General features: G+C 47.1%; 1 protein-coding gene across 2 annotated transcripts; it reads right to left on the minus strand.

Moving 5' to 3' along the window:
• Nucleotides 1-242: 242 nt before the first annotated feature.
• ARHGAP39 (Rho GTPase activating protein 39) lies at nucleotides 243-417719 on the minus strand. Of its 2 annotated transcripts, XM_048841845.2 has the most exons (11): nucleotides 417565-417719; nucleotides 291010-291444; nucleotides 242553-242633; nucleotides 180502-181909; nucleotides 147404-147965; nucleotides 116824-116916; nucleotides 62738-62811; nucleotides 32396-32595; nucleotides 26315-26406; nucleotides 9530-9699; nucleotides 243-4613 (listed from the first exon to the last, which is right to left on the minus strand). In XM_048841845.2, exons 1-11 carry the CDS (start codon nucleotides 417573-417575, stop codon nucleotides 4419-4421), a joined length of 3321 nt encoding a protein of 1106 aa, XP_048697802.1. In that variant the 5' UTR covers nucleotides 417576-417719; the 3' UTR covers nucleotides 243-4418. The 2 variants fall into 2 exon arrangements, with proteins under 2 accessions (XP_048697802.1, XP_048697803.1); XM_048841846.2 differs by lacking the exon at nucleotides 116824-116916.
• Nucleotides 417720-466771: the final 49052 nt, after the last annotated feature.

Here is a 466771-nt window from a genome sequence, read left to right on the forward strand (position 1 = left end):
GGCTGTAGGGAAGTAACTAACCAGACGCTCAAAGCTGTCAGCCAGGGAGCAGTGTGACATGAGGCCCCTCCTCCAGGCTGGAAGAACTGCTGGCCTTTGGGTCACAGCCTCCTTGGCGGACTGTGGAACTCCTTGCCACAGGAGGACCAGCCCAAGCCTGAGTGTGTTTGCCACTCAATGAGAAACCTTCCCTGGTGATGAAATGCATCCTTCTTCGTGGCCAGGTGATGAGGAGGAGGAGAGAGAAGGAAAAGAAAGATTTATTGTACCAGTGAATGAATCCTGGAGAATGACAAGTGAGGGCCCAGTGGGCAATTTTAGCATTACCCTATTGTGTGTTCTTGGCACTTAGTCACGCAGTGACAACACATGAGAAATACCCGAGATGACAGACGGCTAGATCTGACTTGCTTCTGTTCCCTGACCCTGTTTAAGCCCAGCCTGTCTCTAACAGCAGGAGTTGCTCCTTCCCTGTCAGTAGGAAGGAAAATGTCCCGGAGAGGGGGATGTTCCCACCTTGGTGGGGATTCCCGCTGGACTCTCCTGCCCGACCATGTGCGACCGGCCCCACCGGTGCTTTGCGGTGCCTCCACACAGCCGTTGCGGTCGCAGAGAGCAGCACGTTGCTCCTGTGGGGATGGGAGCTACAGAAGGCAGGCCAGAGGCCCCTGACGCACCCCAGCGCTGTGGGACGCACAGCGGGTATGCACTGCACTCTGCTCCTCGCACCCAGGGCTTCGTCATCGACCTGACACCCAAGGTATTAGACACTCAGCCGGACTCTCTGGGGCTCTCCTGAGACACCTCGCGGGGGATGGGATGGGGCTCTCCACCCAGGACCCGGTGCAGGTTTCTCTCCGGGTGAGACCTGCCTCGAGCCACAAGGATGCTGTGGAGTATGGACACTGCACCGCTGGCAGGTCGGTGAGCTCGCGGCTCCCTAGAGCGCCTGCTGTGGGGCACCCAGCCATTGCACGCTGCCACGTGCTGAGCAGCGCCGAGGACCCAGCTGCCTGCCACAGACTGATGGCAGTGTGAGATGAAAACAAGGTCTCAGCGAGGCAGGAGGGGCCTGTGGGCACAGTGCTCCGGTGCAAGTAGATGTGGGCTGTCCATGCTCAGGCTGTCCGGGGTGAGAGGGGGGAACCATCACAGCTGAATGCTGAAGTGAGCTGATCGGGAAACAGAGGCTGAGGAGGAATCCAGCGTGGGGGAGCAGTCACTGGATGGGTCCCCCAGGGAGTTAGAGGTCCCTCGGCACAGCGAAGTGAAATCCTCGTGGCTGGCAGAAGGAAAGCAGGTCAGTCACACGCACACATGCAGCCAGTATCTTGCTGCTGCCAAGAGTTCGAATCCCAGCATGAATGGGAATCATCCAGTAAATAGAGGTCAGACAGAAAAAACAGTTCCTCCACTGAGATCCCAAGGAAGCAAGGCTGCAGGTTAAAGAGCACAGCAGGGAGAGAGGCTGGGGAGAAGAGAGTTAACATGGAGAAATGTAAACCTAGATGGTAGGGCACAGAGTCCCTGCCTGAGCACCAGCAGCCAAGAGGTTAACTCTCCTGCAGGGGGTGGGGGTCATGGGCCAGCAGCTCAGGGTTAAAGTGGGGAGCTCTATAAAAACAGGGATACGGGGCAGTGCACTGCAGATCCTCAGAGGCACAGCCCAGTGCCACCACCAGGCTGCTCAGGGGCTGATTTGGTTGCGTCCTGAGCTGGACTCCCTTTTAATACATGCAAACCCTAAAGGCCAACAGACGCTTACGGGGGAACTGGCCTCCGGTAAAGGTGGATTGAGCTGGATATCTGCTAGAGCACAGGCCTGGGGGTGACAGCTGGGCAAGGGGCCAACCGCAGAAGGCATCGAAGCGTGGAGATGCTGGGGCCCAGCACTAGGCTCATGTGGGCATTTGAGACTCGCCAGGCGGCTCGACGAGAAGGGATTTTGCCCATCAGATGGGGAGTCGGAGATGCCAGGGCTACTTTCAGAGACCCAAGTCCAGCCGGCATTGGTCCTGACTGCCCCAAGGAGAGCCCCTCGAGAGGAGGGAACGAGCTGGATTGTAACCATTTCCCAATAGCCTCCCAGCTCCCGTAGAGCAACAGCAGCCATCCGCCTTGGAAATCCTCCGGAGGGCAAGGAAGAGAGAAAACATGGCACTGCTGATGGCTTCAGCTCTGCCATGTGTCCCAGAGCCCTCTGAGCCCGGTGATCCAGAAGCCCCCGACGCCTCGCTGGGGCTGATGCCAAGGGCCATCCAGAACGTGTTGCCAGGTGGGATTTTCACAAGTCTGACCCACACTTTCATTCTCTGACAGCAGGAGAGAACTCCTCGGTCACTCTCTGCCTTCAGGAGCCAGCACCTCTACCCAGAGTGTGTCCCACACTAGCCAAGTGCTTTAAAAGCCTTGCTCATTGCCATGGCTCAGCACAGCAGCCTCCTTGCCCTGGCCGATGCTGCAGAATCCAGCCATGACAGAAAGAAGCCCCGACACGGCCCAGCTGGGATATTGCTACAGTGGAAGGGTTTGGCACGCTGGGTGCTCCCGTGACACCAGCTCCTTGGCAGTCTCCACTCTCCCGACAGCACATCTCTTCCATTGCGCCCGCTTGGCGCCCTGCCCAAAACAACTCTCCTCTGCAGGGCTGATGGAGCTGGGGCCCAGCGAGCCGGGGTCTGACCTGCTGCACGCAGCACCAGCCAGCGCCAGTCTTGTCTGTGTTCATAAACCGAGAAGATGTTGTCTTGGAAATCAGCGATGGAGTTATTGCTGATACCAGGCCCTAGCTGCGCATGGGCCACATGGGCAAAACACCCAGGAAGTTAACTAGCCCTACCCATACTCAGGAGAGTGAAAGTGGAACTTGAGTGCCACCTTTGATGGTCATTCTTCTATCCCCGACTGATTGTTAAATCCATCGTCTGCAGGTAGCTCTGATGGGACACGCACCCTCTGCCTGCACTGTCGCCCTCTTGAGGGCGGGCGGAGATGGCCCACTGCTGAGGGGAGTCAGGAAAAGCCGGGGACAGTCCCCTTCTAGAGATGGCAAGGAACGAGCTCGGGTTATGGGTTTGCTGAGATGTAGCCGAACCCTGCGCCAGCTGAGCCTGCCACAGCCCAAATGGCAAATGAAGCCCAGCTGCTCCTGGCTGTCCTGCCCTGGAACGGGAGCCCAGGCAGCACGGGAGCCTGAATAGAACGCCAGGACAAACCAGGCTGCAGTCATAGCTTTCTGCCCTGCCCTGAACCTCCCGGTACGGGGTTACATTCAAGGCGCAGAGATCCTGTCTAGAAAGGGCTGGTAGGTCTCAGGGTTTGAGAATTAATCACTGCTGAGTCGACACCCCGCCCTCCCAACACAGACGCTGTGATCAGATCTGGGCTTTACAAGCAGCTGATGAAGAGAAGGAAAGGAAGGGGAAGTGACATCACCGGATGCAGGTGGCTCTGGGTCACAGAGATGCCTCACCACGAGCTTTGCCCGAGAACTTGGAGTTGGTTTTGGCCCCCTCCTCCAGCCATAAAGGGGTCCCTCTTCTCAGCAGGGGGCTGAGCTGATGAGGCCTGCGTGGGGCTTAGACCCCTTCCTACCAAGGGGCTTTATCCTCCCAGATGGATCCATACCCTATTCCACATGAATGTTCCCGCTGGGCATCCCCTAGCTTCCAGGCTGCGTGGGACTGCTGCAAATACCCCCTTGCAGTCCCTGCCTTGAGACTGTCCTACCCACCCTCCCAGCCAGCGCTGGCCCCAGGGCAGGAGCATTGGGAGGCCTTGGTGATGCTCGCTAACTTATTCTGATCTCCCCCTCCGTCCACACTGCCATCTTAAGCACCACCCCCTCCTGCAGCCACCCCTCTCCCCTAGGAAGCATGTGGCAGCTGCAGCCAGCAGTGGCTGTCTCGGACGTCTGCCTGCGAGACACAGCACTCATTAAAGTGCGGTGGCAAGGCCTAGCATCCCACATCCCCAGAGTGGCTGCAGGCCCAGGATGCCGGGCAGGACTCCCGAGCCTCACCTGCAGGTGGCTGCCACGCCAGGCTAACCCTGCAGGCTGCCCCACGGTGGCTTGGCTGGGGGGATAGGCAGCAACATCTCCAGAGGTCTGGTTCAGGGGAGGGCAGATGTCATTTTGCCAGTAACACTGGCGGGATCCCACCACCACTTCCTGTATGACACTAGAGGGCAAAGGATGATGAGAGATGCTGGGGTGAGAGAGGCGGGACTAGGCCAGCTCATAATGGCTCTGGGGACACGGTGTGACGGGGACGAGAGGCCCTGCCCAGGGCTGCCCAGTGCCTTCCCTTTGTGGTGTCTGGCTCGTGCTCGTCGGCTGATTGACCTGGGGTTTAAGGGGGGTTGGGTGGGTTGTGGTCGTCGTCAGATTTGGTTTTGGCTCCTCCCGCAGCTCGCCGCTATAGGACCCCCTCCATGAAGCTGGTGTCCAGGTGCTGGATCAGCACCCGGATGAAGGACATTTCCTTCCGGGTGTTCTCGAAGATGATCCGTGGGTCATCGGACTGGCAGCGCAGACAGTTGGGGGCCATAACCATGGCCAGGTTATTGACGTCCATCTTGGTGACCGCCACGTTAGCTGGCTGCACGAACACCTGGGGAAGAGAGAGAGGTTACAGCATGCGGGGAATGACTCCCCCTCCAGCCGCATCGCCACCGGCTCCTCAGGCAGCTCTGGGGCCCGCTCAGAATTACCGTCTGAGCTATTAGCACTGCCCAGGTGTCTGCCAGCGTCACAGACCCGGGCCTGGTCTGCTGCCCACCCCTCTGCTTGCCCAGTTCTGGATCTGTTCCTTAATGCCATCTGTTACTATTGTTAAGGAAAAGTTAGCACATGTGACTCCATTTTGGTTTGGGGCCCACCATTGTTTAAATGCCAGCACATCATGCACCAGGAGGAGTGTTCCTTAGATATTGAATCCCTGTGAAAATCCTCCTCCTTGTCTCCAGCCTGCCTTGACTCCCAGTATCTGGTTTTTGTCAGTCTCTAACTCCCTGTCTCTTGGCCTTGATGTGAGGCCTCCCATCCTGATAATAAAAGTTACTGATGCATGGCTTTAGGACCATGCTGTGTAATTAACATACTGGTATAGCACGAGGAATGCACCAAGCAGGGATAGGTGGTAGATAAGACAAGGGTTTGTTTATTGGCTAAGGTTTCCGATGCACGAGGGCAACATGCTTTGCTAAAAGGTATATAACCTTTGTATAATCTGCATTCAGGGTCCCCTCCTGGCTAGCAGAGGGGCACCACGCTCGAGCGTAATAAACTTAGTGTCTTTTGGGAACTCTGCAGTTGTGGACTTTGTTTCTGTCTCAGCCTAGATTCGAACTGTGCGTGACCTATCAGGTATAATTCGCAGCACTGGTGTGTGTGTCCTACCAGGTGTAATTCGTAGCACTTGTGTGCGTGTCCTACCAGGTGTAATTCGCAGCACTGGTGTGCGTGTCCTACCAGGTGTAATTCGCAGCATTGGTGTGCGTGACCTACCAGGTGTAATTCGCAGCATTGGTGTGCGTGACCTACCAGGTGTAATTCGCAGCACTGGTGTGCGTGTCCTATCGGGTGTAATTCGCAGCACTTGTGTGCGTGTCCTACCAGGTGTAATTCGTAACACTATCTGTGCGTCCCAGCAGCCCCTAGAGGCCGTGACTGAGACCAGGGCCCCCAAGTGCCAGGTGCTGCACAGCCCCTGCCTGAGATCGGGGCTCCCATTTTGCTAGGGGCTGCACGAACACTGAGTTCAGAGTCCCCACTGGGCTGGGGCAGCCCAGACCCCCAGACTGAGGCTGCAGCCCCTGTGGTGCCGGGGACTGCACACCCACAAAGTGAGAGACAGTTACCCAGTAAATGCCATTAAGGGCTACAACACTGGGATCGCTAGCGCTAGAGAGAAGCGAGATATTAACTGTGGCTTGTGACAGGAATGGCGACTTTCTCCTTTGCGGTCCATTGTTTTAATTGAATGGTTTATGTCTGACTGTGTTCTACTCCATGGGGGAGGGGGACCACAGCTCCTCCAGGAACTAAAACCCGTGTCTCGGGATGAATCATAGAATATCCAGGTTGGAAGGGACCTCAGGAGATCATCTAGTCCAACCCCCTGCTCAAAGCAGGACCAGTCCCCAGTGTTTGCCCCAGATCCCTAAATGGCCCCCTTGAGGACTGAACTCACAACCCTGGGTTTAGCAGGCCAATGCTCAAACCACTGAGCTATCCCTCCCCCAAGGAGGTGATCAAGGCAAACCAGCCAGGTTGTGACCCCTCGAGAGGTCCACCCCTCCTGGAGAGGCTCCCTAGACTGGTTCAGACTGGGTTCTCCAGACACCAACAGACAAAGAAAGGTCTTTGGGATAAATAGCCTGAGTTTAAACTGACTCGGGGCCTGCTTTCTGCTCCAGCGAGTGAGCAGGACCTTCTGCCTAAGGGGCACACCATCCTTGGGGAAGGACTTACTCTACTAGGCCTGTGATGGGCTTAACCCCATCACCTGTAAAGCAAAGGAAAGAATCTGCTTAGTTATGCTCCGCACCTGGGAGGTGATTAACGAATGACCTGGCCAGAGGCGGTGGAGCTGGGTTGTATAAGCAGCTGAGCAGGGTGGTTGAGGGGAAAAGACCCAGGAGAGAGGAGCTCTGGGGAGCTCCCTCTCCATGGGAAGGGCGTGAAGGCAGGTCCAGTCACTGGGATTGGCTGTGGCCAGAGAGCAGAGCTAAAGGAGCAGGGTCAGCTCCTGTGGTGGGGCCCTAGAGTGGAGAGAGCCTTAGGTAGGCTCTGCAAGGACCAGGGAATGAGACAGACGCCTACAAGGGGCAGAAGGCCATCAGGGAAAACGCTGGGGTGGTGGTGGTGGTGAAGGACCTTTGGCTTAGAGCTGAACCCCGGAAGAGGACTGAAGTTTTGTCACTTGGCCGGAGGGTGGAGCCACAGGAGACCAAGTAAGAGAGTCCAGAGAAGAGACTGGCTGGGGCTGGTCATTATGGCTGAGAAAGTGGCCTCCAGAGGGGGTGTGATGCAAAGTCCCCTGCAATGCTGTGTCCAAGCAGGAGGGAGTTCCCTCGAGGTAGGGATGCGTGTTGACAGGGCCCCAATGGGTGATCTCTGGTAGGCTTTTTAGCAGGCGTGTAGGTTCTTTGATTGTTTTAACACATTTTCTCTGTAATGCTTTTACCTTAAGAATAAATGTACTTCCTTAGAAGGAGTTGTGGGATAACTCAGCTGCAGGCAACACCTTATAACTGCAGGCAACACACTGGTCATGGCCATTGCAAAGAAAGCAAGGCACAGGCTCTGGGCTGTTTAGCTGGTCTGGTTTGCTGGGGACATTGCAGTGTAACCCAGGGAGCTGTGTAGCCTTAAAACCCCAGTCAGGAGGGAGTGAGATGCAGATCTCTCACCAACAGAGGTGATGGCTGGGAGCCAGAAGCCTACAGTGGATGCCCTTGGTGGGCCACGGATGGGGAATGCAGGTGTAGTTGCCCTGAAGTGTGACTATTATTATGAGCTGTGGCTCTGTGTGTAGCTTTGTGTCCAGTGTTGGGCCAGGAAGGACAGGAAATGTGTGTCACTGCTGTAATGTGATGTACACATGGGGTAACATGGAAGAGTAACAATTAGGGCTGTCCATTAATCGCAGTTAACTCACGTGATTAACTCAAAAAAATTAATCCTGATTAAAAAAATTAATCACGATTAATCGCAATTTTAATCTCACAGTTAAATAACAGAATACCAATTGAAATTTATTAAATATTCTGGACATTTTTCTACATTTTCAAATATATTTATTTCAGTTACAACAAAGAATACAAAGTGTACACTGCTCACTTTATATTATTTTTATTACAAATATTTGCAATGTAAAAATTATAAACAAAAGAAATAGTATTTTTCAGTTCACCTCATACAAGTACTGTAGTGCAATCTTTTTATTGTGAAAGTGCAATTTACAAATGTAGATTTTTTTTGTTACATAACTGCACTCAAAAACAAAACAATGTAAAACTTTAGAGCCTACAAGTCCACTAAGTCCTACTTCTTGTTCAGCCAATTGCTAAGACAAACAAGTTTTTTTACATTTATGGGAGATAATTCTGCCCACTTCTTATTTACAGTGTCACCTGAAAGTGAGAACAGACATTCACATGGCACTTTTGTAGCTGGAATTGCAAGTTATTTATATGCCAGATATGCTAAACGTTCGTATTCCCCTTCATGCTTTGGCCACCACTCCAGAGGACATGCTTCCATGTTGATGACACTCATTAAAAAATAATGCGTCAATTAAATTTGTGACTGAACTCCTTGGGGGAGAATTGTATGTCTCCTGCTCTGTGTTTTACCAGCATTCTGCCAGATATTTCATGTTAATAGCAGTCTCAGATGATGTTGTTCCAGCACATGTTCTTCGTTTTAAGAACACTTTCACTGCGGATTTCACAAAACGCAAAGAAGGTACCAATGTGAGATTTCTAAAGACAGCTACAGCACTCGACCCAAGATTTAAGAATCTGAAGTGTCTTTCAAAATTTGCTCAGGATGGGGTGTGGAGCATGCTTTCAGAAGTCTTAAAAGAGCAACACTCTGATGCAGAGACTACAGAACCCGAACCACCAAAAAAGAAAATCAACCTTCTGTTGCTGACAGCTGACTCAGATGATGAAAATGAACATGTGTTGGTCTGAACTACTTTGGATCGATACTGAGCAGAACCCGTTACCAGCATGGCTGCATGCCCTCTGGAATGGTGGTTGAAGCATGAAGGGACATATGAATCTTCAGCGCATCTGGTACATAAATATCTTGCAACGCCGGCTACAACAGTGCCATAAAACCATCTGTTCTCACTTTCTAGTGACATTGTAAACAAGAAGCGGGCAGCACTATCTCCTGCAAATGTAAACAAATTTGTTTGTCTGAGCGACTGGCTGAACAAGAAGTAGGACTGAGTGGACTTGTAGGCTTTACGGTTTCACATTGTTTTATTTTTGAATGTACTTATTTTTTGTACGTAATTCTACATTTGTAAGTTCAACTTTCATGATAAAGAGATTGCTCCACAGTACCTGTATTAGGTAAATTAAAAAATCTATTTCTTTTATTTTTACAGTGCAAATATTTATAATAAAAAATAAATATAAAGTAAGCACCGTACACTTTGTATTCTGTGTTGTAACTGAAATCCATATATTTGAAAATGTGGAAAACATCTAAAAATATTTATACAAATAGTATTCTATTACCTTTTAACAGCATGATTAATTGCATGATTACTTGTGATTAATTTTTTTTAATTGCTTGACAGCCCGAGTAACAATATCAGTGAGCTTATTGGTCTTATTTACAGTGGCTGAGTGATACAGTACCAAATCCCCAGAACACAACAAGGGTCAATGCAATAGCGTCCGTAAGTGCAGCGAAGCTGGGAGTGAGCTGCGTGACAAGGCAGAGGACTGTATCAACACAGCCACGGGTGAGCCCCCCTGGCTGGAGCCCGCCCCCCTGCCCTACCTGTAGGAAGCGGATGAGGTAGCAGAGCACCGTTTTGTTGATCCTGGGCAAAGAGTGGATGACTGCGATGGCTGCCTCTGGGTTCTCGTAGTGGGTGATGCACTGTTCGTAGAACTCATGGGGAATCAGCGGCTCCTCCAGCTCCCGGTACCAGAGCTTCAGCAACGACGCTGCGGAGAGGAGACAAGTAGCAGAGCTCGTGTTAGGTTAAAAAAGAGAGATGCAGAGCTGAGTGTGCAGGGATGGGGCAGGGTGCTGGGTGGAGTGGGGCAGGGCATGTGGGGGTGTGGGCAGCATGCATGGGGGAGTGCACCAGGCATTGGAAGCCCCGATCCAGCAAATCTGACTTGGGGCAGCTTTGATGTAGCCAGGGTTCTTAGAGAGTTTGGAATGCCAGCTGCGCCCCTGGGGCAATCCAAGCAGCCTAGTCAGTTTCACTCTCTGCTTCTCCCCCACCTAATCCTACGTGGAGGTCTGTCCCGGCATGGCAGTGCCATCATTTCCATGTCCCCAAGGAGCCAGCATCTTGACATGTGGCAGGCGCTCCCATGCCATGTTGATCTCCAACTGACCTTCCCATCAGAGTCACCAACCTGCCTCGGGATTTCAATTGTTCATCTTTCTACGTACAGACTTGAAATCTGACCCACTTGTTCCTTATGGGCCCCTGAGTTCAGGTGAGGTGGGGGGAGGAGATGTGGCATTTCTAGGGCCCCTGGTTACGGGGTGAGGCGGGGGAGGGACTGTGGTGTTTCTATCAGATCCCCGAGGAGGACGACAGCTTATCGATGTACAAAGGTCCTTGGAGTTACGGCCATCTGAGGGCACTGGCTCTATCCAATGGATTTCAGCCAAGAAGCCTGTGGCAGCTAATGAGTGAGCCCCAGAGCTCACGGCCACCTTGCCCCAATGTGCAGAGGGCCGGCCGCTAGTCGTCCCTGGCATAAACGCAAAGGTCAGGCATGAAGCGACTGGCCCGAGGCTGAAGGGAGCGTGCTGCCATGGGTGCTGTTTTGGTTCGGTTTAGAGTCCTACACTGGGCACCAACTGGCAGGAAGCGTCGCTGCTTAGAGAGCGATCGATGCTGCACACTTGGGAGAGAGCACGTATCCTTAGCCCATTGGGAGAAGGGTTGTGGGGGAAAGCCACTGCCGGGGACCACAGCAAACAGCTCTTCCAGGAATCTAACCGGCCGTTCGCCCCAATGCTGCTTATATACTTTGTTGCATTTCACTCCCCTTGGAAACTAGGCGGGTCACCTTCCCTTTGGGGGCCAGATCCTCAGATGGAATTGGCAGGAGTCAGTGAACCTCCCCTGATCGACACCAGATGAGGAGTTGGGCTTCTGCTTCTCACCCACACATTCAAGGCTGTTGGGTTTGTGTGATGGCTCCCTATTAGGGGTCATGAGCAAGAACTGAACCCAGGACTTTTAGCGCTAACTCCAGGAGCCTCTGCCACTTGAGCTAAAGGAGCAAGTCCATTAACAGGTCGCAGATTGCACTCCATATGTTTATGGAAATATGCTTATGAGTGTAAATACAATGTAACTGGAATATGCTTTATGCAAAAGGTCTCTTGTAAGGTATCATTACAAAGCTTATAATCTACTGAGTGTGTTCATCCTATTTGTATGAATGTATCATTCTTGTATCTGAAGCTAGAAATATGAAGTATTACTCTGAGGTCCTACTGTAACTATGCAAAGTGTGGGCCATTAATGGTGGCTTGGAATCTTGATGGCTCCCATTAACTAGGACAATTGGTTGTAAATGGCTCTGTTTACTTGCAAGCCTTTCTGTGTCCCTGATGTCGTCTGGTACTGGAATCCATCTTAAACCTGGTCCTTTTCCATTTAGAAGGAGGGGTGGGAACGCAGAGAGAGACAAAGGATTCCCTCCATGTGCCAAAGCTATTAAAGGGGGTGGAACAGAACAAAGGGTCCCAGTCATGTGGAATCCCCTGCTTTTCACCTAAGATGCCTGCTGGAACTAACAAGGTCTGAACCAGGGGAAAGGATTGGGCCCAGACTAGGAAGGAGTCTAGTCTGTGAAAGAAGCTTATTTGAACATCTCTGAGGGTGAGATTTACCTGTATTCAGTTTCTTAATGTATTAAGTTAGCCTTGCGTATTTTGATTTATTTTACTTAGTAACTTACTTTATTCTGTCTATGACTACTTGAAACCACTTAAATCCTACTTTTTATACTTAATAAAATCACTTTTGTTTATTAATTAAGCCAGAGTAAGTGATTAATACCTGGGGGAGCAAACAGCTGTGCATATCTCTCTATCAGTGTTACAGAGGGCGGACAATTTATGAGTTTACCCTGTATAAGCTTTAAAAACAGATTTATTTAGGGTTTGGATCCCATTGGGAGCTGGGTGTCTGGGTGCTGGAGACAGGAGCACTTGCTAAGATGTTTTCAGTTACGTTTGCAGCTTTGGGGGCGTGGTTCAGACCCTGGGTCTGTGTTGCAGCAGGCTAGTGTGTCTCGCTCAACAAGACAGGGTTCTGGAGGCCCAAGCTGACAGAGAAAACAGGCTCAGAGGTAGTCTAAGCACATCAGGTAACAGTCCCAAGGGGGCTCTGTGATCGAACCCGTCACAGCAGTAGTAGGCTCTTATCCAGAACCAAGGGGCTGATTATATTTGTGTTTCCCACCACTGACGGTGAGAGGTTAAAATCCAGTGATATTTAACACCTCACCCCCAGGCCCATTTCTATTCCTGTTTCGCTCTGGCAAGCCCACTGTTTCTATAGAGCATACACTTGGTTTGACAGTGCCAGCCCCTCTTCAGCTCACAGACCCAGACCCTCAGTCATGCATCTGCGCTCAGCCAAGTTAGAGAGAGGAGATGGTTCCCAGCGCACTTGCTGATCAATTTCCTGCAACCAGCCCATTGCAGGGCTAACAATGCAGAGCAGCTTCACTGACTCAGAGCGCAGCAATTACAGCCAAGGCAGGTTTCCTGAGGAATCGCTGCAGCTGCAGGAAAACGTCATCCTGGGCATCCCAGGGAGCAGCAATGCACCAGCCAAAGATGGGCACTGGCACAACCAGGTGGATTCTGTAAGTGGTGTGTATCGATGCACAAAGCCCTGGAACTGGGTCACTGAGAGTGCACAGCCTCAGGCCAAGAGGAAGCTGAATGACAGCCAGAGAACAAGAAGCATCCAGCTTATGAGAGACGCAGGGGAAGGAGACATGTAGAGCCTCTGTGTCAGGGCTCTGGACTGGTCAGGAGTCATGCAATGAACAAAAGAGGCAGCCGTGGAAAAACCCCATGACTCGACCCCATACAGATGCCATGGGCCAGCCCTAACTGGGGCACCAGCAGCACAGATTCATCCTCCTATGCGGGCACCACGGAGAGGGGCAGCTGTGCTGTGAGGGAGTTTGCTACGTCATCACAGAATGAGGATCAGCCAGGGGCAGGGACCCAAATCCATGGGAACCCAAAACCCGCTCGCACAAAAGCAAATGAGAAAAGATGGCGAATGGAAATCCAGTTTCTATTTTGCTTAAAGGGCTGGAATAATCTCCACTGCCTTTCAGCCAGCTCCGCTCACCGCTGGGCCGGGCCGGTGCTGGTGTGGGAGACCGCCAAGGAAGTGCACTTAAGCAGTATTTGGCAGAACAGCCCTTTGGTCAGTGAGATACATGCTCAAAGAGAGTCTGTAATGTGGCATTCTCCTGCCATGGGAAGAGGAACTGATCAATCACAGAATCATAGAACTGGAAGAGACCTCGAGAGGTCATCTAGTTCAGTCCCCTGCACTCAAGGCAGGACTATTGTCTAGACCATCCCCGACAGGTGTTTGTCCAACCTGCTCTTAAACATCTCCAATGATGGAGATTCCACAGCCTCCAAAGGCAATTTATTCCAATGCTTAACCACCCTGACAGGAAGTTTTTCCTGATGTTCAACCTAACCCTCCCTTGCTGCAATCTGAGCCCATTGCTTCTTGTCCTAGCCTCAGAGGTTAACAAGAACAATTTTTCTCCCTCCTCCTTGTAACGACAATCTTTTATGTACTTGAAAACTGTTATCATGTCCCCTCTCAGTCTTCTCTTCTCCAGACTAAACAAACCCATTTTTTTCAATCTTTCCTCATAGGTCATGTTTTCTAGACCTTTCATCACTTCTCTGGACTTTCTCCAATTTGTCCACATCTTTCCTGAAATGTGGCGCCCAGAACTGGACACAATACTCCAGTTGAGGCCTAATCAGCGCAGAGTAGAACGGAAGAATTACTTCTTGTGTCTTCCTTACAATACTCCCGCTAATACAGCACAGAATGATGTTTGCTTTTTTTTGCAACAGTGTTACACTGTTGACTCATATTTAGCTTGTGATACACTATGACCCCCAGACCCCTTTCCCCAGTACTCCTTCCTAGGGAGTCATTTCCCATTTTGTATGTGTGCAACTTATTGTTCCTTCCTAAGTGGAGCACTTTGCATATGTCCTTATTGAATTTCATCCTATTTACTTCAGACCATTTCTCTAATTTGTCCAGATCATTTTGAATTTGTCCGTGAACTTTATAAGTGTACTCTCTATGCCATTATATAAATCATTGATGAAGATATTGAACAGAACTAGACCCAGAACTGATCCCTGCAGGACCCCACTCGTTATGCCCTTCCAGCATGACTGTGAACCACTGATAACTACTCTCTGCAAATGGTTTTCCAACCAGTTATGCACCCACCTTATCATAGCTCCATCTAGATTGTATTTCCCCAGTTTGTTTATGAGGTCATGTGAGACAGTATCAAAAGCCTTACTAAAGTCAAGATACACCACATCTACCATTTTCCCCCATCCACAAGGCTTGTTACCCTGTCAAAGAAAGCTGTCAGCTTGGTTTGACACGATTTGTTCTTGACAAATCCATGCTGACTGTTACTTATCACCTTATTACCTTCTAGGTGTTTGCATATTGATTGCTTAATTATTTGCTCCATTATCTTTCCGGGTACAGAAGTTAAGCTGACTGGTCTGTAATTCCCCGGATTGTCCTTATTTCCCTTTTTATAGATGGGCACTATATTTGCCCTTTTCCAGTCTTCTGGAATGTCTCTGGTCTTCCATGAATTTTCAAAGATAATTGCTAATGGCTCAGATATCTCCTCAGTCAGCTCCTTGAGTATTCTAGGATGCATTTAATCAGGCCCTGGTGATTGAAGACATCTAACTTGTCCAAGTAATTTTTGACTTGTTCTTTCCCTATTTTAGACTCTGATCCTACCTCATTTTCACTGGCATTCACTATGTTAGACATTCAATCACCACCAGTCTTGGTGGAAACCAGAACAAAGAAGTCATTAAACACCCCTGCCATTTCCACATTTTATGTTATTGTCTTTGCCCTGTCGTTGAGTAATGGCCCCACTCTGTCCTTGGTCTTCCTCTTGCTTATAATGTATTTGTAGAATGTTTTCTTGTTACCCTTTATGTCCCTAGCTAGTCTGATCTCATTTTGTGCCTTGGCCTTTCTAATTTTGTCCCTACATACTTGTGTTATTTGTTTATATTCATCCTTTGTAATTTGACCGAGTTTCCACTTTTTGTAGGACTCTTTTTTGAGTTTTAGATCTTTGAAGATCTCCTGGTTAAGCCAATAATAATGTTCTTCTTTCTGAGCTACTCTTTTCTCCCTGGAGAGACAAGCTGTGGGGTTTTTATGGACACAGTTACACACTGGTCCTGCAAACAGATTTAGGATTTACTGGCTAACCCTACTGGGGGAGAAGGCTGGTTGGAAAAACTGTCACAGAAACCTTCTGCTGTCTGCTCCCCACCTACACTCTCTTCCCTGAGAGGCTGCTCCAAAGGGAACTGGCAGGTAAGTGGGCACTCCACAAATCTGGCACTAGAGGGACCATTGTTTGCTGGGAGTCCATCCAGGTGAATCCTTTATAGACAGGAGTCAGGCTACAGTGAACTAAAGGAGGAAGAATCAACCTGTGCTTAAGGCACAACTGGGAGCCAGAAGACCTGAGTTCTAGCCCGGGATCTGCCACAGCATGAGCAGGTTACTTAGAGCCCAATCCTGCCTTCGCCATGGGCTTAATTCCCACTGGAGGGGAGAAATGCTCCCCCTGCAAAGAGCCTGCAGGCTCAGGTCCTGGCTGGTTGCTGCCTCAGTTTCCCCATTTGTCAAATGATACTGACTAGCTCCCGGCAGCGGGTTCATCCCTGGAAAGGAAGGTGCAATGTATCAATGAAAATGCTGGGCTAGGAGTATGAGACCAGTTTGCTTCAAGGGTAAATTCACTCCAGGACCCTGCATGGCAAGAGAGGAGTTTGGTGTCATTCTTCATTTGATCTTTACATTAATACCCAGCAACTTATAGGTGCAGCTTCTGACCCACTCTGGGCTGCCTGCTGCTGTGGGATGCTGGTACTGGTGCCACGGCCAGTACCTGACAGGACGGGGGTTACACAAAACAGCAGCCACGGGCAAACTTTGCCAAGTGAGGGCTGCACTGGGAATGTCAGGGCCAGACCCCATGTCACATGAACTGTGCCCAGCAGCACTGTACCCAGGCTCCCATGGCCCCAGGCTGGGGTAATTCTTTGTAGAGACATCTGGAAGACACACTGCCCCCTGGAGGCAGTCATGCTCCCTGGCTTCCGAAAGCCAGCAGCTGAGACACCGCGGACTCAGGGCCCCGTAATCACTGCAGCTTACCCGCCACACGGCATCTGCCAGGATGAAATCTCCCTCTCAGTCCCCATCTGACCTTGTCTCAGTGGAGACATGGCGCCAGCATTTGTTCTGTGTGCATGGATGGGCCACCTGATGGCTCAGCAGCCTGCTGATGCAAGTGTGCTGCTCTTTCCCAGCTCTGTGCACTGCAGACGGCCCCTAGGTGTTGGCTGAAAAGATGTGTCAGATTCAGTGCGCAGCCTGGGCATGATGGGGCTGTGACAGGATACACGAGCAGGTCATTGTCTGCAGCAGCAGTACACAGCTCTGTGTGGCTGCTATGAACTGAGGTTCACTAGCATGCAAGGAAAGAAGGCCCCATCTTGGGCTGCTGGGTGCCATCTCTTATGGGGTGTTCCCATTAAACAACGGGAGAGCTACAATCGGGATCAAGGTGTCCTTCCTGCTGGCTGCGCTACACTGTTAAATGAGCAGCCATCAGTCACTACTGACTGGCATCGCCGGAGCCCATTTACTGGCTAGCAGGGAAACGGACGAAAGTGATGTGATTGATTGTTTATGTGGCACTGAGGATAGCGGGTCTAATCTCTCCGGGAGGCAGGAACCAGGCTGGGGTGGCCAGCTAGGGCCTTAATGATCCAAATCAATAGAACCCAGAACAACGCATCCCTTGCTTGCTGCAAAATGCGTCACATCACACACAGGCTAGTGCAGTGCCCAAGTTGTGCATGGGGCTGTGCCTTAGAACAACATATTGCAAGTCTAATCTCAAAGCAACAAAAGCCAGGATGATAGCCGCCGAGACGGAATCTCAAAGCACTTCCCGCACCATTGAAATGCAGCCAGCTCTGGGGTGGAACATGACAGCTGTTAAGAACATTAATCAATGCCATCCAGCATTTCAGGGCAGGAAGTGAAAGAGAATCCTGCACCCAAATGGCAGGGAGGATGTAGGAAGCAGAATGGAATGAAACAATTTGGAATTTGGCCAGGATGGCAGGGTTCACATTCCAGCTCATGTGAAAATGGTCTTTAGTGAGTACAGAAACGCAGTATTCACTGTCATACAAACGAACGAAGGCAATGATAGCATTTGCCCTTCGATAGACAGAACACCTTTTAAACATAAATCTCTTTGGAACTCTCTGGATAGGCTTTTGTAGCTATAACACGGTGAGCCAGTGTGATAGCTTCTTCTGTGCTGAAGGAGCAAATACACGGAGCTACTTTCTCCGGGGCCCTCTGTGCAGCTGGGAGTCAAGAGAAGTAGCTACAAGCAATGTGGGAAGGCTGCCTCCAAGGGACTGAAATAAAAACCAAGGAAACAAAGGATTCCCAGATGACTCCCCTTACCCCACCCAGAGAAAGCCCAGGCATTGCAGGAAGTTATATTTATGACTCAGCAGGGGTCACTCTCCCGTCTTAGTCAGTACAGGCCCCACTGCCCCAGCACAACGCAAGGGGTGCTGTGGTACGGAGAGGTGTGCGTGACTTAGTGTGTGTGTGTGTGTGTGTGTGTGTGTGTAGGTGCTGTCCACTTGTGCTCATTTGGCATCCCAGGGCACTGTTCACTAGAGTCATTCGTCCTGGTTCGTGGGCAACTCTCCCCCGGCAGTGTCAGCTGCACACGGGGTTCTTCACTTTCCCTCCTACACACCATGTGTAGCCTTTTCTGATAGGGAATGTGCTGCCACGCTCATCCCAGAGGTGGCTGCGTTTCAGTGCTATAAGCAGACTCTGTGCACTGCTCGCGATTCCCTCTGGGGTTGGCACACCTTGCGTCTGTCCTACGGAAGCCAGTGTTGTGCAGTCAGTCAGCTCTGGGGAGGGTCCAACATCATGCAGCTGCCTGCTTCTGAGCAGGAGACCTGTGCATGTGGGACAAGCCCCAATCCCTCCACAGAGGTGCTTTTGCTTCCCATCAAGGTTCTGTCCCCAAAACAATCCCTGACTGTGACAGCCCGGCAGCGGGGCAGGAGTCCCCCCAGCGTAACTATTGCTCTGTTCCCCCAGGGGGAGGCCTGACTCCGGGGCGGGCAGACAGCAGGCTCAACGCCTAGGCACCTCTTGCACCTATCTGACAGAAACTCTGCTTCGAGGAACCTCTCTTCCACTGGGTTTAGGCAGCCCCAGGCTCCCTGCCGGCCCCACTGCAATCAAAATAAATACGATCTGGGTTAGACCCACAGACTAACATGGAGCGCTACCAGAGGTGACAAGAGGTGAAACCATGACCCTGATCTCTTGTGTTTGTTACAGATCTGGTAGCACTTCTTACAGCTTAGGGCACGACCCTGGTGGCTCGGACAAATTCTAATGTGGGTGACCGTAACGCGCCTCCCTAGATCATCTTCTGCGTTTTCACTTAGACACTGTATTCTTCACTTCCTGTCCTGAAGTGTTATGCAGCCTTGCTGTGAGCTGCTGTGCTCCACCCCAGAGGTGGCTGCACTCCAGTGCTGACTGAAATGATTGCCACGTGACCTGTATTATACCCCCCAAGAGGGATGTGAGGCAGCAATAGATAAAGTGCTTTGAGATCCTGAGGTGGAAGATTCCATAGGAATTAATCCATGATTATTAATTATTATTAATAACGTACCTGGCTCATTCTACAGTTCTGGCATGTGGACAGACCTCAGCAATGTCCATTCCCCCCACCTACCACAGCTTCACAAAGAATTCAGGAAGCAATAAAAATGCTACCAGAGATGTCAGTTCGCTATATTAAAAACTCCCCAACATCCAGTGTCATTAGGCACCGTCTGGAGATGGAAACGTGCCTCCGGGGACAGTGATTTGCCATAGCCTCAGAGCTGGCCTTTCCAGGCCGCAGCTACACAGTGCGGGCAGGTTATCAGGATGCAGGAGAGAACAGGGCGTCCCATCTAGCAGGATGTGGGAGTGCAACTGGACTGCGGTTTGGAGCCTGGCGGATGATTCCTGGCTGCTGACAGTGGATTGATAGTGCGACTGACAGGAAATGCTGGGAGAGGAATCAGGATGTGGGAATAATAAGGAAAATGAGCAGACAACCCTGTAGTTACAGCAAGGGCTGCAGGGAATCCAGGGATGGAGTAAGCGGCTTAGCCAGCAGCCCCACGTAGCTCTGAAAGCTGGTGGGAGCACCGGGCTGGCTGTGCCTGCAAACCTGGAAGACTTCGCTGTGGCCAGCAAGCATCTGGCACGCTGGAATGGAGGCCCCTCCCATAGATCTCCAAATGGTCAGGAAGGCTGCTTGTTAATGGCTGTCCGGCTACTAAGAGTGCCTGTAGTCACACCAGGTTTCAGAGTAACAGCCGTGTTAGTCTGTCTTTGCAAAAAGAAAAGGAGTACTTGTGGCACCTTAGAGACTAACCAATTTATTTGAGCATGAGCTTTCGTGAGCTACAGCTCACTTCATCGGATGCATACCGTGGTGTGAGCCTGTCAACTCTGGTAAGCTAAGTAGGGTCAGGCAGGCTCAGTGCTTGAATTGGAAACATCTAATGGATTCTCAGGTGGTGCTGCTGTGCCTGACAGGACTGTGCTTGGGGTTGGGAGCTCTAGCTGCTGATTGGATGGAAGCCATTTCGGATACCTAAATGGGAAATGCTAAAGAACCTTCCAAACCCCTAGTAACCCCACTGCTGTCGGCTCACCTGCCCCACTGTACAAAGGCACCATGCATCCCCTGTTCAGCCTCAAATGATGCAGCTGCCCTGCCCTAAAGTGCACAGTTGTCTCCAAATGAGTCAATGGGCCCCCTTCCCCTTCCATTCAGCAGACCCAGGTGGCTGTACATGTCACTACACCCGTACACCCAGCACTGACATGCAGGGAGACAGGAGAAGGGCTGCTTTGGAGAGAAAAATCATTGTAAATAGCTAGATAAACCCCTGAGGAACCAGCACTTGGGTGTGAAATGTGTCTAGATGTGGCCCCATCAAGGACATGACACCCTCTCCTCTTGAATCCCAGGTGTAACCCTGCTAACATGCAGCAGGGAGTCTACCCGGAGGCCACGGTAGGTTCAAATACATGGTGCCTGCTGCTCTCAGCCTGTGGGGTATGATCTCCCTGGTGGTGGGGGTGGGGGGGTCCCAACCTCCCAGAGTGCTTCACCACACTGATCCACAGTGCATCTGACCCCACCACACTGACCCACTGTAGCCAATTATTTCGAATTTCCTTGTGCAGCGCTGGGCTGGCAGCCCCAGCCAGAGAGGAAATGTGAAATAATAGCAGCCATGAAACCGACAAGAATGTCAATTCCACTGCTGGTAGGCTCCCTGCTGTGAAATTGAGCCCCTCCCAGCTGTGTTCCCTGTGCAGCTGTCAGTGCCCCACACTATACTAACGGGGGAAAAGTGTGTGTTGCAAACCTCAATGTATGCAAAACTGTGGACTGTGCAAAGTAAGCGAATGAAAATCAAAACCGCAGTGGAAGCTTCATATTGCAGGATCTGCAATTTCCGCAATATCGCGAATGAAGTAGGGCCTTATTTACCACACTATTTCCACAGGGAAGGGAGAACAACCCCCAGCTGACTGAAGGATGCTAGCTGAAGGAAACTGCTCAGCAGGAGCAGGCTGTAGCTGCTTCTTGCATTGACACCGGGAGCGTGAGAGCGAATGTGAGAGAATGAATGGGGGGGATGACCTTGCCCAGAGAGAACATGTCCAAACAAGACAGACACCTCAGGGAACAAGAGCAGAAGGGCGTGATCTGGGGCCTACCTCTTCTGAAGATCTATCCATCCATAGAGCTACCTGTCCCTCCAGCCACAGTATCTATACAAAAAGAAAAGGAGTACTTGTGGCACCTCTAAGGTCCCACAAGTACTCCTTTTCTTTTTGCGAATACAGACTAACACGGCTGTTACTCTGAAACCTGTCAGTATCTATACAGACGTGCTTTAGTCAAACACGAGTTACTGGGCTCAATGTGTGGGGTTACTGGCTGAAATTCTCTGGCCTCTTTCACACTGGAGCTCAGGTTACATGATCTAATAGACCCCTCTGGCTTTGAGCTGTCTGTCTATCCTGCGCTCACCACTGTGGGATCTCGCTGTGTCATGGAGCTGCTCGGACGGGTACTGTAATGACCTGAACTGAAGAGCATTTGTAATCATGGACCATTGTGCCGAAAGTCTGGGCTGGGCCGTTTCCCCTCCGCTGGCCAGTGGGAGGGCCTGTAGAATCTACCGCAGTGTTAGCTTCTCTGGGATGCTGCAGACTCTGTCAGGATCTGCGTTAACACTCGCCTCCAAGCCTCTCACTCCATTGAACAGAACTCAGGGCAGTCCCATGGCTGGGCGGAAGCGAGGAATGGTGTGGGGGAAGGTGTGCAGCAGTCGCCCAGGTTAGACCTGCCCACATGACTGGGGCACTGGATCTCCCAGCTTCTGTGCCACAGCAAGGCTAGATTTTCATTCTGCAAGGAGGCATCAAGTGCCAGACACCAAACAGCACCCTCCAGCTGCCTGGCCATTTCCCTGAGCTGCTGTATTGCTAGGCCCAGCAGAGACAAAAGCCAGCACCCTGCTGCTGCCTGGCTCCTGGCTAGCCACATAAGATAAGGGGACCAGCCCCACCACTACCTCACTGGCAGTAAGCAGACAAGGTTTCCCTGCTTCTCTCTCCTTGGCTCTCTCTCTCCCTTTCTAATGGAGTTGAACCTCTAGATGGATCACCTCAGTCTCATTGCTGATGCAGAGTAAATGTGGCTCTCACTGCAGCTCAGCTCTTGGGGGTGTGCTGTGAGACACCGCGAGAGAGCATAACTTTCCCAGGGGAGCGTTGAATGGGGGTATTCTCTGTGGAAATGGTGTGGAGATACCTGCCATTTGGGCTGGCACATCTCAAAGGCAAAATATTTGCTCATCAGACAACTGTTAGCCAGGGAGTCCTTCCAGGGATGGAGGGGTTAGTTGCACCCAGAGAGAGGCTTAAATGTGTTCACCAGAGGGGTTGAAATTCCTCCCCTTCTGTTAAAAACCGGTGGTGAGGTTAACACTTCTTATGGGAGCAGGATTCCTTGGGCCCTGGGAGCAGCCTGCCTGATGGGATGCCATGATCCTGGGGAGGGGAAGTATCCAGGACAGCACAGTGACCTGTCAGGTGTACCCCGGGCCCCATCATGGTGGCATCTCATCCCTAATTAGATCACAACAGCAGCTGGTGCTGGTTACATGCAAAGGACACTGGCATTCTAACCTTCGCAGGATCAAAGGCTGATCCCCTTGCAGGTCCCTGCCCCTACAGCATGTTCTTCCTCTCGCCTTCTGCCTCTCCCGGTCACACGCTCCCTTTGCCCTGCACGCACTCGCTCATCCTGGGAAATGCTTTCCAGGCCTTGCCAGGGCTGGATTCCCTGCAGAGGGCTCTAACTAAAGCACCAACAGTTCTGCCATCTTTTAGCCCCGCCAACCCATCTCAAGGGAGCTAATGGGCTCCTGAGGACTCATGTAGAACCAGCCCACGTGCACAGGCCAACGTGCTCTTCCATAGTCCCCAAAGAGACCCTGCAGGCCAGAGGAACGGAAAAGCTACAGCCGGCTGCTCTCTGTTATGGCAGGAGATTACCACAGGTAATAGAGCAGAAATCCGCGCTCCCATCCTGCAGGGTTAAATTACCTCTTACTGAACAGAACGAGATGGAGCCACGTGTGCTAGAGGGTTGTAGAGGTTGGACACCCTGGCTAGCGGAGGACATAGGCTTATCCTAGGATGTCTGCTGATGACCCCTGGTGTGTTAAATGGAGAGATTTGGTCTGGCTTATGCATCACTAAGAGCACCACAGAAATCAAAATCCTGTCTAAGATGTTCAGTCCCATCTAGTCCATCCCTGAAGGGGTGAGCATGGGACTTTCCCTACGAGGCTTGGACTGGTCTGCTTTGAAGTGTCTCTAGTGAGGGTGCTCCTACCACTTCTCTGGGACAGTATTCCCCATGCATGGACACTGGCGACTTATTCCTGGCTGGGAGGTTCCTGAGCAAGAATCTGAGCCAGACAGATGCAGCAGCTTCCCAAGGTCACAAAATGAGTGTATGGCTAAACCAGCACTTGAACCTAGTTCCCCTGATTTCCAGCCCCTTGGCTGTATACACAGAGCTAACTGGCCTCCCTTTGCCAGCACTCTGTATCCAACTTTTCCATAGTATTGAACTCAGTTTGTACCTAGGGTTGCCAATCCTCCCAGTTTGGCCAGGAGTCTCCTGGAATCAGGCTCGATCTGCCAGAGGCCACTGAAGCCCACCCGGAAGATTTCAGAAGATGCTAAAAGTCCGGTGGTGCAGCGGGGCTAAGGCAGGCTCCCTACCTGCCCTGGCTCTGTGCCGCTCCCGGAAGCGGGGACATGTCCGGCAGAGACCCCTAAGAGGAGGCGCGGTCAGGAGGGTCTCTGCATTCTGCCCCCGCCCTGAGCACCGACTCCGCAGATCCCATTGGCCTGGAATTTGGCCTGCACCCAAACTCCCTCCCAGAGCCCACACCCCACACCCCCTCCTGCACTACAACCAGAGCCCACACCCTGCACCCCCTTCTGGACCACAACCCCTTCCCCAGCCCTGAGCCCCCTCCTGCATCCAAACTCCCTTCCAGAGCCTGCACCCCTCACCCCCTACCACACCCCAACCCTCTGCCCCAGCCCCGAGCCCCCTCCTACACAAAAACTTCCTCCCAGAGCCCGTACCCTGCACCCCCTCCCGCACCACAACCCCTTCCCCAGCTCTGAACCCCCTCCTGCATCCAAACTCCGTTCCAGAGCCTGCACCCCTCACCCCTTCCCACATCCCAACCCCCTACCCCAGCCCAGAGCCCCCTTCTATAACCAAACTCCCTCCCAGAGCCTGCACCCTGCACCCCCTCCCACACCACAACCTCCTGCTCGAGCCCTGAGCCCCCTTCCACACCCAAACTCCCTCCAGAACCCGCAACCCTCACCCCCTCCCACACCCCAATCCCCTGCCCCAACCCAGAGCCCCCTCCTGCACCCAAGCTCCCTCCCAGAGCCCACACCCCACACCCCCTCCCGCACCACAACCAGAGCCCACACCCTGCACCCCCTCCCGCAGCACAACCCCCTGCCCCAGCCCTGAGCCCCCTCCCTCACCCAAACTCCCTGCCCCAGGCTCAGCCTGCAGCCCCCTCCCACACTCTGAACCCCTTGGTTCCACCCCCCAGCCCAGAGCCCACACCCCATCCCGCACCTCAACCCCCTACCCCGGCCCAGTGAAAGTGAGTGAGGGTGGGGGAGAGCGAGTGACGGGGGGGGCTGGAGTGAGCGGGGGGCAAGGCCTCAGAGAAGTGGCGGGGCAGGGGTGTGGCCTTGGGAAGGGGCGAGGTAGGGAGTGAAACAAGGGTGTTTGGGTTTGTGTGATTAGACAGTTGGCAACTCTATACCTGCAGCACACAGCTTGATAACCCTTATCTTGGCCAATCTTGTTAGTGGGAACTGAAACTGCTACCCATGTTCATACAAACAGCTAGCTCTTTGAAACACTGAGGGCTGGATTCTGCCCTCATTACTCATTCTGAGAAGCACTTTATTCCATGAGCAGCCCTGTGCGGTACTATGCAGTGTGAGTCAGCAAGACAGAATCTGTCCCTAAGCTATCTGTCTTTATATCCTGCAGCAGTGAGTTCCACAGGCTGCCTATGTGCTTCCTTTATCCATTCTAAACATGTGGCCATCTCACTGAGCACTCCCTGGTTCTTGTGCCACAAGATGGGGTATGTAGAAGACTGATCCATCTTCTCTCTGCTTTGTGATTTCATAGCCCTCCTCTCACTCTCCACTCTCCAAACTAATATGCCCCAGATCTCACCTGTGATGCACAAGGTCACTTGAGTTTATGAGCAGACTGTGTGTCTCTCAATGTTTTTTTGAATGAGATCCCCTTATGGGATCCCACACCTCTATTACCAGCCGCCCTTGCTGGGCTTTTTGCTATCTCTGCTGTGTCCTGTTGGAGATGGGACAATGAGGTTGTTACAGCAGATTTAGAGAATGGCCATTGTCCTACTTCTTTATTGTTCTTCATCCTATTGTTAATACAACTGAACCTCTTCTTGGCCTTACTGACTATGAGGAACGGTGATCAGACTCCTTCCCTGAGATGCTTTGCTATGTTTTGGGTATGCGGGAAATTAATTATCCTCCTACACAGGCTGGGTCAGTGTCCACCCTACTCTTGCTGGCTCCGCTGGCCCCAGCCTGCCATATGAGAGGTTAGGACTGATCCCACGTTACTAGTTGTCCCTTGCAGATGCTCCCACCGTGAGCTCCATGCTCCTGCTGCTCTGTGTCCTGGAGAGGGATTAGGCAGAGAGCTGATGCTCAGCAGACTGGGCTGGCGGATTATACAGCTGGAATCAACGGGAAGGCTTTAAATACTGACATGCTTGGCCGCTCAGCTGTGATTAACAAGCCAGCAACTGTTGGTGAGCCCGACCTCCGCCGCGCAGCCGCCTCAGTGCAGCATGGACACTTGTTCTAAAATGTTAATCCTGACATGAGAGAGCTGGTGCATGCTCTGGCATCTGCGTGGCCCCGGGGGCAGCCAGGCTCCAAGAAGGGAGGGATGGATGTGCTGTATTCAGTGGTGTACCCTTACCTGAGGCCAGGGCCCCTGTGGCCCAGCTCCAGTCCCAGACGATGGGGCTCCCGTCGCGTTTCACAGCCAGACAGCTCACACTGTTGGGGAGGGCTCTCCTCTCCTGTGTTTATGCCTTGGGGATCCTTGGAGGTGGTGCTTGCCTGGCTGGGCCACATGTACTGGGCTTCCCCCGTAGGGTTCCTGCATGCTCAGCTCTTCCCCTGGTGCTCAGACCAGGTTGCTCTTCTTCTCCAATCCCCTCTGCCACACCAGACCTTAGCATTGTCCTTTCTCTCCTCATCTCCCTCCCCAGCTTATGCCCAGTGCCTGAAGTGGGCTCCCACCCCCCATTCCCAAGGCCTGCTCTCGGACTCTACTCTCACTCTCTCCCTTGTCCAGGGCCCCACTCCAGGCTTGGCTGGCTTCACCCCCACAAAGCTGAGAGCCAGGACTCACTCCCCACTCCCCCTTGCACCAGGATTCCATGTGTGAAGGGAGGGGGGTCAGGAACCCTTACCAGGAACATGAGGGTCTTCCAAGCCGGTGGGGATTTTCCACTGATCGACCTGCAGCTTGAGGGCGTTGACCTCGTCGATATCTCCAGGCACTCTGTGCAGAAAAGAAATGTCCACAGGTTTCAGACTCGGTCCACCTGGATGCTGACAACTGGATGCTGAAGGCCAGTTACTTTGGCTGAGGCCAGAGTCCCTGTTATAGACAGAGTCTGGAGAAACACTTAGATACCTCAACAATGAGCACTTTAAACATACTGCCTGCCTGAGTCTGCAGAGAGACTGAAACAATAGCTGAGAGGGGGGAATACTACCTTCGTCAGATTAATGGTATGTTAACTCTTAAACCTAATGATGACAACAGTCCACTTTTCAAACATACAGACCAGAGGCTGCCCACGTGGAAAAGTGTGCACAAAGGTGAGCATCTCACATGCATTATTATGGTGCCTGGCCATATAAAATTTGTGATTGAATACACATGGCTATTTAGATGCCTCACTACTATCTACATGTGTATTGTGCTTGGATATTGTGGTTGCAGGAGCTGTGAAAGTACCTTGTATAGCTCACTACTGTCTGCACAGATTTGCCCTAGGACTCCTGCTCCTCCAGCCTGGGAATACATGCTACTAACTGGCAGCATTAACTATTTCCCTGCTGGTCACTTGAGCACAGCCATCCAGCTCTTTGGGGGCTATTGCTGGATCTTGCAGAAGCTTACAAGAAGTGGAAGATTAGACAAATGACCAGGGAAGAGTATAAAAATATTGCTAGGGAATGCAGGAGTGAAATTAGGAAGGCCAAATCACACCTGGAGTTGCAGCTAGCAAGAGATGTTAAGAGTAACAAGAAGGGTTTCTTCAGGTATGTTGGCAACAAGAAGAAAGCCAAGGAAAGTGTGGGCCCCTTACTGAATGAGGGAGGCAACCTAGTGACAGAGGATGTGGAAAAAGCTAATGTACTCAATGTTTTTTTTGCCTCTGTCTTCATGAACAAGGTCAGCTCCCAGACTACTGCACTGGGCAGCACAGTATGGGGAGGAGGTGACCAGCCCTCTGTGGAGAAAGAAGTGGTTCGTGACTATTTAGAAAAGCTGGATGTGCACAAGTCTATGGGGCCAGATGCGCTGCACCCGAGAGTGCTAAAGGAGTTGGCGGATGTGATTGCGGAGTCATTGGCCATTATCTTTGAAAACTCATGGCGATCCAGGGAAGTCCCTGACGACTGGAAAAAGGCTAATGTAGTGCCCATCTTTAAAAAAGGGAAGAAGGAGGATCCGGGGAACTACAGGCCAGTCAGCCTCACCTCAGTCCCTGGAAAAATCATGGAGCAGGTCCTCAAGGAATCAATTCTGAAGCACTTAGAGGAGAGGAAAGTGATCAGGAACAGTCAGCATGGATTCACCAAGGGAAAGTCATGCCTGACTAATCTAATTGCCTTCTATGATGAGATAACTGGCTCTGTGGATGAGGGGAAAGCGGTGGACGTGTTGTTCCCTAACTTTAGCAAAGCTTTTGACACAATCTCCCACAGTATTCTTGCCAGCAAGTTAAAGAAGTGTGGGCTGGATGAATGGACTATAAGGTGGATAGAAAGTTGGCTGGATTGTCAGGCTCAACGGGTAGTGATCAATGGCTCCATGTCTAGTTGGCAGCCGGTATCAAGTGGAGTGCACGAAGGGTCGGTCCTGGGGCCGGTTTTGTTCAATATCTTCATAAATGATCTGGAGGATTGTGTGGATTGTACCCTCAGCAAGTTTACAGATGACACTAAACTGGGAGGAGTGGTAGATACGCTGGAGGGTAGGGATAGGATACAGAGGGCCCTAGACAAATTAGAGGATTGGGCCAAAAGAAATCTGATGAGGTTCAACAAGGACAAGTGCAGAGTCCTGCACTTAGGACGGAAGAATCTAATGCACCGCTACAGACTAGGGACCGAATGGCTCGGCAGCAGTTCTGCAGAAAAGGACCTAGGGGTTACAGTGGATGAGAAGCTGGATATGAGTCAACAGTGTGCCCTTGTTGCCAAGAAGGCCAATGGCATTTTGGGATGTATAAGTAGGGGCATTGCCAGCAGATCGAGGGACGTGATCGTTCCCCTCTATTCGACATTGGTGAGGCCTCATCTGGAGTACTGTGTCCAGTTTTGGGCCCCAAACTACAAGAAGGATGTGGATAAATTGGAAAACTTCCAGTGGAGGGCAACAAAAATGATTAGGGGTCTGGAACACATGACTTGTGAGGAGAGGCTGAGGGAACTGGGATTGTTTAGTCTGCGGAAGAGAAGAATGAGGGGGGATTAGATAGCTGCTTTCAACTACCTGAAAGGGGGTTCCAAAGAGGATGGATCTAGACTGTTCTCAGTGGTAGCTGATGACAGAACAAGGACTAATGGTCTCAAGTTGCAGTGGGGGAGGTTTAGGTTGGATATTAGGAAAAACTTTTTCACTAGGAGGGTGGTGAAACACTGGAATGCGTTACCTAGGGAGGTGGTGGAATCTCCTTCTTTAGATATTTTTAAGGTCAGGCTTGACAAAGCCCTGGCTGGGATGATTTAGTTGGGAATTGGTTCTGCTTTGAGCAGGGGGTTGGACTAGATGACCTCCTGAGGTCCCTTCCAACCCTGATATTCTATGATTCTATGATCTTGGGCATGTGGGTGGGGTTTGGGATTGTGGGAGGAGCTTGAGTAGACGGTCACTGCTATGTACCTGTGATGCACTGGACCTCAAAGTAGCACCCTGTAACCCCCACATTAATATGGTTGTGATATTTCTTACACAGCATGCCATGTAAGACACCATATGAAAGACCATGATCTGCTGAAACTCATTGTTCTATCAAAATCTGTATATCGTTAGTGTGTATGAAGCGATGAGAGTTTGTTGCATGGTTGTTATTGAAATAGGTTGTGAGTTTGGGAGATGCCCACTCCTAGCTCTCCAGTGGCAACAAAAGAGGTGACCCACACCCAAATGAGCATTAAGCGACCAGTACAAGTCATGGACCAGCAGGGAAATTGTAAACAAGAGATTTACAATTCTGTAAGAGACAGTTGCACAAGTACCACACAATGAGGATTCCTCAACTCTGTGACTCTGCCATCCCCACCAGGACACGTCTGGGCCAGTATCTTCTCTTGGCCATGAATTGAGAGTATAAAATAGGGAGAGCGGCATCATGAGACCCACCTCTCTCCTCCCTCACCTACGCTGAAGGCAACAAGAATGGTGGGTAGACAAAGACTTTGAACTGAGGAGATTGGGTCCAGGCTGAGAAGGAAATTCAGCCTGTGTATATAACCTGCCTGCGACGTCCAGTGGGGTGAGAAAAGCTGTTTGATCCAAATCTTGCTTAGTCTAATAGAGTTTAGGATTTAGACTGTGATTTTACTTTTATTTCTCAGGTAACTAGCTCTGACCCTTATGCCTACCACTTATAATCACTTATAAAGCTATCTTTCTGTAGGTAATAAACTTATTTTAATGTTTTATCTTTACCAGTGGGTTCATCTACAGTGCTTGGGGAATCTGCTCAGATTACAAAGGCTGGTGCGTGTCCACTATCCTTTGACGAAGTGGCAAACTAATTAATGAGCTTGCATTGTTCAAGAGAAGATCTTGAGCAGTATAAGATGGTACATTTCTGGGGTGCAAGGCTAGAGGCTGGGGGGATTCGCTGGTGTTTCCCTGTGGATGGTTCATGAGTGGCTTGGAGAGCATTCATGCAGTTTAGCTGGGTCTGTCTCTGCATGCTGGAGGCTGAGGGATAACAGCACCTGGAGGGGTTTCTTGCTTGTCATTAGCAAAGCATTGGGACCACTGTGCCCCCAGGCTGCAGAGTTCAGGGGGCACAGTGATCCCACAGTTCCAGGTTGTACCCTGGGGATCCCGTCACTGTACCCCCTGCACAACTTGACTCCTCTCTCTGAGCACCGGGGTAGCGGAGCTGAGCCTGTGGGGGAGGCTGTGTAAGCTTGGGACAGAGTAACCAGCTGAGACCTTGCTTACCAGAGACAGTTGCCAGGTGTGGAGCCGGGGAGACAGACATGATACATTGTAATAGACAGGTACATTTCCCTGCAGCAGCAGACATCATGCTGAGCCCATGGGGCGGGGAAGGGCCGCGTGTGGCTCAGCAGCGACCCCTCTGGCCAGGTGAGGAGTGACATTACTGAGCACTGTGCATAGGACGATCCCTTCAGGCTACAAACAAGAGAAACCCTTGGGGGATGCTCTTGGCCTCAAATGGGATGTGAATGAGCAACTGCAAGCGAAGATGTCCCACAGTCCAGCGGCCAGGAAAGAGCCGTGACTAACACAAGGCAGGTCTGATAGTCCTGGTGAAATTCACTCCCCTCCCCCCTCCCAAAGGCTGCAGCAGAGGATCCAGCACACAGCAGCACGTAGTTATTGCCATCACTGCCTGGGTTTTCAGCACCTCTGGTCATTGCCACCCAGCGGTGGCTCAGCCTCAGGTCATGACACAGGGAAACTTTCCCAGCCCAGTGTGGTTCTGGATTCACACACCAAGGAGCTGCTCTCAGGTCACCTTCTTGGGAATGGCAGGCTTGGGGTGGCTGCCAGTCCCCTTCCTGTGTCTGGAGGGAGTCAAGAGATAAAGCTACCTGAGAAAAACCCACCAGGAAGGAATGTGTGTCATTTCCAGGGAAAGGCAAGCTGCAAATCCAGAGAGGCCCTGGCCAGCCGTGGGGTAACAATCCATGTTTGGGAGCTGAAGAACAAGGTCAGTGGGGTGTGGATTTTCTGAGTCCTGGGTTCTCCTGGGATGAGTGCAGAGGGGTAGGAAGTGGCCTGGTCAAGCTCTTACTGGGAGCTGGAAGGGAGCAAGGAGAAATATTTTGCTAGGCAGCATGCATGCAGGCTGCACTTCACTCAGTCTAGGGCTATCTCAAGAGACAGGCCAGAGGCACTGAGCTGGGATGCAGATCCAGAGGGGCGGGTGTTGGGTTGGCCCATTTGGGAAAGAGGCTGGCCTCAGACTCAAGTCTAGTTGTGACCTTCCCCAGAATTCAGGGGGTTAGTGTCTGGGAGTTTGGTTCGGTCCATTGCAGCAACCGGGGACGCCAACCATTTAGAACCAGACAGGCGTTAACCGCACTTTGGGGGTGTTCTGTCCACAGGGATACACTATGGCTTACAGCTAGCCCAGACCACCTGGGAGAACACACTGTTCTCCCCTCAGCAGCACCCCCACACTGCAGAACCCCAAGAAAGGGGAGGAGCTGGGTGGCCTGTGAAATCAGAGTGGATCCTCTGTATCTCCTATGCCCTGGTGCCCTTTCTACTGCATGGTCCCAGAGGAGAGGCCCGATGGAAACGTACTGTTCATGATCACGCTTTGTCACTGACAAGAGAGGGCCCCACTGCTAAGGCCCGGCCCTAGGCAGACAGTGGGAGAGCAGGAACAGTGCCCTTGCACACAGGATGTGTTACAGATATCACAGCTAAATCTTGTTCAAAACAATGACAACTGGTGAACGACAGAGTTCCTGGATGGAAGCGCTGGAGCCTAGATAATGTGGTGATAGGCAATAGAAAAAAAGGAAACAAGGGAGAGAGAGAAAGTACCCTGGGCTCAGACCATGCCATCGATCGCAAAGGTTTCTTCTCCGAGGCTCTGGCCTGGGCCAGGCTGGGAGGGGAGATGAGCAACTAGCAACAGTCCTCCCTTGGTCATTGCTTCTCTAGTCTGCTCAGAGACAGCCAGACCCAGTGCTGTCGTCTGGCTTTGGAAGTGTTATGTCGCCCCTTAGAGAATGCTCTAACTGCCTGCTCCACAAGGTCACACTGCGAGGCAGAAGTGGCCACAGCACAAGCCACAGTTCTCCACAATGCAATCTGTGGCTATCCTCACCCTTAGCAGAGGTGCTGCTAAGAAAGACTACATGTCCCAGCATGCAACACTCCCTTCTAAGACCCCTGCTGGGCCCTCATGGACCACCCTGCCCTATTACAGAAGCATCCAGCTGCATCTTCTCCATTGGAAGTGAATGCCTGGTGTGCAACTCCCTGAGAGCTGGCCTGTGCAAGAAGGGTCAGAGTCACAAGGCAGCATTACCTGAAGATGCCCTCGGTCTGGTCTCCATTCAGCGCCAGCACTTCCTCAGACAGTCTGGTTTGCACCCAGGGGAGCTGCCGATCTGGGTACCTCTCCTTCTGCATGTTCATGATCTCCTGCAGGGAGCTCCCAAACATGGAGGGGCTGAACACTGCGTTCTTTGCATGCCGGATCTCCTCAATATTCGGCTTCTTCAGGCCCTGCAAGAGATGGAACCAAGACAAACATGAAGGCCCAGAGATACATGCACAGTCGTTACTCAAGTAGCAAGTCAAAACCAATTTACACCCTGCTCCAACGCCTGGCCTGGCCCGAGAGAGCTGCCAAATTCCATTTTCCTGCCATTTTCCCACCATGCGTTCAAAAAAAAAGTCACATCTTTGGAGCAAGAATGTTTTCTCCAACCCTCCTTAGTCTTGAAAATGGCAGAACCATTTGGGCTCAAATCTTACAAAAATAAATAAATAAATAAAAAGTGGTCCTGGATAGTGTCCAAGGCCTGTTGTAGCCAGACAGGGGAAAGTCTTCAGTCCGCTGTGCACAGCCCCTTGGAATGGAAAGTCTTGTGCCACAGTAACGAGAGGTGTGGCTCTGAGGTCTCCTAGAAACAAGTCCCATAACAGCAGCAACAGAAGCCCTTGGCACTGCTCTAGCATGCTCTCCATACATCCCATAGCACTTTACAGGGGAGGGGAAGGATCCTTAATCCCAGAGCTGGGGAAACCAAGGCACAGAGCGGGGAAGGTCCACACTTTCAGACTTAGACTCTCATTTGGGGTGCCTGATTTCCCAACGTTTTGAGCACCCAGAACTTCCACTGAAGTTCAATGCAAACTGCTGAATACGAGGCTGCTCTCAGCTGGCTACCTAAGCAAAGAGGGAGAGGCCTCACTTTCATCACCCGAGTCTGATCACTTTGGCCTACACACACAAAGCTGACTCAGAGACTGATGGAGGCTCGAACTTCCCGAGCTCCTCCCTGCTCTGGGTTTAGAACGGGTATCTCAAACTCAAATCACCACGAGGGCCACATGAGGACTAGTACATTGGCCCAAGGGCCGCATCACTGACACCTTTTCATACAATGATACAAAAGTATAGTCAAAAATAGGACTCTTTTTTTATTTTTAGATCATTGAAGATCTCCTGGTTAAGCCAGGGTGGTCTCTTGCCAGACTTCCGATCTTTGCTACACAGTGGGATAGTTTCCTCTTGTGCCCTTAATAATGTATCTTTGAAAAAACTATGTATGCACTTTCGGTGGAGGGGGAGCAGTCTAGTGGCCAGAGCACAGGACTGGGAGTGAGGGGCCTCCTCCTGGTTCTGGCAATGACTCTCTCTGTATGACCAGTTGCATGGAGGGTCTCTGAGTGCTTCACAAACCTTAAACAATTAAGCTTCACACACAGCTTGAGAGAGAGGGGATCTCTTACTCCCTGTCTCGGAGACCCACAGGGGCAGCAGCAGAGTCGGGAATAGAGGCCAGCTCTCCAGACTCCAGATACAGGTTTTAGCCACAGGCTCATCATTCTGGCCAAGCCTCCCAGGGTGAAGGTCTGGTTTGGGGATCTGCTGCTTCTTCTCATGGTTCCCTTTGTCTCCCGTTTCACCATGGTGGCCTCTGTGGCCCTATGACCAGTTAGGAGGGGACCACGCTGGGGGATCCGGTTGCAGTTTTTCTGTCAGTGCAGTGGCATTGCCATCCCTGGAATGAAACCGCAGGCCGGGCCCCTGAGGGCATTTCCTCTTCCCCTGAAGTTCACTTCACAGTTCACTGCACCTGTCATCTGGCTGCCACTCGCTGTACAGCCGTGCCCTGTGACCCATAGGAGCCCGTGTCTGTCGTCTGGCTGCCATACGCTGTACAGCCGCGCCCTGTGAGCCCCACAAGCCTGCGCCTGTCGTCCGGCTGCCACTCGCTGTACAGGCACGGCCTCTGAGCCCCAGGAGGCTACAGAAGCAGCGGAGGAGGCCAGGAGAGGGGAGAGCTCACGTCAATGGGCTCCCACCTCCTGTGCTCTGCTGGATCCGTACCTAGAGGCCAGACCGGGCCATACAGGTCAGTTTGCAAAGCCCTAAGGCTGGATTAATCTCTGTGAGCAATGTGCAGGGGAGGGAGATGGGTCCCAGCTGGCTGCTGGGCCATCTCTAACAATGTGGTTGGTGTTTCTCCTGCACACCCATTGTGGGAGGTAGTGTGGTCTAGTGGCCTGAGCAGACTGTTATTACTTCGCCTGCACGAAAGGAAGCTACTTGCCACTAATCTCCCTCCCTCCCTCCCTCCCTCCCTCCCTTTCTTTCTTTCTTTCTTTCTTTCTTTCTTTCTTTCTTTCTTTCTTTCTTTCCATGAAGGGTGTTTGCAGGAAAATGGGATCTTTGTTGCTCAGGATTTCACTTGCTCTAGCTGCTTATTTCCTGTCCTGACATACTAGAGTGTCCGGCGGGCGAAGGGGACTATTAATATTACTTGCATAGTGGTAGCTCTGAGGAACCCTCATCGTGGGCCACACTGTGCTAGGCACTGTACAAACAGAACAAACAGATGATCCCTGCCTCAAGGAGCCTCCACTCTAGGTGGCCAGGTGAAGAGGGCTTTAGGAATGGGCAGACAGAACAAGCAGCACAGACTTTGTACATGATCATCTTTCTGGGCTATTGATCCTAGGAGGAGGAAGAGAAATGCAAAAAGGAGCCGAATCCATTTTCCCCTGATCCTTTTAATGCCGCTCAGCCTCTGCCATTACAGTGATCACATTAGGCACCAACTAAGCTCTGATGGGATGTAAGGGGACCCACTGCATGGGTGAACGTCAGTCATAATCTTTAGGTTTCTTGTGTAGCTGGAGAGGAGGCACGATCGAATGGCTAAAGCACAGGACTGGGAGTCAAGGGACCTGGCTTCCAGTTCCACTTCCAGCATCCAATGAAGTGAGCTGTAGCTCAAGAAAGCTCATGCTCAAACAAATTGGTTAGTCTCTAAGGCGCCACTAGTATTCCTTTTCTTTTTGCGAATACAGACAACATGGCTGCTACTCTGAAACAGTTCCAGTTCTGCTGCCCATGTGCCGTGTGACCTTGGTCAAGTCACATCCCACTCCATGCCTCAGTTTCCCCATGTGTCAAATAACGATAATGATAGTGAACTTCCTCCAGAGGAGGTTGGGCTGGGGGCCTCAATTCATTGTCTGTAGAAGGCTTTGAAACACTCAGTGGGAAGGGGTTAGAGAGATGTAAAGGGTTATTTCTTAGCTCTGCAAAACGCACTGGGACATAATTAACGCAGAAGATGTTACACAAAGTACAGCTGTTGTTGTACATTTCCCATGAGGTGTCAATGACCCTTTAAGTTTGGTTTCCAGGGAACACTTGGAGTTCACATGCACCCTCCCTGGCCCTGCTCGAAAGCTGTTGGCTAAGCTCTTTCTCGGCTAGCGATATGTTTACGTCAAGCTCAGAAGCGTGTGATTTCCCCCCTTTCCCTGTTCCAGGTTTCTCCAGATGGTTTGAGCATTATGCTGCACATTCTCTCATGTACTGAGAACCGGTAACTACAGCCATTTGTCTTAATGAAAGAGCAAGATCAACGACTCATCTGGCATCTTCCCTAGGAGAGGCAAACCTCTGTAGTTCCACTACTTGGGAGATTAAAAGCAAACACTGAAGTTATCATCAGGAACAGAAACATTAACCAGAGAAAAGCAAGAGGGATGGTAAGATAAGGGGCAGCTCACAATGCTTAGCAACAAGACCCGTGGCTAATCTAATTTTCAACAGCGAGGCGCAGCACATGGTGACTACAGGTCCCAGCATGCACCACTCCAACCTGAGCCAGGCGGCAGGCTGCTTGGCTCAAGGTGAGGCATTGCATGTTGGGTCCTGCAGCCTGAAAGGCCATACTCAATATGAGCCATTTTATACTGACTATGGGCTACTGTCTGCCCCGTCCCGCACGGTGAGTAGTGCCTTGCTCTAGGAGTAACTCCACTGAAATAAATGGCACCACTTGAGCTGCACGCTGCTCCTCACCATCAGTAAAGGTGGGAGAGTCTGACACTATGGGTAGCCCTCGGGGCCCTGCATAGTCAACCATGCGGCCCTCCGCTGTCCAAAAGGAGCCCTCTCCCCTGTGCTCTGGTTAGGAGAATGCTCCAGCCTCTGCTTTGTGTGGGGAACAATGAGTCCATGAAATGGACTGGGTCTTTGATGGCAAGACACTAGATGCCACCTCCTGGCCCAGCAATGGATACCAGCCACGCTGGGAAAGCCCCCCAGGAGCTGTGAGTGAGATCGGCCTGACCTTTGCATTGCCTGGCGCTCTGTGTCACTGACTTGAGGGGACACGGACAAGAGCAACAGGCCCCAGACTCGACACATCTTCATTCTTGTCCTTGTGATTCATCTTTTGCGTTTCTCTCCAAAACTAATGCTTCTGCACAAGCCATGCCAGCTGCCAAGCACTGAGATTCTACACAGCCAATCGCCTGGGAGCAACCCTATGATAACAAGCCAGCGAGCACCAGAAGATGAGGAACAAGTGAGCGAGGGAATGGGGTGGATGCTTATGATGGGCAGCTGCACAGGTATATATGAGATTAGCACACCAGCGGCACTGCATGCATAACACCAGGCAGCTGGAGCTCCGTGACACGCTGTGGTAAGGAGGGAGCACAGCCCCTGGATTTTCAGGGAGAGCCTTAATACCCCAATAGCGGTATCAAATTACTCCTCCTAGCCTGCTTTAAATTCTGACAGGTGGGTCCAAGCTGCAGAGGTTCCGCTCTAGATTCAGCTGTTCCCAGAGTACAGGGGTGTCTGGATTTTGGGGGCTTGGTTTAGGCCGATCTGTATTTAAAGAGCTGGGTTTTGGTTTATAAATTATAACTCCTGTGCTGGAAACCCTACTGACGGTTAGGAATGGAAACTCAGGAGATCACAGTGGGCACAGCACATGGCCTACCACTGGTGGGGGTTTTCAATTAGGCTGTTTCCACAGACTTTGCCCTTTTCACTGCAGCCATCCTGTGACTTTGCTTAAACATTTGCCATGACAAAAGCCCCAGCCAGCGCTGCTCGTAGCCAGTAACAGAGCGAGACAGCAACCAGCCCTTGGCATGGGAGTGTGAGAGCACCCCCTTCGGGAACAGACTCCTCCTCACAGAGAGCAGGGGATTCCTCTGACAGCCCTCCTAGCAATCACCAGTGTGTCACCAGGAGCCTACAAGCTTCAGCCCCAAGGAGTGCCAAGTGCTTAAGCTCAGCTCCTGCCCAGGGTGTAAACTCCACAGCAGCAGAGATCTGCTTCCAGCCCTGGGGAGCTGAAGGCTGCAGTAAACGGGAAGGCAAAGAACCACAGCCGATAGACTCCTGGCGTATTGAGGCGGGCTGGACTGGCATCGGGCTGCACAGCCCTGGATAGCCAGGGGTGTACTGCACACCACAGATACACTTCAAAGCGCCAGAGCAAAATGGACACAAAGCCACGCAAGTGGGGGCAGGGCAGTGCAAGAGGCCTTGTCTGAATCACCACTAATCTCTCGCTCACTCGGAGGGGTAGGAAGTGTGAAGAGGCTGCAGGCTCCCTGCCTCATCCCCTCTGGCACTGGTGGGTTTGGATGGGAGTGGCCGCAATCTGACTACGGCCTCTCTCCTGTTGAGTAGTAACTTACTCTAGGAGTAGGGTGACCATATTTCCTAAAGTAAAAATGGGACGGCTGGGGCTCGCCTGAGCCGCCCTCTGCCCCCCGTGGCTGGGGCTGTTCCCCTGAGGCCACTGCTGCCCACGGCTAGGGCTGATCCCGCCGAGTCCCCTGCCCCCCGTGGCTGACCCCTCCCCCCCGAGCTGCCTGCCGCCTGTGCCTGGGACTGGATCCCCCAACCTCCACACTGCCCGCGGCTGGGGCTGACCACCCCGAGATCTGCACCGGCTGGGGCTGGGCCCTGAGCCCCACTGCTTGGCACCTCACATTGCTCCCTCCCCGGCAATGTTCCTCTGCACCCCCAACTCTTTTGGTAAACTGGGCGTTTGTCTGTTTGCTCCTCCCAACAGATCAGTTGGGAAGAACAAATGGGACAAATGCCCATTTTTGTAAAAAAAGTCGGGATGGCCAGGGCAGAGCTTAAAAACGGGACTGTCTCAGCCAAAACGGGACATATGGTCACCCAATCTACTGTCACCCAATCTACTCCAATCTAGGAGTAACCCTGTTGATTTCAATGGGAGTTAGGAGCCTAAATACCTGGGCCTTTGGGCCTCAGCTCCCCATGTGTAAAGTGGGGGTAACAGCACTTCTCTCCCTCTCAAGGGGCTGTGAGGACCAGGAGATGCTCAGATGTTCTGGTGATGGGTGCCAGATGGACTGGGTCTGATCCCACTGATGTACCAAGTCCTGCTGGAGTCAGTGGACTCAGCGGCTCGCAGGACTGGGCTCTGCATGAGTGCAATGGCTTCCTGCTCAGCGGTCAGAGCTGAGTGGGGACACACCTGACCTACAGAGAACTGAGTGTTTGAGTTAAGAGAACTGGTATTTGCACGCTGTGTGAGCTCCACAAGCCCATTCATCTGGGCCAACCTCTTACTGTACATGACTCAAAAGCTCTCTTTATAAGGGCTGGCACCCAGTTCCGAAAGCAGACAAGAGATAGCTTAATATTGGCAGGAGGATCCCAAGTCCCCATAATCCCCAAGAAGACATGAGTGGCTGGGAGAAGCAGGAAGAGATGACAGACCTGAGCCATGGTGCTGCGCTGATGGAAAAGGAAACACACTGAAATTCAGCGAGCAGTTGTCTAACTGGCTCCAGGGCAAAATCATTAGAGATGCCCTCAAAGCCATACACCCGGCGTTGCTGATGTCACAGGAATCCCGTCTACAGCAGATCAAAGTAATGCCCTGAAAGGCTTCCTGGGGAACAAGGCCAGCAGCAGAGAGCACAAGTTTGCTGGTATAGTGTGAAAAGAAAACCTGCAACCACTCTGCTCAGCATAATGACTATTTTTTGGGGTGGGGGAGAATGTGTGAATCAAAAGTCCACTAGAGGTGGGCATGGAGTAACCCCCAGATCTGGATCCCCCCAAGCACAGGATCCAGACTCAGCCTCCCTCGAGGCTTTGCAGCTGGACCCTAGTTTGGCGATCAAACCAGAGAGCCAAAGCCCTCCAAGCTTTAGGGGGCTTTCCTGAGTGTGCCATTGTGCGGGCAGGACTCTGACTCCCCCTCCGCTGGAGCATGCTGGCGTCTGAGCTGTTCTACAGAACTGAAGGCAAAAGGACAAGCCCTGGCAGGCCATTTATTCCGGGCTCAAAGGCACCCATTTTGTTTCCAGCTGCTGCACTTTGTTTCCAGCCAGGGCGGCTGTTCCTTGAATCAGTTCTGTGTTTGATTTCAAAGGTCAACAGGATATTTAACATAAATCAGCCCTTGATGGCCGGAATCATGACAAATTTCATTCTAATTGCAAAGTCCTAGTATGCAGTGGAGCTGGCTGGATGTCTCTATGAAAACTGGAGTGTCCTGCTGAGAAGGATCCCTCAGAGAGCCTCATAAACAAGGGCTTACATTTCCGCTCTTTCTGAGTCTCCAACAACCACTGCTCAGTTTGCCAACCACAATGTATTGATTTTCTGAAGTCCTACAAGCTGACCCGGAGGCACAGCCTGGCACAAAACTCCCAAGCTGTATTCTTTTCCCTCCATGTATCAGTGGCCAGTCATTCTCGTCACAGCAGCTGTTACCCAGTTATCATCAGATGCTAGGGGGGAGAGACGGAAACAAGGCAGCCAATCCCCCAATGTGTTAACTCCCTCAAGTCTTTATTACTCCTGAATGAGCTGGGGTGACACTGATTTCAGTGGGACATGAACAGCATGGGAAGAGCCATGCAGGATCAGTGCTAAGGGACTGCAGGAGTGGGACCCAGCCACTTTGTTGGCACTGACATTGGAGTACACTACCCAGCTGACCAGGGACTGACAAGAGACCAGGCCCTCAGCAAAGCCTTATCCATCTGTCTGCTCTAGTGATCGACATGCTTACAAGCCTGCACCACCTTTGATGGAAGAATGAAGACGTCACACCATACAAGTGTGAGCAACAGGGTCACTTCTTATGGGAGAAACAAACGAACGGGAAAGGACTGGACATCATGTGAAGATGTTATGGCAATGCTCAGGCTGCTTGAGCTGCAATCAGTGGTTTTCTCTTCCATAGCACATCCCACTGGAGCTCTTCACAGCATGCACAAGACTCCCAGGAGGCAAGGCAGTGCGATTCACTGATGGTGAGTTGGAGTTCCCATTGCATTACCCCAATAGCTGAGAGTGACATTCGAGAGTTCCCAAGTCCTGTGTCTAACCACAAAACTGTCCTCCCTTGCGGGGTGCTGGAAGGCAATGATTGCTTTGCATCTCACTAGAGGCACCTGGTCCTGGTGACCCTCAGGACTGATTGTACATGGCTGGGTAGCCATAAATGGTGCCAGTGTTTATGGAAACGAAGGGGCCTCTTCGAGGAAGGTTAGTGTGGCCATTAGCACCTGCAAATAGCTCTGGTGATGCTTCTGCTATGAAATCGTTTCATATCTTAATGTCCTAATGACAGCCCCAACCCATCTACTCTAGGTATAGTCTGGGCATGCTGCAATTACTCAAGCACATTATTTGATTCCTTCCATAAATGCCAGCTGACTTGCAGGCCTGGCCAGCATGCTGAGACAGGCCTTGTAAAGCTGACCATGACCTAGCTATGCGCAGAGGCCAGCTGTCTATTCTTGTCCTTTGAGATCTTTCCATGGACTGGATGACTAGAAAATGCCCGTTGGAAACCATGGAGCTGCCCACCTTCAACATCCTTGCTCTTGGGCTATTTCAAGGTCTTTCTCACCTACTGAAGTTCAGATGCCAGCTGTCGCAAGAAGAGGATCCTACCTTCTGGGATATGCAGCCAGGTCATATCCCTGTCTCCCCTGGCTGATCTTATCACACAACAGCTAGGCACTGGTCCCATGAAGGTTGGATTATTGTAATGCAGCCCAGGGGAGCTCACTCAGCAGAGAGGTTAGTCAGACATCTGCAATTCGCTCACAAACTCCTCTCTACTCTGTGCGCTAACATCCTCTTGCTCCTCATCACATGGAGCTTGCCCTCGGCCTGCAAAATGAATGCTACAAACATCTACAATCACATAAATGTTTGCAGGGGAATTTAAAGGACTGGGGAAAGGTGCCATGTTAGCAGCTCTGGGGACTGAGCAGGGAGAGCATAGGCTGAGTCCTGACAGACCTTCCATACACACACCGCACCAGTATGCTTCACCCGTGTGCTGGACGGACCACCACAAATGGCAGAAGGACACCTTGCCGCTGTAGCCTATTCATTGACCTTTCTGTTGACACTGCCCACAAGAGAACTAATGGTCCTAACAGAGATGGTGGGTTCAGTGATGTGGACTCCTGCCATTGAGGTCTGGATGAGACACACCAAACTCATTCCACCCAACGGATGTCAGATGGCAGCTTCTGGTCACTCTCACCTGGATGGGATTTGACCCCACGACATGGAGAAGAAAAACTCTGCACCCTTTTGCTATATGCCCATGACACAGAGCCCCTTGTGACTCGTTTTTATGAGCATAGTCATTCTCCAGTACAGTGCTAATAGCTTACAGATGCACTTCAGGTTCTTGCCTGGGTTGATTTTCATGGATGTTGTTTGTAAATGGGGTAATTCAGAAGGGCATAGAATAAATCAAATCAAAATTGAACTGAAAAGCTGGGGCCATGCTATGAGCCAGACCCAGGAGACCCACCTCTCATCATCGGCACTCTGGGATTTTCAGGGAACACAATTCCCTGCCTCAGATGCGCCTCTTATCAAGGCTTGAAATTGCCACGGGAAAGTTCAGGTTGGATAGACTCTAATCTTGTTTTTTTACATCCTGGGGAACTGGAGGAAGCAGCAAGAATTGGCAAGGGCAGACTTTCAATTATTTCATTTTATTTATTTATTTGGATTTTTCCATTTGCATCTGCCTCATGCCATCGGTGTGTTTCACGCACTGGACACACACACACAGAGCCACTAGATCTGAAACACAGGCCTCCTGGACAGTGTTCCCTCCTATCGGCCTGGCCTCCACCAGAACCTCCTCCTTTCATGGCCCACTCACCCCCCAATTTCCCAGGCTATGCCTGGGCAAACGGGAATTCTCCAGCCTGTTCTGAAGGTCACTGGATCTAGTGAACCAAGATGGGCATCAGCTCAGGTAGGTAGGACCCAAAGCGTTCAGGGACTGCTAGTTCACCCTCAAACCCTTGACCTCCCCCACATACCAGCTGGCAGCCAGTGCAGGTCCCAAAGCTCATACGTCCCATGCTCTTAGCAATAACTGTTATTTCCAGATTGCTGGAAAGTGTGGCCCCATATGGATTCCAGTCCAGTAGCCCGACGGCAAGGTGACAAAGGCACAGAGAGATGAGGCAAGGATCCCCCATTCACAAAGAAAGGACCCAACTGCCTTGCCAGGTACAGACAGGTGTGGAGAAGAGGAGATGGCACTAGACAGGGACTCATGGGACCAAGATTCTGTTCCTAACTCTGACTTGCTGTGTGAGCTTGGGCAAGTCACTTCCTCTCTCTGTGCCTAGATCAGTGGCTCTACAGACTACTGGCCCCCTTTCAGGAGTGTGATTTGTTTTACGTATCCCAAATTTCACCTCACTTAAAAACTACTTGCTTACAAAATTAGACATAAAAATACAAAAGTGTCACAGCACACTAGTACTGAAAAATGGCTGACTTTCTTATTTTTACAATATCATTATAAAATAAATAAATTGGAATATAAATATTGTACTTACATTTCAGTGTATAGTACATAAAGCAGTATGAACAAGTCACTGTCTGTATGAAATTTGAGTTTATACTGACTTCGCTAGAGTTTTTTATGTAGCCTGTTGTAAAACTGGGTAAATATCTAGCTGAGTTGATGTACCCCTGGAAGATATCTGTGTGCCCCCAAGGGTACACGTATGTTCCCCTGGTTGAGACCAACTAGCCTAGATCAGTGGTTCTCAAAGCCGGTCCGCTGCTTGTTCAGGGAAAGCCCATGGCGCGCCGGACCGGTTTGTTTACCTGCAACGTCCGCAGGTTCGGTTGATCGCGGCTCCCACTGGCCACGGTTTGCCGGTCCAGGCCAATGGGGGCTGCAGGAAGCGGCGCGGCCAGTGGGAGCTGTGATCGGCCGAACCTGGCTGCCCCCCAACAGATAATAGTCACTAGTGTATCAGTCCATCCCTGCTCTGCATCCCAGTCTCCATTAGGCACTTGGTTAAGACAATCCACTGCCCCAGCCATGGAAAGCTTGGTAGTCATACATGAGAATCATAGAATATAATCATAGAATATTAGGGTTGGAAGAGACCTCAGGAGGTCATCTAGTCCAACCCCCGGCTCAAAGCAGGACCAACCCCAACTAAATCATCCCAGCCAGGGCTTTGTCAAGCCGGGCCTTAAAAACCTCTAAGGATGGAGATTCCACCACCTCCCTAGGGAACCCATTCCAGTGCTTCACCACCCTCCTAGGGAAATAGTGTTTCCTAATATCCAACCTAAACCTCCCCCACTGCAACTTAAGACCATTGCTCCTTGTTCTGTCATCTGCCACCACTGAGAACAGCCGAGCTCCATCCTCTTTGGAGCCCCCCTTCAGGTAGTTGAAGGCTGCTATCAAATCCCCCCTCATTCTTCTCTTCCGCAGACTAAACAATCCCAGTTCCCTCAGCCTCTCCTCATAAGTCGTGTGTTCCAGCCCCCTAATCATTTTCGTTGCCCTCTGCTGGACTCTCTCCAATTTGTCCACATCCCTTCTGTAGTGGGGGGACCAAAACTGGACGCAGTACTCCAGGTGTGGCCTCACCAGTGCCGAATAAATGGGAATAATCACGTCCCTTGATCTGCTGGCCATGCTCCTACTAATGCAGCCCAATATGCCGTTGGCCTTCTTGGCAACAAGGGCCCACTGCTGACTCATATCCAGCTTCTTGTCCACTGTGATCCCCAGGTCCTTTTCTGCAGAACTGCTGCTGAGCCTGTTGGTCCCCAGCCTGTAGCGGGGCATGGGATTCTTCCTTCCTAAGTGCAGGACTCGGCCCTTGTCCTTGTTGAATCTCATCAGATTTCTTTTGGCCCTAGATGGATGCTAAAGTAGAAGCACTCTCTATGACAAGCCTGCTCCTAGCAGCTACATGTACAGGCAGAGAAACTGCATGCTGCATGGGGGGCAGGTGTTACAAGGCAGGCAGAATGACATGCTGCATGGGGGGCAGGTGTTACAAGGCAGGCAGAATGACATGCTGCATGGGGGGCAGGTGTTACAAGGCAGGCAGAATGACCTGGGCACCCACGTGTCAGAGGCATGGTTATAGTGGAGCTGCACGCTCCCCTTGCTTGCAGTTTTATATGTTTGAAGGCCATGCATTCCTATGCAGCTCTATCCCCACGCGCCAGACCCTAGGGGATGTCTACACTTGCAGGTTTTGCGCTGTCTGTTTCACCAGCGATAGGGAGCCGGGGAAAGAAAAGCGCTGGTTTGTGACTCACTCAATTCCTCAGGCGTCAGAGCGTTTACACTAGCAACACTTCCATTGCTGATGAAAGCAGCGGTGTAGGGCAGCTATCCCACAGTGCAGCTCTCTCAATAGGTCTTGGGGGGGTGGAGGGGGTGCAGAAGGCATTCAGGGTCCCTGCTCAGTGCCCCGTGCTGCCCTGCTTCATGTCTCAGGAGCCCCATTACTTCCTGATTTCTTCCATGGCATTTTTTTAAAACCTCCTGCTGTCTGGCTGCTTTTCCCTGCCACATCTACAAACAAAGGGAAAGGGAGCTTCAAACTTCCCGGGCTTTCGGAAGGAGGGGCGAGTGTCCCGTGTGTCAGAGCAGAGGAGATGCTGGCCAGAGTGGTTGCTTTTGGAACTGTGGGATATCCTTTGGAGGCCAAAGGGTGTTTACACCGCTAGAACGTGTCTTCACTTTCACAGCAGCACAAAAAGAACAGCGGTAAGAACTGTACGCCTCTCGTGAGGGTGGTTTTCTTTCTGCAGTGAAACTTCTGAGCTTCACTGCAAAAAAAGCATTAACAAGTGTAGACGCTCCCGCGGTTTGAAATGGTAAGTGTAGACATACCCCGAGTCAGATCTAAGCTAACCAGGGGCATGGGTGTTGGAGCTGGGAGGGGAGGCTGCCACAAAAGAAAAGGAGGACTTGTGGCACCTTAGAGACAACACATTTATTTGAGCATAAGCTTTCGTGAGCTATAGCTCACTTCATCGGATGCATTCAGTGGAAAATACAGTGGGGAGATTTATATACACAGAGAACATGAAACAATGGGTGTTACCATACACATTGTAACGAGGGTGATCAGGTAAGGTGAGCTATCACCAGCAGGAGAGCTGGGGGGGGGGGGGAGCGGAAACCTTTTGTAGTGATAATCAAGGTGGGCCATTTCCAGCAGTTGACAAGAACGTCTGAAGAACACTGAGGGGTGGAGGGGGGGGGAATAAACATGGCGAAATAGTTTTACTTTGTGTAATGACACATCCACTCCCAGTCTCTATTCAAGCCTAAGTTAATTGTATCCAGTTTGCAAATTAATTCCAATTCAGCAGTCTCTCGCTGGAGTCTGGTTTTGAAGTTTTTTTGTTGAAGAATTGCCACTTTTAGGTCTGTAATCGAGTGACCAGAGAGATTGAAGTGTTCTCCGACTGGTTTTTGAATGTTATAATTCTTGACGTCTGATTTGTGTCCATTTATTCTTTTATGTAGAGACTGTCCAGTTTGACCAATGTACATGGCAGAGGGGCATTGCTGGCACATGGCATATATCACATTGGTAGATGTGCAGGTGAACGAGCCTCTGATAGTGTGGCTGATGTGATTAGGCCCTATGATGGTGACCCCTGAATAGATATGTGGACACAGTTGCCAACGGGCTTTGTTGAACCACTAACCCAGAAACCTATCCTTGCAGCCTATGCCAGTGGGGCACCCGAAAGACTATCCTTCGTCTGGCCCAGGCTTCCATGGCCAATCCCAGGAAAGCCTGCACAACTGGGCTCCAATGCTCACCCCCAGCGCTGTGCTTTGACACGAGCACACCCTTGCTCTGTTCCCCACCGACTCCTCGCCAGCTCACCCCCATTCCTGTGAAGGATCAGCCATTGTTTTGCAGTACAGAGGAGGTTGTGACAAACAGCACTGGGCACATCCTCTCGGCAGGGCGTATATTGGACTGCAGATTATTGTACATGCCACAGTGTTCACACATATCCAAAGTGATTACAGGGCCTCCCTAGGGACAAAAGAGCATAATCCTTTTCCCTTGTCCCTATCGTACTTTGAGTGCAGGACCCATTGGTATCATGGTATAAAGTGCCATGATGTAGCACAGCTTGTGACAGCAGTATCCTCCTGCTCTTGGGGAGGGGAAGGAATGAGGAAAAACAGCCCATGTGTATATGTACTGGGGCATAAGAATAGCCATACTAGGTCAGACCAATGATCCACTGAGCCCAGTATCCTGTCTACTGACAGAGGCCAGTAGCAGACCTTCAGGGGGAGTGTACAGATCATGGCAATTTTGGAGCGATCCACCCTTGTCTTCCTCTCCCAGCTTCTGGCAGTCAGATGTTTAGGGTCGCCCCAAGCATGGGGTTACATCCCTGACCATCTTGGCTAATAGTCACTGATGGACCTATTCTCAATGAACTTATCTAGTTCTTTGAAGCCAGTTACACTTTTCACCTTCACAACTTCCCATGGCAATGAGTTCCACTGGATAATGGTGTGTCGTGTGAAAAAATATTTCCTTTTGTTTGTTTTAAACTGGAATTTCATTGGGTGACCCCTGGTTTTTGTATTGTGTGAAAGGGTAAATAATACTTCTCGTTCTAATATCGAAACCCTCACTGCTTTGCCTGTCTCTTTTCAATAACTGGAGTCCCTGCCCTGGATGGGTATCCTCACGGCAAGAGGATCTCCTGACATCATGTGGAAGGTGGGTCCCAACTATGGGATTGTTTCCCTCCTCTTCAGTTTGATCTGCTGCTGCCCTGAGACTTTCATCCTCCTCAACAGTGCACGGGCTGTCGGACAGGAGGTGGGACCACTCTACCCTGTCCTTGAAAGTCTCCTTTATGTACCTCTGTGTCCCCCTCTGCTGCTCCAGTTCAGCCACTCTGACCCCCAGCGCCTGTCTTTATCTCTGAGGGCCACGAGTTGCTTGCACAGAGTGCACACGTATGCCACCTGCCCATGAGCAGGTCATCATACATGTTGCACTCAATGCAATAAGCTGCATAGCCATCACCCTGCTGCCAGCTTTCTGCCTGCATTTCTGTTCTTGGAGCTTATTTATGTAGCCCAGGTTAACAGTAGGTTTGTTAAGCATATTGGGATTTCTTTATTCTGTCAGTTGCTTTTCTGAAGCCCTGCACCCTGGCCCTTCCTGATTGCTAGCACAGCCCACCACAGGTGGGAGCAGTTGGGTGCAAATTAAGGCAGCCTGCAGGCTCCAGCAGAAGTGCAGGCTCCTGGCAAGTGGCCAGGGCATCTCTCAGCTAAGCAACGTTTGGGCATCTCTAGTGTTGGGCAACGAGGGACACTGTGCTCTAACGACAGACATTAGAGGAAGGACGAGCTTGTAGTGAAGACAGTGAGCTGGGACTCAGGAGTCCTGGGTTCGGTTCCCAGCTCTCTATGTGCTTGGGGGAAAGTCACTTTGCTATGTCTGCGTCTCAGCTGTTCATCAGTTCAGTCAGGAACAAGAGCACTCCTTTCCTCCCACCCTGTATCTGTCTTGCCTATGTAGATTGGGAGCTCTTTGGAGCTGGGATTGTATTTTACTATGTTTGTACAACACCTAGCACAGTGGGGCCTCTAGACACGACCAGTGTAGTTCTTCCCCTACAAGAGGCAGCACTGCAGTCTGTACAGCTTAGCTCTCCGACTTTCCATCCTTAATAAGAATTGCTACCTGTGAGGCAGCAGGGAGGGGGGAGCGTTGACCTGGGAATGTGCCCTGGGGATGGGAGACCTGAGAGCCTGTCACCTGAGCCAGGATGGGGAGGGGGAGGTAACACCTCTGCCCAGGAATGTGAAGACAGGCTGAGAAGGGAGCCTGCCGGGGGGTGGGGGTGTTAGTTAGTTTCAGTTTGGTGCTGGGTGGAGGAACGTAGGGAACCCCAGGGCTGGGATCTAAGCTTCCTGCTCCCCCAGAAGGACTTGACTGAGGGGTCCAGGGTGTACCCACAAGCTCTGTTTTGGACTGTGTTCCTGTTGTCCAATAAACCTTCTGTTTTAGTGGCTGGCTGAGAGTCTCAGTGAATCCCAGGAAGAGGGGTGCAGGGCCTGGACTCCCCCACACTCCGTGACACTACCCTAAGGGGTGAGAAAGAGTCGATCCTTTAGAAGCTGTAAATAGCTTAAGCACACCAGATGGGGGAAAGTAACTTTCCTAATGAGTGAGTAATGAGAGAACTGACGGGCGCCTTGTAATGCTTAATTGTGGAAAGTTTTATTTCAGTGCTCAGTAACTTTGATTAGCACTGTGCTGGGGTTTAATTGAATTGAAATCCGAGCTACAAATAAAAATCTAATCGGTTTTGTTTGGGAAGCAGCTGCGGCTGTGCTTGGTTGATTCTAAAGTGAAAATGACCCCACTGCAGAGGGAGGGAGGGGGGACAGATACAAGAGCCAGGCACCACACATGTCCCGCTTCAGTGGACTGCAGCAGGACATATGTGGTGCCTGGCCCTTGAGTTTGGTCCCCCTGCGCTGGAGTCAACTTCACTGCCAGGGAGACAGAAATCCTGTCCACGAAGGGTTAAAACCACCCGTTGTCTCAGGAACCTCACAGCCTGTGATGCTCTCGAAAAGCAATTATAACTCTAGTCCTGTGCTTAAGGCATGAAAAATACATGTATTCATTGAAAGCTATAATCAAGAAGTGAAAAATCAGTCACGGCAAGCCAGGGCAGAGCACTTGCTTCCATGACTTTGTCTAACAGTATGAAAGGCACTTTCCCATTTGTCGTTTATTTTCATTCCAGTCACACTGCTCTCTTTCTGCCGGATCTTCCACTGGGGGACTGGAAAGACCCATCCACAGCTTCTGAAGACCTGGCGTACCTGGATTACCCTCTGCCACATTTCATAAGAATGGCTATAGTGGGTAAGACCAATGGTCCATCTAGCCCAGTATCCTGTCTTCTTATAGTGGCTGGTGCCAGATGCTTCAGAGGGAATGGACAGAACAGGACAATTTATTGAGTGAACTATCCCCTGTCGTCCAGTCCCGACTTTTGGCAGTCAGAGGCTTAGGGACACCCAGAGCATGGTGTTGCACCTTTGACCACCTTGGCTAATTACCATTGATGGACCTATCCTCCAAGAACTTGTCTCATTCTTCTTTGTACTCAGTGATACTTTTGGCCTTCACACCATCCCCTGGCACCGTGTTCCACGGGCTGACTGTGCGTTGTGTGAAGTCGTACTTCCTCTTTTTTTGTGTTTGTTTTAAACCTGCTGCCTATGAATTTCATTGTGTTTATGTGAAGGGATACATAACGCTTACCATTCATGAATGTACAGACCTCTATCCCTCCTTGGTCATCTCTTTTCTAAGATAAACAGTCCCCGTTTTTTCAATCTCTTCTCATACGGAAGCTGTTCTATATCCCCAATCATTTTTGTTGCCCTTCTCTGCACTTTTTCCAATTCTAATATATCTTTTCTGAGCGAGGGTGACCAGAACTGTATGCGGTATTGAAGGTGTAGGAATACCATGGATTTTTATAATGGCATTATGATTTTTTTTATCTTATTATCTATCCCTTTCCTAATGGTCCCTAACTTTCTGTTCACTATTTTGAGTGACGCTGAACATTGAGCAGCTATTTTCAGAGAACTATCCACAATGACGCCAAGATCTCTTTCTTGCATGGTAACATCTAATTTAGACCCTGTCACTTTGTATGTATAGTTAGGATTATGTGCGTTACTTTGCATTTCTCAACATTAGGTTTTATCTGCCATTTTGTTGTGCAGTCACCCAATTTAATGAGATCCCTTTGTAACTCATCGCAGTCAGCTTTGGACTCAACTATCTTGAGTAATTTAGTATTGTTTGCAAACTTTGCCATCTCATTGTTTATCCCTTTTTTCAGATCACGTAGGAATATGTTGAACAGCACTGGTCCCAGTACAGATCCCTAAGAGACCCTGTTATTTACTTCTCTCTCATTTACCTCTGTGAAAAGTGACCATTTATTTCTACCCTTTGACTCCTATCTTTTCATCATTTACTGTCCATGGCAGGACCTTCCCTCTTATCCCATGATTGCTTACTCTGCTTAAGAGTCTTTGGTGATAGACATTGTCAAAGGCTTTCTGAAAGGAATCTGAGTTACACAGGAAAGAATTTTCTGTAGTATCTGGCTGGTGAATCTTGCCCATATGCTCAGGGTTTAGCTGATCGCCATATTTGGGGTCGGGAAGGAATTTTCCTCCAGGGCAGATTGGAAGAGGCCCTGGAGGTTTTTCGCCTTCCTCTGTAGCATGGGGCACAGGTCACTTGCTGAAGGATTCTCTGCTCCTTGAAGTCTTTAAACCACAATTTGAGGACTTCAATAGCTCAGACATAGGTGAGGTTTTTCGCAGGAGTGGGTGGGTGAGCTTCTGTGCATTGTGCAGGAGGTCAGACTAGATGATCATAATGGTCCCTTCTGACCTTAGTATCTATGAATCTATGAAAGTCCAAGTACACTATATTGACTAGATCACTCTTGTCCACGTTTGTTGACACCTTCAAAAAATTCTAATAGATTGGTGTGACAGTCGATACCCTTATATTCACCCTTTTTACAAGATGATAAATTTTGTACAAAGTATGCCTTGTGAGGTGTCATTTGAAAACTCATAATTTGCTGATCGTTATAGTCCTTGTAAAATATGTGTGGCAACATTGTATGTAAACATGGGTAGTGGGTATAATAGGCCCTCAGCCTTCCCTGGTGCAGCCACTGCCGCCGGACGCCGGTTTGGTGGGGAAGTTTTTGCTGATTATTATGCCCCATGCAGGTTCCAGGTCGACTGAGAAGGCAGTATGTGTTACTCAGCTTCCTGGGTTCATCAGTAATCTCCCTCAGTTGCCCTGGAACCTGCATGGGGTATATCAAAAGCTCCAGTTCTTCTGAAAGAGAAGAGATAAGAGCTTTTCCCAGAAAAGAGATAAGGCTTGGGATCTGGGGAGGCACATCACCAGCTGGCGGGGGGGGGGGGGTGCGCTCAGGGCTCCAGCTGGCCCAGGGCTCCTTTGGCCGGGGTGGGAGGCCTCAGGGCTCCAGCTGGCCCAGGGCTCCTTTGGCTGCGGGGAGCGCGCGTCAGGCTTCTCCAGGCAGGAGCGGGGGAGGCTTGTGGCTCTGGCCGCAGGGGGTCTCAGTGCTCTGGCTGCGGGAGGAGCGGGAGGGATCAGGGCTCCAGGGGCATGGGCAGAAGGGACAGAGCCAGAGGCTAGCCTCCCCAAAGGGGGGCTCCACCCATCGTCCATGTGTGTAAAGTTATAAGATTTTACTGTATGATATTATTAAGACATGTTCCAAGTCTGGAGAGCAGCCACAAACCAGCTCCCCACAGACAAAAGGTTAGCCAACACCTCAGACAGATGCCAACAAAGTCAAATGGACCATCACTTCATTAAGTGGCCATTCTTTGGCAGGAAGAGGATGTGGGCAAAAATCTACATTGTGACAAAGAAACAGCTGGGGATTCCCATCCGCACAGACTTTCTCTCACCTGAACCTCAGCCGGAGAGGATTCTCAAAGAGGAGGAAACCTATAAGAAGGGAGTGCAAACACCCCAAATTCTCTCTCCCTTTCTCTCTATCCTCGTCATCGACCACACTTGAAGAACAAAGGTAAAAGCACTGGACTGGGAGAGGACCCTGATGGAAAGAAATTCAGCCAGTAAGACTGCTGAAACGTGCTGAGAGAGACTTTCGCTTTGAATTCACTTAGCTTGTTAAGTTAGACATTAGTTGTGTTTTACTTCTGTTTTCTTGTAACCAATTCTGACTTTTATGCCTCATTACTTGTAGTCACTTAAAATCTCTCTTTCTGTAATTAATAAACTTGTTTTACTGATTTATCTAAACCAGTGTATTTGGATTGAAGTGTTTAGGAAACTCCAACTGGGATAACAGGATTTGTACATATCATTCTGTATTAATAAAATGGCAGACTTTATATGAGCTTGTTTTGTCCAGGAGAGAGCTGGGCAGTACAAAACACACACTGCTGGGGAAACTCTGGAACTGGGAGTTTGCGGTTTTGCTCTGTAGTGTATAATTCATGAGTGGCTGGCTACAGCATTCATACATATAACTGGGAGCCTTTTGTAAAATTTGGCATCACATTAACTATCCTCCAGTCATCCGGTACAGAGGCTGATTTAAGCAATAGGTTACATATCACAGTTAGCAGTTCCACAATTTCATATTGGAATTCTTTCAGAACTCTTGGATGAATACCATCTACTGTTTAATTTATCAATTTGTTTCTAAAACTCCTCTATTGACACTTCAGTCTGGGACAGTTCCTCATATTTGTCACCTAAAAACAATGGCTCAGGTGTGGAAATCTCACTCACATCCTCTACAGTGAAGACTGATTAAAAGAATTAATTTAGTTTTTCCCCAACAGCTCTGTCCTCCTGGAGTGCTCCTTTGACATCTTGATCATCCAGTGGCCTCCTGATGGTTTGGCAGGTTTCCTGCTTCTGATGTACTTTAAAAAATTACTGTTAGCTTTAGTGTCTTTTGCTAGTTGCGCTTCAAATTCTTTTCTGGCCTGCCTAATTATACTTTTACACGTAACTTGCCAGAGTTTATGCATCTTTCTATTTTCCTCAGTAGGATCTGAATTACAATTTTTAAAAGATGTCTTTTTGTCTCTAGCTGCCTCTTTTAATCTGTTGTTTAGCGAGAGTGGCATTTTTTTGTTCCTCTTGTTTGTTTGTTTTTAAATTTGGGGTATACATATAGTTTGAGCCTCTAACATGCAGTTTTAAAAAAATTTAAAATGCTTGCAGGCATTTCACTCTTATGACTGTTCCTTTTAATTTCCGTTTAACGAGTCTCCTCATTTTTGTGTAGTTCCTCTTTTTGAAGTTAAATGCTACCATGGTGGGTTTCTTTGGTATTTTCCCTCCCACAAGGATGTTAAATTTCATTACATTACGGTTGCTATTACTGAGAGGTTCAGCTACAGTTACCTCTTGGACCAGATCCTGAGCCACTTAGGACTAAATCAAGAATTGCCTCTCCTCTTGTGGGTTCCAGGACTAGCTGCTCCAAGAAGAGTCATTAATGAGGTTTAGAAATGTTATCTTCATATCCCATCATGAGGTGACATGTTCCCAGTCAATATGGGGATAGCTGAAATCCCCCGTTATTACTGGCTTTTCTGTTTTTGTAGCCCTGGTGGTTGCAGAGAACAGATTGAAAATGGGACTTGTAAAGGCTCAGAAACCTGAAGGCAACTAAAAGGACCCCACATTTATTATTTTTAATACCTCACGGTTTTTAAGCTAGTCTTGTGATTTTCTGGGTCTGACTCCTGAGTTTTAAATGCTAGGGGTTGGCGATTCTGCTATCCTATGTAAGGCTTCCTCACTTCTGATTCATGACTGGTTGAAAAATCCCATCACATGGCAAGAAATAGCCTGTGCTATTGTGCTTGAACTAATGAAGCGGGCCAGAGAGTAGGCAGGGGACCTGCCCACTCCAAGGTCCATGACATCCTCTAGCATGGGCGGCTGCAGAAGACCAGTTCAGGAAGTGTGGGGCTCTGTGTCCCCCAGGGAGCCAGCACCAGGCAGACCTGCATGCCCAGGAGAATTTGATGTCGTCACCTCTCCCTTACTCCAGGTTGTGATGGGCCTCAGCCTGGGGAGAAGAGAGCAAGTGTTGCTGAGAAGATCTCACCCCTTCTGTCTCCACTGCCTTCTTTGGATAATGCAAATTCGCAGCGACAGTTTAATATGCTGAGCTGACACTGATAGGCACTCGCTAAGTTAGAGAAGCTGTCAATGCTGTTGTCAAAGTGCGGCTGGAGCAAGAGGACATGCTTTAATCGGGAGAGCAAATTGAGAGTCGGGCAATGAGAGAGCCTCTCTGCTCAAGCCTGCCTCCTTGGTGAGGTTGTATAGGTGCTTCCAGACGGGAGTTGGCACAACCATTAGAATGAAGGAGGGAGACAGCCCCAGGGTGGTGACGGGAAATGCAGTTGTATCTTAGAGTTTGGCTGTAGACAATGGATTGTGTGGTGTGGTCTGGATGAAAGCTGGAGGCATGTAAGTAAGTATAGCAGTCAGTAGGTTTCCGGTATAGGGTGGTGTTTATGTGACCATCGTTATTAGCACCGTAGTGTCCAGGAAGTGGATCTCTTGTGTGGACTGGTCCAGGCTGAGGTTGATGGTGGGATGGAAATTGTTGAAATCATGGTGGAATTCCTCAAGGGCTTCTTTTCCATGGGTCCAGATGATGAAGATGTCATCAATGGAGCGCAAGTAGAGTAGGGGCGTTAGGGGACGAGAGCTGAGGAAGCGTTGTTCTAAGTCAGCCATAAAAATGTCGGCATACTGTGGGGCCACACGGGTACCCATAGCAGTGCCGCTGATTTGAAGGTGTACATTGTCCCCAAATGTGAAATAGTTATGGGTGAGGACAAAGTCACAAAGTTCAGCCACCGGGTTTTATCGGGGATAGTGTTCTTGACGGCTTGTAGTCCATCTTTGTGTGGAATGTTGGTGCAGAGGGCTTCTACATCCATAGTGGCCAGGATGGTGTTTTCAGGAAGATCACTGATGGACTGTAGTTTCCTCAGGAAGTCAGTGGTGTCTCGAAGATAGCTGGAAGTGCTGGTAGCATAGGGCCTGAGGAGGGAGTCTACATAGCCAGACAATCCTGCTGTCAGGGTGCCAAAACCTGAGATGATGGGGCGTCCAGGATTTCCAGGTTTATGGATCTTGGGTAGGAGACAGAATACCCCAGGTAGGAGTTCCAGGGGTGTGTCTGTGTGGATTTGTTCTTGTGCTTTTTCAGAGAAGGTTTACACCACAACCCTCCACAGCCTGGCAGATCTCAACCACCAGGATGTTTTCTTGATCTTCAGCCTAAACTGTCCTGTCCTTAATTCCCCACATTACTCCTCGTTAGTGACTGCCTGGCTGTTTATTTCTCCCAGGACTGGAGTGACGGCAGCTGGATACATCAGTAACTCACACGCTCCAGCAGTTCTCTGAGCACAGCCTTCATTTAGAATTACTGTCATTTACAAACCCCTCTGGGATGTGACAAACCCTCCCTTGTTGGTCAGGGCTAAATCACACAGTGGGCCAGATTCTGCTCTCAGTGCTGTTGGGTGTAAATCCCATTCTAGTCCACATAGCTCTTTGGATTGACAGGGATGTAGCAAACAGCAGAATTTGTTTGTGTAGTGCAAAGGGGCTTCCTGTCTACATACCTCCGTGTGCTCCAGAGCTTGCTCCTTGTAAAAGCCCCTGTAGGAACCAAGGGGGCCCTTGGTCCCTGCTCAAAGGTCTGGTCTCTCTTGGAGCCATTTTCACACAGGGACAAGGGAAAGTTTTTCCTTTTCTGATTATTCTGTTACAATGTGACTGGTCACTGATTCAGAGCAATCAGAATCAGCTGGTAAACTGGGCACAAGCAAACAATATGTGTTTTGATACATGTAAATCCATACATCTGCATGTAAATCCATACATCTAGGAACAAAGAATGCAGCCATACTTATAGGATGGGGGACTCTATCCTGGGAAGCAGCGACTTTGAAAAGGACTTGGGGGTCATAGTGGATAACCAGCAGGACTTGAGCCCCTAGTGCGATGTTGTGGCCAGAATGACTAATGCAATCTTTGGATGTATAAACAGGGCAATATCGAGGAGGAATAGAGAGGTTATCTATTACAGGTTATCTCTGTATCTGGCACTGGACCAACCACTACTGAAATACAGTGTCCAGTTCCGGTATCCACAGTTCAAAAAGGATGGTGATAAATTGGAGAGGGTTCAGAGGAGAGCCACAAGAATGATTAAAAGATTGGAAAACCTGCCTTATAGTGATAGACTCAAGGAGCTCCATCTATTTAGCTTAACAAAGAGAAGCCCTTGGTGACTTCATCAAAATCTATAAGTAGCTATATAGGGAATAGATATATGACTATAAAGGGCTCTTCAATGTAGCAGGCAAAGGTCTAACAAGAACCAGTGGCTGGAAGTTGAAGCTCAACAAATTTAGAAATAAGGTGGCAAATTTTTAAAAGTGAGAGTAATTAATCACTGGAACAAGCTATCAAGGGTTCCGTCGCTGGAAATCAAGATAGGATGTTTTTCTCAAAGATCTGCTCTAATTCAAACAGGAATAATTCAGGAAATCCCATGGCCTGTGTTATGCAGGTCAGACTAGATGATCACAGTGCTACTTTCTGGTCTTACATCTATGAATCTGTGGATTTCTCCTCAGTGCTGCCTCCCACCTTCCATAAGAATATGAGTGTCCTTAGAGATAAAGCACTTACTGCTGCTGCTGCCTTTGGGATCTGGATTCCCAGACATCTGTCCTTTGGGATCTCCAGGGTTTATCATTTGTCTGTCTGCTCTGTGGGGAGGTGCTCTGGCTCGGACACTGCATTTTCTAGGGAGACCATGAGAAGCAGCCAGGCTCTTCTTCTTTAAATTGACGAGGAGAATATTTTCAAGATTTCCTTCCCTCTCCTGCTCCATCCGCCCACCTGAGATGCTGCCATTGTGCTGAAATCCTTGGGAACGAGTCTGCCCTATGACTCATGCTCTGGTCTCTCTGTAGACAAGAACTTGGAAGAAACACTTGTCTTTCGTCTCTGACACGCTCCTGGGACTTTCCAGCTCCAGTCTGTCTTGTATGACTGAGCTCGGGGAGGCTGCAGTGAGATCTGTGTCTCCTGGGCACTGCCCTACATTTTAGGCTCGCAAATACTGAGTCCAGCTCAGCTCTTCTTCGGGAGATAAAACAGCCTCTTGGATAATCCCCTCACCAGTTCCAGTCCAGCGGCTGACAGCTGTTGCCACCCAACAGCTGTTCGGTGGCCTGTGATTAGTTGAGACCCTCTGTCCAATTCCTAATGGCGTTTTGGCAGCACCACAGCTGGCTTCCTTATGGGCAGTCTCTGCAGGAAGGCCCAGGACAGAACGTGCCTTAGAGATTGAGGGCCCTTCTCATCCCAGGAGCTGGCGCTGAGCACAAGGCTAGGGCATGCGGGGCAGGCAGGGGGTAAGGGGTGGCCTCCACGGGCTGCACTGTACCTGCTCAGAGGCCATGAGGCCATCACCTCCAGGGCTGTCCATCTGGCACCATTCACCGCCACTAAGCTCACAAAAGGAGCTGGGTGCAACAGGAACAGATGGAAAGGGGCCAGAGTGGCCTCTCCCCATATGCATTCAGCTTCCTGGTGTGGAATGGGAGACCAATGTGCAGCCCTCTCAGGGAATTCTGGGGGAGTGCCGGGGTGGGGACACAGGACTGGGGATCAGGTTCTATTCCCAGCTCCGCCCAACTCGCTGTGGGACCACGGTTAAGTCAGTTTCCCACTCTGTGCCTCAGTTTCCCCATCACCGAGGCTGAGTTCGTAACTGTGCGGCGCTCTGAGCACATTTGATGGTGCTACAGGAGGGCCACGATCGCTATTATAGCCCAGTGATGGGCTGTACAATCAGGCAGTGGGGGGGATGTTAAGGAGCAGCTCTGGGCACAGGAGGCTCTGCCCAGCTGCGCCCGTGGGGCGTGCTCTGAATGGAGGGGGCGTTTAAAAGGGCAGCACAGCTCAGTCAGGGCAGTCAGTGCCAAGAAGCAGACCTGCACTGATAGCTCCCGCAGGAGGCCAGCACTGCCCTGAAGCTGATCTCAACACAGAGCCGCAAGCCACTGCAGAAGAGAGAGCGGAGCATCTGCTTGTGTGGGAGGGACCTCCAGCCCCCCTTCTGGGGGAACGCGTTGCAGGCCACTGGACTCCCTGCCCCAGGGCCCTGGTTAGAACCCAGAGGAGTGGGCGGGCTCAGGTTCTCTATCACCAACCCTGGACTTGAACCATGATATGCTCCCACCAGCTCCAGGTGGTCTGGCTGGCCAGCAGTCTGACACAGGGGGATGCAGTCTAGGGAGATGGTCTCTGTCATAGTCCCTTCCATGGGAACTCCTCCATGGGACTCCCTCTGTTTTCATGCCAGCAGCTGGACTGGCTGAGACAGGTCAGCGCTCCGGCTGATGGGCTGTGTGTGAAAACACAGCACTGTGCACTACGGTATCATAGAGTCATAGACTATCAGGGTTGGAAGGGACCTCAGGAGGTCATCTAGTCCAACCCCCTGCTCAAAGCAGGACCAATCCCCAATTTTTGCCCCAGATCCTGAAATGGCCCCCTCAAGGATTGAACTCACAACCCTGGGTTTAGCAGGCCAATGCTCAAACCACTGAGCTATCCCTCCCCCTCAGTCAGGCTGAGACGGGGGTTGTACTACCAGACAGAAAACCAGTAAGCGATGTGCTTAGGCAATAAGACCTGCCATCAAAACCCCTGCTAGGGAGGGAGAAAAACCCCAACGCTGCCTCCAATACCCCCAATCCCTCACGGCCTCCTGCAGCCAGACACCCCTGGGCTCCCACGTCACCCACCCCCACCCCTCACGGCCTCCTGCAGCCAGACACCCCCCGGGCTCCCACGTCACCCACCCCTCACGGCCTCCTGCAGCCAGACACCCCCTGGGCTCCCACGTCACCCACCCCCACCCCTCATGGCCTCCTATAGCCAGACACCCCCTGGGCTCCCACGTCACCCACCCCCACCCCTCACGGCCTCCTATAGCCAGACACCCCTTGGGCTCCCACGTCACCCACCCCCACCCCTCACACCCTCCTATAGCCAGACACCCCCCGGGCTCCCACGTCACCCACCCCCACCCCTCACGACCTCCTGCAGTCAGACACCCCCTGGGCTCCCACGTCACCCACCCCCACCCCTCATGGCCTCCTGCAGCCAGACACCCCCCGGGCTCCCACGTCACCCACCCCCACCCCTCATGGCCTCCTGCAGCCAGACACCCCCTGGGCTCCCATGTCACACACCCCTGTCCAGCAGAGCCTACAGGATCTAGATACCTCTGCCCCCCAGGCTCCCATGCCACAAATTCCCCGCTCCAGTGCCCTGTGCCAACCTCCAGGATCTAGATCCTCAGGGCTCCCACCACAGATCTGCCCTGGGGTGTGAACCCTCGGCATTGCCTCCAGGATCCAGATCCTTCCAGGCCCCTGTGCACTGCCTCTGTGGCTGGACCCTACCCCAAGCCTCCCAGCCATCCGTGTCATGCAGCATGCCATGTCAACTCCCGTGTCATGCATCGTGGAGCGGGGGGTGTCTCTTCAAGGTGAGCGGGAAGACTGTAACATACCAGTGAGAACAGAGGCTGCAGGGCTGTGGCATGCCTGGCAGGCTGGCACTGTGCCCTGCAGCAGAACAGACAGCTGGCAGCAGGGCTCTGAAATCAGGGCTTGGAGGTTCGGGAGGGAGGAAACAGCTTTAAGAGGGAGCAAGAGCAGGTTGGTGAAACAGTGAGTGCACGGAGGAAGGAATGGATGGTAACCCCTCTCCCCAGCAGGTGGCCTAGGCAAGGGGAAGCAGGGAAAACCCAGCTGCAGCCTCTCCCCCAAGACAGGCGCACCGCAGAGAAACAGAAGCACGTTACAAGTCCAGGAGATCGAAGCCCATTACTCATTCCCAGAACAGCACTGCCTGGGTGGTGGCAGGTCAAGCTTCCCCACTCCACCCCCACTGCCCTGCCAATGGGCCTCACCTCTGCCCTGGAGAGACCCCCCACTAAAGGCGCGGGAGGAATTCAGTCCTTTCAGCCCACAGAGTCCTCAGGGGCCAGTTAGTGCCAAGTGGGCTGGTGATTCTGTTCATGGGCACCCATGCCCAGGATCTGGGCCAAGCCCCAGCAGACTCATTTCATTCTCTGTGGCTTGTGTGAAGCCTGTGAGCAAGCAGGGAGCCCTAGGCTGCTCCTGAGAATTCCTACCCAGCAGGTCCCTCCCTCTAAGGGAAACAATGCTCAGTTCCTTTGGGCCTGACCCAAGACATCTTGGGAAATCACATGCGCCTGCCCTGCCAGCTTTCCGGTCCACGCTGTGACGAGGGTCACATGGCAGAGAGCAAGTAACACCTGAGCTTGTTAGCACCCTGGGGATGAACAGACTCATCCTACATGAACTCCACCGAGGGACCAGGTTTGCCCAGCCATGGAATGGGCTTCCCCAAAATGCCCATCCCTCGCAGGTACTCAGCACTCCCGCTCTCCCTCCAGAAGCCCCAACCTGAGCTGTCTCTTGTCGAACCACAGGGTTTCCCCCCGACCTGGCATGTGAACACACAGGCGCAACAGACGTCTCTATGGACCGTGGCCCCCATCTCTCAGCAGGGACCAGCAATGATCTCCTGCCTTTTGGCACTGGGCACTGTGGGATCCGGTGGGTTTTGTCCCCAGCCAGCAGAGTCTGCAGAGGTTTCAAGTAGGGCTCAGCGGAATGGACTAGCCTCTAACTCAGCTGTCTGCACTAGGCAGTAAGCAGGGTTCCCATACCACAGGGCTCGATCCAATGTCCATGGAACTTGGTGGTAAGACGCCCACTGCTTCAGTGCGTGTTGGATCAGGCCCAAGCTCAGCAAGGCCTCTGTCCCGTGTGCGAGCAGGTTCTCCCACTGGACCCATCGTGCTACTGTCTGCACCCTGGGAACTGCGCTCGCAATATTCTCTCCCTTGGTGCTGGCTGTGAGTATGAGCTGCCTAGCAGCGTGGCTGGCTTTGGGAAGGTCGTTCCTCTGCACAGGCCCGGTTGTAACACTGATGGAGCACTGGCTCCCCAAGCAGCTGTAAATCTCACGCCACTGCTCAGCACTTGCCCTACTTTTCGGTTCCCATAAAAACAACGGGGGCCATAAACTAACAGCGGGAGCAATAAACTCAGGATTGTTTTTCCATCTGGACAGCAAAGCAGCATTTGCAGTGGACACGTGGTGGGCAAAGGGTGGTGATCTGAGAGCACCAGGGAAAGCAGGGAGACCCGAAGCAATCTCTGCTCACACCAGGCTGGTAGGAAAAACTGGCTACTCAAAGGCCAACAGAGTCAAGAATCAGGTCCCTCACAGCAGTGGGACCCAATCTCTAGGGACCCAATCTCTGCTCCCACACTAAGTCAGTGGAGTTACTCTCAGCGGAGCGAGAGGAGAGACAGGTGCTTTGTATCAAAAACAGCTGCTGTCTACTGGACACAAAGGCCTAGGGGAACCCTGAACTCCAGTACAACATGCAGCTCCAGATGCCCAACTAAAAGCAGCTCCAACTCTCCAGTTTCCACAGGCCTAAATGAAACTGGAGATTCAGGTAGGACTCTGGGCTACAGGCCTGAGCCTGAATCAAGCCTCCAACGCCACCATCCCCAGCCTTGGGCTCTTTTCCCATCTCTGACACTGCTCTGCTGGGTGACCTTAGGCAAGTCACTTCCCCTCTCTGCGCCACCATTCCACCTCCTGCCTATCGTTGCTCTATTTAGATTAGCTCCTTGGTGGCATGGGCTGGCTCTTACCATGTGTCTGCACAGAGTCTAGCACAACGGGGCCCTGGTCTCTGGGGGGCCTGGGATGCACCGCTCCCAGGTATCTGTGTTACAGCAGCACCTAGGAGCCCAGGCACAGGCCAGCAGTCTTCTGTGCCAGGTGCTGTACAAATGCAGAACAAAGAGACTGGTTGGAAATCTAGTTCAGACGATTGCCCCAGTTTTTTATACTGGGCCAAGCCAAAGGGTCACTCATTCCAGATCCAGCTGCAGATTTTTCCATTTGAGTCCATCTCTGCTGGTTCTCCCCTTTCACTGTAAGCAGAGATGGTTCTCCCCTTTCACTGTAACACAAACATTGCACCTCAATGAGCTGATCTTTCTACCCAAGTCCATCTCCAAGACATGCAGGACTCTCTAGACTTTGGAGAGACTCAACAGGCTGAAAGATAGAGAACATGGGAGCAAACAGCCTGGACTGGGAAGATAATACACACTCCATCCACCCCCACGTGGTTCTATCATGGCCCCACCCCCCTGGGCATGCTTTAATTACAGTCGGACATTTGCTCATACCAGCTGGCTCGGAAGCCAACGTGAAAGAAACAAAGCAAAAAGGGACCAGACGATACCTTCTTTGCTCCTGTCAAGGCTGCTTTCTGGAGCTTGTTGTAACAGTACTTGGCGTAAGTGCTTATTGCCACCCCTATAAGAGAAAACAGAGAGCAGAGAGTCAAGCCAGACGTTCCAGGAAATAGGAAAAGCAGGAGCCCTGTGATCCATTGTAGAGGCCCTCGGGAAAGCTCAGGGATGGGGTTTCAGAAGGGAGTGCTCAAGGCTTCGGCACCACTGAAGTCCCACGTCAGCCCTGGATGCTTTGCACCTCTCAGGCAGCGCTCAGGGCTGATACAGGACCTCAGTGATGCTTGGGCCTTCTGCTGATCTTTTTGCACAGGGGTGGTTTCATCCAAAATTGCACATAAAGCAGGTATGAATAGCACCTGCACAGTGAGGCACCCAGTGCTTGACTGGTACATGCCAGGCTTTGGAGACCAGGCCCTAAAAGCTGCTTACCTCCAGCTGTGAAATTAACCCATGCAGCAGGACTGTCCCAGGAAAGGGAGTGCATCTGATTCCAAGAGGCGTAGTGCCAGGCCAAGCTATGAATCTCATTCTGAAGGCATAAGGGCTACCTGATCACGAGTGAGGATAGAAACACCACCACCACCAGAAGGCCAAGGGCTTGGGGCCTGATTTCCCCACTGGAGGAAAGATTTGGGGTGATATTTTCAAAGTTGCCTTGGGGTTCAGAGGCCCAATTCTCACTGATTTTAATGAGGACCGTGTGTCTAAATCCCTTAGGCAGTGCTCAGAATATCATTCGTTCTCAAGGGTTATTGCTTGGAGGGAAGAGACAGGCACGATCTGTTTTAATAATAATTGTCTATTGCTTAATAGAAAACTACAAACCCAGAAGCAGAGCGCAGGTGTTGGCTACCTTTGTTTCTGGAAGCGTGGTGCTTTTGAGCATGCTCAGTAAATCCCCCTTAGACTCCCAACTACTGCTTGATGGATTGATTTTTTTTTAACATGACTCTTCCTGATTTTATAGACTACAGTTCCAAGTTATTTTTGGTCATGTGATGGATGTTGCAGCCAATCGGAACGAATCGATAGAAAAGCATGGTCACTGCACATCACCAGAGCTGCAGTGAGATAACTGGGTGTGGGGCTTCCGTTCTACTTTGCTATTAAAGTGCAGTTAGCGTCAGCAGGCGACTTTGTAAAGATGCCCTTCCATCCACAGACTTGCCCCTGGATGGATCCAGGGTCAGGGCTGTTTACGCAAGAGGCAAGAATAAGTTTTTAGGGCCTCTTGTGCCAGTGAGCCCTGCGGAGCCGGCACAAGAGAGCTGGACTCTATTCTGGCTCATCAAAACAACTGTTACCCAAGTTCAGCTACAGAGTCCGATCTCGTTCACCGTCCCACAAGCCCTCGGAGAACAATGGTGGTGTGGAGCTAGAACAGAGAGCAGCACTCGGCTCACCCAACCTGCAGTACAGGGGATGCTGCAGGAGCCAGGAGCCCAGCTTGACACTCTGACCCCAAATCGAGTTCCTCGGCTTCTCCCCCTTTCTCTGTTGCCACCAGCAGCGCCGCCCTCCTCCCTCTCACTCAGGTTGCTAAGCTGCTCAGCCCCCACAGCCAGGCCATACCCACATCTTGCCGGTTCTCCCTTCACAACATTGCCAGGATCTGACCTTTCCTCTCTACCCGCATGGTTACATCTCCCATCCCTCAGCATCTCCTGCCTCGACTCCCGCTCTGGCCTCCATGACTCCCATCTCAACCCCCACTTGGGCCCATTCAAAATGCTGCTGCTGACATCATCTTCTTGGCTCGTTCCTCTGACCATGTCACGCCCCATCTCCACCCCTCAGATCCTTCACTGGCTTCCCCACCATAACCAGGACAAGTTTCCAGTGCCCCACTCCAAGGCCCTTCGCACCTGTCTCTCCTGCCTATCCACTCCCGTATCTCACTGCGTCGCCCCAAAGCCCTGTGCTCCATTGCCCACCCGTCTGCTTAGCCTACTGGCACCAGCAAGCTTTCTTCCACACCGCCCCCGGCACGTGAAACTCTCTCCCTGAGCCAAGCCATAGGACCACTCCCCTGTTCTGTCTATCCCCGCTGCAGGGCCCACTTCTGCTGTGCCACTTTTGGGAGACTGCTAACTGAGAGCCAGGGCCGTCCCTAGCCATTTGGATGCCCTACGCGCACGCCCCGCCCAGGGTCTGGGAGGCAGGAGCTGTGGGGGGGCACTTTTGGGGGCCCCACAGGCCCAGGGTGGCCCAGGGGATTAGCAGGGGGCCAGGAGGAACCTGCTCCACTTCCCTTGCCCTGGCCCCAGCCATGGCGCTCGGGGGAGGGAAAGGTGTGTCCCCCCGCACTCACCGGCAGCGGTGGGAAGCGGAGCACCGTGGCTGGGAGCTGGCAGAGTGGAGCGGGCTGGGGTAGGGTTGCTCCACTTCCCGCTGCTGAGCGTGGGGTCCCTGGGGGAAGAGGTGTGATGGGGGCGGGCCGGGGGCAGAGCAGGGGGGAAGGGGAAGAGGTGGGGCAGAGGGAGTTGTATGGGGCCCCACACCCCCCTAGGGATGGCCCTGCCCCTTGCAGTGGGCGCAGCCCGTGGGGGGGGGCAGCTGAGGGATAGGGCTGGTCGCCAAGGCTGGTGCTGCTGCGTATGCAGCACGCAGCTGCCTAGGGCACCATGAAATTTGGGGCAATTTGGTGCCCCAAATTTCATGGTGCTCTACGCAGCTGCGTATGGTGCATATGCCTAAGGACGGCCCTGCTGAGAGCGGCCAGTCCACAGCTAGCAGGAATACGAGCTCCTTAACTTATCTTTTTTCAGAGTAGCAGCCGTGTTAGTCTGTATCCGCAAAAAGAACAGGAGGACTTGTGGCACCTTAGAGACTAACACATTTATTTGAGCATGAGCTGTCGTGAGCCACAGCTCACTTCATCGGATGCATACAGTGGAAAATACAGTGGGGAGATTTATATACACAGAGAACATGAAACAATGGGTGTTACCATACACACTGTAACCAGAGTGATCAGGTAAGGTGAGCTATTACCAGCAGGAGAGCGGGGAGGGGGGGCAGAGGGGGGTAATAGCTCACCTTACCTGATCACTCTGGTTACAGTCTGTATGGTAACACCCATTGTTTCATGTTCTCTGTGTATATAAAATCTCCCCACTGTATTTTCCACTGAATGCATCCGATGAAGTGAGCTGTGGCTCATGAAAGCTTATGCTCAAATAAATTTGTTCGTCTCTAAGGTGCCACAAGTCCTCCTGTTCTTTTAACTGATCTTTGTGTTAGATCCTGAGCAAAGATAATCTGGAGTCACCTTGTGAGAAGGACCGCCGGGGGCTGTTTTTATGGGGTCATTTTTCAGAGTTTAAGGGACTGCCACTCTATCATAGCTCACCATAGTTAGCTCCAATCTGGAAGCACCGTAAGTAGCTCCTATATATGCAGACCAACTCAGCAAGGGCTTGACCCAATGCTCACTGAAGACAATGGGCTTCAGATCAGACCCTAAGTTTCCTTAAAAGCAAAGTTTTAATGCCACAGACATTGAATGCACTGTTTTCCTGAGCATCCACTTCCAAACAGTGACTACAGGAGGCAAAGAGCACTTTCACTTTAAAACCACCCCCTCATAGAGCTGACAGGACACAGCGTGGGTCCAGCTGTGACCTGCCCATGCAACACGTGGCTGTACAGTACATTCCAGTGCCCCTTACACAGAAGCAGTACAAGGAAAGGGGAGTACAATCACTACGGGACAGAATGGCGGAGATGGGAGCTGCGATTGATGACATGTAACTGAGGGAGAAGAAACAGCGATAATGAATGCAAGTAACGTCAGCAGCAGCAGTTCAGTTCCCAGCTAACAAAAGGCGTAAGAACACTCTCCATCAGCTGAATGCTACTTCGTTCCATCCTGATCCTCCACATGGCACCTGCCCCCGATGGTGCACTCTCCCAATGGCAGATTCACACGTGTATCTATTTTTTCAGAGTCATAGATTCCAAGGCCACAAGGGACCATGGTGATCATCAAGTGAGACTCCCTCTGTAACACAGGCCAGAGACCTGCCCCCATACAACTCTTAGAGGAGATCATTTAGAAAAACATCCAATCTGGATTTACTTAGGTTCTTACCATGCCCATCACCCCAGACTCCAAGGATGGCAAAAAATCAGAAGGGAGGTCCAAGAGCAGAACCTTGCCCTGAAGTTGGATAGCACTAACTCTCATGATATTACTGGAAGTCTTGCAATTCTTGGTGTTGTTCTTAAAGCCCCAGCACCTGGAGTCAGGTTATTAAACAAGACTCCCAGCTTTCATTAAAGGAAAAAAGTAAATTTCTAGTCCTCGTGATTGCACAGAAAATCCTGAAAACATAGAATCACAGAATATCAGGGTTGGAAGGGACCCCAGAAGGTCATCTAGTCCAACCCCTGCTCAAAGCAGGACCAATTCCCAGTTAAATCATCCCAGCCAGAGCTTTGTCAAGCCTGACCTTAAGAACCTCTAAGGAAGGAGATTCTACCACCTCCCTAGGTAACGCATTCCAGTGTTTCACCACCCTCTTAGTGAAAAAGTTTTTCCTAATATCCAATCTAAACCTCCCCCACTGCAACTTGAGTCCATTACTCCTCGTTCTGTCATCTGCTACCATTGAGAACAGTCTAGAGCCATCCTCTTTGGAACCCCCTTTCAGGTAGTTGAAAGCAGCTATCAAATCCCCCCTCATTCTTCTCTTCTGCAGGCTAAACAATCCCAGCTCCCTCAGCCTCTCCTCATAACTCATGTGTTCTAGACCCCTAATCATTTTTGTTGCCCTTCGCTGGACTCTTTCCAATTTATCCACATCCTTCTTGTAGTGTGGGGCCCAAAACTGGACACAGTACTCCAGATGAGGCCTCACCAATGTCGAATAGAGGGGAACGATCACGTCCCTCGATCTGCTCGCTATGCCCCTACTTATACATCCCAAAATGCCATTGGCCTTCTTGGCAACAAGGGCACACTGCTGACTCATATCCAGCTTCTCGTCCACTGTCACCCCTAGGTCCTTTTCCGCAGAACTGCTGCCTAGCCATTCGGTCCCTAGTCTGTAGCGGTGCATTGGATTCTTCCATCCTAAGTGCAGGACCCTGCACTTATCCTTATTGAACCTCATCAGATTTCTTTTGGCCCAATCCTCCAATTTGTCTAGGTCCTTCTGTATCCTATCCCTGCCCTCCAGCGTATCTACCACTCCTCCCAGTTTAGTATCATCCGCAAATTTGCTGAGAGTGCAATCCACACCATCCTCCAGATCATTTATGAAGATATTGAACAAAACCGGCCCCAGGACCGACCATTGGGGCACTCCACTTGATACCGGCTGCCAACTAGACATGGAGCCATTGATCACTACCCTTTGAGCCCGACAATCTAGCCAGCTTTCTACCCACCTTATAGTGCATTCATCCAGCCCATACTTCCTTAACTTGCTGACAAGAATACTGTGGGAGACCGTGTCAAAAGCTTTGCTAAAGTCAAGAAACAATACATCCACTGCTTTCCCTTCATCCACAGAACCAGTAATCTCATCATAAAAGGCGATTAGATTAGTCAGGCATGACCTTCCCTTGGTGAATCCATGCTGGCTGTTCCTGATCACTTTCCTCTCATGCAAGTGCTTCAGGATTGATTCTTTGAGGACCTGCTCCATGATTTTTCCAGGGACTGAGGTGAGGCTGACTGGCCTGTAGTTCCCTGGATCCTCCTTCTTCCCTTTTTTAAAGATTGGCACTACATTAGCCTTTTTCCAGTCATCCGGGACTTCCCCCGTTCGCCACGAGTTTTCAAAGATAATGGCCAGTGGCTCTGCAATCACAGCCGCCAATTCCTTCAGCACTCTCGGATGCAACTCGTCCGGCCCCATGGACTTGTGCACGTCCAGCTTTTCTAAATAGTCCCTAACCACCTCTATCTCCACAGAGGGCTGGCCATCTCTTCCCCATTTTGTGATGCCCAGCGCAGCAGTCTGGGAGTTGACCTTGACATGACTCCCTACAGGCCCAAAACCCAGAAGGGCAACAAAAAGGAGCCCCAGATTATTATTTTTTTAAAATATCTCATGATTTTTAAGACAATCTCATGATGCGGGGGAGGGGGAAGAGTCACAATTTTCAAATGCTTGAAGTTGGTGAAGCTGAGATCATTATTGGGGTGGGGGAGGGGGAAATATTTTCCTGGGCCTTGTTAGCCACTCAATTAATTGTCCTGGAAGAAGAGGGACTACAAAGTTGTGGTGAGTAATGGGGAAGGACAAGTAACAAGAGACCCGTTCCTTAAGAGCGGAATTAGTGCAGAGGGAACGTGGCATTACTGGTTCAGATCTAGTGGCCAAGCTGACCCCCAGGCTGAGGGCCAGCACATGGCCTAGACACCACATAAGTCCTGTTTCAGTCCTATGGCCCCATGCTGGCCCTCTGCACCAGGCTGCATTTCAACCCAGGAGAGATGTAACCTTAGTTGGGAGTTCACGATGCTCATCCCCATGTAAGCTTTAGAAATAAGGACTTGCAGCTATGCCTGCCCAGTCTCCGGGCAGCCTATGAGCACAGCTGGGCCATGGCAGGGCCACCTGGTTGATCACTCTGCTTGGCTGACACGGAAAAAAAAACTATCCACAATGACTCCAAGATCTCTCTCTTGAGTGGTAACTACTAATATAGATCCCATCATTCTGTATGTATAGTTGGGATTATGTTTTCCAACGTGCATTACTTTACACTTATCAACATTGAATTTCATCTACCATTTTGTTGCCCCGTCACTCAGTTTACTGAGATCCCCTTGTAACTCCTTGCAGTCAGCTTTGGACTTAACTATCCTGAATAATTTTGTATCATCTGCAAATTTTGCCACCTCACTGTTCATCCCCTTTTTCCAGATCATTTATGAACATGTTGAACAGCACTGGTCCTAGAACAGATCCTTAGGGGACAGCGAAAACCTTTTGTTTCTTGTCTTTTAACCAGTTACTGATCCATTAGAGGTCCTTCCCTCTTATCCCATGACTTCTTACTTTGCTTTGCTTACCGTGCTCCTATCTTGCTCTGGCCCAGCTATAGGCTGCCCGCTTCTCTGCTTGCTTCCTGACTCCAGCTCTGACTTTGGCTCTGACTCCAGTTCTGATCACTAGGAATGACTACCATGGCTTTCACCACTAGGCCTGACTGCCCACACCCTGGTCTGTGACAGTGAGAAATGGCCTTTAATGTGTCCCATCTGGGGAGATGAACTTCTCTAACAACCACCAGAGCGGAAAACACAATTTCATGAGACAGATCATTTCACTGCACAAAAAAGGGAGTAATTTCAGATTTACTTCCTGTTTGTCTCTGATCTGTCCTCACTCATTCCCTGCATGCGTAAATGCAGGAGGGCTTTAAAAAATAAATAACTAACAGATCCCAGAACCAATTTATCACTCCACCGTAGGGAACAGATCCTGATTCATTAGGTCATGTCTACATGGTTGACATGTAGTAACAGAAAGCAATAAACCCTGACTGACGCTCTGTGTCCTTGCAAACACAAACCTTCAGCTGGAGCTAAGGGTCAAACAGACCGTCCCTGCATTGTGAGACAGAGCAGCAGCAGCAGCTGTGGTTGCAGCCAAGAGCAGCAACAGTTATGATTAAGGATGCCAAACGGTTTCCATTCTAACCCCCTCTGTTTTCAGTCTCTCTAAGAGTTTTCATTGAAGCTAAGTGAGGCTGGTTAGGCTGAGACAATCCCAGCATCCTAAGAGGTTCTTTAAGGACACTTGAAAGATCCTGGTTTTGTTGTTATTATTAACCATGTTTATTATGGTAGTGCCCAGGGATCCGCAAAAACACAGTATATAATCCCACCCTGAGTTGTTTACAATCTAAATAGATAAGACAGACACAGGGTGGGGAAAGGGGATGTAACACACAAGCAGAGTGATCAGTGTGATAGCAGCAAAGAGCACGTGCATTCCACAATTTTTTTTGTGGGCAGGGGAAAAGAGGGAGTTAGCTTTGCAGGGATCAGCTAAATGGAAAGGGAAGGAAGAGAGGGAGAGAGAGAGTCAGAGCAGGTGGGAGGGTGGAGATTGTTTCTATCAGTTACATTTATCGTATTTATTTTGTAAACAAAATGTTTCTGATTCAGAACCGTGCGGAGCAGCATTTGTTGTATGTTTACCAGGAACAGAGGCCAGGGAATGAGCATTCAGCGTGACCAACAGCGTTTGGAGTGAAAGGAAAAGTTCAACAAGCATCCGCACTCCCCAGACAGTTCTGCTCAAAGCATGTCCATGCTAACCTCATTCAGGCACTAAGTCACTGGAAAACCCTCCACTTGGAGAAATCGGCCCATGACACTGTTCCAATGTTGCCAAGTCTCAGGATTTCATCGAGAGACCGGTGTTGTTTGGTGTTTTTCTTAAAGCCCCAGCTCCTTATTCAAGTGGTGAAGTGAGAATCTTGTGGTTTTTTTTTTTTTAATGGACGTGTTTAGCCCTCACAGTTGTGGAGATAAGCCTGAAAGGGCAAAAGGGTACTGGCTCAAACACCAGCCAGCATATAAACAAACCCCAGAGCATTAGGGGGTTTGAAATCTCTGGGTTAAAGCCAGTCTCATGATTTGGGGAGGTCTAGCTCATGGGTCTGGCATGCTTCGCGTTGGCAATGCTGCAGCTGTGCCAGAGGCTGGCAGGAAGGACCAGATCAGCACTGTCCTTTTTAGCAATAGTTCACAAGCCTCAAAAGTGTTGCTGCAAAAGCATCCCCGTTTGAAAATACGGTCATAATTCTAGTCTGTCCCTTTCAGTCACTCATGACTTATTCCAAACCCTGCCCCCAGCCCTATGCCATCTGAAATTCACTCAACATTTGCTGAAATTTCCAACTTTTGGCCTGAAATGGTAATCTTTTGGTCTATGTTCAAAGGTGATTTTTTTCTGGAAAGTTTGAGAGAAAACAGTAGGGCTGTTTCTGAGTAGGGGGAGGGGGAATGACCCTTTACCTGATTTAACAAAATTCTTGTAATCTTTTTAAGACCAGCTTCAACAGCTGAAAAGGCTGATGCTAGAAAGCTGAAATTTGGCACAGAAAGAGTCTCCTGGTGAACACTTGACTTTACCTGTGCGGATTAGGAAAGGCAGCTGCACACTTTGCAGAAAGATCTTCCTGTGATTATGTTTCAGACGGTACGTGATCATGTGATTAAAGGAAGGCTTGGAGTACATACACACAAGGGGGCAGAGTTAAGGGTAAATGGGTAGCCTTAATTTTGGTATCTCTGGAGTTTGAAGTGGTTTACAGTGCAACAGTAGCGTTCTCTTTGTGTAAAACAGTAAAAGCAGCATAACGAACTGGCTGGGGTTACTGTATGTCACCAGTGCTCTCTGCTGGATGTAATCAGAAAGGCTAAACTGTGTGTCATTGGCCCTGGAGAGTTAACAGAGATTCTCCTTCAGCTCAAGTAGCAGAGTTCTGTGTTTTTGGAGCAGGCGTCTCTGAGCTCCTTCCTGATGTTGCTGTGAAGTTCTGAGTGACCCTGGTGAGCAGCAGAAGGAGAACACTGAAGTGTGAGAAGCCCAGGGATCTGATACAATACTTTGTGCCCCTAGAGTGACGTCCATGCAAGGAACTCAAATCACTTTGCCAACTTCCATGCCTGTGTCCTCACTACAACCTGGGAAAGTAGCTGTTATCCCCACTGTAGAGAAGAGGGAACTGAGGCCCAGAGAGGGAACAATTCGCACAAGGTTGCTCAGTGAATCAGCAGCAGGAGCCAGGACTCATCCCATTCACGGGTTAGCAGTGCCGCCTCAGGAATCTGCGAGCACAGTGCCAGGTTGCTCTCCTCTCTGAGGGGCTGAGGCTGCAACTTCCTTCCCTGAGGCAGAGATGAAGGGAAGAGCCGGCTGAGAACAACAGGTAGAATATCTGCTTGAGAAGACTCAGCAGTAGCCTCCTAAGGGTGGCTGTAAAATCACACTGTCAAAGCTCTGGGAAATAGACTGATGGGCAAACAACTATTTCAGATGGGGGTGGGTGGGGGGGTCTGGATAAAATGATCCCAATAGGAGTGTGGGAATTCACTGTTAGGGTATGGGCCTGGATTCTAAATATGCTACATCTAGGGTTTGGGATCCAGAGCCAGACCTACCTTCCCCATCCCACTCAGGTCTAGGGGGTTTGGATCGAGATGGTAGTTAGGACCCATCTCTCCACATTTTCCTCACACAATCCAGAGGAGCTCTGTTGACAAATGCCACAGCAGGATGTGGTGCTCCTCCAACCCAGATGCTGCGTCTCCTTCCCGGCCGGTGCCAGGGGTGCCCCTCTGCCCGGGGCGCTGCGTCCCCCTCCCGGCCGGTGCCAGGGGTGCCCCTCTGCCCGGGTGCTGCGTCCCCTTCCCGGCCGGTGCCAGGGGTGCCCCTCTGCCCGGGTGCTGCGTCCCCTTCCCGGCCGGTGCCAGGGGTGCCCCTCTGCCCGGGGCGCTGCGTCCCCTTCCCGGCCGGTGCCAGGGGTGCCCCTCTGCCCGGGGCGCTGCGTCCCCTTCCCGGCCGGTGCCAGGGGTGCCCCCCTGCCCGGGTGCTGCATCTCCTTCCAGGCCGGTGCCAGCGGTGCCCCTCTGCCCGGGGCGCTGCGTCTCCTTCCAGGCCGGTGCCAGGGGTGCCCCTCTGCCCGGGGCGCTGCGTCCCCCTCCCGGCCGGTGCCAGCGGTGCCCTTCTGCCCGGGGCGCTGCGTCCCCTTCCAGGCCGGTGCCAGCGGTGCCCCTCTGCCCGGGGTGCTGCGTCTCCTTCCAGGCCGGTGCCAGGGGTGCCCCTCTGCCCGGGGCGCTGTGTCCCCCTCCCGGCTGGTGCCAGCGGTGCCCCTCTGCCCGGGGCGCTGCGTCCCCTTCCCGGCCGGTGCCAGGGGTGCCCCTCTGCCCGGGTGCTGCGTCTCCTTCCAGGCCGGTGCCAGCGGTGCCCCTCTGCCCGGGGCGCTGCGTCCCCTTCCCGGCCGGTGCCAGGGGTGCCCCTCTGCCTGGGGCGCTGTGTCCCCCTCCCGGCCGGTGCCAGCGGTGCCCCTCTGCCCGGGGCGCTGCGTCCCCTTCCCGGCCGGTGCCAGGGGTGCCCCTCTGCCCGGGGTGCTGCGTCCCCCTCCCGGCCGGTGCCAGCGGTGCCCCTCTGCCCGGGTGCTGCGTCCCCTTCCCGGCCGGTGCCAGGGGTGCCCCTCTGCCCGGGGCGCTGCGTCTCCTTCCAGGCCGGTGCCAGGGGTGCCCCTCTGCCCGGGGCGCTGCGTCTCCTTCCAGGCCGGTGCCAGCGGTGCCCCTCTGCCCGGGGCGCTGCGTCCCCTTCCCGGCCGGTGTCAGGGGTGCCCCTCTGCCCGGGGCGCTGCGTCCCCCTCCCGGCCGGTGCCAGCGGTGCCCCTCTGCCCGGGGCGCTGCGTCCCCTTCCCGGCCGGTGCCAGGGGTGCCCCTCTGCCCGGGGCGCTGCGTCCCCTTCCCGGCCGGTGCCAGGGGTGCCCCTCTGCCCGGGGCGCTGCGTCCCCTTCCCGGCCGGTGCCAGGGGTGCCCCTCTGCCCGGGGCGCTGCGTCCCCTTCCCGGCCGGTGCCAGCGGTGCCCCTCTGCCCGGGGGCTGCGTCCCCTTCCCGGCCGGTGCCAGTGGTGCCCCCCTGCCCGGGGTGCTGCGTCCCCTTCCCGGCCGGTGCCAGGGGTGCCCCTCTGCCCGGGCTGCTGTGTCCCCTTCCTGGCCGGTGCCAGGGGTGCCCCCCTGCCCGGGGTGCTGCGTCCCCTTCCCGGCCGGTGCCAGCGGTGCTCCTCCACCCATGGCTCCCTCTGAAAGTTTGCTCTTCTCATGTCACTTCCAAGTGCTTTGTATTTTCTTGCCACTGACAGCTGGCCTCAGAGCAAATGATCTCCAATGTGACACGGACAGGCAGGGACAGTGGGGAACAGCAGTGTCTGCAGGGGGCAAGAAGTAGGCAACAGCAGTGTCTGCGGGGCGGGCAGGAGGATTGCTTTGTTGAGACAAGGCTGCAGAGGGCAGGCTGCCCTTGGAGCAGTGCACCTCCATGCTGGAGGCTCATTGGTACCCTGGAAGAGTTTGGAGAAGGGCAGCAAGGAGGAGTAAGTGCCTGGAAGGGCCAGCATAGGAGGAAAGATTAGAAGAGCTAGATATTCAAGATGGGCCAGAGACGGTGGTCAGCAGCTCCCTCCAGACGTTGTCCAGGCCAGGATTTAGGGAGACCCTGTGAGAGGATAACATGCAGCACAGTCTGCAGTAGTCTGGGAGCTAGAGAAAACGGCAGGGTCTGCGTCTCCAGCAACCTCGCTAGCTAGCCCCCTTTGTATTCATCACCACTGAGTCCTGGATCTTCACTGACATGGGGAATACCACAGGCTTGGACCAAAATCACAGATCAGCACAGGCAGAAGCGTTGGGGTACTCAGAATCCGCACTCAGATCCTGACCTGGACTCTTCATAGTGTTTAAGGCCAGAAGGGACCATTCGATCATGTAGTCTGAGCTCCTAACACAGGCCAGAGGATCTCACCCAGTTACCCATGTATTGAGACCAATCAATTGTGTAATTCTTCCTGAAGGTCGAAACAACAGACTGGACTTCTACATAGAGTGCTTCCACCGACGTGCACGGGCTGAAATTGTGGAAAAGCAGCATCACTTGCCCCATAACCTCAGCCGTGCAGAACACAATGCCACCCACAGCCTCAGAAACAACTCTGACATCATAATCAAAAAGGCTGACAAAGGAGGTGCTGTTGTCATCATGAATAGGTCGGAATATGAACAAGAGGCTGCTCGGCAGCTCTCCAACACCACTTTCTACAAGCCATTACCCTCTGATCCCACTGAGGGTTACCAAAAGAAACTACAGCATTTGCGCAAGAAACTCCCTGAAAAAGCACAAGAACAAATCCGCACAGACACACCCCTGGAGCCCCGACCTGCAGTATTCTATCTGCTACCCAAGATCCATAAACCTGGAAATCCTGGACGCCCCAACATCTCAGGCGTTGGCACCCTGACAGCAGGATTGTCTGGTTATGTAGACTCCCTCCTCAGGCCCTACACTACCAGCACTCCCAGCTATCTACACGACACCACTGACTTCCTGAGGAAACTACAATCCATCGGTGATCTTCCTGATAACACCATCCTGGCCACTATGGATATAGAAGCCCTCTACATCAACATTCCACACAAAGATGGACTACAAGCCGTCAGGAACAGTATCCCCGATAATGTCACGGCTAACCTGGTGGCTGAACTTTGTGACTTTGTCCTCACTCATAACTATTTCATATTTGGGGACAATGTATACCTTCAAATCAGCGGCACTGCTATGGGTACCCGCATGGCCCCACAGTATGCCAACATTTTTATGGCTGAATTAGAACAACGCTTCCTCAGCTCTCATCCCCTAACGCCCCTACTCTACTTGCGCTACATTGATGATATCTTCATCATCTGGACCCATGGAAAAAAAGTCCTTGAGGAATTCCACCACAATTTCAACAATTTCCATCCCACCATCAACCTCAGCCTGGACCAGTCCACACAAGAGATCCACTTCCTGGACACTACGGTGCTAATAAGCGATGGTCACATAAACACCACCCTATACCGGAAACCTACTGACCGCTATTCCTACCTACATGCCTCCGGCTTTCATCCAGACCACACCACACGATCCATTGTCTACAGCCAAACTCTAAGATACAACCGCATTTACTCCAACCCCTCAGACAGAGACAGACACCTACAAGATCTCTATCAAGCATTCTTACAACTACAGTACCCACCTGCTGAAGTGAAGAAACAGATTGACAGAGCCAGAAGAGTACCCAGAGTCACCTACTACAGGACAGGCCTAACAAAGAAAGTAACAGAACGCCACTAGCTATCACCTTCAGCCCCCAACTAAAACCTCTCCAACACATCATCAAAGATCTACAACCTATCCTGAAAAATGGTCCCTCACTCTCATAGATCTTGGGAGACAGACCAATCCTCGCTTACAGACAGCCCCCAACCTGAAGCAAATACTCTCCAGCAACCACACACCACACAACAGAACCACTAACCAAGGAACCTATCCTTGCAACAAAGCCCAATGCCAACTCTGTCCACATCTTTATTCAAGAGACACCATCATAGGACCTAATCACATTAGCCACGTCATCAGGGGCTCATTCACCTGCACATCTACCAATGTGATATATGCCATCACGTGCCAGCAATGCCCCTCTGCCATGTACATTGGCCAAACCGGACAGTCTCTACGTAAAAGAATAAATCAACACAAATCAGATGTCAAGAATTATAACATTCAAAAACCAGTCGGAGAACACTTCAATCTCTCTGGTCACTCAATTATAGACCTAAAAGTCGCAATACTACAACAAAAAAACTTCAAAAACAGACTCCAACGAGAAACTGCTGAATTGGAATTAATTTGCAAACTGGACACCATTAAATTAGGCTTGAATAAAGACTGGGAGTGGATGTGTCATTACACAAAGTAAAACTATTTTCTCAAGCTTATTTTTCCCCCCTACTGTTACTCACACCTTCTTGTCAACTGTTGGAAATGGGCCATCCTGATTATCACTACGAAAGGTTTTTTTTTTCTCCTGCTGCTAATAGCTCACCTTAACTGATCACTCTCACTATAGTGGGTATGGCAACACCCATTTTTTCATGTTCTCTGTGTGTGTGTATGTGTATATGTATATATATATCTTCTTACTGTATTTTCCACTGCATGCATCTGATGAAGTGGGTTATATCCCACGAAAGCTCATGCTCAAATAAATTTGTTAGTCTCTAAGGTGCCACAAGTACTCCTCGTTCTTTTTGGTAATCACTTGCATGTGGCTAAAGCATCTCTTCCAGAAAGGCAGCCGGTCTGGATTTCAACACGTCAAGAGATGGAAAATCCACCATTTCACCAGGCCATTTGTCCCAGTGATATATCACCCCAACTGTGAAAAACTTGTGCCTTATTTCTAATTTGAATTTACCCAGCTTCAGCTTCAAGCCCTAGGTTCTAGGTCTGCCTTTCTCAGCTTGATTAAAGAGCCTGGTTGTACCGGTTGACTGTCCCCGGGGAAGGTACTTCACACACTAATCAAGTCATCTCTCAATCTCCTTTTTGATAAAGGAAATGGGTTGGGCTCTTTAAGTCCCTCACTGTCAGGCATTTTCTCCAGCCCTCAAATAATTTTTGTGGCTTTTCTCTGCACCCTCTCCAATTTTTCATCATCCTTTTTAAAATGTGGACCCCAGAACTGGTCGCAGTATTGAAGCACAGCGTGGCTGGCCCATTACCTCCATAGTGAGCTGAATCAAAAGCCTGGGTCTGAACACTCTGAACTCCAGTGTGTTCAAAATCTAGATCTGGGATCCAAATACTGAGTCTGTAGGGCAGAGCTCAGCAAAAGCCCAGCTAAGAGGGTGAGAGGTGAGGAGTGGGAAAGAGCTTGTATACAATAGTGAGAGAGTGTAGATCCTATTATGTAGGATGGTGCAGGGGGTTAGAAGCAGGAATGTTAAATAGTAATTGAGAGGAAGGATGGTCTTGTGGTTACGGCATGGGGCTGGAACTCATGGGGGCTGGGTTTGGTTCCTGCCTCAGTAACCAACTCTCTGGATGTCCTTGACAAGACACATAAACCCTCTGAGCCTCCTGGGAGAACATCATGGTGTGGCTGTCCTGTCTGTATAGACTGTGAGCTCTCTGGGTCAGAGACTGTATCTCACTCTCCCTGTGCCTTGCCTGACACAACAGGTCCCTGATCTCAGCTGGGGCCTCTGGATGCTACTGTAATAACCAAGAAAAGGAAAATTTAGACTCAGCATCAGGGAAATTTTCCAAACAGTGAGATCCGACAGGCTGGGGACCGGTACTGCCAGGGAAGTGGTGAAAGCCCTGAGGCTTGGATCATTTAAACCTGGCGTGGACAAATGTCCTAGAAATGATAGAGGGGAACAATAGGGCTAGGGATGGACGAGATGTTGCCTCATGGATTGTTTCCGTGGCTCATTTCTAGGCCATGGAATGCTCAGGCCAAAATTCTCAGCACAGCCCATCACCCCATCAAACAAAGCCACAGGAGTTGCCAAACTAGATTGGACCAGGGTCCCTCTTGCTCAGGATCCTGTCTGGCAGCAGCCAGCACCAGCTGCTTCAGAGGAAGGTGCAAGAAACCACTTACTGGACAATTTTTGAATAACTCATCTATAGGTGAAGCTTCCTCTAAATCCCATGCACTGAGCAGCTGGCTCATACCTGAAGCACAGGGTTTAGATCCCTGATTCACAGCTTTGTTTTATCCTCTTTAATCTAAAAATAGACGTTCCCATTATCCATGTCTAGTACTTTGCTGACTCCTCACATCTACGATACCTAGTGGCAATGAGTTCCAGAGGGTATTTATGCAATGTGAACAGAAGTATTTCCCTTTGTGGTGTGCCCCCACCTCTATGTCTGAGTGCATTTACTCCCCCCTGAACACTTCTGGGATGCTTTTTAAAATCACAACATTTGGGAAGCATTTAGCGGTGTTTCTTATTTAGTAGGGGCAGCCTTTCTGCTTTCACTTAAGACACCTACTCGGCACACAGTAGATGAAAGGACCAGAGGGAGCTTTCTATTTCATTCATACAAGGAAAACTTATGGAAGGGGGGCAAATTCCACGTACTGAGCTTTCAAGACATCATAGAGAACTGAAAGCACGAGGTTAAAGCTCTGATCGTTTAGCACGGAGGCAGTTACAGGGTCTATTAATAGCCCAGCTTTACTGTTCCACTGGATCTAGTAATTCAATTACATTTGCGGCAGGAGGGCCCTGTTTACAGATGTGAATCTTGTACAGCAAACACACAGTACAGAGCACAGGAGCGCAGGGAATGCCATACTTCCTAACTGCTCCATGCCTGGACTGCCAGGAAGCGGGAGGAGAAAGCTGGATGGTTGTGGAAAGGCCATAATCATAGATTAATACAATGCAGAGCCTTTGAAGACACCTCAGGCTGCTGCTTGAAGCAGGTTTTCTAGGATTACCCCATGCTCTGCCTGGGAGGTGGTTAGTTTTTAACGGCAGATTTCGTATAATTAACGTAATCAGCATCAGCACACGTAATAGCACTGCCCTTTTCACCCAGTCATATTGCACAGGGGAGTCACTATTAGCATCCTTGTTTTGCTGGTGGGAGCTAAAGCACAGAGAGGTGAAGTGACTTGACCGAGCTCCCACAGGGTGTCTGTGGCAGAGCTGAAAACGGAACCTAGATCCCCCTGACTCCCAGTCCTGTGTCCTAGCCCTTGGGCACGCTGCCTCCTTTACAGCAGAGGGAGGACAGCTGTTCTTCTCTGGCCCCCCCAGGCTGGACGGGGAGAGAGGAGCGCAGACAGCAGCTCCGAGCGCTGCAACAGAACGCACAGCTACTGCCACCCCTTCGCCAGAAAGGTGCAGCTGGCCAAGACGGCCGGTCCCAGCTTTAAATACTCCACCAAGCTGCCGGAGCACTGCAGGCTGCGATCTGTAGCCCCACGGCTGTGCGCCCTCCTAAAGATCAAGGGGGCCTCAGTCCATTTTATGCAAATCAGATGCAGTCATTGGCAATTTGCCAATACAGCCCTTGGCCAGGCAAAGTTGGGGCACCCTGACTATGGCTAACAAGAACATATTTTGCCCCACTAAAGCATTAGTAATCTGAGGATCTCAAAGTGCTATGCAGGACCAGGGGCTGAGCCTGCGGTGCCGAACATTCTCAGTTCCCACCGGCTTTCCCCACTGATTATGCCATCAATATCCCTGCAGTGGCTGCAAAGCGTTCACCTTAACAACAAGAACGACAGTGGTTTCACAGCACACGACAACCCGACACAACACTTCCGGACGAGACGGCGCAGTGGAATGAAGTGACGGTCTCCGGGAGAGGCTGCAGTTAACACCCGCCGCGCTCCCAGGCTCTTCAACGAGCACGAGAGCAGGAGGACGTGTCACGACGTACCGCGTGCCAGGAGGTGTCCTGGCTGTTTTCAGAAAGGGATCACTCTCTCCTGGAAGGCACCACCACACACGGCAGGCCAATAATCTTTCCGCATGCCTTGTAAAAGGAAACCAAGAATTCCCCCCTACCCCCAACCATGAAGGACGGCACTTGTGTAAAATGCCCCAGTAGGCTGTAATTAGCCATTTAATCTGATTTACAAGTAGGATTCCTGGCACTCAGAGTCCCCACTGGGAACAGATGGCTTTTTTTAGCTAGGATGGAACCCAATGAGCCCAAGTTAGCATAATGCTTACCTAAAGGATTTTCCTTTCAAAGGACAGCTTCATTATGGCAGTAACTAAGAGCTGCCCTGGCGTCTAAGGGCAGGATCCAAACCAAAGCAACAGTCATGGTCAGAAAAAACGGCTCTGTAACAGGGCTGGGCTGAATCTCTGGGTGTGTAAAACTTTAGGACTAAGCTCTGGGAGTAGGTTAGCTCTGCTCCCTCTGCAGGGCTGTTGAACTGAGCACTGCAAAGGCCCTGATGACCACACTGGGAGATTGTCTCATTTCACCCTGCACCCACTGTAGTATTCTGTAAATCCCTGCTTGTCTCACTCCTCCTCACTGAACCATGCGACTCATCCCTGTGGCCAGAAGCTTTGTGCTCGGGGGTGCTCTCCCCGCGACGGATGGATACCACTGTTCCGTCAGGTTGTGCTAAATGCCAGGCAGTACTTCAGGTGAACCGCGCTACAAGGGCAGATTTAAACCAATGGCACAGGAAGGGCAGGAGAATTGACACAACTGACGTCTTGGTTTTTTACACTAGAAATTCAGGCCCAGGCGGCCCAGGAAGACTTTGTGTGACTCAAGAACTGGTGCAATTATGGTCACACTTTATCAACAGTTTGTGAAGGCTTAATAACTGCTGACCAGATCTTATAAGCATGTTGTAGACATGAGTGGAGGCATGTGTTATAGATGGTTATAATCTATGGATATAAGCAGCAACCTATGGACCTGTTGGACTCTACAAATAATCTATAACAATTGATAAGCCATTTATTAAACGATCTATTAATCGTGTACAAACCTTTAAAAACAGATCATGACCAAAACTATGTTATCAGAAGAGGCTAGAGAGTGAAAGGTTCAACAACTGGGAAGGGAACGAGAATTTTAGTCAGATTGTTTCAAATCCCTTTTTGTTTACACCCATTTAACTCCAACACCCAATAAACATTTGGGAGAAAAGCTGCTGGGGCTACATTTTAACAACCTAGCCCTTCAGTCAAGAGTGGGGAGAGCATCCAACACATGAGACCCCTACTACCTCCTCCAGCAAAGCCAGAGTTGACAACTCCACATCTATTTACGGAAACATGAAGCAAGAAAAAAAGACCCTTAAAAACATCCAATACCTTTTTAATGCTCTTTCTCCATCGTGAAAAAAGAAAATCTACAGCAGAGTAGGCTGGTCACACCCTTAATCATATGACCATCTTTCTTCCCTCTGACCTGTATGTTGTCTGTTTTAAAAGCCTATGACTCTATAGGCTGCAACAGCTCATTCAAAACCACGATGGTCTCGCCAGCAATGATACATTTCAGTGTGTGCAAAACACTCATTCTGAAATACTAACATTTACCCACAACGATCTGGCAGCTGCTGTCCCAGGAGGCATACTGTGTCTGGAAATGATCATTTACCTTCAGACACAAACAGATCTGCACGGAGGCATGCTTTAAAATGCAGATTTTTGGAGGGCCAGACCTGGAATCATTCCTTTCTCCTCCAGTGACTAAATAGTGAGTGCTCATCCCTCTGCACCAGTCCTGAGCCCAAGCCCCAGGCACTCCTGGAGGGAGGCTTGCATTTTGCTGCTAATGGCTCCAGATTTCATATTTCCTCCCCACTGACGGCTGTAGGTAGCTGCCAAGTTTGATTCAGATCATTGTGGGACATTTAACACTAATTTATAAGCCAGTTCGCATAGGCCCCTAAATTTCAGCTGACAGTCAACACACCCTGCCCCAGGCAGAGTGGAGGCAGGACATGGAGCTGCACAAAACTTAGCAGCTGTGCGTGGGGGAGCAGAGTGAGTGATCTGGAGTTAAGGTGCGTGACTAGGGGCTGCTTTCTTCGGGGAAGCTGGAAGGAGAGCTGGTTGGAGAGGCTGGCATTGCCAGGCTCCTCAGCTCTTCTCTGCGGGTGTCACCACCTGTTTCTTCCCCTGCTGGCCAGTGGAAGAGCAGGCCCCACAATAACCTTGGGTGGCCACAAGCAGCAATGGTAGCCATTCTTGCAGCCCAGCTGAACGCAGGATATCTCAGCTGGCCTGAGAGCAATGGGACACTTCGCAGTCTTGCCTGTACACCTGTGACCACAGATCGTTACAGATGGAGCAATCCGCTTGTCCAGGGGCTTTATGCACACACAGCCAATGCACCAGCTTGCTGTGCTCAATCAGCTGTTCTTGGGATCTCCTGCCTTCCTCTGGGTTGCCCTGCCATGGCCTCTTTCTGTCACCTTCTAGTGGGGCAACAGGGGTCAGAGCCCCACAAAGAGCCAAGGAGGGGTCATTGCAGACACTGAGTGAATTCCCAGTGCATGGTGAGCAAGGGTTCCTGGATCCCCCCTTTGAATCCTGGCAGGGCTGTGCACTAAACCCCATGTCTAACCCAAGAGCATGCGGTTGACAGGATTGATTTCCCTGAGGGTGCAGAGCCCCCAACGCCCGGATTCTAGTGCTGACCCCAAGCGGGCTGGGGAGCAAGCAGTTCAAGGAGGAAGGGGTACGACTTCACCACTAGGCTGGGAACGTACCAGGGACATCTCCGAACATGCTTGGATGTTTTAGGAATTCACTAAACATTAAGCAAGTTCTGCCCAGACTCAGCACCACATTCACTGTCCCCCACAAGTGCCCAGCACTTCATCCTCTCCAGGATGTGCTGTGTCTTTCTTCATGGCCTGGCCATATGTTGAGCTCAGGAGTACCCATGGCCAAACACCCCCTGACCTGCTCTCTCAGGGTGTGTCTACACGGCAGTGAAACACCTGCAGCTGGCCCATGTCAGCTGACTCAGCCTAGCAGGGTTCGGGCTGCAGGACTATAAAACTGAAGTGTAGACATTTTGGCTGGGGCTGGAGCCCGAGCCCTGGGACCCCACAAAGATCCAGCTGCAATTTTAGAGCCCCGCAGCCCGACCCCGAGTCAGCTGACATGGGCCAGCCATGGGTATTCTACTGCAGTGTAGACGTACCCTCTAGTTTCCAAAGCTTTTTATCACTTCCTTTCAGCCAATGCCTTTGGCTCCCAGGAAGTCTCCATGACCCCACTGCTGCCCCCTCAGATTGCATCAGAACTGCCGTTGGGAGAAGGAGACAGGTCAACAACAGGTGTCTCTGCAGCTGAACTGTAACCACGAAGCTGGGCAGCAGCCAGCTCTCTCCTGCAGGGCACAGGAGGGGGCTGGGAATAACTGGGACCTAGCTCCATGTGGTGAAGTCTGCAGCTAGCTGGAGTGAAGTGAAACTCACAGTGTAGCCCCCCGTGGGGCAGCGGTGCTTGCTACAACTGTCCCTGCCCTGCTGATGGAGGGTAATTGCTGGCTGTCAGGCCGCAGTGGGCGGTATGGGACAGAGTCCCCCGCGATTCACATGCCAATCAGATAAGCGATCTCTCCGTTCAGAGTCTCGAAACTCCACCTCCCCAGGCACTGCAGCCATCCGCTCCAGATCCCCATGACATGACACCCACAAGGAAATGTGAAAATTGGCTCACCTACCCAGGGAAAAATCATCCCTTGGGCGTATGCCCAACCGGAGGGAGAAACTGAGGGATCAGGAATGGAGAGCGAGTAAGTGTACACACTAGGGGAGACAGTAGGTTGCACATTCAACAGCAGCCTGTAGTGAGATATGGCAATATAAAGGCCAGGTGGCTGGGGGCTGCACACACAGAGGGATAGTCTCTCTCTCTCTGAGGCTCCAGGGTAAGTGGGCCTCGGACACTGTGTTCAGTTCTGGGAACCATGTTAGCAAACAGAAACTGACAAACTGGAGGGAATCCAGAGAACAACAACAGAATGATGAGGGGTTGGAGGGATGGATTTGGGAAAGATTGAGAGAGCTGTCTGAGGGCAGGCCAAGTGACATACAAGCTGGACATGGTAACAAGCTGCATGTATGTGAAAGGTGCAAACACCAGGCAGTGAGAGGGTGGCACTAGGGGGTAGAACTAGAAGGACTGCAGGATGAATATCAGAGACATTTTCCTGACAGGGAGATGCTTCAGGCTATGGAACGGCCTCTCCTAGGGGAAGGAATGGTGTAAAGGAGAACAGAATCTGGACTGTTGTGTCTACAACCAAATGCTGCTGAGACAGAGCCAGCAGACCATGGCAATAATTATCCAGGTCAGCAGCTGAGATGGGAAACGCTAGCCGCTCCCAGGCATATCGCTGCATTATAACTAGCAATGGGGTTTCAGGGTGAAGGGCTCTGTAGAAAAACCAGCCTAATCCTGCCAATGTGTTAGCTTAGCTGACTGGCAGGGACAGCTGTTCAAACTGAAGGCCTGCTCAGGGAAGGCAGGCTAATCACCTGCACCTGCTCATCACTGTAGTCCTGCAAGAGAGATGGAGTGAGGGATGGGTACCTCAAGGCTGATTCATTCCATCAGAACACCTTTCGGCTTCAACAGGTCCAGCAGACCCAGTACCGCACCTCCTAGGGATGCCCATTTGTTTGGAGACTGTCCCTGCACATTTCCATAGAACCCCATTTCATCCTGCAATGCCGCACTGTGCCCATTCCAGAGCTGCATTGAGTTTACATAGCCATTGGGCAAACCAGCACGCACACTCCATCACCCCAACAACGGGGTCAGAATGCTCCATGGCGGGGTGGACAATTGCTGGCAAGTCTTCTGCATTGAACAGAAATCACCCATGTCTGGTAGTTTCCCTCAGGTAACTCTCAACTGCTGGGCTCCTCATGAAATAGCCTTGGGATAGTCATGGGATAAGAGAGAAGGTCCTCACATGGATCAGTAACTGGTTAAAAGACAGGAAACAAAGGCCAGGAATAAATGGTCAGTTTTCACAATGGAAAGCGGTAAATAGGGGGGTCCCCCAAGGGTCTGTACTGGGACCAGTGCTGTTCAACATATTCATAAATGATCTGGAAAAAGGGATAAACAGTGAGGTGGCAAAGTTTGCAGATGGTACAAAACTACTCAAGATAGTTGAGTCCAAAGCAGACTGTGAAGAGTTACAAAGGGATCTCACAAAACTGGGTGACTGGGCAACAAAATGGCAGATGAAATTCAGGGTTGATAAATGCCAAGTAATGCACATTGGAAAACATCATCCCAGCTATACATATAAAATGATGGGGTCCAAATCAGCTGTTACTCCTCAAGAAAGAGATCTTGGAACGTTCTATGAAAACAGATGTTCAATGTGCAGCCGACTCAAAAAAGCAAACAGAATGTTAGGAACCATTAGGAAAGGGATAGATAATAAGACAGAAAATATCTTAATGCCAATATACAAATCCACAGTACGCCCACATCTTGAATAGTATGTGCAGATGTGGTCGCCCCATCTCAAAAACTATATATTAGAATTGGACAAAGTACAGAGAAGGGCAACAAAAATGATTAGGGACGTGGAACCGCTTCCATATGAGAAGAAATTAAAAAGACAGGGATCTTTCAGCTGGAAAAGAGATGATTAAGTGGGGATATGTTAGAGGCAGAGCCGCCCGGGGTGGGGGGCAAGTGGAGCAATTTGCCCCAGGCTCCCACAAGAGTTTTCAGGGGCTCCCACTAGAGTTTTTGGCGGCACTTCAGTGGCGGGGGAGGGGGTCCTTCAGTGCCGCCAAACACACCCAGAGTGAAGGACCCACTGCCGCTTCTTCCGCTCCGAGTCTTCGGCGGCAATTCGGCAGCAGGGGTCTTTGGCAAAGTGCCCCAAAGACCCGGAGCTGAAGGACCCCCGCCGCCAAGACCCCAGGCCCCCTGAATCCTCTGGGCGGCCCTGGTTAGAAGTCTATGAAATCACGAGCGGTGTGGAGATGGTGAATAAGGAAGTGTTATTTATCTCTTCATATAACTCAAGAACCAGGGGTCACTCAATGAAATTAATAGGCAGCAGGTTTAAAACTAACGTAACATAACTTATTTACACAATGCACAGTCAACCTGTGGAACTCATTACCAGGGGATGTTGTTTAAAAAAGATCTAGATAAGTTCATGGAGGATAGAGTCCATTAATGGCTATTAGCCAAGAAGGTCAGGGATGCAACCCCATGCTCTGTGTGTCCCTAGTCTCTGACTGCCAGAAGCTGGGAATGGGTGTCAGGGGATTGATCGCTCAATAATTGCCCTGTTCTGTTCATTCCGTCTGAAACATCTGGCATTGGCCAGTGTCGGAAGACAGGATACTGGGCTAGATGGACCATTGGTCTGACCCAGTATGGCTGCCCTTATGTTCAGTGCAGCCTCATCACCTCAGCACTGGGGGCAAATGGAAAATCCCAGCCTGCTTCCAGAGAGCCTCCCCCCTCTTGTTGAGTGTCTCTAAGGTGCTGGACTATTGCCTCCCTCCCATTACCGCCACCGTCCCTTCATGCAGCAACTGCTGTTCGTCGGGTCAGCCCTAGAAAGGCTGAGAATGCAGGAAGCCCCAAGCCCAAGTGCCTCGTTGTCAGCTGATCCTCTGGAACTCCAGCATCCCCTTAACTCACCTCCATCACAGCCTTCCTTTCCTACTCCCCTGCCCCCTTCCCAGCCTTGCCCTGAGCTCTTTGTCTTACCATTAGAGTCAGTCATTCCCTCGCCACTGGACTTTCCCTGCCACGCACTAACTGCTACAAGCAGGTATGTACAAACCCTTCCTCACCTGACAGCCGATGCCCCATCTCCCACCTGTCGCTCTTCATAGAATCATAGAATATCAGAGTTGGACGGGACCTCTGGAGATCATCTAGTCCAACCCCCTGCCCAGAGTAGGACCAATCCCCCACTCAATCATCCCAGCCAGGGCTTTGTCAAGCCTGACCTTAAAAACTTCTAAGGAAGAGGATTCCACCACCTCCCTAGGTAACGCATTTCACCCTCCTAGTGAAAAAGTTTTTCCTAATATCCAACCTAAATCTCCCCCACTGCAACTTGAGACCATTACTCCTTGTCCTGTCATCTGCTATCACTGAGAACAGTCTAGATCCGTCCTCTTTGGATCCACCTTTCAGGTAGTTAAAAGCAGCTATCAAATCCCCCCTCATTCTTCTCTTCTGCAGACTAAACAATCCCAGTTCCCCCAGCCTCTCCTCATAAGTCATGTGTTCCAGACGCCTAATCATTTTTGTTGCCCTCCGCTGGACTCTCTCCAATTTTTCCACATCCTTCTTGTAGTGTGGGGCCCAAAACTGGACACAGTACTCCAGATGAGGCCTCACCAATGTCGAATAGGGGGGAACGATCACGTCCCTCGATCTGCTGGCAATGCCCCTACTTATACATCCCAAAATGCCATTGGCCTTCTTGGCAACAAGGGCACACTGTTGACTCATATCCAGCTTCTTGTCCACTGTCACCCATAGGTCCTTCTCTGCAGAACTGCTGCCTAGCCATTCGGACCCTAGTCTGTAGCGGTGCATTGGATTCTTCCGTCCTAAGTGCAGGACTCTGCACTTGTCCTTGTTGAACCTCATCAGATTTCTTTTGGCCCAATCCTCCAATTTGTCTAGGTCCCTCTGTATCCTATCCCTCCGCTCCAGCGTATCTACCTCTCCTCCCAGTTTAGTGTCATCCGCAAACTTGCTGAGGGTGCAATCCACACAATCCTCCAGATCTTTAATGAAGATATTGAACAAAACCGGCCCCAGGACCGACCCTTGGGGCACTCCACTTGATACCGGCTGCCAACTAGACATGGAGCCATTTATCACTACCCGTTGAGCCCGACAATCTAGCCAGCTTTCTACCCACCTTGTAGTGCATCCATCCAGCCCATACTTCTTTAACTTGCTGACAAGAATACTGTGGGAGACAGTGTCAAAAGCTTTGCTAAAGTCAAGGAATAACACATCCACTGCTTTCCCTTCATCCACAGAACCAGTTATCTCATCATAGAAGGCAATTAGATTAGTCAGGCATGACTTGCCCTTGGTGAATCCATGCTGACTGTTCCTGATCACTTTCCTCTCGTGTAAGTGCTTCAGGACTGATTCCTTGAGGACCTGCTCCATGATTTTTCCGGGGACTGAGGTGAGGCTGACTGGCCTGTAGTTCCCAGGATCCTCTTTCTTCCCTTTTTTAAAGATGGGCAGTACATTAGCCTTTTTCCAGTCTTCCGGGACTTCCCCTGATCGCCATGAGTTTTCAAAGACAATGGCCAATGGCTCTGCAATCACATCCGCCAACTCCTTTAGCGCTCTCAGATGCAATGCATCCGGCCCCATGGACTTGTGCTCGTCCAGCTTTTCTAAATAGTCCTGAACCACTTTTTTCTCCACAGAGGGCTGGCCACCTCCTCCCCATGCTGTGCTGCCCAGTGCAGTAGTCTGGGAGGTTCTACTCAGCAAGGTTCTGATCAGGGATTCCTCCTCCACGTCCCCCACTGGATCTCAGTGAAGCTTTTGGTATCACTGATCACCCTATCCTTCTTGAGCAAGGAGCTGGAATCACCTGCAGTCTCCTTCCCTGGGTGGGATCTTCCCTCTCTGTCCTCTCTCCTGGAGGTTTTATACCCCCTTCCTGGCACTGCTGAAGTGCTGTCCTTGCCTCCGTCTCTTCTCCACAATACCTCCTTCCTCCGAGATGTCTCATTCCTGACTTCAACCATTGCTCTCCCTTCTATGCAGAGGAGAGGCATGTCTGTCACCACTGACAGTCTGGCCCCCATCTCTCCTCATCTTTGCCCTTGTCTTGACACTTTCAGCTCCTGTCAACAGCATAATCTCTACTTTCAGAACTTGACGCCCTTCTGGGGACATTGCTCTCTGCTCTCCTGCTTCTGCTCCTTCCCAACACAGACGTCGACTCAGCTCCCCATGGCAGAAAACCTCATTCAAACACCAGCACTTTCTGCTCAGATCTGCTGCAATTCGCAGGCTAGGACCTGGCTCTCTACCTTTATGGAATCCAAAACGCCATCCCCAGCTTACACACACACAAACTCTAATGAAACATGTTCCCTGCGTTCTTCACCAGCAAAGGGGCAGCATGTTCTCATGGGGGAGGGCAGCTTGGAGGGAGAGCTCCTGGGTGCTACTGATAGCTCTGAAAGGGAGTGTGACCTAGTTATCAGAGCAGGGGACAGGGGAAAAGAGTACCTTTGTTTTATGTCCTGCTCTTCTATGTGAGCTTGGACATTAAACCTTTCCATACCTTAATTTCCCCATCTATAAAGTGGGGGAGAGCTATCCCTTACAGTGGGGTTATGAGGCAATGCCCGAGATATATGGATAAAATGGGCAGAGCATTAGGACAGTGCTGCTATTCTCTGGCTTCCTAGTCCCCTTTAAAGTCCATCCTGGTTTAAAGGTCTCTTGTGATTGGCCCAGTCCCACCTCTCCACCCTCTGTAAGTCCCCTGCTCACTCACTACTCTCCTAGGCCCCTGACTCCTTTCCTCTCCCGCTGGCCTCTTCACGGTCCTAACTGTGCCCCAGCACTCCAGCAGAGAGCCCTGGCCTCTCTTATCCGGACACTCTAGTGGAGCAGTAAATGGCAAAGTGAAAGTAATATGGTGCCCCCTCTTCCTCAGCAGTTGGAGAGTTCAGAAGCTCTGCTGCCCCCCTGAATTTGCTGTGAAGGGATCACAGAGGAACAGCTGGTATTTCTGAGGCTCCTGCAATCAGCGGCATCCTGCGGGGGAAGTTACATCATGTTACACTGGCAGTGCGGGAGCCCCGTGTACTGGGCCACAGCTCCCAGCTTCAACAACCTAAAAGTAATGGGTTCCTCTCCAGAGCTGCCCCATCCTCAGGGGCACAGGGTGATTGGGGAAGGGGCTATAAAGATGTCCACATTTTCAACACTCCTATGGCAATGGATAGGAGGGATGCTATGAAAATGTGCCCCAGTCTATTTAAAACAGGTGCTCTGTGTCACCCATTTTAGACTGACCATCTGTAGCAAAGCGCGGGTGCTTATGCAGAGAGCTCCAACCTGAGACCTTCAGCCCGGAAAGCCCACACCTCCAGCACGCAAGCTGAAGGAATAACTCCCTTAGCTGGGTAGGTTGTTGTAGACACCGGGGCCAGCCACTAGAGGGAGACATGTCCCACATGTGACAGCAGAGTGCTACACCTTTGTGACACGTGAAGCACATGAAATCTTCCTGGAAGCTGTGAACTGCTAAATGAAAACACAAATTCTCTGCCCTGCTCTAGCAATGTTCTGGGTCTGTCAAAGCATTTCCCCTCTTCCACAGCCAGGGAAACAGAACGACTGATGGGCTGATTTGTCAGAGGCGCTGGGCTCCAGCCCCCCCACTGAGTCCCACTGCCAGGACCTCTGAAAATTACATGTAAGTGGATGCAGATACACAGCAGTCAGTGGCAGAGGCAGAAGTCCCCGAACAGGGGCAGGGCAATGCACCCCACTGGGAACAGGATGCCATTTGAGGTGACCTGTTGCAGTCTCAGCCTCCAGAGTCTGTATTTTTGCTACCGAAGAGTCTAGGTCTGCTGAAGTCTAACACAGGGGAGGTCTTGCAGAGCGGAACTGACAGGCTGCTCCGGGGAGGAGTGGTGGAGGCATTCTGGTGCAGCCAGGCTCAAGCACTGTGGCAGTGTTACAGAACGCTAACGCAGCACAGCTGAGCCTGCAATTTACTCGTGGGGAGCAGCAGCCACCATGCTGAACCCACCAGCCAGAGCCAAGAGTTAATCCTGGTAACTTTAATTGCTGCTCTCAGCCTACCTGCAATATCAACCCTCAAACACCACTGGGGGTTTATTCCTGGAATAGTTGAGGGTGTGTTTTAAAGGTCTCCGGTAATCAAGTCACATAGGACAAGATGCAGTAGCTCTGTGTATACAGAAGCAGCACAAAGAATGATACTCCTGGCTTCAGGGCTGTCATCACCTGCCCAAGGTGCATGGGGACTAATGCCTTCCACTGGAGGGAACCAGTATTCAGCTGTGTGTCACAGATCGTATACTGCTAGCAGCGAATGGAGATTCTCTGTCCATTCCAGTGGCCAGGACCTTTGCTCATGGAGTAGGACCCAAGTTCTAGCCCCGCTGCCACCAGGACCCTAGTGTGTAGTCTAGCGGATGCTGTGAAATCCCAAGTGGCCCAGGCTGTGTCACAATAACAGCTCACAAGCAGGAGACTGAGTAGCCATGGGGAATGAGACAACCATAAAACCTGGCAGGATGGAGTCTCAGCTTTCAAACAATGCAGAATAAATCATTCTATTCCACTTTGGCCCTCCTAAGGAGAACGACACCCGAGCTGTGTACCCATCAGCTGGGCCCCACTCCTGCTCTTCCACACGGTGCCCTTCTCACACTGCAGTGAGACCCACACTGATAGATGGTATGTGTCAAACATGGGTATCATGTGCCCCACAGCAGAGCCAGCTCTCCCCAGTCTCGGCCTTTCCTCCCGCGTGCAGTTACCACAAGCAGGCAAACGAGAACTGCCTGTGAGCCACAGTGCTTCTGCAAAGGGAAGTAACCTCAAATCCACGATGACTGCTGTGGGACTGGCTTTGGGACCCGCGCTTTCTTTGGACTCTGGGAGTATTCTGACCGCAGACACAGAGCATGTGTCATTCCAAATGGGCACAACTTTGGCTGAAGCTACCTCCTGAGGAGGTAGACACCGGGGTAGTAGACACAGATGCTTTTCATGCCAGACTGGCTTTTGGGGTGTGGGACAATTAAATGTCAACCCAGAATGTACCCTAAAGGTAGCATCAATTACTGGCTTACGCTCTGGACAGCAGGGATGCATGGCACACCATGCACGCTGCTAGATCAGCCTTGCTTTCAAAGCATCCTTCCAGCACAGCTGCAGCAGATTAACCCTCGGAGGAGGGGTGGACCAGTGCAGAAAGTCAAAGGACTCTCTCACTATCTAAAGTATTGATATGGCCCCCACTACTTTAGTATCTGAGCACCTCACAATCTCTATTGTATTTATCCTCTCCCAGCCTAGAGCCCATTCAAACTCTCAGCCCTGGCTCACCCCGGCCACCCACTGCCCTCTGTTCCCGAACACCCCAGGGATATGGCCTCACTGGCTTCCTCCACTGCAGTCTGTCTTCCCTCCTCCACTCAGGACAAATGACAATATCTCTGAACCCCAAGCCCATGATCCTCTGAACCTTATTTACATCCCTTGACCCCTCCCCTCTTCTGCCCAAGAACTTGCAAACTCAGCAGCTTTCACCCGGTTACCCATCAGGAAGGAGGCACAGATTAGAGCTGGAGCCCCAGCAATCTAATCAATGAAAGACTTCAGTCCTGGCTCAATCTGCCGGCCAAGAGCCTGGTCAAGCCCCTTTCTCCTAGGCTGGCATCACATGAGATGGCAGAATGGTTTCCGAGCGCCTGGGGCAGCATGCAGACGATAGGCGGGAACAGGCACTGCAGAGATGGGGTTACATTGGTACATTCTCAGCATGCTGCACCTGCCTAGCAAGGAGCCCACCCACAGGGGGCAATTGCGATCACATCTCACACAAATTCTTTGCTGCACTCTCTGTTTTGTACTGCAGTCTACCGGCAGCAGGGACTTCCTCATTGCAAAGAGCCGTGCTATCAGCTTGTGGGTCCTTGCCCATCCATCTGCATGGCTTCTCCCTGCTAGGTTTCCTGGCTCTGGAGCACGCCCGCAAATTCTTCTGTTTCTTGTTAACATCTTCCTACGTGGGGTGGTTTTAATGCCACCGGAGACAAATCCCACCCCCTCATTACATACATGACTGTCAGCTGGTGCAAGCACACACTGCTCAGCACAGGAACGTACTGGTTTAGAGAAGCTAGAGATAGGACAGAGCTTTTAGCGGATACAGTCCATCCCCCCGGCAGCCTGTCTCCTGGTTCTTTATCCAAGCTAGTTTTAGACAAACTGAGAAGTTTGTTTGGAGAGAAATTATGGCTAGTGCCCTAAGCCATGGACCTAGGACTTGTGAAACCAGGGTTCAAGTCCCTGCTCCCCCACAGACTCTGTGACAGTCAATCTCTCTGTACCTCAGCACCCCATCTGTGAAATGGGAATAATAGCCTACTTCACAGGGATGCTGGGAGGAGAAACACCTTAAAGGTTGGGAGGCACTCTGTCCCTGAAGTAGTGGGGGCCATGAAAGTGCTACAGGGAGATTGTGTATAGCCCACTTCCCATGCATCAGTTCCGACTGTGGGTCTCACACAACAAAAGGGGAGCGAAAAACAGACTCATAGGATTGGAAAGGACTTCGAGAGGTCATCTAGTCCAGTCCTCTGCACTCATGGCAGGACTAAATATTATCTAGACTATCCCTGCCAGGTGTTTGTCTAACCTGCTCTTAAACATCTCCAACAATGGAGATTCCACAACATCCTTAGGCAATTTATTCCAGTGCTTAACCACCCTGACAGATAGGAAGTTTTTCCTAATGTCCATCTTAAACCTCCTTTGCTGCAATTTAAGCCCATTGCTTCTTGTCCTAGCCTCAGATATTAAGGAGAACAATTTTTCTACCTCCTCCTTGTAACAACCTTTTATGTACTTGAGAACTGTTATCTTGGCCGCTCAGCCTTCTCTTCTCCAGACTAAACAAACCCAATTTTTTCAATCTTCCCTCATAAATCATTTTTGTTGCTCTTCTCTTGTCTCTCTCCAATTTGTCCAAATCTTTCTTGAAGTACAAAAATGGGAGAGTTTGGTTGTAAAAAAAAAAAATAAAATCACAAAACTTGACAGAGGATTTGGGACAGCTGTAAGACCTGGACCTAATAACTTGTTTTTTTAAATGGCTAGTTTTTTAGACTCTGTTTAACCTGGGTATTGCAGATCCATGCCTAGGGCAAACCCTGCAAGGGGAAACAAAACAAAACAAAAAAACCCATGGGTCTCACATGATTTGGCTCTATGCACAAGAGGCAAGCAAACAGTGCTAGAACCCGGGAAATACAGCCTCTTCTCTCCATTTCAGCAGGTTTTACACAAACAAAAGGAAGTACTTCTTCACTCAACACACAACCTGTGGAAGTCACTGCCAGGGGATGTTGTGACGGCCAAACGTATAATTGAGTTAAAAAAATTAGATAAATTCATGGAGGATAAGTCCATCAATAGCTATTAGCCAAGATGATCACGGACACAACCCCAAGGGTCTCTAAATCTCTGCGTGCCAGAAGCTGGGACTGGACCACTGGGGATGGATCACTCAATAACTGCCCTGTTCTTTTCATTCCCTCTGAGCATCTGGCACTGGCAACTGTCAGAGACAGGATACTGGGCTAGGTGGACTATTGGTCTGCCCCAGCATGGCCGTTCTTATATTCATTGCAGACCCAGGATAGATGGGGCCTTGATGTAAAAGGGCCATGCTTTGAGAGGTGGAGCCCACGAGGTTTCTGCCTCCCATCTGGGGGGTGAGGGGCTCACAAATTAGGGATTCTCCCCCAAGCCCTCCAGACCCTGGTCTGCAAGCAGTAAGACTCACTTCTTGGTCTGAGCAGCTCCGCTGGTAGACTCAGAACGGAGCGTGTTTCAGGGGAATGGTTCCTGCTCTATGAAGGGTCAAAGGGTGATTTGTCTCTAATTAGAGAGTTTGAAACGCCCATGTTGGAGGCACACAATGAGCAAACCAGAGAGGGTTTAGAAAGTAACAATCACTCTAAGTCCCCAGCATGGCACAATGCGGCAGCTTGTTTGCTCATAATACGATTCATGCCTTACTGTTCCGTTATTCAAAGTCAGTTTTAGAGGTGCCTGCTAGCCCAGGCCCCACCACCTGCCAGCATGAGGGGCTGTACCAACTTGCCCTGGCTGTGCTGTGCCCTTGCCTGGCTGTTCTGTACCAACTTGCCCTGGCTGTGCTGTGCCCTTGCCTGGCTGTTCTGTACCAACTTGCCCTGGCTGTGCTGTGCCCTTGCCTGGCTGTTCTGTACCAACTTGCCCTGGCTGTGCTGTGCCCTTGCCTGGCTGTTCTGTACCAACTTGCCCTGGCTCCCAGTGATTCAACTGACACTTCACAGATTGGGGCCTAAGCCAATTTCACTCTGCGGCTGCAGGCACACACAGAGCAGAATAGCCCGGGAGGAGGGCAGGACAGGTCCTAGAGGGAGAGGATGCTAGAGAGATGGACGTATAGGAAAAGGAATGGGAGGGAGAGAGATGCAGGTACAAGGAGCAGAGGAGGATGGGTATGTGGAAGGAGAAGAGAGAATGATACGAGGAAGAGATAGAAAACATGAGGAGGAAGGCAAGGGGGGTTGGGGAAGTGTCTGAGGGAAGCGGTGGAAGCCGCATTGCCTGAGTTTGGAACTAGACAGGGATATGCACAGTATGGAAGGATCCTATCCTGACCCTGAGATGTGGCGGGGAGGGACTGGCTTGGATTGAACAAGGCTCTCCCAGCACTAATCTCGATCAGTCTATGGAAGGAGAGGAGGACAGGGTAAAGACTAGCTGGAAGGGGAAGAGGGAAAGGCAGGGAGGAAGGGGAATGAGGTGCTGCATGAGGGAGGAGAAACACTGCAAGGGAGACACACATGCGGCTTTTCCTGGCCTAACTTTCACGCTGCGACCTAGGGAGAGTCAAGCAGGCAGTGGGGAGAGACAACCCACTGCAGCACACAGGGGAAAGTTCCTGACTAGCTGGAAGCTTGTTTGGCTCTGTGTGTGTCCTAGTCAAAGCCTGAGTGCAGTGAGCCAGGGCTACCAGTCTTGGATGAGTACTAACAGTGATGAGACGCCATGCCGGCTTTGCTCTCTCTGATCTCCTTTGCCATCGCTGCCCCGCACTCCCAGACACTCGCCACTGTCTCAAAGCCACTGCTGTGACTAGCACAGACCTGGATGTGACCACAGCAGCAAACAGGCAAAGCCACCTGGCATCACAGACTCACGATAACTCAATCCCCCTTATCCAGCCGGGGACACTGTGCTTGTCAGAGGCCATGTCGGAGCAGAGGATCTCGGGAAGTTTTTCCCCAGCAGGCAGAGCTGGGGCAAGCCAGCGGCTCTGGAGTGATGGTTCACTGCTAGGGTCGAGTGCCCTCAGCACTGGCACGCAGAGATTTCACTGGCGAGATTCTCCATGCTGGCTGCCTTGGAGAGGCCCATGGGCCTTCGCGTTCAGCCTGTCTCCTGCTTCACGTGCTGGGATGTTTGATGCTTATCTCCCACAAGGGGATCTGCATGATGGAATCCAGAGCCTACCAGCAACACACACATGGCACTCAGGGTCCAGGACAACCAGAGAGACTCCTGCTAATTACAAATGGAGAGAAGGGAGCAGCCAACTAGATGGAAATAGTAGAATTATTTAGAATAATAATAATGCAGAACAGGCACACAGAATGTTCAATAAATATTCCTGATCTGTATTAGGGGAAAAACAGATGTTAATCTCATCGTCATCTTTCCATTCCACAAGTATATTTGGAGGCTATTAAAGAGCAGCTACCAAAGTTGGATCTTTTTAAATCAGCAGGCCCAGATAACTTATATCCAAGAGTCTTAAAAGAGCTGTCTGATAGGTCCACCCAGGAGCTGGCTAGACCACTAATGTTGATTTTCAATAAGTTTTCGAGGGGATGTTTCAGAAGACTGGAAGACAGCTTATGCTGTGCCAATATTTAAAAATGGTAAATGAGATGACCTGGGTAATTATAGGCTGACATCAATCCTGGGCAAGATAATGGAGCAGCTGATATGGAACTCAATTAATGAAGAATTAAAGGAGGACAATATAATTAATGCCAGTCAATATGGGTTAATGGCAGAGATATCCTATCAAATTAACTAGATATCTTTTTACAATGAGATTACAAGTTTGGCTGATAAAGGTAACCGAGTTGATGTAATATACATAGACTTCTATAAGGCATTTGACTTGGTACTGGAAGACATATCAACTAAAAAACTAAAACAATATAAAATTAACATGGCACACACTGAATGAATTAAAAACCGGTCAATGGATAGGTCTCAAAAACATAATTGTAAATGGGGAACCATCATTGAGTGGGTGTGTTTCCAGTGGGGCCCTGCAGGGATCGGTTCTTAGTCCTACGCTATTTACCATTTTTATCAATGACTTGGAAGAAAACATAATCAAGTTTAATAAAGCATAATAAAATCACTAATAAAGTTAGCAGATGACGCAGAAAGTGGAGGAGAGGTAAACAATGAAGAGGACAGGTCACTGACACCAAGCCCTCTGGATCCCTTAGGAAGCTGGGCCCAAGCAAACAATAGGTATTTGATTATTGCTAATTGTAAACATATACATCTAGGAACAAAGAACATCGGCCATATTTACAGGATGGGGGACTCTATCCTGGGGAGCACTAGGGTGACCAGAAAGCAAGGGTGAAAAATCGGGATGGGGGTGAGGGGTAGTAGGCACTTCTATAAGAGGAAGCCCCAAATATCGGGATTGTCCCTATAAAATCGGGACATCCGGTCACCCTAGGGAGCAGTGACTCTGAAAAAGATATGGCAGTCATGTTAAGGCTATGATTATGTCAGGGAGGTTGCAGAAGTCACGGAATCCGTGACTTCCAGCGACCTCCCTGACACTGGGAGGCCGCAGGGGACCGACCAGCTGCTCTGTAGTGTAAAAAACTGCTGACTGAATGTGCTTCTTAGTGTGTACTGAGCATGCTCAGTAACATCTGCTGAAGCCAGCAGCAGGAGATCCCAGCAGCAGCCCAGCCTCTGCAGGCCACGGGGAACCCCCGGAACTGACCAGCACTGGCAAGGACCCCTGAGCTCCCCAGCTGCCACCGCTGGCAGGGCCCCTCCTCTCCCCTGCAGCTGCTCAGCCACTGTGAGCAGCTGGTCCCTCCTCCCCCCGCTGCAGGCAGAGGGACCCCAGAGCTGCTCAGTGGCTGCTGGAAGAGGCCCCCCGCAGCTCCCCAACCAGTGGTGGCAGGGGAACCCTCCCCCCGCCCAGCTCCGCAGGGCAATGGGGACTCTGCAGCTCTGAGCTGGTGCAGGTGGGGGAGGGGAAGGGTGCTGGACTCTCCTCCCTCCCCATTCATCAGGGATGTTTTTAGTAAAAGTTGGGGACAGGTCACGGCTTCCGTGATTTTTTGTTTCTTGCCCGTGACCTGTTCCTGACTTTTATTCAAAATATCCATGACAAAATTGTAGCGTTAGCCATGGTGAGTAACCAGCTGAACCTGAGTTCTCAGTGCGATGCTGTGGCCAAAAGGGCTAATGTGAGCCTTGGATGGAGAAAAAGGGGAACCTCGAGTAGGAGATTGGCACTCTGAATTTGGTACTGGTGTGACCACTGCTGGAATCCTGTGTCCAGTTCTGGTGCCCACAATTCAAGAAGGGTGTTGACAAACTGGAGAGGGTTCAGAGAAGAGCCATGAGAACAATTAAAAGATTAGAGAACCAGCCTTATAGTGAAAGACTCAAGTAGCTCAATCTATTTAGCTTAACAAAGAAGGTTAAGAGGTGATTTGACCACAGTCTAGGAGTACCTGTATGGGGAACAAACATTTAATAATGGGCTCTTCAGTCTAGATGAGAAAGGTCTAACATGATCCAATGGTCAGAGGTCAGAGCTAGACAAATTCAGCCTAGAAATAAGGCACACATTTTTAACAGTGAAGGTAATTAACCACTGGAACAATTTACCTAGGGTCGTGGTGGATTCTCCCTCACTGAGAATTTTTAAATCCAGATGGGCTGTGTTTCTAACAGCTCTGCTCTGGAAATGATCTGGGGCAGGTCTCCAACCTCTGTTACACAGAAAGTCAGACAAGATGATCACAATGGTCCCTTCTGGCCTTGGAATCTATGAACTGCTCCAAACCACCCTATTAATTCACTCAGGCCAAGCTGCCCGCTGAGGAAAGACACTCCAGGAGGAGGAAGATTGGGGATTCAGTGCTTGGCAGAGAGGAGTTGGCCTTGCCCAACTATTCACAGGTCACCAGGCAGCTCTCTGCATCTAGAACAGAGGACCAAAGTGCAAGCCTGAGGGTTTCCTCAATATGAAGATGCAGCCTGCAGAGACTTCAAGTCCCACCATGCAATGCGCCCCACTGAGCTTTGTGGAAGGGTATTTGCATGCTGGGGATCCACATGTTCTGTAGCATGCTTAATATGGAGGGAACAGAAGGGTAACGGCAGTTTCTTCCAGTTGACACTGATCAGCCGCAGCTTTCGGGGTCCTGTCCCTGCTCTGTGCCACAGTTTCCCCCTCTGTAAAATAGGGATAACCTCCTCTCTCATAAGGCTGGCTAATGTCTGCTTTGTAGGTATAACAAGCTATAGAAGGGCTTACTGTTATTTATTTATAACTTGCTATGATTGCAAACCCCTTTGGGTGAAGTCACCTGATCAAAGGGAGAGCATTTTCTGTTCAGGGTTCTAATATGCTAGGAGGATGGCTGCCATCTTGGCTGACACCAGGGGTTGACCCAGGGTCTTCCAGAGCTACAGGCAGGAGTCTCTACAGCCTGAGCTACAGAGCTGGACTCCCTAGCCAAGGGCTGTAACAGACCTACATCTACACAGTGGGGGGGGAACATGACACATCCTACACACACAGATCAATGAGTTACATTAGCTCATAACATTTCCAAAGGGTGTGCAGAGCTCCTGCTAGCTGAGCATTGATGGCTTCCAGGGGTCTTAGATACCCTCATTCTTGCCCCCACCCCAACCCAGAGCTGCAGCGTAAGTCCCCAACCCTCAGTAAGAGTGGCAAGCTTGGTGAACTTTAACAGAACTGTTGGGAACGTGAGAGCAATTCTCCGTGCACTCCACTGGGTAAGCAACAAATCTGCCGTGGTGCCGAGAAATCCAACGTTCCCTCCACGGAAAAGAGCTACACCAAGCACATGCAAGGTGCCTTCACGGGCAGAGGGATGTGGAATCCAACTTCAGCCATTTGCAGGTCATGGCTGAAGGGGAGAGCTCAGTTAATGGGAGAACGATGACAACTTCATGGCTCTACAACGCCTCATCCAGAGAGATTTCCCAGAGCTCTGCAAGCTGATATGCAAAATCTACACAGGGACTGCTTCACCCTCCACTAAAATGGAGCCACCCCTGGCGTGGATTGCAGCAGTTGTTTAACAGTAAGCAGCAACATTCTGCCGGAGTGTCGGAGCGGAAGTGAACAAGACCTGGCCCGATGCAAAGTCCAGGGGAAATCTTAGCTAAGCAGTCTGTAACTAGAGTTGAAATTTGGCCAGGATGCCAACACTAACCCTTACAATAGGTGCCACGTGATCTCTAATAATCACTGCTTCCATCTCATCTGAAAGGCACAACGTACAGCACCTCCTCCACCATGACACCATGCTTGGGCAGTGGTATAACTCTGAGTGGAGAAAGCAATCTCCCATCCAAGTATTGCCCAAGATCTGTCAGGCAAACAGCTCTCCCTGTTTTGGGTGCAGGTGGGAAATTGGCTGTGTTCCTTGGCAGCCTCCCTGGGACCTGCTCCGATATTAATAAGTGCATCAGTAACAAAATTCCACATCTCCCCCTCCACAAGAACCAGCATCAATAAGCAGTTTTCAACCCTAGAGCCAGAGCTCGCTGGTGGATTTGCAGGGAATGCAGCATGGTCTGTTTCTGTAAAGCATGTTACTGTACCAACAAGGTATGTAGCCCTGGAAACTGCACAATTGACAAAGCAGTCATTTGCATGCTTGCGATTGCCTCTCAGAAAAACAGTTCTTCAATGCTGCCCAAGGACATGGGGGCTACGGGCTTGCAGCCGACAGCTTGCTGACCGTTCCTACCCTTCCTTAAATAGTTAGTTAGTTACCTTCCCCCCGCACTGGGACTGGTGTTTGGGTAACAATGCAGATCAAATGCCAGACACATCATTAAAGAACTCAGAGGCATCTCCTATGCTCACTGTGGGAAACAGCACAGAAACCACAACATGGGCTGTTGCTGCACTTGCTCGTCTGTCCTGACTTGCTACATTTGTAGGAAACTCCATGGTAAGAACACACAGGAGAGCCCTGCCTGAGTCCCTTGTCCATGCCTTGGCCACCAGTGATCTTGCTTAACGGGCCACTGCCCCTCCCATATCCCCAGTGTCCCAGTGCAACATTCTGCACACCACCAGCACGGGATCTGCACACACACATTACAGGATGGGAATGTACTACACCAGCAAAGGCAAAATATGTTCTCTTTCTCTTGCCCCTTCCACCTGTGAGTTTCAAAACGCTTTACAAACACTAAAAATTCAGCCTCACAATCCTCTCGGAGATAGGTCAGGATCATCATCTCCATGTTACAGATGGGGAAACTGAGGCACAGAGAAGAATAGTAACTTGCCCATAGTCACACAGCAAAGCTGGGACAGAGCTATGAATGGAAGCCAGGAGGCCTGACTCCCAGCCATCTGCTCTACAGCATGTAATGTGATCCTTGCACAAATACAAAGCTCTTGTGTTACATAAACTGTATCAGCTTCCTCCCCACGCACCCACATCTGCACAAAGCCGGGACTCCCACGCACTCCTGCACCCATAATGTCAACTCTAAAAGCAGCATATGCTGGGGACACAAGACAGTCTTAAATTTAGAGGCTGTCGCTGTGATATAGCAAGGGCAGAACAATGAGACTCTGTGAAATCCTACTTTCAGATTGTGCTTTAAACACAAGGAAACTAATTACAAACTAGGAGTTTAATATCTCCCACAGAAAAGGGATTTGGCTGGATCCCACTCACTACACAGCAACAATGCAAAGCATGGGGTAATTACAACTGTGTAGAGGGGGACGAAGTACTGAGCTAGCTGGAATGGTCTCAGCTGGTCCTTGCCGTCATGGCCCTACCCAAGCCAGCTCTTGCCTGTCTCTCTGCCCTGGGCTCCTTCCCTTGTACTCCCGACTGAGCACCCTCTACATCCTGTTCACAACACACAGCCACTTACTGTTTGGTATCCCCCTCCTGTCAAGTTGCTCCCGTGTACTTGGAATTCCCACGCTGATCCAGCCCAACATGATCCAACTCTCCCCTCCAACCACACACAAACCCTCTCTGCTCTTCACTGAAAGATCTCACAGAAACACACTCTCTAGTAACCTTCTGTATCTTCTCCCTTTCTCTCCTCCATTCCATGTCATCACAGTCCTCCAGGGCTCCATCCATGGTCCCCTGCTCTTACCATCTAACTCCCTTGCTGCAGGGTCTAATTCGGTCCCCTGAGCTCAACTCTTCCCTCTATGTCGATGACTCTCCAGCCTTGACCTTTCCTCACCCATCCAATTGCACACACACTCAGATAAACACACTGAGCTTTATGTGGTTTCAAGACATCCAGGAGGGTGTAAAACTGAGCTGATCTTCCCACCAACCTTCTCTCTGCATTTCTACATCCCTGGACACCACCATCCTCACCAGACACCCAGGATGTCAAGTTTGGGTTCATTTTCCCATCTTTCCTATCTGCTCCCACACCCTGTTCCTCCTGCTTCTTCCTCCCCTATTTCATCTCCAAGGTATGTCCTTTCATCTCCATCCTGACTGCTAAACCTTGGACCATGCCTTAAACATCTCCTGCATTTCTCCCGTCGGCCACAATATTCTCTTCTTTGTGTCTTCTTCTCTTTGTCTTCCCAAAACTCCAGTGATAAAATTACCTCTCTTTCCTATTGTGCCAACCACATCACCACCTCACTCCTGGTCTACAGTCCCCTTGTTATTCTAGTCCTTGCCGCCAACCACAGCTCTGCTGATGCTCCTCAATCCTGACCCACAGCCCCCTGCCATCCCAGGAAGGGGTTCCAACTGGTTGGATGGTGGACAGGGGGAAAGGATGGTGGGAAAATGTTTTGCAGATCTGTCAGAAGCTGCTGTGACCAACCTTTTTGGGAGAGGGGAAGAACAGACATGGACTAGGGGCCGCGCTGTATCTTACCACCCGCCTCCCTCTCCTCTCCTCTTGGGCAGTGGAGCAACCCATCAGAGGAGGCAGGGGAGTTTACTACTCAGGGAAAGGGTCTGGGTGCCAGCACTGAGGAGGTTTTCAACACTCCTTAGACTTACTGAGGCTGGGTTTACCAAAGGGGCCTCAGGCCATGGGAGTGGCTTGCACAGCCGAGCTTCCCCACGCACAAGATCAGAACTCAACCAACAGAGGGGACTCAAACGTGTCCTATGAGCACCAAGTACCCAAGAGGCTGAAATGAGAAAAGGTCAGAGGAACACAGAACTGGAAAGGACACCCTAGGTCATCGCATCCAGTCCCCTGCTATTGCAGGCAATCCCAGCATACAACCCCAGTCAGAAACCGAATAAGAGCGTCTTAAACCTAGTTTGGGTGTTTTCTGTCACTCCTCCTGCACAATTAAAGGCTGAAAAAACACCTACTCTCTCCAGTTCTCGAAGGACCCCTTATACACTGCTCCACTCTCCGCCGTAACACCCTCTGACATCACAGCCTGGTGTTGCGGGCATCCTTATCCCCAGTGCCACCTGATGACCATTTCTTTGGCCCTTCTTCCATGGTCCAGCCCACTGGCCAGGTCACCTTTTAAGTTCAGTCCCCTTTCAGAGTATCAAAAGTCTAACTGCAAACCCAAATAAGCCTCTGAACCAATTCTTCTTCTGTCCCCTTGGGCTAGGCTGAAGTTCCCTGCTCTTTGCCCCCACTCCCAGGCCCTGCAGAGCTCTTCTTTGCTCCTTTGGCTGGGCACTGCCTCAGGGCTTTTCCCCTAGAGGCCCTTCTTCCCAGCAGATTTCCCCACTGCCTCCCCTCCCTGTGATCTCTGGCTGCTTCTCCCCGGCCCTATGTCTGGACCCCCTACAGAACCCTAATCTGCTCGTAGGCCCCCTTCAACAAGCTCTTCTAAGCTCCTCTCTCCTGGGCCTCTTTCTCTGACTGAACCTCCTCTCTGGCCCTTTCACAGCCAGGCTCACTAGTGCTAATTAAGCCCCAAGATCAGGCTCATTGCTACTGACGGGCAAGGCTGAGCCTGACTCCACTTAATGGGCCAGTGACAGACCTCCAGCAAAAATAGGGTATTTCAAAGATAAAAACCAAACAGGAGAAACCCTCAGGCTGCCTTTACAGCCAATGTAAAGAAACCAATATTTGTCTGTAAAGAGCTCCGATGCTGTACAGACTAGTGTTACGTACATGTTAAGCAGTATACTGTTACCAGAGCAAACAGAACAAAGAGGATTTGATTCTATCTAGGGCCTAAACCGCTCAGATAGAAACCTGAGTGCTCTGCAGGAGTCTGGCCGTTTAACGAGTTCAGTTGTAATCAATGCAGCTGGCACAGGGGAAACATGATCAGCCCTTTTGCCAAACTGTCTTCCAGATGAGAGCTAAAAACAGCCGGGAAGACCAGGTTGGACTTGTGCTTCCCATTACAGCACTGTCGGGGAGAAAGGGGCTGACTGCAGAATGGAATTTTAGCCCCGAAATATCAGATACGAAAGAGAGAAAAGTGAGGTATGTAGCCTATTTTTCGCCAGTAGTGTTTGGCCAAAAACCAAACAGGGGCCCAGTCTTTTAATTTTTTTTTTAAAGCTTGTGAAATACTTGTACAAAATTTCACTTTTTTAAAGTGAGCTAGTGTCACTGCACCCAGCTTCTCACTCTGCAGCAACACGGGCACGCTTCTCAGAGTACAGGATTTTTTCAATGACTTGTGTCTGAATTAGTTTACAGTGGCACACTTAAACAACTGTCTTTAACTTTCACTTGTGAGCCAAACAGCTGCTTGGAGAGAGCATCTACGCTCATTCAGCTTTTCCCTTCACTGCACACAGCACTCCTCACATTGAACACTCATTCAGTTTGCTCCTAGTGAACACAGCAGATTCTGCCTGGTCTAGCACGACATCTGGAATACACATTTTGTAGTTATATAGAACCTCAAACGGTTTGATTGATCAAATGGAAAACCTAGGACATCACAAGAAAAACTGAGACTGTCCCAGTAGAAGGTCCCAGGACCATACTGATCCTGCCAACACTTGGATACTTTACTCCCCCAAGCAGCCCTGTTGAAGTCCATGGGGCAACTCACATGGCCATGTCTTTCAAGAACAGGCAAGGTTTAAGGTATTGCTTATTCTATGAACCCTCGACAAGAGAACGCTGGACCTGTGTAAGATGCAGATACTCTCTTCTGGATGCTCCCTTGTGGTTAAAAATTCCCTGATTCAGCAAAGCACTTAAGCACATGCTTAACTTTAAGCACACATTGAAGTGCTGCATTGAACCAAGGCTTATACCAAAGAGCTAGGAGTCAGATGAGCTGGATTCTATTCCATCCTCTGCCACTGATTCACTGTGTGACTTTGGATCAGTTACTGCCCTCCTCTGTGCCTCAGTTGACTCATCTGTAAATTGGGGATACTAACACTTCCCTACCTCATGTGAAGGCTGCAGGGGGCCGGGTTACAAGGCTAATTTATTTATGTGTGTGAGATGCTTAGATACGATTAAAGTGGAGAGGGGCAGTAAGAGTGCACCCAAAGTGCATGAAGTTCTACAGCACAGCAGGAGACTGTCCTCAGTGGAAATGTGGCTCGTGGAGGCTACAGATCCCAGCATGCAGTGCTCCTCCTTTATCCAAGCAGGCTGGCTGTATTTAAGCCCCACAAGGCTTAGTTACGACTTAAGTCAGGGCTGAAGTGGGACGTAAGTGATGTATCTAGATCCCTGAGCTGGTACACTTCTCCAGGGTGAATTTCCCTTTGCATGCTGGAAACAGGTGGCTGCATCTCCCAGACACAAGTGTCTCCTGCAGAACAAAGGCCCATCTCGTTTGGGGAGTTATGTCCCATTTTTAAACATCACCATCGTCAATTCCAGCTAATTTGTTTGAGCCACGATGGACAGGACAAAAATTACTGTGCAATAATTCACATGAACTGAAGGTGACGTGTAAGGCACCAAGCTAAAGGCTGAGTGCCACTATTGCATGAATTATTCCACAATAATTCATTCCCTTGCAGCCTCCTAAGGGGATCAGCATGGGCGAGTGATAAAAGCTCAGGATGCGTGGGTTCCACTCCTCACTCTGCTGTAGGCTTGCCATCACTTAACCTCTCTGTGCTCCAGTTTCCCCTTCTGTACAACGGAGCTTTGCCATCTCACATGGGTACTGTGAGGGTTGGTTCATGTAGTGCTCCAAGATAAGTTAGGTTAGTCCTTAGCTGGAGTACTGTGTCCAGTTTTGGTCACCAATGTACAGAAAGGATGTAGAGAAATTGGAAAGGATCCACAGGCGAGACACAAAGATGATCAAAGGGCTGGAACGCAAGCCAGATGAGCAAAGGCTGAAGGAACTGGGTATGTTTAGAAGAGAGGAGATTAAGGGGGGACATGATAGTGGTCTTCAAATACTTGAAAGACTGCCATAAAAAAGATGGAGAAAAGTTCTTCTCTCTTGCCAAAAATGGCAGGACAAGAGACCATGGGTTTAAACTACAGCACGGCAGATTTAGATGAAATCTCAGGAAGAACTTCCTAATGGTAAGAACACTAGGACAGCGGAACAGATGCCTAGGGAGGGTGTGGAAGCTCCTTCACTGAAGGTTTTCAAAAGGAGGCTGGAGCCATCTGTTTGGGATGATTTAGACACAACAAATCATGCATCTTGGCAGGGGGTTAGACTAGATGACCCTTGTGGTCCCTTCTAACTCTATGGGTCTGTGATTCTAAGACTCCCGAAAGATGCTAGAGAAGGGAGACATATTAAAAGCATAATGTATTTTTAAAAATCCAGTTCCTGTATACGGTCACCAGGAGAAGGAGCTCGTGGCAGCAGGAGAGCTCCCAACAATACAGAAAGACAGACCTGATCAGCATGAATAGCGCTGAGTTATTTTTTGTCTTGTCTCCCGCCATGTTACAGAAATAGAATAGATGGGGATGGGATGAGCGGGCACTTTGGGATAAAGCACCTTATCCTAGCAAAAAACCCAACCAAGACATCTACTCCTACCAAACATATGGTGTGTGTGTGTGTGTGTGTGTGAACCAAGACATCTACTCCTACCAAACATATGGTGTGTGTGTGTGTGTGTGTGTGTGTGTGTACAAAACATAGGAGTTGCCACACCAGATCAGACCAGTGGTCCATCTAGTCCAGTAGTTCCCAAAGTTTAACAACCTGTGAACCCCTTTCACTAAAATGTTGTGTCTCACGAACCCCCTCCTAAAAATGAATATATCCAGGGATTTTTCTCCTTCACCTGAGTATAAATTATAAAAGCAGTGATCTTGGAAATTTAAAATTTGTTTTTATGACATGCTTATTATACACTATTTATTATTTATCATAACAATATTTTTATTACATTATGAAAACGGCAACACTCTTCCAAGATCTCACTTTCATAAGAACATAAGAATGGCCATACTGGGTCAGACCAAAGGTCCATCCAGCCCACTATCCTGTCTACCGACAGTGGCCAATGCCAGATGCCCCAGAGGGAGTGAACCTAACACGTAATGACCTAGTGATCTCTCTCCTGCCATCCATCTCCACCCTTTGACAAACAGAGGCTAGGGACACCATTCCTTGCCCATCCTGGCTAACAGCCATTAATGGACTTAATCTCCATGAATTTACCCAGTTCTCTTTTAAACCCTGTTATAGTCCTAGCCTTCACAACCTCCTCAGGCAAGGAGTTCCACGGGTTGACTGTGTGCAGAGTGAAGAACTTCCTTTTATTTGTTTTAAACCTGCTGCCCATTAATTTCATTTGGTGGCCCCTAGTTCTTATATTATGGGAACAAGTAAATAACTTTTCCTTATTCACTTTCTCCACACCACTCGTGATTTTATAGACCTCTATCATATCCCCCCTTAGTCTCCTCTTTTCCAAGTTGAAAAGTCCTAGCCTCTTTAATCTCTCCTCATATGGGACCCGTTCCAAACCCCTCATCATTTTAGTTGCCTTTTTCTGAACCTTTTCTAATGCCAGTATATCTTTTTTGAGACGAGGGGACCACATCTGTACGCAGTCTTCAAGATGTGGGCATACCATGGATTTATATAAGGGCAATAAGATATTCTCCATCTTATTCTCTATCCCTTTTTTAATGATTCCTAACATCCCGTTTGCTTTTTTGACTGCCGCTGCACACTGCGTGGACGTCTTCAGAGAACTATCCACGATGACTCCAAGGTCTTTCTCCTGATTTGTTGTAGCTAAATTAGCCCCCATCATATTGTATGTATAGTTGGGGTTATTTTTTCCAATGTGCATTACTTTACATTTATCCACATTAAATTTCATTTGCCATTTTGTTGACCAATCACTTCGTTTTGTGAGATCTTTTTGAAGTTCTTCACAGTCTGCTTTGGTCTTAACTATCTTGAGCAGTTTAGTTATCATCTGCAAACTTTGCCACCTCACTGTTTACCCTTTTCTCCAGATCTTTTATGAATAAGTTGAATAGGACTGGTCCTAGGACTGACCCTTGGGGAACACCACTAGTTACCCCTCTCCATTCTGAAAATTTACCATTTATTCCTACCTTTTGTTCCCTGTCTTTTAACCAGTTCTCAATCCATGAAAGGATCTTCCCTCTTATCCCATGACAACTTAATTTACATACAAGCCTTTGGTGAGGGACCTTGTCAAAGGCTTTCTGGAAATCTAAGTACACTATGTCCACTGGATCCCTCTTGTCCACATGTTTGTTGACCCCCTCAAAGAACTCTAATAGATTAGTAAGACATGATCTCCCTTTACAGAAACCATGTTGACTTTTGCCCAACAATTTATGTTCTTCTATGTGTCTGACAATTTTATCCTTTACTGTTGTTTCAACTAATTTGCCCGGTACTGATGTTAGACTTACCAGTCTGTAATTGCCAGGATCACCTCTAGAGCCCTTCTTAAATATTGGCGTTACATTAGCTATTTTCCAGTCATTGGGTACAGTAGCTGATTTAAAGGACAGGTTACAAACCATACTTAATAGTTCCACAATTTCAAATTTGAGTTCTTTCAGAACTCTTGGGTGAATGCCATCTGGTCCTGGTGACTTGTTACTGTTAAGTTTCTCAATTAATTCCAAAACCTCCTCTAGTGACACTTCAATCTGTGACAATTCCTCAGATTTGTCACCTACAAGAGATGGCTCAGGTTTGGGAATCTCCCTAACATCCTCAGCCGTGAAGACCGAAACAAGGAATTCAGTTAGTTTCTCTGAGATTGTCGTCTTTAAGAGCTCCTTTTGTATCTCGATCGTCCAGGGGCCCCTTCTGAGATACTTAAAAACATTTTGGTGTTACCTTTTGAGTTTTTGGCTAGCTGTTCTTCAAACTCCTATTTGGCTTTTCTTATTACATTTTTACATTTAATTGGGCAGTGTTTATGCTCCTTTCTATTTATCTCACTAGGATTGGACTTCCACTTTTTAAAAGATGCCCTTTTTTCTCTCACTGCTTCTTTTACATGGTTGTTAAGCCACGGTGGCTCTTCTTTAGTTCTTTTACTGTGTTTTTTAATTTGGGGTATACATTTAAGTTGAGCCTCTATTATGGTGTCTTTGAAAAGTGTCCCTGCAGCTTGCAGGGATTTCACTCTAGTCACTGGACCTTTTAATTTCTGTTTAACTAACATCATCATTTTTGCGTAGTTCCCTTTTCTGAAATTAAAGGCCACAGTGTCGGGCTGTTGAGGTGTTCTTTCCACCACAGGAATGTTAAATGTTATTATATTATGTTCACTATTTCCAAGTGGTCCTGTTATAGTTACCTCTTGGACCAGATCCTGCGCTCCACTCGGGACTAGATCGAGAGTTGCCTCTCCCCTGGTGGGTTCCTGTACCAGCTGCTCCAAGAAGCAGTCATTTAAAGTACTCTTTAAAGTACTCTAAGAGTACTAAGAGTACTAATACTCTAAGAGTGCTCCAAGAGTATCCATTTAAAGTACTCTTAAAGCTGCTCCATTTAAAGTATTGAGAAATTTTGTCTCTGCATTTTGTCCTGAGGGGATATGTACCCAGTGAATATGGGGATAACTGAAATCCCCCACTATTACTGAGTTTTTTATTTTGATAGCCTCTCTAATCTCCCTTAGCATTTCATCGTCACTATCACTGTCCTGGTCAGGTGGTCAATAATAGATCCCTACTGTTATATTCTTATTAGAGCATGGAATTACTATCCATAGAGATTCTATGGAACATGTGGATTCATTTAAGATTTTTATTTCATCTGATTCTACATTTTCTTTCACATATAGTGCCCTCCCCGCCCCACCGCATGACCTGTTCTGTCCTTCCAATATATTTTGTACCTCGGAATGATTGTGTCCCATTGATTGTCCTCACTCCACAGGTTTCTGTGATGCCTATTATATCAATATCCTCCTTTAACACGAGGCACTCTAGTTCACCTATCTTATTATTTAGACTTCTAGCATTTGTGTACAAGCACTTTAAAAACTTGTCACTGTTTATTTGTCTGCCCTCTTCTGATGGGTCAGATTATTTATGTGAATGTTTCTCGTCTGATCTGGCCCATACTTTATCCTCTTCCATCCTCTCCTCCTGACTAAAACCTAGAGAATCTCTATCAATAGATTCTCCTCTAAGAGAAGTCTCTGTCCGATCCACGTGCGCCTCTGCAGCAATCGGCTTTCCTCCATCTCTTAGTTTAAAACTGCTCTGCAACCTTTTTAATGTTAAGTGCCAGCAATCTGGATCCATTTTGGTTTAGGTGGAGCCCATCCTTCCTGTATAGGCTCCCCCTATCCCTAAAATTTCCCCAGTTCCTAATAAAGGGAAGGGTAACCACCTTTCTGTATACAGTGCTATAAAATCCCTCCTGACCAGAGGCAAAACCCTTTCACCTGTAAAGGGTTAAGAAGCTAAGATAACCTCGCTGGCACCTGACCAAAATGACCAATGAGGAGACAAGATAGTTTCAAAGCTGGAGGGAGGGAAACAAAGGGTCTGTCTGTCTGTGTGATGCTTTTGCCGGGAACAGATCAGGAACGCAGTCTCAGAACTTCTGTTAGTTAGTAAGTAATCTAGCTAGAAATGCGTTAGATTTCCTTTTGTTTAATGGCTGGTAAAATAGCTATGCTGGATGGAATGTATATTCCTGTTTTTGTGTCTTTTTGTAACTTAAGGTTTTGCCTAGAGGGATTCTCTATGTTTTGAATCTGATTACCCTGTAAGGTATTTACCATCCTTGTTTTACAGAGGTGATTCTTTTACCTTTTCTTTAATTAAAATTCTTCTTTTAAGAACCTGATTGCTTTTTCATTGTTCTTAAGATCCAAAAGTTTGGGTCTGTGCTCACCTGTACAAATTGGTGAGGATTTTTATCAAGCCTTCCCCAGGAAAGGGGGTGTAGGGCTTGGGGGGATATTTTGGGGGAAGACTTCTCCAAGTGGGCTCTTTCCCTGTTCTTTGTTTAACACGCTTGGTGGTGGCAGCATAGGGTTCAAGGACAAGGCAAAGTTTGTACCTTGGGGAAGTTTTTAACTTAAGCTGGTAAGAATAAGCTTAGGGGGTCTTTCATGCAGGTCCCCACATCTGTACCCTGGAGTTCAGAGTGGGGAAGGAACCCTGACACCCCTCCTCTCTACACCATCGTCTCATCCACGCACTGAGACTCTGAAGCTCTGCCTGCCCACCTGGCCCTGCGCCTGGAACTGGAAGCATTTCTGAGAATGCCAACATGGAGGTCCTGCATTTCAGTCTCTTTCCTAGCAGCCTAAATTTGGCCTCCAGGACGTCTCTCCTCCCCTTCCCTATGTCACCTGGAGAACTCCCTCTTGAAACTCCCTGTTAGCGGTCCCTGTTCATAGCTTGTATCACTTTGAATAAGCCTGTTATAAGACAAGGCTCCTGTGTTTCATCAAGGAGTCTCAGATGTGAAACAGCATGAAGGGATTTAAGAAGCCAACCCAGAGTTCCTCCTACACAGCACTCAGGTCTTGAGCAGTCCAGGCAAATGACGCACGTTACAACAAAGCTTAAACTTGTTCTTCAGCATAATTTTAAAAACAATACCTGCTGCCTATTTAATTTTAAAAACAGCAAAAAATATCCACCTCCCTTTCCATTTCTTATAAGGAGTCTTAAAGTGTAAATCTCCTCAGTGTGATAGATATGCTTTCTTTGATCTGCTTAGCTCTTGGAAGTTCAGGGGCTCCGGGCTTCTGACCCCGTGCTGCCCAGGGTTCCTAGGGACAGCTCTATCTGCCATTAGGGAATTTTTTCCGCTGAGAACCCCCTGTAACATTTTGCAAACCCCAGTTTGGGAACCACTGATCTAGTCTAATATCCCAGTAGCAAATGCTGCAAAGAGTATGATATGTATTCCAGTGTTCAGGTCACATCCTTGGTCGCTGGGAGATCCTCAGATCAGAGCACTTAGCGGAGATAGTGAGGATATGACTATCAGTTTGAATTGGCCATGTCTGCATTGCATGGGGATCCACACAGCACACACAGGGCCTATTGTAAAGCATGGGATGGACTGCCTGGAGACAGCCACCGCTATGGCTGTTCCAAAGTCCCTATCAGGAATCGGAGGGGATGCCCACTGAACATTACAGCATGAGACAACGCGCCATCCTCCATGCCCAGAACAATCTCCCTGATCCTTAAGGCACCTCTACTATCCTCCTTCAATCCCTCCCATAAGCCCTGCCTCTGCCATGAAGCCTTAAGAAATCAGGCAATTAAAGCCAGCTTGAAGGGCAGATGAGGACAGCTAGCATGCACTTCATCTATTGATAAGATAAAAAAAACAAACATCTATACCTATGCATCTCAAACTAGCATCTGTTTGACGGTATGCATCTCCGCCCACAGCCCCATCCTATCATGTTTCTTTGCCCCAGACATTGTTGGATCATATTAAAGAAGTTCTGTATTAAAATCACAAATGAGTTTGCTTCCCCATAGTTTAAATTCCAGGGTATTACTAATTAAGAGGTCTCTTGGTTTTTGGTACTATTTCTCTCCCTCTATATGTGAAACTTGCGAGTTGCTAATTACGTTAGTACATTCTAAGACAGAGTCTGTTCTCAAAGCAATTCACATGGAGAGAGACTCAAAGCAATACTGTGTAACAACAGAAACAGCACCCAGAGACTCCCCGCCCTTTTGTTGTATTAACAATTGTGATTAAAATAGAGATAGAGGATGTATGTGGATGGATGCTTGGTGTGGATAATAACTGAATGATCAGGGAGGTGCCAGCTTAAGAATCCAGTGTCCATCAGTTGAAGAAGGCGTCAAGTGGAAATAACCAGAGGACCTCCGGAGGGCAGACTGGAATCCACCCAACAGCCTCAAGAATGGGAGAATCAAAGAACAAGATAACATCTGGCAGCACGGAGCCGTCAGGAATGTGCCATCTGCTGATTGATTCAGCAACAGCATGATGAAGCAATTCTCATAGACTGGCATGGGAAGAAACTCCTATAAAAATGGACTCTAGAAAGTGAGAACTTTGGGGTCTGATTCTGCAAACCAACTTCCAGGAGCATCAGATGAGCACCTGACAAGGCCCTGCTCCCTCCTCGTGTCCAGGCCACCTAGGCAGTGGCTTGGCATGAGCAACTCTAAGGCTGGTAACGATGGTAACAACCTTGCGGAACCTGTGTGTGTGTGTTTGTAGGAATGAATGTGTGAATAAATATGAGATTGAATGGAATGTTATAGCTATAACTAACTGCTTACTATGAGTCTTTCTGTATTCACAATAAATGTGGTATTTTGCCTTTTTCCCTTTAATAAGATCCTGCTGGTTTTTATTTTATTGGTATAACAACATCAGCCCGAAGCCACGTCTTCATATGTGTTGTACAGCACCTAGCACAAGGGACGCAATCCTGAGTGAGACCTCTGGAGGTCACGGCAATATAACTATTACTGAGAACGGCAGCGCTGCCTGGGGAGTCAGACGGTTTACAATATAGCTATTTTAGTGGTGCATAACGCACACGGTCAAGTTTTACCACCCCTTAGAATGCTTTGGGTCAGAGGTATAATGGCTCTGGATAGTCAGTATGCTCATGGCTTATCAGTCTCACTGCTCAGTGCACTCACTTGGTTCCTTTTCAAAGTGGTGCTGGGGAAGTGGTGATGAAAGTTAAACTCCCCTTTGGCTTTCAGACCCCAGTGACTGCCAACCCCTAGCACCTACTGAGCTGGGTTAACACTGAGCTGAAGGGCCATCCATTTGCTGCGCTCCCTCTGACTCTGCTGACCTTTGGCCACTGGCTAGGTGCTGGAATTTTACACAACAGAGCATTTCCCTAGCACCGCAGGTCCCCCATTGGTTCCTAATGGCTCCATACATGCGCAGGGCAGCTAAGAACAGGTCCTGCTGCCGCACGAACGAGTTACCGTTTGCTCACAACGGGTTAAGGCAACCCAGCGATGAGTCCAGTCGTGCCAGCACTTTGTCAAAGGTTAAGAAAGCGTGCCATGCTGGGAAAGGCTCAGAGGCCCATGGGAGGAACCACACCCACCCAGAAACTCCATCACTGAACGATCCCAGCCCCCTGCTGTGAAGATTGCCCTGTCTGTAACATCTGTGGCAAGATGCAGGAGGTAGCGTCCGTGCAGGCACCGGTGCCTCCCCTGCAGCTAATCGGTCTCCGGCCTGCTGGAGAGATGGGCTGGGGCACGAGAGTTAGCCCTGTCACAGGCGGGGAAGATCAGAACTCAAGGGGGCAGTTTCTCTGGGCTGGAAAGGAGTGTGGCTGGTAGTGTTGCTCCCCCTCTGACCTAGCAGTGTAACACCGCTCTTGGCATTAAAGCAAGACAGACAGGGGCTGTCTTTAGATTCCACTGGAGTGAAATGTTATAATTAGCTCGCTCTCTCGCTCTCCCTCACACACATGTGCGCTCCCGCCCCACCCTTCACTGCTTCATCAGCTGCACTCGCTGGCTCGGAGGATGTTTGACAGAGATAATTTATCTGTCCAAAACACTTACCTTATTAACACCCATTTCTCAGCATTAAAACATCAGGTAGGTTCTCCCTTTTAAAAAAAACCTCTCCGTGTCTTGTCAGGCCACAGAGGGTGAGCAGCACTTCCCACATCTTCCTCGTGCCTCCCTTCGCCCATCCCTCCATGCATGTTTGCAGTATAAAATCCAACCACCCCTAGATTAGGTTAATCTATCAGCAAACAAGAAAATCTAAGTCATTTCTTTAACTGGCTCTGGTTAATTACCCTTCAACCCCATCTCTGCTAATTGGTACATTACAATAAATAACTAAACCTATTCAAACAGGTAAGGTGAAGATCCCAGCAACACCATAGCTGTAAAAATCTGCAGGCAATTTACCACTGAACAGCCTGCTCGGTGACTCAGCTCCAAGGCGGATGATGAAAAGCCAGCTGAGCCCACACTGGGGACTCATTAATCGGCTGCTGCTGCCGATTCACAGTGATTCATCCCTTTCCCATTCACTGCATCCATCGCAGCCACCATTGCTTCTGCAGGCACCTTTGGTTACCAGGGCATTTCCCACCACTGCCAACCCTGCCCAAATGCTGTAAATGCTACTGAGCAAAGCACAGGCCCTGTCTGCACTAGGGATGGACAGGGCTTTACACTGGATCTCAGACAGGACTCCCCACAGTAAAGCCAAACTGGGCTTGACACCCAGTGCAGAGAGCAGCTCCATGGCCAGTCACGCTCTCCAAAGCCACCTTGATCCTCATTTGGCCCCCATCCACACCAGTGTCCAAGTCACAGTAGGGGCAAGCCCCAGGGGGCCTCACAAACATGTCTCATCCCTAGCGCAGGCACAGCCCAAATGAACAGTTAAGAGGATGGACAGAACCAAAGTGGAGGTGGAGGTGGAGGGAAAGAGGCTGAAAAAAAGCAGGTTTGCTACTATGTCTAAGACAGGAAGGCGCTAAATGAACAGTGACATGGACCCTACCATCATGCTCTTCGATATAGGGCTTGGGTTTCTTTCTCAATTTGGATTTCTTCTTACTGTTCCTTTCCAGGAGCTCTTTAATGTGCTGAGTCACTGAGAAACAAACAAAATGATGAGGACAACAGAATGGAACACAAAAGAGAAAATGGCTTAACGCGCAGAGAGCCCTGTTTTCAAAGCCAGCAGCACAGGGAGGCATTCTCAGAAGAGCCTGGCGTTTGTTTGGGTCCCTTTGGAACGGGGAGGGCAGACGGACACATCAGCGAATTGTCTTGTCAGTTGTCGGTGACGCCCAGCACAGTCGTGTTAAGCCACATCAGCCAGGTTCTGCTCTCCCTCCATTGTGCCAGGCTGTGAGCAGAATCCGGGCCTACGACCAACATCTTCAAACTTGAGTGTCTGACGTCAGGCATCTCAATAGACATGGGCGGATTTTCAAAGGTGCTGAGCATCAGCAGCTCCTCTTGTCTGTGCTGGCGGCTGTGGGTGTTCGGCACCTTTGAAAATCAGTCTCACCTGATTTATAATCACTTTTGTGGAGTGCCTACCTTCAGACCCTCGAGTTTGAACATTTCAGTCTGTCTGTCTTGCTCAGGTAGTTATGTTCTGCTGGCCTCAATTCCCCCTGCAGTCTCACTCCCTGCCTCAGACTGTCATGCTGCATTTGTTGTGTGTGTGGTTAAACAGCTGCTGCTGCACTTGGTCCAGGCACAGAGCTGGAACCCAGCAGCTCCGGGACCTATTCCCAGCCCTGCCACTGGCTCACAGTGTGATTTTGGGCAAGTCCCTTCAACTCTCTGCCACTAAAATCCTAACCTGTTCCTGCACTCAGTGCACAAATGCTGCTTCTTACGATCTTACATTTATGGAGAGCTTGATATCAAGTCTCTCAGGTTCCTTCAGAATATGAAGGAATTGCTGAACTGCAGCACTCTGGGGTGGAAAGCAGCAGCCACTCCTCACTAACACAACAGGTTTTCAAAAGTTTAAGAAAAGATTAACTCCTCCTGTTGAAACTGCAGCGGAACTGAGGCTGGAAGAACGTAACCACCCAGTCTGGGATTTGGTCAGGACACCAGGGTTGAGACCCCTGCACGTGCAGAATAGTTCCATGGGATCTTCAGGGACCAGAAAGGGACAGGACCTTGGCTTAACATTGCATCAGAAAGATCTAACGCTGGCAGATTTGAAAACATGGCTCCTGTTAACATAAAATGACATGGGGAAAAAATAAAGGAACCATAATAAAACAATAGTAAGATGTTGGGCCTGGGACCAGCCTTTCCCTCCTGGGGTCAGAAGGAAAACAGAGGTTGATGTTAGACACTGGCTTTCGTAGGTGGGACAGGCAGTGCCACAATCCAGCATTGACCAAGGCAACTTAATGAAATGAGCTTCATTTGCCTGTTACAGGTCAGCCTAGGAAGAGTGAGAGCGTGTGTGGGTGTGTGCATGCGTGCATGTATTTTGATGTATATAAAAGTTACATATTTAAAGTGGAGAACAGCCTCAGAGACCCACACATGAAGGTCTGGTGGCCGACTCTGACTCCTGTGGTACTGTGTACTCACCAATATATGCTGTTAGCATACACATGGCAACTTAACAACATGGAGATTCACCATGAGAGACCCACTCCTGTATGTGCCACGAGGCCTTTAAATACCCTGCCCACAATGCGCCCAGAGGCATACATCCACCAAGCCCACGCCACCCTAGCTTTTGTGCATCCAGGGGAATATGGCAGCCCACCCCCGCTGCCACATGTCTAGGCCTGACCTTATTACATAGATTAAAAGTGTCCACATTGCACTGGGGGATTCCAGGTTTATCATCTCTTGCGCTATGGCCATACACAACCTGTAGGGTCTGAGAGCAAGCTGGGTTCGTTTTGGCTCATGCATCATCCACGGTAATAAACACTTTATGAGCCAAAGGCTGCTCTGAGCTACACCTGCATAACCCCATTGTCTCCAAACTTTATTTGCTACATGTGACCAATCCCATTGGCATTCTGCAGGGATGGACGGTCCAATGCACAGTTGATTCCTGTAGTTAGCAATTCTGCTGGTGGCGCATGAGCTGGGATAGACTCTGGTCTCCCTCTCAGAGCTGGGATGGCTCTGTGGAGCTCACAGGAGTAGTGAGCAGTGGACATGGATTTGTGTCCCTGAAGTGAGCTGATGGGAGTTCTCAGTGCAGCAAGGGGAGCGGTCATTGCCTGGGAGGCTCTTTTTCCTTTCCTGAGGCTATTTGCACTCCATCCCCACCAACACGTCCTGCTCAGAGCAGAGTGGGGGCAGGAGCACAGCTTTGCTGGGACCACAACCCACTGACACAAACCTCACAAGGACAAGAAGCTCTTTGAAAATCACTGGGGCCAGCCCACAGGGTGCCAATCCCTGTGCCAGACTCTTGATCAACAGGCTGGGGTTGTTGCTCAAGTTGGGTGCAGGGGAGGAGGCACTGAGAGAGTCAGCTTCATCTAATGCTGTGAGCACAGAGCAGGGAGGCAGGAACTCCTGTGTTCCAACCCAGGCTCTAATGCCAATTCTCTCTGGCTTTGGCCAAGTCCCTTCCTCTCTCTGAGCCACATTTTCCCCATCTGAAAAATGGGAATAATGATACTGACCAGCTACCAAAGGGCTTGTGAAGGTAACTCTTTGCAAAGGGCTTTAAATGGCATTGACAAATCAGAAGAAAGTCAGAGAACAAGGAAAGTGATCAAGGGGCTGGAGGGACTGATTCATGAGGAGAGATTAAAGAGCTAACTCCGCAGTGGGGCTAAGCAACTGTAACACACAAGAGGGAGGGGTCATAGTGAGGAGTAATGGAAGCAAACAGAGAAAGGTTGAATATGAAGAAAGCTCTCCCAGCCTTGAGGTGGATCAGACTCCGGAATCATCTCCCAAGGCAAGGGCTAGGAGTTCCTTTGCTTTTAGTTAAAACTGGAGAAAACCCCGAGCCTAGCCCAGGGGGGCGCACTCCCCGTGCGGGCAGCAGAATAGATGTGACGTGATGGGGAAAGGCCTCCTGCTCAGTGAAGGTGGAAAGTGCTGTGTACCTGCGACATTACACGCTACTGCTGCTGTTACTCCACTGTGTTACAAGGCCAAGCACAGCCTAACAGCCTCCAGCAGAGGATGGTGGCTCCCGGACACAGAGAAGAGAAAGAAATATCCTGTGGGGACTGGCCCCAGCACATGCCCTGGGTCATATGGTGGGGGCAGCCCATGGGCCCAGAAATCCCACTGCAGCCCTTGTCTGCTTAGGCAAGAGGCAAATGAGGTGTAAGGCTTGGCTGGGCCCTGGTGCCCATCAGAGCCTATGTTCCCCCGCCCAGGGTCCGGATTTAGGCTGTTACGTTTCACCACAGTCCCATGGCTGTCTGCAGCACCGCAAGAGACCTCCTGTTCGACCGCAGCCTCGTGAGCACTCGTTTCCCTCGGTGCTACATCGGCTCAGATGCCAGCGCTGCAGGAAATCAGCTCAGGCTGGTGGAACGGAACCGGGGCACTCCAAAGACAGCAGTGGGGAGAGGAGGGGGAACTACAGGCTCCTGGGGACAAGCTGAGGGATCCCTTGCACGGCTGGTGAGCAGGGATGGCTCTGACTGAACCCGCCTGGGTGCCAGTTGCTAGCGGCTCCATTGCAGGTAGCAGGACAGCCTCTCCTTGTGGACTGAATACGCAGAACTGAGCATTCCTGTATTACTCCACTGGAGTTCTCAATAAGCAGCTGGCCTTATGTTGCTTCCCCAGTGATGGGCCCCGTGTCCAATTTGGCCCATCTATCTCTGGCCCCCGCTCCTGCAGTATCTGTGTGCCTTGCCATCCCCAGTGAATTACAGAGTTCAAAACACCAACACCCCCGCTGGCCATGGAGCGACCAGTGAGGCCCCCCCAGGCAGCGGCATGGCGCCCTGCCTGCAGCAGCACAAACTGCTGGGGCACCGGCTTGGGCCTGCATTGCTGGCGCCAGTGTGAAATCATTGGCACCTAAAGTTTGGGCCTAGAAAACACGAGAGAAGTACTGTCATGCACTGGACTGCACGACGCTCCACACACTTGCTAGCCTGGTCAGCATGCACAGTGACCCTCTGAGTCTTCTTGGAGCTGGATGATGGACAAGGCACAGATCTCATGTTCTGCCCAGGTATGTGGCTAAGCCGGACAAGGGTTGTGTGTCAAGTGAAGCAGGCATCAGCCACGTAGCAGCATGAACAAGGAGGGGGAAGACGCTTGGGGCCCAGAATTTAACAGAAGCTGGGAGCATGGCAGAATCCAGGGAAGGCAATGATACACTGGTTGCCTGTAACACCTTCTGCCTGAGCTTCTCAAATCCTCAGTCCATTAACAAACTGAGCCTCACAGCTTCCCTGGACTAGAAAGTGAGGGACTGGGAAAGGCAGGGCCCTGCCCTAAGTCACAATCTGAGTCTGGGACAGAGCTGGGAACAGAACTCAGGAGTCCTGAAGCCTAGGCTTGTGCTTTAACCACAACACCATCCTTCCTCCAGGCTAGCACAGAGTTATTTTAGCTCACATGTGGCGCTATCCGTAGTGCTAGAATCAGGGGAGAGAGGGAGGGTAAAGAGTGTGCCCATGATCTGAGCAGGGGCTCTAGCCAGGCCTATCTCCAAGCGGAAGGCTGATCCTAGACAAAGGCTCAAGCTTCTCCCGTCCCACCAATTCCCTTTGCTCTAGGGCTACAATTTACCTGTTTCCTCCCCACCCCCAATCCCATCTCTCCCATAAACACAAGGCTGTAACTGCAGCATCTCACCTCCAACTGTGTCAGCAGAACACGCATCCTCTGTGGGACTGCGGTCAGGCCACTGTGTCCATCAGCCAGCAGGCTGGGCTCTGGGGCGGCCATGCAGCCACGGTCCCTCATGCCCTAGGATCAGATACCAGGCTGTGGGTGCAGATCTAGGCTGACAAAGAACTGTATGTTGGCTCTCAGGGGCCGGCGCTTCTGTCCCCCACCATCCCAGTCACTGCCTACATGATGGCTCACAGCCTTAGCCCGATGGACAAGCTCTGCTCCCACGAAGGTATCATGGGATTAGCATATGTATGCCTTTGCCTGGGAGTCACTGGCAGTGCACCGTGATTACTAGGGCTACTGGTTTCTGGAGTTTATTCATTTCATTTTTTCAGGTTTATTTTTAGCAGATTTTGAGGTTTGCGCAGATGTCCAAAGACCAGGATTTAGGCGGGCTCTCCCTTTGTACATACCATAATGAGCAATCTCTGTGTAACATTTCCTAGTGCACTTAAACGTAGTACTGTTTCACACAGCACTACATCTAAGTGCACTAGGGAACCTTTCGTGTTCACTAACAGGGTCTACAGGGACATACTAATATGCAACACATTAGTGCGCTTTAGAAATCACACCCCCGTAGTCTTACTGCTCGGCATAGACAAGCCTGTAGATACAAATAACCATTTCTGGTGTTTTGCCACTGTTTGTTGGATAAATACCCATTTATCCCCCCCCCCCCCTTTTTGGTATCAGGGTGTTTTATTGGTGTTTATCAATTAAAGCCAAACCTCAGATGCCCTAATGATAACCAGGCCCACAGACACAAGGCTCACTGGGAGAGCAGCACTGGGACTAGCCTAATGACTTGTCTAGTCAACTCCTGTGCTGGAAACCAGGCTTCAGGGGCGACAGCATAGCATTTGCACGGCAGGCCGCACACTGTTGCTGAAGCCGTTGAGAGAGGCAGCTGGGTCTAATGGTCTCTGCACAGGACAGGCAACCCCTGAGTTCAGGCCTGGCTCCGCCACTAACTCACTGCATGGGCTCAGGCACCTGATTTTGCTTCTTTGCCTCAGCTTCCCTGTCTGCAAAGTATGACGTGACAGGGGTGCGTTGCTCTCCCTCCCTCATAGGCCCCATTCCAGGAGAAGGAGGCGTGTGATGGTGGTTGGGGACTCTCTCCTCAGGGGGACTGAGTCATCTATCTGCCGCCCTGACCGGGAAAACCGAGAAGTCTGCTGCTTGCCAGGGGCTAAGATTCGCGATGTGACGGAGAGACTGTCGAGACTCATCAAGCCCTCGGATCGCTACCCCTTCCTGCTTCTCCACGTGGGCACCAATGATACTGCCAAGAATGACCTTGAGCAGATCACTGCGGACTACGTGGCTCTGGGAAGAAGGATAAAGGAGTTTGAGGTGCAAGTGGTGTTCTCGTCCATCCTCCCCGTGGAAGGAAAAGGCCAGGGTAGAGACCGTTGAATCGTGGAAGTCAACGAATGGCTACGCAGGTGGTGTCGGAGAGAAGGCTTTGGATTCTTTGACCATGGGATGGTGTTCCATGAAGGAGGAGTGCTGGGCAGAGACGGGCTCCACCTAACAAATAGAGGGAAGAGCATCTTCGCAAGCAGGCTGGCTAACCTAGTGAGGAGGGCTTTAAACTAGGTTCACCGGGGGAAGGAGACCAAAGCCCTGAGGTAAGTGGAGAAGTGGGATACTGGGAGAAAGCATGAGCAGGAGCGTGTGAGAGGGGAGGGCTCCTGCCTCATACTGAGAAAGAGGGGCGATCAGCGGGTTATCTCAAGTGCCTATACACAAATGCACAAAGCCTGGGAAACAAGCAGGGAGACCTGGAAGTCCTGGCAAAGTCAAGGAATTATGATGTGATTGGAATAACAGAGTCTTGGTGGGATAACTCACATGACTGGAGTACCGTCAGGGATGGATATAAGCTGTTCAGGAAGGACAGGCAGGGCAGAAAAGGTGGGGGAATTGCACTGTATGTAAGGGAGCAGTATGACTGCTCAGAGCTCTGGTATGAAACTGCAGAAAAACCTGAGAGTCTCTGGATTAAGTTTAGAAGTGTGAGCACCAAGGGTGATGTCGTGGTGGGAGTCTGCTATAGACCACCGGACCAGGGGGATGAGGTGGACGAGGCTTTCTTCCGGCAACTCGCAGAAGTTACTAGATCGCACGCCCTGGTTCTCATGGGCGACTTTAATCATCCTGATATCTGCTGGGAGAGCACTACAGCGGTGCACAGACAATCCAGGAAGTTTTTGGAAAATGTAGGGGACAATTTCCTGGTGCAAGTGCTGGAGGAGCCAACTAGGGGGAGAGCTTTTCTTGACCTGCTGCTCACAAACTGGGAAGAATTAGTAGGGGAAACAAAAGTGGATGGGAATCTGGGAGGCAGTGACCATGAGTTGGTCGAGTTCAGGATCCTGACACAGGGAAGAAAGGTAAGCAGCAGAATACGGACCCTGGACTTCAGGAAAGCAGACTTCGACTCCCTCAGGGAACTGATGGGTAGGATCCCCTGGGGGAATAACATGAGGGGGAAAGGAGTCCAGGAGAGCTGGCTATATTTCAAAGAATCCCTATTGAGGTTACAGAGACAAACCATCCCGATGTGTCGAAAGAATAGTAAATATGGCAGGCGATCAGCTTGGCTTAACAGTGAAATCCTTGCAGATCTTAACCATAAAAAAGAAGCTTACAAGAAGTGGAAGATTGGACGAATGACCAGGGAAGAGTATAAAAATGCTGCTCGGGCATGTAGGAATGAAATCAGGAGGGCGAAATCGCACCTGGATCTGCACCTAGCAAGAGATGTTAAGAGTAACAAGAAGGGTTTCTTCAGGTATGTTGGCAACAAGAAGAAAGCCAAGGAAAGTGTGGGCCCCTTACTGAATGAGGGAGGCAACCTAGTGACAGAGGATGTGGAAAAAGCTAATGTGCTCAATGCTTTTTTTGGCTCTGTCTTCACGAACAAGGTCAGCTCCCAGACTGCTACGCTGGGCAACACAGCATGGGGAGTAGGTGGCCAGCCCTCTGTGGAGAAAGAAGTGGTTAGGGACTATTTAGAAAAGTTGGACAAGCACAAGTCCATGGGGCCGGATACGTTGCATCCGAGAGTGCTAAAGGAGTTGGCGGCTGTGATTGCAGAGCCATTGGCCATTATCTTTGAAAACTCATAGCGATCGGGGGAAGTCCCGGACGACTGGAAAAAGGCTAATGTAGTGCCCATCTTTAAAAAATGGAAGAAGGAGGATCCTGGGAACTACAGGCCAGTCAGCCTCACCTCAGTCCCCAGAAAAATCATGGAGCAGGTCCTCAAGGAATCAATCCTGAAGCATTTACACGAGAGGAAAGTGATCAGGAACAGTCAGCATGGATTCACCAAGGGAAGGTCATGCCTGACTAATCTAATCGCCTTCTATGATGAGATAACTGGTTCTGTGGATGAAGGGAAAGCAGTGGATGTATTGTTTCTTGACTTCAGCAAAGCTTTTGACACGGTCTCTCACAGTATTCTTGTCAGCAACTTAAAGAAGTATGGGCTGGACGAATGCACTATAAGGTGGATGGAAAGTTGGCTAGATTGTCGGGCTCAACGGGTAGTGATCAATGGCTCCATGTCTAGATGGCAGCCGGTATCAAGTGGAGTGCCCCAAGGGTCGGTCCTGGGGCCGGTTTTGTTCAATATCTTCATAAATGATCTGGAGGATGGTGTGGATTGCACTTTCAGCAAATTTGCGGATGATACTAAACTAGGAGGAGTGGTAGATACGGTGGCAGGTAGGGATAGGATACAGAGGGACCTAGACAAATTGGAGGATTGGGCCAAAAGAAATCTGATGAGGTTCAACAAGGATAAGTGCAGGGTCCTGCACTTAGGACGGAAGAATCCAATGCACCGCTACAGACTAGGGACCGAAAGGCTAGGCAGCAGTTCTGCGGAAAAGGACCTAGGGGTGACAGTGGACAAGAAGCTGGATATGAGTCAACAGTGTGCCCTTGTTGCCAAGAAGGCCAATGGCATTTTGGGATGTATAAGTAGGGGCATAGCCAGCAGATCGAGGGACGTGATCGTTCCCCTCTATTCAACATTGGTGAGGCCTCATCTGGAGTACTGTGTCCAGTTTTGGGCCCCACACTACAAGAAGGATGTGGAAAAATTGGAGAGAGTCCAGCGAAGGGCAACAAAAATGATTAGGGGTCTGGAACACATGACTTATGAGGAGAGGCTGAGGGAACTGGGATTGTTTAGTCTGCAGAAGAGAAGAATGAGGGGGGATTTGATAGCTGCTTTCAACTACCTGAAAGGTGGTTCCAAAGAGGATGGATCTAGACTATTCTCAGTTGTAGAAGATGACAGGACAAGGAGTAATGGTCTTAAGTTGCAGTGGGGGAGGTTTAGGTTGGACATTAGGAAAAACTTTTTCACTAGGAGGATGGTGAAACACTGGATTGCGTTACCTAGGGAGGTGGTAGAATCTCCTTCCTTAGAAGTTTTTAAGGTCAGGCTTGACAAAGCCCTGGCTGGGATGATTTAATTGGGGATTGGTCCTGCTTTGAGCAGGGGGTTGGACTAGATGACCTCCTGAGGTCCCTTCCAACCCTGATATTCTATGATTCTATGAAGCATGGTCCAGGGCACTTCCTGGAGGAGGAGCAGACAGTAGGGGGTATACAAACATGCATGCTGGAGCTTGTCTCCTCTAGAGCCTGCCTTGAGAGCACAAACTAGTGGCCTCTTCACGGGCCGCTCCTGCCAGAGGAAGGTACTTGCACAGCACAGCCCTGCAGAGGAGGGGCGGGGTCCACGAGGCATGGAACACTGGGGAAGAACCTGCCACACACTACTGCCGTTTCAGCCAGGGAAGGCCAATGGGCAGTGCACGTAGAGGTCAAATGCAGCCGAGTACCACAATGCAGCCCCTGGCCGTGTCGTGGTTAATGAGGGACTGCAGCCTGCACAGACATGCAATGCTCCATCACGATTCAAGCGGCGTGTGTGACTGAGCTTTGGGTAGTGAACTGAGGCCTCATACATGCAGACAACAGGATCGTCAGTGGAGCCTGAACCTGGGACTTTCAACACCAAATCACAATATCCTACCCACTTAAACAGAAGGAGCAACTCCCCTAGTGGGCAGTAAGCAGTAGGCTGTCAGAGACTCTGGAGACAGCCACTAGAGGGAGACAGAATCACATGCTCTAAACCAGCAGTATACTGTAGCAACTCAGAGTTACGGACACCTCGGGAATGGAGGGTGTCCATAACTCTGAAATGTTCATAAATCTGATCAAAGCGCAGTTCGGGCTCCAGATCCAGCAGCTGACACTCCAGGCCAGGCTTCAGCAGCAGCTGAGCTCCCTACTCAGCCTCGGCATGAGTTTGCAAGCTTGTCCCCATCCTGATGGGGGAAGGGGGTGTGTGAAAACAGCGTGTTCCCCTCCCAGAGAAGGAGGAGGTAAAAACAGCGCATCCCCTTCTTGGCGAGGTGAGGAGGAAGGGGGGAAGGCGGGGCAGACCCCAGCACTGCTCCTGCTCTGCTGGCTGGCTCCGGCTGCCGTGGGCTGGAAGCCCCAGCATCTTGCGGTAAGTGGCTGCCCCGTGTGTGGGGGTGGGGACAAGCAGCCCAGATGTGCCTACCTTTAAGATGCAATATAAGCACAGGACAGTATTTGCACTTTTTTTTTTGGTCTCTGCTGCTGCCTGATTGGTTACTTCCAGTTTCATTTGGTGTCCAGTTGACCGGTCAGTCCGTAACTCTGGTGTTCGTATCTTTGAGGTTCTACTCTTGTTTGTCTGCAGCCACAGGCTGTGTCTCCACAGGCCCCAGCTTTGTTTTAAAGACCCATGTGATGTCACTCGCGTAGGTACGGTCCCATGGCTCCTGGCTAACATGCCAATCTAGCCTCTGCCATGAAATTTTGATTCCTCCTATTGAACCCCTTTAGTTCAAACATGAACACTGCCTATTAAATTCCCTGGTATTTGCCATGTTCTGCTTCTCATAGCATGCAGTTCAGTCTGCACTTTTTAGCTGTGGGGTAGCTAGTTTCTGGAGAACACCCTGCAGCTTAAAAGTATGAAGAAGCCAGTTAGTCATATGTCTCCTATTAATATCAGTCACATTCAGGGCCAGCCCTAGACCAAATGGCGCCCCCCTCTCCATTTATTAAGCATTTGAATACCTTATTTTTTATTGCATTTGTTGCCCATTTCACAACTTTGATGCACAATTTGCATGCATGACTTATCCCTGTCACATAAGAAGATAAATGTACATGCTAAAATCAGTAAATCTGTATTTATTCATGCCATATATAAGCAAATACAAAATTTGTTTCCTCTAAGCTTATAGAAACTTTTTAATTTTAAGAATAACTGAAATGTATTATCAATAAAACAAGGTTCACAATATTGTAGCTGGGCTCTCACTTCACTTTGTTCTTATATTTCACTGACTGACAGGTAACGTCCTGCTCCTTATATCCCCAAGAGGGCCTGGCTGACAACATTCTAGAAGGTTCAAGTTAAATGTAGCTCTCAGAAAATCTGGAAGGTTCCACAAGATTCTAGAAAGGTCCAGAACACTCTAGGAGGCTAGTGAAAAATGAAGCCACATTCACAATACCTGAAATATTTACTTCAAACATTCTATTTTCCCTTTTGTCACTAACAACAAAAACAGTGCCCTGAGCCCGGCGCCCCCAAGCCCAGCACCCAGGAGGCTGCCTGGGTTGTCTGCCCCTAAATCCAGCCCTGATCACATTGTCAAATAAGGAGCAGCTGGATTGGATCAGGGCATCTAGTTCAGTGTGCTGCCTTCAGAGCAGTGACTTATACCAAGTTCTTCAAAACAGGGTGAGTTTCCTCCTCCCTCCCCCATAGGGCACCTGGCCAACTGTATAGTACAGGCCCATGATGGAGGTATTTCTTCCTGTCCCCAGCTGACCTTTAGCTCATGCCTTGAAGCCATGAGATTTGATGGAACTTGTGATATTTTATTCTCACATTTGTAATTACAGCTGCTGTTCTTATTAATATACAGCCCTCTAAGGTAGGGGTGGGCAAACTTTTTGGTCCGAGGGCCACATCTGGGTGGGGAAAGTGCATGCAGGGCCATGAATGTAGGGCTGGGGCAGGGGATTGGGGTGCGGGAGGGAGTGCAGGGTGTGGGAGGGGGTGCGGTGTGCTGGAAGGGGCTCAGGGCAAGGGGTTGGGGCGGAGGAGGGGTGCAGCATGTATGAGGGGGCTCAGGGAAGAGGGTTGGGGTGCAGGAGGGGTGCGGGGTGCAGCAGGGGGTTGAGGGGCAGGATGCAGGAGGGGTTCGGGGTGTGGGCTCTGGCCCGGCACTGCTTACCTGGAGCGGCTCTGGGGTGGAGCAGCTCCGTGCGCTGCCCTCTCCTGTGGGTACCTCCTCTGAAGCTCCCATTAGCCGCAGTTCCCTATTCCTGGCCAATGGGAGCTGCAGGGGGTGGTGCCTGCAGGCGAGGGCAGTGCATGAAGCCCTCTGTCTCCCCCCACCAAGCCCCCTCAGAAACATGGTGCCGGCCGCTTCTGGGAGCGGCACGGGGCCCGCAGCACCGCAGGGGTTGCAGTCCTGCAGGCCGGATCCAAAGCCCTGACGGGCTATATCCGGCCCACGGGCCCTAGTTTGCCCACCCCTGCTCGAAGGTGATGTCTGTACTGCGGCTGGAGATGTAATTCCCAGCTCTGGGAGACATACACACACCAACGCTGCTCAACCTAGTGTGCTAAAAATACCAGTGTGGCCGCGGTGGCTGGGTCTAGCCCGAGGTAAAAGAGGAGCAGGCAAAAGTACGACCCATCAGAGATCCTAGGGTGGCCAGCCTGAGTTGTTGACTATGCAGCCACAGACACACTGCTATTTTTAGTGTGTTAAGTCTCCCTGGGCCGGGAACTACAGCTTCCCAGCTGCTGTGTAGATGCACCCTATAAAATAATCTCTAGCTCACATACAATCTCCTCCAACAAAGCAGGGGCCCAGCTTGGGAAGCATTTTCTCTTAATTAAATGTTGCACACTGTACTCAGGTAGCATGAGGATATATTTCTAAGGTGTCCAAGTATACCTATTACCTAATGGTAATCAAATCCCATGCTCGTGGACGAGGATGCTTCCCACCCCCAAATGTACAGTACTGAGTACTGCTCCCTGCAGCAGCCGGGATACCGGCCTAACTGGACTCACCCACCCTGACAATGGCTATGTGTGTACCTGAACTTTTGCCTGCTCCTCTTTTGCCTCTGCTTCAATCCCGGTGCAGCGTTTTGAGACCGTTTGCATCCACCTCAACTTGCAATAACTGCACTTTACAAATCACAGAGCGGCCTCTGAATCCTCTGCCCTCGGAGCAGGATGAACTGCAGCTCTGTATATTACGAAGCACAGAACTACCCTAGCTCTGATCCCTGGGAGGAAGTATGGAGCCATGAGGATCACCCCATTTTCCCCCTTCTGATCATCTCCCAACCCCACTGGATGTCTGTTTATGACACCGTAACAAATGGCTTAATGAGCCAATGGTGAAGGTTAAAACTCCCCAGGCCTCTTTGCTCAAAACCAGTAACAATCACAGTGAGTCAGCGGATGCTTGCAAACCAGGTCTCAGATTTATCAGCTGTGCTCAGTGTGATACCCATTTATTGCTTTCTAACTCCAGGAATGTTCTTGTTTAATTAATGTCTGCAATCACAATGGCAAAGAACATTTCAAGGGAAAGAGCGATTAAATGCTCCCTAGGCTTAGGTATAAAATCTCCCCACTATATTTTCCACTGTATGCATCCAATGAAGTGAGCTGTAGCTCACGAAAGCTTATGCTCTAATAAATTTGTTAGTCTCTAAGGTGCGTATCTTTTTACAAAAAGAAAAGGAGTACTTGTGGCACCTTAGAGACTAACCAATTTATTTGAGCATGAGCTTTCGTGAGCTACAGCTCACTTCATCAGCTGTAGCTCACGAAAGCTCATGCTCAAATAAATTGGTTAGTCTCTAAGGTGCCACAAGTACTCCTTTTCTTTTTGCGAATACAGACTAACACGGCTGTTCCTCTGAAACCTATCTTTTTACAGATACAGACTAACATGGCTGCTACTCTGAAATTTGGGGATAGTTACAGACATCACATATTGCCAGAATAGCCCCTCTGATCCAAGCCAGGTTTCAGAGTAGCAGCCGTGTTAGTCTGTATCCGCAAAAAGAAAAGGAAAGGAGGATTTGTGGCATGTTAGAGACTAAAAAATTTATTTGATCATAAGTTTTCGTGAGCCACAGCTCACTTCATCGGACGCATGTAGTGGAAAATACAGTGGGGAGATTTTATATACACAGAGAACATGAAACAATGGGTGTTACCATACACACTGTAACGAGAGTGATCAGGTAAGGTGAGCTATTACCAGCAGGAGAGAGAGGGGGTGGGGGAGGAGGAAACCTTTTGCAGTGATAATCAAGGTGGGCCATTTCCAGCAGTTGACAAGAACGTGTGAGGAGCAGTGTGTGTGTGTGTGTGGGGGGGAATAAACATGGGGAAATAGTTTTACTTTGTGTAATGACCCATCCACTCCCAGTCTCTATTCAAGCCTAAGTTAATTGTATCCAGTTTGCAAATTAATTCCAATTCAGCAGTCTCTGGTTGGAGTCTGTTTTTGAAGTTCTTTTGTTGAAGAATTGCCACTTTTAGGTCTGTAATCGAGTGACCAAAGAGATTGAAGTGTTCTCCGACTGGTTTTTGAATGTTATAATTCTTGACGTCTGATTTGTGTCCATTTATTCTTTTACGTAAAGACTGTCCAGTTTGACCAATGTACATGGCAGAGGGGCATTGCTGGCACATGATGGCATCTATCACATTGGTAGATGTGCAAGTCAACGAGCCTCTGATAGTGTGGCTGATGTGATTAGGCCCTATGATGGTGTCCCCTGAATAGATATGTGGACAGAGTTGGCAACGGGCTTTGTTGCAAGGATAGGTTCCTGGGTTAGTGTTTTTGTTGTGTGGTGTGTGGTTGCTGGTGAGTATTTGCTTCAGGTTGGGGGGCTGTCTGTAAGCAAGGACTGGCCTTTCTCCCTAGATCTGTGAGAGTGATGGGTCATCCTTCAGGATAGGTTGTAGATTCTTGATGATGCGTTGGAGAGGTTTTAGTTGGGGGCTGAAGGTGACGGCTAGTGGCGTTCTGTTATTTTCTTTGTTGGGCCTGTCCTGTAGTAGGTGACTTCTGGGTACTCTTCTGGCTCTGTCAATCTGTTTCTTCAGTTCAGCGGTGGGTATTGTAGTTGTAAGAAGGCTTGACAGAGATCTTGTCAGTGTTTGTCTCTGTCTAAGGGGTTGGAGCAAATGCGGTTGTATCGTAGAGCTTGGCTGTAGACAATGGATCGTGTGGTGTGGTCTGAATGAAAGCTGGAGGCATGTAGGTAAGCATAGTGATCAGTAGGTTTCCAGTATAGGGTGGTGTTTATGTGACCATTGCTTATTAGCACCATAGTGTCCAGGAAGTGGATCTCTTGTGTGGACTGGTCCAGGCTGAGGTTGATGGTGGGATGGAAATTGTTGAAATCATGGTGAAATTCCTCAAGGGCTTCTTTTCCATGGGTCCAGATGATGAAAATGTCATCAATGTAGCGCAAGTAGAGTAGGGGCATTAGGGGATGAGAGCTGAGGAAGCGTTGTTCTAAGTCAGCCATAAAAATATTGGCATACTGTGGGGCCACACGGGTACCCATAGCAGTGCTGCTGATTTGAAGGTATACATTGTCCCCAAATGTGAAATAGTTATGGGTGAGGACAAAGTCACAAAGTTCAGCCACCAGGTTTGCTGTGACATTATCGGGGATACTGTTCCTGACGGCTTGTAGTCCATCTTTGTGTGGAATGTTGGTGTAGAGGGCTTCTACATCCATAGTGGCCAGGATGCTGTTTTCAGGAAGATCACAGAGGGATTGTAGTTTCCTCAGGAAGTCAGTGGTGTCTTGAAGATAGCTGGGAGTGCTGGTAGCGTAGGGCCTGAGGAGGGAGTCTACATAGCCAGACAATCCTGCTGTCAGGGTGCCAACACCTGAGATGATGGGGCATCCAGGATTTCCAGGTTTATGGATCTTGAGTAGTAGATAGAATACCGCAGGTCGGGGTTCCAGGGGTGTGTCTGTGCGGATTTGTTCTTGTGCTTTTTCAGGGAGTTTCTTGAACAAATGCTGTAGTTTCTTTTGGTAACCCTCAGTGGGATCAGAGGGTAATGGCTTGTAGAAAGTGGTGTTGGAGAGCTACCTAGCAGCCTCTTGTTCATATTCGACCTATTCATGATGACGACAGCACCTCCTTTGTCAGCTTCTTTGATTATGATGTCAGAGTTGTTTCTGAGGCTGTGGATGTCACTGTGTTCTGCACAGCTGAGGTTATGGGGCAAGTGATGCTGCTTTTCCACAATTTCAGCCCGTGCACATCAGTGGAAGCACTTATGTAGAAGTCCAGTCTGTTGTTTCAACCTTCAGGAGGACCTTCTATCTGCTACCCAAGATCCATAAACCTGGAAATCCTGGACGTCCCATCATCTCAGGCATTGGCACCGTGACAGCTCGTTTATTTGCGCATCTACCAATGTAATATATGCCATCATGTGCCAGCAATGCCCCTCTCCCACGTTCATTGGCGAAACTGGACAGTCTCTACGTAAAAGAATAAATGGACACAAATCAGACGTCAAGAATTATAACATTCAAAAACCAGTCAGAGAACACTTCAATCTCTTTGGTCACTCGATTACATTTCTCCCCCATTGTTCCTCACACTTTCTTGTCAACTGCTGGAAATGGCCCACCTTGATTATCACTACAAAAGTCCCCCCCCCCCACTCTCCTGCTGGTAATAGCTCACCTTACCTGATCACTCTTGTTACAGTAAAAAGAAAAGGAGTACTTGTGGCATCTTGGAGACTAACAAATTTATTTGAGCATAAGCTTTCATGAGCTACATCTCACTTCATCAGATGCATGATCATCTGATCATCCCTACTGTATTTTCCACTGCATGCATCCGATGAAGTGAGCTGTAGCTCACAAAAGCTTATGCTCAAAGAAATTTGTTAGTCTCTAAGGTGCCACAAGTCCTCCTTTTCTTTTTGTTGATCCAAGCCAGTCTCTCTTGTATTGCACAGAGGCGGCAGGACAGGAAGCAAGGGAGAGGAGAGTCTTTATCTGTTGGCACTAGTGATTCAGCACCCCGAATCCTATGTTTTGCACCAGAATAGCATCTCCGTGCCAAAGAGGTGCCTGTAAATTGGAGGGAGGTCAGAAGAGAGAAACTAGAACAACAGGCCCAAGAGACTGCTTTATGAGAATGCGTTATTCATAGTACAGTACTTGGTGTGTCTATAGCACATTCCAGCAAAGGATCTCAAAATGCTCCGCAAAAACTTAATCTGTTGGCTCCCCTGTGACCTAGGTCCATATAATTACCCTCATTTTATAGGTGAGAAAACAGAAAGATTTTAAAGCCGGAAGGGACGGTATTAAGATCATATAGTCTGACCTCCCGCATAACACAGGTCAGAGAACCTCGCCCAGTAATGTCTATCTCAAGCCTGTAACTCTGATAGCCCAACTTTTAGAAAGACATCTGGTCTTGATTTAAAGACTTCAAGTTACAGAGAATCCATCACATCCCTAAGTAAGTTCTTCCAATGGTTAATCACCTTCACTGTTAAAAATGTGTGCTTTATTTCTAACCTACATCTGTCTAGCTTCAGCTTCCAACCATTGGATCTCATTAAGCTTTTTCTGCTAGATTAAAGAGCCATCTACTACCAGAAATCTCTTCTCCGTGTAGGTATTCTTAGACCATGATCAAGTCATCTCTTACCCTTTTCTCTTCGAAAAACTAACTAAATAGACTGAGCTTCTTTAGTCTCTCACTATAAGGCAGGTTTTCCAGATCTCAAATCTTTCTTGTAGTGTGGACTGCAGAATTGGACACATTATTCCAGTAATGGTCTCACTAATGCCATATATATAGAGGTAATACCACCTCCCTATTCCTATTCAATATTCCCCTGCTTCTAAATCTAAGGGGATGTAGAACACAGTGACATCCACAGCCTCAGAAACAACTCTGACATCATAATCAAAGAGGCTGACAAAGGAGGTGCTGTCGTCATCATGAATAGGTCGGAATTTGCCCTCTTAGCCACAGCCTCACATTGGGATCTCATGTTCAACTGATTATCTACCTTTTCTCCTAAATCCTTTTCAGTGTCACATCACTCCAGGATACTGTCTCCCCTCCTATAAGTAAACTTAGGAGGATTAGATTTTTATAGGTAAATATCACTAAACATCAATTTTATGGTACACACACATGAAAAAAATTTCCATTGATAATAACTGAAATTTACAGATATGCAACATGAGAAAAATACTGCTTAAGAATGTAGAGTTTTATTTAACGATATTTACTTCATATATTTTGATGTGATTTTGACAATTAGTGTTTTTAATGGTTATAAAGCTTTTAAGTTTTTGAATCTCAAAATCTACCATCATTAAATAATTATTGTCTGACTCTCTGCATAATTTCCCACAAGTGTGAAAATTTAAATCGATTAAAAATGGGGAAAATGCTTAAAAATAAACACTGATATTATCTGCTGAAATGATAAATAAAAATAAAATTCTGCACAACCCATTTATAAGTATGACCTACCCTTTTTTCCTACACATGTCCTTACATTTGGTTGTGATAAAACTCATGTTCAAATGAGCTCACCTTGCCAAATGATCCAGCTCACTCTGTATAACTGACCTGTCCCCGTCATTATTTTTCACTTCACACATTTGTGTGTCACCTGCAAGCTTTACCAGTAAAGATGTTATACTCTCTTTCAGGTCATTGATGAAGATATTGCATAGTTGTGGCTCAAGAACAGATCTGGGGGGGACCCCACTAGAAACACCCCCATAGGATGATGATTTCTCATTACAATCACTTGTTGAGATCTCTGTTAGCCAGTTCCCAATCCATTTAATATGGACTACACTGATTTTATATAATGCTACTTTTCATAAAATCAGAACGTCACATGAGACTAACTCGAATGCCTTACAGAAGGCTAACATCAACTCAGCTACCTTCATCAATCAGACTGGTACTCGCATCAAAAGTGTCAAGTTTGTTTGACATGATCTATTTTCTGTAAAATCATATTGGATGGCTTTAATTGTGCTACCATTCCTTAATTCCTTACCGACTGTGCCTTGTGTCAGCCTTTTCAAGATTTTGCCAGGGATCAGTATTAGCTTTTCCAGTCCTCTCAAACCTCTCCAGTGTTCTAAAATTTGTTAAAAATCAACGTTAGTGGTTCAGAGAGCTCCTCGGCTAAATCTTTTAATAACCTTGGTCCTGCTGATTTAAAAATGTTTAATAGCTGCTGTTTCATATCCTCCCTAATTATTTAAAGAATAGAAAATATTTCCTTATCAATATAAGATATGAGTACATCAGTCTGCTTCCTTTCAGATACAGAAATATTTATTTACTATTTTTCTGCCTTTTCAGCATCTTGACTCATAATTTTACTATCATTATGTAATAGTGGAGCTGTGCTAATGTAAGGTATTTGTTTGTTCCTGATATAATAAAGAATTCCCTCTTATTGTCCTTAACCTTGTTAGCCACAGATTGTTCACTGATACCTTTAGCTTGTCTTATCAGTTGTCTGCATTTCGTAACTGCCAATTTGTTTTCATTGCAATCAACTTCTCCATTTTTCCATTTTTTTTTTAAAAAATTACTTGCTACTTTCATGACCCCTCTTAACCAGGATGTTTGGGGGTAGGGTTTCTAACCAAAGAAACTTTAAGTGATTGCAGAATTGTGGGTTTTGGGGCGCCTAGTAAAGCATTCTTAAACAACACTCCACTGTCCTTCACATTTTTATGTTTGTATTTATCTCCCATTCAATTTTGCTCATGATTGTTTTTAGCTTTGAGAAACTGGCCCCTTTGAAGTACCTGTTATATATATTACTGGTTAGGACTATACTGCATTTGCATATAAAAGTTAGGCACAGAGCCAGGAATAGAATATGGGTCTCTTCACACCTAATCCCATGTTCTGATCCCGCCTTTTGTACCGTGAGTTTGGCTATAGGGTGGCTAAGGGAGACAGGGGGATGGGATGACTATCAACAACTACCTTCATCTGCAGTCTGTTTACAGCCCAGGGGCCAGGTCCTGGAGAGCTCGGGTCAGTGGGAGCTCTGCAGCTGCTGGGCTTGCAGGATTGGGGCATGGTGATGGGGTGTATAAACCCTACACAGCAACAGCCACAGAGGAGTTAATGGACAGAACAGCTTCCCCCACCTGAGGCTAATTATTTGACTAGCAGCAGCTGGGAGAAAAGGCTGCAACTCAGGCAGAAGGAGACACGGTGAGAGAGGTTGGGAAGGAGCTGAAACTGTTTAGGGGGTGGGGTGAGATTCTTGGGAAACAGCTGAGAGGGACAGGACTTTCTAAGGTCCAGGTTATCAGGCCCTTGGGAAAATTACAATCAGGGATTGAAGAGTAGCCATCATAGGACAGATGACCAGAGTTGGTCTTTAAGGGCCACCATACCTTAAATGGTCTCTTTGGTAGACTCATAGATTCCAAAGCCAGAAGGAACCATTGTGATCATCTAGCCTGAACTCCTGTTTAACACAGGCCAGAGACCTGCCCCCAAATCATTCCTAGAGCATAGCTGTTAGAATTTGGATTTTAAAATTGCCAGTGATGGAGAAGCCACCAAGACCCTTGGTAAATGGATCCAATGGCCAATTACCCTCACTGTTAAAAAATTATGACTTATTTCTAGTCTGAATTTGTCTAGCTTTAACTTCCAGCCATTGGAATGTGTTAGATCCTTCTCTGCTAGATTGAAGAAGCCACTATCAAATATTTGTTCCCCACGTAGGTTCTTATAGACTGTGATCAAATCACCCCTTAACCTTCTTTTTGCTAAACTAATAGATTGAGCTCCTTACATCTATCACTATAAGGCAGGTTTTCTAATCCTTTAATCATTCTCGTGGCTCTTCTCTTAAACTCTCTCCAATTTTTTCAGCATCTTTCTTGGTTTGTGGGCACAGGATTCCAGCAGCAGTCACAGAAGTGCCAAATTCAGAGGTAAAATAACTTCTCTGCTCCTACTTGAGATTCCCTGTTTATGCATCCAAGGATCCCATTAGCCCTTTTGGTTGCAATGTTGCACTGGCAGTTCATGTTCAGCAGATTATCCACCATCACCCCCAAATCTCTTTCAGAGTCACTGCTTCCCAGAACAGAGTCCACCATGCTGTAAGTATGGCCTCCATTCTTTGTTCCCAGAGGTATACATTTACATTTAGCCATAGTAAAATGCTCCCCAAGCAATCCAGATCACTAATACAGTGACCCGTCCTCTTCATTATCTACCACTCCCCCAAATTCTTATGTCATCTGTAAACTTTATCAGGCTTTGTTTTCTTTCAGGTCACTGATAAAAACTGTAAACAGTATAGGGCCAAGAACCACTCCACTAGAAACGCACCTGCTTGATGATGATTCCCCCTTTACAATTTCATTTTGAGACCTAACAGTTAGCCATCTTTTAATCCATGTAATGTGCCCCACTGTCATTTTATATCATTCTAGTTTTTTAATCAAAATGTTGTGTGGTACCAAGCCAAATGCCTTGCAGAAGCCTAGAGTTAGAGGTGGAGGAAGACAAGCCCCCTCACAGGGGGCCAGTATAATATACAAGTTTCAGAGGAACAGCCGTGTTAGTCTGTATTCGCAAAAAGAAAAGGAGTACTTGTGGCACCTTAGAGACTAACCAATTTATTTGAGCATGAGCTTTCGTGAGCTACAGCTCACATCATCTGATGTGAGCTGTAGCTCACGAAAGCTCATGCTCAAATAAATTGGTTAGTCTCTAAGGTGCCACAAGTACTCCTTTTCTTTTTATAATATACAAGTCATTGCTTATCAGCTTGTCTTCCCTTCAGTCATACTGATAGGGGCTCATAATGTCACATCAGCAGCAAGACAGTTGGTCTCTAGCATGACACTGTGATTTATCTAGTGCCTTTGATATGAAGCATGGGAGTCCAGGGGTAGAAGAGCACAGCAATAAAAATCAACACACAACCACCAGTTGGGGGTCCCTGACCCAGAACTGCAGAGTGAGCCTCAGGAAAAGGAAGAGAGAGACATCAAATCATCAGCAGCAGCATTAAGGGGAGAGAGCAGGTGAGGGTTTGAAACAGGATTTAAAACAACAAGGGGAGTCAGAGGAACCAAGAGACAACAGCATGGCCCCCATGTCAAATCTACAGTTCAGCCTGAAACTGCCCCCAGAGACGGCAGGTCCCAGCATGTACTGATCCATCTTGGATCAAAATGGAGCACTGGATATTGGGACCTTTAGTATCCACAAGCCACAACTCTGCATTAAAGAAAAGGGTGGCCGTGATGTTCCCTGGTGCAGCCATTGGGCCCACGGCAAATGCCCACATGGCTCTCGCTGGGGCAAAGCTTGGGAGGGCTGTGGATACAGAGAATGCACACGCACACGCACACAGTTCTGGATGATTCAGTGAGTGGAAGCCAGCAGGTTGCTGGCTGGATGATTTAATGGGCACAGTACTGATCAGAGAGGTACAGTAACAAATCTGCTACTTCCCAAAGAGTCAGCGTCATTGCAGCTCTCGGGGGACAGGGGAGAGGGGCTGCACTCTCTTATTCTGGAGTTTGCACAGTGGCTGCTGTTCTCCCTGTCCGTGCCCACAGAGCACCTGTCATACACACAGTCACCCACTCAGAAAGCCAGACCACCACAACCAGCAGCCGCAAGGCCAGGGAACATGATCTCACCCTACCCTCCATGGGCTCGTGTGGGTAAGGAATTGAATCCACCGAGAACAAGAAGCCCTCTGTGTCCAGCCCAGCGCTCCACTGCCTGCCACCCACATGTGAACTCCAGGAAAACAGGCAGCAGAGGAGCCGGCAAACAAGGGAAGGGGCTTGTCTCTGCAGAAAGAGAGGCTACAATGCCGCAGTGATGGTCTCTGCCCACGGCAAGCTGCTCTGCCCTCAGACGCTCCACACTCCGGCTGTTTGGCAGCTGGCTCAAGGAGGCCGAGCTAGCAGCACTAGTCATGCTGTTTGAACGTGGACCCTGATCACTAGCACCCTCACCAAAAAGTAATGCTGGCGGCTATTCCACACTGGGTGCCCAGTACTCTGGACACGTACCACCGGGACAGCCCATTGCACGGCATTCTACAAGGATCTCTCGATTCTAGTTACGTCCCTATCCTGCCCTCACCACGGCAGCGTCTGAGCACCTGCTCTCTCTGCTCCCCACATGACTCCCACTCGCAGGGAAGCGGAGGGAGGACACCTGCTCTTAGGTGCTGGCTGGTCCAATCCTGGGAAGCAGAATAGGGTTATTCTTTCCAAGGCTTTGAGACATGAGTCTTACTTCTTTGGGACGATGATCCCAGAACCAATGAGTTTCATGGTTAGGAAGTTTTCCCAAAACATTATCTCCCACTTCCCCCTTCTAACCTTTATCCTATTATCCCTCATTGCTCCCCACATCCCTGACTCCCACATACAAGCCCCTCCCTGGTGCTTATGCCTCACTAGTATTTGAAGCACGTTCTGGTCCCCTCCCTTAGTCATCACTCCGCCAAGCTCCACATTGTTTGCTCTTTAAACTTTGCCAATATCTTTCCAACAATGAGATGCCCAGAATGAAACCCAGCATTCCTGGTTCAGGCTCCCACAGCCAGGTACAGTGGGGTTAGCCCCTCCCTGCTCCAGGACTTGAGGCCTTTGCATGTACCGTCACAAAATTACATAGGCCTTTTTTCCATTATATCACTTTGCAGGCTGGCAGTTCACAGGCAAAGGCACTGGGGGAGATGGCAGAAGACAGCCACTTGGAAGCCTGGTGGACCTCTAATGGTGTTCCAAGCTGCCATAGGTGCATGGGTACCTATCTGGCTCTGTTGAACGGCTACTATACATCATCGAAAACAGGCATCTGCACTAAACGGTGCTGCTTCAGAACTGATGATGAAACCAATGATAAAGTGCAAGCTGCTGCATGCATGCCAGCCCAAAGAGGCAGAGCTGGAAAGCAATCCCCCGCCCACTGTACAAACACAAGATACAGGGATCACACAGAGGGTGCCCAAGCTTTGCCTAAACAGGCCTATTCTGGCAATTTGCCTGGGGCCCGAGGGCCACAATTAACCTGTATAAAACTGGAGCAGGTGGCAGCTACTCATCTTTAAAGCCTTGCAAACCACTGCCCAGTATCTAGCTTCAAAACCACAGTCTCCAACACCACCTGGTAGCTGCCATTATCCTGGGTCCCTTTCAACCCACCACAGGGACAGACAGCATTTGTGGCTCTAAGGGATGGCCTCCTTATGCCCAAAGAGAGGACAAGTCCATCCACACTCACCTTGCTGGACCCCTCTGCTGCACCTAATACCACTGATCACCAGATACCTCTGTCTGGCCCTCGAGAGGTTGCCGGGGTGACCAGAAATACCCCGAAGTGGCTCAGGCCCATCCTCTCCAACCAAACCCAAGAGGTTGTTATGGAGAATTGCTTCTCCACCTCCAAAACCCAATAACCCCCACATTATTCAGCATCTCTAGGCAGCCAACAAGGGCTGAATGGCCAGGAAGACACAGACAACACCCAGCTCTGCTGCTCCCCTACATCGAATGTAGCCAGCACCATCGCCCAGCTTGTGTGTCCAACTCAGAGCATCACCATGGGCACAGAGCAGTCGGACCCAGGCAAGACCAACTGATACTGGTAAGAAGAGAGAAGCACTTTCAAGAACTTGCCTTCCCTGTAACCTCTCTGCTATCCAGGGCCTATTCCTGCATATTAAATCAATCTGTAGGCTTTTGGTCTTTGGGCATCTTTACTGGGTGCCCAAACAGTCATGGCAGCAAAACACTCCCAGTTTCCATCTGCAACTTGCCAGAAGTGTATGCCTGCTTGTAGCAGACTCAGAACTGGCCATGCATGGCTGCCAGGCTCGCTTACTGCAACCCAGATGTCGGAATGAAGCCTCGAGCCCTGGAAAAGCTCCATGAAGTACAAAATGCATCAGCCTGTCTGATAGCAGCACTTGGAGCCATGAACACAGCCCTGTGGCTCCCTTCTGAATACAACTCACTGCACAGGCTCCCTTCTGAATACAACCCAATACAAGGTCCCTGTCCTGATATTCAAAATTCTCCATGGAAATGACCCCAGCTACATGGGAGATCACCTCCCCTCCTCAGCCATAACTATGTTCCACTGGAACCATGAAACAGTCAACCTGTGGGGAAGGCTCAGAGAATCATGGATATTCAGGCCAGAAGGAACCACTAGGATCACCTAAACCTAATCTGACCTCCTGCATAGCATAGGCCACAGAACCTCACCCAGTGCTTCCTGCATCAAGCCCAGATTTTATGATTGAACTAGATCATATTTTTTAGAAACACCCTATCTTGATTTAGAGGTTCCAAGTGATGGAGACTACCACGTTCCTCGGTAAATTGTTTCAATGGTTAATTACTGTCTCTGTTAAAAATGTTTGCCTTATTTCCAGCCTGAGTTTGTCTAGCTTTGGCTTCCAGACATTGCATCCTGTTGTGACTTTGTATGCAAAGATTAAGGAGCCATCTATTATCAGAAATCTTCTCCTCATGTAGACACTTACATGAGACCAAACTTTACCAGGAGACAGATCTAGACTGTGGAACTCAATGCCACAGGAGATGAGATGACAGCCCTCATCACTTGGAACTAAATCTAAAAAACCTCATCTCTCAGATTTCATCTTCCCTTAGTAAGTTCTTCGTATACACAACACACTCACTCCCCCACAAATGCTAAACTATTAATCCGGCTAGTTCTCCCACAGACTGAGAAGGGAGAAATGGTTATTGCTGTATCTACTTTTAAATATGTGGAGGCGATGCCCAAATATTGTTTATGGTGATGGGGACCAGACAAGCCAGTAGATCAGATAGATTCAATAGATCTTTAACTCACATATGCAGCCTCTGGGAAACACAAGACCCATGTTGTGATGCTCCAACTTGATTTAAGGGGTCTTGCTGTACATAATTTAAGGCAGAGAGAGACTAAGAGGGAGAGACAAGGATGAAAGAGGTTTTCAGCTATGATTTGAAATGGATGGAGAGATACAGAAAGGCTGTTCTAGGCAGCAGGAGATGCACAGGAGAAGGCATTTGCACAATAGGTGACTAGATTTTGAGCAGGGACAGAGAGGGATTTGGAAGGACAAGACACACTTAGATGGTAATGTTGCTTGGACTGAGGCCTGGTCTACACTACACAGTTAGGTTGACATAAGGCAGCTTACGTCGATCTGTGTCACTGCCGATGTCAGTGTCCTACTACACCGACATAACTCCACTTCCATGAGAGGCGTAGGGCTTATGTTGGTGTAGTTAGGGTGATGCAGTGTCCCCTAGACACTGTGTTCCTTACATCCACTGCTGGCAGTCTTGTCAATTTCATGGCATGAGCCATGAAACTGAGAAGAAAGCTGGGAAGCAAGGGCCCACCTGCCCCCCAGCTCCCTGGAAAGCTAGGTGGTTGGATCCCACTCCTGGCTGGGAGTCAGGGCGAGAGGTCTGGGTGGCTGGACCCCACTCCCAGTAGCAGGGGATGGGGGCAGCCTGCCAGGAGCCTGGGAGCCTGTGAGGCAGCCAGGGTCTCAGCAGGAAGCTGCCAGCAGAGCTGATTACTGTGGTGGCTTACGTTTCTAGTATAGACATACCCTAAGTCGAGTCTTTTAACAGAAGTGGGGAAGGGGGGATTTTGAACCAGATCAGGAGATGAATGAGGCACCTGGACAGCTGTGACTTGGGAAGGCCATGGAGAAGGAGGAACCAGGCTACGTATAATTAACAAACTTGTATACACATGTTGATATCTGTGTTTCTGCAAGACTAAACCCTTAAGCAGCTGCTGTCAAGATGAGCCTAAGTGCTAGTGTGCAGGGAAAACAGAGGGTTGCTCCCCAGCCTTGGTTTGAATGACCAGCAGGGGTTACACCAGACAGTAGGCTCCAATGCAGAGCTGTAATAAAGAGAATCAACCAAACAGCACATCATGCTGTTGATGAAACTAGATTTAAGGCATTTGTTCAAGAGTCCAGGTCAAACAAGCAGAGCAATGTTTGTCCCCCGGGGCACCACACGTACTGGATGGGAGCTGAAGGGACAGAGCGAGTTCTTCCCTCCTGAGACTAGGACGTTGCTTAAGAAGCTGTTGACTATACAGCAGGGGAAACGTGGGTCAAGAAATAAAGGAAACTTCACAGCCAACTGCGTGGCTTATTTTAATGACTGTCTGCAGCTCCAGCCTGCCAGGAAAGGTGTTGGCACCTTTGTTCTCTCTCTGATTTTGTAGCGTTGTCATCTCAGGGACTCCTGGTGAGTTATTATAAGGTAAAGGAAAAGGAAACAGTTTAATGCATTTTCACACCTCGTTAAAAAATAATTTTCTCCTGAATGGTCGTCAGGCAGAGAGCATTAGCTGCGGCTTGCCCCGGTCAGGAGTTAATATATGGTTTACTGCTTCATGATTGAAAATAAAAGCCTTACATTAATAGTGTCTAGAGTAACCAATTACTAGCTTTACCTGCAGCGCCAGACAGCAAGGAGGTGGAAAGCAGATGATTCAGGGATTGCCATATTGCAGGTGACATTTATAGGGAAATGACACTTAATGGGTCAGAGCTGAAATCGAACTTGCAGAGGGGCAGCTTTTAAAGATGCAGCTGCTCCTCTTTCCAGCTCACCAGCAGAGCCTGGAGAGAAAGATGGGAATGTGCTGAGGTCTAACTTCCTCCTCGCCCTCTCGATGGCCTGAACACCAGCCCATGCAGAATGCAGCTCAGGGCTCGTCTACACAGAAAGAAAAACCCATGTCTGGCCCATGCCAGCTGATTCAGGCTCAGACTGCAGGGCTGTTTCCTTGCTCTGTAAACTTCTGGACTCAGGCTAGAGCCCAAGCTCTGGGACACCCACCACCAGCTCACTGGGTCCTAGAGCCCAGGCTCCAGCCCAAGTCCACGCAGTGAAAACTGCCCTGCAGCCCAAGCTCTAGTCAGCTGCCACGGGCTGGCTGCAGATGTCTAGTTGCTGTGTAGACAAGAGAAACACATCCTTATCTCCCTTCCAGTCACAGACTCATAGACTTTAACGTCAGAAGGGACCAGCATGATCATCTACTCTGACCATTGGCACATTGCAGGCCACAGACCCTCACCCACCCACTGCTGTAATAGACCCTTAACCTCTAGCTGAGTTCCTGACGTCTTCAAATCATGGTACGAAGACTTAAAGTTACAGAAAATCCACCATTTACACTAGTTTATACCTGCAAGTGACTTGTGCCTCATACTGCAGAAGTTGAATCCCGCTCGCCCCCGCCCCAGGCTCTCTGCCAATCTGAGCCAGGGGAAAATTCCTTCCCAACTCCAAATGTGGCGATCAGTTAGACCCTGAGCATGTGGGCAAGATCAGACAGACAGACACCTGGGAAAGAATTCTCTGTTGTAACTCAGAGCCCTCCCCAGCTAGTGTCCTGTCTCCAGCAGTCGGGGATTTTTGCCACCGGCAGTCGCCAATGGGCCACATGCCATTGTAGATAGTCCCATCCTACCATCCCCTCCATAAACTTATCAAGCTCAGTCTTGAAGCCAGTTAGGTTTGTTGCCTCCACTTCTCCCCACTCACTTCCAGATACAGTCCAAAATGCCCTCTGCCTATCTAGGGACATTTACAAACCTTCCATGACTGTCAGCCTCTTCTTAGCTCATCGAGTGGCAACATTTTTCTTATTTCTCCCAGTGCCCTGGTCAGCCCTGGTCTGTGAGCCTTCTCCTGTATCTTATCAATGTTCTTTCTGTGTTCAAACCTCACCTGAAACCATCTCTTCTGCTGCCTGCATCTGGGTCCGGGGGTGGGGTGTGAAATGCTCTCCTTTGCACTCCCCTGATCCTGGCATTGCTTTGTGCATGGCTGTGCCCCCATGCACTGAGTGACAGAGCAATATCCAGGCTGCTGACTGACACGGGGCTCCAATGGGCACTGGGGGCTGAAAGTGCAGCCCAGGATCAATGTGTTATGGGTGTGCCCCAACCATACTCTCTTTTCTCCAGTCATGCCCTTTTCCCTGCTAGGCTGTAAGCAGCTGGGAGCCCCTACACCTGGGTGATCCTCTCCAGACTTGCCTAAAGCAAGTTTACATGAATGTCACACTAGTGACGCAGTGCAAAGCAAGGAGGAGCTGGCTTGGTGTATTTCCCATTGCGAAGCTTGTGCACTTTGGGAGACAGCTGGCATGACAGACACTGCACAAAATGAGATTGGGTGGTGCAAGCTTTTCCCCTGCTCCTGCGAAGAGCACATGGAAGCCTTTACACTGTCCCACCCCTGCAAACCGCATCAGTTCAAGAGCACTGTAAGGATTTGCTCCCATGAAGAAGCAGGCTCAGACTACATGCTTGTGCACACCCGTTGGGCTACCAGAACAAAATGCTGCCAATCCCACTGCCTCATCTTCATTTAGGACCTGAATCCTGCTCCCAGCGAAGTCAAAGGGAGCAAGAGCAGGCCCTAATAGCTCTGATGGCTTCAAACCTGTGCAATGAGCATGTAGATTCAGATTTAATGCTGTGCTCACCAAAGTGAGATTAGCATTGTGAAGCTTGCCTGTCTAGATAGCAACTTGCACAGCAGAGGGGGAGTACAGGAAGTTGTCACTTCTGAAGTGCAGTTCAGCTCTGAAAAGGACCCTTAACAATGGCCTTGTGGGGGTCTTTCACGGACGCCAGATGAAATGTACTAAATTTATGAGAAACTGTTTTTTCCAGCTGCCAGCTCCGCAGCCTGCCCCTCACGTCTGAGTAAAGCTGGGTGCTGTTCTCCAGCTTCTGTATCATCACTGATAATAAGATTCTGCTGTTGGAACGGAGTTAATCATTCTGATGATGATGCAAAAGCCAGGAGATAATCCAGCTCCCTTCCCCACAGCTGGGTTGCCTCTGCAGGGCTAACAGGAGTAGAAAACGGAATTTTGTCACTGAAGTCAGGAAATCGGACTCTGAATGTGCAGAGGAGCCCTTTTTCCATACTTGCCATAATCAAGAGGGCCATCCGGATAGCCTGGCTGCTCTCTGCTGACAGTGTTCGCGAACCGGCAGGACATGCACATCGTTAAAAATCACACCGCAGCAATCTGTGACATTTTCATCACTAGAGATAAGCAAAAGGCAGGTCTGGCTACTTACATTTCTCCTCAGAACAAATACACGCTGAGGACCAGCGCAGGACTGTGTGGGCCCTGAGCAGAGATGAAGAAGGCCCCAAACATCTGTACGTTACACATGTGTGCATGTGGCATGTGTGCATGTGTAAAAGAGCCCAGCTGGTGCTTGGTGAAACCATTAGTTGTCATTTAGGTCTAACATGAAGCTATTGAGCTCATTTCATGCTGGATCTCATGCTGGATTTCACAGTGTCCCAGGGATGAAAGGCCAGTGCTAAAGCCTATGGATGCTTTCGCTAAGCCTCTCCGGCTGGCCGGTTATTTACAAGTGCTTCACTCGTCTCACAGGGAGGTCACAATGCACAGTACAAAAGGAAAAAAGGGTTTCAAGTTCTTTAGGGTAAACATCAACCAACAGCAGTCTCTCTCTTACCTTTGGTGTCATTCACCGGATCCATGTGCCGGTAAATATATCCTTCTAGGTAGGAATGGAATTTGGGAGTGGGCGGGAAGAAGGCCAGGCAAATAGCCAGTAGCTCCCAGCCCCGTGCCAGACTCTCATAACGGAAGTTCTCAGTGGTCTGCCGGCACAGTTGGATGTATAGCTCGTCCCTCAGACCCTGCATGCTCCAGCCTTTGGTGGCGATCTCCAAAGCCACGTTGAGTTGATCTGCCTTGGCCCGCCGGTCCCCCATGTACATCTGAATCAGTTTAAATATCTCACATGCTTCCTTCTTGACGTTGCGGTCGCTGGTCATGATCATGGGCTTCTTGATGGACTCGCTGCTCCAGGCCAGCATGTTGGCAATGGAGACCTTCCTCCGGAAGAGCCCTTGGGTGTGCTTGTTGAAGTGCTTGGAGGCCCAGTTCTCAATGTCCGTCTCCGAGGAGGGCTTTCGTAGGGTGAAGGTAGGGAAGACACAGCTGGCACTAGGCATCATATTTCTGTTCTGTCTGCTGCTCTCAAACTGGGCACAGGCACCAAGATCCTCCGACTGAGAAACAATAGCCAGACAAGTCATTGTTACTATCTGCATCGACCCACTTAGATCCTTCACAGACAGTGAACAGCAAATCAATCATTACAGAATTAACAGGGCACCCAATGCACCCACCAAGTTGTGGACACTCCTAGGAGAGGGGTTCCTAAGGCCCACAAAGATGTAAAACTAACAGACAGAATCATGGATAATAAGTAAAACACTTCATCAGTCACATTTCACCAGCCAATATTATCAGCTACTACTGGGAGAGGCTGTATTAGAGCAGGTGAGCGAAGCCACTGATCAGCCGATGTCATTGCTCCATTCATCCCCCCTCCCCACTGATCACTATGGCCATTTTGCTCACTCCTACTTACAGCCATGGTCAAAGGAAGCCAGTGGGACTGTACAAGCTGTAACTCCACGGAGAGCTTCCCGCAGTGTGGAAAGCAGACTGGAATGACAGATGGCATTACCTGCCTTAGGCCTCTCCATGTAACTGGGATATATACAAGTCATCATCTCAGACCACTGGTAGGCTATACATGTTTATCCAGCTCAGTGTACAGCTGGAAAGGGAAGACACTCACCTGTGACCAGAGTCTGCTGAGTAGAATATGCTCCACCAAGCCACACTCTTAGGGTCATGAGTCTTCATATGTCCACGTGCCCTGTGAGGGAAGGGGCTTTTGGGGTCTACACTGGGGCCATGTTTAGTATTCAGAGTTGAATACAAATAGGGGTTAATGAGATATTTCCCTCTGGACGTTCAGAAGCTGAATATTGGGCTGGCTCTGTATTAGGCAGAAATATAACCACATTCAAGAGGAATATGCTGCACAAGTGGGCGGTTATTGACCCAACAGACTGTGGCCTGGAAAGATTTAGTTCTACCCATACAGACCTCCATACAGAAAGGCAGGCTTTGGACATTACTTTGCATAGGATTTTGTCCCCTGTCCTGCTCAACTTTCCCTGCCCTGCTACAGGCTCGCTATAGTACTGAGAATGCCTGTTGTATGGACATCTGTTTGTGGCTTTTCTCTGCATTGCGCTGTGGAGCCCCTCACTCACTAGGCACGTGGCAGCAGTGTACAAGCACCAGCCCTCCACCTCACCCTCCATGGGTGGGCAGAGAGGGGACCTGGCCCCCTGTGCCCCAGACCTGGTTGGTTAAAAGGCTGGGAGGAAATCCCACGCCAGTTCTACCTCTCATTGGAAGCAAATGACAGCAGGAGCTCAGCCCGACCCAAGTTGGGACAGGGGATTGGTTGCAGGACACTTGGTTGGCTCTGGTGGTGGGAAGAGGACCAAGAGCTTGGGCAGTAAGCTGCTACAGCTGCCTTAGGGAGCAGACCCAGATGCAGCCTGGATCTGGGGGGCTGGAGCCTGGCACATTGAACAGGTCAGGGCACAGCTGCAGCCAGACGAGAGGCATGGTCCAGACACAGCAGAGGAGACCTGACCATCATGGCAACCACAGAGACAGACACCCGGCAACCCAGCAGAGACAGGAATCACCACTCAGGGCTGGCATTGCTCCCAAGCACCCGTGGTCCCTGCAGGGGTAGAGGAGCCCTCTTCTGGCACTGGAGCTGGGGCAGTCTGGACTGTTACTCAGGCTCGACAGCAGTGCTCTGTATTTTGGCACCGGGGACTCAGGATGTTGTGCTATAGCTGCGGGGGGACTCCATGAGGAGCTGCCGAATGGCTCCTTGCACTCATCGAGCTATCGCCCCGCCCAGATAAAGTCACTGGTTTATGTCCAGATGCAGCATATATTTGTGGGGTTAATGCCTGCCTCCCAGAGGCTGTGGAAGGGGGTTGGACCTGTGGGAGGAAGTGGGGTTCTCCACTCTTAAACATGTGATTTGGAGTATGGGGAAGGCACCAGAAACCGGGGTGCCACCCACAGCAAATGCTACAGCAGACAGCTCTTGGGAAAGGAGAGCAGCATGAGCTAGGTCCCATTCGGTGCCTGGGGAGTCCAGTATTTTGGAAGGGCTTCCAGACCCAGTTAGGTCTTCAGGCACAAAAAGGTTCTGCCAAGGCCTGCATCCCAGGAACTTGCACATGAAGTTCTAGGCTTTTTTGCGAACAGTTGATGTCAAAGCTTTCCCCCAAATACAATAACTGCCCTCTGGGCACACCCTAATAAGAGTCAGTATTGCTCTGCATGACACATTTGCACCTTCCATCTCAGGACCTCAAAGCACTTTACAAACATTAACGAACTAAACCTTGCAACGTCCCTGTAGGGAACTGTCATTCCCATTTTACAGATGGAGAAACTGAGGAAGGGAGGAGGGAAGTGATTTTCCCACCATCAATGTGGCAAAACCCAGACCTGTTCCTTAACCACAAGATCATTCTTTCTCCCCAAATACATACTCTGCACACTGTGTGCAATACATCAGTGCCCAGCACAGCCTTGGAAGTCCTTGCCTTAGCCTGTCTCTCATGGCACAGCTATACCGATATAACCCTCGGTGTAGACACTCTTATTCTGCTATGAGAGTGGCTTTTTTTGGTTTAGCCTAAACCTTGACTCATGCAACCTAAGCCAGATTGAAAAAAGGCACTTTTATATCCAAATAAGGTTTTCTACACAGAGGGCTATACCGGTATAACTACATGGTTTAAATTCACATCTTACCTTATACCATGACAGCTTTCCTGTATACACAAGCTCTTAGTAGTACATAAAGTGCACTGTCACTGTCTGCATTGATACAAAGCTGTCTAACCCGACAGAACATGACTTGGGGGGTGAGACCGGAGAGACCAGAGAGACTGAAAAATACAAGCTGCAAAGACAACTCAGGCCACGAGTTGTACAGAATATAAAGCAGTACAGAATTTAACCCAGTATTCAAATTCTAATAAGAACACTGGAATGAAAGCATTAAGGCAGCTATGAACATCAGTCTCTTTATACATGCAGCTAACAATTCCATCTCTGTTTACACGGTGCGCTTTTCATTACTACTTTTTGCATGTGATGCTTCACTCAGCAATGAAATGCAGCCAGCTCTGGTTGAAATAACTGCTATTTAACTAAGCACACCAATGCTACACCATAGGGTAAAGCAGGAAGTGACGAAAAAAATCCTATCTCCACTAGAAATGGAAGGCAGACAGAATACAATACTCCAAGTTGGCCAAGAAGCTGGGGGTTGACACTCCTACTCTTGTGAAAATGGCTGTAGGAGCTTTACTAACCACAAGAGAACAGGTCGTTGGTTTTTACATCTCATCTGAGACACATTCTGCAGCTGTGTGAAAATACTCACTAGCTCCCAACAGCTCAAAATAAATGTGTTCTGGCAAAAGACAGATATCCAGGGGAGGTGGGAATGTGAATGTGGTGCACTCATGGAGAAGGCCACTGGTCAGAAAACTTCACGAGAAAACTTCATCTTTCCATATTGACAGAGTAACCAACTTTACAGGAAGGGGGTCACAAAACCAGCTCTGCTCTCACTGAACATCTCCCAGGCAGAGCATCCTGCATATGTGCACTCTACAACATATGCAGAGATGAGTTTGTGTGTAGGACCTAAGGTGAGAGGTACGGTGTTTTTAATGTTAGTTCCACAGCATTGAAGGGATTGGTTTTGGTTATAACCAGCAGTAGTTGGCTAACACAGTGCAACTTTAAGAAAGGAGGAAAGTCTTGTGGTTGGGGCAGAAGCCTTAGGAGTCAAGAGACTCACATTCTATTTCCACCATTACCCCAGATTTCCAGTGTGACTTTAGTCAAATCATTCCACAACTCAGTTTTCCCACTGGTAAAAGGAATTGATGTTTGCCTACTTCAAAGGGCTGTGAACTCAGAGAATGACTAGGCAGAGGGGGAAAAACCCCAAATTCAGCAAGGTCTTTCCCACAAAAGTAGAGTGTAGGGGTCAGAGTCAGGAAAGCATTGCTGTTCAAGACATCACATAAGCATGTGCTTAAGATGCACTGATTGTGCTGTCCTGAACCAGGGCCTAGAACTGGAAGTGTGAACTACCCTAAGAGAAAGGACAGAGATTTTCACTCCAAACACTAGGGCCCCCTTCTGCCTTAAAAACAATCATTGAGCAAGGGGCAGGGAAAGCAGAGCTGAAGTGAACACCTCAATTATTTGGATCATTGTAGCTCATAGACACCCCAGTCATGGACCAGGAACCTATTCCATGGGGACCAGACAGTGCCCTTATGACATACACCCTGTGACAGAAAGTGAGAGGAAGTTAATTCATGTTTGAAAAGCACTAGAGATTAATACTGATTTGAAATGGGAGGCCTTGTCAGTGTGCCTTTAAAATTAGCTGTGTCTAGGAAATGTAGACCAGATGTAAAGATAAACGTATTTAAACCAAAAACTGATAGCGGTTATAGCATGTGATTATAGCGATCATAGCATTGTTGGGGATTGGTCCTGCTCTGAGCAGGGGGTTGGTCTAGCTGACTTCCTGAGGTCCCTTCCAACCCTGATATTCTATGATTCTATGTATGATGGGATTTTTGCATAAAGCCAGGAAACGTAACTATCCCTAAAAATAACAGCTGGCCCAGGGGGCAGAGTGAGGTGAAGTCTGGTGGCTTAAGCCCTCAACTGGAAATCAAGAAATCCTGAGTTCTAATTCCAGCTCCCAAACCAATTCCCTTGCACAAGTCACTTCCTCTGCTTCAGTTTCCTCAGTTGCAAAGTGTATTTGTATTCATATTACAGTAGCCTCAACCAGGGCCCTCATGTAGTAAGTGTTGTACAAACATACAAAGATGGTCTTTGCTCCAACCAGTTTACGATCTAAGAAGACGAACAGATTATGAAGACTAGAGAGGGAGATGATCCAATATATACATTTTTAATACACAGTGATACAAAATAATCAACAAAAGCAAATGCAGTTATGGCCATAAACAGGTGCAATCCCCTCTCTCCACCACTTCGGTCCTCTGAGCCTGGCTGATTTCCTGTGGGCAATCCGGAAGCGGTGGTGTTGAGAAGGGATCAGGAGCAGCCCAAGGAAGGTGTTCCATACATAGGAGCTGTCTAAATACAGAGATAATATTTGCTGTCTAAATACAGAGAGTTTTTTGCCCACCTCACAGGGCTGTTTGGGGAATTTCTTTGTTAATGTCTGTAAAGTGCATTTAATGTAAAAGCTCCCTATAAATGCCATGATTTCTATTAGTGATCAGACACACGGTGATGGCCACAACAATGCCATAGAAAGAACAGCAAGAGAGGAGAGCGCTAAGTTTCCATCAATTTATATGGCCTTTATCACTGTAGTATCTGAGCATCTCTCAGCTGTTCATGGATTGTATGCTCACAGCACCCTGGGGAGGCTGAGAAGAGTTCTCTCTATTTACCGATGGGAATGGAGGCACAGAGAGGCTAAATGACTTGCCCAAGGTGTCACAGAAAGTCTGTGGATGAGCTGGGAATTGAACCCAGGGCTCAAGTCCCAGGTAAGCACCCTTTCCACTGAACTCCACTGCAGTTCTGTACCCCCAGCCCTGCAGCTAGCCTGCCACGTGCACATCACCACACCCTGGGCCCAGTCCTCCAGAAAAGCTCATGAAAGCCATTGATCGCCTTTTCAGGTCTACAAGATGGAGTTAGCGTGACTAAATGGCCCTGCAGTCACAGCTGTGCCAGAAAGGGGCATGAGAAAAGCAGGGGGATGTGCCACACGCTGACACAATGTGGTTTCTTTAGGGAGAGGCAAAAGCAGGAGGGACTTTCAGCAGGATTTGGTTCTACACCTCATTCAACTTTTGCGATAGGTTCATAGAATCATAGAATATTAGGGTTGGAAGAGACCTCAGGAGGTCATCTAGTCCAACCCCTGGCTCAAAGCAGGACCAACACCAACTAAATCAACCCAACCAAGGCTTTGTCCAGCTGGACCTTAAAAACCTCTAAGGATAGAGATTCCTCCACCTCCCTAGGTAACACATTCCAGTACTTCACCACCCTCCTAGGGAAATAGTGTTTCCTAATATCCAACCTAGACCTCCCCCACTGCAACTTGAAACCATTGCTTCTTGTTCTGTCATCTACCACCACTGAGAACAGCCGAGCTCCATCCTCTTTGGAACCCTTCTTCAGGTAGTTGAAAGCAGCTATCAAATCCCCCCTCATTCTTCTCTTCGCAGACTAAACAATCCCAGTTCCCTCAGCCTCTCCTCATAACTCATGTGCCCCAGCCCCCCAGTCATTTTCGTTGCCCTCTGCTGGATTCGCTCCAATTTGTCCATATCCCTTCCGTAGAGGGGGGACCAAAAGTGGACACAATACTCCAGGTGTGGTCTCACAAGTGCCGAATAGAGGGGAATAATCACTTCCCTCCATCTGCTGGCAATGCTCCTACTAATGCAGCCCAATATGCTGTTTGCCTTCTTGGCAACAAGGGCACACTGCTGACTCATATCCAGCTTCTTGTCCACTGTAATCCCCAGGTCCCTTTCTGCAGAACTGCTACTTAGCCAGTCGATCCCTAGCCTGTAATGGTGCATGGGATTCTTCCTTTCTAAGTACAGAACTCTGCACTTGTCCTTGTTGAACCTCATCAGATTTCTTTTGGCCCAATCCTCCAATTTGTCTAGATCACTCTGGACCCTATTCCTGACCTCCATCGTATCTACCTCTCCCCCCAGCTTAGTGTCATCTGCGAACTTGCTGAGGGTTCAATTAATCCCATCATCCAGATCATTAATGAAAATGTTGAATAAAACCAGCCCCAGGACCGAACCTGGGGCACTCCACTTGATACCAGCTGCCAACTAGATATTGAGCCGTTGATCACTACCCGTTGAGCCCGCTGAGTTCAGATCATATTAGGAGATGGGAGAATGGGCCGGGGGACAGGTGGTGGGAGGGATGCTGACATGACCAATGAGCAGCTGAAGAGGAGAAACAACTTCAAAGCAGCATATTCCCTAGCACCTTATTTTGGGGCAAGGCCAATAAACGAGTGCAGGAGCCCAGGGAATCAGGAGGTCAAAGGTCTATTTCCAGCTCTGGGAGTCAGGGATATGGCAGAGCCCTCTTTTGCCTTGGCCTGATTGGAGAAGAAAAATCTTGGTCTCCAGGGGCCCAATCCTGCATCTCTGAAGACAGATAGGAGTTTTCCCAGGTCCTCCCCTGAGATCAGGGCTTGGTTGCTGCAGGCCCCGCTGTGTTATCTAACATCCAATCAAGCAGTCGTTTGTACAGGGCCTAGCACAAGACCCTGATCCTGACTGGGACCTCGAGGCACCACAGTAATACACATATTAAAAGGTAATACAGTTATCTTACTACCCATCTCCCATTCCCAAACTTTGCAAATCAAGCTTGATGACATTTACAATTGCTATGCTCCTTGTCTCAGGTGAAAGTGAAGTGTCTCATGGAGGATAAGGGCATCAATGGCTATTAGCCAAGATTGTCAGGAACACAATCTCATGTTGTGGGTGTCCTTAAGCTTTTGACTGCCAGATGCTGGGACTGGACGCCAGGGGATGGATCACTCAATAATTGCCCTGTTCTGTCCATTCCCTTTTAAACATCTGGCAGCAGCCACTGTCGGAAGACAAGGTATTGGGCTAGATGGACCACTGGTCTAGAGACCCAGTATGGGCATTCTTATGTTCTTAACTTTTCTCTCTCTTATCGCTAAGCCACCACGCAAGGCAGCTCCTCAGCTGGTGCAAACTGTCCATTGGACTTCAGCCGAGCACCGACAATTTATATCAGCCGAGGATTTGCCCCTCAGCGGGCAGCATTCAGTGCTAGCTAAATAAGATTTACAGATGAAGACATAGGCACAGGTTTTGCTTTTTAAACTCTTCAGTCGACTATTATTAAATATGTATATTCTAGTAGCATCCATAACCCTCCCTGGGTTCAGAGCCCCATCGTGCTGAGGGCTGTATGACACAGAAAAGAAACGATCCCGGACCTGCAAATCTAGCTGTCAAATTGAAGCTCCAGTTCAGAGCTGTCCATAAGTCCTAGGCTACTGCTGCTTTCTCATCCACAATGTGACTTCTCTGCGCAGGGCATTTGGTGGCAAAGCCTCGCTGCACAAGCGGCAGGAAGGTCTCCGAACAAGACAGGAAACTCCAACGTGCTTCTACAGGAGCCCTGTTTTACTGCTGCTGAGGAGGGCAACATGCCTACAAGCCTTGTGTGACTGAGAGCCACATGAATAGACTCACAAAGCCTGGGAGCCTTTCCGTGGGCAGGATGGACCTCTGCAAAGCTGCGCAAAGAGCATCCATGAACGACCCTCATCTCCTGGGGCAGACAGGACCGTCCTAACAGTTACAAACAGTAGCTGCTGAGTCTCTCCTCCCCCTAACCAAAGTTACCCCAGGGATGAAGCTGGCCCTGTATTTCAAAAGCCAGATTCCCAGCTGAATGACCTTTAAGTACATGGACTCTGCAAACACTGAAAGGCTTTAAGGCACTGTGCAGCGAAGCTTATTTCTTTTTGTCAGAATCTTTGCCAGTTTGGAAATATGCCCTGGGATTGATACAGAGGCTTCGGACTATTTGTTGCTTCTGATTTGGAAGAATCCACTGTCCTTCCTTTGTCACTTCACAACTGTGTTTTCCACTGGGGCCCACTCAGGTGTGACATCAAGAACAGCTATATCGCTTTGCTATTACTGGGGCCTCCGCCCAGTGCAATATCTCATCACTGCTGAGGCCTCGCTCTTCTGTGCTCTGCAGGAGGAGAACAGGGCAAAGACGAGCCAAAGTGAGATGGAAAGGGGCAGAGGCAACGGGGAAACCAACAGCAGCAGGAAGAAAATGAGAGCAGGTGGGTGCAGAGGAAGTAGTGAGTAAACCATCCAGAGAGCTACATGTAAGGGCTTTGATCCCTCCTGCTGCACTGAGCACGTACGGAGGATTTGAATTGCTGTCTGATCCGTTGTTTTAATAAAACGACATTTCTTTTACTCCCAGGAGTGAACTATCCCCAAAACATTTGGCACTTGTAGGGAGGGTCAACAGGTCCAAGGGATAATGTGAACCAGAGATTTTAGAGAGTGGAAACATGCTGGGCCCCATCTCCCTGTCTGTGCAGGATTGCCCCACTGCTCATTACTAGTGGTTTGTCCACACGAGATTCAACTGCCCCATGTGACAAGGTTTCCCCCACTTCCCTTGGGAGACTGTCTCCGTGCACTCCCATCATCAGCAAGTCCTTCTTACTGCGCACTCTCAGGGCAGGAGGATAATCTGTGGGCCTAGGCATCAGGAGATCAGCAGTTCTCTTCCTCACACTGACAAAGACTCACCTTTTGACTTTATGAGAATGACTTTGCCTCTAGGCTTTTGTCTCCCCATCTGCTAAACAGGGCAAACATTAATAGATTCATAGATATTTAGGTCAGAAGGGACCATTATGATCACCTAGTCTGACCTCCTGCACAATGCAGGCCACAGAATTTCACCCACCACTCCTACAAAAAAACCTCACACCTATATCTGTGCTATTGAAGTCCTCAAATCGTAGTTTAAAGACTTCAAGGAGCAGAGAATCCTCCAGCAAGTGACCCGTGCCCCATGCTACAGAGGAAGGCAAAAAACCTCCAGGGCCTCTTCCAATCTGCCCTGGAGGAAAATTCCTTCCCAACCCCAAATATGGCGATCAGCTAAACCCTGAGCATATGGGCAAGATTCATCAGCCAGATACTACAGAAAATTCTTTCCTGGGTAACTCGGATCTCACCCCATCTGATAGCCCATCACAGGCCATTGGGCCTATTTACCATGGATATTTAATTACCAAAACCATGTTATCCCACCATACCATCTCCTCCATGAACTTACCGAGTTTAATCTTAAAGCCAGATAGATCTTTTGCCCCCACTGCTTCCCTTGGAAGGCTATTCCAAAACTTCACTCCTCTGATGGTTAAAAACCTTCGTCTAATTTCTAGTCTAAATTTCCTAGTGGCCAGTTTATATTCATTTGTTCTTGTGTCCACATTGGTACTGAGCTTAAATAATTCCTCTCCCTCTCCGGTATTTATCCCTCTGATATATTTATAGAGAGCAATCATATCTCCCCTCAACCTTCTTTTAGTTAGGCTAAACAAGCCAAGCTCCCTGAGTCTCCTTTCATAAGACAAGTTTTCCATTCCTCGGATCATCCTAGTAGCCCTTCTCTATACCTGTTCCTGTTTGAATTCATCCTTCTTAAACATGGGAGATCAGAACTGCACACAGTATTCCAGGTGAGGTCTCACCAGTGCCTTGTATAACGGTACTAAAACCTTCTTATCCCTACTGGAAACACCTCTCCTGATGCATCCCAAGACCACATTAGCTTTTTTCACAGCCATATCACATTGGCGGCTCATAGTCATCCTATGATCAACCAATACTCCAAGGTCCTTTTCCTCTTCCATTACTTCTAATTGATGCGTCCCTAGCTTATAACTAAAATTCTTGTTATTAATCCCTAAATGCATGACCTTACACTTTTCACTATTAAATTTCATCCTATTACTATTACTCCAGTTTACAAGGTCATCCAGATCCTCCTGTAGGGTATCCCTGTCCTTCTCTAAATTGGCAATACCTCCCAGCTTTGTATCATCCGCAAACTTTATTAGCACACTCCCACATTTTGTGCCAAGGTCAGTAATAAAAAGATTAAATAAGATTGGTCCCAAAACCGACCCTTGAAGAACTCCACTGGTAACCTCCCTCCAGCCTGACAGTTCACCTTTCAGTAGGACCCGTTGTAGTCTCCCCTTTAACCAATTCCTTATCCGCCTTTCAATTTTCCTATTGATCCCCATCTGATCCAATTTAACTAATAATTCCCCATGTGGCATGGTATCAAATGCCTTACTAAAATCTAGGTAAATTAGATCCACTGCCTTTCCTTTGTCTAAAAAATCTGTTACTTTCTCAAAGAAAGAAAAGGAGTACTTGTGGCACCTTAGAGACTAACCAATTGGTTAGTCTCTAAGGTGCCACAAGTACTCCTTTTCTTTTTGCGAATACAGACTAACACGGCTGTTACTCTGAAATTTCTCAAAGAAGGAGATCAGGTTGGTTTGGCACGATCTACCTTTTGTAAAACCATGTTGTATTTTGTCCCATTTACCATTGACCGCAATGTCCTTAACTACCTTCTCCTTCAAAATTTTTTCCAAGACCTTGCATACTACAGATGTCAAAATAACAGGCCTATAATTACCCAGATCACTTTTTTTCCCTTTCTTAAAAATAGGAACTATGTTAGCAATTCTCCAATCATACGGTACAACCCCTGAGTTTACAGATTCATTAAAAATTCTTGCTAATGGGCTTGCAATTTCTTGTGCCAATTCCTTTAATATTCTTGGATGAAGATTATCTGGGCCCCCCGATTTAGTCCCATTAAGCTGTTTGAGTTTCGCTTCTACCTCAAATATGGTAATGTCTACCTCCATATCCTCATTCCCATTTGTCATGCTACCATTATCCCTAAGATCCTCTTTAATCTTATTAAAGACTGAGGCAAAGTATTTGTTTAGATATTGGGCCATGCCTAGATTATCCTTGACCTCCACTCCATCCTCAGTGTTTAGAGGTCCCACTTCTTCTTTCTTTGTTTTCTTCTTATTTGTATGGCTACAGAACCTTTTACTATTGCTTTTAATTCTCTTTGCAAGGTCCAACTCTACTTGATTTTTAGCCTGTCTCACTTTATCCCTACATGTTCTGACCTCAATAAGGTAGCTTTCCTTGCTGATCCCTCCCTTCTTCCACTCCCTATATGCTTTCTGCTTTTTCTTAATCATCTGAGATGCTTGCTCAGCCAGCTTGGTCTACAACTCCTGCCTATGAAATTTTTCCCCTTTCTTGGGATGCAGGCTTCCGATAGCTTCTGCAGCTTTGATTTAAAATAATCCCAGGCCTCCTCTACCTTTAGATCTATAAATTCTTCAGTCCAATCCAATTCCCTAACTAATTTCCTTAATTTTTGAAAGTCAGCCCTTTTGAAATCAAAAACCCTAGCTGCAGATTTATTTTTATTAATCCTTCTGTTCAGTTTGAACTGACTTAGCTCATGATCACTTGAGCCAAGATTATCCCCTACAACCCTTTCTTCTATGAGGTCCTCACTACTCACCAAAACCAAATCTAAAATGGCATCCCCTCTAGTCGGTTCAGCAACTACTTGATGAAGGAATCCATCAGCTATCGCATCTAGGAAAATCTGAGCCCTATTATTATTACTAGCACTCGTCCTCCAGTCTATATCTGGGAAGTTAAAGTCTCCCATGATCACATAGTTTCCATTAGTATTTACTTTATTAAAAACATTAAAAAGGGCTCTATCCATATCCAAATTAGATCCCGGCAGTCTATAGCACACCCCAAGCACTATCCTAGGGGAGGCTCTAATAGTTTTCTTCCCCAATTTAATTTTTCCCAGACAGACTCAGTCATATCCATTTCATCGCTTCTTATTTCTTTACATTCTATCTCATCATTGATATACAAAGCTACTCCACCACCTTTACCTTTATTTCAGTCTTTCCTAAACAGCACATACCCTTCAATACCTGTAGTCCAGTCATGACTACTATTCCACCCTGTTTCTGTCATCCCTATAATATCTGGTTTCACCTCCTGCACCAGTAGCTCTAGTTCCTCCATTTTGTTACCTAGGCTCCCCGCATTGGTGTACAAACATCTTAATTTTTGCTGTTTGGCCTCACTCACATTCTGTACCCTATTAGGCACGGTCATTCTACAGCCAGTATGACCTATTAGACTTGTATCTACACTGCCCTTCCTCCTACCCATGGCTGTATCCACTCTTACTTCATTTTCTTTCCTCTCAATGCTAAATTCTGGCGTGGAGATTACCTGGACATCTCCCAACCATCTCCCCCTAATTCCTAGTTTAAAGCTCTCTTAATCAGTTGTGCCAGCCTCCATCCTAGAAGCCTATTTCCTTCCCTACTCAGATGAAGTCCATCCCGAGAGAATTGTCCTCTATCCATGAATGCCTCCCAGTGGCCATACATCCCAAAGCCCTCCTTATAGCACCACTGCCTAAGCCATCTGTTGATCGTCATAATCTTGTCACACCTTTGTTGCCCTTCTTAGGAACAGGCAGAATCCCACTAAAGATCACCTGAGCCTCAATTTCCTTAAGCATCTTCCCCAGCCTAGCATAGTCTCCCTTAATACTTTCCAGCGAGAATCTAGCTGTATAATTTGTTCCCACATGAAGGATAATTAGGGGATTCTTTCCTGCTCCCTTTAGAATCCTTTTCAACCTCAGCTCTACATCCCGTATCTTAGCACCTGGAAGACAGCACACCCTCCTATTCTCTGGATCAGCTCTGGTTACAGGCCTATCTATTCTTCTCAGTAAAGAGTCCCCAATCACATAGACATTCCCCTGTTGCTCTGGCTGTTGCAAGACTTCATCATAGCAATGTAGGGCTGGAAGGGAACTCAAGAGACCAGCTAGTTCATCCCCTCATGCTGGGGCAAGGCCAAGTCCATCTCACCTCCCCACCCCCGCACCCTCCCGCTAGATGTTCTTAACTTCTTAACCTGTTCTTAAAAACCTCCAGTGATGGGAATTTCACAACCGAACAAGATAACCTGTTCCAGTGCTTAACTTTCCTTAGCGTTGAAAAGATTTTCCTAATATCTAATCTAAATCTCCCTTGCTGCAAATTAAGATGATTCCTTCGTGTCCTACCCTCAATGAACATGCAGAAAATTGATCCCCGTCCACTTTGTAACAGACTTATTAGGTCCCTCCTCCATCTCCTATGCTCTCTACTAAGCACACCCAATTCCTTCAACTTTTCCTCACAGCTCACAGTTTCTCAACTTTTTATCAGTTTTGTTGCTTGCCTGTGGACTCTCGCCATCGTGCCCAAAACTGGACATAGTACTCAACCAACGGAGGCCTCTTCGACGCCTCTAAAGTGCTTTGATGAGTGGCACTGGAGATGGGAAGAATATTAGTATTAAGTACTCCTTCTTTTAATTTCATCCCATGATCATTATTGTCCCAAGGTATTTAGGTAACATGGTATGAGAATTAGGGGCCATCACCAAGCCAACTGCCAGCAGACTCAGGGACACCCACTCCCTGGCACAGCTGCATTTCTGCTGTGGGTGGTACTCCTGTATCATCACTTTCTCTAGCAACAAGCAGCACAGTCAGGGCTTCCAAAGACACTTCCCATTCTCAACAAGTCTGGTCAGTTGCTCTTCAAAAATTGTCTGAGCTGAAATTTCACCTGCTAAGCCTCATGCATATCATATGAAAATGAAAGGTTATAATCATGCCACTGAATCTGATTTGCCCAACCAAGAGCAACGATACCACAGCCAGCGGCCTGAGTTTGCAGACAACCAAACAGACCGAGGTGTTGCCCACAGAGGCTGCAGGTCCCAGCATGCAATGCCGCTTCTTCATCAGAATGCAAGCTTACTCTGAGCAAAAGGCTGCATTGCATGCTGGGATCTGCAGTCCCCAGAGGCTGCACAGCTGTATTTCAGATGAAGGATGAAACCAAGTTGATTTACTGTAGAACTTGATGGATCACATTTGATCCTGGTGCTACACTGGTCCCACTTGCACCCAATGAACAGAAGTGTCATAGAATCATAGAATATCAGGGTTGGAAGGGACCTCAGGAGGTCCAACCCCCTGCTCACAGCTATCTGATTGGGTAACCCTTTGTTATGGACAATTTCTGCAACCCTCACAGAAAGTGCAAGCACAAAGGCTTTGTACAGGGGATAGAAGAGGGAGTGGGGGGAAGGATTATTTCCTGCCAGCCTGGAGGTTTGGTGCACAGCAGCTGAACAGCCTCTTCTCAGCCCCTGGGGGATAGGCTATACCAGCAGCTGGAACCCCTGTTTGCTCTCTTCACAAGGGTTTGGGCCAGGGAATCCATGTAGTGGCTGACCCCATAATTACTTTTCCAGCCTGCCCCCATCATGTCTTAAAATCCCCTCCACTGTGCTGCACACAGAGGTACCAAGGAGCTGAGCTCTGCAGCATGCAAGGAGGGTATGAATCCCAGCACCTGGCCTGGCACTCGCACAGGAGAACCACAGCAATTCAGCTGCATTAAGGATCATTTGGATCCAAAGAGAGTCAGGGGATGGGGTGGGGTGGGGGCATGCAGATCTGTTGAGAAACAGTCAAATGAAAAAAAGTCCCATTCAATTACATCATGTAATGGGAGACAGCTAAAAAGTGACAAGTTTTTAAAGTGCTTATATACCAGTGCTAGAAGTCTAAATAATAAGATGGGTGAACTCGAGAATCTCGTATTAAGTGAGGATATTGATATAACAGGCATCACAGAAACTTGGTGGAATGAGGATAATCAAGGTGACACAGTAATACCAGGGTACAAAATACATCGGAAGGACAGAACAGGTTGTGCTGGTGGGGGAATGGCACTATATGTGAAAGACAGCGTAGAGTCAAATCAAGTAAAAATCTTAAATGAACCAAACTGTAGCACAGAATCTCTATGGATAGTAATTCCATGCTCGAAATAATAAGAATATAGCAGTAGGGATATATTACTGACCACCTGACCAGGATGGTGATAGTGACTGTAAAATGCTCAGGGAGATTAGAGAGGCTATAAAAACAAAAAACTCAATAATAATGGGGGATTTCAACTATCCCCATATTGACTGGGTACATGTCACCTCAGGACAGGATTCAGAGATAAAGTTTCTTGACACCTTAAATGACTGCTTCTTGGAGCAGCTAGCCCTGGAACCCACAAGAGGAGAGGCAATTCTTGATTTAGTCATAAGTGCAGCACAGGATCAGGTCCAAGAGGTGAATCTAGCTGGACTCCTTGGTAATAGTGACCATAATATAATTACATTTAACATCCCTGTGGCATGGAAAACACCACAGCAGCCCAACACTGTCGCATTTAATTTCAGAAAGGGAGACTACACAAAAATGAGGAGGTTAGTTAAACAGACATTAAAAGGTACAGTACCCAAAGTAAAGACACCATAATAGAGGCTCAACTTAACTGTATACCCCAAATTAAAAAAACATAATAGGAGAACCAAAAAAGAGCCACCGTGGCTAAGCAACGAAGGAAAAGAAGCAGTGAGCGGCAAAAAGGCATCCTTTAAAAAGTGGAAGTTAAATCCAAGTGAGGAAAATAGAAAGGAGCATAAACTCTGGCAAATGAAGTGTAAAAATACAATCAGGAAGGCCAAAAAAGAATTTGAAGCACAGCTAGCCAAAGACTCAAAAAGTAATAGCAAAAAGTACATGAGAAGCAGGAAGTCTGCTCAACAACCAGTGCAGCCACTGGACGATCGAGATACTAAAGGAGCACTCAAGGACAATAAGGCCGTTGCGGAGAAACTAAATGAATTCTTTGCATCGGTCTTCACGGTGGAGGATGTGAGGGAGATTCCCAAACCTGAGCCATTGTTTTTCGGTGACAAATCTGAGGAACTGTCCCAGACTGAGGTGTCATTAGAGGAGGTTTTGGAACAAATTGATAAACTAAACAGTTTAAGTCACCAGGACCAGATGGCATTCACCCAAGAATTCTGAAGAAACGCAAATGTGAAATTGCAGAACTACTAACTGTAGTCCATAACCTATCATTTAAATCTGCTTGTATACAAACGACTGAAGGAAAGCTGATGTGATGTCAATGTTTAAAAAGGGCTCGAGGGGTGACTCCAGCAATTATAGGCTGGTAAGCCTGATTCTATAGTAAAGAACAAAATTGTCAGACACACAGATAACATAATTTGCTGGGGAATAGTCAATATGTTTTTTGTAAAGGGAAATCATGCCTCACCAATCTACTAGAATTCTTTGAGGGGGTCAACAAGCATGTGGACAAGGGGAATATAGTGTATTTAGATTTCCAGAAAGCCTTTGACAAGGTCCCTCACCAAAGGCTCTTAAGAAAAATAAATTAGTCATGGGTAAGAGAGAAGTTTCTCTCATGGATTGGTAACTGGTTAAAAGATAGGAAACAAAGGTAGGAATAAATGGTCAATTTTCAGAATGGAGAGAGGTAAATAGTGGTGTCCCCCAGAGGTCTGTACTGGGCCCAGTCCTAGTCAACATATTAATAAATTATCTGGAAAAAGGGGTAAACGGTGAGGTGGCAAAATTTGCAGATGATATAAAACTACTCAAGATAGTTAAGTCCCAGGCAGACTGCAAAGAGCTACAAAAGGATCTCTCAAAATTGGGTGACTGGGCAACAAAATGGCAGATGAAATTCAGTGTTGAAAAATGCAGAGTAATGCACATTGGAAAATATAATCCCAACTATACATATGAAATGATGGGGTCTACATTAGCTGTTACCATTCAAGAACGAGATCTTGGAGTCACTGTGGATAGTTCTCTGAAAACATCCACTCACTGTGCAGCAGCAGTCAAAAAAGTGAACAGAATGTTGGGAATCCTTAAGAAAGGGATAGATAGTAAAATAGAAAATATCTTATTTCCTCTATATAAATCCATGGTACACCCACATCTTGAATACTGCGTGCAAATGTGGTCGCCCCATCTCAAAAGAAATATATTGGAAATGGAAGAGGTTCAGAAAAGGGCAACAAAAATGATTAGGGGTATGGAACAGCTTATTAATCCCTCCTCATCCCTAATGAGGAGGGATTAATAAGACTGGGACTTCTCAGCTTGGAAAAGAGAGTACTAAGGGCGGATATGATAGAGGTCTATAAAATCATGACTGGTGTGGAGAGAGAAAATAAGGAAGTGTTATTTAGTCCTTCTCATAACAAAAGAACTAGGGGCCACCAAATGAAATTAATAGGCAGCAGGTTTAAAACAAACAAAAGTCAGTATTTTTTCACACAACGCACAGTCAACCTATGGAACTCCTTGCCAGAGGATGTTGTGAAGGCCAGGACTATAACAGGGTTCAGAAAGAACTAGATAAATTCATGGAGCATAGGTCCATCAATGGCTATTAACCAGATGGGCGGGGATAGTGTCCCTAGCCTCTGTTTGCCAGAAGCTGGGAATGGGCGACAGGGGATGAATCACTTGATGATTACCTGTTCTGTTCATTCCCTCTGGGGCACCTGGCGTTGACCACTCGTGAGAAGATAGGATACTGGGCTAGATGGACCTTTGGTCTGACCCAGTATGGCCGTTCTTATGTTTTTATAGTGCTTGGCCTATTGCACAAGCTGGACACTTCTCCTGAAAATTCTGCATGTAAGTCCTGAACCTCGCTGAGCTGTTCCCCCACATTATAAGTGTTTTGGAGTCAAAAGGGAGGAACCAAGAGAGGTGAGAAGGCAAAAGGAAGGATGGAGGGCAACCAGCTCAGCATAGCAGCCAAGTGCTCTGCTTCTAGCTACACGTGGGAATACCCCAATTCTCAGAGCATGGGTCTGTTAGTGTTAAACACACCCATGCCCTAGGGATGTTCTGAAACAGGAGCCTCTCGGCAAGGAGTTTGCAACCAGAATAATGCCATGTGAATCCCACTTCTGGTCTGTGTGTGTTCCACGTGGGTGAACTACACATATGTGCACCAGAAACAGCATCCATATGGACAAACACTTAAACAGCCATGGTTACTGTTAGGTAAGCAGCCATTCTTTATGTAAGCAGAGTCAGGAATGCAGAGTTGAAAATGGTCACTTTGGCTGATGCGGGATCCCCAGTTTCTTTGTTATTGGGGCAGGAAGAATAAAGTGTTGTCACCCTGATTATGTGACTCAAGGACAGTGGAACTGTTTTATGACAGAGGGACTTGCCATCAACTAAGTAGCACTTGCTAGACAAAGGACATGGATTCCAAAACCCAGTGAATTGAGAGAGGCTGGGGACAGGTATTTGTACCTGGTGGTGTGGGCCCCTTTTGAGGGCCTGAAACACCAACTGCATCTCCTCTCTCTCCACTGTGGAACATCAGAGCTAATTTTTATTCCATTAGGAGTTACAGGCTGCTGAGCTGAATTCACTTTGGGCCAATGGTGCACCAGCACTGAGGTTCCCCTACTACAAGCTGAAATCACTTAAGAGCTGAAATCACTGAGTGCTGTGTTAGCTAGTGGGGGGGCCTGAAGATATATTGCTGAGCGGCTGGCGGAGCAGAGCAGTTTGTGGGACAGCTGAGCAGCTTGCGGGATGGCTGGTGGAGTGGCTGGCAGAGCGGAGAAGTTCGCAGGGCAACTGGAGCGGCTCACGGGACGGCTGGTGGAGTGCAGCAGTTCGCGGGGCAACTGGAGCGGCTCACAGGACGGCTGGTGGAGTGGCTTGCAGTGAAGGCTGCAGCAGAACCCCATGGAGAGGTGGGGCAGTCAGCCTCGGACCATGTAAGGTGCCCCTTAACACCCCCCCATTTCCACCCAGGCTGGGAGGTAAAACTGTGCAGATAAACTTTTGCACTCTCGGGCTGCACTGACCAGAGACAGAGATTTTTGGGTTGCTGGACTCAAGAGACTTTTGGATTGTTGGACTTCTGGGACTCTGGATGATTTTTGGGTTGCTGGACTCAAGAACCAAAGGGAAAGGACATGGCCCAATTTGCTGGGGTGGGTCTTTGTTCATGGTTTGGTTTATGAACCCTAGTTGTGGTGTTTTCCCAATTTAATGCTGATGTCGTTTACCTCATGTTAAAGATTTTCTGCTACACCGAGACTCTGTTCTTGCGAGAGGGGAAGTATTGCCTCTTTGAGGCGCCCGGGGTGTGTGTAAGATTTTCCCAGGTCACTGGGTGGGGGCTTGAGCCGGTATTGCATTGCGTTGTTGAGAGGGAACCCCTATGTATTGAACCCGGCCCTTGCTGCTATCAACTCAGCCTGGCAGAAGGGTTACGTTTATACTACCTGGCTGTGCTTCCTGCATGCTGGAAGGCTGCTGGCCTCTGTGGGCCTCAGGTGAGGCATCTAATACAAGGGTGTTCTTTGTTCACTATCTCTGAAGAGGGAGATGGGAGTGTATCCAAAAATATTTAAGTGTTCCCCAATTAGTGCACTACGAGTAATGGATAACAGATGATGTTACTGCTGCCGGAAAGAACAGCAGCATGCTGTCATTGGCTTAATGGAAGCCAGATCCTGGCCGGATTTACATCCTGCGATTGCACGAGGGAGAAAATTAGAGCATAAGCTAACCTAGTAAAATGACACTGTCACCACAAGACGAAGGTGGGTGCAGACTCAGCTGTCATCAGCAAGAGCATAAGAATTGTCACAGGAACAGAGCAAAGGTCCATCCAGTCTGATATGTTGCCTGAGAGGCCAATGCTGAATCCTCGTACGAAGGAAAGTGTAAACATCCTGCTGCCCCCACCCCATAATCCCCCTAATTGTACAATACTGTACCAGGGCTGGGGAGAAGGGAATTCCTCCAGATCCCAGCGTATTCCCTGAAACATCAGGGGATGATGGAGTTCCTACCAGTACAGCCACCATTCTCAAACCATGTCAAGGAAGGTTCCTCACCTGTAACGGAGGATCTTTGAGATGAGCTCTGCACATTCACACTCCTGGGGTGCAGCCTGAAGAGGTACAACTCCAGCGAGCAGATGCTGTACTCACTCACATGCCTCCCTCACCCCTCCCCTCAGAGAATGTCAAAGCGTCCAAGGGAAGAGTATATAACGGATGTGACACTGCAGTCGCCTTCCTTCCTTCACCTGGGAGCCCAAGGCCTTTGGTCAGTAGGACTCCGGGGTCGAGGGGCATGGCGGGCAGAGAGTCCGTCTCGAAGAACTCCAGTGACAGGTAAGGATATAGATTATTAAGGCCTTTTAAGAAACTTTTAACCACATCATAAGTAAAAACTGATTTACTCTCCACAGGTACATAGTATTCTGATATGGTGGAGAGGTGAACCTTCACTGAAGATAGTGAAAGACTTGTTCTCTGAAGATACAATAAATATTCTACTATATAATTAATGGGTGCTGTAGCCTATATATGGATCTATCTCATAAATGGTAACCCACAATATTTTTTTTCCATTTATGACTATAATATTTTTATGTGGACTCTTCCCTTGAATTTATCAGTACATTTTGTACCTCTAACAAACAAAACTTTTCTAACAATCCGAGAGTCTTATTCCCCATGCCATTAAACAGAGAGACTAAAGATCTGGGTGAAAGAACGTCCCGGTTGTTGCGTGAACAAGCCCAGTACTACTGTGGAGATTTGATTAACCCTCTGAACAGGTGAAGTAAATCCGGGTACTATTGTTGTCTAGCCCATGTTGGTACCATTAAAATAAAACAAGACAAAGCCAGGATAATTTTATCACTATCTGAATGAGGGGAAATGGGAAAAATGCAAAAATTAGGCCTTGACCCCAGTGTATTAGAAACTCATCTGATATTGAGTCCCTGTCTTTTCTCACTCTTGAGCGAAGTTTCTGACCCTTCCTGTTCCTGCTGGACACAAAAAGATCTATTCCAGGATTCCCCACAACCTGAAGAGGTGTGTTATTACTCGGTCTTTCAAAAGGCCATTTGTGCATCTGAGAGGTTAACCTGCTCAGGTAATCTACAAGTGTGTTTTGTTGCCCCGGTACATGAATTGCTATTGGGTGATCATTTGTTCTGTACACCAATCTCAAAGATGCCTTGCCTCTACGCACAATCGCGTAGAACGAGCCCCGCCTTGTTTGTTTAAATAAGAGGTCATTGCAATCATCTTGTCCAGGGGTTCTCAAACTGGGGGTCAGGACCCCAAGGGGGTCATGAGGTTATTACATGGGGGGATCGCGAGCTGTCAGCCTCCACCCCAAACCCCACTTTGCCTCCAGCTTTTATAATAGTGTTAAATATATTAAAAAGTGTTTTTAATTTATAAGGGTGGGGGGGTCACACTCAGTGGCTTGCTATGTGAAAGGGGTCACCAGTACACAAGTTTGAGAACCACTGATCTAGTCTGACCTGCTGTATCACAGAGACCATACACTTCTGACATGTGTGCCGGATGCTGGAAACACTACCAAACTTGACACACACCTTTTAAAACCGGGATTTTTTTATTCTTCAGTTCCGCCATTTGCGAACCAACGATTTACAGCTAACTGAACCAAATACTAAACTATTAACTATCTAATAAGCTAACAATCTAACTATAAAACGATTAATCAACTAATAAGCTACAGATCAGGGAGCATCGCAGAACAGTTCCTCATCCGTTCAGCTGGTTGCAGTTGCCACGCCCCCTTTTATAACCTTGCCCTGGAATGTTCAATGTTCACTGAAGGGAGAGGCGAGGAAGAGGAAGAGGCGAGGAAGGCACGTGAACGCTCTGACTACTGCTAGCTGAACCAGGCTGAACCAACTGGAGTATCCCATTAGTGGGAATATGCAAAGAACATTCAAAGAAGAACTGTGAAATTCACTAAGAGATTTGCCTCAATATTATCCTGCAGCAGTGAGTCCCACAGTTAACTATATGTGGTGCATAAAAAGTATTTCCTTTTATATTTTTAAATTGGCTGCTTTTTAGAGTTCCTCTTTTTTCTTGTGGAATGGGATGGAGAGAACAAAGAGCACCTAATGGAATCTACAACATATTTCATATATTATTCTGTATTTGTAGGTCTCCTCTTTCCAACATATATCATCCCAAATTCCTGATGCTTATACCTTTTCATTGCTTTGCTCCAGACTACTTCTACAGTATATGTGTTTTGTCTTATAACTGGCAGAATGATAACCATGTTTTCTTCTCAGTTCAAATATACATTTAATATTGGTTTGAGGTTTTTATTCCTTTCCAAACTGTTTACACTTTTAACCAATATTTAAAGTCCTCCAGTCCCACCAGCTGATCAAGAGAGAATAAAAAAATTAAGATCTGGAGGAAATTACAAGCAGCCATGAACAGTAACCATGAGACTAAATCATTTCCAAACATGGATAAACCCCTGGAGGCTAATAAACACCCTTGTAGCTTACAGCTGTACATCAGACTTCCATTCCAGCTAGGGGAGTACACAGACACCGGACGAGTTCATAACAAGCTACACACACTATAAATACATGCTCCAGTACATCAGGAGGATCCTCAAGTTGTAAAATGACCACACATGTGACTACTGCATTTGGAAAACACGGCACAAAGCCAAAGATTATAGGGCAATGAAGGATAGCACCAGAAAAGGACTGAGGCTGTATGTGGGCTGATCCTGCGGAACACAGCCTCCGTGATTTGTTGTGATCACTGGTTTTTATGATGACAAGTATCAGCTCATTGTTTCCTTGTGTTTCCTCCCTCTTTGTTTTATCCACCTGTTGTCTACAGTCTTGTACTTTGACTGAAAGCTCTTTGGGGCTTGGGATGTATTTTGTATCGTGTCTGGCATAACGGGTCCCTGGCCTCCAGGGGCTACTGCAATATAAACAAACAGATGATGCCCTACAGCAGCAATGTGAGCTTTCAGGACTCTCAATTCTGAGATGGATATAGCCCTTTTTTAGCAGTCACCCTTTCCAGGGCAGGGTCCATCCTGTCACCCAGGCAGTTCTACAGTGTCTTGTATCCAACAATCTCAAATATACACAGGGAGAATGACTAGGATTTAAGGAGGATGGGTAAGGCTGGTCTTTTGATGGTGTGCAGATGGCCTTCAAGGCTGAGGTCAGATACAGTGTGATTGCTTTATATCTGACCTCTGAGTCCTCACCCTAAAGGGAAATCTGCACAACACCTTCAAAAGACAAGCCTGGGAGTTTACATTAATAACTTTGCTAGATACTAAAAATCACGGACTGAATAGAGACACTGGATTTATAGCTTATTTACAACAATCTATAACCCACCTAAACCCTGCCCTCAGCTTTTGTTTTCTTCCTTTTCCCTTATGACTCGAGGCGTGTTAACAGGACACTTCATCTTGAATGGTTCCTTGAAATATGTATTAACGACTTATGCTAAATAATCTGTCCCACCTTGTATTTAGCTGTGATCAACCTGAAGAAGTCAAGCTTGAAAACTTGTCTCTCTCACCAACAGAAGTCAGTCCAATAAATGATATTACCTCACCCACCTTGTCTCTCTCATAAACTCTGTCAACTGGTTCCCCTTTATCCACTAGTCCTTCTCTCACACCCCACACCCCCAAATCTGGCTAACTTTGGCTCTGGCTGAGAAGAGAATTTAGCCTTTTAGATCTGACCAATGGTGGTGGAAACCTCCCCAGGGGGGGTTACTGTCTAACTCCTAGTAAATTTACCATTTTCTGGCTCATAATCTTTCAGTACTCATAAGCACAGATCTGCTATCAATGCATCACTTTTATGTGCATATATATATTTGTGTCAGAGGGACGGCTGCTTGAAAACCTGCCAGGGCTAATTCATGACTGAAGCCTGGCTCCTAACATTCCCTGCAGCTCAGTGGCTATTGGCTGCCTCTAGGTTACTCCCCCAGTACAGACTGATGGAGGATCCTTGGCAATTCCAGCTTCTTGAAATAAAACTGCGTGGGTTAAGGGCTCCGGGGCCTGGGATGGGAGAGGCAGAGCTACAGTTAGATTAGTGAGATTATTACAGACCTATAACAGCCCTGAGCTGTCAAACCCACAAGGAAACGCTCTCTGCCATTTCACCAGCTATCGCACGCCAGATGCCCCGCTACGGTAGCATTGTCAAGAGGAAGCTAAGCACTGTAAGGAGGCAGCTATTTATGTGCGGAATAACAAGGGCACCGTACAATCTAATTACCACATTGGCAAAGGCACCATATGGAGCTGAGGGACAGGTTGTCAGCGATGCTGGAGCTGGAGGATTTTGAGGCAGTTTTGGTAGCATATACCCCTCTCCTCCTCTCCATGCCTGCTGGGACCAATGTGCCTCCTGCCCCCATCTTTGCACGAGTTTCTGAATGTGATGATGAAAATGTGATTACATATGCTCCACACCAGCAGGCTCAATTCCCCCACTGGGACCCAGAACTAATCAATCTCCTCTTCTTTTATGTATTGATATTTCTGTCCCCCTAATATATACTGTACAAAAAGAATGGGGTTTTTAAACAAGCAGCAAGTTTATCCTTATTGCTTAACTAAATCAAGTGGACAGCAAGTTGCTCAATACACCAGCAATGTCCTTATCACTTAGCCACTTTCATCTCTCCACAAGCACAGAAAACATCTCATTGCTTGGGCCTCTGCATTCTAGGTTAGCTTTATCCACGCCGCAGAGCTTACAGCGAACACGGGTCGAGGCTGCCTTGCCGGTTAAGCATAGGAAGTTCCAGATACGCCAGTTCTGAAAATAATGCAAGCATAAACTTTTTGGACTGGAGGCCTCTCTCCACCTCAGCCAACAGAGGAGAATTGGGGGCTGCTTGGGTTTTCCATTTAGGGTCTTGACAATGGAGCTCAAAGAAACACATATGATCCCCAAGAAGTCCACAAGTCTGACCAGAATTCTTTGTATTCTGCCTGGCCCCGGTACAATAAGCAGAGTGCTGATCACACAGGAGTTTCCAGACACAGGTAAAGTAGCACGGGAACACTGGAGAAATGGTTTAGAGCCACCAGGCCCCTCCTCTACCCCTCCTAGCAGTCTGGCAGGGGTTGGGATGGGAGGGAAAGGGGAAGAAGATTCTAGAACACCATGGGCCACAAAATAACCACAGACACATCCAGTCCTTGCAGTGTTTTCATTGCAACAATAGTATGTGATGATAATGAATTGTGCTGCTGTAATATCATGGCCAAGGCATACCAGTGTCAGGCCATGACTTTTGTGGCTTTCTGTGACTAGACTCACTGACAGCAGCTCTCTGGCTCTCCAAGGTACGCCATACTTCTACAGTGCTGCTCTGTAAGAACAGATGAATGATGTAGGTGAGGTCATTTGGATGTTTACTGTACAAATGTGGTGGTTTAGTTTAAAAGCAAGCTGTAAGGAAAACAAGCAGAAAGAATGGCTCAAGATAAGCCACACTTCACAGTAAACCCTCAAGGGTTGTTAAGAGACAATGCTATTATACCACCAGACTCCTGCCAAGTTACAGAACTGTTTTTTGTTGTTGTTGTTTTTTTGACAAGTAGGGTAAACAGCCCTGGAACAGATAAAAGTCCTACCTGGATAAAAATGACTAATCCCTCCCCAGGGAGGTTGCTGCAGAGGAACTGTTTAGGCAGGAAGGGTAGGCTAGGGTAAGATACATGTATATAGACTGTTTGTTGTTTTCAAATCTTTTTTTCCTAAATAGAAAAGGAGTACTTGTGGCACCTTAGAGACTAACAAATTTATTTGAGGATAAGCTTTCGTGAGCTACAGTTCACTTCATCGGATGCATTCAGTGGAAAATACAGTGGGGAGATTCCTAAATATTTTCCTAAATCATGTGTTCTCACTGTTAAGATTAACCAATTCTTTGGTGCCAGGAGGCAGTGGAGTCACTATATTCATCGCTGGTCACACACTCCTGAAGGGAAGGACTGCAGGTGCTGCACCCAGTGGTACCTGCTGGGTAAACATGGTCAGTACTCAGGGTACTGTAGTCACACACTTGGTCTGCTATGGGAGAGCTGCACCCCAGGAGAGGTGAAGGCATGAGGTCTGACACCCAGGGTGGCTCAGAGACAGGGATCAGAGGTGCATCGAGCCCTGTAATCGGAACAGTACTGACCTAGACTATTCATCTCAGCTCATTCCTTGCTCCCCTATTTCCTAGCAGAATGTAGGGCTACAGCTGGAGAACTGCATCTTAGGGGACAGCTACCTATCCTCTTGTCTTCTGCCTTTGCAAGGCAGCAAGGGATTTGTTGAATTAGTAGCAGAGGCTGCACTATCAGAAATGAAAGTGAGAGCCACACATGGATGATGCAAGGATAATGTCTAGTTAAGGACACATCACATGATAGCATATTTCATGCACGATCCTGGCATTTGGCGAGTAGGGGAGGAAAAGAAATAGGGAGGCAGAAGGGGCAGCTTGCCCTTCTTGCAAGCCCACTGTGATTGGTCCAGTTATAAAGAGAGGAGACAGCTCTGTAAGAAGCACATCCAGACACTTTAAGCTGCAAAAGCTTCTTCCAACTTGTGGTGAACACCAACAGCACCCGAAAAGGGAAATTCAGCACATCACAGGGCAGGTGAGACCCAGAAAGGACCATCCATCACCTTCCATATAGTACATATTAACCTTTTCTCATTGCTGATGGCCCCTCCCAAGGCACTCATTCCATGTGACCACTTAACTGGATGTCTCCAGGGGCCTGGAAATCTGTGCAATCAACTGGGGGGATCCAGATGATTTGAATGATAGACATGCAGGACGCAGGCTGGGGAAAGGCAGGTTATCTTGGCAGTTGGGTACCTGTGGACGAAGACATGCTATGATCTAAATCTCTCTTTGCTAACAGAAATCTGAGAACTGCTGTAAGATCCAGACACTTAAGAGGTCCCACATAAGTTACTAACCAATCAATATGCACTTTCTTTTTCCACCTTATAAGGTTGATGCCTGCCTCTAACACGTTAACAGGCATCTGCATGTGGACAGTGGGGTGACTGCACGGGCCTAGGTAGATCTGTGGCCATGACACTGGGCTGGCACACACCACAGGTGAGCGAGCAGTTTGAAAGTGAGACTTAGGCAGCCACCTGCAAAAACATGGCTGTATGTTCCTTACATAACTCTGGCGAAGATTCACTTTCATTGCTCTGTATTTATTATTGGTTCAGCTGGCTGGAAGTAGAGGCACTTGGATCGATAGATTAGAGAGTTATCTAATTTTACTGTAGAAACACAGTAGCTCCAGGGAATGAAAATTATATTGGCCCTGGTCTTACCCCTCAGTCCCGGACCAGCAGCCACACTATCTAGTTATATGGTCCCCATGAAAACGTATAATGATTGCCAAATTGAAGAACCAGTGACAGTTTTTAAAGGTCAATATCTCAAACCACTAAGACACAAACAAGTATTTCACATACTTGGAGACACAATCCAGGTATCTGAAGGATAAACCCTTTGGAAAATAGAACAAGATGGGAATCACAGATATGACTCTCCTTTAAAGTCCTTTATCTCACATCTTGGAAGAGCTAGAAACACTGACAGGACCAGTATAGCTACTATGAGGACCAGTACAATTTTCTGTTCATTGGTGCTAGACATGCGATCAGAAAAATATTTCACCCCCCATTCTGTAGCCTTCATGGAAATACTGTATTTTATTTTGGAACAATTATCTGAAGATATCCTTATGCTGACAACTGTAACTCTACTGTAGCCGGGACTATTTTTTCTCTTTGGCTAGCCATGGTGTCACCTTGGGCACTAGACCTACTGACACCTATGGGTCCTTGGGCTGGAAGGTGGCCTGCAAAGGAAGAGATGAGTGTGTGCCCTTTTCTGCATCTTCAGGATGCTTAAGGAGGACTGAAAGAGAGTTTGGAAAACCAAAACAAAGTTCCTTTTGAGTAGTGTTTTTATCTTACTAATATATATGCTGGGAATATTAAATCTAGTCCTTCTGATTTTACAGGAGGTCTCCTTGGAGGACTAGAGAGCTAGAGTGGGAGCTTTCTCAGCTCTTAATTGAAGGGGCAGGGTGTTGAATCTTTAAACAAAAATATTTAATTTTAATACAGAGTTTAACTCAGACAAAACCCTAAGAATATTTGAAAGAGCCTGACTATACTTGGTGCCTGTCCCACAAAGGATCCTATCTGAAGCCTTAGGCCCAAAGCCTCAAAGATATTTGAGCTCCTAACTGGGCCTTAGTTCCCTAAAAGCCCCAATGGCTCATGTTTCACTTCGGGGGCATTGAGATCACCCTATTGGTTCTCTAGCCATCTATGAAATCCTCCAGGAAAGACAAGGTAGAGAAGACTTAAGGGCCAGATTTTCAGAAGTGTTCAGCGCCTACCTGCTCCCTCTGAGAACACTGGAGTTGGCTGAAATCCTACCCATCTCATTCAAGGATCTAAATGAAAGCAGAACTCTTTTGAAAACCTAGCTAAGTACAGTATTTAGGGGCCCCTATGGCACCCCATGAGTGCTGAGCTCTTTTAGGAAGCTGGCGCCCAATTTCTAGTCTAAACAAACAAGCAGAAAATAGCAGCTCTTGAACACACCTTTTAGGCCCTTCATCATGGATCAAGAAGCAATAAAAAGAGCAGACGACCACAATTTTTCTTCCTTGTAGAAGTGACCTGCAAAGAGATGCTGTCAGGGGTGGTGGTGGGCTCAAAGACATGACTCATCATTTCTCTTCAGTCTCTTTGCAAGCCTTATGCATTTATTCAAACAGAGTTTTTCTTCTCTCAGAAGAAAAAGCTTTAATGTTCTTCTTTCTTTACAGACAAATCAGTTGCAGGAGCCCAGCACTCTCAGCAACCCTACAACAAACCAGTGTGCAGGCACAAAGGTGACACACAGCAGTCCTGCTTCCAGCTCCAAAGATCAGCATCAGCAAAAGAAAGGGTTTTCAGAACTATGGAAAATGCTCAGGCAGAAATCTTTTTGTTCTAAAAAGAGCCAGAAAATACACACTGGCTACAATTAAGTCCACATTTTCCAGCAGCTTTTTCCCTACAAGATGAGAACTTGGGTTGATTTTCAAATTTTCCCCCAAGGACCAGATAATTCTGGAGGGATTCTTTTAAATGCATCCCCATTATTCTGCCATGAGTGTTTGTATAAGAGCCACACCTAGAGACCCCAGCCTAGGTCTGGGCCTGCTATGGGCTGGGCATTGCACAGACACACAGTGAGAGAATGCCCGTGTCCCAAAGAGCTTACAGTTTACACAGGCAGTGTGGGAAGTACTGTGCCAGTCTTACAGATGGGAACGGAAGGCCAAGGAGGATACATGACTTGCCCAAGGTCACACAGGGAGTCTGTGGCTGAGCTGGGAACTGAACCCAGAGTTCTCAGGTGCTACTCATTCTCTCAAAGCTCTATTTCCTTGGACAGATTTTCACAGGACACAATAACCACTTTAGCAACCCACTCTAGCAGCCTGTTCAGACTGACCCCCACCCACAAAATCCCAGTCAGCCAGGGTAAACTCCCCAAGCTCCACTCCCGCACACATGAACCTTGGAGTCTGTTCAAAAAACACACCACCACATCTCCATATCTCATAACACAATAACAAGGGGACATTCAGTGAAATTCAGAAGGTGGCACATTCAAAACCAACAAAAAGGAAATATTTTTCCACATGCATAATTAGACTGTGGAACTCAACGCCACATGATGTCATTGTGCCCAAAAACTTAGCAAGATTCAAAAAGGGATTGGATATATATATACACATAGCTAGATTATCCAGAGTTATAGCTAATACCAACACAGTTTTTGGAAGGGATATTAAACTTCCTGCTTTGGAATTTAAGCCAATCTCTGACTATTAGGGATTAAAAGAAAGACCTAACATGGGTGGGCAGGCTACCCCACATCTACTTACTGCAGGGTTTCTTGTACCGTCCTCTGAAGCACTTAGTCCTGACCACTGTCACAGACAGGACACTGGACTACATGGACCTCAGGTCTGATCAAGTGTGGCAAATCCTACAAGGGCTTTGCTGGGCCAGGCGGGACAGTGAGTTGAGGAATGTGCCCTGCCACCAGTCCCTCCTTTTTCAAACTAGGGGGCTATTAGCAACCCGAGAGGTCAAAGCTGCCATGATACCTGCTGGGTAGAGAGATGTCTCAGGTAGCCAGGCCCAGTCTGTTTAGAACTGCATACAGTATGTCAAAGACCAATCCCTTTGATTCTCCCTGGGCACCAGTACCCACTGGCCAGCAAAAACCATTCAGCCCCACTGGGATGTGTTGTCAATTTGAGGCTCCATTTAATAATATAAATTTCCAAAAGGTCTGCAGGTGCAAATGCCGCTGAGGTCACAGTCAGAGTCTAATCTGGGGGTGCCAATGGCACGGATCACTGTAGCCAGGTCCTACATGTGAAAAGACAGGTGCAACCTTCTCGCCACGTGCAGCTGGAAGTAGCGCTCTGACCACAGCAGCTCCCTGAACATTCAGGAACCGCCAAGGATCCAACCCAGCCCTCACAGTAACAGATTGGGGGGTGCAACCAGGTGGGGGAGAAGGCAGATATAAATCTTCACTATTTCTAAGGATAATGCTACTTTGCACTTCCTTAGCGCCTGTCATACTAGGTTCTCAAGTGTGTTACAGGGAACAGTGCTGGATGTGTTCTGAATCAGGATTTCCTTTCCTAAATGCTTTATGGTTTCCTTTTACTCTTTATAGAAAGTTTGCCATGAAGATCCTTGTGTCTGGCTCACTAGCACAGTGAAATGGGGTAGTCTGGCTCTGACTGTGATCCAGAGAGTCTCAGGAGTAGTCATTTAGTGCTAGATCCTGCACCCAGTGAGGTCAATGGCGACTTTTCCACTGGTTTCAGTGGGAGCAGAATCAGCCCGTTGGTCAATTAAAAGCCTTAGGCTTTGCCTTCCTAGCGATGGAGATCTCTGTGCAGAGTGGCTTCCCTCCATCCTTAGAGAAGACTAGGGAGAAGTCTTTGGAAATCCCAAGGAAGCTCTTAAGGCCCATGCTGCAGTCTCCTTGCTAGCAGCCCCTAAGAGGCAGACAGCACTCGTTATTCCCATGTAAACAGTCTTCACCATGCATGCAGCTTCTGCCTGAAGAGCCAAGTGCATTCCCCATTCCTGCCTTCCTTGTCGTGATCTGACAGCAAACTGTACTGCTGGCTTCCCTTTACACTCAATACAAAAATAATCCTCATCATACCGGACACAGGTGGGGAGAATCAATGACTGCGAAGTTCACAGGGCCCTTTTCATTGGCACACCGGCCCCCTGCATGGCAGGAGTGCCAGGGCATGCCCATACATCTCAGGCACAGGGTTATACTTAAGAAAGTCAATGTGAGCTGAGTGGAGCAGCTGGAGCCTGACAGCCGCTCACTCCCTTCAGTTAATCCTGCTGCAGAGTGACAGCAGGGCTGAGTATTTTACAGGGAAGGAGAAATGGCTCACAAAACCAGAGGCCTTTATTAGCAGTATATAAAGCAGAGCCGAGCATCTTGTAGAGCCAGTGTCTAGGCCAGTCATTCACATGGCAGCAGCTACTTTTGCATGTGGTCATGTGGGGGTGCCCTGCTGGAGTCCCGAGTGGGCTCTGGCTGTTACATGAACTGTGATCAAACCCTGGGAAAGGATACTCTGAGGAACATCCCTGCATTGACTCCTAAGGATCCACGAGGCTTGACCCCAGTTCAGGAATGAAACCTCTCTGGGCTGACTTTTGCCAGAGTCACGTGTCTTTCACAGGGTGTCCATGCAGCACTGTGCTCTGCCAGGGCTCGTTTGCGCTGACAGGCCTAGCAAAGGCTGTGTTAGATCTGAATCAGGTGCAAACCCTGACGGACACCATGTGGCTATAACACCACGGGAAGTGCTGCACGGTGAGTAAATGAGTGTCAGGTAACACTTACACCTTATAGAGTGTGTGGTACGCCAGGAAGCAGTGTGATGCCCAGACCCCACAGTGATGGGCACCTTAGATCAGACAGCCAAACCCTGCCCTGCTGTACGTATTACCTGAGATGGATGCAGATAGGGCTCTGGAGAAGCCAGGTTGGTCTGCACAGACACACTCTTCTCCAGCAGGATCTGAGGGAACCCCAGCTTCTCAAAGGTATTCCTCTTCCAGTGCTTGCTCTCCTGCTGTGCCAGGGCCTCATCCTCGCTGAAGGCCCGCACCACGGGGCCAGGCATCGGTAAGGGCAAGGCGCCATCACTCTCATAGCCTGAGCCGTCCTTCTGGGAATCCCAGCTGCTCCGCTGCTTCATGTGGTAATGAGCCTGCTGCGCCTCCCATGCCAGCCGGGCCTGGGCCAGGAAGGGCTCTGGGAAGCCCCGCGCTGCCTCGGCCTCAATGGATTTGCTCTCTGTGCGGTTCATCTGGGGCCTGTAAGCGCCGGGCATGGGCCTCTCCTCTGCCATCAGCTGCTCGCTGAGTGCCTCCCGATCCCCCGAGCCATCCGTTGAGGAGGTGTTGGGGTCATGGGACAGGGAGGGCTTCCTGCTTTTCCTTTTCCTGGTGCTAGGTGAGTACCCTGTAGAAGACATGGTGTCCTGCTGGCTGGACCATGACATGGAGTCTTCCCCCTGGGAGGCCTGGCTCACGGGCTGGCTGTGTCGGAAGTCAGCCCCTTCCATGCTGCTGTAGTCCCCAGACTTGATCTCCAGGCGCTGGTCCCTCACCAGGCAGGGGCTGTGCTGCAGCGAGTATGAGCCACCTACGGGGTTGGGGGAGTATTTGTGTCGCAGGCCCGTTTTCAGCTTGGGGCTGGAACCGGACTGCTCCACATAAACCAGCTGCCTTACATATTCCTTGCCTGCAGGGCTGTACTCCAGGCTCATGAACCTCTCAGGGCATTTCTGTTTGGTCAGCACCAGCTGCTGGTAGGGGGAGTTGGGGCCCTGCTTGGGCGACTGCAAGAATGGGTGGGGTTTGCGGATGGGCGATTTCTGCGGGGAGCCCGCCTTGTAGTTCCCGCTGGCTTCATACTGCATGTCCACGGGGGGTTCGTCATAGATGGGGGCCTGGTACTCCATGGGGGGCTCCTCGTACAAGGGGGGCTCATAGGCGTAGCGAGGAGAAGATGGCTGGGACTCACTCGAGTGCTTCCGGTGCTGGGACTGGAGCGGGGAGCAGAATGAATCCCCCCGACCGAGCAGCGGGGAGCAGCTGCCCACGTGGTCAGCCCTTTTCAAGAAGGGAGACTGCTTCCTCTCAGGGAAGAAGACGGAGTTGTCAGTGTCAGGGGCAAATGTCTGCAGATTGGGGGACTGCTGGCCCCCCGACGGCCTCCGTGAGCGGGTCCCCTGCTGGTTGTCAGTGGTGTAGCCATTGCCCTGGTGCATGAGGAAGCTCGGCTCGCGGTCCGTCACCTTGATCAGCATGCGCTCCTTGGTGCCAGTGTTCCATCGCAGGGAGGATGTCCTGTGCGAGGCAGAGAACACACAAGCCACTGTCAGAAAGGGAGGGACAGGGGGAGTGGGGTGTTTTCATGCAAAGAATAAAGAGCATTTGCCTGAGAATTTTTATACTGTGTGTTAGGTTTCCAAAAGATACCCACTTCCACCTCTCAGGGGCACATACACTAGTATAAGCAGGTGGCATCCCCACCCTGCTCCCAACACAGACATACACACTGGAGAACATCCAAATATAGATCCTTCCAAATATAAACCTCAGCCCAAGCTTCCTGAGTTAAGTTGTTCCCAAAGTTTTTCCCTGCAGGACCTCCTGTGTTTCTACCTAGTTCCTTCTACCTTAGAAACTCTTAACCCTTTTAGTCACCCGAGTTGGAGGTGATAGGAGCCATTTGGTCTGGGAACCCCGGTGAGTTAGCAGAAGAGCTCTGAATTTCTGTGCAGTGTTCTAAGCACCTGGCTCTCCATCACAATTATTTAACACATATTCCATTTGCACAGAAACAAAGGTGTTCCCAGAAGGCAGCCAACCTTACCACACTCCCCCAGCAAGAGTGATGGGCCTAGCCCAGCAGTTGAGACATTAAAGTCAGCCTCTGCCAGATCCTTAAGGGAAGCAAGCTCCTGTCTAACACTGTCCATTGAGATCACTTGGCACTGTTCCCCCGACAGTTAAATCTAGGAAGCCTCTCAACTGCTGCTGGGGCACACGCAGAGAAAGACTCATCTCTCTGCTACAGCACACATGGCCCACACTGCTTTGGTGGATTTAACGTAACTAGTTCAAGTAAACAGCAACCAAAACAGAATCATATGGAACGATCTTCACCCAAGGAAGGTCACAGATCAAAGGCTTTGGGTGCCCGGACTGGGTTTATAGGTGCCTTGCTCTGGAGAACTGAGCCGCAGGTTGTCAGCCCCTCATGGAAGCGACCTGGGGTAGTGATTTTGAATGCCCAACTTGAGACACTTTAAAGGGGCCTGATTCTCAGTGGACTGGTAGCTTGGCACTTTCTAAACATCGGCCCTAAGGTGTCTCAATGGAGGCAGCCAGATTCACGAGTCACATCTGAAAGCCTTGGCCTGGACCTTGTCTGTCCGTGTGTCTAAAGTACCAGGCAGGACTGTGGCACTCTGTATAATTACATGCAAAGAACTATGGGAAGAATTCAAGCTGTAAAGTCAAGCACTCAGAAGTTACAGAATGACCCCTTGTGTATGCACTTTATGAGAATCTTTAATTACATGATCACGTCCTATGTTGTCCACAAGACCGGTGCCTCATTCAGTGCACAAGACAGAGCTGCTCTAGGAACAAGTCAAGGCTGTGTAGTGAATGAGACTGTATTCCGTAGGATCCCTGCCACATTTGTTGAACAAGCGGAAGGGTGGGCAGTGGTCAGCAGTGCAGCGGGGCTAAGGTAGGCTGCCTGCCTGCCCTGGCACCACGCTGCACCCCAGAAGCGGCCAGCAGGTCCAGCTTCTAGGTGTGGGGGGGGGGGAGGCTCCACATGCTGCTCTCGCCCACGGGCACCGCCCCCCATTGGCTTCAGTTTCATTTATGGGAGAAATTCCTACTGGCGCCAATCAGCAAAGTGCTTTAAATCAGTAAAACACAGAGCAGAGCCCCATATTCACTACGCAACACCACCCCTTCCGCCTTCCCAGCACTGTTACAGGTCAATTAAGTGATCCAAAAGGGTTTCCAATCCTTCCACAGAATCTCCCTGAACACCACAGAGCCAGCCTCTGGGCCCTGCCCTGCCCAGCCCAGCCCAGCCCAGCCCAGCCAAACGAACTAAAAATGTCAAGGAGAATCTTCGCTTTCATTTACTGAGGAAAGCCTTTAGCCCTGGTCCTTATCAAGGTCCTCAGAAGAGAAAGCGAGAGATCCTCTTCTCCCCATGCCACCTCCCTACTTTTTATTGTAAAGTGAGTACAGTAAATTTGAGGCGTCTCTTGAACAACAATCTTGCCACCTTCCCAGTGTTGCCAACTCCCATGATTGTATTGCAAGTCTCTCAACATTTGGTGCTTTCCATGAAGGAACACCAGATCCTAAAGACATGTGATTAGGCAAAAATCTCAACTATGAGGATCTCAGGATACAGAGGGACCTAGACAAATTGGAGGATTGGGCCAAAAGAAATCTGATGAGGTTCAATAAGGATAAGTGCAGGGTCCTGCACTTAGGACGGAAGAACCCAATGCACAGCTACAGACTAGGGACCGAATGGCTAGGCAGCAGTTCTGCGGAAAAGGACCTAGGGGTGACAGTGGACGAGAAGCTGGATATGAGTCAGCAGTGTGCCCTTGTTGCCAAGAAGGCCAATGGCATTTTGGGATGTATAAGTAGGGGCATAGCGAGCAGATCGAGGGACGTGATCGTCCCCCTCTATTCGACATTGGTGAGGCCTCATCTGGAGTACTGTGTCCAGTTTTGGGCCCCACACTACAAGAAGGATGTGGATAAATTGGAAAGAGTCCAGCGAAGGGCAACAAAAATGATTAGGGGTCTGGAACACATGACTTATGAGGAGAGGCTGGGGGAACTGGGATTGTTTAGTCTGCAGAAGAGAAGAATGAGGGGGGATTTGATAGCTACTTTCAACTTCCTGAGAGTTGGTTCCAGAGAGGATGGTTCTAGACTATTCTCAGTGGTGGAAGAGGACAGAACGAGGAGTAATGGTCTCAAGCTGCAGTGGGGGAGGTTTAGATTGGATATTAGGAAAAACTTTTTCACTAAGAGGGTGGTGAAACACTGGAATGCGTTACCTAGGGAGGTGGTAGAATCTCCTTCCTTAGAGGTTTTTAAGGTCAGGCTTGACAAAGCCCTGGCTGGGATGATTTAATTGGGGATTGGTCCTGCTTTGAGCAGGGGGTTGGACTAGATGACCTCCTGAGGTCCCTTCCAACCCTGATATTCTATGATTCTCTGATTCTATGACTTAAAACCAAGCAAGCTTCTAGTCCTCATTTGAGGGGAAAAGCTAGGAAGCAAGAATCCTAAGAGCTCAAAATCCAGAAGACAAAATGTAAAGCACCCAGCATTTATTATTTTAAAAAATCATGATTTTTGAGCCAATTGTGACTCTTGGGGGCCTGAGCAGTAATTTGTGAGTGTGAGTCCTAAGGCCAAAGGGGGGATGTGTGCTTATAGAATCATAGAATCATAGAATATAAGGGTTGGAAGGGACCCCAGAAGGTCATCTAGTCCAACCCCCTGCTCAAAGTAGGACCAATTCCCAGTTAAATCATCCCAGCCAGGGCTTTGTCAAGCCTGACCTTAAAAACCTCTAAGGAAGGAGATTCTACCACCTCCCTAGGTAACGCATTCCAGTGTTTCACCACCCTCTTAGTGAAAAAGTTTTTCCTAATATCCAATCTAAACCTCCCCCACTGCAGCTTGAGACCATTACTCCTCGTTCTGTCATCTGATACCATTGAGAACAGTCTAGAGCCATCCTCTTTGGAACCCCCTTTCAGGTAGTTGAAAACAGCTATCAAATCCCCCCTCATTCTTCTCTTCTGCAGGCTAAACAATCCCAGCTCCCTCAGCCTCTCCTCATAACTCATGTGTTCCAGACCCCTAATCATTTTTGTTGCCCTTCGCTGGACTCTCTCCAATTTATCCACATCCTTCTTGAAGTGTGGGGCCCAAAACTGGACACAGTACTCCAGATGAGGCCTCACCAATGTTGAATAGAGGGGAACGATCACGTCCCTCGATCTGCTCGCTATGCCCCTACTTATACATCCCAAAATGCCATTGGCCTTCTTGGCAACAAGGGCACACTGCTGACTCATATCCAGCTTCTCGCCCACTGTCACCCCTAGGTCCTTTTCCGCAGAACTGCTGCCTAGCCATTCGGTCCCTAGTCTGTAGCTGTGCATTGGGTTCTTCCGTCCTAAGTGCAGGACCCTGCACTTATCCTTATTGAACCTCATCAGATTTCTTTTGGCCCAATCCTCCAATTTGTCTAGGTCCTTCTGTATCCTATCCCTCCCCTCCAGCGTATCTACCACTCCTCCCAGTTTAGTATCATCCGCAAATTTGCTGAGAGTGCAATCCACACCATCCTCCAGATCATTTATGAAGATATTGAACAAAACCGGCCCCAGGACCGACCCTTGGGGCACTCCACTTGATACCGGCTGCCAACTAGACATGGAGCCATTGATCACTACCCGTTGAGCCCGACAATCTAGCCAGCTTTCTACCCACCTTGTAGTGCATTCATCCAGCCCATACTTCCTTAACTTGCTGACAAGAATACTGTGGGAGACCGTGTCAAAAGCTTTGCTAAAGTCAAGAAACAATACATCCACTGCTTTCCCTTCATCCACAGAACCAGTAATCTCATCATAGAAGGCGATTAGATTAGTCAGGCATGACCTTCCCTTGGTGAATCCATGCTGGCTGTTCCTGATCACTTTCCTCTCATGCAAGTGCTTCAGGATTGATTCTTTGAGGACCTGCTCCATGATTTTTCCAGGGACTGAAGTGAGGCTGACTGGCCTGTAGTTCCCAGGATCCTCCTTCTTCCCTTTTGGTAGGGAGGAATTGGTTCCTTTTCAGGAGGTGGGGTGGGGGAAAGCTTTTGCAGTCCTTCCTCCCCAGCCCCCAAGTTAAATGATAAGGCAGCTCGGCAATGTCGTTACAAAGCATTTCTTGATTTTTTTCCGCCCCAGTACCATAGGACACCTGCTCCATAACACCAAGGCACAGACACACATAAAAATGATTTAGGACCAACAGCCTTGTTTATCGGGATGGCTGCTTGACGTTTATGGACCCCAATAGACAACTCAAAATGCAGAGAAATCTATTTATGGACATTTTTAAAGCCCTCCTTTCCCTTGGAGAAATATGGCCTCTCATATTGGGCACTGCATGGGGCCACCAGCTTTGCTACTTCAGCCACACTGTCCCATTTGTTTGCAAGGGTACAAGACTCCAGGAGTCCGTGAGAGTTTATTGCTTCCTTCCCATCGCACCCAGCTGTTCCTCGTTGCTGAGTTACACCTTCACAAGAGAGCATACCAATAAAAACCCACATATTTACCATGCCAGGGCATCTGGCATTATCATGGCACTTGTATTTCATATACATAGAATGGGAAATGTAAATTCCAGGGTCAATTCAGTTGTCAGAGGAGGTCAAAGCTAAATATTGTATTTCAAAATAGTAAAAATTAACAAATAGAAACAACTGAAAATGGAGAGTCTAACCAGACCATGAGAGATCAATTCCACAGCAAAACACAACAAAGTTCATTCTTGTAGCTGTATTTCCCAGACTCAGTATTGCAGCACAACTCTGGACAATAAACGGAGCAGCCAGTTATGTAAGTAACAGACAGCATGCAGCAAAGGAACTGGGACGTAAGGAATTAAGTCTGGTCACTGTTTGTGGTGAGAGGTGACCGAGCCGACAAACTAGCAAACAGAAGGTATAGAACAGCGCAGTTCCCAGACACAATGCAGAATAAGAGAGGGAATACAAGTGCAGCACTTTCATCTTCACCAGGTGGGACCATTTCTGGGGCTGTGTTTAGGGTTTTTTCCATTACAAAAAATGCTTCCTAGTGTACATACAGAGCACAGACCAGCTTTGGAACTCAGACTCCATTGAAGTCAGTGGATTTACCCAGAGGTAAATGAAAGCAGAATCGGGATCCATAGATGCAGATGGTAAGATGTTAATTATTTAGTTCTGCTGATGCTAAAGGTCATTTTTCTGCTACTCTGCTTCACCTACATAGTACTCAGTTTACAATACTTCCACGGAAAGTTTTCTAACAGGTTACATCATGAGTGCAGGGGACTGGACTAGGAGATCTCTCGAGGTCCCTTCCAGTCCTGCACTCCTATGATTTTATGTAACACTTTATTTCAACCAAGGGAGCTAACTTATGGCACATTATACATGGCATTGGAATGAAAACACAACATATTGCCCCAAACCAGCACAACATTACTTTCTAATGCCTCCTCTATTGGAGGAATAGCATTGATGTTGACTGAACTGCAAACCAGACTTCAGACACATCAATTCACTGCACAAGATTAACATCCAACACCACACTAACACACAAAATCGAATCAGAAGTAAGCAGGGGAGAGAAATGTGACGGCCCTGCACACGCAATTCTCCCCATCGCTGCAGCTAAACCAATCTGACACTCCTGCTGCTGGGAGGCGACTGCAAAGAGGGCAGCTTTAGAAAGACAAAAACTGACGAGGGAATGAAAGAGTAAAAGCACCTCGCTGATGTTCAGTGGGGCTCAAAGGCATATTTGCGGTAAATAATCACCCTCCTGCATTTTCCCTTTAACATGGCTGTGCACATGCTAATTACAGTGTTGCACTGGAATGGTGGTGTTCAGCCTTGTTGCTGTTGCTACTCTACCCCTCCGTGATCCAGCGCTGCATCTGGTGCAGTGTCAGAGGACTGAGTGTCAGAGGACTGGACTGTGGCTGGCACGGATGAAATTTTTTTCTTCTTTTTTAAATCCTAAAAGAGTTTTAACCTGACACGGGTGCCAGTCCCCATCCAAGGAAATTTCCCTTCCAAGGGCTGAGGTTTGATTGGAATGGTGATGGAATGCTGGCATTGTAGAAGGTAGAGGGGGCACTGTGGGAATTTTGCTCTATCGTCTGTACTGAGGATGGCCAAAGCAGTATAGACGCATAGTACGCTGGGACCTGTAGTTTCCACAGGCTGCATCTCTGTAATAAACAGCCGCAGTTTCATGTTAATTACATGCTGCCTTCAGCCTACTGGCTAGTTGCCACCGCTGCAGCCTTCTCTTAGAGCACTCCCCTGTTAGATGGCAGTGAAGCAGTTAAATAGGTTCAGGTGGTTTCCAGGACCCAGAAAAATATGATTAAATTTTTGGTGAGTCCAGACATTTGATAGCATGAGAGAATACACCAATTACTTGCGTTACCATGGCACCAAGGGGTACCACTGTGCTTGGGACTGTGCTAGTTTACAGTAAGATCCACTCCTCTTTGGGGCAGAGACTACAGTCTAATTGCTGCAGCCAGATGGAACGACAACAGGAACATGGAATTGCTACACAGAACCAAGACCAGTGGGCTCTAGCTAGACCAGTATGCTGTCTCCAATGGCAGCCAGTCCTTCAGAGGAAGTGGCAAGAAAGGTTATTCTGTACTGCCTAGTTGCAGTCTATGCTACTTATAGATAGCGAGTAACAACTTGTGCTACCTATTTTATTTGCTCGTTTATTTACATCTCATAATTAAGAAAAATAATTCACTTAATACGGTTACACATTATCCACTATCACCTGATGCAGTGATTTTACCCACGATGCAGTCAACATGGGTAACCTAGTGCAATGGAACACGAATAGCTCCAGGGACATCAGATCATCTCAGCAGGAGACCATATGTTTTGCCAATAAAAGCCCTTCTATCTCAACAGGTGAGTCTTGGTACAACGAGGAGGAGGGAAAAGCTCTTCTTGACTTTTCTTTCCAGAAGAAAACCTGTGTGCAGTGTAGCTGTAGCTGTGTTGGTCCCAGGCCATTAGAGAGACAAGGTGGGTAAGGTCATATCTTGTATTGGACCAACTTCTGTTGGTGAGAGAGGCAGCAACAGAGACAAGAAAGAAGAAAAGCTGACAGACTAGGAATCTGGGGGGCAGGCTGTGGGAGGGCCTTGTAGAGCCTTGTCCTGAGCAGGTAGGACTGAGAATTGCTGCATCCTTTTATTGGAGTGTAAGGCAAAGAAACAATCTTTTTCCAGCACAAAAAACTTCGCCTTGGGCCAGCTGCAGTGGTTGCGTTTTGTGTCATGCTGAAGAGGGTTGGGATCTCGTACTCAATTCCTTGCTCTCCAGGCGAGGAAACAGCTGGGACCATCCTGGTAGTTGTTTTTCCTGATAGAGAAAGAGCGAATGACGCTTTAGTGGGAGCTCATTCCTGTGCTCATGACGGGGGGGCTACAAGGCCATTTTAGGAAAGCAAGTCAGGCGAGGGGAGGATGATGAGAAAGAGAGAAGGGGAAGGTTTGGGAAGGTGTAATATATAGCTCCATCCTCCTGCTTATGAAACGCAAATTCCAAGTCCTCAGGAGCATGAACTCCCACCTCTGGGATGATGTCAAAGTGATGCTGGACAAGGTATGTGCAGGGAAGAGATCTGGCCCCTGCAATTGCACTGAGAAAGAAGGTTTGACCTTCATGAAACCAGACCGGCCTTCAGCTTCCCTGGTAATGCATGTTAAGTTCACTGTAAGTAATGGTTTCAGAGTAGCAGCCGCGTTACTCTGTATCTGCAAAAAGAAAAGGAGGACTTGTGGCACCTTAGAGACTAACAAATTTATTTGAGCATAAGCTTTCGTGAGCTACAGCTCACTTCATTGGATGCATCAAATAAATGTGTTAGTTTCTAAGGTGCCAGAAGTACTCCTTTTCTTTTTACTGTAAGTAATGTTTTCCCAGAATAATAAAGAATCCAGCAAAATGCATTTCCAGCTTGCAGCTGGAACTCCTGTGATTTACATTCTAGTGGCATGTCCTCAAGTTATTCATTTCAACTCTAATTGGAATTTGCAATGAAATGAACACAGTTTTTCTTTATTAATAATTCATGGACAGAAATAATTATAACCTCAGCTCCACAATATTAACTCTTCAGGACTGTGCCTGAATCCTCCGTCTGTCCACACAGTCCCTCCTGAGCTGCTCAAGCCCTCAGGCTTCACCTCTTCACTGTTGGGTGCCCAAGGAGCAACAGGAAAGGGATACTAAAGGGAGGAACAATGACACACTCAAAAATTCACAAACAAGGCAGGAGTTTCCATCTGTGCTGGTGGCAGGATGACACAGTTCCAGCTCCCAATCAATCAATCAGCAACATGATGATCCCAACAGGGCTGGGATCCCAGTTCTGCTGCTTCAAGTTGGGGTAGTGCTGAGGGCTTGAGACAGCAGAGATCCCATCAAATAACCTCCCCCCATCACAAAATAGTGGTGGACATAGCTGGTGGGGGAACAAAACCCCAGAACTGCCCTCTCTGGCTTCAGCAACAGATAAGATTATATAAATATTCCAGGTCCCGGGCATCTTTGACTCTACCTAGTGTCCTCTATAAAGTGATATGACCACCTGTCTGACCATGTCAAACTAATAAAATAAAAACAACAAAAATCCCTTAGAATACAGTCAATTTTGACTTGGGAAAGGACCAGCAAGTGCCTCTGTGGAGCACAGGAATCTTCCAGCAGCAGGTTGTTCCATGGGGATACCTGACTTTTGAGAATGGGACAAACCAAAATCTGTTCCTATCAGGGCTGTCAATTAATCACAGTTAACTCGCGCGATTAACTCAAAAAAATTAATCACAATTAAAAACATTTATCGCGATTAATCACAGTTTTAATCGCACTGTTAAACAATAGAATACCAACTGACATTTATTAAATATTTTGGATGTTTTTCTACATTTCCAAAAATATTGATTTCAATTACAACACAGAAGACAAAGAGTCCAGTGCTCACTTTATATTATGTTTATTACAAATATTTGCACTGTAAAAATGATAAATAAATAGTATTTTTCAATTCATCTCTTTATCATGAAAGTGCAACTTACAAATGTAGATTGTTTTTTGTTACATAACTGCACTCAAAAAACAAAACAATGTAACTTCAGAGCCTACAGGTCCACTCAGTCCTACTTCTTATTCAGCCAATCTCTCAGACAAAAAAGCTTGTTTACGTTTACAAGAGTTAATGCTGCCTGCTTCTTATTTACAATGTCACCTGCAAGTGAGAACAGGGGTTCCCATGGCACTTTTGTAGCTGGCATTGCAAGGTATTTACGTGCCAGATATGCTTAACATTTGTATGCCCCTTCACGCTTCAGCCATCATTCCAGAGGACATGCTTCCATGCTGATGACGCTTGTTAAAAAAAATGTGTTAATTAAATTTGTGACTGAACTTCTTGGGGGAGAATTGTATGTCTCCCACTCTGTGTTTTACATGCATTCTGCCATATATTTCATGTTATAGCTTTCTCAGATGATGACTCAGCATGTTCGTTTTAAGAACACTTTCACTGCTGATCTGACAAAATACAAAGAAGGTACCAATATGAGATTTCTAAAGATAGCTACAGCATGCAAGCCAAGGTATAAGAATCTGAAGTGCCTTCCAAAATCTGAGAGGGACGAGGTGTGGAGCATGCTTTCAGAAGTCTTAAAAGAGCAACACTCCGATGCGGAAACTACAGAACCCGAACCACCAAAAAATGCTGGTGGGATCTGACTCAGATGATGAAAATGATCATGCGTCGGTCTGCTGCTCTGGATCATTATCGAGCAGAATCTGTCATCAGCATGAATGCATGTCCTCTGGAACGGTGACTGAAGCATGAAGGGACATATGAATCTTTAGAGCATCTGGCACGTAAATATCTTGTGATGCTGGCTACAACAGTGCCATGTGAATACCTATTCTCACTTTCAGGTGACATTTTAAACAAGAAGCGGGCAGCATTATCTCCTGCAAATATAAACAAACTTGTTTGTCTTCGAGATTGGCTGAACAAGAAGTAGGACCAAGTGGACTTGCAGGCGTTAAAGTTTTACATTGTTTTATTTTTGAATGCAGTTATTTTTTATACATAATTCTACATTTGTAAGTTCAACTTTCATGATAAAGAGACTGCACTACAGTACTTGTATTAGGTGAACTGAAAAACACTATTTCTTTATTTTTACAGTGCAAATATTTATAATAAAAAATAAATATAAGGTGAGCACTGTACACTTTGTATTCTGTGTTGTAACTGAAATCAATATATTTGAAAAAGCGGAAAACATCCAAAAATATTTATATAAACAGTATTCTATTATTGTTTAACAGTGCAATTAATCGCATGATTAATGACAATTTTTTTTAATCGCTCGTCAGCCCTAGTTCCTATCCTTCTCCAAACTGCAGTCAGATAATGCAGGGTCTGGTTTGCAGTTCTGAGCATCTGCAGCTCCTATTGACTTCAACAGGCACCTCTGGAAATCAGAGACTTTCTGGTTGCTAGCAAACTGGGCCAGATTTAAACCATCATCTCTGCTCATAGACTAACCAAGGCTTGTTAACAACTCCCTCTCATTTGTGTCAGGATGTTCTTGTTCGTATCACTGTGGTGCCCGGAGGGTCCAACCCAAGATACCCCAGTGTGCTAGGTGCTGTACAAACATAAAATGAGAGACGGTCCTGGCTTGAGAGAGCTCACAATTTAAATTGACAAGGCAGGAAGGGAAACAGAAACACAAAGAGGGGAAGTGACTTGCCCAAGGTCAAACAGCAGGTTAGTAGCGGATCCCAGAACAGAACAGAACCCAGATCCCCTGGCTCCCAATCCAGTAGCTAATCCACTGGACCATACAGCCATCTATGCTTAATGGTTACTTCAGAAAAGAACAAACCCCTTCAACGTTTATTTTCCTGTCTCTACCCCCAGCCCTCCTTTTCCCAGCCCCGCTCCTTTTCTCTTTTAAAGAGATTCTCTCGTTTAAACATGCCTAATGGACAGACACCCTCTATCCACAGCACAGACACGGAACAGGCAGTACCTTCCCCCAGGCTGCCCCACACATAGGCCTCAGCCCTGCCACCCTACTTGTAGGGGTTGAGAAGAGAGTTGAGTCTCCATGGCCCATTCAACCCTTGACCTCTCTGTACAAGAAACAAGTAGAGTTTAGCACCAGTTGTGGCGGTGACTGATGGCGACACCTGTCCCACCAGGAACTCGTCTGAGAACCAATACAACTCACTGTGCATAAAGCAACAAAGAGCTATCAGACTCTAACAGATTTCTGGTTGCTACTGACTTATGTTGCACTTCTGCAGTACCAGTGACCTGGAGGTAGAAGGTTTCAAGTGCCATTCCAAACACTGATCACCAATGCTCTCCCCAGGACGTGAATGCACCCAGCAATGAGCCACTACTGCTCAGATCAGCTCCTACTGGCGAAGGACTCCCCATTTCCTTCTCAAAGCAGCATGCAGGCTGTCTCCATAGCTGGGGAGCCTCCACTGATTCCAAAGTGCAGCTGCCAGGGGTTAAACTGAAAAAGCTAAGCAAACTCCAAATGTATTTACAACGGCAGATTTGATGTGAAATGTCACATTTCAGTTTCACCCATTCAAAGTAATGCCTCTGATCATTCCCTGCTTGCTCCAGGCGCAGCCTTCAATGACATGCCAGGCAGGCTGCAACACTGACAGAATAAGAGCTGGCAACAGCCAACATGCGCTGATGTACAGAGCCTCTTCCCTGGCATGTGATTCTTTCAAAGCTCTCAAACGCACACATCTTTGTTTATCATTACTGACTCCCCTGCCTTGAAAAAGGAACTGCAGGCACTCTGAAGAACGGGTTGGGAAGCAATTTATTCAGATCTATAGAGAGCCTGTTAGCACCTTTAATTACATTAATACTGTGAAACCTCCCCGTCTCATAGCTCCACATAAAATTAAATTAAAAAAACCTCTCTGCACTGCTTTCAATAAAACTCGGCTAGAAAGTGGATCCTTGCAGGGTGCCTTGAAGGTCATAAAGGGTATGTCTACACTGTAATTAAAATCCTGCAGCTGGCCCAAGCAGCTGACTCGGGCTAAGGGGGTCGGCCTAAGGGGCTGTTTAACTGCAGTGTAGACATTCGGGCTCAGGTCCCACAAAGAGTCCCAGAGCCAGGGCTCCAGCCTGAGCCCAAATGTCTACACTGCAATTAAACAGCCCCTTAGCCTGAGCTCCGCAAGCCCGAGTCAGCTGGCATGGGCCAGCCACAGGATTTTAATTGTAGTGTAGACACAAAATCATAGGTGCAGGAGTTGTTGTTTCTAAATCATCCAAGACATATGACATTCCCAAAGACAGCCCCCATGGTGGTAAGAGGACCACATTTGCTGTCTCCACCTCACTCTAAAAGTTTTCAAGGACACCCCTCACCAACTGAGAAGACTCACAGCAGATCCGTTCCATGAGCTTACGATGAAACACATGGTTCTCCAAAACTATTCCATTACTTGGCATGAGCACTGGAGGAGTCCAAGGCATTCAGAGCACATGGGGCTTACATTGGTGGTCTAGATAATACTTAGTCCTGCCACGAGTGCAGGGGACTGCACTAGACGACCTCTCAAGCTCCCTTCCAGTCCTACAATTCTATGATTTATACCTGGTAATAAATTATGAGACTGGGAGCTGTTAAAGTTGTTTTGGTGACTTATGGCCATATCACCTCCAATCTAAAACACTTTAAATACGCAGAACTTTGCCACGAACAGGTGTAACGAGCGCACCACACACAGATTACCTGGGTTAGATCGACGGTAGGAGAATTATTTTCCATTAGATAGATCTGTGTATAGATAGTCCAATGGTTGGGAGGGTTCTTCAATCCATCTGCCCTTCACTCAGTGCCCCACATTAAAAGTGACATAAGGGGACAATCAGGACGAGGAGCTTGCGTAATTTTTAGAGGCATAACAATTACCTCCCTGTGTCATAACACCAATGTGTCCCAGCCCAGAGCCATAACAGTGGCATAGTGGTCCAAATTCATCAATGTCTGTGTAAGGTGGTCGCAGCTCTCTTCCCATCTATCAGGGCGGGAGACCACGCCCCCTTCGCTACAACAGGGGGGAGCGATAGCTCAGTTGTTTGAGCATTGGCCTGCTAAACCCAAAGTTGTGAGTTCAATCCTTGAGGGGGCCTTTTAGGGATCTGGGGCAAAAATTGGGGTTTGGTCCTGCTTTGAGCAGGGGGTTGGACTAGATGACCTCCTGAGGTCCCTTCCAACCCCGATATTCTATGATTCTATGACACTTCTGGAGCGCTTCGGTTCAGGGCGAAATTAGCTCACAGTTAGTGTCCCAGGCCTACAGTCAGGCCAAGCAGCGATAAGTCTATAGGCCTGGAGCTCTCATTCAGGGCAGGGTGACACACAGTTAAAGGCTCCGGCTAGAGATTTGGGAGAGCTGCAACGAGTCTATCAGGGAGGGGCAGTAATCCAGTAGGGGCTCTGACCTACAGTCACTCAGGCAGAGCAATAGAGTCTATTCACCTGGGGCCCTCCATCAGGGCGGGGCAGCAGTCAGCTCAGGTAAGGGGCTCTGGCCAGCTGTTGGGCAGAGCAACAGTGGGGAGATTGGCTCTCTGGTGGGAGAGTCAGCAAACCCTCTGGCATCCTAGTTCAGGTGGGTGCCAGACCAATGCAGGCCTCCTGACCACGAAGTGGGGAGGCTGCCACCCCTGATGTTGAGGGGGTAGGGGGACGAAGGCCCTCCCGCTCCAATGCATCCCAGCCCAGGGCCCTAACAGTGGCGGAATGGTCCGCCACTGGGTCAGTGGGGAAATCCCACTGCAACACGCTGGCCGGCTTGCAATCAGTCCTACACTACACTCCCAATCCAGAGTACTTGGGTTCCAGGGTTGTCATCGGTCTCGCTCGGGTAAACTGCAAGCGGCAGCCCCAACAGCTCCTCGCTGTCCCCAGTGTCCGGCAGCTCCGGCAGTCCTTCTGGGTCTCTGGCACTGTAGCAGCCTCTGTCAGGTCTGGGCTTAGCAGCAGGGAAGAGACATCCTCCTCCTCTGGCAGCTCTGCCCCAACTGAGGTAGAGGGCCGGCCTTTTATAGTTCCAGTTTCTGTTCCTGCCCCACCCCTCTGCTTCCGGTGGAGTGGCCATGGGTATCCTGGTTCTGCCCACCAGGGGGCAGTCGCAGCTCTCCCCCCATCTGTCAGGGAGTGGAGCACTCCCCCTCGCTACAGTCTGTAAAGAGCCTTGAGATCCTCAAGTGGGAAGTGCTGGAGACCTGTTTCATCTTATTAATTCTTCACTGAGTCCTTATGTTGGCATAGAAGCTACTGGAGATACAGGCTGCAAGTACATTTGGGAGAACACACATACTGATTTCCTAGCTAATTTCACTCTCTAAACTTCTCTGTTACCTTTTCACAGCACTCGTCCTTTTTGCCCTTCAGAAAAATCTATGGAATGTGTCCAATTATGGGTTTTGCAGAAAAATGCCCACAAAGAGAGAGACAAATATCTACCCATATGCATCTCTCTCATGTGCACAGCTTATTGTTGTACAAATTGAGAATGCTTTGCTTCAAGACTTCCAAAGAATTGCTACAGGCAGGGACCCCTCATTAGCAAAGGTGGTCTGGTTCTGCTCGCAGTGCCTCATCTACAGCAGCATCTGAAGAGGCAAAAATAATGGCACACTCGGATATCTGTAGAGCACGCACGTGACATTAAAAATGACTGTGTAACGTGGTAAGTAATGAGACGCTGGCGGCCAGAATTCTCTTAAGAATGGAGGTGGCTTTGCGGGAAGAGGAAGGCTCTCTCAATTTTCCATGTTATACAGAAGCAGAACATACAACACATTGGAATTCTCTATACAAATACACCCATACACTTGTATGAGTAAAACATGGCTCACTAATGAGATTCTGCCACGTACTGAACAAACACTTAAGTGGTGAGTTTTGAGGGGGATTTCAGGTAGTGAAACATTATCATCATCAATCTTCATCATCAGTGCATTCTGAAATTCAGATCCAGACAATCCTAAACTCCTGCCAAGGTTTGAGAATCCAAACCTACACAAATTTCACAGCTGAACCCCACAGAAGGTGACAAGTCAAAACACTGATCTGCTCACACCCAACTCTTGGGGGTAGGGAGATTGAACTCCACACCTGAGCTTTGCAGCTCAGTACTCAGCTGGAATTGTGAACTCTGCTCATGTAAGTTCTCTGGCTTCTCCAAACATCACTGCTTCTGCCAATGTGATCAGATCTATTCTGGAGGGACCTTGAGAAACGGGGAAAATTCACTCTTCATGGCCACTGATTCTCTGCAAGGCTGAAGGGTGGGGACCGTGTCTAATTGTATGTTTGCACAGCACCTAGCAACAATGGGGCCCCCGATCCAGGTTAGGGCATCTAGGGAATACCACAATACAAACAAAACGAAACATACATACATGACCAACTGGCCAGAAGAAGTTAGACTGCAGCGGTCAAAGGGCTGTTATAAGCTAATGTCCCTTTCAATCCATGGTGACTTGTACTCAGTAAAAGGCCAAGACGCTCTAGGCTGGGAAAGTTTTTCATGCCCATAGAACTGGAATTCAGTGCCCAGAGATCACACACAATGGGACTAAATGAGAAGGGACACAGGCAATTGTCACTGACACGATGGATGCAAATTGGTCAGGAAATAGGTGGAGGGGTAAAGCAGTGTCATTTGAGCCGTCCACCACTTGGCATGTGAACAATGTGAGAGTAACTTCAATGCCAAAGTGGCAGAAAGGCAGTAGAGCAGGAAAAGCAACTAACAGGAGGATGCAAGCTAAAGTAGGATGGGGGCTGTGTTATTTCACACCATCTGTTTCTGGCATACACTCCATCTCCCTGCAACATGCAAATGACACTCCTTTCACATGGCCAGTTCATCATTAATTTTTGACATTTATACCGTAGTAGTGTCAGACCCCCCCCCCCCCACCCCTAGTCAAGACCAAGGACAACTCTGAGACCTCTAAAAGTACTTCAGTATTAACATTAGCTACACAAAGATGCAGTCCCGTCCTGAACAGTCTAAGATTGCAAGTCAAGATTGGGGTGAGAGGGATACAAATATGAACAATTTTTATACACATAGATATGTTTGCCATTTTGTTATTAGTAGATAAAGCCAGGGCCAAGTATCTTCACTGCCATACAATCAAGCCATGGCTAATGGGCTTATTTCTCATCAGCATTGTGGCAGAGGTGGAACTTTTGGAAGGGATTCAAAGGAGGTTATGGTAAATTCACAGAAGACATGCCATGCACATTGACAGCACAGGAGAAGGGATTTCACACACACCCCTGGATTATGGCCTGACAAAGTTCAAATGAAAGCTGAATTGTGCAGGATCTAAATTCTCCCCACTTCCACCTACTATGGTCCCTCTCATTCATTCTCTCCTTAGCACTTCACATTGCTTGGCCATTTAAACTAGTCAATGGCTTCATGAGAATGGAGATTAACCAACCACCTTTAACTCCACTGGTGGGGGCGTCCCCTACTCATGATCTAACTCAGGTTGCAAAGCGTTTTGGAATCCTTTGGACTGGAAGCTCTCCTGTGCCACTGTACAGTCATCCTCAATGTCCATTCAGGGATGTCACTACTTGACAATCACAAACCCCAGGACTCTACCAATGGAAACTTAACCAGCTAAGAGTGAGCAGATGCTGTCCGATGAAATCTTAGTGAAGCTGCTTATTGCAGTAGAACCTGAGTCCCATTTACTGTAGTTACTAGTACTTCACACTCATCCACCTAGCACCTCTCATCTCAGGATCTCAAATCACCTCAAAAGGTGGGCAGCCCACATTATCCCTATTTTAAAAGGGAGAAAAAGCTGAGGAACTTTATGGCTAATAGCCTAATCTTCAGAGGTACTGAGCACCACAACTGCTACAGAAGTCAGGACCTCCGAAAATCAGCCCATTAGTCATTTGCTACAGGAAGAGATTGAGTCAAGACTAGATCCTGAGTGTGGACTCTCAGTCCTGCGCTCTAGCTACTAGTCCACTCTGCCTCCCTATTCTACCATAAGAACACATCCACACTGGATTATAAAGGACTCTCTAAACAGCCATTGAGAAGTGAAGGCTTCCTCAAGTAAAGAGACTGCACCGAGTCCTGCCTGTGGCTCCCATAGGCTTTAACCCTGAGGTTACGAATGAACAATCTCCCCAGATTTTAAGATGCAGCCAAGTGTGCACTCAACACACCAGCCCGGCCCTGCTACCCATTCCTTTTTTCTCCCTCTCTCTTTTCGCCTGCTATCCTAATAGCCCTGGTTGATGAATGACCTCTCTCCTGCAGAATGGACACTAACCATGATGCTCTCCTATTACTTAATTATCCTACTGCAGAGAACACTCATTTATTTTCACCATGGTTACTAACTGCAATAATTGCAGGCTGGGGGAGCTGGACTGCGCTTAATGTTGTTCAGCAAAGCTGCTGGCTCCAGGCCACCTGTATGGATCTCTCCTAATTCAACCAGCAAATTGGTAACCCCACATACCAGGCTTCATTTTCAAGCATGGAAGCCCAAGGTGCACTTGCAAAAGACATGAAACTACCGCCTGTGCAAACCCGCTACACCTGCAGTACCTAACAAACACTGTGTACAATGCCTCAAACATTATCTAATTAATCCTCTCACTAGTCTGGTGATACCAAGGTGAAGGGACACGTTACAAAGTGGGGACAGTAGGCACCTGCATTTTGCAATGGAGACAGAACGCTTAAGTGACTTGGGCACAAAGCCACACAGAATTAGGGAGAGCCAAGACTGGAACTCCGTAGAGGCTGCTTCCCAGCCCCATGCGCAGACCATGCCCCTTGCAGTAAGCGTCCATTTCTGGGTTCAGTTCCACATTTTACTTGCACAAACATGGGTGTGTGGATAATTTACTACAAGTGCAGCTAATTGGCCCTTAATGTCTCAACACCAACACGCCCAGGGAGAGCTGACTGAGCAGAATGTAGGGCATACAAGTTGGGCCACTGATCCAATTGGTTCACGTTTAGCTGGTATGTTCATTGAGAGGATTTAGGGTCCGCTTTTCAAGGAAGTGCAGACACGTATTGGTGATTAGAGGGATCCTGCTTGTTTCAGAGGAAGTCTGAAGACCTGCCTGTACGCATCTCATCTCTGTCCCGCACTCTGCCATTGCCAGATCAAAGCTTCCTCGGTGTGTATTGACACAATCTGGCCTTCAAACCAGACTCACTGAACTGGAACACAGCCTCTTAGACTGAATTCCATTCATCACAGGGTAGGCAGTACAGAAAATTAACAGAGACCATGTGTCATAAATATAAAGGGAAGGGTAACAACCTTTCTGTATACAGTGTTATAAAATCCCTCCTGGCCAGAGGCAACATCCTGTTACCCTGTAAAGGGTTAAGAAGCTCAGCTAACCTGGCTGGCACCTGACCCAAAGGACCAATGAGGGGACAAGATACTTTCAAATCTTGGGCGGGGGGAAAGCTTTTGTTTGTGCCCTTTGTTTACATGGTTGTTCTCTCTTGGGACTGAGAGAGGCCAGACAGAAATCCATCTTCTCCAACCCATCCTAATCCAAGTCTCCAATATTGCAACCAGTATAGGTAAGCCAGGCAACGCGGATTAGTTTATTTTTTGTTTTATGTGAATTTTCCCTGTGTTAAGAGGGATGTTTATTCCTGTTTTCTGTAAGATTTTGCCCAGAAGGGGGATCCTCTGTGTTTCGAATGTGAATACCCTGTAAAGTATTTTCCATCCTGATTTTACAGAGATGATTTTTACTGTTCTTTTTTTTTTTTAATAAAATCCTTCTTTTAAGAACCTGACTGATTTTTCCATTGTTCCAAGATCCAGGGGTTTGCGTCTTTGATGATTTTGTAACAAATTGGTTAGGATATTATTCTCAAGCCTCCCCAGGAAAGGGGGTGTGTAGAGCTTGGGGGGATATTTTTGGGGGAAGGCGTCTCCAAGTGGTCTCTTTCCCTGTTCTTTGTTTAAAACGCTTGGTGGTGGCAGCATACTGTTCAAGGACAAAGCAAAGTTTGTACCCTGGGGAAGTTTTTAACCTAAGCTGGTAAGAATAAGCTTAGGGGATCTTTCATGCGGGTCCCCACATCTGTACCCTAGAGTTCAGAGTGGGGAAGGAACCCTGACACCATGCTTCAGCTGTGTGCAAGGGTCTCAGTCTATTCCCTAGTAGATGGATGCTTGTCCACACCAAAATGTCAGCTTGACAACTGAGCCGCTCAAGAAAAAGCCAGGACAGGAGAAATAAGGGCACTGCAGGCCAAGATGGAGTGCACCAATTCCACCGCGTTGTCTCATTACAGCACTAATGTATAGGGAGGATATTTCCTTCTCCTAAGGATCTAATTACAAGAAAAGGATTAAAAGGTGATTCATAAAATTGCTTATCACTGTCTGCAAGCAGCTGTACACTGGGGAAAACAAGCTGTATTTCACATCCAGAAACATAAATCAACGAGCACAGCAATTCATAATGAGCGTGTCCTTGATAAAACCTTCTTACAATTAATGAAAACTCTCCTGTAAAACACAGCACTTAATAGAGCTACAACAAGCACTGCTACCTACAGCTAGGGTGACCAGATGTCCCGTTTTTGGGGACGTTTTCTTATATAGGTGCCTCTTACCCCCTCCCCCGTCCCATTTTTTCACAGTTGCTATCTGGTCACCCTACCGAAAGCGAACTGTGGGACGTGCACATACACATGTGCATGCAATTTCAAATGGAAGCTGAATTCTTTATTATAGATGCAACTCAAAGCAGAAAAACCTGCTTCTTAAGCAGTTGTGTAATGAGGATCTGAGTGGAGTTTGGACAAATGCTAGGGGCTGAAGTCATATAGGGGACTAGCAATTCCATGTGTTTTAACAAAGCTCTCAGGATTCAGGTGCTCACTACTTAAATGACAGGAGAACAATCCCTTAAACCCAGCGTGTGCCCCTCCACAGCCTTGCATTCCAACAACCCTTGGCATCTTTCACCTGAGGATTACAAAGCACTTCACAAACATCGAGCCTCATAATGACTCCACAAGGGGGGGGGGCAGTTTTCCCTGCTGTACAGATGGGAAATCTGAAGGACAGAGAGTTGGAGTCCTGACTCTTAGGCCTCTATTTTAATCACTGCAGAAGGGGTTCTCAAGCTGTTGGCTGGCAGAGCACTTACTTGTGGCCCACAGAGTGCTGGCAGGTCACATGGTACAGGCTCTTCCTCTTCCTCCATGTTTCCAGCTGCTTCTACAGGTGCTGATGGCTTTTTGTTGCAAAGAGAATCCTGGCAGCCTGCAAGAGCAGCTGGAAATGAGGGGGCAGCACCAGCCTAGCTGATTCCATTAGGGAGAACTGTTAAGCGTTCTGACCCCAGAGAACCATCTTCATATAAAGACTGCCCCCATTAGTGGGTCATTTACCATTCAGATGAGGGTCAATGTGTTGAGTGCCCAGGGGGAATCCCCCACGCTGCTTTAATGGGGGAAGGGGGGGAGGAGGAGGAAAGGAGAGGGTGAAAAAGTAAGAGGGAGGCAACAATCCAAGCAATGATCCAAGTATAAGACAGGTGCATCACAGCTGCACTAAATTGGGATGGGAGAATAATCACAGAGGGGACCCCAATACAGCAATAACTGCAAGGCCAGAGAAGAAATCATAGGGCTGGGGTGGGAGAGAAGTGGAAGGGAAAACCCTGTGGGAGTAGTGGGCGCTGTTTGATTTTACAAAGTCCTCCTTTCCACCTCTGCACCTGGTACAGGGGTGCTTGCAGGCGGCACCTTCCAACTGAGGTCATAGGATCACCCACCTTTCAACAACACTTGTTATTTTCAGCTGAATTTAAAATGCACCAAGCTGCAGAGCTGAGCTGGGGTTGGAACGTCAATTTAAACTAATCTTTGCAGAATTAAATGTCATACAGTAGGCAGTGGCTTGCTCTGTCATCTCCACGATTAAAAAAAGAATAATCAACAGCCGCAGGCAGGCTCAGCCTAGAAAGCCAGGAGGAGTTATGCTAGAGAGAGCAAGCAGAAGCGGGGAGGAGATCTATACCAATTGCAGCATTCCTGCTCCAACTCCAAGATACAGGCTGTTGAGGAGACAGCAGACAATTTGAAATGGGGCCCTTCTCTCATTGGTACCTTACTAGGGAACAAATACAAAGCAGAACAATGAGTTCTGAGAGTGCCAACTGCTTTCACCACTGGCAATGTCTACGGTAAGTGCTTACACAGCCCCCAATACTGAGCACCTCAGAATCTTTAATGTATTTCTCCTGGGAGGCAGGACAGTGCGAGTACCCCCATAGTATAGATAGGAAACTGTGGCACAGAGAGACTAAGTGACTTGCCATTGTCACACAGGGAATCTGTGGCGGAGCAGAGATGCCAACTCGGGTGTCTCAAGTTCTAAGCTAGTGCCCTCACCACTGGACCTTCCTTCTTCTCCATGACCGCAATGCTTCGGAAGCCAGTGTGCGATCATGACAAATTATAAACATTACCGAGTTGAGAATGATGTCCTGATTTCCTAGGAGTGACTGTGCCAGTCCCACAGAGGGCCACCCTGGAACCAAGAGCCTGTATCCATGACTAGGTGTAGTTCAGTTTAACTGTCTGACACCCCCAAGGTAATTTCAGGAGAATCCAGATTACTCATATTCAGGGGTTGGACTAGATGATCTCCTGAGGTCCCTTCCAACCATGATATTCTATTCTATGATCTATGAAAATGCTGTTCCCTGCCTATTGTAATGTAACGCACCCATGGCCACCTAGGACTTTCTGGTCATCATTATGCTCCATAACATGTTCATTCAAAACTCACAGAAAGCGTGGGGATAAAGCTCAGCTCCACTTACTACTTGAACAAAAGGAGAATCTCCATCAGCTGTTGGTGACATAGAGTTTATTACACAAGTTTAGGTTACTACTGCCATATACTGGATGGATACACACACTGGACATGTCTCCCCCCAGACACTCCACAACAGAACCTCTCTCACGCTTGCAGTGTATGATGCTGCCTCGTTAGCTTGTAAACTCCTCAGACACAGACCACAACTATGTCTGTCTTGTACAGCATGAAATAATCCATCAGCAACTAACAAAACCCCATTGTCCAACCTTCCCATCCTAAAACTGCCAGTATAACATAGAATCATAGAATATCAGGGTTGGAAAGGACCTCAGGAGGTCATCTAGTCCAACCCACTGCTCAAAGCAGGACCAACACCAACTAAATCATCCCAGCCAGGGCTTTGTCAAGCCTGACCTTAAAAACCTCAAAGGATGGAGATTCCACCACCTCCCTAGGTAACCCATTCCAGTGCTTCACCAACCTCCTAGTGAAATAGTGTTTCCGAATATCCAACCTAGACCTCCCCACTGCAACTTTAGACTATTGCTCCTTGTTCTGTCATCTGCCACCACTGAGAACAGCCAAGCTCCATCCTCTTTGGAACCCTCTTTCAGGTAGTTGAAGGCTGCTATCAAATCCCTCCTCACTCTTCTCTTCTGCAGACTAAATAACCCCAGTTCCCTCAGCCTCTCCTCGTAAGTCATGTGCCCCAGCCCCCTGAAAATTTTTGGTGCCCTCCACTGGACTCTCTCCGATTTGCCCACATCCCTTCTCTAGTGGGGGGCCCAAAACTGGACGCTATACTCCAGGTGTGGCCTCACCAATACTGAAGAGAGGGAAATATTCACGTCCCTCGATCTGCTGGCAATACTCCTACTAATACAGCCCAATATGCCATTGGCCTTCTTAGGAACAAGGGCACACTCTTGACTCATATCCAGCTTCTCATCCACTGTAACCCCTAGGTCCTTTTCTGCAGAACTGCTGCCTAGCCATTTGGTCCCTAGTCTGTAGCGATGCATGGGATTCTTCCGTCCTAAGTGCAGGACTCTGCACTTGTCCTTGTGGAACCTCATCAAATTTCTTTTTGTCCAATCCTCTAATTTGTCTAGGTCCTTCTGTATCCTATCCCTACCCTCCAGCGTATCTACCTCTCCTCCTAGTTTAGTGTCATCTGAAAACTTGCTGAGGGTGCAATCCACACCATCCTCCAGATCATTTATGAAGATATTGAACAAAACCGGCCCCAGGACCAACCCTTGGAGCACTCCACTTGATACCAGCTGCCAACTAGACATGGAGCCATTGATCACTACCGATTGAGCCCGACAATCTAGCCAGCTTTCTATCCACCTTATAGTCCATTCATTCAGCCCATACTTCTTTAATTTGCTAGCAAAAATACTGTGGGAGACCGTTCCAAAGCTTTGCTAAAGTCAAGGAATAACACATCCACTGCTTTCCCCTCATCCACTGAGCCAGTTATCTCGTCATAGAAGGCAATTAGATTAGTCAGGCATGACTTGCCCTTGGTGAATCCATGCTGACTGTTCCTGATCACTTTCCTCTCCTCTAAGTGCTTCAGAATTGATTCCTTGAGGACCTGCTCCATAATTTTTCCAGGGACTGAGGTGAGGATGACTGGCCTGTAGTTCCCTGGATCCTCCTTCTTCCCTTTTTTAAAGATGGGCACTACATTAGCCTTTTCCAGTCGTCCAGAACTTCCCCTGATTGCCATGACTTTTCAAAGATAATGGCCAATGGCTCTGCAATCACATCCGCCAACTCCTTTAGCACTCTCGGATGCAGCGCATCCGGCCCCATGGACTTGTGCTCATCCAGCTTTCCTAAATAGTCCCTGTCAGGGTTCCTTCCCCACTCTGAACTCTAGGGTACAGATGTGGGGACCCGCATGAAAGATCCCCTAAGCTTATTCTTACCAGCTTAGACTAAAAATTTCCCCAAGGTACAAACTTTGCCTTGGCCTTGAACAGTATGCTGCCACCACCAAGCATTTTAAACAAAGAACAGGGAAAGAGGCCACTTGGAGACATCTTTCCCCCAAAATATCCCCCCAAACCCTACTCACCCCCTTTCCTGGGGAGGCTTGAGAATAATATCCTAACCAATTGGTTACAGAATCATCAAAGACCCAAACCCCTGGATCTTGGAACAATGAAAACATCAGTCAGATTCTTAAAAGAAGGATTTTATTTAAAAAAGAAAGGTAAAAATCATCTCTGCAAAATCAGGATGGAAAATACTTTACAGGGTATTCACATTCAAAACACAGAGGATCCCCCTCTGGGCAAAACCTTAATGTTACAGAAAACAGGAATAAACCTCCCTCTTAACACAGGGAAAATTCACATAAAACAAAAGATAAACTAATCAACACAGGGAAAATTCACATAAAACAAAAGATAAACTAATCTGCCTTGCCTGGCTTACCTATATTGGTTGCAATATTGGAGACTTGGATTAGGATGGGTTGGAGAAGATGGATTTCTGTCTGGCCTCTCTCAGTCCCAAGAGAGAACAACAACGTAAACAAAGAGCACAAAACAAAAGCCTTCCTTCCCCCAAGATTTGAAAGTATCTTGTCCCCTTATTGGTCCTTTGGGTCAGGTGCCAGCCAGGTTAGCTGAGCTTCTTAACCCTTCACAGGTAACAGGATGTTGCCTCTGGCCAGGAGGGATTTTATAGCACTGTATACAGAAAGGTTGTTACCCTTCCCTTTATATTTTTGACAGTCCCGAACTATTTCTTTCTCCACAGAAGGCTGGTCACCTCCTCCCCATGCTGTGCTGCCCAGTGCAGCAGTCTGGGAGCTGACCTTGTTCATGAAGACAGAGGCAAAAAAAGCATTGAGTACATTAGTTTTTTCCATATCCTCTGTTACTAGGTTGCCTCCCTCGTTCAGTAAGGGGCCCACACTTTCCTTGACTTTCTTCTTGTTGCTAACATACCTGAAGAAATCCTTCTTGTTACTCTTAACATCTCTTGCTAGCTGCAACTCCAAGTGTGATTTGGCCTTCCTGATTTCACTCCTGCATGCCTGAGCAATATTTTTATACTCCTCCCTGGTCGTTTGTCCAATCTTCCACTTCTTGTAAGCTTCTTTTTTGTGTTTAAGATCAGCAAGGATTTCACTGTTAAGCCAAGCTGGTCGCCTGCCATATTTACTATTCTTTCTACACATCGGGATGCTTTGTTCCTGTAACTTGTCCCACGTGTGTCCCTGTTCACTGTACTCTCTACTATCCAGATGTTTAGTAACTAATATTTTCATTTATAAAGAACTTTTCATCCATAGACCTCAAAGCACCTTACAGAAGAGGGTCAGCGTCACTTATCCATTTTACAGATGATGAAAGGAAAGCATTGAGTCGGTGGCAACTACACTCCTAGGCACCTCTGAAAAACTGGCACCCAGAGTCACATTGAGTCAGTGACAGAGTGGGTGATGGAACCTAGACATTCTGTCTCCCATCCAACAGCAAGCAATTCTGATCATCCAGATTCTACCAGACTTAACGGCTGTCTTCATGGGTGCTTGACAGTTTGTGCCAGCAATCATGACCTCTTTGGATTGGACATTCCCTGGCAGTTCATGACTGGCTGGCCATCTCTTTCAGTCAGTCATTAACTGACAGAAATATACACTCCATCCATCACCACTGCCTGCACATGGACTGAATTTATAATGCATTGTGCATACAAACATGCTTCAGTGAAAGCAATGGGAATATCATCTAAGGGGTATCCATAGGTAGGAAGGCCTATCAGTAACACTCTCCTAGACATCCTAACTAGTTTGACCTCACCCCATTATCAGATTAGGATTACATGTGTAATCAGTACCTGAATTAGATTGCACTCTTTGGGGTAGGAACTATGCTATATTCTATGTACCTACAACTTGGCACACATAACACAACAATCATCATTCTACAATCAAAAGCCTCATGATCCCATTCAGTAGATACTTCCATCTTCTAGTCACGTTCAACAGCAAAACATGTAAACAGGGAGAAGGTAAGGTAAGCAATGTTCCATCTGCTTCCAGATGGAGCATGGCATGCTGGAAACTGTAGTCTCTGCAGGCTGCCTTCTCTGGGGGATGATTGGTTGCAAGAGCCTGACAATATTTTCAGAAATTCAAGCATATTAATATCTGGTGCTGATTCCCCCCTTGTTTAGAATTAGAGTATTTGTTTACTTGTGGAAATCTAACTGTGAAACGACAACAAAGAAACTCATTTGCTATTGATTTGCAGCACATGAAATAAGCATAATGCATCTGGAGTTCTCAGAGTGCTCCTTGTTGGGGTTTTTCCTAAAAGTTCAGTGAAGGATTGATTGAATAATTCAGACCACAGATAGACATTGATGTTTATTTTGGGCAAAGATCATCTGAGACTCCAGGTCCCTAGTTTTCTTTTTTATTTCCCTACTTACTCCCCTAACTACAAACCATCTTAGTGTATTTGGCTCACAAATGTTTTGACTGAATTCATAGTGACAGTAAATGATTTTGATCAATACCAGCCCCTGAGATTTGTAATCTGTAATTCCCTGACCGGCTTTCATATGAGGGGAAAGGGACTGTACCATCCACAGGAAAGAGGCTGACTTATCTGGTCGTGTATATGTTATATAATTTTATACTGATCTTGCCCATTGATACCAGCAACTCTCAATTAAAGAAACATTATCCAGTCATTTAGACTCAAAACGTGTCCTATGGTACCGTTCATGGGAAATGGCAATGGAATAGAAACCATTTTCCAGTTACCTGATGCTACGTGAACTAGACCGCAGCACTGCTAATTATTCCTTTCAGCGATCTCACTGTGCATATAAAAGTTTCCATGTAAAATCATAAAGCAAGAATCAGCTGTGCTCGCAGCTCGGTGTCATGAACCAAGACAAGGAGAGATGAGCGGCAGGGTGCAGCAGCAGACTTTTACAGCTCTTTTCTGGGGTAGAATCTCTCTTTTCCATATTAAAAAAAAAAAAATTCCTTAACCAGGCAGAAAAAGTGTCCAGAAAAAGTTAGAATTCCAGTTTATTGCAAGGGACTAAGTGTTGATTTTTGACAATGATAGTCTGAAATAGTGGCCATTGAAGTTGTCTTGGAATTTGAATGAGAGAAAAAATGAAGGACGATAGCCATAATGCTTAATCCAATTGGCTCCCTTTGCACCACTGAGGCAGTGGAAGCCATCCGTAAGTCTCCAATGGGCTCCTAGGCTTCCTCCCTGCTGATTATGGTGCAGGAGTGCGCTGCGGGTGGAGACATGTAAGAAGAGGAAGAGAGGCTGGAGCACACCAGCTATCTCTAGCTGGTATATAGTTCCTTGGAGTTCAAAGCCAGCTGATGCAAGTTGGAATGGCCCCTACTGACTATGTGAAACCATAAGGCTTAAGTTCTATGTTCTTACAAAGACAACAGAATCTGAACCTCCTCTTCTCATTGACCAGGACAGAGCACCAGTGTGTGATATCTACAATGCCCAACCCCTAATCACGTAAACTCAGCTGTGTGTTGGTTTGCACTATTGGTTTTGTTGAAAAGTTGAAAAGCACCCCACCGACCACAGCGTATGCCCGTGGGAGAGGCAATTTCTTAGTAAGTTCAAAGCCATTTACGGCTTTATAGGGCAACACCAACACCTTACATTCGGCCCCAATGCCACAGGCAGCCAATGAAGGTCATGCAGTATTCCATCGTGATCCAAGCAGCCAGGCCATTACTAGAAGTAACGGATGGGCACATCTCTGCAGGTGATCACATATTGTGAAAGATTATTTTCGTCTAAATACCTGCATTTGAATCACCTTTTTCTAATGGAGCAGGGGATTGGACTAGATGACCTCCTGAGGTCCCTTCCAACCCTGATATTCTATGATTCTATGATTCTAATGGAAACAAAAGAATTAAGCCTCTCCATCCTGACCTATATTCTATGAGTTTGTGGGGGAAAGCAGTGTAGCAAGACATCTCCTTGCACATGGATTATTCAACACCACTTCTTTGGGTCTCAGACAGAAAAAAAAGCCCTTCACTGTGTCGGCTCCTATTTTCTCTGTTCACAGCATGCAGCCTTCACCCATCACCTTGCAACCCCCAAAAAGGATAGCTGGTGGGGATCGTGCTGCTTTGTGGAGAACCACTGGAGCACAGAGCCACATGCGCACACAGGACAGAGGGCAGCCAGCAATTTTCTCAGTGGTTTTCCAGACAATGTATAATGCTGCTCAGATGGATGCTAACTGGTTCTCTGCACATGGGACCACATTAAATCTTCCACCTGCCTCATGTGGGGGCCAGGTAATGCAGACTGCACAGGTCCCAGACAGGAGCCAGGCATTTTAAATGAAGCCAGGTGAAAGCATCCTTAATTCCTGGATCCGTGGCCTGTATTAATATTTCATACAGCAGCATACATCTGGCAATGCTGTGTCTGAAAAAAATCCCTGTGAACTAGACTGCAGACCTGCACATCCCATAAGTTGGCAAAGATACAGCTTTAAATCAGAATATTAAACAACATCAACTAATAAACCTGAAAGCTCCATCATACTATCCCAGATTATTGCTATACACTAGAATGTATTGCTGCAGACTACATTAAATTTTCTCTCCACAAAACCAATACTATTAAAGGCCTTTTTGTAACTAATTCACTGCAGCCACCATTCTCAAGGGCAGGCTAGTTACTTTAATAAAGAAAAAATTATTCTGCTACACAGACAAATAAGCCTCTTAATCACTAAGGACCAAATCCTTGTCCCACTGAAGCAGGAGCTTTGCCATTCAATTGTACAGTAGCAGAATTTGGCAGTAATGGCACAAACAACGAGGGGAAAATCCCCCATAGCTCTTATTTAATTAGAGTTTGTAAAGCACTTACCAAGAAAACTGTGTATGCGCTAAGCGTAGTAACAAACTTGTGGCAATCTAAAAACTTCACCATTGTCATCATGCCACACAGCCTGGCCTCAGAGCAAGAATAACCTTTTGGGATAGAACCCTGACCCTCCAGTTCCAGAAGAACAGGCCCTGACCACGTGACAAAGGAGAATCTCCGCTAGCCGTTTGTGGTATAGATTTATAACAATTGAGCAGTACTGATTTTGCCTTATCCTGAGACACATGAGCTAGTTAATTAATTAGCTCCTTAGGCCACATCTAGTCAGATTGACAGTGCTTTAGATACCCCAGTGATACTCCCCAGGATACCTACATGCTATCCCTCTCTCATTGACATGCTCTGTGACCTTGGAAGCATTGCAGCCTTGATGTGCCTCCATTTCTCACTCTAAAGCGGGTATAGTATCATAGAATGATAGAATATCAGGGTTGGAAGGGACCTCAGGAGGTCAGCTAGTCCAATCCCCTGCTCAAAGCAGGACCAATCCCCAACTATATCATCCCAGCCAGGGCTTTGTCAAGCCTGACCTTAAAAACTTCTAAGGAAGGAGATTCCACCACCTCCCTAGGTAACGCATTCCAGTGTTTCACCACCCTCCTAGTGAAAAAGTTTTTCCTAATATCCAACCTAAATCTCCCCCACTGCAACTTGAGACCATTAATAGTACCTATCCGCCTCACAGGGCACTATTTTAACTTTCTTCACATCGAGAGCTCTTGGAGATTCAAAGTATTATTGTTATCTCAGACTTTGCAAGAAGTCTATCATTTTTCTTAATTTTTGGGGCTCCACAGTTCAGACTGAATGTAGGTTTCCATTCTCCATAGTTCAGGCTCCATGTAGGTTTCCATTATAACCCCTGTTTTCAAACTGTCTTTAACTTTTGACTGGTGAAATCAATTTGCTTGTAAGTTTGCATAATTTAAATGGACTAAAAAGTTCTATATATTTTAAAAGCACCCATATGCTAACATCGAAGTCCAACTGGTATCTTTTTAACAGCTTTGGAAAGTTAAAGGTTAGTGAGTTATATGCTAGGTAATCAAAAATGTCACGTGTTTTGAAGATATGCCATGACATGAGGCCATGTTTTCTCAGCACATCAAGCAACAGAGAACTCTAAATTTCACAGATATAGACATCTTCCCACAAAGAACAGTTTTTTCTATCTTTTCTAAAGAAAGATTTGAATACAGAGTCATTATGGATTGTATTCCCACTGCAGAAATTTGAGGTGGATATGTCTGTCAGGCACTTAAATATATTTATTTTGATTTCTACAGTGATAAAAAGGAGCACTTCTCCTTACTGTTGTAGAAAAGGCAAATGTCATTCTGGGATGTATTAAGAGGAGTGTCGCATTGTAATACACAGGAGGTAATTATTCCTCTCTACTCAGCACTGGTGAAGCCTCACCTGGAGTACTGTGCCCAGTTTGGGGCACCACACTAAGAAAGATGTAAACAAATTGGAGAGAGTCCAGAGGAGAGCAACAAAAATTTGAGGATTAGAAAACAAGATGTATGAGGAAAGGTTGAAAGAATTGGGCATGTTTAGTCTGATAGGGGACATAATAGCCTTCAAATATGTAAAAGGTTATAATGAGGACAGTGGATCAATCATTTTCCATGTCCAGCGAGGGTAGGACAAGTAAACTGCTTAATCTGCAGCAAGGGAGATTTAGATTACATGTTAGGGAAACCTTTCTAATGACAAGGATAGTTAGATACTGGAATGGATTGCTAAGGGAGGTTGTGGAATTCCTGTCACTGGAAGCTAAGAACAGGTTGGACAAATACTTGCTAAGGATGGTTTAGGCTGGGTATACTTAATCTTGCCTCACTGTATGTGTGAAGGGGGTGGGAAGTGATAGTCTGTACTCCTGCATTCAACCCTTGCACACTATTGTAATAATCTTTGTACAAAATATGCCTTGTGAGGAATCATTTGAAGACTCATGATTTGCTGATCATTATTGTCCTGGTAAAATGTATGGCAACACTGTATGTAAAGGCGTAAGATTCCACTGTATGGTGTTACGAGGGGCTTGTCTACACGGGCACTTTACCGTGCTGCAACTTTCTCGCTTAGCAGTGTGAAAAAACACCCCCGAGTGCTGCAAGTTTCAGCGCTGTAAAGTGTCAGTGTAGACAGTGCACCAGCGCTGGGAACCACACTCTCAGCGCTGGGAGCTATTCCCCTCGTGGAGGTGGGTTTTTTAGAGCGCTGGGAGAGCTCTCTTCCACCGCTGTGCCGCGACTACATAAACGTTGCCAGTGAAGACATGTCCTAAGACTTGTTCCAAGTCTGGGGAGTGGCCAAACCAGTTCCTCAGAGAGCAAGGACAAACTGACACCTCAGCCAGGTGTAAACAAGGTCAAATGGGCCATCACCTGTTAAATGGCCATTCTTTGGCAGGAAAGAGGGTGTGAGCGAAAAATCTACATTTTAGCAAAGAAATAGCATGGAGTTCTTGTCAACACAGACTTTGTCTCCTGCACCTCAGCTGGAGATACGTCTCAAAGAAGGGAAAGGACTATAAGAAGAAAGGGCAGATGCCCCAAAAGATCTCTCCCTTTCTCTCTCCATGGCATTCATGACACCTAAAGAACAAAGGAAGAAAGCAACACTGGACTAGGGGAGGGATCCTGACTAAAGGAAGTTCAGCCAATAGAACTGCAGGAACATGTGGTGAGAGAGACTTTGCTTTGAACTTACTCTAGTGGGTTAAGTTAGGCATTCCAGTCCCTGGAAAAATCATGGAGCAGGTCCTCAAGGAATTAATCCTGAAGCACTTACAAGAGAGGAAAGTGATCAGGAACAGTCAGCATGGATTCACCAAGGGCAAGTCATGCCTGACTAATCTAATTGCCTTTTATGACGAGATAACTGGCTCTGTGGATGAAGGGAAAGCAGTGGACGTGTTGTTCCTTGACTTTAGCAAAGCTTTTGACACGGTCTCCCACAGTATACTTGCCAGTAAGTTAAAGAAGTATGGTCTGGATGAATGGACTATAAGGTGGATAGAAAGCTGGCTAGATTGTCAGGCTAAATGGGTAGTGATCAATGGCTCCATGTCTAGTTAGCAGCCGGTATCAAGTGGAGTGCTCCAAGGGTCGGTCCTCGGGCCGGTTTTGTCCAATATCTTCATTAATGATCTGGAGGATGGTGTGGATTGCACCCTCAGCAAGTTTTCAGACGACACTAAACTGGGAGGAGAGGTAGATATAGAATCATAGAATCATAGAGTATCAGGGTTGGAAGGGACCTCAGGAGGTCATCTAGTCCAACCCCCTGCTCAAAAGCAGGACCCATACCCAATTAAATCATCCCAGCCAGGGCTTTGTCAAGCCTGACCTTAAAAACTTCTAAGGAAGGAGATTCCACCACCTCCCTAGGCAACGCATTCCAGTGTTTCACCACCCTCCTAGTGAAAAAGTTTTTCCTAATATCCAACCTAAACCTCCCCCACTGCAACTTGAGACCATTACTCCTTGTCCTGTCCTCTTCCACCACTGAGAATAGTCTAGAACCATCCTCTCTGGAACTACCTCTCAGGTAGTTGAAAGCAGCTATCAAAGAATCCCATGCACCGCTACTGACTAGGGACCGAATGGCTCAGCAGCAGTTCTGCAGAAAAGGACCTAGGGGGTTACAGTGGACGAGAAGCTAGATATGAGTCAACAGTGTGCCCTTGTTGCCAAGAAGGCCAATGGCATTTTGAGATGTATAAGTAGGGGCATTGCCAGCAGATCGAGGGACGTGATCGTTCCCCTCTATTCGACATTGGTGAGGCCTCATCTAGAGTACTGTGTCCAGTTTTGGGCCCCACACTACTAGAAGGATGTGGAAAAATTGAAAAGAGTCCAGCGGAGGGCAACAAAAATTATTAGGCGACTGGAACACATGACTTATGAGGAGAGGCTGAGGGAACTGGGGATGTTTAGTCTACGGAAGAGAAGAATGAAGGGGGATTTGATAGCTGCTTTCAACTACCTGAAAGGGGGTTCCAAAGAGGATGGCTCTAGACTGTTCTCAGTGGAAGCTGATGACAGAACAAGAAGTAATGGTCTCAAGTTGCAGTGGGGGAGGTTTAGGTTGGATATTAGGAAAAACTTTTTCACTAGGAGGGTGGTGAAACACTGGAATGCGTTACCTAGGGAGGTGGTGGAATCTCCTTCCTTAAAAGTTTTTAAGGTCAGGCTTGACAAAGCCCTGGCTGGGATGATTTAATTGGGGATCGGTCCTGCTTTGAGTAGGGGGTTGGACTAGATGACCTCCTGAGGTCCCTTCCAACCCTGATATTCTATGATTCTATGATTAGTTGCATTTTACTTTTATTTTTCTTGTAACCTATTCCGACTTTTATGCCTCAATACTTGTATTCACTTAAAATTTCTCTCTTTGTAGCTAATTAACTTGTTTTGTTGTATTATCTAAATCAGCGTGTTTGAAGGGTTCAGGAAAATCCAATTTGGGATAGCAGGATTTGTGCATACCATTTTGTTGCCCAGTCACCCACTTTTGAGAGATCCTTGTGTAGCTCTTCACAGTCTGCCTGGGACTTCGACTTCACTATCTTGTGTGGTTTTGTATCATCTGCAAATTTTGCTACCTCACTGTTTATGCCTTTTTCCAGATCATTTATGAATATGTTGAATAGGACTGGTCCCAGAACAGACCCCTGGGGGACACCACTATTTACCTCTCTTCATCCTGAAAACTGACCATTTATTCCTACTCTTTGTTTCCTATCTTTTAACCAGTTGCCAATCCATGAGAGGACCTTCCCTCTTATCCCGTGACTGCTTACTTTGCTTAATAGCCTTTGGTGAGGGACCTTGTCAAAGGCTTTCTGAAAATCTAAATACACTATATCAGGGGTGGGCAAACTTTTTGGGCCGAGGGCCACATCCGGGTGGGGAAATTGTATGCAGGGCCAGGGCAGGGGGCTGAGGTGCGGGAGGGAGTGCAGGGTGTGGGAGGGTGTGCAGTGTGCTGGAAGGGGCTCAGGGCAAGGGATTGGGGCAGAGGAGGGGTGCGGGGTGCACGAGGGGGCTCAGGGAAGGGGGTTGGGGTGCAGGAGGGGTGCGGAGTGAAGGAGGGAGCTCAGGACAGGGGTGCAGGAGGGGCGCGGACTGTGGGAGGGAGCTCAGGGCAGGGGGTTGAGGTGCACGGGGGTGCAAGGTGCAGGCAGGGGGCTTAGGGCAGGGAGTTGGGGGGCGGGTTGCAGGAGGGGTTCGGGGTGCAGGCTCCGGCCCAGAGCCACTTACCTAAAGCAACTCCAGGCTAGCAGTGGCATGCACCAGGGCCAGGGCAGGCTCCCTGCATGCTTGCCCTGGCCCCATTCCGCGCTGCTCTGGGAAGCAGCCGGCACCACATCCCTGCGCAGCTGGGGGGGCGGGGGCCACAGGGCTCTGTGCGCTGTCCTTTCCACCCTTCCAGGTACCTCCCCTGAAGCTCCCATTGGCCGCGGTTCCCCGTTCCCAGCCAATAGGAGCTGTGGGGGGTGAACCCAATGCACAGCTACAGACTAGGGACCGAATGGCTAGGCAGCAGTTCTGCGGAAAAGGACCTAGGGGTGACAGTGGACGAGAAGCTGGATATGAGTCAGCAGTGTGCTCTTGTTGCCAAGAAGGCCAATGGCATTTTGGGATGTATAAGTAGGGGCATAGCGAGCAGATCGAGGGACGTGATCGTTCCCCTCTATTCGACATTGGTGAGGCCTCATCTGGAGTACTGTGTCCAGTTTTGGGCCCCACACTTCAAGAAGGATGTGGATAAATTGGAGAGAGTCCAGCGAAGGGCAACAAAAATGATTAGGGGACTGGAACACATGAGTTATGAGGAGAGGCTGAGGGAGCTGGGATTGTTTAGCCTGCAGAAGAGAAGAATGAGGGGGGATTTGATAGCTGCTTTCAACTACTTGAAAGGGGGTTCCAAAGAGGATGGCTCTAGACTGTTCTCAATGGTAGCAGATGACAGAACGAGGAGTAATGGTCTCAAGTTGCAGTGGGGGAGGTTTAGATTGGATATTAGGAAAAACTTTTTCACTAAGAGGGTGGTGAAACACTGGAATGCGTTACCTAGGGAGGTGGTAGAATCTCCTTCCTTAGAGGTTTTTAAGGTCAGGCTTGACAAAGCCCTGGCTGGGATGATTTAACTGGGAATTGGTCCTGCTTTGAGCAGGGGGTTGGACTAGATGACCTTCTGGGGTCCCTTCCAACCCTGATATTCTATGATTCTATGCCTGGAGGCAAGGGCAACCCATGGAGCCCTCTGCGTCCCCCTGCCTCCCGGGCCCCAGGGACGTGGTGCTGGCCACGTCTGAGAGTGGCGCGGGGCCTGCGGCACCATGGAGGGCAATCCCACAGGCCGGATCCAAAGCCCTGAGGGGCTGGATCCGGCCCGTGGCCCATAGTTTGCCCACCCCTGCACTATATCCATTGGATCACCCTTGTCCACGTGCTTGCTGACCCCCTCAAAGAATTCTAGTAGATTGGCGAGGCACGATTTCCTTTTACAAAAACCATGTTGTCTATTCCCCAACAAATTATGTTCATCTATGTGTCTGACAATTTTGTTCTTGACTATAGTTTCAACCAGTTTGCCCGGTACTGAAGTCAGGCTTACCAGCCTGTAATTGCCGGGGTCACCTCTGGAGCCCTTTTTAAAAATTGGCATCACATTAGCTCTCCTCCAGTCATTTGGTACAGAAGCCGATTTAAATGAGAGGCTACAGACTGCAGTTAGTTGTCCTACAATTTCAAATCTGAGTTCCTTCAGAACTCTTGGGTGAATCCCATCTGGTCCTTGCAACTTATTACGGTTTAGTTTATCAGTTTGTTCCAAAACCTCCTCTAATGACACTCAATCTGAGGCAGTTCCTCAGATTTGTCGCCTAAAAAGAATGGGTCAGGTTTCGGAATCTCTCTCACATCCTCCACCGTGAAGACCGATGCAAAGAATTCATTTAATTTCTCCATAATGGCCTTATCATCCTTGAGTGCTCCTTTAGCATCTCAATCATCCAGTGGTCCCACTGGTTGTTTAGCAGGCTTCCCGCTTCTGATGTACTGAAACATTTTTTTTGCTATTACTATTTGCTATTATTAGTTCAGATTCCAGCTAGCCTGAACACTGCAGTGATCCCAATGAGGCAAAGTAGAGGAAAAGTTGTCTTTTTCTAAAATTTTGCAAACTGGGATTTTTGCATCAAATCACTATCACTCACAGTTTATTCAAAAATCTATCTTTGTCCAAGCAAGTTTTCTAAAACTTACAGATTGGCCAAAAGGTGTGATATGACTGGGAGTTGTCAGATGGTATGGCAACAAATAGCCTGATAGGTTCTATTGAGCTGAATACATGGGAAGGTAGCTCTTGGAGATATTTTTGCTAGTTATAGTGGGAGGGAGAGGGGGGAAGGGAAGGAGTGGAGGAGGGTTTGGAAGCTGAACTTACACCAGTAAAACTGGTTTTCTTCTTAACTCTGACTGGATGAAATTCACTGCAGAGAGAGCTGGAACAAACCACAGAAACAACTTAAACTCTCAAAATAGAATTTAAGGTCATGCCTAGGTCTAACGTAGATTCCTTGACAGGGGTGAATTTCACTTCTCTAACTAAAATAATTGCTTAGTGCAGAACTGTTACTTATACATTATACCCCATGCAGTCAAGCAAAAGTATTATAGTGTCAAAATTACAGAAAACACCATTTCAGAATGAAAACTGGCCAATATTTAGGTGACAGCATAGACATGCCCTTAATCTCTGATTGGTAGCAACACCAGTTTGACAGGACAGGGACCCACAGTTGATTCCATCCTGCCTAGGATACTAAGAGAAACACAGCAGAACTTGAGGGCACAGGATTGTCTTGCAATGATTACAATCAATGAGTACTGGAATGAAAGACCATGGATGGCTGAAGAATGGCAGGTTTCCAGCTAATTGCCTGTAAAGCAGAGAAGCTGCTGAAGGACAGTGTTAACCTTAATGAATGCATAATGCCACAAAGGTCAGTGTTAACTTGGGTTACTGCCATATACAACCTGAAGCTCATATAACTGGTGACCGCTCATAATCCTGTCAAGCCTCAAACTAAGCAGGGACAGGCCATGCTAATGCTGGGAAAGACAGTTTGCAAGGAGACCCAGGCACTATAGGCATTAGCAGTGCTGGGGACGGAGTACACCCACCCAGCCTGGAGCTAGGGTCTGCTATGCCAGTGGATGGGTGACAATGTTGGAGTTATTACAGCTGATGAATAAAAATGCATTGCTTATCTGGAGGATCTCTGTGTGCTCTAAAAAATTTTCCTCCCTTGGTATTCTACTATTAATTGAATTGTCTCGTTAGCACTGACCCCACACTTGGTCATCTTTTCATGTACTGTGTGTATATACCTGCTACTGTATTTTCCACTCCATGCAGCTGATGAAGTGGGTTTTAACCCACGAAAGCTTATGCCCAAATAAATTTGTTAGTCTCTAAGGTGCCACAAGGACTCCTCGTTTTTTCTAAAAATACTGTGCATAACATGCTCCTGGGAGGTGGGTCAGGGTTAGTTTCCCTTCTTAGATGGTAAATTGAGGAAACAAAGATTATGTCAACTGCCCAAGGAGACAAGGATTCAGTGGCAGAGCCAGGAACAGAATTCAGGAGCCCTGACTCAATCCCCGGTTCTAGCCACTCCCCCAATGAACCTCATTTGTGTTTATTACACAACCTTAATTCCACTTATTTCTGCAACTGAAGCTTTTCTAGCCACTACTACACCTCTGGATCCTCTGTCTAATCCAGTCTCGGCATTTTCCCACTGTTTTCATCCATTATGTGCCTTTGTTTGCTTTGATCCTATTGCCTGCTTTACACAGCTGATTGAATCAGCATTCAAGGGCTGTATCTGCTCTTCAGTTTCCCAGCAGCTGGCCTAAATTGTTTGCAGTTTGGTCTTCCTTTTGTGCCTTCTAACAAGCGTGGCATGGAGGGAGCAAGAGGCTACATTGATTGTAGGATTGAAAGTGGTGCCCAATTTATCTGTGTACCAGCTCAATTCATCTTTATTGAAAGTTAATTTGAAGAGGCCTAGGGTGACCATATTTCCCAAAGGGAAAACAGGACACTGTATGGGGTGTGGCCCAAGCCCTAGCCCCCCTTTCTGCACGGGGGGCAGGCAGGGCTTTGGCAAGCAGAAACACATACTAGACAGGGTGACCATATTTCCCAAAGGCTGGGGCTGGCATAGGTGCTCGCTTAAGCCCTGCCCGGCTACCTGCCTGAGCCCTGTCCCCCCTCGCCCCCATGTGGGTCTGGCATCGCCTCTCTCCCCCTCCCCACATTCCCCCACACCCCACTTTTTTTTACCAAAACGGGCATTTGTCCCGTGTGCTCTTGCCAACTGATCAAGTTGGCCAGAGCAAACAGGACAAACACCCACTTTTGCCAAAAAAGTCAGGACGGCTGGGATAGGGCTTAAAAAAGGGACTGTCCCGGCCAGAGCAAGACAGATGGTCACCCTGCTTGAAGCCTAACCATGTTTGGGGCTGTGGAAGGATATCATCCCTTTAGACCATGGTTCTTGGAAGCATGAGAAGCCGTACTGTGCTCACAAAAGATCTACAGAGCTCTATCATTAATACATGTGGAGGATGTCAGGGCCAAATCTGTTCTTGTTATCTATATTACAATCGCACCCAGAGGGACCAATCAGGCTCCCGGTGTCCTGGGTGTTATACAAATATACATGAAGTCACAGGTCCTACTCCAAAGAATTTACAATCTAAGTCTAAAGGCAACACAAACAATTTAATGAAACAAGCAGGGAACTGTCTCAGGAGATAACTTCTGATTCTGCCACTGACTCCCTCTATGGCCTTGGGCAAATCACTTCACTTCTCAGTACCTTTATTTCCCTGACTGTAACACAGGGATAACAGACACATTCATAGTATGCCCCAGTGGAAGGTGCTACCAAAGTGCAGAGTATCACTATGGACAGAGGAAGGACCACACGGTGGAGAAGAGGATACTCTGCAGCTGACTGCATGGAGAAAACAACAAGATGGACACACTTCAAACGCTCATACCAGATGTTAAGCAAAAGAGAAGAGTCCATTGCAATGATACTCAGACCTCAGTGGTTCAGAAGCCAAATGAGTGATCAATATTACCCAAAAGAGCTACAGTACTGTGAATTCATTGCGTCATTTACTACAGTAGTATAAATGCAGATATAAACAGTGTGACGGGGGAAATACTCCATTTACGTATAATTCTCACAGCAAAGTAACTGAACAAGCATTATTATTTGACCATCTACAATTGGTTAATAACCTAGTAAAAACATCCTGATAGGTTAATAATAGGGCTGTCAAGCGATTTAAAAAAATTAATCACAATTAATCGCACAATTAAAAACATTAATCGCACAATTAATCGCACTGTTAAACAATAATAGAATACCATTTATTTAAAGATTTTTTGATGTTTTCTACATTTTCAAATATATTGATTTCAGTTACAACACAGAATAAAAAGTGTACAGTGCTCACTTTATATTTATTTTTGATTACAAGTATTTGCACTATAAAAAAACAAAAGAAATAGTATTTTTCAATTCACCGAATACAAGTACTGTAGTGCAATCTCTTTACCATTAAAGTTGAACTTACAAATGTAGAATTAATTACAAAAAAACTGCATTCAAAAATAAAACAGTGTAAAATTTTAGAGCCTGCAAGTCCACTCAGTCCTACTTCTTATTCAGCCAATCACTAAGACAAATAAGATTGTTTACATTTGCAGGAGATAATGCTGCCTGCTTCTTGTTTACAATGTCCCCTGAAAGTGAGAACAGGTGTTTGCACGGCACTGTTGTAGCTGGCATTGCAAGGTATTTATGTGCCAGATGTGCTAAAGATTCATATGTCCCTTCATGTTTCAACCACCATTCCAGGGGACATATGTCCTTGCTGATGACAGGTTCTGCTCGATAACAACCCAAAGCAGTATGGATCAATGCATGTTCATTTTCATCATCTGAGTCAGATCCCACCAGCAGAGGGTTGATTTTCTTTTTTGGTGGTTCAGGTTCTATAGTTTCTGCATTGGAATGTTGCTCTTTTAAGACTTCTGAAAGCATGCTCCACAATCCGTCCCTCTCAGGTTTTGGAAGGCATTTCAGATTCTTAAACCTTGGGTCGGTTAGAAATCTCACATTGGTACCTTCTTTGCATTTTGTGAAATCTACAGTGAAAGTGTTCTTAAAACGAACATGTGCTGGGTCATCATCCGAGACTGCTAGAACATGAAATATATGGCAGAATGCGGGTAAAACACAGAGCAGGAGACATACAATTCTCCCCCAACAAGTTCAGTGACAAATTTAATTGACGCATTATTTTTTTAGTCAGCATCATCAGCATGGAAGCATCCCCTCTGTTATGGTTTTTAGCATTCTGGCACATAAATACCTTGCAATGCCAGCTACAAAAGTGCCATGCAAATGGCTGTTCTTACTTTCTGGTGACTTTGTAAATAAGAAGAGGGCAGCATTATCTCCTGTAAATGTAAACAAACTTGTTTGTCTTAGCGATTGGCTGAACAAGAAGTAGGACTGAGTGGACTTGTAGGCTCTGAAGTTTTATTTTATTTTGTTTTTGAGTGCAGGGATGTGATGTAAGCAGTGTCAGGATGAGCTCCACCCTGACATCTGGTGGTGAGGTGTGGCAAGTTGTGGAAAAGAACTTCAGGGGCCGATCTCATTTGCACAGGCACACCCACCCCGCCTAGAATGAGGCCATAGCTGCCCAAATGGTCACTTTGGCTGCTGTGGGATCCCCAATGTCTCTGTTATTGGGGCAGGAAGAATAAATTGTGATTACCCTGATTATGGGAACTGTGCTTGGAACTGTACTTGGCCTTTTGTTATGATGGAGGGACTCACCATCAACTAAGTAGCACTCGCAAGGCAAGGGTCATGGGTTTTAAGACTCTGTGAATTGAGAGAGGCTGGGGACAACTATTAATACTTGGTGGCATGGGCCCCTTGGTGAGGGCCTTACATGCTAATTGCACTTCCTCCTCTCTCCATTGTGGAATATCAGAGCTAATTTTGATTCCATTAGGAGTCTAGTTACAGGCTGCTGAGCTCACTTTGGGCTAATGGTGCACCAGCACTGAGGCTCCCCTACTACAAGCTGAATTCACCAAAGAGCTGAACTGACTAAGAGCTGAAATCACTGAGCGTTGTGTTAAGTAGTGGGGGAGCCTGAAGATATATTGTGGAGCAGTTTGCGGGACGGCTGGAGTGCCTTGTGGACAGGCTCGTGGAGCAGTTCGTAGGACGGCGGGAGCTGCTGGTGGGACGCAGAGCAGTTTGTGGACCGGCTGGTGGAGCAGTTTGTGGGACGGTGGGAGCTGCTTGTGGGCTGCGGAGCGGAGCTGAGTGAAGGAGTTCGTGGGGCGGCTGGCGGAGCGGAGCGAAGCGAAGCGAAGGCCTATGGAGCTGTGGGGCGGTCAGCTTCAGATCATGTAAGGTGCCTCTTACCCCCGTCCCATCTCCACCCAGGTTGGGAGGTAAAGCTCCGCAGATAAACTTTCGAACTCTGGGGCTGCCCTGACCAGGGACAGAGACTTTTGGGTCATTGGACTTTTGGGACTTTGGGTGATTTGGGGTTGCTGGACTCAAGAACCAAAGGGAAAGGGGCATGCCCCAATTTGCTTGGGGTGGGTTTTTTTGCTCACGGGTTGTGTTATGAATCCTGTTGGTGGTGTTTCCCCAACATAATGCCACATTGTTTCTCTCTGTTATTAAAAGGCTTTTTGCTACACTCAGATTATGTGCTTACAAGAGGGGAAGTATTGCCTCTTGGAGGCGCCCAGCGGGGGTGATATATATTTGTCCCAGGTCACTGGGTGGGGGCTCGAGCCGGTTTGCATTGTGTTATTGGAATGGATCCCCTAGATATTGAACCCCGCCCTTGTTGCTGCCAACTCTGACGGGCAGAAGGGTTACATAACAAACAAAAAAATCTACATTTGTAAATTGCACTTTCACGACAAAGAGATTGCACTACAGTACTTGTACAAGGTGAATTGAAAAATACTATTTATTTTATCATTTTTACAGTGCAAATATTTGTAATAAAAAATAATATACACTTTGAATTCAATTACAACACAGAATACAATATATCTGAAAATGTAGAAAAACATCCAAAATATTTAATACATTTCAATTGGTATTCTATTGTTTAACAGTGCATTAAAACTGCGAGTAATCGTGATTAATTTTTTTTAATCGCAATTAATTTTTTCAAGTTAATCACATGAGTTACCTGTGATTAATCAACTGCCCTAGTTAATAATTAAATCACACAATATTTTAATAATTGGGGCTGTAAAGAGCCACAGAATACACAATAAAGAGCCACTTGTGGCTCGCGACCCTCACTCTGAGTATCACTTGTATATTACAAAATGGAATTAACTTCAAGAGAGGGAGAGACCAGAGACCAAGGGTTTGTCTACACAGAACCATGGCTGTGAGTCTCAGAGTTAGGGTCAACGGACTCGGGCTCATGCTACTGGGCTAAAAATAGCAACATAGAGCTCAGGTTGGAGCTTGGGCTCTGAAACCAGGTGAGGGGTATCGGTCTCACAGCCCAAGTGGAAACGTCTACACTATATTTAGGCCTGTAGTGCAAGCCCCGTAAACCCAAGTCAGTTGACCTTGACTCAGACTCACTGCCAAAGGTATTTTTTGTTTACTTTCCCCCAGTGTAGATGTATCCATAGTGTCCTTAAATATCTGATCAGTACAGAATCAGAGTTTTATTTACCTTGGTATCTAGGGTTGCCAACTCTGACTGAAGCTATTCTGGAAGATTGTTTCCCCCGCAACATGACATAATGTCTTTAATTGTACTGAATCTAATAAAATCTCCCAGATTGCTTTCAATAGTCACCTGGAGATCGATGCAGATTCCTGTAGACTGCCAGCCAATCTGGGAGGGTTGGCAACCCTAATCTACTGTAAAGTATGATGACAGCAGCATTCCCAGGATAATAGTTCTTAACCCATGCCTAGCACCTGTCACCCCAGGATCTCATAGGTTTGGTATTCTCCCCTTTTTAAGGACAGGGAAGCCGACACAGATAGCCTTGCGAAAACATGAATCATCTAACCCAAGTACACAAGCCATTGGCAGAATCAGGAATAGATCACGGGTCTCTGAACCCAATCTGCTTTCTAACCCCTGTAACAACCCCTCACTGCCTCCCTTGTCACCCTACAATGAAACTTCCATCAACTCCACAAGTGGGAAAGGCTACCACTAGCCAAATGAGGACAAGATCATTTGGTTTCTTTAAACCACCAGCTTCCAATGTTCCAGCAGCTATGTGTACTTACTAACTACCGGAAGTTTAACTATTGCTTAGTTTCTTCCGAGCCAGTCTGAACTCAGAAGTACCACAGCAGGTGCCGTGATCTCAAACCACAAAGGCAGGACCGACGAACACCAGTTATTCCTCATGCAATATAGCAGTAGGGGCAAAGAGCTAAGAGCCAGAGATTTGTTTGGTACTTCTGAAACGAGACTTGATGAATTAATGAGAGATTTATAGAACTAGCAAGAGCAGGGAAAACAATTAGGCAATGCAAGTTCTGTCCTTCCTACAGTACATCATACAAAGCGCTGCCAATGCACCTAAACCCTAACCAGCAGCCCCTTCTCTGATGATATTCTAGACCTGTCCCCTGGACCCAACCTAACAGCTCTGCTGATACCTCTCAATCCTGACCTACCCACTCCTCCCCTGGCAGTTCCAGTCCAGGACCCGCACCAAGCTCTGCAAAGACAACGCAGTCTTTCCTAGTGACACCACTGCTACTCTAACACAAGGTAATTCAAACACTGAGTGAGTTTTGAATGATCATAGAATCAGAAATATATGGCTAGAAGAGACCTTGAGAGGTCATCTAGTCCAGTCCAGCTCCCTCACCTCCAAGGCAGTACAAAGTAAACCTAGACTACCCCTGACATGTGTCTAAACTGTTCTTAAAAAACTCCAATGATGAGAATTCCACAGCCACCCTTGGAAGCCTATTCCAGTGTGCTTAGCTATCCTTAGAGTGTTTTCCCTAATATCTAACCTAAAACTCCCTTGCTGCAGATTCAGCCAATTACTTCTTGTCCTACCTTCAGAGGACATGGAGGATAACTGATCCTCATCCTCTTTAACAACCCCCAACCTAACTGAAGACTTAGCAGGTCTCCCCTCAGGCTTCTTCTCTCAAGAATAAACATTCCCAGGGTTTTGTTTGTTAAACCTTTTCTCATAGGTCAGGTTTTCTAAACCTTTTTATTTATTTATTTTTGCTGTCCTCTACTCTCTCTTGAACTTGTCCACATCCTTCTTAAAGTGTGGTACACAAAACTGGGCATAGTACTCCAACTAAGACCTCACCAGTGCCGAGGCACAGTTACCTCCCGTATCTTAGATACAATATTCCTATTAAGAAAAGGAGTACTTGTGGCACCTTAGAGATTAACCAATTTATTTGAGCATAAGCTTATGCATCCGATGAAGTGAGCTGTAGCTCACGAAAGCTTATGCTCAAATAAATTGGTTAGTTTCTAAGGTGCTACAAGTCCTCCTTTTCTTTTTGCGAATACAGACTAACACGGCTGTTACTCTGAATCCATAATAATAACAATAATAGCCTTTTCCACAACTGTATTACACTGTTGACTCATTCAATTTGTGATCCACTATAATCCCAAAATCCTTTACAAAAGTACCACCACCTAGCCAGATATCCCCGATTTTGTATATGTACATTTGATTTTTCCTTCCTAAGTGAAGTACTTTGCATTTGTCTTTATTGAATTTCATCTTGTTGATTTCAGACCAACTGTCCAATTTATGAAGCTGTTTCTGAATTCTAATCCTGTCCTCCAAAGTGCTTGTAACACCTCCCGGGTTGGTGTTATTTGCAAATTTTAAAAGTATACTCTCTACTCCATTATCCAAGTCATTAATGAAAATATTGAATACTATCAGACCCAGGGCAGACTCCTGCAGAAATCACTAGATACACCCTCCCAGTTTTAGAGCGAGCACTTGAGAACTACTGAGTATGATTTTACCAACAGTTGGGCATCCACTTTACAGTAATTTTATCTAGACCATGTTTCTCCGGATTTGCTTATGAGAATGTCATGCGGGACTGCACCAAAAGCTTTACTAAAAATCAAGATACATCAGATCTACGGCTTTCCCCCATCCGCAAGGTCTGTAACCCTGTCAAAGAAGGAAACTAGGTTGGTTTGGCATTATTTATTCTTGACAACTCCATGCTAGCCATTATTTGTCACCCTATTATCCTCTAGGTGATTACAAATTGATTGTTTAATAATTTGTTCCAGCTTCTTTCTAAGCATTGAAGTTAGGTTGGCTGATCTATAATTCTCTTCATGCCTCTTTCTAAAAATAGATTTTATGATAGAGGACTGGAGAAGGGCAAAGACCTCAACCGTCTACCCTGAATTCTTGAAAATAGTCATTAATGGTTCTGAGATTACTTAAGAAACTAGCTAAAACACTCTAGGGTGAATTTCATCAGGCCCTGCTGACTTAAATACATCTAACTTACCTAAATATTCTTTAACCTGTTCTTTCCCTAGTCTGCCTTGTGTTCCTTCCCCCTTCTCGTTGATATCAACAGTTTAAACATCTGATCACAATCAACTTTTTAAGTGAAGATTGAGGCAATAGGCATTAAACATCTTAGCCTTCTTAGTGCTGTCCGTTATTAGCTCCCCTTCCCTGCCAAGTAATGGACCTACACTTGCCCATGTCTTTCTCTTGATCCTAATGTATTTATAGAACCTGTTCTTATAGACTTATGTCCTTTGCTGTAACTCATTTTGTGCCTTAGCCTTTCTGATTTTTCATAAATTCATAGATTCTTAGGCCAGAAGGGACCGTTGTGATCAACTAGGGTGATGTTCTGTATAACACAGGCCAGAGAACTTCCCTAAAATAACTCCTTACGCAGATATGTTAGAAAAAATGGATTTAAAAATTGTCAGTGATGGAGAATCTACCATCACCCTTGGTAAATTGTTCCAATGGTTAATTATCCTCACTGTTAAAAATTTACACCTTATTTCCAGTCTGAATTTGTCTAGCTTTAACTTCCAGCCATCAGATCATATTATATCTCTGTATGCTAGTTTGACAAGCCCATTAGCAAAATTTTGCTTCTCATGTAGGTATTTATATTAGGGCTGTCAAGCAATTAAAAAAAATAATAGTGATTAATCGCGCTATTAATCATGCTGTTAAACAATAATAGAATACCATTTATTTAAAGATTTTTGGATGTTTTCTACATTTTCAAATATATTGATTTCAATTACAACACAGAATACAAAGTGTATGGTGCTTACTTTATATTTATTTTTATTACAAATATTTGCACTGTAAAAAAACAAAAGAGATAGTATTTTTCAATTCACCTAATACAAGTACTGTAGTGTAATCTCTTTATCATGAAAGTTGAACTTACAAATGTATAATTATATGCAAAAAAAAAAGTACATTCAAAAATAAAACAATGTAAAAGTTTAGAGCCTACAAAGCCACTCAAATCCTACTTCTTGTTCAGCCAATCCTTCAGACAAACAAACTTGTTTATATTTATGGGAGATAATGCTGCCTGCTTGGTGTTTACAATGTCACCTGAAAGTGAGAATAGGCATTCTCATGGCACTGTTGTAGCCAGCGTTGCAAAATATTTACATACCAGATGCGGTAAAGATTCATATGTCCCTTCATGCTTCTGTCACCATTCCAGAGAACATGCTTCCATGCTGATGATGGGTTCTGCTTGATAACAATCCAAAGCAGTGTGGACCAACGCATATTCATTTTCATCATCTGAGTCAGATACCACCAACAGAAGGTTGATTTCATAGGTGCCGACTCCGTGGGTGCTCCAGGGCTGGAGCACCCATGGGGAAAAATTGGTGGGCAGCTCCCTGCCCTGCCTCCCCCGCCCCAGCTCACCTCCGCTCCGCCTCCTCCTCTGAGCACACCATGTTCCCACTTCTCCCCCTAGCTCCCAGCACTTGACGCCGCGAAAGCGGGGGAAGAGGAGGAATGCGGTGCGCTCCGGGGAGAGGTGGGGCCGGGGCGGGGATTTGGGGAAGGAGTTCAATAGGGGCAGGAAGGAGGCGGAGCTGGGATGGGGACTTTGGGGAAGGGGTTAGAATGGGGGCGGGGACAGGGGCGAGCACCACTGGAACCGGGAAAAGTTGGCACCTATGGTTGATTTTCTTTTTTGGTGGTTTGGGTTCTGTAGTTTCCACAGCAGAGTGTTGCTCTTTTCAGACTTCTGAAATTTTCCCTACACAAACAGCATTTTGTTTTAATTTACATGAGAATGAAACTACTGCCCCAAAGTTGAAACGCCCACATTTTTCTGTCAGATATTCAAATTTAAAGTCTTAGCTGCCCACAGACAAGAGATCAGATTTTTTCTCCCCAGCCTTTTTGCTATACAGTAAGATTAAAGTCACAAACAGGACAGGAGGATTTGTGGCACCTTAGAGACTAACAAATTTATTTGAGCATAAGCTTTCGTGAGCTACAGCTCACTTCATCGGATGCATAGAATGGAACATATAGTAAGAAGATATATATATACATACAGAGAAGGTGGAAGTTGCCATACAAACTGAGGCCACTCAGTAAAAGACTTAAGGATGGCAATTTTACAGCAGAAAATCTTCAAAAACAGACTCCAGTGAGAAACTGCTGAGCTTGAATTAATATTCAAACTAGATACCATGAACTTGGGTTTGAATAGAGACTGGGAGTGAATGGGTCATTACATATATTGAATCTAGTTCCCTGTGTTAAGTATCCTCACACCTTCTTGTCAACTGTCTAAATGAGCCATTTTGATTATCACTACAAAAGCTTTTTTCTCCTGCTGATAATAGCTCATCTTAATTAATTAGCTTCTTACAGTTTGTATGGCAACTTCCACCTTCTCTGTATGTGTGTGTGTATATATATATATATATATCTTCTTACTATATTCTATGCATCCGATGAAGTGGGCTATAGCCCACGAAAGCTTATGCTCTAATAAATTTGTTAGTCTCTAAGGTGCCACAATTACTCCTGTTCTTTTTGCAGATACAGACTAACACAGCTGCTACTCTGAAACCTATTAAAATCACAGAATCACAAGCTGGAGCTGGAGATGGAAATGACCCATAAGTAGTTCGCTCCAAACGGTATGTTTTCCAATTCCAGTTATAAAGGTCCCAAATAACGAAGCTTCCATCCCTCTGGGGATTATTCCATAGCTGCATAGACTGAGAACAACAATGACAAACCTGTCAGCCCTTCTCTTCAGTTTCTCAGTCACACACATGGATTTTTAATCCTCCTGTAATCTTGTCTCTCAGGACTCAACTTGCATTAAACCCAAATCTGTTCATTATTTCTGAAGAAACCAGACAACAGATTTGCCTTTAAGTTTTTAAGTATCAGGAAGGAAAACACTTATTACGAGAACATCTTGAGAGCCAGTCTAATTCACAGTCATAAACTGCAAAGTCAGTGTACTAAGGAGCTGGATGAACCAAACAGCTGGTGGGCAGAGTGTCAAGTTCTGGACTCTACCACATGCAAGACAACTGGAATAATCAATGAGATGTTCTTGCAGGCAGGTGCCCCAGCAGCCATCAGCAGGGCTAACAAATGCTTGGGATACGTGCGTCTTTGGCAGTTTAGTATTGGAGGTTGCAGACTATGCACCCCTTAAAACAATGCCTGTTGTGAACTGCAGCTCCAAGCCGCCCAAGATTGCAGCCACTCTTAGGCTCAAGAAGGGGTCAAGCAAAAGTATGCTCTGCACTGAAGGATTGCTCAAGTGGAGCCAATACTGCTCAGCCTTTTGGACACTCAGATGGTGGTAAGGACCATACAACACTGGATAAGCTTTAGTGTGAGGGGAAAGAAAATCAGAGAGACAGCACCACATGGGTTTGCCAAGCCCCTGCCCTCCATTCCATTGTCCTTTGGCAGTGTGTTACCACACGACCGAGTGGAAGACCAGCTGGCAGATATAGTGTCTTAGTCTGTACCATGAAAGCTCCCTACATCCCTGGCCGAGGGGCTGTGGCAGCTACGGGATGGAACCATGAGCCCCTGTTTCTTCTTTGCTCCCTGCATAGGGAGGACTCCCTGAACTGGCTTCCATCACCCCACCCTCTCACCCTTTCAAGCCTGGCTTCAATGGGAACTGAATTCACAGCCCCACAGCCACATGGAAGCATTCTAGCCCTTGGCACCACAGCATTATCAGCTCCATGCAGAGATATAAGAAGAGGTTGGCAGCACAAGATCAGCAGCAGTGGTATTCACATAGGCCAGTCACTGAGCATACCCAGAGACCTGGGCTAACAGCAGGGAGGTAGGTTGGTAAATATCCCTTTAGGCAGCAGTTACACTCTCTGTTGGCAAGGGACTTGGCAAGCTGGTGATGTCCTGAGGACACAAGCAGCATCACAGCAAACTGAGCAACAATTCTGCTGGAAGCTGGTAAACTTCATCCACAACTAAATGTTCTCTCTACTCTTCTGAGCTGGTAGAAAGGTGTATGCCTAGCTTCCTAAGCAGTCGTGTGGCTGGCAGTCCACAGAGACAGTGTTGTTTGTTGGCCAGAGAAGGGGATAATGTCAGGATTCCTGGAATCTATCCCCAACTCACTGTCCACATGTTTATACTTCTCCATTCTAACCATCGCCCATTAAGTGATATCACAACACGAACTACAATGGAATTAAATTTAAAAGGGAACATTTAGGCAAGGAAACCTCCCTTACCATGAGATGAACCAGACGTTGAAAGAGAACAGCTGCAGCCCCATCTCTTGGGTCATCTATAGGCTAGTTTGGGCAGAACACTCCGCAGGGAACCATCCTGCAATTGGCCTTGAAGGATGAGCTGGAAGAGCTAACTCATTTGATTGGCCTTTTATTTTGATTCTATCAAGTATTTAAGATGGAGGCCAAGAACCAAGAGTTTATTCACTCTGAGTTATACAACAGAAACAAAGAGCACCCAGCCCACACTAGTCCCCTTGAGAGTCGATTTAAAATTATTCTGTCTACACTTAAGTAAGCAGACAGCTTGATTACTTCCAGAACAGAATTGCCTATGTAATGGAATGAAGGTTCTGTTTTAAGGTCAAGGTCTTTTGTTCCTGAGAAATTCCCAGGAGAGTAATACCTCGGGTGCCCTGGTGTACACACTATGACATACACTGCAACCCATATCTTCTTACTACGATGCACAATGCGTCCTATGGATTGCAAGATTCTGGGTTGTAATTGCAGAGCTCAGCCCTGCAGTTTTAACACTTTCCTTACAGCCACAGACAAAGCCTGGGCTCCCAGTGCAGTAAAAAAAGGGAGAGTTAGCACACCCTATGCAGTTTTGAATCACTGCCAATAAGAAACCAGAAGAGAGGCAGCTGCTTATTAAGACAGAAGATGAATTCAACTACATGAGCAGGTGAGCTGGAGCATTCTGAGCTAGACAGATTAGTTCTACCATGTTTTAAACAGACTCCACTCCCTACCAGTCAATCAAGGGAGCACAATGGAAGCATTACATCAGACCAATAAATCAGCTTAATGTATAGGGCTAGCAGTTTCTCAGATCTGATTAACCCTTTCTTGACAAATCTGCCCCACAGATGTACAAGGAGTTCAGCCCTTTGGATTGTTACAGGGCGTGGAAGAGAAGAAATGCTCTCAGGGCCCCTGGGATCATCTAAAGATCCAGGCTCAAGGGGCCACAACAAGCTGCTTTATGTTCAACCCAGTAAGAATAAAAAGAGTTAAATACAAGGCTGATTATTGCAATTGGCCATCTTGACAAGCATTAAGATGCAAGGGCTCTCCTACAAATGCCATCTAGACACAAAGTGAGACATCATCCCCTTAATGACACCCACTAATCATAATCTGCTGTATTAGAAAACCATCCTCCCAGCAAATTGTCAGAGGGCTGCCCTGATCCTGTTCCACCACAAAGGCAGAGAATTCCAGCCAGCTCCCTTCACATTCTTTCCAAGGATCCTGCTGCAGGGCCTGGGGTAGCCTTCGGCCTACGTTAGGAAGCTGGACACCTAGGATGCCACATGGGTGGGAAAGTTGCTGAGACAGGACATGGGCAGCCACTATCACTTCCCAACAGGCTAGTCTTAGACCATGGAGTTTCTGCCCAATCCTGGGGGTACTAGTTTCTATCTCATCAAGTGACTGGTTGCCTTTGGATCTTGAATGTGTCCTAAAATCCTTTGTGCAAACTGTCATGACACCCTGCTTTGGAGCACACCTGCAAAGGATTCTGGGAATGATGTGCCCACTGCAGAGAACGGACACCATTCAGAGGAATGGATGTCTGAGGCAGGGGACACCAGGTGGGTTGTTGAGCTAGGTGGAAGAAGGGAGCAGTGATTTGTTGGGGACTGTGACCCTTCTTTGTCAAGGTTGTCAGCATGCCTAGGGTTGTCTCTGACAGTACAAAAAGAAAAGGAGGACTTGTGGCACCTTAGAGACTAACAAATTTATTTGAGCATAAGCTTTCGTGAGCTACAGCTCACTTCATCGGATGCATTCAGTGGAAAATACAGTGGGGAGATTTATATACACAGAGAACATGAAACAATGGGTGTGTATATAAATCTCCCCACTGTATTTTCCACTGAATGCATCCGATGAAGTGAGCTGTAGCTCACGAAAGCTTATGCTCAAATAAATTGGTTAGTCTCTAAGGTGCCACACGTCCTCCTTTTCTTTTTGCGAATACAGACTAACACGGCTGCTACTCTGAAATCTGGCAGTACAGTACATGATTCTCATAGCAGATAGCTTTGAAGCCTCAGACTCGTCCACACACGCTAGCCGGAAGTAAAGGACAAGGGAGAGACCACAGTGCATGGATGCCAGAATGGGGGTGCACTGGGGGCATTTAACTGCACACCCTGCAGAATGGCAGGTGGACAGTGGCACTTTCAAATTGGCAACCTACAGCCCTCTGCCCTCCACCATGCATCCTCTTCCCAGAAGATTGCAGCAGCAACATTCAGAACAGCAAGGCAAGGTAGATCCAGGGGAAAGCTAGGAAGCCTTCACTATGTATAAGGCCCTACCAAATTCATGGTCCATTTTGGTCAATTTCACGGTCATAGGATATTAAAAATCATAAATTTCGTGATTTCAGCTATTGAAATCTGACATTTCCCAGTGTTGTAATTGTACGGGTCTTGACCAAAAAAGGAGTTGTGGGGAGAAGGGGAGGGGTCACAAGAGTATTGTAGGGGGGGTTGCAGTACAGCTACCCTTACTTCTGTGCTGCTGCTGGCGGCGATGCTGCCTTCAGAGCTGGGCAGCTGGAGAGCGGCGTCTGCTGGCCAGGAGCCCGGCTCTGAAGGCAGAGCCGCCATCAGCAGCAGCACTGAAGTCAGGATGGCCTGGTGTGGTATTTCCACCCTTACTTCTGCACCGCTGCCTGCAGAGCTGGGCCCTCAGTCAGCAGCTGCCGCTCTCCAGCCGCCCAACTCTGAAGGCAGCAGCGCAGAAGTAAAGGTGACATGCTATGGTATCGCCACCCTTACTTCTGCACTGCTGCTGGCAGGGCACTGCCTGCAGAGCTGGGAACTCGGCCAACAGCGACCGCTCTCCAGCCGCCCAGCTCTGAAGGCAGCAGCGCAGAAGTAAAGGTGGCAATACCATGACCTCCCTAAAATAACCTTGTGCCCCCCTGCAACTCCCTTTTGGGCCAGGACCCCCAATTCGAGAAACGCTGGTCTCCCCCATGAAATCTGTATCGTATAGGGTACAAGCACACAAAAGACCAGATTTCACGGGGGGAGACCAGATTTCACGGCCCGTGACTCATTTTTCATGGCCATGAATTTGGTAGGGCCCTAACTATGTACACTCACACCTCAAACCCCTTCACTAGCCTCCCTCATCTCTTAACTCTGCCCAAGCCACAAAGCTGGCCCACTCCACATACCCTCCCTCTCACGAGTCCTGGAACCCGTGATCAGGCTTCCTCCCTCTCCACTAACGCTCTTCAAACACTTCTTCCCCAAGACTTGCAACCCCTATTCTTCCCTTCTCCGCCATGGGGCACGTGCATGAAAGCATACGCGTGGGTGTGTGCACTCAAAGGCGTAAGGAAAAGACAAAGGAGAGAGAACAAAAATATTAGGCCAGTGCCAACCTCCAAGAAACATCAGCCATGCAGCAAGAGCTCAGCCTCATTGGTATGACATGTCCTTTGTCCCCGTTCCCAAGCTGCAGTCTGTCCACATACATCCTACCTCTTCATTTACCTTGCAAGCTCTTCAGGGCAAGAACCTTGTCTTATTTATCTGTGCAGCACCAAGATAAATAATGCCAATGCAGGTTAATGCTAATGCGCCATTTATGGTGCTAATGCAGGATTTGGGAGGGTTGGGGGAGGAGATGCCTCATGCTCCCCCACTCTCAATATTCAATGTCTTAGCCCCCCCCAGGCCCTACTCCTGCCCTGCAGATAATGCTTTGTTTTGGCTCTATTCGGATATTGAATCCCTGCCCTACAGTAACTGCTCAGGAGCGTTTTATGAATGGATGCTGCCTGGGATTTGCAAGCTGCTGAATATAATAAGGTGGATTCTCTGAGGCTGAATGATTGTGGGGGCAGCTTTGATGAAAGCACACGCAGCAAATGCATGTGGAGAGCTCAGCTGCAGTGCAGGGGGGGATTCTGCAAGCCAGGCAGCGACATGCGTACCTCAAGCTGGTGCAGGATTTAGCCTTTAAACCTTTATCTAGCCTTGCTCTGGTCCATTTTAGTCATGTGTTCAAGGCCTGTGTGTGTGAGCATGCTGGAGAGGCAGGAGGAAGATCAGGGAGATCTTCCCCAATCACTCTCAAAACCCCTTTCTCTGGCCAAGCGACTGCTGCACATGGACCCCCATCTGGTGATTACTCAGAGGGGTTATCTGAGCGTGATATGGAGCACTGTCTCCTCGCCAGCGACCGAACCCACTGCCTCCTGACACAGCCCAGGGAGGTGACTTCTGAGCTGGCTCTGTGTTGCCGGGCTGTGCCCAAGCACAACAGCCATTCTGTGTCATGATTCTGTGGGTTCTGCTCACCTTCCTTTGTTCCCAGCAGTGCTCTAGGCCAGAGCTCTCTCCTTGTTTCCTTATAGCCCATGAATTGCCTTTCACGGTGCCTTGCAGCACCTTGCCCAAGATTTTCAGCAATGCCTAGCGAGACTGGCTCCCTCCGTTTTTGGGGAGCCCAAGCTGAGATACCTTAAATCCAGGAGGGGGGTTGATTTTATAAAGCACCAAACACCTGCCCCTGAAAATCAGGCCCTTTAAATGTGTCAATTTGGGCACCCAAAAACCACTAGGCATGGCTGAAAGTCCAGGCTCTAACTTTCACCCTTGATGGCAAGAGAACAGTTTGCACAGAAGCCAAAGCCCACATAGCTACACTTTAATGGGGGGTTAGCCATACCCTCAAAAGAAGCTCCCACTTTTATTATAGGAGCTCTTCTCTCCTGACTACACACAGAGGCCCACGCTAAAGGACACCTCTGCCTGGTTCCTCCAGAAAATAATCCACTCTTAGCTAATTAAACAAACAGGGGGCTTGAAGCTGCTAATTAGCTTCCCATCTGGCACAGATCTGGGGGAGGTAGGGGTAGTCTGCGTTTTACAGCCAATAAAGCAGAGAGGGGAAAGAACTGGAAGTCTCTCTCTCCAGCAAAGCTTGTACTAAGGCAAACAGACCATGTGTGCTAACCACAATGAAATTTCATCTTTTAATTGCTTGGTTGCTGGAAAAGGCCCCACATGAAAGGAAGAGAAAGCACAGGCAGCTGTTGCAAGATGTGTTGCTGGCATGCGTAAGGCAGACAAGGCACTCTACATGCTAGCAAAAAGAAAAGGAGGACTTGTGGCACCTTAGAGGCTAACAAATTTATCTGAGCATAAGCTTTCGTGAGCTACAGCTCACTTCATCGGATGCATTCAGTGGAAAATATAGTGGGGAGATTTTATATACACAGAGAACATGAAAGAATGGGTGTTACCATACAGACTATAACAAGTGATCAGGAAAGGTGAGCTATTACCAGCTGGGGGGAGACCTTTTGTAGTGATAATCAAGGTGGGCCATTTCCAGCAGTTTACAAGAACAGTAGGAGGGGAAATAAGGGGAAATAGTTTTACTTTGTGTAATGACACATCCACTCCCAGTCTTTATTCAAGCCTAAGTTAATTGTATCCAGTTTTCAAATTAATTCCAATTCTGGTTGGAGTCTGTTTTTGAAGTTTTTTTGTTGAAGAACTGCCACTTTTAGGTCTGTAATCGAGTGACCAAAGAGATTGAAGTGTTCTCTGACTGGTTTTTGAATGTTATAATTCTTGACATCTGCCACATCACATCAGCCACACTATCAGAGGCTCGTTCACCTGCACATCTACCAATGTGATATATGCCATCATGTGCCAGCAATGCCCCTCTGCCATGTACATTGGCCAAACTGGACAGTCTCGACATAAAAGAAGAAATGGACACAAATCAGACATCAAGAATTATAACATTCAAAAACCAGTTGGAGAACACTTCAATCTCTCTGGTCACTCGATTACAGACCTAAAAGTGGCAATTCTTCAACAAAAAAACTTCAAAAACAGACTCCAACGAGAGACTGCTGAATTGGAATTAATTTGCAAACTGGATACAATTAATTTAGGCTTGAATAGAGACTGGGAGTGGATGGGTCATTATACAAAGTAAAACTATTTCCCCTTGTTTATTTCCCCTCCTACTGTTCTTGTAAACTGCTGGAAATGGCCCACCTTGATTATCACTACAAAAAGTTCACCTCCCTCGCCCCCGCCGCTCTCCTGCTGGTAATAGCCCACCTTTTCTGGTCACTCTTGTTACAGTCTGTATGGTAAAACCCATTGTTTCATGTTCTCTGTGTATATAAAATCTCCCCACTATATTTTCCACTGTATGCATCCGATGAAGTGAGCTGTAGCTCACGAAAGCTTATGCTCAGATAAATGTGTTAGTCTCTTAGGTGCCACAAGCACTCCTTTTTTTTTTACAGATACAGACTAACACGGCTGCTACTCTGAAACCTGTCTACATGCTAGCAGTAAGGCTGCACCTCCTGACTGGTGGGAGGGGGGCATTCGCCGACTTGCTGATGGAGTTGCTGTCACTGAGAGAACCTACATTTTCTCTTCTATCTTATTGGAGCTTGTATCCAGTGTGATAATCCAGCAGGCAAAGGGTCAGAATTGATCAGCATCAAATCACTGTCCTGCTTGCTCTGTCCTGTTTACAGAAATAGCTGCTCACAAAACAAATCAAAGAGTCTGAGTTACCTCTCCAGCCTTGTTTGGCTTTGCTCAGTCACTCACCTGGATGGATACTGAATGAGTATTCCCACTGCTACCTGCAAACTAAAAGAGTGACCATGTGGTCTACTGGGCCAACCATGGGTCTGAGAGCCAGGCACCCCTGAGTTTAATACCAGCTGGAACAATGATATAGAACTTGGGCAAATCACTTCCCCTGTTAGTTTCCTCATCTGAAAAATGGGCATGCAACTTACTCAGCTCACGGAGGAAGGCTCTGAGGAATGGTTGTTATTAGGCTGGCCAAGCTCACCCATTACCTTCACATACAGCACTTTGCAGGTGCATATAAGAGAACACAGGAAGGGGCTCTACCAGGGCTATACAAGAATATTAAGGTCATTCAATGGTATAGGGTTACAATATAAAAAGTCATTGCCATTTGCGTTGGGAAGTCTGATCTCTTACTTTTAGGAAGTTTGTTTTTCATCCCATGGTCCAAATGGAGATTTATTTTGACAGGCCAGATAGTCAGTGTAAAAGAATTCCTCTTGCAAGATCAGTGCAGAAGAAACTAAGTTACAGGGCTAGCAGAGTAGACAGTTGAAAGGAGATATTTATAGCTGGCTATGCAGGCTGAAAGTTACCAACTCAGCCTCTGCAGGCTTCTCAGCCAGCTCTCACCACCACATCAGCCCTGCCAACAGCCATCAAATCACACAAGCAAGAACCTCTTCAATGGGCAGATTTTGACTATTAATCATGTCAGAATGGATGAGTCACTAACCAGGGACCATGCTGGTCTAAGGGTAGTTTCATGCAGGGAGCTCCAGCTCATCTTAAACTGAGGCCAAATTACAGCAGAGCACCTGAGGCTGCCCGTCACAGTGACCAGTACTGTCTCGGTTTCCTTGTGCTTCTCCTGTTGCCTCTTGTCTTATACTTAGATTGTAGTCTGCAGTGTATAGCTGTGTCGGCCCCAGGACATAAAAGAGATAAGTTGGGTGAAGGACTATCTTTTACTGCACCTATTTCTGTTGGTGAAAGAGATGTGCTTTCAAGCTCACACAGAGCTCTTCTTCAGACTTTTCCCAGACCTGAAGAGCAGGTCTGTGTGTGCTTGAAAGTGCGTCCTTTCACCAACAGAAGTTGGCCCAATAAAAGATATTACCTCACCCCCCTTGTCTCACTCACATTGTAAGGCATTTGGAGCAGGCATTGTCTGTCTGTTCTGTGTTTGTACAGTGCCTAGCACAATGGCGTCCTGGTTCATGACTGAAGCTCCCAGGGGATACCACAATACAAATCATAAATAAGAATAAATAGTAACAATCCATGCTTTTACCAAAGCACCATGTGGACCCCTTAAGATAGGGCACTGCTGTGATGAGCCCTGGCCCCAGTTCAAATCTTAAGTGTCTCAAATGTCCAAAGTGGGTGAAAGGCGAAGAGAATATCAATTCAGCCTCTATACATTTTACAGAACAAATGTTGCTGAAGAATCATAGACGACCCTTCCACACAGTCCTAGACACTCAAAATACCAAATATTTGGCAGGATATGAGTGTACTCTGTTACTCAATGGTATTCCTCCAGCAGGGCAGGTAGCATTTTAAGGATCTGAAACTAACTGGGGAAAAATGTTCATCACAAACAGTGGGTCTAAATGCTAGTCGGAAATAAAAACTGAAGTGATTGCAACTGGTGCATTAACCTCTCCTTAATTTCTGGAGCCTACAGATGTCCCATTAGGAGCTCACACACTGTGAATGTTAATCAAGGCTCAGAGGAACACTGAACTGAACAATCCTTGAAGCTCATATCCAAGCCGGAAATCTGACACCCACTAACCAACAGCGCTAACATCCTTAAGAGATACATTAATGTAAGCATGATGATCTGGAGAACTGCTTCTCTGACAGTCAGACAGCACATCAGAGCTCGATCCCACTTTCCTGTGAACTGTAATGTTGTGACTGAAATCAGGCATGTTGCTTGTGCCATCTGGACAGCGAGTCCATGTGAGAGAGGCCTCAGGTTTGATATTAGAAAAAACGGTTCCATTAGAGAAAACTGATGTCCAAGTATTATCTTCTGGATTACTTTGGACTCTGCCAGTCACAAGGAAGAGAAAATCCTACCATCCCCAATTTGGATAGACAGCTCTAGAGAACAGACTGGGACAGACCACTCTGGCCTTATCTACACTAAGAGGGGAAGTGCTGCAGTAAGCCATTGCTTAGAACGCCTTGAACTTTCATTATGCGTACAAACACCATCTGTCAACATGCAATGACCAGGTAGAGCATTTCACAAGTCAGCCTGTAATGGACGTATGTGGGTTATCTGAACGCATATAGTCTTCAACAGTTTCTGCCTAGAGCAACCAGGAAGCCATCAATGCTATAACTGTTGTGATTTAGCAATATTACCCAACTCCATCTCCTAATGCAGTGCATTGTGTTTGGAGAACAAAAAATGCACTGGTTCAACCACAGTTCTAAGGTGCACTGTGTGCAGAAGTGCTAGACACTCTTACGATGGGTTGTCTCTTCTTAAAGCTAGGATTGACGTTATGCATTGTTATCTTCCCTTCCCCCAGGTGAAGCCTCCAACTCCTCTGCCTGTAGAGATTGAGGAGGCATGGTGGCAGAAAATCTGTGCCTGAAACCAACTGAACTTTCTGATGAAACAGACAACCCAAATAAAAAAACACCTACAGCCCCAAACAAAACCTCAGAAAGCCAACAAAAACTGGCCCCAAGGTGGACAAATGATGCCATGGCTGTTCTTACCAGATCCTGGCAAGCTGCAGGCTCACGGAGAAGGCAGCGGTGACTGACAGCGCTCCAGACTGCTGGAGCCTGCATGATTCCTGAAATGGGTCCCCATTTTCCTCTTGATGTGAGAGTCCCATTAGCCTTACAGGGCTTTGTGAGCAGCAAGCAGAGAATATGGAGGTGGGGTTTTCCCCCTCTGTTTTTTTAATATCTAGTTTTACCATTAATGAGAAATCAAAGCAAATATTGATAATTTGTTATACAAAATCCTTATGTAAGCAGTTGAGCATATTTCAAAAGACAAGATTACAGCACAGAAGAAACAGACCTGCAGCCTTCTGTCTGAAGTACAATTTTTATAACCTCCGAAATGCACACAGAATAATCACTCCCATAAATGAATATTTGCTACTGTCTTATCCAGCCCATGTTCAGCAGGAAAGATATCTAAAGAAATCAAACACACTGGCAAGGCAGCAGGGTCTAAAGGATTGAGAACAAGGAAACTCCTGCATTCCATTCCCAGCCCAGTCACCAAACTGCCTCCAGCCCAGGGCTCCAAATGCCCTGCTCTAACAATTGTTATCATGTTTATAATGCTAGTGCCAAGGATCCAACCCAGATCAAGCCCACACAGTGGTAGGTACTATACAAACACAGTAGTGAACAGTTCCTGTCCCAAAGAGCTTCCACTATAAATAAACAGGAGACAACATTATCATCCTGACATTAGAGAGCCAAAGTTTACAAAGGAAGATCAAAAGGAATAAAGAGATAAGGCGTTCAATACCTCCTTCTACATGAAGTTCGCTTTCCCCTCACAGACACACTCACAAATAGCGTCCCCAATCCCACACACAATACAGCATTGTTTACATTTCAGTCAGTCATTCTCAGAAGACAAAGCCCCGTTACTGTAGATAAATGTCAGCTACCTGTAGTGGAGAAGTTGACCTTCTGTATTGTAATCCCGGTATATTTCATATTCTTTCTCAAACACTCCGGGAGGTGAAGAACTGCAACATAGGAATGGGGAAGAAGGAAATTACCAAGGACAGCAATTTGCATCAATATTTTAGCTTGTGGGTGACAGGGATGTACCCCCACCCACATTCACAGACACTGTCCTCCAATCCCCACAAGCCTGGGGACCACACTCAGAATTGTTATCTCTCAGGTGGCTCAGTTACCATCATTTAGCCATCCATGGACTGTAATAGATTTCTGCTTCCCTTGGATTGCTCTCAACTGACTTTCCTCAAAACCCCAAATAGGTCATATTTTCCCCTGAACACTAACTATACATTAAGAAAGGATCCAACAAAGCATGCCCATAACAAAAGCATCTCACGATCTTGTCCCACAACCTTCGTCCCTCTCAAACCATCTCCTTTCCTAGGGCTTGTCACTCCATACCCATTTATTTGAAAGCCATTCTACATTAGCATAGTACTCCATACTATGTTCAGGGCAAGGACTATATAAAGTTTAGCATGCTGTCGGCACAGAAATAGATAAAATACATTGCAACTTATTGTAAACTCTGCAGGGCCAGAGGTTTTGGTTTTTTGTTAACTCATCTGCACACCTATGGAGAGCCTGCTCAATGTTTTGTTAGTCAGGCAGATTTTCAGAGGAGAACTATTATGTAGAAATGGCCCCTTGCTACTCGGTAAAGTCTGTCCTCCACCCTCATCTGTACATGCCGACTTCAGTGGACTGGACAACGTTACTACTTTTTTACTTGCATTAGCCCTGCAGTGCCAAGACAACGAAGAGGGAGCTGGACAGTCTACGCCCTGGGCAATGAGCAACAGAACTGTTTACCAAGTTCCAAACACCTGTGAACCCAGCTTGATTCTCAGAATCTGGAGGAAGTTTACAGGACTGGCAGTTAGAAAACACAAACACTCTACACTGAAAAAAGAAAAGGAGGACTTGTGGCACCTTAGAGACTAACCAATTTATTTGAGCATGAGCTTTCGTGAGCTACAGCTCACTTCATCAGCTGTAGCTCACGAAAGCTCATGCTCAAATAAATTGGTTAGTCTCTAAGGTGCCACAAGTCCTCCTTTTCTTTTTGCGAATACAGACTAACACGGCTGTTCCTCCGAAACTCTACACTGAGTAGATTTGATCTGGAGTCATTGAGAGAACAAGCCTGGAACCTCATAGTGCCATTTTTGAAGCGTTGCTTTCCAGACTAGCACATTTTAAAGCCTCTCTCTCACACACATAAATATTATACAAGGTCAAAGGTCAGTTGCCCCTTGACATTCTCGATACTCCCACTTCACGTTCCTCCAGATTGAACAGAAAGCAGAGATGCATTTCTCTTTACACCTTACTCCATTTAGGCACTAGATTTAGCTTACCCTAGCTTTCTTTGTCTAAAGGCAGCATTCACACTTTTATATAAATGTGCATATATGATTCAGCGCAAAAGTGCTACACCTCCTGCTTTGCTTAACGTGCATCTGTAATGGCACGGGGAAGTAGGGGGACTCTCCTCCCCTTCACAACACTCTGTAACGGGCTGCATAAATCATCAGGCTTATTTATTCATAGAACGCCTGGCAATTCACACACACTGAACAAAAGGTTGGACCTTTATTTTGTTAGTTCCTTATACAACAAAGTGCAAAGCTAGAGAAACTACTTCTTTCTGATCAATTCTCTAAAAGATATGGTGTGAAAACACACACATAGACACAGAGTTCAGATTAGATGCTGGTTTCAGAAAGAAGAAAAAAAGCCATGTTCCTATTAGGATAGAACTCAAATTTTATTCAGGAAAGTGGCAATAAAATTAAGCTTCTGTCAAAGCTAATTTCAATGAGGCTTCTGAGCCTTAAAATTATGACTTGCAGAAGCACTGTGTTGAATCACTTAATCCCTTTTCTTTCTCTGTATGTAGCACATGCACATGTTCTCCCTGCCTCACTCTCTTGGTATCCGGCCTATTCTGCAGTCCTTGTGTTCTCGTCTTGAGTTCTGAATCCAAATCCAAAGACGACGGTAACTCCTCCACAAGGAGCTGCGATCTCCTTTCACACAATCTACTGAGGCTTGGCTCAGGCAACTTCAGAAGGCTGGGACGTAACTTAGAAAATGGTCCAGCTGTGGGCTCTATTCAGAGTCTATTGAAGTCAATTGGATGCTTCCTATTGGCTTCAGTGGACTGGAATAGGCTCTAGCTAAGCAAGGTCTTCAGGCAAGTTTTAGAAGCTTGGATTAGAAGCTGCAGGCTGAACAAGTGGACTGGGATGAAGTTCCTCTGTTACAGCAAACATCTGAAACGAAGGGCACTCAGCACCCCTCTGCTTCCCAGAACAAACTGCCCGAGGCAAAGGGAATTTACCTATCTGAATCACAGATGGGGCTAGTGGAACAGGCACTGCCATGGCATGTCTTTAGCCAGTTCGTTACCCAGGAAGGAGTTGACCACAGTAAGTCCTGGTCTCCCTTCTGTCTAACTATTCCACAGAACTTCTGGGAGGCTTGGTGAGTCTGGGAGATTGTTTTTAATCAGCAAGTGGGAAGGTTCTTCCAGATGCTCAAGACAGAGGCTCCAGTACAGTAATGTTGCTTTTAAGACACCTTTTTTCCAGCGGAGTCTGCAAGACTCAAGTCCCAGTTTTCTGAGGTAGGTGGGAGCTCACAAGTGAATTAAGCTTGTATTTACGCACAAAAAATGAACAAATTACCCAGATGTAAAGAGTCCATGAAATTCAGATGGTGCAAGTCAGTACTGACTGCAACTAATTATTCGGCTATATTTTATTTTTTCTAGTTCATGTCACCCTCTCTATGTTTAGCTATACCCAGGGTTCTTTTGGGGCATTATACATTTGAAGAACTGACACGTAAGATATCTCCTTCAACAAGATTGCACAATGTACCCTTGTGCTTTAAATGCCTGTGAAATACACGCAAATGCAAGTGTTGCTGGGATTACTGTCCAAAGTACTGATTTTTAAGTTTTCAGTGTAAAGCTCGAAAGTTCACATAGGGCTACTCAGATGAAGCAGCATTTAATATGTTCTGCCCTAAAACATGCTCATATTCACTTGGCAGATGTTAGTGCCTTGCCGAGCTTCAAAGAAAGTGTCATGAGATGCCAGCCCAAGAGCAATTAGAAGAGAATGACTCAAATATCAGGCTTGTAGATGAGTGAGCTCTCAATGACCCAAAGCCATATACGGTATGTGCTGCTGCATGGTCACAAGATCACATGGCAAGAGGCAAGCTTTGGAGTAGCTAACAATCCCTACTCCCATCCTAAGTATTGCAGCAAGATCCTGGAGGAGACTACATGTCGGGAGAAATAAGGGATGTTATTCCCTGGTCCTTGCTCCCTGTTTCTGGGCACACAATGGACAGTATGGCTCTTCATGCCGTTGCTGGTGAATCACAGTTTGATTGTAATCAGCTCCTCCTACTGAAGCACCAGGCTGGAAATGATATTGCTGGCAACTATCTTGTCCCTCACTTGCAAGTTACAAGTTTCAAGGTCATGAGAAATATGGTAACGTCATTTATGACAGATGGTCCACATGAACGACTTATTTTATAGCAGATCAAAATTCACCACTCCATAACTGTTGCTAAGAACGCACTACTCATTGTCTTAAGGTTGATTTTTGAAGGTTCTGACTCTGAAAAATAAAATCCCTTGAGAGGACAGAATATTGAGTAATTGACAAGACTGAGGGAAGGGGGAAAAGCCACTGTATCGGACAGGAGCCTGGAAAAATAAGCCATCACTCAAGTTAGAAGATCTGTTTTATAGCATCAGCAGGAATCTTAGCAAACTTTCAAAGGAAACTAGCTCTGTCCCTGTTGACAGGCCTACATGAGTCAGATCATCTACAAGTTGTCCTGTTTTTCTTAAGAACATCAGAAAGGCCATACTGGGTCAGACCAAAGGTCCATCTAGCCCAATATCCTGTCTTCCCACAGTGGCCAATGCCAGGTGCCCCAGAGGGAATGAACAGAACAGATAATCATCAAGTGACCCATCCCCTGTCGCCCATTCCCAGCTTCTGAAAAACAGAGGCTAGGGACACCATTACTGCCATCCTGGCTAATAGCCATTGATGGACCTATCCTCCATGAACTTATCTAGTTTTTTTTTTAACCTTGTTATAGTCTTGGCCTTCACAACATCCTCTGGCAAAGCGTTCCACAGATTGACTGTGCGTTGTGTGAAAAAATACTTCTAGATGCACAAACAAGTACCGTATGATTGACAAATAAATGGAACTGCATGTGGACATAAGTGACCACGGGTCTGGTAGAGCAGGAAGATTTAAAGGAGGATGAATAACAATAAGTATAATAAAAGGAATGCAATAAAGGAAGGAGCAAAAAAATTTATGCCAACATAAAAGAATTTTAACAACTAAATAGCTACTATTCCTATGTGGACAGCTTCTTTCCAAGGCTTGCTACTTCTGTAACATACAAGGGCTGTTTAGTTGAGTACGAGACAAAAAGATAGGTCAATCCAATGTTGGTCCTTCCTGTCCTGTCCACTTCACATCAGGATACACACATGGAATTTCCAAACTTCACTACAACACTGGACACTGTTCCTTTGACACATGAGATTAGTAATGGGGGGATTCATTACCTAGCCCTGAGATTTCAGGTTGAGAGTTCCAATATTCTGGAAGATGCATCCTTGAGGTCAAAGACATGAGAGCCCAGCAAGGGAAGGAAGACAAGGAGGCAGTAGGTAGTTAGAGTAACCCATTAAACTCCCTGGCTTAAGCTCTAATGGTGTAACCAAGGGCTCCCCACGATTCTTAGCATAAAGGGAGAAGCAAATATCTTGGGGAAACCCCCAAATCTCCAACTTCTCTCTTCTCCCCAGCCTCACAGTAAATTGCCAAGTCAGTTCTCCTTTTTAATCTAGATTTCCAAATATTTTAAGGTGGGGGTCATCAAATCCAGAGCAGCCTGCTGCTGCCCAGATTCCCCTGAATGCATTGCTTCACCTCTGATTGACAGACTCCAAGAATGCTTCACCAATTGATGTCACTCTATATCTAATGTTTAGAGCAACTTACTCAGGAGAATTAAATTCTGAGCGAGCATCCTTCACAGCATGCTGCAGAGTCTTAAATGCACCAGACTGAGTTAAAAACTCCAGTTTCCAACTGTCATAACACCGTGCAGCCCCAAGGGGCCAGGAAACACCTCAGCATGAACGCCCAAGGGGGAAGGGGATTGTCACTTTTTTGCCTCTTTGCTGAGGCCATTTGGTCACATTCTGAAAATTTGGCAAAACCAAACAAAAGAGTGTTCCTGCCTTTGTGACTCCTTAGCATGATGAGCTAATGTAGATCTCATCTGTGACACCATCAGTCTGTGACATCCCTTCAGCAAAGGCCTTGAACTGCTTCCTTCTACCCAGCACTGTAGATGCTGATGCTGTAGAAGCTGATGCTTGGCAAGATGGAGTGCACATGAACTTCGCTCCATTGCCTCCATTTAGTTAATACACAGGCCGGCTACTGGCCCACAGTCATAAGACTGAGACAGGCATTATGGAATGCTGCCATCACCCAAACCGCTTGGGTTGGTTGATTTGCCTTTGGTCCACTATGATCCATGGGGCGGGGGTCAACTTGTTCAAGAATTAGTACAAACACTATAGAGAAAATTACACAAGTCCTGCAAGTTGGAAATAGGTTCAGGACAAAGGCTTCCACTGCTGCATTTTCTGCGGTAGTTAAATGGCAGTGCATGGCACGTGCAGCTGTCTTTGTACCATATAAGCCTTCTAAGCAGCAAAGATGCTTTCTAGCCCCCCATGCGGATGAGCCATCAGATACTGATTTATTCTAACTCCAACATTTCTAAGACAACCTTGAAATTCTACTTGCTTATGACAAATTTATCTATCTTTGATAGTCGTGTACAATGTCTTATCATGGCACATGAGTAAGAAGTCTGTGCCTGGGCTAGTAAGTCTTTGTGACAGATATGGCAATTTCCTGCTATATCCTTGACAAAAGGTACTGAATTAAGTTTAAGTCTCTTTGGGGTCTACTGAATTAAATGAATTATGTATGTATTATTGTGGGCTGGGACATGGGCAATGGGTGAAACCCCGCTTCAAGGAGGCTAACCCACCACCCCCCCCTTCTGCCTGAGACACCCCCTCCTCCCCCATGACCAGAGGAGTCCCGCCAGCCCGCCCCAGTTGCACCAGCTAGCCCAACTCCCAGACCAGCCCGTGCTGTATCAGCCGGCCTGACCCCCTGCCTTGGTTTTAGTGTAGCATTAACAGATGGCTCGAGTGCATTGGTCCAGGTGCCTTCAGCAATCTGAGCCATGTTCTAATAGACCAGTCTGGAGAGCTTTTAAATAAATATTTTTTTCATTTAAAAATTATTAAAATAACTTATTTGTAGCACATTATGCAAATTCCAGCACGGACAATGCTTCATACAGGGGGAGAGAAATGACGTGAGCTTGGATACTACAGCAGTCCATGCCAGATAAATGCCCAAGATAGAAGTGTGGAAGGAAGGTTATTGAAACTCTTCTTGTATGATGTGGAATATATTACTGAAGTTCTTTGGCCTCCCTTTCTTTTCTTAATTTCCTGAGCCTTAGTGCTTCTGCTTTATTAAAGGCAATGTGGCCTAGTGGGCTGACTATAGAACTGGGATCCAGGAAAGTGAGTTCTCCAGGGCTGTTCCTATTGGTGAAGCAGGGATGAAGCCTGCATCCCAGAGCTGCCGCTGGGTTAACATTTGCCCTCTGCTTTGAAGATGTAAAATGCTATGTGTGTGTCTGTTCCTGACTCCTCTACTACTTCCCATCTCCCACTTTTGGTGACTGCCTTTTCAGCAGTGCTTTGTGACCTGCTAGATTCTTTTATCTCATGCAGTACAAGTGAAATGCAAAGGGAGAGTTGAAAGTGTCCAGTGGGTCACAAAGTGCTCCAGAAATGACAGTCAGAAGATGGATACAAAGGCCATTTAAAACTCCCTTTAGCTCCTCTGTTCCTCTCATTACTCAGAGCAGGTCAGGTGCTTTCAGACAACCCTTCTTCCAATAGCTGAATCAGTCACTGCTGAATAACTTCTTTTAAACTGTATATCAAATCATTGACACAAACCCACAGTTCTGTCCTCTTGCAGCAGATTCATGAGACCATAACCACAATTTCTGACTAATTCTCAGACCCACTTTGACCCTAAGAGCAGCCCAATGCCAGAGGGCAGGGGGCTCCCTGGTAGGTAGCTGACAGCCTCAGCTGACCTGACTAACTCAGTATCCCAACTCACTGTTGGCATAATCTGTATCTAAAAGGGGTCATGTAAGGTGTCATATGCAAACTGGCAACAAGCTGATCATTAGTGTTATGGAGTGGTGTATTCATCGGTGATGTATGAAAAATTATAACTATGTGCTGGAAATAAGTTCTTAAATAGTGTTTGGCAGGCAGGGCTTAAGTCACCCCATCCTAGACAAAGGAATGTGGTTCTGCCTGCTTGAATGTGTCTCCCTTGTAAAAAGAAAAGGAGTACTTGTGGCACCTTAGAGACTAACCAATTTATTTGAGCATAAGCTTTCGTGAGCTACAGCTCACTTCATCAGATGCATACTACACTTTCCACAGTATGCATCCGATGAAGTGAGCTGTAGCTCACGAAAGCTTATGCTCAAATAAATTGGTTAGTCTCTAAGGTGCCACAAGTACTCCTTTTCTTTTTGCGAATACAGACTAACACGGCTGTTCCTCTGAAATCTCCCTTGTAAGTTGAGCAAGAAGAAACAATGGAAGTACTTACTTTGAAAGCAGACAAAGCCATCAGGCAAACCTTAAGTGGAGGACGGCCACTTAACAATCTTGACAGGGGATGGAAACTGCAGCTCTAGGAAACCTTCCTGTTTCCTGAAGCAAGGTCATTTAACTTTGGAAGCTCTAAGTGAGGACGGAGCCATTTTGGTTTCCATTACTGGGCAGATACAAGAGGCCAGAACTCTTGTACATCCGAGAAAAGTGGAACCTTTCAAACATGGGGATGAAAGTCTCTGGAAACCTGAATATAGGCAAGACCAAGACCCTAGTTTGTTAGGTTTGAGTCCTAGAAACGTGTTTTTACTTTTGTTTGTAACAATTCTATCTCAATTCCTTCTACTTGGTATCACTTACATTACTGTTCTTTGCTAACAAACTTAATCTTGTTTTATTGTACAACCATCTCAATGCAGTAGTTCAAACTGAAGGGTAACCTCTTCAGCCAAACTAACGGGCTGATACTGTGTACTGTCTCTTTAAAGGAGCAGAAGCCTGGATAAGGTTTGTGAGTGCTACAGTGAGAGAGGCCGAGTACTGGTGTTGGGGAGACTCCTGGCTGGAAGGGCTACTGGTGTCAACCTACAAGAAATAACCTGACTGGTGAAAGCCAGGGTGAGGTCACTGTGTTGTAAGCAAGAGGCTGGTTTCAGGGCTCTGAGCCGAAGCAACATACCACAGAAGAACACAAAGTTACAGGGCAGGTAGTGACACAGCCCTGTGCTGGTCTGGGTGAACCCCCAAAGCATGTCATCCTCATTAATCTGGAGTCTCTCAGAGAGACGCTAATTGGAACCAGACCCCTCATGCTGAAGCAGTGGTAGCTGATTTAATCTGGGAGCATCCAAGGCAGGATAGCAATTGCTTTTCTAAAGTGTAATTACAGCAGAGCTCTCTGAATACAATAATTTTTCAAGTCTTGTGTTTTTCCCTTGCCTCTCTCTTCCAGGGCAGAAAGCAGACTGCCTGCTACATGTAACTCGCAGGTGGGTTATTGTCTGAAGGAGCTGTCTCTCCTGCAAAACTGGTTCTCTTCTAGCTCATTAGCAAGCTCACAAATAACCCTCTATCTTCTGGTATGAAGCACAGTATTGACTTAAATGTGGACGAGGGGCTTTCTGTAGTGGTGGTCATAATGCCCTTTGGAGCAGATGATTTTTGTGTCTGAGTGCATATTGCTCCTGTCTCACTGGAAGCTTCACTCTGTCCACTCTCTGTTCGTTATGTTCCTGTACTGATTTCCAAATCTTATCTGGAAGGTGCCTTGCTTCAAACTTAGGCCAAGGTAGTAAAGGGGAACTCCAGTATGCTAGAAATTTGAGAATTCACTACAGTTGTTGTCATAAATATAAAGGGAAGGATAATCACCTTTAAAATTCCTCCTGGCCAGAGGAAAAATCCTTTCACCTGTAAAGGGTTAAGAAGCTAAAGGTAACCTCGCTGGCACCTGACCAAAATGACCAATGAGGAGACAAGATACTTTCAAAAGCTGGGAGGAGGGAGAAAAACAAAGGGTCTGTGTCTGTCTGTGTGATGCTTTTGCCGGGGATAGAACAGGAATGGAGTCTTAGAACTTAGTAAGTAATCTAGCTAGATATGTGTTAGATTATGATTTCTTTAAATGGCTGAGAAAATAGCTGTGCTGAATAGAATGAATATTCCTGTCTGTGTGTCTTTTTTGTAACTTAAGGTTTTGCCTAGAGGGATTCTCTATGTTTTGAATCTAATTACCCTGTAAGGTACTTACCATCCTGATTTTACAGAGGTGATTCTTTTTTTTTCTTCTATTAAAAATCTTCTTGTAGGGAAACTGAATGCTTTTTCATTGTTCTAAGATCCAAGGGTTTGGGTCTGTGGTCACCTATGCAAATTGGTGAGGATTTTTACCAAACCTTCCCCAGGAAGTGGGGTGCAAGGGTTGGGAGGATTTTGGGGGGAAAGATGTTTCCAAACAACGTTTTCTCAGGAACCCAGATAAAGTTTGGTGGTGGCAGTGGAAGTCCAAGGGCAAAGGGTAAAATAGTTTGTACCTTGGGGAAGTTTTAACCTAAGCTGGTAAAAGTAAGCTTAGGAGGTTTTCATGCAGGTCCCCACATCGAGTTCAGAGTGGGGAAGGAACCTTGACAGTTGTATTGTTGGTTGTTTTTTTTTTTTAAAGTCAATAAAAGGTAAAACACACCAATTCCTTGGAGAGTGCCATTTCCTGGGGGAAAAGGAAGGGAGGTTCTGCCATTATCTGAACTTCTTATAAATCTCCCCACTGTATTTTCCACTGAATGCATCCGATGAAGTGAGCTGTAGCTCACAAAAGCTTATGCTCAAATAAATTGGTTAGTCTCTAAGGTGCCACAAGTCCTCCTTTTCTTTTTGCGAATGGAGACTAACATGGCTGTTACTCTGAAACCTGACATTTGCCTGATAATTCTTAAATATCTCATTGGGGCCAAAATAACTTTTCTCTTTATTCCCCCTTTTTTCTTTTCATGTTATGCTAACACTTTGGGGGACTGTCTGTTTCCAAACCACTAGAAACAACAAAAATTACTCCAAGGAGAGCTGTGACCCCGAAAAGGAAGAAGTGCCAGAGACTCTAATGAAGTGCACTAGGTTACTGCAGAGATGGGCAGCCATGTAAGGGTATGTCTACACTACAGGTACGCTGTACACGGTCTCCACTACAACTGTGCTGCTGTAGTTTAAGACACTTACTACAACGATGGAAGGAGGAATTCTTCTGTCAACCTAGCGGTCTCTAAACTGAGGCTTAGGGTGGCTTAACTAGTTCTGTCAGGGGTATGAATTTTTCACATACCTGAGTGGCATAGCTAGGTTGACCTAAGTTTTAGGTGTAGACCGAGCCTAAGACCCTTGGAAAGATGGATCTATTTCCTTCTCTCCCCTTGTTCTCTCTGATCTTCTATTTCAATGTTCTTTTTGCTTCAGTAGTCTTCCTTTTAGGAAAAAAAAGCCCCCCAAAACCACCACTTTCTTGTTACTCTGGATAAACAAGGATGGGGGGGAAACATACTCAACAGATCCTTTTGGGTTACTGGGGAACAGTCAGATGTGAAATCGCGCTATAATGAACAGAGCTATTTGATCATCTGACAGGTCGTTTTACTCACCACCTGTCAGAGGGGAATAAAATCTAACAACTGTTTATATATTTAAAATGAAAGGATTAAAAAACCCAATTGATTGTGAGCACATGTTGGATTCTGGCATGGATGTTGTATTTTTTGTGTTTTTTAGCAAATCTCAATGAGAAGATTCATACAACTGAAACTGGCTCTCTACTTTTTAGAGGGAGAGAACAGCTCTGGTTGAGTGAGTAGTTAGAGGGCTCTCTAACCTTGGTGACAGCTGTCCTTGGAAGGTGGTATAGATCCAAGGTTAAGTTTAAGAGAAGGAACTGAGGAATGTGTATCTGTTTGTGTTGCTGTAAATGTGGGTTTTAAGGAGGGTTTATTGACTCGCCAAATATTAGCTGCTTATAGTCAGTAGCCACTGTAACTGGTCAAGTTATCTGCCTTTCTGTTGATCCCTAATTGAGAGAAATAATGAGCTCACTAGTGCCTCTGCTTAACCCTGTTAATATAAATTCAGGTAATAAAGCAATTCAGTACAGGGCTTATATTCACTCCTCTAGGCTGATGCATGGAGAATTAGTTTCCTTGCTGGACCAGGGCAGGGACTGGGCTTCCAACAAAGTACATCAGTGAGGATTAAGAAAATGATATATGCAAGCACTGAGTTAGTCTTGGGAGAGGTACAGTGTCAGCATGAGTTACTGCTGATATGATACCTCAGCCAAGGCACAATGCTATGTAAGGACCTAGAGACTGAATTTCAATCTGGAGAGAATGTCTAAGCATGTTGAAATACTGCCTGAACCAAGAGCACAGAGAAAATGGCACTGAAAGAGTTGCCAGAGAGCAGCCATAGTCCTTGAGAAGCTTAACTGCTGGTGCCACCTCAACAAAGCCCGTTGCCAACTGTGCCCACAGATCTATTCAGGGGACACCACTCTAGGGCCTAATCACATCAGCCACACGATCGGAGGCTCGTTCACCTGCACATCCACCAATGTGATATGTGCCAGCAATGCCCCTCTGCCATGTACATTGGTCAAACTGGACAGTCTCTACGTAAAAGAAGAAATGGACACAAATCAGACATCAAGAATTATAACATTCAAAAACTAGTCGGAGAACACTTCAATCTCTATGGTCACTCGATTACAGACCCAAAAGTGGCAATTCTTCAACAAAAAATTTCAAAACCAGACTCCAGCGAGAGACTGCTGAATTGGAATTAATTTGCAAACTGGATACAATTAACTTAGGCTTAAATAGAGACTGGGAGCGGATGGGTCATTACACAAAGTAAAACTATTTCCCCTTGTTTATCCACCCCCCCCCCCCAACACACTGTTCCTCAGACGTTCTTGTCAACTCCTGGAAATGGCCCACCTTGATTATCACTAAAAAAGGTCCCGTCCCTTGTCCCCGTCCCCCACACTCTCCTACTGGTAATAGCTCACCTTAAGTGATCACTCTGGTTACAGTGTGTATGGTAACACCCATTGTTTCATGTTCTCTGTGTATATAAATCTCCCCACTGTATTTTCCACCGAATGCATCCGATGAAGTGAGCTGTCGCTCATGAAAGCTTATGCTCAGAAAAATTTGTTAGTCTCTAAGGTGCCCCAAGTACTCCTGTTCTTTTTGCGGATACGGACTAACACGGCTGCTACTCTGTAATGCTGCCTGATGTTGTGAGATACAGCTCAGCCACGTGTAATGTACATCCCAGCCCAACTGCAGCTCTAGAAGCATGATTAAAAGCTCGGCTCCGTCCATCATTGAAATAAAATTGAATGTCGCACATCACAGCTACGGCAAAAGCCTTTCCTCCTGTCCTGCGATGTCCTTCATCTCCAGCACTGATTGAGGAAAGTGGGGCCCTGCTGGCTGCTGCCCCTGATTTCAGAGCATACCGTTTGTCCTGTCACCCATTAGTGAAACATGACTGTGTTTTACTCCTCCTGCAGGTGCTGATGAATACTGTGCTTGCATTCCCCGCACGTCCCACAAGTTAATTGCTTCATTGTGTCTCACAAAAGACCCATTTTTGCAATTCTTTTTACATAATGCAGATACTTGACTTCAGAGCATTTACCTACTTGGAAGACTTTATTTTAACTGATTTCTTCAGGAGGTGAGGGTGGGGGAGGGGGGTAGATGTGATTGCCTGAGGCATTTTTTAACCATCAACTGTGCCTTGCCTCACCTTTTCTTTCTAGGGTACATGCTGTGTAGGAAGAATACTTTACTTTAAAATGGTGCTTTAAACCAGTTTTCTAGTCCACATCGGGGTAATGGGGGGGGGGGAGGGTTTCATTCATTTCCATTCTCTTACTACCTTCCAGCCCTACCCCTTATGTATTGGAGTCCAAGTTGTGACAGGATGAGCAACACTATGAGTGATGAACTGTTTGAAAATTCCACACAGATCTCGGCGGGGTTTAGAGAGGGAAAATATATTTCCCATATGAGATTAATAAAAAATAAGTTTTAAAAAAGCCCTTTAAATGCTCAAGGAAATATCTGTTAGTATTATTTGTCAGGTCAAAATAAAGTTTGATTTAGTTATGCAAACTCAGCCTTAGAATAGGTTTCAGAGTAACAGCCGTGTTAGTCTGTATTCGCAAAAAGAAAAGGAGTACTTGTGGCACCTTAGAGACTAACCAATTTATTTGAGCATAAGCTTTCGTGCGCTACAGCTCACTTCATCGGATGCATACGGTGGAAACTGCAGAAGACATATACACAGAGACCATGAAACAATACCTCCTCCCACCCCACTCTCCTGCTGGTAATAGCTTATCTAAAGTGACCACTCTCCTTACAATGTGTACGATAATCAAGTTGGGCCATTTCCAGCACAAATCCAGGTTTTCTCACCCTCCCCCCCCACCCCCACCCCCCAAAACACACACACACAAACTCACTCTCCTGCTGGTAATAGCTCATCCAAACTGACCACTCTCCTTACAATGTGTATGATAATCAAGGTGGGCCATTTCCAGCATAAATTCAAGTTTAACCAGAATGTCGGGGGGGGGGGGGGCAGGAAAAAACAAGGGGAAATAGGCTACCTTGCATAATGACTTAGCCACTCCCAGTCTCTATTTAAGCCTAAATTAATAGTATCCAATTTGCAAATGAATTCCAATTCAGCAGTTTCTCGCTGGAGTCTGGATTTGAAGTTTTTTTGTTGTAAGATAGTGACCTTCATGTCTGTAATTGCGTGACCAGAGAGATTGAAGTGTTCTCCGGCTGGTTTATGAATGTTATAATTCTTGACATCTGATTTGTGTCCATTTATTCTTTTACGTAGAGACTGTCCAGTTTGACCAATGTACATGGCAGAGAGGCATTGCTGGCACATGATGGCATATATCACATTGGTAGATGTGCAGGTGGGCGAGCCTCTGATAGTGTGGCTGATGTTAGTAGGCCCTTTGATGGTGTCCCCTGAATAGATATGTGGGCACAGTTGGCAACGGGCTTTGTTGCAAGGATAGGTTCCTCGGTTAGTGGTTCTGTTGTGTGGTATGTGGTTGTTGGCGAGTATTTGCTTCAAGTTGGGGGGCTGTCTGTAGGCAAGGACTGGCCTGTCTCCCAAGATTTGTGAGAGTGTTGGGTCATCCTTCAGGATAGGTTGTAGATCCTTAATAATGCGTTGGAGGGGTTTTAGTTGGGGGCTGAAGGTGACGGCTAGTGGCGTTCTGTTATTTTCTTTGTTAGGCCTGTCCTGTAGTAAGTGACTTCTGGGAACTCTTCTGGCTCTGTCAATCTGTTTCTTCACTTCAGCAGGTGGGTATTGTAGTTGTAAGAATGCTTGATAGAGATCTTGTAGGTGTTTGTCTCTGTCTGAGGGGTTGGAGCAAATGCGGTTGTATCGCAGAGCTTGGCTGTAGACGATGGATCGTGTGGTGTGGTCAGGGTGAAAGCTGGAGGCATGTAGGTACGAATAGCGGTCAGTAGGTTTCCAGTATAGGGTGGTGTTTATGTGACCATCGTTTATTAGCACTGTAGTGTCCAGGAAGTGGATCTCTTGTGTGGACTGGACCAGGCTGAGGTTGATGGTGGGATGGAAATTGTTGAAATCATGGTGGAATTCCTCAAGGGCGGCTTTTCCATGGGTCCAGATGATGAAGATGTCATCAATATAGCGCAAGTAGAGTAGGGGCGTTAGGGGACGAGAGCTGAGGAAGCGTTGTTCTAAATCAGCCATAAAAATGTTGGCATACTGTGGGGCCATGCGGGTACCCATAGCAGTGCCGCTGATCTGAAGGTATACATTGTCCCCAAATGTAAAATAGTTATGGGTAAGGACAAAGTCACACAGTTCAGCCACCAGGTTAGCCGTGACATTATCGGGGATACTGTTCTTGACGGCTTGTAGTCCATCTTTGTGTGGAATGTTGGTGTAGAGGGCTTCTACATCCATAGTGGCCAGGATGGTGTTATCAGGAAGATCACCGATGGATTGTAGTTTCCTCAGGAAGACAGTGGTGTCTCGAAGGTAGCTGGGAGTGCTGGTAGCGTAGGGCCTGAGGAGGGAGTCTACATAGCCAGACAATCCTGCTGTCAGGGTGCCAATGCCTGAGATGATGGGGCGCCCAGGATTTCCAGGTTTATGGATCTTGGGTAGTAGATAGAATAGAAAACCATCTGTAGCCCTTTTTTAGGGACAGTGGGAGGCAGTGCTGTCCAGTGGCTAGAACAGGGGATTAGGCATTGGGACTACTGATTCTATTTCTGGCTTTGCCACTGATGTGCTGCGTGACTTTTGAGCAAGTCACTTCCTTTCTTGGTGTCCTAGTTCCCAGCCCCATTCTTTAAAATAAGTGAATAGGCCAGGTTTACACTAAAAAGTTAGATCAACCCAGCGATGTTGTTCAGAGGTGTGACAGATCTACATCCCTGAGTGCTGCAGTTAAGATGATCTAACACACGCCCTCTCCCCACACTGCCTCCCCGTCCCCCATGTTGCCAGCACTAGGTTGATGCCTCTCAGAGAGGTGACTAACTACAGCAATGGGAGAACCCCAGGTGCTACGGCGGTCACTGTGAAACTTAAGCCTTGTTTATACTAGAAAAGTTGCATTGGTTTAAATAAATTAGACTTTGCACTGATTTAGATAAATCAATTTTATCTCCCAACATAGACGTGCTATGTACAAGACACTTGCATAAATTGGTTTTGTTTAATTCAGTAAGTTGTGGATGCATGCCAAACTGATTTAAGCAAGGGTTAAATCAGTTGTGTGTCTACATTAGGAGTTTACATTGGTTTAACTAGATCAGTTTTAAGTTTAGTCAAACCAATGCAACTTCTTTAGTATAGTCTAATGGTTTAGCTAACATTTGCAAGAACCTCTAATGAAAGGAAGTTAAAAATATTTCTAGGTTTCAGAGTAGCAGCCGTGTTAGTCTGTATTCGCAAAAAGAATATGCATCCGATGAAGTGAGCAGTAGCTCATGAAAGCTTATGCTCAAATAAATTGGTTAGTCTCAAAAATATTTCTGGGTTTGCTGCTGGTCCGTAACTGTTGCTGCCTGGAATGAAACTTCATTTGCTACATCAGCAATGCAGGAGTTTCAGTCAACCAGGTGGCCTCCCTAAACCAATTTCTTTCAAGCACTTTCCCTGTGTTATTAGGACAGCTCTGCTGTATGTGATGGGACAGTTAGTTGGCGTATGAGACATCCATGTTCTCCCTAATTACCAACACCAGGTTGATGGAAAGTGGAGCTGGTTTGTGATCTCTTGTGCAATTTGGGCACCCCTGAGGCCTCAGACTGTCATGCTTCCCAGTTAAATCATGGCTTGAGCCAGCAGAAGACTCAGACATAATGCAAATGCAAGACTACTGTTTCAGAGGGAATTTGCCCCTCAGGCATGGTGGGAAGCGCTGTGACCATGTGATTGCTCAGAAGACTGTAGCTTCCCTTAAAGCCCCCTGTCCACTCTTCATGCCATCTTGCCTTTCCTGCCCCACTCGATTTAAAATGCAGCTATTGAAATCCTCCTCCCCCTCCCATGCTCCAACTGCACCCCAATAGCTGATGTCCTGCTGCTTCTCCTTCTGCTTCCAATGTTCTTCCCACTCCTTGCAATGTACTGTTCCTGTTGTGTGGTACCAGTGTTGCACTTGCAATGGCATATGCTGTATGTATGGTAAGATATAAACAATCCAATGTCATCCTGGCAGTGCTGAGTGGTAAAAGTTAGGTTTTTAATGGCATCTGCTGTAATTCCTAAATGTTATAAAACCCAGCTGGGCATTTAGCTCAATGGCCACCATAAAAATACACTTGGAAATTGGTTTGGAACCTCCCATTATGAGACTAATCATTTGGGGGCCCAGGAGCCCATTAGTTACTTGGAGAGAGGATTAGTGTGAATTCTCAGCAGATAAACATAAGCAGCGAGCAGCCCTTGGTGCAGGCAAGGCATATTAGGGAGAGTGGTATGATGTATGAACCTAGAAGCCTTAGGTTCCCATTCTCTCTTTGAGGCACATGCACGACTCATTAACAATACAAGTATTTATCTCACCCACACAGCCTGGTGCATAGAATGTTCAGGGAAGGTAGCTTGCTATTTTTGGAGGCACTTGGATTTTTTCTTGCTGTGCTTTTAATAACTCACTTTGTGGGGAAGGTTAGGGTTTGAATTTGTAATTACCAAGCTGATGCACGCCCTAAAGTACTTTACATTGATGATGTTGCAGGCTTCCTTGGTGATCAGGCAACAAAGTTCCTAACTACACAGACCTGCCAGAAGGCTGCATAGTCCAGAATTCAATGTGAAAAAAGTCAATTGACCCACTGCACATGGGCTTTAAAAATAATGTGAGTTTACATGGGAAATCTAACCCTGCATTTGCCAGAGCTGTCATTCATGCGGGCTCTTACACTAACTGCTTGTCTACATGGGGATGCTCAAGAAAGTTCAGAAGAATTAACTAAAGGTGTGAAGTTAAAATGCATTAACCCCAACATGGACTTATGCAAAACCTTAAACCTGCTTTAAATCAGAATACAAGCATCCACACAGACTTTGGCACTGGTTGAATTAAATGAGTTTGAAATCACATCTGAAGTTAAACTAGTGAATCTCATCATGTAGACAAGGCCTAACACTCCATCAATATAAAAGCACATGGGCTTCCAAGCTATTCTTTGCCATAATGACAAGATCGGAGGCATGAAGCCCTGGGAAGGGGAGGTCATCTATTTCAGCCTCCTGTGCTGAGGCAGGATCAGATACACCTAGATCATCCTGGACAGGTGTTTGTCCACCCTGTGCTTAAAAGCCTCCAAAGATGGGGATCCCAAAACCTCCCTTGGAAGCCCAGTCCAGTGCTTAACTATCTTATAGTTAGAAAGCTTTTCTCCCTAATATCTAACCTAAATCTCCCTTGCTGAAGATTAAATCAATTACTTCTCATCCTACTATCAGTGGCATGGAGAAAAATTGATCACCATCCTCTTTATAAGACAGCCTTAACATATTTGAAGACTGTTATCAGATTTCCCCCCTATAGGCACCAACCTCTTCTGGCACCGGTGAGTGCTCATGTCCTGCCGCCCCGACTCCGCCCTGCCCCACCCCTATTCCAAACCCTTCCCCAAAGTCCCTGCCCCAACTCCGCCCCCTCCCTGCCCCTACTGGACCCCTTCCCCAAATCCACGCCCCGGCCCCGCCTCCTCCCCTGAGCGCACCACGTTCCCGCTCCCCCGTCCCTCCTACCCACAGCTTGTTTCACAGCGGCAAGTACTGGGAGGAGAAGCAGGGGAGGAGGTGGAGGTGAGCTGGGGCAGGGCGGCAGGGAGCTGCCGGTGGGTGCAGAGCACCCACCAATTTTTCCTTGTGTGTGCTCCAGCCCTGGAGCACCCACGGAGTCGGCGCCTATGGATAGGTACTGCTCGTCCTTTTTCCAGTCATTTAGGACCTTACCCCATCCTCCCTGAGTTATTGAAGTTAACGGTTTTGAGATTGCTTCGGCTAGTTTCTCAAGTGTACGAGGTGTGATACAGGAGGACCACAGAGCAGTGGCAGAGTCCTAGAGGGGAAATATATAAGCCCAAGGTTAATTAAGGCGCAGTTCCCTGTAGACTAGGGAGGTTGGCTACAGGTTAATTGGAGCACCTGCAGTCACTTAAGGCCTGTCAGGAACCTAATAAAATCCCCTGCTTCAGACAGTCAGAAAAAAGGAGGAAAGAAGACTGGAGCTTGGAGGTGTGCTGTGAGACTTGAAAGATCAGACCCCTCCCCCGCTTCCCTCCTCTACCACCTTCCTGGGCCACTAGGGGGGACCTTGGCAGCCCAAGAGCAGGGGCAAGGGGTGGCGTCTTAGCCCCCCTGCCAAGAAAAGCACAGGACCCACCATACTAACATCGGCCATCTTGTCACATAGGATAGATTTCATCAGGCCCTGCAGACTTTACACTTCTAACTATCTAAATGTTCTTTAACCTGTTCTTTCCCTAGTTTGGCTTACGTTCCTTCCCCTTTGTTAATATGAATTGTGTTGAGTAGCTGGTCACCATGAATCTTTTTAGCAAAGACTGGAGCAAAATAGGCATGAAACTCTCTTCAGCCTTCTTGATGTCACTAGTTATTAAGCCTCCTTCCCTGCTAAGTCAAGGATCTACACTTCCTTTTATTTTTCTTGCACATGTGAGGTTTTGGGAGGCAGAGTGAGCTACAGCATGCAAGTTGAAGTCAGGAGACCTGGGTTCAAGTCCTGGCTCTGACACTAACTTGTGAAATCACTCACACAAGGTCACATCGTTTTCTGCTTCAGTTTTCCTGTCCTAGAAGGGAACGATCATACCTACCTATCTACTTCCCCAGGAAGGTTGAGGGTTAGTGTAGAAGGTGCTGTGGTGATGCAACATATTACATTATCTGTGTTTATTCTGATATAACTTATTTCTTACATAAGGCACAAACTCTTTTACAAAGCCATCAAGATGTGTACACTCCTTAACTGAGCAGGCCAGTGATCATGTTATTGCCACAGTTGCTCTACTGTTATTAATTGTATTATTGTAGCACCTAGGAACCCCAGTCCTGGACCAGGCCCCCACGTGCAAGACATTGTACAAATGCTGAACAAAAAGGCAGTCCCTGCCTCGAAGATTTTACAATCTAAGGTTAAGACAAGAGACAACAGATGGATACAGACAGATGGAGGGAGTACAGTCAGACAATATTGGCGAGCATGGTAGGCAGCTGTCTTGGCACACCAGTAGCCAAACGACTGACTTCCCAGTTCCCCTCCATTCTTGCTATCTCCACGTGGCGTGTTGTGTAAATCTCGATGATAACATGTTTGGGCCAGGACCCTGGCCTTTTGATATGTTCTGTAAACCTCTTTTGGGTGCTATAAAAATCTTGTGTGAGATTCCACAAGTCCTGGTCCTAAGACCAACTCAAGCTGAAGTGTCTAAATATCCTTTAGAATTTATGTGATTATTTCTGCAGTATGTCACAGTCGTAGTATGTAGCAGAGTTCAGACAACAAGCAGTCTGTCATTACACACCTTATGATGCAATGTTGTGCATTTCCCTGTGTAAACTGATGCTCTGGGTACAGAAAGTTTGGAAAACATTTCTGCTGTTCTGCAAAATGCATCCAAGGGGAATACATAAGTTTAGACTAATGAGAACTTCCCATTACAAGCATCTGTATCAAGAATGCAGGTTGCTAATTAGACTCAGGTGTCTCATTGCTCGCTTTAACATTTCACATACATAAATCCCCCTGAGACAGACAAACAGTGCTACAGCTGCGGTAAGATACCACAGTATGCTATCTCCTAGTTGCTGAACTGAGATTACTTTATGCTCTCTCTGACTCGCATCTCATCTTTCCTACACTAGACATGTTTTTTCCATTCTTGTTTTCACTATTGCGAGCAATGAAAGGAATGCTAGTGTACATGGGGCCTCTGGTCCATACCTCTGTGTGCTGCAGACCAGCTCTGAAAAGGGTGTAAATTCCCACAGCTGGCCTAGCTGGACTAGATGACCTCTTGAGCTCCCTTCCAGTTCTCTGATTCTCTCGGATTCTAGCTCTCCTGTTAGTGTTAGAGTAATGACGAAAAACTTCCCTTAAGTCCCAATATAGACACAGCCAAAGACAAGTTTTGGGGGAATATCCCCAAGCAGCTGGGAAAAAGCTACTATTGCAGAGGTAGTCAATAGGGAGACCCTGAGCCAAATCTGGACCACCAGATGCTTTTGAACAGACCCCAAAATCTTTTTATTTACTTTTTTTTTTTTTATTTTCTCTGGAGCCTGGACTTGACTACACCTGGACCAAGAAATTTGGACCATGACAAAAAATTGACCACCCCTGTTCTATTTTACTGAAATGTTCATGCACATTGGATTTTAAGAAGATCTTCATCACCTACCTTGAGACAGCTAGTACATGTGAAAATAACCAATATTTTGACAATCAATGCAGTATAGATAAAGTTTACCAGACGGATGAAACAACGTGCCCACAATGACACAGCAAGTTAGCGGCAGACCGGGACTAGTTTGGGAGTCTGGCTCCCAGTCTCTTTCTTGTTCCTCAGACCATGTTGCTTCCCTCTATATTGTCAGCCATTTTAGATTGTCCTGCGGCTAAGCAAGTGTCACATCAGTTTCATACTAGACAGGTAGGTAGCTGTGGGGAAGTAGACAGATCTTTGGTCTAGAAGTCAGGAGACCTGGGGGTCTGTTCCTAACTCTGCCACCGGCTTACTTTAGGATTTTATTTTTTTCCCTGGGCAAGCTGCTTAGGCCTAAATTTCAAAGACCTGTTAACTTGGGGTGCCCACCTTCATACGTGCACGGCCTGACTTTTACAAATGCTCAGCGCCCACAATTCTAACAGAAGCCCGTGGGAGCTGCAGATGTTTGGCCCTTCAGAAATTCAGATCTTCGGGTGGGAAGTTGACCTCCCAAAAAACGAGGCGTCTGAAATCCGTGGGCATGTTTGAAAATGCAGGCCTTAACCTCTCTGGCAGTCACACCCTCTGTTAAAGGAGGAGAATATTGCTCAGCCACCCTTTGAGAAGCACTTGGAGAGCACCTGTGCACATGCTTTGGGGGGTACCTGGCTCTGCCCTGGCCTGCTAGTCAGATAGGTAGTTCGGTCTTAACAATATTGTTTGTGACATAGTTTGCATCCTACGGGTTGGGGGTGCTGGATTGCATACTGCTTTCACTCTGGGAACCTCATGAAAATCAGCTGTGTGGATCTCAGGAGGCATTTAGCTTATCCGGAAACTAGTGTGGTGAACAATGTTATAAACGACAGGTTTCAGAGTAGCAGCTGTGTTAGTCTGTATTCGCAAAAAGAAAAGGAGTACTTGTGGCACCTTAGAGACTAACCTATTTATTTGAGCATAAGCTTTCGTGAGCTATAGCTCACTACATCGGATGCATAAAGTGGAAAATGCAGTGAGGATGTTTTATACACACAGACCATGAAAAAATGGATGTTTATCACTTCAAAAGGTTTTCTCTCCCCCCACCCCACCCCACTCTCCTGCTGGTAATAGCTTATCTAAAGTGATCACTCTCCTTACAATGTATATGATAGTCAAGGTGGGCCATTTCCAGCACAAATCCAGGGTTTAACAAGAACAGAATGATAGTGAACAGTCTGAGTCTCTGTGCAGCACCATCCTATAGTAGCTTCAGCTAGAAGACAAGGCTGTGGGCTTAGAAAATGTAACTGTTCTCTTCCCTAACGCCAAGGCTTATCTCTTGTAAAAGCCGAAAGAATGCTGGGGAACTCTGAGATGAAAAGTTACAAACTCCTGTCCCATGAATTCAGTTATCTTGTAGGATGGCCTGGTGATTAACCCAGAACTGTCCAAATCAAGTGGGCAGTTGCAGAGGCCTCTTTCAGAAAGGTAATAGCTCCTGATGCAAGGCATTGCTATTAAAATAGACTGCACTGGATGCACTAGCTTTGTGCTTTGCCTTCCATCAGCCTACAGATGGCTTAAAAATGAATGAGTTCAATCACCAAAGAAGCCAGCTTCCTTCTCCACCCACCCCCCTTCTACAGCAGTATATGAGTAAAGCCACCAGCCATATGTTCCCAATTGCAGACATTAAAGGGATATTTAGCCTTTGTAAAGACATCACTCACGTAACAATAATGCACAGGTGGGTGTGAAAAAATCTGTTTGCGTCTTGTGACAAGAGCTGCTGTGATGTTTTTCTTCTTTTTGAGGATCACACGGCTGCCCCAGGCAAATCTATACTTGTCCATGTATCACGGTGTGAGCACCAAATCCTCTTTTAGCAGCGAAAGGTCTTACTGCAATGTAAGGAGGGCAAGTGTAACCTCTTACTAATAGGATCATTTGCTTATCTGCAAAGGTCTCCTCCACACAAACAGGCTCCAGGAATTCAAACTATTCTCTCTAGCCTAACCATTCCTCCAAAACAAATAGAAGATCAGCTTCCTTGCAAAATGAAACCACAGGAAAGTGCTGCAAGGCCACGGGCTTGGTTCTCCTGTCACACCAGTGTAAACTGAAGCAACACCACTGAAGTCAGTGGAGTTATGCTGCTGTCAAACCAGAGTGAGAGGAGAGTGGGGCCCCGTGTTTTCCCTGGAGACATCCTTGATGTACTGGGATGCTGAATGCTGCCTTCTCAGGCCACGTCTATACATACAGCGCCGCAGCACCGGTACAGCATCGCCACTGCAGCATGTGTGGTGAAGACGCTCCATGAAGATGAGCGAAAGCTCTCCCATCAGCATAAAAACTCACCTCCACGAGCGGCAGAACCTACATCAGTGGGAGAAGACCTCCTACCAACATAGCCCTGTGCGGCCGAGTGCTTATGCCGACATAATTTGTATCACTCAGAGGGGTGGTTTATTCACCCCCCTGAGCATCATAAATTGTGCTGGCATGATCTGTACTGTAGACTTAGCATATCAGGCTCCCTTACTGGATACAAAGACTATAGAAGAAAAGACTACGCCTAAGAGGATACTTGTCAAGGTATTCCCTGCACCAGTTCTAGGTGGATGGGTTGCTCTCACTTTGCAAATTTTGGGAAGGAAATTAGTAAAATTCCCTTGTAGAATTCAGAGTTTTTCTCCCCTGTATCCAGAGCATTCTTACACTTTGTGATGGCCATTCACATACTCATATTTGCTCAGTGACTTCCTGAAATCAAGTGGTTATAATCTGTTTGAAATAGAAGAGGGAGCTGCTCAGAATAATTAGCTCAGCAATGGCAAATATGACTGCATTAATAGATTTGCAACCACTTAATTTTAGCATGCAAAAAGCTGATGTTTGTGCAAAGTGGAGATTTGCATACGCATGGGGCCAAGTAGGTGTGTAGCGGATCACTTATGCTCACAGATACGTGACTTGCATGTGCACATTGGTCATTTAGGTAGCCTATGAAATGTATGCATTCAGTTGTGCACGTCTAACTGAGAACATGGGCATAAATCTCTCTTGGAAATCCCATACATTTGCCATAAGAATGTACTTGTTCTCTTCAGGCCTAGGCTGACAGGCAGCACATTAAAACATAGCCAGTAGTTCAACCAACTAGGCGTCATGTCGTATATTCCACAGCCGTGTGGATCGTGGTGTTCTCAGCAAGCGTGTGGGGACGCACTGGACTGGGACTGTGGGAGACCTGCTTCAGTTGGTGTCTGACTTTGGGTAAGGCGCTAGTCGCACCTACACGGGAGAAGGTTTGTATGTCTAGCTTTAGCGGAGTGACGATGGTGGCAAAACCTCTTAGGGTAGAGGCAGCTTTTACGTGCAAACAGTAATTATGTTGTTGCGAAATAAAGAACACTGTGATACAGTGTGAGGATGCCCCCATCCACCCCAGGCACACAATGGGCTTTCTAAGCAGTTGTCTTGACAAGTATTTTGATGCCATGTGTCACCTTGGTATCTGAGCATCTGTAAAGGAGATAAGAAAGATGGGTCAGATTTGGGGGGTTTAGCCTTGACAGTTCCCCTTTTAAAGAAGCTTGATGTGAAAGCTGCAGTGTTATAAATGCAAACAAAGGAGTGAAATAGTGTTGCACCATTCGTTATCTCCTAGGGCTATTTATTTGGATGTCACTCTTCTTAAAGCTGCTTTTCCATCAGCTAAGTAATGTTAGCTTTAGTTACTGAGAGTAAGGCTGTCAAATGGCTTCCATCAATCTCATTCCTGGCAAGGAGGGGTAATTTTCTGTTACCAGAGGATTCGGTAGGCTTGGGGCATCAGCACAGATGTGCACTTGAGAACAGAGAATCTGTAAAACTCTGATTAGCTGGAATGTCGTTGCTGAGGAGCATAAGGGGCTGTCTGTCAAACCCCTGAGAAGTGGGGGTGTTGAGGGAGCCTAAATGTTCATCTCCTGCAGTGCTCTATAGTGACATTTCTATTCTGGCACAAAAGGGAAGGTTACTCACCTTGTGCAGTAACTGAGGCTCTTAGAGATGTGTCCCCCTGTGGGTGCTCTAGGGATTCCTGAGGAGTGAAGCCACAAGGCCCTAAGCATTACTATGGCATTGCCGTCATGCAGGCTGCTGTGACTGCTACGTCAAGAGCAGTCTGGAGTGCAATTCTGGAGATGATGACCCAGAACCGGTCTCTCTTTTCCTCTTGGATGTCCCGAGTGAATTCTGTCAGTTTGTTATAATTGTCATGGTCGTAGTTTGCCAGTAGCGTGGAGTAGTTCGCTGTGCAGAATTGCAGTGTGGCTGAGGTGTAGACTTTTCAGCCTAATAAGTCCAGTCTCTTCCATTCCTTGTCCTGAGGTGTGGTCTCGTATTGTTTGCACGTGATTTTTCTGTCCGTGCATTTGTTGTTAGGTGGGATGGAGGCTGGCGTTTGCCACGCTGAATCTGCCGGTTCCAGGAGGGCATCATTGATCGGAATGGCAATTTTTGATGAGGAGGAAGTATGTAAGATCTTCAGGAGTTGGTGTTATGTCTCCCGCACCTCTTCTAGAGGGATGTTTTGGCTCTGTGCCACTCGCCTAAATAGCTCTTGGAAATGTTTGAAATAGTCACGGGCCGTCATAGGTGTAGGTATGACTGCTTCATCTGGGGAAGACTAGGAGTTGTGTTCTGGTGACTCCTCATGATCAGAACTGTCATCCCTCTCTTCTTCCCAGTCCTCTGTGACCTCAGAGGGTTCAGATGATGTTGTGGCTGACCTTATGGGTTACCTGTGTGCAGATATGGGTCTCTGGAATTGGGCCCTGTAAGATACCCATGGGTCCCATTGTGGCCACTAAATAGGGAATGGCATGGGTGGGCACATCCATGGGTTAGCAAGCCATGGTGGTACACCCTTGCTTGTCTGTTCTGTGTGCTTGTATTGGTGGGCAGTGTCCACTGGGGAAGAATGTCCTGATAAGAAGGCTGCCTCCCCTCCTTCTGCCTCCTCATTGCTTGAGAATGGCAGAGCAATGGGGGAAATGAGGCTGGTCCGGTGCTGTCGGTACCGGCGAGTCCGCGGTTCCGAGTAGTGAAGAGCTGGGTGCTGATGTAGTCTGTATCTCAGAGAATTGAAGGAGAGGAGTCAGTGCCGTTATCTGTGCTGCCATTTCTTTCGGTGGTGATTGTTTGTTTGAGTGGCTTTCTTCTGCACAGTCTGTTTCGTTTGTTCCTTGCTTGGTGCCTCTGCACTCTGTGCCAGTGGCGGAGTCATGACCTGTGGTGCAGGCTGCAGTACTGAACCCTTTGCGGGGTTCAACGGTGCCATGGAGGAGGAGGCTGTACGGTGCCCACCACTCAACTTCTTTCCCTTGCCGGATGGTACCGGAGGCGCCAGGTTTATCAAAGGTGTTCACTCTTGATGAGCTTGGCACTGATGGCAGGGATCTTGCAGGAGACCGTTTCTTTTTAAACGGTCCACGGTTTGGTGAAGACAAGTCCCTGTTTTTGACTTCTCCGAAGAGGAGGCACTCACCCTGTCAACGGAGACAACCCCAGGGGAGCCACTTGTTGACTCTGTTGCAGAGGAAAGGGATTTCTCAATTAAGATTAGTTTCAGACGGAGATCCTTATCTCTCCTGGCCCTTCCCTTTAGGCTGTTGCAGTGAGTACACCTCTGAGGAATGTGCGCTTCCCCTAGGTAGCGGACACAAAGTGAGCGTCCGTCCGAGATTGGCATGACATCATTATAAGACGCACACCTTTTAAAACCTGGGGATCTAGGCATTTTTTAAAGCGTCCTTCTTTGGGATTCAGGGACGAAAATAAGGAAATTTCCAAAAACAAATTTAACTAACTAGAACTACGAAAGTACTGCTCTGTTAATCTAAGACTGAAGTAAACTAAATCTAAAAACTATTTTCCTATAGTTTTGTAGGGACACCACTAACGGACTCAGTCTCAAGGCGAGGACGGCTGAGAAGGAACGGAAGGGGTTGAGGCGTGCATGTGCCAGACGAGCTGCTAGCCGTGCCACAAGACCGCTACTGCGCACGCCCAGACCAGTATGGTTAGCAAAAATCTCCCATCGGCTGCGCCAGGACGCACCACCACCTGAAGCGGAGCGGCCACAGGGAGAGCACTCCGAGAAGAATGTGTGTCCACCTTTCCTCCACCGCCACCCCCAGAGGGCCAGTCAGTCAAGCTGAAGAGCTACAGAAGCTAAAACTGCAGGTTATGAGGCTGTCCCTTGTAACTTACATCCAACCTAGCTTCTCTTTTGGCCTGCTCCCAGTACCCTGGGTTAAGATCCACGTGCCTGCTTCAAAACGTCCCCCCTGCCCTGTGTTTTTGATTTTTTTGAAGTCTCTAAAGAAAAGTAGTTTTGACAGTTTGACGTGCCTGTGATACACTGAAGGCTAACAAGCAGGGGGTCTTTAGTCCTACTGTGCTGAGCAGCGCAGGTAATTTTGTATCAAAAGAAGAAAGCCCAGCACGCTTTGCAACCGTAGCGGATTATGCTGTTGCTACAGAGATACTGGCAAGCAAGCCTCCAATCAATTCCTAAAGTCTGTTTTATATTGAGCTCTACTCACAGCCCTGGGTATCTGTAAAACCAAAAAAAAAAAGGGGGTCAGCAGAGGTCTGTCTGAAGCATTCGTTTCTGCTGCGGGAGGGTGTTTACAATGGATGGGGTTTTGCTTCCCCTGACCTTTTGCTAAGCAAGTGTATTTTGTGTTACTTGCTGAAATGTTTGCAGTGTTGTAGCAGCTTGAAAGCTTCTTTCACCAACAGATGTCTGTCTAATAAAAGATATTACCTCACCCACCTTTTTGGAATATGGCATTTGCTCCCTCCTGCACTATTTGTCAGATCTCCTCTTGCATGTGCAGGCCTGCTGCTGGTGTCAGTTGGCATTCCAGGCAGCTGAGGAGAACTGCACACTGAAGTCAAGATCCACACTGCAGATCTGATAGGAGGCTTTTGCCCTGAGATGCACATGGGTGGTAGGTGCCTAAAATGGCCAGACCAAAAATGGCCTATTGTACTGTTAATTGTTTAGGATGGAATTCCCCTTCTACCTCTATACAGCACATGTATGTCCTGAGATGGGGCCTGCAGCCTTGCCGCGTTGTGCTGTGATCTTGACACATCTCTTAAGCTAAGCAGACTCACCACTTGGGCTAGTCTGTTTCCACATTTTGCTGTGCTTGAACAATGCTGTGAATAGCACCCAGATGACATGCTGAACACTGCTAAGCTGGTAGCGCAAACCAGGGCCTCTCATCTAATCACATTCGGGACTCCTCTATCTCCGTTAACACCATATTCAAACATGGGAGCATTTTGTATTGTAGACAAGGCCACGGATGGGAGATGGCCACAACACTACAGGGCTGGAAGTATTGCTAGGGGTTCTGAAAGTGGCACTATTTGACTCATTGTTAACCCACTTCCTCACTGTAGGGCTGGGGCTACATCTCTGCTGAAAGATGGTAAAATGGAGTATCATGACCGGGATGTAGGCAGTCCAACCTAGTGGTCAGAGCAGGAGTTGGGAGTCAGGCTGGGTGAGATACCAGGAGATCAAAGGGCAAACCAAAAGTTGAAAGTCAGGAAGTAGGTAGGGTCAGGTTACTGGGAGATCAGAAGCAAGGGAACAAACTTGAGAGCAGAACCACAAATCTGTAACCAGAATCAGACCAGGTCATGCTACCAGGAAGTCAAGCCAGGGGAGCAGGAAGCATAAGCACGGTCCAGAGCAAGGTGGAGCCCAGTTGTATGGACAACTTTGTGTTTCTTTGCTGGGTTTATACAGAAATTTTGAACCAATCAGGGTCTCTCAGACTGGAGTCCTTTGTCAGGGCTCAGTTTCTATCCTAGCACCTGCTGGCAGGTTAATGGGTGGCAGGTTGGAACCTACTAGTTCCTAAGAGCACTGTGGACCAGCGTTCGAGACCTGTGGTCCCGGACACTGAAATAAGGAGCTAATGGCACTTCTCACAAGAGTTAAAGTCTAACCCCAGTGATGTTTCCAGGTTCCAACTCTGATAATTCTGTTCTGCCTTCCCAAATTCCCTTTTCTGATTAGACTACATTGTCATATTCTATCCTGAAGTTGCTGTGTGCTCCCAGAGGTGTTTGAATTCCAGGTTTTGTGTAGTGATCCATGGAAAGTTTGTAATGTCTGCTTATGAGGAAGTGCTTTCTGTACCAAAGTGATTTATGAAATTAAACTGTATACAATGTTACTTAGTCTGCTAGAAGCTCTTAACAGAAGCTCCAAGCTTGCTGGGAGAGCTGAACTTTGTGCCAAGGACCAAATCCTGACCCCTGTTCCCATGACCTTTTGCTGATGAGCTATAATATGCAAACATGTTCTAAAGGTGTACTTTAAAATAAGGTTTGAGGAGCAGTTTTTCTCCCTGTGAGAATAAAGACGGATTGGCCCATACCCATTGTTATACCTACCTCTGAGTGGGAGCCTTTGCTGCTGCAAAAACATAATTGATGAATTAGTATCATTAGGGATTGATACTGTGTTTCTGGGCATGGGTTGGTCATGCTTGGCTAAGACACACACACACACCCCGGCCAAAGCTCCATTAAATAAATTACTCCTTAATCTGGCATTTTTCACTGTGTGCTGGATTGGACCATGTACATCCTGAAATAGCTCTGTAGCATCTCTTGCCTTAGGAGGCTCAGGGCCTTTACAGGCCTTACCAGCTGCCTGAGCAGTGGGATGAGGGCACTCGGATGCCCTGATGGCAAGTGTGTTACAAGGTGAAATGAGAAGTGCTGGAATTCTGAAGCCCATTGCAGGGCTCCTCCCCTCTCTAGCTTTGAGGTAAGGTAGATGGGCACGTGATCGATTATTTTCTTTTTGCCATGTGAACTGCAGGTGCTGGGATGAGGCACATACTGCATCTCTTCAGCGTGACAGACCCAGAACTCCGAGAGCGTGGTCAGCAATCTGCAGGATCCTGGGAGGAATCCACTGTGAAGAAAAGCAAATCTGTGCCTACTGAACTTCCACTTAGTAACGCTGCTCCTTTGATAATAAAATGTCTTATTTCTAAGCAGCATTAATTATCACTGTGAAGCCACTATGCCATCTGAGAAAGAGCAAGGCTGGATCTATTACTAGCATGCTACCCTTAGAGTCCTCATTCACTCAGCATTTTCTGGTACTTTTCTGATCAAACTTGAGTGTAGAGTCTCCCACTTTGGGAGCTGTGGGTTCTTCCCATGGGGGTTTCCTTGGCTTGGGAGCCAATCGACCATGTGAGCCACAGGATGACTCACACAGTGGGCTTGAAATTAATGTGATTTCTGCTAGTTACTTTAGCTCAATACAGTATTAAAATAAACAAAGAAGGAAGTCAGTCTGGAAATATTTGTCAACTGACTTCTGGAAACCCTCCACTATGAGAGACAGTTATCAGGTGGCTCGGAACAGGAGAACCCCCTTAAACAGCAGAGAATAAAAATAAATGGGTTGGGCCAATATGCTTTATCTGGCAGAATCATCATGAAGACTGTCACAATTCAGGGCAACAGCACCTGTATTCCCCCCTCGTGGTCAAGGGCACCCACTCTAGATTTCTGATTTCCCAGCCATTCTCTCTCCGGGGCAGAGACCCGTCTCTCTCTCCCTCCTGAGTGTGGTTTTTTCCCCAGACTGCACAGGTTCCTGCCTAAATGGGTGACATTCCGAAAAAGCCAGACTGCCTAAACAGGTTAGCATCTGCACTTTGCTTTTCCTCCAGAGGCTATAAACCTCATAATAGCCTGCAGTTGTAAGTTTCCACACAGCTCAAAGCAAGCACATTTATTCTTAAGTTGATCTGGTGCTGAGCCACAGACCTGCCATTTTTGCAAAGTGCTGCATGTCACACTTGGTGGAGACCCCACCGTCACTGAGTCAAGGAAATGGAGTTATATACTCAGTTATATATAAATTATATACTTATGAGAAGAGGTAGCAGTACAAGGAGGTAGAGTTATCTGCTTTTCATTCCCCTGTAGTTAGGCAAGAGGGGCCATGCAGAGCACTTTATGTACACAGGGATGTCCCATAAATCCTCCTGAGAGAACTCGATGAAACTTTCATGGAAGTATTCTACAATCCTCTCTCATGGCTTTCTAGGGATGACAGCCTTATTTCTTCCTCCACAGGAGGACACCTTCCCACACCAGTTGGCAATAACTTCAGTAGGCACCATTGCAGTAAACAGGCTAGCTGCCTACCAGCCCAGCCAGCTTTGGGATGCCAGCAAGAGCAGATTCTCTCTCTCTCTGACTTTGTTATCCTCAGGAGTGAGATCAGTGATAATCCTCACCGCCTGTAGAAAACAGTGCCAGGACTCCATGTTAGTGCCCTATGCTCAGTTTCATGCAGCTGAGCAATTCCTTTCTCGTTTTCCTCACTGCTGGCAGGCCATACGCACCATGACTGGAGCTGGGCATGGTACCATGCACAAGCACTCCAAAGCAGAAGGCAAAATAGGGATATGTATGATGTCTGTTGCTCTATTGCATGTCTTGTTTAAAACTTATGGGGAGCAAGGGAAGGGAGTTCTGAAACTTTACTTATGCTTTCTTTTGAAACTAGAGTGGCACTTGTACCTCTGTGTGTTTTACCATTGCACCTGAGGAGTTCCCCCCCACACCCACAGAACACATGAGCCTTATGAGGAGGAGAAAGAAGAGGACTCAGGATGACATGTTCAGTGAGATCTTGTAAGCCAGTGCTGCATCAGACCATGAACAGAGGGCCTGGAGGATCAATATGGCAGACGGCATGGAGAAAGGCCCAGGATTTGGGGAGGGAGAGCACTTTGACGTAAGGAGACTTCCCTGACAGCAAACAGATGCTGCAGACTCTTTTTGACCTATAGGTTCAATGATCCCAGGCTCACTTCTCTTTGCAGTCCATATATATATGCACTCTAATATAGCACTTCCCTACAGTCCCCCTCGACATTCCATGTGGCATTATGGGCCACATTCCTACCCCTCCCTCTCCACTCCAGGGGACATTAAAGGAAACTGCAGCTTCACATACTGACCTGTCAGAGCCACTGTTAATACATGCATAGCTAAAATAGACATGAATGTTCTTTCCCTTTCTTTAAGCTCTGTTCCATAAATTTATTAAAGTCTTAAGGTATTTGCTTTTAATTTTGCACAGAATTTTTTTTAAATTTGTTTTCATTACTCAGTAAAACTCTTGGGGCTGGGATATAATTCATCTTTATTAGTTCCCAATATGTCCTGTAGAATGGCTGGCAATATTGAAAGCACCCACTTACTATTGTGCACAACTCATGGGATCAGTGACAAACAGTGTAATAATCAAAAATGTACCAGAAGCACCACACTATTAATAGGTGCATCATCAGTGTTATATTCATAGATGTGCACCGACCACCACACAATTCCTAACAGGCCCCCAAACTGCAAGGCCAGGTAGAGCACAATACACCACAACACATTAACAGTGAGCCAGAGTAAAGTGCCCTTTCAAAGACTCCCTGAGACATAGTTCTGCACTGAGCTCTTTTGATATCCCTTGTGTCAGGCTGTTCAAACTCAGCAAGCAGCTGCTCTGCCTACGCCCTCCACTCTGGCAGCAGCTTTTCCTCCTTTGCTTCACGGATATTATGCAGGACACAGCAGGATATTATGCAGGACACAGCACTGCTATAACCGTTGGGATATTTTTCTCAACGAGATCCAATCTTGTGAGTCAACAATGCCAGCACCCCTTCAATCTACAAAAAGCACTTTAATTGTCATTCTGTACATGTTGAGCTGGTAGTTGAATCTTTCCTTGATGCTGTCGAGGTGGTTGGTGTACATTTTCGTGAACCAGAGGAGTAAGTTGTAGGCTGGGTCCCCCAGGATCATGATTGGCATTTCAACATTGCTAATAGTCTGCCGGTCGGGAAAAAAAGTCCCTCCTTGTAGCTTTCTGAACAGTCCTGTGTTCGTAACCATAGAAAAATGGCCCTTTCTGTTGATGTACTCTGTGGTTTGGTGCCAAAATAGGGATATGTATGATGTCTATTGCTCTACCACAGCTTGGGAACCCCACTGCAGCAAATCCATCCATTATGTCCTTCACATTGCTGAGAGTCACTGTCCTGTGTAGCAAGAGACAATTAATGGCCCCGCACCCTTGCATGACAACGCCCTCCCTCTATGGATTTTCCAAATCCAGAATGATTGCTACTGGTCAGTGAGAAATCTGTCATCACAAGTTTCCACAGGGCAATTGCCACACTATTCTCCACTGTCAATGCAGCTCTCAGTCTGGTGTCCCCGTACAGGAGGGCTGAGGCAAGCTCGACACACAAATCCAGGAACGTGACCTTGTGTAGCCGAAAGTTCTGCAGCAACTGTGTGTCATCCCAAGCCTGCGTTACACTGCAATTCCACCACTCAGTGCTCGTTTCTCAGGCCCACAAGCAGTGCTCCACCATTTTCAGCTGCTCTGTGAACACTACCACCAATCTTGAATTGGTTCTTGCCATGTCCAACACCAAATGGATCTCCAGGAAATCACCCCATTCCCTTGCAGCTCTGCAAATACTGAAAGATCTTGTGTCCTGTGCTTATAATGCCCATATTGGTAGTGTAGAGTCGCACAGGTTTAATGCTTCTGTCAGAGATGGTAGACAGTGACATATCCTGCATGAGTTAATGGGATTTTCAAAATAGGCATGCAAATTAAGAGATAGAAATAGCATTATGGGATGGAGAAAGTTGCATGATGGGAACTTCACCCTGCTGTCCCAGTCACCCCTTCTCGACTTGTTTCTGCTCCCCCATGCATTGCCAAAGCTTCCCAAAAGACAGTGCACTGCATACCTACCCATGGTGCACTACACTGTGCATCGAAACAAGCACTCATGGTGAGTATGCGCAGGGCCAACACAAGGAACCAAGTGTGCGGGCATGCAAGCAATATACTAACTGTGGTGGCTTTATGCCAATGTAACTTGCATTGGCAAAAGTTTGTAACATAGACATGTTCTCAGATTCAGAAGCAGAACCACCATGAATAATTCAGTCTTTCCTTTATACAGCGTAGGCCTTTAATCTTGGTCTCAAGTAATGGGTGATCAGCAGACAATAACCCACTCTTCAGGGCACAGCTTCAAAAGGCTGCGTTTTTGCATAATTGGAGGTGGGGAATCTGTATTCAACTCCCCCTAAATATTAACACTTTTGTTCCAAAAGTCCATCTTTTTCTGGAACCCCTCTTCAATATAGTCCTTTGAACCAGGTCTTGCATTAGTCACATCTCTCCTGAGTGGTTACATACAATCGCAGCCCAGAGGGGCTGGGTATCATAGGCCAGGGGAGACAGTCTTCCCTAACCTATGCTGTGGCCCTGCTCATGCTCCCTCCCCCTTCCCTGAAGCTGGCTAGGGCTCAGCTCCAGCCTCAGCCTGGTGCAGCCAGGGCAGCTTGGGCTGGCCCGGGGCTTCAGCTGGCCAGTACAGCTGGGGCAGGCCGGCCAAGACTCCTCTGGCCACAGGGAGGAGAGAGGGGGCAGGGGCAGGGCCAGCCAACTTGCTTTCCTGAAGGGGGAGGAGGGTTCACCCGCCACCCATGTCTGTGCCTCCATTTCCTCAGCTGCTAAGTGGGGATAATGATACTTTTCGACCTCTCAGAGAGGCTGAGAGAGTCTCTAAGGACAGCAAGATCCCTGATGGCAAGTCCTGTATCACATTAAGTATAAAATGTGTAGACAAAGCTCACCAAAAAATAAACATTAAACTAACTGAATTCACACACACAAAAAAAGGAGGACTTGTGGCACCTTAGAGACTAACAAATTTATCTGAGCATAAGCTTTCATGAGCTACAGCTCACTTCATCGGATGCATACAGTGGAAAATCTAGTAGGGAGATTTTATATACACAGAGAACATGAAACAATGGGTGTTACCATACACACTGTAACGAGAGTGATCAGATAAAGGTGAGCTATTACCAGCAAGAGAGAAAAAAAAACTTTTGTAGTGATAATCAAGGTGGGCCATTTCCAGCAGTTGACAATTCACAATTCAGTGCATCCTCTCTGTTCATTTGGGGCATGCTTCCTAAAGGTCACGGAGTCACTGGGACGATGCTCTGGAACTACTCCCTACAAAGCCAGTCAGGACTCTGGGGGAGCCTCCTCTCTGAGCATACTGTCTCCAGGGCAAGAAGCTTACACAGGCTTCAACCTTCCTGGGTCTGACCTTGGAGCATTCAGCATCCCCTTCCACACTGTGAGCTTCCCACAGCAAGTCTGCCCAGGCAGGGCTCCTGGGGAAGCCAGAGGGCCCTGCACCCAAACTCTGCAGCCAGCACTGACTCTCAGCCAGACAGTAAAACAGAAGATTTATTAGTGGACAGGAACACTGCATAGGGCAGCACTTGTTAGCACAGAAATCGGTGACTTTAAGCCAAGTCCATCTTGAGGGGAGGGGAGCCCAGAGCTAGGGCTCTAGTCCTCCCCCTGAGCCCCAAGCCAGCAGAGACTGACTCACTTCCAGCTGCCTGGCCCCTGCCCTGCCCCTTGCTTCTCCTCCAGCCTCTCTCTCGCTTCCCGGGGCCAAGAGTCACCTGGTCGCATCCCCCTCCTGGGTCTCAGGTTACGAAGAGGCAGCCATAGCATCTGAGCAGGCAGCTGGAGCAACCCCCGCAAAAGTCACGCTTATTCCCACCACCTAGACATTGGTGCAATACACAGGGAAACTGAGGCAAACAGCATTCATGCAAAACAGTAAGACTCACATACAACATAAGGAAAAATCCCCACTTCATCACACTACATAAAAGCAAAACATGCATTTTCCAGTCTTAACCCAACTTATTTTGAATCAAGCAAAACAAGAACAAAATTAAATCTCTGCAAATGCGCACACAGTGTGTGTGTCTGCATTCTGCAGCAACAAAATGGCTGCTGTCTGCATCAGGGCAAGAGTCTTTCCTTAAAAAGGTACAGCATTCTGAAGATAAGCTATAACAGATGCGCTCCATATCCCATGGTGACAAGTTTTTGCATCCCACAGAGCTGGGTACCCTCCTAGAGTATGCATCACCACTGCATCTAGGCACCAGAAATGGAATTCTGAAGTTCATAACAATTGACCTGTAAAAGGACACTTCTCTTGCCTACTCCAGTTCAGTCACTGTGGATTAGTTGGGTTATTTAAGCACATTTATTCTTTCTCCACTGCCAAGCCAGCCCTTGACATTTGGGGAAGATTTATGGGAAAGAGTAGGTCTCTGAAGATGATTAGATAGGGATATCTTCTGGGATGCAATTCCACAGTGAATGGTCCTCAGGTCAAGAATGCCCTGCTCAAGATCAGTCAATTGCAATGTTCCCTGCTGAGTACAGCTCTCTGGGGCGGGGGGAGGGGTGTGTGTGCGTGGAGGAAGGGGGTATACACAGATAGATCTGCCTTTCATTTAAATATAAATGTATCATTTATACCCCCCTAGTCCAGACTGAGATCTGAGGATCTGTCCAGTATTCTGTTGCATGGCAGACTTGTACAAATACCCACAAAGGATAGATCTGTGGCAGCCACATGATGCCCCAAAAACAGGCTTCACATCTTCTCTGCCCCACATAAAAGCGTTCTCCAAGGATTTAGGGCTACCTGACAGAGGACAGGGGCTCAGTCACATCTTTGAAAGATAGGCCAGTAACTATAGCAGAGCCTTTTCCAAATTATAAAAGAAGGAAAACCAAGAATGAAGCAAAATATTCAATGCAAGTCTTGAGACTATTAGCTCTGACAGATTTTATAATCTACCCTTTTAGGGATATAACATGGTACCTTTTTAAGGCTAACAAGCTAAAGTTTAGGGTAAGTTACCATAAGCAAGACACTAATTCCACTGGTGTCATTTACACCCCAATGGGGCTGATGCTGGAAAAGCAAACAGGGTTTGGTAAGAAAGTATAAAGCAGGGCAAAAGATGGAGAACCTAATTGTCTTACCCACACTTTCCATAATTTGTTGGTCTTCCTTAAGTCTAACATAAGCCCCTCAGACTAAATTCACCACTGCTGTAAGCACTGTAGTCAGTGGCATTGCACCAACTTACACTTGTAAGGAGTTTAGCCCCTTGCCTTACAGTGCCAGGTGCCCATCTATGGTGCTACATATTTTTTGGCTAGAAATGGTCTTGTGAATGTTAATGCATATTTACTGCCTGTAAAAAGAAAATGTATATCTAGATTTAGGACCAGACAGCCACATATTAAGACAATATATCACAAGCCTATAAGAACGGATTCCTCAAGAGAAACTTCAGTTCAAGTCTAACATCTCTGCTTGCTATAAAGCAGACTTCTGGACTTTATCATGATTCAGGGACATCTTCCAAATAACAGGCCTTGGTTTTAAACTAGAATCATAGAATATAAGGGTTGGAAGGGACCCCAGAAGGTCATCTAGTCCAACCCCCTGCTCAAAGCAGGACCAATTCCCAGTTAAATCATCAAATCATCAATCATCAACTAGCTGCACTTTAAATGGGAGTCTCGTTAGCTGAAATCCTGTGCCATGCTTTGAAAATGTGGGTGTTTATATCTAACCAAAGATTTTAAAAAGAAGAGGGGAAAAAAGAAATAAGCAGATCTTCAAATGCTTTGTTGTTCAAATCAGTCTATACATGCTACTGTGCTTTTTTGGCTTCTGTTCAGCTCAGTCCATTAGACCCTACTAAGAGCCAGGAACTGCCTAGTTTAGTCCTGGCTTCAGCACTGACTCTACAATACCTGGGATGCGATATTTCACCTCTCTGCCTCAGCTGAAATAGAGAGAATACTTAGCTCCCTCCCTCTGAAGGCTGGTCATGTCTGTATATTTTTCTATGTCTAGACAGCCCCATGTGAGTGTTCAGCATTGTTATATGTATGAAGCATGTTTGTTAAGGTTTAAGGTTCATTCTGGTATCAGTCAAAAGACACGAGTTAAGATATGGTTATAATTTTATGAGCACAAGGTGGAAAAATAAGGCCCATCAAGTTACTAATGTTCTGAAACCACAATAAAAGGCAGAACACACTGAGCTCTGAGCAGTTAGAGGAGTTCAGCAGCACAGATGCCTGGACTGGCTCTGCCCTTCATAGCCACTATCACAGCAATCAAAAAATCAATTTTTAATTTGCACGGCTCTCTTGTTCTTTAAGTTTATCTTCTTCAGGAACCAAAGCATCGGTCACTTCTAGAGATGAGATCTCTGCCACTGGAGGCCTTCCCATGAAAGAGCCTTGACTGCAGTCACCCTTCCTTCCTCGTTTGTGCTTCGCTACAGAATCATAGAAATCAGAGCTGGAACAGATCCATCAGGTCATCCAGCCTGCCACTCAGCCAGCACAGGATTGGTCCCTGCAGGCTATTTCCGAGGGCTTTACCCTTTAGAATTGTTTCCACATGTTTCCAAAACAACAACCTGCCTCTGCTTCAGACTTGACTACAATATTGCACTACAAACTACACTGCCATGGTCCCCTGCTGGTTCCCAGCATTCATTTGTCAGGAAGCGCTAGCTTTCCAAAGCAAAGGAAACCACTCTCCCCTACCCTTCCCTTATATTTTAACCTGCATATGGACAGCATAGCCAACACCTGTATTCAGCCATGAAGAGAACCTATTACAGCATACGCACTGGATCACTCTTGAAACTCTTTTGCTTTCAAGTGCCAGTTTTCACAGCCATTGAAGTGGTGCCACATACATTAACGTTTCACTGCTGCTTCCCTGCGTCCCCATGTGTGCACCCCAGTAGTGTTTATCCAGCCTCGCACTCCGTCCAAATCCCACTCATATGTGGCACCACACCAGCTACAATCAGCAGCGTTTTTCCGAGGAGCCTGGCGCCTTAGGCAGCAGCAAAGCCATTAAAATTAAAGTTGTAATGTAAATAAAGTCCACGTGCCAGCCAGAGGCTGCCATGCTGTGGAGACACTGATGAAAAATGTGCAGCAGTAAGATCTAGTAGAGTAACGCCCCTTCCCTGATAGTACATCAGTGCTCTAGGAATTTTCAGAGTGGTAGCTCTCAACTGAGGGCAGACCTGTCCCCGGAGGTGCTAACCGTAGGCCCCACTAACCCTTGGACACCAAGTAACTGACTCAATCCTAGTTTCATAAGGTACTGCTGGCAGAGCAATGAGCTGCACAGTGCACGTGAGAGTCATGAGCAGTAGAAACAACAAGGAGTCCTTGTAGCACCTTAGAGACTAACAAATATATTTGGGCATAAGCTTTCGTGGGCTAAAACCCACTTCATCAGATGCATGGAGTGGAAAATACAGTAGGAAGATTAGATATAGATACACACACACACACCCCCATGAAGAAATGGGGGTTGCCATACCAACTTTAACTAAACAAATCAATTAAGATGGGCTTTTATCAGCAGGAGGGGGAGAAAAAACTTTTGTAGTGATAATCAGGATGGCCCATTTCAAAACAGTTGACAAGAAGGTGTGAGTAACAGTGGGGGGGGGGGGAATTAGCCTGATGAAATAGTTTTTAGTTTGTGTAATGACCAAACCACTCCCCGTCTTTATTCAGGCCTAATCTGATGGTGTCCAGTTTGCGAATTAATTCCAGTTCTGCAGTTTCACGGTGGAGTCTGTTTTTGAAGGTGTTTTTTGTTGAAGAATGGGCACTTTTAGGTCTGTTATTGAGTGACCAGAGAGACTGAAGTGTTCTCCAACTGGCTTTTGAATGTTAGGATTCCTGATGTCAGATTTGTGTCCATTTATTCTTTTGCATAGAGACTGTTCGGTTTGGCCAATGTACATGGCAGAGGGGCATTGCTGGCACAGATCACATTGGTAGATGTGCAGGTGAACAAATCCCTGATGGTGTGGCTGATAGGGTTAGGTCCTATGATGGTGTCCCTTGAATAGATATGTGGACAGAGTTGGCAACAGGCTTTATTGCAGGGTTTGGTTCCTGGGTTGGTGTTTTGTTGTGTGTTGTGTCGTTGCTGGTGAGTATTTGCTTCAGGTTGGGGGGCTGTCTGTAAGCGAGGACTGGCCTGTCTCCCAAGGTCTGAGAGAGTGAGGGATCGTCCTTCAGGATAGGTTGTAGATCCTTGATGCGCTGGAGGCTGTAGGTGACGGCTAGTGGCGTTCTGTTACTTTGTTGGGCCTGTCTTGTAGTAGGTGACTTCTGGCTACCCTTCTGGCTCTGTCAATCTGTTTCTTCAGTTCACCAGGTTGGTACTGTAGTTTTAAGAATGCTTGATAGAGCAGTCGAGTGCAGAGCACCTTTTGTGGACAAACAGCAAAGCACCTCTCTCCTGGGGGTTTCAGGATTTTTATCTATCTATATTTAATTTTCAGGCCATACTGCTGCAGTCAGGTATAATTTCATGTAAGGGGGTGGTGAATACGGGGAATGTGTTTCCACTGAAACCGGAAGGCACTTGAGTCCAGCAGCATTAAAAGATTTAAGCCAAAGTTGGATGATGTGGATTTCAGGGTGGTACTTTTCATACTTGCCACCTTTAGGAAGCAACAGGGCATCTGAAGATAAAGTGACAGCAGCCCCGCCCCGTACTTACCCCATAGTCAGGATGCATCTGCCTGGGTGGGTTAGCTGCACCCACTACACTATCCTACTACTCATAGCTCCCAGTTGGTCCCAAAAGGCAGCAGGTCTTGGAGTTAACTAGAGTTGGGTGAAGTTTTTCAGACAAATAGGTTATTTGAAAAAAGAAAAAAAAACCTATCACCTGGTGGTTAGGGCAACACAGGGGGTAGGATTCAAATCCCTATGTCAGATCAGGGTTTTGAATTGGGTCTCTCACACCCCAGGTGAGTGCCCTAATTGCTGGCCTAAAAAGTTAAGGGGGATAGTTCCTCCTCCTGTCTTGTGAATCCAGTGCCTGGACACAGGAAGTTTCAGCTCAAACAACGTGTTCCGTCTGATCTGAAATGGACTTTTTCAATTCACCAAAATTTTTCAGATTCAGTTGGACTCAAGAAAATACATTGTAATCACCTGACAACCAAAAAAATTAAAAAAAAAAAAAAATCAGGTATTGGCCCATCTCTAGAGCTAACTTCCCCCTCTCAGATGCAGGGGGAGTTTCCCCCGCTCAGACCTATTGTCTCTGGCTCTGCAAAATCAGACAGAAATGGCTGCAGCAGTTACACTCTGGTCATATTTGCAAGCTCTTCTTCAGTCACAAGGGCTAGAAACAGCTTATATGAAAAACAGCTGCTGATAGTCTACCAAAAGCACTTGACTCCAGGAGATGGGGCCCCAGCCATGGGCCTACAGGATTTATGCTTCAATCCAGCCCTGGGCAGGTATGGCAGTGCTATAGCTCTCCTCTGTCACAAGGACACAGGATAGAGAGACAAAGTTGCCATCAAACCATTTCCAGGTACAGAGGGCAGATATTCTGCTTCAGCTCCCATACTGTTTCCAGTGCTGTGAAACTCCACCTTCACCACAGTTCACACAGCTTTGAGGGGACTCCACAAGGATGAATCTGGACCTGGTGCCTTTATTTCGACTTGTAACTTAGGACCTACTGTGCATTTGCCAATGCTTATGGAATTAGGACTCACTTTCTGAATGTACATGAGCCATTAATGAATTGTGGAGGAAAGGGAGGAGGGAGATTGCATGGGGGATTGGAGAGAAAGTTCCCAAGAAGCCACCCTATGTTTTATTGTTCTCTCTCAGCCTGGCGCTGGCTCTTGCTAGAGAGCGTTACCATTTTCCAGCATTACAGGGTAAGGCCCTTTCACTTCCAGGCCCAGTTTCATTCACTTCACCCTCCTGAGCCTTTGCATCCTGCTGCACACCAACCTGGCATTTGAAGCAGTGGGGGCTTTAATTCTGACACTGCAGATCATTAAGAGTCTGCAGAACAACGCACCAGTAAAGACGGGCACTAAACAAGAGCGGGTATTGCTGCTGAAAGGAAAATGGATCTCTCTTTTCTTTCAGGAAGCCGCTGAGCATGCACATGCTGCTGCAGCCTGCAGAAAAACAGCACCATCTGTACAGAAAATGAAAGCCTCCCATTCCAATTCTAGTTAACGCTTCACACTTCTGCAGGGAGACGGCCCAAACTTCAGTTTGCTGAGGCAAGCTTCACAGCAGCTGTGCCTAACTGGCATGAAAAGGAACAAACCACAGTTTAATATACAGGTGCACCCCACAGAAGTAACAGATTCCAACAGACAAAGCTTCCATCTTGAGCAGAGAGGCTACTGCAGATGCACCAGTACATACTGTATTGGGAGCCATAGTCTCTGGCAGCTGCACCTCCATATTAGCAGTGAGGGCTGCTGCAATTTTCTTAGTGTAATAATAAATAATGCCACCACCATATAGCTCTTATATAGCACTTTGTGATCTACTAATGCAAAGGGAAGTACATATTCAAATGAGAGGTCAGATTGGCTCTCTTCCAAATCTTTCTTGGGCTTCAGAGAGTCAATGGGAAACTTTAGAAGAACTAAAATTCATTCGCAAATTTAACACCATTAATTTGGGCTTGAATAGGGACTGGGAGTGGCTGGCTCACTTCAAAAGCAACTTGGCCTCTCTTGGAATTGACACCTCCTCCTCAATTATTGGGAGTGGACTACATCCACCCTGATTGAACTGGCCCTGCCAACACTGGTTCTCCATTTGTGAGGTAACTCCCTTCTCTTCATGTGTCAGTATAATAATGCCTGCATCTGTAATTTTCACTCCATGCATCTGAAGAAGTGGGTTTTTTTCCCATGAAAGCTTATGCCCAAATAAATCGGTTAGTCTTCAAGGTGCCACTGGACTCCTTGTTGTTTTTGTGGATACTGAGTAACACGGCTACCCTCTGATACTTTAGAAGATTTGTTCATTAAAGAGAAAGGATGGTTCACTGGTTAAGATAGCCTAGGACTTGTGAGACTTGAGTTCCAGCCCCTGTTTTGCCACAGACTTCCTGTGTGATCTTGGACAAATCACTTAGTCAATATGCCTCAGTTCCCCATCTGTATAATGAGAAAAGTATCACAGAAATATAGGACTGAAAGGACCTCGATAGGTCATCTACCCAGTCCCCAGCTCTAAGGCAGGACTAAGTATTATCTAGACCCTCCCTGACAGGTGTTATCTAACCTGTTCTTAAAAACCAACAACGATAGAGATTCTACAACCTCCTTAAGTAATTTGTTCCAGTGTTTAACCACCCTGACGGTTAGGCAGTTTTTCCTAATGACTAACCTAAATATCGCTTGCTTTAGTTTAAACCCATTATTTCTTGTCCTGTCCTCCAGGGATAATAGCACTGCCCTACATCACATCTTGAATACTGCATGCAGATGTGGTCACCCCATCTCAAAAAAGAGATATATAGAATTGGAAAAGGTACAGAAAAGAGCAACAAAAATGATTAGGGGCATGGAACCGCTTCCATATGAGGAGAGATTAATAAGACTGGGACTTTTCAGCTTTGAAAAGAGATGACTAAGGGGGGATATGATAGAGACTTATAAAATCATGACTGGTGTGGAGAAAGTAAATAAGGAACTGTTATTTACTCCTTCTCATAACACAAGAACTAGGCATCACCAAGTGAAATTAATAGGCATCGGGTTTCAAACAAACAAAAGGAAGTATTTCTTCACACAACGGACAGTCAACCTGTGGAACTCTTTGCCAGAGGATGCTATGAAAGCCAAGACCATAACAGTTCAAAAAAGAACTAGATAAGTTTATGGAGGATAGGTCCATCAATGGCTATTAGCCAGGATAGGCAGGGATACAAAACCATGCTCTGACCCATCCCTAGCCTCTGTTTGCCAGAAGCAGGGAATGGGCAACAGATAGGATGGATCACTTGATGACTGACTGTTCTGTTCATTCCCTCTGAAGCTCCTAGCTCTGGCCACTGTTGGAAGACAAGTTACTGGGCTAGATGGATAATTGGTTTGACCCAGTATGGCGGTTCTTATGTTTTATAGCGTTATGAGGGTAAATTCATTAAAAGATTGGGGATGCTCAGATATTATGTTCATAGGGCCAGGTAAGTGCCGAAGGGATCAATTTATCTTTCTTAAGGTCTGTGACAGGGTCAGGCCAGATGGCTATAGGAGAGTAATAGAAGGCAGATATTAGCCCCAGGCTAAGTAGGTCCCCTTTCCCTGGGTAAGGTAACACGGAAGGTTCCAGAACAATCAGGAACCTTCTGGAGACAATTAAGATAGGCTGATTAGAACACCTGCAGCCAATCAAGAAGCTGCTACAATCAATTAAGGCAGGCTAATCAGGGCACCTGGGTTTTAAAAAGGAGCTCACTTCAGTTTGTGGTGTGCATGTGTGGAGCTGGGAGCAAGAGGCGCTAGGAGCTGAGAGTGAGAACGCGGACTGTTGAAGGACTGAGGAGTACAAGCATCATCAGACACCAGGAGGAAGGTCCTGTGGTGAGGATAAAGAAGGTGTTGGGAGGAGGCCATGGGGATGTAGCCCAGGGAGTTGTAGCTGTCACACAGCTGTTCCAGGAGGCACTCTAGACAGCTGCATTCCACAGGGCCCTGGGCTGGAACCCCGAGAACCTGGGTTCCCCCCCATCCTCCCAACTCCTGGTCAGACACACGAGGAGTTGACCTGGACTGTGGGTTCATAAAAACGGCCAAGCTGAGGGCTGCCGCGAAGCTCCAAGGTGAGCAAATCCGCCAATAAGCGCAAGACCCACCAAGGTAGAGCAGGAACTTTGTCACAGGTCCAACAGCCCTGAAGGTCTGGTTGGGGTTGGGGCTATAGAAGGGTTATGCCTCGCTAGCACTGACGCAAATTATTCAATTTAAGGTGGTGATCTTGGTCTACAAAGCCTGACCCTCTTCCAATTTAGGTTAGATTATCCACTGCCAGTCCCTGTTCCCAATGGGGTGTTAGCACTAAGTGTCCATGGATTCAGACGCTGGGGATCTGGAGGCAGAGCATTCACCTGTAGAAATCACTTCCCCTATTAGCCTGAGAAAAACCAGATGTAGTGAGTGACCTTCAGGGCATGGAGCAGTTACTTATTCTGGTAGTTACCCTCAGTATGCCGAGTGCTGTCCCCATAGCTAGGGCAGGGCCTATCTAAGATGACAAATGACATCCGAAGACTGGAGGAGAGGAATGCAATCAAAAATATGTATGATTTTTATATACACTTTAAAATGAAACACACAGCAACTATACCAACTTCCCCTCCACCCATTCAGCATCAGTGGGTTAGTTCCTCGTAGGCATCACAGAAGTATAACTTGAGAAATGAACTGGAAGGAGGTGAAGGTAGTGGCCTCTGGCATCAGTTCAGAGAAGGCATTCCATGTGTCGGGGGAAAGCATAAAGAAAGCATGATGTGGGCATGCGGGAAGACCCAGTTGGTACTGGCAGAGCAGAGGGATAGGGGGCTTCAAGAAGAAAGGAGGATAAATGGGATGGCTCAGAGTTGCCAGTGCCTTGAAGGAGAAGACAAGAAGTTTGAACTTAATGGGGCAGACCAGGGAAATCAGTAGAGGAATTCAAAGAAGGAGTAAGATATTCGGAATGATGGACAAGCCAGAATATGAAGTTGGCTGCTGTATTTTGAATAGACAGTAGAGGGCCAACACGAGCATCAGGGAGGCCGACGGCTGGGGAAGTTACAATAAATCAACACAGGAAACAGTGACAAGCTAAATGATAGCTCCAAGTGTAGATGCAGCCTCAGGGAAACTAGGGGTGGGACTGGATTCCCAGCTCGCATAGACATACTCGCGCTAGCTCTCATCGAGGGGAGGGGAGGGATAGCTCAGTGGTTTGAGCATTGGCCTGCTAAACCCAGGGTTGTGAGTTCAATCCTTAAGGGGGCCATTTAGGGATCTGGGGCAAAAATTGGGGATTGGTCCTGCTTTGAGCAGGGGGTTGGACTAGATGACCTCCTGAGGTCCCTTCCAACCTTGATATTCTATGATTCTATGAATAGTAGTGTATCTGCACACGCACGGGAAGCAGCAAGCAGTGGCATGGACTAGCTGCCCCCAGTTGTGGCACTCATGGGATCGAGGCAGGTTTGTACGTGGTTGACTAGCCCAGGCCACCACGCACTGCTGCCTGCGCTACCATGACTATGCTACTATTCTCGAAGAGAGCTAGCATGAATATCTTTACAGGAGCTGAGAATCACCCTCCACCTGCCCCAAGAGTAGACTTAGCCGGAGAGAGGGTGATTGCATCTTAGAACAGGTTTCAGCGTAGCAGCCGTGTTAGTCTGTATTCGCAAAAAGAACAGGAGGACTTGTGGCACCTTAGAGACTAACCGATTTATTTGAGCATAATCTGCATCCGATGAAGTGAGCTGTAGCTCACGACAGCTCATGCTCAGATAAATGGGTTAGTCTCTGAGGTGCCACAATTCCTCCTGTTCTTTTTGCGAACCGTAGTAATTGCTGGAATGAGTGGAGGGTGGGAAATTAGTAGATGCTGCTATGACAACTCTGAATGAATATTATATCCAGAGGTTTGACAATGGGATCATTTTTAGGAAAAAAACTCCCATTTATATCCTCTGTAGGTAGTAAGTAATACATAAATAAAAGGGTTTATATAGCCTGCAGACTGCATCCACAAGATGATGGTATAACAGGAACACTGCTCAAATTCCCAGGAAGAGGCAGCAGTGCTCACATGCACGGTAAGATGACTAATGCAGCAGCACACTGTACAGGTAATCCAGCACTACTCTACTCAGTACTTCTATGGTGCATTCCACCAGAGGAGCTCCAAGGGTTTTTACAAAGCTCAGGTCTCCCTCCATTCTACAAATGGAGAAACAGACACGGTAAGTGATTTCCCCAAGGTACCACACCAATTTAGAGGCACAGCCCGGAAGGTCTAACACCCAGCCCTGGGTCTAACCACTAGGCCATGCCATGGCACGGTTATGTAGACTGGGAGAAAGTAAAACCCTAGTTACAAGCACAAATTTCTCTGTTAATTATTTGCAAATGGCAAGAGTGCAGTTTCAGGCAGACATGTGGCTGGGGAGTTTATTTCAATAATATACAGTTTATGGGGGGAAAAAAATAGGTAGTAGGCATTTAAACTGTAAATCAATAACTCAAAAGAGGGGTGCAAAGAAGGTGCAATGCAGCTGCCTGACTGGAGAGCGCAGTTAGTTATTTGTGCCCACATACCAGGAAATGTGGCTTTATATTTTTATTCAATTTGAAAATCCCCTTTTTAAAAGAGAAAGTCACCCCTGCTGGAAAAGCCCTGAGTCGGCACAAACAGATCAGCCAGGCAATCTGTATTCCCAACGAGGTACAGAAAAGGGAAAAAAGTCACTTGCCTTGGAAACTGGTCTGATGGGGAGATTGTTCCATTTTGTGAAATATGGTGCATTTCTAAGTTTAGAAAATTGCTTTTCCTAAGTGTGTTTAGGAGACAGCACTAAGTTACACCTACGGGTCGGCACAGAGGTATCCCTGCAGTCAGAGGGGGTGACACCCCTTCCTCTAATACATAACTGCTTTATGACTGAATGACATTGCCCTCTTGCACACAGCCCATTAATACTTTAGCTAGAAAAGCTATCCTCTAGTACAGATCCTCACAAAGTGCGTGTGTGTGTGTGTGGAGTCCCCATTAGGAGGGCGTGGAGGAATATTAAGGGTGGAGGCAGAGTGCAGGCCAGCCCCCACAGGGGATCGGGGAGGGAGCACCACCCAGTCCCTGACCCCACTCCCAGCCCAGGGTGGCGTGGACACATTCTCTTACTGGTAAGGGGGGCAGGGAGGATGTAAGAGGAAAAAAGTTTGGACACAACTGCTTTAGCTCAAGCTGTACATGGCCAGAGCCTGCTGCCTACCATCTGGGGCTCTAGTCCCAGCTCATCAGGGAAGGGGTGGGTTACACAGTATCTGTTGCTTGCAGCACAAGTTCATTACAGCTTTGCCCTGGCTGAGGGTATTTCACTATTTTGAGGGTATTTCACTACCCATCAGTCTGTCACATGCTGCATAGAGAGAGCTCTGCTTTACCTTTCTGGTTCTTCTTTCACTACAGCAAACTGGGCTGACTGACGGTTTGACCTCGTCTGATCTTGCACCTTCTCGCTGCCTTCCAGCTCCTGCTCCAGGGAGGAGCTGGTGCTGCCCTCCCTGCTGACATTGCTGCTCCGCCCAGGGCTGTTCTCTGTGGAGGCCCTCGGTGACTCTGTGTTCTGCTTCAGGGTCTGTAGCTTGGCCAGCGGGATAATGTCACAGTTCTGCGGCCGGTGCCATACGGTCCGCTGGGTGGTGGCATTGTAGTAGTAGAAGCGTGAGGTGTTCGGGTCAAAGAGTTCCCACCACTGGTTCTCGTTGGTGCGCTTTATGCGGACCCCAGCGGGCGGATCCCACACACACTCCCCTGTGATGAGGTTGGCGTACATGCGCTCCCGCGTTCGAGGCTCTATGATTTCCACCCATTCCAGCCTGAGGGAGAAGAACAAAGAGGGACAATTAAAAAGCTGTAGCAATTGCCCAGAACCAGCTGGGGAGGCAGGGTGGAGAGCAAAGGCTGCTTGGGAGGGGATGCGAGTCAGGTTTTCCCAAACCCTAGCCTGCACTATTCCCTATACAAAGCGATGGATTCCAGTGAATCTCCCTTAAATGCATACCTTCTGAAAGGCCTTGCCCCATCCCCAGCTCACAGCACAGAGGGGAATGAGCTAATCTAATGACCATCTAAAAGTCATGGTTTTTTAAATCCAAGCACTAACCAGATGTGCTACATTTTAGCACCGACACCCTTTTCCTCTAGCTTCCTGAACCACCACCCTACTACACTCATTAGTACATTGTCTATTCAGATTCTTTAAACTCTTCAGGGCAGAGACTGGGCTGAGAAATGCTTAGCATGCTGTTGCACTCTCAAATCGTAAAGAAATACAGAGGAATAAAAAGGTGATGCTAAGAGAGAGCAGAGTCCAGCAACAACCATATATAATTTGGAAATGGAGCCACTTTCTATAAATACAGAACCACTGCAACTAGCAACGGCAGTCCTGAGCACCAGATTTGGCCCCATTTATCTATTTCCAGGGGAATCTTAGAAGCCCTTTTTGCAGGATTGCTGCAGACTTTCAGACAACATTCAGCGTAACTGGTGTTTGTGAGAAGGCGTTTAGTACTCATGAAAACTGAGAGCTAAACATTGGACAGAGGCTGATATGATGCTACTAAGAGCTGTAGCATACATCTATGCCAATGAATCTCGATGCTCACCTTCAGCACCTTTTACCTCTCCATTCCTAAGCCCCCCAGAAGTCAGCTGCTGCCCTCACTCCCCACCGAGAGCACACCCTGCTATTTCAGTCCTGGGCTCCAGCAAAGCTCTGCCAGCATCCATATCTTTGTCTCGACTTCCCGCACCCATTGCTATGCTAGTTTTGAGTCTCCTGAGCACAAAGCCTCCATGAGTTCTCTCACCTCCCACCCTCTACATAGGAGTTCCCACTACAAATTTTTGGGTGGCCTCAGAGTGCGGCCACCAACTCTTGCTGGTGGCTGCTCTGACAATTTTTCCTAAAATACTTAACCAACCTTAAGAAAAACAAATTACAATGATTTGGAGATGTGTACGTGCATATGTATTTATTTATGTAGGGGTTTTTTGCAGACTCAATATTAAACATAGCAGTCTATTCTTTACTGGACCTAAACAGAACAGAAACATAAGTAAGTTGCTTTGCATATTTTTGCCCCCCCCCCCCCTTAAAAAAAAAAAGAAGACTTTCTAGCTAGTAAATCTGCTATGGTAAAAAGTGATATTTGTTAATATCGCTTTTCACAGCAGCCCTATTCAGCCCCAGCAAGGACAAATTAAGCCCTGGATGGAGAGGTAGGAAGGGAGCCAGGGGCAATGGGAGGCTGAGGAGGCAGCGGAGGATAGGGGCAATATTCAGAGAGTGAGCCCATGGCTGGATTCTCGGGGCCAGAGCCCGAAGCCCTGCATCTCGGGGACGGAGCCCACCACCACAAGGCCAGAGCCTGCTGCCAACCACCTGAGGCAGAAACCCAAAGCCTGAGTCCCACCTGGAAGGTGGGGAACTCACACTGGCCCTGTGCTCCTACCGTGTTCGTGGCTCCAGAAGGTGGCAGGGCCCAGCCCCTGCTGGCAGCACTGGGGTAGGGGCCACTGCTTTGCTCTCCCCCACGCCGCCCCCCCCCCCCCCCACCCCCAATCACTGCCAAAGAGGCTCTGCCTGCAAGAAAAGCCCCTGGTGGCTGCATGCGGCAACAGTGGCTGCATTTGAGAAACAGATATGCATGGTGATTCCAGCACATGCTGTTGGCCACCTGCCATGCTTCCTGATTCACCACTCTCCTGGACGTGCCCAAATAGCTAGCATCAGCTACAACTGCACTTCAGCTCAGAAGCACTGATACAGACCCAGCTGCAAAAGGAAACTGACTACCATGGCACAAATCCTGCTTTGGGTCATTCTGCAGCAGACTCCAGGTGTCAAGAACTGGATGCAGAAAAGGAACTAACCAACCGCAACAGGGGAATTGTGTATACATGGAAGGGATTAGCATGCTTCCCTCTGCTGTAGCTCTTTAGGGTATGTCTACACTGCAGCCCCGAGCGAACCTCCCTGCCCAGACAGAGACTCCAGCTAGCAGGGCTCAAGCTGGCATGCTAAAAATAGCAGTGTGGATGCGGCGGCTGGCTCAAGCCACTCCAGCTGCAGGGTAGACAGACCCACCATGTGTCAGATACTCCTCCTGACTGTGCAGAGACAGGCCAAAATCCAGTAGAAAAGAAAAAAGCTTGAGCAGAAAATGGCCTATTTATGCCCCATACCATTTCTCCTTTCCCCTCCCTGCCGAAAAAAACCCAAACATTTGGACACCCAAGTCTCCAGGTGAGCTACTATTATTTGTAGCCTGCTGAGCTACCAAACAAGAAAACAGTTTCACCCTGCTCACTAAAGAAGCTTCCTTGCTGATGTAGGAGAAAGGAAGGGTTTAAAATCATATTTGTGGAGAGAGGATCATTCCTCCCCAGCCCAGTCAGCATCACTCCAAGGAGACACATACATGTCAACCTGTCCAGGACAGGACTTTTCCCCAGAGCCCCATAGATTCCATCTAGCCTGTGAAGTGGGATCTAGAGATACTGAAAGGACTCTGAAGATCACTTCTGCAGACACCTGGGAGCAAATTCAGACCCTCTACAATTTCAACCCCAATCTTGAATTTGCTACCCGACTAGCCCAGGAGCACCTGGACAATACACACAGTTTGCCATGCCAGGGGCACAAGAGGGAAAGGGCATGCATCAAAATGCTAGGCACTTCCCAGCAGCCCAGGACCCCTCTACAGAGGAGCTGAGGGAATGTGAACTCCACATTGTGGGTGGGCTTGGGAGCACAAACATCACACTCTTCCCAGCCTAGAAGAGGAAGTCTGTATTTGGCCCATTAGAAATAGTAAAAATAGCTCCAACTGTGACCCAGGACAGGATTGGAATCCCTGTCTCCGGAGAGAAAAAGCCAGAGCACACCAAGACCACCACCACGACACTGGAGCACTTAGCTTCCTCTTGGCATTCTGCGGATTAGCGGGCTCATCGTGCTGGGAAATCTCTTTGCTCTACAAGGAATTTCCCCCTTTCTTTACATCATTATTTCCCCGGCCTTTGGAGAAAGAGTTAAGACTTTACAGCTCTCCTGCTTTCTCCTCAGCCTTTTAATTTACCAGGGCTATTAATCAACTGGCACAACTCAATATATTAGCCCTTCATGAAACAACGGATCAATGGCCAAGGTACATTCACCTCAGCCACTTGCTTTAACACAATTGACCACAAGCGGGAGGCGAAGGGGAAAACAATCCATCCAAATAATAAAGATCTGAGAACAGCAAGCATTACACAATTATGTCCACCAGGCCTAGAGACAAACAAATCCAGGAGACCATGATCCCTGCGGGGCTGCACGGAGCCCCTTTCTTTTCACAATAGTGATCTCAGCCTCCTGCACAGTGTGCACTGTTTTGAATCTCTGAAGAGTTGAGAGCAACTAGGAGGGGGTGGGGGGAAGCTTTTCACCACCACATTTTCTCATTTGTCTTTTATTAACAGCAGCATGCTGAGCGTAGTACCTTATGCTGAAACAAAGAGCCACCGTGACCACAAGCAGAAGAGCCAGTCACTTTGGACCCAGTTGTAATACTCAACATTCCTACAGCACCATCTGAAAGGGACTGATTGGCATTAACCAGTTCAGCTGCGGGACTAATATATCAGTAGTATATGCATTTCACAGGGGGAACTGAGGCACAGACAGCTGAAGTGACTTGACTTGCCCACAGTCACACCAAGTCAGTCTACTGGGATGAGAACCCAGAGGCCCCTACCTCCCAATCCTATGCTTTAGCCACACATCTTTTCACTGGTGCAGCTGTCATGGCACCAATCACCTGGAACCTTCAGTGCTGTAGGAGTGTTCTGGAATCCCTTTCTCCTCTCATTCCAGCCCCTGTTGCTGATTTTACAGTGCTTGCAAAGAACACTGCTGGTGAATTCAGACAGGCTAGGCTACTGTCTTCTTACTTCACACATTAAAAAAAAGCAGAGAGCTTTGTAATCACTGCAGGGTGCAATGCGACAACAGCAAAGACAGTATCGTCATTAGGCAGCAGACTCCCTGTGTTATGTTGCACTTCATAATGTTGCCAGTGTTCTACAAGGTGCCACATGAGAATGAAGATGTGGTATACACACCAAAGTGCATTTTACTGGCATAGAGAAGGGATGCCAATGATACCACGTGTTGTCTGCTTCAGTTCATAGAAGAAACTGGAGCTACTCATTTTCTGGACAGATGGCACGGTCATGCCATACAGGTGGCGTTTTCCAAAGCTGACAGTTATGATACTGAAAATAAAAGACCTATATGTTCCCATGTGGGGGATAGGGAGAAATCCCTCCCTCCTCCTCAACCCCCCCTCCCCCACCACCAACACACATATATGGTAACTGTGATCATTTCTCTGAGACATGAATCTTCTTGCTGCTGCCTAAGCTGTTATGACCTCCAGATTAACTCATTACCATGTACTCTGCACAGGGCTACTTTTCAAGGTCACACACAAGCGACAGCTGGTGCAAAGTGTGGCTGTCCACTTGCTTGGGAGCATGAGATGAATGGAGCATGAAAATCCCAGCTCTCAACTGCATTTGATTCCATCTGCTCCCAGGTGCAATGTAAAGATGTTGACACTGCTCTACGAGGCCCTATACACTTTGGTTCTTAGCTACTTGAAAGGATAGCTTTTTCCGCCCCCCCCATCTACTGCCACAACAGATGACCTCATCTAGGGTGCCTGAGTTAGCAGCCACTCCACTGGAATATCTAAGGACTGGGGAGGCAGGACATTCACAGGGCAAGGCCTTTGACTCTGGAAATAGCTCTCTCTTGGCCTGCAGAGCACAGTGTAAGCCCCATCTATCCTATCAGGCTTCTGTCTAGAGAGGTGACAAAGAGCAAAGTCACACCCTATAGAACCACTGAAGTGAGCAAGTCCTCTTGTCAACCTGGAACTGCTCTACTCAACCTAAGAGAAACAGCAAAAAAATCAATCCTGCATCCCATGTAGCATGCTCCCTCCAGAAATTTGGCCCTGCCAGACAACAGAAGCCCTGGAAGATCTGACAAAACATCTGAACCATCGATGACCTGTGCCTCTGATCATGCTCCTCACGACTACTGAAAGTCAAGAGCATCTGTAAACTCTACCAGGAGTCAACTTCTCCTTTCCAAAGGGACATTCAACTCCCAGCATAACATATGCAACAGTCCAGCCAGTGCTAAGCCATTTCTTGATGTTATCAGTGGCCTAGCATCCAATCCACTCTACAGACTTCATACTTCTCAGCAAGCTAATTAAAAAGCCAGCAGAGCTATATCCAATTCCACCTCTTCTCTTGCAACATCCTTGATCTCTCCCCTCACCAAACCACAGGGCGAAATATCCAATCCTGCATTTAAAAATGGTCAGTAATCGAGAATCCATTATGACCCTCAGTAAATTGTTCCCATGGTTAATTACACTCATTGTTAAAAATTATGGCTTATTTGGTGAAAACGCATCAGAATCAACTCTATCCCAAGACTCAATTCAAAGACTTCTTAATGGAGTTAATACTTACTTCAAAAAGATTGTATCCAAGCTATACAGATAGACAAAGGAACAAGCTTCAGTCAGATGGCATTTGAAATGTGCACACCCTCTCTCACCTCCCGCCAAGAATACAGGATTAAAAATACAAGAGGCTGAAAGAATGCTAAAGCCCACTATGCCCCGTTGCTGTAGAAACTCTGCAGTGGGTGTACTTTAGAGATCTGAAAGGATACCCTGTCTTTCAGGCCCTCCGTTCCACCTTTGACGTTATTTGAATCAAATATCCTGCAAGTTTTAATTGTCCTGGCACTGGTTACTGTGTTCAGCGCAGATGCAGTGACATGTCTCCCCAGAAACAAATTATTTTGTTACTCGACCATAACAGAAAGTCAGGAAACAACCACCCATGGTTACCTACAGCAATAAATGGAGCCTTATCACACACACACACAGTAATTAGGGGTCAATTTTCCCCCGACACTTGGGTGCATGAGGAGGATTGTATAAAATTATGAGAGAGAGTCACTCTTGTAAATACACCACTGCTCTGTCCTAGAGGGAATCAGAAATGCTCAGTTATGTTTCATAGGCCCTGTACAGCTAATCTTCGGCTCCTATGGCAGAGGCCAGCACTTTCAGAGCAGCAGTTTTGTCTCCACTGCTACTTTGAAGTCCCAGCTGTGGCATGCAACATAGTGACAACTGTGAAGCTGTGAGAGAACCTGAACAGATTTGTTAAACTAGAATGAAGGATTAGGCGCGTGTTTGACATTGCTAGTGAAATCCAGGTAAAAATTGTGACGGATCAATATTAACTGTCTAAGAAAAACCACCACTACTCCTTTAAGAGATGAGAGAAGGTAGCTCTGAGCTTTTAGTTTCTGTGTCTAATGTAAGTCTCAAACTCTGCCTTCCAGCTGATTCACAATTGCCCGGTACTGGAACAGCTCCATCAAGGAGACCTAGCAAGTCAGCATTGCTACACTACTGCTACAACAGCTAGCTCATTCAGTGGCTATTAGCCAGGATGGGCAGGGATGGTGTCCCCAGCCTCTGTTTGCCAGAGGCTGGGAGTGGGCGGCAGGAGATGGATTACTCGATGATTGCCTGTTCTGTTCATTCCTTCTGGGGCACCTGGCATTGGCCGCTGTCAGAAGACAGGATACTGGACTAGATGGACTTTTGGTCTGAACCAGTATGGTTGTTCTTATCTAGTCAGATGGCTAGCAATAATTCAAACCTCACACATCTTCTGATAAACAGCCTCTAACAATTTCAGTAATATCAGTAGTTGTCTGGAAAAGTTACCTTGACAGATAATTTTACCACCCATAGATACCTGTTACAGTGGAGTACAAGAGTTAAAGTTTGGGGAAATTTTTGATATCCCTTGTGACATGGCAGTGATTATGAAATATACTAATTCCAATCACTAGGAGCTTGTACTCGAGTGTATTTTACAGTGAATTGGTTTGGAATTTATTGATAAACAAGGGTTAAGGGGGAAATAGTGAGATAGGTATAAAAGCAAAACAGGGTCAAAAGTGGTCATTGATTCAAGGCTCTGTTTAGAATGAACTGTTTTGCAGCAGAGGCCTGTAATAAGCACATAGAAGATGGAGTTCTTTTAACAGGGTCTGCTTACAAGTGTAATTTTCCTCTTGGTCCTCAAGCAGATTGCTCAGTGTGGCAAGCTACAGAACACACTTTAGCCTGCATACAAAAGAGTTCACTCATCACAAGTTAATATCCTTCTAAAGAGGGAACGCTTAGGTGCTTTAATCAGCATGGCTGCTGCCAGAGCAGTCCAGAGTGTCACTCTGGCTGCATGGTCACAATATCACTGAAATTCACCCTGGCCACCCCACACTGCACAGACAGGGATGGTGGGCTGTATCAAATGGTGTTGTGATGTGGTGTGCTCCACCGACAACCTGACTCCTGGCAGCACCAACTCATAGGCTGTGTGGATAACAAAGAGGGGAGACTGCCCAACCAAGAGAGACCAGAGTCCCTGCAGGAGGAGTGGAGGATTAGCAGGGAACAGAATGAGGTCCCTGCTGGGGGAACTGGGACCAGAAGTTTCTCTCCATCCCTTCAGCAAAGGATGGAGTGGCTGAATGAGTGCCCCTGCAGCACTGCTTCTGCAACCTGACGACATCATTGACCTCAGCATCACTGGTGAAATGGCGTTTGCAAAAGCACTGCCAAGGATTAGACCTAATTTTTTCCTTGAAATAATTTGAACGGGATATTGAAGCGCTATTGGCATCCAAGGTACTAAGAGCCTATCCTGTTAAACAGCAGATTGTTAAAACATATTCCTGAAGAGCCAACATTAGCTAACCTTAATGAACAGAGAGAAATACTGGGATTTAATTTGAATTTTACATTCTTAATGTTAACTAATTTGCCTGTTTCAAGACCACTCGAATAGCCTTTTTTTCTTTTTTTTTTCTTTTTTTTTTTAAGTGACTGAGATAAAATATTTTCTTTAGCTTTATAGGGCTTAAGATAACCTAAACAGTTAATAAATCAGCAGAGGTAAATTACCCATGATAAACCAAACAAATCAATCCTTAAACAAGATTCCTTTGCACATATAGGATACATTAAAATATGATTTTACTGGATTTGGGGAAATATACACTTCGGTTTTCTCTTACCTAGAGAAGTGTCCTACACTGGGGTAGACTCACAGGCAAAGGGGTCATCTGTGACAGCTCTCCAGAGAGACAAAGATTGTAACTGAAGTAAACACTGTTTACTGCTTATGTTTTGTTTTATTTTTCTCTTTTCCTTTCTTTAATAGGTCAGCTAATTGTGATAGTTTTTCTGGTTGTAATTATGGTGTCCTCTAAGGTATGGCAAGAATCCCACCCCAACTAAAACAATGTGCTTGAATTATCATTACAAGAGAACTAAGATTTGACCCACCAGTTTTTGTTTCTCTAATATTTTTTTTAAGTCATTTTTGGGATAAAATTACTTGACTCTCTACGTGCTTTTCTACCCCCACACTTGGAAATTACAGGTGCCATCATTAAATACTACTTCCTCAGCCAATTAATCAATCATCCAGTCATGGAGCACTGCATGCTGGGACCAGTGGTCAGCATGGGCCATGGCTTCATATTAAATAAAAGAGTAGCTGCAAGCCATACTTTAGTCATGTTTGACCTAGGAAATTAACACTATCCTAAAGATTACAATATCTACCATCATTTTACAGTATTGCCAAGCAAGACTGCTTCAACTACATTTTCATTTCTTTCAGAATTTAAAGACCTGTGTTGATTTGATTCTTTGTTAAACATTCAGGCTCCAAGCAGGACAATTTGGTTTATTACACACGTTTCAGATTGCACACGTTATTCCACTGCAATGTTTTCAATAAAACATTGGTTTTAGCTACAAGACAAATTGTAGTTCCTAGGCGTGTCAGACCCTAGAAAGCTCAAGCTGATGAATACATGAGCAGAATTGACACAGAATTGCTGAACATCAGCAGTAAAACACTATCCTCTACCCACTGTGAAATGCTACCAGAATAATATCAAAGAACTCCCAAGATAATGGCAAAAAAAAAAAAAATCTGTTAAATCACCCAGGTCTCCTCCTCCAATAATAAATTCATTGGTTGCAACCACGTTTACACACATAAATTTCATTAAACTATACAAAACTTAAGCAAGAGGATACAGGAGCTAGAGTAGCCAGAGCAGAAAGTGACAAGAAAATCAAGAGCTGTGATGGGAGTTACCAAAAAAATGCTACTTTTCAGTGCCAGTAGAAGTTGCTGGTTAATTCTAAATGTATATACTTTTATATATATATATACAAAATGGTGTTATATATGCAAAATGTAACACCTTATTATTAAACAAAGCACAGGCATCGAGTGCAGAACATGCATGCAATAGATTTAAAAACCTACAGGAACTAGGAATAAAGTCCTGCTTCTCACCTGCCCACCGAACTAAAAAAGCCACGTATGGAACCATTCAGCCACCTGCAGTGAGAATAACCGTATCATCATGCTACTCTAATTCTTGGCCTCCTGCAACTCTTCTCCCTCCCCTCCCAAAACTAATCTCCACCCAGGAGCCAATAGACAGCCATCCAGCACATGCAGTACTGGTGCAACAGGTTCGCTCATTGTGTCACACCATTAATTTGGAACGAATCTTTCTGGAAGAGGCCATGTCTTTCTAAACCTTCTGTGAAGCACCTAACACAATTTTGGGGTTATAAAATAACTGGTCGCTAAGTACTCAAAAGAAATCAGTGCTGTATCCAAGGTAAGGCATAGCTCTAGTTTATTTCTTCGAACACATGAACTAGCAAGCCCTGCTTTTTGTTTTTACATTGTTTGACAGGCTCTGCACAGCTCCCTGCCTGTGTCTCTGCTCACTTTTTATTAATGCCCACCCCCTTCCTGCCACTCCATTGCATCTCTGCCTACTACCACATCAGTGAGAATGCTCTAAACCCACTTACTCAGACTTTTAAACCATGCTTTTTCAAACTGGGGTAGGAGAGTCTGTTTCAAAGATTAGGGACCTTATGTAGATTCCCCTGCTCTACCAGCAGACGCCCCTATGTACTACAAAAACTCCAGCTTGAGTGCCTCCCCTGAATCAACTGTAGCTGAACTGACAGGGAGAGGGGAAGTCTCAGGTAGGTCCCACGCCTTCTACAGCTTTACCGGTAAAAACCAACAGCTTGAACTCTATCCCAGGACCCAACAGACAAGCCAGTGCAGCCCAAGCCACTTCTGGAAGCCACCTGAAGTAAGTGCCGCCTGGCCAGAGCCCACATCCCAAACCCCATCCTGCACCCCAGCTCCCTCCTGCACCCAAACTCCTTCCCAGAGCCTGTACCCCTCTCCCCTCCCGCACCCCAATCCCCTGCCCCAGCCCCGTGAAAGTGATTGAGGGTGGAGGAGAGCAAGCGACAGACGGAGAGGGGATGGAGTGAGCGGGGGGAGGGGCCTCAGAGAATGGGTGGGACAGGGGCAAGTCAAGGGTGTTCGGTTTTGTGCAATTAGAAAGTTGGCAACTGTAGCAGCAAGATCCACATGCTAGAAGAGTTTGTGATCTCCAAGCAGGAAGCAGATGGGAGAAAGCTGCCCATATCCCCAAAATCTGATTACATCAGAGCAGATGGGGATCTAATCAGGCTCCCAAATTCTGAACACTGGTAACATAGCAGAAGAATATGCTCAGAGGTTCATCACTCAGACAAATATTCCAGTTGCTATACCCCACCCTCCCAACACCCCCTCAGGCTCAGATGGATTCTCGTCAGCTTCTTTGCATCCATCCCCCAGTTTTAGGCATTCAAAGACATTCAACTGTATTCTCCATGCTGGATAAAAGCAAGAGATGTAGAATTGAGCATCAGCAGCATCCAGAAAGCACTTTCACCCATCTCTTCACTAACATTTAACAGGAGGGGTGACAGGAGAGAATCCCAACGTACCCCACACATGAAAGTCCTTGGGGCAGGAGAGCAATTACCCAACCCTGCACACTTTGGGATCTCTTGTCTGGAAGCTAACTCATCCACTTCTGCAGGCATGCACAGTACTGAAGGCAGCAGATAACTATCAGCATGGACACCTGTTCTTTATCCATCACCAGGAGCAGCTCAACCAACTAGTGCCCCAAGAGCAATCCAGTGGATCCACCTACTGTAGCTTTCAGTACATTGTGGCCCACTGATGAGGATGGCCCCTTGAAAGGCAAAGCTCTTCTGCACCAGTCTTGCACAGAAAACATTGGATACTTAAAACAGAAAAGCTATTTCCCAGTTAATGACTGGCTGGGTTAAGGGAAACTCAGTGCTTCACCTCAGTATCAGCTACTTCAACTGCTCATTAGCAGGAGAGAAATGCTCTGCACTGTCACCTTGGATTTAAAAAATGATTGCACTGGTTAACACCCACAAAAAGGACTCTGCTTTCTATATGTGCAGCACAGTATAGTTTACACAAAGAACTAGAAAGGGGTTTAGAAAACAAAACCCTGAGTCTTACCACCCCCTACTCTAAGAAAATACTCTAAGAAAAAGTCTTCCTCAGGCTTATCTGTAATGACCAATGACTCAGACTCCCATTGGATTAACCAGAATGCAAATCACCACAGAGCTGCAGTGGCTGAAGAGATAAGGCACTCTACTTCAATCCTGAAGGTTGTTGCTTTGAGTCTCATTCAATTTCACCGAAAGGCCGCCTCTAGTTCACCCAGCTGCCAAACGGACGCTTGATCCACGTGGACGGGTGGCAAGGATAGCAGCCACATCATTTTCTTGTGTGCCATGGCCTATGAAACTGATGTGCCTTAACCACATCAATCCAATGAACTATTATCTGGGGAAACTTTGAAATCATCATAGAACCATCAAAGTACAGACCTCAAAATGGACAATGGTACGGAAGATCCATGTCGTCGTGACTAATGAGCATCCATCTGCATACAGAACAGAGTGGACTGTGGTCTTATCTATATCCAGCTGAACAGAGTTTACTGTTAACTCACAAAATAAACTATGGGAAGGGTCATATTTTTGGATGTGATTTCACCATTTTTCAGTGAAATTTGACATTGAACAGGAACTTCCTAACTTGTGTTGCAGTATATATACCCTTCAGTATCTTTCACTGTAAAATCCAGGCATTCACTCTCTGAATATGCATCTACTAAGGGATGTTAACCATTCTCTGGGACTCCCTCTTTTAATGTCGGTCTCTGTTTTAAGAATGAATTTCATGCAATACTGGGCTACTCAATGAAAATTTGAACTCTTTTTTACCGGAATAGGAGTCCCTCACTTTCTGTGCTTGAAAGTATTTGACCTAAACAGAGTAGATATTTCTATAATGCTGCATGCCTTCCTTTGGGAGTACTGTCTGTTCATAAATAGGGCATTTGCATCTTAGCTGTCTTGAAGAGTAGCCAGGAAGAGATTTTGGAATGGCAGCACCAACTGGTCTCAACCTCTCTATAGAAACTCTCAGTGTTTTGGAGATTTGCGGTGTTTTCATGCAAATATAAAGTTCAACTAAGTTCTATCAAACCCAAGGTTTATAAAAACAAGCCAGCAGGAATCTTACAACTAACGTCTGAGGTGTGTGTCTGCCAACTCATTCACTCTACAAAGAAAAGTTTTGCTCCTCTATTTTATAATGTGACATTTAAGATGCTGCTTCCCATCAGAATGTGATGTCTATTTCATTGCTATTGATAGTGCAATATAAACAGACCACCCTTAACCAAGCAAAATAACGTCTATTAACTTCTACTGACAGCTTCATAATACCCTTCATGTGATAACAAATCCTGTTGATTCAGACTGGGATCATTACATAATGCCTAATCTTCACAGAACAGCGTAAGCCCCCTAACCTTCTCCTTGACATTGTAAACAAACTCAAATCCCCTTCTCCTCAAAGGGGAAGGGCATTAATACATATAGCAAGCAAGAGCCATCCACAATGAAAGCCTTCTGCTTGTTGCTTTTAATTTGACAGGAATAAGCAAAGACTCAGCAAGACCAGTATACAGCTGAGATTCACTTTGATACACAATTTGTTTCCTATGATGGGTTTAAAAAAAAAAAAAAAGAGTCCATCTCTTGCTTTGTCAGCACTTTCACTGAAGCCTTTCCCTTGCTGAAATTACTACAGATACCAGCAATGTCAGAAGGGGTTGAGTTTTTTCACTCCCTCTGCTAGGTAGTAATTATTTGGGAATGGCTGGCAGTCATATGCTGGATTTTATCCTCCTAGGCCATTATGGGTCCCAAGATCTTAGTTATAGATCTAGACCTCATCCTTGAGATCTTGGGAGTCAGGAGGCTCCGAGTTCTAATCTCAGCTCTGACATGTCTCCTTCTGTGGCCTTTGGGAAATCACAGACTACCTCAGATTTAGACCATCATCTATAAAATGGGGGTAATACTTAGCTTACCAGGCTGGTATGAGGATGTGACATAATGCCTGGAAAGAGCTTTAACAAAGCAAGTATTATTGCTATACAGTATCTGCTATGATCAAATCAAGGGCAGATAATGTATAAGCATGGGTGCTAGGTAATGAAGATCCTCAGGTTTTGTATTAAAATTAAAAGAGCTTGAGCCACAGAGTTTGCATCCAGTTCTTAGAACTTCCTTCCTGAGGGAAGGGGAGATCTGTGGTTCTGGTTGGGGACCCTTCCATCTCTAACTGCTGAAAATGGAGATCTTAATATCACAGCTGTCAAAGCACAGACTGAAATTGACATGTTTAGCCTGCTTGTCAGCATAGATGCAAAGGTTTACTTAAGAAAGAACAGAAGTGGTGTAGTTAACCCCATTATGCAACCTGTTAGGAAACCCAAGATGTAACATACTGCAAATGAACTAGCATGCACATGCTATTGCTCCTGGATGGAGCTGTAACTGATCAGCAGTGTCTCATGCGCCATATGTTAATATAGATGGCTCTGCAGCTCAAGGGGAAGGGACCTGTACTTTTAAAGACAGAGGATTTGAGTTCTAATCCCACTGCTGCTACGAAATTAGAAATGTGCAACAGCGACAACTAAAGCAGCCCAAGATTTATTGCAAAATAATGGTTTATTTTAATAAAGTTATACAGGTGTTTTTTACATGAGCTTGTGACCTTGGCACTTTGGATACCACTTTTAAAAGAAAATGGACTGACCTGGAGGATTATGTTGGCAACATGGACAGTGATAATTTTCATATTGCCTTCACTTTTTTCTATGCAGTAAACTCCTTATTTGTGTAATTATTTCTCTAATCTTTCCCTGATTAAGGCCATATTCCTTTATGTGAAAATTAATCTGAACAGGTTCGGTGCAAAGGAACATTGAAACAAGTTTGAATATAAACACAAGACATTGAAAATTCCAAATGTTTTGCAAAGCTTTGAAGGTAAACAAAAGCTGAGGCAAAGGGAATGAACAATGTTGGACCCTGGCTGGGATGATTTAGTTGGGGATTGGTCCTGCTTTGAGCAGGGGGTTGGACTAGATGACCTCCTGAGGTCCCTTCCAACCCTGATATTCTATGATTCTATGACCCAGAGGGGTGAATGTGTCCAAGTCCTAAATGAAATCTGTCACAAGGACATTATGGAGTCTCCAACAGCTCCCAAGAATTATCCACATGTAATCTCACATGCTAACTGTGGCAACGATCCAGCACTGAAGTTGGGGACTGCCATGACAGTCCCCATCGTAGCGGTATCCAGGTACATTTCCATTAAAACCTTTTTACATTACCAGGATTAGCACTACTACTGGGTATCTCCCTAGACTTGTACTGACATAGTCCCCCAGTATAGTGACACCACTGCAGAGTCTCCTTTTATTTTCTTCTGCAGTATTATTTTAGCTTATTCCTGCCCCTTTTCATAACTTGATTGCAATCAATTCAAACAGCAGCATGTTTGACCTTCTCCACTCCTTGTAGTGAGATTCTTCCATAGTTATTCACTGAGCTGTGCTACTAGGTAGTCCCAAAAGTTAAACTATTAGGTTCTTATTCAGAGGAGCTTACTCCACAGCTTCATTATACTTGTCTGATTAAGTCTGTATATTCCCACAAAGGAATTATGATCTAGACATGAAAATCCCCTTTTGGGCTTTAGCTACTTCCCAAAAAAGAGCAATTTGCCCATTTAGCTCCTATGCAATGAATGTCAGACTGTCTCAAGTGCAGTGATTCACTTATGCTGATTTATAACAGGGTGAGATCAGCAATTGTCAGTGAAGTCAATGGAGTTTAAACCATCTTAACAATGGTTTGAGGGGTAGCTGGCATTTTTATAAATGAGCAAAAGAAGATTGATGTATGTAAAATTTATGTTCATGATTTGATCATATCTCCCTTCCCCACCCGTCACCTATCACCTGTTACCATAAGATCTTCCAGGCATGTGTTCATACCACCCCTAGGTCAATAGGGCCATGCTTTTAAAGTTGGACTTGAGATTTAATTTATGCATACACACTCGTGTAGTTTATTGTTCCATATTTCCCTGGCAAAGTTTTCCGGTCTGTATGCTGCTTGCCTGTGTCCCCAGCCAAGGAAGCATTAAACACTACACCATCAGTCTGTTCACCTGCAGGAGAAGTGCAGGCAGTGGATCATATCTTGTTTTGGTAGCGTTCGGTTTAATGCACATTGCTATCCATTTGTTAGAGAAGACATGGTCAAAGAAATATGCCTTGCACTTGGAGCAGGAGACAGTGAGGTTTATGATAGTTCTTAGTTCCTGAGAGTCTTCATTCCACAGTCCTAGCAGATCTTCTCCAGTCCAAAAGGCCCTTTACCTGAAAGCCCCCCAATACAGAATAACTCTGCTTCCATTAGCTCTCCACTTTAATGGAGCTCTTTCAACCTTTATAGGAAGCAGGTGCTCACCAGACAATCAGCCAATCTTTTCCCAGAGAGGGCCAATAATCCCCTCTATTAGGCCCACACATGTTTGTAAAGCAGCTCTGCCTCAGAAGAGGGCTGGCTGGCCCAAAAGCCCCCCAGACCTTAAAGTGACAGGCCATCCTGTTACAGTCCATCAGGGTACTATATAATTCAGCATTAGTATGAAAAATTAAGCCTTCTGGCAAGTTTGGCTTCATGTTCTTGAAAGCATCATTGTTAGACATGGAATTCATGAGATTCATTGGCAAAAGAAATAGAAATGTTTTCAGATTCAAGGACATGATGCTCTCCCTCTTGAAAATGTTTAGCCTCTTCTGGGTGGCCCTAAACTGAAACCCCAAATCCAAAGCACCCTAAACTTTGCTCAGCACCTCATCTGAATTTTGCAGCTCAGGCCCATTCTTCATTTATCCCACTAAGGCTTTTGTAGCCATTCAGAGTAACAGCCGTGTTAGTCAGTATTCGCAAAAAGAAAAGGAGTACTTGTGATTGGTTAGTCTCTAAGGTGCCACAAGTACTCCTTTTCTTTTTGTAGCCATTAAGATTATTAACCTCTGTACTCAGCTCATTTAAGGGTGGAATCACACTGTCCAGAGCAGGGGTCAGCAACCTATGGCACACGTGCCAAAGACGGCAAGCGAACTGATTTTTAATGGCACACTGCTGCCTGCTGGGTCCCAGCTGATGGCCCCGCTCACCCCGCTGCTGAACCCAGGCCGGGACTCTGGCAGGCAGCAGCGTGCCATGAAAAATCCTGCCCACCCCGGCCCGCTCTTCTCCACCCACCCCACCCCCTGGGCAGGGTGAAGATGCTTGGTCCTGCTGGCGGCTGCTGCTGCAGGGCAGGCAAGCTCCCCCTTCCCCTGCCTCTTCCCCCAGACTGCTGGACTCCTGCCCCTCGTCCTCTCCCTCCCTGCCGCTGATCAGCCGATGGCCCTTGCGAGGGAGGGGTAGAAGCGGAGTCGCAGCGCGCTCACTGCTCCAGGGAGGAGGCGGAGAAGAGGTGGGGGGATGGGGGTAAAATCAGGGCATATCCCTTCCAACCCCCTACCTTGAGCCGCTCTGGGCAGGGGGCTGGGAGCCGCTCTGGGCAGGGGGCACCCCCACGACCCTAGCCCACACCCACACCCCCAGCCCTCTGCCCTGATCCCCCTCACACCCTCCCCGCCCCCTGCCCTGACTCCTGCACACCCCCAGCCTCCTGCCCTGACCCCTGCACCCCCCCATAACCCCAGCCTTTACTCCAGCACCCCCCACACATACCCAGCCTCCGCACACCCCATGCTCTGACTCTTGCACCCCCCACACATTCTCACCCCCACCCTGAGCACCAAACGGGAGCTCCTGCACACACACACCCCCCCACATTCCTGCCTGCACTCCTCGCACCAAATGGGAGCTGCCCAGGTAAGCGCTCCACACCCAAACCTCCTGCCCCAACCCTGAGCCCCCTCCCTCATTCTAGCTCCTGGCCAGACCCTACACCCCAACACGCTCAGACCACTGCCGGTCTGGGGTTCTGGCTACCGACCCCTTGCCAGCCGGGGTCCCAGCCACAGGTCCCGTTCAGCCTGCTGCCGGCCAAGGTGAACGGAACCCCAGGTTGGCAGCGGGCTGAGCGGGCCAGCGGCATAAGATCAGCATTTTAATTTAATTTTAAATGAAGCTTCTTAAACATTTTGAAAACCTTGTTTACTTTACATATGTCACAAATATAAAGGGAAGGGTAAACACCTTTAAATCCCTCCTGGCCAGAGGAAAAACCCTTTCACGTGTAAAGGGTTAACAAGCTAAGATAATCTTGCTGGCACCTGACCAAAATGACCAATGAGGAGACGAGATACTTTCAAAGCTGGAGGGGGGGAACAAAGGGTCCTCTTTCTGTGTGTTGTTTTTGCCGGGACCAGAGCAGGAATGCAGGTCAGAACTCCTGTAAAGGGTTAATAAGTAATCTAGTTAGATATGCGTTAGATTCTGTTTTGTTTAAATGGCTGATAAAATAAGTTGTGCTGAATGGAATGTATATTCCTGTTTGTGTCTTTTTGTAACTTAAGGTTTTGCCTAGAGGGATTCTCTATGTTTTGAATCTGATTACCCTGTAAGGTATTTACCATCCTGATTTCACAGAGGTAATTCTTTTACTTTTTCTTTAATTAAAATTCTTTTTAAAGAACCTAATTGCTTTTTTCATTGTTCTTAAGATCCAAGGGTTTGGGTCTGTATTAACCTATGCAAATTGGTGAGGATTTTTATCAAGCCTTCCCCAAGAAAGGGGGTGTAGTGCTTGGGGGGGATATTTTGTGGGGGAGACGTTTCCAAGTGGGCCCTTCCCCTGTTCTTTGTGTAACACTTTGGTGGTGGCAGCTTTTAACCTAAGCTGGTAAGAATAAGCTTAGGGGGGGTCTTTCATGCAGGTCCCCACATCTATACCCTAGAGTTCAGAGTGGGGAAGGAACCTTGACAACATACGACAATAGTTTAGTTATATAATACATAGACTTATAGAGAGACCTTCTAAAAAATGTTAAAATGTATTACTGGCACGGGAAACCTTAAATTAAGGTGAATAAATGAAGACTCGGCACACCACTTCTGAAAGGTTGCTGACCCCTTGTCCAGAGCATCTACGTTTCCCCACTAGTAAATTAGAGTCATGCACGTGGCTCATTTGTACAGCAGTTCTGAACTTTATTCTGCAGTCTATGGGCAGAAGCTTGGGAGTCAAAAACATATAAAAACAGACCACCACAACAGAGCTCTGCCAGGCAGATCCTAGAGGATTTTTTGTCCTTCAGTATCTTCAGATACAAACTGATGTACTTATTAGAAATACTGAAAGATCAAATGCAAGATTTGCCTATACGCTTGCTTTACAAGCCGAACCTGGTCCCGGGTAGTTTAGTTTCCTTTAAGAAATGGCAACAGAAGAAATGTTTCCAAGAACAAATATAACCCACACTTCCTCACCCATAAGCATGAAGGACGAGGAGGAGGAGGAGGAAAGCACATTCAGTAAGAAACGGACACAGTACAAAGCTGTCTAAATAACTTCTCAGAAAGTCATACCACAACCTACACTCCAGAAATTAAACAAAATCGTTCACTCCTATTTAGCAAAGCTAGTTCAATCCCTGCCAGCATGGAAATTAAGAGCAGAAAACTGATATACAAGCAGATTCCATCATCTAACTTCCCTGGGAAGGAAATAACCTCAACTTTTAAGCATTAAAGGGAGCGAACAGGTGCCACCTACAGCGCTTATCTTTCAAATACCAAATCTGTTCAGTTATACAACTAGTTTGTAGGACTTGGTAAACAGAAGTGAGGAACTCTAGGCTGTGACTGCAGATTTATCCAGGGGAGGGGAGAAGCCTTCATGACCTTTGAACTACAATGTTGCCATCGGAACTGGGACCTATACTAAGAGTCTGCTCCAAGTCGATAGACCACATGATGACCTGCATCAGAGGTATCATGCTACCTAGGATAGCAGCTATGCAAATGAGGATGCTCTGTAACTATGGGAGTGGATGTGCTATGCCGAGTATGCCTATGATGAACTAGACAGACCGAGCTGAATGCTTAAGCAGTCAGTCGGGTCTTCTCCCCTTAACTTGATGCTTACTGTACACCAAGCATTACAGAAGTTTTACATTTACCTTCAGATCAGGGATTACTTTTTTTAAAGCATGGACGCACCTTAGAGACTGTCATGGGCAGCTCCCCTCCAGTTTGAAATCACAGACCACCTCCCTTCCTGCTCAGTCACATAAAATCCCGGTGTCAATGACAACAATTTGTTACATGGAAAATTAACATTACTTTCCCAGTGTATTTTTAGTTCTCTTAGTGGAATTTGGCAGCTGAAAAGAAGAAAGAAGGGTAGTACCATGTGGATTGGCTGGCTTTCTGCAAACTACCAGCAAGCATTCCATGGACGAGCGTTTGAGAAATGCTGCTTTACACATCGCACCTGGCTCGCACAATGGCTTTGGGGAAGTTATGCACAGGTAGGGACATACGCTGCAGAATTCTAAAGGCATTGCAAGCTGTTTGAATCCTAGTGATCTCATTGTTCAGATGAATACACTGCTAAGTCAACTGGTTGTTGCATTTTCTGTTTTTTACCAATGTAAACATGGAGAGATTTGCAACCTGGAGAATATTGTTTTTAAGCCAAATGACACTATTTGATTCTTGACTGATGCACTTATACTTACTCCATACATGACAGGGTGGGTTACATGTACATAAGTGCCCTAGATAGTTCACTTGAAGTGTTTCAGAGAGAAAAAAGTTTTCACACCCACACATCTTTGCTAGTTAGCCAGTCTCTTGTGCAGCATTTCTAAAAGCCAAAGCCTGTAAGTGCCAATATCTTATTTCTTTATAGGGCTATAAGCCTTCCCGGTCTCATCTTGTACCCCTTCGACATTAGGGAATATAACAGCATTGCCTTGTTCAGACCTTCACAGAACAGAAGAACCTCAAAAATAGCTTATTTCCCCAAATGCTGATTTAGAGTTTCACTCTAGGTATTTATATCACAACCAACACAGCAAAAGCCTGAATGATGCAGTTTCCTAACACTGCCCCAACTGGAAAGACCTTGCATCAGCCACTTGGAAAGACCACTGTGGAGAGGACAAAAGCATCTCTAAGTCTGATTGAAGAACTGAAAACCAGTGCAAACAACCTGAAGATCCTCACCAGTCACAGGCTAAGTCTGAAGAAAAAAAAAAAAAAAACTTACAGGAAACCCATGAAATTTAACTTAAGGAATACAAGTTATATAGGTTTTGCCACTGGAGCAAGATTTGTTGCCATAGCCTAGCATCTGACTCATGTACACATGATGTCTAGACAATGACATCAACAAGATAAGGGAACAAACATGTCCTCCTGCTTTAACCAAACACACCATGTCTAGCCAGTAGGCATCATTTCATACTGACCATAGTGAGAGATTTCTGTGACTACCAGTCAGTGCTGAGAAAGTCAGAACACAAAAGAGCAGGCACCCTGCGGCTCCAGGAAATGTGCGCAGCAAGCCACCTTATCTTAAGGCAAGCACAACAGAAAACAAGAACCTACTCCTAGAACATCCCTGGTATCTCAGAGTTACAAACATTAAAATCTGGTCGAGTAGCACCCTAGGTTCCCTCGTCTTAATTCTAATATCTTCATTCCCCCCCCTCCCCCAAAGAGGTGGTGATGCCACCTTATTTTTATTTCTATGCTTGTGGACTCCCCTAAAACCAGCCCTCAGTCTTTTACTTCAGAGCTAACTAAAGTGCACACTATTCAAATGTCTAGTTTTCTCCAACTCTGGAGCACATATATTTCCAGGTGAAACAAGTAACCTCCTGAGTGTTTCCTTGAAATCCTCATCTCCCACAGTGGGCATTTAGCTATACAACCAAGCACACAAAATATACTGTAGAGAACAATACTGAATTGGCACAGAGACTGGACTAGGTATTTTTCAGTTCTAACTTATCTGTTTTTCTTGCAGAACCATAGGACCTAATCTACATGAAGTCACCAAAATTAAAATAGACGCTTTGAGGAAGAATTACACTGTACCACTCAAAGCCCAGATCTAACAGACATTCTTTGTTTTGCTCTAACAAATGAAAATCCCAAGCCAAAATATTTCTACTTGTACTTCATGCTTCTAATGTATATTTTAAGTAGCCTTTTAAAGTTACACTCCAGTTTCTTTCAAGCAGCTTTCATTGGCTCACAGGATGCATCTTTGCATTCCCACACTTACGCACCTCTACTTTGCTTTTCCGAAAATGAGTTAGGGTACGGAGGTGCCAGTAGATGGGGAGAAGCAGCCATAACGCTCCTCTATTTGAAAAATCCTTAATGTTACCTTACCAATTGCAACCGTTGAGGAAGCGAGAACTGTAGCAATAGTGAGGCTCTCCACATTCCATCCCTTGCCTTACATTGATGACTTTGTAATCTTTACATTGATTCTAGCTCAGAGGACACAGGGATCAATACGCATACACAAAAAGCAGCTTCAAAGGACAGTTTTATAAAGAGGGTACTGTATCAGGTTTCCTCCCCTCTTATCAGTCTCCCCAAGTTTCAGCTGTCCTTATGCAAGTCCTGATTCTCCCAATCCAAACTTCACAGACTGACTGTTAGCTCTGGCATTATCTCCTCTAAAACTCGGAAAGTCTAAAAAGCTGCCAGAAAGTAGATAAACAGGCAAAGACAAATCAAACATCTGCACGAAAGCAGCGACTTGCAGGACTGACCCCAGGGTTCCCAAAATGGCTCCCAGTGTTTTTTCAGTGCAACACACCAAGGGTACAGATTTCAGAGTAACAGCCGTGTTAGTCTGTCTTCAAGGGTACAGAGTGACTTTGAACAAACCCGAAATCCAGCGAATGTATTAGTCTCCAAATGTAGCAATGCCCATTTCCCAAAGCCTCTGGAAATGGTATCTACACCTCAGCCTTATAAAACTTCCTTTCGCAAGAGGAATTTTATGTAGTTTTGCTCATCATAAAGCTCTCTTGAAAATTCAAAGAGTGGGATACCAATTTAGGGGGAAAGAACTTCACTATGAAGAGTATATGCATTTATCTCTTAAGACCAACTACATTTCCAGCCAAAACTAGAACCCTTTTGTAATTAGCTACACACTCTTGGTACACTGAATTTTCATAATTGTTGAATGAATAGATTATGAATAAGCCCACACAGTATGGTTTATCTGACTATCTCTGAGTAGAATGATTGAGCTACCATTCTGCGCATTAACCCACAGGAAATCTTTCAGCAGGCCTATCCCACCTTGGAGAGATGTTGCAAGGTTTGACCCATTATCATATGCATCAGAATGACATGAATTTAGCTGTGAACTATTTGGGGCAGAAACGGTGTCTTCATCTGTGTTTGTACAGCACCTAGCACAATGCTACCTGCTGCTCCCGTAGACCCCAACTGGAACCTCAACTCCAGTTAACATTCTCTAAATGTTATACAGTAATAACTTCAGGGGTTTTTGTGCATTTCACATATTCTAAAATAATTTTAAAGACTCATATAGTCAGTTTAACTTTTAAGTGATCACTGAACCTTGCCAACATTACATGTTTTGAAAAACTGATGTTATTTTGCCTTTTTCTGAGGAGGGTCAATTGGTGTCCTACTATTAATAGCAGCACATTACCAATTATTGGGAAGGCAAAGCACTTGTGTGGAACTATCTGAACCCTGAGACATTACGCCAAAATAGGTTGAACAAGCTGTGACCCAGAAAATCAATGAGAATGAAAGGGAAGCGACAAACCCATTGCAATCTTCCCAGTGTGAACAAACAGCTTTTGCAATTCCACAAAAAAGAAAAAAAAAAGAAAAAAAAAGTCTGCAGGATCAGTCATTTAGAATTTTTCAGAAAAATTACCACTAAAATGGCTGGAGTGAAGCTATCAACTGCAAGTGGAGTTCCCAGCCAATAAGGTCTTGTTTGTGTAACGGCAGGCGGGATCGAACCTGGGGCTTCGTGCATGAGCCTCTACAGCAATGACCTAAAAGCTAACTGGCTGTTAGCTAAGGCTGTAGAGCAGACTCATTTTAGCGCTCTCTCTCTCTGTGATCTCAGTGCCAATAGATGGGACAGAACACCACACCCAGGAGGTATGTGGGTTATATTTGCGCAAACATTTCTCTTCCAGTTCCCCACTGCTGCTCTAGCACCCTCAGTGGAACCACTAGTGTAGGCAAGGCATAGGCATTTTAACCTCCATGCCATCTATTGGTTCAAGTCAGCACTGTACATCTTCAGTTAAAGCAGTTCAGTGCTTCCTGATGTACCAGATAAACAGGCAGGACCAAGCCCCATGCAAACTCCTGTATGATGGGCCAGCATTTGATGGAACACTGGCATTTGAATGTCCCTGGAATTCCACAGCAGCCTATACTAGCTGTGAAAGAGAAGTCTTCCTGTTTTAGATATGTGGGGCCAGATCCTCAACTGATGTAAAATGGCAGAGCTCCATTGAGTTCAATGGAGCTACAATGATTTACATCAGCTGAGGGTCTGGCTTCCTGCACCATTCACCCCTGTTCTGTATGCACACTGACACATTTAAACTTCTCTGGCAAACCATTTATTTAGAAAGATCTTATCTGCCATATCCTTTACTGTTTGTGACACTTGGCTATGCCCGGACATATAAATTAGCCTTTCCTGTGTATTTTTATTCTTGTGAGATTTGCTATATTGACACTTTAGGAAGAAATTGCAGGTTGTACTGTACAGGAAAATTCCCTTAGGGTGACTAGATGAGTTCTCAGACCCACTGGACCAGTGTGTACTGGGGGAGTAATATCCCTCAACACCAAAGTAGGGGGAGCCTTTAGAAAAAGTAGATTAGTCTTGCTAAGGGAGCCAGCCACTTCCAGGAGGAGAACTGAGCTACTGAGAGGACAGATAGACCAGCTCTCTCCTTGGCAGCAGGCCATGTATTGGGGGAGAGAGAAAGGAAGAAAGCAAAAGCAGCGGACATGGATTCTGACATGCAAGGTCACAGCTGCCAACTCTTGACCCTTGTAACAAAGTCTAGCCTAGCCTGCTTTGCAAGGCTCTCTGCAGCCTCTGTCTGAATGAAATGCAGTAAATTCTTTTCTCCCTTGTCCTATTTCTCTCTCCAATAAAGGGCACCTGGTATAAATGTAACTAATTTGGATTCAACCTAGTATTGAGGAAAAAAAAAGTTGGATGTCTGACCCAGGAAGGAAGACAGACAAAATCTTTAGTGGAAGAGAAAACAGGTAAGTGGAGGGCAGGGTTCACTGGTAATTAATGGTCATAAAAGAAGGAGCAGGAAAAGCTGGGATTCTTACCCAGAGAGATACCAGAGAAGGTGGACAACAGTCCATATGCTGGCATAGTCAGCAGACCATGGTAGTGAAGGGGTAGTTACCCACTATTACAGTATGTAATAAGAAGAAAGCGAAGGAAAGTGTGGGCCCCTTACTGAATGAGGGAGGCAACCTAGTGACAGAGGATGTGGAAAAAGCTAATGTACTCAATGCTTTTTTTGCCTCTGTTTTCACTAACAAGGTCAGCTCCCAGACTGCTGCGCTGGGCATCGCAAAATGGGGAAGAGATGGCCAGCCCTCTGTGGAGACAGAGGTGGTTAGGGACTATTTAGAAAAGCTGGACGTGCACAAGTCCATGGGGCCGGACGAGTTGCATCCGAGAGTGCTGAAGGAATTGGCGGCTGTGATTGCAGAGCCATTGGCCATTATCTTTGAAAACTCGTGGCGAACCGGGGAAGTCCCGGATGACTGGAAAAAGGCTAATGTAGTGCCAATCTTTAAAAGAGGGAAGAAGGAGGATCCTGGGAACTACAGGCCAGTCAGCCTCACTTCAGTCCCTGGAAAAATCATGAGCAGGTCCTCAAAGAATCAATCCTGAAGCACTTGCATGAGAGGAAAGTGATCAGGAACAGCCAGCATGGATTCACCAAGGGAAGGTCATGCCTGACTAATCTAATCGCCTTTTATGATGAGATTACTGGTTCTGTGGATGAAGGGAAAGCAGTGGATGTATTGTTTCTTGACTTTAGCAAAGCTTTTGACACGGTCTCCCACAGTATTCTTGTCAGCAAGTTAAGGAAGTATGGGCTGGATGAATGCACTATAAGGTGGGTAGAAAGCTGGCTAGATTGTCGGGCTCAACGGGTAGTGATCAATGGCTCCATGTCTAGTTGGCAGCCGGTATCAAGTGGAGTGCCCCAAGGGTCGGTCCTGGGGCCGGTTTTGTTCAATATCTTCATAAATGATCTGGAGGATGGTGTGGATTGCACTCTCAGCAAATTTGCGGATGATACTAAACTGGGAGGAGCGGTAGATACGCTGGAGGGGAGGGATAGGATACAGAAAGACCTAGACAAATTGGAGGATTGGGCCAAAAGAAATCTGATGAGGTTCAATAAGGATAAGTGCAGGGTCCTGCACTTAGGATGGAAGAACCCAATGCACAGCTACAGACTAGGGACCGAATGGCTAGGCAGCAGTTCTGCGGAAAAGGACCTAGGGGTGACAGTGGACGAGAAGCTGGATATGAGTCAGCAGTGTGCCCTTGTTGCCAAGAAGGCCAATGGCATTTTGGGATGTATAAGTAGGGGCATAGCGAGCAGATCGAGGGACGTGATCGTTCCCCTCTATTCAACATTGGTGAGGCCTCATCTGGAGTACTGTGTCCAGTTTTGGGCCCCACACTACAAGAAGGATGTGGATAAATTGGAGAGAATCCAGCAAAGGGCAACAAAAATGATTAGGGGTCTGGAACACATGACTTATGAGGAGAGGCTGAGGGAGCTGGGATTGTTTAGCCTGCAGAAGAGAAGAATAAGGGGGGATTTGATAGCTGCTTTCAACTACCTGAAAGGGGGTTCCAAAGAGGATGGCTCTAGACTGTTCTCAATGGTAGCAGATGACAGAACGAGGAGTAATGGTCTCAAGCTGCAGTGGGGGAGGTTTAGATTGGATATTAGGAAAAACTTTCACTAAGAGGGTGGTGAAACACTGGAATGCGTTACCTAGGGAGGTGGTAGAATCTCCTTCCTTAGAGGTTTTTAAGGTCAGGCTTGACAAAGCCCTGGCTGGGATGATTTAACTGGGAATTGGTCCTGCTTCGAGCAGGGGGTTGGACTAGATGACCTTCTGGGGTCCCTTCCAACCCTGATATTCTATGATTCTATGTTATTTATACAGCTCTATAAGAATGCCTGGTGATTTACAGTCACAAGACATGGGCCATGCCACAGAGAGCTTAATATTTAAGGTTTGAGATAAATATCAGGCATTTGGAGTAGTGGTAGAGGGGGACAGATTCCACGAACAAAACAAACCTAAGCCCCCATATCATGTGACATGATGGATCAACTTTATTTTTCATGATTTGTCAACTCAAGTTGATATATGAGGACAAACAATGCAGACAGCTTTGTGAAATGCCATTACCATTCTGCAGATTTCATAGACTCCTCAAAGTGAAGGAAACTAGAGAGCCACTGTAAATCAGAAAAAAATATTAAAATTGCAATTTTAAAAATGTCTGATTTACCAGATTTACTGTGTGTACCAACACTTAGACGACTGGTTGCTCCTTCAAGAAATGCCTGTGATGTACAGCTTTCAGTTGGGAAATCTTTACAAAGCAGTGGAAACCAAGAGCGAGCTAACAGTGAAAATATTTACTAAGGATGGTGACTGCACAAATAAAGGGAGCCAGTCTCTCTGGTGAAGCTTCCTTGAATATGGGCAATAAAAATGCACAAGGAGTGGCCAGTGATCTGAAGACTATACATTATTAAGCTATAGAGTGATCTTTGGGGAAAGTATTAGGGAATAGACATCACCTGGGGTATGAAGAAAAATGCACATCCTTACTCTAGACACACTAGCATAGGAGTAAGCATGAGCCAATCACAGCCATGATTCAATAGTTCTTTGTTACTAAGATTAAGCACCTGTCTGATCACACAGAGCAACCACAGACTGAACTTTGTGTAGGCACCAAGAGGACACCATTTTCATATTACATGAAAATTCTCCTACTCATAGCAGATCCTGTGCAGTCTAAGAGGGACAAGGGCTGAAAATCCCAGCTGCTCAAAACAGGTGGATTCCTACAGCCTTTTGAAGCAAGAAAAATTTGCCACCTGTTAGCCTCCTGACATCCCTTGATTTATCATCACTGCTGCACTTGGAATAATGGCTGGAAACTTACTTCCTCCTATGTGCCAGTGAACTAGGATGATAGTCTGCGGTAATGTTGGTGCATGCTAAGAGAGAGGAGTGTATGGTAGAAGGCTGAAGATAAAGCCAGTGCAATTTGTTTCCATCAGCTAGTGGGGATACTAACTAAACAATTCATCATTAATTTTTTTAGTCTGAAACTTATTAAACTTTTAAACTAAGTTGTACAGACAAACTGTTTTCATGTCCATGCTGTTGGATTGGGGAGGATCCCCTTCCACCTGACTCCGGGTGGATATTAAAAACAAAACACGTTAAGCTCCACACACACCCCCCGCGCAATGTTAATATCAGATAACCCCACATTAGAAAGCATTACCCTTGCTAGTGGCATGGTAAGATTTATTACATTAATCCATCCATTATTAAAAAAACAAGTGATGGAAGCTCTTTGAAGAAGCAAAAAGATAAGCGTAAAAATGACATCATCCAAATACAATAAGCTCATAAGGGGAACAGATGGAAAGGTGCAGTTTGCAAAAAGCAGAGCACTTCCACCTTTCTCAACATTCTAAAGGCAGATTTATAACTGCAGCCTGGATCTCTGTGCAAAACAAGCCACAAATAGAGAGTGGGGGTTGGGGTCCGTTCCCCCATTTTGCTGCCAGAACAGGTGACAGGATATGAGAAAAGCAACTCACGCAAACAAGTACATGCAAAACCAGAACTGAACTGATGGGAAGTGCCTGCTCTCCACATTCAAACCTGGCCATATGCGGTTATTACAAATCACTTCTACAGCACACCTCTTACCCAGGCACAGAACCCAACAGTTCAGCACAGTTGGGGAGAAATCGGTCATTTAATTTATCAGTTTGATAAAAATCAGACACCATTGTAGAATATTTTTCCTCTAAGGGAAGGAGGGCTTACATGCTTCTGAAAGAGCCTTGAGTATCGAACCATTAATTGCACACTTTAACCTCTCAGCAGTTCCCTACTCCCCTGAGACCAAACACACTGAAGGAGATGGCAGCTACATGGTACTTAGAAGGGCAATGAAGTGGTAAACACAGTAAGAGTCTCCTGTCTGTTACTCACTTTCTACAAGAACTTGGACAAACTCTCAAATTGGCTCACTTTTCCTCTTCCATACAATCAACAAGTAGTATTATAGTAGTGCCCAGAGAACCCATATCAGACTCTAGGTACTTAGGCAAGGCACTATATTTTGTGAGCACTTACCAGTTCTTTCCTCAATACTGCTATAAGGCAGGGAATATCTTCATTTTACACATGGGGAAAGAGATTAAGTGACTTGCCTGAGGCCACACATTTAGTCTCTTCCCACAGCCAGGAACTGAACCCAAGTCCCCAGGAACCCAACTCCAGTACATTAGATACCACCATTTTCCCAAGAGCCGTTCAAATACAAATCGTCCCTGATCTGAAGAACTTACAGCCTAAGAACAAGATGCAACAAGTGGGTGTAAAAACAGCTGGTGAGACCAAGGAAGGGAGAACAGGGGTAACAATGGGGGAGGTTTAGATTGGATATTAGGAAAAACTTTTTCACTAAGAGGGTGGTGAAACACTGGAATGCGTTACCTAGGGAGGTGGTAGAATCTCCTTCCTTAGAGGTTTTTAAGGTCAGGCTTGACAAAGCCCTGGCTGGGATGATTTAACTGGGAATTGGTCCTGCTTCGAGCAGGGGGTTGGACTAGATGACCTTCTGGGGTCCCTTCCAACCCTTATATTCTATGATTCTATGAATGGTAATCCATGTAGCCACATGTTCCTCCTGTGTGCATTTAGTTAGCGTTGATTTTTTTAATTATAAAGAAAATGAATAAAATAGCTGTCAATAGCCTCTCTCTGAGCTGTGATAAACACACATACTTGTCAGAAGACAGTATTGTAAAATCAGATTCTGAACCGATACAACATAACACAGAAAATGGAAAGGTGTAACAAAACACCAGTGCAAGAAGATAATTGTAGGTATTTCTGGAGCTTTTAGAATGTGCAAGTGTGTTTTTACACACACACACACACACACACACACAGAGTATACCTATATATTATACAACATGCCACAGGGTAACCTTTCAAGCCAGATTGCCAGTAGTATTATTCCTAATCTATTTTTCATGGTCATACGTTTTAGAATATATTGAATGCTTTTGTGGTTAAGTTGCACTAAAAAAGGGTCAGAAGGAAATGTAGAAAGCCAAACCATTTCCAATAACTTCGTAGTGGTGCTCTTACAAAAGCTGGAAAGTTCAACAAAGTCACTGATCCAAAAAAACTGTATTTCCATAATTCTTGCAGTAAGTGTCTGCTCTTTAACCCTAAGTACAAACACAGCAGTATCAAGGCAGCCCTAAATGGTTTCTTAGAACATTTCAAACACCAAAGAGAAAATTCTGAAGAAATGCATGCAAGCCTGGGAAATCTGACTTGGATATATTAATTTACGAGAGGAGTCTGGGAAACAGAACATAACTAACATATTCTAGTATCAGGGCTATTAACACAAATCATGCTGATTTCACGTGAAATGATCTTGCACCAAATCAAGTATCAAAACATGAAATTTACTTGTAGAAAGCGCAAATATATGTCTAATTTACCAGGAAAAAAGAGTAGATTTGGCAAATGTGAGAACATTAGCCAGGCTTTTAGCTCCTCGCTCATATGCCAGAGGCTCAGTGCCAGGTTTCGCAGGTTCTCTGCATTAGCCATTACCCAGCAAGTGAGTCATACCTGACAGGCCTAGTCTGGCCCCCTTACATGAGGGCTATCCAATGCCAACTGTTACTCAGGTCAAGAGAGGGGGAAAAGAAGAGACTAGACTGTTCCTGATTATTAATATTTCACATTTATATTATGGGATCTCTGGGAACTACCAATCAGGATCAGGGCCCCACCTGGCTAGGCAAAGGAAACACACGCAGGAAGAAAGCGAGCCCCTGCCCTGCAGGACTTACAGTCACACTCTTACTATAGATTCATAGAATCATAGAAAAGCAGGGTTGGAAGGGACCTCAGGAGGTCATCTAGTCCAACCCCCTGCTGAAAGCAGGACCAATCCCCAATTAAATCATCCCAGCCAGGGCTTTGTCAAGCCTGACCTTAAAAACTTCTAAGGAAGGAGATTCTACCATTCCTCCTCTTATACTCGACTAGTAGAATGTGCAAACAGACTAACAGTACAAAAGCTTATTGCATTTATTCCCCAACCCACTTCTTCCCCTTCGTGTGCCTCAGCCAACCTGCACTGCCAATGCAGGCTCAGAGTACCCTCCATACCCAGACTCATGCCATAGAAATAGCACTATTCCCTACAGAAAACTGGAAGGGAGCTGCTGATATCTAAGGAGGCAATTCCACATTCAGAGGTTTGGGATTCATCCACTTACCCACCCACCCAACTGGACTCTGGCAGCTGCTGAAAGAGTCTCTGGCCTGGTCTGCTATGAGGCAGGGAATATCTTCATTTTACACATGGGGAAAGAGATTAAGTGACTTGCCTGAGGCCACACATTTAGTCTCTTCCCACAGCCAGGGACGGAACCCAAGTCCCCAGGGACCCAACTCCAGTACACTAGACACCATCATTTTCCCAAGAGCCGTTCAAATACAAATGGTCCCTGATCTGAAGAACTTACAGCTTAAGAACAAGATGCAACAAGTGGGTGTAATAAAACAGCTGGTGAGACCAGGGAAGGGAGAACAGGGGTAACAATGGTAATCCATGTAGCCACATGTCCCTGTGTGCATTTAGGTAGTGTTGATTTTTTTAACTATAAAGAAAATGAATAATAGCTGTCAATAGCCTCGCTCTGAGCTGGGATAAACACACATACTTGTCAGAAGACAGGTTTCAGAGTAGCAGCCGTGTTAGTCTGTATCCGCAAAAAGAAAAGGGAGGACTTGTGGCACCTTAGAGACTAACCAATTTATTTGAGCATAAGCTTTCGTGAGCTACAGCTCATCCGATGAAGTGAGCTGTCGCTCACGAAAGCTTATGCTCAAATAAATTGGTTAGTCTCTAAGGTGCCACAAGTCCTCCTTTTCTTTTTGTCAGAAGACAGTATTGTAAAATCAAATTCTGAACAGATACAACATAACACGGAAAACAGAAAGGTGTAACAAAACACCAGTGCAAGGAGATAATTGTAGATATTTCTGGAGCTTTTAGAACGTGCAAGTGTCGAAGAAGAGACGAGACTACACAATTAGGTCAACGTAAGCTGCCTTACCTACCAGGTCCGTTCTGCCAATGTAACTCGCCTGCGACGTTTACTGAATTGCTACATCTCCACGAGAGGCACAGCACCTAATTCGATGTTGCTAGGTTGACGTAGAGGCTGCGTAGACACTGTGTTGCTTATGTTGATTTAACTGGCCTCCAAGAGGTGTTCCACAATGCTCCGCTGTGACCACTCCGGTAAATGTTTTCAACTCCACAGCCCAGTAGCCAGGTATATAGGAAAGAGCCCCTCCCCTGTTGAAGGACTGTAAACTTTTGAATTTCCATTTCTGCTTTTTGGCACGGAGAGCTTGCCTGCACAACTGATCATGACAGCTCCATGCTCCAAACACACCCTCCAGCCCAGAGTATTCAGGAGGTGATGGATCTTCTTGGTCTGTGGGGCGAAGAGGCAGTGCAAGAACAGTAGAAATGTAGACATCTGCGAGCAGATAGCGCGGGGCATGTGAGAGAAGGGCTATACCATGGACACGCAACAGTGCCACGTGAAAAATCAAGGAACTGCAGCAGGCATACCAGGAGACAAAGGAAGGCAAACTGTCGCTCTGATGCAGCACTTCAGACATGCCACTTCTACAAGGAGCTGCATGTGATTCTCAGTGGCAACCCCACCACGACTCGTAAAAGCAACGTGGCCACTTCTGAGGAGTGGGAGTCCCAGGCCAGCACAAGTAACACCAAGGCGGTGGCTTTGGATGAGGAAGATGAGGAGGAGAATGGGAGACAGGAGGGCCAGGAGCTATCTGTAACCCTGGAGCAGTCCAGCCAGTCGCAGAACAGCATCATGGCCGAGCATGAAGGCAGGAAAGGAACCTCTGGTGAGTATGGAATATCAAGTAATAATTTGGGGTCACATGTTCTTATATTCTATTTTTAATTAAAAGTTAACATGATAAAGTGGCTATCTGCTTCCCAGTGGCCACATGAGCTAGGCAGAGAGTGATCCACAAAAAAGACTATTTATGTATACAAGGATGGCCTGGGAACCCTCAAGATCTCCAGGAAACCTTCATGGAGGAACTCTGCAATCCATTGCAGAAGGTTTCTGGGGAAGGCTGCCTATTTCTTCCACTGTGATAAAACACCTTCCCATGCTACTCCAGTATTAAATTGGCTGGCATCATCGCAGTACACATAAGGACCCGGTCTGGACCCAGACACTTGCAGCATCTCATTCCCTTCCCACCTCTGTTAGCACTCTCCTGAGGGTATCAGCTGTGGTCACCTGGGGGAGACTGTGGTAGTTTTCATTTCAACTGCTCAGACCGCAAACAATAGTGCCTCTGCTCCCCCCACCCCTCGTTGTGATTTTTCACCTCTTCACTCACAGTTTCCAAATCATGGCTGTAGTTTGGGTGCAGGGGTCAGCGCTGATCGTAGTAACTGCAAGCCTCGGGCAATGGCTAGCAGCAGTGACATCAGTGGGTTAGGGGAAGGGAAATTTTATGGTGTCTGCTAGCTGCTGCAAGCACCCCCCAGTGCAGCCTCTGCCAAGGCTTGCAGTTAGGGAGGATCAATGCTGGCCCCCGATCTCCAGACAAGGTCCACGTTACAAAGGGGAGGTGGCACAGCCCCCTACCCACCTCTGGTCCCCGCCAAGGGTTGCACATCCAATGCTGTTGACGGTCCAGCACCCATGGCCCTGGGCCATACTCAGCATGGCTGGGACAGCAAACCGATTCAAGGAATACCTTGCATAAATGAAAATGTTCTGCCTTAAACTTCTGTGAAATAAGGTGAGTGATTTTTACATAGCAACTCTGCACTAGACACTGGGTCTGTACTGACAGTGGTTGCTTTGTGCTTCCCATGACTTACAGCTGAAAACGTGGCCTTCAGCTCTCCCTCCACACCACCGGAGATGCTCTCCCAGATAAGATGAAGGCAAAAGAAAACACATGATGACTAAGGCTAAGATTATGTCACTGAGGTCACGGAATCCATGACTTCCAGCGACCTTTGTGACACTGGGGACCCGGCAGCAGCCCAGACTCTGCGAGCAGCCTGCCCCCCCAGCAGCTGCCAGTGGCAGAGGGACCCCGGCACTGCTCAGCAGCTGGGCCCCCACTTCCGCAGCCGCCAGTGGCAGAGGGACCCCGGAGCTCCTCAGCAGCCATGGGGTGGAGGAGAGCGCCCCCTGCAGTTCCCCAGCTTCCCCAGCCCCCATGGACAGCTGGCTCCCCCCACCCCGCCTGCAGCAGCAGAGCAACCCTGGAACTGGTCAGTGGCCAGGGGCAGGGGGCCTCCTGCAGCTCCCCCGCTGCTGTGGGTTGCGGGGGACCCCTCCGAGCCACTGAGCAATGGGGGTCACCGCAGCTCCCAGCCGCTGCAGGGGAGACAGGGCGCTGGATCCTCCTCCATCCCCATTTTGTCAGAGATGTTTTTAGTAAAAGTCAAGGACAAGTGACAGGCTTATTGCCTGTGACCTATCCATGACTTTTAATGAAATATCCGTGATAAAATCGTGGCTCTAGTGATGACATGTGTACCGAGATGAAGAACACCTCTGGGACAGTGGACACCAAGCAAAGAGCGTGAAGGATTTCTCGCTGAAAACTGGACATGGAGAGCAGGAGAACAGCCCAGGAGAGAGAGAGAGCGGCACGCAGCAGGAGATGTTGGGGAATCTGAAGGAAAAGAGACATGTTGGGGCATCTGACTGACCTTCAGGAGAAGCACCTTGAGGCTCTCCCTCTGCAGCACCTGCACAATGGCATTCCAAGGTATTCCCCCTCCCCCTCTCCCAAATGTTCCAGGAGGTATGGGGGTGGGGGGAGGGGAAGGGGAGAAATGCAATATACCTTCCACTCAACGCTGGGGGAGGATCCTAAGAATAAAAGCCTCACATACGATGGTGTGTGACAGACATGGCTGCTGTGCTTTTAAAGACAAGATGAATGTGTTTTTCCTCTTCCAATTTTTTTCTGCATGTTCAAGGTTAAATTCTATTTGTAATTTCAGGATGTTTATTCAATAAATGTCCATGTCTTGAGAATGAATTCATCTTAATTAATTAATTTTAAGTGGGGGGGGGGGGGGGAGAAGACACAGGGACACTCAGGCAACGGAGAACAAAAACTGCAGAAGGGAAAAGCCCAGCTGTCACAGCAAGGTTCACAGTATAGGAAGGCACAATACACAGAAGCGACATTCAGTAATGCTCCACATTAATGTAATGTTTCAGAGGAACAGCCGTGTTAGTCTGTATTGGCAAAAAGAACAGGAGGACTTGTGGCACCTTAGAGACTAACCCATTTATTTGAGCATGTAATGGGTTTTAATGTAATGGGTTTTCAAAGCCTCCCTGAGAAGCAGTGCTCCATACTGAGCTCTTCCTATAGCCCTAGTATCTGGCTGCTCAAAATGAGACAGCCTATCCACCTCCACACCCCACCCCTGTGGGAACTTCTCTCCCTTTGCCTCACAGATATTCTGAAGCACAGAACCGGCAGCGATAAGAATGGGGATATTGCTTTCACTAACCTAGTAAGGAAAGGTTTCAGAGGAACAGCCGTGTTAGTCTGTATTCGCAAAAAGGAAAGGAGGACTTGTGGCACCTTAGAGACTAACCAATTTATTTGAGCATGAGCTTTCGTGAGCTACAGCTCACTTCATCAGATGTTTACCGTGGAAACTGCAGCAGACTTTATATACACACAGAGAATATGAAACAATACCTCCTCCCACCCCACTGTCCTGCTGGTAATAGCTTATCTAAAGTGATCAACAGGTGGGCCATTTCCAGCACAAAGCCAGGTTTTCTCACCCTCCACCCCCCACAGCCAAAGGCCCATTCGACCACCACCATTTGGCACTTGAGCTTGTTGAACCGATCCGCGCTGGTGTCCCGGGAATGGCTTCACGAGTATGGGAGTAAGGGGTAGGGCTGGGTCTCCCAGGATCACTATTGGCATTTCAACATTGCCAATGGTTTGTTTCTATTACGGAAAGCAAGTCCCTGCTTGCAGCTTTCTGAACAGACCCAAGTTCTTAAAGATGCACACATCATGCATCTTCCCTGACCATCCCACGCTGATGTCGTTAAAATGGCCCTGGTGATCCACCAGTGCTTACATCACCCCTGAAAAGTATCCCTTTCTGCTTATGTGCTTTTTGGCAAGGTGGTCTGGTGCCATGATAGGGATATGCGTGCCATCTATTGCCCCACTGCAGTTAAGGAACCACATTGTGGCAAAACCATCCAGTGTCTCCTGCACATTGCCTGGAGTCATAGAATATCAGGGTTGGAAGGGACCTCAGGAGGTCATCTAGTCCAACCCCCTGCTCAAAGCAGGACCAATCCCCAACTAAATCATCCCAACCAGGGCTTTGACCTCAAAAACTTCTAAGGATGGAGATTCCACCACCTCCCTATGTAACGCATTCCCATGTTTCATCACCCTCCTAGTGAAAAAGTTTTTCCTAATATCCAACCTAAACCTCCCCCACTGCAACTTGACAGAACGAGGAGTAATGGTCTCATCTGCTACCACTGAGAACAGTCACAACCCTTCTGAGCAAAAGGCAATTAATGGCCTTGCATACTTGGATGACAACAGCCTCACAGTGGATTTACCAACTCCAAATTGATTCCCCACTGACCGGTAGCAGTCTGGCATTGCAAGTTTCTACACAGCGATCATCACTCGCTTCTCCACTGTCAGAGCAGGTTTAATTTCAGTGTCACTGCACTACAGGGCTGAGGAGAGCTTTGCACACAGTTCCTGGAAAGTAGCCCTGTGCATATGGAACTTCTGCAGCCACTGCTGCTCATCCCATAACTGCATAATCCCACCAATCAGTGGGTGTTTCTCGGGACCAGAAATGGTGCTCACCTGTGTTCAGCTGCTGCACAGCTACCAGCAGCAACTGGGAATTGTTTTGTTCTATGGCTTCCTGCAGGGCTGCTAGAAACACACTGCAATGTTCCGCCCCGCAGCTTTGGAAATATTGCAGGGCAAGGAGTGTGGTGTTTGTAATGCTTGCAACAACGGTGCACAACTGAGTGGGGTCATAGAATCATAGAATATCAGGGTTGGAAGGGACCCCAGAAGGTCATCTAGTCCAACCCCCTGCTCAAAGCAGGACCAATTCCCAGTTAAATCATCCCAGCCAGGGCTTTGTCAAGCCTGACCTTAAAAACCTCTAAGGAAGGAGATTCTACCACCTCCCTAGGTAACGCATTCCAGTGTTTCACCACCCTCTTAGTGAAAAAGTTTTTCCTAATATCCAATCTAAACCTCCCCCACTGCAACTTGAGACCATTACTCCTCGTTCTGTCATCTGCTACAATTGAGAACAGTCTAGAGCCATCCTCTTTGGAACCCCCTCTCAGGTAGTTGAAAGCAGCTATCAAATCCCCCCTCATTCTTCTCTTCTGCAGGCTAAACAATCCCAGCTCCCTCAGCCTCTCCTCATAACTCATGTGTTCCAGACCCCTAATCATTTTTGTTGCCCTTCGCTGGACTCTCTCCAATTTATCCACATCCTTCTTGAAGTGTGGGGCCCAAAACTGGACACAGTACTCCAGATGAGGCCTCACCAATGTCGAATAGAGGGGAACGATCACATCCCTCGATCTGCTCGCTATGCCCCTACTTATACATCCCAAAATGCCATTGGCCTTCTTGGCAACAAGGGCACACTGCTGACTCATATCCAGCTTCTCGTCCACTGTCACCCCTAGGTCCTTTTCCGCAGAACTGCTGCCTAGCCATTCGGTCCCTAGTCTGTAGCTGTGCATTGGGTTCTTCCGTCCTAAGTGCAGGACCCTGCACTTATCCTTATTGAACCTCATCAGATTTCTTTTGGCCCAATCCTCCAATTTGTCTAGGTCTTTCTGTATCCTATCCCTCCCCTCCAGCGTATCTACCACTCCTCCCAGTTTAGTATCATCCGCAAATTTGCTGAGAGTGCAATCCACACCATCCTCCAGATCATTTATGAAGATATTGAACAAAACCGGCCCCAGGACCGACCCTTGGGGTACTCCACTTGATACCGGCTGCCAACTAGACATGGAGCCATTGATCACTACCCGTTGAGCCCGACAATCTAGCCAGCTTTCTACCCACCTTATAGTGCATTCATCCAGCCCATACTTCCTTAACTTGCTGACAAGAATACTGTGGGAGACCGTGTCAAAAGCTTTGCTAAAGTCAAGAAACAATACATCCACTGCTTTCCCTTCATCCACAGAACCAGTAATCTCATCATAAAAGGCGATTAGATTAGTCAGGCATGACCTTCCCTTGGTGAATCCATGCTGGCTGTTCCTGATCACTTTCCTCTCATGCAAGTGCTTCAGGATTGATTCTTTGAGGACCTGCTCCATGATTTTTCCAGGGACTGAAGTGAGGCTGACTGGCCTGTAGTTCCCAGGATCCTCCTTCTTCCCTTTTTTAAAGATTGGCACTACATTAGCCTTTTTCCAGTCACCCGGGACTTCCCCGGTTCGCCACGAGTTTTCAAAGATAATGGCCAATGGCTCTGCAATCACAGCCGCCAGTTCCTTCAGCACTCTCAGATGCAACTCGTCCGGCCCCATGGACTTGTGCACGTCCAGCTTTTCTAAATAGTCCCTAACCACCTCTATCTCCACAGAGGGCTGGCCATCTACTCCCCATTTTGTGATGCCCAGCGTAGCAGTCTGAGAGCTGACCTTGTTAGTGAAAACAGAGGCAAAAAAAGCATTGAGTACATTAGCTTTTTCCACATCCTCTGTCACTAGTTTGCCTCCCTCATTCAGTAAGGGGCCCACACATTCCTTGGCTTTCTTCTTGTTGCCAACATACCTGAAGAAACCCTTCTTGTTACTCTTGACATCTCTGGCTAGCTGCAGCTCCAGGTGCGATTTGGACCTCCTGATAACATTCCTACATGCCCGAGCAATATTTTTATACTCTTCCCTGGTCATATGTCCAACCTTCCACTTCTTGTAAGCTTCTTTTTTATGTTTAAGATCCGCTAAGATTTCACCATTAAGCCAAGCTGGTCGCCTGCCATATTTACTATTCTTTCGACTCATCGGGATGGTTTGTCCCTGTAACCTCAACAGGGATTCCTTGAAATACAGCCAGCTCTCCTGGAATCCTTTCCCCTTCAAGATAGTCCCCCAGGGGATCCTGGCCATCCGTTCCCTGAGGGAGTCGAAGTCTGCTTTCCTGAAGTCCAGGGTCCGTATCGTGCTGCTTACCTTTCTTCCCTGTGTCAGGATCCTGAACTCAACCAACTCATGGTCACTGCCTCCCAGATTCCCATCCACTTTTGCTTCCCCCACTAATTCTACCCGGTTTGTGAGCAGCAGGTCAAGAAAAGCGCCCCCCCTAGTTGGCTCCTCTAGCACTTGCGCCAGGAAATTGTCCCCTACGCTTTCCAAAAACTTCCTGGATTGTCTATGCACCGCTGTATTGCTCTCCCAGCAGATATCAGGAAAATTAAAGTCACCCATGAGAATCAGGGCATGCGATCCAGTAGCTTCCGTGAGCTGCCGGAAGAAAGCCTCATCTACCTCATCCCCCTGGTCCGGTGGTCTATAGCAGACTCCCACCACTACATCACTCTTGTTGCACACACTTCTAAACTTAATCCAGAGACACTCAGGTTTTTCTGCAGTTTCGTACCGGAGCTCTGAGCAGTCATACTGCTCCCTTGCTTCTTGGGAGCAGAACTTGGGTCCATGCTTCTTGGGATATGGCATATGCATGGCTGAGCCAGTCTTTGGGAAAACAGGCATGAAATATTATGGGTTCCAGCTGAAATCAGGGGAAGGAGGGAGAAAGTGTTGAAGCCATGTTCCCAGTCCCCCCTGAGAGAGAGAATGTTTTGATGCCATGGAGGCATTGCAGGCCCTTCCCAAAAACCCCTGTGGTGCGTTGCACTGTGGGATAGCTACCCCCAGTGCACTGCTCTCTGCATCGATGCAAGCACTGCTAGTGAGGATATGCTCCACTGACATAAGGCATGTGGCATGGACATGCACTACTGACTTAATTACTGTGGCAGCTGGATGTCAACTTAACTGACGTAGACTTAAGTTTGTAGTGTAGACATGCCCTCTGGCTTCTCCGACCACCACGAGCAGGTGCTGGGGGTGCCTACGTAATGTGGCTTCCCAAAGGTGGTACGGGAAGCTGAGCCACTGGAGCCATCTCCAGGGAATAGACTTAGAGTGGAAGGAACCCAATCTGTCTCTCCGCCACCTCTCTCACCACAGCTGTTTTAACAGCAGGCAAAAGGACTGCTCTCCTGGTATATACCTTACTTCTCTTCCTATTGGTTGGGCTCCTCCCAAGGGGAAAGAGTTGCAAGAGCCAGCTCCTTTGTTAAAGTGCCAGTCCCAACCCCCATCTATAAAATGGGGATAATGAAACTTTCCTGAAATTCCTCCCTTTACAAGGTGCTTTGTGACCTATGAAGTAAAAGCCCCATAACAGAGCCAAACATTTATAGTTTAGTCACCTTAATCCTCACACTAATAAATTCACACCCAAGTGAGAAAGTTCCTGTGGCTTACTATGCAGCCATGAGTGTTTTCATGGAAGAGCATCTTTAAATCAGAGTAGTCTGCTTGCCAGGGAGAGCAGAGATGGGAGTTCGATTTAAGGCAGACCATCTTTTGGAGATTTTGTGTTTGTCCCTCACGGTTTGCCTTATTTTAAAGCAGGAGTCACATGGACCGAGAGGGCACAAAAAAAATATTTTGTATTCTGACAAGTTTAACAGCTATAGGAATCAGAGTGGTTATTTGAAAGCTCAGGGCAGTTTTTCTAATCATGGAAAATTCAAAAGTCTACAATTAAACTCAATTCTCTTATTTTTGAAGGTAATTACAGAAACTAGATGCACACTTGTAAACAGCCACACTGTTTTCAAAATAATATATTGTTTTTTAAAACTTTTAACAGCTGGAGCTACACACAGAAACACAAGGCCCTTTAAACTTCCATTTGCTAACCTGGTGCTAAAACAAAAACAGAAGCCCAGGGACCTGCTCCTCAAACCTCAGTCTTTTCATCAAGCTTTACAGCTATTCAAAACAACCACCTTCCGAGTGTTGCGAGGGGCAGCAGCTCTACCTGAAGCTACGCAACAAGCAGCTGGGAGCCAGCACTATGGTGCTGAACATTAGAATATTGGACACTAGTACAAGTACCACTTCTTCCCTCAGCAGCAATCATATGCAGGAAGTGCAATACACATGGGACACCTCTGGTAGGAGCAGAGCTTTTTCTCGGTTCTCTTTTCAGATGTTAGGAGCTGGCTGGTGTCTATTTGCAACACTACCCTCTCCTGGATAAAATCAGAACTGCTCAAGTGTGTATCATTTGCCCAATAATGCAAAAAGTCCTAAAGAGTCTCCACCCTGAGCTGAAGGACCTAAATTCTTCCACAGCTGCTGCACGGACATTCTAGGTAGCCACATTATGCAGCCCAGACAGCCATAACAGCTTAGGTAGGTATGGATTTGTTACCATGAGGTCAGATAAGGAAGGCCCTGTTGCAGGGTAGGTTACTGTTTAAGCTGTTAATGATATTGATGTTTAATTACTTTAATCCATTAACAACCCATTTACTAAAATTAGCTAGATGAATAGCTCTGATAGTATTATTTGTGCTGAATTACACTCATTCATTCTATTTAACCTATTTTACTGTAGCTATATATTAATCTGAGTAGGAAGTGTAACTGACTGCGCACACTGGGAATTCAGCAGAGGAAGATGTAGTCTAATGTGACTGAAGTTCTGCAAGTATCTATGTAACAGCCAAAGGAAAGAATCTCCTGAAAATAGAAAGCCCTAAGCAAATATTCTCCAGTCATCACAACAGGGGCTACTTTTCAGTCATTTTTTCTATTTCCTGTTCTAAATGCAAAATTGTATTTACTGTATGCAGGAGTGAAATAGGCAAAGATGATGTGATGTGCAGTGATCAATACAACAGTTTTTGTATTTGTTTATATAGCACGTTCTGGCCAGGCCATGGCAACAGATGGGAATGTCTGAGCTTGGTTTCTGGCAGGAACAGATCAATCTGGAAAACACCAATATACTTCAAAATTGCATTTCCATTAACCAGCAGAGGTTCCTAGAGCACATAGCTTGGAAATTAGCCTGCTAGCTTACAGAAAAGCTCTACTTGGATGCATTCCCAGATCCTCTCTCCCCCTGCCAATAGCTGGTACTCCAGCTTTACCTAGGCTTGTCCCCAAAATGCTTCTCTTCACGTAATTGAGCTCACTTGGTAGCTTTATCCAGAGAAGTTAAGAGACTTATCTAAGGAGGAACATGGAGACTTGCAGAAAAGCTGGAAATAGAACCCAGGTCCCCCCAATTGTAAGAACTAACCAGGCCTCCCTCAGACAGAAATAGGGGAGATAGAGCATGGTTTACCAGGAATACCTAGCAGCCTAGTGATAAAGGATCTGCCACATAGGAGACCTGGATTTGATTGCCTGGGAGATTTAGAAAAGTAATTATGGAACACAGGCTCCAAAGAGAGAACCATTTAATCCTCAGGAAAAGAAAACTGGCCATAATATATATGAAAAAGAGAAAAACTGCTAAGGGCACTATGACGGCAGTGATCCAGGGGATGCATCAGGGAAACGGATTACCCTGAAGTAGAAAAAGTTCTGGGGTATGAAGGCACAGGAGCAATGACTTGGATACAGCAAAAAATAAGTCTGAACTACCCACCACTTATTGGAAGGCTGAGCCAGGGCATGGCATAAATTAGACAGATTTTATGTGCTACTAGCAGACACCAGGAGAATTCCAACTAAGGAGGAGGCGGCTGTCAATGACCGTAAAGCATAGGAGGAGGAGAACAATGATGGCAATTGAAGAAGGTGCTTTATTATGCTTCATGTTGCTGCAATAATAGGACCAACCAGCCATTAACTTCCACCACCATCCCTTCCCAGGGACCAAGATTGCAGAGGGTGGGAGGAGGGCTGAGTGGTTCGTTTAGATGCACAGGAAGAACCAGTTGCATTTGCACAGGGACACTATATGACAAAATGGGAAAGATCGGAGGCTTTTACCTGACAATTCAGACCCCTCCTCTGCCAGAACAAGGATGAAAAGTATTTTCAAATTTGTTATCAGTTACTGTATGGGGAAGTAAGCCACAATTCAGGATTACAATAGGAGAGTAAATGAGCCAACAGCTAAAGGTCAGCTATAAGCAAGGACAGGAGGAAGAGATGCTTTGGGGTTGAAGTCCTATAGCAATATGACTTGTCCATCCCTCTCCTCAGAGGCACTATAAATTGCCAGTGGTGAGCACTGCAGCAGACATCTGGAAAGCAAGGGCACTTACAGTGTTATTGGTAATCAAGATTTCACCAGCACTTGTTCTCATTCAACACTAAACCCAGCACCACTTCAACTTTTTTTTTTTGTGGTTCGTTAAACTATGGAGTTGCCATAGTCTAGTGGTTTGTGCCAGGACTTCTAGCCTGGAGACATTAACACCTATTCTGCCACAGTTTTACTCTGGGGCTATGCATAAGTCACTTCCCCTCTGCCTTAGTTTCTCCACCTGGAAACTGGGAGTTTATTTACCTTTCAGGGGCTTTTGTAGCTTAAATGTCCTTAAAGTGCTCAGAACCTCAAATGAAAGTTGCTAGAAAAGGAGCAAAAGGATTGTTATTTGACACAGACATCTCTAAGACACCTTAAACCTCTAGAAATGCTTTCATAAATGATCTCATAGTTATTCTTTCCAAAAACATGCAACTTTTGGCCAAGTACAAGCATGAAAAATTTCAGCCCAAACACTGAATTTAAAATGTCTGTAAAACTGGGTTTAAGATGCCAGCGCATCCTCAGTGTACCTATTGGGCTGTTAAATAAAGTATCCAGTTCCATCCAGTCAGTGTCACCTGGAAGTAGAGAGGTGTAAAATATTTAGGAACAAGGGAGCCACGTGGCCTGTGCAAGAACCACCCCTATGTGCCCAGCCAAGGAGCAGTCCTGGATAAACAAAATGGGCCACCTGTGCTCAGAGCCAAGCCACTGAGGCTTTGATGCAGCTAACTGTGAATTAAAGGCAAACATCAAAAGGGAAGTCTTTACCATGCCATGTTGCAAGGAAGGAAGAATACATAATACCGTGAATTAGAGTGTTCCCCTGCTAGTGCTTCGGATTCATAGCCAACCAAGATTTGCTTTTTAAAAGGGCCTCACCACGGATCCATCAGCCTGCTCCATAAACATGTTTGTGTGTCTACAACAAGCTGGGGTAAACCTGAGGCAGTGGTGGTTAGATGCATGAAACTAGACAAGTATCCACTTGGCTGCTGCCAGCATTTTAAGTACCTTGTAGTCTAAACATGCTCAGAACACATCTATACAACATTGTATCTAAACCATTGGTTCTCAACTTATTTATCATTGTGGGCCACAGGACAGGGTAGAGGGGCGCACTGCAGGGGCTTCCCCTATCCCGCAGCTTCTGCCAGAGGGTGCACTGTGGGGGGGTATCCCCCGTCCCACAGCTTCTGCCCAGGATGGAGTTGAGGGCCACTGGGCACAGGCCCTGTGGCTAATCCACCACTGACTGCTGCCCAAGTCACCATCTCTGTTCTTCAGTTTCCCTAGCTGTAAGTGATGCAATATCTACAGCAGAACTGAGTCTAAATTCATCCAGGGTAGACAGGCCTGTGAAATGATTTGAGATCCTGTAATCAAGGCAATACAGAAATGCAAAGTATTTTACCTTTCCCTTTTTTCATAGTTCTCTTGCCACATTTACATTTGAGTGCCACAGCATCACAGATGTTCATGACACACTTTATAGACAGTTTTTAAAAGAGGACAGGTCCCTGCCCCACACAGTTTGAGAGGCAGAGTAGTCTAGTGGACAGGGCAATCAGGAGACCTGGGTTCTATTCCCAGCTTTGCTGTGTGACCTTGAGCAAGTCAGTTAGTCTCCGTGCGTCTGTCTTCCTTCTACGCTTTATCTGTCACGTCTAAATAAATTATAAGCTCTTAATATGTTTGTACAGCACGGAGCATAAGAGGGTTTTCAGCCTTAACTGGTGCCTCTAGACATAAGACAAATAAATTACCATTACAATGAGATATAACAATGAGGGATGATTAGAAACCAAGGGCAGGAGAGGAGATGAGGGACACAATAGAGAAAGACCAAGATATTTCTGATGCTATGCACACATCTGTAGTGGGGCGACTGCCCCACTCCTGCAGAACAGGGGATAAAAGCAGCCCTTGAGAGGGCTGCAGCAGGGAAAGGGATTAAGAACAGCTGGGTAAAAGCAGCTGACCACAGGTGTAGCTGGCTCAATTAAGGCTCAGCTGGCCCTGATAAGAGGGCTGGGGGCCAGGAGCTGGAGAAGTCTCACTCTAGCTGGGAGTGCGAAGGGCTAGCTGCCTGGGAGCAAGGTACCTGAGGTGGAGCAGTGCTAGGGAAGGGCAATTGGAGCTGGTAAACCCCCATGCTGCAGGCCTTGGTGAAGGCCTACAAAGGTATTGCGGCTAAAGAGGTGCAGCCTGGGAATAGGCTGAGGCAGCTGGTCCTAACCCCTTGCCAATGATGAGTGGTCATTACAGACTGTAGTCTGCCCCAGTGAGCAGGGGCTAGATGATGACTGGCAGTAGCTACTGAAGCAAGGTGGGTTTAGAGGGTTGGGGGTTCCCCTGGGAGGGGAGACCCAGAGTGTGGGGGCACTGCCGGGGGAAGCACCCCAAGGTAAAGGGGCACCAGGGTCTGGGAGGGACAGCGGGACCTGAGGCAAGTGAGCCACCAGCCTGCTGAGGGTGCTCCGGGCTGAAATTGAGCTAATTCCCAGGATAACCAGCAGAAGGTGCCGTGACAGTGAGTCATCACCTCATTAAGAAAAGGAGTTCTTGTGGCACCTTAGAGACTAACCAATTTATTTGAGCATAAGCTTTCATGAGCACTGCATTTTATATAAAGTAGAGAATGGCCATTAAAACTCTTCATATTTTTAGTTAGGGCACTAAAATTGCCTAGTCAAAAGTTACAAAAATATTCACTCCAAACTTATGTAGGGCACAAAAATATCCAAGCTCCCCCTGCTGGCTCTGCCACAGCTAACTGCTACGAGAACACTTCTCAGCACTGTGCTGCCATCAGAGGCGATGCGTGGGGAGGGCATGCGGGGTCACATGCTTCCCTAGATTTGCTGCTTGGCTTCTACTGACCATGCTCACACAAACTGAGCATACTGTGTAACACTGCTGAAGCCAGCTGCCCTCACTCCTCCCCCACCCCCACTATCGGGGGGCATGAGTCTTCTCTAGGGTTGCCAGGCATCTGGTTTTCAACTGGAACGCCTATCGAAAAGGGACCCTAGCAGCTCCGGTCAACACTGCAGACAGGGCTGCTCAAAGCCTGACTGGCAGCATAGCAGGGCTAAGGCAGGCTCACCTGAGGTGAGCACCTCCCGTAGTCTGCACCCAGAACCTCCTTCTGCACCCCACTTAAACCCAATTAACCCACTTCAGTACAACATCATTGGCAATCCTTCGAGGTAGAGAACGATCTTTCACAGGTTTTATTTTTCCATGGGTCCTTTGGTGACGGAGGAGTCAGATCCTTAAGCCATAGGCTCGTTGGCAGACATTGCAGGTGGCGTTGGAAGACACAGTTGGGCCACGATTGCTGCACGACTGTTGTCTTTCCTTTTCTTTTCTGGCATTTTTCTGCAACCAGGGCAAGGCGATTTTCCTCAAAAGTGGACGTTCCCCCTCTGACAAGTCTTTGCAAGTTATCCCTATCCTGGGTTGCCGTCTCCCAGTGTGCAGTATCAATGCCCCATCTCTTGATGTTTATCTTGATGGTATCTTTAAAGTGCGCCTTTTGGCCTCCCTGTTTCCTTTCTCCTTTCGGGAGTTGGGCATATAGCAGTTGTTTTGGTAAGTGTACATCAGGTAGGCACACACAGTGCCCGCTCCATCTCCGCTGGTGCTGGATAATCAGGGCCTCGACACTGAAGATGTTTACCTCTATGAGTACACGGACAGTGATCTGATCCTTCCACTTTATCTTGAGGATCTTCCGAAGAAAGTGCTGGTGCTGGCATTCCAAGTGCTCTCGGTAGGTCACCCAAGTCTCACAGCCATAGAGGAGAGTTGGGATTACCGCCACTTTATAAACTAAAAGCCTAATATATGTTCTGATGTTGTGATTGCTGAACACACGGCGAGACAGTCTGCCAAAGGCAAGGCTGGCACAGCAAATTCTGTGCTGAATCTTGACGTCTACGGCTGCCACGATAGGCAAAGTATTCTATGTAGATGGAAAATGTAGATCTTCCTTGCTAGGTCTGATGATTGACCGGGGACTGGCTGGTGGAGAACTTTTGTTTTGCCGATGTTCAGAGTTTCCACTGAATGCATCCGATGAAGTGAGCTGTAGCTCACGAAAGCTTACGCTCAAATAAATTGGTTAGTCTCTAAGGTGCCACAAGTCCTCCTTTTCTTTTTGCGGATACAGACTAACACGGCTGCTACTCTGAACCCTAGGCTTTCGTAAGCTTCAGAGAAGCAATTAAGGGCTGTTTGAAGATCCTCTTTTGAGTGTGCAACTACAGCACAATCATCTGCGTTCTGGAGTGTTATTGTTGCTGATATTACTTTAGTTCTGCCCCGGAGAAGAGAAAGGTTGAAGTGGTTGCTGTCAATCAGATATTGGATGCCGATGGTCTTGGGTTAATGTTTTCATAGCTGCTAAGAAAATGGAGAAAAAAGAGTGGGTGCCGGTACATAGCCTTGTTTTACTCCAGTTCAGATGAGAAAGGGCTCAGAGGTCGAGCCACTGCACAGGAGTCTTCTGGCATTAGAGGAGTCTTACAATGGCAATAAATTTGCTTGGGCAGCCAAACTTTGACATGATTTTCCAGAGAGCCTCACAGCTGACCGAGTCAAAGGCTTTGGTCAGATGGATAAAGGCCATATACAGCTCCTGGTGTTGATGACATTTTTCCTGGATCTGCCTGGCTGCGAAAGCTTTTTTCTTTTCACAGAAAGCTCTTCTCTTTTGATTCAAAAGGGCTGTAATCTCAATGTTGTTGTCAAACTAGTCCTGATGGTGTCAGGTAGCAAGGCCAATGGATTCCTCGCAAACCTCACGGATGGTCTGTTTTAGGGCTTCCGAGTTTTCAACACTTGTGCTGTAATTTCCAGCTGTGCATATGGCTAGTTTTTCCACTGAGGACTGTTTAGAAGTTCTCTTGGTGCACTGAGAATTGAAGTCTTTGGATGTTGTGTTGCTGTCTGTGTGATTTGGATTTCTTTCCGTTTTGGTGCAATCCTGATGGACATGACCGATCTCACCAGGCAGTGGTCAGTCCAGCAATTGTCAGCTCCTCTCATGACATGGGTGATTTGGACATCTTAGATCCTGTGTTCTTACAATGACAATCTAGGAAGTGCCACTGTTTTGAGTGGCGGTGTTGCCAAGTTGTTTTGTCTGAAGATTGTGTTTGTGATCGCAAGGTCATGCTCTGCACATTTACTGAGTAGAAGGATGCCATTGGAATTAGTCTTGTCCACTACTTCCTTCCCAATGGTGCTACTCAGTATGTTAGAATCTCGGCCAACTCTTGCGTTAAAGTCCCCAAGAGGATTCTCTTATCTGTTTTTGGAATGGATGACAATTTTATCAAGGTCAGTGTAGAAAGATTTTTTCTGTTCTTCAGCATCAAGAGTTGGTGCATATGCACTGATAGTGGCAAATGACTTACTTACCAATTGGATTGGGGGATCATATGGCACTCATTGATGCTGATGGGGAGCTCAGTCAGGTGGTTGACTAGAAGGTTTTTGATTGCAAAGCCAACACTGTGTATTCACCTGTCGCTTGCTGGTTTTCCTTTCCAGGAGAACCTCTTCCCTCAAGTGGCCTTCATCTGCATGTCTTGTTTTACTGAGAGCAGCGATGTCAATGTTGTACCTCAAGAGTTCTCCAGCAACAATTGCTGTTCTGCAGTTCGGTCTTTCATTTTTTGATTCGTCTAGCAGGGTATGGACATTCCAAGTTGCAGGGAACATTTTTGGTTTTTTGACCACATTAGGAGTGATCCCACTGGACATGGTTCTCCAGTCAGGTCTGGTGGGATAGCTTATGTTTGGGGCACCTTTTCTAGTCCCTTCCCCGTATGGAGTGAGCAGAGGGGTTCCTAAAAATGCCTGCTCAGTCATGACCGCTGCTGCTGAAAATGCCCCCCTATCCCCGCCCAGGGGCACATGACAACCATCTTGTGGTCACCGCCTGCGTGTGGGTCTGTGACTAGGGACTCCTGGTGATCACTTCACCTATCTCCGTTGCCACTCGCCCATCGCTGCATGACTTATGGGGAGAGGTGGGGAAAAAGTACTTCCTGTGAAAGAAGCCTGTGTGTGAGTAGTTTAATGTGGGGGAGCTGATGTGCACCAGCAGCCACACAAATCTTGGCGGAAGAGGCACCCATGTCCGGTGACAAGGCGGTCCAAGGCTATTGGGGGTTTCTCCTCCGTTGCAGCCTTTGTCCACCTTTGCAGCCATTGAGAGGTGATCCTGCTTCATCCGCCTGTTCTACCGTTGAGGTCTTATACTGGGCTGTGTTGTGCTGGGCTGCACTTTGGTACCTCGCCTTTGACCTTACCGCCATAGATGACCCTACCAGGAGTTCAGGACTCCAGACAGCATCACTCTTAGGGTCTTAAGTATACGCAAGCTTCTCCACCATGTCAAGGTGGCAGCCCATGGAGAAGATGCAGAACATACCAGGTATATGGGACAAGATAAGTCTTCAGGACTGGCTCATGTACCTCAGACACCATTAGTGACTGGTCAGTATGTCAAGAACATTCGTTTACCACTTTCCATGCAATGCCTGCAATGGGAAAGCAGCAGCAAAGCAATTTAAGAAATCTTATTTCGTGACCATTTAGATGCCAACCCAGGAATCAGATAGAAGAGATCACTTAAAAGCAAGCCCAATAAAGGTGGTTTAGGTTGGACATTAGAAAAACTCTCACTGTCAGGGTGGTTAAGCACTGGAATAAATTGCCCAGGGAGGTTGTAGAATCTCCATCATTGGATATTTTTAAGAGCAGGTTAGATAAACACCTGTCAGGGACGCCATAGATAATACTTAATCCTGTCATGAGTGCAGGGGACTGGACTAGCTGACCTCTTGAGGTCCCTTCCAGTCCTACAATTCTAAGATTTCCACTGTCATTGAAGGTTTGTGCTCAATAGTATTTAATTCCTTTTAACGTTTAGTATGTATAAACTGTAGCTACTGTTGATAAAGTTTGTCATGCGAACACAAACATTTACTAGAAACCAAGGAGTATTTGACATTCTGTTTCTTTGGTTTAACCACCACCACCAAACTGTGAAACTAATCAAAATAATGAAGCAGCCTAGAGAAACAAGAAAAAGCAGCACCAGCAGCAGGCAAATTTTATTCAAGAAGGGTTATAAAAGCTCAGTCCAGACGCCCATCAGTTTACACTGTCAAAACTGCTGACAGATTTCCATCTGCACAGAAGATTTTTTTCTGGGCCTCCCCTCCATTCCCCACATGGACTCCTGCACTGAGGAGTTTACAGGAGAGGAGTGGGCTCTCTAGCCCTGCTCCTCTAGGTTAAGGAGGAAGCAGTGGCAGGCACCCCAGGTAGGTCTTATCTCCTTGGAGCAGAAAGGGGAAAAACAGAAGGCAGCATTTTTCAGCGGAGAACCTTGGTTGCTGGATGTGGAAGCTCTTTGTCCCCTAGGAATCCAATCTAGCATCTGAAAAAGCGCTACAAACATTAGTTAAGGAACTAGCCATTACAGTGACAGTCACACTCAGCCCAGCAGACATTCTCAGATTATAAAGTCCATTGCCCCACTCTTTCCTCTGAAAATCCTATCATCACATAAGCCATAAAACAGAAGAGGCTGGGGTGTATAATTCAGGAAACAGGTCTTAGGGGATAACTTGCACTGTACTTCATACCTGGACTCTATCCATTTAAGGGGCTGAGTTTGGGGCATTTTACAGGTATGGTACAAACCTAAGAGAATCCTTACATGCTTCTTAGAGGGATGAAATCTTTTAGCCCAGTCTTCAAGATGGCTTGGACAAAGAGCCTTTGACTGGTTTTATACACCACGATGTTAGTATTCCCGTCTTTCCCACCTTTCCCTCTAGGGATGCCTTGTAATGGAGAGGAGCCAAACATACATCTCCAGTTCCCAGAAAACTGCTTCTTTCCCTGAAAAGCTCTCATCTCCCATAAGCCCATTCACAAAACTCAAAGACTATCACCTGTCATTATCCACAGGCATGTGTTGGTAGAAGCCAGGCAAATGACAGGGACCTCAGCCAGGAGCTTTAATGTATATGATGTGCATGTAACTTACACCTGTCATTACAAGAGTCTATTGAGACGGGTGTAAAAAGGCCAACTGTGGAAGTGAGGCCAAGGTAAAAAAGACCAACATGTAATCATAGATCTTAACACTCCCAATGCCTATGCAAAGGCCACTTTCTGCCATGGCAAGGTAGTCCCTTACACACCATTTCAATACTTTTGACTTATGAATTTTGCCTAGTTTGGTATCTAACAGGACTCCCAAATACATGAGGCTCTGAGGGGGGAACCAAAGTTTTTTTGACGTTCACTACTCACCAACTCAGTTCAGAGAGCACTGCATTGGGCCTGGTATAAGAACCAGAATAGAATGTTACAGAAAGGAAAAGACCAATGTGGCCACTAAATTGTCCTTTCCCTTATGGTTGTGTAATCTTAGGAACAAGCAACTTTCAGTGCTAATAGAACCTTTCCCAGATTTGTCTTGTCTACCTGTACACAGAAAATTTGACTATGTTTTAGTTTTGAAATCTGATCTGTAGCTGAGGACTTGCATAGGAGACGGGAGGAAGAGAGGACAACTGTGACACAAGGAGAAAAGGAGTACTTGTGGCACCTTAAAGACTAACAAATTTGAGCATACAGCTGTAGCTCACAAAAGCTTATGCTCAAATAAATATTAGTTTCTAAGGTGGCACAAGTCCTCCTTTTCTTTTTGCGGATACAGACTAACACGGCTGCTACTCTGAAACCTGTGACACAAGGAGCACTCTTGCTGCCTTGCACAGGTCACAACTTCGGACAAGGCAAGGAGAAACCCATTTCTGTGCATGTGCTGCCAGATCCAGAGAATGCCTACAAAATTTCAGAGCCATACTGGAATGAACACATGGTAGGGCTGCCAGGTGTCCGGTTTTCAACTGGAGCGCCTGGTCAAAAAGGGACCCTGGTGGCTCCAGTCAGCACAGCTGAATGGGCTGTTAAGTCTGGTCAGCGGCACAGTGGGGCTAAGGCAGACTCCCCCTGCCTGCCATGGCTCTGTGCGGCTCCCAGAAGCAGTGGCATGTCCCCACACCAGCTCTTACGCATCAGGGCAGCCAAGGAGCTCTGCACGCTATCCCTGCCCCAAGCGTCGGCTCTGCAGCTCCCATTGGCCGCGAACCACAGCCAATGGGAGCTGCAGGGGCAGCGCCTGCAGATGAGGCAGTGTGCTGAACTGCCTGGCTGCGACTCTGCGTAGGAGCTGGAGGGAGGACATGCTGCTGCTTCTGGGAGCTACTTGAGGTAAGCACCACCCAGAGCCTGCACCCCTGACCCCCTCCCGTGCCGTGCCCCAACCCCCTCCCTCCGAACACCTCTGTCCCAGCCCGGAGCACACTCCTACACCCCAAAACCCCTCAACTCCAGCCCCACCCCAGAACCTGCACCCCTAGCTGGAGCCCTCCCTCTCCCCCGGAGCCCCAACCCCCTGCCCTGATCCCCCTTCAGTCCTCCAAACCCTCGGTCCCAGCCCAGAGCACTCTGACACCCTAAACTCCTCATCCCCAGCCCCACCCCAGAGCTATTACCCCTCCCCCACCACTTCCCAACCCCCTGAACCAGCTGAGTGAAAATGAGCGAGGGTGGGGGCTCAGAAGGGACAGGAGAGAGGTGTTCAATTTTGTGAGAGTAGAAAGTTGGCAACCCTAGCACAGGGTCTGAAATTGAAATCATGTACATTAAACATCCCAGGCAAGCATTCAAGGAATGACACTGTATAATGCATTTTTAATGTTCTACACACTTCTCTGCTGAAGTCAACATCTGCCCCTCCCCGATCTCCAGGGGAGGGGGGGGAACAGCAATTTATCCTGAACAGTAACATTAAAAAAATTACAATGGGGAAGAATTTTGGAGTTTGATGATTCTCCTCTGCTAGCAACATCCATTCCACATATGAATTATTTGGCTTTGGTTGCTTGACGACTTCTAAGACAACCATTTATTTTTACTGGTTTTTTAGGTTTTCACCTTTTAAAGTTAAGATACATGCAATGAAGGCAAGTAGTCATCACCATGCCATGGTCTGGAAAATAGTCTTCAAAAAGTCTTTACGTGTTTTCCCCCCCACCAGACAGCCCTACACATACATGTCCCTTTTAAATACTCAGAATTTTTCCCACCCCATAGGGTTTAGGTTGGCTGAACAAGACTAAGTTCATTCAAGCTTTTCACACTTCCTAAACATTTTTCTTGCTCTTCTCTGAGCTCCACCCCAATGGTTAATTTCTTGTTGCACTGAGTTCAGGGGACCTCAATGCAACATCCCAGCTATTCTATCCTCGCTCTGATCTGATGCCTCTCAATACAAAACTCAACACTGTATATATAGGCCCCATTGGTTGCCCTATCACACTGCAAACCTCTAGTTACTGTTTATCGCCTACCCCAGAGGCATGGTGGCCATTACTGTTTTCCTGCTTTTTTCATCCCATTGAAGCTTTCAGATAGCATTTTCAATACATTCATCCCCCTATTGTGTTTTTCAAAACAATCTCATTTTGTCATCTTCTGCCTATATTTCTAACACCTCTAAATTATTTTGTATCATTTCTCCAAGTCCACAATTTCTCCTGATCTACATATTTCATTAATGTACCTGTTCACCTCCCATTTACCACTCATCCTAGATTTGTTTATTTAAAGATTTTTAAAGTTGCTATCAGCTTAACCTGCAAGTGGCATTAAATGGGTCTGGTTGGTCTTGTGGTTAAAGCTCAGGACTGGGACCCTTGAGACCTGGGCTCCAGTCCTGGTTCTGCCTCCAACTCACAGAACAACCTACTTCCAACTTAAATTGAATTGGCTTGTTAGCACTGACCCCCCCCCACCTTGGTAAGGCAACGCCCATCTTTTCATATGTTGTGTATTTATACCTCCCTACTGTTTGTTCCACTCCATGCATCTGATGAAGTGGGTTTTAACCCATGAAAGCTTATGCCCAAATAAATTTCTTAGTCTCTGAACGGCCACAAGGACTCCTCGTTGTTTTTGCTGATACAGACTAACATGGCTACCACTCTGAAACCTTGGGGATGGTCACTTCACTTAATGCCCCAGTTGCCACATCTGTAAAATTGGGAAAATGCAGACTGACCTACTTGGCAAGGGTGTGAAGAGCCTGGATTCATTAGGGATAGTTTCAAAGCACCTTACAATCTCATGGAAGGTACTAGAGAAGCAGAATACTTCACAAACACATTCTAAAAGATACTAAAACCAGAGTAGCCTAAAACCAATTATAACCTGTGCTGTCTCTAACCTAACAGGCTCCATCAGGTAGCCAAAAGCCTAATCAAATTCATGTACTTTTAATCATGCCTTGCAAATCACCAAGCCCCGAGACTATTAGAGGGCAATTGTTTTCTAAGCAAGTACCTTCCTCTCAGAGAATACCCTGTCAATTGTCCAGGGAAGCAACCCCCAACAGTACGGAAATAATGGAGGAGGCTGCCCAGGGGTGTGAACAAAGGCAGACCATATAGCTGCACACCCTGGGCCACTCCAGACCATAGAGGGAGAGAGGGGCCAGGTTGCCATCATCATGAAAGTAAGAGGGAACCCACAAACTAACCAAAGCCTCAGAGGGAAAAAAAGGCCCCCTTTCCACCATCTCCACCCCAAAAGAGAACAGGAATCTGGTTTGACAGCACAAGTGCAATGCAGTTTGCCCTAAGGAAAACAGGCTGGTGTTTGTTGGGCAGACTGCTTTCCCCTCCATCTCATTTACTCCATGAATATATTAGCATGCTTTAAGCTTCAGTCACGTTTGTTGCCTTACTCCCTTTACCCACACGCTGAATGCCTAAGCCCCCATTCACACTTCCTCATGTGAAGAGGGCCTCTCTTCCTGTGAAAGGAGGACTGTTTGTTCCTGCATGCATCTGTGTGTTCCATCTCCAGCGCTGGGCCCTTCTCTCAGCATGACCCCAGGGAAACAAAAGCTGATGTAGGATCCAGCGCTAGTCACCAATGCCCACGTAACTACATAAAAAGATTTTGTTCCAAAGAACTGCAGAAAATGCATTTTTCTCTTGTTTATGGTAAAGTCTCAGCTACACTGGGTGGCCACCTGATATAGACATGTATTTAGGGGGAACTCAAAGAGGCACTAAGGCACCTGACTCCCTTTGGCTTTCAATTGGAGTTGGACACCTAACTTCCTCTTTGTGCCTCTGAAAATCTCCCTCTTAACTAGAGGCTCTTTGGGGCAGGGATTGTATTATTCTAGGTTTGTACCGCCCCTAGCATAATTAGGCCCCATTCTCTGTTGGTCCTGAGGCATTCCCATAAAAGGGCGAGCGTGTCTAAATTCTACCCATCAGCCTGAGCTTTTTGAGGAATGATCCAAAAAACCTGGACTCTGTTCTCAGCTTGCAACATACTGTGACTGTGAACAAGATATTCCATTTCTTATCCCCACTTTACAGATGAGTAAAATGACACTCTCTACAGCACAGGGAGATGAGATGGGAAACACTGTTCATAAAGTGCTTTGAGATCCTGGGCTTGGAAAGTTCTATCAAAGGGTGCAGAGAGGACTTGAAAATCAGCTGTGATGAGTATGCATCATCCCCAGGTGAGGGCCAAAACTTTGCAGAACACAGAGTGTAAAACCACAAAGTAACACCTTCCTAAGTCTGTGGACAGCTCCAACATTGCTACAGCAGAGTGAAAGCTCACTCAGAAAAGGGAAACTAATTGCCTTCATGATGAGATAACTGGCTCTGTTGATGAGGGGAAAACAGTGGACATGTTATTCCTTGACTTTAGCAACGTTTTTGACACTGTCTCCCACAGTATTCTTGCCAGCAAGTTAAAGAAGTATGGGCTGGATGAATGGACTATAAGGTGGATAGAAAGTTAGCTAGATCATCAGGCTCAACAGGTAGTGGTCAATGGCTCCATGTCTAGTTGGCAGCCGGTATCAAGTGGAGTGCACCAAGGGTCGGTCCTGGGGCTGGTTTTGTTCAATATCTTTATTAATGACCTGGAGGATGGTGTGGATTGCACCCTCAGCAAGTTTGTAGATGACACTAAACTGGGAGGAGTGGCAGATATGCTGGAGGGTAGGGATAGGATACAGAGAGACCTAGACAAATTAGAGGATTGGGCCAAAAGAAATCTGATGAGGTTCAACAAGGACAAGTGCAGAGTCCTGCACTTAGGACGGAAGAATCTAATGCACCGCTACAAACTAGGGACCAAGTGGCTAAGCAGCAGTTCTGTAGAAAAGGACCTAGGGGTGACAGTGGATGTGAAGCTGGATATGAGTCAGTGTGCCCTTGTTGCCAAGAAGGCTAATGCCATTTTGGGCTGTATAAGTAGGGGCATTGCCAGCAGATCGAGGGACATGATCGTTCCCCTCTATTCGGCATTGGTGAGGCCTCATCTGGAGTACTGTGTCCAGTTTTGGGCCCCACACTATAAGGAGGATGTGGAAAAATTGGAAAAAAGTCCAGCAGAGGGGAACAAAAATGATTAGGGGATTGGAACACATGACTTATGAGGAGAGGCTAAGGAAACTGGGATTATTTAGTCTGCAGAAGAGAAGAATGAGGGGAGATTTGATAACTGTTTTCAAGTACCTGAAAGGGGGTTCCAAAGAGGATGGATCGAGACTGTTCTCAGTGGTACCAGACGATAGAACAAGGAGTTCTGGTCTCTAGTTACAGTGGGGAAGGTTTAGGTTGGATATTAGGAAAAACTTTCATGAGGAAGGTGGTGAAGCACTGGAATAGGTTACCAGGAAGGTGGTAGAATCTCCTTCCTTAGAGGTTTTTAAGGTCAGGCTTGACAGCCTTGGCTGGGATGATTTAGTTGGGGATTAGTCCTGCTTTGAGCAGGGGGTTAGATTAGATGACCTCCTGAGGTCCCTTCCAACCCTGATATTCTATGCTTCTATGAAGCAATCAACTCTAGGTTGTCAACATGAATTGAGAATTAGCAGAAAAGAACCTTCAATTCTGCAAAATATTGTTTAGCATTCAATCTGACAATCCTTGGTGAGATTCAGGTAAACGTGTGTACATCTCTCAGATTTTGAAAAGCACCTAAACATTTAGGTGTACAAATCCCAAGTGGAGTTGTGCTCTTAAGTTATAGACATTTCTGAGAGTCTTTGCCATAATATTTACACATAGCACCAACTTACTGTTTTGCACACACTGATGGCAGTCTTGCCTTCCAATAACTCTCAGCCGTCATCTCCCTACATTGGTTAACACAGCCAAGACTACACTGCTGAAGTTAACTTTCAGTGGACTGAAATTCAATGAGAGATAAAAGGCTAAGTCCCATAGGACCTGATTTGGGAGTGGTAAGCACTGACAACAAGTAGGGTTGCCAACCTCCCAGAATCGGCTGGGAGTCTCACAGAATCGATCTCGCTGTGGCTACTGAAACCAATCCGGGAGATTTTAATAGGCCGCTAAGTGTCTGGTCGGCAGCACAGAAGGGCTAAGGCAGGATCCCTACCTGCTCTGGCTCCATGCTGCTCCCGGAAGCGACAGGCACGTCCCTCTGGCTCCTAGGCACAGGGGCGGCCATGAGATCTGTGTGCTGCCCCCACCCCAAGCGCCCGCTCCACAGCTCCCACTGGCCAGGAACCATGACAAATGGGAGCTGCGGGTGTAGCTCCTGCAGGCAGGGGCAGTGCACAGAGCTGCCTGGCCACCCCGAGCTTAAGAGCTGAACACGCCAGTCGCTTCCGGCAGCCACCTAAGGTAAGCGTTGCCTGGCCAGAGCCCACACCCCTCATCCCCTCCTGCAGCCCAACCCCCTGCCCCAGTCCTGAGCTCCCTCCCACACCCAAAGTCCCTCCCAGAGCCCATACCCACTCCTGCACCCCAACCTCCTGCCCCAGCTGGGTGAAAGTGAGTGAGGGTGGGGGAGAGTGAGCGACAGAGGGAGGGGGATGGAGTGAGCAGGGGGAGGGGCCTTGGAGAAGGGATGGGGCAGGAGCAGGGCAAAGGTATTTGGGTTTGTGCAATTAGACAGTTGGCAACCCTGACAACAAGCTATTAGCTGCCACTACAGAAACAGCTATGACCATTGATGGAGTGCTGTGATAATTCATACAAACAGCTATCACCACCTAGCATTTCTGTAGATCTTCATGCGCTTTACCAAGGTTGATTGGTATTACACCTGTTTCACAGATGGGCTAGCAAGTCAATCAACTTGCTCTAGGTCAGAGTAAGTCAGTGGCAGAGCAGGAACACATGTCAGTCTTTTTAATTCCCAGACCTGTGTTCTAGCTACTGGACCAAAAGCAGCCTTATCCTTTTGTGCTTCCTTTCCCTTGTGCCAATGGCATGAAAAGTTCTTCCCCAACACACAAAGCCAAAAACAAATAGGATGCTCCTTGTTACGTGATTTTATCAAAACGTTTTCAAGAGACTCTTCAGTCTGAAATTCAGCTGACAAATTCCACACTTACAGAAATCTCTAACAAGAGACAGCTGACACATTTTGACAAGGAGTGCTATACTTACTCTGAACTGCAACGTATATTATGCATCACTATTTTGTGTTCTTCATTTTGAAACATAGCGTCTCTACCCTTAAAATCCATGCCATCCAGGCACCAAACATAAATTTTGCACTTTCTAATTTAATGATTTTATTTTAGCTTATTTTATGTCATGGAGGTTAAGTCCATTAATGGCTATTAGCCAGGATGAGTAAGGAATGGTGTCCCTAGCCTCTGTTTTTCAGAGGGTGGAGATGGATGGCAAGAGAGAGATCACTTGATCATTACCTGTTAGGTTCACTCCCTCTGGGGCACCTGGCATTGGCCACTGTCGGTAGACAGGATACTGGGCTGGATGGACCTTTGATCTGACCCAGTGTGGCCATTCTTATGTAGCTGTCCTGAATGTATGCAATCAATGGACAGTAAAATTCAAGGCAGGTTTTTCCTTACTGTTTAGAATTTCCATACCAAAATAAAGAGCATAATTTTGTATTGCATAATTAGTTTGCTGGTTGCCACGTAGCATTTAATTGGTACATGCTAGATAACTCAGGGGAGTACTGCAGACTGCTACTTAACCACTTGTTTGTCCCACTGTACATCCTCATTCACAAACCACCACTGTACACTAATCCCTCTACCTATGCTTTAAGCCTTTCAATTTCCACTGAATCATTTATATGGTTGACTTGAATGCCAGGGCTGTATCTCAGCATTTACTTTCCACAATTACTAAGCAGCCTTGCACTCACTTTTACAGTTAAAATCCACAGAACAAGATCATCCAAACTTCCCATGGGAGTGTCGTACTGTCACCTTGTCAGGAAACCAAAAGCTGCACCCAACTGACATAAAATTGAACAGACAGCAGCAGATAGCCACTTTAAGGCAGCAGTACAACCCATGTGAGCCTCAGATTCCAGTGAACGGTTATTTGCATCACTATGGAGCATTGTATGCTGGGACTTTTAGTCAGATTGTACATCCAAGGTCCACTGTGAATCATGCTGCACAACACCATGTGCCAAATCAGGCTCACAGGCCACCCTTCAGCCACCTCTGTACTAAGGTACACCTGGTTTTGCCCTTAAGATTTGTCAGTGCCCTAAAGTCACTTCCAGTTTGTCTCAGGCTGGCATATTGAGAACATCTATCTCCAGCAAACCTCTCCAATTTGCTGCCTGAGGTACCATTCACCCCCCCCCTATCCACTCTAAAAAAGCGGCAAACAAGCGAATCTAAAAAGGACTTTTCCCCACAGCGGGGAAAAAAACCTACCAACCATTTCAGCAACTGCCAGGCTAGCTCCACTGACAATGAAGCCTATTTAGTGAGAGCAAAACTTACCCAAAGAGTCTGATCATTCTAGGGACAACTCATGAACCCAACACATGACACGAGAACCACATTCCATCTGATACTGAACTCTACAGTGTACAGCTTCCCAGAAGTCAAGTGAACAGTCTGCTATCAAGGAATGCCATTCATAGGTCCTCCTTACTAAGAAGGACTGTACACCATACTCTAAACTTGTTTACAAACTTGACAGAACAGACAGGTGAAGCTTAGAGATCCTGGTTTTAAAAGATGCTTGGACGTACATTTATTACCTGCATAAACTTCCTGCACATAGATACAGCAGCAATTCATTTCACTCCTCCTTCCTTCCCCTCAATTTTATAATGCAAATTTTTTTAAAAATGCACCATTAAGCATATCATTGCATCTGCCATCCATGCTTGTTGACAGATATTAGCTATTTAACACTGTACCCTTAGGACAATTCCTGCAGGTAACATCACCATATCACTAGGTTCACCTTGAATGACAGGATTCGATATTTTAAGAAAAAATTTAATTGGGACTATATCACTCTCCATTTGCAGCCACCAGTTTTCCAAGAGGCATTCGTGCAACATCAAAATCTATCCATTATACTGTCAGTTTAGGACCACGCATTGTTGTCCTGAGACATGATTTTAGAACTCCACACATAAAATTAAGCTTTTCTACTTCGCTGCCAATGCCACCCACTCAGTGCCTAAGGTCTAGGTCATAGGTTTACCCTTGGTTGGGCTTATCAATTTTGTATCTATAAGAAGATTGACAAGCTGTGTACACACTTTGGGGTAGATGAAGTTATTAGGCCTTTGGTCTCATACATCATGCTACCACTCAGTAATGCAACACACAAGTGGTCCCCAAACGTTGTGGGGAGTGTACGGCGAGGCCCAGGCCAGACCCACAGGGGTGGGGAGCAGGGAGGCCAGGGGGCCATGGACCCCCATTTTTTACCAGCCATAAGGGTGAATGACGTGGAGGTGGCAGAGAGGAGCAAGCAGGGGTGGGGCCTCAGGAGGAACAGGCGCCACAGAGAGCGGGGACACTGGGCAGCTAGAGGGATACAACTACATTTGCTGTAACCCTAGTTGTTATTGCTGTAAAGCAGCCACACCAAAACGCAACATGAAAATGGCCAAGTTAAAAATCAGTGGTAGCAATACCATTGGGCAGAATTATAGCATCTCAATATCATGAGAGTCAAATTTCAGAAATCCTGATGTTTAAAAGTGCCAGTATCAACTACATCAGGCCAAGCAGCAATAAATCTTCATGCTGTGCTTAATTCCTATCAACACTTAAACACTGGAGAACATTTAGTTTGATGTTCGCAATGCAAATCCTTTCAACTGTGGGCTGAAATAGTGTAAGCATGGCAGAGTGTGCTTGGAATTTTCATGGGCTGCGCATGAACATTTCCATCATCTACTCCATTTGGATCACTTTATCTCTTTGGTGTTTAGGTTCCACGGAAATTGATATAAGCTGTTGCATAATTTAGGATTTAGAAGTCAAAATGCAGGTTATATATTTATGTTTCTTTTTAATTATTTTCCCCGCAACTCACCAGGTGGAGCCCTGCACAATTGGCTAAGTGCATTATGGGTATTTTTCACCTCCCTCTGATATACTCTTGTAGTTGCCAATATGTAATGCACCAGACTTGCTAGAACAAATGCTATGCAATCACAAAAGACTACCCAAGCAGAGCTTAACTGACAAACATTTTGTTTGCCACAAAACCCATTAAACAGAGAAAAGGAAAGAGTCAAACCACAGAATTCATTAAAAGTTAGGCATTCGGTATGACAGACCTATACAGGACTTCTCTCCATTTGCTAGAAATATGAAAAATCTGAGAGATTAAATTTATCGGCAGCATGAGTTGTTCACATGATTTAACTTCATTGCTGTCAACCGCACCCTTTATGCTTCGGCTCCACAGGATCATAGGAGGGACAAGAACTATTTTCAAACGTCATTCACACACAAATGAGATCCTGATAAATTAAATAGATTCCCACTGTTCGATGAGGGCTCTGAAGAGCTCCAATCCATCTCATAAACATCAGGCTTTTCTGGGAGCTTTGGAGCAGAACCCATGACTTTGAGGTAGTGCCTTTGATTTGCCCACATCAAAAAGTGATTCAGATTATTTTACAGAATTCTGTGTTTAACTTTCCACACAAGGAAACTAACCTGGCTTGAATCCAGAATATTCTGGGTGGGCACAGTTCCTAATGGCTTCCTCTCCACACTCCTTCTGAGATGTAATCATCTAAACACTCCTGACTTTTTCATCCACTTGTAATCTTAAAGCCAGCTGATGAGAGAAGTATTTTATTCAGACTCTCTACAGGGTTTGCTCCAGGAGAGGATATTGTATATCGGTCACTTTCTGCAGAAGTTCTAAATGAAAGGTACTCACAGAACAGCGTAACCCATTTTTACTGGTGTCAATGTATCTTTCAAACTATTATGCCGAAAAGCATCACATCCCCATTTTATACCACTGGGGCTGAGCTGCCTCCTCCTCCTCAATTGACCAATCCCTTCTTTTTATTCTTATAATTTTATTTCCAATTTAGCAACAATATGTTTTAAATAAGCTCCCCTAAGCTGGTGAATGTGAAAAGCAACCAGGAATCCAAACCCAGAGCCCAGATATTGGATGAACACACAGATCTGCCCAAAGAGCCTACACCTAAGGGTCAGCTTTCTGCCATCTCACTAGAAGAGACTTTTAACTCTCTGCAACCACTAATGTGTGTGCATAGCACAGTAACATGCAACAGAACCACCAGGCTGCCAGTGTCAGGATGTGGTGGGCAACGAAGACGCTGCATGAGGGTTAATGCTGAACACTATTGAGCTCTGCTGGTGGCACACACGATGCTGTGGGTATGCATGGCTTGTAGGGAAGAAGAGGGGAATCTGTCACTACTAGATCACAGCCCTATGTAGAGGGAACCCTAGCTTCCAATGGTTGGCAAGGGGAGAAGAGAAAACAAGGGAGTGAAAGGAATCATAAATGGAATCCTTAGGTGAGCACTGGAATGGGGTGGCATTTGGCCCTTTTCCTAAGTTAGAATCTACATTGAAGACTTTAGATTTAATAGCCATGGGAATAAGTTTAATACAAGCAAGATCAGCAAGCGGATGTGCTAGTGCTAAAGTCGAAGCTGCAAATATACAGATGCAATACAGCTCTTCAGGAAGCACTAGACTGAAGACTATGTTGCCTCCACTTGGTTCAAGGAGAAGCCAATTTATTTCAGTTTTTTTTTTTCTGCTTAAGATTTTGGGTTGAATTTAGCATTCAGAGAAAGGGCTTCTCTAGACTACCACTTTTGTTGGTATAACTGGTGTTGCTCAGGAGTGTGGAAAACACACACCCAGGAGTGACTTAAGTTACACTGACAGAAGTGCCGGGGCGGACAGAGCTATGTTGGCAAGAGCGTTTCTCCTGCCGACATCGCTTGTGGAGGCAGTTATGTCAACAGGAGAGCTCTCTCCCATAAGTATAGAGCGGCTACACGAGCAATCTTACAGCGGCGCAGCTGCATCAGTACAGCTGTGTCACTGTAAGCTCACTAGTGTAGATGAGCCCTAAGAAGGCAGCACCGATGACTAGAATCAGGCTTTTCTTAGCCAGGGGCTGAGAAAGCTTCTCCGTGCAGTTTTAACAGTGCGCCTCAAATCCTGACCCACTGCATCCCCTGCTATTTCCATAAGTTCAGAGTTCATAGCAAAGATGTATGTACATATTAAAAAATAAGTTTTGCCTTCTGGTTTCCAATTTTTTTTTTATACCAGACAGTCTGTGCCTTGCAGAGTTTACAATCTTATACAACACCTTCAACTTAACTAGTGCTTAAATTATTTTCACTCTGTTTCCTGTTATAGCTCTGAGGATGCCTGTCAATGTAGGACACCCTGCTATTGCAGTAAGGGTCTGAGCAGAAGCTGCAGTTGTACTGAGTTGTGCAAAATAATGTTAGCATGTAGACAAATATCCACTAGAGACAAAGTTGATTCCATCAACTGTTAAATGCTGTTAAGGATTTGAAGCCATGATTCCAGAACTGAAAAGCTAGTACATCAATTCACCTTCTCCATGCAGACAGGCAATTATCTACTTTCCAGCAAAAACCTTCCACAAGGGAACCACACCTGTTTTCCAGATGCATAAAGGGTGTGCAGTGGGCTAAAGCAATTCCATCTTATTTTCTAAAAAAGAAAAGGAGTACTTGTGGCACCTTAGAGACTAACCAATTTATTTGAGCATGAGCTTTCGTGAGCTACAGCTCAAATAAATTGGTTAGTCTCTAAGGTGCCACAAGTACTCCTTTTCTTTTTGCGAATACAGACTAACACGGCTGTTACTCTGAAACCTATCTTATTTTCTAGTGGTCCTGTAAGTCAATGGTGCTCAAACTTTTTCAGTCCCGCTCCCCCCTTACCATTAACAGAAGCTGTCCATGACCCACCCCACCCCCATTACTGCACAGCCAAAGCTTCCTCAGCAGCAGAGCTTGATCTGGGGACAGAGAGGGAATGAGAGCAGAACCTGGCCGGGGACAGAGCAGAGCGTGGAGTGGAGCTGTGGCCAGAGCAGGTCTGGAGGCGGAGAGAAGTGAGGGCAGAGCGGGGCTGGGGGCTTGGTTCTCCCGCCCCACCCTCTGGGGGGAACTGGCTCTGGCCCCACTGCACGCTCCTCCCCACAGAATGTTCCTCCATGCCCCCCTGGGAGGGCACACCCCACCGTTTGGGGACCACTGCTATAGGCGATTGCTGAAGAGACCATCAGCTAGTCAAAGTGCACAAATGTGTCACTTTTAGCACTGCACTACGCTTCAGAATTGTTTTGATGTGAAAAGTCCCTTGCAGGGAAAAAAGCCTCCGGCTGGGAACTAATCTATTTTGATAAGAATCAGTATGGGAACCGAAGCTGTAGTAACAACTAGCCAAAAGCCTATTTACATAATATGTCCATGCAACAGTTCCACAGACAGAAGAATGCACAGGAGTGATTTTTACTCAGTGTACACACTCACAAAAACAGTATCTAGATTTTCACTCAAAAGTTCACCACAGGATGGCCAAATATAGAGGTGTTATAATAAGCCACTTTCCACAAACATCACTAATCTTGCGTATCACATTTCTGATGTTCAGCTTTGGCTTTCAATGCTATTAGATTAAGATGTCTTCAACAAAAAGCTATGCTGCTCATTAAATACATCTACAATTATTAGGGATAGAGAAAGGATGGCTTTGTGGTTAAGTTTAGGCCTAGAAGATCCAAGTTCCATTCAATGTTTTGCAAGAGGCCTTCTGCATGACCCTTGGCTAGTCAGCCTGCCTGTGTTTCAGTTTCCACATCTGTAAAACAGTGATACCAACCCAGCTCACTAAGGTGGGGCTGCAGCTATGAAACTATTCATGAATGCTTTCAAATTAAGAATACAGATGTAGTAGGATTTTGTGTTTGTATTTTGTATAATTTAGAATAAAAAAATTAAGATAATGTAGCATGTATTAAATGTATTAATGTAGGATTTGACCGTATCCTGCCAGCCACCCTTTTTGAATAGTAGAAAGGAATGGCCTAATGTCCCATTGGTAAAGACGCATCAGTCAGAATCCGTGACTGGGCTGATTTCAAGGCAGTGACAGACCTTTTAGGGTCACCATTTTGTTGTAGGTTTTAATCACTGAAAGGGCGGAGGACTGTATGAAGCAGCAGCAGCAGCTGCAAACGTAAGTACCACCACCCAGTGCAGCCCTTTGAAATAGCCGCTGAGTAATTAGAATTAGGACCACTTCCAGAGTGGACATTCCAATTCCACCTACAACTATAGCAGCACAGCTTAGTTTATGCTGCTCATAATCAAGTATCAGATGTCAACACAGATGATAGGTGCCTTATGAATAGCTAAAATAGATACATTTGCCACTATTCTATCCTGACTAGAGATCTGTACGCACTCAGGTGAGGAGTTCAACAACAGAAGTCTTATGGACCGAACACTACAGTAATCTTCACACTGATTTCACGCTCACCATATCTTGCTGGTCCTATAGGCCCCTCTCTCTCTTTAAGCTTTTTTGGTAAGCCTGCTTGAATGGAGCAGTCTCTAGTTGGACAGAAGTATCATGTCAAAGATAATTTGCCAAACAGTAGGATTCATTTCAGAGCAAGAGTACTGCTCTTTTGGTGAACATTATCTTCTACATGATGAAATGTATTGTTAGTTACTTTACACCCAATTGCCAAGGCCACAAGATCATTCAAAACTAGGATTCTACACAATTTAAAATGTCAAAGCAGTAATATGCATACTGTTGTCCATTTTATAGACATACACACACACACTTGTGAACCAATCAATGTAAGAACGGCCATACTGGGTCAGACCAAAGGTCCAGCTAGCCCAGTAGCCTGTCTTCCAACAATGGTCAATGCCAGGTGCCCCAGAGGGAATGAACAGAACAGAGTCATCAAGTGATCCACCCCCTATTGCTCATTCCCAGCTTCTGGCAAACATTAGGGACACCATCCCTGCCCATCATGGCTAATAGCCATTGATGGACCTATCCTCCATGAATTTAGGATTCAAAAAAAGAACTAGATGTCAAAGTCTTGGCATTCACAACATCCTCTGTCAGAGTTCCATAGGTTGACCATGTGTTGTGTGAAAAAAACACTTGTTTTAAACCTACTGCCTATTAATTTGGTGACCCCTAGTTTTTGTGCTTTGAGAGAGTAAATTACTTTCTCCACACCAGTCAAGATTTTATAGACCTCTATCATATCCCTCCTTAGTCTTCTCTTTTCCAAGTTGAAAAGTCCCAAACTTAATCTCTCCTCAGGTGGAAGCTGTTCCATATCCCTAATCATTTTGGTTGCCCTTTTCTGAAGCTTTTCCAATTCCAATGCATTTTTTTTTAATATGGGGTGACCACATCTGGACGCAGTGTGCGAGATGTCGGCGTACCATGGATTTATATAGAGGCGAAATGATATTTTATTTTTCTTAATGATTCCCAATATTCCATTAGCTTTCTTGACTGCTGCTGCACATTAAGTGGATGTTTTCAGAGCACGATCCACAATGACACCAAGATTTCGTTCTTGAGTGGTAACAGCTAATTTAGACCCCACCATTTTATATGTATAATTGGAATTATGTTTTCCAATGTGCATTACTTTGCATTAATCAACATTGAATTTCATCTGCCATTTTGTTGCCCAGTCACCCAGTTTTGTGAGATCCCTCTATAGCTCTTTGCAGTCTGCTTTGGACTTAATTATCTTAAGTAGTTTTCACAAAAAGAAAAGGAGTACTTGTGGCACCTTAGAGACTAACCAATTTATTTGAGCATGAGCTTTCGTGAGCCACAGCTCACTTCATCAGATGTGTACCGCCCACGGTACACATCTGATGAAGTGAGCTGTGGCTCACGAAAGCTCATGCTCAAATAAATTGGTTAGTCTCTAAGGTGCCACAAGTACTCCTTTTCTTTTTGCGAATACAGACTAACACGGCTGTTCCTCTGAAACCTGTCCTTAAGTAGTTTTGCATCTGCAAATTTTGCCACCTCACTGTTTACCCTGTTTTCCAGATCATTTATGAAAACATTGAATAGGAATGGTCCCAGTAGAGACGCCTAGGGAACACCACTATTTTTTACCTCTCTCCATTCGGAAAACCAACCATTTATTCCTACCCTGAGTTTCCTATCTATTAACCAGTTGCTAATCCATGAGATAACCTTCCCTCTTATCCCATGACAGCTTAATTTGCTTAATAGCTTTTGGTGAGGGGCCTTTCTGAAAAATCTAAGTACACTATATCCACTGGATCCTCTTTGTCCACATGCTTGTTGACCCCCACAAAGAATTCTAGTAGATTGGTGAGGCATGATTTCCCTTTACAAAAACCATGATTCTTCCCCAACAAAATTATGTTCATCTATGTGCCTGACAATTCTGTTCTTTACTATAGTTTCAACCAATTTGCCCAGTACTGAAGTCAGTCTTACTGGTCTGTATTTCCAGGACCACCTCTGGAGCACTTTTAAAAATTGGCATCACATTAGCTATCCTCCAGTCATTTGGTACAGAAGCTGATTTAAATGATAGGTCACAGACTAGTTAGTAGATCCGAGTTCCTTCAGAATTCTGGGGTGACCACCATCTGGTCCTGGTGACTTACTGCTGTTTAATTTATCTATTTGTTCCAAAACCATTTCTAATGATGACACCTAAATATGTACATACAACCATAAGTAGGATCAGATGGCTAATTTTAACACCCTTGTCTTCCTCTTCCTTCCCCCAATATTGTTGCCATCACATCTAAACTTGTTGCAAGAACTAAGTACATTCATCTTCATGTAACACTATAAAAATAATTATTCTGAACTTTTTTGGGGGGGGGGGGGACACTGATTTAAATTTTTTTTTAAAAAAACGAGTTTCCATTATCTGTGTTACCAACACTTCAGATTGTCAAACTAAAGTTATTTAACGTACTTTTCTCCTTTGATACCCCCCCTTTTTTTTTGCACTTCATTCACCTTGGTTACAGAAGATATATAGACTAGTCAGTTTTATTTCTCCTGCATCATCAAAAAACACTGCCATGTTTGGGTTGCAAGCATTTTAAAGGAAAGCTGAAATCTTTCAATGAAGGTTTAATATCATGAAATTGTTTATTAGGTTTGAAAAGTTGGCTGTACTTTTGTTTTTAAAGATCACCTAAAACCTAGATTTGAGACTTAAACTGTCTCTAAGAACTGAGTGTTCAGAGAATTTGAGAAGTGATCATGGATAACTCTGTCCTTGGGATACCTACAATTCAACACCAACCTTCAATTTTCATTGCTTATGGTATCAGGAGGCTGGAGTACAAACTGGCTTTAATTCACCCTGGTTTATGCTGGTGTTATGCTGCCTAGACCAGAACACAGGTCCCTAGGGAAGTCTGCAGGAGGTAGCACCATCTAGGCAAATGGTGGGAGTTGGGGGGAGGGATATGGCTAGGGTATGAGTTGAGACAACCCTAGTTAAGAGAGAGTATTACTTTGGTAAACACTCAGCACTGCCTTCCATTTAGCAGACAAGGATAAAGACAGCAGCCCAGATTCTGCCACATACATGAAGTTAGCAGACCTTCCGCACTTTAGCATTCTCAGCCGTGTCCAGACACTCCAAAATGTTGGAGGGTAGGGCTTTCACATCAAGCCTATTAGTGTAATCAGATTGCTGCAGAGGTCATATCATTGGAGGAGAGGAACTACTTTGGGGAAGAAACCAACACAGCATGTTGGAAAATTCACACACAACATGCCCATGGTTCTGCTAATCTGCTGTGCCCTTTGTTCTCTCTCTCACTCACTTTGGGAACCAAGATAACAGAGGGCAGGTGTTAACAAGCCCCCACACCACAGGAAGATAAACATCTATGAGCAAGCTTCATATTGGCCAATGATGAGAAAAAGACCAGAAATGGTAGACCCCCACCTGAATTCTAGGGCTTTGAATAGTTTGGGATGAAAGCCCACTTCCTGGTAGAAGAATAGTCCATCCGCTAAATGATTAATCTGATTTACCAGATAGCAAACTGTCAGAGGTGTCTGTCCACAGCAAAGGCAGGACTGCCATGCCATGCCACACCAGTCAAATCTTGCATTACCTCAAAGATCAGTGGGAGTTTGACTGCACTACCAAAATTTCTACATAAAACCTGGCTTCCCAAAACCCATAGACATGCAGCCAAGGAAGAAACCAGAATCCGGCAACCCAACCATGCAGAGACTTTTTAAAAAAAAAAAAAAAAAAAGCTTGACAAGGCCATCAAGAACTAGAAGTTACAGAAACACTGAGGCAATGCAGCCCACTGCATCTTTAGTACATGTCTCTAATATACACTCCCTTACCAAAATGATGCAATCCTGGCCAATGAGTTATTTTACCTGCTATTCCAGATTTCACAGCAGAAGCAGATTGAAATTCCACAAGTAAATGGCAGGTGGTGGCCTGGTCAAGGATTATTAAGAGCTCTAAATACCAGCCTTCAAGAGCCCAACACATTTTGCTTTTTTTAAAAATATATATATACACACACACACGAGAGAGAGAGAGGAGTGTGTAAATATATTTAAAGCCAGCAAACTTTAAAAATTATTTCAAGAATTCTCTCTCCGTTTTATTTTTTGAAGAAATATTTTGCATTGTCAACTGGTGCTTAAATCAGGTTTGCGTGTGCTGGTTTGTTCTCTGCACTAATACTACATACACCAATCATACCTTCCTCCGAATCCAAGTTTTTAAAAGGAACGAAGAGTACTTGTGGCACCTTAGAGACTAAAATTTATTTGAGCACAAGCTTTCATGGGCTAAAGCCCACTTCATCAGATGCATGCAGTGGAAAATACAGTAGATGAAAGAGCTCTCTCTCATATACATACATACGGGAAGGGGGGTGGAGATGGATCCTTGATGATGCGCTGGAGAGGTTTTAGTTGGGGGCTGAAGGAGACGGCTAGTGGCGTTCTGTTACTTTCTTTGTTGGGCCTGTCCTGTAGTAGGTGACTTCTGGGTACTCTTCTGGCTCTGTCAAATCTGTTTCTTCACTTCAGCAGGTGGATACTGTAGTTGTAAGAATGCTTGACAAAGATCTTGTAGGTGTTTGTCCATAAACCTGGAAATCCTGGACGCCCCATCATCTCAGGCGTTGGCACCCTGACAGCAGGATTGTCTGGCTATGAAGACTCCCTCCTCAGACCCTATACTACCAGCACTCCTAGCTATCTTCGAGACACCACTGACTTCCTGAGGAAACTACAATCCATCGGTGATCTTCCAGAAAACACCATCCTGGCCACTATGGATGTAGAAGCCCTCTACACCAACATTCCACACAAAGATGGACTACAAGCCGTCAGGAACACTATCCCCGATAATGTAACGGCAAACCTGGTGGCTGAACTTTGTGACTTTGTCCTCACCCACAACTATTTCACATTTGGGGACAATGTATACCTTCAAGTCAGCAGCACTGCTATGGGTACCTGCATGGCCCCACAGTATGCTAACATTTTTATGGATGACTTAGAACAACGCTTCCTCAGCTCTCGTCCCCTAATACCCCACTCTACTTCCTACTGTATTTTCCACTGCATGCATCTGATGAAGTGGGCTTTAGCCCACGAAATCTTATGCTCAAATACATTTGTTAGTCTCCAAGGTGCCACAAGTACTCCTTGTTCTTTTTGCTGATACAGACTAACATGGCTATCACTCTGAAACAAGTTCTTTTAGCATCTCTACTGCTTGAAGACTAACCTTATCGATTTGGCATTCCAAAATGTATGAATACAAACCACTCAATATGCTAGTCTCATTCAAGCAACACATGGAATCCAGAACTCAAAACGTACAAGTGCCCTGGCTCCAAGTCGTATTATAGAAGCACTGCCACAACTCTCAATAAATCTATATTCCAAGTTTAGAGCTCTCTCTGGTCCCTCTGCACACACTTTATGCAATATTAATAATTCTCCTTTATGAAACTGGATTGAAGCACTGCAGTAAGAGTAAATTTCAGTTTATGAATTAAACCTTTTATTTAACATGGAAATAGCGTCTCCTTCTACTCCACCCAGAGGATGTACAAGGCAAAAAACTCAGTGGAATTAACAGTAAGTGTTTTATTGTACTGTGCGCACATACATTAAATCAAGTATAATTTGATCAGAAACGTTGGTGTGCCCATTAGAAATGCCCCAAACCAGTCTTCAGCAACAGCAATGTTCTTGGATGTTTTCATTCCTGTCATGTATGTTTATCTTTTCATCAAAGAAGATCAAGCATTCACTCTTTCACACTTTACTTTCATCAAGTACATTAATGGCTGCTTCCAATTTCAGATGCAACGGCAAGCACCTGTGTATCTCTTGTAAAAATCAGTTACTCAAGTGTCTAGGATTAGGGTAGGATCTTAAATCTCTTAATACAGCCAATCATCTGTCATTTCAGGCACTCTCCTGAAACAAAGGGAAAAAATTCAATGGAAGTGACACGATCAGGTCATGTTGAGCCCAAAACTTGCTTTTCTAAGCAAGCTTTTACAAGCCATAAACCCATTAGAGGTATGTTTCCATGGTGATTTTGTTTTAATCCCATGGGAATATTTCTAATGGAAACTATTGGCCTGCATGTTTGCAACCAAGAAGTGCAGAAAGTTCAAGTGTCTAGGAACATTAAAGAATCCAATTAGTCTATTCTCATAGTTCAGGATAAAATGCAATGCAAATAGCAATAGCTAAAAGCTAATGTTTTTAGAATTATTTGAGTTTTGAGGAAGGTGTTTTTTTAAAGCTATTAATTTATAAAAAACTAAGGCAAATCATAATAAAATATTAACATAATAAGTAATATATAATGTAGTAAGAATCAGGTTAATATCGAAAGAATCTGGCTAAAGCTTCTGTTTTGCTGGCTGGGGAGCCCTCTTCCCCTGAGAATGCTAAAAAGATGACCACATTTCTAAATAGCCATCCTCTTTTTCGCACTTCTCTTGCATACATACTTGGTGTGAAAACTCTTCCATTGCAAGGACAGTCCATACTTCACTATATCAGTTCCATAGGATAAATAATTTTTCCAAGATGGTGCAATACAAAGTCTTGCTGTTAAAAAAAAATGTCATTTTATTTAACATGTAGATCCTTTAGTGGAGCATTAAGAATATTAAGTTTAACCTGACAGCTCTCCATTTAATCTTGTTTTTAGCTGCTGAGAATGGTAGATTAAATGATCTTCCACAATTAATCAAAAGAAATTTTTGCAGAACTTCAGACAGACAACTAGTCTATGATAAAATGATACTTAAATTATGGCTGTAAATCTAAACTTGCACTGTGCCAGGTAAAGACTGGTGAACATAGATGCACAGTAAAGCATTCTGCAACCATAATATTTGAGTAAAGGAATACACTATCCCTGTTTTTAAATGAAAAGGACACTTATTTAATTCTGTCCTTTTCATTTATATTACACGGAATGTATCGTCCATGTGTGCACATGGTATGCTCATTAATAGCATCCCATAATATATTAAATGGTGTCGTAATGGAAACCGGGAGAAAGCAAGAAAAAAAAAAGACTGCAAGAAAAAGGATACATAAAAAACTAGTACTCCAGTCCAATCCATTCACTCACCTTGCCTTTAGTATCAAGGGCATGAAACAACATATTTATAAAATGGTCACCACCACTGTGGTATCTTACAGAGAGGGAGAAAAGTGAGAGGAGAAAGTCATTTAAACACTATAGCCTAAAGTCAGTTCTAGCTAATCAGAGGATAATTTACCTATGAAATGGACCACATGGGCATGTGGAAGGACTCAAATGTGTCCTTTCTACATGACAGTATCCCACCATGCTGCACGCCTTCTATTTTTGAACCAGGAGTTCCAGGTATTTCCCTGACTCACAGTGATCCAAATGGACAAGCCATAGTTCATACTGATCTATTTTAGAAGAGCTGCCTGAACCGAAGTATTTTCAGAGTCTGTAGAAGGGATGTTAGGTTAATGTCCCAGGCCAGGGATGTTCCAGGCACATCTTGAAGCAAGGAATAAGTTTTAAGACCTGAATGAAGAGGAAGTTGAGTAGCTGATTATATTTAATGAAACATCTGATAATACCAAAGGGTCTTGTGATTTCATAAACATATCTGATTAACGAACAACTTTTTCTGTATGAATATGGAGGCAATGTTGTTTAATAAAGTGTTTACCACTCTAATAGGTCCCAGTTTTACTCACAAGTTTTGGGGTTGAGTTGCTTTTTCCTTTTCAGCAAACCATTCTGAAGCAGGGTGGACAGGCTCTTTCAGAAGTTTGGATACGCCCACACCTTACAGTACATAAACTTCTAATAGTGTGGAGCAATGTTTATCATTGGCTTATGATGTACCCATTATATGCTAGGTTCTTTTTCTAGAATTCAGGAAGGGAGAGTTCCTGCTCAGAGGGGCTCAGTTTAAGGCGCTGATTCACCGAGAGCTGAATTTGACACATACTAGCCATTTTCAGTGTAAATCATTGAATCCAGAGGTTGTGCAAGGGGTCTTTTGCCAAGATGAACGGCTGAACAGGTCTTGTTTCTCTCATGCAATGAAGTAATTTGTGCTATTATTCAGGATTAAAGTGGCTCAGAACTCAGCTCCGAATACAACTGTCCCACAACAAGCTGAGTAATTTAAAGTGGTTCATTGGTTTCTTCTTGCTAAGGCATACAAACCAGCTCTGCTTCAGCTATCACCATGCCACAAGAAAACCTGGATCAGCAGCATCCTTGTTTCCTACCTAAGGAAGTTAAACCAGCTCACAAAATCAAGTGCATTACTTGGGTTTATCAGAAGGAGGATAGCCACAAACTGTAAAGTACCAACCAAGACTCCTGGGAGGAACTAGCAATACCAGTGGGAACAAGAAATGGTTGTGACTTGCTCATCCCAGACACATTCACAAAGCCATCTGAACTAGCCTTTGCTTGAGACAAAGCAAAAACTTGTACTTTGACGCTAGACCAAAGACTTCAAGGCACCCCACTTCCCCCCAACAGTGACACTTCACATTCTTTTTACTACATTTGTATTTTCCCACATTTCCCTCCCACCACCAAAACTGCAACATAGTAATTCTCTCTACCACTACCCCTCCCTCCTAGTCTGGCTCTGCAGTGACCATTCATGTCCTCAACCTCCATACTTAATGTGTTTCTTATCCTGTTCCTGGGACTTTTTGACAGAGCTCTTTGTGGATTAGACTCTTGCAAAACACTGCAACTGGAACAGTCACCAGATAATTCCCAATGTATTTTTCTATTTTCCAACAGTTTCACTGGACTCCGATAAGATCTTGCACATTTACAATAGCCCTTTTAATTTGCAAGATGCTGAAAAACATCTGGCCCAGCACACACCACACTCAATGGTCTTCTTGTGTTATCCATCATGTGGTTTAAGGTTCAGCAAGGCTGGATTGCAAATAATTCCAATCCAGTGATGCAACATGTTGGGGCTCGGAGGTCTCTGCTCTTATGTCCCTTAGCTCCGTTGCTTTCTTCCCTCTCACTGCAACACTCTTAAGATTTCATTTTGTGAACTAATACTCTAGGAATATTTTGAGTCACTCAGACAAATTCACATCTAACATTTGAGCTGCAAATTTTAACCTTTTTATAATACCCCCCAGAGTGCTTGAAAAGGCACTCAAGTGTTGTAGCGTCCTTAGTTTAAGTTTCCAATTCTATTTGATCGCTACTTAACCTTTTGGTTACAAAAACAACTGTGAACTGTTTAGAGGACAAGGAGTCTAATATTCAAGAAATCTCTCCTCTTTCCTCCCACCACTAATCACTATTACTCATTGTAATACAGGTAAATGTTTAAAAAAATCAACATGGGCTTGTCAATTTGCCAGGTAGGAAATGCCAGTTATATAAAAAGGTTAGCTCATTTAGTATTACACCTCAGACAGTTAGACTGGGCTAGAATTACAGCTGTTGCTTGGCACCAACTCTATTTTGAGAAAAAATTAATTCCTCTATACAAATATACTTGATTAAACAAAGGTCTGAATAGAAGCTGCACATTGCCCTCCCATTTTATCAAACATCCACTAGTGCTGACAGTAACTGAACATGCCTATGGTTAAATTAACAGCTGCTTCCCAAACCCTTCCACCTAGCCATGGCATTTTGCCATCTATAGCAGCTTTAGTCCAAGGATCTTGCATACAAATAAAGAAGCTTCCCAAAGCCCCCGAGAGCCAAATACCATCATCCCCATTTTACAGAAGGGTATGCAGACATTAATGACTTTCCCCATTGTTACACAGAAAGTATGGTGCAGAGCTGGCAATGGAACCTAGTTCTCAACTCCAGTCCTGAGTTTTGTAATTAAAACGATATTTTCTGGACCATATTAATACTTTGCACTTTTTTGCTCTCTTACTGGGATACTGAAGGTCTCTTCCCTTTCTACTTCAAATCCACACTGCTATGAATTAAGGCCACTGCCTAGAACTACATGGAGCCAGTCAATACCATTCATTACCCAAATAGGAGAGATGGTTGCTGTTCAACAAAACAGACATTATGCACACACCACACATGAGAATATACTGTTCCTGTAGCATACTGAGCCTTTGCCAGTTTAGGTAGGGAACAGAACCCTTTCAGTAAGGGTGGTGTAGAGCACAACAGCAGGGAATAGGCCACTCTGCTGCTCCTACTATTGCTTAATTTTAGTGGTACTACACAACAGCTAAAACCCCTAACCAAGTACACAGGTCTTTCATTAAGTTAGGAAACCTATACCACTCATTTGGGATGCTACTGTGGTATTCAGCTTTTACATAAACTCATTGGAATTTAAACACTGTTGTGAGAGACATGGGAGGTTAACCAGTTAGTACGAGACGCCAAGTTTCATATCTAAGCCAACAATTCTCCCTTTCCATCCATTTCAATGCCTGGAACTTGTCACCATTGGTATAATCAGACCCTTGTAGAGCAGAGGCTCTTGAGTGCTAGTCACCTTTTAAAAAAATCCAACTTTCCTTGAACAAGCGATTTTTTTCTCTTTCCAGCTTAACTCCTGCTCTCTATTATACTTTAAACATCAGCTGAGCCACCCAACAAGATCATTTCAGCAAGTCACTGAATAAGCACGTAGGCTCTTTCCATCAAATATCAGACCATGATAGCAAAGAACTGAAGTGGAACAAGTGGGGTATTGTAAAATTTACAGGACAGATTCTGATACCTTACTGCACAGATACTCCATTATTTCAGTAGGGCTATATCCAGAATAATGTATTACTCTGTACAAGTAAGGCTAGCAGAATCTGGACTTGGGCTGTTAACTTAAGGCTTTCAAAAGCGATTTGTAAAGGTATAGTTTATAGCCAGTGGACAACTGAGATGAAGCATCACTTCTCTTTAGAGAAGACGGAATTTCAGGGTATGTCTACACTACGAAATTAGGTTGAATTTATAGAAGTCGGTTTTGTTGAAAGCGTTTTTATACAGTCAATTGTGTGTCCCCCCACACAAATGCTCTACGTGCATGTAGTCGGCGGAGTTTGTCCACAGTACAGAGGCAACCGTCGACTTCCAGAGCGTTGCACTGTGGGTGGCTATCCCACAGTCTCCGCCGCCTATTTGAATTCTGGGTAGAAATCCCAGTGCCTGATGGGGCTAAAACTTTGTCATGGGTGGTTCTGGGTACATATCGTCAGGTCCCCATTCCCTCCCTCCCTCCGTGAAAGAAAGGGCAGACAATCGTTTTGTGCCTTAAGCCCCTAAAATGGCATGCAGCTCATCATAGTAGCGGCATGTTTTGGGCTCTGACCCGGAGCAGCCGTTTGCCTCTCTGGTTTTCTGGTAGGCTTGCCTCAGCTCCTTAAGTTTCATGTGGCACTGCTTCGGGTCCCTGTTATGGCCTCTGTCCTTCATGCCCTAGGAAATTTTGACAAATGTTTTGGCATTTCAAAAACTGGAACGTAGTTCTGATAGCATGGATTCCTCTCCCCATACAGCGATCAGATCCCGTACCTCCCGTTTGGTCCATGCTGGAGCTCTTTTGCGATTCTGGGACTCCATCATGGTCACCTGCAGCTTGCCACGCTGGCCAAACAGGAAATTGAAATTCAGAAGTTCGCGGCCTTTTCCGGTCTACCTGGCTAGTGCATCTGAGTTGAGAGTGTGGTCCAGAGTGGTCACAATAGAGCACTCTGGGATAGCCCCCCCGGAGGCCAATACCGTCTAATTGTGTCCACAGTACCCCAAATTTGACCCAGCAAGGCTGATTTCAGCGCTAATCCCCTTGTCGGGGGTGGAGTAAGGAAATTGATTTTAAGAGAACTTTAAGTTGGAAAAAAGGGCTTCGTCGTGTGGACGGGTGCAGGGTTAAATCAATTTAACGCTGCTAATTTAGACCAGGGCTTAGATGCTACTCATCACTATCATTACAAGGCTGGGGCTTTTCTTTTATTGGATAGTCAGGAGCATCCCACAGGAAACAGCATTATACCCTTGGCTGTTTACCTTAGCGTTTCTTTTGTAATTCTGGAGTGAACAGTTTGTAAGAATATGGAACAAGAAACATGCAACATTACAAAGTGAATCCATGATCTAGATACGCTTCAACTCTTATCTTCCCCTATATCGTCTGGCTGCTCCTACCTCACTGGGTTATATTTCATATTGTACTAGACACTATTACAACAAAAAAGATAGTTCCTGACCAAAGCACTTAGAGCCTTATTTAGAATGTAAACTCTTCAGGACAGAAAATGGTTTTATTATAACCTGCCACACACCTAAGGCACTGTATAAGTGAGTATTTATCATGCAGTAGCAGCTCATGGGCACTGTGATAGAAAATATTGGATCTGAACAAGTTGTTCACAGATAATGAATGTTCCTTCAACTGAGCCCATTTAGCTACTTAATAGGTACTGACGCAGCCGACAGGAGCGGGACTACGCTAATACTATACAAAGCAAGAGCTGGAGTCATATTTTAGGAGAAAGCACATGGACCCCACAAATTTTTTTTGCTTTAATCTACCAGCTGAGGACACAGCTAAGAAGCACTGTATGTATATGCAGCACGTACACACAATATGGTGTGCGTGGGTTGCTTAGTCATTACGCTATAAATCAGTGATGTCTACATTACTCAAGAGGCAGACACCCAAGTGAATCATGCTTGTCTTCTCAAAGTAGCAGTGACTTCCCATCACATGTCCATTACAATTTGTTCTTTTCAATCTTCTCCAATTCCCTTCTTTAAAGTTCTTTAGTTATGAGACTTGTCCTCCCCAAGTCTGCACTGTTCACTGTTACCTCTGGTCTAAAGGTACAAGCTTCTCAACACAAGGACCAATCTGTAAGACTCCATGCACACCTATGCCACTGTGTGAATAAAACAGTCATGGTATCCTTTAAGACTGTTGACCTCAACTCAATTGCTTTAGATGGCAAAAATATTGATAGCCAGTCATTGACTAACAGTCAATAAAACCTAAAAATAGAAGACTCCATACAGGATAACTATTGCTGAAGCATGTTTAGATGTTTTATGCACAGGCTCTTTGCCCTAAACTTGTCCCACATTTCATGCATTAAGGCACAGTTACTTACTATCCTGCAGAATTTAAGATGCTGCACCAACACATCATGGTCATAAATTACAGAAAGAATGAAGTCAGTCTGGTGGGAAAATACTCTTGCCTCAACCTGCTAATAGGGGTGCCAACCCACTTGTCTGGGGAGCCATGGGAAGACCGTGAAAGTACCAAAGTTTACATTTCATTAGCTCCACAATTCCAGCTTGGTCAATCTATGACACATTGATATCTTCCTATGCAGCTTTTTAAAATTCATTGCCTACTTCCAGCATTTGAGTAAATTAAATTACCCCTCTTCTCCTGAAATAGCTAATTTAATAGAGATGCATTTTGCTTTACCTATAGATGGTCACACTAAGCACATAGCAGGATTCTGTAATAGACAAGAAAGCTCAAGGAAGGTTTCCTTTTATTAAGTTATGTGCAAATACAGGATGCTGCCACACTCAGAAATGACCCTTTGCTATGCCATACTGTGGGAGAGATGGGTTTGTAAGAATAAATTCTTGGCAGCTGGGATGAAAAAAGTTCTTCACAAAAGGGAATCATAAAAGTGCCACATACAAGATCCATAAAGACCTAGAAACAAGAATTACTAGCTGAGAGGAGCCAAGTACTTGCTGTACAGTCACTCCTGAGAGAAGACCTTTCAGGGTGTGTATGGTGGTGATGAGACTATTGTGAGCATTTCTGAATTAGTATAATAGTTAATTGTAAGACTCAAATTCTTAAAATAGCTGGTAGGAAGCATAAAGATGTGTTAGGACAAATTCTTCCCACCTACCACCTGAATCATGGACAAATCAAAATGGATGAAGTTATAATATACATACACCATGCTCAGAATTTGGATCCACCACATTACTCCCATAGCATATTTTTGAGAAAGAAAAAACTCCCAGGGCATGCTTTACATGCAGTCATAACAATTTATAATTCTTTTAAAAAGTCATCAGAATCCTGGATTCAATGGTATCAAAGAAGATGCATCTGAAGAAGTGGGTTTTACCCACGAAGCTTATGCCCAAATAAATCTGTTAGTCTAAGGTGCCACCGGACTCCTTGTTGTTTTTGTGGACACAGACTAACACAGCTATCCCCTGATAAATGGTATCAAAGGTTGCTGATTGATCTAGAAAAATCAGCATAGATGCTCTTAGTCAGGAGCAGGAGCAGTTGGTATTAATACCAACAGAAGTGATTTTGTCCTATACCCAGGCTTATAATCTGACTGACCAGGGCCAAGGAAAGGAACACTTCCAAAACCACCTGTGAGTTACCCCACCACTACAGTCTATTGAGAGGGAGATTAGAAACAGGTCAGTAGTTAGCAAGAGTAGAGTCATGAACTAGTTTCTTGAGCATCACAACAGCTTGCACCTTGCTTTCCTCACCCAGACCTCTGTAGAGAAAGTGACCATCTCACTAGCATTGGCCAGCCAGGAAGGACAGGAGCCAGATGACAGACTGCATCTTAGAGCCACACCAGAACCTTTAGGAGCAGCAGTGGCTGTAACTCAAGCAGGGAAGCCTTTCCCTTTGTCCTCCGGACAGACTCATTTCCAAGGCCAGTTCAACTTGTATCCAGATGATTTTATTTGCAAACTGGACATGCAAATTCTTCATAATGGAGAAAGCTTTACTCCATTTCCAAGATGAGGCATCAAGGATTCACCAAACTATGGATCATTCAGAACAGCTCTGCTGTGCAAGACAGACAGCATGGTGAAAGCAGTTAAACTTTACCTCCCACATAGCCATGGCACAATCTGAGGTCTGACACAAATAACTAGACTCTGCACCATGTTTCCATCACCTTCAAGTGAGCTATCTCCTTTCATCTGATCTGTCACAGGCCTGTAAAGGGGTGTATATTACATTATAAGGGGTGCTAAGGAGTCACTGTCACCTGCAGAGGGCCATTTAAATTAATACCAGCATATTAGTAGCATGGTTATGTAAGCTGAACAATGTTCCCCCTAAAGTTTGCCTGGGCCTCACTGGTTCAGTCAAACAAAACACTCCACTAAGACAGTTCTCACCCCATTAAGCTAGCTGGACCCCATCCTCAAACCTAAGATGACAATGGTCTGTCCATTAGAGAGAAAAAAAAAACATTCAACTACCCAATCCAAATACCAGATCTAAAGTGTGCTCAAACTTTATGGTTGCCAAGGCAGCTATGAAATACTGAGTCTAGCCATAAGCAAATGAGGGCCAACTAAACAGTCTTGATTTACAGTTGACATTTTAAACGCACATTGATTTAATTTTCTGCATTAAGAGTGCAGTAAATGCAGAGTTTTTATCACCTTTGTTGTCTGCACCATAATTTTATGTTCAAAGCAGAGTGTGTCTCAACCTGCAGATATCCATCAGCTCATCCTCATGAAGTCTTCACTGATCCCCAAGAGCATTAGCCTATATTGATCAGCAGAAAAGCTGCACTTCTTATACTCCGCCTATCATATGAGCTGAATGCAGGAATTCAGCAAGAGAACAACTGTAGACTAAACGGGTAATGAAAACATACTAAATTATAAGCAATTACAAAATAGTTCTTCCTCTTTGGACTGAGTTCAGTCAAGAATGGACTTGGAAGTTTAAAAGCAGCCCAACAACAATTAAGTAGCTGACTAATTCAAAGCCAAAGCAGAACTGGGCCTGTTAAGTATTTGAATGAGACCCCTAAGGAAAACCCAAATGCTGTCGCAAGTGACAAGTATTCAGCATCCTTCCTTGTAAGTCTTTCAGATGAGACAAAAAATCAAGGTCCCAACCACACAGGATTGAGTCCCATGTCAGTTTTACCGGAGTCGGGATGTCCTTTGCATCCTGGCCAAATTCTACCTTTAGCAATGCCAAAGGGGCAGCTATCTGGCTCTTTAGAGGGGAAAGTCTTAAAGCCAAGGCCCTAGATCAGGACTCAGAAGATAAAGTTTCTATCCCAGACTACTTGTACGACTTCACACCACAAGCTTCCTCCCTCCAGCCTCATTTCTCCATCTCTAAAATGAGGATAATGTTATTTTCCTACCTACCAGAGGTGTTGTGAAGATATAGTCAACAGTGTTTGAGGAGCTCTCTGAAGGGAGCTATTGAACAGACTTAATAAATACTATTCACTGTACATACTATTCCTACATTTCCTGACCTTAACTCATGCATTGTTTCTGTTCACTTTCAAACAGCTACCGCATTCCACTCTAGAAGGGTCTGCTATTCAGTGGTGGGGAGGTAAGATTATGTAAATTTAACACATAAGATGTTGTATAAACACTGATTCAAACTCATACACAATTAAGTACCTACTCATTTTGTACAGGTTATTAAAGCTGATAAACCAGTTTGAGATGTACCTGGATAAAGAGTGCTGTATCAATAGAAATCCCAAAGTAAGCCTTTTTATACAATATGTCTTTCCCCGTCCTCTCCATTCTTTAAAGTTGGCTTGCAAAGGGGAAAAAAAGATGGGTTCATAGAGACAGACTAGCTATATTAAAATGTTATTTAGGCTGGAAAGTCAAGCACTTAAAAGTTAGGAATTATGAGATTTACAGTTGCCCATAATTTGGCTTCCTTGTGCATCCAACTTGCATATTGAATAAGGCAGGGGCCTGGTGGTAAAAAAAAAACTGTATTTAATCAAATGCTCAAATACTTAATGCATACAGCCAAGGGGACACAATTAAGGTTTCATTGGCAACTGTAAAATTTATTATTTCCTAAATTTCAAGTGCTAGACTTTGCAACCTAAACAAACATTCTTTTAATGTAGGTTTTTGGACTTCATCTTCCCTAGGTTGTTCTTGTTGTCTCTCTTTGGAAAGTAGTAAACAAGTTCTATTATACAAAACTAACTCCTCTCCCATCTCAATCGTGCATCAGCAGGGACTGCAACCTGAGCCTTCAGCCCTGTCACCTGAGCTACAGGACTAACTACACTAGCTGGCAGCAGGAGACGACTTGTCCCAGGTTGGGGAAAATGGGCTGCTATGCCATGCGCTGTGGCCAAAGGGTGGTTGGAAGAGATCCTGCCCCATCATGATTCCAGAGGGATGTGATGCTAAGGCCATTTAAGACCTGAATTATCAGTAAAAAGCAGTAAATAGAAGACTGGAATTTCTAATGTAAGACACACGCAAAAGTGTTTTGTTTTAAATGAGGCTTTACACAGCAAAAGAGGGTCACAATTTTTGACTTGCAGATCACCTTTGGACCACACCCTTTCAGGTTTCCCATGCACAGTGTTTAATGAGAAGGAAGGACTCCCGAATATCGGGCTGCATTGGCTAACACACTCACACATAAAACCTTTAAAGAACAGAATCAAATTAAATGCAACAATACAGCCATGGCAATCAGACAGATTAGACAGATGAATCCAGCAATCTGTCTGTTTTAGAAATGCATCAGTAAAAAAAATTTTTTTTAGCGTAACTGTATTTGAAGAAAGCTCATAAAATGGCTGCAGTCTGAAGGACAGAATCAGAAGGGTCCCCCTGCAATCACTATGAAAATAATGAGGAATTTCATCATCATTAGCACAATGCGTATAATGGTCAATGTCCAAGACACACCTCAACACTCATTAATTCCATCTAAGAGTCTGTGGAGCAGATCATAGGCCAGATTTTGTCACAATCACATGTGGGAACTTCGGACAGCTACAGCAGGATTTTAGACTGTATGCTGGAGGGTCATCAATAAACACATTAGTTCTGAGGTGAATTAAAGCACACAGTGTTGGTCCCATGATATCAAAGAGAAAAGGTGGGTGAGGTAATATCTTTTATTGGACCAACTTCTGTTGGTGAGAGTCAGAGATGAGCTTTCTAGCTACACAGAGCTTTTCTTCACGTCTCAGAAATGTACTCTAAGCTTGAAAGCTCGTTTGTCTCACCAACAGAAGTTGGTCCAATGAAAGATATTACCTCACATGCTGTGTTTAAAATATGTCAGGGACATCGGTTCCTATTGGAAAAGACTTGCTGCACATATGGGATCAGTTACTGCACACACAATTTGTGGCTTGCTGGGATTACATGAATGCTCCTTTGGACCACATCCAAAGTGCAGCCACTGATATCTTCCATGGCTGATCAGAGTACATCTGTGATGGAGTGAGCTCCCCACACTATCCCTGTGAGAGCTGAATTGGGTCAGGTTGTCCCAATCAGCTATTAGGCTGCAAATAGGGAAGCTTTTGGCTGGAGGCAGCTAATAAGAGAACAGGCTCACCAGTGCAGCAACAGGAAAGACCTAGAAAGCCAGGTAGCAAGCCCCAGACTGGGGCTGCTGGTGGGAAAGAGCAGTCACTCCCTAGGAAGGAGCATATGGAGGCCGCAAAGATGCGTAAGCTGCAATCACTCCCTCGGAAGAGAGTTTGGAGCTGGTACACCCAGAGCAAGGATGGAAACCAGGAATTGCAGGAAGCAGCCCAGGGAAGGAGCAGTGAGGGCTGGAAGAGGAAAGCCCAGAACTTCTGGGTGTAGGGTCCCTGGACTGGAACCCAGAGTAGAGGAACCTGAGCCCACGCACTACCAGCCACTGAGGGCATGACATAGATCAGATGCAGGGCAGTGAATGGGAAGACCTCCTGGGTCACTGTGGTAGTGACAGAGAATTGAAGGCCTGTACCCCAGAAGGGGGAAAACGCTGAGTGATCCAGCTGGAGGGCTGAGTCATGAAGAGGAGGCTGCCATCCTGGGAACAAGAGAAGAGCTACAGACCAGAGAGAAAGAAAGAGAGCTGGTGTGACTGCATGCAAACCGTGGATGGGGGGCGTCAGCCTTGAGAACTAATCCCCAAAGTGACCAGCAGGAATCACCACTGTGGTGAGTGAACCCCATGATACTTTCACTTGCCTCTCATTCTCCACTGTAATAAGTCTGCTTTTGGTAGCACCCACTAGGTGGTAGGCCCTTTCCACATCTGAAGGTTTCAGCTCTTAGGAGCTAACAATCTCAGGACCAAGCTCAGGAGAGAGAGGGGCAATGGGAAACTTTGTATACAAACATTCACTATAACTACATTAAATTTTTATCCTCTTCAAGGCACTTTTCAACTCGACTCTGGCCTATTGCTGATTGGGTCTCTTCCCTTTCCACCAATGACAGCTTCAGCACTACATTCATCTCATCTTCTACTTTGCCAATAATGCTGTGCTCAATTTCATTTGCTTCATTCTCCCACCCTTATCTGTGGATTTTCCCACACACCTATTAAATGTCCTATTCATCCTTGTTGCCAAGCCACCACGCCTCTACACATTAATCTCTCTTGAAATCTCTCATCCATTCACGATGAGCATGATAGAACAATATTACTTAAAACTATTCCAAGCTACTCTTTCCTCTGGACTTCTGCCCATCTCATCTGATTCTGTCTTGCTTAGATTGTGAACTCTGAGGCAGGGATTGTTTGTATTTTGTGTACAGGATGCTGTTGAGTATATGGTCAGTAATAATTCTTAACTACTGAAGAAGTCTAAAAAATTACCTCTACACTTGATCTGCCCCACATTAAAGTTTGGAGCTTAGCCATCTAATTTGTGTTTATCAAGCTGATTACGCAACATTTCAACTAGATATATTTTTAAAAGACATACAGGTTACTAACCCCGCACTGGGGGCATATGGGTGCTACCATCTCATAATATATGGGCACGGATTTGTTTGCAAATCACTAAATTGATTTGGGTATTTAAGTGACTATTGTCCAATGGTTAGAGATTTAAAAGGATCAGGATTCCTGTATGTTGTCTACAGCTCTGGCCAAGCACACCAGTTGAGACACTGGCATATCAACCCCTCCTGCCTCTGTTCCCTTATCTATGGAAGTATAACAGTAGTAAGTATAGTAAGAATCATTAAAACATGCAAGACAATACTAGTGGAAATAGTGTTTCCAAGAGTTAGGCAGAGGATTAATTGCTTGCAACACTCAGCAAGGTGGTTATTTCCAATTCAGATACAGCAAGGCTATACCTACAAAATATTATATAGAAGTTGCAATGATAAATATATTTGCAAGACAAAGATGCAAGTAAGCTAGCACATGCCCAGCAAAGACTGAGGCAGATTCTAAAATGTGAAAACATCCTTTCACTAACCAGATACACAACAAACAGCAGCAGCAAAAATAATCCGAGAGAAAAAAGACAAAAAAGTGTGATTGTAAAAGGAGCAGAATCTCTGAATGCATTAAAAGGAAAAAAGGAAAATGCATGCAAACCAACAGAATGGCAGAAACAGTAATCCAAGGATAGGGAAAGACTCAGAGACACAGTCAGATGGGGCCACGGAAATAGCCTTCAAGCACCTAGAAAATGAGATGCAAAACAAAAGCAGCGATTAACCAGAAATTGTCAACATGTCAGGAAACCAGTACAGCCATAATTTTGTTCCAAGGCAAACAAAATGAAGGACCCCATGCTGCTATCTTATCCTGAGGGACCTGGATAAGAAGAGGGAACAGTGAGGGCTGGGAAAAGAGCCTAGAGACAGGCAGCACTGTGCTTCTGCAGCTCTAGGTTACCCAGGAGCCACCTGCTGCTTAACACCTGCTTTTCTCCACCCTGTTGGTACAAGGCCCCTAACACAGCGAGCTAAATGGAGCAGACATCCCCTTATTGTTGTTGCAGGCAGGAGGCAGTTGCCACACAAGCATCTTCCCTTTGCTTCTGCAGTACTCATTAGATGGGCTGCTTCTACAGCACTCAACTTAGACTGGTGTAGCAAAAATTAATGCACCCCCCCTCAAAGTAGCAGGTACGCTTGTGGTGAGAGGGAGGGCGAACGGGGCTGCTAAGAGCAAAAGGTGTGGGAAGCAAAGCAGACAGAAAAGCGAGGCGACAGAAGAGAACCACCAAAAATAAAAAAGGAAAAATACGGCACAGTTCAGGGCACCTGCATTTCCCCTTTGTGGTCCAGCAAGTGCATCCACACTAGACTCCCAGCTCCTCTGCTGACACCTGTCTTTGGCGGAGACCCAAATTATCCTCCTTCCCAGCCAGGGTTTTTCCAGGATGCACAGTTCCCTGCCTAAATTGAATTCCCCAGAAAGTCAATCCAGTTACGCAGGCTTGCTTTGCTTTCTCCTCAGAGGCTATAAAAACAGCATAATTGACTACAGTTATAAGTTACCATACATACCTTCGTAAGAAAGCACATTTATTCTTAAGGTGAAAGCATTACAGAGGAAAAGAATGAAAGAATCTATACATGCTAAAAAGCTTACACCAGAGATCAACTCAACTCCAACTTCAGGGTCTGACACAAGGATAGTCAATAGTCGGACCATGCGCCAAATCTGGACCACCAGATGCTTTTGAACAGACCCCAAAATCTTTACTTAGTATCATTATTGGGGAGGGTTGTTCTTTTTTCTAACTATTTTGTCTGGACCTTGACTATACCTTGACCAAGAAATTTGGACATTGACAAAAAATAAACTGACTACCCCTACTCTGACAGGTGTCAGTCCCTACAATTCTTCTCTAAGGATTGGGGCCCTTCTTGAATAGAATGCCCTGTTCATTTGCTGGATCACAAAGCCCCATGTCAGTTTAAACTCTAGTTATTTATCCAAGAGTCCTTTCTTTGTCTGCTGGTCTCTAGAGAATCCAATCTGAGCCAGTATATGCAAGCCTCCGCAGGAGGCGGTGCCTCTCGGGAGGTGTTACAACATGAGTGAATTTGCCAAACCAGGTTGGAGATAAGGCTAGGAGAAGAGAAATCAACAGTATAACAAAGCAGACACCAAGAGGGACACAAAAGGGGCAAAGCAAGCCATTTAGGCTGAGGAATTCCAACAATAAAGAGTTAAGTTTCATAGTCACTGATAGTATTTAGAATACCTACTGCTCAAACGAGAAATAGCCATCAACTCATAGGATATGTACATTTCTCTTGGGACGAGGAGAAAGGCCCTGTAGATGAGCCAGATATGACAAAGGATGATTTTGTTCATTAATGTAGTTCCAGGCACACCAGTGGCGTACTGGCATGCAAGAGGACAAGACCCTGGCCCCAAGGCCCTAAAAGAGTTACAGAACAGACCATGGCAGGCAGGGAAGAGGGCAGGAACTGAAGTGAGGTATAATTAGAAGGGAAGTCTGTTCTTGGAAGATAATTGCTTAAAATTGATTACAGACATTACCTTTATTACTTACAATGCCAGAAATTTGCTTGGTACTTTACAATATGAGTAAAGATGGATTACCTGCCCTGAAGAGCTAACGTCCATCAGGGTTGTGTGCACTTAGAGTTAACATGTTAAAACAGGACTATCATGATTAAAAACTATAGCATAGACCATGTCTACATGAGGAAAAAAGGTACTGTTATAGGGTGGATTAAACAAATTAATAGGATTTTATTTAAAGTAGATTTCTTTAAAATAATATTTCAAATTACATTTGAAATTAACATATGTTAACACCTAAACTTATTCTAGTCTCTTAAAATCAATTAAATACAAAAAATATTAATCAGTATGTTTGCTACCAAGTTTCAAAGTCAAACCACTGAACTATAAGAAGTCACTGGCTAAGCACCTGGAATCAATTTCCTGAAGTGCTAAACCAGCTTTTGACAGCAGTAGCCTCTTCTGCAGGTGCAGAGAGAATATTTTCTTCATTTCAGTTTATTAACTCATTTCTCAGTTCAGCGATTAATTCATTCAACATTAACACAATTTGGAGTTGAAAAAGCAGGAAAGCTTGTATTCTTCCAATCTGAATAAAAAAAGGTGTGAGAATGAGATTTCCAAAGTCTTGAAGGACATAGTTAACAGAATACAATCAGTTCAATTCACCAACTACAAATACTGCCTTCGTTAAATAAAATAGTTAAGTACAAAAAATTTTGATAAATATTCTGGATACATAAGAAAATTTAAGGTAGCATTTAACTGTGTTATTAAATCTGGTTTTGTGCATTTAATTGAATTTGAAATTTCATCTAAATGCAGGATGACTAAACAAGTAAAAATTAATCTAGTAAAAAGATTAGCTCAATTGCTTAAATGTGAATGATATAGTCCATCCTCCTGGTTAGCAAGAAACAGCATCAAATTTTGTGCCAATCAATTGTTTTGTTACCAACAAATGAGAATCAACCTCTATTTAGGAACTAAAAATTACAAATGGAAAACAATTGAAATAGATGGTTTAAATCAAGGTTAAACAAACATGTTAGCTTGCACTACGATTTTAACATGTGAGAGCTAACATGTTAAACATATTTCCTCCGCCCGTAATGAAGACAAGTATACAGAGAAGGACAATGATTTTTAAGGTGATTGCAATTAACCCTAAGCCAGATCCTTAATTACACTGAATTTTTCCACCTTGGTAATATGTTAAAACATGATTAATACAAGTATAAACAAGCATGAGAAGAGATGCCAGCATAGGGATGGGTAGGACAAAAAGACAAGGACAGTTGACAGGCTAATGCGTGTATTTAGAGTAGCCCGCAGATGGTTTCGTTTTATTTCATTTCTTTTTATTGATAGTAGTAGTAGTAACATCATCATTACTGTCAGTAAGGTTCTTTGGTACTGGTTAGGTGCCCGAATAGGAAAAGAGAGCATCAGAATGGAGGTTAGTGTTGGAAAGCCAACCAAAGGTCACTTGGTGCTTAGGAACGAAAGAGGGGATGGCATGAAAATCCAATGAGTTGCATGTGGGAGAAACCTCAACAGTTCTGGGCTTGCAATGGACATGAAGCTGGAGGACAAAGTACAGTCATATATGATGTCCAACCTTGCTTTATAACTTGTTAGACATTGAAATACCTGCACCACTAATCAATGTAGAAACTCCATTTTACATACAGGGTGTATTTAAATATAGTTTCTTCTCTTTAGTGCTCAAAGGAGATTTTAGCTAGGCCACTGCATTACTCTAACATGGCTCATTAGAGCAGAAAATTAAGATGGGCCAGCAAATAGCAAGTTCAATCCAATATCAGAATATAATGTTAAGGCTCTTAGATGAAAAAGCACCTTGGCACAAATGAGAATGATCTCAGGTGCCCATGACAGACCAGCTAGATGGAGAAGACATTTTTAGCAAGTTGAGTTCTAGGGAGAAGTAGTACATTTTATAGCGTAGCTGTCATCACTCCATAGTGAAGGCTAGCACTGAATTTTCATTAAAGCCTGATTTCTCCCACCTCACTCAAATACAATCAAAGTTATACCTGAAAACTGGTATGTTAGCTCCTGGTTCAAAGGTGAATTTCTCTACCAAGTTTGAAGAAACCTTGAAGGGCCACCTGAATTACAACGTTCTAAAACAGAGGCACTGAGCTCTAAAAGACTAACTGTTGCCACTTTGTAGGGAGGGAAAAAAAAAAGGAGACAACATTTGACTGGTCTCCCAAAGCAAAGATTGTAGAAGAGAAGGCTTGTAGGGACTGATACCAGTCAGAGCAGGGTAGTCCCTGAGCACTGCAGTTTAGTCAATCTAACCCCAGTGCAGATGCAGCTAGGTTGACTGAAAAATGCTTCTGTTGACCTTGCTACTGTCACTTTAGGTACAGTCCCTACAACAATGGGAAAACCCCTTCCATCATCGTAGGACGCATCTACACAACAGTGCTACACCGGCACAGCTATTGTGCAGTAGCTGCGCCGCTCCGGCAGCTAACGCCTGAGGCCACGTCTACCGTACAGACATTACAGAGGCACAGCCAATGCAACACTGCAGAAGGCATTTTGCCATTGATGTCCGTCAGTGGTTCTCAAACTGAGAGTCAGGACCCCAAAGTGGTCCTGTTTTAATAGGGTCACCAGGGCTCGCTTAGACTTTCTCGGGCCTGGGGCCAAAGCCTGCGCCCAATTGCTAGGGGCCAAAACTGACGCCCAACAGCTTCAGCCCTGGACAGCAAGGCTCAGGTTACAGGCCCCCTGCCTGGGGCTGAAGCTCTTGGGTTTTGGCTTTGCACCCCCACCACACACACACACCCCACCCACCTCACCTGGGGCAGTGGGGCTCAGGCTTTGGCCCCCCTCCCATCCTGTCCCCCCCACTTTGGGCAGCAGGGCTTAGGCAAGTTCTGTGCCCTGCATCCTGGGGTCGTGTAGTAATTTTTGTTGCCAGAAGGGGGTCATGGTGCAATGAAGTTTGAGAAACCCTGATATAGGTAATCCACTTACCCAAACACCAGTAGCTAGGTCAATGGAACAATTCTTCCATCAAATTAGCTGAGTCTACACCGGGGGTTTGGTCAGCTTACTACAGTGCTCAGGACACCCCTGAGCAACATAGCCAGGTCAACTGACCTTTTAAGTGTAGAGTAGGCCTCAGTCTCCAGCAGTCTTTGGCTGTGCTGCATTTAAAACTCTAGCTGTGTCAATAAAAAGACTCAAATGCTTGTGAGTCACCCATGGTTCAAGCCTCCTGCATACTGTAGAAGGGGGGGGCGGGGGGAAAAACTTCCTCAGATTCTCCCTCCCTTCCACCAACTCCCATTTCTCACCCAGTCTTCAGTCCATTCAGACCTCCCGCGTTCCTCCAACAGTCCTCTGCGGTTCATTGCAGTGGGACTCCTAATCAGTCATTTTAGGTTCATAGGATGGAGACAAGCACTGGTGCTTGCAGGAGCAACCCAGCGAAGCACTCTTCTAATTTAGTCCCCTACCATACTGCAAGAGCAAAACCTGCTCTCTTTTCCATGTCCTTCCACCCCCCGCCTCCTCCAAAACTACCTGGAGACAGAGGGTGGTCATGGGAGCATAGGAAATGAGTCTCCCACCCAAAACCTGCAGAAGAGAAAAAGGACAGTTATCCACTATATTAGAGGGACAAGGTGGGCGAGATAATGTCTTTTATTGGACCAACTTCTGTTGGTGAGAGACATGCTAACACAGCGCTCTTTTTCAAGTCACTGCATACAGATATCCAGGATGAAATTTTTCATGACAATGGAGTAATGGAAAGTGCAAAGGAATCTTGAATGACCACAAGCGATCAGGAGCTCTGTTTTCTAGAACAGCATTTCAAAGCACAGCAACCCCTAACTCACAACAGACATTGGTTCAGTACTGACCCACAGAGAAGGGTCCCTGGAAAACCATCAGTTCCAGCTAAGAACAGTCCTAAATTAGAACCATTAATCCAATGCCTCCACCCCACAAAATCTGGTAGATTGTGTAAAAATATTGGATCCAAGTCCTCTCTTGGTTTTACATTTATAAAAATATATTGTGGAGACACAACCTTAACATATCCAGCTGGAGGCCCAGACTGCTCAGCACCACAGGCTAGCCCCCCCTCTACGTTAGAGCTGCTAAACAACTATTTATGTTTAAGTATGCTTGTTCAATGACTTCAGTAGTCCTCTACAACCAACCACTGCTGTTTTCCTTTAAAAAGTGTGCATTTTTCAGCAACTTTTCCTGGAGCTGTAGGGGCAGTTACAGCTGACATTCAGACTGCTCTAGAGAATTTTGTTTTTATCTACAACACACAGTAAAATATAATTCAGGCTCGTATTCACAACTTGGAGTTCCCAAATATTAGGATAGCCACATTAGAAATGCATGTAAGAAAACAACCTGTTTGCTGCCAATATGGGACGAGGAGCATGAACTGTTCTACACTTTTGCTGTAGTAAGTTAAACAATCTTATGTCTATTTTGCTGGATGGCAGGGGGAGCACATGCAGAAATAGAGGTGAAGTTAACTTGTGTTGACTTTTTCCAAGGAGGCTACAGTTTCAACATCCTTAGAAGGAAGAAATTTCCTAATACAAAGGCAATCATCGAATCAGAAAGCACTGCTAGGAAAAATAGTGGAATGAAAATAGGGGCTGCCAGCCAGCAATCTGAAAATACACAGAAGTACTTTTTTTTTTATTAGAGATACTGTGCATCTGAAAGCCACTGCTGAGATTGATAGCACAAATGAACTTTCAAGCCATGCCCCAGGCTAGAAGCACCTGCTGTGATTCTGAAGTCTCACTGAAGCCTCTGCACCACCAGAGCCTTCAGATCAGATCCTGAACCCACTACACAAAATTGCACCTGAAAACACCAAGGGGGCAGGTCACTACATGTAGGGGGCATAGCTTGCAAGCTTTGTTGCCTAATTGGAGAAGTGAATTATTTATCTGGTAAACGAAGAGCATTTCCACTGCCCCACCAGCACTGCACAATTCTTCTCAGAGCAAAAAACACTGAGGATGCAGATAAGAAATGTTTTGTTTTTGAAGGGAGACATTTAAACACAGCAACATTTTTTCCTACCCACTACTGGTACAAGTATGCTAGAGAAATTACAGAGTGGGATCAAGAACTATCATATTTGAAGAAAATCAGACAAGGAGCTCCTGAATTATAATACCTTAAAAACAGGCACTGAGATCCAAAAGACTAACTTTTGCCACTTGATGGCAAAGAAAAATATTTTGCTTTCTTCCCCTCCAACTTAACTTCTTGCATTTGACAACACTGAATGTATGTATCACCTGTCTCTCTGTTTTCCCCTGAACCATCAGTTTCCCTGCTGGGTTTTGGTCTTATGGGCAGCACGAGGGGAAGAGAGAACACACATTCACAGAGGAGAAAATGTGACTAATTTTCCATGATTGCAGGGGGCTCACAAGCTGTTGTGGAACCTGAAACCAGAACATTATGTATCTTCTCTAAGTTTTAGCCTCTGAGCCCCGGCACCTCAGTCTAACACACTGGCACCAACCCACGGGGAAAAAATAGTGGGTGCTTAGCACCCACCAGCCACAGCTGATCAGCAGCTTGGGGAGGGCAGAGAACAGCCGACGAGGGCCTCAAGGAGAGGTAGTGACAGAGTGAGGGCAGGGCCTCAAGAAAGGGGTGAGTGGGGGCAGGGCCTTGGGGCAGAGCAGGTGGGGGGAGCACCCCTAGGGAAAACTAGAAGTCATCACCTATGGTTGGACATAAAGGCTTTCTAGCATTTGATAAAATCAGATAAACAGTAATTTGAAGCATATAGACCATTCTTTAGATTAAAGACTAGATATTCTTTCAATATGGCTGGCCTGGTGACAGTGTGCAGTATGATAGCTGTCAGGAAGGAGACACTGGTTTGATGCCATCTCATGCTCATGCCCAAACCAGGAGGTAAGTGTTGGATCAGCAGACCAGAGAGAGTTCAGCCACTAAAGGGAGGGAGCCATGTGTATCTCTGACACACTACTTCAAAATAGCACCCTGTAACTGCCATATTCATCATTCATATCTGGTTGTGCTATTTCATACAAAGCAGGCTAAGTAAGATATAGGAAAGGTCATGATCTGCTGAAATATGTATATCAATGTGTATGAAGTTGAGATTTTGCTGTATGGTTGTTACTGAGACAGATTATAAATTTGACAGGTTTCAGAGTAGCAGCCGCAAAAAGAAAAGGAGGACTTGTGGCACCTTAGAGACTAGCAAATTTATTTGCGCATAAGCTTTCATGGGCTACAGCTCACTGCATCGGATATAGCTCACGAGAGCCGATGCTCAAATTTCTTAGTCTCTAAGGTGCCACAAGTTTTTTTTTTGGTTATGAATTTGAGTGTCTCTACGGCTAACCACTCCCAGGAAGAAAAGGAGTACTTGTGGCACCTTAGAGACTAGCCAATTTATTTGAGCATGAGCTTTCGTGAGCTACAGCTCACTTGATGAAGTGAGCTGTAGCTCACGAAAGCTCATGCTCAAATAAATTGGCTAGTCTCTAAGGTGCCACAAGTACTCCTTTTCTTTTTGCAAATACAGACTAACACGGCTGTTCCTCTGAAACACTCCCAGGAAGGTGTTAAACAACCATCAGCCAGCACTGGAGTTGTAATCAAGAGATTTACAATTCAATTACAGTTGCACGAGCAGCACACAATGGGAACTACTCAACTCTGACTCAGTTGCACAAGACCACCAGTGGGATTGCTCAACCCTGCGACTCGGCAAAGCCCACCATGACATGTCTGGGCAAGCGTTGTCTAGACTATGCCTTGGTCTACACTAGGAGTTGGTCGAATTTAGCAGCGTTAGATCTATTTAACCCTGCACCCGTCCACACGGCAAAGCCCTTTTTTTCGACTTAAAGGGCTCTTAAAATCGATTTCCTTACTCCACCCCCGACAAGGGGATTAGCGCTGAAATTGGCCTTCCTGGGTTGAATTTGGGGTACTGTGGACACAATTAGATGGTATTGGCCTCCGGGAGCTATCCCAGAGTGCTCCACTGTGACCACTCTGGACAGCACTCTCAACTCAGATGCACTGGCCAGGTAGACAGGAAAAGGCCCGCGAACTTTTGAATTTCAATTTCCTGTCTGGCCAGCGTGGCAAGCTGCAAGTGACCATGCAGAGCTCATCAGCAGAGGTGACCATGATGGAGTCCCAGAACTGCAAAAGAGCTTCAGCATGGACCGAACGGGAGGTACGGGATCCGATCACTGTATGGGGAGAAGAATCCATGCTATCAGAACTCCGTTCCAGTTTTCAAAATGCCAAAACATTTGTCAAAATCTCCCAGGGCACGAAGGACAGAGGCCATAAACAGGGACCTGAAGCAGTGCCGCGTGAAACTTAAGGAGCTGAGGCAAGCCTACCAGAAAACCAGAGAGGCGAACGGCCGCTCCGGGTCAGAGCTCAAAACATGCCACTTCTATGATGAGCTACATGCCATTTTAGGAGGTTCAGCCACTACTATCCCAGCCGTGTTGTTTGACTCCTTCAATGGAGATGGAGGCAACACGGAAGCAGGTTTTGGGGGCAAGGATGATGATGATGATGAAGTTGTAGATAGCTCACAGCAAGCAAGCTGAGAAACCGGTTTTCCCAACAGCCAGGAACTGTTTCTCACCCTGGACCTGGAGCCAGTACCCCCCGAACCCACCCAAGGCTGCCTCCCGGACCCGCCAGGCGGAGAAGGGACCTCTGGTGAGTGTACCTTTTAAAATAGTATACATGGTTTAAAAGAAAGCATGTGAAAGGATTAATTTGCCCTGGCATTTGCGGCTCTCCTGGCTGTACTCCCAAAGCCTTTGCAAAAGGTTTCTGGGGAGGGCAGCCTTATTCCATCCACCATGGTAGGACACTTTACCACTCCAGGCCAGTAGCACTTACTCGGGAATCATTGCAGAACAAAGCATTGCAGTGTATGTTTGCTGGCATTCAAACATCCATTCTTTATTTCTCTGTGTTATCCTCAGGAGAGTGATATCATTCATGGTCACCTGGTTGAAATAGGGTGCTTTTCTTAAGGGGACATTCAGAGGTGCCTGTTCCTGCTGGGCTGTGTGCCTGTGGCTGAACAGAAATGTTCCCCACTGTTAGCCACGGGGAGGAGGGAGGGGTTAGCCACGTGGTGTGGGAGACAAAATGCGACCTTGGAACAAAAGCACATGTGCTATGTATGTAATGTTAACAGCAAGGTTTACCGTGAAAGTGTACCCATTGTTCTATAAAGTGTGTATTTAAAATACCACTGTCCCTTTTTTTCCCTTCACCAGCTGCATGTGTTTCAAGGATCACAGGATCTTCTCCTTCCCAGAGCCTAGAAGATTAGAAGGCGAAAAAAATGCACTCGTGATGAAATGTTCTGAGCTCATGCTGTCCTCCCACACAGACAGAGCACAGACGAATGCATGGAGGCAGACAATGTCAGAGTGCAGGAAAGCGCAAAATGACCGGGAGAAGAGGTGGCAGGCTGAAAAGAGGGCTGAAGCGTGGCGGCAGCGTGATGAGAGGAGGCAGGATTCAATGCTGAGGCTGCTGGAGGATCAAAACTACTGCTCTAGCGTATGGTTGAGCTGCAGGAAAGGCAGCTGGAGCACAGACCACCACTACAGCCCCTGTGTAACCAACCGCCCTCCTCCACAAGTTACATAGCCTCCTCACCCAGATGCCCAAGAACACAGTGGGGGGGCATCCGGCCACCCAGCCACTCCACCCCAGAGGATTGCCCAAGCAACAGAAGGCTGGCATTCAATAAGTTTTAAACTTTTAAAGTGCTGTGCGGCCTTGTCCTTCCCTCCTCCACCACCCCTCCCGGGCTACCTTGGCAGTTATCCCCCTATTTGTGTGATGAATGAATAAAGAATGCATGAATGTGAAGCAACAATGACTTTATTGCCTCTGCAAGTGGTGATCAAAGGGGGGAGGAGAGGGTGGTTAGCTTACAGGGAAGTAGAGTGAACCAAGAGGCGGGGGGTTTCATCAAGGAGAAACAGAACTTTCACACTGTAGCCTCGCCAGTCATGAAACTGGTTTTCAAAGCTTCTCTGATGTGCACCGCGGCCTTCTGTGCTCTTCTAACCGCCCTGGTGTCTGGCTGCGCATAACCAGTGGCCAGGCGATTTGCCTCAACCTCCCACCTTGCAATAAAAGTCTTCCCCCTTACTCTCTCAGATATTGTGGAGCACACAGCAAGCAGTAATAAGAGTGGGAATATTGGTTTTGCTGAGGTCTAAGCGAGTCAGTAAACTGCGCCAGCGTGCTTTTAAACGTCCAAATGCACATTCTACCACCATTCTGTACTTGCTCAGTCTGTAGCTGAACAGCTCCCGACTACTGTCCAGGCTGCCTGTGTATGGCTTCATGAGCCATGGCATTAAGGGGTAGGCCGGGTCTCCAAGGATAACTATAGGCATTTCAACATCCCCAATGGTTATTTTCTGGTGTGGGAATAAAGTCCCTTCCTGCAGCTTTTGAAACAGACCAGAGTTCCTGAAGACGCGAGCGTCATGTACCTTTCCCGGCCATCCCACGTTGATGTTGGTGAAATGTCCCTTGTGATCCACCAATGCTTGCAGCACTATTGAAAAGTACCCCTTGCAGTTTATGTACTTGCCGGCTTGGTGCTCTGGTGCCAAGATAGGGATATAGGTTCCGTCTATGGCCCCACCACAGTTAGAGAATCCCATTGCAGCAAAGCCATCCACTATGATCTGCACATTTCCCAAGGTCACTACCCTTGATATCAGCAGATCTTTGATTACGTTGGCTACTTGCATCACAGCAGCCCACACAGTAGATTTGCCCACTCCAAATTGATTCCCGACTGACCGGTAGCTGTCTGGCATTGCAAGCTTCCACAGGGCTATCGCCACTCGCTTCTCAACTGTGAGGGCTGCTCTCATCTTGGTATTCATGTGCTTCAGGGCATGTTTCGCAGCCACTGGGAATCATCCCAGACCTGCAACACTATGCAGTCCCACCAGTCTGTGCTTGTTTTCCAGGCCCAGAATCGGCATTCCACAGCATGAACCTGTCCATTAGCACCATGATGCCCGCATTGCCAGGGCCCGTGCTTTGAGAGGAGTGTCTGTGTCCTCATCACTCTCGCCACTGCGCTGAGATCACCTACTCACATGGTTTCGCTTTGCCAGGTTCTGGTGCTGCATATACTGCTGGATAATGCGCATGGTGTTCAATGTGCTCCTAATTGCCAAAGTGATCTGAGCAGGCTCCATGCTTGCCGTGGTATGGGGTCTGCACAGAAAAAAAGCGCAGAACGATTGCCTGCTGTTGCTCTGAGAGAGGGAGGGGCGACTGATGACATGGCTTACAGGGAATTAAAATCAACAAAGGGGGTGGCTTTACATCAAGGAGAAACAAAAAACTGTTACACAGAATGGCCCCCTCAAGGATTGAACTAAACCCTGGGTTTAGCAGGCCAATGCTCAACCCACTAAGCTATCCCTCCCTCTGGTATTTCAGGCAGGACTGAATCTCCATTAAAGTTTTCAAGGCGCCCCTGACAGACCTCACCAAAACGATTGTTGGCCGTTGATTTCACAGAGGGAGGGAGGGGGAAGCAAATGAATACAAAACAAATCTGGTCTATTTCTTGTTTTGATCCACTCCATCTATCTTTTACATCTTTGGCTGGCAGCAGACGGTGCAATAGGACTGCTAGCCATCCTCATCTCCTGCCTGCTCATCATAAGATGGTACAATAGGACAGCCTGCAGGACTAAAGAGAATGACCTGGTCAAGTCACTCCTAATTTAGTCCCTGCGCCCATGTCTGCCCAGGCGCTCCTGACCGACCTTACCGAGGCAGCCAGGAGCACCTCGGACACAATGAGGATGGTTTTCAGGCTTATTGCACTGTCTGCTGCCACAAGGCAATGGGTTGCTGCTGCGTAGCAATGCAGTACCACGTCTGCCAGCACCCAGGAGACATACAGTGACAGTGAGCTGAGAGGGCTCCATGCTTGCCATGGTATGGCGTCTGCACAGATAACTCAGGAAAAAAGGTGTGAAATGATTGTCTGCCATTGCTTTCACAGAGGGAGGGCCTGATGACATGTACCCAGAACCACGCGCGACAATGTTTTTTGCTCCATCAGGCATTGGGATCTCAACCCAGAATTCCAATGGGCAGCCGAGACTGCGGGAACTGTGGGATAGCTACCCACAGTGCAACACTCCAGAAGTCCATGCTAGCCTCGGTACTGTGGAAGCACTCCACCAAGTTAATGCACTTAGAGCATTGTGTGTGGGGGGACACACAATCGACATATAAAAACGATTTCTAAAAAACTGACTTCTATAAATTTGACCTAATTTCATAGTGTAGACATACCCTTAGGATATAAAATAGTGGACACTGGCATCACGCTTTTGCCTTTCTCTTCCCCACCTACTCTGGAAGCTACAAGGACACTCAGAAGGCAAAACTCCAACTGAGGAGACTGGTCCCAGGTTTAAGAGGGAAACCTGGGAATTATGAACTGTAACATCCAGTTGGGTGAAAAAATTGCTTTATCTAAATACTGCCTAGTGTAATAAGGTTCAAGATTTTATATTTTACCTAAAACAGTATGTTTGGTTGAAGTGCTTGGGAAATCTGAGCTCAGGTTACAGAGGCCTCTCCACAGTGACGGGGGGAAAGGGGCGTGTGGACTGGGTAATAAACTTACACTGGTCGGGCATTTGATGACGGCAAGATAGTACAGCTTTGGAGTGTAAGGCTGGGGACCTGTGGGGAATGGACTGGTGCCTTTCTGTGCGATTTCTGAGTGACTCTGGGAGCTTCATGCAACCTAGCTGGGTGTGGGGGTCTCCACATGCTGTTGTAACAACAGCAGCTGGAGGGGTTTGCTGCTTTCACTAGCAAAGCATTGAGAGAGACAGTCCAGACTGGAGAGTTAAGGGGGCACAGCAGTACTCCAGTTCCAAGTTGTACCACAGGGATCCTGTCATAGTATTCTTCAACAGTGAATCCTGTGACAAATTGATAAGCACTACTATACACTAAAGGAGTAACTTGTGAGGAGAGAGTGGAAATCCACAGAGTAACAGATAGGATTCTGGGGTCACAGGGGGCAAGCAGCCTTCAGATTCAATTAACAGTATGCACTGACACAGGCAGGTACAAGTTGATGCCACTGACGGCCGAGGACAATTTCTATTCTAATCAGGCTTTTATACCAACCCCATCACCGATGCATCCCAGGGGAGAGCAGTCTGATGCCAGAGAAAGGCAGATTTCATTTCTGTGGACAATCCACCAGACAAGGCTGCAATGGGCAAATCGTGAATCCAGGCATCCACTAGCTACTCTGGCCATATCCCTTACCAGTCACCATCAAGAACTTTGTGGGCTGTGCTGGTCTCCTGCAAGCCCCATTGGGCATGGGACATTGTACAGCAGAAATTTTGTAGCATCTGCTCCCTTACAACTTTATGCCACAGCAGAGGCCCTGTGTCCTAGTTTACACTAACGTGAAACAGACCTGCAATATATCAAAGCCACCAGAGTTGTAGGAGAGCCTATATGGCAAGCATGCTCTTGAAGAGCCCCACTGAATGCTCCTCCTCCAAACATTACCACTCAATACACTGCACCAGCTACTGTTTTTTTAAACCAACCAATCTTCCTGCGAACTTGTCAAGGTTCCTTCCCCACTCTGAACTCTAGGGTACAGACGTGGGGACCTACATGAAAACCCCCTAAGCTATTTTTTTACCAGCTTAGGTTAAAACTTCCCCAAGGTACAAACTATTTTACCTTTTGCCCTTGGACTTCATTGCTGCCACCACCAAGTGTCTAACAAATATATAACAGGGAAAGAGCCCGCTTGGAAATGTCTTTCCCCCCCAAAATCCTCCCCAAACCCTACACCCCCTTTCCTGGGGAAGGCTTGATAAAAATCCTCACCAATTTGCATAGGTGAACACAGACCCAAACGCTTGGATCTTAACAATGAAGACGCAACCAGGTTCTTAAAAGAAGAATTTTAATTGAAGTAAAAAGAATCACCTCTGTAAAATCAGGATGGTAAATACCTTACAGGGTAATCTGATTCAAAACAGAGAATCCCTCTAGGCAAAACCTTAAGTTACAAAAAGAGACAAAAACAGGAATATACATTCCATTCAGTACAGCTTATTTTATCAGCCATTTAAAGAAAACAGAATCTAACGCATATCTAACTAGATTACTTAGTAAGTTCTAAGACTCCATTCCTTTTCTGTTCCCGGCAAAAAACACAGAATGAAGATACTGAGAGGAGGACCTATCAGCAGGTATATATTGGACTTCCCCCAGTAGGCTAACTTCCTAAGAACTCTAAAGGCATTTGCCAGCCTCTGGATGCAATTCAGACTTCAGCATGAGAAAGCAGTTCAAATAAGAAAGATGCAGGACTGGGGACTGAACACTGCTTTATTCTGCCACACTGAAGGCTGAGCTGTGATGACTGGGGAAGTAGCAAGCAGATATCGCTGAACAGCAGGAGAAGAGAATTGAGAGCAGTGTGACACAAAGAGGACTGTTTGAGGTCTTCCCAGTCTCTCACTTACTGGGTTTCAGGCTGACCCATCATTCTAGCCATCCTAGACTAGCAGGATCATTTGAAGGAGAATACCATTTCAGATTCCTATGGCTGTTCAAAGGCTTGATAGAAGTGCAATGATTCGTTCAATAGGCCATTTCAGAGCATTCTAATCCTGCTGCAGCGGGGCTTCAGTTTAAATTCTTCATATCTTTTGATCTCTGCATATCCAATAGATTGAGACACATTAACACTTAATTATCTTTACTAACCAAAAATACTCTGCATTTAAAATATCTGAACTGCTCCATTTTGTGCAGGAAAACATCAAGTCTAGTTTTCATGAAAGAATGATCATACACAGAGCAAGCCTTCATACAGACAAGACAACACAGTTTGAACTTAATGCCTTTACTGGGGAATGACAATTTAACCAATGAAAATAAAGGGAGACCAACCAAAATATTACCTCTGAATTCCTCATATCATGCAACCTAATATCTTGCTCAAAGTTCAGAAGGTAGCAAGTGCAAATTTTACTTAAGTTGTACTTTAAGATTCTTATTCATTTTGTTCCCACATCAAAACAAAGTAGATTTAGTCTCATTGCTTTGCTAAAGCACTGAAGATAGCCAATCCAATTAAGGCGGTCGAGCAATTAAAAAAATTAAAATTAATCGCACTATTAAATAATCGAATACCATTTAAATATTTTTGGATGTTTTCTACATTTTCATATACATTGATTTAATTACAATACAGAATACAAAGTGTACTGTGCTCACTTTATATTTTTTTATTACAAATATTTGCATGGTAAAAGTAATATTTTCAATTCACCTAATACAACTACTATAGTGCAATCTCTTTATCATGAAAGTTGAACTTGCATATGTAGAATTATGTACAAAAAACTGCATTAAAAATATATAAAATATTAGAGCTTGCAAATCCACTCTGTCCTACTTCTTGTTCACCCAGTCACGAAGAAGAGGGCATTATCTCCTATAAATGTAAACAAACTTGTTTGTCTTTGCAATTGGGTGAACAAGAAGTAGGACAGAGGATTTGCAGGCTCTGAAGTTTTACATTGTTTTGTTTTTGAGTGCAGTTATGTAACAAAAAAAAAATCTACATTTGTAAGTTGCACTTTCATGACAAAGGTTGCACTACAGTACTTGTATGAGGTGAATTGAAAAATACTATTTCTTTTATCATTTTTACAGTGCAAATATTTGTAATAAAAATATACACTTCAATTTCACTTACAACACCGAATATATATGAACATGTAGAAAAATATCCAAAATATTTAATATATTTAAAATTGGTATTCTATTGTTTAGCAGTGCGATTAAAACATTAATTTTTTTTTAATCACGATTAATTTGAGTTAATGGAGACCAACCAACAGCCCTAAATCCAATACATGTCATGTCTCCTTTAGGATATATACTAAGAGCACTAGTGTTTCTTCTCATTGGTCATCCCCTTCAGTTCTTCAATCAAGGTTGGAAGAAGGAATTACCAACTCTCTGGTACTACACATTCATTTATGTGTGCATCACATGCTGTATGGTATTCACTTTTTGGGAATAGCACCACAGCTCAAGCAAATGTTTAATCCAGTGGTGGGCCGCACGTGGCCCATTAGGGTAATCCACTGGAGGACCACCAGACCATTTGTTTACATTTGCGTGGCCACCCGCAGCTCACAGTGGCCACGGTTCGCTGTTCCCAGCCAACACTGAGTTAATTCATGATCAACTGTTGCTTCTACATACTGTTGTACCTGCCACATTCCCAATTATTTTCTGCCAGTTAGCTATTGCCAAATCCAAAGATGCTTCATCCAGAGTTCTATTAGGAGGGTAAAGACTCCTTAAATACAAATCAAGAACTTGTATTGTCTCCCAATAATAATCTGGGAATTAAAGAATTTTACAGTAGCTAGATCGTGGCATAGTCATATTTGACATCCATTTAATAAAGCATTCTTCAACTTCTTCACAATGATCCAGGGCCTGTAAAGGATTCCTGTTGTGTATTCTATTTTGTTGCTTATCTCATTTTCTAACCCACAATAAATCACTATGAAAATAGCCTTCATTATCTGTGTCACTACATGTGTAAGTATTTCTGATGTATAGTCTAGTGCAACCGCCCGCCGCCGCCCCCATGTCCCTTTTTCCTCTCAGAAATTTGTATCCATCAGTACTAACATACCAGTCATGCTATATTTATCCCACCATGTTTCCATATGATCAGCTAAGCCATTTTTTTCCTGTAATGCGATCTCATCTCCAACTCTTCCTATTTCCCATATTTGTATATAGGCACTTAGAGATTTATTGCTCATTTCCTTCCTTTTGCTTTTCTGTTCTTAATTTGCCCTTTACCATTGTTTGTATAGTCCCCCTTTGGTCATCTGTACCTTTCCATTCCCTATATAAAGCCCTCCCAAGAGCTCCATTAGAAGGATCAGAAGTGAACAACCCCAAAGCGGGCATGTCATTCATTCAACTAAATGAAACACCATCCCAGGGATATACTCCAAGAGGTCATAGGATTTCATCCATCTTTAGTAAGATTAAAGACTGACATCACAATATTGGACCAAGTTTCAATGCTCTGTCTCATAAAAGAGACCATTTGCAACAATTCCTTTAAAATCGAGTTACCCTAAGAGTATACAATTTTAAATTGACTATTGCCAGTGGATTCCATGCAGTGGATATGGCCCATTGCACTAAAGCCATAGGTTTAGAAGAGCCAACTGCAACAAGAGAATTTGGAGTATTTTTTTTTTTAACATTTCATACAGTCTAGAACAGGGGTCAGCAACCTTTCCAAAGTGGTGTGCCAAGTCTTCATTTATTCACTTTAAATTAAAGTTTTGCGTGCCAGTAATACATTTTAACATTTTTTAGGTCTCTCTATAAGTCACATATATAACAAAACTATTGTCATATGTAAAGTAAACAAGGTTTTCAAAATGTTTAAGAAGCTTCATTTAAAAAAATTAAAATGCTGATCTTACGCCACCAGCCCCCTGCCAGCCTGGGGTTCCGTTCACATAGGCCGGCAGCAGGCTGAGCGGGGCCAATGGCCGGGACCCCAGACCAGCAGTGGGCTGAGCAGCTCAGCCTGCTGACGGCCCCGCCCACATAGAGTGGGTACCTACCTTCTCCCTGGTTCTAGCCCATTCTCTTCCCCTCTCTCTGCACTGAGCTGAGGGTGGGAGTGCACTGAGCACAGGGCTGCGGGTGAAGGAGTAGGCTGAAGGTTGGGGTGTAGGGCTTGGCCAAGAGCTAGACTGAAGGAGGGAGCTCAGGGTTGGGGCAGGAGGTTTGGGTGGAGCGCTTACCTGGGCAGCTCCCATTTGATGCAAGGAGTGCAGGTGGGAATGTGGGTGTGTGTGTGCAGGAGCTCCCGTTTGGTGCTCAGGGTGGGGATGGGAATGTGGGGGGTGCAAGAGTCAGGGCATGGGGTGTAGGCTAGGGTCATAGGGGTGCTCCCAGCCCCCTGTCCAGAGCGGCTCACAGTAGGGGGCTGGAGGGGATATGCCCCGATTCTACCCCCCTTCCCCAAGTCCCCGTCCCCACCTCTTCTCCACCTCCTCCCCGGAGAAGCAAGTGCACTGCGGCTCGGCTTCTCCCCCTCCTCACAAGGGCCATCAGCTAATCGGGGTCTGGGAAGGAGAAGAGGAGGAGGGGCATGAACCCAGCATGCCGAGGGAAGAGGCAAGGGAGAGGGGGGAGCTTGCCTGCCCTGCAGCAGCAGCCAGCAGGACCAAGCTTCTTCATCCTGCCCTCCCCGGGGTGGGAGGAGAGAAGAGTGGGCCGGGGCAGGCAGGAGTGTTAATGGTACACTGCTGCCTGCTGGGGTCCCAGCCTGGGTTTGGCAGCTGGCTGAGCTGGGCCAGCAGCTGGGGGCCAGCAGCTGGGACCCAGCAGGCAGCAGCATGCCATTAAAAAAAAAAAAAAAAAATCGGCTCGCGTGCTGTGTTTGGCACACATGGCATAAGTTGCTGACCCCTGGTCTAGAAGATTTGACATGAAAGTAATTTACTTCTGAAGCATAACAGTCTAAGGGCCAAGGACTCTCCCCTTGAGATATTTTGTTGCATCTTTCAGAGGAAAGAATTTTTTTCCCCCTTTCCAAATTTGCTTTGGAAAACAAGCCACCACCGCCTAGTAGGAAATGAGGTCTACAAATGTTTCTTTTTTTTAAATCAAGATCTTGAATGGTGAAAGTATGCACAAACTAGGCTTTCCAGGGAATTACTAGGACAGAGAAATTCTAGATACAGGTAAAGTATACGAACTCAAGTTTTACTAAACTTAATTCCTCATTCATAGGAATCCTTACCCTCTTTGCCTACCAGAGTCCAATCTTACAGCCTTTGACTCCTAACTCTGCATTTAGAGAACAGGATCTTCCATCCTTAGTTATTCAGCCCTTAATGAGCCAGGCAACCCGCTCTCCACCCAAAGTGGATCAAAACCCTAGAAAGATTGTATTAATTCAAACAACGAGGAGTCCTTGTGGCACCTTAGAGGCTAAGAAATGTATTTGGGCATAAGCTTTCGTGGGATATAACCCACTTCATCAGATGCGTGGAGTGGAAAATACAGTATGCAGGTATAAATATACAGCACATGAAAAGACAAGAGTTGCCTTACCAAGTGGGGTCAGTGCTAACAAGGCCAATTCAATCAAAGTGGATGTGGCCCATTCCCAGCAGTTGACAAAAAGGGGTGAGTATCAGAGGGAAAGTTATTTTTTGTAGTCACCCAGCCACTCCCAATTCATGCCTTCCAGTGGCCAAGGTATGTGCTCCCTCCTCCCAGCACAGGGTCAGGGCCAAGGCACTTAACAGTATCTTGAGAGTACCCATGAGAATTCAAGAGCTTGTCTACATTTAGGGTTTTAGCCAATGGCATAGCTGCCCCAGTGCACATCCGCAGTGTAGACATGCTCCATTGGTGTAAACCATGACAAGCTCCACTGGGTGCAAGCTGCAGTTTACACCAATGCACTACATCTATATTGGGACAGCTGCATTAGTGGGGCTAGATCTCTAGTATATACACAAGGCTTTCTAATTCAAATAAGTTAACTTACCATTAACATTCCTTCTTTGAGGGAGGCAACCTAGTGACAGAGGATGTGGAAAAAGCTAATTTACTCAATGCTTTTTTTGCCTCTGTCTTCACTAACAAGGTCAGCTCCCAGACTGCTGCGCTGGGCATCACAAAATGGGGAAGAGATGGCCAGCCCTCTGTGGAGATAGAGGTGGTTAGGGACTATTTAGAAAAGCTGGACGTGCACAAGTCCATGGGGCCGGACGAGTTGCATCCGAGAGTGCTGAAGGAATTGGCGGCTGTGATTGCAGAGCCATTGGCCATTATCTTTGAAAACTCGTGGCGAACCGGGGAAGTCCCGGATGACTGGAAAAAGGCTAATGTAGTGCCAATCTTTAAAAAAGGGAAGAAGGAGGATCCTGGGAACTACAGGCCAGTCAGCCTCACCTCAGTCCCTGGAAAAATCATGGAGCAGGTCCTCAAAGAATCAATCCTGAAGCACTTGCATGAGAGGAAAGTGATCAGGAACAGCCAGCATGGATTCACCAAGGGAAGGTCATGCCTGACTAATCTAATCGCCTTTTATGATGAGATTACTGGTTCTGTGGATGAAGGGAAAGCAGTGGATGTATTGTTTCTTGACTTTAGCAAAGCTTTTGACACGGTCTCCCACAGTATTCTTGTCAGCAAGTTAAGGAAGTATGGGCTGGATGAATGCACTATAAGGTGGGTAGAAAGTTAGCTAGATCATCAGGCTCAACAGGTAGTGGTCAATGGCTCCATGTCTAGTTGGCAGCCGGTATCAAGTGGAGTGCCCCAAGGGTCGGTCCTGGGGCCGGTTTTGTTCAATATCTTCATAAATGATCTGGAGGATGGTGTGGATTGCACTCTCAGCAAATTTGCGGATGATACTAAACTGGGAGGAGCGGTAGATACGCTGGAGGGGAGGGATAGGATACAGAAGGACCTAGACAAATTGGAGGATTGGGCCAAAAGAAATCTGATGAGGTTCAATAAGGATAAGTGCAGGGTCCTGCACTTAGGACGGAAGAACCCAATGCACAGCTACAGACTAGGGACCGAATGGCTAGGCAGCAGTTCTGCGGAAAAGGACCTAGGGGTGACAGTGGACGAGAAGCTGGATATGAGTCAGCAGTGTGCCCTTGTTGCCAAGAAGGCCAATGACATTTTGGGATGTATAAGTAGGGGCATAGCGAGCAGATCGAGGGACGTGATCGTTCCCCTCTATTCGACATTGGTGAGGCCTCATCTGGAGTACTGTGTCCAGTTTTGGGCCCCACACTTCAAGAAGGATGTGGATAAATTGGAGAGAGTCCAGCGAAGGGCAACAAAAATGATTAGGGGTCTGGAACACATGAGTTATGAGGAGAGGCTGAGGGAGCTGGGATTGTTTAGCCTGCAGAAGAGAAGAATGAGGGGGGATTTGATGGCTGCTTTCAACTACCTGAAAGGGGGTTCCAAAGAGGATGGCTCTAGACTGTTCTCAATGGTAGCAGATGACAGAACGAGGAGTAATGGTCTCAAGTTGCAGTGGGGGAGGTTTAGATTGGATATTAGGAAAAACTTTTTCACTAAGAGGGTGGTGAAACACTGGAATGCATTACCTAGGAAGGTGGTAGAATCTCCTTCCTTAGAGGTTTTTAAGGTCAGGCTTGACAAAGCCCTGTCTGGGATGATTTAACTGGGAATTGGTCCTGCTTCGAGCAGGGGGTTGGACTAGATGACCTCCAGAGGTCCCTTCCAACCCTGATATTCTATGATTTGGTAATTTCATTTACCAAATTACCAGTCCAACATTTAGCCCATTAGATTTTTTTTTTTGTGCGTACATAATTAGGATTGGTCTAAATCAAATAAGACTTAAAGCAACTCTTGTTCTCCTCCCACTATCTCTCTCATGTGCTGACCTCGTTCAGCCTACACACAGTCAAGTTTAGCAAAAATATGCCCCAGACATTAATAAATTTAGGGCCAAATTCTTCAGTGGGATGTATGCACAGGGGCTCCCCCAATTAATTCAATAGGAACCCTGCACATGTATGCAGGATTGGCATTAGGACCCTTAATTAGGGTTTTGAGTTCCTTGACTTTTCAGTACATGGGCACAGATATATGTCACATCACAGACTGATTTTTAACAAGATGCTTTCTGCCTGCTGGGAGAGAGCCCAGTTGCCATCTAGGACTACTGTCGCTGAATGTAGACAAAATTAAAGTAGGTACCTGTGACAACTCACTCACCACAACATATGATATGGCTAACTGTCTGCCCTGGGGATGAGAGCTGAACAACCTGAGGTTTAAACAGCTTCTACCAAACTAGATCAAAGACTCAAATGCATCAGGAGATAAGTATTAGTGACACTTATGTCAAGGCTTGGAAATATTAGATTTTTATTGCTAAATGTTGATGAACATGGATTTTAATCACATATGCACAAACAGACAAAAAATATTTCCAATGATAAACAAAATTTACAGATAGGCAACGTAAGAAAAATACAGATTGAGAATTTAACAGAGTTTGATTTAAGGATATTTACTTTGTATATTTGACATGTGATGTTGACAATTTGTATCAACAGTTATAAAGCTTTACCTTTTTTAATCTGAACTACTGTCATTAAATAATTGTCAGACCTCCCACAATTGTCTGATCCCCCATAATTTCCCACAACTGTGAAAATTTAAAATCACTAAAATAAAAAATGCTAAAATAAATATCAATAGTATCCATCAAAATTATAAAAACTAAGAAACAAGTTCTGCCAAGCCTGTTTAAATGCGACAGATGGGAATAACTGATTAATTAAAAATGTCTCATCTAGATAAGATTTGCCTATTTGGTTGCAGCCCTCTCCCCATGCCCTACAGATGTCATTTGCCTTAGTTAGCAAGCTCTTTAGGGCAAGCACCATGTCTTCATATGTCTTTGTACAGTTCCAAGCACAACAGGGCTCTGATCCTGACTGGGGCCACCAGGTACCAATGTAATGTAAACAGTGCATCTATATCATCTTAGTTCTTCCTATTTACTAAGGCTCTTCTTTCAGATGCTTTTTCTCATTAAAATGATTCAACATTTAATTTTGTTAAATTATTAAGGTTGTCAAACTAAAATCCTAACAGTTGGATCTGGAAGAGAGGGAATTTTAAGGGATAAATAGCACTGGCTTAAAATAAACTGGACTTGTAGCATCTTCCCCAGGGTACCAAAATGAAAGATTTATGTTCAAGCTTTTGGTTGTAGAGACAGCTCTGCAGGTGTTTGCAATGTACTGTACTAATACAAAATAGGTTAGCTTTCATTGTGACATTCTGCTGTAGTTTTCCCTCATTATAAACACTAATAAGTAATAACTGATGACAAAGCATGCAGTTATACCACAGGAGGTACAAGGCTTAAAAACCAATTATTTTCAGCTACCGAAGAAATGTAGGTGTTTCTGTATAATCTCACTTCTTTAAATGCTACTCTCTATTAAAATACCTAGGTAGAAAGCTATATTCAGAGCTTTCAGAGGCAAATCTATGTACCACCATCTGTAAGTATCGCTAAGACAAATCACTGCTATATTCCTAATACAGATAAAAAACATTCCAAGTATATCTTCCATATATTTACCTAGGTTGTTATACTTCACCCATTATTGTGGTTTGTGGGCACTTAGGGTTTGATCCAGAGGCCACAGAAATCCAAAAATCTTTTTAATTTATTTCAGCGGGCTGTTGATCAGGTCCTTATACTTAATATAAAGTTTTGCGAGCATGAGTTAATTACTAAGTACCAACCATACCCTCAGTGCTATACGAACCAACATGAAGGCAGCTCATCCCTTAGTTCTTGCTAATATAGCTGCTGACCACCCAAGATCAACAGAATTTGAGTTTACCAGCGCAGTGTGCTGCAACTGGCCAATCAGCAACAGCAACCTGCTGCTCCAATCCACCCCCTCATTTACATTTTGAGAGCCTACTCCCTTAGCCATTTTGATTCATTCAGGGAAATGAAAATTTGAATGACCTGACCCAACAAAATACAAAAATTACTCCACTTTCAGAACTTCAAGAACAGAAAACCCCATGATTTATCAGGATCAGCTGCATGAAACATGGCGCCCAGAGCTAGGAACTCCGAGTCCCACTATGGAAATGACTCTTTTTTTTTACAGGTTAGATGGGGATTAAAAAAAAGGGGGGGGGGGAGGGGAAAGAGATGGCATCTCATACTAAGCAGCTAGGCTGCCTACCCTGGTCTTCATAAAGCAGGCACAGAATTACCGCCCAAACGCCGCACCTTCTAAGAGTTTTCATTAAAGGCACTTCAATAAATGATATTCAATAAGTAGTAGAGCCCAGAGGCAGAACTGTACTTACAAACTCCTCTCTGCTTCCACCATACCATCACCAACACTCCCTCTTGAGCTTGCTGCTTGCTCCAGGCAGGACCTCCCATCCCTCCTCTAGACTCTACTATGTTTGTTTTTAAATGAAGCCAGTCAGACCCTTGCTCCCAGGTCTGGCTCTATACTGTGTCCTAAACCTTCACATCAATACAGCAAGACTTTCGCTGTGGGACTTCCTACTTGCTGCTGTGAGGTTTCAAACTGAGGAGGAACATTAGGGCAAATATAATTCAACTGCAGACCACAGCACCATGGATCACCACAGGGACTTACAACAACTCCATGCTGGTGAGGTATTTGTAAAGTTACTGCTTGTTCTGAAAAATGATGGTAACCTAGAGGTTCATAAACTATCACAGGGATGGTGGGCTAAGGTAAATCCAACCAGACTCTCACAGTCTCAGGGTCACTGCACCTGTATTCCCTGTCCTCGGGCCAAGCTTATCAGAGGTCACCCATGAGTCTTATGGCGCCTAACTACGTCAAGGCTTTACAACCCTTCTGCAAGGATTAGACCCCATTGGGCAGAAGGTCACGTCCATTTGCTGTATTAGAAAGAAAGCCTGAATTTTAAACATACTCAGTGCTATTTATGCCAGAAGTCCTTTGTCTGTTGGTCTCTGGATAATATAGTTTGAACTAGTATATGCGAATCTCCCCAGGATGGGGTACCTCTCTGACAGGGGTTACAACCTGGCTGATTTCAGAGTAACAGCCGTGTTAGTCTGTATTCGCAAAAAGAAAAGGAGTACTTGTGGCACCTTAGAGACTAACCAATTTATTTGAGCATGAGCTTTCGTCCGATGAAGTGAGCTGTAGCTCACGAAAGCTCATGCTCAAATAAATTGGTTAGTCTCTAAGGTGCCACAAGTACTCCTTTTCTTTTTGCGAACCTGGCTGATGTGTCTTAATTGCCACTCACTGTTTTTAGTTCCAATGGACCCCAATTATAGAGCATAGGGTTGCAATATTTGTCACATTTCCCCACCCCTACCTTACCAGAGAGGTTACATATAATATCAACACACCATAATACAAACTTTATTGTATTAAGTCTTTCAAAGATTTCGCACAAAAGTGCCATCACGTGGACTATTGCTTACTTGCTTTAAAAAAAAAAAATCTCCATTTGACTGGTCAAGAGCAATTCTGCTCTTTCTTAGAGCCTTTTTCTACTCCAGCCACTATTTCACTGTGAATCACTCCCAGCAAAGAAGATCTGTCAGTTATCTAAACAAAAAGTTTCCTTGGGAAAAAAAAATAGTTGTTCCAGGCATTACTGCTTAGTGTCAGCGCCACTTGTTTTTCCTTCAAGATAGTAAATAAGCCTTGATATTTAGATTTTTAATTGGAAATTTTATAAAACCAGAACATATGCTAAATTGCTTCCTGGAGCAATTTTTTAATTTATAGGCCACACCCTACTCTCAAACAGATTTGAATGAAGAGGTTGACACAAACCTTGCTCTAGCACTGAGTATCTGAACTATGATCCAGATTACTCACGGTGACATTAAGGAGATATTAGATATGCAAAACTAAAAAGGGTTCTAAATGACTGCAAGCTTGACATATTCATTTGCAATTTTTCCTTACAGCCTTGAAAGTGATACTACTGGGAGCTATGACAGATTCAACAGCACCACTTCAAAGGGTGTGTGGGGAAATAGATCTAAAAGCTCCCAGCAGTCCTAAAAAACCCCAAATTCTATCTGAAGGGGAAAATCTTATGGAGACTCTGTCCCCCATCCCACCCTCTTTTATAACAATCACTCTTAATTAACACAGCTATGTGTCATGAAATTAGTTCTTCCATCCTCATTTCAGTCTCCCTTCTCCTGACCAATTCTGATACACACCTGGAGAGGTGGGTTGGATAGGATATGCCACTAAAGGCAGATGGACACATGACTTTTAGAAGGGAGTAGGGATCCTACCACAGCTGAGAGCATAAGAAATTATCTTCAAACAGATTCAGGCAGAGAAATCTAACTAAGCTTTTATATACACACCAGGCCTATTAGTACCAGTATTTATTTCACTCATCATGTAGAATGGGAAGTGGGGACACTTACGTCAGAGACACCCAAAGGTGGATTTTAGTTTGATCTCAAGGAGGAATAAAGGAAAGGATTTCTAGAAGCTTGAGAAGATGAGAAAAAGCTGTCAACCTCCTCTCCCAACAATGCTGCCTTTCAGAATGGCTATCAAGGTTCATGACTATAAAGGACAGGGGCAAGAAACACCACCACCCTGGAGATGGCTGCGTTTTACTAGGTAAAGAACATGCTACCTGCCTACAGCATATGAAGTGCTTTCAAGCTTGCAAGAGGTACTATAGAAATCAATAAAATAATAATGTACCTTCAACTCAGAGTTAACAACATTTCTAGATGGTAAAGAGGCTGGATTTCCAAACACGTTGCCTGTGCAAGTCATTTACATTTGAGCAGAGCACAGAGCAAACAGATCGATAAAAATGCAATGAGGCAAATAGAGAAATGTCATCACCTCGAAAAAGGAAGACCAGAGACCACGTGCATCTAACAGCAGCAGAAATGGACACAGACGCACGTTTGTTTTCTGTAAATGCTACATTGCAATGTTTCACTTTAACTTAAATGCAAAAGATTCCTCATAATGCGTAACAGTAGAGGTAAGGAAACGTGATCTCATGATCAAGGCCCAGAACAGTCTGAAGACTTGGGTTCTTCTATTTCTGGCCCTGTCATGTAATTCTTGTGTGACTTTGGACAGGGTCATCCTCACTGTGTCTATTTTCCCATTTATAAAACAGGAATAATAGTGACAGGAATGTCGTGAGTCTAAATGAATATTTGTAGAATGCATTGAGAGCCTCAGAGGGAAGAGAAGCACAAAGTATCAAGAGTTACAAGAATTTACTGTTGGATAGAGATTTTTCTGAAATATCATATCCCTTTTTCTCTTACTGATAGAACAGGAATCCTATGTGTTGTGCCCTCAGAAGAAAGAGGAGGGCAGCTTGTGGGCACTGCACAGTTCTGAACGCAGCAGGTTAGCCACACTTACATCAATCAGACTCAACTGTACACGATAACCATTAACGGGGGGGAGGGGGACCTCTCTATGGAGCATTAAAATCCAGATATCATTTTGCTGTCTTTTCACTTAATCCCCATGTCCTCAATAAGTTCTCTCTATTGCCAAACATATTTGGAAGTCTGCAATGATGAGTTAATGATTCAGAAGTCAAGAAATAGCTCTGCTCTGTACCAGAAATAACTACCAATCAGTGTTCAATTCAAGAACAAAATTCTGGATCACACTATCTGTAAAATACAATAAGCAAAGGCTTCTCATTCTGACAGTCTATTTCAGGCTTCATTTGCCAGAAGTTTTATGAGACGTTAACCAACAGTCAAAATTGCACATTTCTCATTTTAAAAGTAGTTTTGCTTTTCTTTAAAAATAAAGAAGAAGAAGATGTGCCACTGGCTTACGACACCTTATATTTAATAATCCCACATTGCTTGTTTGCTTTGATTGATTTTTTTAAAGCTAGATATTAACAAGATTTCCATATAGATTGTATAGACAGGAGATCCAGTCCCCCGTTGTGTCATTGAGAATGTACTGTAATGCAGGAGGCATTTAGGTCCTTAAGGAACTAGAGCACCTGCTGGGACAGAAGCCTGCCTGCTCAGGATAACATCCTCTTGAGTAAGGGTGGCTCTTTGGGAGGGCTAGGAAGAGGCTTGAAAATAGGAGACCCCAGGGCCACAAGGTTAGATATCGCGCGCGTGGGGGGGAACGGACGACGACAGGAGACTTACTATCCACTAGGTCAGCTAGCAGCTGTTATCCAAGAGCAGAGTCCCCAACTGGACTGCATCAATAGAAGAATACAAGGGCGTACAGCATTGCATACACAGCATACATTCATCATTTGCAACACAGTGAGGTTAGAAAAGCAAGTCAGATTTAGCTGGCGGAAGCTAGAGTCTGCAAATGTGTTACAAGCCCACAGCGATAGGTGGCCCTGGAGTTAGCCACCAAAGGAAGGGGACTGTCCTGAGACTCAGGCTATGTTTGCACTGTGCAACTTACAGCGGCACAGCTGTACTGTACACTGTGTAGCCACTCTGTCAGCAGGAGAGCCCTCTCCTGCTGACAAAATAAAACCACCCCCAAAGAGGGGCGGTAGCATTCTCCACACCAACACTTTTCAACAATAAAGCTTGTCTGTCGGGGGGGGGGGGGGGTTTCACACCACCAAATCGACAAAAATTTTACTGAAGGAAGTGCAGTGTAGACATAGCCTAACTTTTTGGAAAATCCCATCCAGCAGGGAAAGCTGATACTCTGAAAGCATGGACAGTGTTTAATTATTAGGCAAGAGCATTCTCTGAAGGGGCAGCCAAGGTGCCAGCAAGAGAGAAGTGCTAAGAGACACAGCAGTTACTAACTCCATGAGAAACACATGGTAGCAGCAATACAGTGCTGCAGTTTTTTCATGGATAGACTGAAGTAGACAGGGGGCGGAAAAAGGTAGAACTTTGAGAAAGCAAGTGTTAGAAGTTGTACAAGTGCACTCAAAAAGGAACAACTAATTTAAAGGGCAGGGTGTATATGTTGCCTGGAAAATACTCAAGTGGTTCCACTTAGCACTAGAGTAGATTTATCCCAGTTGCCAAGAAAGCAAGTAGGGGATTAAAAATAGCCATCCTGGATTAACAGTAAAATGAAAAGAGTATTACAGCAGAAATCTTTTGAGAAGAGATGGAAGAGGAAAAGAAGAAGCCAAAGTTCAATGAGTTATCTAGAGCATGTAAGGTAATAATCACTGAAGCAAAAAATGCAAGAGGGAGAGCATGGTTGCTAGAGAGGAACAACAAATTATTTTTTAAACATACTGAAGGGAAGAGGTTACTGTAGGATCATTACAGAACTTAAGCAGAGAAAAACCTCATCAAGAGACATGGATCAGGGGGTAAGAATGAAGTTTTCTATAATATTTACCTTTGGGGGCCATGAACGTGGTCAAATAAATAAGTTACAAGAATGTATGGAATGAATGATATAACCACTATCATTGTACAAAAAGAAAAGGAGTACTTGTGGCACCTTAGAGACTAACAAATTTATTTGAGCATAAGATTTCGTGAGCTAAAGCCCACTTCATCAGATGCATGCAGTGGAAAATACAGCAGGAAGTAGAGTGGAGTGAGTAGGGGACGAGAGCTGAGGAGCTTATTAGCACCGTCGTGTCCAGGAAGTGGATCTCCTGTGTGGACTGGTCCAGGTTGAGGTTGATGGTGGGATGGAAATTGTTGAAATCATGGTAGAATTCCTCAAGGGCTTCTTTTCCATGGGTCCAGATGATGAAGATGTCATCAATGTAGCACAAGTAGAGGAGGGGTGTTAGGGACAAGAGCTGAGGAAGCGTTGCTCTAAGTCTGTCTCGGGGCCTCTCCTTCTGCCCCTTCACCCCCACGAACATGATACAGTTCTGTGGTGACCTAGAATCCTATTTTCGACGCCTCCAACTCAAGGAATGTTTCCAACACACCTCTGAACATACTAATGCACAGAGAGCTTCCTACCAAGACTACAAAAAGAAGGATTCTGGGTGGACTCCTCCTGAAGGTCGAAACAACAGACTGGACTTCTACATAGAGTGCTTCCGCCGACATGCGTGGGCTGAAATTGTGGAAAAGCTGCATCACTTGCCCCATAACCTCAGCCGTGCAGAACACAACGCCATCCACAGCCTCAGAAACAACTCTGACATCATAATCAAAAATGCTGACAAAGGAGGTGCTGTCATCATCATGAATAGGTCGGAATATGAACAGGAGGTTGCTTGGCAGCTCTCCAACACCGCTTTCTACAAGCCATTACCCTCTGATCCCACTGAGGGTTACCAAAAGAAACTATAGCATTTGCTCAAGAAACTCCCCAAAAAAGCACAAGAACAAATCTGCACAGACACACCCCTGGAACCCTAACCAGGGGTATTCTATCTGCTACCCAAGATCCATAAACCTGGAAATCCTGGACGCCCCATCATCTCAGGCGTTGGCACCCTGACAGCAGGATTGTCTGGCTATATAGACTCCCTCCTCAGGCCCTACGCTACGACCACTGACTTCCTGAGGAAACTACAATCCATCGGTGACCTTCCTGAAAACACCATCCTGGCCACTATGGATGCAGAAGCCCTCTACACCAACATTCCACACAAAGATGGACGACAAGCCATCAGGAACAGTATCCCTGATGATGTCACGGCAAACCTGGTGGCTGAACTTTGTGGACTTTGTCCTCACCCATAACTATTTCACATTGGGGGACAATGTATACCTTCAAATCAGCGGCATTGCTATGGGTACCCGCATGGCCCCACAGGATGCCAACATTTTTTTGGCTGACTTAGAACAACGCTTCCTCAGCTCTCGTCCCCTAATGCCCCTACTCTACTTGCACTACATTGATGACATCTTCATAGAATCATAGAATATCAGGGTTGGAAGGGACCTCAGGAGGTCATCTAGTCCAACCCCCTGCTCAAAGCAGGACCAATTCCCAATTTTTGCCCCAAATCCCTAAATGGCCCCCTCAAGGATTGAACTCACAACCCTGGGTTTAGCAAGCCAGTGCTCAAACCACTGAGCTATCCCTCATCTGGACCCATGGAAAAGAAGCCCTTGAGGAATTCCACCACGATTTCAACAATTTCCATCCCACCATCAACCTCAGCCTGGACCAGTCCACACAAGAGATCCACTTCCTGGACACTACAGTGCTAATAAGCAACGGTCACATCACCACCACCCTATACCGGAAACCTACTGACCGCTATACTTACTTACATGCCTCCAGCTTTCATCCAGACCACACCACACGATCCATTGTCTACAGCCAAGCTCTACAATGCAACTGCATTTGCTCCAACCCCTCAGACAGAGACAAACACTGACAAGATATCTATCAAGCATTCTGACAACTACAATACCCACCTGCTGAACTGAAGAAACAGATTGACAGAGCCAGAAGAGTACCCAGAAGTCACCTACTACAGGACAGGCCCAACAAAGAAAATAACAGAACGCCACTCACCTTCAGCCCCCAACTAAAACCTCTCCAATGTATCATCAAGGATCTACAACCTATCCTGAAGGACGACCCATCATTCTCACAGATCTTGGGAGACAGGCCAGTCCTTGCTTACAGACAGCCCCCCAACCTGAAGCAAATACTCACCAGCAACCACACACCACACAACAGAGCCACTAAGCCAGGAACCTATCCTTGCAACAAAGCCCGTTGCCAACTCTGTCCACATATTTATTCAGGGGACACCATCATAGGGCCTAATCACATCAGCCACACTATCAGAGGCTCGTTCACCTGCACATCTACCAATGTGATATATGCCATCATGTGCCAGCAATGCCCCTCTGCCATGTACATTGGTCAAACTGGACAGTCTCTATGTAAAAGAATAAATGGACACAAATCAGACATCAAGAATTATAACATTCAAAAACCAGTCGGAGAACATTTCAATCTCTCTGGTCACTTGATTACAGACCTAAAAGTGGCAATACTTCAACAAAAAACCTTCAAAAACAGACTCCAACAGGAGACTGCTGAATTGGAATTAATTTGCAAACTGGATACAATTAACTTAGGCTCGAATAGAGACTGGGAGTGGATGTGTCATTACACAAAGTAAAACTATTTCCCCATGTTTATTCCCCCCCACACACACACACTGTTCCTCAGATGTTCTTGTCAACTGCTGGAAGTGGCCCACCTTGATCATCACTACAAAAGGTTCACTCCCCCTTCCACTGGTAATAGCTCACCTTAAGTGATCACTCTGGGTACAGTGTGTATGGTAACACCCATTGTTTCATGTTCTCTATGTATATAAATCTCCCCACTGTATTTTCCACTGAATGCATCCGATGAAGTGAGCTGTAGCTCATGAAAGCTTATGCTCAAATAAATTTGTTAGTCTCTAAGGTGCCACGAGTACTCCTTTTCTTGCGAATACAGACTAACACGGCTGCTACTCTGAAACCTATCATTGTACAGTGATTGCAAGCATAAAATCTTACACCCCAATTAATCTTCATGCCTCAATGATTCATAACCAGTGCCCAGAATATCAGTAGAGCTGCATGTGAACTGGCAATCCCACTAACATACATTTGTTTTACACCCGGGATCAGCCTGGACACCTGATAATTTTATGTTCTATTAGTTTTGTTGTTTTTAAAATACCATACATCACCATATTATGCAATCACCTTAGAATTTGAGGGGTACCCTCCCTTGAAGAAAGCAGTGGGCGCAATCCAACAAGTGTGCAGTCTTACGGTTGGTATAATCATGGAGACTATTATAAATAGATTGACAGAATGGGTTATCAAAACCTCCATGATCTTACATAAAATAAATCCCAAACCAAGCTACTTGCTGATGAAGACATCACATGTATTCCAGCTACACTATCATTTAAACTTGTGACAAAATCCCCACATAGAGGCCAAAACTTCTGAACAAGGACACCAAAAAGTAAAGCACTTAATCAGGATTGAAGTATCTCTCCTTAGGCATGCTAGTATGGAAATTTCTGGCATGGATTCTTAGGCTGGCTAGCCTGAACATGGATATACAAACTGGACAGCAAACTGGATAGATGATCATAAGCACAGATCATTGTAAATATTAATATCTCTGAATGGAGAGAATTCACCAGTATCTGGAGTTGCAGACGGTGCTCTTCATTTGGTCTACTGTCGAAAGTAGGAATGTGCCTGTGGAAAGGGTACGCTAACACTTTGCACTATTCTAGCACCAAGGATTTCGAAGAGTCAAATATTTACTTAATTCTCCGTATCCCGGTAAGGTGGGCAGGGCTCATTATACCCATTTTACAGCGAGAAACTGGTAACAGTTTTTAAATTATTTGTTCAAGGTCAGAGCAAGTCCGTGACAAAAGGACAGAACCTAGGAATCCCAATCTCAGTCCTCTGATTGAACTGCTCCCAAATTTGGTGACAGTCAAGAAGTTGGAAACAACACTGATACCTTCAAAAAGATTTAAACATATCAGAATCATACGAGTTAGAGAGGGAAGAGAATATCATTAATAGATCATGGTAGCCCATCTCCCTAAGGCAGGGCAGGATTGTTCCATATTGCATATTTACTAGTCTAAACATGAATGTTCCAGTAGGCGGGTCTTCCACCATTTCTCTAGAGGGACAATTTCACAGTCAAATAGTTCATTGTCAAGATATTCCTTCCTGACAGGTAGCCTAGATTTCCCTTTTCTTATTACAGGTCCCAAAAGCACCAAGGGAATGGGTGTGACAACCTATGAAATGGCTGGTGGATTCTAGCAGGAGCAAACATACATAGATATATTGCGGAACTAAGAGTCAGAAGGCAAACTCTGCATCAGAGAGGCTCTATAAAAAGGAAAGGAGTACTTGTGGCACCTTAGAGACTAACCAATTTGAGCATGAGCTTTCGTGAGCTACAGCTCACTGTAGCTCATGAAAGCTCATGCTCAAATGAATTGGTTAGTCTCTAAGGTGCCACAAGTACTCCTTTTCTTTTTGCAAAGACAGACTAACACGGCTGTTACTCTGAAACCCGTCTATAAAAAGGGAAGTTCTACACCACCCCTGGGAGCAACTTACCTTGCTATGCATGGAGAGGGAACAGGGAAGAAATTTTAAACAAGCTATGAAAGATACCTAGCTTTAATGATACAAAGAACATCTTAGGTTTGTAGAATTGGGAGAAAGACTCTGAAAGATCCTAATTATGGGAGTTCACCAACATATGGAAGGCTCTATTCAAGTTAAGATGCAAAAGGACACAAGGGAAATAATGTGTCTGTGGCTACACTCCACAGTATGCGGATACTCAGCTCAAAGTCTTTTCATCAGACCCAGACATCCTTCACCAACCTCTTGGTGTCTGGGAGAGTTCAGACTTAAATGTAAGCAAGGTGGTTGAAGTTGAGTGACAAGGAAAGACAATTAAGACTATAATTACCCAGTAAAATAAGGTAATCAGCTTCTCCATTATCAACATGCCCCATAATGTTGGGGGTCTTAGATGCCTCACTGCTTCTATATTGCCAGCTTTATCAGTGGACACATACATCTCATCCACACCCATGAATCCTCCTAAGGCTGGTCAAGATTACACTCTTTTGCCTTCTTTACTTCTAGATTTAACCATTGTAATAGGATCAATCTAGGACTAACCATGAAAGCCACCTGGAGGTTTCAGCTACAGCAAGGAGCAGCTGCCCTCCTGAACGGAACAAGAGATAAAAAAATATACCACATCCATGCTCTGCAACCTGCACTGGCTGATAGATGAAATTCAAAGTGTTGATCACTATTCACAAATCCTTTAATGTCCTAGGGCCCCACTTACTTTAAAGACCAGCCTCTCCATCTCTGACCCAACCCTGTACAGATCACTCAAACTCATTGTCCCAATATAAGGTTGTTAGTAGCCAGAAGCAGGCTGTTCTCAAAGCACCTGCACCCAACAGAAATACATTTAACCATATCCTGCTGCATCTTTTCACCCAAATTTTATCTGTTTATGAGCTATGAAATCCTGGGCTTTTAGCCAACTGGCCTCATCTCCTTCAAAGCTGCAAGTTAAACAATTCTAAATAAAAGAAGCAAAAATGCCAGTCTTGTGTATTACCATATTTAAGCCACAGAGTACACCCAGAGACCACAGGCACCCTATAAATATATGTAAATAACGTGACCACCACCAAAAGCATACCTCATGCACCTCTACAGAAGCAACATCAGTTCTATCAAAAGGACCACAACTCTGCTCCCCGCCCTCTTTGACACTCCCCAAACCAGATCAACCTCACTAGTGGCCTTCTGCTCTTAGGGCTGCTCTCTTCACCTAGGACTTCTACTAATGAGAAGAAATAAGGCTTGCAGGGAGGCTAGATATAGGCCCATCTGATCGCCAGTGGCAGAAAATTCCATAGGCAAGGGCTTTTAATAGGAAATGCTGCCCACAACCTCCTAGGGAAGAAACAAAGCTAGAAATCAGAGGTCCTTTCTCTGCCATCCCTCTCCCAAATGATACATATTTAGGATTTTCTGCCCCAGGAGGTGCTGGCAGAATCTACTTCACTGGGTTCTAAGAAAAAAGAATCAAAGAGTTCCATCTCAGCGTAGAAATGGGATTAGGTGCAAGAGTCAGTGAATGACATTCACTGGCACTAGGTTTAAACTAAGAGAAGGAATTTCCCTCCAGCATGTATAGGCTGAGACCTCCAGGGAGGAGTCTGCTCTCCTCCAGGACACAGTACAACTGAGAATCTATTAGGTTCACATGGCCATATCCCACAAGCTGTAGCTCACGAAAGCTCATGCTCAAATAAATTGGTTAGTCTCTAAGGTGCCACAAGTACTCCTTTTCTTTTTGCCAATACAGACTAACACGGCTGTTACTCTGAAAATTGCTTCACTGTGATTGAAGGAGGGTAATCAACACTGGCGACCTTGATCCCTATCTCCTGCATCCATTCTTAATGGTTCACTTGGAGCATAGTTAATAGTGCAGAAGAAATAAGCAATTTCATCAATTAAAATCAATGATGTAACAAAACCCTAACATTCCGACAGCAGCACTACAAAAAGGCATCCAGCATAGGAACAGATCTAATTTAGCCTGCCAGCACAGTCCAGCCACAGCCTGAATCTTACAGATAGGTCACACCCATGAATGCTATACTGCAAGAAACTGTTTGTCTCTCTCCATATCAAAAAACAGCTGGACATTTCTAAAATTAAGCCAAATTATTCAAGTGTAAGGGTGTTGATTTCCCCCTCACAAAGAAATTAGCACTCATAGCAACAGTGCAAATGAAGGCTGCAGATTTTCAGTGAAGTGCAATCACACTGTTTTTAATGAATGCACAGCTATATTAGCGTTTAGTGCAACTACTATCTGGGCACATGCTACCATGGGAAGGCACAGTCAAGGGTGCACAAAAAACTGCAGAGACAGCACCACACCTGGTGGGCTGATGGCACTGAATCACAGTACCCCACCTTGTTTACTACTGGGCCAGATGTAAACACAGTGACAGGCACTGCCTCATTCAAGCCACCTGCTGCTTTCATGCACCTAGAACCTCATATAATGAATTCCCTCTAATGGCTTTTCTAAAAGCCACCCAAGCTCTGTTCACCAGGTGAAGTGTAGGAGCATGACAGCTGTGGGTTTTTCTGCAGAGGTCACCTGAGGGTTGATTAAACTGGTATCACACAGGGAAAAAAAAAATCCTGCAGTTTTTGCAGCTCAAGAACGCAGGGCTCAGAAAGCAGCACAGCTGTGGAGCAGCACACAGGACAGAGAAAGACAGAGGATTGCAAGTGCTGCACATGTAAAACAAATAAAACCCATTCCAGCACAAACACAAACTCATCCCCTTATGCACACACCCTACCCCATACCAATACACACCCCCAGCACATCCCACTGCAGCCCTATAATCCACACACCCTTTATCACAATACCATTGAACAGATCCTATGATATGAAGAGTCTGAACCACACACTCCCCTTTTCCCTACATCCACACACACCCCATCTCACCACCCCATAATAATCAGCACCTCATGGACATCCATACCCCCACACCCACAAGCCTATAGTCTCTATACCCTGCACACACCCATATGCATCCATACCCCATATCAGTGCGCACCCTGCCAACAACCATGCCTTACCCCCTCTCACTTGCCACATATATATACCCCCCAACCCCAGCCCACCCTCTTTTGCACTTGCCCCTTCACCCCAGTCCCAATCTCTCATACTACCCTACATCCTCATAAACCCCTGTTCAGATACCCCCAGCAACCCTCCCCCACAGCATGTCCGACACCAACACCCCACAGTGGGGGGGGGCATTAAAACCCAATACCACTAGCACAGACCCCCCCCAAAGAACCCCAACCCAGCAGGGGGAGTGGGATGCAGTGGAGCTGTGAGGAAGGGCCTCAGCGGGGGGGAGAAGGGGGGAGGTTAGCGCTATAAGGTGGGTTTCAGGGGGAAGGGGACACAGTAGGGGTGGAGCTTGAGGGGAGAGGACACAGACCAACCCCCCCCCGCTGGGGGACATGGTGAGGGTGGGGCTGTGAGGGGGGTCTCAGAGGAGAAGGGGACACCAGGGGGTGGGGCTGTGAGGGGGGCACACGGACCCCAGCCCAGCGGGGGGAAGGACGCCGGGGAGGGGCTGTGAGGGGGGCACACGGACCCCAGCCCAGCGGGGGGAAGGACGCCGGGGAGGGGCTGTGAGGGGGGCACACGGACCCCAGCCCAGCGGGGGGAAGGACGCCGGGGAGGGGCTGTGAGGGGGGCACACGGACCCCAGCCCAGCGGGGGGAAGGACGCCGGGGAGGGGGCTGTGAGGGGGGCACACGGACCCCAGCCCAGCGGGGGGAAGGACGCCGGGGAGGGGGCTGTGAGGGGGGCACACGGACCCCAGCCCAGCGGGGGGAAGGACGCCGGGGAGGGGGCTGTGAGGGGGGCACACGGACCCCAGCCCAGCGGGGGGAAGGACGCCGGGGAGGGGGCTGTGAGGGGGGCACACGGACCCCAGCCCAGCGGGGGGAAGGACGCCGGGGAGGGGGCTGTGAGGGGGGCACACGGACCCCAGCCCAGCGGGGGGAAGGACGCCGGGGAGGGGGCTGTGAGGGGGGCACACGGACCCCAGCCCAGCGGGGGGAAGGACGCCGGGGAGGGGGCTGTGAGGGGGGCACACGGACCCCAGCCCAGCGGGGGGAAGGACGCCGGGGAGGGGGCTGTGAGGGGGGCACACGGACCCCAGCCCAGCGGGGGGAAGGACGCCGGGGAGGGGGCTGTGAGGGGGGCACACGGACCCCAGCCCAGCGGGGGGAAGGACGCCGGGGAGGGGGCTGTGAGGGGGGCACACGGACCCCAGCCCAGCGGGGGGAAGGACGCCGGGGAGGGGGCTGTGAGGGGGGCACACGGACCCCAGCCCAGCGGGGGGAGGACGCCGGGGGGGGGCTGTGAGGGGGGCACACGGACCCCAGCCCAGCGGGGGGAGGACGCCGGGGGGGGGCTGTGAGGGGGGCACACGGACCCCAGCCCAGCGGGGGGAGGACGCCGGGGGGGGGCTGTGAGGGGACAGTGCGGGGGGAGAGGGGGGAACAGGTGCCGGGGGGGGGGCCGCACCTACCTCTCCGCCATCTTCCCCGGCAGCTCGCTAGCGCGCGGCAGGCTGGGTGCGCAGAGCGGCGGCCCCCGCCCGCCAGCCCATGGCCCCAGCGGCTCCGGCTCCCGACACCGACTGAGGCTCCGGCTCCGGCTGCAGCCCCGCCGCGTCCCCCCGTCACCATCGACAACCTGACCTCACCCGGCCGCAGCCAACCAGGCGCCGCGGGGGGCGGGGCCTGCGGCCCAAGCCCCGCCCCCCGCCCAGGTGCTCATGGGAGGTGTAGTTCCTGCCCGGGGAGGCAGGGGCTGCAGCAGCTACAGCCCACCTGTGGGCAACAGCTGGGCCCAGTCCATAGCACTCACCTGTAATCGCCTGCTGCTCCCCTAACTCTGCCTGTTCCAATCTATTTCTGTCCTAGAATTTCCTAGAATCTGCCCATTTCTGCCCTCTGCTAGCCCCCCTACCAATGGTGCTGGAACAATGTGTACAGTGGGGGTGCTGAGAGCCCTTCAACCAACCTGTAAACCCGGGATAGGATGGAAACCGCTGCAAGCTAAGGGGTGCCACCCCCACCACCCTTAGTTACAGAACCTAGGCCCCCTACTCACATTCCAGCCCCTGTATTTTAATCACCTGGGAGCCCCACATTCAGGAAGTGGGGCCTATTGTGCTAGGTGCTGTACAAACAAAACGGGTGACATTGAAGGGCCTGTGATATGCAGGCAGTCGGACCAAATGATCTCTTGGTTCCTTCTAGTCTTAAACTCTCTATAAACAAAAAGACAATCCCTACATTGGAGCGTTTACAGTCCAAATAACTCTAGTCTTTAATCAACCCCATTTAATTTGACTTTACACAGTCTAGTTGTTTATAATCTACCTATTTTTAGCAACATTTTGCACACTTCATACTAACTGGTGGTGGATTATTTTTAATTGTGCTGCTGCACTTAAGACGTATTTTTAAATTATGTTAGGGTACCTGGTGCATACAGAGTAGGGGTTTTACGATTTCTATAATGCAATTTGTTATCCTTATTTTAACAATACAAATATTATTTGAATTACAGTAGCATTTAGAAGCTTCACTCAAGATCAGGGCCCCATTGTGCTAGGCACTGTATACAAAACTTTGCATTGGTCTTCATGGCTGGGGATGTGAGGGAGATCCCTAAACCTGAGCCATTCTTTCTGGTGGAAAATCTGAGGAACTGTCCCAGACTGAAGTATCATTAGGAGAGTTTTTGGAACAAATTGATAAACTAAACAGTATTAAGTCACCAGGACCAGAGGGTATTCACCCAAGAGTTCTGAAGGAACTCAAATGTGAAATTGCTGAATTACTGACTGTGGTATATAACCAGCTTATGTACCAGATGACAGGAAGACAGCTTATGTGAGGCCAATTTTTACAAAAGGTTCCAGATGAGATCCCGGCAATTTCAGGCTGGTAAGCCTAACTTCAGTACCAGCCATGAAACCATAATAAAGAACAGAATTGTCAGATACATAGATTAACATGATTTGTTGGGGAAGAGTAAACATGGTTTGTGTAAAGGGAAATCATACCTCACCCATCTACTAGAATTCTCTGAGGGGGTCAGCAAACAGGTGGACAAGGGTGATCCAGTGGATATAGTGTACTTAGATTTTCAGAAAGCCTTTGACAAGGTCCCTCACCAAAGGCTATTAAGCAGAGGAAGCTGTCATGGGATAAGAGGGAAGGTCCCTCTCATGGATCAGTAGCTGGTTAAAAGATAGGAAACAAAGGGTAGGAATAAATGGTCAGTTTTCAGAATGGCGAAAGGTAAGTAATGGTTTCCCCCAGGGGTCTGTACTGGACCCAGTCCTATTCAATATATTCATAAATGACCTGAGAAAAGGGCTAAATAGAGAGGTGGTCAAATTTGTAGATGATACAAAATTACTCAAGATAGTTAAGTCCCAGGCAGACTGTGAAGAGCTGCAAAGGGATCTCTCAAAAATGGGTGACCACTGAGTCACAAAATGGCAGATGAAATTCAATGTTGATAAATGCAAAGTGATGCACATTGGAAAGCATAATCCCAACTATACATATAAAATGATGGGGTCTAAATTAGCTGTTACCCCTCAAGAAAGAGATCTTGGAGTCATTGTGAATAGTTCTCTGAAAACATCCATTCAATATGCAGCGGCAGTCAAAAAAACAAACAGAATGTTGGGAATCATTAGGAACGGGATAGACAATAAGACAGAAAATATCATGCTGCCTCTATATAAATCCATGCTACACCCACATCTTGAATACTGCATGCAGATGTGGTCGCCCCATCTCAAAAAGATATATTGGAATTGGAAAAGGTACAGAAAAGGGCAACAAAATTACTAGGGGATGGAATAGCTTCCATCTGAGGAGAGATGAATAAGACTGGGACTTTTCAGCTTGGAAAAGAGATGACTAAGGGGGATATGATAGAGGTCTATAAAATCATGACTGATGTGGAGGTGAATAAGGAAGTGTTATTTACTCCTTCTCATAACACAAGAACTAGGGGCCATCAAATTAAATTAACAGGCAGCAGGTTAAAACAAACAAAAGGAAGTATTTTTTCACGCAACGCACAGTCAACCTGTGGAACTCCTTGCCAGAAGCTGTTGTGAAGACAAAGACTATAACAGGGTTCAAAAAAGAACTAGATAAATTCATGGAGGAAAGGTCCATCAATGGCTATTAGCCAGGATGGTCAGAGGTGGTGTCCCTGGACTCTGTTTTCCAGAAGCTGGTAGGGTTGCCAGCTCTCCAGGATTGTCCTGGAGTCTCCAGGAATTAAAGATTAATATTCAATTAAATATTATGTCATGTGATAAAACCTCCAGGAATACTTCCAGCCAGAATTGGCAACCCTAGAAGCTGGGAATGGGTGATGGGGGAACGATCACTTGATGAATACCTGTTCTGTTCATTACCTCTGAAGCACCTGGCATTGGCCACTCTCTGAAGACGGGATCCTGGGCTAGATGGACTTTTGGTCAGACCCAGTATGGCCATTCTTACGTAAAGCAGTCTCTGATTTGACAGTTCTACAGTCTACACAAGACAGATAACAGATGGTATAAAGACACAAAGTTACTTGCACAAAATCACAGTAGCAGAGCCATGAACAGAATCTATGTCTCCTGACGCCCAGTCCAACATGCTAGCTGCTAGATCACCCTGTAATCTGTTAAATTTCTTATTTAATGAGTTCTAGATTTTATCTACAACATAGCTATTTATCTAATCAATTTCACTTATTATCTTTAATCAATCTAGTTTTGTCTAATCCAGTCAACTTTTTATCTACTATTTCCAGTCGATTTTATCTAATGTATTTCTCATTTATTGTTTTTATTTTTGAGAATGACAGTCTTTATTATTAATATTGATCATGAATATTTTATGTTTCAAGAGCATTCATCCCAAAAGGTCCAAAAACACATCACAAATTACACATATGCAGAACCACTGAAACACAGCCATCTCTGGGCAGAGGGCTTCAGCCAACTGACACAGCTCCTACCAGACATTGAGTGCCAAATTAGTACATTTACTATTAATATTAAATTGCAATCTTCTTGGGGCAGAAACCAGTTTTCTATGGCCCTTCTGCAGATACATATACCCGTGACTAGATGCGTGTGATTAGTCCCACTGAATACATTGGGAATATCTGTATGATCAAAGTTACCCCTGAGTGTAACTATTTGCAGAATTGGAGTCCCTGCCCCCTATCTTGCAAACACTTAAGAATATGCAAAAGATTATTTATGTGAGTAGTCCCAGTTTAATCAATTAGACTACTCACGTGAGTAAAGTTACGCACATGCTTAAATGTTTGTAGGATCAGTGAGTATGTTTGTAAACTACGTAATACAACTGTGTTCCTGCTTCATTCAGGGCCTTTGGGTACTAGCACAACATTACGTGCCACAGCATCAGGAGAGGAGAAATTTTAGCCAAAGAACCGAGACAAACACTCTGCTTTTACATAAAATGCTACGGACTTTTTGATGGTCACCCCGGTAACACCTTGTATTTGTTTCAGGTCTCATGCAAAGATGTACCCATGAGCAGAGAGAGATGGCCTGATGGAGACAGCAGAGGTCAAGCTTTGTAAAATTTGTGAGACAAGGATCACTTTGGGCTGCGTGTTTCCTCTGTAGGCTACTCCCAGGCCGAGCTCTTCTTTACCCCGTGGCCTCTTTAGACCCATCCTATAAACACATTTTATTTGGGGTTCACTTTGCCTTTGGAGAAACCACATCACCTCTAACTGGACTCAGGAGCAGACCAAGCAGCTTCCCAGGGCTTTTAAACCACACTGGTTCTTTGGCAGTAAAAAGAAGACTTTAGCTATTAAGCTGAGAATGGCAGGATTTCCACACATACTCACAGTTACCTCCAGTGAATTATCTCAAAGCCCTGTTCAACAATAGTGAGTTCAGCCTCTCAATGGTAGGTCACTAAAATTAGCCCTATTTTACAGATGGCACAGAGAGCAAAACTGAGACCAGATCCCAGATTACCTCAGTCCCATGGGTGTGCATTAACCAACCATCCTTCCTCCCTATTATCTATGCCACTTGAGATCAGACACATATATTCCAGGGAAGAAAGTTCCTGTTCTAAGAGCACAGCTGTGATCCTGCCCCAGCCCGGAGTCCCCTCCTGCACCCTGAACCCTTCATTTCTGGCCCCACCCCAGAGCCCGCACCCCCAGTTGGAGCTCTTACCCCCTCCTGCCCCAGCCTCCTACCCCCTGCCCCAGCACAGTGAAAGTGAGTGAGGCTGGGGGAGAGTAAGCAACAGAGGGAGGGGGACTGGAGTGAATGCGGGCGGGGCCTCAGACAAGGGGTGGGGCACGGTGTTCAGTTTTGTGTAATTACAAAGTTGGCAACCCTAGTTAGGTCACCGTAGATACATTGCTCAGGGGGTGTGGATTTTTCACACACATGAGCAAGGTAGCTATACTAACCTCACTTTTAAGTGTAACCGAGGTCTAAGGCCCCTTCACACTGCTCTGTGGGTATGTCTACACTACGGAATAAGGTCGAATTTATAGAAGTCGGTTTTTTAGAAATCGGTTTTATATATTCGAGTGTGTGTGTCCCCACAGAAAATGCTCTAAGTGCATTAAGTGCATTAACTCGGCGGAGCGCTTCCACAGTACCGAGGCTAGAGTCGACTTCCGGAGCGTTGCACTGTGGGTAGCTATCCCCAGTTCCCGCAGTCTCCACTGCCCATTGGAATTCTGGGTTGAGATCCCAATGCCTGATGGGGCTAAAACATTGTCGCGGGTGGTTCTGGGTACATATCGTCAGGCCCCCGTTCCCTCCCTCCCTCCGTGAAAGCAACGGCAGACAATCATTTTGCGCCTTTTTTCCCCAGTTACCTGTGCAGACGCCATACCACGGCAAGCATGGAGCCCGCTCAGGTAACCGTCACCCTATGTCTCCTGGGTGCTGGCAGACGCGGTACGGCTTTGCTGCACAGTAGCAGCAACCCATTGCCTTCTGGCAGCAGACGGTGCAATACGACTGGTAGTCATCCTCGTCGGGTCCGAGGTGCTCCTGGCCACGTCGGCTGGGAGCGCCTGGGCAGATATGGGCGCAGGGACTAAATTTGGAGTGACTTGACCAGGTCATTCTCTTTAGTCCTGCAGTCAGTCCTATTGAACCGTCTTATGGTGAGCGGGCAGGCGATACGGACTGCTAGCAGTCGTACTGTACCATCTTCTGCCAGGCAGGCAAGAGATGAGGATTGCTAGTAGTCGTATTGTACCATCTTCTGCCAGGCAGGCAAGAGATGAGGATGGCTAGCAGTCGTACTGTACCATCTTCTGCCGAGCAGCCATGAGATGTGGATGGCATGCAGTCCTTCTGCACGTCTGCTGCCAGCCAAAGATGTAAAAGATAGATGGAGTGGGTCAAAACAAGAAATAGACCAGATTTGTTTTGTACTCATTTGCCTCCTCCCCTGTCTAGGGGACTCATTCCTCTAGGTCACACTGCAGTCACTCACAGAGAAGGTGCAGTGAGGTAAATCTAGCCATGTATCAATCAGAGGCCAGGCTAACCTCCTTGTTCCAATAAGAACGATAACTTAGGTGCACCATTTCATATTGGAACCCTCCGTGAAGTCCTGCCTGAAATACTCCTTGATGTACAGACACCCCCTTTGTTGATTTTAGCTCCCTGAAGCCAACCCTGTAAGCTGTGTCGTCAGTCGCCCCTCCCTCCGTCAGAGCAATGGCAGACAATCGTTCCGCGCCTTTTTTCTGTGCGGACGCCATACCAAGGCAAGCATGGAGGCCGCTCAGCTCACTTTGGCAATTAGGAGCACATTAAACACCACACGCATTATCCAGCAGTATATGCAGCACCAGAACCTGGCAAAGCGATACCAGGCGAGGAGGCGACGTCAGCGCGGTCACGTGAGTGATCAGGACATGGACACAGATTTCTCTGAAAGCATGGGCCCTGCCAATGCATGCATCATGGTGCTAATGGGGCAGGTTCATGCTGTGGAACGCCGATTCTGGGCTCGGGAAACAAGCACAGACTGGTGGGACCGCATAGTGTTGCAGGTCTGGGATGATTCCCAGTGGCTGCGAAACTTTCGCATGTGTAAGGGCACTTTCATGGAACTTTGTGACTTGCTTTCCCCTGCCCTGAGGCGCATGAATACCAAGATGAGAGCAGCCCTCACAGTTGAGAAGCGAGTGGCGATAGCCCTGTGGAAGCTTGCAACGCCAGACAGCTACCGGTCAGTTGGGAATCAATTTGGAGTGGGTAAATCTACTGTGGGGCTGCTGTGATGCAAGTAGCCCATGCAATCAAAGATCTGCTGATATCAAGGGTAGTGACCCTGGGAAATGTGCAGGTCATAGTGGATGGCTTTGCTGCAATGGGATTCCCTAACTGTGGTGGGGCTATAGACGGAACCCATATCTCTATCTTGGCACCGGAGCACCAAGCCGCCGAGTACATAAACCGCAAGGGGTACTTTTCGATAGTGCTGCAAGCTCTGGTGGATCACAAGGGACGTTTCACCAACATCAACGTGGGATGGCCAGGAAAGGGGCATGATGCTCGCATCTTCAGGAACTCTGGTCTGTTTCAAAAGCTGCAGGAAGGGACTTTATTCCCAGACCAGAAAATAACTGTTGGGGATGTTGAAATGCCTATATGTATCCTTGGGGACCCAGCCTACCCCTTAATGCCATGGCTCATGAAGCCGTACACAGGCAGCCTGGACAGTAGTCAGGAGCTGTTCAACTACAGGCTGAGCAAGTGCAGAATGGTGGTAGAAGGTGCATTTGGACGTTTAAAGGCGCGCTGGCGCAGTTTACTGACTCGCTTAGACCTCAGCGAAACCAATATTCCCACTGTTATTACTGCTTGCTGTGTGCTCCACAATATCTGTGAGAGTAAGGGGGAGATGTTTATGGCGGGGTGGGAGGTTGAGGCAAATCGCCTGGCTGCTGGTTACGCGCAGCCAGACACCAGGGCGGTTAGAAGAGCACAGGAGGGCGCGGTACGCATCAGAGAAGCTTTGAAAACCAGTTTCATGACTGGCCAGGCTACGGTGTGAAAATTCTGTTTGTTTCTCCTTGATGAAACCCCCCGCCCCTTGGTTCACCCTACTTCCCTGTAAGCCAACCACCCTCCCCTCCTCCCTTCAATCACCGCTTGCAGAGGCAATAAAGTCATTGTTGCTTCACATTCATGCATTCTTTATTCATTCATCACACAAATAGGGGGATGACTACCAAGGTAGCCCAGGAGGGGTGGTGGAGGAGGGAAGGAAAATGCCACACAGCACTTTAAGCACAGCACTTTAAAAGTTTACAGCTTTAAAATTTATTGAATGACAGCCTTCTTTTTTTTGGGCAATCCTCTGTGGTGGAGTGGCTGGTTGGCCGGAGGCCCCCCCACCACGTTCTTGGGCGTCTGGGTGTGGAGGCTATGGAACTTGGGGAGGAGGGCGGTTGGTTACAGAGGGGCAGCAGTGGCAGTCTGTGCTCCAGCTGCCTTTGCTGCAGCTCAACCATACACTGGAGCATACTGGTTTGGTCCTGCAGCAGCCTCAGCATTGAATCCTGCCTCCTCTCATCACGCTGCCGCCACATTTGAGCTTCAGCCCTCTCTTCAGCCCGCCACTTACTCTCTTCAGCCCGCCACCTCTCCTCCCGGTCATTTTGTGCTTTCCTGCACTCTGACATTATTTGCCTCCACGCATTCGTCTGTGCTCTGTCAGTGTGGGAGGACAGCATGAGCTCGGAGAACATTTCATCGCGAGTGCGTTTTTTTTTCTTTCTAAGCTTCACTAGCCTCTGGGAAGGAGAAGATCCTGTGATCATTGAAACACATGCAGCTGGTGGAGAAAAAAAAAGGGACAGTGGTATTTAAAAAGACACATTTTATAAAACAGTGGCTACACTCTTTCAGGGTAAACCTTGCTGTTAACATTACATACATAGCACATGTGCTTTCGTTCCAAGTTCGCATTTTGCCTCCTCCCACCGCGTGACTACCCCCTCAACCTTCCCCCCTCCCTGTGGCTAACAGCGGGGAACATTTCTGTTTAGCCACAGGCAAACAGCCCAGCAGGAATGGGCTCCTCTGAGTGTCCCCTGAAGAAAAGCACTCTATTTCAACCAGGTGACCATGAATTATATCTCACTCTCCTGAGGATAACACAGAGAGATAAAGAACGGATGTTGTTTGAATGCCAGCAAACATACACTGCAATGCTTTGCTGTACAATGATTCCCGAGTACGTGTTACTGGCCTGGAGTGGTAAAGTGTCCTACCATGAAGGACGCAATAAGGCTGCCCTCCCCAGAAACCTTTTGCAAAGGCTTTAGGACTACATCTAGGAGAACCGCAAATGCCAGGGCAAAGTAATCCTTTCACATGCTTGCTTTTAAACCATGTATAGTATTTTAAAAGGTACACTCACCAGAGGTCCCTTCTCCGCCTGCTGGGTCCAGGAGGCAGCCTTGGGTGGGTTCGGGGGGTACTGGCTCCAGGTCTAGGGTGAGAAACAGTTCCTGGCTGTCGGGAAAACCGGTTTCTCCGCTTGCTTGCTGTGAGCTATCTACAACCTCCTCATCATCATCATCTTCTTCGTCCCCAAAACCTGCTTCCGTATTGCCTCCATCTCCATTGAAGGAGTCAAACAACATGGCTGGGGTAGTGGTGGCTGAACCCCCTAAAATGGCATGCAGCTCATCATAGAAGCGGCATGTTTGGGGCTCTGACCCAGAGCGGCTGTTCGCCTCTCTGGTTTTCTGGTAGGCTTGCCTCAGCTCCTTCAGTTTCACGCTGCACTGCTTCGGGTCCCTGTTATGGCCTCTGTCCTTCATGCCCTGGGAGATTTTCACAAAGGTTTTGGCATTTCGAAAACTGGAACGGAGTTCTGATAGCACGGATTCCTCTCCCCAAACAGCGATCAGATCCTGTACCTCCCGTTCGGTCCATGCTGGAGCTCTTTTGCGATTCTGGGACTCCATCGTGGTCACCTGTGCTGATGAGCTCTGCATGGTCACCTGCAGCTTGCCACGCTGGCCAAACAGGAAATGAGATTCAAAAGTTCGCGGTTCTTTTCCTGTCTACCTGGCCAGTGCATCTGAGTTGAGAGTGCTGTCCAGAGCGGTCATAATGGAGCACTCTGGTATAGCTCCCGGAGGCCAATACCATCGAATTGTGTCCACAGTACCCCAAATTCGAGCCGGCAACATCGATTTAAGCGCTAATCCACTTGTCAGGGGTGGAGTAAGGAAATTGATTTTAAGAGCCCTTTAAGTTGAAATAAAGGGCTTCATTGTGTGGACGGGTGCAGGTTTACATCGATTTAACGCTGCTAAATTCGACCTAAAGTCCTAGTGTAGACCAGGGCTGTGTCTGTGTGTGAGAATTTCATTTGCACTGCCAGATGGGTGTAAAGGGGCCTTAGCCTAAATGGGAATTAGGCCCATTATCATTATAAAGACTGTTTGTTAATGAACAGAGAAGAGGATAAAAACATTTGTTTTCTCTTTGAGTGAATCTATCTTTGTTCTTAAGGCAAGAGCAGAAATTTCACCAGCAAAACAGCAGAGGAAAAGATACAATACCTTGCAAAGCTCATTATTGTGTTAGTAACCAATGTGATTCAGTCTACGTGCCTTTCAAACCAATGACAGGACAGATTTAGCAAAAAAACACAATGAAAAACAGCACAGAGGCCCCAATTCAGCAAAGCTCTTGAGCACATGCTTAGGTCCATACATATTCAGGAAAGCATCTAAACAAATGCTTAACTTTAAGCACATGCTTAAATTCTCATTGAAGCCAATGCTTATGTGATTTCCTGCATTGTGATGCTTTTCTGAATCAGGACCAGAGCAAAGAACCTATAACATATGTCTCCTGGGGCTTTAAACCTAGAGCAGAGAGTTTGGGAATTAAATTAGAAAGGAGTAGGGGGAAATGTTATCTGGGAGACATCGGGACCAGCAGCACAGCAGGGAAAGTTAAAAATCCTATTAACCAGCTGTTCTGGAATACAGGTTCAGGAAGGGGAAAGGCACTGAAACCAAATCAGGTGACAATATAATTACTGGGGAGGGAAACATTCATGCTCTTTATTAGCCTAAAGATGATGTAAGTGAATCTCTAAATGCAAATGAGGAGCTAGAGGATGAGCTATTACCCCTCCTGACAAGTACTGTCAGCCACTAACTAAACACAAAAAGAAAAGGAGTACTTGTGGCACCTTAGAGACTAACCAATTTATTTGAGCATGAGCTTTCTCACGAAAGCTCATGCTCAAATAAATTGGTTAGTCTCTAAGGTGCCACAAGTACTCCTTTTCTTTTTGCGAATACAGACTAACACGGCTGTTCCTCTGAAACCTAACTAAACACAAGGCTCTCTTAGGACTCAGTTTAAAAATGACAGAGGAGGAGTGTTGTATATGTAGCTACTTAACCGTCAGGACTTAGTTAAGGAGCCTCACTGCAGTGGCAGTTGCCATTTTGTGATGCAAAGCTGGTGCAGCTTGTTACAAAGGAGACACACACACTGTGCTCCCTCCAGAGACTTTACTTCTGTTCTTTCCTATAGTGCTCTTTTTCCCTTACTATAAATGAAAAATAATTCAGACTGAATGTATACTGAGTTGTTGTTCTTTGTGTCTGGAAAACATAATATCTGTTTTAGTTTGGGACCAGGGGCCACCTGGGGTATCTAGAAAAACCCAGGATGCAGAGAAAGTCCAGCACTTTTATTCAGTGCACAAGCACTAATCTCAGTCTGAGCCTGCTCAGCCTTCTGGAAACAGCTAGTTCACACTGGGCGGTGTTCACAACATCAGTACAGACCCTGATCCAAACACAATAGCAGTCAATGCGAGTCCTCCTGTTGACATCAGAAGGCTTTGGATTGGGCCTAAAGTCATTTCCATACTGGTAGCCTGACACTTAGCTTCCCGGGGTCCGGGGATGGTAGGTGCTAGCAGAAAGAGGCAACGTTTTAGGAGGGATTTGAGGAGGAAAGCGATGCTGCTGCCTGGTGCACGGTGGGAGGCATGTTACAGGCAGAGGGGTGATAGGAGAAAAGCTGCCGTCATCCATTGGAGATGGAGACCAGAGGAGCAATGTGGTGAGTTGCACTGGCAGAGCAGGGCACAGGGCAGCAGATGGGGCACAGTGGAGATGTGGGCAGGGCAGAGGGGTGGAGCCTAGAGGAGGCACCCGAATGAGATGGACAGGGAGACAGGAAGTTAGTGCAGGCACTGAACGGGGGGGTCAGGGGGAAGAGATGGCTTTAGCAGCCGCACATCAGTTGAACTCAATGGGAACAGTGTGAGAGCCAGTGTGAGAGCCGCAGTTGAAGCCAGAGGTGAGCAGGACAGGGACCAAGGTGTCTGCACTGTGGAGGGAGAGAAGGGTTTGGAGATAAGGCCCTGGAACGTTCACCTCTCACTGATCTCAGGCCTGCTAGCTGACCAGGAGCATGGCAGACTCCGGGACTCCATCTTAGCCCTTGCTCAGGTATTTGACAGCTAATTCAGCCTTTAGCTGCCAGATCAAAACATTGTGCAAAGTGGATTGCTAGTACCAATATTAGCAACAAAGCAAACCCAGCTCGTGTCACTACCACCCACTGCCAGGATCAGAAAGAATGTCCTTGCAGGGGCATGCAGGCTCCGCGGGTCGGAGAGCAGAATGCTATGGCCAGCACGGCATGCGTCAGCTGCTCCAGGTCTCTGTGGCCTGCACTTGGCACCGTCATTTACACCAGTGCACAGTGAGTGCTGCAGTTCTTCCATTCTCATTTGGTAGCTGTAACTAGGGTGCTCTGTCCCCTTTAAGGGCAGGGGGGACCTGGAGCTAGACAACCCTGTAACAAGGCACGACTGGGACCAAGCTGGGAATGGGAAAGAGAGGTGGGGCTGGGGAGAGGGGAGAGGGGAAGTGCATGAGTCGTGTGACTACTGGGGATTATAAGACAGTGCTCTTGGCTCAGGCAGAGGGAACCCAAAGAAACCTGCTGGGAGAATGCCCTGTGATCGACCTGTGATGGTAGGTTGGGGAAGCCCACCAGGATTCAAGCATGGCTTCAAGAAGGGTTGTGGAGACTGTGATGGGGTGTTCACCCCACTCTGGAGAGGGAGGAGTTGATGGAGGACTCATGGGCCTGCCACACCCTGTCCCAGAAAGCAGCAGGGGAGGGGAGTCTTCCCAGTGGCCTCGGGAGGCTGTGCAGAAAGGAGCCAACTGGAGGGACGCTTCATGGAGCAGACAATCAAGGCCCAGCAAGGTCACATAAAAGGAGCTGCAGGGCAGAGCAGAGGTCAGTTGCTGCTGGGAACTCAAGGGTTGAGGATGGAGCTTGATAAGTTTATGGAGGGGATGGTAGGCCAGGACTGCCTACAATGGCATGTGTCCCATCAGCGACTGCTGGTAGCAAAAATCCCCACAGGCTAAAGACAGGACACTAGATGGGGCGGGCTCTGAGTTACTACAGAGAATTCTTTCCCAGGCATCTGCCTGGTGGGTCTTGCCCACATGCTCAGGGTCTAACTGATCACCATATTTGGGGTCAGGAAGGAATTTTATCCTGGGTCAGATTGGCATAGACCCTGGGGGGGTTTTGCCTTCCACTGCAGCATGGGGCCCGAGTCATTTGCAGATTTAAACTAGTGTGAATGGTGGATTATCTGTAAGTTTAAAGTCTTTAAATCATGATTTGAGGATGTCAGTAACTCAGCCAGATGTTAGGAGTCTATTACAGGAGTGGTGAATGAGATTCTGTGGCCTGCAATGTGCAGGAGGTCAGACTAGAGGATCATGATGGTCCCTTCTGACCTTACAGTCATAGACTTTATCTCTAGCAGCCTGAGACACCTGTGACACCTTGGACCTAGCAACTGCTGACAGGGACTGGGGGAGCAAGAGTGAGTTCCCGGCTGGCTGCTGGGACTTGCTGGCTGAGGCTGTGGAGAAGTGGCCCAGGGAATTGAAGCAGCAGAGATGGAAGTTAAAGAGGTGCAGCAGGAGTTCCTGGAGTAGTGGGTGGGCCCAGGTCTCCCCCCACCATTCGCCACTGGGGAAGTGGCTTGACTGGTGGACAGTGATACCTAACCCCAGAAAGGGAAACACAGATGGTGACATGGCCAGAAGGCCAAGTCATAGAATCATAGAAAAATCATAGAAGATTAGGATTGGAAGAGACCTCAGGAAGTCGTCTAGTCCAACCCCCTGCTCAAAGCTGGACCAACACCAACTAAATTATCCCAGCCAGGGCTCTGTCAAGCTGGGCCTTAAAAACCTCTAAGGATAGAGGTTCCACCACCTCCCTAGGTAACCCATTCCAGTGCTTCACCACCCTCCTAGGGAAACAGTGTTTCCTAATATCCAACCTAGACCTTCCCCACTGCAACTTGAGACCATTGCTCCTTGTTCTGTCATCTGCCACCACTGAGAAGAGCCGAGATTCATCCTCTTTGGAACCCCCTTTCAGGTAGTTGAAGGCTGCTATCAAATCCCCCCTCTCTTCTCTTCCACAGACTAAACAAGCCCAGTTCCCTCAACCTCTCCTCATTAGTCATGTGCCCCAACCCCCTGATCATTTTCATTGCCCTCCACTGGACTCTCTCCAATTTGTCCACATCCCTTCTGTAGTGGGGGGGCCCAGAACTGGATGTAATACTCCAGATGTGGCCTCACCAGTGCTGAATAGAGGGGAATAATCACTTCCCACCATCTGCTGGCAATGCTCCTACTAATGCAGCCCAATATGCTGTTAGCCTTCTTGGGAACAAGGGCACACTGTTGACTCATATCCAGCTTCTCTTCCACTGTAATCCCCAGGTCCTTTTCTGCAGAACTGCCTCTTAGCCAGTCGGTCCCCAGCCTGTAGCGGTGCATGGGATTCTTCCATACTAAGTGCAGGACTCTGCACTTGTCTTTGTTGAACCTCATCAGATTTTGTTTGTCCCAATCCTCTAATTTGTCTAGGTTACTCTGGACCCTATCCCTACCGTCCAGCATATCTACCTCTCTCCCCAGCTTAGTGTCATCTGCAAACTTGCTGAGGGTGCAATCATCCCATCATCTAGATCATTAATAAAGATGTTGAACAAAACCGGCCCCAGGAGCGACCCTTGGGGCACTCCGCTTGATACCGGCTGCCAACTAGACATGGAGCTGTTGAACCTGATGATCTAGCCAGCTTTCCATCCACCTTATAGTCCATTCATCCAATCCATACTTCTTTAACTTGCTGGCAAGAATACTGTGGGAGACCATATCAAAAGCTTTGCTGAAGTCAAGATATATCGTGTCCGCTGCTTTCCCCATAACCACAGAGCCAGTTATCTCATCATAGAAGACAATCAGGTTGGTCAGGCATGATCTGCCCTTGGTGAATCCATGTTGACTGTTTCTGATCACCTTCCTTGCCTCCAAATGTTTCAAAATGGTTTCCTTGAGGACCTGCTCCATGATTTTTCCAGGGACTGCGGTGAAGCTGACTGGTTTGTAATTCTCTAGGTTCTCCTTCTTCCCTTTTTAAAATATGGGCACTATATTTGCCTTTTTCCAATCGTCTGGGACCTCCCCCGATCGCCACAAGTTCTCAAAGATTATGACCAATGGCTCTGCAATCACATCAGCCAATTCCCTCAGCACTCTCAGATGCATTAGATCTGGACCCATGGACTTGTGCATGTCCAGCTTTTCTAAATAGTCCTTAACCTGTTTTTTCATGTCCTGTGTTGCCCAGGACAGCAGTGTGGGAGCTGACCTTGTCACGAAGAGGATGCTGTGGTACTTGGACTGAGGTGGGTCTGCAGGCGGAGAAGACGATGGAAGAGGCAGCAGCTGGCAGAGTTAATCCCTGTGATGGCCAGCAGGAGGCACTGCTGTGGTGAGTGGGCCCCGTGACAGAGACCCTGCCCCAAGGGAAGGAATCTAAGCCCAGGAGCTGGGGCTATGAAAAAGACCAGGAGGGACGTCTTCCTAGAGAGGCCCTGGATCTGGAGCAGGACTAGCAGAGCTTTGCTGCTCAGAAGGAAGTGGGGGGAACCAAGAGACAGCCAGGGACTGAGGAAAGAAGGGTTTGAGCCTGGAAGTGCCAGAGGAACTGTGAGCTCATTTGGAGAGGAGTCAACAGATTTGACCCCCAGGAGGGGCAATGTTCCTGTAAAACTCCTGGGTGCATGTGAGTGCATTGGAGAACCAAGAGAAGAAGAGGTGGGATGGGGTGACTGCAGTGCCCAGCCATGGAGTAATGTCCTCTTGGACCGCACGCTGTCACCATAGCACTTGGTGCATGTGTAAATGACGACACAAGGTGCAGGGCAATGGAGAATCTATCCCCTGGGCTTTCTCTGCTATGAAAACGTGACCTTCAGTGGCCAAACAGGTCAACATTAACCTCTTAGAAGGAAACCCAGAAATAGTCTATAGGATAAATACCTGGATAAGCCCAAAGGCAATTTCCCTGGGGCCAGTGCGGGTAGGAACCGTGCTAAACTCCTCTCCATCGGAAACTGCCCTCTCTGCATCAGACAATAAGATAGAAAGAAATATGGCTCCAAAATACAGGTGTTAAATTACAGCTGACCTTAAATAATGTCTCCTAAGCAAAGCAGATGTGCTGGTTTAAGTCAGTAGTGCCTGACCTATGCAGCACTTAAGCTTCTTGGAGCCTAAGAGGGTCACACCTAATTTGCATGTAATTTACTTTAACTGTAACTCCACTTGGGATTTTTCTTGAAATCTGCTTTGAGGGTGACAGAGTGAGGTGTATTAGTGAGGACCTGGCATCGCTCTTCTCCAAAACCAGCTCCTTGATGTCAGGCTCTGCCTTCGCGATGGCCATGTGCATTATAGATTGAAGGTGCAGGTCTCTCCATATTTGGATTTATGATGGGAAAGGGCCAGTTACAGAGGCGAACCCTCCCAAAGAGGCTTTGCTAACAGCCGAGACGGTGACTTGGGAGAACTGTCACTTCTTGGCAGGCTGGTATAGAAATTCAATACATCTTGCCAAGGAAACTTGCATCGGGAGATTGTCAGTCAGTTCCTGGTGAACTTCAGCCTTGGCTTTGGAGGGCGGAGGGGGATCAGCTGAAACTGAGAATCTAAATGGCTTTGTTCATGCCAAAGTCTCCAGGTGGAGTCCTGCAGGGAGTGGGGAGCCCCGCCAAGCTGTCTGCAAAGCTCATTCTGCAACTTGCAGCTGCCGCTGTAACTCCTGCCTATCTAGCACACAGACATACTCTTTTCCCTCCTTCCTATCTCCTTTCGCTGGTACTGCGCCCCTCCAGGAACATACTGAAGCTGAGGGAAGCCCAATGGTCAGGAGATCAGAGCCTGAGATAAGCTGACCCTTATTATGAGGGGTATCCTTCACCGGACACCCAAACTTGCCTTTGCCCCATCCCCCCACAGATCTGCTGTGACTGATCTTGGTTTGCAACGGTAGCGAGGGTTTATCCTACGGGCTCAGTGTTTTCATAATATCCGAGTGCAGGCTTATCAGTGCAGTGACTGTCCGCTGCCCCATAATCACCTTCTCCCAAACCCAAACCCGCTAGCCACCATGTCCCCAGGAAAAGAGATGGGCTTTGCCATGTGTTGGGAAGGCGGACAGATCCGAGCTCTGGCAGCCCATGGGTAGGCAAAGCGAGTTTAAAAGGCAAAAGCCCCTTATGGAAGACATGCTACCAGCAGTTCCCTCTCTTAAATCGAGTGAGCTCCAGATCAAATGCCCCCACTGATCACATCTGTCCCAGGATCACATGGGAGAGCGGCATCTCAGGGAACCTGATGTTGAACTCTTTAGGACCTAACCGGTCAAAATGGACTCCTTGAATTCCAGTTAGCAGCATGCAGGCAGCCAATGAAGATCCCCAGAGCATGGGACCAGTCGTGTGATGGTCTTGGCTTGACATGCCACTGAGTAAGTGAGCAACTGCATTCTGCACTTGCTTCAGTTTCTAAGTGGCCCCATGCAGCACTCAAAGGTCAAGGTGACAAGGGGTGGGCAACAGTAGCAAGCCCCACATCATAATCCCTCCCTCCTTGCCAGCTTTAGATGGAACAAAGCGACTTGCCCATGGGTCTCTCTGTGTCGTATCTTCCCAGACTATATAAAATGTTTCCACCAGGAATGCTGACCCTCTGAGAGTGAGGCGATGGGAAAGAGGAGTTAGGTTCAGGGAATCCATCCAGTCTCAGCGTCCCTGGGGTTTCATCTGGGATCTTTGCCCTACTGCTCTGAGATCTTGGAAAATTAAAGAAATGCCATCCATTTAGTTTGATCCCCAAACTGTGGCTTTATTTCAAACAGGGATAAAAACCATGAGAGGAATCAAATTCTTGGCCATAATTTTGAAACCGTAAATGTTGTGCCACCGCCCACCTTCTGATGCATGGGAAACGTCTGCCCCAATCGTAAGAAGATCTGTGGATCCTGGATCGGTCTCATTAGCCACCTGCAGATCCACCAGCAATAACTGGCTATCATTTTATGGAAGACCATCATCCTTGAACTCCGAGGGGTCGCCGACGACAACAAATCCTCCATCATCCTGATGCAGGCAGCCTTTCAGAACCTGCCACTGCTCCCCTCCATTCTCCAGAATGCAACAGCCTTCTCACTGTCTGTCCCTTCTCATCAACTCCATTCTGTGTCGAGTCTCAGCAGGGAACATCATTCCTCCCTTGGTATATCTCTTCATTTTGCTCTCCTCCTGCTCTTGTTAATGAACTCTGTAACAGTTCTGACTCCGATCATTGAACCAACCTCTGGATGTCTGCTGACAGCTGGCTGGTCACATGGTGCTGGCTCCTCCTCCTGCCTTCAAGTTGCTACATCAGATGAAAGACAGTGAAAAATTAATTGCATACTTTCGTAGTGTTACTTTTCCATGTCTCCAAAGTGTGCAGTTGCTGCAGGGAGGTTTTGCAGTGGTAGTTGGTGGGATGCTGGTCCCTGTGATTGCAAACGGGAGGGGAGGTGGGTCCACAAGACATCCTTTTTGCTAAGACGTGGTCCATACTATGGAAAAGTTAGAGATGTTCTCAAGCCTCTTGTGATGCAGTTTGTTTGGTGACAAAACCTTGGTCATATAGGACTTACAGCTTGCAAACTGCAGCCACTCAGAACTTCACAATGACAGCAGAAGCCTCAGACTCCAAAAGTATAGCCCCTGCCACTTGAACAAAGGAGAATCTTCTTTAAGTTCTAGCAGTATAAGGCATATGCCACACAGCTGAGCAGTTCTGATTCCATCCAGAAGAGGGCAATGTTTTATATACATACACTCCCCGTCCGGTCATTAAAGTGTGAAAGAGGCTTTCCAAATAAGATGTTCTGAATCATAAAGTGACAGACTAAACCATTATGGCCAATCCCAAATATTCAAAAATTGTGAGTCAGGCCCCAAAATCATGAGATTTAAAAAATAAAATGTGGATTCTTTTTATTAACCTTCTGCTTACAGAGCTTTTCAGGGGTACCTGGGTCATGTTTTCAAGATTTTCTCTGCTACCAGGAGGGCTAGAAATTCCTTTTCATTTTAAATGGAAGCTGGGACTCTCAACTAATCACCTGACTCCAAGAGCTGGGTCTTTTAGTAGAACATCAAATAGTGTGAGACTCACAGTGAAGTTGCAAGAGCCGGCCACACAGTAAACAGAAATGTGAACTGAGCAACTGAGTTATATACAAGCAGCAAGAGACTGTTGAAATGCTGAAAATTATGGTGGATTTTAAAGTTCTCTGTTCAATCATTTAAATACAATATGTATAGGTATCCCTGCAGCATCCCTTTACACTCCATTTTTTGTCAGTTATGTGCCCAGGGAAGAGAATGATTGTTCCCAGAAAACAAGTTGTGTTTTGTTTTCTCCACATAAATATTGCATTGCAAAAGTGAATTACTGAGTCTCACAAGCAAACTATTATCGCTGGCAGGTTTGGATGGCACTTGCATCGGGAAAGACATGCGAGAGAAGTGGCTGGGTTTGAAGGAATCCGATACCATTTTCATTGTAGGACCTGCGAAGGAAGCAGGCACCTGTCACTTTGAATGGTCTGTAAAGCACTAGGCACGCCTGTTGGGCTGGTTAAGTCAGCATGGGGATTTGCCTTCATTCCCTGGGACAACAGGATTTTAAATCCGACAGACTGGGTGCAAGAAGGCAACTACCCCAGGGCCTCAACAGAATCCAAGCTGCGGATCAGCTGTGGATACCCTGCAGGGAATCAGCATCTTGGGAACCTTTGGTGAGGGGGAAGAGCAAGTGAAGGACACAGCTACAGAAACAAACCCTCCCACCCCAAATAAGAACACACACATCTGCAGAGAAAATAGGTCTCAAAATCCTCCTCCCTCTCTGCACATACCTCAGCCCTTTGCTCAGGAAATCGGGTTCCCAGCGTGGAAAGCGGGGCGTGGTGTTAGAGCATCGCTCAGGACCCTGCTTGGTGCTGCAGAGGAGAGCTCTTCAGCAGGCTGTGCAGGGGCTGTGCCCGCGTACCCAGCTTTGGGGTTCATTTTGCTCCAAGGGAAGCCACTGCAACTTTTCAACCAGCCTTGCTAAGCAGAGTGGAAGATCTTAGGGAGGCAGCAAGGTCCAGCAGATGGAGCGTTGGAGTGGGACTCAGGGAAGTTGAGATCTAGTCCCAGCTCCACAACTGTCTTCCCATGGGACTGTGGGCTAGTCCCATCGCTGCTCTGTGCCTCTGTTTCTCTGATAGGAAAACAGAAATAGATTCCAAGGCCAGATGGGAGCATTGTGATCATGGAGTCTGAGCTTCTGTATATCACTGAGCCTACCCCCCCCTTGTTCGGTGATTCGAGGGCTAGGAATAAGATGGCATTATATAAGGGCTTATTAGTGGCAGGGGTTTTAAACCCCACCCTGCTGCTGATGGGTGGGAGTTGTTGTTGATCTGCTGATATTATACCCAGGGCTAAGGGATTTTCATAACTCCATCTTTACCTAAGGAAGGCTAGGGTTATGACAATGTGAAAGGCAGATAAAGTTCTGCATGTTAGAGAATTAGTCAGCCTGTGGCACCAGTGAGGGCTCTGAATTTCCTGGGGGTGGAGAAATCACCATTAGTGACTCTGTTTTGTCGGGCATGGGGATTTTCTGAACCTGTTCAGACCCCAGGAATTCCTCAGTTTGAGTTCAGGTAAAGGGGGGTTGTGTATCCCGGCTGGTTTGCCCCTAGCTGCTGTATCTATTACCGGCTTGCCTGAAATGAGAAGCACCATGAGCAGTGAGCCGTGGGCTGGCTCCTTCCCTGAACCAGACCTGCCAGTTGTGCCTTGCCGAGAGTGACAGAGTCCGTTATTTTTATTTCAGGGACATGTCCATCCAGGCTGCCTTCCCCTGCAGAGCAGAGGACATGGATTTCCCATGAAAAGAGGGATCTTCACAGCGCCTTGATGCTCTCTTCCAGTTTCAGCCATTTGACAGTCAAACTTTGGAGCTCATGTTTTTTAATTTAAGGATAACTCACAGGGATGCTACTGGCCCTGACTTGCCCCTATAAATCACCCCGAAGCAGCCTGGTTTTGTGAAGCATGGAATGGTATGTGCTACAGATCATAATTCTTTGGCCTTTGCTGAGACACTTTCACAGCAGGGGGAATCTTAAAGCCCTTAATGAAGAATAATTAACTTAGTCTCTTTGAAAAGGATGAATTCAAACTGGAACAGGTACAGAGAAGGGCTACTGGGATGATCCGAGGAATGGAAAACTTGTCTTATGAAAGGAGACTCAGGGAGCTTGGCTTGTTTAGCCTAACTAAAAGAAGGTTGAGGGGAGATATGATTGCTCTCTATAAATATATCAGAGGGATAAATACCAGAGAGGGAGAGGAATTATTTAAACTCAGTACCAATGTGGACACAAGAACAAATGGATATAAACTGGCCACTAGGAAATTTAGATTAGAAATTAGACGAAGGTTTCTAACCATCAGAGGAGTGAAGTTTTGGAATAGCCTTCTGAGGGAAGTAGTGGGGGCAAAAGATCTATCTTGCTTTAAGATTAAACTCGATAAGTTTATGGAGGAGATGGTATGATGGGATAACATGGTTTTGGTAATTAAATATTCATGGTAAATAGGCCCAATGGCCTGTGATGGGTTTTTAGATGGGGTAAGATCCAAGTTACCCGGGAAAGAATTTTCTGTAGTATCTGGCTGATGAATCTTGCCCATATGCTCAGGGTTTAGCTGATCGCCATATTTGGGGTCGGGAAGGAATTTTCCTCCAGGGCAGATTGGAAGGCCCTGGAGGTTTTTCGCCTTCCTCTGTAGCATGGGGCACGGGTCACTTGCTGGAGGATTCTCTGCTCCTTGAGGTCTTCAAACTACAATTTGAGGACTTCAATAGCACAGATATAGGTGTGAGGTCTTTTTTAGGAGTGGTGGGTGAAATTCTGTGGCCTGCATTGTGCAGGAGGTCAGACTAGATGATCATAATGGTGATCATCTGGCCTAAATATCTATGAATCTATGAAAACCCCAGCCCAAGGGAGTTGGGCACTCAACCCCTACTGAGGGGCAGAGATCAGGGCCAGAATGTTCAGCACCAGAATAAGTCGCCAGATTTATATGCTGGGTGCTGAATTCTTTGGCCAATTTGGTCTCGCCTATTTAATGAGCAAGGACCCAGGTGAGAAAAGGGTCGTGACAAGCTTTTGCCGAGCGCACAAAGAGCCACCCAGCTTTAGAGAGGGAGGAAGAAGTGTAGGGTAGGGGTTAGAGCACGAGTGAGGGCATTCTCAGACCCCTCCCCCCATGTTCTTGTGCCCAGTCAACTGTCCCACCTCCTGTGCTGTTCAGGAAAGAGGTTATTAACCCTGTATTTATTTCCCACTTTTAAAAGTGGGAAAGAAATGTCTGGAAGAAGGTGACAGGTTGCAGCTGTCCAGCGATTTCTATCCCAGTCAGACATAAAACAAAGCTGGCTCTGGTCACTCCCACAGCCCAGCGTCTCTCTCGCTGGGAGGGACCGGGATCGTTGCTTTCTTCCCAGAGAAGATCACTCACTCACTTCCAGGATTTTCTCTCGTTTGAATGTCTGGGATGCTTCTGGTGCGCCAGCTAGAGGTGAGTTAAATAAGCTGCATATCCTCCCTTCCAATGGGGCAGGTGAGAGTTATCCCCATTTACAGATGGGGAAGAAGAGGCATGGGGGGAAGCCTATCGAAGGTCACATTAGATATCTGTGGCAGTTCCTGGACTAGAACCAGCAGCTCCTCACCTGGACTAGAGCCAGCAGCTCGAGTGCTCAGGCTACTAGACAACAAAACCTCCCTGCCAGGAGGGAAGGAAGTTGGATCCACAAGTAGCCAAGTGACAGCACAATCTCCATTAGCCACGTATCTCGCTGTTGCGTCTCAGAGCCGTGAGCCCTTACATCAGAAACATCTCCCCCTTCCCCTGCAGACTGGGACTCCGACTGCAGCTACGTCTCCGAGTGATGTCCTCTGGGAACTTTGAAACGAATCACCCTGTCTTTAAACCTGTGACTAATGCGAGATGCCAGCGCCTTCTGCCCACAGATATAAGGTGTCTCTGTTGTCATGGAAACAGGATCCAAAGCGGGGGGGCACTTTTTAATTTTTATTGCTGTATAAAGGCTTAAACACTTTTTTGATTCTCCCAGCCAAGAGATTGGGGCTTTCCTCACCCCTGCCATGGAGGTGTGTTTGCAAAAGTATCTGCAGCACCATCACCAAAAAAGCCCACCAAAATTAAAAATCTCTCCTCTTTCTTTGCTGCATAGGAGGATGGAAATGCCAAGCATTGGGTGAGGAGAGCTCCTCATCTCACTCTGTCAGCAGCTCTTCAAGGTCAGACCATGCGGGACCTTGGAGGACTGGAGCTAGCTGCGGCATGGACATCCAGGCCCTTCTCCTTGCTGTTCTCGGGATCCTGACCAGATCCGCCATGGCTTAGAGCTGGGGAGGAGCAGGAATATGGATCTGGTCTCCCAGCTGCCTGGAAAGGATATCATTAGAGTGCATGGGCTTAGTGAGCCTGGCACGGTGCAAATCTGCAAATTAAAGACTCAGTTCATGTCTATCTCTCCATGGACCCGGCTTCTGTTTTTATTCGAATGGGTTTTCTCCTTCCTGCTGCACAAAAGCTCTCCCTGGCTCATTTGCTTCAAGGCCAAATGGAGGTGAAACACAGCTGGGAAAAGATGTGAGACCAGCATAGGCAGTCACCCGGGCGAGCGAGGTGGAACAGTGCATGCGCAGGCTTGACTGGGGTGAGGACCCACACCCAGGAGTCTGAGCAGGCTGTCCCACGTGTGTGCAGGCGGGAGATGTTCCACGTGCACCAGGCTGATTGGCCAAATGGGGGGTGAGCAGAAGTGACTTTTTTCCAGCCTGCAGCTGGTGGCGGGATCCTGTCCTCTCCTCCCTGCTGCAGACCCAGGCACTGTGATTACCACTGGTATTATGGTACAGCTGGAGGGCCCGTCTGAGATCAGGGCCCCATTGTGCTAAGTGATGTACATGCATGTAGCATGTATACCCCTGTAACCCTTCTGCCCGTCAGAGTTGGCAGAAGTTTGGAACCCATGACCCTTGCCTAGCAAGTGCTGCTTAGTTGATGGGGAGTCCCTCCATCATAACAAAAGGCCAAGTACAGTTCCACTGTCCTTGATTCACATAATCAGGATAATAACAGTTTATTTCAGACCATGAGGGGGATGGGCAAATCTTACTTTTTGACTTTGCAGGGGTGAAAAGCGTGGCTGGGTGAATGTTTTAGTGAATGAATCTGCACCAGGTTAACGCATCAAAGATCTGAGTTTGTGGTGGGGATGAACCACTTCCCAGTGGGCTGAGCATGGATATAGGCACCAAGCTACCCTCCCCCATCTTACACACAGACACACACTAAAGAGATCACTTGATTACTGTCTATAAGTAGCGATGAAGGGAACAAATATTTGATAATGGGCTTTTCAGTCTAGCAGAGAAAGGTCTAACACCATCAAGTAGCTGGTGGTTGAAGCTAGATAAATTCAGCCTGGAAATAAGGCATGAATTTTGACAGTGAGGGTAATTAACCGACGGGACAATTTATTAAGGGTCGTGTGGAATTCTCCATCACTGGTCACTTTAAAATCCAGATGGGCTGTGTTTCTAACAGCTCTGCTCTAGGAATTACTTGGGGGCAGGTCTCTGGCCTGTGTTACACAGGGGGTCAGACTAGATCAGAGGTGGGCAAACTATGCCTCGCGGGCCACATCCGGCCTGCAGGACCCTCCTGCCCGGCCCCTGAGCTCCTGGCTCGAGAGGCTCGCCCTCGGCCCCTCCCCCACTGTTCCTCCTCCCCCGCAGCCTCACTGTGCTGCCGGCCCAATGCTCTGGGCTGGGGGGCTGCAGAACCGCAGCCTCACCCGGTGCTCTGGGCTGTGCGGTGCATGGCTGGCTCCAGCCAGGCGGTTCGGGTGTAGCACTGCCAGCCACCGGTGCCCCAGGCAGCGCGGTAAGGGGGCAGGGAGCGGGGTAGGGGGGTTGGATAGAGGGCAGGGGAGTTCAGAGGAGGGTGGGGGGGTGGATAGGGGTTGGGGTGGTCAGAGGGCGGGGAACAGGGGGGTTGAATGGGGGCAGGGGTCCTGGGGGGGCAGTCAGGAATGAGAGGAGGGGTTGGATGGGGCGGCAGTGGACAGGCAGCGGCGGGGGGTCCAGGGGCAGTCAGGGGCCAGGGAGTGGTGGACGGGGCAGGAGTCCCAGGAGGGCCATCAGGGGACAGGGAGGGGTGGATGGGGTAGGAGTCCTGGCGGGGCCATCAGGGGGCGAGAAGCAGGGGAAGTCGGGAGCCGGTCCATGCCTGGCTGTTTGGGTAGGCACAGACTCCCCTAACCAGCCCTCCATACAATTTTGGAAACCCAGTGTGGCCCTCAGGCCAAAAAATTTGCCCGCCTTGGACTAGATGGTCATAATGGCCCCTTCTGGCCTTGGAATCTGTGAATCGCAAACACACACTGTAGTCAATCGAAACAGGGGAAGGCAGGAGGATTCCCGAGCTAAAAACTTGTAGTGGCCGCGAAACAAATTCCCCGTCCTGGAGGAAGAAGCAGACACCTAGGCCAATGGTCCAATTCCTTTTTACAAGCTTTTTCTCTCTACATAATACAAACAAGTTAATAACATCCCAAAGAAACCCAGTCAATCATTCAGGAAACCCACTGGCATCTGTATCAGCAGATTACACTTAGTGCTCCAAGTACAGGGCAACCCATCTATCTTCAGACTGCCGTAGCAGTGAGATCACAATAATCCTGCCCTGGGAGCCACACTGGATTTCCTTGTAGGAAAGACAACGAGGAGTCCCTGTGATACCTTAGAGACTAACAAATTTATTTGGGCATTAGGAAAGTAGATTCTGAGCTACCTGGGATTCAGGAAACCATCAGATGCCCAGAGAGTAGTCTGCCCTCTCACATAGCTGCTCCTCAGGCCAGAGTTCTTAGGGCAGAGGACCCCAAACTGTGGGGTGCACCCCATGTTTAGGGGGGTGCGGCTGGGGCCTGGGCCACCCCTCACGGAGGGTGAAGAGGGAGTGCCCCCCTGCTCCGGTCTTGTCCTGGCCCTGGCTGCTGGCTTCGCTTTGGCTGCTGGCCCTGCGCCGAGGGTCCTGGCTGCTGGCCTCGGCCCCTGGTCGAGACTCCACTCCTGGCCCAGCCCCTGCCCCCAGCTGTGGCCCCAGCCTCGGCCCCTTTACCCATTTTGCATCCCCCCTTCCCGGAGCTGTGACCCCACTCCCGGCCCTGACTCCGGGGGGAGGGAGGGGAGGGAAGGGGGCGCAGACAGGGGTAAGGAGGGGTGTGAGGTAAAAAGTTTGGGGACCGCTGTCTTAGGGGCAGGGGTGATAACATAGATAATAATTCATAATAATAATAATACAGCACCTGGCACAATGGGGCCTCTAGGTCCTCTGGTAACATAAATAAGCATAACAATGTTGTAAGCTGCTGTTTCAAGACGAATGGATGAGTCTAGGCTCTTAACCCTTGCAACGCCATGGACAAGTATGCAGCAGCCCCCTGTTAACTGGTCTATTAAACCAGCACCGGTCCTGTCCTGACCTTGTCTTTCAGCCGTAGACGCTTCACCCAACCCCCTCCTCCCACCTCTCAAACCCTCCCCTGCCCAAATGTTCCCCAACTCCCCATCCCAGCTCTCAAACCTTCCCCTCACTTCAGCCAACCCCTGTCCCAGCCGTGTTCCCGCACCCCCCCACCAACTCCTTATCAATTCCTCTCCAGCTGGTATATCCTGCCACTGCTGTCTGCAGAGAGCTCACAGCCTCCAGCCCTGCTCCCTCCCTGAACATTCCCAGGGACCCTGACCTGAAAGGCAGGTGGTTGAACCTGTGCAGACTTTGCTAACTGATTTTTAAACGCCCTCCTCCCCCATTACACCTCAGTCCTGTCCTCGCCTGTGGAGTTCACAGTGCCCGAACGCTTCCCCCTCCAGAGCCAAAGATCCCAGGGATTTCCTTGTTGCTTTCAAGTTTGGGTCCAAAGCGGATGCTGGAGCAGGAATGCAAGAAATTCACGGTAACCCCCTTCTGCACCCCGGCCTGGCTCAGCAGCAGGCTGCGACTGACAGGGCCAGACACTGGTGCTCTGTGCAGGAGGGTTTGGAGGGATCAGAGGGAGACAGCCAGGGAAGGGAGCTAATTTGTGTATTTCAAATGTTGCTGCATTCCAAGCTCTTAATTATCTGTGGCACCTTCACACAGTAACTAGTGGTTTGGGAAATTCTTGTCGATTTCCTGGTCTTAGAGGAAACCCATGTGTGCTTCAGAGCCAACAGAGCTGGGCTGCTCCCCATGGAGTCATAATAACTACAGGGATTTTACATTTATATGGCAGCTTTCAGCCTGAAGGACCTCAAACAAACTGTGCAACAGATTCAAGAGAACCCTGCACTGCTGCCCAAATCTCACATCCACACCCCCTTCATGTGAGCTATGGGGAACCTAAATCACTCACTTTCTCTCACACACATACTGGAGAACCCATGTTGGGAGGTAGCACCTTGCAGGATTGGATTGTTCTGAGCAGCTGCACACAGTCCCTAGAGAAACCTGCATGGGAGTGGAAGGTGCGCACAGAGGTCAGGATAGGGGATATTATCATATGTGTGTTGCACTAGTCCACTAAACTCCCATAGTCCTGTCCCAGCATGCAATGGGCTCAGCATAGTGATGCATACTGTGATAGGCAGTGTGTTGTTTGGTTGCTGGTCAGACATGTGCAAGGGATGGCCCCAGGAGGCCATGGGATCCACCCAGGAATTAATCGGGTTCTGGCATTTCTAAGACCTTATCTCCCTCCCTGAGAAATTTGCACTGATTTCACTACAAGCGTGATGTTCATTCAGTTTAAACTAGGCTGCGTTCAGTTGCATTTAAGATGATTACAACTGGCTTGAGCTAAATCAAAATAAGCTACTTTTAAACCAAAATAGGTGCGTCTACACAGAGGATAGCCCTGGTTTAGCTAAACCAATGGATACAGTTAACTGAAAGAGAATCCCACATGCATTCCCTACTCTCCACCTCTTCATGCTTCCAAGGGGGGATTTTGGTTTGGTTTTTAGGGAAGGACCTTATTACTAGGCAAAGGCATTATCCTCTGAAACTTACCTGACTCCAGCTGTGAACAGATGCTCTCAGGAATTTGAACTCCAGCTGGGCAAGAGGCATTCTGGTATGTTTCTTTTAATGAATATTTCAGTGCTGCTGAAAGCCCTGGTGACCATACTCTTCTGTTTAGCCACAGCACTCACCTGTTTTGCAGGAGTTTCCCTGCAAGACAAGGAATTGAAAGAAAGAGCAGAGCCTAACTATGGATGATTTTGTGGGGATCGCAGAAAAGGGAGCTAGGGGAGTTTAGTCTCCATGGATTTAATCTGTCCTTGCCTTTCTGCAATTGCCAATGGGGTACCAGTGGCGATGGTTGTTTACCAGTCTGTTGATCAAGACCCATCATGTCATTTCACCTGCGCCACCAAACAGCCATCGGGTAGTGAATTGAGGTTGCAATTACTGTGGGCTGGAATTGAATGCTTGACTTGCAAGGAAAAGGCTCTAACACCCAGTCTCTGCTTCTTAAGCCATCCAGTCACGCACATGCCCTTCTGAACTCCACCTGGACACTCGCACGATCCAGAAGCTCTGGAGTCTTGTTTCGTGTGGCTAGGCATTCGGTCCTTCACACAGAGAGTTACAGGAAGAAGGGAAGGGATCAATTGTTTATGTTTTCATCAGTTGGCTGGACTTCCTCCAAGAGTCCAGCCTAGCAGAGGGACCAGTTCCTACAACACAGCAAAGGGGACAGTAGCAGCAAAGCCAGTGACCCTTCCTGGGCTGGATTTTACCTCCACATTTTGTGAGGAAGCAACAGGTTGATTTGAGAACGCCAGTGTCACAGGGACTCAGAGGCATCCACAGAGAGTGATTAAACTCAGGTACTTGGAAACTTGGAGATCCAGTGAGCATAACAGATGAACAGCTCTGTAGCACAAGGTAGTGGGGTTCAGTGGGCAGAGCACAGAGTTGGCAGTCAGGAGACTAGGGTGACCAGATGTATAGGGACAGTCCCGATTTTGGGGTCTTTTTCTTATATAGGCTCCTATTACCCCCCACCCCCTGTCCCAATTTTTCACATTTGCTGTCTGGTCACCCTACAGGAGACTTCTGTTCCCCAACTTTGCCAAGTGCCCATGTTTTGCTGTGTGACCTTGGGGAAGTCACGTGATTATCTAGCCTAAGTCTTTATTACTATGGCTTCTAAACACGGATTGCTCTGTGCCTCAATTTCCCCATCTGTAAAATAGAGATAATATTATAATGAACTACGGTCTGCATGTGTGTGAGAGAGTGCACAACACTGCCATCTACTGGACAGAATCCGAGCTGTTCTACTATATGTCATAGGCTTATAATGCTACTACCTAACAGAGATTCTCCTTTGGCTAAAGAGGCAAGCCGCAAAGTCCCGGTGCTTCTGTAGCAGTAGGATTTGGGTCCTTTGCTGTGGAGTTCAGAGAAGTCCAGCTGCACAGCTACGTGATAACTTTAACAGTCCTAGACAGTTCCTTGCAGGCTATGGAGCTCACGCCCCTTTGTTAAGGGTATTGGGCTCCTCAGGTGAATGTGCAAAGTATTATGATGACCAGGGTGTGTCTACCCCACGGGCTACTCTTCACACCATCAGCAATGAGGTGGAGCCTCAGAGATGTGTGCCGGGAGTGCTTCCAGAGAATGCCTCTTGCATTTTACTTGCCATTGTGTAAGGTTACATATTTTTCATTTAAATTGTCTTCTGTTTATATTTCATATGCCAACCGAAGTCATATCATTAGCATGGCTGTTGCGATCTGTTTTTCTGATGAGATGTACAAATTAGCCTTTACCCACTTATGGTCATTAAAGATCCCAGGACATTATTTTGCAAGAGTAGGGGTATCTGGACAGAATATTTGCCTTCTGCTCCCCTCCATTCCTCCTTCAGTTTCAGCTGGAGACAATGTTCTCCTTTTCATCTTGTACTAAACTGCTGTGGAATGTTGTTGCAGGATTGGATTGTTGCAGGACCTAGAGGCCCCACTGTGCTAGGTGCTGTATTATTATTATGAATTATTATCTATGTTACCACCCCTGTCCCTAAGACAGCGGTCCCCAAACTTTTTACCTCACACTCCTCCTTACCCCTGTCTGCGCCCCCTTCCCTTCCCCCCCCCTCCACCTGGAGTGCTGTTAAACAGCTGCTATGTTCCATCCGAGAGGTGGCTGCATTTCAGTGGGTGAAATGATTCCTGTCTCTATAGGGTCTGATCCAAAGCCCATTGAAATCAATGGGAGTCAGGGAGTTTGCCTCAGCTCATAATTTGTCAGGCACTTGCAGGATGGACAAATGTGAGATCAGGCCTGACTATGATCGAATCATTGTATTACATTAGGATAAAGTTAAAGTGATGATCCATAGAGCTAGGCTTCTGAAGGTCTACTCCTTTCTAAGTCAACTCCTCTAGTGTCCTGCCATTGCTTTGATTGGCAACTGGTTCATGAACATATTTAAGTCCAATGCTGTGACTACCCAATTACCATCACGCTACGTACGGCTGTCCAGCTCTGCCGTTTGCCAAAGGCTTTAATTACCGGACCTCTCCCTTCGCTGTTCTGGTTACATGAGCTCTTGAGCATTCAGCCCAGTGCTTCAGGAGCAGAAGTCGAGTCAAGGAAAGGACTGCTTCGCAGCCAGCCACGTGGCTAAGGGCTATATGATCCAGACTGAAAAGCAAACCGTAGATGGATGGACATGGCCCCAAATCCACTGGGGAGGACCCAGGTTGGATTGCACAGTGGGGAATGCTTCCCTGCAGCAATTTCTGTTTTTACTTGTCTATTTGCAGGCAGGCGGGTGCAGTCGATGCCGGTGAACCGGGCTGGGTTGACAGCTTGGAGACTTGCAGCAGGGCAAGCTTGCCTCAGCGCGTCAGGGCTTCCTGGAGAGCCCCCTATTAAGGTTGAAAAGCTGGCTCGTTCTCTCCCAGGGCCTCTCTGATGACACTGCTGCTGGATAATTGCTGTTTGTCAATGATGGAAACCCCACTTGGCAGTTCTGGTGAGTTGCTGTTTCGATACTTGCCTGGCCTTGTTGCCAAAGCAACCACACATGGAACATCTCCTCACAGCACCTCTGTGAGGTGGGGTAGGGCTGATGTCCTGACTTCACTCCTGGGCACTGAGACACCAAGGGACTAGGGGACAGGCCCAAGGTCACACAGGGAGTCTGTAGCAGAGCTGGGAATGGAAGGCAGGTCTCCCAGCTCCCACTCCTATCTGCTTGATCATCCTTCTTGCTCCATTTATTCTGATCCTTTCTCAAAGTGAGCCTGGAAAGTAGTGAGGGCTCATCTCTGTCTCCCAGAGCCCTCACCTGTGGAGCCCGCCCCCCAGCCTCAGTCTCTCCCCCCAATCCTATCCATGCCCTAGATGACATCACCAATACAGCTTCACCCCAAATAGCACCATGTCCTTCTCACCCCCTACCCCAGGGCCTGGAGGGGATCAGTGACTGGAGAAGCTGAATCCCAGCCAGGGTTCCCCAGCCCCCCAAACTCGGCTGCCTTTCCCCCAGACTTTGCAGCCCTCACAGGCCCTTCAGAGCGCTGGGCCCCGTTGAAGCCCATTCTTGTGCGGAGCAGGCAACGAAAGGGCAAAAGAAGGGAATTAGTTAAGGCAGGAGGAAGGATGCTCTGGGTGCCTGACAAGCTCCACCAAGCTCCTCTCTGCTCCCCAGCCTGGTGAACCTTACTCTCAAAGAAAACGCCTGCAGAGGAGGTTGCTATGGGGAGAAAGACAGGAGGGATGGAAAAGGGACCCGCTCGGACACAGGAATCCCCACTGAGTCAGGTCTGTGCTTCCAAACAGCAGAGCTCAGATCTCCTAGAGCTGCTAGGGTTACCAACTTTGTAATATATATAAAAACCTGTCACCCCAGCAGGAGTGCCGGAACCTCCCCGCCCACCTCTTCCCTCAGGGCTCACCCCTGCCCCGCCCCTTCCCCTGAGGCCCCGCCCCGATCCACCCCTTCTTCCTGAGGCCCCACCCCCTGTTCACTCCTTTTTTCCTCTCCCCCACTCCTGCGTGGGTTGGGAGGGACTTGCCTGCAGAGCCTGGGGCTGGGCGCTGCAGCCGCCCGATGCAGGTCGGTGGTGACCTTGGCTGAGTAGGGACTGGTGCGGGTGATGACCCGGCACCTCCCCGCCTCCAGTAACTGGACTTTGAGTTTCCAGTCAGTAGATCTGACACCATCAAGTCTCCTTTTCGACTGGACTTTCTGCTCAAAAACCAGACACCTGGTCACCCTAAGAGCTGCCTTGTTACAAAGCAGCAGAGCTGGGGATGTCCTGACACCGCTGCTAATGGGGTTTCCCCCGCTGGGAAGTCAGTTACATTTCAGCATGAAGCATGCCAGGCAGAGATAGGAAAGCCTGGGCCCACCCCCTCTGAGCCAGCCCAGTGCATTCCTCGGTGCTTTGTCCCCTCTAACTTTCTGTTCTCAGGCAACACACAGTGTCTGCCGCATCCCCTGGGAGGCTAGCGATAACCCCACACCTCCAGATTAGGCTTCATACCATGCATGTCTACATAACACGGTAATTCAATTTATAGGCCACAACCTCCCCTGAAGGCCTTTCATTAGAAGGGGATCTCTGGAAAGGCAGCATACAGTTATTTCATTCAGACTCCAAACCCTGCACAGATCCTTCCCCCATGACTTTGCCCTTTCCTCGGTAGGCCCTGGCTGGCTCAGGGCTCTCACCTCTCCGTGACAAGTTTGTCCCTGTCCCATGGCAGTGACAGCCCAAAGCTGAAGCCATCTTGCCGGGCGTTGCGGAGGGCAGCAGTGACTAGAAGGTAGGCATATCCCGAGAGGAGGGCCTGGCGGGAGCAGACGAGGTCCCAGAGAAGCCTGCTTCAGAGGAATTATTGCTACTATCACCCTAGTGGGCGCCCCACCCTTCTCTCTGTCTGTTGTACCGTGAGCTCAGCCAGCTGATGTGGGCAGTGTACCGTCTCCTGGCCATTCCTGGGACGCGCAGGAGCCTCTGGAAAGCAGGGTTCTTGCTTCGCCATCCCATTAGCTTTAGCACAGCAATGGCCGGCGCACCTTTTTGAAAATGGCTAGTGGTTTTGGGGAGCCCCTTTAAGGTGCCTTAAGACGGACCCTTTAAAGGGACCCAAAACTCAGCCCAGACCCCAGGACTCCTGAATCCCAGCCCACCTCTAAGCACTAGCAACTGCTTCAGTGAGCCTTGTCTGGATGAGACAGGGACTCATCCAGGCAGGCACTTGCCCAAATTTTGCTTTTGGGGAGCATCGCAGGGTGACGCTGGCCCTTTAAGAGGAAGCAGGGCCGTCAGCTGACCCCAGTTGAGCTTTAAAAGGGGGAGCTGGGCTAAGCGAGAGACCCCGGTCAGGCTGAGAGCTGGTTTGGAAAGGGGGCAGAGACGGAACATAGGGATCTCACTGCCTGGAAACAGGGAGCTCTCTTGAGCTTGGGCTGCCAGCGTCCCCTGGCAAGGGAGGCAAAAGGAACCTGAGAACAAAAGGGGAAAGCCCCTGGGAGCTGCAGCTCAGGGTGGGCTGAGGAACTGTGATTTTGTTGATTTGACCTAAGTTTGGGCAATAAAACTGCCTAAAGGCGACTGTGCATGGGTCACTGGGGAGAAGCAAGCCCCAGCTTGTTGTTATACCAGTTTAAATCCAGAGTAACTCCACTCACATTTACACCAATCTAAGAGTGGAGTTTGGCTCATTGACTGGCCAGTGTGAGTAGGCAGGTCCCAAACACTAGATCATGTGTAGCCTTAAGTCCCAGCTAGGCGCAGTCCCTACAGAAAGATGACATTGCTGAGAACAGTGTCAAGTCTCTGGACCACAAGCACCATGAGCTCAGAAACGTGGCCCGGCTGGGTCCCGGGTGAGGGTGTTTATTAATCTCGTTGTCCCTGTTCTCCAGCCCCTGACGAGAGGATTTCTCTGGATGGGTCTCTAGCCAGGGCTAAGCCAGTCCCTGCCCCCAGGCCCCGTTGTCAATGGCAGTCAGTGACAGAGATGCAAAGGAATGTGTGTGAGCTATGGGACGAGAGGGGCTAGAGGATCACCCTCTTTCCCTCTTCCTCCCCCTCCCTTCCCCCCCCCACATCAGTGGCCTTTGTGCAAACAAGAATGGCTCCTTTGAAGGGTGGGCGGCTCCTCTCTGGGCTCCATTGTACCATGCTAATAAGATGCACTTCCCACTTATCAGCCCCCACAGAGAGCTGGGCTCAGCCATGCAGGGCTGGGACCTGACCTTTCCCATCCCAGCAACCTGCTCCCTGCAGCCGAGGGCCCACAGGTCTCTCTGCTGCTTAGCAAAGGTTGAGCCATCCAGCGGCGGGCTGCCTGCTAGACAAGCGTGCTCTCCCTGAGTGAGCTGTGCCCTCATGCCTCCGGCAGTTATGGTGGAGTCACGCCACCCTTTTATTTGGTAAAACAAATTACGTGAGATTAGGGTGGATGCAAGGAGCCAGTTCACAAGGGAAGCTCCAGAAGCGAGGTACAGCATTGGTCTAGTAGTTAATGCACAGGGCTGGGACTTTGGAGGTCTGCTCTGCCACTGATTCACTCTGTGCTCTTAAGTAGGTCATTTAGCCTCAGTTTCCCCATCTGAGAAGCGATAATTTAATAAATCTGCAGCCACCTACCGTCACAGTCATCACTTTGCTACAACCATGGCTGCTCAGAACTCCACAACAAAAACAAGACCAGAATTCAGATCCTCCTGCTCCAGAAGTACAGCCCCACTCCCACCTGAGCTAAAGGAGAATCTTCATTAGCAGTATAGGGGATAGGGCACAAAATCTTGCACTTCTAATTCTGTCCAGTTGGAGGGCAGTGGTGTTCATATTAAATAGCCAACACATTCCTTACCTGCCTTAAGGTGTTGTGAGGTTTCATTAGTTAGCATTAGCAAACTGTTTTGAGCTGCTTGGATGGAAGTTCTACACAGAAGGCTATTAGCTTTCTCACACTATGGCATCCTGTAAATCACCATGGAATAGTCTATGAACTTAGTATCCCTGTTCTCTTTCCTGGGAGCCATGTGGCTAAATACTGGGTTTATCAAGGATTGGTCTCTAGGACTTGCAAGATACAAAATGCTTTATCCTTCCTGAGCTGGGGGTAGGGGGAGAGAGATTTAAATAAACACTTGAAAGACATCTCTCCCTTCCTGCATGTCCCTGGTTTGCCTACTGTTATCCAGAATCTGACTGCAGAAAGGCCACACCTCTCCACCTCCACAACAGCTTCCCTGGCATTAAGGCTGCCTACAGACTCTGCTTTGAAGTTGTGACGGTTTAAATTGAATGGGGTGAGACAGAGGGGGGGGGGTGGGAAAGGCCTAATTCATTGTGGAACTCAACCTGTGCCAGGGTTACTTACACATAGCCCCATTCTTAGCATGCAGGAAACATGGTTGCAAATTCTCATGGGCCAGATAATGCCAATCAGACAGTAAGATTTATCCTTGGGGCTAGCCTGGAGGTTCCTGGAAACTCTGTAATGATGCTTCAGTCCTGCAGGGACTGAGGGAGATGCCATGGGATTATCTGGCCCTGGCACTCAAACCTTCCCTCCCCAAAGTCACCGCCGTTGGCACCCCGGTGCTGCACCAAGCAGGGCCAGGGCAGTCAGGAAGAGATTTCTTCAAAGGCAAGAAAGAATTTCCCACCTCGCTGCGTCAGCTCCTGGGGCAGCGTGACAGTCCTGAGTGGCGAGTCCCTTCGGGGACTCCTCAAACAATACAGCCACAAACAGACAGGGCCCTCCCAGCTTCCCCCCAAGCCGCCATCACCCAACGGCGACAGGCTATGGAAGCCCCCAGTGCTCCTTCTCCAAGCCAGAGGGCACTGACTAGTGTCCGCCCACACAGGGCTGGGACGGTGAGGAGTGAGCAAAGCCTCCTCGTGCTGGGGCAGAGACTTAGGATGTTCCTCCATCCTTCAACAGCCCGCCCTCCTTCCTCAGCTTCGGGGGCCAAGCTGCAGCCTGAGGCACAATTTCAAACCGCTGCGTGTTAACAAGCTAGCGTGAGGCCTTCTAGCCCAGCTCTGTCTACGTGGCAGGGCCGGCGGTAGGGAAAATGGCTGCCTGGGCAAACTTGTATTTTGCCCCCCACACTTTGCCTCTGGCCTCTGTAGGCTCCCCAGGCTCTTGTACCCCTCACCCCTGCATCCCCCTCCTGCGCCCCTAGCCCCTGCACTGCCCCCTTTGCCCACGTGGGGAAAGAAACCTGGATGCACAGAGCCCTGACGTTGCTCTTCACTCCCCCTCCACAGCCCCCAGGGGGGGCACAGAGGAATGTTGGGGGGATCAGTATCTGTGCGTCACCACTGGCCCCCCTCCCCTAGGAGAAGTCTGGGTGCCCCCCTCCATGCAGCGCTCCCTGGCCAGCCAGGAGCAGTTTTGAACTCTACACCAGCAGCGTTCGCTTCTGTGCTGCTGCCCGGCACCCCCCTGACCATGGCGCCCCGGGCAACTGCCCAGGTGGCCCCCCCCCCAGGCCGGCCCTGCTAGGTGGCTTGCTTCAAAACGCTGCGTAAGACATCCCCAAGGAGGCCCCGATCCTGATTGTGGCCTTTGGCTGCTGCTGCAATGCAAATAACAGTGGGCAGCACTAAGACCTGGCATGCCAGCTCCTGTTACTGGCTTCCCTCGAACACAGGTCCCTCCTGAGCTCCGGGAACACTGCACACACACACACAAGGATCTCACTGTGGCTTGTGCGTTACAGGCCCCCCGCTGTGCTGAGCTGCAGAGGATGCGAGTCTGTTACAGCCCCCGGCTAGAGAGCCAGGCTCTTGAGCTCAAGCTGTAGCCACTCGAATGCTTAGCTCTGGAGGTCCCCAGAGTGTCGGTCAGGATTGTAGCGGTCTCACACGAACCGGATTGTTAGGAGGCGGTTTTCCCTCACACAACCTCTGGGCTCTGGACAAGCTTCAGTTTCTTTTTGGCACCCAAAATCCATAGAAAGGGAAGTCTTGTGGTTAAGGGGCAGGAATAGAATTTAGGAGATCTGGATTCTAGTCTTGGCACATGAGCTTTTAATAGGACCTTGGGCATGTCACTTAATTGCTCTCTGCCTCAGTTTCTCCATCTGTAAAATAAGGGTACCAGGGTCATGAAAGGGTTGTGAGTCTACATCCATTGAGATTTGAGGCATGCAGATGGAAGGTGCCATGGACAGGCAAAGTACCATCCTTCTGTAACAGTGACATTCACCCCAGCGTGCGGGTTCTGCTCTATCTCAGTCCCACTTAAACCATCAGTGGGATTGAAGCAGGGGATGGGTTTTGTGCTGGTCCTCTGCTGAGGGATGAATTCCACGCCACATGGGCTGAACATGGTAGATTCCAGACTAGAGCTCGTCAAAACATTTTCAGGCGGAAGAGTTTTCTAATGGCTAATGCTGATTCGACTAAATCGAAACATTGTGTGGGAACTTGCATTGAGTTTGTCAAAATGTCAGTGAAAAATTATTGAAACATTTAATATATTCAAAGTCAAAATAAAAAGTGCTTTGACCTTATTGAAACAAAACATTCCGATAGTCATTTCGATATTTCCTACACAATTTTTGGAAATGTCATTTTTTGGGTAAATTTCGACTTTTCGTTCTGATTCAGGATAAGGGGAAGCTTTGAAGTGTCGGAATTTCCTGCAGAACAGAAATTCCAAGATTTGACCCACCCTGCTGCAAATGTTTCCAGATTTAGCTATTTTTGTTGACCCTTTTGCCATTCAAAAAGGTTGAATATTGCGTGTGCTACTGGGAGAGATTTAGCAACAGACCTATACTCGGTCATACCGAAATTGTTCTGATAGCCGTGGGTCACAGCGTGTGTTTGCTGGCAGGAGACGGAATGGTGCCAGTGGCCTTCCGGCATGTGGGAGTCCTGCCCAATACAACTTGAGCTGCTGTGTGATTAATGGATTCAGGGTGCTCCCCAGCCGAGTAATTATGTTCAATGAGGATCTGTCAATACAATTTGCTATCCAGTGTCACTTTACACCAAGTATAATGGGATGTGGTCCTCATGTAAATTGAGTGTCACAGGAAATACCCGCACGTAGTGTTGGAGAATGAAAAATACGGAGGAACAAACAGCAGCTGAGCTGATAGAGGCTATGGGGGTCAGGCCACGGTAACTCCAAAAGGGCAGGCAGGATGGCTGCTAATGAATCTTGGTTGGATCCTGCACGCCTTCTGGAAGGTGCGCAGGACTCTCAGTTCCAGCATCTCACAGAATCAAGCCCTTAAACAGTTAGCTGAGCTTCTGTCGGCCCAAGGTGTGAGCAGCACGTCACAGGGTCTGGACTCTCCTATTGTTTGTATTTTGATAGCGCCTAGATAATCCAAGATCAGGGGCTCACGGTGCTGCAGACACATGGTGAGAGATGTTCTTGCCCCAAAGAGCTAACAGTTTCAATAGACAAGAAGGACGAAGGAAGTTTCATCACCCCCATTTTACAGAGGGGGATCTGAAGCACATACCAATTAAGTGGCTTGACCAAGGTCACACAGGGAGTCTGTGGCAGAGCAAAGGATTTAACCCAGGTCTCCTAATTCCCATTCCTGTGCTTTAACCACCAGGCCTATCTTTCCACATTCCTTGTTCCCCTCCTATCCGTATGCCAGACCTTGGGCAAGTCACTGCCCCTCCTTGTGCCTCAGTTTCTCTATCAGTTAAATAGGGATTATGAGACTGCCCTCTGTTGTAAAATGCTATGAGATCTACTGTTGAGAAGAGCTAGGCATTATTACTACTCTGCAAGATGTATCAGATGCTCACAGCAGCTTCTCTTTCCCTCCACCACCTTGTCCCTTTTCCAGGCTCCAGCCCAAACAGCCTCGTTCATTCTTTGCTGCCATTTCTTAGCTGAACAATGACATCCTCTTTTAAATTGCAGCAATGCCAGGGACGAGCTGCCTCTGAGAACACGGGCCTGTGCTCTGTTCCTGCGGCACCTGCTCCCCAGGGGTTCTGCCCAGCTCTCTAAGGGCAAAGGATCTCCAGAAAGCAAAAAGCAAAACCCAGGCTGTTGTCTCTTGGCATTCGTTGTTGGGGAGGAGATCTGATGTTTTTCTCTCTCTCTCACGAATTGGGGATGGGAAATTGCGCTGGCCCAAGGTCTGGGGTTTACTATATTCAGCTCTGGAGCGGTCCTGAAGGATCCAGACTAGACGGAGGATTCAGTGACTGTTTTAACATTTTGTATCCTACCAACCACCAATGCTAGACATGCATACATTACACCATCTGAATGGGAATCTCAGCTTTCCTGCTTAAACCTGTCGTAGGCGCAGACATAGCCTGACATATCAGGCCTCAAAGTCATGCCATTTTGATTAGCATTTTTGTCTTTTCTGTTTCTGAGATGATTTCAGTAGCTGTGGTCTTGACAGCACACAAACTGTTTTTGTTTTAAAGAAAGAAATGCTTCATGCCATCTCCTAGAATCTCACCGTTGGGGTTGTATATAGCATTAATCTCTGACCCGAGGGGTGAAGTCTCAGCCCCAATGAAGTCAATAGGAGTTTTGCCATTGATTTCAGTGGGGCCAGACTTTCATCCTAACAGTACATGGGCAAAATCAAGATGCAATTAAAGTGGAGAGGAAGGCCAATCAAGATAGTACTCAGAATGACATGATTCTTGAGATCTGATAGCTCATGACACGCTCCAGATAGGAACCCTGGTGGGACCGGTACAAGCATTTTTAGGACCAATAAACTTTTCCCAAGCTCTGGTCAGGGACTAGTGATCAGAGAGAAAAGGAAAACCCCAGCATCAATACACAAAGCACAAAACATACTAAGGTTGGCAGTAATTGGATACATTGGGGTGTTTAAGCCCTAATACTAAAATATTTTTCTCATTAATCTGAAATGTTGCTCTATCAGAATATGATCATTTCCCCTAATGAAGCTATCTCCATAATTGAATAGAAGTGCTTTGTATACATGCAATAAAAGGCAATTAGCATGAAATCGTAACAGTCAAATCAAGTAATTAAGCTACAGGGCTAAAAACGATAGTAAAAAAAGTTCCTTTCCATTTTTATTGACCCACTCTCCAACCGTAGCTCTAGTGAAAGGTCATGAAGATTAATCCTAAAAATTGCTTACAGACTTGCCGAGCAGGGAATGGATTCTTACTTTAATGATCCCATCTGTACGGGATGCGATACCTCCCTTTTGCTGGAAATGCTATTATGCATTGATGTTCTCTTCTTTCCCCCCCCCCCACCCTTCATTTATTGATGTTCGTGGGATGCGTGACTGTTGTTTCATCTGCTGAAGAATAATTAATTATCCTAAGGCATTCTCCAGTCATTCTATGCTGATATAAAGAGAGATCGAGCCTGACTCTCTCTTCAGTTACACTGGTGTAAATCAGGAGCAATGTTAGTGTAGTCAGTAAGATTATACCAGTGTCAAGCTGAAACTTCAATGGGCTTTGGATCAGACCCAGAGTGAAAAGCAGATCAGACCCACAGTAATGAATGCTGCAGTTTAAGGTTGCAAAATGAATTTGATCATTATTTAATATTGGAATGTAACACTAGTCAATACAGCAGATGGTCCATACAGAGGATAATGGCCTGCAGCAGCTATCAGCTAACTCCTTTAGCTCAAGTGGTACAGGCCTGTGCATTTGGTGCTGAAGCTGAAAGGTTCAGTCCTTGTGGATGTCCCAGGACAGGATTGTTACACTCACAAAGTACCGCATGGGAGTATAATGAGCACAGCCACGGTCTCTGCTCCACAGAGTTTACACCCTAAGTAGGATACTATGATGTGAGAGAGTGAGAGACCTCTAGGCTGGATCATTGCAATAGGAACATAAGAATGGCCATCCATCTAGACCAGTATCCTGTTTTCTGACAATGGCCAGTGCCAGATACCAACATCCCCTGGCAATGAGTTCCACAGGTTGAATTTCATCTGCCATTTTCTGCCCAATCACTCAGTTTTGTGAGATCCCTTTGTAACTCTTCGCAGTTAGCTTTGGACTTAACAACCTTGAGTAGTTTTGTATCATCTGCAAACTCTGCCACTTCACTGTTTGTCCTTTTTCCAGATCATTAATGAATATGTTGAACAGCACTGGCCCCAGTACGTAACCACAAGAACTAGGGGTCACCCAATGACATTAACAGGCAGCAGGTTTAAAACAAACAGAAGTACTTCTTGACACAATGCACAGTCCAACCTGTGGAATTCCTTGCCCAGGGATGTTGTGAAGGTCAAAACTATAACTCCATTCAAAAAGGAATTAGAGGAGTTCATGGAGGATAGGTCCATCAATGACTATTAGCCAAGATGGGAAGGGATGCAACCCTATGCTCTGGGTGTCCCTAAATCTGACGGGACAACAGAGGATAGATCGCTGGCTAATTGCCAAGTTCTATTCATTTCCTTTGAAGCACCTGGCACTATCCACTGTCGGAATACAGGATACTGAATCAGATGGGCCATTGGTCTGACCCAATATGGCCGTTCTTATGACCTTTCTATTTATCTCTCTCCACTGTGAAAACTGACCATTTATTCCTACCCTTTGTTTCCTATCTTTAATCAGTTACTGATCCGTGAGAGGACCTTCCCTCTTATCCCATGACTGCTTATTTTCCTCAACAGTCTTTGATGATTGATCTTCTGAAAGGCTGTCTAGAAGTCCAAGTACCCTATATCCACTGGATCACCCTTGTCCACATCTGTTGACCCCCTCAAAGAATTCTAGTAGATTGGTGAGGCATGATTTCCCTTTACAAAAGCCATGTTGACTCTTCCCCAGCAAATCATGTTCATCTATATGTCGGATAATAGCCTGTTGTCACAGGATGCTCCACTCACCGCTTGTCTGGCATCTCCTCCTGGTCACTCTGATTAGCTCTTGAGGTAGACTCCCCCGTCCACAGTTTGCTGTCGCTGTCTCTCTCACTGGTCTGAAGCTCCACCCTGTGGCTAGGTCATTCAGGGGTCACCCTTCTGGGGTACAGTCCATCAGCAATCCTAGGCAGTCTTCCCATTCACTGCCCCAGTTTGATGCCACACCCTTGGTGGCTGGCAGAAGAACCCGGGCCCACCCTCTTCTCTGTATTCCAATCCAGGGACCCTCACCTCAGCAGTTCCAGGCTTCCTCTCTCTACTCTCACTGTTCCTTCCCTGGACTGCTTCCTATCACTCTGGTTCCCTTCCTGGCTCTGGGTATACCAGCTCCATACCCTCTTCTCAAGGACTACCTGCTTACTGTCTATCTGCAGTCTTTCCAAGCACCCTCATTAGTAGCCCACTACCCGGCTTTATAGGCCCCACCTGTTCCTGCACAGGTGGGTCTGCTCACAATCACTTAATTCCCTGCTCCCCAGCTCCTCCAGGTGCACCCCGTGGAGTTGATTGGCCTGCCTGGCTGCCTTAACTGCTTCCAATCTTGTGTGGGATGGACACCCCACCACACCTGTTATGACCATGGAAGCGCTGAGATAACTCATGCTGGTGCAGAACTAGGCAGTCTGCTTGCTAAGCACCCCAGGACTCTGATCTTGCACTCGTTGGTGTCAATGGCAAAATTCCCAGTGACTCTGGAGGTGCAGGAGCAGAGTTTGATATTTACAGAAGAGGACACATCACATTGGTGATCCAGCCCCCATATTGGCTCCCCGCTGAACCCCAGGTCAAACTCAAGGTGATGGTCCTGCTTTGCAAAGCCTCCTGCGAGCTGGAGCTGGGACCAAGCTACCCAAAGAATTCCTTCTCCTCCCATGGACTCCTGTCCACCGAGGGAGTGATTGCTGGGCACAGAGTTTTCCTGGGGAGCTATGGACCAGCCAGGGGGGTTTGAGAGTGCCTGGGCAGAGGTGCCTTGTCAGGGTTCCCTCCCCACTCTGAACTCTGGGGTACAGATGTGGGGACCCGCATGAAAGACCCCCTAAGCTTATTTCTACCAGCTTAGGTTAAAACTTCCCCAAGGCACAAATTCTTTGCCCTTGGAGGGTATGCTGCCACCACCAAGTGGTTTAACAAAGGATCAGGGAAAGGACCACTGGGAGTTCCTATTCCCCCAAAATATGCCCCCAAGCCCTTACACCCCATTCCTGGGGAGGCTTGAGAATAATATCCTAACCAACTGGTTACAAAGTGATCACAGACCCAAACCCCTGGGTCTTAGGACAATAGAGAAATCAGTCAAGTTCTTAAAAGAAGGATTTTATTTGAAAAAAAAGGTAAAGATCACCTCTGTAAAATCAGGATGGAAAATAACTTTACAGGGTAACAAAGGATTCAAAAGCACAGCAGAACTTCCTCTAGGCTTAGTTTCAAAGTTACAAAAAACAGGAATAAACCTCCCTCCAGCAAAGGAAAAATGCATAAGCAGAACAAAAGATAATCTAACACACCTTGCCTGGCTTTTACTTACAATTTTTGTCATATGAGAGACTTTTAGGATGGTTTATAGGAGAAGGAGTTTTCTGACCTGCTGCTTCCCAAGAGAACACACAAAACAAAGCCTCTCCCCCAAGTTTTGAAAGTATCTTCTTTCCCCATTGGTCCTTTTGGTCAGGTGCCAACCAGGTTATTTGAGCTTCTTAACCCCTTACAGGTAAGGAGGAATTCTAGGCTACCCTTAGCTGTATGGTTATGACATGCCTCATGCTGAGTCTCACCACCACCACCACCAGGGCCTTGTGGGATAGGGATGGTTGCTCTCTCCTCTCAGGTAAGGGAGTGGGCAGTGCCACACGCCACTGTCTCCAGCCACTGCCTGCCTCTTGTGTTTGCATTGATGGTGACGTCACGGGTGTCTTGGGTCATGATGCACTGCATGTTTAAATTCAGACAGAAGCAGCATCTCCTGTAGGTGTAGCACCTTACATTCGTCTTTGTTGAATTTCATGTTGTTGTCTAGCCCAGTTCTTCAATTTATCAAGATCCCTCTGAATTTTAGCTCCATCCTCCTAAGTGTTTGCAACCCCCGTCCCCAGCAGCTTTGTGTCATCTGCTAATGTGATCACTATGCTCTCTGTTCCTATATCCAGGTCATTAATAAAGATGTTAAATAACACGGACCCAGAACAGATCCCTGTGGAACCCCACATGAGACCTCCCTCCAATCTGACATCATCCCATTAATAGTTACTCCTTGTTTGCGGTTGTTTAACCAAATATGTATCTACTTAATGGTAGCTCTGTCGAGCCTGCATTTCTCCAGCTTACTTATCAGAATGTCATGGGGGACTGTGTCCAAAGCCTTGCTGAAGTCCACGTATATTTTAGCCACCACATTCCCCCATCCACCAAACCAGTTACCCTGTCAAAGAAGGAAATCAAGCTGGCTTGGTATGATTTGTTCTTGGTAAATCCATGCTGGCTTCTACTGATTAAACCTTCATCCTCCAGGTATTTGCACATTGAATGTTTTATACATTGCTCTAATAGATTCCCAGGGATCAAGGTCAGCATGGGTGGTGCGTATAATAGGCGGGGAAGGCTGTGCCTCCCCAAACAGCCCCATGTGGCCCTATCCACACTCCGCCCCGAGGCCCCCACCTGCTTGCCACTAGTTGGCCTCAGCCCAGGCAGGCTGCTCCTCTTCCAGGAAGCCTGCTGGAGCTGGAGCAGGGCTGGGGGCACTGGGACCATGCTGCCTGGTGCTCTGGGCCTGTGGAGAAGGGGGGAGCTGCATGCTGCCCACCTGGTGCTCAGGGGCTGGGGGGGTACTGTGTGCCATCCAGCCCTGGAGTGCCAGGGTGGCAGGCGGAGGTGCTTGGGGAGCCCAGGGCTCGGGGGTGGGGTGGGGTGGGGGACTGGCAGCCTTGGGGGGTGGGCTCTGGGCTTCGGTGGCGGAAGGGGGTCAAGAAGGGTGGGGCCTCAGGTGGAAGGGGTGGGCCGGGCAGGGGCTAGCTTCCCTGAGCTTGTGGTTCACCTGCCGCCCATGGAGCTCAGGCTGACTGACTGATTTGCCGATAGTCACACAGGGAGTCTGTGGCAAAGCAGGGATTTGAATCCAGATCCCCCGAATCCCTCTTCTCTGCCTTAATCACCTGACCCCTACAGAGGGCAAAATAACCCTGCACCAGCTTTTGTAAAGTTGTGTGGTGGATGCTGAGTGCTGGATAAGCGCCAAGTATTATTAATTATTATGACAACGTTGTGGTTAGTTCTGGGCTCCACATTAATAGAAAGATCTGGGCTGAGTTTGTCTCTTTCTAGCAAAATAAAGACACGCACGTATTTTTCCAGTTTTGGAAAGGGTCAGAGCCTCTCACCCCAGCCTTCCTCTCTTGCTGCTACCAACGCCCTTGTGACTCAGCCACTACGGCCTGGCTCTCCACCCCGTCTGCAGCTTGGGTCCTCATTGACTCTGGCGCAAAGAATGCCAGCCACTCCGATCTTGGCACTGTAGGGCTGACCCCAGGTGCAGGGCCGCAGAGGATCGAGCTCCTCCAGTGAAAGAGCAGAGATGGAAGACGGGGGCCTGATTCCGACCTCACTTACGCTGGTGTGACTCCACTGACCTCTGTGGAGCTACTCCTGATTTACACCAATGCATGTGAAAGGAGAATCCGGCCCAGCCTGTTGGCATTGCAAGCAGAGGTGCTGCACTGGGGGGGGAGGGATGTACCACTGCATTCCCTCACTCACTGCTGTTTGAAGCCGGGGAGGGGGACAGGGGGAAGTTGGGAATGACATTGCTTCTCTAATTCCCTCTCCCCAAATGAAATGTGCAACTTTCTCTTCAGTTCTCACCTGGGAGAAGGAGGAGGGGGATAAGAAGGGGTGAAAAGCCACAGATCCACTTACCCCTGACAACCATGGGGACTCCTGCTCTCTTTGCAGGTAGGGAAGAGATGGGGAATTTCAGATCCCGCTCTCCCTTCACCTTGTCCTTTTACATGGGCCAGCTTTGCTTAGCAGATATCCCATTGGGAAAACACCAGCTTTGAGACTTTCTGAAGCCTTCCCGAGCCCCGCTGAATCCATTCCCCCTGCCCCCGCATTTTAAATCTCAGATTAAATGTATTAAAGATGGTTAAATCTTGTCTCAATGGAATCCGTTGTTAAGGAGCTCAGATAAGCCCCAGCGTTATGTGAGGAGGGGAATAAATGGGATGGGGAGAGGGTAGAATTTTCTCCCTCTCCCCCAGCCCCCACAGTGACTTGTTAAATGGATGAAGGCGGAGAAGTCATGTTGAAATGAAAAGCACTGAGCCATGCAGCCAGCCCACTGGAATATCACTAGGGTCAGCGCCGCAGCTCCTCTGCCCCTGCCGGGCAAACTACCATGCTGCAGTGCCATAGGAAGACACGTCCACACAGTGCCATTTACATAAGATACGTCAGAACGGCCACACTGGGCCAGACCAATGGTCCATCTAGCCCAGTTTCCTGTCTTCCAACAGTGGCCTGTGCCAGATGCTTCAGGGGAACGAACAGAACAGGGCAATTATTGAGTGATCCATCCTCTGTTGTGCAGTCCCAGATTCTGGCAGCGAGAAGTTGAGGGACACCCAGAGCTTGGGGTTGCGTCCCTGACCCTCTTGGCTAATAGCCAGGGATGGACCTATCTTCCATGAATTGTACCCAGTTATACTTTAGGCCTTCACAACATCCCCTGCCAATGAGTTCCACAGGCTGACTGTGCGTTGTGTGAAGAAATACTTCCTTCTCTTTGTTTTAAACCTGCTGCCTGTTAATTTCATTGTGTGACCCCCTGGTTCTTGTGTTATGTGAAGGGTAAATAACATTTCCTTAGTCACTGTCTCCACACTAGTCATGATTTTATAGACCTCTATCATATCCCCCCCTTAGTCGTCTCTTTTCCAAGGCGAAAAGTCCCAGTCTTATTAATCTCTCCTTATACGGAAGCTGTTCCATGCCCCTAATCATTTTTGTTGCCCTTCTCTGTACCTTTTCTAATTCTAATATAACTTCTTCTGAAACAGGATGACCAGAATGGCACGCAGCGTTCAAAGTGCGAGTGTACCATGGATTTATATAATGACATTCTGATATTTTCTGTCTTACTAGCTATGTCTTTCCTAATGGTCCCTAACATGGTTAGCTTTTTTTGACTGCTGCTGCACATTGATCGTGTCTTTTGCTCTTTACATAACAAACACAACACGCAGGTTATTGACAGTAGTAGGCTCTTATCCGCTATGCAGGCCAGTCATTGAAGAGGGACGCGGTGCATTTGGTCGGTGTGTTCGGCTATGTCTATGCTGCAGCTGGGAAGGAGCCTCCCAGCCTGGGGAGACAAACTTACGCTAGCGGGGCTCAAGCTAGCATGCTCCCAGCTGCAATGTCGCCCTTCCCCTATAGGCCAACTGCAAACCGAACTGTGGCTTCCACCCTAACTCCCTCTGCTCAGTTGCTCCTAGGTCCCAGGCATGTCCAGAGCCTGTAGGAACAGTACATTCTCCTGGCTGGAGCTATTGTGACCCACACACCCAAGGGCGGGGGGACAATCTCTCCCTCTGAACCTGGAGCTAGGGGAGGGGAACTTCAAAGGGCCCTGTCTTTATTCCCTTGGTTGTGCAACACCCTCTCCAGCCTTTGCCAGCCAGTCAATCTGCCTGAGCCCTGGGAAAGTTGCCAAAATGCCCGGCACAGCTGCTTAGCTAGAGCCGAGGAGGGAGCTGCAGTGAGTCTGTGACAGGGACTGTCCAGGACTGTGCTCAGCACCCCAGGTGAACTGGGCCACCTGGCAGCATTGATGCAGCCCTGGCTATTCTCATTTGAGGAAGAGGAAGCAGATACCCTCCATCACAACTCATGCCCTGTATCATAGGGCAGCCCCGCATGGAGCGCCCCACTTTGGCAGGCCATGACACTGCACACAGGCCTGCCTCAGTGTCCCCAGAAATAGTCTAAAGAGTCTTTCTTAGTGCAAATAGCCCTGGTGGGGTTAGTTTATTACCAAAGGAAGCCCCATAACAAATCCCAACACCACCGTCCTGAATTCCCCCAGCAACATCCAGCCCTGGCATCTCCCGCCAGGCGGCAGCTCTCCAAAGCAGTCCTGACGACCCTCGCGGACCCCAGCCACCCAAGCCCTTCCAACTAGAGGGCAATCTTGCTCTTCCCAGCAGAGAGGCTGCGGTGGTGGGGTGCCTGCAGGGGTGTCCATCTCTCACTCCCCCAACACGCTCTCCGGCCCTGGGCGTGTCAGCAGATAAGCCCGTCTGCTGCTCTCCTGCCTCCCCAGCCCTTGGCCCTGGCTTGGGGACATCAGCCAGCAAACCCCACTTGCCTTCCACCCGGAAACACCTTCTTCTTCTTCTTCTTCTTCTTCTTCTTTCCAGGATGTCCTACAGTCCCCTGGTAGCTCTCACCTGCCCGATCTGGTCTAACTCCCTCTCACTAGGCCACTCCCTGAGCCTTTATCACTCCAAGGTGCTGCCCCGCCCTCTTAACAGGCTAAAAGGGAGAATCTGCTCGGGGCCCAGAGGGCCAGCCACCCTGTGACAGGGCATTTTGTTGTAGCCACAACCTGGCTTGGAGCCCTTAGACCATCCATTGTGACACTGGACTGTGTGTATGTGGAACAGTCACAATCTCATCAGGGAGCTGCTGGGCTGGGAGTTATGAACTGTCCTAGGGTTTTAATGGACTTGAGGCCCCGTTGGGTGGATCCTCTGCTCTGCCAGCTCTCTGGGGCCAGGGAAGCTGGAACAATGTGAATCGTGGGGGTGCTGAGAGCCATTGAGCCAAACTGTAAACCCTGGATATGATGGAAATCACTTCCATGGGAGTCATGGACCAGAAATAATGGTTGTTGCCGGCCTCCCACCCGAGAACCACCAAAACTACGTGTCAAGCTCTGGCCAGCTGGCTGCACACTGAGATGACGGGCTCCTGGGCTGTACTGGACCTGGATGAGCGCAGTGGCTGGTGCTGGAAGCTGTATGCGAATGTGGGGTTTGAACCCTGAATTGACCTACATGAATTGGTAAGTGACGTCCAGTCTGCAAACAAGGAATGAGTCGGTGGCAAGGAAATACAGCCCACAGGCACTGTGA

Source organism: Caretta caretta, chromosome 2 (genome assembly GCF_965140235.1).
Source record: "Caretta caretta isolate rCarCar2 chromosome 2, rCarCar1.hap1, whole genome shotgun sequence".
NCBI lineage: Eukaryota > Metazoa > Chordata > Testudines > Cheloniidae > Caretta > Caretta caretta.

Coding starts and splice junctions, on each gene's coding strand:
- ARHGAP39 (XM_048841845.2), bottom strand. Junction 242,634..291,009: donor GTGAAAGAAGAACCAGAAAG/GTAAAGCAGAGC, acceptor CCTATGTTGCAG/TTCTTCACCTCCCGGAGTGT. Junction 62,812..116,823: donor CTATATCGAAGAGCATGATG/GTAGGGTCCATG, acceptor TTTCTCTTATAG/GGGTGGCAATAAGCACTTAC.